At 46.1% G+C, this 487,587-nt stretch overlaps 3 protein-coding genes across 4 annotated transcripts; 1 reads left to right on the top strand and 2 right to left on the bottom strand.

Moving 5' to 3' along the window:
• Nucleotides 1-319: 319 nt before the first annotated feature.
• On the bottom strand, nt 320-252,614 carry LOC146869286 (complement C4-like). The gene is made up of 13 exons (XM_085647007.1): nt 252,543-252,614; nt 211,745-211,903; nt 202,265-202,324; nt 176,392-176,485; nt 167,992-168,154; nt 153,729-153,819; nt 149,252-149,326; nt 131,493-131,595; nt 130,696-130,785; nt 120,408-120,500; nt 113,265-113,348; nt 105,518-105,650; nt 320-428 (listed from the first exon to the last, which is right to left on the bottom strand). The coding sequence occupies exons 1-13, from the start codon at nt 252,603-252,605 to the stop codon at nt 335-337; spliced, it is 1,302 nt and encodes a 433-aa protein (XP_085503133.1). The 5' UTR covers nt 252,606-252,614; the 3' UTR covers nt 320-334.
• An 84,775-nt stretch (nt 252,615-337,389) lies between these two features.
• Nucleotides 337,390-451,947, bottom strand: LOC146869285 (E3 ubiquitin-protein ligase TRIM39-like). 2 transcript variants are annotated; one of them, XM_085646989.1, is made up of 6 exons: nt 451,400-451,947; nt 447,191-447,286; nt 433,054-433,284; nt 401,496-401,518; nt 367,954-368,006; nt 337,390-338,630 (listed from the first exon to the last, which is right to left on the bottom strand). In XM_085646989.1, the coding sequence occupies exons 1-6, from the start codon at nt 451,811-451,813 to the stop codon at nt 338,107-338,109; spliced, it is 1,341 nt and encodes a 446-aa protein (XP_085503115.1). In that variant the 5' UTR covers nt 451,814-451,947; the 3' UTR covers nt 337,390-338,106. The 2 variants fall into 2 exon arrangements, with proteins under 2 accessions (XP_085503115.1, XP_085503120.1); XM_085646994.1 differs by lacking the exon at nt 447,191-447,286 and having other exon boundaries at nt 451,400-451,864.
• Nucleotides 451,948-482,218: 30,271 nt separating this feature from the next.
• LOC146869284 (vomeronasal type-2 receptor 116-like) lies at nt 482,219-483,121 on the top strand. Its single transcript, XM_085653688.1, has one exon. The coding sequence runs from the start codon at nt 482,219-482,221 to the stop codon at nt 483,119-483,121; it is 903 nt and encodes a 300-aa protein (XP_085509814.1).
• Nucleotides 483,122-487,587: the final 4,466 nt, after the last annotated feature.

The following is a 487,587-nucleotide window of genomic DNA, read 5'->3' as shown; positions in this document are numbered from 1 at the left end:
TGAAGGTCACATGGTTGTTTGTATAATAGATATAGTGAACAGACTACGCAAATGAGACATCATTATTATTGTTGCTCAGACCGACCCGTTATTCCAGTAGTTAAAATCACTACTAGGTCCACATATATATTATTTAAAAATCCATATTATGTATGTTGAAACTTAATACATAATGTGAACCATAATTCTTTGGGAAAAAATCGTTTTTGATTTAACATGACTAAATTGTCACTGTTTAAACTCAAATATAATTCCCACAAATAATTACTATTTCCTGATGACCTCTCAGGGTGACAAGCAATTTAAAACATCAATCATGATATACTATAAATCATCACATCAAATCAGCACAGTGTCGGTCATAATGTCCATTTTCAAAGAAGTATCGGGCTAGTGCCCCAATATTAAGTCTTATCCAATCCATGAGTCTGTCAACAAATAAAAACAAATTTCAATTTAGTGCAATTCATTATTGTTAAAGTGCAAGTGCATTACAGTATGTTTGATATTTAAGTGCAACATTCTTAGATCTTCTGTGCAAAATAGCAATCAAAGTTAAGACCTTTACGATAAAAATCTAAAATTTCAAGATTGCAAAAAATGACAAAACATTACAAATTTCTCTATATATTCACTAGTATCAAGCGAAAAGGTTGTGCAAAAATAGTAGTAGTTTAATGCCTTTAATATTTTAAATTTTTTAAATGCCCATAATATACCTCCACCGGAATGTGGGGACACAAATATATAATATACTGCTAGTGCAAAATCAGTGTGTTCCCGCAATTCCGTATAGGTATAGGCGCACAACAATATTTCTTAATCATTTTTTGCAGAATAGAGTATTTTGTCAAGTGACTCAAACTCGCACTTTTGTTCATCGTGTTGCCACATACTTAATGTTTTCATGAAATACACCTATTTACTGACCTTCATATTTCTTCTAAGTGTTAAAAAGTAGTGTTAAATTAAAATAGTTAAAATTCAGGTAGACAATGGAAATTTGATTTAATAGTTATATTAAGTGTACATATAAATCCTCCTCTATATTCAAACCATTTGGAATTTTTGTATTGAATAAGAGTATGTACTTTGATTCCAATTTGCGCAACTTTCTTTCTCTGTCGCCACCTCTCAGATTTTTAGGAATTTGATCAATTGCAAAGAAAACAAGATCATTAATGTTTCCCTTGTGTTCTTCATTAATGTGGCGAGCTACCACATAGTTCTTATCATCATTCTTAACTGCTCTCAAGTGTTGGAGTATGCGAACGTGAACCATATGGATAGTACTTCCAATATACATTTTTGGACATGAACATTGCAAAACATAAACAACATAGTCACTTTTACAGTTCAATGAGGTTCTTATCTTCCATGGGCTATTTAACAGGGAGGATGTTACCTGTCTTTCATTCCTACCGTGCTTACAGGCCTTACACTTATAGCATTTATGGAAACCTGGGGTGGTCTGTAACCAACTCCTTCCTCCCTTATCCACACTAGGACTTATTTTAAATAAGTCCTCTCGCATTGATTTTGCTTTATTGAAAGTTATCATAGGCCTTCTTGACACACCATCATGTAGTACCTGATCCTGCTTGATTAGGTGCCAGTGCCTACACAAGCTATCTCTCACTTTCGCCTGGTAGGCGCTGTACCCTGTAATCATTCTGATCTGGTCTTGTGTTCGTTTTCTCTTCTCATTTAACTTCTCTTCATCTGGTTTTAGTAAAGTTTCTCTTTGTATGCTGTTTACTTTCTCTTTTGCCTGATTTAATACTTTAGGGGCATATCCTCGTTGTAAGAATCTCTTAGTTAAAGTACTTTGTGCTTCAACAAGAGTTTCTTTTTCACTGCAGTTCCGTTTCATCCTTAGATTTTCTGCATAGGGAATGCTAATTTTTAGACTCGGAGGATGAAAACTTTACGCATGCAGTATTGTATTTCCTGCGGTCGGCTTTTGATAAGTGCGTGTTTGTATTTTCCCTTGCGAGATGTACACCTCCAAATCTAAATATGTGACACTTATGCTGCTTATGTGTTCAGTGAATTTCTGATTGAGATTGTTCACATTGATTTTGTTAATGAACTCATATGCCATTTCTTTAGGGCCGTCCCATACAATAAATAGATCGTCAATAAAATGAATCCATTTAACTATGTTGGTCTCCCACTCAATAATGTGGTCAACTTTGAGCACCTGCTCCTCCCACCAGCCCATATGCAAATTAGCATAGCTGGGGGCGAAGCAGGTGCCCATCGCAGTCCCTTGTAACTGCCTATAAGTGTCGCCACCAAATAGAAAATGGTTATTACTGAGACATAACCTGCACATTTCAATTAGCATATTTGTGTGCTGATACAAATTAATGGGTCTCTTGTTTAAGAAGTGTCTTACTGCCCTTATGCCATCGTCATGAGAGATACTGGTGTACAAACTGACCACATCCAAAGTCATCAATAGATATGTCTCACTCCATTCTATGTCCACTATGTTATTAAAAAAATCTCTTGTATCCTGTATCTACGCAGGAAGTGTCCTCACATGGGTCTGTAGGAATGTATCAAGGTATCTGGGGGTTGGTTCAAATAAACTGCCTATGGCTGAAATAATTGGTCGCCCTGGAGGTATTTCTTTGTTCTTGTGGACCTTCGGAATTAGATATAGAATTGGTACTACCGGGTTGTCTACCTTCAAAAATAAAAATTCAGTTTTACTGATTAACCCCAAATCTCGCCATCTAGTCAGGTCCTTTACATATTTGTTCTTAATCTCTAATAGATTACTCTGTGGGACTTTTAGATTGCAATCTTTATCATTCAGCTGTGTCATGGCTTCAGTGTTGTATGCCTCTAATGGCCACAGAACAAGGTTCCCACCCTTGTCTGCTTGTCTTACAACAATATCTTGTCTATTTTGAACCTTAGTTATCACAGCCTGATATCTTTTTTCAAACTGCCCTTCATTTTTAAAAAATTCTTTACTTGACAACACCGATAATTGCTTTAAATCTTTTACCACAAGATCAGAGAACATATCAATCGCATCTTTTGGGGCATTTGGTATAAACGTTGATTTAGGTTTAAAAGTTGTGGTTGGTCTATCAAAGACATTTAAGCAAAATAAGTCATCAGTTTGACTAATTGAATCTACCACATCTAACCCCTCTGCCTCCCTTATCAATTGTTGACATGCAAATTGTACCTCCATATCTCCAACTTCCAAATTACCAGGATCCTCGTTCATCATCTCCATATTGTCTTTGCGAGTGTTACTCTTCATACTGAAAAACTTTTTCAGCTTTAACTTCCTTATATATTTAAAGAAGTCAATACGTGTTTGTGTATAGTTAAAATTAGTGCGTCTACAGAATGAAAATCCCATTGATAATACCTTGACTTCATCAGGTGTTAGAGTCAGATTGGACAGATTAATTACTGTTTCTACTTCTTCTAGTTCTTGCGTTGATGTACTTCTTTCTTCTTCTTGCCTGATCGGAGTTCCATGCCCACCCCTTCTGTTTTTCCGTTTCCGCAATTTTCTTTTCTTTGATTTTGAAAATTCGTTCTGACACCTTGAGTCCGGTCCTGATATAAAAAACCAAACTCCTCAATGATTGTTGGTGGGTTTGAGATTTCGTTCACAATAATCGCACCGTCTTCTGAGGCTGTTTCAATGTCAGAGCTGACAACTGAGCTTGTGTCAGATGTTTGACCGCGTCCACTAGCTCCTCTTGTTGATTGTGTTGCCAGGGTGCTACTGGCTTTAGAAAGCCTTTGTTTCCTGATGTTGTCAAAGCGGCGTGCAAACGTATATATTTGCCTCTCTGATAATCTTGACAGTCCCGCTGGAATTTTGTCGCTTTTCTTTACATTATAGATTGCTCGTATTTAACCAGACGTGCGTTTAATTCTGTTTGGAAATTTTGCATATCTTCATCGCCCACAAGTTTTTAAAAATCTTCCAATATAATTATTTCGGTCAGAATTTTGTCGCGGTCTTTTGAGGCATACTTTATTAATATTCTCATCATGTTTTCAGACGCGCAGGCGTTGTTCTGTGCCCATTCTCCTAACATCTCCGGGTCAGGATTTTCATATGTTGGGGCTATTAATACTCGTAAGCCTCGAGGGATTCTCCCTACGTCAAGGTATTTTGTCAATGATTTCACTTCCCACCATTTAGCTATTTCATTACGCCGTAACTTCTCTAACTTCTTTTTTAAGAGTTGCACATTATTTTCACCTTCCTTTACTTTGGAATCCACTCCACGTTTTGGTTCCGTTAATGTCTCGCTTTGCTCTTTGAAAACTGAGTCGGCGGCTTCTTCCCGCAATTTCATCAATATTTCCATTTTAAATCCTGTTTTGCTTACAAAGTGTGACTGCTTCCACCATCAAAGATTGTGCTTAAACAAACTCTAAGCTTTCGTTCCGACTCACCCGCCGGCAAATAATGTTTCCGGTTTCCTCTCCCCACTGCTGCACACGTATTGGCCGTCGACGTTACCTTTTTGCTGCTAGCTGTTTCCGCGTTCCGTTCTCAAAGAAAACTCACGATCAGCAGTCTCGGCATTTTGTATCCAGGCTCATATTACCAAGAGCAGGGGGGGGCCATCTTCGAAGTGTCTTACAAACACAACTCCAAAAACTGCCAGGAAATCGTAGAGGCACCTGAACGAGGTCGCGTCGGAGCCGCCACTATCCCAGCGCTTAGTGGCTAAATGAACAAATACTCTGCCATGACCACCGCAGATAGTGCTCTTGGGTTCCGAAGTGATGGGCTCATCCTGTGAGGAAGGATGTGATCCATTTAAGGGCATCTCCCTGGATCCCGATGTGCTGGAGTTTCTTGATGAGTGTGTGGTGGGATACGGTATCGACTGCTGCAGAGCGGTCAAAGAGGATCAAGGCCGCCGTTTCTCCCCTATTGGGAGGGATCCAATGACGGTTGGTCTTTTTTAGTGCTGTGGTTGGTGCAGAAACCAGATTGAGAGGTGTCCAGCAGGTTGTTTCTCTGTGAAAAACAGGTTCGCCAAGAGGGGCTACACGCAAGCTGTACTTGATAAAGCAGAATTTAGAGCTTTAAACCTCAATAGGGATGACACACTTAAAGATAAACCCCATAGAGACAAAACCAACCCTAAGGCGAGATTCATTACACAATCCACAGAACAAAGTGGTGCGATTTTCAATGTCTTTCGTAGACATTAGCACCTACTAATGGAGATACCAGGACTTAAGAACTCGATTGAAACCAGACCTACCATCACATACAGGAGGGGTGTCTCTTTACGAAACACTCTCTGTCCTAGTTATGTAAAGACACCAAAAATAACACAATCATGGCTGCCGCCAAAACCAAAGGGATTTTACACTTGTGGGATGTGTAATATTTGTCCCTTCGGTAGAAACAAGACCCTTTCATTCAGTTATAATACCTCTAAAGGGTTCAAAATAAACCATTTTATAAATTGCAATACGACACATGTGGTATACATACTGGGATGTAAATGCGATATCATTTATGTCGGCAGTACCATCCGCTGCTTAAAAATGAGAATACAGGAACATCGTCGGGCAATAAAATCCAAGGATAATAGATATCCAATCACAAATCATTCATCTCTTAAACACCCAGACGATTCAACTTTCTGGTTCCATGCAATAGACCATATGCCTGTCCCGAACAGAGGGGGTAATAGGGATCTACTACTAAGGCAAATGGAGGCAAAATGGATCTGTAGACTTAAGGCGACCCGGCTGGGTCACAATACTGATGGTGAAATGCACTATTTCCTTTAGCAATATAGCCTGTTGAGGATTTGAATGTTCTAACTTACCCTTCTAGGTTTTGATGTATGGGTGATATGATTAAAGGATATAACCTGTTTGCTGGATTTATATACATAATGATGTAGATGTCATCTCATTATATATGAAGTATCCCTTTACTCTTCTGAAAACTATCGCCCCTTTTTTCTGTCCTTTCTTTCTTAATTCTTGTGTCATCTTGTACAGACTTTAAACTTTATTATATACATTTCCCGGCTACTATGGGATGTCATAATTGGACAATTAATGCTACTAATTTTCGGAATGTTGAAAATTATGGTTATCGTTGTACTGTTCTTTCTTTCTTAACTCTCGTGTCATCTTATATGGACCTTAAGCATTATTTAGTACATATCCTGGCTACTCTTGGGATGTTACAATCGAATAAGTAATGTCACTATTTTGCAGAATGTCGAAAACTGTCGTTATCATTATACCTGTATCGGTTTGGGTTTATTTGAAGGAATGCCATTATATAAGTATTCCAATATATGATCTCCACTGGTACTCTTTAACCTTATCCTATATGTACTGGTTTTATTATCATGTACTCTTTACATATATTTTGATATTGTGCAGCTTACATTATCCCTTAAAACAAACAAGCCACCATTGAGTCTTTTGTTATGCTGGTATCGTTAATACCTTATAAATGTTTTTACATAATAACATGGTGCCTATTAATTTTTATGCAATATGCCATTATTCCTGCTCTAAACCCTTTTATATATGCCTGAAGCTCAATTCTGACCGTCCCTCTGGGTGCTTATTTGATACGGTATAATACAATATGTGGTCGTTACTAAAAGCGGCTCCATTTGTTTCGTTATACTTATGCTTGAGTAGTTTCTTTAAAAACTAGTTTGTATTCATATTATGTCCAATTTGTATTTAACACGTTCTCTTGGCATTACGGTACGCCATGTTAATATGCCGCGGACAAGTACAGTGGGATTGTGTTTGTTATTCTTGTGTTGTTACCGGTCTTTGGTAGCATCCTTTGCCTTTTATACATTTTGCGTGTAAATTATTGTTATTATATGTTCCCCTTTAGGATTATTTTTTATTATTCTTATTATTTTGGGTTTCTTATTTTCGGTCTGTTCTTTATTGGGGTAAAATTCGGTTTTAGACATAGTTTGTATATGATGAAACACCTTTCAAATATGGCGCGGACTGTTTGGTCGTCACCACGCTTTTGGCAATGACAAGCATAGAAGGACTATGAGCAGGCATGTGCCTACTTAAGCAAGGGAAAAATGGCGCTTCTGTTCAAATGATTGGAACAGAGCTCCGGTACTTTGACCGCGATCTACGATACTTCACAGGTAAAATCGGACGAGTGCTTTTACGCATGTTTAGTAGCACAATTATTATTTTCCGCTCTAATTATTGTAGCGAGTAATTTTTTCTGACCACTCGACCGTTAATGCCATAACTTAGGGTTGCCCTTTAGTTCGAGTTGATTTTGCTTACATCGGTATAGGTTTTTCATCTTTAATAAATGCAACATATAATAGCGAGGCTCAGATAAGACACTCATGTATCTATATGATAAGTTCCTTTCTGTACTGAAGCGTTGATACATTTACCCACTTCTGCTATGTAAATTTATTCAATCTGGTGGCTATTAGTATATATTTTGAAACTCTATCCATACCGTATGCATAAAACTATAGTAAAGCTTAGGACTCCAATGTTATATTTACACGAACATCACACTTCCATACTTGTACATTCTAGTGCGGATCTATTGATATAGGCTCAGCACAGTTTAGTTTTTTTCTTCCTCCTCTAAGACCAATCCAGATTTCTACGTAGGCCCTTAATAACATGACTTGAGTCCACATATTACCTAAGCATAATTTTGGCTGTATCCCCGTCCTCGACCGACATACTAGCAATCTTGTGGCATTTATATTATTGCGTCAGGTGCTATATTTCCTAACATATCAGTTTAAAATTATTCTTCTTGCACTTTTTGAGCGATATTATCTTTTTTACCTATACATACTATCTTTTTTACCTATACATAGTATTTGTGAATATGGGAACACAATGAAGTTAAACACAAATTGTGTTATATTTATTTTGTTTTTCTTTTCTCATAATTGTTTATACTCTTCTTTCTCTCTTTTTTCTTCTTTCTTCTTGATAGGAATATAGGCCAATAATTAGGCCCTCATTAAGGTAAGGTGATCTACGGTATTGTCTATACACTTCAACAATGCGTTGTTCTACGCAATACCAATGGCACTTTATGCCTTTCTCTCCCTTTGATTAGGACTAGGACTTGGGCCCTTGATATAATACAAGTGTACCTACCATGGATTTTTGACGAAATACTTAGCATTGATCACCAAGTTCGGGAACCTTGACCCTTCACAAATAAGCATTTTGACCTTCTTAAGTGACCTCTCGGACACGTGAGGACATATTTGGTGAGATTGTGTACTGATGTGCATTGATAATTTTAGTGATACAACTAATTATATATCTAAGTCTTGTCTTTTCTCTAATTCCTTTATATATATGTTCACTTTATATTATACTGATGTCCTCATCGTGTTATACTCTTTGGTATATATTTATACTTTCTTATAAGAAGTTTCACGTTTCTTTTCCCTCTCCTTATTTCTTGGTCTTTTTTCTTTTTTCTTTCCTCTTTTACTATGGTAAATAAGAACTAAACACTTTGAGAATAAATAATATAGCTCTGTTCTCTTTCTTTCTCAAATGTCATTAGACATTATGACCCCTTTTTTTATGAGATATATATATTGTCTGTTGTATATATATTTTTTAACTTAATCGTTTGTTGGGTCATGATTTTGTGTTTCTTGATTTGTTGTCAATTATTTCATTTAAGTATGTAACGATTATATGTATATACTTGTTATTTGTTTATAAATGTTGTATCCGATATGTTTGATTTTATATGTGGTGGTTGTATTTAGTTTGTATTTATGTATTCTTTTCAGCCCTGATGAAGTTCCTTTAGGAACGAAACGCATTGGCTGATTTTAAAATTGAAAAACTATTAAAGAAGTACATTTTGGAATACACATGAAGTGATTTGACTCTATCCTGGTGCACCATCCTTTTCTTCAATTTTGTTTCTCTCCAGGTGTTGGGTGAGTTTATGACCTTCTCAAGTACTTTAGCGGCAAAGGGAAGGGGAGAGATAGGGCGGTTGTTCTTTGGTTTACTCGGGTCACCATAGTATTTCTTAAGGAGGGTACTGGCCTGACTGATTTGTTGCGTGAGAGTTTTAAGCACTTTATAAAGTAAGGGTTTATTTTAATTAATTAAAATGTAAATACATGATGCTAAGGATTAAGGTTAGTATGTTAAGGCCTAGGGTAGGCATAAGTATTATATATATATATATATATATATATATATATATATATATATATATATGTTCACTGGAAAAACCATAGGTTTCACACATGTTATAGTTAGCTGGACATTTCACTCGTAAAAAACCAATGAAATTCCCCCGTTATAGTTAGTTCAGCTAACTATAACTCGCGCGCCCGCAATCCACTGCTGATGACGTCACATATTACATTACTCATGACATGGTCAGTGACATCACTCATGACATCACTGATGACATCTCAAATGACATCACTGACCACCGCGTGCCCACGTTACGCTACATGGGCCATGTACGCACGATGCGCTTCGCGCACCGTGCGCACATGGAGGACATATGATGCGCTTCGTTGTGAAAGGTAATATTTTAATTTTTCACATCTGTCATATGCCATGCGAAAATGGTGCCCTTCGGCACCATTTGCACATGGGGTGGAGAGAGTATGGATATTTTTTTTTTTTTTAATAATTTTTAATTTTTCACTGTTAGGTGCAATGCACAAATGGTTTCCTTCGGGCACCATTTGCACATGGGGTGGAGAGAGTATGGATAATTTTTTATTTTTTTATTAATTTTTACCGTACGCGTACGGTAAGCGTAATCGGCGAAATTATCGAAAAAATTAAAATTCCGTCTTTGGCCTTGGGGGATCTTTGAGGACTCCCTCAACATGACTAGGTGCTTAGGAGCTGTCTAAACAGCCCCTTTACATTTTTTTGGCCTTTGTTTTTTTTTTTTTTTTTTTTTAAAACCTTTATTTCGAAATTCAGGACACAGCTATTCAGCCGACAGCCCGAAGGTTCGGCAGCATTGCAAGTTAGATACAGTGATGTGTCCCCAATACAGTTCAAAGAGTAATGCAAAGGTCCAATTTTAAATAAACACAGAAAAAACACACAACAAACCCCAGCAAGGCAGAACATTGAAAGCCCATGGCGAAAGCCCCCAGGGGAGGCCGGACCCCACTCATCTACTAAGTATAAGACTGTGTGCGGAGGAAGAAGGGGAACAGCAGAGGCCCAGAACGGTTACTAAAACCAAACTGTGCTGGAAAGTAGGTCAGGGGGAAAGCTGTTCCTCGGGAGGTTCCAGTTCCGGGGCAAGACATATTCCCCCCCTGTATTGGTTCCACCGCCCCCAGATGGCATGCCACTTCCGGGGGCGACCTCTAGAGCAGTAGACCGTCTTCTCCCTAAACATGCTCCAATCCATGTTCTCCTTCCACGCGGTCAGTGTGGGGGGTCCCGAGGAGCCCCATAATCGCGCGATATCCCTTTTAGCTACCATGTTACCCAGAGTCACCCATTGGGTCTGCGCCTCATCGAGGTCAGTGGGCCCCCAGACGTTCAGGAGGCAGCACCGCGCCTCCGGCTGTACCACAATGCCCGTCACCTCCCCCATAACTGCATGGACTCTCCTCCAGAACTCCCCAATGACACCACATTCCCAAATGATGTGCAGGAAAGTACCCACCATACCACATCCCCTTCTGCACAGGCCGTCCTCCGAGAATCCCATGTGGACCAGCCTTGGCCCCGTCACATACACCCGGTGCAGTATTTTAAGCTGCACCAGCCTCAGACGCGACGGGATCGCAACCTCCTTAGGCGAAGAAACCGCTGACTGCCAGTCCTCATTATCCAATTCAAGGCCATCCCTGGTCCACTGTTCTCTCAGCCCCAATAGCAAGTCTGCCCGGATGTTTATCAACTTCTTATATATGAGCGATATCGTGCTCTCGGGCATATGACCATCAAGGACTCGGTCCTCAAGGGGAGAGGACTCCGGCACCTTCTCACCCTCCACGAGGACTGATCGGAGGGCGTGACGCAGCTGGATATACCTAAAATACTCTGAGGGCCCTAGCTCAAACTCAGTCTGCAACTCCTCGAAGGACTTCACCCTCCCCTTATGCAGCACATCTCCCACCTTGGATATACCTATCAGATCCCACTTATCAAAGCCCTTCGTATGACAGAGTCTTCCCAATCTTTCCGATTCAAACAATGGGGTAGCGAGGGTTATCCTATCCTTCCAGCCCAGCGAGTCGGTCGCCATCTTCCATACGCGCACCGCCACACCTGTGGGCCCCGTGAGGGACGAGTCTAAGGACCGCGAATACAACGCCCTGTAGTAGTTGCCGCCGCGCAGCAGCCACCTATCCATGGCATACCCAGGGCTGAGGGCAGGGCCATAAAACCCATGGTTGATCGCGCTCAGCTGCGTGGCCCAATAGTACCGTCGGATGTCCGGGAGCGCAATGCCCCCATCGTACCATGGGAGCGTCAACTTTGAAATAGCTATTCGCGGCCGCCCATCCCACAGCAACGTCCGTTGGAGGCCTTCGACCTCCCGAAAGTATTTGGCCGGTACCCAGTCCAAGGTGTTCTGGAGGGCGTAGAGGAAGCGGGGAAGAGACATCATTTTGAACAGGGCCGCACGCCCAACAAGGGAGAGCGGCAGCCTCCGCCAACCTTCAACATCTCGCCTCAAGCGTGCCAAGGGGGGAGCAGATTCCTCTCATAGCGCACAGCAGGATCCATGGATATAAAAATCCCCAAATACACGAAGCCCTGCTGGGCAACCTGTATCGAACATGTTCTAGGGATCGGTGGGACCTCGCCACTAAGAACGTACAAGTACGATTTGCCCCAATTAATCACAAGCCCCGAGTTCCTGCCGAACGATGCGAGTACGTCACAGACCACTATAAGTGACTTCTTAGGTGAGGCAAGATACAGCAGGATATCATCGGCATAAAGCGAAATACGGTCCTCGTGATCAGGCGACCACCAAAGGCCCCGTATATCCGGGTGCCAACGTATCCACGCAGCCAACGGTTCGAGGGCGAGGGCGAACAACAGAGGCGACAGGGGGCAGCCCTGCCGAGTACCCCTGCCAAGCTGAAACGGAGTAGATGCCCGACCATTCACCACAACATTCGCTAGTGGCCCCTCGTACAGCAACCGAACCCAACTCACAAACCCGCGACCGAAACCAAACTTGGCCAGCACGGCCCATAAATATGCCCACTCCACCGTGTCAAAGGCCATCGTGGCATCAAGAGATGCCACAACAGCCGGTTCACGCAGCGTGTCCGCCCTGGCGATGACGCCATGTAGCCGCCTAAGGTTCAATGCTGTGTTTCGGTGCGGGATAAAGCCAGATTGATCCGGATGGACCAAATCGCCAAGTACCCTAATCAAACGGGTAGCCAGGAGTTTGGCCAAAATTTTCAGCTCAGCGTTGAGGAGTGAAATGGGCCGATAGGAGGCGCATCTATCTCGGGGTTTACCCTCTTTATGTATGACCACGATCGACGCCAGCCGCTGATCCAACGGAAGGATCCCATCCCCCCACGCCTCCAAAAACATGACGCGCAGGTGAGGGGCGACCCTATCCGGGAACAATTTGTACAGGTCGATCGGCAGTCCGTTCGGTCCAGAGGCCTTACCCGAGTTCAACGCGCGAATCGCCCCCGCCACCTCGTCAATCGTGATGTCACCATCCAAATCGTCCCTATCTATGTCAGAGAGGCAGGGCAACTCGATATCACGGAGGAGATCAGACGAATCCTCGGGCGGCCTGTCCGACACAGAGGAATAAACCCTATGAAAATACTCCGCGAAACACTCCACAATCCCCTCAGGTTCCACGATCGCCTCTCCCCCCTCTCCAATCAACTCTGGCACCACTCTATTGACCCGTTCTTTCCTGTCCAACCACGCCAGGAGTTTCCCTGCCTTATCCCCAACGTCATAAAGGCGGCCCTGTTGTTCCCTGCTGAGGGTCTTGGCGGCGTTCGTCACCAGGTCCCTATACTCCGCCTGCTTCAGGCAAAGCTCATGCAATGAGGACTCTGTAACATCCTCCTCCATATTCCCCTCAAGGGCCGCAATCTCCTCCTCCACTTGCCGCACCTCGCAATCCCTCCGGTTTTTGGCAGCCACCACCAGGGAGAGGGCCTCCCCCCGAAGCACGGTCTTAAAAGCTTCCCACAGCGACACCGCCGAGTCCACGGTTCCCAGATTGTCCTTAAAGTAATTATCTACCTTCTTTACCAGGGCGCTGCGCATCTTGGGGTCTCGGAAATACCATGGGTTGATGGGGGCCACCCTCCCTCCTCCCTCCCGACCTAGATCCAGCCGGATCCACACTGGCGAGTGATCAGAGATACCACGTGCCATGTGCCTCGCCTCGGATATCAACGAGGCATGTGCGGCCAAAGTGAGCAGGTAGTCAATCCTGGAGAGGCTACCATGCGCCCCGGAGTGAAACGTGTATTGACTCTGTGTGGGGTGCCGGAGCCTCCAGCAGTCTATCAGACCAAACGTATCCAGGAAGTCTGGAAGCCATTTCTGAGCCCCCCCTGTGTCCCTGGGCGGGTATCTATCCAACAGTCCGGAACCCACAGCGTTGAAATCCCCTCCCACTACCAGCATTCCCCCCGGGAGAGTCAGCAAAGCCCTGCCCAGTTCAGCAAATGTGGAGGCCTGCAGGGCCGGCGGGACATAAACCGAAACCAAAACCAAAGTCCTTCCTTCCCACCTCCCCGCCACCGCCACAAACCTCCCCCTATCGTCAACAATGGTGGAGTCCACCTCAAAAGGCAACGATGCTCTAACGAGGATGCCCACACCCCTGGACCCAGAAGAGAATCCCGAGTGTGCAATGAATTTATACCCCTTCCTATTCAGGGCATAGCACGTATTGCCTATGAGATGCGTCTCCTGCAGCAGGACAACGTCTGGCATTGAACGTTTCAGAAATTGCAAAACAATCCCCCTCTTGATGCGTTCCCCCAAACCATTAACATTCCAGCTTATAACACTTAAGCCTCTACCCCCCATCCTCAAACGGAAAGAGGCCCACCCCACACCCGAGGCCCCACCATGGAACAGTCCTGAGGATAATCATCATGCCTTGCAGAAATAAACCCCCCAACAACAAACTCAAAAACCCCATACCTCCCCCCACCCTGCACCCCTGCTGCAGCTTAAAAAGCCCCCCCAACTTGCAGTGTGCCTGTCGCCCTACAAAAACAAAAATCTACAAAAAGTACCCTAAGGGAGGAAAAGAGCACCCCTCGTCCTCCCGCAACCCTCCACAGTTACTGCACTCTGTTCAAATCTTCAAGTATGGTCAAATCAAGTCAGGCCGGCTTTGAGATTTCAGCCCTGTCCATCCCGGCCACTGTCTCCATGCTCGGCTGTGTCATCCCCGGTCAGTCGCCGGGGCAAAGCGTCCAGCCATTCGTCGGCCATAACAGGAGAGTCAAAAAAGAATGTCCGATCTTCATGCACCACCCGTAGTCTGGCGGGGAAAAGCATGGCATACTTCAGGTCCAGTTCCCGAAGTCTCCGCTTCACCCCCAGGAAGCTCTGTCTCTGTCTCTGCACCTGCTGGGTGAAATCCGGATAAAAATTCACCGACGCATTCTGGAAGGGGACTGGGCCCGTCACCCTCGAAGCTTGCAGGATAGCGTCCCGATCTCGAAAATGAAAGAGCCGGGCGACAATCGGCCGCGGCGGGGCACCCGCCTTGGGCCGTCCGCCCGGCACCCTATGGGCCCTTTCCACCGCAAAAAACTTTCCAAGGCCCTTAGGCTTCAGATGACTGAGGACCAAATCTTCCACAAGCAGGTCCGTCGAAGCCTCATCCGAGGACTCCGGGACCCCGATGACGCGCACGTTGTTGCGCCTGGACCGGCTCTCGAAGTCCTCCAGCCGGCGGGCGGCGAGGTCACTCTCGGCCCTCAGCTTCCGGACCTCGTTCTGCAAATCCGCAACATCATCAGTGAGGCCCGTGGTCTTGTGGTCCAGGTCCTTAACGCGTTCGTTTGTCTTGCCCAGGTCCGAGCGGATCAAGTTGACATCCACCAGGATGGCATCCACCTTATGCGCCAGGGCCTCGAATTGCCTCCCCATCGAGGTCTGCATCCCATCAAGCGCGCCCATGACATCCTGCAGGGAGAGCTCCGGTGTCCCAGGCGAGTCCTCCTTCTGGGCATCCGGCGCCTGGCTCGATCCACTCGGCGATGTCTTCAGGAGGGCGTAGCGGTCCATACTGTTGACTAGGGAATACGTTCCCCGTCTGGTGGACTTAGTCTTCAGCCGATCCCCTTCTACTTTGCCCGACATAATGGACTCCAGGCAGTCCAATGCAGCGAAGACCGTTCCCTCTCAGAGAGAGGAATAAGGAGTGAGCAGGTCCGCCTTGTGCTGCCAGAGTAGCCCGCCGAGCGTCCTTGGGGTTATAAAGCCACCCAGAACTCTACAGTGTCCGGGCAGACAAAGGGAACGAAATCGAAAGTGAAAGAGCGAGGGCCTCCGTCCGACAGTTCACACCTCACCAGGCCGTTGTTGATCAACTAGGAGTCGGGCATCCTGCCAACTCTAGCCCCTGGCATCTCCGGGAGTTAGGCCGCAATCTTTCGCCAGTCATAAGTCCGGTTCCCGATGGGCGATCCGACCGCGGGTAACATCAATCACCTCCCTGACAACTCAGCAACACGGTGCCATGCATACCAGCAGGATTAGAGACAGGATAGTCGACGGAGGGCACGAGGGTCTCGGGAGCTCTAAGCTCACGCGGCCATCTTGGTAAAGCGCTAGGCTCCTTGGCCTTTGTTTTTTAACCCCCTCTCAGACTGTCTTCTTCCATTAAATTTTAGCTATACATATATTACAAATATTTTTTTTCATAAAGACACATATGTCATCAGCAGAGGATTGCGGTCGCGTGAGTTATAGTTGCCTGCACTAACTATAACGGGGGAATTTCATTGGTTTTTTACGAGTGAAATGTACAGCTAACTATAACTTGTGTGAAACCTATGGTTTTTTCAGTGAATTTGCAAGGTTTTTTAAATGCTAATTCCTAACTATAACATGTGTGAAACCTATGTTTTTTTCACTGAATTAGCAAGGTTTTTTAAATGCTAATTCCTAACTATAACGTGTGTGAAACCTATGGTTTTTTCAGTGAATTTGTACGGTTTTTTAAATGCTAAGTTACTTTACGCCATTCGTGGCGTGCGCGGCCACTTAACGCAGTTCGTTCCGTGCGCGCACGGTGCGCTTCGCATACCGTGCGCGCACAGTGAGCATGCGGTGCGCTTTGCGCACCGCGCGCCCACTTTACGCAGTTAGTGCCGTGCACGCACGGTGGGCACGCGGTGCGCTACGCGCACCGCGTGCCCACGTTACGCTACATGGGCCATGTACGCACGATGCGCTTCGCGCACCGTGCGCACATGGAGGACATATGATGCGCTTCGTTGTGAAAGGTAATATTTTAATTTTTCACATCTGTCATATGCCATGCGAAAATGGTGCCCTTCGGGCACCATTTGCACATGGGGTGGAGAGAGTATGGATAGTTTTTTTTTTTTTATAATTTTTAATTTTTCACTGATGTTAGATGCTATGCACAAATGGTTTCCTTCGGGCACCATTTGCACATGGGGTGGAGAGAGTATGGATAATTTTTTATTTTTTTATTAATTTTTACCGTACGCGTACGGTAAGCGTAATCGGCGAAATTATCGAAAAAATTAAAATTCCGTTTTTGGCCTTGGGGGATCTTTGAGGACTCCCTCAACATGACTAGGTGCTTAGGAGCTGTCTAAACAGCCCCTTTACATTTTTTTGGCCTTTGTTTTTTAACCCCCTCTCAGACTGCGAGAGAGAAAATGGCGGCCGCCGCTTCCTGGTTTCGACCTATTCGAATGTTTACTAAGATCTAACAGCCAATCAGAATCGCGCTCGCGCACGGCGGCGTGAGCGTTAGGTAAGCGCACCGTAAGCGCACCGTAAGCTGGCTCAGATATATATATTGATTTAAAGGCTATTTTCTCAGAATCTACTGAACAGATTTACACCAAACCTACAAAAGGCACTTCCTTGACCTGTAGACTACATCTCTGCCAAATTTCAAGGAACTCTGTTCAGCCGTTCGGGCTGTAGCTGTGTCTAAAGGTCCTATGGAAAAATGCATGGCAAAAACGCGTTTTGGGACCCCCCTTTTATCTCAGCCCCCGCTTGACGAATCCTCCCGAGACTTTCAGGGTAGGAGCGGAGCGTAGCGCCCCATTAGTTTTGAAAATTTCGCGAGGATTCGTCGACCGGCGCCAAAGTTATTCCAAATAGAATGTTGCGGTTTTCCTATGGAAACAGGGTCCTAACTATAACTACCTACTGGCGACCGCCAGTAGGTAATATATATATATATATATATATATATATATATTCTCTGAAAAAACCATAGGTTTCAGGGGCGTTATAGTTAGCTGGACTCTTCACTCGTACAAAACCATTGAAATTCCCCCGTTATAGTTAGTTCAGCTAACTATAACTCGCGCGCCCGCAATGCACTGCTGATGACGTCACATATTACATCACTCATGACATGGTCAGTGACATCACTCATGACATCTCAAATGACATCACTGATGACATCACTGATGACATCATCCAGTGAATGTGTGTTTTTCTGAAAATTACATATGTTTTATATATGTATATCTCAAGGTCGATGGAAGAATAAATGGGTATATACGTGTCTAAATGGATGATTGGTTTTTGAAAAATTGATTGTATAACTGACTAAGTGTATCTTAGTGAATACATGGCTTAGTGAGTAATGTTTAAATATGTAAATATCTGTATCAGTCTCTCACTTTGTGTATAAGTGGCTGCATGGGTTGGTGAGTAGCTACATGAGTGTCTATATAGGTTATTAGTTGGTTTTCTAAGTATCAGTATGAGTGTCTCAGTGTCTGTATGGTTCAGTGGGGGGAATTACGTAGTGCATAGGTGCATGAATGAGTGACTCACTGTTTGTATGTGTTGAAGACAGCATGTGTGCAGGACTGTATTGGTGGATGAGTGTGTGCATGGGTGTGTTAGTGAGTGAATGACTGTCTCAATAGTGTCTTTATGAGTAACTACATATGTTTTAAACTAGTATATGTGACTATTGGTGTATATAAGTGAGTATATGTGAGCGTGAGAGATTTAAAGAGTTCCTGTATGAATAAGCATGTGTTTCTATAAGTGATTGTTTAAAAGACTAAGTATGTGTAAGTTTCTGTAGAAGTAAGTGTGGTAGTGTGTGTATAACTGTATATGCAGGTAAATGGATGTTTGATTCTTTATTAGCATGAGTGACTATGTGTGTGAGTAACTCTATGGATGAGTGGCGTTGTGTAACAGGATGTATAGGTGTATGAGTACATATGATGAGTGAGTACATGTATGAGTGACTGTATAGGACTGTTGGTGAATGAGTGGATGTGTATGTGGATCTTAGAATTACTGAATAGGTTGTTGTAACTGGTATTGGTATGTCCATTGTTTTGAAAATTTTACTTTCTATTTTTGAATGTGTGTATCAAAGGTTATATTAGGGGGAGAGGAGGTCTGCCACTCTATCACAAGGATGATGTCATCAATGATGTCAATTGAGATGTCATCAGTGATGTCATGAGTGATGTCACTGACCATGTCATGAGTGATGTAATATGTGACGTCATCAGCAGTGCATTGCGGGCGCGCAAGTTATAGTTAGCTGAACTAACTATAACGGGGGAATTTCAATGGTTTTGCACGAGTGAAAAGTCCAGCTAACTATAACGCCCCGGAAACCTATGGTTTTTTCAGAGAATTTCGAAGGTTTTTTAAATGCTAATTCCTAACTATAACGTGCCTGAAACCTATGGTTTTTTCAGTGAATTTCAAAGGTTTTTTAAATGCTAATTTCTAACTATGCCTACAGAGATAGGACATGTGAAGAAAGAAGAAAAAACGCACAGAAAGAAAAAAAAGAAATGCAGAAAGAAGCAACAGAAGTCCTCAAAGACGAAGAAAAGTGCAGGAAGAAGGATAACGTGCAGAAAGAACAAACAGAAGAGCAGAAAGAAGCCTTGTTGCAAAATCATCCTGTACCCTCAACTTTTTCAGACGGATACTGGTGGTAACTGAGTCTGACTAACCAGTCCTAGAGCCAGTGCTATGTTAAAAGACACTCAGAATACAGTGGAAACACCTACATACACTAGGGAACACTATGCGTTGGGGTCCCCCTGTGATTAGCATGACCTCCTCTGTAAGCCCCTAGTATATAATAGGGCAGGGGATTAAAACTACCTCTTAAAATGCGCCACAGGGCGTGTTTGCACACGTCACCTCAGGCCCCGTCCCCTCCTTCCCCACTGTATAAACACGCCCTATGGCCGTTTTAAGTTGGGAGATTAAGTCCCCTTGAATCCTGAGGGTCCCTAGGGTCCAACTAGCCCACTAGGTACCTCCAATAAGCGCCACAGAGCTGCGTTGCAGAGAGGTGTAAAAAGTGGCACGGCCTGGACCACCTCTCTGCAACGCAGCTCAGTGGCGCTTACTGGAAGCACCTGGTGGGCTAGTTAGCCCCCAGGGGCCCTCAGGATTGAAGGGGAATTATTTCCCCAACTTAAAACGTGCCATAGGGCGTGTTTGCACACGTCACCTCAGGCCGTCCCCTCCCTTACCCACTGTGTAAACACACGCTGTGGCCGTTTTTTAAGTTGGGAGATTAAGTCCCCTTGAATCCTGAGGGTCCCTAGGGGCAAAATAGCACACTAGGTACGTCCAATAAGCGCCATTGCAGAGAGGTGTAAAAAGGGGCACGGCCTGCACCACCTCTCTGCAACGCAGAGCAGTGGCGCTTACTGGAAGCACCTGGTGGGCTAGTTGGCCCCCAGGGTCTCTCAGGATTGAAAGGGAATTATTTCCCCAACTTAAAACGCACCAAAGGGCGTGTTTGCACACGTCACCTTAGGCCCCGTCCCCTCCCTTCACCACTGTGTAAACGCGTCCTGTGGCCGTTCTAAGTTGAGAGATTAAGTCCCCTTGAATCCTAAGGGTCCCTAGGGTCAAACTAGCCCACTAGGTACCTCCAGTAAGTGCCACAGAGCTGCGTTGCATAGAGGTGTAAAAAGTGGCGTGGCCTCAGTACACCTGTCTGCAACGCAGCTCCCTGGCGCATACTGGAGATACCTGTTGGGCTAGTTGGCCCTCAGGGACCCTCAGTATTGAAGGGGAATTAATTCCCCAACTTACAACTGGCCAGGGGGCGCGTTTGCAGAGTGCTGCAAGGAGGGGGCGTGGCCTCCAGCGCGATGCCGGTCTTTTATTTATTTATTTTTTTTAAGAAGGTGGGCTGTGTGGCCCCCCTTCTTTTTCTAATTTATTGGCCCTGGGGACCCCATCCCCCAGGGCCTGCACACTAATTTGTTTTGTTGAAAAAAATAAATGTGGCCCTCCCAAGGCCTTAATCGGCCCCGGGAACCCCAACCCCCGGGTCATGGCCGTTTTAAAAAAAATTCTTTAGGAGGGGGGCTGCGTTGCCCCCCTCCTCAGGCCACTTATGGCCCCGGGGACTCCATCCCCTGGGGCCGGCCTTTGTTTTTTATTATTTTTAACAAATATATTTTTATAGAAACACCTAGGACATGCTGGACAAACCATATGTACCTATCACCATGACGATTTGCGTGATATTCATTAAAAGGCGACTATGCATACAATGGATCCACGTGGAATGTATTTACACAGCTAGTGAAGCTCTGACGTGTCTGACGCCCTACCGTGCCTAATCCCCACGCCCCTGCCGGTGGGTACTCTCCAAGTAGACACCCTTGTCGTTTATTTATACAAACATGGGTAGCTATTGACGGGCACATTTAATACACACGCACACCAAGCCATTCAAAGGGGATTCGACAAAAATTCGACCAAACTATGCAAGAAACCCCCCTCACGGTTAATAAAACACACATCCGCCGCCAGAAAGGAGATGAACCTCACTTGAGAGTCACAGCGTGCTCCTGGCTGAGCCCAATGCTGTGTTACACCCACCAGTGCCTGCCGAGTGCCACACACCTCTGTGTTGTATTCCACAAGCTAGTGCGTATGCTATGACACTCTCTAGCCCATGTGCACTGTAACATCACCCCGTGAATATGTCATGCCACACTTGCCTTCGCACGGGTTATATTGCCCCATCTAACGTGCCTTCCTCGATGCCTATGTTATAACGCACAGCGCTATGCCATACATATTACAATCTGGCATCCATATCTTTGTCACAGTGCATATGCAACGTTACACTCCCCAGCACATATTTTATATTACAACTTTAGAGACTAGTTAGGTTACACAACACTGCCCTGTGCATATTACACTCCAAGGCGCATATCGCATAGCACGCGCTAGTGCCTGTGCTATCTCGCACTCTCCAATGAATCTGTAATTGCGCACAATGTATTGCATATTATATTTCACGCCCCGGTTCATCTTATATCACACTTTTTGGTGCATAGTTTATACCATATACTATATCTAGTTTTCATTCTCAATCGTGCTCTCAGGACTATGTTCTATATAACACTGCGTCCACCTACCCTTTTCACGGGCATTACATTTTGCGATGGGGGTGGAGGGTCAGGGGGTGTTTCTGCCCGGAGTCACAGTCACAAACGTCCTCTTCTTCGTGAATAAAAAATGAGATTATGCTGCATACTTGTTCATATTTTAAGTTGTTCGCACAGACACACATTTTAAAAACAATAAAGTTCCTAATACCTACCTTCTCTGAACAGTTAGCTTGCTGCCCCATCCACCTCCTCCCTATCCTCTGTTGTCTGAATCCATGGACTAGCCTCCTCCCTCCTGCCATGCATGGTCTGATGTGCTGCCACTGTCCTCTATTTAGCATGATGTACCAGTCCACTCCTCCTGCTCTCCATTGCCCAATTCTATGGCCCATCATTGACCTCCTGCTTAGCCTCTGTGCTTAGCTTGCTGTCCCTATTCACCTTCCCCCTGCCCTCCGATGTCTTTGTGCATGCCCCTGCTCCATCCTTTTTGCCCACCATGTTCCATGGACCTGCCACTCCTATCTACTCTGAGTGTTCTGTTGAGCTGCCACTCCCCTCCCACCTGCCTAGCATTGTCAGATGACTGTAACCTGTCCCTGCCACCTCCACCCTGCCTGTCCACATGCCATGCCCCTATCCCCTTCCTCCTGTCCTCCATGGTCCATTTTACTGCCACACCCTTCTGCCCTCCCTGGTCTGTTGTGCTGCAACTGCTCCTCCTGCCTGCCCGCGCGGTCTGTTGTGAGGTCCCTTTCCCTAAACTCTCTTGTCTGTGCCCAGGTCCTGACCCTCCCTTCTATCCTCCATGGTCCTTTGTGCATGCCCTGCACCCTCCTTCTTGCCCATCATAGCCATTGTGCTGCCACTAACCCTCCCGCTAGCCATGCATGGTCTTCTGTGCTGCCATGGCCCCTCCCACCTTCCCTGTGTGGTCAGCTAGCTGCACCTAACCCCCTCCCACCTTCCCTCCATGGTCTGTGTGTATGCCATCATAGTCTCATTGTTGCTCTCCATGGTGTGTCTTGTTTCTAGTGCCCATCCTGTCTGACCTTCATGGTTATCTGGCTGCTCCAGCCCTTCCCCCTTGCCCCCAGCCCTCAGCCCTCTGTTTCCATGTGCAGACCCCCTTCCCTCCCTCCTGGCTTGTCTGTTCCATTGTAATGCCCCTGATCCGTCCCTCCTGCTTTTTATGGTCTGTTATGCTGCAGCTTTCTCTCCTGTCTGTCCATTATGGTCAGCTAGCTACCATTGCCTCTTTCCCCTCTGTTCTCTGTTGTCCATGTGCATGGTCCTGTCCCCTCCCTATTGCTTTCTATGGATTGTTGTGCTGCACTCCCGTCCCGCATGCCCTGTGTGGTGTATTGTGCTGCTGCAAACCCTGATGCCTGCCCTGTAGGGTCAGTTTGGTGCACCTCTCCATGTCCCTCCTGTCCTATGTTATCCGAGTCCATATCCCTACCCCAATTCCTTCTGCCTACCACGATCCAATGTACCATACTTGCGAACATTTTGAACTTGGTAACAGGGAGATTTTGAAAAAAAACTGGGGTATTGATTTTTCCCTTTGAGTTACATTGAAAAAGAGGAGATTGTAGACAGGAGACAGATCAAATAAAGCCCATTTAAGCTTAAAAACATTGGACGTTTCTTGGCTGAAACGGGTCTGTTGGCATGTATGGTTGTACTACCACTGCCTCTCCCTTCTGCCCACAATGGTCCATTATTTTGCCACAGCCTCTCTTGCCAGTCCTGTATTGTTGGTTTGTTGCCCCTGACCCCCTTTCCACTGCCCTCCATAGTCTGTTGTGCTGCCACTGCCCTTCTTGCCTGCCCAGTGTGGTCAAATTGTTGCCTCTGCACTCTCCTACCTGCCTTCAATTTTCAGAGTCCGTACCCCTGGCCTCTGCCTCTCAACAGTATCCCAATGAACAACTAGATTGCTAGCATTCTATATTTATTACAAAAGTGTGGAACGCCTGACGTCATCTTGATGTAATCAAAACTGTAATACCTAGAGCATTTCCTTTAGAAATTACATATATGAGAGGGTCTTATTTGCATCAAAATTATGGTTAGTGCTCTAAAAAACTAAAATGAGGACTTATTTTCTGAGTTTTCAAATAGCGACAAAGAACTTTTAAATTATTTGTAATCTTTATGTTTTTTTATCCAGTTGACCACTTGATTAAATGTTGCACCTAGTGGAGAGCTGCAGACTTTGCAACTGGGGAACCAGGTTGGACTTTCTGCTTCAGCTGAACTTTCTGTGATTGTGGTTCAAATCACTTAATCTCCCCATGTCTACAACCAAAATGAATTTGATGTTGTATGATACAACCAATGCTCATGTAAAGCACTCCAATACCTGACAAGTCTGCACTATATAAAACTGCAAATACACAAAAAATAAGTGTTTTGCGCACTTCTGTCGTTGGGCTACATGTGGGCTACATCTGGGTGATAATTGTGCTGCATTTGGGCTCTTTTGTCTCTGGTGGCCATCTTGGGAGATTTATTTGTTATGAAGTTTCCTAATTTCCTCATTTACTGCAGTCTCCTCAGTAGGAAATGCTTTCAGTTTTTTACTTTGACTCCATCAAGAAGGTATTCAGATAAGTCACACATTTGCCATAAATTCTGAATGTTAGCACTCTAGTTGCTCATTAAATCACTGTAGTAAAGCTACTGCTCACCACAGAAGTCTGCTGCTGGTATTAAAAGTCCATGTTTCAGTCTGCATATCAGAATTTATTTAATGAAATAGAAGAGAATTTGAGAAGTCACTCAAAATGTGCCCTAATTTTTCTTTCTTCAGCACTAATCATAATATCTATGGCAAAATGAACCCCCTCATTGTGTTGCTTTTTAATTTAAATGTTTTAAGTGTTACCAGTTTATTCCAATCAAGATGGCTTCAGGTGTGCCATACTTTTGTCATAAGTAAGACAGTAAGCGCTCTAGTTGTTTTCAAGAACACTCTGGGACATTCTGTCATTGGGCTATACTTGGGCTACATCTGGGTGATATTTTGACTACATTTGGGCTCTTTTGTCTTTGGTGGCCATCTTGGGAGATTTATTTGTTATGAAGTTTCCTAATTTCCTCATTTACTGCAGTCTCCTCAGTAGGAAATACTTTCAGTTTTTTATTTTGGTTCCATCAAGAAGGCATTCAGATGTGTCACACATTTGCCATAAATTCTGAATGTTAGCACTCTAGTTGCTCATTAGATCACTGTAGTATAGCTACTGCTCACCAGGGAAGTCTGCTGCTGGTATTCAAAGTGCATGTTTCAGTCTGCATGTCAGAATTTTTTTATGAAATAGAAGAGGATTTGAGAAGTCAAAATGTGCCCTAATTTTTCTTTCTACAGCACTAATCATAATTTCTATGGCAAAATGAACCCCCTCATTTTGTTCCTTTGTAAATTAAATGTTTTAAGTGTTACCACTTTATTCCAATCAAGATGGCTTAGGTGTGCCATACTTTTGTCATAAGTAAGACTGATAGCGCTCTAGTTGTTCGTTAGAACACTCTGGGACATTCTGTCATTGGGCTATACTTGGGCTACATCTGGGTGATATTTGGGCTACATTTGGGCTCTTTTGTCTCTGGTGGCCATTTTGGGAGACTTATTTGTTATGAAGTTTCCTAATTTCCTCATTTACTACAGTCTCCTCAGTAGGAAATACTTTCAGTTTTTTAGTTTGATTCCATCAAGAAGGCATTCAGATGTGTCACACATTTGCCATAAATTCAGAATGTTAGCGCTCTAGTTGCTCATTAGATCACTGTAGTAAAGCTACTGCTCACCAGGGAAGTCTGCTGCTGGTATTGAAAGTGCATGTTTCATTCTGCATGTCAGAATTTTTTAATGAAATAGAAGAGGATTTGAGATGTCACTCAAAATGTGCCCTAATTTTCTTTCTGCAGCACTAATCATACTTTCTATGGCAAAATGAACCCCCTCATTTTGTTCCTTTTTAGATTAAATGTTTTAAGAGTTACCACTTTATTCCAATCAAGATGGCTTCAGGTGTGCAATACGTTTGTCATAAGTAGGACTGTTAGCGATCTAGTTGTTCTTTAGAACACTCTCGGAAGCTGCAGTAGAACACAAAGGAATCAACTGACAGTCTCTGCCCTCGTTGGATGTACATGTTTTACTGAGAATGTCAGACTTCATTCTCACATGACTGAGAAAGATAATGTGAATTTACAGAAAATATGCTCTCAGTTTAGCTTATAGATCACCTTCCAAACCTCTGTGGGAAAAGCATGAGAAAATAGTTTTATCTCAAACATGATTCATGATATCACAGCAGAAGGCTTTTTCACATGGTAAAATCACCTTAGAACACACCACAATTCCTAAAATGAGTATGGTAACATCAACAAATGATTTATAATGTAACTAAAGTCTTTAAACCTTCTATTAACTGCAATGCTTTTTAATGAGGTGCTATCATGTATATTGGTCCCAAGATGGCTGCCAACACTTCTTGGATGAAGTACTGACAGCCAATCAGATCTCACGATGAGATGTGTGGTGAGGCTTCGCCCAGATATATCTATCTTTTTAACTCTAATTTTCTCAGGAACTACTGAATGGATTTACACCATTTAAGCAAAAGGCACGAGTCTGAACTGAGGACTACCTCTTTGCCAAATTTGGTGTAATTCCGTTCAGAAGTTCGGGCTGTAGCTGCGTCAACAGGTCCTATGGGAAAATACATGGGGAAAACGCGTTTTGGGACCCCCTTTTTTTCTCGGCCCCCGCTTGACGAATCACCGGGAAATTTTCAGGATAGGAGCGGACCGGAGCTGGCCAAAAGTTTGGAAAATTTCGTGAAGATTCGTCAATCGGCGCCAACGTTATTCCAAATAGAATGCTGCGGATTTCCTATGGAAAATAGGTCCTAACTATAACTACCTACTGGCGACCGCCAGTAGGTTATATATATATATATATATATATATATATATATATATATTACCTACTGGCGGTCGCCAGTAGGTAGTTATAGTTAGGACCCCTTTTCCATAGGAAAACCTCAACATCCTATTTTGAATAACTTTGGCGCCGGTCGACGAATCCTCGCGAATTTCTCAAAATAGGTGGGGCGCTACGCTCCGCTCCTACCCTGAAAGTCTCGGGGGGATTCGTCAAGCGGGGGCTGAGATAAAAGGGGGGTCCCAAAACGCGTTTTTCCCATGCATTTTTCCATAGGACCTTTAGAACGAGCTACAGCCCGAACGGCTGAACAGAATTACTAGAAATTTGGCAGAGAGGTAGTCCTCAGGTCAAGGAAGTGCCTTTTGTAGGTTTGGTGTAAATCTGTTCAGTAGATCCTGAGAAAATAGCCTTTAAATCAATATATATATCTGTGGAAGCCTACGGTGCGCTTACCGTGCGCTTACCGTAAGCTTACCGTACGCGTACGGTGGCGTGCGCGAGCGCGATTCTGATTGGCTGTTAGATCTTAGTAAACATTCGAATCGGTCGAAACCAGGAAGTGGCGGCCGCCATTTTCTCTCTCGAACTGTCAGGGGGGTGAATAAAAAAGGTGGATAATGTGAAAAGGGGGCAGGCTCGACAGTTCCTGACCCCTTAGCCTTGGTCAGGGGGTCCCAGAAGGACCCTCAAGGGCAAAAATAAAAAAAAATTATTTTTCGAAAAATCGCCGTATGCGCGTAGCGTACGCGCACGGCGACCTGCGGAATTACGCGTACCGTGCGCGCACGGAAAAAAATTTTTTGCGAAAAGGGAAGCTTAAAAAAAAATAAAAAAAATTGTGAGGTAAGGTTGGCTCTTATAAGAGCCGTTGGGTTCATACAGGGATGGAGGAAAGAAAGAATGGGAGTATTATGAGCGTCTACAAACATGCTGGTCTATCTTATTGTTAATAAGGGGAAGACTGACCTCCCCAAAAACAATAAGACCACCACATTTTGTACACCTCATTTCAACACTCGCAAATCGAGGGTTGATGTCCAAAGGAAAAGAAGAAGGTGATGCTCCAACAACAGAGGAAGGGCTCAGCTGAGCTGCCGATGATGTACTCGGCTGAGCATCTGAGGCTGGGCTCTGGTGACTTACTGAAGAGTTTTCTCCAGTATGTCGAGCAAAGGTCCTTGGGTGTTTGTCCTGAAGGTGTCTCATCATAGAGTGATTTCCAAAGGAATATTTCCTACTTGGATTTCCTCTTGATAAAACACGATCACAAAGTATGCAAGTGACCTTTGGAGCATTGACCTTTTTCTCCCCCTCTGGAAAAGTGAAATACTCCCATACAAAAGAAGTCTTTTGTTTCCTCCTTCTCTGGATCATGGTGGTGCTGCTGGCCTCACTCTCAGAAGAGCTCTGCTGTTCTGCCATTGTATCCCAATGTCAATCCAGCTCCTGCTCCTAGAGAATCAAAAGCAGAAATGAGGGGAATGGGTGTGGTGTGGGAAGAATCTGGAACTGAAAGTAGTATCAACCAATGAAAAGTGTTCTTTCAAGCAGTAAAGAGGGGAATGGGTGTGGTGTGGGAAGTTTCTGGAAGTGAAAGTAATTTCAACCAATAAAAAGTGTTCTTTGTAAGTCACATGGCCTACCGTGCGCGCACGTGACGCTTACGATGCGCTTACGCAGCGCTTACGTCACTTTCGCGCATGCGCATTACACGCCCCTGCGTAACCGTGACGTTGCTTCCGGGTGTACGCGTACGGCACGCACGTATCACGTATCGCGCATGCGCATTACACGCCCCTGCGTAACCGCGACGTTGCTTCCGGGTATACGCGTACGGCACGCACGTATCACGTAGGCGCGCTGCACTAATTACGTCCAGAGCGCGTAGCGTCAGCTTACCGTACGCGTATTTTACAAGCGCGTAGCGTCAGCTTACCGTACGCGCACGGAAAAAAATGCATAAAAAAAAACCGTTCGATAATGCAGGATATAGTACATAAATTATTAAAAAAAGGCTTACAAAAAATGAAATAAAAAAAAATTGCATTAAATTATAATAAAAATATAAAAACGAAATAAAAAACCACTATCCACATTGACCCCACCCCCTGTGCTTTTGGTGGCGTTAAGTGGGCGCGCACGCCACGAATGGCGTAAAGTAACTTAGCATTTAAAAAACCGTACAAATTCACTGAAAAAACCATAGGTTTCACACACGTTATAGTTAGGAATTAGCATTTAAAAAACCTTGCAAATTCACTGAAAAAACCATAGGTTTCACACATGTTATAGTTAGCGGAAATTTTACTGATAAAAAACCAGTGAAATTCCCCCGTTATAGTTAGTGCAGGCAACTATAACTCACGCGACCGCAATCTTCTGCTGATGACATATGTGTCTTTATGAAAGAAAAATATTTGTAATATATGTATAGCTAAAAATGTATGGAAGAAGACATGGGCAAATAAGTGTCTAAATACAGTATTAGCATCAGCAGAGGATTGCGGTCGCGTGAGTTATAGTTGCCTGCACTAACTATAACGGGGGAATTTCACTGGTTTTTTATCAGTAAAATTTCCGCTAACTATAACATGTGTGAAACCTATGGTTTTTTCAGTGAATTTATATATATATATATATATATATATATATATATATATATATATATATATATATATATATATATACACATTATCTACTGGTGGTCGTCAGTAGATAGTTATAGTTAGGACCGTGTTTCCATAGGAAATCTGAAAATTCTTTTTTGAATAACTTTGGCGCCGGTTGACGAATCCTCGCAAAATTTTCAAAACTAATGTGGCGCTCCTCTCAGCTCCTACCCTGAACGTCTCGGGGTGATTTGTCAAGGGGGGGCCGAGAAAAAAGGGGGGTCCCAAAACGCGTTTTCCCCATGCATTTTTCCATAGGACCTTTAGTCGAAGGTACAGCCCGAACGGCTGAACAGAAGTACTTGAAATTTGGCAGAGAGGTAGTCCTCAGGTCAGGGAAATGCCTTTTGCAGGTCTGGTGTCAATCTGTTCATTATTTCCTGAGAAAATAGCATTTAAATGCATATAAATATCTAAAAGCGCGCACCGTGCGCGCACGGTGCGCGCACGGTGCCGTGCGATGTCAGTACACATTCGAATCGGTCGAAATCAGGTGTCGGCCGCCATTTTGTCTGTCGCACTGAAAAGGAAAGGTGGAAAAAAGGTGGAAAACGTGAAAAGGGGGCAGGGAAGAGAGTTCCTGACCCCCTGGCCTTTGTCAGGTGGTCACAGAAGGACCCCCAAGGGTGAAAAAAACATTGTATTATTTTTGAAAAAAATCGCAGGGTGTGCGCACGGTGCGCATGGTGAAAAACCTTGAAAAAAATAAAATTAATAAATACATAACTTAGCATTTCAAAAACCGTACAAATTCACTTAAAAAACCATAGGTTTCACACACGTTATAGTTAGGAATTAGCATTTAAAAAAACTTGCAAATTCCCTTAAAAAACCATAGGTTTCACACAGGTTATTGTTAGGTGGACATTTCACTCGTAAAAAACCAATGAAATTCCCCCGTTACAGTTAGTTCAGATAACTATAACTCGCGCGACCGCCACTCTATCACAAGGATGATGTCATCAGTGACGTCATGAGTGATGCCATTGACCATGTCATGAGTGATGTAATGTGTGACGTCATGAGCAGTGGATTGCGGGAGTGCGAGTTATAGTTATCTGAACTAACTATAACGGGGGAATTTCATTGGTTTTTTACGAGTGAAATGTCCACCTAACTATAACCTGTGTGAAACCTATGGTTTTTTAAGTGAATATATATATATATATATATATATATATAAAGAGCCACATCCTTGGAAATCGCCGGGACACTCTTATCTCGGTGCAATCACAGGGTCCAAGACTCCCTGTTATCTTTATATCGTTCCACAGTGCATCATCGCACTCCATGCACTCCTTCCAAAAAGCACAAATCCGAAGTTCAGGCTTTAAAGTGATTTATTCAGCATCAGCAGCCAAAGAAATACCCAACGCGTTTCGGCGTGAGCCGCCTTGGTCACGGGTAAATTCCGCCATACAGACTCTCAATTTTAAACATTTTAGTCGTAGGCATGACGTAAACATAATTGAAACAGAGAAAGGAAACATACAAATCAGATGCACAGAATCGTAATGTCATTCCCATTGTATCGGCCATATTGGAATGGTGAATGTAGTTTTCTTTCCATATGAGTACACTATCAGAATTCCGTATAGTGTTAGTTTATATACAGTTTTACAATATGGCAGTTCACCCAATAACATAAATGCCGACAGACAATTAATTCCATACTTATCGAGTAGGGTATCCGAGTATATACAAACTCTGTACAATGTAGTATCGACAGAGAATATCAGAAAAAATAACATTAACATTACGCACATAGAACTCTGTTAGCGCTACGTTGCAAAATTCCCGCTTTTTACGTTGCCTGAAAAAACTACTTTAATCATGTGCGATTCCTCATAGTTTTTTATGTGTATTCGAGTGCAACTTTATTGACACAGCGAGCCGCTCGTAAATGACAAAGCGGCATAACTTTACAGGTATAAATGACCTCTAGTGTGCTGGGAGTTCAAGTTTATATGTAAATAGCAATATCACAATGTACGTTATCAATTCAGCCCCAGTGGGCAATAATGGAAAAAGATAATAATTGCATTTACAAAGCCAGGATGCTGACTATGGAGTTAAACCCCAGTGGGTAATTGTGTCCATGACAAAGTATATAATACAAATATAAATATATGGTATATAGTATATTCATAATCTCTTGTCGAGATGCTGTATGTGTAATATCATACTGCATACAATTGTACTTACAGTGATATATACAAAGACACTATGTTTTTCTCAAAAAACCTCTCTGGTCATCCCACATATAATGGCTTAAATAAAATAAACTCCATTTGGGATTGCTTTGCTAGATCTGATGTTAGTCAATATCTTCAACTCAGATACCCTTCACCTGTGAACATCATCTGAAAGAATGAACAAAACATAATTCAATGACATTAAATATTATCCTCCTCATTTAAAAAAATAGACATACTATGTATGACTATTGACTGTTAAAAACATGAAATTCAGCAGGAGACCTTAGAGTCAGATAAAATTTACCTAGAATGATATCAAAATCAAATATAGAACAGATCATGAATATCCTAGTCCAAGAAAAAGCCAACAAACTAATCTCCAAGAAACCAAGACATCTCTTCCTCGGAGTTCAGACCATCAGGGATCTTGGTGTTGAGTTCTAGAATGTAATAGGATTCCAATCGCCTCAGCTTGCGAATTCTGTCCCCTCCCCTCATGGTTACAGGTATACGGTCTATCACAAAGAATTTCAATAGATTGCGATTACTTTTATGAAATTCCTCATAGTGCTGTGCTATCGGGGAAAGTTTATCCTTATTTTGAATCGCCCTCATGTGTTCCAGGATGCGTTTTTTGGCAGCAAACATGGTGCTGCCTACGTATCTCTTGGCACATGGGCAAGTTAAAACATAAACACAATAGTCAGATACACACGTTACATGTTTTTCAATGTATCTGTCTTGATCTAAGATAGGATAGTAGACTTTTTTCACATTAGAGCTGAATTTACAGGCTTTGCATGACATGCAAGTAAAGAAGCCTTGAACTCCTTTCGTCCCTGGTTTCATTTGGCTAATTTCATTGCTGCATATTTTGTCGCGTAAAGAATCTGACTTCCTGTATGTCACATTAGGTTTATCCTTCATGACTCCCTCAAGAGTAGATTCAGTTTTAAGGATGCCCCAATGTTTCTTAAGACACTTTCTTACACAGTAAGAACCTAAATTGTAGGTGGTTATGTATCTGATGACTTCATTTTCATTTTTGCCCTCATCTGGGTTACTCTTTGGTGCCAATAAGTCCTCTTGTTTGAGGTTAGTGACTTTCTGGTGGGCTTGTGTTATTATATTGGGTTTGTACCCTCTGTCAAGGAATCTTTCATTCATGATTATGCATTCTTGTTCAAAATCAAAATCAGTACTGCAGTTCCTTCGAGCCCGAAGGAACTCACCATACGGAATGCTGTTTATGAGGGCTTTAGGATGTCCACTATCAGCATGCAACAATGTGTTCCCTGATGTCTTTTTCCGATACAATTTAGTTGTTAATGTATCATCCACTACCTGCACATTTAAATCCAAAAATTCAATACAGGAATTGCTGATAGTACCTTCAAATTTTAAATTGACCTCATTGTTATTGAGACCATTGATGAAGTCCCTGGCAAGTTCTTCACTGCCCTCCCAGATGATGAATAAGTCATCAATATATCGTAACCATGTTTTCACATGGTCACGATATAAACTGTTCACCTTGGGTACCTGTTGCTCCCAGTACCCCATAAAGAGGTTGGCGTAACTGGGAGCAAAGCAAGTACCCATGGCAGTTCCCTGTGTCTATCTATAAAATACATCATTGAAGATAAAAAAATTATTTTCTAGACAAAATTTCATCATCTGTAATATCATGTCTGTGTGTTGTAGAAAGGAAACAGAACGTGACGTCAGGAAATGTTTGCAAGCCTGTATACCATCAGTATGTTTAATACTGGTATACAGGCTGCAAACATCCAATGTGATTAGCAAATGACCCTTCTGCCAATTCACATTTTTGATTTTGTTGAGGAAATCTCTACTATCTTTCAGATAGGAGGGTAGACTTTCCACGTACATACGTAGAAAGTAATCGATGTATTTGGAGGTCTTCTCTAACAAGGAGCCTATAGAGAAAAACCGCCAGTAGATAATATATATATATATATATATATATATATATATATATATATATATATATATATATTATCTACTGGCGGTCGCCAGTAGATAGTTATAGTTAGGACCATGTTTCCATAGGAAATCTCAAAATTCTATTTTGAATAACTTTGGCGCCGGTTGACGAATCCTCGCGAAATTTTCAAAACTAATGGGGCGCTACGCTCCGCTCGTACCCTGAAAGTCTCGGGGTGATTCGTCAAGCGGGGGGTGAGAAAAAAGGGGGGTCCCAAAACGCATTTTCCCCATGCATTTTTCCATAGGACCTTTAGACACAGCTACAGCCCGAACGGCTGAACAAATCTGTTCAGTAGTTCCTGAGAAAATAGCATTTAAATCAATATATATATCTGTAAGCGCGCTCCGTGCGCTTACCGTAAGCTTACGGTAAGCTTACAGTACGCGTACGGTGCCGTGCGCGAGCGCGATTCTGATTGGTTGTTAGATCAAAGTAAACATTCGAATCGGTCGAAACCAGGAAGTATCGGCCGCCATTTTCTGTCTGTCGCACTGGAAAAAAAAGGTTGATAACATGAAAAGGGGGCAACGAAGAGAGTTGCAGACCCCCTAGCGTTTGTCAGGGGGTTCACGAAGGACCCAAAAGTAAGAAAAATAAATGTAATAATTTTTTTAAAAATTGCAGGGTGCGCGTACGGTAAGCTTACCGTACGCGTACGGTAAAAAAAAATTTAAAAAAAATAAAAATTAACAATCACATTTAATATATAAATCTAAGGACCCCCAAAGGAGAAAAAAACAATTGATATTTTTAAAAAAATGGCGAGGCGTGCACGGTACGAAATGCGCAATGTGGGCGCGCGGTGCGCGAAGCGCACCGTGTGCGCAAAAATTACAAATAAATACATAACTTAGCATTTTAAAAAACGTACAAATTCACTGAAAAAACCATAGGTTTCACACACGTTATAGTTAGGAATTAGCATTTAAAAAACCTTGCAAATTCCATGAAAAAACCATAGGTTTCACACATGTTATAGTTAGCTGTAGATTTCACTCGTAAAAAACCAATGAAATTCCACGTTATAGTTAGTGCAGGCAACTATAACTCACGCGACCGCAATCCTCTGTTGATGCTAATACTGTATCTTTAGCTATACATATATTACAAATATTTATTTTTCATAAAGACACATATGTCATCAGTGATGTAATATCTGACATCATCAGCAGAGGATTGCGGTCGCGTGAGTTATAGTTGCCTGCACTAACTATAACGTGGAATTTCATTGGTTTTTTACGAGTGAAATCTACAGCTAACTATAACATGTGTGAAACCTATGGTTTTTTCATGGAATATATATATATATATATATATATATATATATATATATATATATATATATATATATATATATATATATATATATATATATATATATATTCATATTTATAAAGCGCACCCTCATCCTCTAAGGGATATCCTGGTGCTAGACCTCATCTTTACTTTACCTATCCCAATCAAGACACTGGGTAGATAAAACCAGGTCTTCAACTTTCTCTGGAGTGCTAACAAGTCAAATACTACATGTAGATTCTGGGGGAGATTATTACTTTGGGCCACTGCAAAAATATTCAAGGGGAGCCAACCATTCTGGATTTTTTGATTCTTTTACAAAATATGAAAGCCTGATTGTCTGATAGAAGATTTTGTATAGGCTTGTAAAATGTAACTGTATTCTGTAGAATCGCTGGACCCTTATCATAGAATGCTCTTTGCAAGTACTAATGCGATTGTAAAAAAAAGTAATAGAGCAGTTTGTAATGCAAGTACTAATGCGGATCATAAAAGCAAGTAATAATGCAGTTCGTGATGCAAGTACTAATGCGTATCATAAAAACAAGTAATAATGCAGTTCGGTACCAATCGCAGTGCTAGTGAAGATCTCTATGCCACTCTTGGCTGACTCGCGGTCAGCGATTGCCAAAATATGCCCCCAATCCTGTTACGAAGGAAACAAAGTACAGCTCCACAATCCGACCCCGGTACTGCCAGTCCTCGGCGAGTACAGGCCACGATACTGACTTGAGTGGAGACTTGCGCTGAAAAGATGGGAAAGGCCGAGAGCAATCTCTCGTAGCAGGCACTCTGCCCCAGGCGGTGACACACGCACTCTCGCTAAGCGTTACCTGGGGGGGTGCAGTCTCTCTCTCCTCTCCTCGCGGCTTGGGCGTCAAGCTGTGTTAGCTTTGGGTTGGTGGCGGCTGCACCTCGCAGTGAGAGTTGGGGTACCAGGTGGCGGCCTCGCAGCTGATCGGCTCCCGGCGCGTCTCCATTAATCTTGGGCAAAGGACCTCGGACCCACAATGATGAAGGTTCACAGGTCTCTCCTTGGCAAAGGCAGGCTCAGGACAGCGGCGGCGATTTCCCACGGCTCCCCTTTGGGACAACAGTCCGGGCCGATGGCGATAATGATCACAGCACTTCTGGTAATGCTGTCGATTGAAGTAGAGGGCAAGACTGCTCCGGGCCACACGGTCACGGGGCAATTCTCACGAAGGTCTCAGTCTGCAAAAAGGACACGCACACAGCATCGCTGAGACACACTTGAAAACTTGTATGTTCCAGAGTTTCCACAACAGGGAGCCAGCAACTCTCGGGCCCTTGGAGACAAGTTACTTCAGGACACAGCACACAGCAAAGTCCTTCCAAGCAGGGGGACACAGCACACAGCAAAGTCACTGGTCCTCTCCTTAGTCAAATCAGCAAACTGCAGGCCAGCCCCAGAACACACAGCAAAGGGCTGTCCTTCTCTTCAGTCTCTTCAGCTGTTCTTCCTTGGCATAGGTTCCTCTTGATCACGAAGTAGTTTCAATCCTTCTTCAGGCTTGAGTTCAGTCTTGAGTTCAGGGGTTCCAGTTCTCAAATTTATACCCCTAAATGCCTTTGAAGTCTTTGTGTTCAGGGGGCTCTGAGCCTGGTCTAAACCAGACCTGGGTGTCTTCCTGCCAGTGCACACCCTCTTCCTTTGATAGTCAGGGTCTGGGCTCCAGACGCTCCGCAGGAGGTGGAGCCATTCTTTGGTGGCAGCAACACAGCCCTCTTCACAGTCAGGGGGCTACTCCTCCACCCACATCAAATGCAGGCCAGCCTGTTGCTGTTTCACCTACTCCTCCCTGGTGTCAGGACACTGCACAGACCCAGTCACATCCAAACCCAGACAGTCAATACACAACCAGGCTGAGGCACACAGGATGGTTTAAGACAAGAAACCAGCCACTTCTAAAAGCGTGGTTACTAAACACACAATTTAAAAACCATCTTCACAAAAAGATATGTTATTAAATTCCGAGTTCAGGCACACTAAACTCCATCTCTCCATCTTATGCCTATGTGAAGATATGCTGGAAACATGGGACACAGCCTTTCCCATTCTGTCCTATGGGCAAGATGGCCTTGTAACTGTGAAAAACTAATTTGGCAGAATTTCACTGTCAGGACATGGTACACACCTCAGTACATGTCCCACCTTTCACATACACTGCACCCTGCCCCGGGGGGGTACCTTGGGCCTACTACAGGGGTGTCTGATGTGCATAAAAAGGGAAGGGTAAGACCTGACAAGTGGGTGCACTTGCCAGGACAGCAAGGCAGTTGACAAACTGTGCACAGGCAATGAAGTGGCAGGCCTGAGTTCTCTTGTTAGGGCTACTTGTGTGGGTGGCACAATTAGTGCTGCAGGCCCACTAGTAGCATTTGCATTACCAGCCCTGGCAGACATAGTGCACTTTACTAGGGACCTTACTAGTAAGACAAACATACCAATTATGGACAACCAATTACCATAACACTTTACACAGGGAACATATGCACTTTAGTACTGATCAGCAGTAGTACAGTGCCCAGAGTCCTAAAACCAACAAAAACAGGTCGGAAACAATACAGGAGGAAGGAAAAAAAGGGATGACCCTGCAAAAAGGGCCAAGTCCAACAGTAGGCATAAGTATATATATATATGTATTTATAAAGCGTACCCTCATCCTCTAAGGGATATCCCGGTGCTAGACCTCATCTTTAGCAATTCCAATCAAGACACTTGGGTGGATAAAACCAGGTCTTCAACTTTCTCTGGAATGCTAACAAGTCAAATACTACATGTAGATTATGGGGAGAATATTACTTTGGGCCACTGCAAAACAAATTAAGGGGCAGCCAACCATTCTGGATTTTTTTATTCTTCTACAGAATATTAAAGCCTGATTGTCTGATCGAAGAATTTGTATAGGCTTGTAAAATGTAACTGTATTCTGTAGAATCGCTGGACCCTTATCATAGAATGCTCTTTGCGCATGGCACATTAGCTTAAAATGTTAACTTTTCCAGACTGGAAGCCAGTGAAGATGATTGAGATAGGCCAAAGCTGAACTACTGCCAGTCTTGTTACAAATCAATCTTGCCGCTGCATTCTGAATAGTCTGGAGCCGCATGAACAAATACTCTGCCATGACCACATAAAGCGCGTTCCCATAGTCCAGCAAACTCATAATACGAGCTTGAACAATATTCCTTCACCACGTCACTGGGATCCAACGAAATAGTCTATGAAGGGTGCGTAAAAGACCAAAACACATCCTGCACATCATCTTAACTTGTTCTTGCAATGAAAGAGAGTCATCAATTAGGAAGCCCAGGCTCTTTACCTCCTTTTTAGGTCTTTGTGCCAGACCTAGCAACATCGGCCACTAAGAACCATTCCAGACCTAACAGGCGCCCCCAAAAAGCAAGATTTCTGTTCTAGCTGTGGTCAGTGTGTCTGCCACCATCCTGCCACTTTCGACAGACAACCACATTTCCCTGTGTGTCAGTGTGTTTGGCATCAATACCAATGATCAACTGGGAGTCATCAGCGCACATAACGATTTCCAAGCCGCATGCCCTAACAATGCTTGCCAAAGGTGCCAAATAGATATTAAACAAAGTGGGGCTCAGGGAAGAACCCAGAGGAACTCCACAGTTTCAGCAAATTTCAAGGGCTAGGCCTAAAAGGGGGTAGCTGCACTGAGTGAGAAAGATTGCTTCAAAATAATCAAAACCATCGCAGAGTGGTCGAAAGCAACGCAATTTCCTGCAGCCTTTGGAGTAAAAGTTTGTGAGACAACAGATCTAAAGAGTAGCCTCTACTGTTTTTTGCCATGAACCCTGTTAGGGAATTCCCCAATAGATTATTACTCTCCAGGTATTGAATTAATTGTATATTAACTATTCTTTCCAGCACCTTAGCCAAATAAGGTAGCATTGATAGAGGGCAGTAATTAGATAAAGTGGAGGCATCCATCCCTACTTTCTTCACCAGTGGCACCGCCAAGGCCTGCCTCCAGGTTGTGGGAAACTCAGCCTCCTTCAGACTCCTTCAGAGAGTTTTTCAAAAGTGATGTTACACACGGATCGAGCATGGAGGTTAGGAGAGAGTAAATAAAGTATGGACAGGGGTCCAGTGTGGACCCTGATTTCACCTTTGCCATCATCCCCATCCCCTCCACCATTCCCTCTGACAACTCTGCAAAACAACCCCAATTCGAAGTAGCCTCCAGCTCTGAGCTAACATCCTTAGATTGCTCATCCCCATAGGTGGTTGATCACCAAATGTAAAATAAATGGTCTTGATTTTATTATTGAAAAATGTAGCGATTCCTCCGCTAAGGGAGGCCGACGCTTTAACTATCTGATACCGGGACATAGGATGAGGGAATTCCTTAACTATTTTAAATAGTTCTCTGGATGAGCTAATATTTTCCTCAAGTCACTTTACAAAATATTGCATCTTGGCTTGTCTCAGGTGTTTATAGTATATTTTAAGTGCATTTTTGTAGGCCACTTGGTCCTCTGTCCCTTTAGTACGCTGCCACTTACACTCAAGGGCTTTACAGCCTCGTTTTATTGCCCCTAATTCACTTGTATACCACTTCTCTGATGATGGTCTATTTACAGAATAGTTCTTTTTACCAGGGCACAGCCATCCAATGATAAAGACATTGCATTTGCAAGCTCATTGACTGCTGTTTCTACAGAACCCTACTCCCTAATCACAGGAAGACTAAAATTACTGGTGAAAAGGGCAGAGTTAATTTTTCTCCATGATCTCCCAACAACAGGAGGTGATTTCTGACTGTCAAACCTATCCGCAACTGAGGAAAAAGAGAAATCAAGTATGGAGTGGTCATACCACGTAGTGGCCTCCACTGATTGAATCGTCGCCGAATTTAAATGTGTAAATAGTAGATCCAATGTATGCCCCAATGTATGGGTTGGACCCACTGCCCACTGTTTCAGCTGCAAAACCTTCATCTCATTTTCCAAAGATCTACTATGATGTCAAAGTTACTAGATGCAATAATAACATTAATTACATGAGGTCCATATTGTTGTAGAAACGGGGCAGTAGGGTCAATGCAGTTGTAAAGTACATTTAAAATGTACCTCATCCATGTAGTTGTAGGTGAGGTAGTGGTATCAATGTAGTGGATATGGACTTCAGATTCATAAAACACTCCCTGCTGTACTGCATGTAAATTCCACATGCTCACAGGCCTTGGTGCCCCACTCGATCTCCAGATTTACCCCATGCGTTGTCACAAATACTCTTTGAGTGTTGTTTATTAATGTTTTGTCTGGGTGCTCGTCTGGTTATGAAGGATTTTATCGATTTACTTGCCATTAAACAAGACCACAAGCATAGCGAAAAGTGTGCTGCGCAGCCCTGCACATACCCAGGACCAGGTGTCTTTACTTTCTTTAAGAGAGATTAATAAATGTTTTTCAGTAACTCTCTCCAAGTCACTATGAAGTCTTGAGCAAGGTTCATCAAAGATGACTGAGACACCATTCAGGGAGAGGAGGGTATCTTCTGGATTAACAAGTTAGGCCCTTAGATGCCGGGTCACTAGATCTAGTTAAGGTTTCATCATCCCACCTACTGTAACTCTCTACCATCTTCTACTCCACACTCACTCATGGACTTGGCCCTCTCTGCAGGGCTATCCTGAAACTTTTGGCTTCAACCTTTTGTTTTCGGAACCTGTTTTCTTTTGGTTTTTAGGCCTCAGTGCACTTTACTCCTGCTAACCAGTGCTAAAGTGCTTGTGGTCTCTCCTTTAAACATGGTGAAATCAGCTCACACCCAAATGGCACATGTAATTTACTTATAAGTCCCTAGTAACATGGCACTACATTTACTAACGCCTGTGAATGAAATGCTACCAGTGGGCCTGTATCAATAATTGTGTCACCAACTTAAGTAGTCTTTTCAAATGCGCCTCAGGCCTGCCATTCCTGCCTGTGTGCGCAGTTTTAAACTGTCCTTTTAATCTGGCAAAATAAACCTTTTCCAACTCAGGCCTTTACTGCTTGCTGACAAGAAGAAGTGAGCCTGCTTCCTTGATCCCAGGTTGAGTGACTCCAAGGGTCAGCTGACTGAGCTCCTGTTCTGAGTTACAGAGGCACAACAAGTTCCAGAGATCTTCCTGCATCTGGCCAGCTGACCTGCTGCCTGGACCTGCAACTGAACCTGCCTGAGGCCTGCTGACCACTGCTGCAGGGAGTTCCCAGGTCATTTGCACCAAGATCTTCCAACCACCAATGTGAACTTCAGGTGAGCGACTCTTTGTGCCACAGCTACCGCCAGCTATAACCGGCAATGTGGGATCTACACTGTGGGCTACAGCATCAACGGACCGCAGTGACCACCTAAGCGAAACTCCAGCAGCGACCATCCGTGACACCCGACAGGATCATTGTGCTACAGAGGCGACCATCTGTGACGCCCGACCTGGTCTTTGCGCTATCGCGAGACCCCTCCACAACGCTCTGCTAAGTGGTGTTTTTTAATGATCCTTACAAATTCTTCTTTTTTTTTTGTTTTTGAGTTTTATGTAGCGCTAACTAGCCCCGAAACATCGGGTATCAGAGCGCTTTACATGAGCATCGGTTTAGTTACAGAAGGACACATTCAATTTTTTTTGTTAGGCACAGGGAGATGGTTACCATTTCTTCGCTCCATCTTAGCTCTTGTATTCTTCGTTCCCGTTTGTCCATGGCATGCATGCGTCATGTCTCCTCTTCTGTTTAGTTATCCCCCAGAGCATGGACCAAGTTCTTCTCCCACTGCTCCCGTATTAGGAGCTACTTTTTGCCTTGTGTTTGAGCACTCCAAACGAGTGCTCGTGCATTTTGCTTTTTGCTCACCTGTCCTGCCAATCTGACTGAAAATAAGCACTGATGCGTCCCTAGCACTGACCGTGTTACAGCACTCATGTTTTTATAACTTTACTTTTACTGTGCAACAATTTGACGACAGTATGAGAACACCATGCGCCTTTTTGACAACTGGGCCGTTATGTTCCCCATCCTCAGTGGACCTGTCACTGAAAAACTGCCCCCTTTCCATAGACTGCCTTTCCAGTAGCTTCTACAAAAATAGAACATTAACAAAGATCCTTCTCTCAGTTTCTCTCCCATCTAGACAGATGCTTCGAGTCACGATCGTGGGGGTCTGCACACACAGCTTCTGAACGGTTTCTCTCACTTGCACCCAATCACTGGCAGTGTCTCATTCTAGCACGCACCCACTCATCCAGCGCTTTCCCTCTAGCAAGAATGGCTGCATTGTCCTGCCTATCAGCGTAGACCCCGATATTCTTGCATACACCCCAGAGCGCCTTGTAGTAAATTACTTGTCTACTATTCTCTACTGTACTGCTCTATCAGAATGTTCCATGACATCATAGAATGCCTGAGTGCCTCTTTGTGTTAGAGTGTCAGTTAGTCAACTCAGGCTGAGCTGTTGGGAGCCTGCTCCTGGTGGGGCTGTCTTTGTACCATCTATCTTCTCCTACTTTCCTGACCACAAATGCTGGAACCAAGCTACCAATAAAGAAGTATCCTACATGAAAAGATGGGCCCTGTATCGTCCTTTACAACAATTTTGACGACAATTTTGAACCTACGTGTGCAGTAAGGAGTAAGGACAACCAAGGAACTAAAGGACAAGGAATTAAAGACTTTAAGGACTTTCAAAACGTCAATTGAAAGTCAGAGGTAACGCCCTGGCCAGCCCCACCAGTGTCCTGTACCATCTGGACAGCCTGCAGCCTGGGCGTTTAGTCTGCTGTCACCCATCTGTCTACTGTCACCTGGGAGCCTTCAACAGTGTTCTGTCTCTCCAGCTACACCCTGCCCACAAGCGCTATAAGGTTTGCTGAGTTTCCCTGTTTTGACACACCCCAAGACAGACGCTTCGTATCGGTCTGCCTGCGATGCTTGACGCCTGCTCAACAGTAAACAACAACCTTGGAGAGGACTCAAGAGTGTCCAGATAAGCGGCACTGTTGGTAAGCTCATGCGCATATTTGGACAAGTGATATCCAGTGACTGACAGCGCTTTGCTGGCTGTCGCAGCGACTTGTTATGTTGAGAGTCGCATCTTTGGTGAGCCTATGCACATGTTAGGAGAGGCGGGGACCGGGGCTGTCTAGTACCATTGTGTGGGTCACTTTACGTTGTGGATTTAGATATTCAAGATGTTACCTGGCTCCATGACCGTTTAACCGCTGCCTTTTTAAATAGCCCACGAGCCCCCACCGTGCGCGTGCACTTGACATACACTGCCTTACCCGCTTAGCGATGCCTGCAATCTATCTCCTGTGACATTGTCTCCTTCCAGCGACTTGCTGCGGTGGACGCTTGGTGCATGCTCCTGCTGCTAGCCACCCTGCGCAGCGTCCAAAAGCGTGCCGCCATCTTGTGCTTGTCGTCCTTCTGCCAGTCGCTACTTTTCCTACAGTGAACGCGCGGTGCCTCTTATCAAACTACGGACTTTCTTCAGTTGAGTGACAGGGATGAATACACTCATGGATGCCGTCGGATAGTTCAAGGATGTGCCATGTTCAAAACTCCAGCTCCACAAGCATAACAGGGAAATTAATGCCGGTGACTACAACTTCAGAGTAAACTTTGAGGCTGGATTGGCCTTGCTTGCGGCATGTCTCCATACTCCCTACATAGTCTGCCATGGATTGTCTATTCTGGTAGGGACAGGGACAACCTTCCTGGAGCTGCGTGGTCTGTTAGTCCAAGTGCTTCTCGTTGGTGACCGCTTCGGGTGAGAAACCGCTCACCGGTGCTTAACAAGTGCTTTGTGATTATAACGTCTGTTCTCATTATGCATGTCCTGTATGGCACTGTACATTCATTTTGTGGGGGGTGCTCAATGTATAACATAGTGTCTTGAGCCGACAGTTAGTTTCCCAGTTTTGTCGTTTATTTTGTGTGTACCCTATTTAGGGGAGGTTCCGTCATTTGTGGGTAGTCAATGCCCCGTATCAGATCCCAGGGTGAGCACCCTGTGGTGTGCCCTACACTACTTAGGGAAGGTTGTGTTGTTTGTGGGTAGTCAATGCCTCATATCTGTTCTCAGGGCGACTACCCTGTGGTGTACCCTACCTAGGGGAGGTTGTGTTATTTTTTTGTGTTATTTTTCCAGGGTTAGTACCCTGTGGTGTACCCTACCTAGGGGAGGTTGTGTTATTTTTGTTTGTTATTTTTCCAGGGTTAGTATCCTGTGGTGTACCCTACCTAGGGGAGGTTGTGCTATTTTTCCAGGGTTAGTACCCTGCGTTGTTCTCCATTTCTAGTGGAGGTTATGTTGTTTCCGGGGTGTGTACCCTTTGGTGTACCCTACCTAGGGGAGGTTGTGTTATTTTTCCAGGGTTAGTACCCTGTGTGTTACCCTACCTAGGGGAGGTTGTGTTATTTTTCCAGGGTTAGTACTCTGTGGTATACCCTATTTAGGGGAGGTTATGTTGTTTTCAAGGGTGTCTACCCTGTGGTGTACCCTACCTAGGGAAGGTTGTTTTATTTCCATGGGTTAGTACCCTGTATTGTTCCCTATTTTGGTGGAGGTTCTTTGGTCAATTCCTAGCGTTATCATGGGTCTTCCTTTCATGTTGACACTATGCTCCGGTCGAAGTCCACTTGCATGGAACTCGTGCCCAAGGGTTTCACGCTTGTACGACTTTGAGTGAGAAGCTTCTCTCTAGTGTTTAGACCTCTTCCGTTACTCTTAACGGATTTTAAGTGTCAGCATGCCTTCTACCAGGGGAACTTGTGTTTTTCCAGAGCGTTTTCTCTCTGGGTATCTTTCTTGTTGAGGTTGCACTCTTCCATTTATCTAGAGTGAACCTAACCTCTATTGTACCTTTCTATTGGGGATGTTGTTTTCTCCCAAGGGTCAGTGTCTGCACCCACCTTTGTTTAACAGGGTGTCTACCCTGTGGTGTACCCGCTTATGGGGAGGTTGCGTGGGTGACCACCCTTCTCTGTTGCAATGTTTTTTTTCATCTAAGCCATGCTTTGTTTTTTCCCTAAGGGAGGGGGATGGGACGTGTAGTAATGTTATTTGCAATTTTAATATTTTCTCTTATTTTTGCATCTTAACACATTTCTGTTCATGCCAGTGGAATTTCCGATACCTCATGCAATATACCTGTGGATATGTGCATCTCATTGTTGTATCTTCTTGCTAATGATATATTGAGGTATCTTATTTGTCTTTATCTTTATTTCTGCTGTTGTTCCCTAAGGAAGGAGGATGTGTAGTAAATTACTTGTCTACTATTCTCCACTGTATTGCTCTATCAGAATGTTCCATGACATCATAGAATGTCTTAGTGCCTCTCTGTGTTAGAGTGTCAGTTAGTCAACTCAGGCTGAGCTGTTGGGAGCCTGCTCCTGGTGGGGCTGTCTTTGTACCATCTATCTTCTCCTACTATCCTGACCACCTATGCTGGAACCAAGCTACTAATAGAAAAGTATCCTACATGTACAGATGGGCCCCGTATCGTCCTTTACAACACGCCTAAACATCTGAGTCTTCACTTCCATAATTATCTGTTTGGACCCCTTAATCACAGATGTCCGTTTCATCCTTCGAGTTGCTTTCAACGTATTTTACACATCTTCACTCATACTACGCCCTCAAAATGAGGGGTTTCCAGCTTTATCTCCTAATATCTACATCGTTTTTGTTCACTGTTCTACCTTAAAAAAAAGTAAAATGGCTATGTTTTGTGTATTATGGTGTTTTGTTTTCGGACCTTATTTTGAATTGTTGTTTTCTTTGGTAAGGGTGCCGTGGCAATGTGTGACATTGGGTTACAGACTCACATTAGAACATTTTCATTCTGACGTGTTATTGTTTTACAAAGTTAGGCAGTGATTCCAGGTCTGGGAGACAATATTGAGGACATATTTACAAGCCCCTTTCGCCACGGAATGTCACTATTTACGATGTTCCTGTGGCGATACAGGCTTCGTCTTATTTACAAGGCAGAGTTAAGTCGCTTAACGTGCCTTACCGCTGCCTTGTAAATAGGGCCCCCTTTTCAGGCTATACTTAGCGTGAAAGGGCAGAGCAATGGGTGCTGCTGTGGGCGTTCCACCGCAACATCCATTGATTCTGACGCTGCCCCCTATTTACAAGTGAGGCGTAAATAGGAGACGGCGCCAGAATTAAGACCAGGGAAAACCTGGTCTTACCCTGGCGCAATGAGGAGAAATGTTCCAGGATGAAGCTGCAGGCTGTAGCCGATGAGGGCTCCATGAGGCCATACCTTCACCAAGAGGTCCCACTGAACAGGATTTGCTGCTCCAGAGAAGAACGTAGCAGGTGCTACTGGCGATGCACCCCTGGTGGATCAGCTGGCAGGTAGGTCCTGGTCTTCTGTTGGGTCTTTGGAATGATTTTGGTGAAAAATATTCAAAGTCCTATATTTTAGAGCTAGTCAGGAGCAGTACCACCACCACCACGACCAAGGCTCCAGGCCCAAGGGGGGCACCACTTGGGCCATTAGGTCTCACTCCAGCATAGGCCATGCTTGTTATGTCCTTGTAACCCATAAAGGAGTCCAACTAACTAACCCTTGGAATCACTTCTGGTTATCCTGGGCTGAAGGCGATGGTGCATTTCGATTTCAAGCAGCAAGGCAGTCTTTCAAACAGCAAGGTAGCCCTCTGGTACCAGCAGGGCAGTAACCTGGAGGTAAGGGCAGGCCTTCCGAAGTCCTCCACCCCCAGCTATCCTGGCAGGGTGGCCCATCCTGCCCACGTCTAATCCCTTTTGATGTAACTGCGAGAGCAACACCAACAGCAGATCAATTCACAATCATGTGAAACAGGACATTGGCAGCAGACATCAAATGGTTAGGACAGGAAAATGCTACTTTTATAAAAGTGGCATTTTCAGAACTGTGACTTAAAATCTGACTTCATCATTAAAGAGGATTTTAAATGACCATTTCTTTGAGTCCAAACATTACATTTTTTTCTTCTCCCAATTGAAAGTTAGCAGTTATTAAATGAAATAAGGTAAACTAATGTTATCCAATAGGAAAGATAGGCCCTACAGTAGTGAAAAATGAATTTAAACGTTTTCCACTATCAGGACATGTAAAACGTAAACACATGTCCTAATTTTGTTTATGGAACATTTCTTTATTGGGTTTTTACAATAATCATGGCCAGTTCCATCACAATTATAGCTGATAAACAGATATACAGAAAATGAAAATCAAGCATTTACCGCTCAGTTGCTTCACAAGGTTCTGCAAAAAGTGTCACATTATAATAGAAAAACATGGCAAGGTATGTCCGTACCTGGTATAGTATCACCATACCTGTTGTCCAATTCTGGTAAGTACATGAGGATTACTTTTGGAACTATTCTGGATCAATTAAGCGTACTACTTAGGATTTGCCTGTTTGTCTCCCTTCTCCCTGGTCTTCCAAATACAGTGTACAGTCAATTCTGCTATTTCAGGCTACTGTTTTGATGTGAGGGGGATGTAAGGATGCTCAGCACTAAAGTGCATTAGAACACTGCAATTTTTGGAACTCCATTGAAGACAATGTAGTGGCTCAGGGCTTAATAGGCTGGTACAAGCCTTCTGCTCCAACATTCCAGCGTTTGTCTTTCTGTTTCTCCCTTTTTAATTCAGATCATTCTACTCTCAGTGGGTTGAATATTCCATTAGCCTTATAGCCATCCTACCTCAGGCTATAGCTGTTATTAAAGGCCCTCACCTCCTTTAATAACCCGTGCCTAGAACTCAGGTTCATGGCCTTTAACAACTGGTATAGCCTTCCGCAGTGGGCTCTAAGGCTATATTAAGTTTCTGAAGATGTAAGAAAGCCCCACAGGTATCCTTGAGAAGAAGCAATTGATCTTGAAGCTTATATATGCATCTTTCATAGGTGGCCAGTTGGTACAGATCAACAATCCATTCTTGATGGGTGGGTACTTGTGAGGCGCGCCAGTATCGTATGATGCATATCTTGGCCACCATGAGGCCTGTCAGTAATACATCTAATCTAAGTCAATGTCTGTAAAGTCATGTCCGAAGGCTAATTTAATACTAAAGTGCTAGTGTTGTGGAGTGCTCTCCATATTGAGTGCCAGTAGGATGTCAAGGTGTGGAAGACAATAGTAGTATGTGGTAGAAGTCACAACCATAGGTATTACATCACCATCAGGCGTCATTCGGGAGTAGGTGGGCCCTCTGCAACTTATATGGGGTACAGTACCAACTATGTAGTATCTTGAAATAGGTGCATTTCAGTCAGGCTTCCAGGAGCGAATGGTCATGACTATCCCAATCTGTCCTGCCAGTAAGTTTTAGATATCAGGGTACTATGGGAGTAAGTGTTGTTAATAAGGATCCTGTATAGGTTTGAGACAGTACCCTGTCAGGAGTCGGAAGACGAACAGCTGACTATAGTTCCTTACTCCCCTGTCAACAACCTGATTGACGTGCTGTCCCTTCGTATACAGGCAGTGCAGAAACCCTTTAAGGATCACCCCAGGAGGTACCAGAAGGAGACCCAAGGGGCTCCTCCTGGTAGTTGCTTTGATGCAGGCTTCGACGGCCCTATAAGAGGAGGATCGCAACTGGTGGGGAGGACAGAATGCAGTGACGACCCAGGAAGTAGAGAATAAGAAAGGAGAAGAAGAGCGAGAGGCGCGGAAGCTGCTGGCTAATACAAGCCCCTAGAAGGAGAGGCAAGCCGGAGGCGCAGGCTCAGACGCGAACGACACACCAGGATGCCAACGAGACCGCACATCGCCCTGCTACTCTCCTGGAGGAGGGTGGCTAGACAAGGTAAGGGCCAGACTGCGGGGTTTTGCAGGACACAGGGAGGGGTCGGGTGCGACATATATGAGGTCACGTTCGTCCCGAAAAACTTTTCACAAGGTGTTGGAATCGGGTGCTGCTTCCCTCACAATCCCTACCCCGTGCCAGGAAGGTTCTATTTTCCTTCCCCTGACCCTTGTTTTAGTTGTCTTTTCTTTTGGTTCCTTACTCCGGGACAACGCTGGAAGCCAGTGCACCTGCCCTGCGTCATTTGGATCCTTGGTGACTCTGGGAGTTCCCCCCCTCCCCAACCAAGAAAACCAGGAGAAAACCAATGACTGTCATGCCATTTTGTACCCTAATAAAAGGAACAGTGCATAGCATGTAAAAATAAGTGGTCTCCATAGCCTTATTACCACAATGGTATAGCTGTGCAAGACTGTCCCGTGACATGCGCCTAGAGATTCCACATTTTTTCAGATATTCTAAAATGGGTGATTCGGGGAGGTATATGGGGTCCCACCCTAGTTTACACTGTTTTCCAATATCACCACTGTTGTGACTGGGGCAAAATGAAGTCCGTCTGAAGCATTGCAAAGGGGCAGAAAGTGTCCCCACTAAAGAGATCTCCAATTGTCATAATCCCCTTATTTTCCCATGTCGGCCATCAGACTGGCTTATGGCCGATGCATAATCTCTCATTGGACCAGAGTGGTGCCTCTTTGTTACCAGTGCTGTCTATTCCCAACAGCTGGTGTGCTCCTTTCCTAGTCGTCCACATTGCCCGAAGCATGGGGGAGGGGGGCAGACTTTGATGTTGTGGTATCGTAGAGGATTCATAGACCTGTCGGGGTTTGTGTCACTGTGCACTCCCAGGGTACTCACAAGGGTTGGCTGTCAGCGGGTGCCAAAAAGTAAGCCAAGTGCGAGAGGTGGTGGCAAAGTAGTCTATGCATATCAGGGAGAGTATGCCTCGGCTTTAGTGTCCACATGTAGCCTTGCCACCTTCATATGGGGTTTTCTGCCTGCCCTTATAAACAGCTTGATGCACTTACTTATATTACCGAGCATGTGAGAGGGATCGTGAGGGGCAGCATGCTTAAGACATAATAGAATCTAGTTGTTGTTACCATTTTATCATCTGGATTGTATCCCAGAAAGAAACCTGCAAAGTAGGCCATAGTGTGAAGTCTAGGTCCATCCTAGACACAAGGGGTTGTATATTGTCAAGAACCATTCTATTGAGAACCGTGTTAATTAGGATGCTTAAGTATAAAAAAGTATTTTAATCCCGAGTTCTTCCATGTGAAGCCGTAGGAACCAAGCGTGGTTTCTTGGTCGTGGGCCATCAATGACAGTGCCTACAGAATATATGACGTTACAACGCATGCCATTACATCGCATGCCTTTGCAACGCCAACCTTTACCCCGACTTTCTGTCGGGGGAGCTTTGGAAGTTGGAATAGATTAATTTTCTATTCCAACTCCAGTGTGTGCAACAGTAGGGAAGGTGTTGGAGTTAAATCCAACACCTTCTAACCACTGCTGCACACCTTTTGCGATGTAATGGCATGCGTTGTAACGGTTGCGTTGAAAAGGCTGTTTTCCCGTGCCTAACATGTCCTACTTTTGAAATACAATCCACCCTGCATTGTGAGCCTTTGGAGCCTACTTTAGGGGTGATTTATAAGTATTAAAAAGGAAGGTTTAGGCTGGGAAAAAGGTTTAGTTTGCCTTGTTAAAACAGCAGTTTGAAACTGCACTACCGGCTGAAGTGGGAGGCCTGAGACATGTTTTAAAAGGTTACTTTAGTCGGTGGCACAAAATGTGCTGCTTCCCACTGGTAGCATTTAATTTACAGGCCCTGGGTACCCATGGTACCATATACTAGGGACTTACAAGTAAATTAAATGTACCAGTCGGCTGTCAGCCAGTTGCACCATGTTTTAGGGAGAGAGTGCAAGACTTTACCATGGGTTAGCAGGAGTACAGTGCAGAGGCCTTAAAACCAACAAAAACAGCATCATTAAAGGAAGGGAGTGAAGGCAAAACGTTTGGGGGTAGCCCAGCAAAGAGAGCCTAATCTAACAAACACCCATCAGAAAACAAGATTTAAATTGCATTAGAGCCTCAGGGCGTTAGTGGGAACATAGGGTTAGTCCCTTCCAATCATGATGGACAATTTAAAAAGGGATGGCTGACGCTGCTGTCTGCTTCTCAGCGTCTCTCGCCGGGTCAGAAGGGGATGGGCCCTCAAGGCACATGCTCCCACCCAATCCAGACACTGCTCTCATGCTATGAGAGCAGCACCAGGTTTGCTCTGAGCGGCCTCGTTTGCCGCTCAGACAGTGCATTGGTGCCTGTGACATTTCTCCATTGCACAGCCGGGTTGGAGAAACATAAGTGCGCATGTCTGTTTGGCCGGCTTATGACGGCCGGCCAAACCGACAAGCACACTTATAAGTGCACACTACTCCTCCGCCCTGCAATGCCCAGCCCCACCCACCCAATTCCCAATGCCCGGCTCCGGCAGCATAAATAAAATGATAATAACATTGTGTTATTCCCATTTTATTTACCATCTGCTGGCTCTGGGCTGTGGGGCGATGATCCTGTGCCAATATGGAGGAGCCACCTCTGTCAAGGTGGCACAGTACTTTTCTACAGTGCTCACTACATCCCCTGCTAGTCCACCAAACAGCGAAATGAAGGACCTACAATAGGTGTACCTTCAAGGGATCCACGTTCTGCTACACACAACAGGCGTCAAATCTGTTCTACCTCGTGGAATAAACCAGCTTTGTGGAGGGGCGATGTTCTGACAGTATCACACTGACCATATCTGGTGGCATCTGAAAGGAGCTCAAATGCCCTCGCTCAGTCTCCAGGCACTGTAGAGTGGGAGATTCAGTACCTAACCTTCGGACTGGAAGAGGAGGTCCATCCTGGGAGGAAGGCAGATAAGGACACAAAGAGAAAGTCCTGCATACCACACCCTTCGCTGCCAGTTCAAGACGATGAAGATGACTTAGGCCCAGTCCTGGTAAATCGTCCTCAGGGGAAATGTTCATCTAAACCAAAACACATTCTACAAGATTCCTAGCACTTGATACTGGAGGGCACAGAACTGCTGACAATGGGTCTTGTCTCAAGGGACAAAGAAATCCACTTGGGGAAAGATTGAGATACCACTTGTGGTCAGCAGGATGATGCTGATTGAGACTGTTGTCTCGGTGTTCAAAGAGCCGGCTAGATGGTTTGCAACTAGCCATATCCAATGATGATGCTCCCATGCCCAGAGCCTCATCACTTTTCAACAGAATAGGGAATACCCCATTCCTCCCTGATTGATGATATAGCATACCGCTGTTGTATTGTCCGTCAACATTTTGCGAGATCGACTACGAAAGAGAGAAAACTTACAGCACAAGCTGAATCACACTCAATTTCAGCAGGTTGACATGCTATTCTGGAGACAAGATGTGAGAAGCTGGCCTGGTATATGATGTACACTTATGTAAGTGGACACCTTGCACCAGTCCAGACAACCCTTATGGTGATTTAAGAGGTCTTAGATACCCTTCGAAGCTCTATAAGTGGTGGCTGTGGAGAGCAGTCTTCAGGCTTAGTCCAAAAGGAGTGGAAAGCAGCTTATTTTACCAGAATGCAATCTTATAGTATAAATTATGTGAAAAAGAACCACACAAAGTATTCATAAAATATTTATTTATTTTAGAATACTCTCTAACACATATAAATATCTCCAACCCGGCGATATGCACAATGCACACAATACTTCAGCAAAGTAACACAGTGACCCCGGGGGGGGGGGGGACCAAGCCATATACAGAAAGTGATATAAGAACCACGACTTGGGGCAAGACAGTATAGAGAGGACGTAGAAGTGCTGGGACCCCAAGGAACCACCCAAGGTGAGTAGATAGAGACCCCACGTAGAGCGTGTGCAGTGTGGGAACATGACCGCGTGCTCCGTACAACTCTACGTGTAAGTCGCGGTTGGATATTTAAAGATTAAGGACCCTTCCCAGTGGACCCTGAAGAAACCCCGTGGAAGACAGAAGTTTGGAGAGGCACCACACCCTTGGATACCCTAGTACTAACGTTACCTACACCAGGAAAGTCGGGTACATGCATGTGAAGTGGTGTCGGAAACCGCCATCGAACCCAATGGAGGACTTCAGGAAAGTGCCGCTGTTGAAGAAGGAGAAAGTGTCCGGTGGAATCCAAGGATGGATTCTAGATGAAAGGTACCTGCAAGCAAGGGGACAGAGTCTATGTCACTCAGGAGTGACCAGGAGACTTGGAAGACGAATGCCCTCCGATGTCGGATGTTGCAGAATGGATAACGATGATCTTTTCTCTGCAGCTGAGGACCAGGAGATGCTGAGGAGGACCAGGAGCCATGCACGAGCTGTCCCACGAAGGATGTCGAGTGCTGAAGGGTCGGTGTTTGGCGGGAGTACCAACAAGACTTGGCAAAGGCAAGCAATGCAGAAATCAAAGAAGGAGCAAGGTCCAGGGTACTCACCAAAGGCAGGGGAGTCAGAACAGGCCCTGAGCAATCAGCGGAGGCCAAATGGAACAAGTGTGACCCTCAGGCCGAAGGCACTGGAGTTGCGAGAGGACCTCAAGCAGCTCACCAAAAGATGCAGACCACGATGCGGTGTGGCTGAAGATTATGGCCACTGGAGGTGCTCGAGGTTGGGGCTACTGGAGCTCGAAGATTTTCTTAGAAGGAAACCAACAAGCCTTTCCAACTGCAAGTTGGATGCTGTGCACAGGGATTCCTTTATTGCAACCCCCACAAGGGAAACTGGCCTCAAACTTGGTGAGAGGACAGGGCAGGCCTCTGGAGCTGTGTAAAACCACCACCAGTGTTGCTGAGCTCATGGAGTATGGAGGAGCTCAGGATCTGCAGACCAGTCAACTTAGTTGCAGTGCATGAGAATGCAGGGGAGTGACTCCTTCACTCCAAGGTAGATTTCTTCAGTGTCTTTGATGCTTCACAGGCCTTGGAAGGTTCCTGTATGATGCACAGGCACAGAAGATGCAGCAGACTGGAAGGGAGACGAAGTCAGGCCCAAACAAAGTCCAGAGTACCCAGACGGTAGAAGTGGTGTCTGATCTGAATCTTATCCCACGATGAATGTAGGGACCTTCACCCAGGTAAGCCCTTCAGTACCCTAGGGAAAGGGTTGGGAAGATTCAGGGGACCCTCCCAGGGGAAGGACTGGACGGGGAGGGGGTTACTCCCAATTCCTTTGTCCAGTTTCGCGCCAGAGCAGGAGCCAATGGCTCCCAGGACTGGTTTAAACTGGACTATGCACAGGGACACCAAATGTGCCCCTTATGCAGACTGAGTGGCTCTGGCATGCCACCCACCCCATCCCAATACACTAAATCCTGTCTGGAAGGTGGTCACACCTGCCAGACAGGAAACATATAGAAAACCAGATATAGAAAACCTATATCTTTAGTAAGTGTTGCTAGCATCAGCTTGCACAGGCTGCAATGGCAGACCTGTAGTTACAGTTTGAATGGTTTCCCATGGGTGGCATAATACATGCTTCAGCCCATGGGAGATCTCTGGGGTACTTATGCCCTGGGTACCTTAGTACTATATACTAGGGACTAATAAGGGTACCCCAGTATCCAATCTGGGATATACCTAAGTATTGAACACAACACTTTAGGGAGAAAGCAGATAGACTGGGGTCCTGATTAGCAGGATCCCAGTCATACTAGTCATAAAACAGCTTCGCACCAGGCAAAAAGTGGGTGTAACCATGCTGAAGGATCCTACCTTCCTACACAAGAGGTGTTTGGTCTCCAACTCCTATAGATGAGCACTCCATCCCAAAATGGATGCACCTGTCATTAATGTAGATTTACAGATGGTCATCTGACTTAAGGGACTAAGGGGGGATGGGTCTTGGGAGGCATCTGCTGAAAGGGTAGTGTATACCTCCTTTACCCCCTTTCCATTACCTGAAGTACCCGATAGTCTGATGTGAAGGCTTCCTGGCCTGTAGAAAGGACGATACCCATCCTCTGATGGGCTTGAGAAAACATCACCATGTGTTCCTGACATATGACAGATATGAACTGATATTATACATAATCAAATTTGAATTTCATTATTAAATTAACCTGAAGTGTTAATTAGCCTTAACATGCTGTAGTAAAAGAGCCACTCTTGTGGTCTGGCACCCTATGATGAACTCCAACTACCACCATTTTAACTGGTTTTGGTGTGTTATATTACCCTAGCCTTAATGTAGGACGGCCCTACATATGCCTGCTTCTCTTCTGTCTTGTAATCTTTTTGCCTTTCAATGGGAGCTGTTACGGAGTAGAATAGTCGTGCCAAGAATAGAAGGTGTGGAATGTCGAAGTGCCGTGTTGTGGGCGGTGGTGCACACATGTGTTCGGTGTTGTATACTGAGTATGTGATGCTATAAGCAGTTGTGCAGAAATGTGTATAGTGTTATTTGGGTTATGTGAATTATGACTTTGACTATTGGCTTTGACATGGCTTTTATATTACTATTGGCTTTGACATGGCCTCATGTAATTTTGTTCTCTGACTTTCCCTTGCTTCACGGCAGTTCTTACAACTGGCTTTGACATGGTCTCATGTCATCTTGCTTTTCAGTTCCATCTTGCTTTAAGCCTTTTTGTGTGCATGGCATAACTAACACCATCTTCATAACTGAAGCCATATTCTGTGTTTGCACATAGTTGCAGAGTGGGGAGGGCATGTTTCTGCTCCTCACTTATTTTTCACTCTTCACCGACTAGAGAGAACTGGATGTTATCTGTGGAATGTGCATACTCTGCCTCGGAGCCATAATACAGAGGCCTGGCCAGCCGATGTCGTGGCCTTGACGCAGACTGGTACAGGCCAGCTCGGTTCTCTCTCATGAGAAAAGGGGGCGAGGTTTGCTAGAAGCTTCGCCTCACATTGAATAGTATTAAAGCTACAGGCTTTGGCAGCTCAAGCAAAGTTCACCGCAGAGAAGACGTGTTTTTGTGGACCGGTGGGAACTTTGTGTGCTGACTGAACTCTTGCCTAGCTGCAGTACCCGGACTTCCCTCAGCTTGGTCGGCGAGATGCGGAAGCAGTCGGTGAGGTGTTCCTACTAACCATTTCTACTTAATTCTATACTATCCTATTTGTATATATTCTTTACTCTTTGCTCCTTGTACATATTGCATTCTATTTTGATTGTTTATTTCAATTGTCCTTTTGATATGTGAGAGTCTGCCATGATCAATATATATTTGGCCTGCCTTTTTAAAATGTTGTATTAATAAGCCTATGTTATATTCCATACATTTCGATTTGTTTTCTTGCCTTGCCTTTGGGGTGCTGAAAGTTTGCCCGCCTTAGGAAGTGCTGTGCAAAGTGTTGGGTTATATCTCGGCCTAGGGAGGTTTGTGTCTAGGATCTGTCCTTTTTGTGACAAGCAGATTCACTTCACATGCATACTAAATTTAATGTTTCCTGTTGGCTTAGAAACCATTTTTTGAGGGGTAATACATCTGCACAATTCTTGCATCGCCTAGTAAAGCATAGCCTCACTTCAATGTTGGCAAACAGGAGAGAGATTTTTGGAAAATAGTGACTTCAGCAATGTTTATAGATCTTTGTCTTCATTTCAAGGACTCCTTGCATTCTCTCCGTGAGAAGATTCTACCTCCTTCTCATTTGATAGTTCTGTTTTAGTAATAGTTTCTGGCACGTTTATGCTCTATAAATTTGTATTGAGAGAAAAGTGTAGAACTGTCAAAAATTGCATACATTTTAGCATTACAAGTTCTAACTGACTTTTTGAGCAACAGCTCTAGTCAACTGAAACAACAATTGTCATTTATTGCTTTGCTCTTCTCCTTGCTATTTGTGCATTAAATCCATGTTAGACTTGTGCTTACCAATGTGTTCTGTTATATTTTTAAAGGCTGCACATGGTTCTTTAAGGGGAAATGAAAGTGACTCTCCAGGTGATGGGGAAGAAGAGGAGGAGGAGGGCTGCTGGATCTGGCAGCCTCTGCCTTTGCCTCTATACTGCCCGAGAAGCTAAATCTTTTATTGGGGAAGGTGGCAGGGCTGATGTTGGCAAATATTGAATCCCTGATGGAGCCTCATTATTTTCTGAACTTGTGTTGGTCTCTTGCAGTTTTCTTAGCTCCCTAGCTAGTTGTAGGAAATGCTCTGAGTTCTGCTTTGAGTTGCAGAAGGCCTGCAAAATCAGACTTTCTGGGGAGGGGTGTCAGAATGGGTCAGAATCAGAACCAAAAGGTTCATGTATAATATCCTAATAACATTGGTGGAAGCTTCCTTCTGTGCATCTCTAAATCATCTTTCCTCCACTATCCTTTGTGCTACTCTTCTGAAAGTTAGCCTGGGATGATGGCAGGGCCTGCTTCAATGGAGATGCTGGCTTCAAAGGCACTAGCAAGGACAAAAGCATTAGAGCTGTAGACAGGTCAACCGGTGAGGGCTGCAGCATCAGAACGATTCCAGACAGAGGTACTCCATGAGGGACGGAGAGACCGTACCATGCTGGGGGAAGACCAGTCATCAGAAACCCAAAGTGTCCCAAGAGGTGGAGGTCTTACTTGTTGAAGATGGCCAGAGTCTTGTTTAAAACTACTTCTTTCGTTCCTCTACTTTTTGTGTTTGCATCTTTTTCCTTTGAGAAATTTAATGAAGGACAGGACCTTGATGGAAAAAAACGACCTTTGACCGAGATAAATGTCTAGCCCGATGTCAGTTGTCATGGGCAAGGGCCATGAACAGTTTGGCTTACAAAACCTCAAGTTGTGCCTCAACCTAGGCACCAAAAGCAAATGTCATGGTGGTCAGTGGTAGACATTTGCACATGGCAATCACAAAAAGGCTTGAATCCTGATATTTTAGGGGGCCACATCCCTAGCACTGCATTTTTGGGAGAATTTGTGAAATGTGTTCTCTGGTGAAAATAGTCCTGAAGATGATGTGGCATGACTCGACCATGAGGATCTGGATCAGGATGTAGAAGAAAATAAGTTATTTAACTGTAACTGTAGATCTCCAGTATAGGTATCTTTCATAGATTCAATCATGTGAATCTATGAAAGATCCAATACTGGAATAATATCTTCTCCGTCTTGAGCATGTAAGTCTATGAGATCTTGGACGATGATGATGCTTGAGATCTCAGTCTTGACCTTAACATAACATAACATAACATGTGTATTTGTAAAGCGCACGTTCACCCCAAACGGGGTATCTTGTTGCTGAATAACAGATGTTTATTGTTACCCAACTCAATGGTACTCATTTTATCAACCTCATATGGATGAAAGGCTGAGTGAGATCTAGGGTGCCTTAGTGTGGGTGCCACTGGTACAAGAACCAGGAGTGGCTGAGAAAGAGTTGTGGCTGTATTGGCAGCAGAACTGGACTGGTTGAGGAGAAAGAGGAGGAGGAGGCATAGGAGGAGGGGGAAGAGATGAATGTGGAGGAAGTGTGGATTCGGTTGGAGCCTGAGGAGGTGAGTCAGACTGATGAAAGTCTGTGAGCGTTCATCCATGAAAGCGACTCCACTGTCTTGGTGACAGAAGTTGCATGATGTCTCGACTTCGAACCATGTCTCGATTTTGATATACCTCTCGACATCGAAGGTGCTCTCCTCCTCGACGTCGTATGAGTTACCGAGGTTGAACCAGCTTCTGATGGCGAGATAGTAAATAGTGCATGTCTTCTTGACGTCAATGTCCTCGATGTAGAACAGGAGCCAGATTTTCTCCTTTTGGATCTCTGTAGAAGTCCTCGCAGTCTTACACAGATGTACTGGTAGAGGGAACAGTCTCTCATCACCCTTCAGAAGTCTCTCCAGCCAGGGAATCTTGCCTTCTGCGGTGCTCCACTTGGCCATGGAGGCAAATCTTCCCTTTCTCCCTCAAAGTGCTCCTGGAAAGGGTCTTGCAGTGGCAACACGTCATGGGGTCATGAGAGTCAGGCAAACATAGGATGTAGATCCTGTGCGGGTATGCTTCTGCAATTTTTCTGTCATACTCTGGGCATTTTGCAAAAGAGACGCCATTTTGTGAAAAATAAGATATATTTCTTGTCAGAAAAATATCTAAAAATACTCCACACCTTAAAAGACGTTGAGTGAATCACTTTAAAAAGCAAAAGATGAAAACATTTTAGAGAAAAGATCCTTGACAAGGCATATCTGCGCTCCAGGATCCTGTCGGGAAAAGTTGGACAAAAGAACTGTGCAAAGGGCCACCTGCAGGACATGATGGGGCACTGGAGGTCAAGATGCCCTTAAAAGCGCAGTTTCCTCTGCTTCTCATTGTTTTCAATGCTGCAGCCTGTACAGCCCTCCTCTTACTTTAAAAAAAGAAGAAAAAGAGTCTATGAAGGACGTTTTTAAAAGGTCTCTTTAAAATCTTATAGTAATTGAATATAATTGTCAATATAGCCTGTTGTAAGGCTGCAAAATTTAACATTTGTGTCACATGCTCCCTGACCTTTCCTTAAGTAAGATAACATAAATGTGACTGCTCCGGTGTCCCCACACGTGGGCGGGACTTTTTAGTGCTTATGATTATCAATGGAGATCCCCTGAGAGAAGAAAATAAGTTATTTACCTGTAACTGCAGTTATTCAGTATTGGTATAGTCCTACGGTACTATAATAAAGCAGTAAGTATAACTAATATAGGCTATATTGGCACTTTGAACAATGACCAATCAGGTCACAGCACCCTCTAGAACCTTCCCAAGGGAGGCTGACTTCTTTAGATGTTCAAGCATAATTAGGAATAGTATTCCTAGTGAGAAGGAGAGCCTCTAAGGGGAGGAGGGCGGGTCGTATGTGAATCTATGAAAGATACCAACACTGGACAACTGCAGTTACAAGTAAGTAACTTATTTTCTTATCCAATATTGAATCTTTCATAGTTTCACATGCTTGGATCAGAATAGCAGGCAGTATTGTAAGTACCTGAAATGCCCTTAGAGAATGGTGGGCAAAAACAATACATGTTTGTGAAGAAGAACCTGTACATATAATATAAACAAAATATATATAATATATATATATATATATATAGCTAAAACAATAGAAAATGAAAATAATCATGTAAGTGCATAACGTTTAGACAAAGTATGTAAATATAAAAATAAAATAGCGATATATCATAGCTAGGAAAATTAGACTTTAAAATGAATAAACTCCTCTATTTAAAGAGGGTCACCTTATAAGTGTTAACAATACGTGGCCTACAGCTGCTTCACTTTGCTGTGCCGATTCCAGGCCCTAGTGCTGCATGAACATGTAGGTGCTCTTCCATGTTGAAGCACCCATATTTTCTCCAGCACAACGCCTGCAAACAGAGCAACCGAAGTGGACACTGCTCTTGTCGAATGCGCTTTAGCTCTTCTCGTTAAGGGTTTGCTCGCTTTGGAAAGTCAACACTGAATTGTCACCAAATCCAGCTTACAATCATAAGTTTTGTCACTTCTCTGAAGTGATGACCTTGACCATAAGTTAAAAGAAATTGGTCATAAGTCTTGCGAATGAGCTTAGTTCTGTGAAAGCAAAATTTGAGACATCTCTTAATGAGCCTGCTCAGCCGGTGTGGCTGGGCTGGGGAAAAAAGTCCGAAGGATGATAGGCTCATTGAGGTGGAATTGAGAAGGAACCTTAGGGATGAATAAAGGGTTTGCACAGAGAAGTATGTATTCGTCGATGAAACAAAGAAAAGGTTGTTTAGGGGTATGCATCTCACTAACCCTTCTGGCAAATGTGAGAGTGAGAAAAGGAAGAGCAACTTTCCATGTGAGAAACTTTAATTCAGCCTTATAAATGGTTATGAAAGGCTGCTTCATTAGTTACACGAGGACCACATTGAGATGCCATTCTAGGGAGGAGTTCGTTCGTACTGGTTGCAAAGCTCTGAAGAGTCCTTTCAAGAATTGCTTTATGAGCCTTGTGGAACAGATCGATGGAGCCTGTGCCGAGCGTCTGTATCTGGAGATTGCACCAAGGTAAACCTTAACTGATGAATAAACCAAGCCTGACTTGGCCAGAGAAAGAAGATACGGTAAGATCTGTTCCAGGGAAGCATGGAATGGGTTTAAGTTGTTGAAGCTCCTCTTGTACCCAAATACCTCAACGACAGAATTAACTTCCACCTACCCAAAAGAAACCTCCGATCTTTCAACTTCGCAGTGGCCAAAACCACGTGCATCCACAGAGCCAAAGCAGGCGGAAGATCCTTCTCTCATACTGCAGCCAAGACCTGGAACGAGATACCGGCAGACATCAGATGTGCCCCCTCCCTGAAAATCTTCAGGAAGACCCTCAAGACCTGGCTCTTCAGCTAAACAGATCTGTGGACCCCTACCCCCATCAGCGTCTTGAGACACTCACTGGTGAGTAGCGAGCTTACCTTTCCCTGATTGATTGATTTAATGTTTATTGCAGAAGAGAGCCTGCCAAGGAGCGACTTGAACAGTCTCACAGAAATGTACTGCTTTCTTGCAATTTGTTGAGCCAAGCACGCTAGCCTCCTTTGTCTGTCCAGAGAGAGGAAGGCTTTGATTTGTATTGTGTCCAGTTTGCTCTGAGAAATGCCATAGCCTGACTGGGACTGGTAGAGGACTTGCGCCAATTTACAGCGAGGCCCAGTTTGAGAAAAAGACCTTTGTCACTCTGGCAGCCTGTCCTGGGGTTGAAGCTTTTAGCAGCCAGTCGTCTAGGTAAGGGAATACCTGATGGCCTTGCTTCCCGAGTGCTGCTGCTACTACTGGGGCCATGTACTTGGTGAATATACGAGGGGTGGACATTAGACCAATGCGAAGAACCTTGAATTGTAAATGGGTACAAGCTACTGTGAAACGAAGATATTTGCAGCACTTTTGATGGATGGGGATATGGACGTAAGTGTCTTTTAGGTCTAGGGATGTCATGAAATCTTCGCTGTTGATACGATGAAGAATGTCAGAGAGAGTTATCACCTGGAGAGATTGCTTGCAGAGGTATTTGTGAGCTTCCTGAGATCTAGGATAGGTCTCCACTCTCCTGATTTCTTGAGAATAGGAAAACATGGGAGTAGTATCCTTCCTCTTTTTGAGCATGCTGGAACTTCTCTATCGCTCATTTGGCAAGTATTAAGAAAGCATCATTCCGCAGTAAGTGAAGATGACAGGGGTGCGATTCCCATGGTGGATTAGTTGGTGGTTTCTCCATAAATTCCAGGGTATGGCCAAAGTTAACAAGGTCCAATACTCATCAGTCTGAAAGTGATAGTTTGCCATTGATGGAGGTAACTGAATATCTTCGCACCTACGGGATGAGAAGGTGGTGTAGCTGGCTCCTGGAGAAGGTCACTGTTTGCGGCCTGTCTCGCGGCTTTAGGAAGGTGGCCTTATGCAAGGCCCTTGTTCAGAGAAACCTGCCATAGAGGATTGATGGTAGGACTGTTGCTGATACCCCAGCCTGAACTGAGGCTGGTAGGACTGATACTGTTGAAAGCCACAGATACTGTTGGAAGCCACACCCTCGCACTCCCCACCAAAGCACAATGTAATATTGAGGGGTGTCCAGGGAGTTGGCGGAATCTGTGCCCATTTTAGTGGCAAGCAGGCATCGTCAATGTGTTTGCCAAATAATGTGTCCCCATCATATTCCAAAAAAGCTGGAATGGACCTCGGGTCGGAAAGAGGTCACCCAAAGTCAACCTTGGCGCCTTAACACCGATGCGCTGGCTAGTTGGCGGAATGCGATGCCCATAGCACAATGAATTATTTCAGATGACATGCGTACGTCCTCCAATAAAATCTTTCTGGCTTCCGACTGTCTATCCTCCGGGATGAGATCAATGATGGATCTGACATACGACCACATTTGGTGATCGTAACAGCAGAGAACCGCCAAGGCATTCGCTGTGTGCGCTGTAATCACAGACATAGTGGAAAATCTCTGGCTAATATTGTCTACACTGCATCCAACTGTATCAGGTGGCACCGAAATAGGAGTAGATGGGGTCTTAGAACTCCAATGTGCCGCATGAGATATGACTGAATCAGGTTTGGGATGTCCTGTCAAACTTGCTAGGGAATCCTCAGGCACCCTGTACTTTTTGTCACTGTGAGGAAGGACAGGCACTACCCTGCCAGGGTTTTTCATTACCATGACTCCTTCCTGCCAGATGTAGTCTACGATTGGTATTGAGCACAGCGATTTTCTTGCTTGCTCATTAAAATCATAAAGGAAGCAGTCAGACTGCTTCACCGACATGAGAAGATGAACTCTGGTTGCTGCTCTGTCCATCAGATTGTGGAAACCTATATCTTCTAGAGGCAAATAAGAAGTATGGTGCGGAGGAGGGGATAGTGCTGGCCATTCATCCAAAGGCGGCTGTGTGTCAGGGATCTCACCCTCTTCTCTTTCATCATCAGATGATAATGGATACCTTGGTGGCACTGCGACATGGAAGGCAGGTATCATTCTAGGCGTACCTGGCTGAGGGAGAGGTGGTGGAGGAAGAGGGGTGGCAGGTTGTGGCGGTGCACCAGGCTGTTCAGGGGAAACGCCTCAGATAATCCATTAGCATTGCTTGGAGGTCCTGTATCAAGGAAGCAGGAATGTGTGCAGTATCCCACTGAGGAAAAAGATCTGAATAACATCCTCTGTCTCATAGAGGATACAAATGTTGGTAATAATGACTATCCTCCTCATAATCCCCATCTTCCTCGTGACAATTAACGTTCCGTTCCTACAGACTATGAGCTGGACCAAACAGGCGACATCATCATCAGACTGCTCAATGTCCAATAGATGAATTTGAGGTAGAAGAGAGACTTTGCCGGATATAGTGACTTCAAGATACAGAAAGGTTTTGGAAACCTTAGAAATCTTAATTGTCATCGAAGGTGGCATCATCAGTGTTGTTTTCACAGGAGTGCTGTCTTTCTTTGGTGTCGTGGTCAACGGTCTCGATGAGAAGGTGGTACTGGTGGTCATCGACAGTCTTGGTGTCGACAGTGAAGGTGTCGTCGAGTAGGATTTTGAAGAGGATATAGTCTTTGTGGATGGCTCAGCAGATGAGGCATGAGGGCAATCTCTATCCTTTCACGTTGAAGAGCAAGGTAAGAATGATTCTGAGGAGAAATGTCTTTGGTTCTCCTTTTTCTTAGAGCTGTGAGGCTGCTGAGAAGTCTTCACAGATTTTCTGTAACTCCTCTGGTGCTCCATCATTGAATCTATCCCTTTTGTGAGACCCAGAAGAGGTGTCACTATCTTCCTTAGAAGACGACATTTGAGCTTTCGTTCTCTGAACCCACAGTAGTAGCATACCTTCTCTGTCCCTCAAGAGTTTTTGAGAAGAAAGTGTGACAGATCTTGTACTCTTTTTCCTAATGTTTGGGATGAAGGCAGTAAATGCAGTTCTTATGGGGGTCATCCACATGCACTCTCTTCTTCCCACAAGCCTTTAAGGGACGGAAGAGGCTTTTTGTGTCAGACATAGTAGCGTAGTAGTAGCTTCGGAATAAGAGAAACTGAGCGGAGCTCGGGGAGACTCCCTTCACACACAACGTACAGTGAAAATCTGAGGAAGTCAGCCTCTCTTGGGAAGGTTCTAGAGGGTGTTCCAAACTGATTGGTCATAGTTCAATGTTTGGTCCTTTTTTACAAAGGACATAGATAGGCTACTGCCATTGTAGTCTAAGTTATGTTAGTTGTACTTACTGCTTTATTAGAGTCCCGTGGTACTCCCACTTCAACAACGGGGAATGATTCAAGCATGTGAATCTATGAAAGATCCAATACTGGATAAGAATAGATTTACTATTCTGACTCTTCATTTAGAGGCAGACACATACATTTGTCATGCAATGCAGCACAGCAAACAAAATTGCTGCACTGAGTTGTGTGAAACTGAGAGAACGTGAAAGAGACAGAATTGTTTCCTCTGGTGCACTCTAGACTGCCTTGCACCACCAAACATACCCTTGCACTATACTGCAAAGATGTGTGTTATGATGCTTTACTGTTACACGATCATATCACAGGCTGTAACTAGCGCGTGGCAGCCGATGCTCACGAGCTCTCCTGCGCGAGAGCATCCCTGTTCTCCTCCCCACCCATTGGTTGCCACAACATTCCACCTGTCCTGGGGTTCCCTGTCCCCAACTGTCAACTGTCATTATCCTGTCAAGACGTTCACTCCGCACCTGTGTGGGGCTGTTATGAATAAAGCTTTTTGCTGTATTTCGGTTCAGCGTCCTTTCTACAAGTGGCGACGAGCGGACTCACTTACAACGGACAGCCCCACTGCGGATTCTCCTGATTAGCCTGATTTGAGCGTCTTGAGTTTCGAGAATTTTTTTTTTTACCCTTCAAGATCCAACTCACACCTGCTTGCTTCACGGATGCCGATATGACTCACCGGATGTAAGTCCAACGTATCCTTTCTGCCTGAGGTGCCTCAGCCTTCTTGCTAGTCTGTGCGCTAATCAGAGGACTTCATGATCGAGTGTTAAACATCTGCACGTTCCGTGGTGTTCCAGCCCCCTCACTCGTGCCTGCTGCTGGCTCAAGGTAGGAGCTATCCTTTCTGAGCGCGCCCTTCCCGCGCCTCAAACTAATCCTCCCCTTCAGCTTTGACGCTTGCGTGCTCCGCCCTCCGCATGACTGCTTTTCAGCAAGTATTAAGACTGCCTTGTTTACCCAGCTCTCACCTTCGTGCGCAGCTGTTTCCTCCTGTCAGGGAGTCTTCGCGCACTTCGACGCTTGCCGCCCACGTCATTGAAACGCAGCGTCAGGCGCCATTTTGTGGAAACTGCATTCAAGCTCATGAGTTCGATCCCCATACCGGCACATTTACGGTGATGTGGACAGAATTGGAACTACTCTTGAAAAATCGAACGTTATTGCCAGGAGTTACACAGGCGATAACATAGAGTTCTTAGGGATCCGTGAACTGGAATTTGAATTCAAGAACAGGAAAGCACTCTGCAAACTCTTTGTTGCTAAAAGAGGACCTTCGGTATTGGGATGGAGTGATCAAGCTAATCTTGGCATCATTCTCAACCCCAATAGTGCTGACCCTGTTTTGTCCATTGATGAGTCGTACAAACACAGCGTGCACAATGATTTTCCTGAAGTTTTCTCTGGCAAAGTGGGTTTCCTAAACAGTTTTCAACACAAAATTGAACTAAAAGACTCAGCAGTTCCATGCATGCACAAAGTAAGACATCTTCCCGTTTCTGTCAGAAGCAACGTCCAACGGGAATTGAACAGATTGGTCCATGATGGTATAATTGAAAGAGTTGAATCTGCTGAGTGGGTTTCTCCCTTGGTTGTTGTTAAACGCCCCAATGGGAAACTCAGACTTTGCATAGACCTCAGAGACCTCAACAAGAATATTATAGTTGACCAATACCCCTTGCCTCGCATCTGTGAAATGTTCACTGCCACTAATGATATGGTTGTAATCTCTATTGTAGATTTAAAATCCGTGTATCACCAGATACCCCTACATGTGGATAGCAAGAAGTACACCACATTTATTACACCTTTTGGATGTTACCGCTTCACCAGAGTACCGTTTGGTCTGGCTTCGGCTGCAGCGCTTTTCCAAAGAATAATGACTTCTATCTTTGAGGGCGTTGACGGTGTGAGGTTTTTCCAAGATGACATCCTGGTCATGCGTAGCACCCAATCGGAACATGATTCACGCCTCAGGCAAGTATTGAACAAACTTAAAACGCATGGGCTAACAGTAGAGTTAGACAAATGTAAACTATCCCAAAACAAAGTGACATACTTAGGTCACACGATTAGCCATGAAAGTATCAAACCCAAACAAGGCCTAGTGGAAGGCCTCCTCATTGCTCCCTTTCCATCCAGGATGGAAGATGTGAGAGCCTTCCTCGGTTTAACTGAATACTACTCGAAATTCATTAGGAATTTTTCAGAAAAGACGTACAATCTAAGACAATTACTAAAAAATAGAACCAAATTTGAGTGGTCCCCGGATTGCCAGAACACCTTTGACGCCATCAAGAAGGAAATCAGTAATGCACCATTTCTCAAAGGTTTTGACCCGAAGGCCAACATTTTTTTAACTACCGACGCAAGCAACAAAGGACTGGGTGCCGTACTTGCGCAGAAGGACAATGAGAACAATGAATGGGTTGTGGGCTTTGCATCCAGATCGCTCACCCCTGCTGAGGAAAAGTATTCAGTGATTGAACATGAGATGCTGGCCTGTACCTGGGCGTTCAACTACTTCAGAGCCTACCTCTGGGGATACAACGTACACCTTCGCACGGACCACAAACCATTGATCAATATTCTGTCTGCTTCTGGTTTGCAGAATGCTTCCCCACGATTAAGTAAAATGTCGATCAAATTATTGGATTACAACTACTCAGCAGAATACTGGCCTGGTGTAAAGAACAAAGTAGCTGATTTCTTAAGCAGACTACCTCTACCACACACTGAAAATCCAGACGACCAAGATGAAGCTGAAAAAGTAGCACTACTGTTCAATACAGACCGTGACGGAATCTCGGCGGAGGAGTGGGAACGACATATGGCTAGAGATTCCACACTCTAGGACATTTGCAAGTATATCAACTTCTCCTGGCCTGAGAAACGTCACCTCGATGATAATGCCAAAGCGTTTTGGTAAATAAAGGATGAACTAAGTTTGGAGAATGATGTGCTGTACAGAATTGGCAAAGCCATAGCCCCCACCACTCTCAGGAACAAAATTCTCAATTTGTGTCACATAGGTCACCTTGGTATCTCAAAAACTAAGCAGTCAGAACCAACTATTGGTGGCCTGGCATTGACAAACAGACTGAAGTTCTGATAAGAAACTGTGTGGAATGCAGCGATTCTGACAAGACCCTCAAGACGTCCAAAGTTCCCCTCTCTCCTATCACACCCCCCGCAATGGCATGGGAAAGAATAGGATTAGACATCGCTGGACCCATTGAAGGACATGATGGTGAAATCAAGTATTTGCTGGTAGCCTTGGACCACTTCTCAAAGTGGCCCGATATAGAAATAGTCTCCGGCGTTGACAGCTCTACAGTCATTTCCTTTCTGGACAAGCTTTTCGTGAGCGAAGGATTACCCAAATGTGTGCTCACCGACAATGGTCCACAATTCACCTCTGAAGCGTTTAAGTCCTTTCTTGAAAGGAATTGCATCACCCACCACACCACCTCACTCTACCATCCTGAAGGCAATGGCCTCATCGAACGTTTTAATCGTGTCTTAAAAGGACACATACAATTATCAAGGAATGCCAACCTCAATTGGGAAGAAGAAATATTCAAACTTATTTGGGCCTTCAGGATTTCCCCATGTGCCAGTACCGGTACAGCACCTTTTGTCCTCATTAGAAGCAGACAACCCTTAAGCAAAGACTTGGGTTGGATGCCAACTTCAAAACAATTGGAATGGTCACCGGACACTATTAGGAAAAACATTGTCAGGGCGCAGAAGTGTTATAGAGATTGGTATGACTCCAAACATGGAGTAAAGGAACACTCATTTAGAATCGGGGATCTAGTGAAAGTTCGCCTTGAAAGGAAAGTCAGGAAGGGAGAAAGCCGATTCACCGCCCCCCTCCACATCTGCAAACTTTACAACAATGCAGCAAGACTCAGTGATGGCAAAGTCTGGCACATGAATAGGTTAGCCAGATGTCATCTTAATGATAGAATCAGCAAAGACCTGTGGGTCGATTATGATGAAACCACAAAAGACCACGTATCTATGTCTAGTAATGGGTTTGCACAAGATCACGCATCTGGCACTAACTCCTCTGATTGTCACACATCGGACCAGTTTGTGGATGTCAGTCCTCGCACACCGATGCTAAATCGGAGTTGCGAGGGTGATACACATTCTGACTCTGAAGTCGCATCTGCCGGTCAGTGCCTCAGTGGAAGGTTTGGTAGAACCAGTAACGATTCCCACTCAGACACAAAGGTGCCAATTACGATCCGGTAAAAAAAAGGCCCGTCCGACTCGTATCCGGTCTTTTTACCGTACGAATCGTACAAGTGCCGTACAAACTGGCAATCACGATTTGTATGGTAAAAAGTCCATACGAACCGCCTTGGGAATTATTCCCCACACGTCCTCGGGTCAGAAAATGTGTCCGACACGTCCTCGGACGATTTACCGTACAAATGTGAAATGTGAAGTCCGACCGAGCAATCACGATCCAACCCGTGCGTCCGATCTTACAACCGTATGGTAAAAACACTGTCCGCACCGAACTCCCATAGCAACCATGGAGACATGTGCCCGCATACGCGCCCAACACTCCCCCCAGCACCCATACGTTCGAGTCGTACTCCCCGTGTATGTACACCCCCCCCTGTATGTACACCCGTGTACGTGTCGAACCCCCACCCGTGTATGTACACCCCTGTATGTATGAGTCCTACCCCCACCCCTGTACGTGTTGTACCACCGTGTATGTACACCCCTGTACGTACGAGTCCTACCCCCACCCGTGTACGTGTCGTACCACCGTGTATGTACACCCCTGTACGTTCGAGTCGTACCCCCTCCCGTGTACGTGTCGTACCACCGTGTATGTACACCCCTGTACGTTCGAGTCGTACCCCCATCCCTGTACGTGTCGTACCACCGTGTATGTACACCCCTGTACGTACGAGTCCTACCCCAACCCGTGTACGTGTCGTACCACCGTGTATGTACACCCCTGTACGTTCGAGTCCTACCCCCACCCCTGTACGTGTCGTACCACCGTGTATGTACACCCCTGTACGTACGAGTCCTACCCCCACCCGTGTACGTGTCGTACCCCCGTGTATGTACACCCCTGTATGTTCGAGTCCTACCCCCACCCCTGTACGTGTCGTACCACCGTGTATGTACACCCCTGTACGTACGAGTCCTACCCCCACCCGTGTACATGTCGTACCACCGTGTATGTACACCCCTGTACGTTCGAGTCCTACCCCCACCCCTGTACGTGTCGTACCACCGTGTATGTACACCCCTGTACGTACGAGTCCTATCCCCACCCGTGTACGTGTCGTACCACCGTGTATGTACACCCCTGTACGTTCGAGTCGTACCCCCACCCCTGTACGTGTCGTACCACCGTGTATGTACACCCCTGTACGTACGAGTCCTACCCCCACCTGTGTTCGTGTCGTACCACCGTGTATGTACACCCCTGTACGTACGAGTCCTACCCCCACCCGTGTACGTGTCGTACCACCGTGTATGTACACCCCTGTACGTACGAGTCCTACCCCCACCCGTGTACGTGTCATACCACCATGTATGTACATCCCTGTACGTTTGAGTCGTACCCCCACCCGTGTACGTGTCGTACCACCGTGTATGTACACCCCTGTACGTACGAGTCCTACCCCCACCTGTGTACGTGTCGTACCACCGTGTATGTACACCCCTGTACGTTCGAGTCGTACCCCCACCCGTGTACATGTCGTACCCCCGTGTACCTACACCCGTGTACGTCAGAGTCGTACCCCCACCCGCGCATGCATGGAGCGAACCCCCACCACAACATCCTAAGGACGGAGCGCACCCCAGGCCCCAACATCACAACCAAATGTACGACTCGTACGAAGCCACACACAAGGACAGCACTGTACTACAAAATGGGCCATGTACACACCGTATACACGCCAAAAAACGCACGTACACAACCAGGACAAACCAAAACGACACAAGAATACACCATTCAAATGGCACAAAGCCACAAAACATGTCCAACAACTACCAAAACAACACATTCACTGACCTGCAACTGCCAAAAACAAACAGAGGCCCAAAACACCACCACTCCTTATAACACACCCACCCAAACTTCAAACACAGCCACACCCACCAATGGACCAATAAAAAGGGACCACACACACAAACCATGAGCCTTTGCAACAGACTCACTGCTGCCAGACCCCACAGACAACCTACAGCACCAAACTAGAAGCTTCACCACACCTTACACTTGCACACCTTCACACAACCACCTTCACAAACACCCCCTCATCACATTCACACACACACCTGCACAACCACACCCACACACCCACAACCATCCACACCCACCCCCCCACCATCCACACCCACACCCCTCACCATGCCCACTAACAAGAATCCAAAGTTCAGTAACCGAGAGTTGGAGGTCCTTGTCGATGAAATCCTCAGAGTCGAGCCACAGCTCTTTGGAACATTGGTCAGACAGACCAGCATTGCAGAAAAAACAGCCATGTGGCAGACCATCGTCGATGCTGTGAATGCTGTTGCGGACACCAGAAGGAACAAGCAGGAATGCCAAGCCGGGTGGTACGATCTGCGGAGGAGGGTCCGAGCCAAGATGACGGATGAACACAACCAGGCCAACGTCACTGGAGGAGGGCTGTCCCGCAGACCCGTACACTACCATCCCTGGGAGGAGAGGGTGATGGCCATACTGCCGGTGGAGGCAGTCGCAGGATTAGGAGGACTCCGAGACCCGGGTGAGTACACAAACAACGCACCTCACATGGGGGGAACGTCATCCACAACCAAACTCACAAACAGGCACGCAACCACCCCAAGCTATCGCATGACTCAACCACACTCCATGAACACGCACATATCACTAGTGCCACCATGCCCCATGCACCCAGCTGGACAATGTCAAGTCACAGGCCACAGAAGACACCAACACATGACACGGTAACCCGGATGGCGGGAGGGTGGGCCCAAAAAATCACATAGTGCAACTCAGAAGCAGACAACAATGCCCTCTGCTCATATGGCCTAGGTCACAGCCAGACAAACAGTGTGTCCCCACACAGGAAAGACTCGCCAGCAAATGGCGGACGCCTTGCATTAACACATGGGGGTGAAGGCACTGTTTTGCACATGACAGCAGCTAATGAACAGCCAACATTGTGAAAGAGTGGCAGCACACACCACCACAGCAGCAGCGCAGACACAGACACTACACCCAATGGGTGCCTGGAGATCACAAACAAACTCACATCAACAAGCCAAGGGCCATTCAAAGATCTGCTAACAGTGTGTGCCCAGGAAGCTGGGCTGAGGTGACAGAGGGTGACACACAGAGGGAGGGAGAGGGGGACAGAGAGGGAGGGAGAGGGGGACAGAGAGGGAGGGAGACACAGGGAGACGGACAGAGGGAGGAGGCTGACACACAGAGGGAGGGAGAGGGGGACAGAGAGGGAGGGAGACACAGGGACACGGACAGAGGGAGGAGGCTGACACACGGAGGGAGGGAGAGGGGGACAGAGAGGGAGGGAGACACAGGGACACGGACAGAGGGAGGAGGCTGACACACAGAGGGAGGGAGTGGGGGACAGAGAGGGAGGGAGACACAGGGAGAGCAAATCAGCCATGTGGTGTGTGGGAATGTCGGCTCGTCAGCAGGTGGACTGCGTGCATGTAGACAAGGGTGGCCAGTGCCAGCACCCCCCCTCTCCTCCATGGCAAGACACAGGGCCATGTCACAACCTGTGCACGAGCACAACGACAGCTACCTGCATCATATAAGTGTGTGGAACTACTGCATGTGCCCATGTACAGTGCAACACGGAAGGCGCCAATGCACGGCTCGCCACACCTGCCCACTCCATTGCTGACTGCAGTCACACTTGACGCAGCAAGTAAGACTGTGCCACACATAGTTAAAGGCGCCAAAGCTGTGCCCAAGGGACACACCCATGCACAAGTGCACTGTGAGTGGAATGCAAGACAGATCCAAATTCCCAGAGGAAATGTTCCAACTTTGAAAGTGATGAAACATGGATGTTGCATGGACCAAAATTAACATTGTCTCTCTCACACACAGGTCAACCTCGTGGTTCACCCCCCAACACTGGGGGGGAAGACTCACAGGACCCGGCTCTGCAGGAGGCCGATCCCACCAGCAGCGACGACTCTCACCACTCTGTGGACGACCCCGACCAACCTGGCCCCTCTGGTGTCCAACGACCTGCAGCACCTGCGTCAGGTACAACGGGGCCAACCACCACCCCCACTCCTGCCACATCCCAGGAGACACCCAGGATCCCTGCCCCACCACCACAAAGCAGCCAGGCTGGCCAGGAGGGACACGGTGTCCCGGGCACCCAGGAGGAGGCAGGCGACAACGCCAATGCCACCCCTCAGGGGTCCCGGAGACCCGATGTGCCCACAAGGGCAGGCCAGGTGCAAGTGGGCAGGAGTGGTGGGAGTGGAGGACGGCGGAGGCGCCAGCCTGACCTGTGGAAATATGGATTTTTCTGGTCAGTTATGTCCCCTATCTTGGACCCCAACGGTTCTATGTGCATGTTACAAGTACATGTATGTTCCCTCCAGTTCCAGTTATGAAGACGCAAATACATGTGCGTCCACCGTTAACATGTCCTCTGTCAGATCCGCCATGAATAGGCCGGATATTCCATTCCTAAGTATGAAAGGCCACCGGCTTTATATGGTTCACTTATGCCATTTTACAGTCCAGGCAAGTAGGCCCTGATTCTGTCATCAAACTCTTCTTGCCTTCTGCCTCTGAAAGCTCCAGTCTGAGCCTGCATCTGTGACCATGAACTTTGTCTCATTCTCTGCGCGGCTCACGAAGCCTGACATCAGCTTGCTGCCTGCCAAAAACTGTATTTCACCTTCGAAGTTATCTGCTCCGATCCCTGCCCAATGCATTCCTGTCTAGTAGTTTAAGTAAACATTCTGCCAGCTACCGAGAAAAGGCCCGGTTTCTCTGTCTTCATGCAAGTAATTCATAGCCCTATTACTATGGAAGATTCCGCCCTCGCATCTAGTATAGACACTTAGACGCTTGTACACGCACTAACAGTCAGTATAGTCAGTATAGAATAAGATTCTACTCGAAGAGACCTCTCTTTTGGATAACTTAGTTCTTTAAACATAGGATGTTAGATATGATTTGGGATTAGGTTGACTTGACCCTCCAGACTTCTGTCGCCACATGTAGAGCTAAATGTCAAGTCCCCTTCACCCCCTAGTTGCACGTCAATTACACGTCATGCTGCTGCGCGCGCATATCTGCCAAGTATTTCTGCTGACATTGCGAAATTCTTTCATGTAACCACCCTCTTATGACATCACATCTGATGACGTTCTTTAAACCACTCCCAGTTACGCCTATTTTTGCTACGTACGAATATATTATCACCACTATCAATTGTTACGCCTCTTGTATTTGCCTCACTGTAATGCCTATTGTATAAAAGTAATTGATTGTTAATAATGTATGTACTTCACTTCCTGAACCTTCGTGGTGATGGAACCTGGAGCAACCGATTATAATCGACCACTGGAATAAAGCCCATTCCGAACCTCTAATACCACGGATTCTGCCTCTTATTTACTGAGCTATTTTATTATGTTTCTGTATCAAATTAAGTCCCGGTAATTAAATTATTTACCACATGAATGGCGCCCGAACAGGGACACTTTCTCATCTCACGCGCCGGCGGTGCGTTGCAGGCCCGGTCTCCTGCCACAGCTGGACGGACAATAACGCGTACCAGCAGGATTTCCTGTATCTCCCTCCGGTCAAGCGGGGGCGACTGAGGCTGCGATCAACACCCAGACGAGGCGGTGAGAAGTGCAAAGTATCCCGACCAGAGCCTAGCTGAGAGAGCAAGATCCGAGGTATACAGAGGCCCACCAGTTTTCCGAAGTCCCAAGTCGAGTCCAGTGTCCGAAGTGTTCGAGTCGAGTCCGGTTCAAGTTCAGTTCAGTTTCCGAGGCCTTCCGTTCCGAGCTACCCGGTGAGTACCATTACTGGGGAGGCGTTCTGGCGTGCACATAAGTTGTGCCGGTCCAGACGGGTTTGGGTACACAAATCCGGTCTGCACTGTTTCAGCAGTGTATCTGTACTGTTTAGCAGTATATCTAGTATATCAAGTATATAAATTCAGAATAATTCAGTTCAAGTCGAGTATTATGTTTAGTGATTAAGTTTTTCTTAGATCATCATCATCATCGTTGCTCAGTTAAATGTTAAATGTTAAATGTTTTAATAACGTTCTGCATATTGTGGTGTGAATGACTGTTCATTATTGTGTTTAATGTATTAAGTTTGTTCAAAATCAAGTATCAGATCAGTTTTCAATATGCCGCTCTTTTCGAAATTAAGACAGATCACAACAAGAAAAGGGGTACTCGAAGAAGCCGTTCCTATTCCTCCTAGGGACACTCCAGGGCACTTCATGTATCATAAACATGGCTTAGACGCTATATTATTTCTTGATTTATGGGTAGACTACACTAAGGAATTACCAGAAAGTCAGAGGTGGCCCGCGGCTGGGACCTGGGATGCAGAGTGCATCGTGAAAGTAGAGGAAGAATTATGGAAAAAGAAAGCTAGACAATCACAGAAAGACGCCATTGAATTATGGCGTAAAGAATCGTATAGACGTACAGAAAAAGCACGTAGACAGGAAGAGAAGAGTAAAGAGAATTCAAATGAAGTCCGAGAAAATCTGTTAATTGAAGAAGGTGCACGAGTGAAATCAGAACAAGTAGACAGACAAAGAAATGCCCTTATGAATGGTATGTATCCCCTTCTGGCTGAAGGATTACCTAAGGCTACTCCAGGGATACCAAAAGACTTGCCAACCCCATTATTTCCAATAAAGGTACATCCTAAGGGGCATCCTAGAACCGCAGAAGATGTTTTTCTTTCCTCATATTTAGATGACGCAGCTCCCGAGTATGCTAATCCCGCCCCACATAGACCGCCTGCCAGGGAGGTTCAACGCCAAGATCCAGTACCCGTATCCCTACAGCAACAAGTTCTGACACAAGTTCCGGCAAGCACATCTGTTTCTGCATCTGTTCCTACAGCTACTTCTATAGCTGTATCCACACCTATAGTTGCTGTATCACGTTCAACGAATCCTTTCACACCCGATACCCCAGACGGGGCTACCGGAGGTGCTACCAATATCTTTTCTACGCCACCTAGAATAAATAAACTTACTTTTCAAGAGTCAGCACATTCACGTACCCCCAAACTCATAAATGCCCGTACGCTTAAGGAACTTCTTATAGATTGTAGATATGACCCTGTGCCCGGAAAAGAGGACGAAATGACCCTAGCATCATTACGTATCAGACGAGCCGCGGTGTATTTAGGGAAGTTACCAGGAATGACTGCGCATCTAGATAATATATACCATTTTGTCCAAACAGGGCGAGATTCTGAATGTATTAACAGAGCTATGGAATACCAGAAAGTGGAAATACAGGGGGAACTGTTACGTTTCCTCATAAATTGTGTGATCAGAAATCAAGACCGACCGGGGGTAGACCCGGAAGCAATGCAAATTCTTACCAGATGGAGCCAGAATATATCAGAAGGGAGACATGATAAGCAAAACTGTATAATAGCCATGTGCCGAAAGATCCGTAAAGAAATAGAACGCCTACACGAAGAAAGATCAGCGGTAGACCAGTTCGAACAAAGCGAGGAAGAAGCATCAGGACTGCCCACAGGACAGTCAGAAACTATAGCCTATGTAGGTAGAGGAAGATCTTGTAATAGTACTAGATGTCTTACTGATCCGATACGTCCGATATGTCTAGAAAATAACAGGAATTTTCAAACACCAATAATAAATATAAGGTCTAACGAGCATTCATTCCAAGCCGCTGACAAATTACTGCGAGAACGAAGGGGTTATCATTTTCTCGATTCTATTGATGAACAAGAATTAGCCAGGTCAGCTGTCCATTGGGTTGACAGTCCCGGAATGTATGGTGATAATACAGTAGCACACACATTTTTGAATCTCACCCCAGATGAACAGCGTTTAGCTGGGATTTATATGATTCAACAACTTCTTATACTATATAAAAGCCAACATTCAGATCCTGGTCCCTTACCTGATATATTGACTGAATTACTCACGAATAAATGGAGAGGTTCAGGTACTAAGCTAATTAAAGAAATACTAGAATCAAGAAAGCAGTACATTCTTTTTGTATGTCCAGGACATGTCTCACTGCCCATTAAGGAAAGAACCACGTATTACATGGACAGACAGAATCCCTTACGAGAAGTACACCCAATAAAAGGCGAGGACAATGAGTTTAAACGTGTATTTGTATATACACCCATATCGAAAATAGAATTGTTAGAAATGAAGAAAGTGGTACCCAGTCATGACAAAGACCCAGCGGGTTTCCACCGAGAAATTAAAGACATGTTACTCATGGGAGAGTATACCTATCCCGACATTATGACAATATTAAAGGTATTAATGCCTGCTGGCATTTATGAAAAACTCAAGGAAAAAGAGTGGGAGGTGGGAGACCAAAAGATAGATTGGACAGCATTAGAAAATGAAGAAAAGGCCCGAGGTCCAGGTTCGGGGCTCGTGGACAAAACTAAAGCACTACCAGGTTTACTAGTACAGGTACTGCCACGTTTATTAACCACGAAAAAGGAAGACTGGGGTGCAATTTCAGCCTGTAAACAAAAGCAAGATGAAGACACTAGTGATTTCTATGCACGATTTGAAAAATGTTTCGGTATAAATAGTGGCATAAAAGCAAGTAGCGAATCATACCCACATCTGTTTGTGACAAAATTAGTTGAAAATTCCTTGCCCCAAGTGAAGAATAGAGTATTAAAATTCGAGAGTACCTGGCAAGGTAACACCCCATCACAAATGTTACAAATGTTACAGTATCATCACAATAGAATTAGAGAGGAACAAGATCATGAACAAAGACGCATGAAAGACACGAAAATGAAAATGCTAGTCTCCCAGACAGTTCCAGCTGAAGGACATAAAAAGGGTACGACACATTCTGGCGATTTAGCAGGACCTGTAAAAGGGACATGCAACTATTGTAAACAACTAGGTCATCATGTACACGATTGTCCAGTCCTGAAGCGTAATATCGCCACGGGTATTACAAAAGAAAGACCACGGCCACTTAGACAGGATCAGAATGAACAAGGAGCCTTGCAGCATGCACAGTCCATGCCAGCTCCACAACAGACTATACAGTTTGTGCCAGCTGCACCAGCGCTGCCTGTTGCTGCCACGCAAACCACGACACGACAACTGTACCAGACCGCACAGTATGACTATCCTGATTATCAACGATATGCATGAACCAGCCTAGAGAGGGAAGTTGACTTACCCCTTATCGAGATCCCTGTAGATCAAGAAGGACCTTATGTACATAGTGAATTATTAGGCCAAGACAGAAAATTTTTACTCGATACAGGGGCAAGTCGAACAACTATAAAACGTAGTGAAGTTCCAGGGGCACCCCTCTCAGGCTTACAGAATATTTCCCTTGGTTTTTCAGGAAAACCTATTGTTAATGAAGTGTCACAACCTCTTCCACTTACGATAGGACCTTTGACCCGAACTACAGATTTATTGCTTACTAAATCATGTCCAGAAAACCTGTTAGGAATAAAGACATTGAAAGCTCTAGGAGCTATAATATGTTGTTCTCCGGAAGGAGTAAGATTGTTTTTACGTGATTTTAAAGGTCATTATGTGTCTAGAGACATGGATCCCCGATTGCAGACTTTACCTACACATCTATGGGCACAAGGCCCTACTGATGTTGGTTGCATGAATATTACACCATATCGAGTTACACTAAAGGCAGGAGTGGTACTACCACGAATGCGACAATACAAGTTACCACCAGATGCTGTAGTGGCTTTACTACAAATCATTGACGAGCTCATTGCCCAAGGAGTGGTTGTAGAAACAGACTCCAATGTATGTAATTCACCGATAATTCCGATTCTCAAACGAACAGATCCGAAGGCCCCGCCAGTATATCGATTGGTTATTGATCTGCGCGAATGAAACAAGTGTATTGTGCCACAATTCCCTGTGGTCCCCGATATCTCATCATTACTGACAGCTATTGATTCCGAAGCAACATTCTTTACTGTAATTGATCTCAAAAATGCCTTTTTCAGCGTCCCAATAGATCCGGAAAGCCAATATTTGTTCGGATTTAGTTTAAATGGACGTAGCTTCAAATTCTCACGCGCACCTCAAGGATTTACAGAAAGCCCCAGCATCTATAGCCAAGCACTGAAACGAGAACTCGACAGTATCCACATGCCAGTTAACACTGCCTTGCTTCAATATGTCGATGATCTGCTGATCACCGCTAGAAGCGAACCCGAATGTGAGAAAGCATCACTGACAGTTTTACAATTTCTAGCCGAAAAGGGGCACAAGGTGTCCCCTTCTAAGCTGCAATTCTGTGTCCAGCGAGTTGTTTATCTTGGACACTCGCTGTCCAAGGAGGGAAGGCAGCTTACACCCGACCGCATTCAGTTAATAGCTAACATGCCAATACCCAAGACACAAAAGGAGGTACGGGCTTTCATAGGCCTCACTTCATATTGTAGGCAGTGGATCCCTCAGTATGCATTTCTAGCAAAACCACTCATTCAGTTGACAACACAGGAGGCAGCCACATCGACTGTTCTCCCTTGGACTCAGGAACATACACAAGCTTTTGAAAGCCTAAAGAAAGCTTTATGTCAAGCACCTGTTTTAGCAACACCATGTTACAGTAAACAGTTTACACTCTTTATTACAGAACGCGAAGGTACTGCCTTGTCAGTACTCACACAGGAACAAGCAGGAGCACACAAACCATGTGCTTATTTTTCTAGTACATTAGATCCCGTAGCTCAGGCTCTGCCTGCATGCCTGAAATCAGTGGCAGCGACAGCTTTAGCAATCAGACAAAGCGATGCCATAGTGTTAGGACATCCATTGACAGTACAAGTACCACATGCAGTGGAGGTTCTTGTGAATCGAACGCAAACACAACATTTGACTATAGCAAGACTTACAGGGTATGAACTAACACTGTTTCAGCCACATATAGAAATAAGACGTTGTAACACATTGAATCCTGCCACACTTTTACCTGTAAATGGAACAGACCCACTAGCCCATGACTGTATTGAAGTTATTACAATCACGACGAAACCCAGACAAGATTTAACCGATGTCCCATTATCAGACCCAGACCTGACGTTGTATGTAGATGGTTCATGTATGAGAAAAGGTACAGGAGAACTAGTGGCCGCTTACGCAGTCACAACAGACACTGAAATCATTGAAACAAATTGCATAAATACCTTGTCCGCTCAAGCAGCAGAGCTCGTCGCTCTGACACAAGCCTGTATTCAAGCCACAAATAAAAAAGTCAACATATACACTGATTCACGTTATGCATTCGGAGTCGTACATGACTTCGGCGTGCTGTGGCGAGAGAGAGGTTATTTAACTTCTCACGGTGCCCACATTCAGCACGGACCCCTCATTCATGCTTTATTAGATGCAATACATCTACCCACTGCAATATCAATTATGAAATGTAAAGCTCATACGAAAGTTACTGATATCATTTCTCAAGGCAATGATTTAGCTGATAGAACAGCTAAACAGACTGCTCAAACTCAAACATCCGACATGACAAAGACAATAGTCCCGACGCCAACACATTGTATGACGGTTAAAGATCCTACTCTTGACGTAATTGACATACAGACACATGCTACACCAGACGAAATAAAGAAATGGACTGAATTAGGAGGGATCCAAACCGATCAAGGATGGATGATGAAGGAAAAGTCTGTGTGGTTCCTTCCTGATTCAATGGTCCAAGTTATAATTAACACTGTACATAGTCCAGCACATCTAGGAGAAAAAGCTATGCTAGATAGCATTCAACACATTTGGTTTAATAAACATTTACGAGCTGCAGCCAAACAAAAAGTTCGTACCTGTATGATCTGTTGCCAGTTCAACCCAGGAAAAAGCGTTCCCGTAGAACAGGGTGGATTTCATCCTCCTGATCATCCTTTTGAAGTCCTCCAGATGGATTATATCCAGATGGAACGATGTAGAGGATTCAAATATGTTCTCGTAGTTGTGTGTGCTCTTTCCCGTTGGACGGAGGCATACCCGGTTTCAGATTACACTGCCCCGACTACTGCCAAACAGTTGGTTCGAGAATTCTTCCCACGATACGGTTTACCACGTGTTGTTCACTCAGATAACGGCCAGCCGTTCTCATCGGAATTAATGAAACACGTTTCACTTTTGTTAGGCTATCAGTGGAAATTCCACTGTGTCCGACACCCCGAAGCAGCAGGTCTCGTAGAAAGACATAATCAGACTCTGAAAATAAGATTATCCAAAATATGCAGACAGAAAGGTGTCGACTGGGTAGTAGCATTACCAGTTGCACTCTTTTACACAAGAATGGTAGCACACTCTCGAACAGGGCTATCCCCGTATGAAGTGATCTTCGGCAGACCACCAAATATGTGGGGGACGCCTATACCACGCAAAATAACTGATATTGACTGTAACATGCTGACAGATTACTTGGCTTCCTTGATGTCTGCACTACAATCTTGTCGTTCACAGGTAGCTGCAGCTTTTCCTGACAACACTGAGGTGAAACCCCATGACGTGGTTCCGGGAGACTTGGTCCTCGTGAGGAACTTTGATCGAAAGACTCAGCTGGAACCTAGGTGGAGGTCACCTCAGCTGGTGTTGCTCACCACAAGAACAGCCGTGAAGATCGAAGGCAGAAAAGGATGGATTCATTCAAGTCATATCAAGAAATTTCATGGACTAAAATCAGATGTGAATACCACACCTTGTGTGTCTTCACCCATTGACTCAAAACTTCCTTTTGTGGAAAAAAGTGATTCCGAACATTATAAATTAAAGCTCAGGCCCAATCAGTCGAGCAATTTGATTGTTTAAGTCCTCTCCAAGGTGAAGCGGTTGAATTGTCTCTGACATGTATCCCTTGGACCTGAATAGAGAAAGCACCCGAAAAATGTTGAAACGACAGGCGTACTGTAAATCACTGCGTAGTCATTGCATAGTGACGTTATTAATTTTGTTTTTCTCAAGTCTTTTAATAATTACTGCAAGTATATTGTTGCACATATATTATCCTATTTCTAGACATGTTTACAATGTTACTGCTGAACATTCTTTTAGTGAATTACCTCCGCTTGAGTTGTCTTATAGATTTGCACTGCGCAATAACACGTTTATTAGTATGTTGCATCATTCCCATCAGGTTAGCAATGCTACAAATTGTTGGATATGTGGCCGACTCCCTCCCTATCAGAATTATAAAGGAATTCTACCTCTCTTTCCATACCCGTTCACACACAACGGCTCCTGTGGAGCATGGTTTAGTTTAATTAATTCTCTAGATTCGAATTCTGCAGTTTATCAAGATAACTGGGTATGGGGAAATTTGAACTTAGTTTTGCTTAAAGTCTGCCACCCTAACAAGGAGGGACTTCCCCAGAGAACAGGAACTGATCTAGAAAATGAAGTGTATGGATTAGGTAATTTTACGCTCAATCTTATGATCCTAAATGTCGAATCAGAAGCTACTTCAATTTTGCCCGCTATGTCAATATTTCCAGTAAAAGGTGAATTATGTATAAGAAAGAATGGTTCCATACACATGGGCCATAGTAAATGCACCACTGTAGTAGAATTTAGTGATCAAGGCAAGTCTACATTTAGAGCTTCCCGCCATTCCTATTTCATATGTGGTCAGACGGCATATGTACGTTTACCTCTAGATTGGGATGGTACTTGCTATATTGGATTCCTTTTGCCACCTGTTTTTCTAGCTCCTGCTGATTATCACAGAAATATTCATTTAGTATATAATAGAGTAAGGAGAGATCTCCCGATAGTCGATTACACTGAAACAGCATGGGAAAAATACACAGATTTCAATAAAGGTCTCTTTCCCTATATAGGTACCGTTACTAATAGTAAGCTGATACGTAGATTAACTAGAACCCTTGAAGCAGTAGTGAACGAAACTATTTCCGCCTTAGGCAATTTAACAGAAGAGCAGTCTGCTATGCGGATTGTTGTGCTTCAAAATCATCTTGTCTTTGACGTCATCCTGGCCGATAGGGGCGGAGCTTGTAGGGTCATCGGATCAAGCTGTTGCATTTTCATACCAGAAAATTCGCCATCTGTATATAAAGCCATAACTCGTCTTCATAAGATTGTAAGCCAGATACACCAGAATCCAGGCACCTGGACTTGGTCCGGTTGGTTTTGGAGTGTATTATCTACCTTTGGATGGAAGGTCCTATCTTTCCTAGGTATTGGCCTTCTCATACTATTCAGTTGCTGTCTATGTCTACAATGTGGACCAGCGATTTGTGGTCTGTGTGCCACATCGTGCATTCCACATCAAGATTTTCATTCAAGATCCCGGAAAAAGAAAGAAGAACAAATGATGCTATATGAACAGATCAATGGATTAATGAAGATTGATATCTCTTGACGGGCAAGTAGGGGACAAGGAGGGAATGTGGAAATATGGATTTTTCTGGTCAGTTATGTCCCCTATCTTGGACCCCAACGGTTCTATGTGCATGTTACAAGTACATGTATGTTCCCTCCAGTTCCAGTTATGAAGATGCAAATACATGTGCGTCCACCGTTAACATGTCCTCTGTCAGATCCGCCATGAATAGGCCGGATATTCCATTCCTAAGTATGAAAGGCCACCGGCTTTATATGGTTCACTTATGCCATTTTACAGTCCAGGCAAGTAGGCCCTGATTCTGTCATCAAACTCTTCTTGCCTTCTGCCTCTGAAAGCTCCAGTCTGAGCCTGCATCTGTGACCATGAACTTTGTCTCATTCTCTGCGCGGCTCACGAAGCCTGACATCAGCTTGCTGCCTGCCAAAAACTGTATTTCACCTTCGAAGTTATCTGCTCCGATCCCTGCCCAATGCATTCCTGTCTAGTAGTTTAAGTAAACATTCTGCCAGCTACCGAGAAAAGGCCCGGTTTCTCTGTCTTCATGCAAGTAATTCATAGCCCTATTACTATGGAAGATTCCGCCCTCGCATCTAGTATAGACACTTAGACGCTTGTACACGCACTAACAGTCAGTATAGTCAGTATAGAATAAGATTCTACTCGAAGAGACCTCTCTTTTGGATAACTTAGTTCTTTAAACATAGGATGTTAGATATGATTTGGGATTAGGTTGACTTGACCCTCCAGACTTCTGTCGCCACATGTAGAGCTAAATGTCAAGTCCCCTTCACCCCCTAGTTGCACGTCAATTACACGTCATGCTGCTGCGCGCGCATATCTGCCAAGTATTTCTGCTGACATTGCGAAATTCTTTCATGTAACCACCCTCTTATGACATCACATCTGATGACGTTCTTTAAACCACTCCCAGTTACGCCTATTTTTGCTACGTACGAATATATTATCACCACTATCAATTGTTACGCCTCTTGTATTTGCCTCACTGTAATGCCTATTGTATAAAAGTAATTGATTGTTAATAATGTATGTACTTCACTTCCTGAACCTTCGTGGTGATGGAACCTGGAGCAACCGATTATAATCGACCACTGGAATAAAGCCCATTCCGAACCTCTAATACCACGGATTCTGCCTCTTATTTACTGAGCTATTTTATTATGTTTCTGTATCAAATTAAGTCCCGGTAATTAAATTATTTACCACAGACCAGTTGGCTGGGGAACCGGTATTTTCCCATGTCCGAAACATCCTGGACACATACCGGCAGGACACCACGGGCATGGCCCAGGTTGTGTCCACCCTCAACGATATGAAGGGGACCCTCGATGAGATCAAGACCCAGCAGGCCCAGCAACATGCAACGGAGGATGGAGGACAGACAGGCTGAGCTCGTGACGGTGTTCACGGGAATTCACAGTACACTCCGTCGGATGGCCGACAACATGGGCAACCCTCCCTGTGCCAGAAGGCCTAGAACATCACCACCCACAGGGAGGGATCAGGAGGAGGAGGAGGAAACATCCGACGGAGCATCCCAAACATCGTCACGGCCTGCTTCTGAGGGTCCCGCAGGAGGGCGGGTCGTCCACGGAAAAGGCCGTGAGGGTCGGCGCTACAGCACCATCTCCCAGGACACCTGGCCTGGCACCTGGCCCACTGGAGCAACAGCAGCACAACATCAAAAGACATTCTCTGCCACATGGCCTTGCTGGTCACTGTCTGACCAATGTTGACAAAGACTGTGGCATGGACTCTGAGGATTTACAATGACAAGGACACCAACTCCCCTACTGAACTTTGGATTCCAAACACCCGGAAAGCCCCTCATGTCAAACCCCCCCCCCCCCCCCCCACTAAAATAAAAAGTCACACCATGAAGAGAAGATGCCTGCTGGTTGCATTATTACCTTACATGTGTCTTGTAAAGTCTAAACATGCCTGAGTTCTCTTTTGACTTCCACCATCCACACCCTGGGGCCTGAGTCTGGCACAGGACACACGGGTCACAGTGTATTAGGCAAGACAGACATGGAGCACCATACACACCCATGATGGGCCCAACCAGCTGTGGGGGTGGCGGCACAACCGTGCTGACAGACATATTGAGTACAGCAACAGTCATGCGCAGAGGTCAGGGATCATGTCCAGTGTCCTGGGGGGCACCCAGGTATGTGTAGACAGGTGGCAGAACCATGTCCTGCAAGCTTGAGTCCGGTGGATGCAGATAATGGGGGCCTGGCCAACGTTGGATGCATGGGGATGGCACATGTCACAATACCCACACACTCATGGACATCATGCACAATACACAGTCTCATCCCACACACACAGCTTGCATCTTGCTACTCGACACATAGACACATAGCCACTATCAGTGAAAACCATGCCAGACATGCTGGATGCACCGTGGCAACACACCAGCATTGACTGAGAAGAGGCACCTTGGAGGCATAGGGACACCTTTATTAGTCATGTTTTCGGGATTGCAGAGGCAACTTGAAGTACACATGAACACTTCATGTGGAGTAACATGTGGGTCCAACACTGGCACCCCCATTCTGCAGCACAAATGCGTGATAGCCATGGAACTGGCACACAAGTGTCGGCTAACAGCTAAACACCCACAGCTGCTCACGGAGAGCCTGCCACACACCATTGATCCGCTGATGCGGAAGTCCCACAGCATGTCAAGCCAATGCAAACCGTATGTGTCCGAGGGCAGTGTTACACACATTGATGCCATCATCACAATCCACTATCCCATCACTGATGACTGTCAACAAGTCTGACCATCTATTTAGGTGTACCCAGCTGCATGTCATGTGTACCATGGTGATGCAACATGGCTGCAGAGGAACCTAACTTCGACAGGGGCAGTGTGCATACATCGTGAACAACTGCCACACCCAAAACACCCCTGATGCATCCCTTACCCTAAGGAGACTTCCAAACGTGTCCGTGCCTGTAACGCTGAGTCAGCACACGATGACGTGTCCATGAGGAATAGCAGTGCCACAACAATGCAAGCAGCAGACGGCATGCGCAAGTACCTGGGGAAGAGAGACACACAAGAAGTCAGCCACAAAAAGCACAGCCACTTGCATGTGCATTTACTCGACACATGTATGGATGACAACATGCTAGGTCACAATTATGACTGGGGAAATACAACCATCACTGGCACCATCACTCCAGTGACACACCCACACACACCTCTGACTCACGTGCCATACATGCAGGTGGAGACACACATCACAACACATGCCACACGGGGACCAATGCGTGCACACTCAGACACTGGTACTCACCACTAAGCAAAGAAGTTGCGTATGAGCCGAGTCCGAATGTCCTCTTGCGGCTCCACATCCTCCACATCACTAGCCCCATTGCCAAGACCTTCGTCCTCCACGGGTGGATGGTCCTGGTCATCTTGATCCAGGATGAGTGGCACAGCTTTCTCAACTGCCATGTTGTGCAGCATGCAGCAGACCATGAAGATTTTGCAGACCTTCGCCGGGGCATATGGGAGGGCGCCGCCGGTCTTGTGGAGGCACCTGAATCGGCTCTTCAGCAGGCCAAACGTCCTCTCTATCACTCGCCTTGTCCGGCCATGGGCGGTGTTGTAGCGGAGCTGGGCCGGCGTGATGGGGTTGCGGAGAGGTGTGATCAGCCATGGCATGTTGGGATAGCCAGCGTCCCCTACATGGGAAGCACATGGACATCGTTAGAACAAGAGAAGCGGTCGTGCTGGAAGTCTACGCAAAATACAGGACAGACAGACTGTACCCACCAACAACACATGCTCGTTCGTTGCGCAGCTGCGTCATCATTTCAGGCATCCTGCTACGCCTCATGATGTAGGCATCGTGTGCTGATCCTGGGAAACGAGCACAGACATGTGAAATCACCATGTTGGACAGACACACCACAAGGGCATTGATGGAGTGGTAGTGCTTGCGATTCCGGTACGCTACCTCCTGTGCGTGTGGAGGTACCAAAGCAACATGTGTCCCATCTATGGACCCAATGACATGGGGCATCCCTCCCAGGGCATAGAATCCACGCTTGACCCCAGTCAACATTGCAGGGGTTGGGAAATGGATGAAGTCATCCAGGTGAATCAACATGGCCTCTAAGAAATCATGCAGCACACGGCAGAACATGCTCTGGGACATGCCACCAACATGAGCTATGGTATTTTGAAAGGTACCCGTGGCTAGAAAATGTAGGGCTGCCATTACCTTCAGCTTGGGTGTCAGTGCCGTAGGATACCTGTGCAGCGGTTGCAGGTGTGGTGCCAGTCTCGCCGTCAAGTCCAGAATCAACGGTTGGGGGAAGCGGTAGCACCGGATACTGTCATTCTCCCGCATGGCAGCCAAGTCCGGAATTGGTCGGGCAAGAGGTGGCACTCTGCAGTAATTTGGAAGTGACAAGGAAGAGTGAGTGCACTGTGGAAATATGGATTTTTCTGATCAGTTATGTCCCCTATCTTGGACCCCAACGGTTTCATGTATGAATCACAAGTACATGTATGTTCCCTCCAGTTCCAGTTATGAAGACGCAAACACATGTGCGTCCACCGTCAACATGTCCTCTTTCAGATCCGCCATGAATAGGCCGGATATTCCATTCCTAAGTATGAAAGGCCACCGGCTTTATATGGTTCACTTATGCCATTTTACAGTCCAGGCAAGTAGGCCCTGATTCTGTCATCAAGCTTTTCTTGCTTTCTCCCTCTGAAGCTCCAGTCCGAGCCTGCATCTGTGACCATGAACTTTGTCTCATTCCCTGCGCGGCTCACGAAGCCTGACATCAGCCTGTTGCCTGCCAAGAAACTGTATTTCACCTTCGAAATTATCTGCTCCGCTCCCTGCCCAATGCATTCCTGTCTAGTAGTTTAAGTAAACATTCTTCCAGCTACCGAGCAAAGGCCCGGCTTCTCTGTCTTCATGCAAGTAATTCATAGCCCTGTTACTATGGAAGATTCCTGCCCTCGTATCTAGTGTAGACACTTAGACGCTTGTACACGCACTAACAGTCAGTATAGTCAGTATAGAATAAGATTCTACTCTAAGAGACCTCTCTTCTGGATAACATAGTTCTTTAAACATAGGATGTTAGATATGATTTGGGATTAGGTTGACTTGACCCTCCAGACTTCTGTCGCCACATGTAGAGTTAAATGTCAAGTCCCCTTCACCCCCTAGTTGCACGTCAATCACACGTCATACTGCTGCGCGCGCATCTCTGCCAAGTATTTCTGCTGACATTGCGAAATTATTTCATAGGTCCACCCATATGTGACATCACAACCAATGACGTTTCCTTGTTACTCCCAATTACGCCTCCTTCAGCTACGCATGTGAAATGTTATCTTTGCTATCAATTGTTACGCCTCTTGCATTTGCTTCACTGTAATGCCTATTGTATAAAAGTGATTAATTATCAATAATGTATGTACTTCACTTCCTGAACCTTCGTGGTGATGGAACTTGGAGCAACCGATTCGAATCGTCCATTGGAATAAAGCCCATTCCGAACCTCTAATACCACGGATTCTGCCTCTTATTTACTGAGCTATTTTTATTATGTTTCTGTATCAAATTAAGTCCCGGTAATTAAATTATTTACCACATGAATGGCGCCCGAACAGGGACACTTTCTCATCTCACGCGCCGGCGGTGCGTTGCAGGCCCGGTCTCCTGCCACGGCTGGACGGACAACAACGCGTACCAGCAGGATTTCCTGTATCTCCCTCCGGTCAAGCGGGGGCGACTGAGGCTGCGATCAACACCCAGACGAGGCGGTGAGAAGTGCGAAGTATCCCGACCAGAGCCTAGCTGAGAGAGCAAGATCCGAGGTATACAGAGGCCCACCAGGTTTCCGAAGCTCAGAAGTGTCCGAAGTTGTCGAGTCGAGTCCAGTCCGGTCCAGTTCAGTTCAGTTCCGTTCCGAGGCCTTCCGTTCCGAGCTACCCGGTGAGTACCATTACTGGGGAGGCGTTCTGGCGTGCACATAAGTTGTGCCGGTCCAGACGGGTTTGGGTACACAAATCCGGTCTGCACTGTTTTAGCAGTGTATCTGTACTGTTTAGCAGTATATCTAGTATATCAAGTATATAAATTCAGAATAATTCAGTTAATGCCGAGTATTATGTTTAGTGATTAAGTTCCCTTAGATCGTTATCATCATTGTTCACTCATTTAAATGTTAAATGTTAAATGTGTTAATACGTTCTGCATATTGTGGTATGAATGACTGTTCATTATCGTGTTTATTGTATTAAGTTTGTTCAAGATCAAGTATCAGATCAGTTCTCAATATGCCGCTCTTTTCGAAATTAAGACAGATCACAACTAGAAAAGGGGTACTCGAAGAAGCTGTTCCTATTCCTCCTAGGGACACTCCAGGGTACTTCATGTATCATAAACACGGCTTAGACGCTATATTATTTCTTGATTTATGGGTAGACTACACTAAGGAATTACCAGAAAGTCAGAGGTGGCCCGCAGCTGGGACCTGGGATGCAGAGTGCATCGTGAAAGTAGAGGAAGAATTATGGAAAAAGAAAGCTAGACAATCACAGAAAGACGCCATTGAATTATGGCGTAAAGAATCGTATAGACGTACAGAAAAAGCACGTAGACAGGAAGAGAAGAGTAAAGAGAATTCAAATGAAGTCCGAGAAAATCTATTAATTGAAGAAGGTACACGAGTGAAATCAGAACAAGTAGACAGACAAAGAAATGCCCTTATGAAGGGTATGTATCCCCTTCTGGCCGAGGGATTACCTAAGGCTACTGCGGGGATACCAAAAGACTTGCCACCCCCATTATTTCCAATAAAAGTACATCCCAAGGGGCATCCTAGAACCGCAGAAGATGTTTTTCTTTCCTCATATTTAGATGACGCGGCTCCCGAGTATGCTAACCCCGCCCCACATAGACCGTTGGCCGGGGAGGTTCAACGCCAAGATCCTGTATCTGTATCTCTACAGCACCAAATCCTGACACAAGTTCCGGCAAGCACATCTGTTTCCACATCTGTTCCTACAGCTACTTCTATAGCTGTGCCCACACCTATAGTTGCTGTATCGCGTTCAACGAATCCTTTCACGCCCGATACCCCAGACGGGGCTACGGGAGGTGCTACCAATATTTTTTCTACGCCACCCAGAATAAATAAACTTACTTTTCAAGAGTCAGCACATCCACGTACCCCCAAACTCATAAATGCCCGCACGCTTAAGGAACTTCTTATAGATTGTAGATATGACCCTGTGCCCGGCAAAGAGGACGAAATGATCCTGGCATCATTACGTATCAGACGAGCCGCGGTGTATTTAGGGAAGTTACCAGGAATGACTATGCATCTAGATAATATATATCATTTTGTCCAAACAGGGCGAGATTCTGAATGTATTAACAGAGCTATGGAATACCAGAAAGTGGAAATACAGGGGGAACTGTTACGTTTCCTCATAAATTGTGTGATCAGAAATCAAGACCGACCGGGGGTAGACCCGGAAGCAATGCAAATTCTTACCAGATGGAGCCAGAATATATCAGAAGGGAGACATGATAAGCAAAACTGTATAATAGCCATGTGCCGAAAGATCCGTAAAGAAATAGAACGCCTACACGAAGAGAGATTAGCGGTAGATCAGTTCGAACAAAGCGAGGAGGAAGGATCAGGACTGCCCACAGGACAGTCAGACACCATAGCCTATGTAGGTAGAGGAAGATCTTGTAATAGTACTAGATGTCTTACTGACCCGATACGTCCGATATGTCTAGACAATAACAGGAATTTCCAAACACCTATAATAAATATAAGGTCCCCCGAGCATTCGTTCCAAGCCGCTGACAAATTACTGCGAGAACGAAGGGGTTATCATTTTCTCGATTCTATGGATGAACAAGAATTAGCTAGGTCAGCCGTTCATTGGATTGACAGTCCCGGAAAGTATGATGATGATACAGTAGCACACACATTTTTGAATCTCACCCCAGATGAACAGCGTTTAGCTGGGATTTATATGATTCAACAACTTCTTATACTATATAAAAACCAACATTCAGATCCTGGTCCCTTACCTGATATATTGACTGAATTACTCACGAATAGATGGAGAGGTTCAGGTACTAAGCTAATTAAAGAAATACTAGAATCAAGAAAGCAGTACATTCTTTTTGTATGTCCAGAACATGTCTCACTGCCCATCAAGGAAAGACCGATGTATTACATGGACAGACAGAATCCCTTACGAGAAGTACACCCAATAAAGGGCGAGGACAATCAGTTTAAACGTGTATTTGTATATACGCCCATATCGAAAATAGAATTGTTAGAAATGAAGAAAGTGGTACCCAGTCATGACAAAGACCCAGCGGGTTTCCACCGAGAAATTAAAGACATGTTACTCATGGGAGAGTACACCTATCCCGACATTATGACAATATTAAAGGTATTAATGCCTGCTGGCATTTATGAAAAACTCAAGGAAAAAGAGTGGGAGGTGGGAGACCAAAAGATAGACTGGACAGCATTAGAAAATGAAGAAAAGGCCCGAGGTCCAGGTTCGGGACTTGGGGACAAAACTAAAGCACTACCAGGTTTACTAGTACAGGTACTGCCACGTTTATTAACTACGAAAAAGGAAGACTGGGGTGCAATTTCAGCCTGTAAACAAAAGCAAGATGAAGACACTAGTGATTTCTATGCACGATTTGAAAAATGTTTTGGTATAAATAGTGGCATAAAAGCAAGTAGCGAATCATACCCACATCTGTTTGTGACAAAATTAGTTGAAAATTCCTTACCCCAAGTGAAGAATAGAGTATTAAAATTCGAGAGTACCTGGCAAGGTAATACCCCATCACAAATGTTACAAATGTTACAGTATCATCACAATAGAATTAGAGAGGAACAAGATCATGAACAAAGACGCATGAAAGACACAAAAATGAAAATGCTAGTCTCCCAGACAGTTCCAGCTGAAGGACATAAAAAGGGTACGACACATTCCGGTGATTCAGCAGGACCTGTAAAAGGGACATGCAACTACTGTAAACAACCAGGTCATTATATACACGATTGTCCAGTCCTGAAGCGTAATATCGCCACAGGTATTACAAAAGAAAGACCACGGCCACTTAGACAGGATCAGAATGAACAAGGAGCCCCGCAGCATGCACAGTCCATGCCAGCTCCACAACAGTCTATACAGTTTGTGCCAGCTGCACCAGCGCTGCCTGTTGCTGCCACACAAACCACGACACGACAGCTGTACCAGACCGCACAGTATGACTATCCTGATTATCAACGATATGCATGAAACAGCCTAGAGAGGGAAGTTGACTTACCCCTTATCGAGGTCCCTGTAGACCAAGAAGGACCTTATGTACATAGTGAATTATTAGGCCAAGATAGAAAATTTTTACTCGATACAGGGGCAAGTCGAACAACGATAAAACGTAGTGAAGTTCCAGGGGCACCCCTCTCAGGCTCACAGAATATTTCCCTTGGTTTTTCAGGAAAACCTATTGTTAATGAAGTATCACAGCCTCTTCCACTTACGATAGGACCCTTGACCAGAACTACAGATTTATTGCTTACTAAATCATGTCCAGAAAACTTATTAGGTATAAAAACACTGAAAGCTCTAGGAGCTATAATATGTTGTTCTCCGGAAGGAGTAAGATTGTTTTTGCGTGATTTCAAAGGTCACTATGAGTCTCGAGACATGGATCCCCGACTGCAGACTTTACCTACACATCTATGGGCACAAGGCCCTACTGACGTTGGTTGCATGAATATTACACCATATCGAGTTACACTAAAGGCAGGAGTGGTACTACCACGAATGCGGCAATACAAGTTACCACCAGATGCTGTAGTGGCTTTACTACAAATCATTGACGAGCTCATTGCCCAAGGAGTGGTTGTAGAAACAGACTCCAATGTATGTAATTCACCGATAATTCCGATTCTTAAACGAACAGATCCGAAGGCCCCGCCAGTATATCGATTGGTTATTGATCTGCGCGAATTGAACAAATGCATTGTGCCACAATTCCCTGTGGTCCCAGATATCTCGTCATTACTGACAGCTATTGATTCTGAAGCAACATTCTTTACTGTAATTGATCTCAAAAATGCCTTTTTCAGCGTCCCTATAGATCCGGAAAGCCAATACTTGTTCGGATTTAGTTTAAATGGACGTAGCTTTAAATTCTCACGCGCACCTCAAGGATTTACAGAAAGCCCCAGCATCTATAGCCAAGCACTGAAACGAGAACTCGACAGTATCCACATGCCAGTAAACACTGCCCTGCTTCAATATGTCGATGATCTGCTGATCACCGCCCGAAGCGAACCTGAATGTGAAAAAGCCTCACTGACGGTTTTACAATTTCTAGCCGAAAAGGGGCACAAGGTGTCCCCTTCTAAGCTGCAATTCTGTGTCCAGCGAGTTGTTTATCTTGGACACTCGCTGTCCAAGGAGGGAAGGCAGCTTACACCCGACCGCATTCAGTTAATAGCTAACATGCCAATACCCAAGACACAAAAAGAGGTGCGGGCTTTTATAGGCCTCACTTCATATTGTAGGCAGTGGATCCCTCAGTATGCATTTCTAGCAAAACCACTCATTCAGTTGACAACACAGGAGGCAGCCACATCGACTGTTCTCCCTTGGACTCAGGAACATACACAAGCTTTTGAAAGCTTAAAGAAAGCTTTATGTCAAGCACCGGTTTTAGCAACACCATGTTACAATAAACAGTTTACACTTTTTGTTACAGAACGCGAAGGTACTGCCTTGTCAGTACTCACACAGGAACAAGCAGGATCACACAAACCGTGTGCTTATTTTTCTAGTACATTAGATCCCGTAGCTCAGGCTCTGCCTGCGTGCCTAAAATCAGTGGCAGCGACAGCTTTAGCAATCAGACAAAGCGATGTCATAGTGTTAGGACATCCATTGACAGTACAAGTACCGCATGCAGTAGAGGTTCTTTTGAATCGAACGCAAACACAACATTTAACTATAGCGCGACTTACAGGGTATGAATTAACATTGTTCCAACCACATATAGAAATCAGACGTTGTAACACATTGAATCCTGCCACACTTTTACCCGTAATTGGAACAGACCCACTAGCGCATGACTGTATTGACGTTATTACAATCACGACGAAACCCAGACAAGACTTGACAGATGTCCCATTGTCAGACCCAGATCTAACGTTGTATGTAGATGGTTCATGTATGAGAACAAGTACAGGAGAGTTAGTGGCCGCTTACGCAGTCACAACAGACACTGAAATCATTGAAACAAATTGCATAAATACCTTGTCCGCTCAAGCAGCAGAGCTCGTCGCTCTAACACAAGCCTGTATTCAAGCCACAAATAAAAAAGTCAACATATACACTGATTCACGTTATGCATTCGGAGTTGTACATGACTTCGGCGTGCTGTGGCGAGAGAGAGGTTATTTAACTTCTCACGGTGCCCACATTCAGCACGGACCCCTCATTCATGCCTTATTAGATGCAATACATCTACCCACTGCAATATCAATTATGAAATGTAAAGCTCATACGAAAGTTACTGATATCATTTCTCAAGGCAATGATCTAGCTGACAGAACAGCTAAACAGACGGCTCAAACTCAAACATCCGACATGACAAAGACAATAGTCCCGACGCCAACACATTGTATGACGATTAAAGATCCCGCTCTTGACGTAATTGACATACAGACGCATGCTACACCAGACGAAATAAAGAAATGGACCGAATTAGGAGGGATTCAAACGGACCAAGGATGGATGACGAAGGAAAAATCTGTGTGGTTCCTTCCTGATTCAATGGTCCAAGTTATTATTAACACTATACATAGTCCAGCGCATCTAGGAGAAAAAGCTATGCTAGACAGCATCCAACACATTTGGTTCAATAAACATTTACGAGCAGCAGCTAAACAAAAAGTTCGTACCTGTATGATCTGTGGTCAGTTCAACCCAGGAAAAAGCGTTCCCGTAGAACAGGGTGGATTTCAGTCTCCTGATCACCCTTTTGAAGTGCTCCAGATGGATTATATCCAGATGGAACGATGTCGAGGATTCAAATATGTTCTCGTAGTTGTCTGTGCTCTTTCCCGTTGGACAGAGGCATACCCGGTTTCAGATTACACTGCCCCGACTACTGCCAAACAGTTAGTTCGAGAATTCTTCCCACGATACGGTTTACCACGTGCTGTCTACTCAGATAACGGCCAGCCGTTCTCATCCGAACTAATGAAACACGTTTCACTTTTGTTAGGCTATCAGTGGAAATTCCACTGTGTCCGACACCCCGAGGCAGCAGGTCTCGTAGAGAGACATAATCAGATTCTGAAAATCAGATTGTCCAAGATATGCAGAGAGAAAGGTGTCGATTGGGTAGTAGCCTTACCAGTTGCACTCTTTTACATGAGAATGGTAGCACACTCTCGAACAGGGCTATCCCCGTATGAGGTGATCTTTGGCAGACCACCAAATATGTGGGGGACGCCTATACCACGTAAAATAACTGATATTGACTGTAATATGCTGACAGATTATTTGGCTTCCTTGATGTCTGCACTACAATCTTGTCGTTCACAGGTAGCTGCAGCTTTTCCTGACAACACTGAGGTGAAACCCCATGACATAGTTCCGGGGGATCTGGTCCTCGTGAGGAACTTTGATCGAAAGACTCAGCTGGATCCTAGGTGGAAGTCACCGCAATTGGTCTTGCTCACCACAAGGACAGCCGTGAAGATCGAAGGCAGAAAAGGCTGGATACATTCAAGTCATATCAAGAAATTTCATGGACTACCATCGGACGTAAACACCACACCTCGTGTGTCTTCACCCATTGACTCAAAACTTCCTTTGGTTGAAACCAGTAGTCACGAACAATATAAACTAAAACTCAGATCTAACCGGTCGGGAAATTTGATTGTTTAAGTCCTCTCCAAGGTGAAGCGGTTGAATTTGTCCCTGACATGTATCCCTTAGATCTGAATAGAGAAAACACCCGAAAAATGTTGAAACGACATGCATACTGTAAATCACTGCGTAGTCATTGCACAGTGACGTTATTAATTTTGTTTTTCCTAAGTCTTTTAATAATTACTGCAAGTATATTGTTGCACATATATTATCCTATTTCTAGACATGTTTATAATGTTACTGCTGAACATTCTTTTAGTGAATTACCTCCGCATGAGTTGTCTTATAGATTTGCGCTGCGCAATAATACGTTTATTAGTATGTTACATCATTCCCATCAGGTTAGCAATGCTACAAATTGTTGGATATGTGGCCGACTCCCTCCCTATCAGAATTATAAAGGAATTCTACCTCTTTTTCCATACCCATTCACACACAACGGCTCCTGTGGAGCATGGTTTAGTTTAATTAATTCCCTAGATTCAAATTCTGCAGTTTATCAAGACAACTGGGTATGGGGAAATTTAAACTTGGTTTTACTTAAAGTCTGCTACCCTAACAAGGAGGGACTTCCCAAGAGAACAGGAACTGATCTAGAAAATGAAGTATATGGATTAGGTAATTTTACGCTTAATCTTATGATCCTAAATGTCGAATCCGAAGCTACTCCAATTTTGCCCGCCATGTCAGTATTTCCAGTAAAAGGTGAATTATGTGTAAGAAAGAATGGTTCCATACATATGGGCCATAGTAGATGCACCACTGTAATAGAATTCAGTGATCAAGGCAAGTCGACATTTAGAGCTTCCCGCCATTCCTATTTTATATGTGGTCAGACGGCATATGTACGTTTACCTCTAGATTGGGATGGTACCTGCTACATTGGATTTCTTTTGCCACCTGTTTTCCTAGCTCCTCCCGATTATCACAGAAATACTCATTTAGTACACAATAGAGAAAGGAGAGATCTCCCAATTGTCGATTACACTGAAACAGCATGGGAAAAATACACAGATTTCAATAAAGGTCTCTTTCCCTATATAGGTACCGTTACTAATAGTAAGCTGATACGTAGATTAACTAGAACCCTTGAAGCAGTAGTGAACGAAACTATTTCCGCCTTAGGCAATTTAACAGAAGAACAGTCTGCTATGCGGATTGTTGTGCTTCAAAATCGTCTTGTCCTTGACGTCATCCTGGCCGATAGGGGCGGAGCTTGTAGGGTCATCGGATCAAGTTGTTGCATTTTCATACCAGAAAATTCGCCATCTGTATATAAAGCCATAACTCGCCTTCATAAGATTGTAAGCCAGATACATCAGAATCCAGGCACCTGGACTTGGTCCGGTTGGTTTTGGAGTGTATTATCTACCTTTGGATGGAAGGTCCTATCCTTCCTAGGTATTGGCTTCCTCATACTATTCAGTTGCTGTCTATGCCTACAATGTGGACCAGCGATTTGTGGTCTGTGTGCCACATCGTGTGTCCCATCACCAAGATTTCATTTGTCCCAGAAGAAAAAAGAAGAACAAATGATGCTATATGAACAGATCAATGGATTGATGAAGATTGATATCTCTTGACGGGCAAGTAGGGGACAAGGAGGGAATGTGGAAATATGGATTTTTCTGATCAGTTATGTCCCCTATCTTGGACCCCAACGGTTTCATGTATGAATCACAAGTACATGTATGTTCCCTCCAGTTCCAGTTATGAAGACGCAAACACATGTGCGTCCACCGTCAACATGTCCTCTTTCAGATCCGCCATGAATAGGCCGGATATTCCATTCCTAAGTATGAAAGGCCACCGGCTTTATATGGTTCACTTATGCCATTTTACAGTCCAGGCAAGTAGGCCCTGATTCTGTCATCAAGCTTTTCTTGCTTTCTCCCTCTGAAGCTCCAGTCCGAGCCTGCATCTGTGACCATGAACTTTGTCTCATTCCCTGCGCGGCTCACGAAGCCTGACATCAGCCTGTTGCCTGCCAAGAAACTGTATTTCACCTTCGAAATTATCTGCTCCGCTCCCTGCCCAATGCATTCCTGTCTAGTAGTTTAAGTAAACATTCTTCCAGCTACCGAGCAAAGGCCCGGCTTCTCTGTCTTCATGCAAGTAATTCATAGCCCTGTTACTATGGAAGATTCCTGCCCTCGTATCTAGTGTAGACACTTAGACGCTTGTACACGCACTAACAGTCAGTATAGTCAGTATAGAATAAGATTCTACTCTAAGAGACCTCTCTTCTGGATAACATAGTTCTTTAAACATAGGATGTTAGATATGATTTGGGATTAGGTTGACTTGACCCTCCAGACTTCTGTCGCCACATGTAGAGTTAAATGTCAAGTCCCCTTCACCCCCTAGTTGCACGTCAATCACACGTCATACTGCTGCGCGCGCATCTCTGCCAAGTATTTCTGCTGACATTGCGAAATTATTTCATAGGTCCACCCATATGTGACATCACAACCAATGACGTTTCCTTGTTACTCCCAATTACGCCTCCTTCAGCTACGCATGTGAAATGTTATCTTTGCTATCAATTGTTACGCCTCTTGCATTTGCTTCACTGTAATGCCTATTGTATAAAAGTGATTAATTATCAATAATGTATGTACTTCACTTCCTGAACCTTCGTGGTGATGGAACTTGGAGCAACCGATTCGAATCGTCCATTGGAATAAAGCCCATTCCGAACCTCTAATACCACGGATTCTGCCTCTTATTTACTGAGCTATTTTTATTATGTTTCTGTATCAAATTAAGTCCCGGTAATTAAATTATTTACCACAGCACCACAATAACAATTGATTTGTACTGTGCACATGTTAATCTGTCAATACACATATGCCACATACAGAGTCAGGTATGTGCTACATGCCCTGGACACATATGGCTGCCAGGTGACACTCCTACCAAGACCCAGCTACACACGGAGATTGTGAACCTTCACATGCCATGGCATGGGAATAGCTGTGTCCCAGTGCTAGTGAACAGCCAGACGCAAGACAGGAGTGACAGACATCCACACATCAGCAGAAGTAGGATGTCGATTGCAGAGACTGGTAGCGGAATACTAGAGACACAGGTCACATGACATTACACTAGGACAGCCCACACACCTTGCCATGAAGGTGTACATGTCATGACTCACCACACATTCATAGAGAGGATGCAGACATATCCTTGTTACGCTACTCCGTGTCCCATGCATACATACGCACTTCACATCCGATACCACATGTGGCATGGTGTGCGGAACAGTGTGCCATGGCCATCTACACACAGACACATGTTGGTTGCTGCAACGGCTGCAGCTTTTGAGGGAGCTCAAACATCTACCTAATGTGAACCCCCCACACATACATGACATAGTCACATCGTGCACCGTGGGTAGTGACATGTCAGGTGTGGTAACCCCTGTACCGGGCCTCAGGGGACACTTCCGTGTGTTGGTGTCCGTGCCATGCCAGTGATGCTCATGCCAAGTGTGCAGTACGACATGCACACATGTCAAAGGAGTCAAGGGCATGCCTGGCACACATTGCACCGTCACACATTACATATGTACACATCTCATCATACATCTGGTGCCTTCTCCACTCAGGAGTATTGTGCCACATCACAGCCATTCACACCTGTGCCCCACACATGTAGTACTGCCCAGACAATGCCTTGATGCCCATCCATGGACAAGTATGTCAGCCCTATTCCTTCCTGTGTGCTGCCTGTCACCACTGTGATGTGTGAGAAACAGCGTACTTCTGCTAAGAGGGCCTGTGTATGTTCCCGTATCACTATGGGAGTGCTGCGGTATGTGTACCCATCGTGATGGTGAGCGTACAGGCATGTGTACGGTCCGTACCACTACGAGTACGCATACGCAAGAACACCCATAGTGGTACGGCCCGTACACGCGTGCGTACGTTCACTATCACTATGGGTGTCCTCGCGTATGCGTACTCGTAGTGGTACGGCCCGTACACACGCCTGTACGCTCCCTATCACTATGGGTGTCCTCGCGTATGCGTACTCGTAGTGGTACGGGCCGTACACACGCCTGTACGCTCCCTATCACTATGGGTGTCCTCGCGTATGCGTACTCGTAGTGGTACGGGCCGCACACACGCCTGTACGCTCCCTATCACTATGGGTGATAGTGAGCGTACAGGCGTGTGTACGGCCCGTACCACTACGAGTACGCATACGTGAGGACACCCATAGTGATAGTGAACGTAGGCACACGTGTACGGGCCGTTGGTATGCATTTGGGGTGCCCTAGGGCCCCGGAACGCACCGTACCTGTGTGTGAAGCTCCAAATTACATAGGGGACACATGAGGGACAAGTATTAAGGCCTACATGCATGCTGGTTGTCATGGAGACCAAGTTCAAATTTTGAATTTGTTCTGGAAGGTGCACAGCAGAAGTCAGTTGGAATGAATCTACTTTGTTGCAATGTGTTTGTGGGGCTCACATCATGAGGGAAAAAACAGATTAAGAACCCACAGACTGATAGGTTTGAAGGGATTGGAGGAAACATAGGATGCAAATGTGAGTGACCAATCACTCTGTACTCCTGTGCATGAAATGGGCCAGCAAGGCAGATATAAGGCAGCCAGGTCCCATGCACATCTCTGTATTCCACGACCCAGCTGCTGCTACTGATTCCCTGGAGGCACAGGGTCAAGACTGATTTGCATATGGCCATGTCTAAACTGGGGTGGTGTAGTGGGCAAAAGAACGATGGATTTTACCCAAATCTCTTGACTGGGGGAGAATGTCTGCATTGTCAGCATTCCGTCCATCATTTGTTTGTTGTACTGATTCCCTGGAACCATGTCAAGGGCTGTGGAGAGGTCACAGCCATTCACCCTGGAGGAGAACATGGCTTTGGTGGATGTGATCCTCCCACGCTACCCCATGCTGTATGTTAGGCACCCACCCCTCCTGTGTCTGGGCACTGCTGGGAGGACTCTGCACCCACCCCTCCTGTCTCTGGGCACTGCTGGGAGGACTCTGCACCCACCCCTCCTGTCTCTGGGCACTGCTGGGAGGACTCTGCACACACCCCTCTCATGTCTGGGCACTGCTGGGAGGACTCTGCACCCACCCCTCCTGTGTCTGGGCACTGCTGGGAGGACTCTGCACCCACCCCTCCTGTCTCTGGGCACTGCTGGGAGTGTTAGGCACCCACCCCTCCTGTGTCTGGGCACTGCTGGGAGGACTCTGCACCCACCCCTCCTGTCTCTGGGCACTGCTGGGAGGACTCTGCACCCACCCCTCCTGTCTCTGGGCACTGCTGGGAGTGTTAGGCACCCACCCCTCCTGTGTCTTGGCACTGCTGGGAGGATGTCTGTGTCCATGTCTGTCCGTCGTGTACAGGTCCTCCTTGTTCGCGTCGTCCTGTTGGCCGTCGCGTACGGGTCCTCCTTGTTCGCGTCGTCCTGATTTCCCGGCAGTTTTTGGCAGCCGGAAAATATTCACCGTGCGGGATGACGTCGGTGCGAATCGTGATTCCTGGGTCGTGAATGGCAGGCTGCGTGCGTCCCGACGTCACGTCGGCGCTTTCCCGGATCGCATTTGTACGTTTATTTTCGTCGGTCGGTGTTTTGTACGATTCGTACGGGAAAGGTGTTTCTGTACGAATCGTAATTCCATGTTTGTATATTTACACGACCGGGTACGCGTCGGACGGAGAATATGCTCCGTCCGACGGTTCGTACCCGGTTTTTACAGGATTGTGATCGGCACCAGAATGTGTATGTGACCCTCACAGAGCTTGGGGTAGGTTTGGCAGAACCATCAACAAACCCAAATGTTATGATGATTTTGTTTGTGATTAACATTGCACATTTATACATTATATTGCATTGGTATTGGAATGTCGTTTAAGCATTCAAGAGAGGAAGATGTGTTATGATGCTTTACTGTTACACGATCATATCACAGGCTGTAACTAGCGCGTGGTAGCTGATGCTCACGAGCTCTCCTGCGCGAGAGCATCCCTGTTCTCCTCCCCTCCCATTGGTTGCCACAACATTCCACCTGCCCTGGGGTTCCCTGTCCCCAACTGTCAACTGTCATTATCCTGTCAAGACGTTCACTCCGCACCTGTGTGGGGCTGTTATGAATAAAGCTTTTTGCTGTATTTCGGTTCAGCGTCCTTTGTACAATGTATGCATTCTATCAAGCACTGTTTTTTTCCTGGAAGGGGAACCTTCCAGTACAAAAAATATGATTTAATACATTTCATTCTTTGTATGTGTGCCGTACAGTATAGTGCACACGTGAAGCTAGAAAAATGTGGAGCGTTTTAAAGCTTGCTACCCAGTTGCTACTGCCTTGAGGAGGCGTAAGGTTTTGGATTAAATCCTTTTCTGCAGTTGTTAGTAGATAGGGGTTTGTGCCACAAGCAAGTGTGGTTGCATGTGAATGCCCATGATGCAAAGTATTGTAAAGTTGCAAATAGCGCTACTTTGCTTTACTTTCAAATGCAAATCCTGATTTGTGTTGGACAGTAAATACCACCACAAAACTCTGCACAGTGTTAGAAAATTTCGGCCCATGTTTTCTTGACAAAATAGTGCAAGTCGATCTTCATTGGCATCAATATAAATAACTCACCCCGAAAATATTGTGACTAGTCCCATTTTTCTTTTTACAAAACTCCAGGATTCTGGAAGTAAAGCTGGAAAGTCTGTACGTAAATCTCTATATAAACTTTGGTGACTGGCCCGCTATATGCCAATGTTTCACCTCCTGCTGCCATTTGCCAATTACAAGGCAAAGGTCTCTCGTATTGGCATTATCTGTACTACTGCCCCGCCAACATCCAACCAGTCACCTGCCAAGAGTGACTGCCCGATTTTATCACAGCTTGGAGGGGTAGAAGAATAGCGGGGGCCTGCTAGCTATAACATAAGTAGAACTGCATCTCTACAGCTCCGGGGCTCAAGGAATCTTCAAGAATTCACCCCGGGGCATCCTGAGCTTGTGTGTCCAGCATGCAGGTGGGAGAGAGCACCTGTGAATTCCCAGAGACCACAAGAGTGGAAGACAAGTAGATTCATACCTGGGAGATCAGATTCACAGCCTCGGACGCAACCTTCAGAAAAAAACTGAAAGCTTCACCATATCTCATACCTAGTGCTGGGAAGCCTTTGGGTAGCCTTGCCCTCTATAAATCCTCATAGCATAACATAACCTGCAGGCCAAGGCATTCAAGGAATTCAGCATTTAGTGGGGGCTGGTAACCTGGAGGAGTAATGCACCAGGGACACATGTGCACACTCACGTACACCATCCATGGACACAACTTATACCCAACCTTTCACAAGCACAGATGCGCACACACATGCAGACCCATCTATTCACCAGCACGCAAACATACACACCTTTCCACAAGCAGACATATGTTAGTACATATACATCCATACATAAACACAAGCACCCACATTTCTATTAAGGTGCTTACTGAGCCACGGCGGTGATGGCAGAATCAGCGGGTGAGGGAGGGAGAAGCACAATGGCTCGGGAAGGAGCTGCAAGCTTCAGGAGGGAGGCTGGAAACAGAAGATCCCACCACCTCCTCCCATTGGCTACCCCTTGTTAAGCGTTAGCCAATGAGACTGGCATCTTCTCTAACCTGCAGAGAGGGGTGTAATCATTGAGACTTGTGGATCCCACCTCATACTCTGGCTGATTAGTGAAGTGTGATGTGAAGCATCACCCCTGTCAGACAGTCAGTCCTGGGCCACTGAGGGCTTAAATCAGTGACTCTATCCATGACGCTACCCCTCGCTGTGAGAAGGGAGGTTCCTCCTAGAGCTTTCCCAGGCTGATGAAGTCACTGCCCTCAAACCTTGGCACTGGCTGCCAGCACCTATTAGTGCAAATGTCTGACCCTGACATGGTGAGTGTCTGTTAGTCTGCCCTTTGCTCAATCTGACAAACATTTATTATATTATGAGAAAGAGGGGGAGGTGGAGCCTCTGCCCCTGTAATGACGACAGTCACTGACCAGGAGGCCTTGAACAGTTCAACGATGCCTTGGCCCTGGTCAAGAAAATAAATACAACCTTTAGATCTAGGAGGCAGAGAGTTACTGTGCCAATGGGTCATGGTAGAGGGGACACCTCTGGTATGACGCCCCACAAAAATGCTCCTGGTGCAGCATCACTGAGCACCCTTAAGACCATCCACATTCATGGTGCGAGGCTGCGAGTGTGTGATGTCTAGCATGGGCTTTGTACTGGAATGATAATCTTCCAGTCCAGAATACAATGCGTAGACATAGTTTAAATCTGTTCCACGTGCATGGCCTTTACAGTACAGCCCACATAGAAAGCTGGAAAGGTTTGGAGAAAAGAAACCTTTCCTCCAATGTCGTACCTGCCTCAAGGAGGCATTCATTTTTGGCGCAAAGCCCTTGTTACCTTTTTAGTGCATTGCGTTCCGTGTCATGACCCACGGGTGGTTCCTTGGGAAAGCCCATGTACCGTCCCTGGTCTACCCAAACAAAGCAGGGCGTAGAGCTACTTGGTGGTACTTTCCAGCATGATGCAAGATTTATGCTGGAAAGTAAATCCCAATTCAACACTATGCACTGGTTTGTGTCACGTTTGTGAAGCAAACCTGGAGCAAAGTGCTAGTACAACTGTGCCACATGTCAGCCTTTGCCCCTGTCAGTGCTTTACCTGTGGGCAAGATCCAAAGATGCCTCCACCTGTGAATGTAAAAGGTGACGTCCTCTGTAAGGTGAGCTGCTGATGTTTGCGTGTTTTCAGGGACACATAGCAAGATTCAGGGAATGGTGTCTTCTCTCAGGATAGACACCAGGTATCAGTGTCAAGCAAAAGGCCTCATTGGCTCTGGTCCCTCTCACACAAGGAAGGACCCTGACTCATAGAGCAGTTTTCTGTGTGCCCCTAGAGTGGAATTCATGATGGTAAACATTTGTGGATGACAAAAACGATCTGAATGTGTTGGTGTTCTCCAGAGGTTGCATGGGCATCCCAAAACATGTCATTCCATTCCTCCATTTCACTCTCCCTACATGCAGACATTTTTGTTTGGAAAAATGCACAAATCCTGATTCTGTGAAATCAGGACTTTAAATTTAAATACACAAATCCAACATTTTTTGCACCTAAGTGACACTTAAGCAGCTCAGTTCTGTAAATATTGTTTCCCAGCTAATAATCTTAATCTTATATTAAGTATTCGGTACGGCACTCAATCTGGAAGTAATACAAGCAAGAGGTAAGGAGCTACTTCTGGGTATTATATTTTGATTTATGGTTGTGCTTCAGGCAAGGATAATGGGAAGAAACACTGTAAGGATGTTATACCTTTTCTTTCCACAAATGATCCTGATAGTTATATTATAGCTAAACTGTAATGGCTTGATACACTGAATTATCTCAGTCGAGAGAGGAGAGACTGAGAGACGGGTGAGGGGATATGTGTGTCTCTAAGCTGTCACTCACTCTCCATCAGTGTCGTTTGTGTCCCCATCCTGGCCCATCAAAAGGTACTCCTTTCCATTCTTCAGCTCCATCCGGCATGCTTTGCGCTGAATGAAATTTCGGAAATGTCCCGCCTTAATCTGTTCATCCTTGGCTGCACGATGGTGAGAGGGTAGAGAGAGAGAGAGAGAGGCAAAGAGAGAGGGGGAAAGAGGGAGATGGAGGGAGGGAGGGAGAGAGAGAAAGAGGAAGACAGAAAGAGAGAGGGGGAGAGGTGAGACAGATAGGGGAGTGAGAGAGGGAGAGAGAGAGGGAGGGAGAGAGATAGGAAGAGGGAGAGAGAGGGGGAGAGGTGAGGGAGAGAGTGGGGTGAGAGAGGGAAAGAGAGAGGGAGAGAGATAGGAAGAGGGAGAGAGAGAGGGAGGAAGGGAGAGGGAGAGAGAAAGAGGGAGAGAGGTGTGTGTGTGTGAGAGAGAGAGAGAGAGAGAGAGAGGGAGAGAGGGAGGGAGAGAGATAGGGAGAGGGAGCGAGAGGGGGGAAGGGAGAGGGAGAGAAATAGGGAGAAAGAGAGAGAGAGGGAGAGAGAGAGCGAGAAAGAATGGATAACAGAATCTTCATTAGTTTGTATTCAAAAATACAATTTTTGTATGGTTGATTCACATGAAGGAAGAATACCAAGTATCCCATCCGGCTTTGCGGGTAACAATTACCAAAATGTTATACAGAAAGGCATTTTTCCTACCTCAAATACAGATCTCAATGGATGGATGTCAAAATATCATATACACACATATAGTCTGACGTAAATCTTGTGCTCTAATTATAGTTTACTTAAATATCATTCCATTGGATGTACAATTCCTCTTATTAGCTTCATGGGGGTACTATATTTGTAAACTATGTTTACAACACAATAGTGATGGCAGAAGAGATTCCGACGATGATCTTCTGGTGCCACGAAACCATGAAAGCGAGTTTTGAATAAACATAATCAGGCCGTTCAGCCGCTGCTCCTGGCTGACCCTTTGCTATCCCTGGCACTGCCCCTGCTACCCATGGTCTCAGGGGGCATGTAGGCAGCCACAGGAATGAAGATCAGGATAAATCAATTAACTATAATTACTCTTTGTAGTATTCCCTTCATGCCTTCAAGTAAGAGGCTAGCGATGGGCAAAGGGCGAGACTGGGACTCAATCTTAAGGAATGGGATCTCACTGCCGCTGTACCAGGCATTTTGGTGAACCAACGTCCATATGGACTGCCCAAAATATTGTCTACTACGCGGAATTACTACATCATGAATCATTTTACTTCAAATGGATTTGAAGAGAGAAATAGCAAAATAGCTGTAGGCAGCTAGAGGCTAAAGATACCTTTGCGACCATACTGTGACACACTTTACAGGTTGCGCGCATCGCATGGCCACTCAAAGCTTTCAGACTGCTCCCCTTCAACTCTTGGCCTCATGCGGATGCAACATGGCGGGACTTGCATGACAGGAAGAAGCTTGAAAGGGACTAATGTGCCCTCGCACATTGTGTCAGGAGGGGAAGGAAAGCAACCATGCTGTTTGGATGGAGTCATGTTTTATTGTCTTTAAAACCGTCCTCCCACACTAAAGACCCCCTCCCTTCTAACCTTGTCCAAGACCTAAAGCACATCATTGCCCCCCTCCTGGACCTCAATCATCAACACCTCCCTTGCCATGGGTTGCGTCGCTATTTCCCTTCAACTTGGGCAAATCACTCCCATTCTTAAAAACCCTACGGCTGACCCCAATGACCTTAACAATCTCCGCCCCATCTCTAATCTCCCCCTTCTTTCCAAAGCCCTCGAAAAGTGTGTCCAGCTCTAATTAGATAAACACATCGAAAGCTTCAACCTACTGGACCCCCTACAGCCAGGCTTCAGGAAAGGTTGCAGCACCGAAACTGCCACGCTTAACACTGTCGAGGACATGCACCTACTGGACCCCCTACAGCCAGGCTTCAGGAAAGGTTGCAGCACCGAAACTGCCACGCTTAACACTGTCGAGGACATGCACCTACTGGACCCCCTACAGCCAGGCTTCAGGAAAGGTTGCAGCACCGAAACTGCCATGCTTAACACTGTCGATGACATCCACCTACTGGACCCCCTACAGCCAGGCTTCAGGAAAGGTTGCAGCACCGAAACTGCCATGCTTAACATTGTCGATGACATCCACCTACTGGACCCCCTACAGCCAGGCTTCAGGAAAGGTTGCAGCACCGAAACTGCCATGCTTAACATTGTCGATGACATCCACCTACTGGACCCCCTACAGCCAGGCTTCAGGAAAGGTTGCAGCACCGAAACTGCCATGCTTAACATTGTCGATGACATCCACCTACTGGACCCTCTACAGCCAGGCTTCAGGAAAGGTTGCAGCACCGAAACTGCCATGCTTAACATTGTCGATGACATCCACCACTCCCTCGACAATGGCGAGACCTGCCTACTTATCCTCCTTGATCTCTCCGCTGCGTTCGACACAGTTAACCACTCAGCCCTTCTAAACATTGTCAGAGATCGCTTCGGCCTTAATGGTTCTGCCCATAAATGGTTCGTCTCCTATCTCCAGCACCGAACACAGCAAATCAAAATTCTCGATTGCTTATCAAACCCCACTCCGGTCTCCCTAGGAGTCTCCCAGGGATCCATTCTCTCTCCCTCTCTCTTTAACCTCTTTATGGAACCCCTCACCTTCATTCTTAAACATGCGAGAATCAACTACCACCTCTATGCCGATGACACCCAACTCTACTATAAGATCAAAACCACACGCGGACATCCTACACCTTAACAACACCCTATCTAAGATTCAGTCCTGGTTCCAATTAAATAATCTCAAACTCAATCCCAAAAAACTAAAATCATTCTCTTCTCCCCTAAAAACAACCCTCTCCCCATTCAAACCTGGTTCTCCGACCTTAATGCCCTCAACTGCACACTCTCCCTGTCCAACTCAGTAAAATCCCTAGGTATCTCCATCGATAATAGCCTAATTCTAAATGTGCACATTAGAAACTCGGCTAAAGGAGCCCTCTTCACTCTCCAAGTAGAGTAAGTACAGTGGACAACCCAATATACCCTTGAGGGCTCGGGCAAATGTGAATGAACAGGTAGAAGGGTGCCTTCAAGGGATTTATTTGACAATAAATTTGTATAGTTTAAATTATCATTTGATAGTAGGTTAGTTATATACCTACAATTATATTAATTATCACTTGTTGTATTCTTAAATCAACTTAGTTTATCAGAGTCAAAGTTAAATCAAGTGCGAATGAATCATCACATATTGAACTCAATGTAAATAAATTTGTCCTGAAGATGGTCTTGTTAAAGAAAATCTAAAGACCGAAACGTCGACTCTCACACTGTTTTCCAGAGAAAATGATACCATTGTGAAAAAGTGTTTGATCAATTTGAAAGTGAAGGCATCAATAATTGAAACATTTCCTTTCACTGTATTAATAATTGTTGTTATTTGAAGTACCCTTTTGAACTTTGAATATAAATTCAATTTTTATATATACACCCGACTTTATCTCCTCCTTCTGATTCATTGTCTCTATTGCATTGAGTTCAATATGTGATGATTCATTCGCACTTGATTTAACTTTGACTCTGATAAACTAAGTTGATTTAAGAATACAAGTGATAATTAATATAATTGTAGGTATATAACTAACCTACTTTCAAATAATAATTGAAACTATACAAACTAATTGTCAAATAAATCCCTTGAAGGCACCCTTCTACCTGTTCTCTTCACTCTCCGTCATCTACAGAAAATTAAGCCCTTTATTCCTTCAGATGAATTTAAATTAGTAGTCCAATCTCTGGTCCTTTCACGTATTGATTATGGTAACGCCATCCTCACCGGAATCCCCAAGGTCCACCTTGCTCTACTCAAATCTGTGCTCAACCTTGCAGCCAGGCTCATCACTGACTGCAAACGCTTCAACCACATCTCCCCAGCCCACAAATCCCTTAAATGGCTCCCCACCGAAGGCAGATCCGCCTACAAATCTGCTAGCATTACTCACAAAGGCATCCATAAAAATACACCACCATACCTCGTCAATAAACTCTGCAGAGCGGCCAGCACACGACCCATGAGAAGCACCAATGCTTTCCTCCTAGTCCCACCCCTACTAAAGAAAAATATACACAATCCCGCTCCTTCTGCGGTAATGCCCCAAACATCTGGAACGCCCTTCCCAAAGACCTGCGATGCAACCCTTCCTACATCAGCTGAAAAAAACCTCAAAATCCACCTCCTCAATAAATATTGAGGGTCTTAGCCAGCACCCTGAATTTTCCCTCATCCCTTGCACTTTTCTGGTTCCCCCCACGTTCCTACTGTCTCTCTCGTCCCCCCTCCCCTCCCTCTGCATTCCACTCGCCCAGCTTTCTCCCTTCCCCACTGCTCCTACCTGCTACCTCTCATAGTCCTTCCCATCCCCCTCCCACTCCCCCCTTTCCTATCAAAATGTCCCCCTCTGCTGCCCTCCCCCTTTCTCACGTCTAACTTCCTAATACCTGCTGCCCTTCCTGCCCTTCTCCATCCCATACCATGATACAAAATCTGATCTCCCACTTCCATGTGATACATGTATATAGCCCTCGCTCTATCTAACTATGTTATATGTGTAAATTCTAGATGTTTCTATTTTGTTAACTTGTTTGTATTCCATGCTGTTGAATTTTTGTTCTATACCATTACCATCTTCTTACTCATGTAAAGCGCTCTGATACCTCTGGGTCTAGCCAGCGCTATATAAAACCTCTAAAATAAATAAATAAATAAATACATTGTGTATGTGAGGGTTTGTGGAATCGACAAAAGCTCTTAGTGTCACAGTCTGAGGATTAGTTGCCAAATGGCAGCATGGAAATGGATGGTGTCATTGGTGTCTATGGAAGTGTGGCGGTATCGGCTGCATCAGTTGTACTGTTGTGACGGCTGCCATGTATGCCTGTTCTATTTTCTATCCTATGCCTAATTTCAGCGTCGTTTATCTCTTTTTAGAAAGCGTGACATTCTTAGCCATGCACAGAGATGGTTGCATCATATGTGCTTGCTATCTAGGATGCCTTATGTTTTGCTGTCAGCCAAGGATGCTGCCATGGACGCTCACTGTAGCAGCTAGCATGTTTTTATTTTATTTTTAGTTATGGAGAATCATTAATATGTGAATCGAGATGACACGTTTATCGCCATATTGTTTAGTCTTGTTGATACTTTCATGCTGCAAGTTCAGCTTTGTTTTATAAATAGAAAGATATGATTGGCCATTAGAAACTATGGAAACCAGGCATTTGACCTTGGGTTAGAGGGACTTTGACTAGGACCATCACGCCAGAGGTCACACCAGAGGTCACACTGGTTTGCCGCGCTAGCCCGCCGCTGGACATTTGACCTCTCAATTCAAAGTCCCACAGGATGAGGCAAGAGATGTGACGTAACGCCATCGTCTTACTGCACATTTGACCTTGCTTTTTCAATACTATCTTCAGGAATTCTGTGGGTAAATTCATGGCTTTCTGCCTTGTTTGTGCATAACTCAGAATCCAGATTTAGGCAAAACCACCCTCTGCACCCAGCCTTCAGTTCGCCAAGGAGCTTGGACAGAAAACAGTCTGCATTAGGTGACTAGAGGGGGTTATCTCCCTATAATGTGCAACACAAGTGCTGTCCCCTCAGTTACAGGCCTGAGGTGGTGGCCCTATGGGTGCTGCCCATTGGATTCACACTCTGTTTGGGAGCCCTGTGTCCCCGGTGCATAAGTGCCAAGCTTGGACTTCTTCTGAGGCACCTTTTATGCAGAGGCTCTTCTCTGTAGAAGAATGTGACCCTGAAGAGCACTGGAGCACATTATGCAAATACAGTCTATACCAAAGGCTTCACCAGTTTACAGCAGGCATACAGAGAAGGTGACTGCAATAAAGACATAGGGGGGTGACATACATAGGCTTTTAACACCGTGTAGAAAGTTGTATGAAAGTTGTATGAAAACATGGCATGATGGGAAGGGTTGCTGATGGCTGCAGTGTCACCGGTGGGAGAGGGTCTTCACAGAGACCAGCCACGCCTCTTCTCTGCTAGGTGGCTTGCTGTGTGGCCACAGGTGTTGCACAGGTAGCCTCAGGGGCTATTTGTGGAGTCATGGGATCAGATTTGTGACTTCCCTCAAATACACTTGCCAACTGCAAAAAGTTAGCAGACAGGGCAATAGTTTTGTCTCTCTGCTCTCAAGAGTCGTGACTGATCGCTAAATCATTCCACTCTTAAGGTAGAAATCCAAAGAGGGCGATACATGGTGAGTTTGCCACCTTCCTTTCCACCATGGCCACGTCTCCAGCAGGATGCCAGGAGAATGGGCACTTTTCCCGCCTTTCATTGCATACAAGGCTCTTCGTTCCCAGATCACTGAGTCGTACCTCAGGTTTTCACATGTTCGCTAATGATACCCAGCTGCACCCAAAGCTGCAGGACGGGGTACGTGACCAACAGTTGACCAGACCATGCCTAGCGAGGAGCAAGACTGGGTGCAGCTCAGCCAGCTCGGCCTCAGTGAGGGAGTCTGCGTGAGGGTCCGACTCCCGTGTCCATTATTCTTATGGGCTTGGACCACCTTGGGAAGAGCTTCAGTGCTTGAACTGCGGTCACACTTGACTCAGAGGAGAAGTTGATGTACGGACTTAAAAGGGTGATCAAAAGAGTCTTCCAGCATCCATATGCACGAGGAAGAATGTTACCCTCACTGGCCCTCCCACAGTGTGGGGCACTGTACTGATGACTGCACTAGGCTACTAGCTAAAAGAATCAGGAGTCTGCGAAGGGCAACAAATCATGCCGCACGTCTCACTTTAGGACCGCGTCCCGCAGCTCACATGACCCCTGCACTGAACACTCTACACTTGCCACCGATAAAAGAGCGAACACACTTGAGACCTGCACCGGTGGGTTCAAGCTCACCTAAATAACATCTTCAAAAAATATCTGCCGAACAAATGCGTCTGAACCTGCAGCAGACCTAACCTGCCAAACATAAGCCAGTAAGTAGGGGGTTCCTGCACTCTTAAGCCACCACTGTTTCCAAAACCCCATCCATCCAGCTCAACCCCACAGAGGATTTACTGTTTGGAAATCCACTCGTTGTCGACGGGTGTCCAGCCCCCAGCATTCTCACTCATGATGTTAGGATCACTTGTTTCTAGACTGCCTTCTTCCCACCAAAACCTTTCAGATGACAGTCTGGCTGGGTCTGGTGGCTCAGTGGACTCATGCTTCCACTGCAGGGGCCTGTGTTCGACCTCATGGTCACAGGTTCAAATCCTGGCGGGTCCACTCAGCCTTTCATCCATCTGAGGTCGATAAAATGAGTACCATTGAGTTGGGTAACAATAAACATCTGTTATTCAGCGCCAAGATACCTACGGGTGAACGTGCGCTTTACAAATACTTGTGTAATGTATGTAGCGACAAAAATATATCAAATAAATACATGAGAATAAATAGCTATTAATCCCTGGCAGAGAGCATAATTATATGAATAGGGACATTCATATCCAGAGAAAGCAAGAACTCTCCACATGCTCCAACTTCAGACGCAAACTCTACAAGTCTGTATTCCCATCAGCCCCAAACTATGCAACTTTCCTTCCACCCTGGATCCAAGCCCCCCCACTTATCCTTCCCCCCGGCATTTCAGCAGGCCTTGTGCCGTTTGATACATACAACGTTGCAGGACTTCGAGGATCTGTGCCTTGTAAACCACAAAACTGTTCAGCTCAGCAAACTCCACCACCTTGACTTTGTATCCTGAAAGGAGAGTTTTGGGGTTAGTAAAGATGGCGGGCTTTGGGACGTGGTCAATTACAATTCACTTATTTCAACATTGCAAGAAAACCAGGAGGTGTCATGATATGATGGTGCCTCTGAAAGACTGGTTGTGGTACAGAGTCACCCACGTCAGGTCTCTGAAAGAGCATTAGTCCTGGGAGCTTACAAGCACTTCCTGGATCCACCCAATACATCCCTCTGTGTATTCATGTAACCAGTGCTTAATTTGAGCCAGTGGTTGCTGGTGGGGACACTGGCACCTATTATTAGGGACTAGCACTTATTTTCCTACCTCAGACATTTACTAAGAGCAACAGAGGGAAAACCACCAAAATCAGAGAAACGGAAGAAGAGAAGTATGGAAAAACCATCACAAAGAGAGAAAGCAGGAAGCTGCAAGGATGAGATAAAGGTGCAGCAGTGTCTGGCAGTGGAGTAAAGAGGCATGAGGTGGAGATAGGACTAACATCCTATTCAGGCTTTTGCGCAGAACTACGGGCACCAGCACTCTTTCTTTTACAAATTAAGCACTGCTTGGAGTCAATATGTTATGTATACACATTACAGACAAGCAAAGGTCGTTTAATCTCCTTTATAGTGTCTTACAATCTGCTGAAAGCCTCTGTGTAAGGGCCTGAGCCCCTCAGCCTCACACGGACCCTAAAGCTGGCTTTAACAGACCCTCACTCAGTCATTCATATTACAGGGACTCCAGAGGCTCCAGTCTAAGGGGCATCCTCACACGGACCCTAAAGCTGGCTTTAACAGACCCTCACTCAGTCATTCATATTACAGGGACTCCAGAGGCTCCAGTCTAAGGGGCATCCTCACACGGACCCTAAAGCTGGCTTTAACAGAACCTCACTCAGTCATTCATATTAGAGGGACTCCAGAGGCTCCAGTCTAAGGGGCATCCTCACACGGACCCTAAAGCTGGCTTTAACAGACCCTCACTCAGTCATTCATATTACAGGGACTCCAGAGGCTCCAGTCTAAGGGGCATCCTCACACGGACCCTAAAGCTGGCTTTAACAGACCCTCACTCAGTCATTCATATTACAGGGACTCCAGAGGCTCCAGTCTAAGGGGCATCCGCACACGGACCCTAAAGATGGCTTTACCAGACCCTCACTCAGTCCTTCCTATTACAGGGACTCCAGAGGCTCCAGTCTAAGGGGCATCCTCACACGGACCCTAAAGCTGGCTTTAACAGACCCTCACTCAGTCATTCATATTACAGGGACTCCAGAGGCTCCAGTCTAAGGGGCATCCTCACACGGACCCTAAAGCTGGCTTTAACAGACCCTCACTCAGTCATTCATATTACAGGGACTCCAGAGGCTCCAGTCTAAGGGGCATCCTCACACGGACCCTAAAGCTGGCTTTAACAGACCCTCACTCAGTCATTCATATTACAGGGACTCCAGAGGCTCCAGTCTAAGGGGCATCCTCACACGGACCCTAAAGCTGGCTTTAACAGACCCTCACTCAGTCATTCATATTACAGGGACTCCAGAGGCTCCAGTCTAAGGGGCATCCTCACACGGACCCTAAAGCTGGCTTTAACAGACCCTCACTCAGTCATTCATATTACAGGGACTCCAGAGGCTCCAGTCTAAGGGGCATCCTCACACGGACCCTAAAGCTGGCTTTAACAGACCCTCACTCAGTCATTCATATTACAGGGACTCCAGAGGCTCCAGTCTAAGGGGCATCCTCACACGGACCCTAAAACTGGCTTTAACAGACCCTCACTCAGTCATTCATATTACAGGGACTCCAGAGGCTCCAGTCTAAGGGGCATCCTCACACGGACCCTAAAGCTGGCTTTAACAGAACCTCACTCAGTCATTCATATTACAGGGACTCCAGAGGCTCCAGTCTAAGGGGCATCCTCACACGGACCCTAAAGATGGCTTTAACAGACCCTCACTCAGTCATTCATATTACAGGGACTCCAGAGGCTCCAGTCTAAGGGGCATCCTCACACGGACCCTAAAGATGGCTTTAACAGACCCTCACTCAGTCATTCATATTACAGGGACTCCAGAGGCTCCAGTCTAAGGGGCATCCGCACACGGACCCTAAAGATGGCTTTACCAGACCCTCTCTCAGTCATTCCTATTACAGGGACTCCAGAGGCTCCAGTCTAAGGGGCATCCTCACACGGACCCTAAAGCTGGCTTTAACAGACCCTCACTCAGTCATTCATATTACAGGGACTCCAGAGGCTCGAGTCTAAGGGGCATCCTCACACGGACCCTAAAGCTGGCTTTAACAGACCCTCACTCAGTCATTCATATTACAGGGACTCCAGAGGCTCGAGTCTAAGGGGCATCCTCACACGGACCCTAAAGCTGGCTTTAACAGACCCTCACTCAGTCATTCATATTACAGGGACTCCAGAGGCTCCAGTCTAAGGGGCATCCTCACACGGACCCTAAAACTGGCTTTAACAGACCCTCACTCAGTCATTCATATTACAGGGACTCCAGAGGCTCCAGTCTAAGGGGCATCCTCACACGGACCCTAAAGCTGGCTTTAACAGAACCTCACTCAGTCATTCATATTACAGGGACTCCAGAGGCTCCAGTCTAAGGGGCATCCTCACACGGACCCTAAAGCTGGCTTTAACAGACCCTCACTCAGTCATTCATATTACAGGGACTCCAGAGGCTCCAGTCTAAGGGGCATCCTCACACGGACACTAAAGCTGGCTTTAACAGACCCTCACTCAGTCATTCATATTACAGGGACTCCAGAGGCTCCAGTCTAAGGGGCATCCTCACACGGACCCTAAAGCTGGCTTTAACAGACCCTCACTCAGTCATTCATATTACAGGGACTCCAGAGGCTCCAGTCTAAGGGGCATCCTCACACGGACCCTAAAGCTGGCTTTAACAGACCCTCACTCAGTCATTCATATTACAGGGACTCCAGAGGCTCCAGTCTAAGGGGCATCCGCACACGGACCCTAAAGATGGCTTTACCAGACCCTCACTCAGTCCTTCCTATTACAGGGACTCCAGAGGCTCCAGTCTAAGGGGCATCCTCACACGGACCCTAAAGCTGGCTTTAACAGACCCTCACTCAGTCATTCATATTACAGGGACTCCAGAGGCTCCAGTCTAAGGGGCATCCTCACACGGACCCTAAAGCTGGCTTTAACAGACCCTCACTCAGTCATTCATATTACAGGGACTCCAGAGGCTCCAGTCTAAGGGGCATCCTCACACGGACCCTAAAGCTGGCTTTAACAGACCCTCACTCAGTCATTCATATTACAGGGACTCCAGAGGCTCCAGTCTAAGGGGCATCCTCACACGGACCCTAAAGCTGGCTTTAACAGACCCTCACTCAGTCATTCATATTACAGGGACTCCAGAGGCTCCAGTCTAAGGGGCATCCTCACACGGACCCTAAAGCTGGCTTTAACAGACCCTCACTCAGTCATTCATATTACAGGGACTCCAGAGGCTCCAGTCTAAGGGGCATCCTCACACGGACCCTAAAGCTGGCTTTAACAGACCCTCACTCAGTCATTCATATTACAGGGACTCCAGAGGCTCCAGTCTAAGGGGCATCCTCACACGGACCCTAAAACTGGCTTTAACAGACCCTCACTCAGTCATTCATATTACAGGGACTCCAGAGGCTCCAGTCTAAGGGGCATCCTCACACGGACCCTAAAGCTGGCTTTAACAGAACCTCACTCAGTCATTCATATTACAGGGACTCCAGAGGCTCCAGTCTAAGGGGCATCCTCACACGGACCCTAAAGATGGCTTTAACAGACCCTCACTCAGTCATTCATATTACAGGGACTCCAGAGGCTCCAGTCTAAGGGGCATCCTCACACGGACCCTAAAGATGGCTTTAACAGACCCTCACTCAGTCATTCATATTACAGGGACTCCAGAGGCTCCAGTCTAAGGGGCATCCGCACACGGACCCTAAAGATGGCTTTACTAGACCCTCTCTCAGTCATTCCTATTACAGGGACTCCAGAGGCTCCAGTCTAAGGGGCATCCTCACACGGACCCTAAAGCTGGCTTTAACAGACCCTCACTCAGTCATTCATATTACAGGGACTCCAGAGGCTCGAGTCTAAGGGGCATCCTCACACGGACCCTAAAGCTGGCTTTAACAGACCCTCACTCAGTCATTCATATTACAGGGACTCCAGAGGCTCGAGTCTAAGGGGCATCCTCACACGGACCCTAAAGCTGGCTTTAACAGACCCTCACTCAGTCATTCATATTACAGGGACTCCAGAGGCTCCAGTCTAAGGGGCATCCTCACACGGACCCTAAAACTGGCTTTAACAGACCCTCACTCAGTCATTCATATTACAGGGACTCCAGAGGCTCCAGTCTAAGGGGCATCCTCACACGGACCCTAAAGCTGGCTTTAACAGACCCTCACTCAGTCATTCATATTACAGGGACTCCAGAAGCTCCAGTCTAAGGGGCATCCTCACACGGACACTAAAGCTGGCTTTAACAGACCCTCACTCAGTCATTCATATTACAGGGACTCCAGAGGCTCCAGTCTAAGGGGCATCCTCACACGGACCCTAAAGCTGGCTTTAACAGAACCTCACTCAGTCATTCATATTACAGGGACTCCAGAGGCTCCAGTCTAAGGGGCATCCTCACACGGACCCTAAAGCTGGCTTTAACAGACCCTCACTCAGTCATTCATATTACAGGGACTCCAGAGGCTCCAGTCTAAGGGGCATTCTCACACGGACCCTAAAGCTGGCTTTAACAGACCCTCACTCAGTCATTCATATTACAGGGACTCCAGAGGCTCCAGTCTAAGGGGCATCCTCACACGGACCCTAAAGCTGGCTTTAACAGACCCTCACTCAGTCATTCATATTACAGGGACTCCAGAGGCTCGAGTCTAAGGGGCATCCTCACACGGACCCTAAAGCTGGCTTTAACAGACCCTCATTCAGTCATTCATATTACAGGGACTCCAGAGGCTCGAGTCTAAGGGGCATCCTCACACGGACCCTAAAGCTGGCTTTAACAAACCCTCACTCAGTCATTCATATTACAGGGACTCCAGAGGCTTCAGTCTAAGGGGCATCCTCACACGGACCCTAAAGCTGGCTTTAACAGACCCTCAGTCAGTCATTCATATTACAGGGACTCCAGAGGCTCCAGTCTAAGGGGCATCCTCACACGGACCCTAAAGCTGGCTTTAACAGACCCTCACTCAGTCATTCATATTACAGGGACTCCAGAGGCTCCAGTCTAAGTGGCATCCTCACACGGACCCTAAAGATGGCTTTAACAGACCCTCACTCAGTCATTCATATTACAGGGACTCCAGAGGCTCCAGTCTAAGGGGCATCCTCACACGGACCCTAAAGCTGGCTTTAACAGACCCTCACTCAGTCATTCATATTACAGGGACTCCAGAGGCTCCAGTCTAAGTGGCATCCTCACACGACCCTAAAGATGGCTTTAACAGACCCTCACTCAGTCATTCATATTACAGGGACTCCAGAGGCTCCAGTCTAAGGGGCATCCTCACACGGACCCTAAAGCTGGCTTTAACAGACCCTCACTCAGTCATTCATATTACAGGGACTCCAGAGGCTCCAGTCTAAGGGGCATCCTCACACGGACCCTAAAGATGGCTTTAACAGACCATCACTCAGTCATTCATATTACAGGGACTCCAGAGGCTCCAGTCTAAGGGGCATCCTCACACGGACCCTAAAGCTGGCTTTAACAGACCCTCAGTCAGTCATTCATATTACAGGGACTCCAGAGGCTCCAGTCTAAGGGGCATCCTCACACGGACCCTAAAGCTGGCTTTAACAGACCCTCAGTCAGTCATTCATATTACAGGGACTCCAGAGGCTCCAGTCTAAGGGGCATCCTCACACGGACCCTAAAGCTGGCTTTAACAGACCCTCACTCAGTCATTCATATTACAGGGACTCCAGAGGCTCCAGTCTAAGGGGCATCCTCACACGGACCCTAAAGCTGGCTTTAACAGACCCTCACTCAGTCATTCATATTACAGGGACTCCAGAGGCTCCAGTCTAAGGGGCATCCTCACACGGACCCTAAAGATGGCTTTAACAGACCCTCACTCAGTCATTCATATTACAGGGACTCTAGAGGCTCCAGTCTAAGGGGCATCCTCACACGGACCCTAAAGCTGGCTTTAACAGAACCTCACTCAGTCATTCATATTACAGGGACTCCAGAGGCTCCAGTCTAAGGGGCATCCTCACACGGACCCTAAAGATGGCTTTAACAGACCCTCACTCAGTCATTCATATTACAGGGACTCCAGAGGCTCCAGTCTAAGGGGCATCCTCACACGGACCCTAAAGCTGGCTTTAACAGAACCTCACTCAGTCATTCATATTACAGGGACTCCAGAGGCTCCGGTCTAAGGGGCATATTTGGAAAAATAATCCCACAGTGCTGCAAGCCACCGTGCTGCGCTGAGCTACAGGAAAAGGGCAGGAAAGCGCTGCATTTAACATTATATGGCTCTTTCCCTGCGCTAGCTCACAATGTGCTGACTGCCGCCAATCCACGCATTGTAAGCAGGATTGTTTTTGTGCAGGAAGGAGCGCCTTCCCACACAAAAACAATCCTTCGAGGTAATTTCCTCTTTCTATGTGTGCTGCAGAATAATGATATTTCGCCTTGTTACGCCTCCCCTGGCAGCGCGAAGCATTCTGACCCATTCCCAGGTCTACCAATAATGTTAAATCTTGGAATGCACCGAAATCTATGGGTGAATGCGTAGGAACACCTGCGCTCCACCCAGGGATCGCCTCCCTGGGGCAGAGTAACGCAATGCAGCGACTCTAGATGTATCAAGTCACACAGGGCCACACAAGGTGGCTTGATAAATCTAACTTATGAGCTGCGTCGCTCTTGCGCCCCGTTTCGTGGCACAAGGTTGATTCAACTCTGATAAATTTGGCTCCAACTGTTCTCCAAATCCAATCTCTGTTTCTCTTAGCCTACCCGTTACCCATCCTTCCCACTCACTTACCATACTTGACTCTGGGGCTGTAACAGGCATGGTTGTGTCGGGGGTCCACGTCATCTTCTATGCTCAAAGTCATAGTCTTTTTAGGACAGGGGCCTTTAAAATAAACACAAAGCCTTCATAAGTCATGTTCTGACCCAAGTACAACAAGTTAATGACTTTGCCATGAAGGTTAAGGATCATATTTTTGACTCATGGCTTGCTATCAGTGTACAGATTGATGCTCTGACCGACCTTTCCATCATCTGGTTAGATCATCTTGACCTTAGTTTCTACATCAGCTTTCCACACCCAAGGATAAAGGGAAATATCTTATACTGTATTTTGTCACCTCTAGACGTGTATCCATCAATCAACTTAAAACGGTATTTCTGGAGTTACTAGAAAAAGTAGGCAGAAGATGCCCATTCATCAAAGTCTCCGGCATAATCTCATATACCCCAAAATACCCCATGGAACCCAGGCCCATTCTGAGTCCCCCCCAGTAAATTGTTTTTACCCCTCCATTATGAGTTGCCCAGGCTGGGATGGGGAACAGCACCTGGCTCCAGTTTTAATAGACATTTTGTGTATCATTGCCCAATTTTCCAGAGTTAATGATTTCAGGTAACACCACAAGTCCGCGCAGAAAGTTAGCGCAACTCCACATCTGGATTCAGGTAGTTTTGCCTTAGTACGGATTTATCAAGAAACTCACAATGACAACTGTGTTCTAAATATTTTGCACCTGGGTGTATATCACAATATAGGCCAGCACATTTATCGACTCAACGAGGTTGACTTTCACTTATCATCAAGGTATGCTATGCATGGGGAAGTATATATTTACTATTAATTCCACACCAGCTTATCTTGACGATATTGTGCAAGTCCATACTATGGGGTCAATAGAAGTGCAGGTCATTATTTAAACTTCAGTATTATGGCAGCGTACTGCCGAACCCTAATTATCCGATGTCAACTGCCATACTGTAATCAACCGCCCTCACCTACCGTACCGTACTCTAATTAACCAACGTCAACTGCCAAACCCTAATTAACCGATGTCAACTGCAATACTGTAATCAACCGCCCTCACCTACCGTACCGTACTCTAATTAACCAACGTCAACTGCCAAACCCTAATTAACCGATGTCAACTGCAATACTGTAATCAACTGCCCTCACCTACCGTACCGTACTCTAATTAACCAACGTCAACTGCCGAACCCTAATCAACCAACGTCAACTGCTGCACCCTAATCAACCGATGTCAACTGCTGCACCCATATCAACCGAAGTCAACTGTTGCTCCCTAATCAACCAAAGTCAACTGCTGAACCCTAATTAAGTGACATCAACTGCCATACCCTAATCAACCGACATAAACAGCTGTACCCTAATTAGCTAACGTCAACTGCCTTACCCAATTAACCAACAACTGCTGTACCCTAATCAACTGACCTGAATCTACACATACTAGTGTTGAGGCTTCGACACTTTCAGACCTCTCTATAAACAACTTTGAAATAATTGTACATGTTTTGGGCACTACTAAACTCCAGAATGTTCACATTTCCTGGACATATGCTAACCTCTGTGGTTATGCACATACCATTTTATGGCCATAATCAAGACGGGACTTCATGTACGTATCCGACTAGAAAAGGACGATCATTGTCTCGGCATGACGGGAAATTGCATTGGCCCAAAGCGGAAGACCGGATAAAGGTTCAAATGTCTCAGCCTGATTCATCTATAAAGTCATTGTATATCACAAAAACCATACTCGGGTTTAAGCACATAAGAGACAGCTGGATTAGCCCTCTCACACCGGCCCAGAGCCAACTGGCCATATACAGAGGTAAAGGTTTTTAAATCGGAAAGTCGAAGGCCTGAAACACATCCTATGTCCACCTGTGCCAAGAACTGCCTAACTAACCTTACAAGCAAAACAAAGGAGGATGCCAATGCTGATAACCAATTAGCAAAATGAATAAGTCGCGGAAGAAAATTTCAAACAACCACGTCTGTACTAATTAATAGTATGTATTCCAATAACATCTTTTTTTGTATATATTACTCAAATGAATCTTGTTAAAGAATTTTTTTTTTTCAATACAAAAATGAAAAAGTAACACCACAACAATTTTTTGACAAAGAAACATATAAAAACCATACAATTGACACCAATGATTGTACTGTCGGTATAGCCGATGTACTAACTTACGAACACATTCATACACCACTCCTTATTCATCAAAGAACACTCATTCAGACAAACTGCCTTTGGTTACCTACTGACCACAATTTGAATGAACCAAAGGACTGTCCAAACCTAGTAAAATGTTGATCGATTCAGTTTAAATGTGCATGTCATCTATTGAGGCAATCGTTTTACAATTGAGCAAAATAATTCTTGGGATGCACCAAAAAGATCACATTACACCAGTGTTTGGTATCACAACAGAAAAAGGGTCGACGCATTTCGAACCCCTATTTCTTTAAACAAAGGGGTTCTCCTCAGGACCAAGACATGAAGTGGCAGCGCATTTATAGATGCCCTTCCTTTATTCACAAGTAGACGATATACAGTGATGAAAATTGGGTAACTGCCTCCGTTGGTTTGTTTATGCCACGTACTTGAGCGGGAGCGTATCGCTCCGTGCTTACTGGTGCTTCAACAGGCGGTATCTCGGCTGTCTGCAAATTTCTGGTCAGTAGGTAACCAAAGGCAGTTTGTCTGAATGAGTGTTCTTTGAGGAATGAGGAGTGGTGTATGAATGTGTTCGTAAGTTAGTACATCGGCTATACCGACAGTACAATCATTGGTGTCAACTGTATGCTTTTTATATGTTTCTTTGTCAAAAAATTGTTGTGGTGTTTCTTTTTTCATTTTTGTATTAAAAAAATAAAAAATAAAAAAACAATTTTTCTTTCACAAGATTCATTTGAATAATATATACAAAAAAAGATGTTATTGGAATAAATACTATTAATTAGTACAGACGTGGTTGTTTGAAATTTTCATCCGCGACTTATTCATTTTGCTAATTGGTTATCAGCATTGGCATCCTCCTTTGTTTTGCTTGTGTTTGGGCTCAGCCTTGCTGGTTCAAGCCACACCCATTCTTGTATCTAACTAACCTTACAGCATTGTCCAAGACTTTTCAGTTTGTCCTGTAATATTCTCCTGAAGCATGAAAGCACATCAGCTAAAAACGCATATATTAAATATAAAACTCATTTATGAGCACCGATGAGCTCTGGGCAAGTCCCTGGGATAGGGTGCAGCCTCCCCCTCTCAGGGTGGATTAGGGTTCTAAGTTCTCAATGTGCATCTGCTTCACTATTGTCCAATGCCTTGTACATTTCATGTGTAGAACTTAGGCATCTGGGATTTCAGAAAAACTCTCTTCAAAGAATTGTGGCATAGATAATAGAGACAATGTTCCCCAGATGAATGGCAAAAAGACGTGTGAGGCACTGCCGACAGGATTTTGTTGTTTGTGAACCAGAGAGAGGGTATGTTTGGGTGTGCACAGGCCACTTTCATCTTTATAGCCAACGGTAGTATTTACAATGCCATCCTGACCAGCACCTCGCCTGACTTGATGAAAAAAATGACTCCAAAATGACAAAAATCCAATAAGGGGAACCAGAAATGTAGGTTTTTTAAGTTTTGTATCAAAGCAGCGCCAACAAGTGCAAAGCGCCAACTGCAGCAATGGTTCACACTACGCTGAGGCAAGAGTTACGTTTTCAGGCTACCCACGATGGAGTGCAAATCAGATACAAGGGCCAAGTCCATCACAGTGGAAAAGTTATCTCCCAATGTCAATAGCCTTCAATGGAAGCAGGCAGCTTGCTGGCGCCAAGAGAAGGGGTCTTGAGGTCAATGCAGTAAAAGCTCAAGTGCATGAAGTTCAAGTCTTGGCACCCCTAAGGTCATTAACATCAATCGAGTCTCCTTGAATGGCAGTGCCAACAAAACTGTGGCTGAGAACCAAGGAAGGCTTCAGCCTCAATGGATTCTGTCGTAGAAAGAAGAACATAGCGGGAGATAAGGCAAGGTCAGGCACGCTGGCGATGCACTCTTGGCAGATCAGCTGGCAGTTTGGTTCCAGTCCACCCATGGTTTTCCAGGCATAAAGTTAGCAAAATGTTTCTAAGCCCCCAGAGTTTAGGGTTAGGCAGGAGGAGTACACTCTGACACCAGTCAAGGGTTTCAGCACCTCACTAACAGAGCTTAGTGGTCAGGAATCACTCTACAGACGCCACCAGCAGTGTACAGGGCAGGTCCAGTGGAAACAAGTCAGTTGCGCACTTCTAGGAAGGTTGGCTTCTTTCAACTTCAGTGTCCCTGTAGCTTAACAAGAGGCCAGCCAACTGACCCATCGAGTCCATGTCTTTGTCCTCGGTACACGCGGGGGCAGGTCCAGCCTTTAGGATTCTCCTCAAAGGTCTCAACAGCAGGTACAGGTCTTCTTCAGTCTTCTACAGGCCTAGTAGTGTTCTGAAGATGGTGCCTAGGGGTGCACATTTGTGCCTGCACTAGCTGTGGGGGTCCTGGCTCTTCCCTAACCGATACAGAAGAAAATTCCCAGGGGTAACCATATCCACTTTTACAGACGGTCCTGAGTGCCCTACTTCAAACAATCCCACAGTGACCATTTCTACCAAAGTCCAACATGGGAGAACGTTTGCAGTGCTCTAGAGGTGTGGTGACCCCTTCTCTGTGGTCACTCAAAACTGGCCTGGCTGCCTAGGACAAAAGAGTAGGCAAGCCCAGAGGTTAGCTATATATGCTTGCGACAGGATGAGCCGCTTTGAAGTTAATGAAGTTCCTGAGCACTGCTATGATGGTCGTCCTACCAGAGGAACAGAACATCTCCCCACACTTAAGGCCTTTGTCTCAGGTCTGGGAGCAAGTTCACACCTCATCAAGGGGCTATTCAATCTTGGGTGACATCTGGAACCTCATGAAAATAGCCGTCTGCAGGCTTTAGACAGATAAAAAGGTGATTTTTTAAAAGTACTTTTAATGAAATATTTTGTACAAATCCAACTTTACCTATGATAATTGGGCTTGTAATAAACATTTTTATAAGTCCAAGAATTAATTTTGTAACTATTTCCTAAGTGGAGAAAACATTATTTCATTGCAATATTATATACCAATGCTTTTTGGTGGAATAGCTAACCATGTTACACTGAAAATAGCTTTTGGGACCCTGTCACTGTAAAGACATATTTTACATTAAACTTAAACATGAACTAATGTTATATATCGTGCACCATTCATTATTGGGCATTAAGGCATGGCACATTAGAGGTGACTAATTATTATTCATGAAGAGGGTTAATGTTGGTCAAAAGGGGTGTTTGGAGAAGGTTGAATTTACAATCTTAAAACTGCACACACAAGCTACAGTGGTAGGCCTGCAGTCATGTTTTGCACTGTCACTCTAGTATTGTCATGATGTGTGCCGCAGTCCACCAAGGACATTTAACTTACAGGCCCTTGGTCCACTTTGTACCATATACTGGGGATGTATATGTAAATTAAATATGCCAGTTAGAAGTATAGCCAACTTCTAAATGTTTTAGGGGTCAGAGCAAATGCATTGAAGCCTGGTTAGCAGAGTTCCATTGCAAAAAGCCAGTAGTATCAGTCCAAACAGGCATTTTCCTACAGTGGGAGCTTTCTTGAACAGAGGCAGGGGCTCAGTATTTGTATGCCCAGGGTGAAGCACTTCAGTGAGGACCTAAGTCTTCACCGCCACAGTGGGTAGCTGGAGGTCAAGAACCTTGACCTTGGACCGGAGCAGACGCTTGAGCGCCCGGCTCCGCCGGCCCTTGGCCTCGGACTATCATCCTGATTCCTATCCTCGCCGATTTTCGAGGTGCAACGTGCGCGACGACGCGCTGACCGCGCCGCCGCTTTCCCGGAGTCTGAGCCCGCCCGGATGCCGGAGCTCTTGGTGCCTTTGTTCTCCGCGCTGGACCCCTGCTCCATTGTGGCCTTGGCCGGCCCCCTGGAAGCGCCGCAGTCACTGGACCCCCGGCGCAAATCTGAGCCCCGCGGCCCCGATCCCGCCTCACACCACGGACTGTCGCCAGACGAGCCGGGGGAGAGACGCCCGGACACCTCCCTCACCTTTCAACTGACGGGCTGGAGCTATAGGGTAAGCCCCGGTGTGGCGGGTCTCCTGCCCCGCTCTGTGGCCCGCGCTGTGGAAGGCTGCAGACCCCCTTCTTCTATTGCCTAGTCGGCTGCAAAGAGAGTCCGAGGGAGGGGAAGCGACTGTTGGCTTTCACCTGTTGCGGCGCAGACCTGCGGGGAATTGCCTCCTTGTTACGACCCCCCCCCTGGCCACTGTACCGTTCAGCGGTAAAACATGGCGTTGATTGCCTGCTCGCTGCTGGGGGGTGATGCCCCGGTCTCGCCCGTTGCCCGCTTCGCCCTCCCTCTACCAGACTCCAGCTCCACAGTGCCGTCCCGGATTGCTGCCGATGTGGGGGCGCAGCTTCCGCTGACATGCGGCTCCGTTCTGGCTGCCCTGCGGGACTTTCGTCTGCAATTGTGTGTTGGCTTGCAAACGCTGAGTGAGCGGATCGACTCCATACTGTCGGCTGCGGGTCGTGAGCGCCCCGTTTGTTCTCAACAAGACGTGGGTCTGCCAGTGCTTCTGTCCTCTTGCGGGGACGCAACGACTGGGTATAATCGTGCTACACTGGTGTCTGCATCTGGCTTTCCCGGCACCCAGGATCAATCGATCTCCTGCTCAATTGTAGACACTTTGTTTCCCCGTTCATTGCCGCCTGCTTTGTTGTTGCCTGCCTCACCGCGCCCGCAAGAGTATCCAGCTGAGCGACACCTGACGTCCTCGAGGAACCGTTCACGGTGGCCTACGGCTTCTTTTATGTGGAACTCCTGTACGTTACAGGCCAGGTCTGGATTTTATATGGTGCACAAGGGGACCTTAATAGATGATCGGCGGCCATTTTGTGACTCTACTTCTCCATCTTCTCCTAAGCGGCCATATTGTCTTTGTCTGCACGGGCTGCGGGGCCTTCATGTGGGGGCTAGTCTAATCTTACGCCCGCGATCGGGCCAGGGCTAGATTGATTTCTATCACCATGGTTTCACGGATGGGCTGGCCTGGGACTGGAACTGTCTGCATATGTTGTGCGCACTCGTCGCGATTTGTCTGCCTTCATTATATTGTTGTGACACGTTATCTTCACGCGACCGCCTTCGGGCGTAGTGGGTTCTCAGTGTGTGGAGACGTAGTTGGCCGGTGGTTTCGGGCGCTCCGAGGTTACGTGGGCTCCTCCCCGCTTTCTTCTTTGTTTTCTTATTTTCTTTCCTTTATTCCTACTTTCTCTCTTGTCTATATTTCGGGTTCATTGGGCGACAGGCACTATGCTGGGGGGGGGGCAGGCCGTAGCCTCCGCATTGGTGTAGGGTGGGGGGGTAATTTACTGTTTCTTTTTAGTTCTATGGGCCTTTTTCTTCTATGTCTCTGCGCTGTCCTTGTTTCCGATTCGGGGTCCGGGTGTGGGGTGGATTGAGTGGGGGCGGCTTTGGAGGGGTGCGTATTTACTCATGTGACTATCCTGTTATATAACTGCATCGCCTCACTGTCTGAGATTTTCTATGGCCGTTTTTAATGATGCTGCTGCTCTCCTGTGTGATGAAGCCATCTTGCGGACTCGAATCTCCTTGGTTCTATCCTCTACTGACTTTTTTCTCGATAAAATTATTTTGAAAACCTTAAAATTAACCTCCACTTCTCCTTCCCCTGGTGTCAAGGATCTCTCCAGTGTATAACTCCTGACTCGTTGCTAATCTTGACCATTGATGCACAGGGGATGTAATGTTTGTCTCAGTGCTTAACTGTTTTGTGGCCGGCCTGATGGTTGTAGGCCCGTATTTGTTCTTTTAATATGCACAAATAAAGGTTTTTCAAAAAAAAAAAAAAAAAAAAAAAAAAGAACCTTGACCTTCCTTCACATGACCATGGCACAGGAGGCACTCTCTTCTGTGGCATGGCCCAGAAGCAAAACAAGCCCAGTGTTTGGTGAGGTGTCCAGGCCACTGGCATCCTGAAGTCGCCTAATACCAATTGTCCTCAATATATGTTTAGGTCAATTCATCCCCAGCATCATATGCAGGGTTTTAGAATCTGTTTGGAAATAGTATTGAGGGTTTGGGCCCTCCCCCGAGGTGGAGGTGAAGTATGGGAGTCTGATGGACCTTCTCTTAAAGCAGTCATAGTGTGGAGTCTTCCCTTGCTTGGAGATACAGAACTTCCCGTCACGGATGGCCTTGGGGTTTCATGAAGGCACAGTTACTGCAGGTCTTGGAGTTGTGTTCCGACCTCAGAGAGCACAGACATGCCAGTGCCAGTTTTGGATCCATGTCTGGTGGTGCAGAAATAAAGGAACAGATGTTAGTGTGCAAGAGTGGCGCCTATATGCAGTTCCGAAACGAGGAAGTTGGCACAGAGCTGCATGTTGCCACCTAATGACATGCAGAAGTACGGTCTAAAAAGTTTCTAGATCAAGTCTGATGCCTGGAGAATATTCAAACGGTGAGGAATCTGCGGTTAGAAGTATCTATCAGAATAACTTTGTTAGGCTTTGCTTGAAAGTAACAGAATTAAGAATGTAGGTACAAGCAGCTACAGCTAATTCCGTTCAGCTTTTTAGTTTTATTCAATATAGACTTTAATTATTTCTGATGAACACCTGGACATGAACCAGCATTAGTGTGGTTTTCTGCATGCAGAGAAGGATGACTTACAGGGACAAAATCTGGGTCCTTGTCTTGCGAACGATAAAGGGCGATTAATAGGTCGCCCATTACAGTCTTTGGTGACTAGCTGCCTTGGTGAGTCATCATAAAACTGTTCTTTGACTGGACTGGACCCTCCCAAAATGCTTAAACCTGGATTTTGAGAAAATAATAATTGTTGGAGCTTTTGGAGAGATGAATTTCAGCATTTATGTGGCAAGAGTCTCCCATGTAAGACTGATTTACAACTTTCTCAGGTCTTTTTGTTGCAAAGTTCACAAAAGACCCATTTTGCCAACAAGGGCAGCACACATTTTATTTTCATACCGTTGTAAATGGAGCAACGTCATGAATATTCAAGGTGCAAGGCAATCAATGAGCCACAACCAAACTCACTTTATTCATTTCATCTAATGTGTGAGGTTCATACGGATCTACCTAGATCATGCTTTTCTGACCAGAGATAACCACACCAACTTGAAATCCCTCTGTTTTTAAGGTACACTGATGGACTGGATTTGTGTGGTTTTCTTGTCCAAGTTCCCTTCACCGTTGGTTTAGAAAAGTAGGTGAATTTCACAAATTTTGCAATTCAGGTTTTCTATTTGTGCCCTTTCATTATCAACCTAAAGAGGATAAAAGATTTCCAGGGGCATTTAAAGTTTTGATGCCTGACTGCCAAACTACCAATGTGACGCAAAGGTGCCCACCATATCAGCAACTTACAAACCTCTAAGGAAGAATTTCTTGCAGGTGGAGCATGGTTTTTCACCCAAGTGGAATCTTACATTGTAGAAAAAAAACATAGTCCCTCATGTCTGCTCACCATGTGACACTCCCTCTACTGTGTCACCCCCTCCTAGTACCCGTCCTGTGGTACCTCTTCTCTGTTGCATCCTGACTTTGCCCCTTCCTGTCACCTCTGTTTGGCCCATGTATATCCTGGATGTGGCTAGCACGGTAGGGGTCCATATGCAGTTCTTTAAGGCACAATATCACCAAAGCACTGGTAGTTTTAGCCTACAAATATGAGGTTTTTTAAAATGCTTTTGTCCTAGCCCTTATGATTTAAAGAAGTGATTCTGGCTTAAATGATATCAGAAATGCTACCCTAAAGTGGGCAACCAGCCCAGCGCCTTATCAGCTGGAGTCACGTCCATCAAAAGGTTGTCACAATTGTAGAGTGAACTGTGATTCCATCATCAGAGGTGCAGCTTTTTGCCACTCTCAAAATAGGGAAGTGGAATGAAAAGGAGCAGAGGCAGGACATCTGCCTTTTTCTTGGATGTCCCATCTGCTCTTCAAGCTCTGAGTCTTTTTGCAAGCTGCAGGTTTTTTGCAGCTGGAGATGTCACCGACTGAGCTACTGTGCTGGTGCAAAGGATGGGCAGTGGCTGCTAAGCCACATTCTCCCTATCACTGTACTCTACTGCCCTGTTGAAGACAAATGCCAGTGCAAACCATTCTCAGCACTTTTCCTCCTTCAAAAACTCCAGAAACCTCACTTACCTTCCGCGCACTGACATACGTCTTCAGTGCAGAGGGCATTTACCAGCCTGCTCCCGGATGGGAGGTTGTAGAAAATATTGCACTTCCGGTCTGTAGGTGGAAATGGAGAGGTCAGTGCAGCCAAAGGACAGAAAAACATAAGCTCAGTTGCAACTAATTCCATGTCTAAATACCTAATCATGGCAAGAATACACAATGGCTTAAATCACTGGATGAGAGGGCCTCCCATGCCTGTGGACACTGATGACATCACAAGATGTGCCGGCGACCTTTATTACAAGAAGAGGGTGACATATCGTACATGTATGGAATGGACACTTTATGACAGTAACATTTCAAGACAGAGATAAGGGCAGGAAAGAAGCCTCGTGGGGCAGAGGTGTCACAAGTGCAGCTCCTAGTGGTTCTTGATGCTCACATTGGTGACAAATGGCAAGCCTGTCTGTTCCTTGCTGGCACCTGCTGGGAGGGGATAGTGCATAACCTAACCCCTGTCTTCACTACCCTGGGACATGTACCTCAGGTATGGTTTGTCTGAAAGTGCCCCAAACTTGGACGTACAGAGGCTACTGTGAAAGTATGAGGTCACAGCCCGCACGACACCCAAGGACAGCCCTACAGACAGAATAACCTGCATGAATTGGGAGTGTTTTCAGCTGGACTACTGAACCTACTGGTATATGCCGGTCATGGAAGATGCCCAAATGGAGCAAACAGGCCGTGATTCGTAGCAGGGCACACGGCTGAGCGCAATCAAGGAATTTAGCGACATAGGAAGGTCTTCCAGTAGGTCTTACCCGGCTCGTAGAAGTCGTACAGGGTGGCAGAGGCAGGTTGTAATGACCCAACCTTGACAGTCTGGGTGGCTCTAAAGCTGATGTGATCTTTTTCAGCTGGAACCTGGAGAGAGAAAGTGTTATAATACTAAGCATTAGGGTTCTAACCTCATGAAGGTAACAGCTCACAAACCTCCCCCAGAAGATGGCCAGGTCAGCAGCCTTCAGAACTACATTTGTTGTGCCGCTGATGACAGCAATAATGACTGAGCAGCAGCATGTGCACCGCCTTTAGATGGAGTGGCCAGAAACGCGCTTAGATAGGCCATTGAGAATGGCATACCAGCAGCATGGAGAAGTACATCCATACATACCACTCATGATGGGTTATCCAGCAGCATGGAGAAGTACATTTATACATGCCACTCATGATGGGTTGACCAGCAGGATGGAGAAGTACATCTATACATGCCACTCATGATGGGTTGACCAGCAGCATGGAGAAGTACATTTATACATGCCACTCATGATGGGTTATCCAGCAGCATGGAGAAGTACATCTATACATGCCACTCATGATGGGTTGACCAGCAGCATGGAGAAGTACATCCATACATGCCACTCATGATGGGTTGACCAGCAGCATGGAGAAGTACATCCATACATGCCACTCATGATGGGTTGTCCAGCAGCATGGAGAAGTACATTTGCGGCTGAGTGGCAAGATGGCGGCTGAGTAGAGGCTGTCAGTGTGTCTCTCCCCCTCCTCCCGGACAGCCCTACAGCTTGAACGGACTCAATAAGCCCGGAATACCCGGAATACCCGCCAGCCCGGCCGGGATGATCGGGGTGGACACTACCAACTGGAAACTGAGTGGTCAGGGGTCCTCAATGCGGGAGAAACCGGAGCAGCCCAGGAGCGCCGGAGCAGCCCAGCAGCCCAGCAGCCCAGCCCTAGTCTAGCCCAGCCCAGGAGCATCGGACGTCGGACTGGTGAGCGTGCCGGGTGTACACCGATCATAGACAGTAAGAGACAATAAAAGGACGAAGGAAAAGGTTAACAAGAGCGAATGAGAGCTAATGTGAGCATTAAGATCGTACCGCGTTAAAGATGCTCGTTAAAGACGCCAATTGATGAAAGGACTAGGGAACTATCTGTCGACTTGCCCAAAGTAAGCAGAGTAGAGTAAAGGTAAAAGAGGCTAAAAACGAGCTGGGCAACATAACAACTAGCAGACCTGGTTTTAGACTGTCCAGCACGTCCGCCCGCCGTTGGGTATGCTGGGTATACTGCATGCGTTGATGCTAGAGGAACAGTCTATACAACCCTCGCAGATAGCAAACCCCCTGTGTTAGACCTGTCAGCCCTTTGGGTGGTCCCTCCTCATCATTATTTATTTTGTCCCACTTTTGCCTCAAACCCTGTTTGAATTTTTCCTTTTTGGGAACCACCAGACTTTTTCGTGTTGCTGCAGATTCAGGGAGCCATTTTAGCTACCCCTGAAACTTCTGTCTGAGGGCCTGGAGCACAAAATGGTGGCCACCTGTGACATCACCAGCATCCACTGGAACCTACCAGCACCTTCCAGAACATTCCAGAACCCTGTGACAGTTGGAGGCGGTTTAGAATGTTGGGAAGTTAAGACAGAGAGTTGGCAGTTGGCACCTGACTGGTGAAGAGTGAGCAGCAGAAACCTGAAGGAGGAAGGAGTGAAGCAGCAGGGGTGGAAACTTGTGCCTGGAGTGGGGTCCATAAACCCACCCTTGATACTAGTCCCTACTGACTGAGCCCAGCCTAGAGCCCTGTGTGGGAAGAAGCAAGAAAAACCATCCTAAGGACCTGGACAGCAGGAACAGGCCTTAGAAACAGAGAACAGCAAGATCCTGACCTGGAAACTGGTTTCCCTGGAGTCCGACGTCGAGTAGCCTGAGACCTGGAGCCCGAGGTGGAGAAGCGGCGCCGACTGGAAAGCGGACGCCGTACCCGGAGCCGCCAGAGGTCGAGAGAGGGCGCCGTCAGAGGTCGTGAGGAGTACCAGAGGTCGAGGAGGAAGTCACCCGAGGTCGAGTGAGCGGCGTCATCGGAGGAGTGAAGTCCGCCCTCCGGAGTCGTCGGAGACCGAGGTGAAGTGTACCGGAGGTCGGGAGTGAGGATCGCACTCCGGAGTCGCCGGAACCTGAGAGAATCGTGCCGGAGGTCGGGAGTGGAGGTCGCACTCCGGAGTCGCCGGAAACCTAAGGAGAGGAGCACCGGAGGTCAGGAGTGAGGATCGCACTCCGGAGCCGCCGGAAGTCGACATCGAGTCAAGGCCGGCCGACGTCATCGAAGTTGAGGTCGCCATCGGACCGGAGCCGCCCGAAGTCGACATCGAGTAAAGACTGCCCGACGCCATCGAATCGGAGGTCGAGATCGAGCCGAGGCCGCCGACATCGAACCGGAGCCGCCTACCGGCGTCGTCAAGAACTGACATTGTGCCGAGGCCGCCGACATCGAACCGGAACCGCCTCACGGCGTCGACACGACTCCAGCGGCGTCGGAGCATCAGAAAAAGGGCAGTAAGTGGAGTAGAGGGCGCCTAAGGCCCTGTGGAGACCTGAGAGACTGCTCTAAGGGGCTAGGGAGGTGCTGGAACCAACCTGACTGTGCCAGGGGTGAGCTGGGACTAATCTAGAGAGGTTGTGTGAAGGGAGAGAGCCAGGTCTCTGGTATTCCCCCCTTGATCTACCTCAGTTTAGGCCTCAGCCTTGTCCAAGCCAGGCAGTAGACACCCTCAAGCCTTCCACATCCCCACAAGCTGTGCCTGGGCCAAATCAGCCCTTAGGAATTCAAAAGTGATCTGATTCTATGAGTGTCACTGTCAGCTTTTAAGTATTTATTAGGGGCACTGTATTTATTGTATTTAACCTATTTATTGCTTCACTGTATTTATTGGTCCACAGTATTTATTGATGCACAATATTTATTGGTTTACAGTATTTATTGCCTCAGAATATTTAATTGCCTGTATGTATTGCACTTATATTTATGCCTTCATTATTTATGATCACCCCTATTTATTGAATCATTAAGCCAGTATTTATTTGACCTGCACTATCTAAAAAGTTTGTATATTGTGATTGTTATTTATTCATCCAATCAGCAACTAAGAGAAAAAGAAGATAAAGAAAGATATTTTCATAATTTTTACGGTGTAGAGTCGTTTTTGGAACGGATGCACGCATGGTTATTGTATGGGTATAACGTATGCTTAGCACGGTGCCTGTTTCCTGACCACTCGAGCCAAGCTACCACAGTGTGTCCGGAAGAACACCACCACCCTTCCAGTGTGGGAGTGTGTATTTCCAACATAATTGGTGTTCAGTGGTGGGATAGAGCTGTGCCTACGTATACTCAACAATAACTGTGGGTAGTCCATAGGCCTACACCGGGAGTTTTCTCAAAGCGGCCTTCCTAATTGTGGGTTTTTGTTTTTTCCAAATTTACTCTGGTGGTGGGAGGAGGTATTATATAAGGTACCCCCCTGCATAGTTACTGCACAAAACCTGTCCTCTAACCTGAGTGGGCGAGATGGAGTTTGTACTAGAAAATCTAGAAACGTACACTGTGGCCCAACTCAGGGAGTTTTGCCAGCGGGAGGGGGTGTACTGTCCCCCAGGAGCAAAGAAGGGTGCACTCCAAACCAGCTTAAGGGCTTGGGGGGAGGCACGACGGGAAAGCAAGGCTGAGGAGGAAGACAGGGATGGAGAGCCTGACACCGAGGGGGCTGAGATGTACCAACCTGAGGTGGGGAACCTGTCAGCGGGGCCCAGGACACTTTCCAGGAAGGGCAGCAGTGCCTCTAGCGGTGGCTTGTCTGAAGTGGAGTTAACAGACCGGAGGGAGAAAAGGCAGCTCACATGGGACTTAGCAAGGCTGGAAAAAGAGAAGGAGGAACAGAGGATGGCTCATGAGATAAGGCTGAAAGAAATAGATCTTCAGATCCTGAGAATCGGGGCACACCCTGTACCTAACGGTGGCAGCAAAGACCAAGAACGAGAGTACACCAGGGAACCCAAACCCTACCTGCCAAAGGACATAGTAGCTAGCTATGGGGTGGGTGATGATATCGCCAAGTGGCTAGCGGCCTATGAGGTCTCGTTGAGGGCCCATGGGGTTCCAGAGAAGTACTGGGGAGGGGGATTGTACAAGTACATGCCTCCAGCTGGTAGGGATGCTTTATTGGCCCTCGAAGAGGATGAGCAGACCCACTACCCCACCATGAAACTGGCGCTCATAAGGAAGTTTGGACTAACACCCGAAAAGTACAGACAGAAGTTCAGGGGTAGTCACAAACTGGGCACACAGAATTGGGTGGACTTCCTGGACTATGCAAAGAAGGCACTGGAGGGTTGGATTCAGGGCAGTGAAGTGAGGAACTACGAGGGGTTGTTTGACCTAGTACTGAAGGAACACCTGCTCGAGAAATGTTTCCCTGAACTGCGGCAACACCTGGTGGATAGCAAGCTGACCAGTCCCCGGAAGCTTGCTGAGGAGGCGGACATTTGGGCTAGTACCCGGGTGTCCACAAGGGGGACTGGAGGGGATACTCAAAAGGCCGGACAGGGCGCCCCCCAGAAGAAAGAGGTAGGGGAAAAGAAAAAGGAGTTCTCCAAAGGCCCCCAAAATAACTTCCAAGGAAAGGGAACAGGATTCACCCCTAGGGCTAACCCACCCAGAAACCCTAATCCTGGCCAGAGTCAGCAGCCAAGGGTTGTCCATTGCTACGAGTGCGGTGGCGTTGGACACTATAAAGGAGATCCGAAGTGCCTGAAACGACCACCCCCTCCCATTGGAGGAAAGACCCCCGGAGTAGCTAGTGTAGTGCTCGGGGAGGAGATGCCCTTAACTAAGGGAAGGGAGTGGGCGGGTGTCACTTTAGTGTCCCTGGGAGAACGGGAGATGGTTCCTAAGATCCAGGTGCCCGCAAATACTGTCAAGTATGGGCAGTGGGTCACCATCAACGGCCAAAGAGGGGAGGCTCTGAGAGACACAGGAGCCAGTATGACTATGGTGCGTAGCCAACTGGTGTCTCCAGAGCAGGTAATTCCCGATGTACTCCACCCAGCCGCGATGGCTGACGGCAGAACAGGCCACTATCCAGTGGCCGAGGTTCCCTTTGAATGGGAGGGGGTTGCAGGTTCACTTCGAGTTGCCGTAAGCCCTGCCGTGCCAGTTGATTGTCTGCTGGGGAATGACATGGAGCACAACGCTTGGAAGGAGGTGGAATACCGGACTCACACCGAGATGCTGGGTACACCTGATTGGGCCTGTGTTAGCACAAGGTCCGCGACTACCCGAAGAGGGAGTTCATTTCGGCTGGAGCCTGGAACAAAGGCCCAGCCAGCTGCCAGTCAAGGGAAGAACCGAGGACAGGAGGAGCCTGCCTCGGCGTCCCCACCCCGTAGGACGGATAGGCCACCGGAGGTGGTGGACCAGGAGTCTGCGGTGGGGGACGTTACCAACCTGGAGGACCTACCCATCCCGGCCGAGTGGCACGTGGAGGGAGGCCCGTCCAGGGAGGAATTCTGCCAGGGCCAGAGGGAGTGCCCTACCCTTGAGGGGCTGAGGCGACAGGCCGAAGCCCAGGCAGCAGGGAACGTTGAAGGGAACTACAGTGTTTACTGGGAGGATGGCCTCCTCTACAGTGAACCCAAGGCACCCCTACACGGATCGTCACGAGCCTTGGTAGTCCCTCAACGTTATCGAGCCTTCCTTCTGGAGTTGGCTCACAAGATACCATTGGCAGGACACCTGGGGCAAGACAAGACCTTCGCCCGTCTTGTCCCACACTTTTATTGGCCTCAAATGAAAGTGTCGTCCGATACCTACTGCCGGACATGTGTGTCTTGCCAAGCCAGTGGGAAAACAGGGGTGAAGCTGAAAGCTCCCCTGGAACCACTTCCTGTCGTTAGCACCCCCTTTGAAAGGGTGGGCATCGACATTGTGGGTCCGTTAGATCCACCGACTACAGCTGGTCACAGGTTTATCCTGGTTCTGGTGGATCATGCCACACGGTACCCAGAGGCAATACCTCTGAGGACCATAACAGCACCTGTTGTGGCTAGGGCCCTGATGGGAATCTTTACCCGAGTGGGTTTTCCCAAGGAAGTTGTGTCCGACAGGGGGACCAACTTCATGTCAGCGTACATGCGGGCAATGTGGAAGGAGTGTGGAGTGACATACCGGTTCACCACTCCTTACCACCCCCAGACCAATGGTCTGGTGGAGAGGTTTAACAAAACCTTGAAGGGCATGATCAGAAGTCTGCCTGAAAGCCTGCGGAGGAAATGGGACGTCCTCCTACCCTGTTTACTTTTTTCCTACAGGGAAGTGTTACAGAAGGGAGTGGGCTTCAGCCCCTTCGAGCTTCTGTATGGGCACCCTGTACGTGGACCTCTCAACCTGGTGAGAGACGGATGGGAAAGAACTCCCCGAAAGCTTCCCCAGGTTGTGGTGAGCTACATGCTGGCCTTCCGGAGCCAAATGGCTAAGTTGTGGAAGCAAGCTTCTGACAACTTGGAAGCCAGCCAAGCAGTGATGAAGGCGTGGTATGACCACAATGCTCACCCGGTGGAGTTGGAGCCTGGCCAGAAGGTGTGGGTGATCGAACCGGGAGAGCTTAGTGCCCTCCAGGATCGCTGGTCAGGACCCTTTGAGGTGTTGGAGAAGAAGGGTAAGGCTACCTACTTGGTGGACCTGAAGACCCCTCGTCAGCCCCTGCGGGTGCTGCATGCCAACCGCCTCAAACCCCACCACGAGAGGCCCAAAGTCATCTTGATGATGGTGACTGACGGAGGAGAGGACGTGGAAAGCGAGCCTCTCCCTGATCTGTTTGCGTCTCAAGAGAAGGATGGGTCGGTGGAGGGAGTGATTCTCTCCCCATCTCTAACTCCTGAACAGCGGGAGGACTGTCGCCAGGTCCTGGGGCAGTACTCTTCGTTGTTCTCCCTTGTCCCGGGTAGGACTCACCTGTGCGTCCATGACGTGGACACAGGAGACAGCCCACCTGTGAAGTCCAAGATCTACCGGATGTCAGACAAGGTGAAGGCCAGCATTCACAGTGAAGTCACTAAGATGCTGGAGCTAGGAGTGATCGAACCTTCTAGCAGCCCCTGGTCCAGTCCGGTGGTGTTAGTACCAAAAGCTGCACCACCGGGTGCCCAACCAGAACTGAGGTTCTGTGTGGACTACCGGGGACTGAATTCAGTGACCAAAACTGATGCTCATCCGATCCCTAGGGCGGATGAATTGATTGACCGGCTGGGAGCTGCCCAATATCTAAGTACCTTTGACCTTACTTCTGGGTACTGGCAGATCTCTTTGACTGATGGAGCAAGTGAAAGGTCAGCCTTCTCCACGCCCAATGGCCACTACCAGTTCTGTGTGATGCCCTTTGGGCTCAAGAACGCACCTGCCACGTTTCAGCGCCTGGTAAACCAGATCCTCACCGGAATGGAGAGTTTCTCTGCTGCTTATCTGGATGACATAGCCGTCTTCAGTAACAGCTGGGAGGATCACTTGCGTCACCTGCAAGCTGTTCTCCAGGCCCTGAGACAAGCTGGATTGACGATCAAGGCCAGCAAGTGCCAGATCGGGCAGGGGTCGGTAGTGTACCTTGGACACTTGGTGGGTAGGGGAGCGGTGCAACCCCTCCAGGCGAAGATCGAGGCCATCATGGCCTGGGAACCCCCCAAGACACAGACTGAGGTCCGAGCATTTTTGGGCCTCACGGGATATTACCGCCGCTTCGTGAAGGGGTACGGTACCATCGTAGCCCCCCTCACGGAGCTCACGTCCAAGAAACAACCTCGACGGGTAGTCTGGACGGAGGCTTGTCAGCAAGCCTTTGAGAGATTGAAGAAAGCCATGTGCGAGGCCCCGGTCTTAAGGGCCCCAGACTTTTCCAAGGAGTTCATTGTCCAGACAGATGCATCAGAACATGGCATTGGGGCAGTGTTATCGCAACTCAACGAAGAGGGTCTGGATCAACCCGTGGTCTTCCTATCCCGGAGACTACTTCCCAGGGAACAGAAGTGGAGTGCAATAGAGCGTGAAGCCTTTGCAGTGGTATGGGCTCTGAAGAAGTTGCGGCCATACCTGTTTGGCTCGCACTTCGTAGTTCAGACCGACCACAGACCCCTTCGTTGGCTGATGCAAATGAAGGGGGAGAATCCCAAGTTGTTGAGGTGGTCTATTTCCCTACAGGGAATGGACTTTCAGGTGGAACATCGGCCTGGAGTGGACCACGCCAATGCAGACGGTCTCTCAAGGTACTTCCGCCTTAGTGATGAGAACTCCCAAGGGGTTGGGTAGCTCTCCCCACTTTCAGCTGGGGGGGACGCGTGTTAGACCTGTCAGCCCTTTGGGTGGTCCCTCCTCATCATTATTTATTTTGTCCCACTTTTGCCTCAAACCCTGTTTGAATTTTTCCTTTTTGGGAACCACCAGACTTTTTCGTGTTGCTGCAGATTCAGGGAGCCATTTTAGCTACCCCTGAAACTTCTGTCTGAGGGCCTGGAGCACAAAATGGTGGCCACCTGTGACATCACCAGCATCCACTGGAACCTACCAGCACCTTCCAGAACATTCCAGAACCCTGTGACAGTTGGAGGCGGTTTAGAATGTTGGGAAGTTAAGACAGAGAGTTGGCAGTTGGAGCTGGCAGTTGGCACCTGACTGGTGAAGAGTGAGCAGCAGAAACCTGAAGGAGGAAGGAGTGAAGCAGCAGGGGTGGAAACTTGTGCCTGGAGTGGGGTCCATAAACCCACCCTTGATACTAGTCCCTACTGACTGAGCCCAGCCTAGAGCCCTGTGTGGGAAGAAGCAAGAAAAACCATCCTAAGGACCTGGACAGCAGGAACAGGCCTTAGAAACAGAGAACAGCAAGATCCTGACCTGGAAACTGGTTTCCCTGGAGTCCGACGTCGAGTAGCCTGAGACCTGGAGCCCGAGGTGGAGAAGCGGCGCCGACTGGAAAGCGGACGTCGTACCCGGAGCCGCCAGAGGTCGAGAGAGGGCGCCGTCAGAGGTCGTGAGGAGTACCAGAGGTCGAGGAGGAAGTCACCCGAGGTCGAGTGAGCGGCGTCATCGGAGGAGTGAAGTCCGCCCTCCGGAGTCGTCGGAGACCGAGGTGAAGTGTACCGGAGGTCGGGAGTGAGGATCGCACTCCGGAGTCGCCAGAACCTGAGAGAATCGTGCCGGAGGTCGGGAGTGGAGGTCGCACTCCGGAGTCGCCGGAAACCTAAGGAGAGGAGCACCGGAGGTCGGGAGTGAGGATCGCACTCCGGAGCCGCCGGAAGTCGACATCGAGTCAAGGCCGGCCGACGTCATCGAAGTTGAGGTCGCCATCGGACCGGAGCCGCCCGAAGTCGACATCGAGTAAAGACTGCCCGACGCCATCGAATCGGAGGTCGAGATCGAGCCGAGGCCGCCGACATCGAACCGGAGCCGCCTACCGGCGTCGTCAAGAACTGACATTGTGCCGAGGCCGCCGACATCGAACCGGAACCGCCTCACGGCGTCGACACGACTCCAGCGGCGTCGGAGCATCAGAAAAAGGGCAGTAAGTGGAGTAGAGGGCGCCTAAGGCCCTGTGGAGACCTGAGAGACTGCTCTAAGGGGCTAGGGAGGTGCTGGAACCAACCTGACTGTGCCAGGGGTGAGCTGGGACTAATATAGAGAGGTTGTGTGGAGGGAGAGAGCCAGGTCTCTGGTATTCCCCCCTTGATCTACCTCAGTTTAGGCCTCAGCCTTGTCCAAGCCAGGGAGTAGACACCCTCAAGCCTTCCACATCCCCACAAGCTGTGCCTGGGCCAAATCAGCCCTTAGGAATTCAAAAGTGATCTGATTCTATGAGTGTCACTGTCAGCTTTTAAGTATTTATTAGGGGCACTGTATTTATTGTATTTAACCTATTTATTGCTTCACTGTATTTATTGGTCCACAGTATTTATTGATGCACAATATTTATTGGTTTACAGTATTTATTGCCTCAGAATATTTAATTGCCTGTATGTATTGCACTTATATTTATGCCTTCATTATTTATGATCACCCCTATTTATTGAATCATTAAGCCAGTATTTATTTGACCTGCACTATCTAAAAAGTTTGTATATTGTGATTGTTATTTATTCATCCAATCAGCAACTAAGAGAAAAAGAAGATAAAGAAAGATATTTTCATAATTTTTACGGTGTAGAGTCGTTTTTGGAACGGATGCACGCATGGTTATTGTATGGGTATAACGTATGCTTAGCACGGTGCCTGTTTCCTGACCACTCGAGCCAAGCTACCACAGTGTGTCCGGAAGAACACCACCACCCTTCCAGTGTGGGAGTGTGTATTTCCAACACCCTGCATACTCTCTGGGTCCTGGCAAAATCCCAGTCTTCCTCCAGCAACCGGGAGAAGCGATTTCTGTACACTCACCGGACGCAGAGACAGAAGCAGTGCCTACGTGCTCATTCACTCGATCTGCAAAACGGCTTGACAGTCACCATAGCAACCGGCGGAAAAGGCGGAAAAAAAAGGAAAGAGAAAAAAAACGGCAGAGAATATAACCGCGTCTTCAGATACAAACGGGGGTATGAAGTGGCAAGATTAGCTGGACTGTGCTCCACAGGGGTAATCAGAGTCTGGTTACTCTGTTACAGGGGTGTGACACAGAGAGAGCGACGACTGGACATGACGGGAAGAGATCCAGGAAAGGCAGGCAAGTTCAAACCACAAGTGGGGGTCAGCCAATATTTACAGGGAGAGCTAACAACACGCCTTGAACCTGAAACACAGCCACAACAGCCACGGCCACAACAGCAGCCACAGCCACAGCCACAGCCACAGCCCGAGCCAGAGCCAGAGCCAGAATCGAGACGACCTGAGACACGTGCCTTAAAGAGCAGAAGGGAAAATGATGGTCAGGACAGGAGGAAAGCAGACGGCAAAGAAGATCTAACGATCAAAAGAGCGAGGAGAGTGGAGATTATAAAAAACATGAAAAGTGCAACCCCCCGATCTACTACCGAACAGGGGAAGGACAGGCAAACCCTGATAACTAACATGTTTACACCAGTACACGGGAGGGAATCAGTGGCCCCTGAAGCTGGATCTGAAACTAGCAATAAGATAGCGGCTCATGAGAGAGGTACTGGTGAGGATCAATCGGTCATGGTCATGGGAAGCGGCATAGATACCTCAAAGGGGGCAGACAAGGTTGTATCAGTAAATCCTCTGACCCACAAGTACAGAACCGCGCCTGCCACATCAAAGACATCAAAGACATCAAAGACAACATCTATACCACCTATACTACCAGAGGAGCTACAAGCAATAAGCCAATCACATGGAGAGGAATCCGTTATTATCGCTCCCAAGATACATGAGAGTTGTACTGGGATAAGAAAAGACACATCTATCAAGGTTGGAGAGGCCAGGGAGGCCATCAGCAGGATACCATCCAACTTAGAGATGAAGAGAAAAGATGAGGATGACAATGAGGATGACAATGAAGATGAGGATGAGGATGAGGATGGCACGGACCTCTCTGTTGGTCCATCAGCTGATCCCCTAGCCCTTGATTTTGCCACAGCAATCTCCACATCAACCGATGACTCTGAGAGATACGAGACAGGGATCTCCACGTCAAGCAATGGCCTCAATTGCCGCCATAACAGCACGGACATAATTGCTAAAAATGATGGTTTAAGGCAGGAACTAAAACCTGAGGAGAGAGGCAGAAAGCTGAAGAAAAAGAGCAAACGGAAGAAACAGAAAAAAAACAAGCAATGTCGGACAGAAGGGCCCATTGGCAAAGAAAGCGAGAGTGAGAGCGATAGTAACAGAGATCATAGCCCCATATGGAATTACTCATCATCATCACAAATTATCACTACCACTCCCTCAGACCGGACCTTGTGCTCACAAAATAACTCAACCATAGAGAGACATCTAAGAGAAGAGAAAGAAGATCACACCAAGAAAAATGAGCCTTCTATGACAGATATCTTGAACTCTATAATCTTCATGGAGATATCAAAGCTGATAGCAGGAAAAACCAGGAAGCAATTCGTAAAGTACAGGCTGAATTAAAGAAAGTGGGCAGTACTTGCACTGAAATATCGGATCGCATGCCCTTGGTGGAAGCACGCACTGAGTCCATAGAAAAAGATGTTTCATCCCTTCAATCACAAAGTCAAGAACACAATAGCATTATTAAGGACATTATTAAGGACATCATGCTCAAAGTGGAAGATCAGGAAAACAGGGCACGGCGGAACAATCTACGCTTGCTGGGAATCCCTGAAGGAGTAGAAGGGAACGACCCACGGACATATATTGTGACACTTCTTAAAGCAACGTTCCCAGAGCTGCAAACATGGGAATGGGATCGGGAGATCCAACGGGCACATCGTTTCCCTCTAAACCTTCCAAAACGCCAACAAACACCAGAACAATATCCGCGAGCCATGCTAATCTACTTTGGCAACTTTTTATTACGCCAATCAGTTTTTGATCTTGCAAGACCAAATAAAAAGAGGGAATACAATGGTTACTCCTTCTTTAGTCGACCTGACTTTGCCCACGCAACAGTGGAACGAAGGTGGCGGATGCGTCAGCTTTTTTCACCATTTCAACAAATAGGTGCGACGGTGTACCTACAAAACCCAGCACGACTAAAGATTATTATCAATGGCACCACACGGACATTTATCTCGGAAATCCAGGCTCAAACATATTTAAACGAACTAAAAGATATCCACAAGGGTATCTATAAAAGTCCAACCAAAAATTGAAAAGTACAGAACTATAATTAACAATCTTAGAATGGACCTTGTAGACTGTATATAGCGACATTCTATTAACACGCAAATTGATATATGTAAAACTGTCACCTAAACTGGAAGATATAGCTCAAAAGAATTAGAGGACTGAGAAAACGTTCTATAATATGTATATTTGTACAGATCTAATTGGGTGGAATGGGAGTGAGGGGGGGAACGGGACGCGGGCACGCGTCTGCACAGACGTCATCACACTGGTTCCTTCTGAACCAGATTGCCACCTTGGGTGGTGGGGGAGATATGGGTGGGGGGGGGCTATGGGTGGAGGAGAGCAATCTCAGACAAAAATGGGAAGTTAACTCTAAAAAGGGATGTAATACAAAGGTCTAAAGAGGAACTATACATTCCTAAACATTTGCATCAGAATACACAACTGAATACTGCACCAGACAAAATTACTAAAAAGGGAAAAGAGAAAACCATGTATATATGGCTAGGCTAAAGATTCTTTCTATGAATATATGCGGTCTTAATGACCAAAATAAAAGACAGAGGGTGGTGATAGGACTACAAGCAACCGGGGCCAATATTATTTGTCTTCAAGAGACACATATCGAAGGCTCGCAACAGCACCTCCTAAATACACTGGGATATAAATTAATCACAGCCTCAATGCAAGGATCAAAAACACGAGGAGTGGCAATCCTATATAAAGGGGGTGAGATACAGTTTTCCAAATCGATAGCTGATAATCAAGGATGCTGGGCAATTACAGAATGTACACAGGGGAATGGTAATAAAATAACTCTATGTACTATTTATGGTAATACTAGTGACGATCCAAGTGTTTTGGAAACCGTCTCTAACGAATTGGTACAATGGCCACTGCCAATAATCATTTGTGGGGATTTTAACTTGAACCTTCCATGCAACTGGTCAACGGACCCCAGATATACCTATAAGGGTAGGAAACCAAAAGTATATAAGGCCTTTAAAGAGATGTGTCAAACACATGGCTTAATAGACTGTTGGCAAATTAAACATCCAGATGACCCTGGCTGCACTTTTTTTTCTAATCCCCATCTAAAACACTCTAGATTAGATTATATGCTGATGTCTGGTTCTTTGATAGAAAATTGCTTAATAGACAAATTACCAAGAGTCCTGTCAGACCATAACCCCCTAATTCTTAATTTAGAGAAAGGAGAAATGGGTAGGGAGATGCAAAAATGGACATTCGAAAGAGCACTGCTGCTGAATAAAGAGTTTTGTCAGCATATGAATAGATGGATACCCGAATTTTTGGAGGACAACCTTGGTAGCACCACGATTGAAGTAGTGTGGGATGCCCTGAAGGCTGGAATCAGGGGGGAAACCATTCGGTTTTCACTTAATAACAATAGGAGGGCAAAAGAACATATGGAGACTCTCCATAATATTCTAGTAAATGCCGAGGAACACCTAGCAATGGCAGTACAAATAGGAGAAGATATTGAAGATCAAATAAGACAGGTGGCAATAGCCAAAAATGCTATCATAGATATCTATACCGAGAAAGCAATAATTAAAGCAACATTAAATAGGGAATCAGTATATGAATTAAGTGAGCAAGTAGGGCACCAACTGGCGGTACAAGTCAGACAAAAAAACTCTGCCAATATAATAAAAGAAATAAACGATCCAAGAGAGGGACTCACAACGAATATAAATAAGATAAAAAATGCATTTCAAATATACTATCAAGAGTTATATAAGGAAGAGGGTAAACAACAAGATAAGATCGATGAATATTTAGATCAACTCTCCATTACTAAGATAGAACAAGAGGATTTAGATAGTCTTAGTTACCTACCATTTTGGGATGAAATACTACTATCTATGAACAACTTGACAAATGGAAAGGCAGCTGGAACTGATGGAATCCCTACAGAATTCTACGTCACCTTTAGTGCACCCCTAAAGAGAATTTTAACTGATCTATTTATCCATGTCTTTCAAGGTGAACGGCCCCCTGAGTCATGGTCTAACGCAAAAATGTTTGTCTTTTTGAAAAAAAATAAGGAGGCCCAAGAACTCGGATTTTATCGCCCTATCACCTTGATTAATGGCGACTCCAAAATATACTCAAAGCTACTAGCTAGTCGCTTAGCTCCGATCATCAATAAGATTGTGTCCCTCCAACAGCATGGGTTTATACCCGGAAGATCCACTGTGGATCACATACAAAGAGTAATTTCCTTGTTTGACATGACCTAGGTATCAGGAGACCCTATGGCGCTTATACTGCTAGACGCTGAGAAGGCGTTTGATAGGGTCTCCTGGACCTATCTCTGGTCAGTCATGTCAAGAGCCGGACTCGGGGCAACCTTTATCAAGGCAATCCAAATGATGTATATCAAACCTCAGGGGGTAGTCATGGTAAATGGATCCGCCTCTGAAAAATTTAATATAACTAGAGGGACAAGACAGGGGTGCCCATGCTCTCCTTTACTATTCGCACTATTCATTGATCCGTTTATCAACAGACTCGAAAATAATATTATAATCAACCCAATCAAGATAAGAGATATAGAAACTAAAACACTTGTCTTTGCAGATGCCATAGCGGTGGTAACGACAAACCCTACAGCCTCTATTCAGGCCATAGAAAGGGAGGCTGAATGTTTGGCAAGATCTCGTGATATAAGCTGAACCAAAACAAAACACTGATAGTGCTTAATGATAACCTTAAAATAAATGACATTCGAGTAGTGGATAATGCCATATATTTAGGGGTTAATATTACAGCGAAACTAGACAACCTCATTCAAATTAATCTTGATCCACTAATACAACGAACAGATAAAGATTTAAGAAGATTAAATAATCTTCATCTATCTATTATAGGTAGGTGCAACATGATTAAAATGATTTATCTGCCTAAATTCTTATATCTATTTAGAACCATCTGTCTTGATTTTCAACCACAATGGTTTAAATGCATTGAAAGTATGTTTTCGCAATTTATCTGGGGATACAAGAGATCCCGTAGGTCATCCAAATTTTTATCACTACCAAAAGACAGGGGGCGACTTTCTCTGCCTAATATTAAACTATACTATTGGTCAACTATAATGACATACTGTAGAGAGCTATTATCCATCACCCAAGGAAATAGACCAATTAACGGAATCCCAACACCACAAGAATTAATATTAGGGGAAAAAACTAGGGGGTATCTCTGGCTACACTTATACGACAGCTGCTATAAAAAAGTACGATTTAAAACTCTCCTAGGAATACATAAAGCATGGAGTAATATTCGTAAAATATTGGGGATCGGAAGGTTTTCTTACTATACATTACTATTAGATAACAACAACCTACCGGAGTTATTTAAAGATATATATATGAAAAGGTGGATAGAAGCAGGGATTACACACCTGGGTTGTTTCTTTACATCTACAGGTATAAAATCCTTCGAAGAAATTAGAAAAGAATATATGATGAGTTATAGAGACTTTTTCAAATATCTTCAAATCAGGGACTTTATATCAAGGAAAGGTGGTGGCAGATCGAAATTTGAAAAGATTCAATGCATAGAATTTGTGAATCAAGGAAAGTGGACTAAAATAGGAGAAATATATAATCACCTCTTGGGCCTATGTCCGGATGATATGGATAAATATTTTATAAAATGGCAGGAAACTTTAGATATGTCGGCCACCACAGTGATTAAATCATTTGAACTTTCTCAAACATTATTAATGTCCACCAGACTACAAGCACAATATTACAAAACATTCTTTCTGTTATATTATACACCTAGTAGAATATCAAAATGGTGGACCGGAATGGGAACAAGATGCCCTAGATGCAATCTCTACAAAGCAGACATTGTACATATATTCGCCACATGTAACACCCTACAGGGCCTGATCAAAGATATTTCTGATTTTTTATCAGAAATTTTTCATACCAAAATTGAAATCTCGGTGGGGGAAATCTTGCTGGGCATTGATGATAATAATCGACCAAGAGAAATAAAAGGGCTAATATTTATCTCAATGTCAATTCTAAGATTATGTATAGCTTCGGCATGGCTAGATCCAACACCACCAGTGTTTCAACAATGGCGTTATCGAATGCTAGCGACACATAGCCTGGAATTAGCTATATATAGAAGAAAGGGGAAAAATAAGAGATTAAAAGGATTAGAGATATGGGATCCTCTAACCCAATGGATAAAATTCTAATGATATCGAATTAAGTACTTAATATATGTATGTATGTATACCTTTTTTTCCCTCTATGTTTCCTATTGACATGTGTAAATACTATCATAATGAATTATTTTGTCTGAGAGGGGGTGGGGGGTGGGTTGGGGATGGCTTTGTTTTAAAACAATAAAGAACTTTAAAAAAAAAAAAGAGAAGTACATTTATACATGCCACTCATGATGGGTTGACCAGCAGGATGGAGAAGTACATCTATACATGCCACTCATGATGGGTTGACCAGCAGCATGGAGAAGTACATTTATACATGCCACTCATGATGGGTTATCCAGCAGCATGGAAAAGTACATCTATACATGCCACTCATGATGGGTTGTCCAGCAGCATGGAGAAGTTCATCTATACATGCCACTCATGATGGGTTGTCCAGCAGCATGGAGAAGTACATCTATACATGCCACTCATGATGGGTTGTCCAGCAGCATGGAGAAGTACATCTATACATGCCACTCATGATGGGTTGTCCAGCAGCAAGGAGAAGTACATCTATACATGCCACTCATGATGGGTTGACCAGCAGCATGGAGAACCATCTCTAGATGGGCCACCTCGGCAACTAAACCAACTTCACCAGTGTCACCGCTATCTAGATGAGAGATGACTAATGATTTGACTGACACCAAAAACCGATGTGCAGGTAATCAGAGAAGCTAAATGTCCTTTGCTCTTCCATGTCGATCTTACCGTTTCGAAATAGAGAAGAAGTCGGCCATGCTCGTACTCATAGTGGCTGATATAGCGGTCTTCCAAATCCTTCAACTAAAAGAAGAAAGCAGGAAAGAAGTAACTATGCAAACCTACAGCGACTCAAATCAGACGTGAAGTGGCATAGATAGAAATATACACATACAGACAGCAAAGTAAAGAGTTGTCGAAAATCACTGCTGTATTAAGCTGGAGATACAGGTAAACAAGCTGGTGTGTGTAAATTCACACACACGCACACACCATACACAAAGACAAGGAGATGCAAAGAAACACAAAAACAAGCAGAGGCAAATATATACTTACACATTTAGGCAAAATCACACGCAGGCAGAAACAAACAGGGCAACATGCTTACGGCCCTTCCCAAGATGGCGGTCACCACCACAAATCACAGGACTAAAGAACTTGCAGAATGAGAACAGCTCTGCTCCAGTAGTCAATCAATCAAAGTAATCTTTATTTCGGTCATAGACCATAAAAGATAAACAGTCCACAGGAACATACATGTTTTGCAATAGAAAAAGAATTACAGTTCATAAAAAGGTATGTACAATAAAGGTTACATAAATTCATGATTGATTCGTTAAAACAGTAGTTAAAAAGATAAAAAGTTAAAAGTGTAGATAAAAACAGTGGTACACAGAATAGATAACTATTTGGTTAAAATTATGAATTAAGCAATAAAAGGGAACATCTCCTTCGCCACGCAGCATGCCAGAAACGTGATACCGAGAAGACGATAGGTAATGCTGTATCAGTCTTCAGGATTCTTTAGGCAACTTTACAGTGTGTAGTCCCCAGATTCCTACATAATTGAAGGAGCCAACGTTTTCTAATAGATTTATATGTGGGGCAAAAAGAGAGAACGTGTAAGTCAGTTTCGCTTGTCGCACCGCAGAATGGGCAATCAAAAGCATTGTCTACCGTCCACTTTCCTGTGAACGCTCTCAAGGGCAAAGTTCCATACCTGAATTGCATGTATAGTTTTCTGGAGATATTGGGCTCAATTATGTCCAAAACTGGCTCCATTTTGGGTTCCATCTTAGTGTTAAAAAAGTCCACAGTCAGTGAGCCCAATTTATTATTGGGCTCACTGTAGTAGTTCATTTGAGTTACTCTGCCTTGAATTAAAACACTGCTAATATTTTACTTTCAAGGTGGTCCGTATGTTAGTTATTTTAACATTTGGTACATATTGGTCCTATTTTCCTTGCCTGTAAAGTATAGTTCTACTTTACGTGGTCCCTTCCCTTAATAATATTTCTGTTTGCATCGACGTATCTAACAATTTACCAAAAATGCAGCAGACAACCAAATACTTCTTAATTCTTTGGTGCCTTCAGGAGGATAGTCAAGTAGACTTTCAACCTGTCTTTCTCCGGTTGTACATAGTAGTCAGTAATATGCCCCCTGACACTTTATCCTGCCTTCACACTATTCACTCTTGATAGAGAGCTAAAATGAATGCTATTGAATGCGTTAATATGGCAACACTGACGGTGCATAAGGGTTGTATGCAAGAATATCGTATGCATAATATCATCTGTCATAAATATCGTTCATAAAAATATTCCTCATTGTGTGTAGGTTTTCTATTATTAATGCCAATATTTAGGACATAATATTTTCGCACGGAGATATTATGTCACCAATTTTCTGATATCACACCCTGCCAGAACTTAAATCAATCTGGCTCTTCCTTTAATTATTCTTTAGCTCGCTACAGAGCTCCCTTGCATTCCGGCTCCCACCAAACTCCACCATGCCAGCAGTGCTTAATTTTGAAAAGATTAAGTGCTGGGGCCCAAAATTTTGCTCAGAAGTCAAACAAACTAAAAAAACCACTTACCTCTTTGGTCGGCTGCGTCTCTCCTCTGCTTCCCTGCTGATGTCCCAGAACAGAAGCACACACAAGCTCCCCTAAGCCAATGATTGGTCTGAGTGGTTCGGCACTCTGACGGGGACTGGGAGCCTGTGCATGTTCCCCACCAAGCTGTGCGTTACATGCAAAGTGCGCTTGACTGTTTGGCCATCCCACAATGGCCGTACAAACAATCATGCACACTTACAGTGTGCCCACCACATCTCCCCTTGTGACCCCAGACCCACCCCGCAGTAACCCAGCCCCGCCCTAACCAAGCCCCACAGCTACCAAAAATAAAATGATAATAACCAGGTTATTATCCTTTTTTTTCTTTTCACTGCTTTGAGAGCAGTGGGACGACGCTCCTCTGCCCCTGATTATAGCCAGTGGCACCTGTACCTAGGTAGATGAGACATTTGCCACATTCTGATAGAGTATTCCATCCACCAAGCTCTAGATAAGGACATGAGGCTTTTGTGGATTCTTATGGATCTTTCAAAGGTAATCCCACCATAATGTGGCAGATGATCTGCCAGTTTATAGCAGGTGATCCGCCACCAATTAAGGCAGAGTTAACCCTGTGAAAGTTCTCCATGTGGAAGGATGGTGGTCTAAAGTATAAGTAATATTTCTAACATGCTGGGAAACAACAACCCAAAATGTTAGGGAGAGCCCATCTGGAGGCACCGACACTGTGCCACCACTTTGGTGGTGCATTTGAAGAGCGGACAGTGTGAAATATTTAGCCATTGTCTATGACTGTATGTTACAACATTGGAACTCCGAATGAGTGACCCCCTACTACAGAGATACAAGGAGGATAAAGGTATTTAAATTCATCCAAACTATTCATCGAGGGAGCAGGAGGCAGAGGAATCAGAGGCTGAGGGATGAGTTATCTGTTGGAACATTTAATTGTGAAATCTCCAGTTTGCAGCAGGACCGCAGAGGTATTAGATGGAGTCACAATAAACGACATAACACTATAATGCTGTGAGGCAAGCGGCAAGTTCCTGGTTACAGATATGTGATGAATAATGTTCAGAATTGAAATTCCTTTCACTTTGATAACATTCCTGATTGCTGAGTTACCTATGAATAAAGTAATAATTCTAAATCACATGATTTATATCATAGAAGCATATAGTGAACACTAACTTACAAAGTATCTAGATATTTGTGTGAACTGATTCTGGGGCTTCTATTGAGACCCTTGTACCCTGCAAGACTAGGAGGTTATCTGACAGCTGTATTTGGATCCAAAATTCACCATATAACTGTAAGCATAACCCATAGAAGCGGATGGAAAATACCTTTCTGTCACCTTTTTCTTTTTTTTTTTTGACAACAGACTTTATTGGCATTTTAAGGACACCGGGGAACTCGTCCCCATACATGGTACCAAAACGGATATCGGAAGAGTGAGAATTGGTATCCCTGTTCGGCCCCCCCCTGGTCTGCGGAACATCAGACCCACAACCCCTCCCCCTTCTGTCACCTTTTTCACCACAGAAACTAGAGCCTCCTTTGTGGCTAAGGAAACTTTCCCTGGAGTGGACCCCAGAAAGGGGGTTTTCTTGACAACTCCACCCCACAGTGATATCTCCAGAGTTGGCACAGCCACTGTGCTGTTGAAAGCTGTGTAATCATGGCCAAGACCTCTAAATGTGATGCAGCGATGGGTTAAAAAATGCACTCGTAACCCTAGCTGAACACTCAATCCATTCTACTGAATCCATTCAGATCTCTTACGCTAAGTACAGTAAACTGAGACTGTCTCCTGGACAGAGTCTAGAACAACGTTGCAAGGGATTTGCCCAAAATCATCAATGCCTCAAATTTAAAATCTTAATCTACAGGTTAATAGATGACACACGCCTTTAAGGGATTTTACTTCTGATTGAATGTTGAACATAACAGTAGACGTAAGTCTGGAGACAAATAGGTGAGTACATGGTGAGCAAATTTATTTAAGATCATAGTAACAGGAGCAGCAGGAGCAAAGGGCCATCCACAACCCCCAGAGCTGCTTAACTGTCCCACTCACACATATCATATTCCACATTGCACCCACCCACCTGAGCCACATGGTCTACACTTCATAACACCAATCATACGTTCCACACTCCATCCATTCCAGGCTTCTTATACCACAGTAGCAAACACATCGTCATGTTAATCCTAAATACAATGAATGTTCTAAGGCATAAATGAGAGTTTTTGTAAGCATTCTGGGTAACTTAGTGAATGTGATGTTTTATTCAACCTTCTTGGAAAGCAAAGACTACCAATAATGGCATTCCTGGGCCACACGTACTGTTGAAACACAGTACAAGTCATTGACAACCGTGAAATGTCCATGACTGATGTAATTCCAAATAGCTGCAGTGTAGGCTGATCCAAAATGTTCATAATATGTATAAAAATCAGTACTTTATGACCGGATGGGGCTTGACCCATTGCCCCTCTTGCTTTGTATTATTATGATATAGTGTGGTCAAAAGATCTGCTGGAATGCCGAAGCAGTCTCTGCCAGGTTCATTGACATTAAGCATGCACAGACATATATGTACTAAAATATAACTATACCTTGTTGAGGTCGTCTAGGCTGGGATCAAAGCCACTCAACATGGTAATGTCAACAATGGCCATCCCAGAAAGGTCTGATCGTGCTTCACGCCTAAAAAGAAAGTTATCACACAAATTTAGGGTACTGAGGCATCAGAGTTTTTAAAACAATATGACAGACAAACTTACAGTGCTTTTCTGTACTTGTCACACAAGCCTCTTGTCCATCAGAGGTGAGTGGGAGAGCAGAAGTGATGTATCAAATGGGAAGGCGATATTTACACAAAGGTGACAGAGAGCAATCCATAGTCTCACATTCTAACTTATATACACATCCATCCAGTATTCAGGCTAATCTGGTGAATTACAGGGTAACCAATCACATTGATGGAAATGCCCTGTGGCCCTTCAGTAGAGTGGTGGGGCACTAACCACACGCTGCCAATGATTCACTTTAATTAAGGAATCCCAAAGGGGGTTGAAAAACCAGCTCAGTCTGAAGCTGTGCTGTGTAGTGTGCTAGTTGGGCATCCTGTCTACCCCTAGTTATATGTACCTAAAAGAAAAGAAAGAAATTCTTCATCGCACACTGACTATACCTTTACCCAGTCAATAATCAGCTCTTTAGTAGTCAACCCCATCACAATATATTTGATTCTATCAAGCTGTCGATGATTTTCTTTTACGTTCTAAAATTACCTTCTTTTGGCAATTTATATCATTTTGCATACTTTGAATGTATGGTCCTTATAATACAAACTTTCAATTGATTTATATATATATTGATTGAAAACTATTATTAATTGCAAATGTTTTGATATCAAGCAATTTTCAAGGGAGTCAACAGGGACCATTAAAAAAATGTGTGCTTTTATTTGTATATCCAGTGTGGAAATTTAGCAGTTAATTGTTTCTCTGGATTAAATGACATATAAACACAGATAACCAGATAACTAGGTTCAACAGATGGGCACGAAGGCTGGTGGAATGTCTGATCCGTAGATGAGGATTCACATCAAGGATTGCTTTTTATTAATTTCAGACTTGAAATAGCAGATCTGATCACAGCAAGTCACACAGAATATATTACCATCTATAAATGGCAAAATATAGTTAAGGATGTGGCACTCACCTTAAAGGAAACTTTACCTAATCTAAGCACCACCATAAATAAAGCAGAAGACCTCTGCAGTTGACCAAAAGCTGCAGCCAACATTCACTCCCCTTTAAAGAGATGCTGTGTGCTAATTGAACTAGTTACTTACCTTCAGTAACGCCTTATCTGGTAGAGACTCTATCTAGCTGAATATTCCTTATCTTAGAATTATCCCCGGATCCGGACGTTTTTCGTGACCTGTACCTCTGATGGATGGTAGGTGGTGTTGTTCTGCTCCATGTAGCGTGCCAGAAGTGACATCCGCGGTGCATATATAGGTGCCACCCCAGCGTGCTGACGTCAGTTTATTTTGCGACTTTCCACACCAGAAACGCAGAGCCATGAAGAACACTGACCAGTGGTGTGTAATACTAGGGCACTGAAAGAGGAAAAGCCCTGTCCCTAGAAATCAGTTTGTAGAATGGGGAGGATCGGTAAGGAATCTGCTGTTAGATAGCGTCTAGTCTTTACCAGCTAAGGCTTTACCAAAGGAAAGCAACTTGTTCATCTGATCGACTTCTAGCTGCAGATTCCTTACATTAAAATAGATACCCAAGGACTACCTCCCTGGAGGTGGGCCAGTGAACAATTTCACGCTAAAATGTTCTACAAGACCAAATGGGCAAAGTGCCCGTCCCAATGGACCTGACTGTCCAGGCATTAGTGCTTCGTGAATGTGTGCAGAGAGGCTCACGTTGTTGCCTGGCAGATGACTAGGACGAGGACTCCATGTGCTAATGCCGTAGTCACAGCTTTTGTTCTGGTGGAATAAGCATGCAAACCTGCTGGGGGTTGATGCTTGGCCAATGTGTAGCAGGTCTTAATGCTCTTCTTCCTTAGTGGGATGCGGCGGTTCAAAAAAGGTAAGCAGGGGGAGCGTGACCAAGATGGCGAGCGGGTAAGACGCAGCCCGCTCGTCTCCAGATCCCTGCCTGCCGGCCTGGGCGCTTTCCAGCACAGTTTTTGAGCGACGGACCCCTGGAGCTACGACGAAGGGTGGCGGGCGCACGGGGACATGTTTTGGGAGCGTCCCTCGCTGCCAATCAGTCAGACACGGCGTCCTCAGGCGCCGAGCACTGGACTCCAAAATGGCGCGCGGCTCTCACAGGGGGCCTAGGGGGACGGCAGACATGCAGGGAGTACCCCCGTGCGACGTAAAAAGACTCTGGTGACCTGCTGACGCCCGGACCTGACAGGGACGGTACGGTGGGTACACCTTGGACGCCTGGTGAGTGCAGGGACGAAGACGCTGCTGGGCCCCGTGCGGAGGGGTCGGTGATCCTGGTGGCAGCCTGCCTGGTGCTGCAAGCGGGGCCCTTGCCGAAAGGGCCGCGACTGCGAAGATCTGTGGCCGCAAGGCTAGCGGTAGTGGCCCGGTGCTTCCCTGCGACTCTACCTGCCAGCCAGGGCGGGATCTCCGACCGGGCGCTCATCCGGACCGCCGCCCGGGACGACGAGGAGGATTTGGCCCAGACAGAGGTACCCGGGGCCATGCAGGGTGCAGTGGAGGGGCCCCGGCAAGGAAATTGACTAACGCACGATTTAAGGAGGCCTGAAAGTAGAAGTGGCCCCGACTGAGGCGTTGCGGGGTCTGGCCTTCCACCTGAAGTCCTGTGGCGACACAGCCCTGGTACGTGACACTCTGCTGCGCCTGAGGGCCACGCTACCGCGCTGGACTGAACTGGGCTGCTCGGCGCGGGCATTGAATTGGGAAGGCACACCCTGAGTGGTGCGGCCGACTTTGCCCCTGCAGAACCCTAGGGGGGGTGTAAATAAGCGGACTCGCCCTTCTGCCCGGGTGTGCGGCCATTGTGGTCTCTCGGCTGAAGACAACTGGGTCACGCAATGCTGTGCACTCCCTCGGATTCGGGGGTGCCCTCGCGGACTTTGTGCCCCGGCCCAGCCCTACTATGCATCTGACCTACAATGCCCCAGAAGCAGGGGGGACGTGAGAGGCCACCGATCCTCTGTGCCGCATGAGGGGTGCACGTCACCTGGGCCTCACTCATCCGCTCATGGGCCGACCCACCCGCATCAGTGACTGCCTTACCCCATGCCGGAAACCCAGACATGTCTACTATGCATGGAAAGAAAGAGAAAGACAAAGAGAAGGAGAAGGAGGATTGGTCCGTCAAGGACTTGTTTGCCAAGATGTCGGGTGCAGCTGGAGGGAGGGGCCGTGTCTCCCCAGCCCCTCCCGGAGGGCAGGAGATGGAGCAAAGGGATGAACCAGTCACAAGAGCCTTCCTCTCTCAGTTGTTCTCAGTTTTTAGAGATGATCTCCATATTCTTAAAAAAGAATTTGCAGATGAAATGAAAGAAGTGCGCGGTGGGCGAAAGGGTGTCGTCTATGGAGGATCATGAACAGTTTCGTGATGATGAAGTCGAGCAACTGCAGCAGGAAGTGATCCGCTTACAAGTACAACAAATTGACCTCCAGGCCCATGCGGAGGATTTAGAAAACCGCTCCCGCAGGAACAACATTCGGGTGAGAGGTGTTCCCTCCAATGAAGAGAATAACGATATCAATGGGTACCTCCAGGAGCTACTCCGTCACGTGCTAAAAGAAACTCAAGACTTTCCTATCAAAATAGACAGGGCCCACAGAGTTGGCTTGCAGCGGAAGGCCCCAGCACTTCCCCCTGATATCTTGGCCTTTCTACCGGACTTTCAACTTAAAGAACTTATTCTGCGCAAAGCCCGCGATGCCCAGCCCTTGGTTTTTAGAGGCCACACTGTCGCTTTATATCAGGATTTGAAGGCCTCTACCCTTCAGAAACATAGAGACTTTCATCTGGTCACAACCCACCTCCATAACCAAGGTGTCTCCTACTCGTGGGGGCACCCATTCCGCATCATTTTCAAGTGGTACGGCAAGTTATGGCAAATACGCTCCCTGCAAGAGGCATGCCAGCTCCTGGACATTGAGCAAGACCCACCGGACGAAACCTTGAGTCAAGACAAGAAATTCCGGCGGGGGCGATGGCAGAGAGTTAGGTTCACACGCCGGTCCGGGACCCCCCTCGAAGCCGAATCCAGAGACGATAGCACAAGAACGTCGAGCAGTGCTGGCCTCTTTGACGGCGGACTCTGGACCTGGGGCCGATGCTTAACAAGCACTGAGGTCAGATAAGTGTTCTAGAGCATAGCTGGGGGGCGGCAGGCGGGTGGGCTGGGACGGGAGGGACACCGTCAGCCACAGATGCACTCCACTGACTGTTTTACCGAGGGGACGCGGTCTCGTACTGCGGCTTCTGGACACTTTGTGTGTATTCTTTTGTTAGGCTTGTTGGGGTTAGGGTGGGGGGGAGGGACGTCCGATATCCATGATCACCAGTTGCAAGACCTGTTGGGGAACTCTGATGCTACCACGACAATGCTATCATACCACCCTTGGCACTACACGTACATATACTGCAACACTCAAAGACTGGGAATAGCGCTTACACCTGAGGCTCCACCTAGAATGCGCAATTTTCCTCCCCCCTTGATATGGTGCCTGTGAAAATTCTTACAATTAATGCAAAGGGGCTTAACAATCCGGTGAAGAGGCGTGCGGTATTGTCGTATTAGGAAAATGCGGAGGCAGGCGTGTGTCTCCTGCAGGAGACATACCTTCTGCCCGGAGACACTCTCTGCATGTGGTCCAAGGCCTTCCTTCTCCAGTACTTCTCCTCCTTGGGGGAGAAAAAGGCCGGAGTAGCCATACTCATCTCTAGACGATGCAAGGGGGTGGTGAAGCACAATGTGGCAGAGATCATGGGGAGGTTACTGGCTTATACTCTTCAATTTGGTAATCAACCCCTGGTCATTGGTTCCATTTATGCCCCTAACTCAGGGCAGGAGCCCTTTCTCCAGGCTGCCCTAGTGGACGTATTGGCCCCACAGGGGCATATGACGTTAGTGGGGGGGGACCTCAACATAGTTATGGACGCAGGTATGGACAGGTCACACACAACCTTTTTTCCGGGAACTCTCACGGGATGGGAAGAGGTGGCTGAGGGTGGTGTGCTTGGTAGACATCTGGATGGTGGCTCATCCCACATCACGACATTACACATACTACTCCAATGCCCATCTTACGCCTGACTGGACCACTTTCTAGGGACGGAGGAGGTAAATGTTGCAGTGGGGGAGACGTGCATTGAACCTATGGCTCTCTCAGATCATGATGCCCATCGGTGCAGGTTTTGCTGAACCCAAATACACATCGAACCGGAAGTTTGCGGCTTAAGGAACACATGTGTCATAACAAGGATGTAAAACAGCACCTTCTTACATGCATTAGGAATTATCTCACCATAAATAACATGCCAGACATTGCAGTTACAACATTGTGGGAAGCATTGAAAACAGTGGTACGGGGAGAGCTTATAGGGATCGCAGCGGCCCACAATAGAGAGCGTAAGGAGGTGAGAGCTACATTAACAACTCAAGTATGAGAACATGAACGGGTACATAGCAGGACTGGGGCCCCTCGGGTCTGGAGACAGCTGAAGGCGGTGAGGGCACAAATGTCCAACCCTTGATTTGGACAGGGCAGAATATGCGGTGGTGCGCTTGAAACATTCCTACTACGTTGGGGGAGACCGCACAGGCCGGCTCCTGGCCAATCGCCTGCGGGCACAGAGGCAGCAAGCGCATGTTTCTTCACTTCGGAAAGAGGGCGGGGGAGGAGAAATTAGCGGGGATGCAGAGATCGCACAGGAATTCCTGGATTTTTACCAGAATCTTTAAACTGCGGAATCACGCTGCAACGGCTTACTTGCAGTCGATCTCCATGTCTGCATTGTCTCCCAGTCAGGTAGCATCCATAGATGCCCCTATTCGCATAGAAGAGGTCATCATGGCGATTTCACACTTGAAATTGCTTAAATCCCCGGGCCCGACGGGTTTCCTTCTCTTTTTTACAAGAAATTCTGCACTATCATAGCAGCGATGCTGACTAGGCTTTTCAATTTGTTTGGAGGCTCCACCAAGATTCCGTACACCATGCTAGCGGCAGCAATAGTGGTATTGCCCAAGCCTGGTAAGGATAGGCAACAATGCAGCACCCGATCTCTCTACTAAATGTAGATTTCTAAATCTTCATGGGTATCCTTGCGTCACGCTTGAGTCCTTGCATGCCATATTTGATACAACCTGACCAGGCGGGGTATATTCAATCCCACCAATGTAGCGATCATACGAAAAGAATGCTCCATCTTGTGGATAAGGCCCACCAGACGCGAATGGATGCTCTCCTGTTAATGATCGATGCCGAGAAAGAGTTCAATCGGGTAGATTGGGGGTTCCTGGGGCTCACATTGGAGAAGTTCGGCCTGGGGAAGCGGTTCCGTGAATGGGTGGGCTGTTGCTTTGCCGCACCTATGGCCTGCATCAGAGTCAATGGCATCTCTCCACGCACTTTCAGAGGGGGACCAGGCAGGGCTGCCCGCTGTCGCCGTTATTATTTACCTATTGTATATTGAGCCATTGGCACAGCGGCTCAGAGATAACCAGAATATCAAGGGGATCCCATTTGGAGGGGAAACCCACCCCATTAGCCTCTATGCTTATGATGTACTGTCGGCGCTGGCAGCACCCAGACTATCCCTACCTGCCGTTAATGGAGGAGTAGGACGCCTTTAGCCAGGTCTCCAGCTTTCGGGTTAATGTAGGCAAATCTCTGGCACAGCCCCTCGGCTCGGCCAGGCCTCCACGTAGACCTCGCAATCGCCAACAGGCGCTTGGCTAACTGGCATTAAAGTGACGGAAACGATCCCGTATCTAAGCTTAGAGGTGGCGGCAATGGTCCAACAAATAACCCAGCTGAATTATGCTAGGTTGCTGCGTCAGGCGGTGAAGGACCTGGTCTCGTGGGGCAAATACCACTTATCCCTCCTCGGCCGGGTAGCCTCGGTTAAAATGTCCCTACTAACTCGGGCACTATACTTGTTCCAAACTCTACCGGCTCAGCCTCCTGTCAGTGCGCTCACTGTGCTGCAGGGGCACATCAATCAGTTTGTCTGGGCTGGGAAGAGGCCACGGATGAGCAAGGCTCTCGGTTACATGCGCCCCGAACATGAAGGCCTCGGGATAGCGGATCTCCTCACCTACTATAAATTGACCCAACTACGCTACTTAGTGGAATGGGCAAGGTCGGAGTCCGAAAAGCGGTGGCTTTTCCAAGATAGGGCACTTGCGGGCATACCTTTATGAAAGATCCCCTTTCTTAGGAGGGCACAGCGGCCGCGAGGCCTGATGGGCTCTCCGATCACTAAGTCGGTATAGGCGGCCTGGGACGGGGTGGCGACTTCTTGGAATCTTACGACTTTTCCTTCCCCACTGACCCCCTTGTTTGGCAATAGCAACTGTACTACCGGGTTGCCTGATAAATCATTCAGAGACTGGCGCGACACCCCATGTCGCTCGGTCGGGCACTTATTTGATTTGTCTGGGATGATTTCGTTCAACCAGTTGAAGCTTGACTATGGGATTCCCGAAACCGAGAGAATAAGGTATATGCAGGTGCAACACTGGGTCCTCCAACCTGGGATGCGGGAACAGGGTAGTCGCAAATTGACCAAATACGAGAAGTGGTTGATCACTAAATTGATGGCTAATGGGATAATATCGGAAATGTACAATATGCTTCGGGTCGTACCAGGCCCGCAGACCACCCCGAGCCAACGGCAGTGGAGACTAGAGTTGGGCGGTGATCTTTCTGCAAAGGACAGGGTTGGCATTTATTACAGAGCAAAGCATACTGCCTGGAATGTCGCTAGCATCGAGACCGCTATGAAGATAGCGACATATTGGTATCCAATGCCGGTGGGTCTTCACAGGGGCAACCCCCAACGAAGCCCCACCTGCTGGTGGGGCTGTAATAACAACTTGTTTGACACTGAACTCCCGAGGCTCCCGGTATATGTGGTCCTAGGATTCCCTAGCCCCGTTACATTTTCCCTGAAGAGCAGGAAAGGGCGACAGATGGGTTAGCATTGGGAGCAGCTATACAGAATATATTGATGCACTGGGGGACAGCTACTTCCCCCAATCACATGGGGTGGCTTCATTGCATATGGCATATTATTGGGATGGAAAGCATATCTGCCACACTGAGTGGCTCAGCTGCCTCGTTTCAGAAACTGTGGAGACCGTTTCTGACCTTGCTTTTAAAAGAATGTAATGAAATCACGCAGCCCAGGTACCTTAGGGTGTTGCGACTCTCCGACTTATGGACAGAACTGACGCAGGCCCCCACTGGATGAAGGGGATTTCTAGAGTGAGGAGACGAGAAGGGGCCGTTCAGGAGTTGCGGGATATCGGATGGGGTTTGGGGGGGGGTGTTTCAGGTTTTTCTTTTACTTAGCAATGTTTTTTCTTGCCCCAATAGGGATACGACTGTATGAGTTCCTTTGTAAGCAATACATTTCTTTTACATTGACGAAACGAATAAATGACGGAGTCTATTGCATACTACTGCTATGGTTGATGGTACGTTTTATGTTTTTGAAACTGCAAATAAAAACATTTAAACAAAAGAAAAAGGTAAGCAGAGTGATGGACTGGCCTATATGAAAGAGAGTGACCACCTTCAGAAGGAAGGAAACTCTTGTGCTAAGGAATAGTTCTCTGGGAAGATGTTGAGATATGAAGATGACAAAGCCTGGAGCGTATCGACCCTCCAAGCAGATGTTAGGGCAACCAGAAAGGTCGTTTTGATTGTAAGAAGGCTGAAAGGACAATTGGGTAGATGCTCAGTAGGAGCACACATTAGAAAGGTGAGTACTAAATTTGATAAAGGGTGAAGGAGTAAACATGTGTTGGAGCCCTTTCAAAAACCTACGTACAATAGTGGATTTGAACAGGGATGGCTGATCTGGCAACCGCAGAAATGCCGAGAAGGCAGAAAGATAGCCTTCCAAGGTGCCCAAAGCAGAGCCCTGCAGGGCAAGAGGAAGAGTAAACAGAAGCACCGGAGAAGGGGGAGCAGAAAAGGGATCAACTTGTCACAAACGTAACCTTGCAGCAGGTGTATACCATCTTGGTGGAGGGAAGTGTGGCTGCCAAGATGACATTACAGACTTCAGGCGGAAGGGCGAAAGGTGCCAACTGTCATGCCCAATCTCCGTGCCTGAAGGCGGAGAACTGACAGGTTCAGGTGGAGTACACTCCCTTGTTGCTGCGACAGAAGATCCTTGCGAAGGGGCAGCCTGATTTAGAGGACTGATAGCCATGCTCAACAGCTCGGAACACCAAACTCTCCAATCCCAGCCTGGGGCCACAAGGATAGCTTGGGCCTGGTCATTCCTGATCTTCTTGAGAATTCTGGGCTGGAGTAGTATGGGTGTAAAGGCATACAGAAGGCCTGAGCAAGCCTCGAGACAAAAAACAACTCTGAGCGAGGGTCACCTTGGAAACTCCAGTGCACAAAACAACAGACATTGTACATTGCCGGCTGTGGTGAACAGACATAACTAAGACTTCGCCCACTGCTGAAAGAGACCTTGCACCCCCTCCGGATGGAGACGCCATTTGTGACATCTTTGGCTGAATTCATCCGCCCTGATATTCAGAGAGCCAACAAAGTGTTGAACCACCAGGGATACTCCCTGATGTTCCAGCCATGACCAGAGACGCAGGGCGTCTTGACAGAGAGTGCACAACCCCACCCCGTCTTGCTTGTTGCAGTACCACATGGCGGTGGTGTTGGCCATGAACAACTGCACTAGCCTTCCCTTGATGGAGGGTAGAGAGTCTTTTTATACTGATATGGGGTCCGGATTCTGCCAGGGAGACCAGAGGCCTCTGATTTCCACCTCTCCCAGATGGCTGCCCCATCCGAGGAGTGATGGATCTGTTACTACTGTCAGGTCTGGTTGGGGAAGGGAGAGGGGCGAGGGGACTGCCACTGACCCAATCATGCTTTATTAACTACCGCTGCAGATCTTTTGCAGTACCCTCCGAGATCTGGACCATGTCTGGCTTCTGGTTCCTCTTTGGAGGCTGCACTCCTGCCATTATTGCCTTAGTTTTCTGATTAATGGGCTAGTAATGACAATGTTCATTTCTTGGATATTGCCCTTCAGGCCTCTGTTGTTGTGTTGTCTTCAGATGCGGGTTCCATCCCAGCCCCACCAACACTCTGGATATCGATGTGGTAGACATGTTGGAGTAGCTGCATTTCACTTCAGGCGCCTCCAAAACTCTTTAATTTGCTTTTTCATTTCTAAAAATTGTTTTATTCATTTCTTAGTAGTTTGCATGGTTTTTTCGTTTGGTATTTTTTATGGATTTCTGTGTGTGCTTATTCTGTTAAACTTTTATATGCTTTTTAAATTTATTAATTTCTATTGCTTATTTTTTATTGTGTTGTCTCCTTCCGATCAAGGGGAGGGTATTGTGGTGCTTACATTAAACCTCCATTTTAGCTTTTTGCTTTTACCTTAGTATCTTTTTTTAATGGTGGTTTACACATGTTTTGCCCTAATATGAGAATGTACCATGCACGCATTTATTCATTCTAGACATTGTCGCCCTGAAATCTGCACAATTAGTTTCAGGGTCACACATTTGAGTATACGTCGCTTGTTTTTATTTTCTGTGCTTGTAGGAGATTACTCTTCTGCCTCAGACTAATTAAACACGTTGTTCTGCACCTCAGGCACAGTACAATAAAATTGCTGTTTTATTATTTAAGCAGGGTCCATGCTAAAGTAGGTGAGAGGCTCACTTCCCGCCAGAGTTATGATGGAGGCTGCCTGTGAGCTGCGACTGAGATTCAGCCCTGTTGTCCCCGACCTTCATCCTGAGACGGAAGGTAGCCGTGCAATAGAAGTGTGCAAGCCTGCACACTCAAGATGGAATGCATTTGCTTCCTGGCACATTGTACCAGGTATGCGGTTAGATCATTCCAACAGGTCTGGCAGAAGGGACTGTTCCCGATATACTTTCTTTAGCATAGAGATATTAGTGATAGAAAGGAGTAACCTTAGTAATATTATGACTAATTAACATGGTTGAATTGTTTGTGTTTTTCACCATTCTACTAAAGCTTATAACAATGATGTGTCTCATCCATCTAATAATCACAGTTCATATTTTATTTACAAAGACTAGAGCTTTTCAATAAACATTTGAAAATACATTCTTGTATCTTTTCTGTAGGTGACACCTTGGCCATGCAAAAGTGACAAATGAAAGGGTTGGATCTGTTTCCACTATTTCCTTGGGAATCTGAGTGATCATGTTCGAGGTTACCGACAACTTCTGTAACTCTGTAAAATTAGGAGTTTAGATGAGGTACTGTGAGCTAGCCAAACAAACCAACATTTATTGATTGTATAGGAAGACTCAGAATCTGCATTATGAAGTTTTTTGATCAAAATATACATTCATAGGAACCGTATAACACTTAGTGCTGTGCCCATTGGCACTTCACATCTGACTGAACAGCATGTGCCACCTGGAATGTTTCACTACCATGATAACGCAGACCTAGCAGCCCATGACTGAGTCTCACTGGGAACCAGGACCAAGGCTGAAACATTGAGATCAAAGCCCAAATATCAATACCTCTCTGCATTGGGGTTGGGGGGAGCATGGAACTGCACCGTGTTCAGCATGGCTTTGATGAAAGAGAGTGTCTGAAAAGGAGGTAAGTGTAACTTTGGCATGTTGCTAGTGAACCCTAGAGAGTGCAGGAGGATCATTTTAGTCTGGAGTGGATGAAGACTGCCTGTGGTGAGCCCATCTTCAGCAGCCAGTTGTTGAGGTAAGGGAAAACTGGAACTATGACCACTGAAGGTGTGCTGCAACCATTACCATCACTTTCGTGAACACTCGAGGGGCACTGGGGAGACCAAAGGATTGCACAGTAAACTGAAAAGGCTCCTGACTCACTATGAACTGTATGTAATGCTGATAGGAAAATAGATGTCCTGAAAGTCCAATTATACCATTCAGTCTCAAGGGCCTGTGAGCATCTTGAATTTCTCCTTGTTCAGCAAGGCATTGAGAGGGTGCAGATCTAGGATAGGGCAGAGGTCTCCGTTCTTTTGTAGCATCGGAAAGTTGCAGGAATAGCAACCACAACCTATTTCTGATGCGGGCACCCTCTCAATGACTCCATTGGCCAAATTCTTGCTGCAATAAGAAGATGTGGCTTTCTGTCAGCTGATCCAAGGGTGACGGGGTTTTTGTTAATGGAAGGGCATACCCTCATTTGACAATTTGAAGCAGCCACTTGTCCAAAGTTATGGCTTGCCATTGGGGCAGATGGTGCTGATCCTTCCGCAAATAGGGTACTTGTGTTGGTGCGCGAGGCTTGGAGGCTACGGCGGCGGCGGCTGGGAGGCTGTCAGACTGGGCAGGCTTATGGCCTTTGGGTCACATGGGACTTGTGGGAGCCATGTGTGCAGCTGCAAAATGGCTGGGAAGCCTGTTGGCTGGGTTGGAATGAACACAGTTGGTAGCCTCTAACGTATCCACGGAAGGAGTGAAAGAAGAGTGTAGTTTGCATGCTGCCAAGGCGAGTTCAACGACCGCGCTGTGACCGTACTCTCTTTTAAGGGCTCAAGTGCTGATACAGCCTTGTCATCAAATAGCCGAAAGGCATGTCCATAAAGCAAAGGCATGCCATAAGGGAATTATGGACAGCCCCTGTGAAGCCATTTGATCGCATCCAGGCGTCACAACGAAGCAGCACTGATGAAGCAACACCTCTCCCCAGCAATTACGTCATGTCCAGCCCGCATCTGATAGTGAACTTTGCTACATCCTTGCCAATGGCAATAGCATGGGTCTGCTTCTTGGACTGCTTTCTGTGGTATTAACCCAACAATGACTTTGACCTTGATGACGACCAGTAGGAACAACACTAAGAGGGGGCGCGGGACCTTCAATTAAATGTGACCAGGACCTGGAGCAGTGCCGAGTCATCTGTTGTCAAGCGGCCTGGAACTTCATTGCCCACTCTCAGATCGCTTTGGAGTTCATCGCATGGCAGTTGAGGCAGGTCTAGGAGTCATGGTACAGCTCCTGGTACCACAAGTAAACCAGATGGGGGTCTGTCACAGACATTTTCTCAATGACAGGCTCTACAGGGTTTAAAACCCACAGGGTTCTTAGGGGACATGCCTAAGACAGACTGGGATCAAAGAGGCTCAAATAGGTTGACCAAATGTTGAGAAGGAGGTAAACAAACGACCAAGGTAGGTCTTCCGGATCTGTGCTGTTGGCACAGAAAGGAAGGAACTGAGAACCGCATGCTGTATAAGCATTGCACAATATCTGGCACAGACGTCGCCTACAAAGGCAATGCAACAGGCACACAGAGGTACTGTTCAAGATTTTCAAGATCCAGTCTGACACCTGGGGAATATGCTATGGTAAGGAATCTGCGGCTAGAAGTCTCTATCAGATCATTTTTGGGGTAGATGACTCTCATTCTTTCTCCACTCTTCCTAAGTTCCTAAATGCTCTAATGGAATACCTAAAGTCACCACTGAAGACTCTCTCCCAGAACCAACAACAAACAGGCCTAATACAGCATGTTCTGCACTAACCACAAAGGGATCTGACAACATTATTTTGACGTATGACAACCTAATCTTTATCACTTTCAGTATTTACTGCAATTTTCTTATGCAACAAACTACACACTTAACTTACCACCACTAGATCTAATACATCAATCTCATCAACAAAGACAGACCCTTTATAGCACTCCATGTAATCACCGAAGGCAAATCTTCCATGGCACTCATATGCTTATCACAGACAGATGAAACACAACACTCAAAGACAAACCGACATATCTGATATAGCACTCCTAATGTGTACCACTGACCTGCCCAGCACTTTACGTACTTACCACACACAGAGCTTACACAACACTCCATACATGCACCACATAACTTATTCAACAGTTCATATTCTCACTAGAGACGGATGTTACACAGCACTCTATACACTGATGAAAGACATATTATATAGCATTCCAAATAATTACTTCAGATATATGTTACACGGTCCTCCATACACTTCCATCAAAAATGTTATACAGTCCTCGGTTTAATTACTGTGGATGGATGTTACACAGCACTTACCACAGATATACTATACAGCACTCTTTCCACTTACCAGAGATACACCATATACACCACCTCCTTGGTCTTTCCTTCGACCGGCACTGCCTGGCGCTTGCGTCTGCTGCGGAGGTCCTGCCAGTGGATCCTGGCAGAGGGCTCTTCCTTGACTTCATCATCTTCCTTGTAGTCGTAGTCTGCATCATAATCAGAGGGAACTGGAGAGTAAAAAGAAACACAGCACAAAGTCTTGCGCTTGGCGGGAGAATCTGTCCTTCACCACAAAACATCCAGCTGAAATCGAGCCAGTGCCTTCACCTTTGCAGAAAGTAATGAACCTCGTGATGGCTTCTTCAAGGGAAAAAAAACTTCACCTCTTGACCCTTGGAAGCCCCTGAGATCTGAAGCCATGAGACTCTTTCTCAGGCACAGTCCAATTGTAGTCTTGAGTTTCAAAATGGCGCTAATGCCAACTCCATGTAGCCTAGATTAATTGTTGAGCTGCAATAGTAAACTAGGAATAGGAAATGAAAATAGGCATAACTTCAAAGTGTCATCTCTGAGACAAGACGTTCTTCAGTATCTTGTAGCCACGTTCAAGAGCTAAGACAGAGTGTGAGGAAATTGGGGGTATTATATGGTGTGGTTGTGCAACCTCACGATAAACTGACCAACCCTGTCTTGGGTCGAGTCAAGCTCATTTGTTCAACCTTAGCTCAGCCCTCAGTAACTGTGGCTGTGAGCAGTCAGGCTTAACAGAGTAACTAGTGTAAAGCATTTTAGCTGCAACAATTTTAATAAGAATTCAACGCTACATTAAAAAATTCAGACACCAATTTATAAAACTAGACTGTATTTTTTTATGAATTTATAGACACTAAAATGAAAAAGATCTACCTGAGAGTTCTGGAGATACAAATACTTTAAGAAGCAATAAATCATAGCTTTCTACTTAACTTCAAACTTCAAATTCAACTAATCTGGCACTTAGAATATTTTTCAAGAAACTTGATAGCAATGTGGAATGCAGTCCTTTAGAGTTACTTTGGGTGACCGTCTCCGGCATGGAGCAGGTCAAGGAGGTCAACTAGGTGCAACAAGACAGTTACCGCAAAAGAAGAGCAGTCTTCAGACCAGTTCCAGAATCAATAGAAAGTTGACATAAAATCTAATGGAGTGTTTATGGAGTGGTCCTGATGCAAGGGATGCAGTAGCGTGAAGATGCTCAAGGATGCTGTGGATGCTGAGCCGGTGTCAGGGGAATCATGGAAGTGGTCCTGATGCAAGGGATGCAGTAGGGTGAAGATGCTCAAGGATGCTGTAGGCGATACTCTGGTTGACGGGGTTTTTCTGAGCCACCTCACGAACACGGTGGGACGACTTTGGCCACAGGGGTCGACGTCCCTCGTAGTTCAGATGAAGTCCAGCACTGACACACTTGCCACTCATCTGCTTGTCTCTGGCTACAACGGTTTCAGTGGTTTTCTATTTTTAGCGATAGCTTGCCCTCTGGGTGGCTAAACTGCAATCCAACGTCTCTTCCAGGTCCAGCAGACATGGCCGCACCTTTTAAGCATCAGAACTCAGTCTGGTGATCTGAAATACCAACTTGCCCTGGCAGACTTCCTCAGCTTTTGTGGCCCTGTGCTGTAGCAGAAAGTGACTCATGGAGATCACCTTCTTCTAGCTGGAGCTGAGGGATCACTTTTCCGCAAACCAGGCACCACAGGCACAGTCCTTTCTTCACTAGCCCAAGGAGGAGCAGGTGAAGTTCAATCTTCTGTGCAGCCTCCCTTTGCTGGTTCCAAGGTCGGCAGGGCAGTTCTTCTTCGGTCCTCTTCTTCAGTTCAGACATGATCTGATTAATATTTGCAAAGTCGATAGGTCAAACTTTCAGTAATGCGAGTCCTATTGCATTCCAAATGCATGTGAAAACTTGATCTCACCTCTGGGATCACATGATGTTCTTCAACAGTAGGCTAGCGGCCTAAATGTCCCCCCTTCAGATAATGGCATGGATGGATGCTGTATTTGTGCTCTGAGGGTGGGGGGAGAGCTCACAAAATTATTATTGTTGTAATGGGCTGTTGTTTTATTTATTTCACATTTTTGTATCAACATACTGTGGCATTAGAATAGCTACCCCATCAATAGTTTCAAGCTAGCAGCAATGACTGGGGGGGTGAGGGTTTGCGAGGGAGGGAGGAATCAAGAGATGGCCAGAGCTGGCCAACCAAAAGAAACAATGGTGATGTCAGATGGGAGGGAACCAAGTACCGAAAGGCAGGACAGATGCAAAATATTAACCAACTAGAGAAAAGGAATTTTAAAAAGCAGGCCAACAAACCAAGAAAAAGCGGAGGGCATGTCCAAAGTCCCCGATAGCACATAACCCGAATACAGCAGGCCTTGCAGACCAGTGCATGCGCTGCCCAGGCTCGAACTAAAATGGTGTATCAGGTACATGGATGCCCCATGAAAAATATATATAATGGGGACCCTGGCAGCATGCAGAGGAAGACATTTCTTGAGGAGGGGCTCAGGTGGTGGAGCCGGCTGGGTCCAGGAACTGAGGGCACTAATAAGTGTCTAAGAATCTTTAGGTGGGGGCCAATTTGATGTCTGCTCCTTTGTATAATTTCTGCAGGGATTTGGCTGGTGCCTCGAATGACAGAACCTGTTGTTTTGTATTCATTATGACTCAAGTTTAATTGTCGCGGGTGGGTGGCTGCTTTTACCCGGTTATATGAAAATCAATAAAATTAAAAAATTAAATATATATCAGCAACAAAAATATTGAGGACACAAACATTGACTTTAAATTCTTGTATGTAATGTCAAAAACAGCAACTACGAAAATATATACAACCACAATATCTAATAAAATAAGTATATTGACTTTTAACTATTATACATTATATTAACATATAAATATATATTTTAAACTACATCAAGGATATATAAAACAGTATAACTTACAAATATCCTCACTTTGAAGTAAAAGTTACTTACCTTCGGTAACGCTATATCTGGTAGAGAAACAGTCTAGCCTCAGATTCCTTAACTTTAAATTCTCTCCAGTTGCCAGTCTGGATCCCAAAACCTTCCAGCAGCACCTCTGGGTGCCGGGGCATGGCGTCGTACAGATCTGCGGTGACGTTCTCTCCAGATATGACGTCGGTGGAGCAATATAAATCCGCTTCGGTGTGTGGACGTCATTTTCTTCTGTGAAACATTCCGCTCCAGAACGCGGAACCACTATAGAAACTGGTTGTGAAGAAGTGTGTCAAAAAAGAGAAAAAATCTTTCAAACACTATTAAAAAAAATGAAACATCAAATGGTGTAATACCAAACATGGATTTTAGAGAAAATCCCTAATATAATCTACTTAACACAGAACTACATGAACCTCTATGCCTTGGTCAATAACCCCCATATGAGGGAAGAGACCATTCCCTCTATGAACCATACATCAACGGTTATGTCATGGTAACAGCAACCAGGACGTACAACAACAACACTAAGCTGTTTGTTAATTTACACCATCACCTGATATACTGACAGTACCCGCAGCAAGGTTTGACGTTACCAAAAAGTAATTCATCGAAAGAACAAATAAATGAATACTGCTCACTGGTGTGTAAACCAGAGAGCAAGAAAAAACACACACACACTCTACCATTCAGAAATGGACGGTATTGCAATCTCTAAACAAAAGCTAAGTGGCCAGGCCAAGCAGCTGGTTTAACCCAAACATAGAAGAGTCAATGATTACTGGTATATAAACCCAGTACTGAAAGAGTAAAACCCTTATCTCAAGAATCATACGCAGAGCGGGGAGGATGGGCAGGGCGTTAAGGAATCTGCGGCTAGACTGTGTCTCTACCAGATATAGCGTTACCGAAGGCAAGTAACTTTTACATCTGATAGAGACATCTAGCCGCAGATTCCTTAACTTTGAATAAAATACCATAGCTATACCCCACTGGAGGAGGGTCTGCGAACTAATCCTATGAAAGTTCTCTAAGAGAACTAATCGGTCAAATGAACAACCGACCAAGTGTACGTAGGAATAGCAGTACAAGGGCTTGACGCTTAATAGAGACCCTGATCACTGTAACAAAACATATCGATTAAAACAACCTCACAGGCCCGAGAGAATTGGTCTTTGAAGGAGAAAAAAAGGGTTTGAAGCCCTCGAAGAATCATCTGTCAGAGGACAGACATGAACCCCTGTCCCCCAAACGGAAAAAAGAAAGCTCACTGACCATGAAGGGTCAACAGCATAACAAAAGTCCTATAATCTGCATTGTTCATGACAATATTAATTATAAAAGGAACTGTCCTGATAAAATCTCCAAACAGGAGTTTTAGAACTCATTTCCGCAAGGGAAAGATGAACGACAATACCTCCTGGTATGAATAATTTAGTCTGGACAAAAGAATATCCATATTTATTCTATGCACCGATTGCATAACATCTTGCCACATGATGTATATATAGACATAAAAGGTTTTGCAAACATAAATACATCACCAAATACTTCAATTGAACCACAGAATTTAACTGGCCACAAACTACTGCCAGCAGAAGAACCTATAAAACTTGCCTCCAAACAGACTTCCGTGCCATAGCGCAATAATAGACTGAATACTATCTCAAGCTCTGAATAAGCTCAAACACCAAGGCAAGCGAAAAAAGGGAATTACCTGCATATTTGACTAACATCTTACTTTTTTATCTTTTTTTAACTTATTTAAAAAAAAAAATGCGTAGCGCATATGATACCTTCCTGTTTATACTGTGTACATAAGAATAAACTAGAACTGAGATCCAGTCCTATGAAAGACTTCCTCAATAATATTGAAGAATGGGACGCAACAAAAGGTGTAGTTCCAGATTACACATAAAATAAATCCCTGCCAACAACAGCCACATACGACACCTCTGATACAAGACAATATATGAAATGAGAGGATCGGCAACACACACAACCCAGAGAGAAAAAAGAGTAGTACCCTGCCACCATCCAAGGTGACTTGCCGTATGAAAATGTCACCTGACAAATGTTATCTTAAATAACTGATGCCACAACAAACAACAATTATGAATCCTCACAAAACAATGAATTTGGAGAATAATAAGTAGATTCCTCCAGAAGACAGGCAATGCCGATCGGACCAAGAATATCAAGGGAAGAAGGAAAAACATCCATTATAAAAAGTGTCTCCGAGACAGAGTCTCCAGGTGCAGGTAAATGTCTACGTGCAATGTCACGGTCCACTGGGACCCCTAACTCAGGCTTAGCCTAGGCACCTAATAATATGTCAAAAAGGGCCTCACTATATGGGAGAACAGGTTCTTCCCTTTTTTGTCACTGATAAAGGATCTCAAACAAAGGGTCTGTAGACCGCTGCACTGTGGGCAGTAATAAATCTAAAACTGCAGCCACTTTCCTCAGCATGTCCACAAAGGAGGAACTTGTCTCCATGGCAAGGCCAGAAGGATAGAGTAACCCCGATGCTGGCAAAGAGTCCAGACCACAGGCCTCACCAAGAGCTGTCAGCCAGCTCTCTTCCACCTGAAATGGGCCTAAAATGTTCTGCCCCAGGTAGACCTCCTGACACCTCTCCATGAAGAGAAGCCACAACATGAGCTGCTCCTTCACGTTGCATAAGAGATACTGCCACCGACGTTGAACGACGCCCAAGCGGCGCAGACACAACGTCGACAGGAGAGTTGTGAGGCAACTTCGACCGGCGCCACCAATGTCAAAGTCAGAGTCGGTAAGTCAATTACTGGCGTCGAAGGCAAAGACACTGAAGGGCTGTGAGCTTGCTCATCCGATGTCTGTCGACGCCGATCCATCAAGTCCGAAGGCCCAACCGTCACAGAGGGAGATGGGGTCCCAAAGATGACCCATCAACGGCCCGGCTCCCGGAAACACAGGGAGGCGCGACACGAAGTCTCGAATGGCTTCCTCAACCGTCGAGCGGGAGGAGCCCTGAGGAGCCCTGGGGGATGGAGTCTCTCCACACTAAAGTCCGAGACTGCGACCTCGACCGCCTCTTACCTTTCGACTTACCCAGAGAACAACGTCCTCTGGACCCGCTTCGGACTCTAGATCGACCCCACTTCTCTTCCCGGGACAACAAAGTCCGAGGCTGGGGAGCCTCTGAGGATCGTGAAACAAGCGCTGCCATCAATTTCAACCGCCGCTCCTTCACTGACTTTAGTTTCAACTTTTAGCAGGAACCACAATCCCCTGTGTCATGGTGTTCACTTAAACACCACATACAAATTGTATGCGGGTCCGTCACCCACATCTGTTTGTTACAAGACCCACAAGGTTTAAAACCTGTCGACATCAGTCAAGGCACACTGTCCCACCTACACCAGGTGCCAGAGTAGGTCTGTAAAATAAAACGACCTGAGGAAACCGCTTCTCCGGAACCGCGTTACAGCGCAGAAAAGAAGAAACTGATGTCCACGCACCGGAGGGCACTTATATGGCTCTACTGACGTCATATCCGGAGACGCCGTCACTGCGGAGCCATAAGGCGCATTCCCCCGGCACGCAGAGGTACTGCTGAAACTTTTTCGGATCCAGACTGGTGCCTGTGGAGAATTCAAAGGTAAGTAATCGGCGGCTAGATGTCTCTATCAGATATAATTTCAAACATAAAAAGCAAGAAAAATACTACTCATAATGAACTATATTTATAACACAAGATACTAAAAATAAACAATAGACTGGATATTAAATGATATTAAAACAGAAATTATTTATAAAAATACTACAAAAATATGTAACAAAAATATTTACCATTAAACAAACTTTTAACATTAAACAACAAAAGTATATTACATTAAAAAACCTCTGACAAATAAATTAGACTTAGTGTTCCCATTCCAACATAAGCGACAGTAAGAAAGTTTTTGACTTTGGAGGGGTCAGATTATCTATTCCCATTCCAAGGTAAGCAACAGTTGGGAAAGTGTTGGACTTTGGAGGGATCATAACTACTATTCCTACTTCAGCGCAAGCACCAAAATGGAAATGTTGAACTTCGAAAAGCACAGATTTACTTTAGCAAAACCTAAAATGAGAAGAATTAAATCAACACATAAACACACACACACATATATATGTGCATGTGTGTATATGTATAGTAAATTTTAAAAGTACATTTTAAAAATATTAACCATAAATGTAATTTAAATAAAATAAAATAAACTTAAAATATATTGCCAAATCAAAAAATACAAAGCTATACTCAAAATAATTAAACATATTAACTTATATAACAAAATCTAATCAAAATCAACAAAATAATTTACAAAAACCCTTATGTACAACTAGATTAAGACTACATTTATAAAACAATATTTGTACCTTCAGTATTCTGTCACACAATATTTTTGTCATTACAATATTTTGACACAATATTTCTCTCTCGAGATTTCTGAAACAATATTTGGTGGATCACCGTCAGTCATTTTAAGCTCTCCATATTCTGACGAGTAGCTCAGCTATGCGAGATCTGCCTAGGATAAGTGATTACTCTGTGATATAAGCAACCAAATTTTGTGAAATCAGTGTCTTTGTATTTACATTTCCTGCCCATTTCCAGCGAGAACCGTGAAGGAAAAAGAGGGCGAAGGGAAAATAAGTAGAAATTATAAGTGAAGGAAGATGCTATATACATTATGGTTCTCATTCATCTTTCATTCTGAGTGGTCGGCACTTTGAGCTGACATTTATAGCACCTTAAAAAATCCTGCTCCTTGAGTTGGAATTTATCGGAACCAAAAAATACCTATTTTATTGTTTGTCCCTAATAATAGGGACTCGCGTGCATATTTTGATGCTTAACGTGCCAAAATATGCATTTCCCAGTAACTATCGGGTTTGACTTGCCCACAAAAAACTGCAAGAGTGGGGTTATAGTATCAAACTCCCAATTAAGATATGTCTGGTTACTGGAACTGCCATACATCTTACAAGTAAACATTTCACTCGTATTGAGGACCTAACTAAAGTCATACAAAGACTATTGCATTTCTGGGCAGAGATTATGAACCATCACTTTAAAGGTCACTACAAAGCAGCTCCTAACACCAGACTGGGGTGTCAAGGGCCAATAATCAGAATATAGGAGCCACACAATTCTGTCTAGGAATAGAGGCTCCCACATGCTGATAGACTCTCTCTTAGGTCTGACTGCAAGTTCATTACACTGACCATTCACCATTGTAGTGTCTCCTAAATGTGAAACAGATGACCACTCCACCACAGAACTGGCACAACTGGTGCACAGTCAGGCTGCTGAATATTCAGTCTAGAAATTTGCATCACTGGAGTGTGTTTCTAGCACTTCCCTACACTTGTGTTAGTGGCCTAGTGGAGAGGGGTGTCTTCTCAGTCTGCACCGGGGAACAGCATCATTTACCCGGTTCCCGGAGATCTTCGGTCAGCTCGATCTCCAACTTCAGTTGTTGGCAGGTGTTGTTCTCCACCTGCATCACGTTGTACAGTCGCAGAATCTGAAACCAACGGGGAAAGCCAAAAATGAGGCTTCTGTGTCACACAGTGGGTCGCAAAAATGTTTCTTCAGGTCGTTTGGCCATTTAACACCATTGCCAAAGCTGGCTACCTTTTTCAAACACATAAACTGTGTAAAAGACAGATCTGCACATGTTCCTTCCCATCAACACCAGTACCAGAGCTGGGCCAGCCCATATACCCTCCCTTCACCACAAGTGACAAAGCCGGGTTAGCTGCCATCCCTTCCCTTCATCACCAGTACTTGAAATGGGTCTATCCCAGTGGCGTCTGGTGACATTTGAAAGTGGTGAGGCATAAACGTCAGGCATAACTTTTATATAGCAAATGATGTGAATACGTTCAATGGACAAACCTGGGGTCCAGGGTGAGTCCCTCTACCAAGAAAGAAATTAAAAATAGATTGGCAAATTAATGTAGCGAGAAAGCAAGGCTTATAAAGCAGTGAAAACTTATAGTCCTAAACACATTAAAAACAGCCCCATATCTTCCTGCATTAATATGTTCAACAGTTACTGTAATGTGTAAATTGTACAGCATGACAACTATAGCCCTTTAAAATGTATGCTTGCCCATTGTCTTGCACTGCATGCAGCAATAACTTTGGAAAGATATGCTCTAACCAGACTTCGAGAAGCACCCACAGATGCTGGCTGAAACCAGTCACATAAAAATACGGGCAGACAGGTCCTTAAGTGAGATGGAAAAAGTGGGGGCTCCTATAAAAGTACATGTGAAATAAGTTTCTGTGATTTCCATAGTGTGCCACCTGACCAGTATTTTGGTTTTTCTCTGAGATGTAACTTTACCCAGATACATGACACAACAACTGACATACACCCAAAGACTGTCAGTATGATTGGCTTTGTCACTGGGTGTTGGCTGTTCAAGATACATGAGTAACAACAATGATTTCTTATAAATAACTAACATTGACATTTTTTGCATTCTGAAATAGTGTTATGCATACACACAATTTTGTTCCTAATGTACATAATTATCATCAAACAATAACCAATGTATTTTCAATATATATAAACAATGTTAACAAAAAATATATATCAATATTTTTATACAATAAATGATTTAATATACATTTTTTGAATATCATCTGTTTATTTGGTGTTTATATCACCTATTTTTGTTTTTTTCGCCCACATTAGCAACTGATTATCGCCTTGCCTTAGGCATTCATTTTTTCAATTGTATATTTCCTTGTAGAAAGGCAATCTTATATTGTATACAGGGGCCCCGTTCTTTTCCAAACTCATGGGCAGAAAGGCATACAGGAGAGTTGAGCTCAACTTGAGATCAAAAGCGTCTCAGAGCGAGAGCCGCCTTGGAAACTCCAGCGTGCAAAACTGCTGACATTGTATGTTCTCTGCAGTGGCGAACAGATCTAACCAAGGCTCTCCCCACCACTGAAAAAGACCTTGCACCACATCCGGTAGAAGACACCACTCATGATACGCTAGGCATCTTCGCCCTGGCTTGTAGAGAACTGCCAGTTGTTGAACCACCGAGGAAATGCCCTGAGGTTCCAGCCATGTCGAGCGACGCATGGCCTCTTGACAGAGGGTCAGCGACCCCACCCTGCCCTGATTGGCGCAATACCACATGGCAGTGGTGTTATCCGTGAACACCTGCACTAGTCTACCCTTGATCGAAGGATAAAAGACTTTCAGTGCAAAGTGATCGAAGGATGAATGGCTTTCAGTGCCAAACAAATTGACCGAAGCTCCAACAGGTTCATATAGAGCTTGTACTCTGCCAGAGACGTGAGGCCTCTGATCTCCACCTATCCTAGATGGCTGCCTCAGCCCAGGAGTGACGCATCTGTCACTACTGTCAGATCTGGTTGGGGAAGGGAGAGGGGTCTGCCAAGGACCCATTCACGGTTCGTTAACCACCACTGCAGATCTTTTTCAGTACCCTTTGAGAGCTGGACCATGTCAGACAGATTCCCCTGCTGCTGTACCACTGGAACGTCAGGTCCCACTGCAGAGCCTGCATATGCAAGCATGTGTCACAAGCAGGATGCAGGAGGCCATGAGGCCCAGCAGCCTCAGAGTCAGTCTCACTGAAACTCAGGATAAAGGCTGAAATATCAGTATCATAGCCTGAATATCTTGGACTTGCTATTTAGAAGGATAAGCCCGAAACCGCACTGTGTCCCGAACAGCTCCTATGAAAGGGAGCATTCGAGAGGGAGTCAGGTGTGACTTCAGCATGTTAATATTGACCTCCAGTGAATATATTAAGTCGGACATAGGCTAGCGGTGGGAGACGACTGCCTGGGGGAAGTCCGCCTTCAATAACCAGTCGTTGATATAGGGTAATACTGGCACCCCTGATCTCCACAGATGAGCTTCAACTACTTAGATCATGTTGGTGGATACCTGCTGGTAAGCCCAAAAGGGAGCACGGCAAACTGAAAGTACTCATGGCCCACCGTGAACTGCAGGTAACACCTGTGGGGAGCAGAATGGGAATATGGAATATAGGTCCTGCAAGTCCAACGCTACCATTCAGTCTCTCGTATTGAGGGCAGACAGAACTTGAGCAAGCATTTTGGATTTCTCCTTTTTCACGAAGAAATTGAGAAGGTACGGTTCTAGAATAGGAACACAACCTTCTTGTGAAGCTCGAACCCTCTCTATTGCTCCCTTGGCCAAGAGAGCTGTCACTTCCTGGTGGAGTAAGGAGAGATAGGCCTCCATCAGCCTGTCACAGGTGGGTGGCATGGGTGGAGGGGTGGTGATGAAGGGGAGGGAGTAGCACCTTTGGACAATCTGGAGAACCCAGCGGTTAGATGTTATCGATCTCCAGTGGTGCTGTTGACGGAGTATCGTGCCTCCCCCTGATTGTCCATGATGGTTGAAGTGTAAAGTAAAGGGGCTTGGAAACTGCAGCTACCGGGGGAGTGGTGGACTGGCCCGACCTCTGGCTGATGACCTACATGCTCTATGAGTACCGTGTCCTTGGCCAAGCCAGGCCCGGAAAGCTTGTGTATTGTGGTTGCTGGTCATGTAGAGAAACAGCTGGAAGCCCCTTTGTGGTCACGAAGGAAGCAAAAGGCAGACTGGGGTTGGCGAGGGGTCATGAAAATGCCCAAGGACCTGTCCATAGCTCTGCTTTCCTTAAAGCACTCCAGCACTGGTTAAAGCTTTGTTTTCAAAGAGATTGGAGCCTGGACATGCACGGAAAAGCCAGTCATCCTTTGCCAGCCATCATGCCACACATGAAGAAACTGCTCTGCCTAACAAGTCGGTCATTTCAAGCCCATTACAGATTGTGAACTTAGCTGTGTCCTTCCCATCAGCCATAACTTGATAGAGTATGGCTTGGGCCTCATCTGGGACCATAGACAGCACCTGTGAAACAGGATCACAAAGTAACGGCCGAAAATGCATGTGGTGTTCATGGATCGCAGTGCCAGGCTGGTGGAGGCAGACATTTTCTTGCTTAATGTGTCCATCCTTTTGAATTCCCTATCCAGTGGTGTGGTACTGGTAGGGAATGCACCAGGATTTACTCAGGAAGTGGAGGCTTGGAGCACTAAGCTCTCCAGGGTAGAGTGCTGGGTGAGGAAATTGGGTTCCCATTGAGTGGGGCAATGGTGGCGGGCAATTATCCTGTTCACAGGAGCCCGTGTGCAGGGCTTGAACCAGGCCCCAAGCAGGATGTCTGTGAAAGCTTCATTAACAGAGAGGAGGTTCTTTGGGGGTGACTACCGGCTGAAGCACCTCTGTCAAGACGTTAGTCTTGACAGCCACAGAGCATAGCTGAAGATCCAGGACTTTGACCGCCCTCTTAAACACCATAGCAAAGGAGGCTCCATCCTCCATAGTAACGGTAGGTGGAGAGACTAAGCGAGTATCTCGAGAGGTGTCCAGTCGACTGGCATTCGCCAATTCCTCACACCAATCCACAATGGGGTACAGGGGCTGGTATTCATAAGGGCCCTGTGGGTCCGGCCATTCTTCTCCAAGTCAATCAATCAATCAATCAATACATTTGTAGAGCGCGCTACTCACCAGTAGGGGTCTCAAGGTGCTGGGGGAGGAGGGGGTGCCGCTACTGTTCGAAGAGCCAGGTCTTGAGGTGTTTCCTGAATGTGAGGTGGTCCTGGGTCAGTCGTAGGTGGGCGGGGAGGGAGTTCCACGTCTTGGCCACCAGGTAGGAGAATGATCTTCCTCCGGCGGTGGCTCTGCGGATCCGTGGTACGGTGGCGAGGGCGAGGCTGGCAGAGCAGAGTTTGCGTGTTGGAGTGTAGAACGTGAGGCGGTTGTTGAGGTATTTGGGACCTATGCCGTGGAGTGCTTTGTGTGCGTGGGTGAGGAGCCTGAACGTGATCCATTTGTTGACGGGGAGCCAGTGCAGGTCTCTCAGGTGGGCTGATATGTGGCTGTGGCGGGGGATGTTGAGGATGAGTCATGCGGATGCGTTTTGTATGCGTTGGCGTCTTTACTGGAGTTTGACTGTGGTTCCTGCGTATAGGGCGTTTCCGTAGTCTAGTCGGCTTGTGACGAGGGCCTGGGTGACCGTCTTTCTAGTTCCAGTAGGGATCCACCGGAAGATCTTACGGAGCATGCTCAGGGTGTTGAAGCATGAGGATGAGATAGCGTTGACTTGCTTGGTCATCGTGAGAGAGGATCCAGGATGAATCCCAGGTTGCGGGCGTGGTCAGTGGGTGTCGGTGCGGTGGGTGGCTGTCAGTGCGGTGCCCAGTGCTGTGGGCCACCAGGAGTCGTCCCAGGCGGATGGGGATGGTCCGAGGATGAGGACCTCTGTCTTGTCTGAGTTCAATTTCATCCATTCCGCGATGTTTTTCATTCCTTCCTGGAGGTTGAGTTTGGCGGTGGCTGGGTCTTTGGTGAGGGAGAGTATCAGCTGGGTGTCGTCGGCGTATGAGACGATGTTGAGGTTGTGTTCGCATGCAATGGTGGCGAGGGGGCTCATGTAGATATTGAAGAGGGTTGGGCTGAGCGATGAGCCTTGGGGTACGCCGCAGATGATCTCGTTGGCCGCGGAGTGGAATGGAGGGAGGCGGACTCTCTGGGTTCTGTCGGAGAGGAACGAGGTGATCCAGTCCAGGGCTTTACCTTGGATCCCGGCGTTGTGGAGGCGGGTTATTAGGGTACGATGGCAGACTGTATCAAAGGCGGCTGAGAGGTCTAGGAGGATGAGGGCGGTTGTTTCCCCGTTGTCAAGCAGGGTCCTGATGTCGTCGGTGGCTGTGATGAGGGCGGTCTCGGTGCTGTGGTTGGCTCACAATCCGGACTGGGATGGGTCGAGGGATCCATTGGCCTCGAGGAATGCGGTCAGCTGTTATTGACGATCTTCTCGATAACTTTTGCAGGGAAGGGAAGAAGAGAGATGGGGCGAAGTTTTTGAGGTCTTTAGGGTCCGCTGTGGGTTTCTTCAGTAGGGCGTTGATCTCTGCGTGCTTCCAGCTCTCTGGGAAGGTGGTGGACGCGAGGGAGTTGTTTATGGCGTTCCGTAGGTGGGGAGCGATGATGGTGTCGGCTTTGTTGAAGATGTGGTGAGGGCATGGGTCGGAAGGAGAGCCGGAGTGGATGGTGTTCATAGCGTGGGCGGTGTCTTCGGTGCTGATGGGAGTCCAAGCGCTGAGGGTGGTTGTAGGGGGCGTTGGTTTGGTGGCTGGGGGCGCAGTCTGGGCACCGAAGCTGTCGTGGATATCGGCGATCTTGTGGTAAAAGAACGTGGCGAAGGAGTTGCAGAGGCCTTGCGACGGTTCGATGTCGTTGCTGCTGGCGCTGGGATGGAGAGCTCTTTTACGATGCTGAAGAGTTCCTTGCTGTTGTGTGTGTTGTTGTCCAGCCGTTCTTTGAACAATGTCTTTTTGGTGGTGCAGATCAGCTGGTGGTGTTTGCGGGTGGCGTTCTTGAGGGCTGTCATGTTTTCTGTCGGCTGTTCGCGGCGCCAGGTTTTCTCGAGGGTTCGGTAGGATTTCTTCGATTCTTTGAGGTCGTCAGTGAACCATGTTGTTTTCCTGTTGCCGGGCTTGCCTGGAGGGTTCTTCAGTGGTGCAAGGGTGTCAGCGCAGTTGACGATCCACTGTGTGAGATTGCGGGCTGCATCGTTGGTGTCAGTAGTGTTGATTGGTGGGTTCTGGCTCAGTTATGTGGTTAGCTGGTCTGCGGTGACTTTGCTCCAGCATCTACTGGGGATCTGTTGGTGGGATGTGGTCTTCTTAAAGGTGAAGTAGATGCAGCTGTGGTCGGTCCAGTGTAGTCCGGTGGAGTGGCTGAAGGCAACGTGGCTGCTGGCAGAGAAGATGGGGTCAAGCGTGTGGCCGGCGTAGTGGGTGGGGGTGTCCACCAATTGCTTGAGTCCGAGGTTGGCGAGGTTGTCGAGCAGGGTGGTGGTGGTGTTTTTGTCATTGTTGTTCTCCAGGTGGAAGTTCAGGTCCCCTATGAGGATGTAGTCTGATGAGGCGAGGGCATGTGGGCTGATGAAGTTGGCGATGGCTTCACTGAATTGTGTGCGTGGGCCCGGGGGTCTGTAGATGAGGGTTCCTCTGAGGGTGGTCTTGGGGTCGGTGTGGATCTGGAAGTGTAGGTGTTTGGCGGTGGTGAGGGCATCTTCGGAGTTGGTCGTGATACTGATGGTGTTCCTGTAGACGATGGCGATTCGTCCTCCGATTTGGTTGACGCGGTCCTTTTGGGTGATCTTGTAGCCATCCGGGATGGCTATGGCGATGTCGAGTCCTAGCTCATATGAATAAGGCTCAGGCCCCGGCCTGGATGGCATGGCTCCAGCCACACCAGAGTCAATGTTGGACGATGCCCCTATGGGTCTGGGTTGGATTTGGGGATTATAATGGGGATGATGCAGCCGGAGGGCTTAAGCGGGTATTGGTAGCCCGATAATGAGGTGCATGGATTCATAAAGTTCACGAAGTTGGGCGGGGGTCGATCTGGCTCCAAGAAACTCTGCAGGCGCTGAGACAGCCTAGGTTCAGGGTCAACCGTGAAGTCAGGCCTTGAGTGTAAATGCTCCTGTGTGTCGTCGGTTGACTTCGATGGACAGGGCGAAGTTGATGATTTTTTCAACTTCTTACTCTTCTTTTTGTGGGACTTACCAGAACAATACGACTTTGACTGTGAAAAAGATTGATGGCTCCGTGACCAATGCCAGGACCTTCTTGTTGACTGGGATCAAGACCATCGTGGCATAGCATGTTGAGCAGGAAGGAGCATGGGGGATCGCTCCCTCAAAGCCTTTGGGTGCATGGCACAACAATCAACGCAGGTTTTGGCACTGTGGTCACACTCAAGGCACCAGAGACAAACAAGGTGAGGGTCATCTCAAACATTTGTTTGTGACATCCAGCCTTCCTTGTTGACATCCCTCCCACACCAGGAGATCAGTCTAAAAAAACGTTGACAAAAAGTTGAAAAGAGACAGTCAAAAAACGACTGAGGGTAGCTCCATCCGGATCTGTCCTGACTGGCGTGGAAAGAAAAGAAGTGAGGTCAGCATGTTTGGGTGGCACTTATATAGACACACACACACGTCACTTCCAGCTAGGACAATGCTATGCAAATCTGAACAGCGACCCCTACTAGTGCGTACAGATACTGTTCATGAAGATTTTTCAGATCCAGTCTGACGCCTGGGGATAATCTTAGGTTAAGGAATCTACGGCTACAAGTCTCTGTCAGATACTAGGCTCACTCCACCAGCTAAGCCAAGAACTAGTGACTAACGCCAAAGGATGCCTACTGCCTCATAGTGCACATGGTGCATCTGACACGCACCGGCCTTAATGGGGTGAGGAAAACCAAAAATTGCCTCCCAAGCAAGGTATGGTTCCCACTCATGGACGAGATGGTAGTGACTATCATACATTTGTGACAATGGTGCAAAGTAGCTGGTCCCCTTGACCCACCAGTGCCTGTGCTTACAGAACATAGCTGTCAACAATTGTGGACATGTGCCAGCCTCAATTTTGGCTGCCTCCCCTTTGCGCGGTACACCATGGTCCTAATAGATGATTACACCAAATACCCTGAGGTGGAAATTGTGACATCTCAGACAGCCAGTGAGACCCTGCCAGAGCTCGAGAAGATGAGGTCCAGACAGAGTTGTTGAAAGAACTCAGGACAAAAAATGTTCCACCCTTTCTCAGCCAGGAATTTGCAACATATGTACACTCTTGGAACACTAAACATAAGAAGGTGATCGCACTGTGGCCCTAAGCAATGGGGATGCCGATAGGTTCATGTGTATGTTTAAGAAAGTAGTTTGCGTATTTCATGCTATCTAACAAACACTTGAATGGGCCATATACGCCTATTTACAGGAGTCCTGCCAGACACCACATTCCACTACCAACAGGCCCCAGGACATGCCATCATGGGTTGAGTGATAGTGACCTCCCCCCATTGACGACCACCAAGCACTGCAGAAGAAGAAGGCTACCAATCAAAGGGGGAGCATCCACGGAGGGGCCAGAGAGCCCGAGAGTAAGATATTCGACCAGGAGATCCAATGTACATTAAGGACTGGTATCCTTAGAGCAAATTTCGAGCTCCCATTTGAACAATACCTGTGTCCGTTTGCTTGCGCCAGATGGCAGAGACACTCTAAGGCATGGGCAAATAGGGCCAGGCCCAGGGCCTCAGCCGTTCAGGAGCATCCTGATAGAGCCATCTCTGTCTTTCTCTGATGCCTTTAAATAATTATTTCACAGATTGTTTTAAATAACGTTTTCCTTTCGTTTATTTTTAATGTGGGAGATTTATGAGAGCCTATTCCAGACATGTTGCTGAGAAATGCTTATGTTTTTCAACACCATGTAACATTCATAAAACAATAATTTTGGATTAAAACTGAACTTCACATATGAGAAATGGGTGCGGTCACAGATATTATTTACAATAATATTAGTTAGCTGCTGCGGAATTGTAATACTGAAAGTAACCACCACTATTTCTGAGTATTAGATAAAAACACATTTAAAATATGGACGAGTTTGCCTGTGCACTGTCAATAACCTGGCCAAAGTGGACATAAAAGCTGAAACTGGATCATAAATTCAAAGCTGGTCTGAATTGGTGCCCCCAAAATCTGCTTTGCCGATGGCCTCTGAAATACTTAAGATGTCCTTGGACAGAGGTCTGTGCGAAAAAAACAGCTGGGAGACCCCAGGGGCTGCAATCCTCCCAGGATTGGGCCAGGTATTTAGAGTGCCCTCACAAGTCCTGTGCAAGGCACCAGTACAGCCGGCTTCTGACTTTGGTCTAAGCTTCACTGTACAGATGACGTAGGATCAGAAGCTGTGCAGGTCCAACCAATGAGAAGAGAATGGGGCCTCCTATATCCTTCATCGAGGCAAGGGGAGGGTTGGGCTCTCAAGAGGTATATGGATCAATCTGAAGGTATAGGGGAATATGGGGGCTTCCAGAGGAGGATTCTACCCACCTTGCAACCGAGGCCACACCTGTGCAACTTTCCAAAGAAAAACCTTACGCTTTTGAACTGTTATAGCTCCAGTTTAATGCAAGGGACCAAATTTACAAACGCAATCTGTACCGCAAACATACATTGTAGGTGCAGGAAAATGAAGGGGCACGGAGTCAGGAGGGCTATATCTGGCTGAGATTACTCTTTGCCCGACTCATTCGTTATCAGGCTATTAAAAATATTCAATAGAACATCCTCCTTCCAGCAACCAGATGGCACGCTTGAACTATTTAATAACACCTAATGCTAGTCGATGATGGTCACCAAAGCCGCATGACACCACCAGTGACGCAATAGCTCTGAATTAGTATAAATGGCCCCTCCGGGAACTGGATGGACACCCTCAATGATGCTCATGAAAGACTATAAGTCACCTTCCCTTATAATATTACTCTCTTGTACTATTAATTGTTTAATATTATTTTAAGGGATGCCTCTGGCCCTTAGTGAGTGCTCACAAAATGCCACTTGACGCACTAAACCTCTAAGGCCTTGATTACAGGTTAAGTAATACCACACCACATATTTTCAATTCCGCCCAGTAAATGCGGGTTTGGCACCCACAGTGATACGTTTTCTTCCATGTCTCGCTGAATTGTTCCATAAAACTCAGAAAGAACCTCATATTTGTCACCACACTCACTGCCAGTGTGGTGAAGGACGAGGCAGAGTGACTTGAGCTGTAATTCCCTCTTCTGTGAGACAAAGGCATCCAGCTCCGTTCTGCATCCAAGGCTGCCATCTTGGATTATGTAGTCCATTAGCCATCAAACGTCCTTCCTGTCCCAGTCTTAACATATCTGAGGATATACCAAACCAATAAAATGCACTAACTAACTCATAGGGCACAACAAGAAACTTTACTTGACTCGTACAATCACTCCATTGCGGTATCCAAAACAGCATAAACACATTTCTTGACTGTGGAATTCGATAAATCCATTCAATAATTAGAAATAAATGTCTGAGGATGTGCCCAGGTTTCTGCCCTAAAAATCTCAAGAAGTGAATCACCACCTGCCTCAGTCCAGGAGGCTGAAAAGGGTCACTCAGAGAAGACCTGTAAGCCTGAGTAAAAAAATCCTTTCACCCACCTACTTAAAGTAGGAGCAGGCACCTTTTCCCATTTGTTGACTGCTCCGTATGAAACAAACCAGGAATTAGACAGATTAAAAGGTTGTGTCTTTGGGATTATATTAACAATTCTGATCTCAAAGAAGATGGAAAAACCGAAGCACTCTTCCTTCGAAAACTGATATCTCGACTACACTTAGGAATGAATTTGGGATCTACTTGAAGTACAACCCTGTATGGGAAAAACCTCAAAGAAGGGAACGTAATCAAAAGGTCAGATAACTCCCTCGGTCTTCTGGCAGATGTAATCGTTCAGAAATAAGTGCTGTAAAGTAGCATCTTTCTGTGGTTCAAGCTGAGTCAACAGAAGGCCCATTAATCACTATCACCAAACCACAGGTTGGACCCATATTTGTGAATGGCTGGCTCCTGAGTCTAAAACTCTTAAGAAGGAAAGCCACTAGTGTAAGAATCATGAGAAATCCTGAGATGGACTTCTGAACGCCTGTATTGCTAACCACTAAGCACTGAGGGTAGCAGGAGCTTGGTCCTTGTCAAAACCCTCTTTCAAGACGTCAAGGACTTAAAACGATTAATGGAATCTGGGGCCACCGATTTCCCAGAACACCAATATTTAAAAGAACCCTAATGTTACTTGTAAGATTTCAATGTAAATGATCTTCTGGAGTTTTCTATATCCAAGGCCACCTGATGTGAGGACCTCAACTTTTCCAAACATAACCTCTCCATTTCCAAGCTGGCAAGTTCAGCCTCTTGAGAACCTGAAAGTCGAGGATGGAAAACTGAAGGGGCAGGAGGGGGATGAAAGGGAGATGAAACTGAACTTCTACTGCCATCTCCAAGATCAAGCGATACCATCGACGTCATGGCCAGAATGGAGCCACTATCATCACCTGAAGCTTCTCCTCCTGAATCTTCTGCAGCACCTTTAATGGGAGGAGAATTGGAGGGAAAGTATACAGTAGATGTTGAGGCCACAACATTGACTGCAAAAGGACACCAAGCATCCGAGAAAAAGAGAGGGAGCATTGCTTCTGGAAGGCAAACAGGTCTATCTTTGGGGGCCCAAACCAAACTGTTGTATCTGTTGTAAATGAAAAAGAGAAATGGAAGGCAAACTGCGACTCAAAGCATGTGCCTGAAAATTCACCTTGCTCTGAACGTAAACTGTACTCACAGCCAACAGATGATCTACTGCTCAGGAAAAGTTTTTAGTGGCCAGGTCGTTAAGTCCCCAACTCCTTCTGCCCGCCTGATGATTCGGTTAACAACTTGCTACTGATTGTCTGTTCTGATGACCAGATGAAACCCTTCAAATATGACTGGAGAGCACTGACATTTGGAATATGTGGGTACTGTTCCTCAAAGTGGTCAATTGGATATCTTTTCCCAGAAAATGAGGAATATAGGATATATCCATGTCTTTCCATTATTTCATGACAATGTCTCTAAAGACATCATGGAATGGAAGGTTGTCAACTGTAGAGGAGCAACACTGTGTATAAAGCTACTCTTGCTTCTGCTGGTTCTGTTTAAATTCCAACACATTTTGAATATACCAACACTTTCTACAATTGCGAACCTTGAATGTAGCTCTTTTTATGGTCAGACTCCTGCTCCCCATCCAAGTCTGCCCTAGCCCTTTTTACAGCTGGTTCATTCAAAGCAGGGTCGACTGTCTGCTTAATAGCTGCAGAGTCCCTCTAGAGATCTGTTATACCTCCTCATCCATAGGAGGCTCAGGGTTGTTACCTTGCTGGTTTCCTTCACGTGTTCCATAGTAACTGAAGTAAAATAACACCTATAGAACAAACTGTAAAAGCTGTAAGACTGAAACAATGAGACCTTCCAACAACAGGCAGCAAGTCCCAGCCGTGAACAGAAGAAGGAATACATCCTGTTTATATGCAGTTGCCTGGCTATCAACTCTTGTTACTCGAGATGCTTGAGCCAGACAAAAATGAGGCAATCGAATATCCGGTCGCTTGAACAGGAACAGCACATGACCAGAGTGGGAGCACCACCACATGCTGGTATCTGCAAGACTACCTCCCCATACCAAGACTTTTCCCTACCCCAGCACCGCGAGAACTGAGACTTGGGAGTAACTGTCACAACGTGATGAACAGGGCAGTAAGTACATAAGAAATGCATTCAAAGAAAACATGCACAACGTACTACAACAAAAGGTTTACTTATCTGTCATACCATTTAAAGGTCGACAGGGAACAATTATCAGGAGATTTGAGAGGAAAGGGAGGTACTTTTACAACAAGGTCAGTCAACGTAGAGATAGGACTGAAATTTCAAATTTTGTTGGGTTTACTTTAGTAGTGACCTGTTGGAAGCAGACTCCTCATGTATGCTAATACTGAGACAGGGAGGACGGACGATGGGTAATGCAGTCAGTGACAGTGAAGGTTCCATTAAGGAAAAATCTACAACAGAAGGTAGAAAGAAACAGAGGGAGGGAGAGCAAAGACGGACTGGACCTCCTGTATTTCGAGAAGTTTGTAGGGATGGTTATAATTTGAGGTGCCGCAATAAGATTAAAAAGTCGGAACAGGATCAGCATTCTGACAGCCGTTCTAAATGTTCTTCTCAGGTCATTGATGATAAACAAGCAGAGAGAGTGAGTCTGTCCCAGTGCTGAAGAAAAGAAGAGTATAGCAGGAAAAGTGGAACAAGACGAGAGACTGAAGTCAATGTAAAGAGGGACGAGAAAGGGTTGGGCCCTGAGACTCCAGTTAGAAAGAAGAAAGTAGTAGGAAAAACATGCAGAAATAGCTACGGATACTCTAGAAAAATAAGACAACGGGCAATTCTCCAAAGGTTTCTGGTGGCTGATACTAGTTGAGAGTCCAGATAAGCATTTAAATCCTCCTGATAAGAGTTTATTTTCTAAAGATACAGATTGAAGGGGATATACAATGCATCATTAAAGCAGTCTTCTCTCCGCGTTCGAGGTTTTTGATATCATACTAGCTGAAAATTACTTTATTAGTGAAGCACCCGGAGGAGTGGGGGAGGTTTAGAGTAAGTAATTAGGGTAGCTTTTTCTCACATAGTACCCGAAGATATCAAGGAAATTTACACCAGTGGATGGGATGTTAAACAGGAACCCGGCCTCATACAGAAACCAAGTGGGGTGGGATAAACCCTCTATTGCACATGTTAATCCCTTACGCAGTGAGCATCAATACCCTTTAAACCCAAAGGCAAAGCATGGCATAAAATCCAAGTGAAAAAAATTACTGAGGGGAGCTCAATCGATTTGTGTTATGGTGCGGAAAAGAAGGAACTGAGTTCAGCATGCTGGGGTGCTGCCTAAATAGGCACTGCGCATGTCACTTCTGGTGAGGATGATGCCAAAGACAAACAACCCTCCCTACCACTACACAATGGGACTGCTCAAAAATTTCCAGATCCAGTCTGATGCCTGGGGAATATTCCAAGGTGAAGAATCTGCGAGTATAAGTCTCTATCAGATCCAAATCCACATACACGATATAGAGCATCGAACAATTGGAAGAAACAATATTTTCAGTTTGTAACGATTCACCTATTACATGGTTAATACAAGGCATTATTTCTGTAGTATTCCCTTCTACTGTGAAAGCTGATGCCAATCCAAGTCTGAAGAAAGAGGAGCCATGGTTGATGCATGTTTTCCCTTCGAGGCAACACTTGCTCTCGACTGCTGATAACTACAGCGTTTATCTGTAAACTTCTGTTCAGTGCTCTGATTCTCCCTAAGAAACTCTAGATGCACATTACACTATTCCAGCTCTCATAGTATAGCACATATAAGTAGTTGGTAAATTTTATTTGCATGATTAATAAAAAATCTTACAATTACTACATTCTTAGAGAAAACGCACCAATTAAAAATAGTTCAAAAGTTTTTTAAAAATAATTTAAGGGCTAAAAGGTTTTCTTAAATAGACATAAATACAATATATAAACATTACATCAGACCGTCATCTTTCCAGAACTTAATATAAATAGTGTCAATTAATATTTCTATAACTTATGCATGATATCATAAATTTAGTCCTAAATTTTGTCCTTAACTATTTTAGACTTCCAGATTTCCTGTGACCAACTCACAGGTATCCAACTTCTTTTTAACAAGTATTAGAAATTTAGTAAAATGGAAAATCATTTTAATATCCGTTGGTCTAAAACAGACTACCATGGCGTGTCTGCAGGTACGAACACCTCTGTCAATGAAGCAGTTTTTCAAGTATCGTTTTCTTTCCGCCATCATTACTGCACATATACAAACAAGATGTAAAATACTTTCATCCCATAAATTGCATAATCTGCACATAGCTTAGATGGTCTTAACCAGGGCACTGCATGTTTTAAGCCAGGAAAGTTGCCAAATCGTGCTTTAATAAAGGTGTTTTAGTTTCTACTGACCATGGTATTTCTAAGTATGGTTGGACCTTAAGACTTGTATATTCCTGGACCAACATCCATGCGTGGGATCTCTTAATAAACAGTTCTTTATCTTTTAAAAGGGACAAATGTTTAACTGATTTGTTAATCATTTTCTTAAAACTTTGTAATGTTAAGGACATTTCCCAAATTTCAGCAACTGACAGTTCTTCAAGTACTTTTTGTAGATATTTATGGAAGGACAGTTTTTTATTTTGTTGCATTTCTTTCCACAAGAATGTGCACATTAGGTTATTGATATTAGTTTTAATTTGTCTCCAGGTCTTAACGTACTGACCCATTCTTGCATATTGTTGATTACAAAAGCCAAATTCTATCCTTATCTGAGCAGGTGATACATTAGGTGGAAGCCGAAATAGATGTTTAAATGTATTTGTAATAGCATTATTTAATAATGCAGAATCCATTCCACACAGTATTTCACTTCCGTATGTAAGGCTTGGGAGCAATTTCGCTTTTATTACTTTTATTAATGGGGTATAAGTTGGACCTCCCAAGGAGCTATAAAGTAGACGAAAAGCCCCTTGTAGACTTTTGGCTCTTTTCCTCACCTCCTTTTTATGGAATGTAAAGGTTCCTTTCTCGTTAAATAGTATCCCAAGATATTTGTAACATTGTACTTTTTCTAGTTCCCGCTTTTGGTGCTACCATTTGTATTGACTGTCCTTCCTTTTCTTGGTACTAACTTCCATTACTTTTGTTTTTGTTTAGGTTATAGTCATTTTGTTCTCAATTGAATACATTGGTGTTTTGTTTATTAATCGCTGTAGCCCTATCCTTGTTTGGCTTAGCAGAACGACGTCATCAGCGTATAATAAATTTGATATTTGTTTCTCTGCCAGCTTTGGTGAGTCTGCTAATTCATTGTTCATTTCAAGGGTAAAATCTGATAAAAATAGGTTAAATAAATATGGGGCTAAAACATACCCTTGCTTTAGGCCTTGAGTTGTTTTAATTTTCCTCGAGAGCCTTGAACCATTCCCTAGCCGAACTCTTGTCCAAGTATCGGTATATAACAATTGTATTGCATTTAAAAGGCTGGAGCTAATGCCACAACGATCCAATTTCCTCCATAAAACCTGCCTATTCACACAGTCAAAGGCAGCTTTAAAATCAACAAAACATAAATATAATGGCTGTTTTTTTATTTTATATTTTTCCATTAAGATTCCCAGTGTTATCACATTTCTTGTTGTACCTTGCCCTTGTACAAAACCCGATTGTTTTTTTGGAATTAAATGATTTTCATTAGCCCAGTCAATTAATTCCTTAAGTAGAACCGATGCAAATAATTTAGCTCCAATATCTTGGAGCGTGATTAGTCTGTAATTGGATGGGAGGGACCAGTTCCCACTTTTATATATAGGAGAAATAATAGATCCCTTCCATGACTCCGGAACTGTTTTTGATTGGAGAGCGTGGTTAAAAACTGGGGTTAGATAGCTTGACCAATATGAAGATTCCTTCTTATACAACACTGCAGGAATCCCATTAGGGCCTGGGCACCATTGGATCTCTGAGTCTTTATTAATTTACATACTTGGTTTTCTGTTATGTCTATTGAGTTGTTATTCTTTTCTCCTCCTATTCCGTTTATAGCCCTATCAGTAGGATTCTTAGCCATGTTAGGGGTAGGATTCAAATGCATATCTATAAACGATACCCATTCAGATTCAGTCACTGTTGATGAAGTAGATTTGCTTCTAGATCTACTCAGTTTGTTTACTAAAATCCAGAAGTCTCCTGAATTACTCCTTTTGCAAGCATATAGAGCTTTCGCCCACAACAATTGCTTTTCTTACATTTTGTCCTTCCAGACCATTTTCCTACCTTCTTTATTTATCCTTTTAAGTTTCACTATGTAAGCTAAATTAACTGGGAACTTTTTTACCAGTCTCAAGATTCTGTTACGTTCTTTTTTTAATTGATGGCTTTCAAACGAAATTTTCACCAATGAACGTGCTGGTTTATTTCTCCACTGACCTTTGTTAGCATATTTTTTAGATTGACTGGTAATTAATTCCTTGGTGAAGAGAGACCATTTTTCAACAGCGTTTGAGTAATCTCGTTCAAAGTAAAAATCAACAATTGCCTGAGCAGTGTTTGTAATAGAATCTTTGATGCTATCTGACCAATAAAGTTTCTTATAGTTTACTGTCGCTATTTCTCCCGGAAGTGTCATATGGTTTTCATATCTTAGGCCATTTAGGTTTAACTCAATTAGTTGTTGGTCATGGTCGCTTATATCTGTTCTCTCTATCTGGTAAGAAAAGATTTTATGAAATAGATTCAACGATGCTGTGGTATAATCTATTCTAGACCTGTAATCCCCAGCTTGGAAAGTCCATGCAGGTGGTGAATCCTGAGGAAATCGACCATTTAGCACTCTTGGACCTATAGTTTCTAATTCTTTTACAAGAGTCTTAGCTATTTTTTCATTGTTTTGTTCCCTCGTAACCGTTGTTAATAAAAAACTTGGAATTGACCATAAGTAATTTTGCCTTTGTATATCAACATCTCTAACGTAAAACCATAGCATATTCATGTCATAATCTCCGGTAATAATGAGCTCAGGTTGGGTATCATTGTCCAGTAGCTGCAATATCATAATTATCAAATTGGTCGCCATGGATCTTCGTGTCTTAATATCGGGATGAATGTATATGTTAATTATTACAAGAGTTTTAGTTATATTTTGTTCCTTGTATCGTATTTTAACAATTAGATAATCCTTTTGACTTTGTGAGTCCATTTCACTTTCTATTTTTAGATCAGTTGATATAAAAGTGGCCAGACCCCCACTTGGTCTGCCATAGTTACTAGTTCTCCTAGCTAATGAGTAATAGCCTTTATACCCTTCTAATCTAAAAGGGACTAAAGCCCAAGTCTCTTGTAAACAAATGATTTGAAAACAACACAGGGTAGCTAGTTGATTATTTTGAATCTTTGCTTGAACTCCATTTATATTTCAAGGACATAATCTGACCCTTTCGTTCATGATTGTTGGCCCCCTTAAAGGCACTTCAGTTAATAGATGTCAGTCCTGCCTGACATTATGGAGAGCTGCTGTTAACCAACCTTATTTGACAGTGTAAAGTAGTGGGTCTCCTTTTTTTTCCTCTAATGATTTTAAAAGATGCCCGTTGGTCATTCCTATGGGGTTTTTTAATACTGAGTACTTCTTATTATTTTCTCAGTTCTCATTTGATTATGATTTTGTAATTTTGATGAAACAAAGGGGCTAGGATAGGAAGGTTGAGGGGGAGTTGTTATTTTTATTCCCCAGTCCTGAAAGAGTTTATGTTCTTGCATAATAAGACTAGAAGCAGTAGATGATGTCCAAGTTACTAATGTCGATTCTTGATTATTGTTCTTAATTGTGAAGAATTCAATTGATTCTATATCTGTACATTTGATTTTCTTCAATGCGGGTACTGCATTGCACAATTTTAATATGTTTCCACGATTCAGAATATCATTGTTACCCCTAGATTTATATTCCGGCGTAAATATTACCTGCACCGCTCCATCCTTTTGATCTGGATTATTTAATTCCCTTTGTTGCAGGCTTTTATCACCTTGAGCATGCTCAGTAAACCTTCCATTATGATTACTAACAGTTTGAGACCATGATTGTTGATGATTGTATAACTGCTTCTTTTCGGTTCCCAGATCTTGTGGTAATTTAATATCCTTCCCGATTTTTAACAAATCTCTATTCGTTTCATCCCCACTGGTACTCTCACTCTTTGATCTTTTTGTTTCCAATTGTGAATTTATTTTCCTCCTGTTTATTATTTTCCTCCATTTGCAGCATTTCTATGGACTGATTTTTCCCATTCTCTGACATTTTTATACTATCAGCTTGCTTATTTGAACATTTATTTTTCATAACTGCTTGAACCTCCATTAGATCCTTATTAAATAGAGGGTAAAAAGGTTTTGTTGGAGACATTTGTTTACCATCACCTTCGCAATCTGATATTTGGTCATGGTTATTTCCTGTGTTCAATCTCACTATACTCGATGTGTTTGTATTTTTTGTACTTTTAGAAACTTTGTTTCTTGCTTTCCGCAGTTTTTTTCTCTTTCTTTTTGTTAGATGAACTTCCGGAGCTGCGTCTGTCACTGTTGATTGTGATGAACATAAGTTTATTACTTTTTGGTCTTTTGTTATATCAACTGTTTTTTCTTTAGCAACCACATTATTGTCTTTACTTTTTATTGTATCTTTAGAAGGGCAGTCAATCTTAGTGGGTTGAGTTCCCACAGTAGAAAATGTCCCTTTTACATCGTCAATTATTGTTTTTAAAATATCCGGAATGGTAGCCAATTTGTTAATTAGTGGGGCACAACTACACTCTGCATATGTAGATATTGGCTGAGATTGTGCCCTTACTATTAAAATTATTTAGCGTCATCTTCTGCTCAATTCCGGCAACAGAGGAAGCCATAGTGCTCAGGAGATCTTTTTGGACCTCCATTTTGTTGGACTGATATGTTAAGCCTTCCAAGGTTAATTGCAAGGTTTTGAAAAATAAATCCCAAATTGCTCCAGTGTTTCCACTTCCTGGTACCTATTTTCTATTTAGGGAGTTTTGTAAAGCGCTTGGTGACGCACAGCGGCGTGTCCCCGCGCTAAGGAGCGGCTGCTAACCGGAACCTACAGATGTGGATACTTTACTGATCGAATAGTGCAGTTTTGAGCTTGGCTCTAAAGATTAGTTCAGATGGTTCAAGACGCAGTGATAAGGGTAATGTGTTCCATCTGACGGCTGCAAGGTACCTAAAGGATCTTCCGCCCATCCGTGCTCTAGATACCTTGGGGACAACAAGGCGTCCTGAGCCAGAAGATCTGAGGGAGCGGGACGGTTCATAAGGCGTCATGCAGAGGGCTTTGAAATCAACCCTACTTCTGATCGGGAGCCAGTGCAAGGACCGAAGGGCCACCGAAGATGCGGCTCTTCTGGGTAGTCTAAGTACTAGCCTAGCAGCAGCATTCTGTAGGACCTGTAAACGGCTCAAATTCTTTTTCAGAGTCCCTAGATAGAGTAGGTTGCCATAATCCATCTTTGAGGTGACTAATGCATGCACAAGGGTTTGACGGGCCTTTACCGGTAGAAACTTCAGTGCCTTCCTGAGACTTTTGAGGGTCCCAAAGCATGATCCGACCACCCGGTTGATCTGAGGGCCGAAGGATAGGTCGGAGTCGAACCAGATGCCCAAGTTCTTTGCTTTCAGGCACGGGATAGGTGTTGAGCCTAGGCATGGAGGCCACCATGCCGACGTCCACGCAGAACGGTCTCCCCCTACGACAAGCACCTCGGTCTTATTTCCGTTAAGCTTAAGGCAATTAGCGGACATCCAAGCAGCTAGGTCTTGCATATAGGCTCTGAAGGTGTCCGCCGAAAGATCGGGTGCGCGCGACAGGGAGATCACCAGCTGCGTGTCGTCGGCATAGGATACCATTCGGAGGCCGTAGCTCTCTACCAAGGAGGCAATCGGGGCTACATAAAGGTTAAAAAGTGTTGGGCTCAGGGACGAGCCCTGCGGTACCCCCTGGTCCAGAGCGATTCGCTCAGAGTAATAGTCACCCTGCCTCACTTGGAAGCCTCGGCCTACGAGAAATTAATAAATCCATTTCAGCGCTGCCCCTCTCACCCCACCTTTGCTCAGACACTGTAGCAAGATGGAATGTGCCACAGTGTCGAACGCCGCGCTAAGATCTAAAAGGATGAGAGCCATAGTTTGACCCTCGTCAGCGCCCTGCCTGAGGGTTTCGGAAGCCCTAAGAAGGGCGGACTCCGTGGAATGGCGTGGCCGAAACCCGAATTGAGTCGAATGAAGGAGGTTGCTGTCCTCCACAAATTTCATTAGCTGCTTATTTACTACCTTCTCAGCTATCTTCGAAAAATAAGGCAGGAGAGAGATGGGGCGTAGGTTATCCAGCTTGTCGAAGCCAATATTGGGCTTCTTCCGGAGATGAAGCACCACAGCCTGTTTCCAGTCCTCAGGTAAAGAACTGGAACGAAAGGAGACATCTAGCAAATGCCTGATGTAGGGTTCTAGTGTCTCTAGGCTGTCATTCAACCTTTTTGGGGAAGCAGGATCGCGTGGGGAGCCAGATCTGACGGATCTGACGGATCTGCAGATTTTGACAAGATCCTCCGAGGGAGGAGTGGTGAAGTGAAGTAGCAGATCTGGATCGACTTCAGCTCCTACTAAGTCTGCAGGTTCTTCCGCTAGGGGTGGCGTGTCAGGAAAAGCGGAATAAATCTTACGCACTTTGTCTCCAAAGTAGTTGGCAATACGATTACATGCAGTTACTGAGTAATCTTCATCACCAGTAACGGTTTTTGGGGTGGATAGGGATTTATATATACTAAACAATTCTCTGGCCGAGTTTTCTGCCCCATTAATTTTGTCTGCATAGTAGGTGGCTTTTTCTATCCGGATTTTATTATGATAGAATCGTCTCTTTGTAAGGTAGGCCTCCTTCGTCCGATCATCATAAGTCATTCTCCATTGTCTTTCTGCTCGTTTGCAGTCCCTTTTGGCACAGCGCAGCGCCTCGCTGAACCAGGGAGCAGTTCTTTGTCTGTGGACAGCTATAGTTGACCAACCCAATGGGGTTGTGTGGTCTAGAGCAGTCGTGATACGGTCAATGAGCAATTTATTTGCCGTTGTCACGTCATTTCCTCCTGGGAGCCCTTCCACAGTGAGAGCCTTATTAAACTCTCGCAGGGAGAATCTTGCCCACCTACGTCGAGGGTAGTTGAGAGGGGTGGGAGCGCTAGCTTTATGCTTGGACAAGTAAATAGTGAACGGAACGAAAAAATGATCTGTCCAGGGCAGGGGCACTGGGGGAGCGGCTAAAACACCCTCCCAGTTGGCGAATATTGGGTCTAACAGGTGCCCACGATTGTGTGTTGGCAGCTGACCTTTTAGCTCTAGCTGTAGGGTGTGAAGTTCTTCCCGGAACTCCACCGCCCCTTTATCTAGTGCATCTTGCAGGTGGATGTTTAAATCTCCCAACAGCAAAAACTTGTCTCTCCGTATCGCTGTTTCTGTGACCCACTCTAAGAGATTTCCTTTAAAGCTGGCCATAGGTCCCGGTGGGCGATAGATTAGCAGGCCCTTTACAGTCATGCTCCCATCGATTGTTATGGAGAAAACACCCGCTTCACATCCCGCCAGGTCAACTAGTTCAAGTTTGCAAGGCCATCGTTGTTTAAAGGCGATCGCAATCCCGCCTCCTCTGCCTATCGGTCTGTCCAAGCGCACCATCTGATAATCATCAGGTAAGGCCTGGATGATATCAGGATCGGAATTGGCGTCTAGCCACGTTTCAGTAATAAACAACAGATCATAGTGTTTATCAGTGAGAAGGTCATATATGTCATGTTTGTGACAGCTAAGCGACCTCACATTAACGAGGCCGCAGGACAGCGAGGGATTGCTTGCCCTGGTGTCTGGTAGGGCTGGGCTGAAGCGGAATTGACAATGGCTACAACCTTCGTTCTCCCCTACCCTTACACTATGGTGGCCTTAAGTGCACACAATCGAGGAAAAACTTACTAAGTCACTCCTACTCCAGATCCACTTACGATTAGGGCCAAGGGTTGAGGCCCTGGGCCTTGTCCGGTCGCGGACGGGCGCAGACGGGCTTGGCTTTGGCGCGGCTTCGGCACGCATCCGGCGCGCCCGCTGCGCCAGCCCGCTGCGCCTTCTGGCCGGGATGCACATTATATAGGGTGTGAGGAGGGTGGGAGGGCGGCGCGACTAGAGCGCACCCCCAGCCCTACCTAAGATGGCGCCCACCGCCTCCAGCAGCAAATAACAGAAGACGGCTGGGCGAGGCAGAGAGAGGAAGATCAGCGTCTTGGAGAAATGTCAGTGTGCCTAACTCAATTCCCCAGCTAACTATTCAGTTTAAAGCCCCCAGATAAAAGTTATAAAAACGATCTATTTACAGTTATAAATCACAGTTTTCACAAATCCATATGCCAGCAAGTAGGTTCCAGGTAAGATTGCTCGCAGCCCTAGCGTCTCTCACTAGGGAGAGCTCTAATTAGGCAACGAGGGCTTCAAAGAAGCACTCTAAATAGCCTGGGAGGGCGGGAGGGCAGCGCGACTAGAGCGCACCCCCAGCCCTACCTAAGATGGCGCCCACCGCCTCCAGCAGCAAATAACAGAAGACGGCTGGGCGAGGCAGAGAGAGGAAGATCAGCGTCTTGGAGAAATGTCAGTGTGCCTAACTCAATTCCCCAGCTAACTATTCAGTTTAAAGCCCCCAGATAAAAGTTATAAAAACGATCTATTTACAGTTATAAATCACAGTTTTCACAAATCCATATGCCAGCAAGTAGGTTCCCTCGTCATAAGAATTAATAAATTGTGCACTACTATTCAAAACATATTTTTGATATGGAGTACTCCAACGCTGCAGAGTTTCTGGGTTGCCCTTGTATTTATCCTTATTAGTTTGATCTCTGTTATTTTGATTAAATTTCGGCTGGTCCAGTTTTGCACGGAATTTATTTTAGACAAACTAAGATCCGGTTTCAGTGGGGTATTGACATCCCTTATAGTTTCGACACCGCCATTTAGATCATTTGGAGCTTCTTGATCTGGTTGATTTATTTGATCTGGTTGATTTACTTGGCCCAGATTAGATGGTCCCCCTATTCCGTTAGCTTTTCTGATTTTTACTTGCACTTCTATTGGCATTGGGTGCCTAGTTGGTAATAATTGCTGAGTATCTCCTATCATTGGACTCGTGCACTTTGGGTCCTCTTGTTGTGAACGACCAGAAAGTGGGATGGTTAACATCTCTAGGTCCGTTATTTGACCCCAATGGCTAAGTTGGTCTTTAGTTGAATTTGCGATTCGTTCGACTTCAACTTCAGACTCAGGGTGGGCTGGTTCACTTACTCCTTGCTTAGGGGATATAATATTCTCTCTATTCAGTGGTTTAATTGGAGTAATTGGAGTTTGAAGATCACATGAGTTAGTTAGCATTGTTAGCATAGCACCAATTGGATCTTTCATAAAATCAAACTTTGACGGCGATTTTCCCAGTTTCCTAAATGTGTGGACCTTAGATGGTTTAAGGGGCTGTGTGTCGCCTGCCCATTTTATTTTAAACGTGTCCAATATTAGTGTTTGTTGTATTTTTCTTTTCCTTTTGATAGGAGGAAAAGGTGGTCGCTCCTTTCCCGACCTCATAGTTCACCCTCTAAGGTGAGGCAAACTTTGCCTCTTTCAGAGAATCAATATGGGCCAGTGACAGAACCAACGTGTCCTTTAATGGAGCAAAACGCACCTCCAAAACCTCCCAGGAAAATACCCCCAAATCACAACCTCAGCACTAAATCCACCGGTACTACTGGTTACTTATTAAATAAATAATTAGTTTGTTAATTGATTAATATCCAGTCTCCAGGTAGGGCTATAGACTAAGCATGTGGAGTAGTACAGGGGACAAGGGTCGCTTCCACAGGGCCAAAGTCTATTATCACTTGCCCCTTTAATTTATTTCACTGATTTTAAAGATTTACAGATTTATTACAGACTCCAGCGGCTCAGCGACTTACTGTCTGGTTAACCTTGGCTGTCGCTCACGTCGCGTCTCGTACCTCTAACCACTTGTCACTCGCCATTCACTCACTTATTCATTGCTGTTTGTTGTTATTTATCGTTGTCAAAAAAATACAGGGAGAAGGCTGGGCAATCCTTCAGTAGCAGGAGCGGGATCAAGAGCCGGTCACATAGACGGTAGATGTAAGCACTTCTCTCCACTCCACTCCTCGGTTTGGCTCTGCTCTTAGTGTATCCTTGGTGTTTACACAGGACCAGACTGCAGGCAACAGGCCAAGGCTCCTCTGACCCAGCAGCAACCGCTGCACCAGCAGTACCGCCGGTCAAGGCTCCTTTACCACCTACAGCACCCAGGGTCTTAGCACCACGGTAGCAGCCGTTCCTACCTCCGCTTAAAATGGCCGTATCGCAGGTCAAGGTTCCTTTACTCCCGCAGCACCGCACCAGCAGCACCGCAGCAGCACTGCGGTGCCGTCAATGGCCGTTCCTGCCCCCACTTGAAGCGCCCGTATAACAGGACGCGGTTAAAACAAGAAAGCCGGGGAAGCGGGAGAGAGCCCTCCGGGAAACCTGCGGGAGCAGGTAACTGCTCGCAACACAACCCGACAATCGTTCCGAGCTCCACGCCAAGCTCCACGCCACTTGCTCCTCGCCACTTGCACCTCCTTTCGCCTCCTTTTAGGGGGTTAGGTAGCTAGATGCCATTTTAACTTTGGTAGGAATGTTAATTTCATTCTGGTTGTTCGTAGCATGCATTACTGCTATTTTAATATTATTTTGTTCTTTTGTTTTTTACGTGTGCTAGGCAATGAGATGAGCCTGTTGAGTCTTTTTTTTAACACAGTGTTTGTGTGTGATATTGTAAAGAACAAAATTGGGCTTCTAAATTGCCACTGTATCCCTGGATGCCTGTTTATGAACCGTTAGTAACCCTAAAGACAGATGCCACTTCAGCAATGTGTTGAGTGTGGTTGTGTGGGGCTACAACAACCTGTTTTTCACATTCAATCACTGTTCTATTGAACTAAGTTCACTTGTGACACCTGTGGGTGTGAAAACAAACCTTGTAGAGCTAATCCAGTCTTAGTTTACACATTATTACTCACCGTCAGGGTTGCTTTGCCTTTCCCTTGGACTTCCACATGCAAATCGTTTCCGAGAGAAAACTAGGTCAGGGAAAAGAAATATTCAGAATAGATATTAAAATCATTGTTGTGTTGTGATTTTACTTTGATATCAAAAGCTCACATTTAGAGAATTTGCCCTAGTGATATTTAGCATATATGCAGCAAACCACACAAAGTAACTTCTCTTCCTGTTGTAACAATAAGTGTTATGTTATCTAAACCATGGTACACAAATTATGTACTTCTGAAGGATGAAATTCTAGTTATCGTTGTGAAGATTCAAAAATATGACCTGCTAGCTCTGCACAACGGCCACTCTGCCACCAAAGGGTCTTCTTGTGCATCCCTTGAAGACATGCATACCTTTTTGTGTGACCAAAACACTGGCACTGAGCGCCCTCCCTAGAATCTTCTCCATGTGAGCCAAGACCACCAGATTATTGGTGGAGTCCAGGTCACATAAGAATGTGTGTCATCTCTCAAATACCCTTAACCATCTGCTGGATGCCTGAACAACCATTTATCACTCATTTATTCATTTTCTACAGTGCCAAACTGCCATTATTTAGTATTATTTTATGACCTACGACCTCTGATCCCTTTACCCTCCTAAAGTAATATGAAACTGAATGCTCTGCCTATGATGACCTTGGAACACAATCTCTACACACACTCTTGCTGACTTAAGGGAGGTATGAGTGAACTTGATTATAAATTAGTAGAAATACCCAAAAGTGTTCTTCCGAGCCCTTAATACGATGTAAGCTGGTTTATCTTTCTAACATTCACCAGTACTAATGAACAAGTTACTTACCTTCGGTAACAATATATCTGTAAGAAACATTAGTTAGTTAATAGATTCCTTACCTTAGAATTACCCCCAGGAGTCAGACTGGATCCGGAAAGCTTTTTCGTCAGCAGTACCTCTGCGCGTCGGAAGGTGGCGTCGGTCGACTCTGCGTCCGTTATTGGCGTTGTGTCGCTGGGATGACATTGCAGTAGCTACTTAGACGCCGCCTTCGAGTGCTGACATCAGTTCTGTACACGACTTTCCGCGCCAGAAACGCAGAGCCACGCAAGACACTATCCACTGGTGCACAAAACAAGGGCCCTGAAAGGATATCCTTAACCCCAAAAATCAGTTCGCAGAACGGGGAGGATGGGTGGGGCGGTAAAGAATCTATAACTATCTAATGTTTCTGACAGATATATCGTTATCGAAGGTAAGTAACTTGTTCATCTGAGAGAAACACGCTAGTTATAGAATCCTTACCTTAGAATAGATACCCCAGCAATACCAACCCCAGTGGTGGGTCTGCGAACCAATATCACACCAGAAAGTCCTGGAGAACAGAACGGCCAAAGAAGCCATCTCTCCGGACTTGACTGTCCAGGCAGTAGTGTTTGGTAAAGGTGTGCAACGATGCCCATCTAGCTGCCTGACAGATATCATTCAGAGGAACTCCTCGCCCTAAAGCAGCAGTGGCTGCCGTTGCCCTGGTGGAATGGTCATGCAACCCCACTGGAGGCTCCTTTTTTGCCAGAGAATAACAGGCCTTGATACACAAAATGACCCACAGAGAGATAGTCCGTTTGTGTACGGCCCGACCTTTTTTGGCGCCCACGTAGCCAACAAAGAGCTGGTCATCCACCCAGAATTGTTTTGTGCGGTCCAGGTAAAAAGACAGCGCACATTTTGGGTCCAGACGGTGGAGCCTCTCTTCCTCTTTGGAAGGAGGCGGAAAGAAGGTGGGCAAAGTGATGGTCTGCCCAATGTGAAAGGCAGTGACAACCTTTGGCAAAAAGGATGGACGGGTTCTGAGGACAACCTTGTCCGGATGCACAGAGAGAAAAGGAGGCTTTGAAGAAAGAGCCTGGAGCTAACTCACTCGCCTGGCAGAGGTGATAGCCACCAGGAATGCAGTTTTGAGACTTAAAAGCCTCAAAGGACAGTTGTGAAGTGGCTCAAAGGGAGCGCACATTAAATAAGTTAAAACTAGATTCAAGTCCCACTGAGGCATAACGAAAGGAATAGGAGGCAAGAGATGAGTTATGCCTTTCAAGAAGCGATTAACAACCTGGGACTTGAAAAGAGAAGGCTGATCTGGAAGCCGAAGGAAGGCAGAACTTGCCGAGAGATAGCATTTGATAGTGCCCAGAGCAGAGCCCTGCTGGGCCAAAGAAAGGAGGAACAAGAGAACCTCAGAAAGAGGGGCAGAGAGAGGATCCACAGCCTTTGCCGTGCACAATGCCACAAATTTGTTCTGGCACTGCACAATCATTTTATTTTGTCACAGGAAGTGATGTCACAGGAATATGTGTCACAGCCCTGTCACCTAATGATGATGATGATGCTAAAAAGGCATTGCCAATTAAACTCATCACAATATAAAATGTGACTCAGATATAAACAATATAAAAACGTTACAGCTGTTGCAGAACAAGTTACTTACCTTTGATAACTCCTTATCCGTTAGAGACTATCTAGCCGCAGATTCCTTACCTTATTCCCCAGGCGTCAAACTGGATCCTGAAGTTTTTGAGCAGTTCTCCTGCATGCCGTTAGGTAGCATCTTTCTGCTCCACATTAGCAATGGCGGCGGTGTCTGCAAAAGAAAGTACATGCAAAGGATCTATATAGGTATTGCACCAGCATGCTGATGTCGGTTACTTTCGCGATTTTCCACGCCATTGTATTGTATTGTATGGCGTATTTATAGAGCGCAAAAACTGTCACCCAAAGGGTATCCTGGCGCTTCGACTTATTACCAACAACACGCGATGTTACAATATCCAAGCAAAATTAACCTAACCTAGGAAAAAGATGAGTTTTTAATCCTTTCCTAAAGGAGGAAAGATCCCCCATACTTCTCAGCGACAGGGGTAGGGAGTGCCAACATTTGGCCGCCACAAATCTAAAAGACCGTCCGCCCATCCGGGCCCTCAAAACCTTCGGAACCACCAATAAATAAGCTGACAATGATCGAAGAGGACATGCAGGTACATACCACGTGAACATTTCCTGCAACGGGACAGGGCCTAGCCCATGAAGCGCCTTAAACACCAAACACAGTGCTTTAAACACAATCCGCGGCGAGATAGGCAACCAGTGAAGGTCTGCCAGCGCCGTGGTGGAAGAATCAGAGCGCCGCCGAGAAAGGGCCAACTTAGCAGCCATGTTCTGCACACGTTGCAGTTTACCCACCAAAATGGCGGGTGCTCCTAACAGCAATGCGTTGCAATAGTCCAACCTGCTCAATATAATGCCACGCACCACCTCTGGCCGAGCATGGACCAGTAGCAACGGAAGAATTTTCCATAGCATGCGGAGCAGCGCCATGCAAGTGGCCACAGTCTTGTTAACAAATAAGTCTAGCTGAAGATTGGGCCCGAACATCACACCCAGGTTCCGGACGGAACCTGCCGCCATAAGTGCAGAACATCGATAAAGAACTGACCACTGGTGTGAAATACTTAAGGCCCTGAGAAGAGTCTACCTTACACTCCAATCAGCTCGCAGAGTGGGAAGTATGGAAGGGCCAGTATGGAGTGTGCGGCTATATGGAGTCTTTACCAGATAAGGCATTACCCACGTAAGTAACTTGTTCATCTGATAGAGACATCTATCCGCAGATTCCTTGCCTTAGAATAGATACCCAAGCAATGCCTCCCCAGAGGTTGGTGTGCATAGTCACTTTAAACCAGAAAGTCCTGCAGGACCGAAAGGGTGAAGAGCTCATCGCGACGGACCTGGCTGTTCAGACAGTAGTGTTTTGTAAACGTGTGCAAGGAAGCCCACTCTTCATCCTCCTAAATTACTTGTACTTGTGTCAATTTACTTGACTTCCCTGATACCTCAAGTGTGACTACAGTCGCTGGGTGCAGCTCCATGAACAGTCACAGGACCTTCTGCGCAACCGAGTCTCATCGGGTCGTCTGACATTGGTGGCGAGGAGCTCGCGGCAGTCCTTGTAGATCTTGGAGGTGTGGTCCCTTTCCTAGCACCACACTAAGTGTGGGTCTGTCATAGACATCTGCTGGTGACAGGCACCATATGGTTGTGAACCAGTTGGTTTCTTAGGGGACAAACTGTCACACCAGGAAATCAAATCTCTCAAAAAAGAGTTGACAAAAAGTCAGAAACAAGCCAGTCAGAAAACAACTAAGGGTAGCTCTGACCGGATCTGCTCTATCTGGTGTGGAAAGGAAAGAACTGACATCAGAGCTCCAAGGTGGCGCATATAGAGGCACCGCCAACGTAATTTACGCTGTGGACGACACTGACGCGAAGCTGGATGACACCTTACGGTGTGCAGGGCTACAGCTCAAAACCTTCCGGATCAAGTCTGACACCTGGAGAATATCCTATGGGAAGGAATATGAATCTAGAGGTCTCCATCAGATAACTTATACATTATCTTAGCCCACCGCCTCAACGGTAATATTACATAAAATTACAATGGCCTCAGTGCTGAAACTGAAATCCTATACTACGTGCTCATGTCCATATATAAAGCATACATTCATGTCTATCTATTTCTTCATCCCTGCAAAGCATGAGCCTAGAGTTTAAATTATTAAGTTAATGTTATCACATAGAGAAACGTGAAATTAACATATAAACATAATTTTAAATAGTGTAGATCACATATTAAGGTGCAGTTATACTTAGAAATGACCCAGTGACAACATTTTAAAACAAATGGGAGGCAAGCTTCGTTGTCACACGCAAGGGGGCAATGTTAAACAAGCCTGACTGTCCTTGATGGCTTACTCTAATCATCATAACGTGGAAGAGGCACTACAGTACTCGCCAGAAGGATGGGCACCTGCTGGCAGCGCTCAACAGTCCCCCCTGAAGAAGGAAAAGTTACTCATCTGTAATCTTACTTCTCTCACTGGAGAATCCTCATACATGTCATAAGCACTGAATAGTTCCGCCCATGTGTGGAGATCCCAGAGCACTTTTTAAAAGTATACATATATGTATAACAAGCTTTGTACCATAGCACCTTACATATATGTTTGCAGCCTAAAGAAGATATAAAATTTACAGTTTCATAGAATTTTCATTTTTTTAAAAAGTCAATTGCATAGAGATGCGTCACTATAACAAAATGACCATAGAAAATCTTCCACAAATCTTTTTAAAAGTGGAAAACGAATGGGAATATGAAGCTTTGTTAGCTAACAGGCTGAAATGCAAAGCAAAGTCGAGAAATCTGGCACTATGCCTTTACGAACGTCACAGTACCCCCTGTATCCCACCATGCTTCACAGGCAGTCACAGCTCCTACTTGGAAGCAGAAGTGGAGGTTGTCTGTAATTATAAAATAGTGGGCCAGATGTACGACCTGCAATATAACATATCGCAAATTGCTCATGGATATTAATGAGCCTCTCGCAATTTGCGAGCTCTTTGGGAATGACAGGCCCTCCCAGGGATGGTGGCCTGCTGGGCTCAGCAGACCACCATGTCTGGGACTGCTTTTAAATAAAGCTGTTTTTTTTTAAATGCAGCCCGTTTCCATCAAGGAAAACGGGATGCATTTAGAAAAGAAAAATTAAACTTTTCTGTTTCATTTTTTTAAGGGCAGGCAGTGGTCTCTGGGACCACTTCCTGGTCTTAAAAAATATTTTCCAACATACTCACAAAGGGGAAAGGGTCCTCAGGGGACCCTTTCCCCTTTGCGAGTGGTTTACCACCTACTTGAAGTAGGTGGTAAACTGCAACTGTTTTGCGGCTGCAAAACACTAGTACATATAGCATGTTGACTCGCTATTAGGAAGGGACACCCTTCCTAATAGCGAGAGTCACAAATGCTAATAGTATTTGTACATACTATTACCCTTTTTTGCAAAAAAGGGATGCACATCTGGGCCTAAGTGTTTTAAATTGATTAGTGTGTAACTGAATGTTTAAAAATATATTCTTATTGGATTTTGTATGTTACAACCCTGAAGAAGCTTGAGTGAGAGCGAAACGTGTTGGCTGTATTTTTCACACAACAACTTTTGGAGACTAGTTTGGATGGACTTTATTTCTGAAGATGACAGTTTTGCTAAATAAATCTTGACAATTACTGTCTATATATTATATTTTACCAGAAGATCTAACTTGGTTAGTGTATGGAGACATACTTGAAAATGGCTCATTATTTCTTTGCAAATGTTTTGCTTCCTGTATTGATCCTTTTTTCCTGAAACAATCAGGAATACACTCCCAATCAATTTCGATGCAAAGGAACTTCCTCCACTGTTTTTTTCTGCAGTAAAATGTTCTCCTCTTCCTGAAATAGAACTTGTTGATAAGATGATGTTTTGGTTGGAGGAAGGGGACTTGAAAAGAAAAGAAAAGAACAGTCACTCTGAACAATATTAAAGACCCATCTGTGTGCAGTTATCAGCAGCCACTCTGAAAATCATGTTACAATACTTCCTCCCACCTGAGTGACTGACAGATCTGGGGGAAGATGTGACTCATTGTCATTGTTTAGAGTCTTTCCCGCTGCAGATTGCTGATGTTGACCTCCTGTTCTTTTGGATTGTATAACTGCTTTAGGATATGTTGCTGCTTGTGGTGCAACCAGTGAGGGGTGTCAACCCCCTGAGGATTGTAGCAGCTATCATAGGGCCTGTGACTCTTTCTAAATTATTTTTTTCTTTTCTAGGCCCACATCTTTTACTGTATCCAATTCGGTCTTCATCTGTGGCATGTCGTCATCCGTTTGAAATCCAAACGTGTTTTTCCTGAGATTGGCAGGTTCAGGGTTCTATTTTGCGCTTACGGTTTTAGACCTGTTAGTCTAAGTCATGAGCTTCTCCATATAACATGGCAGTAACCATGAGCGGATAAATCTGATATGTCAGCAGCTGGACTAATGATTTGATTTGATACAAGCATTCTCTCATTAATGCCATCCTGAAAATCTTGCCTGTCTTCCTTAGGGAGTTTATCCGTAACCTTAAAGGGCATTGTAAAAGCTGATGTTCTAAATATTTCTCTTCCCACAGAGACTATTCTTTTGCTCTCCTTATCCGGTGGTATGGGAGACAGTGGTGCTACTATGTGTGACTTCCTTGCTGTAGCCACAATTAACGAATATGATGGTGGAGCTGCCCTGAGAAAGAGAAGATCTTGGTCAGGAGGGTTATACTTCTTCAAGAGCCTATATGGAGCCAACTTTGTAGGTGCAGGTGTCAGGAATGTTTGCATTGCAGGTTCAAGAAGACCCGGGACCAGAGGGAGGAGAGGTCTTGATGAAGTTCTTTGATGTAAGGTTTCAAAGATGACTGATGTAGATGGAGTAGGAGCAGTCATAGTAATGTTCAACTTAGTTGCACCTCTTACAAGCACCTCATTTAAAGTTATCAAGTCATTCACCAATTGGAGATAGTCATGGTGGTAAAATGTGTTAGAGGAAGCCGAAGAAAAATTTCGGATTAAAGATCTTGAGGTTGTTGTTCATAAGGGAGACAGTGTTCTACGATGGCTTGTACTAGATCTTCTTAATCTAGAGTGAGAAAACTGGCTTCTTTCTCTAGAGCCATTTTAAAAAACTAAGGCTGGATCTAGATTTAGAACGATGTCTATGAGTCAACTGTGGACTGTCCTGTGGATTTGTGAGGACAGAAGGAGATGCCAAGGATTATAGGTGATAGCATTGGAGATATTACTGAATCTGGAGAAAAGTTAGGTGGCGTGGCCCTCCCTGGTGAAGATGTACCATAAAGCAATGTCCCAAAAGCACTACTTCCACTGTTTGACATGATTGAGAATATGTTTGGGAGTATTTCTATTATGGAGTTGTAGGTCGTCGTTGGGGGAGGCAGTCTCGACATCAACAGAGGTAGCTTTGCCATAGACGGAGGTGGTTTCAATATCAACAACTGAGATCTTATCATTGATGGAGGTGTTTTCGATGGCAACTGATGGGTTCCTTCACTGTTGAGTGTCTCAACTTCGTACCTGATGAGCGCAAGCAATTAGGTATGTGTCCAGTCTGCAGCCTTATGCTCCTCTACATAATGCTTCTCGATGTCGAACAGGAGCAATGTCTCTTCTTCTGATGTCTTTTTTCCTTGGATCTACCTCGAGGGGGAAGAAGAAGCTATAGCAGAAGACTAGCCTTCTCCATGGCTTCTAGAAGATCTGGCAGCATGTTCTTCCTTCTTTTGCTGCAAACCATGTAGTCTGATTTATTGTTGATCCTTCAAAGTTCTTCTGGAGAAAGATTGTCAATAGGTACAGGAATCATGAATGTTATCCTCAAGAAGGCACATTATGCAGAGCCTGTGGGGGTCTCACGGTGTCTTCTTTTTCCACAGGAAGGGCACTTCACAAAAAGTAAAAACATTTTTAACAGAACAAATATATAATAGTCTATCAGAAAAAGGTGTCAAACTACCCTAAATATCAATAGACTTTGAATTAAAACTCGAAGTACAATATTTGCAAAGATTTCTAAAAGACTTTGTCCAAAAAGGCAGAGCTCAGTGCCCCAGTATCCTGTTTCTAGGAGCCGGAAAAATGAACTGACCCAACTGGCATGATGGGATACAGAGGATACTGTGAGGTTCTTAAAGGCACTGTGCAGTTTTCTCTTCTATGCTTTGCATTGCAGCCTACTGAAAAAATATTCCTTTCTTTTCCTTTAAAAAAATGTTTTTGGAAAGATTTTCTATGGTCACTTCTTGTTGGTGATGCATTTCTATGCAATTGGCTGGTTCTTAAAATGAAAATTCTGTAAATTCTGCCTATTTTGAGCCTTCTTTAATCTGCAAACATATATGTAAGGTACTAATGTACTAAGCCTGTTATACATATATGCATACTTTTCAAAAGTGCTCCGGGATCCACGCACGTGGGCGGGACTCTTCAGTGCTTATGACTATTGATGAGGACCCCCTGGAAGAGAAGTGCGTTGAACGCCAAAACACGCTGACTCACGGTGTACCTTATCATGAGGTCACAGTTCTGCCTTTCCTGCCTACAGGCAGATACTACACTATAATACCAGGGACACAGGGTGAAGAAAGATTAGCCTAACATAAGCATCTGGGTTACAGTTTATTATACATTTATGCGTCTCTATGCTTGTATTCCACTTCTCTAAACGGAGGCTGCAGCTCTGACCCTCACCCAGTCGTTCATCCTCAGCATGTATTGGGAGCAATATTAGTGAGGGAAGTCAGGTATGTCTGATGTGGTTTGCTTGGATAATGGCTTCTTTAGTGCAGGTTATTTAATCTATGACAGCGGCACATGCTAAGAGCTATCGCAGAATTGGGCGAGAAATCACTGTGGGTTTGTGGCTGATGCTGATGATATTGTGCTCAATGTTGCTGCATGTTTGCTTGCCTGTGTTATATGCTGTGAACTGCACGTGTGTGCTCTCCAAAGCACTGGTGGATTACCATCTGAAGAGTGAAACCAGTTTATTGGCTTAGAAGACTTACCTGCAACTGCTCTTGCACTTGTTTGCTGTGTTTGTCCAGGTGAAGTCTGTTTTTGAAACTTCTCTGTGGGGAAGAGATAGTGAGGGCAAGATTCCCTCCCTCTGTTGAGTAGGTCTTCGTCCAGTAGCGAGAAAGGGCCTCCAAAGCAACCACAGTGTCCTTAAGCAAAACAGAATTGGTATTACTATCTCACCTTAAAAACACCTCCATCCCAGGTGCAACATAACTTCTTCTTTTGAATCATATCTTCATTTAAGTACATGCTCCAGCCTCTCTTTGTTGTGATGCACCTGCACCCCTTTATTCTATTGGTGAATACCACAGTTGCAAAACCCTCTTCTTCATTTACACTGTTGCAATACTGTCTGCCTGAAAACCTTCACTCATCCCTTGATGCTCATCATCAAGTGCACACAAAATATACTGTGATGACCCACACAGTCATAATACTCAAATTGTACTTATTTGGCTACTGTTATTGCACACACTAAAAGAGGTTTCAAAATCCATATTTCACAGGAAATATATAAGACTTGTAAATTATTTTCCATAATTTGCAGGAGGTATTTATTCCTGTGGATTAGGGATACTATCCAATGATAGGCACTGTATCAGGCCAACGTTTTTGCCAGGGAGAGCGGGTGGAAATCACTGGAAGGTAATGTGGAAAACCCTTCACGTTCTCAAGATCTTTTCACTTGCCTATGTTATTAACACTGAAAACTTATTGGACACTTCTTACTTCATTACAGTTTTCTTGTCATTTTTACTCACATTTTTACTAAATTTCTGTTATGCTTCCTAAAAATCTATATACCTGGTGCCAGATTTATCAAGGTTTGCGTCACCTTTGCACGATTCAAGGGGGCATAAGTGTGACGCAAAACCTAGATGAGATTTACGAAGCCAAGTAAGGCGATTCTGCGTGGCCCTGTATGTCTGGATAAATCTGGAGTAATGCAAGGCAGCACAAATTGATGCCTTACGTCGCTTTGCCCCAGGGCGGCGTTCCATGGGTGAAGCGTGGGTGTCCACGAATCCACCCATGGATTTTGGCGCATTCCCAGATTTACCACTAATGGTAGTCCTGAGAATGTGTCAAAATGCTACCCCTCCCCAGGAGAGGTATAGCGAGGAGAAATATATTTATTTCTCCTCAATTGTTCCTCTTTCTATGAGTGCTGCACTGTGAGAAAGAGGAGAATGCCCATGTGGGTTCTTTTTGTGTAGGAAGGTGCCCCTGTATAATGTTAAATAAAGCACATTCCTGCCCTTTCGCGCAGCGTAGTGAGGTCGCTTGCTGCGCTGCGTGAATATTTGTTAAATACGCCCCTTGATGTTTATGTTTTTCATGTGTTTGTTGCTACCATGATGGCCTTGGCAAACCATTCCCCCACCTGAAGCATCCCATGATTTACCACTTAATGGCTCATTAAGAGAGGTTAGAGTTAGCCTGTCTTCCCCTGTGTTAAGTCTAAGACACCACTTGTTTGTGCATTAAAACAGTCTACTATAAAATATGAAAGAACCAGTAACTTGGGATTTATGCTCCAATGCACAAAATGTTGCAGCTGCCAATGCTTGAGAGACTGGTTCTAAATTTGATTGTATTGATCAATAACTTATCCTGAGACACCGTCAATGGCAACCTCACTCTTTGCATTTATAAGTGTCTGGCAATGCTTGAGGTTCAATTTAAACTAATCTTAAATGTAATCCTCGGTGAGGTTGGTGAATGCTGGTGAGTGTTCACTGATCCCTCAATTCAAGTCAAATGTCGCAGCTTTTCAGACACTGCATGACTCCGAATTTGGAGGAGACTGAGAATATCGCCTCTGTTTTCAGGACAATTTTATTAGTGTCAGTTTGAATCTGGGTATATCACTGCCTGCCCGTTGTGAAGTTGCTGTGCTAGAGTCAATGTCTAAGACAGAATTGTTGATGAGTTAATCCTTTAAAACCTGGAATGGTTTAAATCATCTGCTTACCCAGGGATCTAGAGAAACATGTGGATGGAGCCATTGCGATCGGTACTCCCATATCAGGTTCATGCACAATCTTGTATGAATAAGAACGATGTTCCACGTTCACCTTTGTCAAGGGTGAGGGTTCTAACAGGGGAAGAAACTGACATGCTTCAAGAGTCTAGACAAATGTGTCAAAATCTTACTACTATGACCTCTTGACAGAGAAATTTCAAATATTTCTTCTTGAATTGGTTTTTCTGTGCATAAGGTGGTATGTTCTATACAGAGAATTTCCCTGTATCAATACAAGACAGGTTATCAATTCTCCAGGAGCGCTGCATAAGCAGAACCGAAAAGCCCCACTAAGGTTTGGGTTAAATAATTCAAAGAATCTCAAAGGTGGGAGTGGGGATTAGCCAAAAAGAGTGTCTGAGAAGGAGTCAGGTATGACTTCGGAACACTGACAGTGAACCCCAAAGATGACAGGAGTGTTCGCCATAGTCTGGAGGTGGTTGACTACTGTCTGGGGCAAGCCCACCTTTAACAGCCAGTCATCAAGATAGGTGAAAACTGACCTCTGAAGGTGTGCTGCTACCACCTCCATACCGCAGGTAGAGCTGATGGGCCTGCAGGACCGGTGTATGGAGATAGGAGGCCTGCAGATCCAACACCACCAGATGTTTTGGCCTGCTAACCCGGTGAGAGTCATTGGATTCTGCCTACAGAAGGGTGATTGTGCTCCACTAAGAGCACGGTAGGGGGGTTTGGTAGGTGGATCTGCTTTTGGGGCACAGGGTTCTGGGGAGGTTGGTGGGGGAGGACATACGCATGTTGTCCCTGACTAGGGAGTCACCACACCATGAACTGTGAAACTGCTGGGTACTTTGCTGAGGCTGAAGTGGCTGTCTGTATGGGGTACCCCAGCTGAAACCGCGAAAGGAACCGTAGGATTCACTCAGCTGGTGAGACAGGGTAGATAAGCTCAGGGAGCGTACTGTGGCACTGCTCTCTCTGAAGCATCTTAGTGTGGAGCCTGCCTTGCACCATTCAAAGGGTATATATATCCATTCACTCAGCTGGTGAGACAGGGTAGATAAGCTCAGGGAGCGTACTGTGGCACTGCTCTCTCTGAAGCATCTTAGAGTGGAGCCTGCCTTGCACCATTCAAAGGGTATATATATCCATAAGGAGCAATTGGGCCCCGCTTGAAAAGTCTGTTGACTGCAAACAGGCGTGTCAATGAATAGCAATACTAGTGTTGATGAAAAAAACAAGTTCCTTACCAATGCACTGTGGTTCTCCAGTATTGATATCTTTCATAGATTCACGTTTGAATCTTGAGGTGGGAGGCCCACGGTTATTATAGTTATCAGAGTAAATCAAACAAACGAAAATGAAAGGAAAACCCCATGAGACTGTATACTAATCCACATCATTGTAGGTAGAACCAAACACCAGCCAATCAGAGAGCAGCCGCTGCTTCATTCAACTCTTCCAGAGCTACCAAACCTTAGATTTCAGTGCACAAGAGTACTAAATACAGAATACTAGTATCTCTGTCAATTAATGGTTCTGAGCGCCTGAAGGGGAGATGGGTGTCTCGCATGTGAATCTATAAAATACATCAATACTGGGGAACCATAGTGTACTGATAGGTAACTTCTTGTTTCTCCAGTACTGAATTTTTCATAGATTCACATGCTTGAATCCGAATAGCAAGCAGTAACAACTTGATCTAACATGTATAGAAAATTGCAGAGGCCGGTAGTATAATACAAGGGTTGTAGTTTATAAGCAAGATATATATAATGCATGTATATATACATTCATTTCCATGTTACAATTTTAACAATACCTCACCTCATTGAAATAAGTTGTGAAGATCTGCTTGAGCCACAGCTGCATCTTGGTTGGTAGTTGCATCTAGACAATGGTGCCTGGTAAAGGTATGTCTGTTTGTCATGTGGCTGCCCTGCATATGTCAGGTAATGATACTGCATCAAAAAGAGTTGTAGAGGTTGCCACGCTTCTTTTTGGAATGAGGACGTACTTTGGTTGCAAGCGGTCTTCCTGCTTTTTCGTGGCAAAAAGCTATGGCTGCTGAATGTTATACTAACTCATGACACAGCTTTTCTCTGGCTTGGTGACCAAAAGTTTTTTCGATATTGATCTAAAATGTTAAGCACCTTTTAACAGCCGTGGAATAAAGCACTCTTTCTGCTATGTTTGGAGGGTTCTGAAAGTATGTCTTTAAGGCAATTGGTTCATTAAGGTGTAAATCTGTTGGAACCTTAGGTAAGAAATGAATGTACAATAAAACTATGCTTTTTAAATTGCAGTATAGTCCTTGTATGTGAATGCCTGTATATTGCTAATTCTTCTAGCAGATGTAAGGGCTATGAGAATAGCTGTCTTCTGTGAAAGATATTTGATGTCCGCCTTGTGTATAGGCTCAAAAGGCTATCGCATCAATGGTGCAAAGACTGTGCTAAGCTCCCATGCAATTGCCATTTTTTTTTTATTGGCGGGGGTAAGCTCCAAATAGCCCTTTTAAAAATGATTTTATGAGCCTGTCTGACCATAAAGACTTTTGGTTCCAGGATCTCCTGAAATCTAGATATTGCTGCAAGATGAACTCTGATTGAGCTAAACAATGAGTCAGAGTGAGCTAAGTTGAGTAGGCATTGGAATACCTGTAGTGATATTGAGGAAAAAGGATGGAGAAAAAGGATGGCAATTATTTGTAGACCAACAATTGCAAACCCTTAGCTATTTTGCCTTATATGATCTATTTGTGGAATCAGCTATTGCGTTTGCCAGTCTGTCTCTGCATTGTTGAGAGGAATTCAACTGATGGAACCCATTGTTCTCAGGAGCCAGGCCACTCAATTGAGTGATTCCGTATCCGATGTATTACCTGCCCATTTTTCAAGGAGAGCAATCCTGGGGCTGGTTTGAGTGCAATATGCTGCTGTTCGGACATTAGGAAAAGTTTTGTGTACCAATGTAATAAGGATAATTCAACACAGTTCTCTCTTTAATTTGTTCAGAATCTGTGATAGCAGAGGTAGAGGTGGAAAGGTATACACGAAAGTTCTTGTCCATGCAACCTGCAATGCATTCCCCCAGGATCCCTTGTGCAGGAGCCTGCTTGCATAGTGTTGGCATTTCTGACTAAGCGGGGTACCCAACAGGTCTAAGGTCAATTTTCCCCATTTGTTGAATCGTTTCAAAGCTGTGTTTGTGACATCTCCCATTCGTGGCATTCTCTTAAAGATCTGCTTAGATCGTCTGCCCACTGGTTTTCCTTGCCCTGTACATGCTCCACTTTCATGGAAACTTTGTGGTGTAAACACCAATTCCAAAATGCCTTGTGCTTCCTTGCACAGTAAATGTGATCTTGTTACTCCTTGCTTGTTTTATATGAAACACTGTGGTCACATTGTCCGTTTGGACCATTACTGCCGATCCTTTTATTCTTGGGAAGAAAGCATGGAGCCCCAGGGCCACAGCTCACAGTTCTAGGAAATGTATGTGCATTTTTCTCTCTTTGATCGGCCACTTGCCACTCATTTCCAAATCTTGGAGATGTGCTCCCAACACTCCATGGATGTATCTGCTTTCATGACTTAATTTGGTGGCTTCTTAAAAAAAATTAGACCCATGGAATTGTTGTCTTCTATTTTCCACCATTTCATAGCCTTTACCTTGTAGGGCGCTATGCTGATCACATCATCGAATGACCCCTGTCTAATGTTTTTATTGTTTGTCTATTTGTTCCTGTAGTGGTCTTATGAACGGATGACAGTTAGGCAACAGTAGAATGCAAGATGAAATCATTCCCAGGAACGATTTGTACTGCCTGACTGAAATAGACTTTTTTCTTTAGAGGGCAGACTCTAATCTTATTTTCTTGGTACCTTTTTCTTCTGTAGGAAATTAGTTTTGTGGCTAGAATGCCCCCAAGAATGTAATTTGTGGGCTCGGAATAAAGCATGATTTTTCCCTGTTTAGTTTGAGACCTAGATTTTTGAAAATTTGAAGGGATGCTTTCGTGGAACGTACTGCCGCCTGGCCTTAAGTTGTTTTTATTAGCCAGTCGTCCAGGTATGGGAATATCTGCCCATTTTTCCTCAGGCAAGCTGTTACTGGTCCCATGCACATGGTGAAATTTCTTAGGGCAGATTTCAATCCAAAAGGGAGGACTTTGAATTGGTAGTAACATCTGGCCACTTGAATCTGAGATACCCCCTGTGTTTGACATGGATGGGAACATGGAAGTAGGCATCTTGTAAATCTAGCCATGCCATGTGATCCCCTGGGATTATCAGCTGAATGATATCCTGTAGCGTAACCATTCTGAATTATTGTTTTTTAAGGTACTTGTTGAGCTGTCTCGAATCCATTACTTGTCGCCATTTTCCATTTTTCTTCTTCAGTAGGAAGACGTTGTAGCAGCCTCGACCATGCAGGTAAGAGCAGTGGGTCGGTGGGGCCGAGTGGGTGGGAGATGTTGAAAGACAACGAGGGAAAAGTCATTATTTATTGAATTTCCCCTCATCGTCGTCTGTCAAAATCCCACCCCCCACTCGGCCCCACCACTCTTGTTTCTGTGAGCTTGTGGGACCTTTTTGCTTGCTCCCTGGAGCATAAGCGACTTTATTTTCTCTTTCAACAGCCGAAGGTGCTTATGTAACCTCCTGCAAGGTGGATTGCGAGGAGGTTTCTGAGTAAATTGTAGGGTGTGACCGTGCTGAATGATATCCAACATCCAACAGACCGAGGGTATGGATCTCCAGTTTTCGTAAAAGTTGTTGAGAGTGTCTCTAACAATTAAACAAGCAACCTGAAGAGAGGCAACCAGTGTCATTACTCTGTCACTGCAAAAACCAAAGGAAATGATGGACGGAGTGTTGAACATTGCAAGCACTCACCCCCAGTCAACTGATCTGGGTTTAATCCATCACCGTTATTTAGCCCACTCTGCCACCCCAGTTCAGACATGGCCATAGGCAAATCAATGCACAAAAAATACTCTAACAGATCTATAGAGATCTAATAAAATAATGAAACAGGGGAAGAGAAATGGAAATTCTAGGTTGTGCCTAATACAACCGTGGTCGTGGGGAAACTAAGTCTTTCTTTAAGTTACCCTCACACACCCTAGTGGTGTCATGCTTCATCATCGGGTCACCCAGACCCCTAGAAGTCCGGGTGGGCTCGACCACAGTGTTGGGAGTGCTTTTGATATGTTCTACGGCAGAGGGAGTTAACTAGATAAAATACCCAAGACAGATCCCCAGTATCCCTTTATTCTTGGGTCTGTCCGAGTAATTAAAATACTTAAAAAGGTGGGTCTTATAGGAGTTTTATGGTCCTATGACCCTAGTGCCGACATGTTTCAGTCCGAAAAGGGGGCCAAAAAAGGTCCAGGACTTTCTTCAGGGCAAAAAAAGTAACTCCCCTATGTGAGTGTAATTAACACGTAATGGGGTGTCCCTATCCTGTCAGTATGGTGAGGGCAGAGTAGCTGCTCCACGTGGTTTATAAGGTGGATGTGTGTGAACTGCCAGGCTCCATCTGTGAAGGAAAAAATAGAGACAAACAACATATAAAAGTACCAGCGGTTTGATGGCCGCTTATTTCATTTCTCTTAGAGCGGTACGGTGTATACCGCCCGTGAACATGCGTGGACATTCGTGTGCATGCTCACGTGAGGAGGAGTGTCCTCCTATCATGCCACTCATCATATCTGCAACATATCATAGAAAATGTGACAGACATACTGTGAATGTGGCGAGATAATTCGCATTCTAGCGATAACAGAGTGATGTCTGTTTTTGTAAAAATAGCGTGCACGCAGTGTCTCCAGGTACTAGTGCACATTAAAACCAAGTATGTTCCTGGCGGTGCCAGGAACCATGTTATGAGTGGGCAGGTGAGTAAGTGACTAAAATCATACTACACATACATACAACACAAACATACGTACTATATCTACAGTTATACTTTACCCAAATCGGGAAGGTAGATTGAATCTCTCAGGACCAGGGGCCAGATGGGGCTGTCCTGGGGGAACCGTGAATAAGAGTTGTGTCACGCGGTAAATAGCAAAAGGAAACAAGGGGGGAGTCGTTCCGTATCGGTGCAGTCAAGGAACGAAGGTTGATACATAATGAATGGGACATCGTGTGGGTTAGAGTACTTACTTAGTAATGATCAACCGCCCTGCCTGCTACCTGTTTGGTTCTGGTCCTCGGCTTTCGCAAAGTGGTGAAGCCTGGGACAGGTAAATATAACGCGAAAGCGCGCCATAGTCGAAGGCTGATTGAGAGACACGCCCCTAGATTGCAGGAAGCGACGTCAGACGTCGCGGCGTGCGGGGTTGATGGGAGAAGTAGTTCTTAGTGAAAAAATAGGCTGAACTGGAAGATAGCGATCTACGCTGGGTATACGTGACTCTGTGCCACGGTGGGAGGCAAAGTGAATTAAAAAATAATCGGGCACATATATACGAGTGCAGGCTGAGCGCTTGTGTGTATAAAGCGGTGTGAGAGAACATAGGTTAATTATAACCAGAATTTGAAAACCGCCGCTGATGAAACAAAATGAGCCGGTAATGCCCAGAGTGGAAACTGAGCGTAAGGAAAAAAGTTATTACCGCGTTTTAGCGGACGTGGTCTATGTGTGATAAGACCTATTAGTATATTCAAACCACATGGGGTGAGAAGCGTGGGATGAAGAATTGGTGAATTAATGACCCATATGAGACTAGTAGAAGACGTCTTGGTTGAGTGCTGGTGTGACTCTATGGTGGAATATGTTGTCATACTAGTGACAGCAAAAACCATCCAGCGTCCAAGTAGTTAAACAGTGGGGATGTGTATTATCAGTACTGTCATTACGTAAATCAGACGTAGTGTTAGATGATCATGTTAACAGGTATAAGGTCCATGGGGCTGATTTACTTCTTAAGTTGACTCCACGGTATAGAATCATTTAGTCCTGTCTCATGTGTTCCCAGACGATACACCCACCGTTGTTCTCTCTCTAGGAGTCTTTTCTGTAGGTTCCTGGTGCCCTTGATCTTCTCAATGACTGTCCATCGTATGTCAGTGTCTTTGTGATGTTTCTCGACAAAGTGTGTGGTGAGTCTAGTAGCTGAGACCATGCGTCTGATGGTACTTCTATGTTCGCATATCCGAACTTTTATTTTTCGGCTGGTCATACCTATGTAGGTTAAGTCACATGGGCATTTTATGAGGTAGATGACCCCTTCAGAGTTGCAGTTGGTATGAGATCGTTGCTCCCAGGGGGTTTTGAGGCCGAGTTCAAGTGTTTTGCTAGCTCTGGTGAATTCACAGGCTACACAGGACCCGCAGGGGTAGTGTCCCGTCACTGGGGGCGTATCCCATAGTGTTGTTTGAACGTGTTCAACATTTCCAATAGAGTCTGTATGGATCAGAGTGTCCCTCAGACTACGGTTCTTTTTAAAGGAGAACATAGGTTTGTTCAGTGAAAGTTTGTTGGAGGTTAGAATCGACCATCTTTTATTTATGATCTTTTTAACATCGTTGGAGGATGAGTTGAAAGTGGTAACACAGATCATATTTTGAGGTTGTTGTCTTTCTTGAGTCTCGAGTAGGGCCTCTCTGGGAGTATTCCGTGCTCTTTTATTGGCCTGTTCAATTATTTTAGTTGGGTAATTCCTTTGTTTCAATTTGTTAGTGAGTGTTATTGCCTCTTTTTTGTAGTCTCGAATATCAGAACAATTCCTACGTATACGTAGGAATTGTCCCACCGGGAGATTTTCTCTGAGAGATCGCGGATGGGCACTGTCGAATCTCAACAGGCTGTTCCTGTCAGTCGGTTTTGTATATAGCGAGCTACACAGAGTACCTTCTTTAGCAATGATGTTGATGTCCAAAAACGGGATGGTTTCCCTGTCTTTGTTGACGGTGAACCGTAAATGAGGGTTAAGATCATTGATCCATAGGCTGAAGTTAGAAAGGCTCTGGGTATCGCCGCGCCATACCATAAGAATGTCATCGATATAGCGATACCACTTACAGATGTTATTAGTGTATGGGTTAGCATTCCAAATATGTTGGTTTTCAAAGTGGCTCATGTATAGACATGCTATACTAGGAGCAAAAGTGCTTCCCATAGAAGTTCCATGGATTTGCCAATACAGTTGAGATTCGAACCTGAAGAAATTTTCCGTTAGTGCTAATCTCATTAGTGTAATGATCCATTCTTTTGGTGCAGTCCATTGCCATTCCTCATTCTCCAGAAGTCGTTCAATGACTCCAATGCTTTCGGTCTGGGGTATACTTGTGTAAAGTGCTTCCACATCTAGACTTACCAGAAAGCAATTGGTTGGGTCGTACTCGATGTTGGTCAGGAGGTTCAGGAGGTGTTTTGTGTCCTGTACATATGATATTATCTGTTTCACCAGGGGGCGTAGGAACCAATCAGTATATTGGGATAGGGGTTCCAAAATCGAGCCAATTCCTGATACTATGGGTCTCCCTGGGGGGGGTACCTTACCCTTGTGGATCTTAGGAATGGTATAAAATAGTGGAATCCTAGGTTCCTCCTGGTTCAGAAATGCGTGTTCTTTTTTAGTGATCCACCCCTTCCCAAGTGCATCTGAGGTCAGGGCCGATATAGTTGTCCTCAGTCTGTTTGTAGGATCTCTGTTGATTTTCTTGTAGAATTTCGTGTCTGCCAGCAAGGTGAGGCATGCGGTCTTATATGCCATTGAACTCTGGATGACTGTGGCACCCCCTTTGTCTGCGGGTTTTATTATTATTTCTGTGCGATTTTGTAATTTTGTCAAAGCCAGACGTTCTTTTTTGTTCAAGTTATTGAAAGAATCCATTCTGGGTTGTAATTCCTCTATTTCCTTAACAACTGCTTCTTCAAAAGCCAGTACTTCTGGTGGCATCATGTTTGAAGGTGGGTAAAAGGTCGATCTAGGTCTTAGGTCAGTGTATTCCCCATCGCTAATGACTTCTTCTTTGTCTTGGAAGAAGACATTGAGTCTTATCTTCCTAAAAAATTCCCCAAGTTCACAGCGTAACTGGAATTTGTCTAGGTGGGTGGTGGGAACAAATCCGAGGCCTTTTTCCAAGACTGACATCTCATCTGCGGTGAGGGTTATGTCCGTTAAGTTAACTACTAATCCCTCATTGTGCTTGTCCCCGGTTGTGGTTGGTCTCTGGAGTTGCTCCTTGTGTTCGGTCCTGACCTTTCCTCCTCCCACTGTACTCTCCTGTTGCCTCGTCTTCCTCGTTTCCCCCTTCTCCCACCCTGTCCTAAAAAATGCTGGTTAAATTCGGGCTGGAAGTAAGGACCCATTGGAAACTGAGGCGGTCCTTGAAAAGGGACTGGACCAAATGGGCCATTCCAGGGGTACATTTGGGGGTGTCCAAATCTTTGATTGAAGTTCCCGCGTCGCGGTCTTCTCGGTTTGTTCTGCCAGTTTTTGTATGAGCCATCACTAGACCAATTGTCCTGTTCGGAATCAGAAGATCCCGACCGATCATTGCGTGAGGAACCTGAGTCCGAATTGTCCTCTCCTTTATAATCATCCTTTATGTAGGGATATACCTTCTCATGGCTGAATTTTTTTAAATCTTTTTGTAATTTGGAGATCTTTTTTTGCATGAGATATTCCTTGTGTTCAATGATCTCTTTGTTCACTTCTTCAAGCTTCTTTTTATACAGTGATAGTTTAATTTCTGTAATGAGGTGGTCTTCGCTGGTTTTGATCTTAATTAATATTGCATCTGATATGCGCTTGGCAGTGTTAATTATTAGGATAAGCCAGTCCCTTGAACAACGCCATGCAATAAGTGACCACTCTTTTTTAAAAAGAGGGTCATCTAGAAAGATTCTGGGTGCATTCGTGACCAACAAGCCTGTTGGTGCTATATTCCCACGTAGATATTCTGTCATGATTGCTCCGTGTAGGAGGGTCCTCATTTGACAGCGTTTTAGTTCTTTGAGTTCATCCCAATTCTGTGCTTGGGAGAGGCTCTGTCCAATGTTGGTATCTGGAAGTAATGATGGTCCCGCTAGAATAGCAGATGCCATCTCATCTGTATAACCAATCCCTAGTTGTTCAGCCATGGCAGAAGTGTGGTTTATGTATGTTGATTCAAGGTGTGTGTTTTAAATTAGTGGTTTTAAAACTAGTGAAGGAGACAGAGGTGCGGTGCTATTTCCTATACAAATCACTGAGAAAAACAGTTGTGATCTCAGGAGAATTGGATGTCAAACCCACAGCTGTGCGCTGCTCAATAATCTATAACACGTCAGAAGTATTGGGAAATCCCAATGACTAGGGGGGTAGGAGAGGCAGGATTGTATAGAGTATATCCTCCCATATAAACTCAATGCACAAAAAATACTCTAACAGATCTATAGAGATCTAATAAAATAATGAAACAGGGGAAGAGAAATGGAAATTCTAGGTTGTGCCTAATACAACCGTGGTCGTGGGGAAACTGAGTCTTTCTTTAAGTTACCCTCACACACCCTAGTGGTGTCATGCTTCATCATCGGGTCACCCAGACCCCTAGAAGTCCGGGTGGGCTCGACCACAGTGTTGGGAGTGCTTTTGATATGTTCTACGGCAGAGGGAGTTAACTAGATAAAATACCCAAGACAGATCCCCAGTATCCCTTTATTCTTGGGTCTGTCCGAGTAATTAACCTGCCCCTCATAACATGGTTCCTGGCACCGCCAGGAACATACTTGGTTTTAATGTGCACTAGTACCTGGAGACACTGCGTGCACGCTATTTTTACAAAAACATACATCACTCTGTTATCGCTAGAATGCGAATTATCTCGCCACATTCACAGTATGTCTGTCACATTTTCTATGATATGTTGCAGATATGATGAGTGGCATGATAGGAGGACACTCCTCCTCACGTGAGCATGCACACGAATGTCCACGCATGTTCACGGGCGGTATACACCGTACCGCTCTAAGAGAAATGAAATAAGCGGCCATCAAACCGCTGGTACTTTTATATGTTGTTTGTCTCTATTTTTTCCTTCACAGATGGAGCCTGGCAGTTCACACACATCCACCTTATAAACCACGTGGAGCAGCTACTCTGCCCTCACCATACTGACAGGATAGGGACACCCCATTACGTGTTAATTACACTCACATAGGGGAGTTACTTTTTTTGCCCTGAAGAAAGTCCTGGACCTTTTTTGGCCCCCTTTTCGGACTGAAACATGTCGGCACTAGGGTCATAGGACCATAAAACTCCTATAAGACCCACCTTTTTAAGTATTTTAATTACTCGGACAGACCCAAGAATAAAGGGATACTGGGGATCTGTCTTGGGTATTTTATCTAGTTAACTCCCTCTGCCGTAGAACATATCAAAAGCACTCCCAACACTGTGGTCGAGCCCACCCGGACTTCTAGGGGTCTGGGTGACCCGATGATGAAGCATGACACCACTAGGGTGTGTGAGGGTAACTTAAAGAAAGACTTAGTTTCCCCACGACCACGGTTGTATTAGGCACAACCTAGAATTTCCATTTCTCTTCCCCTGTTTCATTATTTTATTAGATCTCTATAGATCTGTTAGAGTATTTTTTGTGCATTGAGTTTATATGGGAGGATATACTCTATACAATCCTGCCTCTCCTACCCCCCTAGTCATTGGGATTTCCCAATACTTCTGACGTGTTATAGACATAGGCAAATCAGTCTGACCCTGTGCCTCATGGGAACAGTGCAGCCCGAACTGCCAAGCCATGTCTTCCCTGGACCGGACCTGGACTTTTCCTTCTCTTTCAGGGGATCCTCATAGTCAAAAGCACTGAATAGAATAGCAAGCTCACCCCTCAGAGAGGGGGCAAGAAATAGAGACAAGCCAACAATCACTCAAAAATATTCTTCAATGATGCCTGCCCAACTTGAGTATCTTCCCTGGAGTCTGAATCTAGACATAATGCCTTGTGAAAGTATGGACAGACCTCCAGGGCGCAGCATTGCAAATATCTGGAATGGGGACACTTTACCTCGAGTAGAATGGGTTTTGGGCCTACCAGGTAAGGGTTTCTTCGCCAACTGATATGCAAAAACAATACAAGAAACGATCCATCGTGTTATCAATTATTTTGTAGAGAGCAACACAGTTCTTACAGGTCAATAATTTATGAAAAGCAAATCAGTTTTTCTTTTGTTTCTAGTTTTGTTCAAACAGAATGACAACACCCTTGAAACATCAAGGAAGTGGAGAGATTTCTCTGCTTGAGTTGAAGGATTTGGAAAAAAGTGGACAAAGAAAGCATTTGATTAATGTAGACATCAGAGATTGCTTTAGGGAGAAAACCAGGATGAGTTCTGATTACAAATCTGCTTTTGTGAAAACTTTATATGGTTCATTTGCACACAGGGCTAGGATTTCGCTGACTCTGCATGCTGAAGTAATTGTGACTAAGAAAGCTGTTCTCCACGTAAGGTGTTGTAAAGAGGCCTTGTGAATAGGTTCAAAAGAAGGCCCTATTCATTTAGATAGAACAATTTTAAACTCCCAAAGGAGAGAGGTAGTTCTAAATGGAGGGAAATCTTTCTCAATACCTGCTAAGAAATTCTTAACCACAGAAAGTTTAAAAAATGAAGTTTGTGAGCGGGATTTTCTGTAGGCCGTTATGGCCGCAAGATGTACCTTCATGGAGGAATACGGTAAATTAGAGTTTGCTAGATGAAGCAGGTAAGGGAATAAAACACATCAACATGACATTTAAATGTATCAGAATCTTTTTGAATATACCAAATACAAAATCTCTTTGTCTCGAAGCAAAGGGCTTTCTTGTGGAACGGCGCTTGGACTCTCTCAAAATGTCCATACAGTCGTGGGGTAAATTTAGATGGCCGTATCGTATGAATTCAGGAGCCAATCGGGCAATCGCAGCAATGGAAGATTGGGATTGAGAATCTGACCTCTCAGCTTGTAAAGAAGATTCTGCCTGCACAGCAACTTCTTGTGCGGGTGCTGAGAGAGAGGAAGAAGGTCCGTGAACCACCACTGACAAGGCCATTCAGGAGCTATTAGTATCATTCTCGGTTTAGATTTGCACGGCTTGATCAAAACTGCCAGAATAAGAGGGATCGTGGAAAAGTGTAGAGGAATGTCCTTGACTAGGTGATCAAAGGGGCATTCCCCTTTGACCCCAGTTGGTCAAATCTGGAGATGTTGTCTTGCCATTTTTTGTTTTCTGCATCTGCAATCAAGTCTATTTGGGAATAGCCACAGTCTTGAAAAATTTCCTCCAGTACTTTGTCATTTAGAACCCAGTCGGGATTGTCTTGAATAACACAGCTGAGGGAATATGCTTCTGTATTTTGAACGCCTGGAAGGTGTACTGCTGTAATTGTTAGGTACTAACAGGTGTAAGTGGCCTGTGATTCAAATGATAGAGGTCTGGAGTGCGCCCCTCCCTGTTTGTTCAGGTAATGCATTGTTATAGCATTGTCTGTCTGAACTAACAGGGAATTTGTCTTTATCACAGGAAGGAAGGACTTCAAAGCTAAATGGACCACTCTCAGTCCTAAGAGATTGATATGGTAAGACGCTTCTTTGTCCAACCATATTCCTTGACTCTGTAAATGACCCATATGAGCACCCCATCCTTGGAGGGAAGCATCAGTAACAAGAGTTTGGGATGGGAGATCCTGATGGAAGGGGATTCCCCCTTTTAGATTTTTCTACTTGGTCCACCATGGGAGAGACTGGAGTGCTGACTGTGACATCTATTTGAAGACTGTTTCGAATCATCCTCCAGACACTGTTGCAGTGGTCTCATGTGCAGTCTGGCATGGGGAACTATGAATATGCAAGATGCCATTGATACCAAGAAGGACGATATCTGTCGGGCTGAAGGATGATGAGTTTGTAACAGAGTGCAACATTTCAGGTGGACAGATGGTAGTCTCTCCTCCGAATGATACACTTTTGGGGCCATGGGTATCTAGAATAGCATCCAGATAGTGTATCTTTTGGACAGGATGTACTATTGATATGTTTAAGTTAACATGAAGACCTAGTCGTGAGAAGGTTTCCTTCCATATATATCTGGAAATGTGTTACGGTAGTTTTTGAGGATGGACTCTTTATTAATCAATCGTCCAGACAGGGTTCGATGGATATTTTTGCTTTCTTAAATGTGCTGCTATGTCAGCTAAGCATCTTGAAAAAGTCCCGGGTGCCGACTTTAGAAATGGAAGAACTGTGAATTGAAGATGCTTGGAGCCTACGACAAACCTAAGAAGAGATCGATGTTTTTGTGCGATCGGTATTCGGAAATAGGCATCTTGTAGGTCTGTAACACACATCCTGTTTCCTTGTTGTCGCTGGGAGTATATTTAGTTTAAAGTCAGCATCCTGAACGTTTCTTTTTTTTATAAATTTGTTTAGAGTTCTCAAGGCTAGTATGGGTCTGAATTTTTGTTTGGATCCCTTCTATCAAACCAGAAAATACTGGGAGTAAACTCTCAATTCTTTTTGATAGTGTGGAACCTCCTCCACTGCTTTTTTCAACATCAATGTGTTGACCTCTTTCTGCAACAGATCTATTTCATAATCGTTTGGTTGAAGTAGGAGGGGATCTGAATCATAGAGAATATCCATTCTAGACAATATTCAAGACCTATTTGTCTTTGGTTATTTGGTGCCACTCTTCGACATAATTGCTTACATTTCCTCCTACCTGAGTAGACGACCGAGAAGGAGAACGGTTGGTGGAGACCTCCTTTCCTTCTACAAGATTTCCTGTGTTGGTACAGTTGCCTTGGTTGCTGCTGCTGTTGGTGCAAACAATGAGGGGAAATAATGCCTGTCATAAGCCCTGTATTGCCTTCTGAACTCTTTTCTCTTTTCCAGGCCAACTGCTTTTAAAGTGTCCATGCCAGACTTCATTTGTGACATTTCATCATCTGCATGAGAGCCAAATAATGCTGAGCCTGAGAATGGTAAATTAGCAATCCTCTGTTGCGCTTCAGATTTTAGGCTGGTAACTCTCAACCAAAAGTTACATCTTGTGGAGATGTCATGGGCAGTACCCATGCACTACCAAGTCGGCTAAGTCTGCTGCTGCTACAATGATTTGATTTGAGAGTAGCATGCCTTAATTAAGGATCTCTTGGGAGTCTTATCTATCTTCCTTAGGGAATGTATTTTTGTAATGAATCCCACAGGAAACAATCATATCTTCCCAAAAGAGCAGTCGCACTTGCCGCTTTCATAATTGTTGCAGATGTTCCGCACATTTTTCTGCCCTTTTTGTCTGGTGGGGCAGTAGAAGCAGGAGCAACTGTATGTGATTTTTTTAGCTGAAGCTACACACTGGATCTGGCACAGGATCTTGCCTAAAAAAAGGGGGTCATGATCTGGTGGCTTGTACTTCTTTAGACCTAATAGATGCAGGCATCAAAAATAGCTGTGTTGCAGGCTCTAAAAGACCTGGAATCAAAGGCAGTACAAGTCTAGATGAGGGTATTTGGTGTAAAGTCTAAAAAATGTCTTAAGTCAAAGTAGTAGAAGTGGGCATTGTGATGTTTCTCAGCCCCTATCACTAATATCACTAATATCTCATTGAAGGTGGAGAGATCATCTACCGCAAATACTCTACCTGAAGGAGTATCAATCATTGTTGGGGAGCAATCTCTTATCAAAGATTGTGACGGAGTTGAAGGCAAATATCTCCTATGTAGTATGTTATGTTATATTGATTTGCATAGCACAGTAATCACCTCAGCAGGCATCCAGGCGTTTGGGCAGGTGTGTAGGGGTTGTGGTCCCCAAGGTGGGGTGCTTATACAAAGAGCCAGGTCTTCAGCTTCTTGTGGACCTCAAGAAGTGAGGCGAAGGCTCTGGTATGTTGAGGGATGCCTTCTCTCCGTAGATCTGCCTCCAAGGGAGTCCTTGAAGCGGGAGGAAAGAGCCCCGATGGTAGACTGACCTTCACCATGGCTTCTTGAGGAAGCAGCAGTCTGTTTTTCTTGCTGTTGATCCTGTAGTTCATGCAGTCTGATTTTGTGCCTTTTTCTCAGTGTTCTTCTGAAGAGTTTTTTACAGTGTCTGCTAGCATTAGAATGGTGATCTTGGATGGTGGATACAGACCCTGAGTGGATATGTTTGAGCCACCTTCTTCCCACAGGATACGCACTTCAGAAAAGCGAAGGCACCCTGACAGAAGAATCGCCACTTTGAGTCAGAAAAAAGGTGTTAAATTACTCCAGTCCTAAAAGGACTTCAAGTAAAAATCTGAAAACAAGTTGTAATAAATCTTTTCTTTGGATATTTGCCAAACACAGCAGAGCTCATTCCCCCAGGATCCTGTTTCCAGGTGCCGGAAAAATGAGCTGACGTAACTGTCACGTGTGGGACATTATGAAATACTGAGGGTACTGTGAGGTTCTTAAATGCACAGTGCCAGTTGTGGTAGCTGAATGTACTGCTTGCAGCCTATTAGCTAATTCTGTTCTTCATTAGTTTTCCTTTTAAATAAAGCTTATGAAATGTGTGATATGTTCACCTTTATTATATGTTGACATTTATGATAGCAAATGCTTTTCTTTTTCAAATGAAAATACATTTTGGACTTTTTGCCTGTTTATAGCCTGCAATTGTTGTGAGTGTAAATAATTTTTAGATTGTTGTATATATAAGCAGACATGTATTTTATAAGTGCTCCATGGTCCCAGTGCGTGGGTGGGACTATTCAGTGCTTATGACTATTGATGAGGATGACGTAGAAGGGAATGTGAGAATAGTGGTCCAGCAGGCAACTCTCATTGACAGACCTGAAAACCAAGCTAGTGGCAGAACATAACCCCCTCCCAAAGGCCTCCACTCTTTTTGGGCTCCCTATCCAGAGGAGTAGTCCAGAAATCATTTGGATTCGTCCAACTAGTAGAAGCTTGCACCACCAAACTTTGGGGGGAGGGATGCTGACAGAAATAGGAGGAGGAGTCGCCGGGGGAGGTCAGTGGCAACTCGCACCTTGGTGATTGACTGGGGTCCATAGCACGGTTTGGCCCAGGTCCTTAGAAGTGCATCAGTGAGTGCCTCATTGAAAGGTAACGGGAGCTCAGGAGTGGTTTTCTCCAGCTGGAGTACTTTTGGTGAGGACAGTGGTTTTGACCTCTAAGGTGGAGGAGCTGGAGGTCGATAACGTTGCTGCCCTTCAGATGACCATTGCAAAGGGAGTTTTTTCTCCAGTGGCAGATCTTGAGGGTGAGAAAAAGCCAGGATTAGGAGAGGTTCTCAAGATCAGGTCATCATATCATTGTCTGAGGTCACCATACCAGTTTTATTATGTGGTGGGGTTGGGTAATTGTATCTCCTGCATCATAGTCATTATTAGAATTATTCCCAAACAAAGATTGTAGTGTATGAGATCTGCCTTGTGGAGGTGGTACATCACGCGGATCACATAGAAATGGCTGTAGTTCAATGGAAACTGAGAACAGCCTTGGTCAAGGGTGGATAGACACCGACTCTGAGTTGGAGGGCACAATGGGAACTTTTTCCTCTGGTATCGGTGGAGTCGGCATCGGTGTTGATGCTCTGGGTCCTGGCATGGATCCTGGAGTCAGAGGCAGAGTTGGTACAGGGGCCGGAAGACATCCAGTGATTCATTCAAAGGGTCAAACTAGTGACGAGGGCAAACCCGCCCGCGGTATCCCAGATGGAATGACTCCCGGCTCCTTGGGGCCCGCAGGCATGCCAGAGGGAGTGAGAAAGGAGTCTCAGCATGAACTTGTGGAGCTCTTGGATCTGCCTAGGTGTTGCAGACAGCCCCAGAAACGTAACTTGTGCATGAACATGTAGCGAGATGGGCTTAGATTTTGACTAACTTCGGCTATCAGATCTAGAGGCATGGTAATGCTCTTGCACTGTCTTAGGAGTATGAGAGTGGCAGGGACGGCAAAGTCCCTTTTGGTTTTTGCTTCAACTTACCCAAAGATTTGGAGCACGATGATAATCAACCTCAGTATCGACCCTTGAGACTTCTGGAACAGGAATGAGACCGAACCTTGGACTTGGAGGTCCCTGCAGAATGTGAGAGTGATGCGAGGAACAGATGTGGCATCAGACCATCACCTTGTCATGTCTAGGCTAAAGGTAAAGCTGAAGAAAGCATGGATGGAACCGACAAACCAACATCAGAGATATGACACCACCGTCTTCAAAAATGCACAGAAACGGAGTTTCATGTCCTGCAGCAACTAGAGGACGAGAGCGACCCAAAAGAAAATCTGTGGGAGAAGATCAAAGAAACAGTGATATCAGCCTGCCAGAAGGCACTGGGTTCCAAGAAATACCAGCAGAAAGAATGGATTTCCACCGAGACTCTCTGCAAAATTGAAGAAAGAAAGGAAAAGAAAGCTGCAGTCCACGCCAGCCGAACTAGAGCAGAAAAAGCAAAAGCTCAAGGTGAATACACTAAAACCAATAAGGAAGCAAAGAGAAGCTTAAGAGCAGACAAGTGAAGATTTATCGATGGTCTTTCCACAGACCGAGGAAGCAGCAAGCCATGGAACCTTGAAGGAACTCTACGACATAACAAAGAAAGTTTCCGTCACATACAGCAAGCCTGGAAGACCTGTTAAAGACAAAGCTGGCAAGACAATCATGCGTAACGAAGGCTAACAACGTAGATGGGTGGAGCGCTTTGAAGAACTGCTGACCCAACTTGTGCCACAGTCTCCAGACATTCAGCCAGCTGACAAGGACTTGCTAATTGATTGCTGCAGACCAACCAAGGAAGAAATACGGCAAGCGATCAAACATCTGAGAAATTGAAAGGCAGCAGAACTTAGAACATTCCTGCAGAGGCACTGATTGCAGACATTGAAATATCAGTAGATATGCTCTACCCCATGTTTTGAACGTTCTGGGAGGAGGACAAGGTGCCATCAGCCTGGAAAGAGAGATACCTCATCCAAGAAAGGCGACCTGAGTAACTGCACAAACTACAGTGTGATAACTCCTCTATCAGCCCCAAGCAAAGTGTTTAACAGAGTCATCTTGAACAGAATGAAGGAAAAAGTCAGCGATCAGTTGCGAGACCAGCAAGCTGGCTGCTGCAAAGATAGATCCTTCACAGACCAGACTGCAACACTGCACATCATCATTGAGCAGTCAGTGTAATGGAACTCCCCCCTCTATGTCAAATTTGCAGACTAGAAGTCACTTGAGAGAGTGGATAGATAGACCCTTTGGCACGTCCTCCACCATTGCGGTGTGCCAGATGTACTCGCAAGAATCATCAGGAACTCTTACAAGGGACTGACCTGCAAGGCCAACTCATGGAAGCCTTCCAAGTGAGGACCCGAGTCATGGACGTGATTTGGGAGTAGTCAGGGGTCGCAGATGTGAGCTCTAGCTTGCTCCCTGCTACTCCTGGCACTTTCTTTATGAACCCCGGCCTCAGCGGGGGCAAAACCTCTTCTACGGCCGGGGGTTGCATAGGAAGTTCCAGGAGTAGCAGGGAACAAGCTAGAGGCCACAGCTGTGACCCCTGACTACTTCCAAATTACGTCCAAGACTGGAGTCTGCCAGGGTTGTTTGCTCTCGCCTTTTCTCTTCCTGCTGTCCATAGACTGGATTATGATGACATCCACAGCATGGAGAAGAAATGGGATCCAGTGGACACCTTGGAAGCAGCTTGACGACCTGGACTTTGCAGATGACCTGGCCCGACTCCCCCCTACCCATCTACAGATGCAAGAGAATACTAACAATGTGGCAGTGACATCAGCACAATTTGGCCTCAATGTCCACAGGGGAAAAACCAAGATCCTGAAGACTACCAGGACCAGCCAAACTGCAGTCACTCTTGCAGATGATGCACTGGAAGAGGCTGAGGCCTTCACCTACCTGGCCAGGTGTGATCTTTGGGATTTGGCGGGCTGGAAAAGCAGGCAAGGAGGCCGTATATAGTGTGCAATAGTCTACTTTATTGAGTTCAAGGTACGGTGGGCAACAGGATAGAATGCGGGTCTTCTGCCGGAGGGGTTGGAATCGATGAGGGATCCCGTCGGTTGCGGTCGTCGTCACCGAAGGTCTTCTGCTGTCCAAGTCGCCAACGTTGGTCCCAAGAAGGGGAATGGACGAACACCTCGGAGGGCAGTGAGACAAAAACACAGAAGGAGCCGTTAGACCTGCGGACAGTCTATGCCGCTGCCGTAACCTTCACCGAGGAGTGATAAAGAGGAGAGGTTGTGAGGAGAAGGGACAAGGAGAAAGAGGGACAAGTCGAGAAAAGGGGTGTTCGGAAAGGGGGTTTGAGGGGGATACTATGTACAAAACGTGAGGTGCTGTACAATGGATACTGGGAGATCTTACTAGGGTGCAGGGGTGCTAACAGGAGAGAGAGTATATACATCTATGTACATGGAACCCCAAGGTATACACGGGTGCTTTAGAGTACTATACTGGAAGGAAACTGGTACTCACGGGCTCCGCCGTAACTCTCATCCGAGTTACGGCCGCTCTTCAGCCTCCTCCGGGGGACTCCACCAGTCTTCCGACCACTCTTCTGGTTCACCGCTCTCGTCCTCTCCTTTCGTCGTATCTCCTGCCGGACTCTCCTTCCACGATCCTTCGACGACCTCTGCTTCCTGTCTTCCGGCTTTTCTATTCCCGGCGGGGAACGGGTAGGAGGGACTTCCGGGAATCAGGGGTTGTCCTTCCGGTGGTCCGTAGTTCGTGATTGGCTCCTGTAAGAGAAAGAGGGGCGGGGTTCCTGTGGTCACCGGGGCTGTGGATGAAAGCTGGGATGGACTGTCTGAACAGGGAGGATTGAGCGGAAAAGATTCCCGGGACAGGGTAAGGAGGGGGGGCCCGATCTGAGGTAGGGGGTCTTCGTTACATTCCCTTTCCCTAGCTGTCTTTCTTGTATCCGGTGTGGATATGGGATAGCGAGAGAGAAAGTCCGCGTTACCCTGTTCTGTGCCTTTTCGGTGTACTGTTTTGAAGCGGTATGGTTGGAGGGCCAGGAACCACCGCAGGACACGGTCATTGTGCCCCTTGTTCCGGGCCATCCACTCAAGGGGGGCGTGATCGGTGAAGATGGTAAAGTCACGTCCTTCTAGGTAGTAACGGAGACTGTCTACTGCCCATTTAATCGCCAAAGCTTCTTTCTCCACGACTGCATAATTCCGTTCTCTAGGAAACAGTTTCCTGCTGAGGTACAGGATGGGTCTTTCGTTCCCCTCGCGGTCCCTCTGTGACAGTACAGCCCCTAAACCCTGTTCTGAAGCATCTGTCTGAAGGAGGAAGGGTTGTGTGTAATCCGGACTGACTAGTACGGGATTGGAGGTCAAGGCATTCTTCAGATCGTTAAATGCATGCCACAATAGGGGAGTCGGGTTTTTCAGAATGGCCTCTGTTTTCGTGGCTTTCTTCAATAGGTCAGTGAGCGGGGCGGCCCTTTGGGAAAAATTGGACACAAACCTGCGATAGTAACCAAGGAGGCCCAGAAAGGCCCTCAAATCTTTTCTGGTCTGGGGGAAGGGGAGGGAATGGATGGCTTCTGTTTTGCTGCTCTGGGGCCGTATAAGACCCTCACCCAGGAGATATCCCAGATATTTAACGGTTTGGGCCGCCAGGGTGGTTTTGGCGGGATTAATCGTGAATCCATAGGAGCCCAAAGAGGAAATGACGTTATGGAGATGCTCCAAGTGTTGTGACCAGGTGTCGCTGTAGATAACTATATCGTCGAGGTAGGCCCCTGCGTACTGGGTGTGGGGACTTAAGATATGATTCATGGCCCGTTGGAATGTGGCGGGCGCGCCATGGAGGCCAAAGGGGAGGACGAGGAACTGATATAAACCTTCAGGGGTCGAAAACGCCGTTTTCTTTCGGTCTTCTTTTCTGAGGGGTATCTGCCAGTACCCCTTACAAAGGTCCAGAGTGGATATGTATTGGGCTTTTCCTATACGCTCTACCATCTCGTCTACTCGGGGTAACGGGTATGTGTCAAAGGTTGATATCTTATTAACCTCCCGGAAGTCAATACAAAATCTAACAGACCCATCAGGTTTGGGTACAAGCACTATCGGGGAATTCCAGTCACTTACAGAGGGTTCTATAATGCCCAGTTTTAACATTTGTTCGATTTCCTGATGTATGATCGCTCTACGGGCTTCAGGGACCCTATAGGGCCTTTGTCGGACCACTTTCCCCGGACTCGTCTGTATGGCGTGCTCAGTAATGGAGGTGTGACCAGGCAAAGAGGAAAACACATGTTGTAAAGGGGAGAGACGATGTTGGAGGGCTACACTCAGGGACGGAGGTAGGGCGGGGTCTATGCAAGGAGAGAAAGAAAGAGGTTCCAAACCCCTAGAGCCGGTCAGGACGGGACGAGGCCCTTCCCATTTTTTTAACAGGTTGACGTGGTAAATCTGGGTGGTACCCCGTGTGGGGTCTAGTTGTATTTCGTAGGTGACAGGGGTTATTTGTCGGAGTATGGTGTAGGGACCTTGCCATTGCCCAAGGAGCTTTTGATCGGAAGAGGGCATCATTAAGAGAACTAGGTCTCCCACTGAGAAGACTCGGTGTTTTGTGCCTCTGTCATACTGACCCTTCTGTTTCTCTTGTGCCTGTGTAAGATTCTGATGTACTATGTCCCTTATTAGAGACAAGTGGTTTTTGAGGTTCTCCATATATTCCGGGAGGGGGCGGGTGCGATCTGGTTCTGCCTCCCAGGCTTCCTGAGCCATGTCTAATAGAGAACGAGGGGGTCGGCCATACAACAGTTCGTAGGGCGAATATCCTGTACTGCTCTGCGTCTTGCAACGTATCGCAAATAAGGCAAGGGGTAACATTTCCTCCCACCTCCTCGCCTCCAGCCCTAATAGTTTCTTTAGGGTTTGTTTTATGGTGGCATTGTATCGTTCCACTAACCCATCGGTTTGTGGATGATACGCCGAGGTCCGTATCTGTTTAATCCCTAGTTGGGAGCAGACCTGTTTCATAAGGGAGGAGACGAAGGGAGTGCCTTGATCCGTCAGGATCTCCCGGGGAAATCCTACCCTTGAGAACACAGTGATGAGAGCTTTTGCAACGTTTTGGGTGGTGGGTTGTCGTAGGGGAAGGGCTTCGGGGAAGCGGGTGGCGTAATCCACGATAACTAGGGCGTATCGGCAACCACTTCGGGAAGGCAGCAAGGGCCCTATGATGTCCATACCTACCCTGCTGAAAGGGACGTCAATGAGGGGTAGGGGTTGTAGGGGTACCCTTGGAGGTTGGTATCTACTGTGTTTCTGACAGACCGGACACTCTCTGCAGTATGTTTTGATGGTTTGGTGTACCCCTGGCCAATAGAACCTGTCTAAGATCGCTTGGCTGGTTTTCTCGTCTCCGAAATGTCCTCCCAGAAGGTGGCTGTGGGCCAGAAAGAGTACCTTCTCCCGGAAGGGACCGGGTATGAGTAATTGTGGTTTTTGGTGAGACCCTCCCTTCCTATATAGCAACCCATGTTTCTTAAAGAAGTAGGGACCTACTATAAGAGGATCCTCGTGGTCTACTGCCTTGGCCCATGCTTCCTGTAGCACCGGATCCTCTCGCTGGGCTGCCCTGAATTCTCTGTCGGTCTGCCACGGGTGTTCTTCGAGGGTCACGGGAAAAACACCGGTATATTCACGTCTCTCCTTCTTTTTCTGGGCTTTGGGTTTCGGCGGCTTGGGATCAGTCCTAGGAGAAGCAGGTCCTTGAGGGAATGGGGCTTCTCCCCACCAACGGGTCAGGGAATCAGTAGTTTCTTGCAGAAGTCCTGGTAGTCCCATATAGTCGCTTCCCAGAATAGCCTGTTCCGGTAGAGTGGGGACAAGACCAACAGAGAGGGTGGTTCCAGGATCTTTGGGGTGTTGGATCCGAACTTGAGCAGTGGGGTACTGTTTTGTGTCTCCATGGACACATTGAATGGCGACCGTGCCTGACGTCGGCCCCACAGGTTGAGGCAAGAGCTGGGGCCGGAGAACGCTCTGACGACACCCCGAGTCAGCCAAGGTCAAAAGGGGTTGCCCATCAAAGTTTACCGGGCAGCGGAACGACGGAGGTGACTGGCCTGGGGTCGAACACACATAATTCCTGGCGAGTCCCACCTCCATGGGTTCCTCCTTCTGGGGGCATACCCGAGCAATATGACCAAAACCCCCGCAATGGTAACACTGGGGTCCGGGATTATTAGGTCGGGGAGGTACGGGGTATGGGAGCAAGGGAATTGGTTCCGGTCGCCTTTGGAAAGACGGACGGGGAGGTCGGAGGTTTGTGGAGGGATGTGGTTTGGGAGACGGATCTTCCTTACTTCGTTGGATCTCTTGTGCCCGACTGTAGGCACTCGCAATCTCCACCGCAGTGTCTAGGGTAAGGTGGGCATGTTGTCGTACCCACCTTTGGGTGCCGGGCAACAAGGACATTAGAAATTGTTCTAGGTAGATTTTTTGTAACACGTCGTCCATGGTGGAGGATTCTGGTCTCAACCACCTATTAGCCAGGTCCTTAATCCTAAAGGAAAGTGCTCTCGGGGTTTCCTGCGGTCCTTCCTTGATTTGCCGTAGTTTCCGGCGATAAGTTTCATCGTCGATACCCAACCGCTCAAGGATGCATTTCTTTATGTCCCCATACGGTGTGGTACCCTGTACGTTCGCCTGTTGGTAGGCCGCCTGTAATTCGCCGGTCAATAAGGGACCCAGGTAATGACCCCAACGGTCGGCAGGCCATGCTGCAGCCTGTGCCAATCTCTCAAAATTGGTAAAGAAAAAATCGGGATCCTCCCCGGGCACGTATTTTTGCAGTACCACTGAGGGTAGGGAGGTGGTTGGTCTCTGGTGCTCCAATACCGTGGTCAGTTTTCCCATAGCCTGTTCATGGGTGGTCCCCTGACCCTTTAACACATCGTGTAGTTGGCCGCGATCGTCTTCGGCCGTCTTCAAGAATCGCTCCATCATTATCCCCATCTGCTCCTGATTCTCCGCCATTTTCTTTATTACGGCCTCCATGCTTCCAGCTGATCCCACTTCTGACACCACCTGTGATCTTTGGGATTTGGCGGGCTGGAAAAGCAGGCAAGGAGGCCGTATATAGTGTGCAATAGTCTACTTTATTGAGTTCAAGGTACGGTGGGCAACAGGATAGAATGCGGGTCTTCTGCCGGAGGGGTTGGAATCGATGAGGGATCCCGTCGGTTGCGGTCGTCGTCACCGAAGGTCTTCTGCTGTCCAAGTCGCCAACGTTGGTCCCAAGAAGGGGAATGGACGAACACCTCGGAGGGCAGTGAGACAAAAACACAGAAGGAGCCGTTAGACCTGCGGACAGTCTATGCCGCTGCCGTAACCTTCACCGAGGAGTGATAAAGAGGAGAGGTTGTGAGGAGAAGGGACAAGGAGAAAGAGGGACAAGTCGAGAAAAGGGGTGTTCGGAAAGGGGGTTTGAGGGGGATACTATGTACAAAACGTGAGGTGCTGTACAATGGATACTGGGAGATCTTACTAGGGTGCAGGGGTGCTAACAGGAGAGAGAGTATATACATCTATGTACATGGAACCCCAAGGTATACACGGGTGCTTTAGAGTACTATACTGGAAGGAAACTGGTACTCACGGGCTCCGCCGTAACTCTCATCCGAGTTACGGCCGCTCTTCAGCCTCCTCCGGGGGACTCCACCAGTCTTCCGACCACTCTTCTGGTTCACCGCTCTCGTCCTCTCCTTTCGTCGTATCTCCTGCCGGACTCTCCTTCCACGATCCTTCGACGACCTCTGCTTCCTGTCTTCCGGCTTTTCTATTCCCGGCGGGGAACGGGTAGGAGGGACTTCCGGGAATCAGGGGTTGTCCTTCCGGTGGTCCGTTGTTCGTGATTGGCTCCTGTAAGAGAAAGAGGGGCGGGGTTCCTGTGGTCACCGGGGCTGTGGATGAAAGCTGGGATGGACTGTCTGAACAGGGAGGATTGAGCGGAAAAGATTCCCGGGACAGGGTAAGGAGGGGGGGCCCGATCTGAGGTAGGGGGTCTTCGTTACACCAGGGTTATAGACAAGGAGCGCGGCACAGATGCCGACCTCAAGGCAAGAATCGGCAAAGCAAGAGCTGCCTTCATTCAGCTCAAAGGACCTATCGCTGCAAACCAAGTTCGGGCTTTTTAACACCAACATAAAATCAGTACTTCTATATGGAGCAGAAACTTGGAGGACAACAGTAACCATCCCCCAACAAAGCCCAGACCTTCATCAACACCTGTCTGAGGAGAATCCGCCAAATCCACTGGACAAGCACATTCAGCAACAATGACCTATGGCAGCAGACTTTCCACCTCCCTGCTCATGACCCCCAAGGGAAAAGGAAAAGAGGAAGGACAAGAAACACCTGGTGCCGAGGCCACGAGGCTAACTTCAAGGGGATGGGTTACTCCTAGAGTCAGGTTGAAAGAACATTTGCTTGCAACATTTCTCGCAAGGTTTAAAACGTGTTGTTTTGGGAGGCAAGATTTTCTCTTGCACACTGCAATATTTCCGAGGTAAGTAGATCTCTAAGAGACGAGCAGTAACTCCGGATCCATGTCTGGTGGCCCGTTAAGAAAGGACCGATATCAATGTGCAGGAGTGGCACCTATACTGAACCCACACATCATTACCTAAGCGGAACAGCATCAGTGAAGAGCTGCAAGGCGCCACCTACCAGCACGCAGAGGTACTGCTCAAAAGTTTCCATATCCAGTCTGACAGCTGGCGATATTTAAAAGTTGAGGTGAACAGCTGCCAACCCAGAAAGATCCAAAGACCAGTAAATCCCCTCAATGAATAATCACGTCAAGAAATTGACTCACTACCCATCTGCCCCATCTATGATTTAGCAGTGATGAAGGCTTCCTATGACAAAGGCATACTAAACTTGTACTCAGCAGTTACACCGTTGACAATCGCAGAGTTGGTTTGCAACAAATTATAATATCTGACGGCCATAATGTTTGTTTGACTGGAGCCTCTGCCAATCACAACATAGGCTATAGCTAAAGGTTGAGCGATGTTGCAATTTGTTTTTTATTGAAACATTTCCGTATTTCTTGCAAACAACAGCTTCCCCGGCGCGCGCGCGCACACACACACACACACACACACACAGTTTTAGAGATTATCGCAGTTGCACCCCAGTACTTCACAGGTCTTTAAAAGACCATTTACATGTTAACAAGGTTTTTGTTCATTTTTTCACCCCTTCATCTCCACATGGTGAAGGGGACACATCCTTTCTTTGGCCCCGGTAACCTTTGCCTACTGTTCTGCTGCGTGGATATTTCTTTTTCTATGCAGCAGAGAAAATAAATGTGTTTATACCTATTCACCTTTCCTGACCCCTGCATATCACATCAGGCTGTGACACAAAGTTTGACTAATGGAGTCGGTAAGAGAATGTGTTACTATTTGTTTTTCTTTTATAAATCTGCACAGGCCCAGCAGGACACATACTTCGTGTGCGCTTCATTTAAACAGTTTTTATAATTATCATGGCCGATGCAGGACAACAATAAGACAATACAAAGTGCCCAGATAACGCTGGTGATGAATGATCCTGCTGGAGAGCAATCATTTGTCTGTTAGTAGTTTTTAAATGTAGATGAACTGTATTTTATGTGGATAGCTTAGTGGGTTACTGCCTTTGTCACAGAGATCCTTGTGTTACAATCCTAACATAGGACAGTGACCAATGATATGTAATCAAAGAGCTGCCTACAAACGTGAGATTTATAGTTAGAACTTCGCTTTTTTTGTTTTGTGATATAGTCAGAATTTACCCAGTCTTTCATTATTCTAATGTTGCTAAAATGAATATGTTTGGGCAGATATACATTTTTATCTGTAAAGCTGACCCCCACGGAAAACTCTTTAAATCCTAAGGTTGTGTTTCTCCAGACCAAACCCTCTTAAAATATCTGGCCCACCAGTATGAATGACATGTGATTCATACACCTTGTAATCCTCATTGGCTTATGTGACATTCCCTGTAGACTGATTTACATACTTGTATGATTCATTGTCTCTGTATAATGTGTGTGTGGTGTAAAGTACTGACACACACTACACTGATACGAGTAGCGCTATACAACAAATGAAATGCATATGAGAGAGGGGCTACGTAAAGATGAGGGGCACTGTTGGAGGGTGGCAGTAAGGGAATCCAAGGAGGAGGTAGTGTGAGGGGCTATGGAGCGATGTGGGGAACTGTTAGAGGGTGGCAGTGAGGGAATCTGAGGAAGAGGTCATGGGGGGAGGGGGGAGCTAGGGAGAGATGAGGGGCACTGCTGGAGGGTGGTAGTGAGGGAGTCTGAGGAGGAGGTCATGAGGGGGAGGGGCTATGGGTAGATGAGGGGCACGTGTGGCAGTGAGGGAATCCGAGGAGGAGGTCAATAGGGGGGCCATGGAGGGATGAGGGGCACTGTTGGAAGGTGGTAGTAAAGGTATTTACGGAGAAAGAGGTGATTGGTGCGGCACCAAAAAAGACTTTAGCTGAAGCTGGCCCTGTCATGGCCTTTCTGTTTTTGTTTATTTAATTAGCAGTCGGGTCATAAGGGCTACTGTGAAACATACTTTAAAGTGTGTGCTAATTATATTTACTGCTTTATTCAATGTTTTTAGTTTGAAGGTGATTTTACTAATGTTTTTACCGGGAAAAATGAAAGTGGAACCAGATGGTGCCTGATATGGGGCTGGGGCCCCAGGTCAGCTGTGAGATAAGGTGCACTGGAGAGGAGACGTGGATAATCAAGCCTGTAAGGGAGTGCGTTTCAGAGTCCGGGGTCAGGAGGAGGTAGTAATGAAGAGGGATTCTCCCTGAAGGCTCGCACAGAGGGAACCTGTAAGGGAGTGCGCTGCAGAGTCAGGGGTCAGGTGGAGGTAGTAATGAAGAGGGAGTTCCCCTGAAGGCTCGCACAGAGGGAACCTGGAAGGGAGTGCGCTGCAGAGTCTGGGGTCAGGTGGAGGTAGTAATGAAGAGGGATTCTCCCTGAAGGCTCGCACAGAGGGAGCCTGTAAGGGAGTGCGTTGCAGAGTCCGGGGTTAGGTGGAGGTAGTAATGAAGAGGGATTCTCCCTGAAGGCTCGCACAGAGGGAGCCTGTAAGGGAGTGCGCTGCAGAGTCAGGGGTCAGGTGGAGGTAGTAATGAAGAGGGAGTTCCCCTGAAGGCTCGCACAGAGGGAACCTGGAAGGGAGTGTGCTGCAGAGTCTGGGGTCAGGTGGAGGTAGTAATGAAGAGGGATTCTCCCTGAAGGCTCGCACAGAGGGAGCCTGTAAGGGAGTGCGTTGCAGAGTCCGGGGTTAGGTGGAGGTAGTAATGAAGAGGGATTCTCCCTGAAGGCTCGCACAGAGGGAGCCTGTAAGGGAGTGCGTTGCAGAGTCCGGGTCAGGTGGAGGTAGTAATGAAGAGGGATTCTCCCTGAAGGCTCGCACAGAGGGAGCCTGTGAGGGAGTGCGCTGCAGAGTCCGGGGTCAGGTGGAGGTAGTAATGAAGAGGGATTCTCCCTGAAGGCTCGCACAGAGGGAGCCTGTGAGGGAGTGCGCTGCAGAGTCCGGGGTCAGGTGGAGGTAGTAATGAAGAGGGATTCTCCCTGAAGGCTCGCACAGAGGGAGCCTGTAAGGGAGTGCGTTGCAGAGTCCGGGGTCAGGTGGAGGTAGTAATGAAGAGGGAGTCTCCCTGAAGGGTCGCACAGACGGAGCCTGCAAGGGAGTGCGTTGCAGAGTCTGGGGTCAGGTGGAGGTAGTAATGAAGAGGGATTCTCCCTGAAGGCTCGCACAGAGGGAGCCTGTAAGGGAGTGCATTGCAGAGTCCGGGTCAGGTGGAGGTAGTAATGAAGAGGGATTCTCCCTGAAGGCTCGCACAGAGGGAGCCTGTGAGGGAGTGCGCTGCAGAGTCCGGGGTCAGGTGGAGGTAGTAATGAAGAGGGATTCTCCCTGAAGGCTCGCACAGAGGGAGCCTGTAAGGGAGTGCGTTGCAGAGTCCGGGGTCAGGTGGAGGTAGTAATGAAGAGGCAGTCTCCCTGAAGGGTCGCACAGACGGAGCCTGCAAGGGAGTGCGTTGCAGAGTCTGGGGTCAGGTGGAGGTAGTAATGAAGAGGGATTCTCCCTGAAGGCTCGCACAGAGGGAGCCTGTAAGGGAGTGCGTTGCAGAGTCCGGGTCAGGTGGAGGTAGTAATGAAGAGGGATTCTCCCTGAAGGCTCGCACAGAGGGAGCCTGTGAGGGAGTGCGCTGCAGAGTCCGGGGTCAGGTGGAGGTAGTAATGAAGAGGGATTCTCCCTGAAGGCTCGCACAGAGGGAGCCTGTAAGGGAGTGCGTTGCAGAGTCCGGGGTCAGGTGGAGGTAGTAATGAAGAGGGAGTCTCCCTGAAGGGTCGCACAGACGGAGCCTGCAAGGGAGTGCGTTGCAGAGTCTGGGGTCAGGTGGAGGTAGTAATGAAGAGGGATTCTCCCTGAAGGCTCGCACAGAGGGAGCCTGTAAGGGAGTGCATTGCAGAGTCCGGGTCAGGTGGAGGTAGTAATGAAGAGGGATTCTCCCTGAAGGCTCGCACAGAGGGAGCCTGTGAGGGAGTGCGCTGCAGAGTCCGGGGTCAGGTGGAGGTAGTAATGAAGAGGGATTCTCCCTGAAGGCTCGCACAGAGGGAGCCTGTAAGGGAGTGCGTTGCAGAGTCCGGGGTCAGGTGGAGGTAGTAATGAAGAGGGAGTCTCCCTGAAGGGTCGCACAGATGGAGCCTGCAAGGGAGTGCGTTGCAGCGTCTGGAGTCAGGTGGAGGTAGTAATGAAGAGGGATTCTCCCTGAAGGCTCGCACAGAGGGAGCCTGTAAGGGAGTGCGTTGCAGAGTCCGGGGTCAGGTGGAGGTAGTAATGAAGAGGGATTCTCCCTGAAGGCTCGCACAGAGGGAGCCTGCAAGGGAGTGCTTTGCAGAGTCCGGGGTCAGCTGGAGGTAGTAATGAAGAGGGAGTCTCCCTGAAGGCTCACACAGAGGGAGCCTGTAAGGGAGTGCGCTGCAGAGTCCGTGGTCAGGTGGAGGTAGTAATGAAGAGGGATTCTCCCTGAAGGCTCGCACAGAGGGAGCCTGCAAGGGAGTGCTTTGCAGAGTCCGGGGTCAGCTGGAGGTAGTAATGAAGAGGGAGTCTCCCTGAAGGCTCACACAGAGGGAGCCTGTAAGGGAGTGCGCTGCAGAGTCCGTGGTCAGGTGGAGGCAGTGTTAGAAGTGGGGGGGAACGGAGGGGCACGGCGTGCCCCTACTTTTAAAAATTATGCTAGTCCGTTCCCCTACTTCTTGATTTAAAAAAAGCGTCCCGGGACTGCCCTAATTCAGGCCCGGTTCTAGTAAGGGCTTGAAGGCAGGCGCGAAACGCCATGGGGCTCAAAGTGCTTCAAAGCCGCCCCCCCCCACACCTCCCCCGTCGCGCACACAGACAGTTTTTGAGATTATCGCAGCCGCACCCGCACCCGAGTACTTCACAGGTCTTTAAAAGACCATTTACATGTTAGCGAGGCTTTGTTTATTTTTTCACCCCTTCATCTCCACCAGGGGCATGGCGAAAGGCGACACATCCTTACTTTGGCCGTGGTAACCTTTGCCTACTGTCCTGCTGCGTGGATATTCTTTTTCTATGCAGCGCAGGAGAAAAGAAGTTTGTTTATTTTGATTCACCTTTCCCAACCCCTGCAGCTGCTTATCACTTCAGGCTGCGTCACTAAGATTGACTAATGGAGTAGGTATGAGAATGTGTCACTATTTGTTTTTCTTTTTAAATTCTGCACAGGCGCAGCAGGACATGTACTTTGTGTGTGCTTCATTTAAACAGTTTTTATCATTATCATGGCCGATACAGGACAACAATAGGACAATAAAAAAATGCCCAGATAACGCTGGGGATTAATGATCCTGCTGGAGAGCAATCATTTCTCTGTTAGTAGTTACGTGCAGATGAACTGTATTTTATGTGGAAGCTCAGTGGGTTACTGTCATTGTGATAGAGATCCTTGTGTTACTTGCAGTTCAGAAGTTACAATCCTAACATAGGACAGTGACCAATGAACTGTCATCAAAGAGCTGTATGCAAACCTGAATGATATAGTTAGAACTTCGCGTTTTTTGTTTTGTGATATAGTTAGAACTTCCCCAGTCTTTCATTATTCTAATGTTGCTAAAATGAGTATCTTTTGGCAGATATACATTTTTATCAGTAAAGCCAACCCCTAACCACTGGAGTACTCTTTAAATCCTGAGTTTGTGCTTCTCCAGACCAAACCCTCTTAAAATAACTGCCCACCAGTATGGATGACATGTGATTCATACACCTTGTAATCCTCATTGGCTTATGTGACATTCCCTGTAGGCTGATTTACATACTTGTGTGATTCGTTGTCTCTGTATAATGTGTGCGTGGTGTAAAGTACTGACACACACTACACTGATATGCATATGAGAGAGGGGCTACATAAAGATGAGGGGCACTGTTGGAGGGTGGCAGTGAGGGAATCCGAGGAGGAGGTAGTGGGAGTGGCTATGGAGCGATGAGGGGCACTGTTGGAGGGTGGCAGTGAGGGAATCTGAGGAAGAGGTCATGGGGGGGGAGGGGGGAGCTAGGGAGAGATGAGGGGCACTGCTGGAGGATGGTAGTGAGGGATTCTGAGGAGAAGGTCATGAGGGGGAGGGGCTACAGCGAAATGAGGGGCACTGGTGGAGGGTGGCAGTGAGGGAATCCGAGGAGGAGGAGGTGATGAGGGGGAGGGGCTATGGGGAGATGAGGAGCACTTGTGGCGTATGGCAGTGATTATTGGTGTGGCGCCAAAAAAGACTTTCGCATCAGCGCTAAAGCCGGCATTGTCATGGCCTTTCTGTTTTTGTTTATTTAATTAGCAGTCGGGTCATAAGGGCTACTGTGGAACATACTTTAAAGTGTGTGCTAATTATATTTACTGCTATATTCAATGTTTTAAGTTTGAAGGTGATTTTACTAATGTTTTTACCTGGAAAAATGAAAGTGGAGCCCGATGGTGCCTGATATGGGGCAGGGGCCCAAGGTCAGCTGTGAGATAAGGTGCACTGGAGAGGAGTAGTGGATAATCAAGCCTGTAAGGAAGTGCGTTGCGGAGTCTGGGGTCAGGTGGAGGTAGCAATGAAGAGGGATCCTCCATGAAGGCTCGAACAGAGGGAGCCCAAGTAGTGTCACTTGCCTGATACTACCACCTCAGAAACCTCCTCTTCACATCAAAGGAAAATTACATAGAAAAAACAGTTTTTGAGAGTGATAATATTTAGAAAGAGATTTGGAAAAGAGTGCGATTTACTGGGCCTTGTAAGACTAAGAAGAGATAAAGGAGGGCCCAGAGGATTTGCAGTCTGGGTGTTGCTACTCCCAAGATAATTTTGAAAAAAAGACTATAGGGTCAAATACTGCATTTTATTTTCAACACCCCATTTTTACACAAATTCTCTCAAAAGCCATTACTGTGCCAAAACAACATCCCCAGGAGTTGACCACATTTTTTTTCAAGATGCACAATATGTTCCTCCCATAAGTAAATATTTACCTCCACTTTGCCAAGGCCTGTGTTTTGTCCTGCTTGCTCACATGTTATCTCACTCAGGCTCACTACCCCCATTATTCATTCTCATTCACTTTCCCTTTTACACAAAATTGCTCACTTGCACTCTCTTCAACATTCGGTATCACATTCTCACTCACTCAGTCTCACCACTTTTTCCTACTCCGATTACCTCATTCTAACTTACAGTTTCACTTACTCTACGTGACTCCTTCTCACTCACTTTCTCTCACTTTCATCGACATACACTCTTTCACTCATGCTCAGTTACATTCAGGCACTCAATCATTCACACCCACATTTACTTACTCGCACTCATTCTTCTTTGCAGGACACTTGAATACATATGTGCTATACTATGTTTGAGCAGCTAGCTGGCTGACATGAATAAGAATTATTTATTTATCTCACTTGTAAAGCGCACTCTCACCTAACAGGCATCCTGGCGCTGACAATCAAGAGTGCACAATTTGTAGATAAGAAGGAGCCCTTGTGGGTTTCCGTGAGTCAGATCAGATTCTCTTGAAGAGTTCCTTTGTCTCTGAGCCCTGCTTAACACATGTGTACAGGAGGAGCCCTATATTCATGTCCTCAATGTTTGAGACAAAAAATACTCATTGATTTCTGAACGAGAGTAAAAGCGTTAAGGTAACATGTCGTTCCTGCTTATATTTTGCATGCTTTACATAATCCTGCATTCACTATGAGTATTTGCTTTTCCCCAGAATGTTGTTACTTTTTTTCAGGCACTGCATAATTTGAAATGAGTCACATCCAGGTGCTTATAATGGGGCAGAATTGGGTTGTAGGTGAAGACAGTGCGAGTTTCACTCAGTGGGGCAGAAGGGTGTTCGGTGGGGATAGGATGTGGCATTATGGCCAGAGCTACCAAATTTGGAACTGGGGAACCTGGTTCAGCCTTCATGCCTTGTCCATCAGACCACTCCTGAGGGAGCACCCATGATAGACTTTAGAAGGCCCCACTAGACCTTAGAAGCCCTGGTCTCCTAGCACCAGCAGGTGAACCCTACCGGTGGCCAGTTGGGTAAACTTGAAGCCCTGTCCACCACAATTCATACCCAGGTTCACCACCAGTCTTGCGGGCAGGTCTACAAAGCAGCACACCCTAGAGCAGCAGTGGCTTTGTCACGCAGTAGTTTTCCTGCAATAATAAAAGTCTCCCACACAACCCCCACGGTTTTTGACGCATTCATAGATTTACAAGGACTTGTAATCCTGGGAATGCGGCAAAATCTTGCGCTGCCCCAGAGGAGGCATAACTAGGAGAAATATCTTTATTTCTCCTTGCTTTCTCCTCTTTCAAACTGTGCTTTATTCTGCAGCCCACATAGAAAGATGAAAAAGCCTCTCAAGATTGTTTTTGTACAGGAAGGTGCCCCTTCCTGCACAAAAACAATCCTGCATGCAAAGGAGGCACCCTTGCACCATGGGGCAAGTGTGCCTGCGTTGAAGCTAGGCTGTCGAAATGGCGCCAGTGCAGGGGGAAAAGACCGGAATGCACCATATTGGATAAATACGACACATTCCCGCCCTTTCCCTGTGACGCAGGGCAGCGCAGCAAAGTAACTTGCTGTGCTGCCCTGCGCCACCATTCCCATAAATATGTCCATAAGCTCACAAATAGTAAATTGACCACACTAATTATCTGTGTAAGAGCATGTATTGATAAACACAATGAGCCACTGACCTTTTGCTTGGACCTTGTTGAGTTGCCAAGCAAAGCAGCAGATCTAATCTTAGATACCTTACTTGCATGCTTAGAGAGACACGGTTTTACTGATGAGTATTTAAAAAGTCATTTGGTTCAGCTTGTAACAGATGGTGCTTCCAATATGATAGATAGGAAATCCGGTGTGGCAACTCTTCTGAAACTGAAATATCCACAGTTGAGTGTATGGCACTGTGCTAACCACAAGCTGGAGCTTGCTGTGGGTGATGTTTGTAAAGAAGTCGCAGGCATTAATCAGCTCAAAGTTTTTTTTGATAAACTATATACCACCTACCATGCCTCTCCGAAAAATCAGAGAGAGCTTGGGGAATGTGCTCTGGAGGTAGAAGTAAGACTTCTGGCAATTGGAAAGGTGCTAGATGTACGTTGGGTGTCCTCAAGTGAAAGATCTGTGAGAGCTGTTTGGAATAACTACAAAGCACTTAGTAAACATTTCATGGAATCTTCCGAAGACTCAACGAGGAGTGACCTTGAGCAGAGGAAATATGCTGGTTTAAACCGTTTATTAACCTCCCTGGTGTTTGTTGAAAATATGGGCATTTTATATGATGCCCTCACAGAATTGGGTGACCTATCCAGAAGGCTGCAGCGGCGTGATATGACCATATATGAGGCCGATCATTCAATACAGATGCAGATGTTAGTGTTTGAATCAATGGCTGATGCACCTGGGCCCTTTGTTTGTTACAACTGCGTTAGATGCTGCTGAACGGATGCAGTTTGCTGGTGTAGGACAGCAACAGAACAAAGGCTGTGTTAGCATCAATAGGGCACAGTTCTTTAGGAGCTTAGCAAATAACCTGCGAAAAAGGATGACAATGTCTAATGCATCAAATGTTTCTAGATGCACAACCACAAACAATGATGAAATAGAATACAAAGAGTTAGTACATAGAATGAAACTCCTACAACCAGTTTATTGGCCAGATCCAGTAGACATCTTATACGGTGAGGGAGAATTACAAAACCTTTGTAGCAGGTTGCATGTATTTGATACCAGGCAGTACATCCTTGGTTTCAGAGAGTACAAACAAAATAAAAATTGCATCTCTGAAAGCCTGAAACCATTAACGCACATTATAAACACCTTTTGTACCTCAACTGCTGAATGTGAACGGGGCTTTAGTGTAATGAATGATGTGCTCACACCACTGCGGAACAGAATATCAATCAATCGTCTGTCTTCTACAATGTTCATAAATATCGTGGGGCCACCTGTCATAGAATTTAAACCTGAATTTTATGTTCAGAAATGGTTAGAAAAAGGGAGGAGAAGTGCAGATGAAAGAAACTGCATGGCTCGGAGACAAATGGCTTATGATTCCACTTATAAGCGTATTTGGAATATTCTGTGATTGGAAACATGTCCCACATTGTAAATGAATTAAATATAAACAACTTATATATTAAACCTCAAATAAACCTGTTTATTGATTCTTTGAATTAAATAACGTTATAAGCTGTAACTGGTCAGTGAAATGCCAAACGTTCAAAAATTGGTATGTTTTGCTATTTCTAGCCACACCTCCGACTCCGCCCACTAATCCAATCCTTGGGTTATTCCCGCCCCCTGAGTCTCCGCCCACAGTTCCCCTACTTTTTTCCCCCCACTTCGACCACTGCACCTGATGCACAGTACCAGCTGCACACATCCTGCAGCTGTGCGTAGCGGGGGTTGAAGACAGGGCCTGCACTTTACACAGCAAGTGTTGGGCGCACAGTACCAGCTGCACACATCCTTCAGTTGTGTGTAGCGGGGGTTGAGCACAGGGTCTGTACTATGCACAGCGGGTGTTGGGCGCACAGCACCATCTGCACACATCCTGCAGCTCTGTGTAGCGGGGGTTGAGCACAGGGTCTGTACTATGCACAGCAGGTGTTGGATGCACAGCACCAGCTGCACACATCCTGCAGCTCTGTGTAGCGGGGGTTGAGCACAGGGTCTGTACTATGCGTAGCAGGTGTTGGATGCACAGCACCAGCTGCACACATCCTGCAGCTCTGTGTAGCGGGGGTTGAGCACAGGGTCTGTACTATGCATAGCAGGTGTTGGATGCACAGCACCAGCTGCACACATCCTGCAGCTGTGCGTAGCGGGGGTTGAGCACAGGGACTGCACTATGCACAGCGGGTGTTGGGTGCAAAAAACTTTGGCCCTTAGAGCTTCGCCTTTTGTTAGGCCTTTCCTTATTCAATTATTTTTACCGAATTGACAGACCTTTTGAGAATCCTGTGTAGCGTCTCACCCTGAAGCTTGCCACTGACACCAAAAATGGTATTCAGGAACTGCGGTACCAGAACTGGCACAGTGGTTGCCAGACGCCATTTTAGGTTTCTGCGACTCATGCGCCACCAGTGACTCAAGAATCCTGCCACTCGAATTACTCATTTAAAACAAGCATTTGCAATGCAACAGGTCTCGCATTTTGTTTCAGAGTTAGAGCTATGGGCCTTGTAATGGAAATGTTTTTTACTTATGTGTGCGCCAGTGCAGTTATCAGATGTTCAAAACTGAGACTGGTAAATGAGTTATATAATTGGGTGGGAGAGCGCAATGTATTCATCAGAAAGAGGCCAACAAACGCGGCAATGTTGAACGGGGCTGTAATTTAAACACATGGAGTAAAATGTAGAAAACATGACCAGAAGCATGCAGTTTGAAAAGACCAAAGAATCTCAAGGGTCCCAGAAGAGGAGGAAGCGAATGCTAACGGATTAGAGACAAAGGTAAACCCCGCAGTGCTGACCAGACTGAGAGGGGGGCTCGGCAGTGGAGGAGCAGGGGAGAACCAGTCCACCGCTTTGGCCGTGATCCCAGAAAGGCAGAGCCTGCTGACCCGTCTGGCGTGTGGCGAGCCAGGCAAGTAGCAGCATGCAAGCGGTGAGTGGCGCTCCGATACACACACCCTGCTGAGACTGCGAAGCATAGCACGCTAGGACCAAGCCAGCACTGGCCGTGAACGCCCCGAGGCCGCTGCACCGAGCGGCCCCAGCGCATCCCTGCACAGCGCCGCAATGAGCTCAAAGGCCCACTTCACAAAGTAAGCTGCTCTGGCCTGAAGCACCTCAGCCTGTTCCCCGAGCGCTGTGAGCCCCCAGTGAACTAGGTGGCCGGCATGCTGCGAGCCCCCTGACAAGTGAAGCGAAGCCGAGAAGACACGGGGTGGCCCAGAGCACGAGGAGGACTGCAGAGACCCGCGTGTGATGTGGCAGCACCAAGGGCCCACGACGGAGTGAGGAGAAGGCTGCACTCAGCCCAAGGCTGACAACTGCTTAGTGCCCGCCTCTGCAGCCCCGTGGGGGCGAGATCTGCACTGGCCATGAGCGTGGCACAGGGGGGCAGAAAACAATCTCATCTGCAGCGAAAAGAGACAGATCGTTCCCCACACTGAGAAGAAGAAAAGGAAGGTCCGCCTGCACGGGGCGTCACGTGGTACAGGTAGGGACTTCTTATCCCCACACCTACCTGCAGGAGCGCCCGGTGCCTTCGCCCACCTGCCTCAAATGAACTGTGCAGCTCCGGGGCCATCTGCCTCGCTTTCAGCAAGGAGGTGAAAGGCCGCAGCAGTAGAGAGACAGCCGGTGAAGACCGGGAGTGCACTGCCACCTAGTGGTGGTTTGATGTACCACACCCTGCCACAATTGCAGCAAGCCAGCCTGCCATGGCAAAGACTGTTGGAAGAGGCAGATACAGGATCAGCAGTGACAAGAGAGGCCCAGAGAGGAGACTCCCAGCTCAGGTCTCCACCCAAGGCTGCCCCAGCACAAAGGAGAAAAGAACGTAAACACAGGCTTTTAACCCCCACGAGACCCTGCTCATCAGCCAGCTGGTACCGCCGCATGCAGCCAGAGAACAGTTTCCTCAAAGAAGGGACAAAGTGCATTGACCTGAGGGGAGATGCCACATGGCAAGGAAAAGTTCCCAATGAGACATGCGAGTGTTAACCCACTGGTGGCTGTCAATTACTACAGCGAGGACAAAAGAGCACTCCCTGTCACCGTTGCAAAGCTCGGGGAGCGACAGACAAACCCCTCAGGGAGGCGCTGGAAATGCAAAGCACAACACAAGCAGCAATGCCATTGACGGCAACCTCCAGCAAGGATAGAAGATCGAGCAACGTCTCAAGGTAGCTCCCCCCGCCAAAAGCACAAGAAAGACTGGTGCAGAGCGCGCACCACCAGCGGCTGCCCAACGCTACCACAAATGAGAAGAGCGTGCTACACGCCCCTGGCGGTGAACGACCGCCACCGCAAGGAGGAAGAGCAGGCACGCCCAGTGCCAGAAGAGGGCGCCATAGCAAATAAGAAGCATGCGCAGCCCGAGGTGCGTAACACAGGCACCCAGAAGCGCATCAACATGGGTAAATGCCCAGGAGGTAAAGAGACCTCTTGAAGGAAGCATTGCTGGAATCAACGGGGAGATCCCACACATCTCCACAGCAGCAACGGAGCCCGGAAGGGGCCAAGCGCAACACAGTGTCCTCCCTCACACGGCCTCATGACGAAGTCATCAGTGACCCAAGAAAGGCCAGAGGAGACTTGCATAGTACGAGTGGCCAGCCACGACCACAGCTCACCGCTGCCCGTGGAAGCCATTCCCAGGAAAGGGAACACCCGGAGTTGAAGCTTCAAGAAGTGGCCTGAAGAAAAAGCACCTGAAGTGAGTGGCTGCTCGCCACGCAGCACAGAAGAACGACAGAAGTTTCGCCTGTATGGTCAGGAGACCATTGAAGTTAACAGTCCCAGTTGGCCTTCGTGAACATGGTGCATGTCACTGCACCCGGAGAAGAAGCAGAAGATGAGTGGAAATCGTGTCACCCAGAAGAGCTGGACAAACACAGGTGTGTCAAAGAGAACGAGAGGAGAAGCACGAAGACTCGTAGCACCACAAGCCAAGAACACTTCCAAAGACACCCGACAGCCACCAAGGCAGACCAACGGCCCTGGCGACAGCACCAAGGGAGAACCACACGTAAGCCGCAGCAAGCGCAAACCGCTTTGCTCCTATCGCTTCACAGTGAGACCGTCCAGCCCGAGTGTTGGCAGTTGGAGTCGAACGGCATCCCTGCCCGCAAATACCATAGGTAAATGTAAATGTCAAGGTACTTATAGAGCGCACTGTCACCAGACAGCCACCTTGCGGTGTCGCCTTTTGCGGTTTCCTGGCGCTGATACTCATACCGCTGTGGAACCCCTCCTGGCTTTCCCTGTGAATTGTCCACTCCTGGGCACCCCCAGGGTGAAGCCAGGCATCCTTAGCGCTGTTGGGGCCGGTGTGGAGGCTAAGCAAGCTATTGCCCAGAGTTGCAGCGTGGGGCCCATGATTAGAATAGGCACCGAGGCGAGAATAGACAGGTCCGAGGAAATTGAGCCCGAACCCCGCCGAGGCAGGAATCGAACCCTGGTCCCTGACCAGAACTCTGCTTCAGGGTCTGCCACTCTAACCATTGAGCCACACTCCTCCATAGGTGCAAGAGAAGATTCAGAAGAGCCAGTCACGTGGCTACAACGTCCATCCAGAAATTTCCTTTCCTAGTTAATCATCACCACCTGTCGTCCAGGCCCAATGGCAGCTACGTCATCAGTACCATGTGCATGACACTGCAGTCAGCAAGAAAAGTGGAAGTCTGACCGGAGGGTCTACACCAAGAATCGGACAACCAACTGAGGTCAGAATGAGAAGTTGTGAGTGGCAGGGCCGGACGATGAAGAGGACCCGAGCTACAACAGGAGTGAGTCCTGACCCAGCGACAGCAAGGGAAGAGGATGATAACCCGAGAAGGAACTGGCAACCGCACAGCAGGAGTCCAAGAGTAAGCCACACAGCCTGCGCAAACCGAGTCTCAAGCCTCATATTTCTCAGCGTGTCTATTACTGCTCTGTCATCAACGTCTCAACAGCCCAAGAAGTACAAGTGCACGGACGCAAGTGCCTCCCCAAAGAACATAGAGGTATCGGGCCACTCCCTGCCTCAGGTGATCGACTCTAGACTAAACACCTGGAACTATCAAGGCAAGTCATCACCCAGTCCTAATCAAGTGCGTCCAATGAACCCATCTCGAGTACCAATGGATTGGAGTCCCACACTATTGCCAAACTAGCCAACAAGAAGACTCAGAGGTTACCTGCTAACATGGTCTGCACCTGAACTGCGGCAGCGAAACCAAGATCCATACACCCTTGAGGTTTGTGCGAGAGACTGGATACTGGCTCCTCTGTGGTTTGCAGCTGCCCCCAGCCGGCACACACACAGCCCCATCGCACCCTACCAGCAGTCCCGTGGCAAGCCCGATGAAGGGCCTCCCCAGGTGGGAGAGCTGGAATAGACATTGCCCCACCGACAGGTCACAGGACACAGCAAGACAGTCCAACAGAGACGTCAGGCAAACATTCAACAGTTCGGTGAGCTTTCACCAACTGACTCCAACCATGATCTTGACGCACCCAGTTAATGAACTGTTGCTACCCACCACATACCATCCTCCTTGTCAGCAAAAGGAAGCTACCTGGGACTAAAGGACATGCTTACACCGGCCCGTTATTAATGTGCAGCTGACGTCTTCAAGCAAGCGGTCGTATCCTGAACGGCTCAGGTTAAATGATGAGTGCCTGCTGGAATTGTTCTGCTACAGTCGGAGCCCCCAGTCCTTGTCTACTGTCTTCTGGATGTCTGACCCGAGAAGCTGATGGACCCTGGGATGTATTGTTGTTTATCCCCACATGTCGGACTAGGGAGCTTTTGTCTTTATAAACATTTGGAAGGAATGTTGTGTCCTGCGAGACACGTTCTAGTGTCTCGACAGACACAGAGTTAGTAGCCACTCCCCTATGGGAGTGGGCACACTTGCACCCCCACGCATTCCTCACAGGCGTCACGAGTGACGTGAGCCTGTCAATATAAGGGCCCGGGTGCACATGCTCGTGGCCAGTTGTATTACCCTACTAACGGTGTCAGCATGTGGGCCTAGGGCCCACAACACAACAGGGTGGAGGAAATAAATAATGTGCTGATCCTGCAACAAACTTCCAGTCTGATGGTTAGGTTTGCCAGCTCATTATTTTGATAAAGCTGTATTTTCAAGCACTTATCTGTGAGTACCTCGAACAGCAAATATAAATAGAAAGCACTTTTAATTGTGTTCTAGGACTGCCTGAATGATCCATGACTGATAATTAAAGGGAACAAAGACAGAGAAGTCACAATACAAATGAATACATACCTTTTGTATTTATAACCCTATTTAGTGTCAAGACGAGGTCTTTGCAGGCTCTTTAAACAACACATGGCTGGCATTTTTCTTTTCGCAACCCTACTTTATATGGCTTTTTATGAAACTCATTCTCACACTAGTAAATTTAAAATACAATGTAAGGAATAGGCAGAGTGGGGGCCCAGGGGGTATTCGAGCCAGAAAAAACTAAGCCTTGGTAACCAGTTTACAAATGTATATACATATGCAAATGGTCTTTAAAGACCTGTAAAAAACTCGGACGTGCCGGAGATAAGACTCCAGACACTGCCTGGCCGAGCCCACAGCAACTTGAGGTGCAAAAGCCCGTGCCGAGACACACGATGGGAGGGTGGGGAGAGGGGGGGAGCTGAAGCCCTTGTAGCCCAATAGGCTTTGCGCACCTGATCAGAATCCATTTGGTACTACCAGGGCTGGCGCTAGGCATGGGCAGCTGCCCACGGCCTAGCGCTCAGCTGAAAAACAGGGAGGCCGCTTCACTGTGAAAGGCCACCCTTTCACAGTTAGCCCAACGGCTCCTCCAGGGCCCCCTGCCTCATACAATCACATTATAAATGTGGGATGTCGACTTGCTGGTCAGGGCATGGTGGAATTCCTGAGGGTGCAGGGGTGGGGGGGGAGCAAACAGAATGGGGCCGGTACAGCAGCTGGGCCAGCAATTTTGTTGGCTCAGTGTCAAGGGCGGGGCAGCGCCTCTGTTAAGTACCGGCCATTCTAGGTGCCCTTTCGGCATTTTGTTGCTAGGTGGCAGAAGGCCCCTTTGTTTCCAAGACCAGTGGGACACAGGTAAGGAGAGGTGGGTGAGGGGAGGAGGGAGCAGCCAGACCAACTGGCTTTTGTAACCTTTGCATCACCCATAGCAAAGTTTGCTTTGAAGTAAATGCACATTTAAAATGTATGTAGCACTGCCGGCACTAGGGCAGTGTTGTGCAAAATGCCTCATTACTGCTTTGAGGCCCAGGGGTGGGGGCCCCCTTTCCTGGACTTCCAACGCCGGAGCCAGCTGTAAGGTCTAGGTGTGGGGGCCTCCTTCCCTGGGCCTTGTAGCCATTACTCCCTCTTTCCTCTCCTTTCATTTATTTGTTCCTCCGTGAAACTGACCCAAAAAAACACTTTGCTGGAAATGTCTTTTTGGGACATTTTTCTATTGCAAAGTACAGCCTCATTCTCAACCACATCATTCCCCATCCTTGTAGCCACAGTCCAGAATGTCATGTATGTATCATTTGAGTTAGCCACATTCCATGGTAGATAGAGGCATGCAGTGAACCAGGCCCTTCTTAGACAACGGACGGCAGGAACGCAGGCTCTCAAGGAACATCACCGTGCTTCCCTAGCCCGCAAATGTAATCAGGAAGACAGGCGACGAGCAACTGACAGACTTCTTCCACGCAAAGAGCTACAGGCAGCCTGCACAAGACCATCTTCCACAGTAATCACCACACTGCAAACGTCATCATTACCACCAACAACGACAACTTTGCCCTGCTCAACAATGGTGAGGCCAACCCCCTTGACCTCTTCACAGCATTATACACGATGTGCTCACACACTGTCAGCTCACACATCTCCAACACTGGTATCCAGGGGATGGACCAGGATGAAATCACCTAGTAGCTCACACGCAAGGCCATGGGAGTGGGACTCAAGCCTTAAGCATGTAGTACAGTGGCGTCATCTGGCACATGGTCAAGGGCTCATCTCTCAGCGTGTCAATCTTCAATGTGTCCATGACCCCCCTCTCCACCATCACATGCGCACACAACCTCATCATCGTCTCATATGCCATTGACAGCCAGCTGCTCCTCACCCTCACCAAAGACCCAGCCATTGCCAGTTCCCACCTTCAAGAAGGCATGAGGTCCGTTGATGAATGGCTGAACATCAGGCACCTGATGCTGGACTTGGCCAGGACTGAGGTCATCATCTGAGGATTGTCCCCTTACAGCTGGCTCAACTCCTTGTGTCCCACCCGCCAGGGCACTGCACCAGCACCCAGGGGCCACGCACACAAGATGGTGTGCATCCTGGACTCGTCGTTCACAATTGCCATGCAACTCACCAGCATCTGTACCTCATGCTGCAACACCCACCGCATGATGCACATGATCCACAGAGAGATCCACTCCAAGGCAAGACAGACCGTCCCCCAGGTCCACATCAACAACCGTGTCAACTATAGCCCGCCCCCTACGGAGCAAGTACAGCCAAAATACCGGAAAACTTGTCCACATCCAGGGTGCATCTGCACACCTCAGCTTCAACATCCCATGCACCAGCCACATCAACGTCCACCTGAGATAGCTGCAAGGGATCACTGTGTGCTGCAGTATGACCTTTACACTCCTCACCCACACTCAGGAGGCAGTCCACAACCCCAGACCCCAAACCAACCTTGGACGTCTGTCATCCAAGACCCCGTTGGGCCAACTCCATGCACCCAACCTTGCCCTGGCCAACATTCTTCATATCCACTAAACTCCAGCATGCAGGAGATAGTTCTCCCACCTGGCCAAACATACCTTGGACTCCCTCCCCGGGAACCTCCACATGAGCCATGACCTCTACGCCTTAATGATACTCTTCCAAATTGGTCTGTCCACACAGTATTGCAAGCCCCCCCTCAGCAGCTTGAGGCCATCACGGGTGAGTATTGTGCTCCATGTCTGTATTGGATGATACATTGTGACCCATGTGTGTCCTGTACCGCACTCAGATCCCAGGGTATGGATGGCTGGAGTTAGTTCAACACTCAGGCACTGTTTGACATTTCCCACACGTATGTTGTGGACTCATGCAAAATGACTGCAACATCTGATTAGAGAATTTTAGTTTTATTCTCGGTGGGGGGGGCGTTTTTTTTGGGGGAAAAATAGGTGCTATACAGTGTGCCTAGAATCCAAAGTTCACAGGGGGAGATGGGATCCTTGGCATTTGAAGTCATCAGAGTCCAGACCACAGTGTTTGTCATCATTGGTCAGACTGTGACCAGCAAGTCCATGTGGCAGAGAATGTCAGTGAATGAGGTGCTGCTGTTGCACATGAAGGCCAGGTGCCAGGCCAGGTGACCTGGGAGATGTGGATGGTCCACTGCCTCTCACGGTCTTTTCCGTGGACGACCCACCTTCCTCGCGGGACCCTCATATGCAGGCCTTGACGATGCTTGGGACGCTCCGTTGGATGAATCCTCCTCCTCCTCCCTTCCTGTGGCTGGTGGTGGTCTTCGCCTGGTGACACAGGGAGGGTTGCCCATGTTGTCGGCGATCCGACGGAGTGAACGGCTTATGTCCATTTGCACCTCCAGGAGCTCAGCCAGTCTTGCCTTCATCTGTCCTTGGTGTTGTTGTTGACTGGCTTGTTGCTCGGCCTGCTGGTTCTTAATCTCTGTGAGGGTCTCCACTACCTGGCTGATGGCCCTGGTGTCACGGCGGTATGCCTCCATGATGTTGCGTACGTGGGACATGCCGGTCCCTTCAGCTGGCTGGTCAGGTTGTCGCCTCCGCCTGCCTCCACTCCCACCACCCCTGCCCACACGAGACGGGCCTGCCGTTGTGGGCACATCGGGTCTACGGGACCCCTGAGAGATGGCAGTTGCGGGGTTGTCTGCCTCCTCCTGGGTGCCCGGCGAACCTTGTCCCTCCAGGTCAGACTGGCTCAGTTGTTCAGTGCGGGCAGGGCTCCTGGGTGTCTCCTGGGATGTGGCAGGAATGGTGGTGGTGGTTGGCACAGATGTACCTGAAGCAGGTGCTGCAGGGGCTTGGACACCAGAGGGTCCAGGTGGGTCGGGGTCATCCACGGAGTGTTAAGAGGCGTCGCTGCCGGTGGGATCATGTTCCTCCCGAGCCTGGGACTGTGATTCTTCCCCCCATTGTTGGGGGGAGATCCATGACGTTGCCCTGTGTGTGAGAGAGAGACAATGTTAATGCTGTTTAATGCGACATCCATGTTTTATACATATTCAAGTTGGCACATTTCCTCCAGGTAGTTGTATGTGCCTAGCATTCCCCTCAATGTTTACTTGTGGATGGGTATGTTGCAGGGGACAGATTGATATGTTCTCCTGAGTGTTTGACATGTAGAGTTTTGGCTTGGATGCTTCTTTGGCTATGGATTGATCTTGTTGTGTCACATGTCCATTATGAGAGTGGGTAAATCCATTACCTGTCCCAGGGGTGTATGCTTGTGTAAGGGGTGTGTGTGACAGGGCCTGCTGGTGGGTGTAGTGTGATTTGGCAGTGGGTCTCCCAGGTGATGTATCTGTCCCATCATGGAGCATGCTGCCATGAGAGTGAGTTCCTGTCCTAGATATCTGAGCTTGTGGTGTTGGTGTTTGAGTTTACAGTGGTCACAGGAGGGCCTTGTGCTGCCTACAGCAGGGCCAAGTGTCAGCTACCTTGTGAATACTTAGCCAGTCTCTGTGCATTGAGCATGGTGCATGGGTATGTACCGGGGCCATATGGGCTGAGGGCAATGGTGTCTGATTCAGAGTTGAACAATGTGGTTTGTGATCCCCACCCTCCCAGCATCACGGGCATCCAGTCTTGGGTTTGTGGTTCGTGTAGCCTGGGACATGGCATGGCCTTGCTTAGTGAATGGGGCATACACATGTTAGTGGCATGAGCGTTATTTTTGAGTGTGGTTGTGTCCGGTGAGGGCTTTGTTGTAGTTGCGTGCATTTGGTGAAGTTGGGGTGTGGATGCCATTCCCCCCATGTTACGTAAGTTGTTTATGTAATCACCAGGCTCGGCAACTCCTTCGACTCCGTGTACTCCCACCGGCGGAAGCAGGGCCATCACCTTCTCCTCCCAGGGATGGTAATGTATCGGTCTGCGGGGCAGCCCACCACCAGTGATGTTACTCTGGGCGTAGTCCTCGTTCATTTTGCGCTTGACTGCCCTCCGCAGATCGTACCACCTGGCTTGGCATTCATTCCTGGTCCTTCTGATGGGCGCAACAGCATTCACCCTGTTGACGATCCTCTGCCACAGGCGTGGTTTTTCGGCTATGCTGGTCTGTCTGACCAATGTTCCAAAGAGCTGTGGCTCGACTCTGATGACTTCGTTGACAAGGGTCTCTAGCTCCTCCCTTGTGAACTTTGGATTCTTGTCTGTGGGCATGGTGTGGGGTGAGGGTGTGGATGGTTGTGGGTGTGAATGTGAAGGTGTGTGTGGGAATGTGAAGAGGGGGTATGTGTGAAGGAGTGTGTGTGAAGGTGTATATGTTACGGTGTATGGGTGCAGTTGTGGTGTGGTCTGTAGCTGCAGTGAGTCTGTTGCAAAGGCTCATGGTTTGTGTGTGTGGGCCCTTTTTATTGGTCCATTTGTGGGTGTGCCTGAGTTTGAAATTTTGGTGGGTGTGTTATAAGAGGTGGTTGTGAGTTTGGGCATCTGTTTGCCTGTTTGGATGTGGCAGGTCAGTCATTTTGATGTTTTTTATATTTTAGACGTGTTGTGCGAGTCGAATTGACCCTCCTTGTGCTGTTTTACAGTGTCCTGGTTCAGTACGAGTCGTTTTCGCGTATGTAAGGTACATACGCGATGCTGGGGGACAGGGCAGGGTTACGGTGCGTACAAGTTCTGGGCTGGGGGACAGTGCATCCAAGTACAGTGCTGGGGTACGGTGCTGGGGTACGGTGCGTACAAGTACGGTGCTGGTGTACGGTGCGTCCAAGTACGGTGCTGGGGTACGGTGTGTACAAGGAAGGGGCTGGGGTACGGTGCGTACAAGGACGGGGCTGGGGTATGGCGCGTCCAAGTACGGGGCTGTGGTACAGTGCTGGGGTACGGTGCGTACAAGGACGGTGCTGGGGTACGGTGCGTACAGGGACGGTGCTGGGGTACGGTGCTGGGGTACGGTGCGTCCAAGTACGGGGCTGGGGTACGGTGCGTACAATGACGGGGCTGGTGTACGGTGCGTCCATGTACGGGGCTGTGGTACGGTGCTGGGGTATGGTGCGTACAAGTACGGGGCTGGGGTACGGTGCTGGGGTACGGTCCGTACAAGTACGGGGCTTGGGTACGGTGCGTCCAAGGACGGGGCTGGTGTACGGTGCTGGGGTACGGCGCGTCCAAGTACGGGGCTGGGGTACGGCGCGTCCAAGTACGTGGCTGGGGTACGGTGTGTACAATGACGGGGCTGGTGTTCGGTGCTGGGGTACGGTGTGTCCAAGTATGGGGCTAGGGTACGGTGCTGGGGTACTGTGCATACAATGATGGGGCTGGGGTACGGTGCGTCCAAGTACGGGGCTGGAGTACGGTGCGGACATGGGGGGGTACCGTGCTGACATACGGGGGTACGGTGCTGACATACGGGGGTACGTGCGGACATACGCGGGGAGGAGGGGGGGGCTGTACGACTCGTATCCCAGGCACAAGTTTACCCAGGATACGAGTAGTACGGAGTTCGCTACGTACGGGACTTTTTACATCCGCTTGTGTATTCGGAAGGGCGGTACGGATCGTACTTGTGTGCTCGGACTTCAGTTTTACGAATTGTACGTGAAACTGTCCGGGTACGTCCTGGAGACATTTTCCCAATACGATTTGTATGTATTTTTCACGTACGAATCATACTTCACCGGTGGAACGGGACTTGTACGATTCGTACGTAATAAGATACGGATACGAGTTGTACGAAAATGTTTTTTAATGGATCGGAATTGACACCTGTTAGAAATGGGATTTCTGGTTGGCTAGGGCTTGCGTCAAAGCCAGGCAGAAACCACCACTCTAGTTAGGGCTGGGGAGTTACACGCCAAAGATAATCCCTGCTCACCCCCTTGGTAGCTTGGCACGAGCAGTCAGGCTTATCCCGGAGGCAATGTGTAAAGCGTTTGCGCGTGCACCCAGCAACAACACCCAAGGCCCACCACAAAAGAAACTCCACAAAAGGTATTATATAAAAATTGCCTTTGTATTGTACCAAAACACATTAGATAATATTCACACAAATTACACTGTGCCAACTGGCACTGGGCAGAATTTTACAAGGGACTATTTACACGGGACAGGGCCACATGGACCACTGTCAGAATCAGCACAAATCACCAATTGTACATGTACAACATATACTAACTGGAACACAAATTAACACGGTAGAGCACAACCAGTATCTACTGGCGCAATAATGACCTCAGCGCCATCACACTAGCATCAGGTATAAAACCTATCCTATAACTACATTATGCAATTCCTCATAAGTCTAACGCATTAGACCTTACCTCCTAAGTATAACTACTCTAGGGGCGTACATCGCACAGGGAAGTACAATCTCCCTAACATCACCCTAAACAGGTAAAACAACCTCCTAGGCAGAAATGACCACATTTAGAGGTAAAAAACACAGGGTGCGCAAAACATGCTATACACAGTACATTTCCTAGCACCCAATCACATTTGCATGATTCACAATGACACCTCAATCACATTAGGGTCCTGGTCGCACCCGAACCTAAACGTAGCAGCTGCCCACTACTTGCTGGGCAGCTGGGGACAAGAACAGGGCCTAAACGCTGCAGCTGGCACTAAGTGCTGGGCAGCTGTGGATGGCACCTAGGAGGCATGGGCTCTCAATAGCCCCTGAGACAATATGCCAAAACGTTGGAGCCATCTGGCTCAGAAAATAACATGTCCCCCTGGAGCACACCGGCTCCTTTAAGTCGTATGCGCCAACCGTTGGAGCCATCCAGGCTCAGAGAACAAACTGGCACACATGCTGGAGCCACTCAGGGCTCTGAAATTACAATATTGGCCGGCGTTGGAGTCCCCTCTGGACTCTAAATTAAGAATGCCCGCCTCGTTGGAGCCTCACTGGGCTCTAAACAAATATTTGCCCCGTCGTTGGAGCGCTCAACAATCTGCCCCCGTAACGTGGGAGCCTCGGGCTCTAGAACAATTGGTCCCCAAGTCCCCCCGGGACTTCTAAATATCAAATGGCCCCCTCACTGGGGATCAACTGGTGGTCAACATTGGAGTCCTGCTCTGGGACTCGGAAAACAAATAGGCCACCGTCGGAGCGGCCCGCTGTCAGGTGCGGGGCCGCTCAGTAAACCAGAAAAGAAGCCCCTACTCACCGGGCTCCTCTGGCGCTGGCGGATCCGGCAGGCTGGTTCCTCTGGCTGATCCAGCACATCGCGGGGCTCTCTCGCTGGCACGGGAGCCCCATGCAGTCACTCTTCACCCGGTCCCCCATCTCGGGACCGGGACTTTTGCAGGGGGAGCCTGCGAGGCTCCGGGACCTCTGCCGGCGGGAAAATGGCCGTACTTCCGTCCCGCGGCCCTGCCCACAACCAGACGGGCCGCGGACTCAGCGGCAATTTTTGAATGCGGCTCGGGCCACGGCGGTGAAACGCAGGGTGGGCTCCCGCATCAATTCAAACCAAGACGAACCAGGCAAATCACGGGGTGGGCACCCGCAACGTATATAAAGGAATTAGAAAGGCGGCCATGACGCGGGGTGGGCACCCGCAATTCCCAATGAAAGTACAATCGGACAACGAGGGACCGGCTCCCTCCGAAGTCAAAACATGAAGCGGGGTGGGCTCCCGCTCAGCAGCCACAACGGGGGAATCCCTATGCCGGGGATTCCCTCTATACAGATGGCAGCTCAGCGCTGCAAAGCTCCAGCGCTCCTCTGGCCTGAAGTAAATCATTATAGTGCTCCCAAGGCGCTAGGAGAAGCAAGGAAGCAAGGAAGCGCTCACCAGGCGCTAGAAGTGTGCAAAGGTCCTGGGGCCAAGAAGATAGATCCAAGCAGGTCTCACGAGTCCCTCAGGTATCCAGGGGCTGGGCAGGGCCCAGGGAGGCAAGCCATCCCCTGGGCCCCAGCAGCAGCACGCCCCTGGTAGATTCAAGTCAGAACGAGAACATTTTCATTGGGTCACAGCCCCTCTTTTATACACCAAATCCTTTGTTCTCAAAGGTGCAGGGAAGGGGCGAACCAGATACAACTGGTTCCTGAGCACTTGGTTTTGCTCAGCCCCTCTCCCTATTCATAAACAGGCCAGGGTCATCAGTCGCACCACAGGGGGCGGAACCAGCATTGTGTGGGGAAAGCCCAGCCCTATTCAGGTCCCAGGTATACTCCTCCCACTCATCAACATGCAGTTCTCTCCACCCACCACTGGGGCAGACCCATCCTGACTCCTGGGCCAGGCACACCAGCCAATCACACGCCAGGCAGTCACTGCACATTTATGCCAGCGTCTAGAAGTGGCACTTCTACACTAGCTACATTGATGCCGCACACATCATCGCGCAGAATTTCATCACACGAGTCCGCACATACCAAACTCGCACCTGCACTCCCCACGCATCAGGAACTACCAGGGACACATACATTCCCCCATGCATTCCTATAGGAGGGCAGGTCAGTCTCACCAAACCATACACAGAGTGCACGCGGTTTCCACTGGGACACAGTGTGAAAGCGCCTAGAGGCCTAAAACCACTAGTACAACACAGGAACAAGGCTAGGATACTGCAAAAAGTTCTAGGGGTGAACTTGCCAGAAGGGCCAAGTCCAACACAACCCCCTTCCAGCCAAAACGCAGGGTAGACCAATCACCACCGTGATGGTCTTCCCTGCTTGGGGCGATAGAACACGGACGCAGGTCCGCACTGCAGGGACACTCTCCGGTTCTACGCCATTCCCAATCAACATGGTTCCATCTGAAAGAAACAACCGAAAAAAAACTCAGGCCCAACTAGGCTACCCCACTGGTACTACCTAGTTGTCCACGGCCAGGACCAGGCCCTAGGCCACCCAGATACCACTGGTCCTTGCCAAACCCAGAGTGGGGGTAGTAACCCCTGGAATACAAGCCATTCTCCACTCTCCCTCTCAGTGTAGTTCCCAACTACCACTGATCCTTCAACCTAGGGTCCGCACCCTCAGGCTGACCAGAGGTCACGGGCAAGAATACCCCACCCTACCTCTACTTCTGGGGTTCTCCACCCTCCCAGGGAAGCACCCACCAGAACACAACTCTCCCACCAGTTCAGGACCTCTCTCCACCAACTGGTCTACCACCTGGGATCCAAGGGGTCAGAGGCGAGGACTTCCTCCCTCTGCACCCCCTTCCACTGTAGAGCAGGGTCTCTTCACCCAAGATGAGCCTCCCCTGCCCTCAGGACTACAGCTACCCTTACATCCAGATCCGGAAACACCGACTACTGGCTCCCCAACCGAGGGACGTACCCTTTGGTCAGATGCCTGGCGAACCAGGACTTAGCAAGGGTGACACATAACTAATGGGTCGTCTGCCTGGCGCTGATCTCACAACCTCCTGTCCATCTGACAGTGCGTGCAGACCCCCCAGGACAGAAGTGGCGACACCACGGTCACTCAGTGGCGACTCAGCCCTCCTGGCTGGTCCCTGACCTACTGGTTCCGACTGGGGAATCCCTCCCCATCTCACCCCTCCCTCTGGACTTCCGCACCCTCCCAACTGGAGCGGTACCGCCAGACACCAGGTCTACTGGAGCTCTGATTAGAGACACTCCACGTCCTCTAGACACTGGGAGATCCTCCTCAAATGACCTATTGGTACAGCCTAGCCCCCGACCTGATGTTCCCTAAAGAAACCATCCAGGCCCTGAGACTGGGTTTCGGGCACCTGGAGACACGCAGTCCCACCCACTCCTTCTCCGCAGAGACAGGACGTGAGCCCCTACACCGAGACCTAGCTGGGCTACTCTGAACCTCTTCCACCACGCTGGGCTGGAAGACACCTCAGCCACTCCTTTTGGAATCACTCCCCAATGCAAGCTCCCTATCCCAGAGAACTCACACCCAATCAACCAGCAAGCTCCTTATTTCAGAGAACTCACACCAAAGTATTCAGCAAGCTCCTTATTTCAGAGAACTCACACCATTCATCCACACACACACACCCCCCAGACTGGTAAGACAGTTTCTACCGCCTCTGATTTCTCAACCTGACCACCACGTGACACAAGTACCATTACTCTGGGAACTGGGAATGGGACGTTCACATTCATCCAGCGCATTACACATTCATCCCCACCCCTCCCAAGACTGGTAAGACAGTTTCTACCGCCCCTGATTTCTCAACCTGACCACCACGTGACACAGGTACCATTACCCCGGGAACTGGGAATGGGACGTTCACATTCATCCAGCGCATTACACATTCATCCCCACCCCTCCCAAGACTGGTAAGACAGTTTCTACCGCCCCTGATTTCTCAACCTGACCACCACGTGACACAGGTACCATTACCCCGGGAACTGGGAATGGGAATACATGCACTGGACACACATCTGCTGCCACCACTGGATCCCACCCTCACTGGTGAATCCAGAAACATATTTCCACAGAAATGACACTTAAAAACAAACTTAGAACAATAATCCCTATACCATGTGACTATCTAAAATGCAGAGTTTTGTAGTGCAGCCAGTTGCTGCTGCGGTACAGCGCAAACGCAAGTCCTATCCCACCGCTGATCACCAATGTTAGAAATGGGATTTCTGGTTGGCTAGGGCTTGCGTCAAAGCCAGGCAGAAACCACCACTCTAGTCAGGGCTGGGGAGTTACACGCCAAAGATAACCCCTGCTCACCCCCTTGGTAGCTTGGCACGAGCAGTCAGGCTTATCCCGGAGGCAATGTGTAAAGCGTTTGCGCGCGCACCCAGCAACAACACCCAAGGCCCACCACAAAAGAAACTCCACACAAGGTATTATATAAAAATAGTCTTTGAATTATACCAAAACAAATTAGATAATATTCACACAATTTACACTGTGCCAACTGGCACTGGGCAGAATTTTACAAGGGACTATTTACACGGGACAGGGCCACATGGACCACTGTCAGAATCAGCACAAATCACCAATTGTACATGTAGAACATATACTAACTGTAACACAAATTAGCACGGTAGAGCACAACCAGTATCTACTGGCGCAATAATGACCTCAGCGTCATCACACTAGCATCAGGTATAAAACCTATCCTGTATCCATCACAGGGGTATAACTACATTATGCAATTTCTCATAAGTCTAACGCATTAGACCTTACCTCCTAAGTATAACTACTCTAGGGGCGTACATCGCACAGGGAAGTACAATCTCCCTAACATCACCCTAAACAGGTAAAACAACCTCCTAGGCAGAAATGACCACATTTAGAGGTATAAAACACAGGGTACGCAAAACATGCTATACACAGTACATTTCCTAGCACCCAATCACATTAGCATGAATCACAATGACACCTCAATCACATTAGGGTCCAGGTCGCACCCAAACCTAAACGTAGCAGCTGCCCACTACTTGCTGGGCAGCTGGGGACAAGAACAGGGCCTAAACGCTGCAGCTGGCACTAAGAGCTGCGCAGCTGTGGGCGGCACCTAGGAGGCATGGGCTCTCAATTGCCCCTGAGACAATATGCCAAAACGTTGGAGCCATCTGGCTCAGAAAATAACATGTCCCCCTGGAGCACACCGGCTCCTTTAAGTCATATGCGCCAACCGTAGGAGCCATCTAGGCTCAGAGAACAAACTGGCACACGTGCTGGAGCCACTCAGGGCTCTGAAATAACAATATTGTCCGGCGTTGGAGTCCCCTCTGGACTCTAAGTAAAGAATGGCCGCCTCGTTGGAGCCTCACTGGGCTCTAAACAAATATTTGCCCCGTCGTTGGAGCGACTTCTGCACTCAACAATCTGCCCCCATAACGTGGGAGCCTCGGGGCTCTAGAACAATTGGTCCCCAAGTCCCCCTGGGACTTCTAAATATCAAATGGCCCCCTCACTGGGGATCAACTGGTGGTCAACTTTGGAGTCCTGCACTGGGACTCGGAAAACAAATAGGCCACCGTCGGAGCGGCCCGCTGTCAGGTGCGGGGCCGCTCAGTAAACCAGAAAAGAAGCCCCTACTCACCGGGCTCCTCCGGCGCTGGCGGATCCGGCAGGCTGGTTCCTCTGGCTGAGCCAGCACATCGCGGGGCTCTCTCGCTGGCACGGGAGCCCCGTGCAGTCACTCTTCACCCGGTCCCCCATCTCGGGACCGGGACTTTTGCAGGGGGAGCCTGCGAGGCTCTGGGACCTCTGCCGGCCGGAAAATGGCTGTACTTCCGCTTCCGTCCCGCGGCCCCGCCCACAACCAGACGGGCCGCGGACTCAGCGGCAATTTTTGAATGCGGCTCGGGCCGCGGCGGTTAAACGCGGGGTGGGCTCCCGCATCAATTCAAACCAAGACGAACCAGGCAAATCACGGGGTGGGCACCCACAACGTATATAAAGAAATTAGAAAGGCGGCCATGACGCGGGGTGGGCACCCGCAATTCCCAATGAAAGTACAATCGGACAACGAGGGGTAGGCTCCCTCCGAAGTCAAAACATGAAGCGGGGTGGGCTCCCGCTCGGCAGCCACAACGGGGGAATCCCTATGCTGGGGATTCCCTCTACACAGACGGCAGCTCAGCGCTGTGAAGCTCCAGCGCTCCTCTGGCCTGAAGTAAATCATTATAGTGCTCCCAGGGTGCTAGGAGAAGCAAGGAAGCGCTCACCAGGTGCTAGAAGTGTGCAAAGGTCCTGGGGCCAAGAAGATAGATCCAAGCAGGTCCCAGGAGTCCCTCAGGCATCCAGGGGCTGGGCAGGGCCCAGGGAGGCAAGCCTTCCCCTGGGCCCCAGCAGCAGCACGCCCCTGGTAGATTCAAGTCAGAACGAGAACAATTTCATGGGGTCACAGCCCCTCTTTTATACACCAAATCCTTTGTTCTCAAAGGTGCAGAGAAGGGGCGAACCAGATACAACTGGTTCCTGAGCACTTGGTTTTGCTCAGCCCCTCTCCCTATTCACAAAACAGGCCAGGGTCATCAGTCGCAACACAGGGGGCGGAGCCAGCATTGTGTGGGGAAAGCCCAGCCCTATTCAGGTCCCAGGTATACTCCTCCCACTCATCAACATGCAGATCTCTCCACTCACCACTGGGGCAGACCCATCCTGACTCCTGGGGCCAGGCACACCAGCCAATTACACGCTAGGCAGTCACTGCACATTTATGCCAGCGTCTAGAAGTGGCACTTCTACACTAGCTACATTGATGCCGCACACATCATCGCGCAGCATTTTATCACACGAGTCCGCACATACCAAACTCGCACCTGCACTCCCCACGCATCAGGAACTACCAGGGACACATACATTCCCTCATGCATTCCTATGGGAGGGCAGGTCAGTCTCACCAAACCATACACAGAGCGCACGCGCTTTCCACTGGGACACAGTGTGAAAGCGCCTAGAGGCCTAAAACCACTAGTACAACACAGGAACAAGGTTAGGATACTGCAAAAAGTTCTAGGGATGAACTTGCCAGAAGGGCCAAGTCCAACAGCACCAGAGTGGGGGTTGTGTGTGCGTGTATGTCTCTCTGTGTGTGCGTGTCTGTCTGTTTGGGTATTATTGTTGCAGTGGTTTCAGAACTTATTCACATTCACAACAGTGATGACATACCCTTAGAAATATAGGATTACAACATTCCTATGATTTGCAGATTTCATTCACTGGGAAGTCAACGTTTCTTTTTTTACGTTAAATAGAAAAAAACATAATACGTGACCTCGGGCGCAGTCCTGCTATCTGAGAATTCTCTTGACAATTAGAAACCATTCTGCATTTGGCAGCTTCATTATCGTGGGACCCAAAACCCCACAATTGTATTATTCTAAACGATAACTAAACTTTGCTACAGATTTTGCTCAGTTTCCGAAATGAAAAAAACATCTTGAGAACCTATGCCAGTCAACTGCGGAGTGTTTTTCCACTGAGAGTCAATCTGCTTGATCTGCAGTTCAGTGTCACACTGAACATAAAGTGAAAACTAAAAGGGCAAAAGAATATGCAAAACACGTGGCTTTCCTCTGTGCATAGATGGGCTCATTCTTGGGGATGCTAACCTTCAAAATGCTCCAGGCTTCTGCCATCTCTGCGCTCTTTGGGTGCTCTGAGGTAATGGAAGAAAACTGAGTGGAGATGGGGATTTTTGAGCGTAGAAAAAACAGAACGAATGCTTGAGGAAGAACCAGCTCTTTAAGCTGTAAAGTTTCCACTAGAGAAGCTCCGCCTCGACATACCTACGATGATGCTTGGCAGACTCACCTGTGCAGTGTGTATAAATACCAGGCATCCTTGTCATCTCTCCAACCTGAGGACCAGCCAGGATTGAGCAGAGAGAGGACAGGTGAAGAAGCCAAGAGAGCACCAGTCCCCAAGAGAAGGTGAGGCTTTCTATCCCTTAGTGAGGCGCCCCCTAGCTTCTGCCAACTCCAGCTAGAAGCAACATGTCTCAGTGTAGAGCCTGCAAGGCCGGTTGGACCATTCTAGTGTAGGATTAGGATGAAGCAGGGATACAAGAGAGCAGCAGTGGTCCTGGATGGGGTCACATGGCAGACTGCCTGCAGTCGGATTATAAGGAGACTGAAGGGTGCTGGGGTAAAACTGTAATCTGAAGAGAGCCTTAAGGGACTGCTACAGTACCAGAGGCAATACTGCCTTGTTATTCATATATTAAATGTGTCCCCCGCACCCCAACTGTTCTCACTATTAACATGTTGATATCATAGGTAATTAGGCATTTGGTGTCATGGCACTATACCCAAAAGGATTGCATATCAGAATAATGGACGGCGTAACTGGGGTAATTCTCTCTAGCATAATTTTTTGTAATTACCACGAAATTTCTCGTAATTATGCGTATTCATGTGAAAAGCGTAATCCAGCATTAATCACTATTTTCTTAATGGAAATTGCATCCCAGATTCCTAAATGGGCCCAGAGATGTATTTTGCACTATAAAAAGAGCACAAAATGCTTCAGGACATGAACAGTGATAGCCAGCACCCTCTCGCTCTTTCTTAGATCATTGCTCCTGTGCTCCTGGGGTAGGCTTTTTGCCTCAAATTACTCAAGCTGGTTTAGTCGCTTAAATTCAGTAATTTGCATCCCAAGACTAATGTGTAATTACCTAAATTACTCCGATTACTCTGACACAATTAAAATTTCGCCAAGGCCTAATCAGAATATTGTATAAAGAAATATGGCCTAACATAATGGTGCCGATTACGATCCGGTAAAAACCGGCTACGAACCGTCGGTCGGAGCGTATTCTCCGTCCGACTCGTACCCGGTTGTAAAACATTACAAACATGGAATTACGATTCGCACGGAAACACCATTTCCGTACGAATCGTAAAAAACACCGACCGACGAAAATATGCATACGAATGTGATCCGGGAATGCTGCGACGTGACGTTGGGACGCTTCCAGGCAGCGTTTCACGACCCAGGAAGTACGATTCGAACCGACAGCAGTCCGGACGGCAATATTTTTACGGCACCCAAAAAGTGCCGGAAATGCGAAGTACGGCGCGAAACGACCAGAGTAGGTGGCCCGGTAAGCGCCGTACCCCCCCCCAGCCCTCGCATGTACGCGCCGTACCCCCCCCCCGCCCCCGCATGTACGCGCTGTACCCCCCCTGCCCCCGCATGTACGCGCCGTCCCCCCCCCCAGCTGGGGGTACGCACCTTACATACACGGGTGGGGGTACGACTCGAACGTACTCGGGTGTACATACACAGGGGGGTTCGACACGTACTCGGGTGTACATACACGGGGGGGTTCGACACGTACTCAGGTGTACATACACGGGGGGTTCGACACGTACTCGGGTATACATACACGTGGGTGTTCGACACGTACTCGGGTGTACATACACGGGGGGTTCGACGCGTACATGCGGGGGCTGGGGGGGGTACGGCGCGTACATGCAGGGGCTGGGGGGGGTACGGCGCATACATGCGGGGGCTGGGGGGGTACGGCGCGTACATGCGGGGGCTGGGGGGGGGGGTACGGCACGTACCGGGCACCTGTTTGGACGTCTCCATGGTTGCTATAGGAGTTCGGTGCGGACGGTCTTTTAACCATACGGTTGTACATTCGGACGCCCGGGACGGATCGTGATTCCCCGGTCGGACTTCGCTTTTCACGTTTGTACGGTAAATCGTCCGAGGACGTGTCGGACACTTTTTCCGACCCGAGGACGTGTGGGGAATTATTCCCAATGCGACTCGTATGGGCTTTTTACCATGCGAATCGTGATTGCCAGTTTGTACGGCACTTGTTCGATTCGTACGGTAAAAAGACCGGATACGAGTCGTACGGGAATTTTTTTTACCGGATCGTAATTGGCACCAATGTATATGTATGCATATAGTATTTCTATAGTACGCAGTAAAAGGGGGCCCGCAAAGGGCCCCAAAAGACAGATTCTGAAAGCCATTTTGTGTCGGGCAGACCGAATCGGAACGGTTGTCCTAATTGGTCATCGTAATCGCTCGTTCGGAAACCGTGTCCATAGAGCTGTATGAACTGGCCATGAAAGACTCGGGTTGTCCGAATGCCTTTCAGAACTCATTCGGACTGCTCAAATGGTTTTCGGGCTTTGTAATTGGTCGTTGGGAAATGTGTACGATTCGTTCGGAAACAAGGATTCCGAATCGGATTCTGCAAAACCGAATCCCCTTCGAAGTCTTTCCGAACGACATCATAATGGGCCCAAAAGTCATTTCTAGATGTCTAGATGGGGTTTTCAGACAAAATATCCCCCCCAAAAAAAATATCGCCATACCAAAATATCGTGTCCAAAATGTTGTGATATGGAAATATCATTAGCAAGAATATCCTAGTCAAGAATATCTATTTTAAGTTAAGTAATATCGATTTTAAAAATATCATTAATGTTGTTTGCAAAAATAAAGTTATTTAATATATCGTTTTTTAATTCTTGTTATGAATTTTAGTATATATTTTAAATATCCATGTTGTAATTTTTTGTATAATTATGGTTTATGTTTTTTTTTTTAAATTGGTACATTTTTAGCAGTTATTAAATTATTTTTAATCAATCAAAGATCTTTATTTCAGGTTTTTTTAAACCATAAAATATGCATATAAACACATACATATTCCATATGCAAAAGTGCAGCAATACTATTACAATGTTAATAAATAGAAAAAGCGTAAAAGAAAGGTGTTTTATATGACCTGTCACCATTACATTAAAAACATAATATGTTTAAAATAGGCATTAAAATATAAATAATATTAACACTAATATAAAACTAGTTATTTTTGTAATTTGTTTGTGCGTCTCATCCCTAAAACATTAAATAGACAATTCATGATATTAAATTCTTACTAACATTTCCCAAGGGCAAGACTCCCTTGTACCTATTGTGTCTACATCATCATTCCGAATTCATTTATTGTTGCCCTGGAAATACTTAATCGTATTCATCACAACTTCAACCCTGATTTGGCCCTTAGGAAGCTTACGGCAAGTAAAAATTTGCTGACACTGAATACAATTGGTTGTGATGTATCAGTTTTCATAATTCTTTCAGCTTCTCTGCAAGACCTAATTCCCATGTTAATGCAGATGTGTTTGATTCATTTCTTTCTAGGCTCGACATATATGGGACAAAAAAATACATGCAAATCGGTTTCTTTAACCTTGTTTGGGCATAAGGAGCACAGATCATTCCCTGCTCCAGCGTTGTTAATGGCCCAAAATGACGTAATTGCATTTATGTATAGTACACCATATCTAAACTTCATATATAAACTTTTCTCTAATTGTGGGCGCACCTCATCAAGAAAGGGCTCAAAATTTGCTACGTCCTTAAACAAAAGGAACCTAGTTGTTAGGGATCTGTTGGGTAGACCATATAACACGCTATTTTGGATGTAGGCCCAAAAGGTTGCTTTTAGTAGTTTCTTTGAGGCTACACACAGCGTGGTTGGGTCATCCCAGAAATGAGATAGGCCCAATTTTCTGAACCACAAAGAAACGTGTCTAAGCCACAGAATACTCCTATGCTGGTCCAACTTCAAAATCTCCTCTAAACCAACCTTGTAGAGTACGAATTCTGGAGTGGACCAAATTCTGACCCAAAATAATAGTGGTCTTAATAATGCGTGATGGTCAGTACGTTTGACATTCAAATCCAGTGTAATCGGAATTAGTGGAGCTCGCGCAGGGAGACTTAAAAGCATTCTATAAAATTTATTTTCCTCTATTTCAAAGTTTGTTTGCAATAAGGACCCTATATTTCGGCCCCATAAAGTGCGGCTGCCTGAGCTTTATATTTGAACACCTCCAAGGCTGGGGAGACTGCTTTGGAGAAACTACTCCTATGCTTTTTCATTATGGGCAGATAATTTTTGAGTAAGACTATCCTGGTCTTTTCCATTTGCGACTTCCAGGATAGCTTTGAATCCAAAGATATGCCGAAATAGTTGAAACTCTTCACTTACTCCAACTTTTGACTATTTAATACAATGTTTTTTTAAAAGCTTTGTGGGGGTTTATGGCCGTATACTTCGTTTTACCAAAGTTTATTTCAAGGACTTTCTTCATACAATAAGTGTGGAAGGAGTCTATTAGGCGTTGTAGTCCTTTTGTTGTTTGCGATATTAGAATGGTGTCGTCAGCAAATAGAAGTGCTGGCAAATTATTTTTAATACATTTTTGTGATTTGTAGTGCCCTAGTGAATTGTGGGTTTGTAGGGGTACAGGGTGGAAAGTAATTTAATTATAATACATTCATGATTATTTTTTAATTAAATTTTTTTATTTAATTGATATTTAATTATGTTAATTGTGCTATTAATTCTTTTTTAATGCAAAATGTACGTGCGGGTTGTGGTGTTTATAGGGTTAAAGGGTGGAAAGTCATTTATTTTTCATGAATTATTAATTAGTTGTTCATTAATAGTAATTAATTGGTAGTTAATTATGTTAATTGTGTAATTCATTTTCTTTTAGGTGTGGGTTGTGGGGGTTTATAGGGGTAAAGGGTGGGGAGAAAATTATTTTAAATTCAATTAATAATTAGTTGTTAAATACTATACATTATTTAATAGAATATTAATTATTATAAATGTGTAAATAATTCTGCGGAGTTTATAGGGGTAAAGGTTGGGAAGTAAATCAATTTTAATGAATTCATATTATGGGCCTAATTATGATGTCTAAATTGTAATGGGAATAGGATATGTAGTGAATCTTATATTTTATCAATTATTTAATAGTGTTATAATTCATATAATTATGTTTTTATTTATGTAATATTATAATATTTATAATTATTAATGTTTTTAATGTGTAAAATATTTTCACTAAATTTGAAGGTGTACTTTTTTAATTTAAGTAGAATGGTTGTTTTTTAAAGATTTTATGTAATTGGTTTATGTATGTGTGTGTGGGTATATATAAATAAATATATATATATATAATGAACAAAACAGTCCTGCTCCACTAAAGAAGAAGGCACGCACTCAGGGCTGTGGGTATGCATCTTTTTTATATTCTTGGGTCTCCCTCGACCCCGCAACTGTAGAGACTCATTTCGGCTGAACAAGTCAGCCTTTCTCAATCTGGCGAGTGCCATGTCTAAACACACCTATATAGGCCATCCCCCTAATACCATGGAAAACAATGATAAACATAAAAGACAGCTTTACTGCTCTATAATGTAACCAATTGCCTATCTCATCCTGCTTAAAGACATAATTCAGCAATAAATTGCAAGGCTGGTGTAACATGACATGGTACAATTCTAAAGTGCATAATGCACAATTAGCCCACATTGCTAATATTGCCTTCAATCACATTTGGCCAACACTCCGAAAAGAACACATATTCCCCGCCTAAGGGATGGGCATATAATATAGAACAACATAATGTGTTTAAATACATTTTGCAATATGGCGCTGACCACTTCAGGTTGTCTAACTCGGATAACAGTAAAACTAACACCATAAATGATAAAAAATGTGCTGTAAGTCCATTCTTAAAAAAACATTTCAATAGTGTAACACCTCCCCTGGTCTGACCAAATAACAATGTTCCATGGCGTCATTACTATCGGGCTGGATCTTTGATTCTTATTGCGTCTAACCAGCGGGAATAAATGTCATGCATAGTCCAAAATACCTCAAATCAAGGACGTTAAACGGACATTAAACCAAATTGTCATGATGCATATTGGGGTTAATACACAACTTGGGAGATTAAAACACAGAATATGTATTATGCAGGCAACATCGTCTGCCTCCATGTAATCGTTACTGACCCTTGACGGGACTGCTAATCCGAAGATGCCCCTGAATGAATCATATGCGTACCAAAGTCCGTGGTCCTCTTTAAATGCATGGCATCAGACATAACCACCCCGGACTGATGTAAAGTTCAGAGTTCATCGTCTGTACTGTCCCATAAATGACAAACAAGTAAAAAGCCATAAAATAAGATAAAATGGCAAACAACATCCTGGGGGAAAAATATATATATTTATTTATATATATACATATATATATATATATATCACTGAAAAAACCATAGGTTTCACACATGTTATAGTTAGCTGGACATTTCACTCGTGAAAAACCAATGAAATTCCCCCGTTATAGTTAGTTCAGCTAACTATAACTCGCGCCCCCGCAATGCACTGCTGATGACGTCACATATTACATCACTCATGACATGGTCAGTGACATCACTCATGACATCACTGATGACATCTCAAATGACATCACTGATGACATCATCAAGTGAATGTGTGTTTTTCTGAAAATTAAATATGTTTTATATATGTATATCTCACGGACGATGGAAGAATAAATGGGTATATAGTGTCTAAATGGATGATTTCTTTTTGAAAAATTGATTGTATAACTGACTGATTAAGTGTATCGTAGTGAATACATGGCTTACTGAGTAATGTTTAAATATGTAAATATCTTTATCAGTCTCTCACTTTGTGTATAAGTGGCTGCATGGGTTGGTGAGTAGCTACATGGGTGTTTATATATGTTATTAGTTGGTTTTTTTAGTATTAGTGTGTGTGTGTGTATGGTTCGGTGGGGGTATTACGTACTGCATAGGTACATGAATGAGTGACTCACTGTTTGTATGTATTGAAGACAGCATGTCTGCAGGACTGTATGGGTGGATGAGTGTGTGCATGGGTGTATTAGTGAGTGAATGACTGTCTCAATAGTGTCTCTATGAGTAACCACATATGTTTTAAACTAGTATATGTGACTATTGGTGTATATAACTGAGTATATGTGAGAGTGAGAGATTGAAAGAGTTCCTGTATGAATAAGTATGTGTTTCTATAAGTGATTGTTTAAAAGACTAAGTATGTGTAAGTTCCCGTAGAAGTAAGTGTGGTGGTGTGTGTATAAATGTATATGCAAGTAAATGTATGTTTCTTTCTTTATTTTCATGAGTGACTATATGTGTCAGTAACTCTGTGGATGAGTGGCATTGTGTAACAGGATGTATAGGTGTATGAGTACATATGATGAGTGAGTACATGTATGAGTGACTGTATAGGACTGTTGGTGAATGAGTGGATGTGTATGTGGATCTTAGAATTACTGAAGAGGTTGTTGTAACTGGTATTGGTATGTCTCTATTTTTGAATGTGTGTATCAAAGGTTATATTAGGGTGAGAGGAGGTCTGCCACTCTGTCACAAGGATGATGTCATCAGTGATATCATTTGAGATGTCATCAGTGATGTCATGAGTGATGTCACTGACCATGTCATGAGTGATGTAATATGTGACGTCATCAGCAGTGCATTGCGGGGGCGCGAGTTATAGTTAGCTGAACTAACTATAACGGGGGAATTTCATTGGTTTTTCACGAGTGAAATGTACAGCTAACTATAACATGTGTGAAACCTATGGTTTTTTCAGTGAATTTGCAAGGTTTTTAAAATGCTAATTCCTAACTATAACGTTTGTGAAACCTTTGGTTTTTTCAGTGAATTTGTACGGTTTTTTCAATGCTAATTTTTGTATTATTTAATTAAAAAAAAAATTGTTATATTAAAAATAAAATTCCTATGTATTCATTTATATATTATCTGTATCTTTTTATTTGTTTTTGCTTTTTTAAAAAAATTTCAATTAGGATAAAGTTGAACAGTTTTTTTAATTTTTGCAATTAATTCTTCTCCACTTTTTTTTATTAATATAAATTCTTGGGGTGCGCGCTCTGAGCGCGCTCCTAGTACAATTTCGTACGTTTTTTATGAATACCGCCGTACGTTATTTACGTACGCAAATATACGTTATAGTGCGCGCTGGGAGCGCGCACCCAGTACGTATGCGTACGTACGTACGCATGCGTGCGTGCGTCCTACGCGCTCCACGCGGTTTACTTCCGCATACGCTAAAATTACGCGCAATAACGGTCGCGTATACGCGTGTTCAACGTATGCGCGCTACGTACGCGCATATGACGTATGCACATGCGCTCCTACGCGTTCGCGCATACGTAATCACGAGGTGCGCGCTCGGAGCTTGCGCAGTGCGCGCACCTCGAGTATATGCATAATAAAACAGCACTTCTTATTGGTTATCATTACTTTCAGTTTCTGATTGTTTCAACACCACACACAATCCCCTCATGGCAAGTCATGTGATCAACAATCATCACTTTTGATTGGTTTGAAGTACTTTCAGTTTCAGATTCTTCCCAAACCACACCTACTCCCCTCATTATTAGTTCTGATTCCTTTGGAGAAGGGGCTATTCTGTTGTTGAGATACAATGGCTGAACAGCAACCATCTTCAGACAGTGACCAGGACACTCTTGAGAGGCAGAGGAGCAGGAAGCAGAAAGACAGCTTTATATGGCAGTTTTTCACTTTTCCAGAGGGACAAAAAAAGGTAAATGCACCTAAAGTTACATGTGTACTTTGTCAAAAAGTCTTGTCACGTGGGAATCCTAACAAGAAATATTCTTTTAGTATTCACACTATGTTGAGGCATGTTGACAAAATGCATCCAGTGACTTTTCGTCGAGCTTCTGGAGCAAACCCTCCACCTGCTCTACCGACGACATCTGCAGCAGCTCAGCCGAGCACATCTTCGGCAGCTCAGCCGAGCACTTCTTCTGCAGTGGTGCCTTTGCCTTCTTCCACACCTCTTTTTGGACCACCTTGTTTGGCTAGGTTGTCCACACGCTGCACTGATTGCGGTAAACTTATTTCTGTGGGTGAGACCAGTCTTGATCTCATTCAGAGAAAATTTGATGCCCATGAGTGCAAGTAGGCCATAGATGTTTTTTTTCATTTTTTTCGTTTTTCTCTTCCTGTTTCCCTCCATTAACTCAAGGGCTCTTTTAAGAGCCACTTATAAACTAAACCCCAAATTTTTTTTGAGGTATTTTGTTAAAAAATTTTTTTGAGGTGCGCGCACCCTGCGCGCACCCAAGGGTTTGTTTTAAAAAATTTTTTTTTTTTTTTTTTAAATTTAATGTTCATAAAGAGGTGACGAAATGGAAGCATGAAAAGGGAGGATTGAGTAATACTAATATTTTTCACTTATTTTTTAAAAAAAATAAATTTTTTCTAAAAAAAAATTTTTTAAAGTATTTTGCAAGGGAACAGATTTTTTTTTGATTTTTTCTTTCCAGTTCTGCAAAAAAAGAAAAAAAGTATTAATATTCAATCATACATTACAAAAAGCATTACATGTTTTTACATATTTTACTAAGCAATATTTTGCCCTTTTTTTGCTGTTTTCAGAATTTTTTATTTTTCACTTAAAATAGTGAAAACAATTGTATTCATCATTTAACAGCGGGCAAAAAAAAACAATCTGAAAGATTGCTTAAAAAAAGCCCTAAAACTTTCCTCACTAAAATATACCTTGTTAGAAATATTACATATATATTACAAGTACTTCTCTAGATGAATACAATTTTTCTAGACAAACCGTCTTTAAACCTTGTCGCAAAAGCACACATGCCAAAATAATTTCTGTCAAAGGAGTCCACAATTGTTTTTATTACTTTTCCTTTAGGCCAAATAGTAATTTCAAAATCCTTTTTAAGTGATATCTTCAATTATAATCCTTTAAAAATACAAAAAATGCTTTCTTCAGATGCAGTTTTTAGTTTTCAAAATTTAGGTTTCAGAAAAATTAAGTAAGAATTGGGTAAATCATAAGGCAAACGTTGCTTGAAAATCAATTGGGAATCATTACACAGTGTCCAGCCTTTTTCACATTTAAGATAAACTGTGTAATGTCCAGAAGTTACAGTAGGTCCTTCATGAAAAATTATTGCAACTGTAACAAAAGTTTTTCCAGAAATTGATAATTGCTGTCCTGTAAACTTCTTTATTAAAGTGTCCAATTTTGAACCATCAGTTCTACAACGTTGCATCATTAAAATTACATACTGACCATATTTCTGTAAAAATAATGTAGAAAACATGTCTGATTTACATTCAGAACATTCCATGTTGTGATTGGCATCTTTAACTAATTTACTGAAGTCACTGATTTACTTTGTGGTAATGGTAAAAATATGAACCTTTCTGAATCAACATTACTACTACATGTGTTCATACAGTTTTCACAGCAATGTTCCCATTTGTAAGAGACACCAAATAAGTTTTCGACTTCTACTCCTTCATCTTCTAGTACACTCAAAATATATATTAAGAATTCCTGAGCATCTTTCTGGACATTTTCTTTAAACTGTGTAGAACCACAACATACATCTAAAAGATTTCTAACATCAGTAGCACTTTCTATTTCCGTTTTATCATTACTCAGCTTCTCATAAAGGAGACTCAGCAGAGAACACAATCTTTTTCCATGATTTACTATTATCTGTTCTAGCAACTTTTCAAGATAAAATACAACATTCAGCACTACATTTGCATAGCAGTTGACACCAGAGCTATTTTCAAAATGGCAACCAACAACCTCTTCAACACTGTCCTTTTTCTTTTTCCTTGCTATCACATCACTGTCCTTTTTTTTTTGTTCTGTTCATCCACATTACAGATATTCTAAAATCTCCTTTTCCGACAAACAACATGTTTTTCAATCACAGGATACTGACCTAAATGAGGAGCATAGGTTCTTCTTAATCTGTTATACTCCTTTACACAGTTTGTATCAGCACTAACTTTTGAGTCATCAAAGTCTATCATAAATAAACCAGATAATGTTTTCACTCGTGACAAAGCAACATATGCCATACCTTCTTTGAACACAGTAGAACCAATGTTTACAAAAGCACTATCTACAGTTAATCCTTGAGACTTGTGAATAGTTACAGCATATGCTAGAGAAAACGGAAACTGCTTCCTACGTACATATAAGTCTTTCACAAGCATGAAACGAACTGAACAACGACAAATGTCTTTAACTTCTTCTATCTGATCAAATTTTATTTTTAAACATTCAATTCCATCTTTTTTCTGGTAATTAATAAAACCCACAACTCTTCCCATAGCTCCATTCACTAAACCTTTTTCTACATCCAAATTTCTCCTTAAAATCACTCGACAATTCATGCAAACATATAGATTTTTTTCTAATCCAGCTGTTTTGGAAATATTCTTCTCTAGTGAATCCAATTTATTTTTCAGTTTGCCTGTTAATGTAAAAGTAATTCTTTCATGCTGAATTTTGTCCTCTGCTTCCATTTTCTTAATCTCTTCCTTTTCCAATTTCAAAAGTTCCTCATTGAATATTGAGCACTCACGTAGTGTTGGCATTAAGCAGATTACAGTATTTTTTTCTGCAATGTTCTGGTATATTTTCTCTGCAACTATTTCTTCATTTGGAAATAAGTTATGTAGCAACCGACTCTGTAATGCTTTTTTGCCAACTTCTGTGAGTAGTCCAATTCTGATATCTTTCAGAATACTTGCATAATCTTCGTCGTTTGCTTGTCTCATATTGGTAGTGAGTTCTTTGTACTCAAAGAACCACCAAAGATTCGCATTACCAATGCTTCCTAATGACTTCTTCGTGTCTTCATGTGTCACAGTATTAAACACTGGTTGTCCTTTAACTGGAGTAAGCTGCAGAAGATCCCCAAAAACTATGACATGTTTTCCTCCAAATAACACGTCATAGTCTCTCTTAAGAATTTGTTGCATTCTTAAATGCACAAAGGCAAGCATTAAATTTGAAACCATGCTCACCTCATCAATAATGAGAACTTGCATCTTCTTCAACACTCTTGAAACTTCGAGGCATGCTTCTCCAGTTAGCTTGTGGTATTCTATTTTGTTCTCATGCTCCACTGGTAACATTAGCAAGCGATGTAAGGTAATTCCTTTTATGTTATAGGCTGCTAACCCAGTTGGAGCAGTTACCACACAAGACAAATTTGAAGCTGTTTTTTGCTGTAGGTAGCTTCTGATGACTTTTATTAAGAAACTTTTACCAGTTCCAGCTTGTCCACTCACATACATCCTGATTGGTTCAAATGATGTGCATGAGCACTCTTTCTTTTCATGTAGTAATCCATGATCAATTTTTTTGATGACTTCTTCATAAATTTCTTTTTGTTCTTCATTCTGTTGTTGTTCCAGATTTAGTAAGTCGATTGAATCTTCCTGTGCTTGATTCATAGCCGTTTCTACTTCAGTCATGGCTACTGCAGCTTCATTTTCTATGATTGGTTGTCCTAGGGTATTTGACTAAGTGTTACTGAACTTTGGCTGTCTTGAGAACTGTCTCTAGCTACTTCAGCTGCAATTTTTGCATCCTGTTCATTTTCTTCATTTAACATTTGGACATAAGTTGTGAAAGTACTGCATTCTATACTGTCTTTGCTAGCATTAAAAGAATCTTCATAGCTTTGAAATTCTCCCAGTAGTTCGTCCTCTGAACGCCATGGTTTAAACAGCTGTAAAAGAGCCAAGTAGTAAAATTCCTTTTTGTCAGTAGTTTCGCAACTGAGCTTCCTGTGATTTATCAAACTTCCTTTTGTTTGCTTCACCAAACATCCTTCCTCACCAATGACTTTATATTTTCCATTGTTGATGTCTTCTGTGGCTTTCCGTGAATAAATGTAGTTCTGCAGCACTTCATAGAGACACATGTTCTCAAGATGATGACTTCTCTTTGGGTAATATGTGTCCAACATGTTTGATTTCAAAATATCTGTACTTTCTGGGTCATTCTCGGCCAAATATTCAATTTCTCCAACAGATTTCAGTACCCGATTTCTCATTCCTGCAAGGCCTAAGCTTACCCAAATTATTCTTCTGGATTTCGAGTAAAGACTTGCAGATGATAACCTATCTGAGCATTCGTAGGATCCAATTTCTCGATGCGATAACATCTTTGAACTGAAACTGTACAGCTTCTTACTGACAGTCTTCTCGTGAGAAATCTCTTCCCACATTTCCTTCAATTCTGTTTTCTCAGATTTAGTGATGTAAGATGTCACATACCGAGCAACAGCAATAGAATTGTCTGCCACATACTGAATATCCATGTTAGCATTCCACATGGATAAAATGACTGGGTTGAAGTCATTTATAAATTTTGACTCTTCATTTCTTTTTAGATTGTAGGTATTTTTGGGAGATTTTCTGGTTATAGTATGTCGCACAGCTGACATAAAACTGTTGACTCTTCCTTTTGAAAGAACAGGTCTAGGAAATCCAAATCGACACTTTGTGTAGAATTTATCTTTCGTCTTGTACTTCCGTCGACAGTATTTTCCACACCGATGACTTTGGAAACGTAAAACTTGCTCTTTTAACTTTTTCTCTTCTGTGCTTTTAGGTATAGCACATGTTGCATGTTCTTCAATGAAAGATAACACTGCTTCATCAGTATCTGTTCCAAACTTTGGGGCATCCTTGATCCACAACAGCATATGAATATGAGGAGCACCTCTTGCCTGGTACTCTTTTCTCCAAAAGAAATCCACTACTTCTCCAAGAGGTGGATTTTTTTTTATTGCAGATGAAGGACATCATAGCCTCAAATCTATGATTGAAATATCTCCAAACATTAACTGGATCCAATGAGCACAGTTCTCCAGCTGTCTTGTATTCAATGTTTTTAATGTTTGAATTTGCCTCTCTTAGAAAATCCAGTAAATCATCCCAAGCGTACTCGGCACAGCTTAGGGTTAGAAACCATGTAGGAGTTCCTAAATTCCGTAACATGCATTTTAATTCACCATGGCGTCGGTACCAATATTCATTTGTCCCACGCTGACAAGCCATCAGATTGATCAGTTGTGTTTCCAAATGATCATCTCGGTGCTGCACTTTCTCCATAAAATCCTTAGCAGACACATTTTGTAAATGTACTCCACTTTTTAAAATGTGATTTACTGCATAAGATAATGCAGACAAGTCGCTTTCAAATAAAAGATGGAACAAATAAGGAATACTTTGACGAAATCTTGGATCTTCTGCATATAGTCTTGTAGTCCGATACTCAGAAGCTGGAATCTGTTCTGGACGTTCATCGTATCGTCCTCCTTTTCCTGTAGGAAACAGCTGGGGAAAACATCGAGCTTCCAAGCTCTCCTCCCATACACTCACGGGAGTTCCTTTTGCTTTCTTCATCTGAAACAGATCAATAGTGTCTCCCATAACTTCTTTTGAATGAAGAGGATGTATGCTAAAATGTTCATAAATTTCTTCTTCCTTTGACTTGTCCACTTTTTCAATTTGACAAGTTGGTGTTTCTGTGTCTTCTTGTAAATCTTCTTCTTCTTCTTCTATATAAATTGATTCATACCATTTATTATTTTTTTTCAAATACAAATTTGCTCTTTGTACTTTTCGTACATCCACCAGCTCTTGCCAAATCTTCTTATTCTTTGTAGGTACACCATTAACCAGAATTACTAATGGTTCAGTTTCCAAAGTATCTGCATCAATAGTTTCCATATTTTTTTTCAAATCCAAGGGCAAATACACCACTCTTCCTTTTAAACCTCTCAGTAAATCAGAAGGAGGTAATTTACCAGTTTTGGGCTCCATACGTACTATGGTCTGGAACGGATGAACACATTGAATGAGTATAGACTCATATGTATTTAATTCAGAAAGTTCGGCAGGAATAGCATCCAATTCTAAATTATTATGTACAGCTCTGGTCGGCATTCTATTTTCTTCTAACTTATTATAACAGTATTTACAAATACGCTGATCTTCACCCAATTCAAAACAATTTTCAAGAAATATATATGTTGCAAAATCCTTCCACTTATAATTATCTTCATTTTCACTTTTTTTATACAGATCAACACTCCTTATTTGAATTTTATAATGACTTCTGTGGCAACAAATACAAGTAATATTTTGTCTTTCATTAGAGGTGATAGTAAATTTTGTCATTTCATCCTCAAAATTTTTAGTAATAATGAGTTCTACATTCTGTTCCTCATTTTCCTCATTTACTGTGTCCTTTTCTGCACTTTCTTGTTCTGGACCAAAGTAACAAAACTGAATCTCATCAGTAACCTTCACTACATCTGATACAGATCCACGGAACAGAGCATTATTCAACTCATTCAACTTTACTGCTGGACTTTTAGCAAAATACAATGTTCTCACAAACTTTCTCATTTCAGTATGATGAACAGCCAGCATCCTAAAATGATGAAAAACACTTTTACACACTTTTCTAGATAGACAAGCCAGAGAATGTCCCTGCAAACCAGTATTTTCTCTCACTCTGCATGGATCTAGTGTTTGAAGCACCTTCATCTTCTGTTTTACACTCTTATTACTATATTCTCTTAGAAAGTCACGTAATTTATCAATAGATTCCTGACACACAGTACAAATACTACTACAGTTCCAAGTGTACACTGGGGCTTTTGGACGTCTCCCCATAGCCTCAGCAGCCATTACTTCTTCCTCATTTCTTGGGACCATTTTCTCTTTTTGCATCACACAACCATCCTTAACTTCATATGCTCTACCATTGGTGTCAACTGCATGCAACAAACTATTACTTTGAAGATAACTCTCTTCATTAAAAAATGGTTCAGTACTTGAACTGTGTTTCCATTCTCCCAAGAACACTTTACAAAAGTTACTTTTTTTCACTTCTCTTTTCCTTTTGCTTTGTGACTTCATTGCATTCACTAATTTTTCTAATCTACGCATCCTATTCAAAATTAGAATAAAAAGTTTTCTTTTTATTTCCAAAGCCTTACTTACAATATTTTCTATACATTTTTTTTCTTAATAAATTTTGTTTTTTTCTTATATTTTTTCACATCCTTTAGCAAATTTAACATCACTCTTCTATGAAACATTTTTCGACGAATGTTTTTAAAATTAAATTTTCGTGTTAAATCAGTTTGACATACTTCTGATTGTACATTAGCTTTTTTTTTTTGCTGTTGACTGTGTTGTTGCTTTGTACATAAAACTCTCTTTGTTTTACAGTTATTTTTGCCATTTTTTTGTTTTTTGAAAATCTTTTTTAAGAAATCTCTGCTCTGCTTACCAGTAGACTTTTTCTTTTTGCCATCACTAGCTTCTCCTGCTATTTTTTTTTCCCAGTTTTGTCCAGATATACTTGTTGTTGCTTTTCTTTCCGTTTTCTTGTCCTTAAAGGCATTTTTTTTTTCACTGTTGCTCAGCAATACCTGCAAGGAACTAAAAAAAAAATCCTTTTTGTAATTATAATTCATTAAAATATTTTTTTTTACTTTTCATTTATTTCAAATGTTTTTCCATTTGTCTCTCATTTCAGATTTACTAATTTGTGCACAGTACTAACCACCACAGTTGAAAAAAAACAAGCTGCCCCTTTCCTGCAAGTGCATTTTTTAACAGAACAACTGCAACACAAATTATATCTGTGGCCACAATTCCTGTGCGCACACAGCCTCATGGTGTGCTTCTAAGCAGAAAACAGAATTTGATTTGCAAATTCAAAGCACATTTACTACTCTGGTAGATCAAGTGATAATTGCTGTTACAGCCTTACACATTTTACCTGGAAAATCACAGAGGCAGAAAAGAGCACATTTCCTAACAGCTACTTCATACCATAAGTATCTGCGACCTGGGTGAGTGTTTAGAGTAGAGCAAAGAAAATGAGGCCTTGGTGACGTTGAATGTGTTTGCATTACACACAGACCTGAGTAGTACGCATGGGAGTGTTGGAGAAGCTGCTGCGTGTGTCCCAAGAGTGTGTTTCTGCAGACTATGTATTGTCAGCTGCAAGAGACATGAGCAAGGAGATTTCCAGAACTGCATGAAGACTACAGGGATGTACGTAACAGTGCATGTGTGCTAAGGGATAATTTGTGTAAACACAACAGGCTGCCCCTTTCCTGGGACTGCAATTCTTACTGAACAACAACTTCACAAACTAAATATCTGCCCACAATTCCTGTGCGCACACAGACTCATGCTATGTTTTTTGGAACAAAACAGTGTCCCTGAATAGTACCAAATTACTGTTACAGCCTGACACATTTCCCTTATCATTTACAGAAGCAAAAAACAGCACATGTCCTAACAGCTCCTTAAGACCATGACCATGTGTTACAGGGTGAGTGATTAGACTAGATCAATTTAAATGAGGCCTTCGTGACGTTGAATGTGTTTGCATTACACAGTGCTATCTGAAACAGCACACAGAGCTGAGTACTACACATGAGAGTGTTGGAGAAGCTGCTGCGTGTGTGCCAAGAGTGTGTTTCTGAACACTGTGTAGTAAGGACTCCCTTAATACGTACATACATTGTTAAGTTAGCATAACCACGTCAGAAGTTAGAAAGCCATCTTGCTGCTTTTGCACACGACACTGCGTTCACATGTTATTGCTCAAACGAACTGCTGACTCGAGTTTTGCCTCACACGAGAGCAATCTGTTGTTACCATCCCGAGCTCTGCGAAGCGACCTTGGTCTGCACACGATGTGACAAACAGTCTGAGTTGTTAGACAATGCATGTTTTCCACTCTAGGTTGATCGACCCACTATTTAGTCATAACACACGAGCAGCTGCACATACCTGAAAGTTGGTGCTTTTAATATCACGGACATCATGTTTATTATTCAGACCGAAGACGAGCCTTCCTGCGAGAAGACTCCTGATGCTCCTGTGATGTGATTTCACTAAGCTGATCTTTGAGGTATGGGGTCCCCTATTCAAGCCTAAGAGACCTTCTGTTAGTCTAATAATAATATTAGCTTCTTAGTAAAGGGAAAGTGGTAGTATCCACTGTCATTATAACATGATCACCCCTTTTATATTCTATGGAATTGTAACTATGTTGATGGTTTTGATTTTAATCATTTGTCTGCTTGTATTAGCCAAAGTACTGCATATTAGGACACGTGGTCTATAAAAATAAACTCTTTTTATTTTCACCGTGTCTCTGTTGATTCTTGTTGTGGACTGATGTGAGAATAATATACGAACAGGTATTTCCGATTCCCACCATTCCTGAGTATGTACTGAGTCGCGTGTTCTGGGTTGTCTTTTCATTGGGACCGCCGAGCTAAATCTCGGATCACGAATGGGACACTTATGCTAGCCAGATACTGGGTTCTGGGTTCTGAGGTGAGTTTCTGGTACACCACAACTCACTGAGGTCCTGGGGTTCTACGCATAGTTCTGTGTATAAGCAGAATCCCTGCAACATGGCGCCCAACGTGGCGCACCTAACGTTTGGTCTATGAGTTGAAACGCCTTAGTAGTGCTCGCGTTTGTCCACAACACCCTCATTCTTGTTTCCGGATAACAAGTCTGACGGATTTAAAACCTACCTAGGTCTATTGATATAGGTTCTTTCAAGCTTGATAATTAAAAAGGTTATTGAACCCTTGTGCTACTGATAGTTTCAAGTGTGTGTTGTCCTAATGTCGGTGGAGATTGCGGCGCACAGCCGTGCGGCTGTGAAACGTCATTTGACGCAGTATGGGGTACCGGACACTGGTATGAACGTCATCTTTGTAGTGGGAGCCGATGCGGCTCATCCTTATGAGTTGTTCTACTCTTGGGTGACGATTCCAGCGGTGGGGGATGATGACACCTTTCATTCTTACACTGCCGCTGCAGTGCCGGCGAACTATACGCCGTATAGGACACAGGAAATACCAATATCTGCTTGGCAGCACCATATTTGGTTTAATGGCGCCCTTCCCCATGTGGTTATACCGCCGAGAATGGGCCCTTTATCAATTGCAGGGGCCACTTGGCCGGTACTAGCCGGATTTACGCCTCATCCCCGTTACCTCACGGTGACGGTGGCTGAGTTGCGTGTACTACACACGGCCCTCATTACGGTATATAGGGCGTTAGTGCAGTATGTGTCGCGCAATATGCAGGCGGGGGCACCTGCTGTTGCGGGACAGCCTACTGATCATCACGCGGTGGTCATTAGTCCTGTTATGGTTAATTCTGTTATGGGCAAGCGCCCCCAAACTAGGGATGATTTCCCCTTTTGGCTTGCTGAAAAATTTGACCAAATAGAAGCGGTTTACCCGAATACTACTCCTGTGGAGAAACACAGGATCCTCACCATTAGTTTGCCTAAAGACTTGGTCCCCCACATAGATGATTGTGTAAATTGGGGCAAGGTCTTTGCAGCGACGTACGCGCAGTGCTTTGGCACTCCGTCTATGTTGCAGCTGCCCTCCGTTATCAAAAGAGTTCAAGAGAACCATGGTGCGGAGTCTGCGATAGAGTTAGGGATGCGGCTCCTCGGGCAATTTGACCTGGTGGCTACCATGATAATTGGTAACCTGAAGGGTGATGCTTTGCATTTCCAGGTTCGTAATGAACTGAAACGAGTTGCTGAGGAGGACAAACCGCAGGAATTTGCGAAAATAATCGCAGAGGCATATCGGGATTTGGGTCGTAGCTCTTTAGGAGTTAAGCCTGTAATAAAGAATCCCGATCTAAAACAGCAGGGTAAGGCAGAAACGTCTGGTAAGGATGAACGGCCCTTTTTTCCTAAACAAAAATGGCAGGTTAAACAACAGGGAAAGCAGCAGCAACAGAAACAGGGCTCTCGCCCTGCCTCTCCCGTACAGTCTAGTAGTGAACGCACTTATGATCTGCGCGATCGTGCTGCTATAAAGTCTACTGATAGATTTCAGGTTTCTGAACAGCGCTCTCCTCGTTCTTCACAGGAAACATCGGCTACACAGTCCGGTGGCGGAGGCGGTGGCAAAGGTCGGGGTGCTCCACAACAGCGTGACCAGCCCCGACAGACTGAGGGTAAAGGCAAGCAGGACGAATTTGCACGACAAAGACCCCCGTTTCAGAAGAAGAAAGTGGCGGCTCTGACGGCAAGGTATGCCTCAGATAGTGCGGACACAGCTTCGGAACCGGACATGGGCGCTGACGCTCCTGGACAGCGCAGCGGAAATTACCATAGTCCGTCAAGCTCTGCGTCCATTTCTGGCGGTGACAGCAACTGATATATCGGTTACTGTTGAAACAGCTGACACCAGAGTGGCTTCCCCTGACAGACTTTATGAAATAGTCTTATTAATAGAGGGTGACATACAACGTACAATAAAAGGGATTTTTTGGGATAATCTGACCACCACCTATGATATCCTCCTAGCGGAGGCAGATTGGCCCCCAGCTTTCATTTTAGAGGCTCCTAGAGGGGAGGAAGTAATCCTCCCGTCCTTTGCGCACACAGTGCCTAAGGACCAAGCTGAAGTGTATGCTGAGGAGTGGGCGCTTGCGCTTGCGCCGGCGGTGTATCGTACTCAGGTGGGATGGGACAGATTGTCCCCCTGCCATGAGATTCCATTGCGGTCTATGCCCCAGCCCCAACCTCAATATCCTATGCGTCGTGAAGCTAGACCCCACGTCGCGGCAATCCTTTAACAATTGGAATATCAGGGTGTTATTGAAACATGTGTGTCCCCTATGAATAACCCTTTATTCACTGAGCCTGACGGCTCGTACCGTTTAGTTTTGGATTACCGGCACCTAAACTCCCATTGCCGGACCTGCGCGGTACAAAATACACATAGCTCGGCTTTGGTCGACAGTCTCGTGCGTAAAAGATTTAAAACAACACTTGACATTTCCAATGGCTTTTTTAGCCACAACCTGTCCACACTGAGTAGCCAGTGGACAGCGTTTACTTCAGGCGGAAAACAAAAAAAGTTTACAAGATTAGCCATGGGTTACAAAAATAGCCCTGGCGTCTTTTCTGCTCGCGTGGTTTCTCTCTTAGAAAGAATAGACCCCGAAGCATACTCCTATGTTGACGATATCTATCTTACGGATGATGAGCTGATGCCGCATCTGTCTCGGGTTGACAATATTATCGTGAGTTTTGCTGACTATGGCTACAAATTCAATTTTGCGAAGTCACACATCGCAGAATATACGGTGTTGTTTTTGGGCTACGAGCTCAACAATGAAGGTAAGGGGTTAGCCCCCCACTTTCGGGAAAAGTGTGCACGCTTAAGTGCTCCTACGACACTGAAGAAATTACAATCTCTGCTGGGTTTTCTGAATTTCGGCCGTACGTACATTCCTGATTATGCCCAGCGTATCAAGCCGCTTTACGCCTTGGTACAGCCTTCGTTTTCGAAATCTAGCTGGCAGCTAGAACACTCTGCAATTTTACAGTCTTTACAGGCTGACCTTCTTGCTTCACAATACTTGCTGACACGTGATAACCGCACTAACCTGGTAATAAGAATAGTACCAGGCGCCGTGGGGTTCACGTATTTGACGTTTAATGAGGGCGACACAGTCCCCATTGCGTACAAATCCCACTTGTACACCTCTGCTGAATTACGTTTTTCCACGGTCGAAAAAGTTCTGACTGCTGTGCAGATGGCGATCCTCAAGGAACGCGCACTGTCGCATGGGAAACAGATTCTGGTTGTAACTCCATATCCTGCTTTAGAGGCAGTGACTAAAGCAAGTGTACCAAATTCTAAAGCTTTGCATCCACGGTGGATACAATGGGCCACAACACTGACGTCGCCAGACGTCACTTACATCTTTGATGCCTCATTACAGACTCAAGAGTACTTGCAGTATGAATTCGTTCATCCGGCACCTCTGTCTTTGCGCCCGCTCGAAGAATACCATTGTGTCATATACACTGACGGGTCTGCGCAACCCGCAATTGGATCGAAGCACGCTTATTCAGCGGCTTGCGCAATTGTCGTAGGTACATTCGTAAATGGTGAATTCCAATCTGATGCAGTGCATACGCAGTCATTGGGTGATTGTACCGCGCAATTGGCGGAGCTCCGGGCTCTGGTGCTTGCACTGGAGTTTGCTGATCCCCGAGTCACTACTCTTATAGTGAGTGACTCCTTCTACTGTGTCCAGTCCTACAATGACAATTTACACTTCTGGTCTCAGAATGATTACCGAGACACTAAAGGTAGCACAATTAAGCATAAAACGCTTTGGGTTCGAGTGGCAGACTTTAAAGAACGTCTCCCTCTCGTGAGTGTTATTCACACTCTTGGTCACCAGCGGCTTGGTGTCCATGCTGTCGGCAACAGCTTAGCTGACGAGGCAGCGAAAACAGAAGTGGCTACATACTTAGTGGCAGCAGTTACAAGATCCAAAAGTAAGATTGATGATGACATCTTGGCAGCTATTGCTGCTACAGAGAAGGGAGGAGATTACCCGAAGGGTTTTCCCTCTCGGTATATTTATCATTTAAGTCCTGATAACGTCCCATTAGTGAGGATTAACGACGTTGGTGATAGAATTATTCCCAACGCGGACTGCAGACCAGCACTGATCTTGGCTGCGCACGAGGGGTTGGCGTCAGCCCACGCCGGTGTGTCAGCTACAATATCTCTGCTACAACAACGTTACTGGTGGTTTGGTTTTTATAAACAAGCGCGCGCTTATGTTCTTGATTGTGACATTTGCCAACAGATTAAACCTTCTACTGTTGCGCGCCCACCACAGACACAGCTGTACATCTCTAATAAGCCATTTGGTTGTGTTTATTTAGATCACTGCGGTCCTTTTTCTTCTGATACTGCGTACAAGTACATCTTGGTTGCAGTGGATTCGTGCACACGTTTTCTATGGGTATGGCCACAAAGGAGTGCTGACTCGCGGACTGTCATCAGGGATTTGCGTGTCTTTGTGGGAACTTTTGCGTGTGGTACCTTCCATTCTGATCAGGGCCCTGCGTTCGCCTCTAAGGCTTACAAGGAGGCTATGAAAAATTTGGGGGTCCTAGTCAAATTTTCGTCTCCCTACCGACCTGAGGGTAATAGTGTGGTGGAGCGAATGAAACGTGACTTAAAGCAATCATTGACAGCACGTGTTTTAGGCACAGGCCGGAACTGGCTAGCCCATTTGTATAACGTTCAACGTGCACTAAATAATCTCCCTAGAAGGTCTCTGGGTGGGCGGACCCCGTACATGATGCTCTTCGGAATCAGAATGTTTGTTCCAGACCTTGATGGTCTAGACATTGCGGCGTCGACCGCACCCTTTGACGTAGATGATCACTGTGCTGTTTTGCAGACTCTACAAGAAGCCAGAGACTCTCTTTCGAAAGAACATTTGCCCTCCACGTCTGAAGCTGAGGTTCAGATTCCGGTAGTCGGCTGGCTACCCCGAGTTGGTGATCTGGTCCGTGAGAAGGTGGAGAACAAGAAGGAGTTTGGCCCCTCTTATCGTGCACCAGTTCCAGTGCTTGGAGTGCAGGGTACAAGAACAGTCATTTTACCTCCACTTCCTGGTCGCAAAGAAAACAGGTACATCTCTATTGACAATGTCAAACTTCAGCGAGTGGCCGATACTTCTTAGTATGACTCCGGCAGTTTCATGCCAGACGATGCAAAGACATTCAATGTCGGTTCCTGCTTCTACCACCTTGTCTGATGTTGCCATCGAGATGCATTCAGTTACTGATCCCTAGCTGATACCACCTGCTGGTGGTTTGCCCGATGAGACTGAGTATGCTTATCCTACACGTGGACCTTCGCCTGTTTTACAATCTACAGCACTTGGCCAGTCCCGTTTTTCCTTTGACACTAACTCTTTGCCCTCAACTCCCCCATCAAACATTGCTGTTTTTGTGAGCTGGTTTAAGAAACATTTTTTGATAGCTCCTTGGACATACATCTGGTTGATGCTTTTTGGTATTTTTTTGTTTATGTCCATTGGATTTGTTGTAGTTTTCTTCCGTTTGGTGGATGGCCATTATCTCAAAGAAAGATCGACAATTAGACTTATCAATGGAACTTTGGCCCCCCACTCCTCATCCCACATCATGAAAAGGGACCAGACTTTTGTGAATATTACTGCCTGGCCCGTCATGGATGGAATCGCATGGGATGCAGTTAAATTTCAAATTCATGGGCCTACAGAGGTCATTAATGTGCCTAATGTATTTCGTGTTTCTATGGGTGATGTAGTTAAACAGAACATACGTTCTGATGATTGGGATGTACACGCCATTGAAGCACTGTTTTCAGATTTGAAATATTATGCCGCCTTTGATGCTGAGGATTTGTATGAAAATGCGGCTAATTATGCGGAACAGTATTGTTTTCAACATTATGGCAATCACTTCCTGCATAAATCGAATTCGTTTAGAAATTTTGTAAATTTTACACAGTGGGAACATTGTCCCACCCCCTCGTTTGGCAGTTCACATACATTAGTTGATAAGTTTACTTATTTTACTGATTTCAGTGTTTCGGCCCCGGCATCCTTTTATTTTAAAGTTAAGCCCGAGTCTGCCTCCAAGGTTAGACTGACACACACCAAATTGCTATATTCTAGGTCCTTTATGGATGAGTTGTCAATCAAAGGTTATGATCTATGGAAGGCTACGATTGATCTTAAGTCGGTTTGGGGTTCCAAACTGTGGCAGGTTCAGGGAACTGAGGCTTTACACCGTGCCTGTCTAGTACCAAATCATATGTTGTTTTTAAATGCAACCATCTTCCAAACCACCTGTTTCGGATTGGCCACTTCTAAAAAACTAAATTCGCCTTCTGTGCCGGATCTGGGTGCTTACCCAAATTGGTATAATCACACAGATCTGTCCCTTCCTGCTTTGCAGTTATTGGTTTCCAATTCGTCTTTCAATATTTCGAAATTTAATAGTGAGGGATGGTTAATTTGGCAAAGCAGTTCTGATACCTGTCAACGTCGTTTTCTAGGACTGAAACCGGGGTATACTCAAGATCGCGTGGACCCCCGGTTTGAGTCATCACGTACAGTAACTACATACTCTGTAGGGAAATTATGTCAGTCCTGGCTGCGACATGCCACCTTGGCATCTGTCAAAGTTCATTTATCAAAGTTACATGACAAAATAGATTTGAATGATTTTGTTAAAGGTCCTGTGGGTGGCAGATCCAAGAGATGGGCGTATGCTATTTACAACGAAGTATGGAAACTGTCGCAAATTGAGGCAGCTTCAAGATTGAGAGCTATTGATCAAGCTAATATGGAAAAAGTATTGGCACTTATTGATAACAGCATTAACACTCTTTCTTCTCGCATTTATACATTAGATAATATTGTTTCTTCAATTGTGGATATTGTGCAGGATGATATGTCTGTGTTGTATCATGGTCAAAACCAGTTGCGTTCTGTTATGCAGTTTGCATGGACATTACAAACATTGAAGGCAGGGAAGGTCCCTTGGGACTATCTGAATACAACATCGTTATTTCTTCCCTTTAACCTTACAGCCAAACAGCAGTTCATGTCCATGAAGGATGCTACATATTCCTTGCTCCATATTGAGAAATTGGAGCCGTTACCTTTTTCTGTTGCGGAAGTCGACTCCGCTGTGTGGCTCTTACACGGATTGATAACTCTACCGTTTGCGCTTTTTAAGTTTACCTCTTGTATGAAACACTATGCTTTGGGTAGATATGAACAGCTGGGTCCCGCTTTCATACATGAAGTCTGGTCCCTCCCCTTTACGTATAGATGTACAAGGGACGGTACTGAGGTTTATCTGAAGGGTGAAGAATGTACAACGTCACCTGATCATTCTGTTGTATGTAGGCACATTCAATTGCACGGTGCTTGTAATGTACACGCTCCGAATTTGGCCTGCGTCCTCAAAGGTATCCCGGTACCAGTGATTACGCCATCTTTCACGCTGCTTGCAAACGGTAGTTATTTAATTTTAAACAATGAAGCTTGCTGCGGGATGTTAGTAGGGATCCCGTATATAGTAACTGTAACACAGAGGGTTGTCTGCTGCAATAACGTCCTGTTTCCACCCCCGCATGGGAGGCTGGATGCTTCCATCTGGCCTTCGATTCCAACCTTGAAAGCAGAGTTCAACAAGATGAGCAGAATAAGAGCGCTATTGTCCCAAAAGGAGGTGCCATTGACTTCCTCCCGGGAAACATTTGTCCTTCACGTAGCAAATACGCGCACCGAGGTACAGGCGCTTTTGAATACTGACCTCCCCCTGCATTTTGGAGCTTTGATCCAAACAATTTTCAATGCCTCATCCACGACTGGCCTGGCTCATTTTTTTAAACTTGTGGGCTCGGGCCTCGTGACCTCTTTCCAAACTATTTTTGGTGTGATTCCGGCATTTTTTCATTCTATTTTCTCCAGCGTCTTTGGAGGTGTCCCGTTAATTCTGGCTCTAGTGGCAGGTGTGCTACTTTTACTTTTCATCTTGCGGAATGGCTGCTCTTTCTGTGCCACACGACAGCCTGTCCCGTCTGCAGCTTCTTCGTGACAGGATGCTTGATTACTATGGTGTCCTGCCGTTGGCGACTTTGAGCCTGGCATATGGATTATCCTTCCGGTATTCCTACTTCACCTGCGTGCAACCTGTCTTCCACTGCCTAGATTGTCCATTTGAATGGCCTATGGATTTGTGCTTAACCAACATGGTGTCTCCGGACCCAGATTTTGATCGACTGATGAGGCCCTTAGTGTCTCACGAGTCTGCCTGTTCTGGTGTTCGGATTATGGCCTGCGGTGCGGCGCATGGTATCCTGGGTAATTGGGACATCGTGAGAGCGGCATATGACTTCTTGGATATGAGTTATTTGGAAGTACACGCTGGTTGCCCTCTGATGGTGCTAGAGGCTCCGCTAATAGAAGAACATGTATGTTCCTTTTCTTTACTTGACTGGATGGCTGAAACCTTCAGTGGCCGTGCCAATGATTTTCTGCTGGAAACGGTGGCCACATATGCTGCATATACTTTTATGGATTGAGTGACCTATCGTCCACTGTGTTTTCCTCACGTGTCTTGAACTGTCCCTGTACGTCTGCACTTCTGCCCGGTGAGGCGTTTTTTCATTTTTTCACCCCCCACGGCACGTTTGAGGTTTTTTGTTTTTTCTTTCCATTTTTGGTTTTTTCCTGTTCGGACTTTGCCTGAACTGATCAATGTTTTTTAAATTTGATACGCCTTGTTCTGCTCTGTCGCGCTTGAACTCTGCGTTCTCTCTTTTCTTGCATACTAAGTAGTGCTTCGATCAAGGGGGCATGTAGTAAGGACTCCCTTAATACGTACATACATTGTTAAGTTAGCATAACCACGTCAGAAGTTAGAAAGCCATCTTGCTGCTTTTGCACACGACACTGCGTTCACATGTTATTGCTCAAACGAACTGCTGACTCGAGTTTTGCCTCACACGAGAGCAATCTGTTGTTACCATCCCGAGCTCTGCGAAGCGACCTTGGTCTGCACACGATGTGACAAACAGTCTGAGTTGTTAGACAATGCATGTTTTCCACTCTAGGTTGATCGACCCACTATTTAGTCATAACACACGAGCAGCTGCACATACCTGAAAGTTGGTGCTTTTAATATCACGGACATCATGTTTATTATTCAGACCGAAGACGAGCCTTCCTGCGAGAAGACTCCTGATGCTCCTGTGATGTGATTTCACTAAGCTGATCTTTGAGGTATGGGGTCCCCTATTCAAGCCTAAGAGACCTTCTGTTAGTCTAATAATAATATTAGCTTCTTAGTAAAGGGAAAGTGGTAGTATCCACTGTCATTATAACATGATCACCCCTTTTATATTCTATGGAATTGTAACTATGTTGATGGTTTTGATTTTAATCATTTGTCTGCTTGTATTAGCCAAAGTACTGCATATTAGGACACGTGGTCTATAAAAATAAACTCTTTTTATTTTCACCGTGTCTCTGTTGATTCTTGTTGTGGACTGATGTGAGAATAATATACGAACAGGTATTTCCGATTCCCACCATTCCTGAGTATGTACTGAGTCGCGTGTTCTGGGTTGTCTTTTCATTGGGACCGCCGAGCTAAATCTCGGATCACGAATGGGAAACTTATGCTAGCCGGATACTGGGTTCTGGGTTCTGAGGTGAGTTTCTGGTACACCACAACTCACTGAGGTCCTGGGGTTCTACGCATAGTTCTGTGTATAAGCAGAATCCCTGCAACAACTGTGTATTGTCTGGTGCAAGACAGATGAGCAAAGAGACTTCCAGAACTGCATGAAGACTGCAGGGATGTATGTAACAGTGCATGTGTGCTAAGGGATAATTTGTGTAAACACAACAGGCTGCCCCTTTCCTGGGACTGCAATTCTTACTGAACAACAACTTCACAAATTAAATCTCTGCCCACAATTCCTGTGCACACACAGACTCATGCCATAATTTTAGGCACATAACACAGGCTGCCCCTTTCCTGGGACTGCAATTCTTACTGAACAACAACTTCATAAATGAAATCTCTGCCCACAATTCCTGTGTGCACACAGACTCATATCGTCATTTTAGGCACATAACACAGGCTGCCCCTTTCCAGGGACTGCATTTCTTACTGAACAACATCTTCACAAATTAAATCTCTGCCCACAATTCCTGTGCGCACACAGACTCATGCCATCATTTTACACACATAACACAGGCTGCCCCTTTCCTGGGACTGCATTTCTTACTGAACAACAAATTCATAAATTAAATCTCTGCCCACAATTCCTGTGTGCACACAGACTCATGCCATCTTTTTACGCACATAACACAGGCTGCCCCTTTCCTGGGACTGCATTTCTTACTGAACAACATCTTCACAAATTAAATCTCTGCCCACAATTCCTGTGCGCACACAGACTCATGCTATGTTTTTTGGAACAAAACAGTGTCCCTGAATAGTACCAAATTACTGTTACAGCCTGATACATTTCCCTTATCATTTACAGAAGCAGAAAACAGCACATGTCCTAACAGCTTCTTAAGACCATGACCATGTGTTACAGGGTGAGTGATTAGACTAGATCAATTTAAATGAGGCCTTCGTGACGTTGAATGTGTTTGCATTACACAGTGCTATCTGAAACAGCACACAGAGCTGAGTACTACACATGAGAGTGTTGGAGAAGCTGCTGCGTGTGTGCCAAGAGTATGTTTCTGAACACTGTGTATTGTCTGGTGCAAGACAGATGAGCAAAGAGACTTCCAGAACTGCATGAAGACTGCAGGGATGTATGTAACAGTGCATGTGTGCTAAGGGATAATTTGTGTAAACACAACAGGCTGCCCCTTTCCTGGGACTGCAATTCTTACTGAACAACAACTTCACAAATTAAATCTCTGCCCACAATTCCTGTGCACACACAGACTCATGCCATCATTTTAGGCACTTAACACAGGCTGCCCCTTTCCTGGGACTGCAATTCTTACTGAACAACAACTTCATAAATTAAATCTCTGCCCACAATTCCTGTGTGCACACAGACTCATATCGTCATTTTAGGCACATAACACAGGCTGCCCCTTTCCTGGGACTGCATTTCTTACTGAACAACATCTTCACAAATTAAATCTCTGCCCACAATTCCTGTGCGCACACAGACTCATGCCATTATTTTACACACATAACACAGGCTGCCCCTTTCCTGGGACTGCATTTCTTACTGAACAACAAATTCATAAATTAAATCTCTGCCCACAATTCCTGTGTGCACACAGACTCATGCCATCTTTTTACGCACATAACACAGGCTGCCCCTTTCCTGGGACTGCATTTCTTACTGAACAACATCTTCACAAATTAAATCTCTGCCCACAATTCCTGTGCGCACACAGACTCATGCTATGTTTTTTGGAACAAAACAGTGTCCCTGAATAGTACCAAATTACTGTTACTGCCTGACACATTTCCCATATCATTTACAGAAGCAGAAAACAGCACATGTCCTAACAGCTCCTTAAGACCATGACCATGTGTTACAGGGTGAGTGATTAGACTAGATCAATTTAAATGAGGCCTTGGTGACGTTGAATGTGTTTGCATTACACAGTGCTATCTGAAACAGCACACAGAGCTGAGTACTACACATGAGAGTGTTGGAGAAGCTGCTGCGTGTGTGCCAAGAGTGTGTTTCTGAAGACTGTGTATTGTCTGGTGCAAGACAGATGAGCAAAGAGACTTCCAGAACTGCATGAAGACTGCAGGGATGTATGTAACAGTGCATGTGTACTAAGAGATAATTTGTGTAAACACAACAGGCTGCCCCTTTCCTGGGACTGCAATTCTTACTGAACAACAACTTCACAAATTAAATCTCTTTCCACAATTCCTGTGCACACACAGACTCATGCCATCATTTTAGGCACATAACACAGGCTGCCCCTTTCCTGGGACTGCAATTCTTACTGAACAACAACTTCATAAATTAAATCTCTGCCCACATTTCCTGTGTGCACACAGAGTCATGCCATCATTTTAGGCACTTAACACAGGCTTCCCCTTTCCTGGGACTGCATTTCTTACTGAACAACAACTTCATAAATTAAATCTCTGCCCACATTTCCTGTGTGCACATAGAGTCATGCCATCATTTTAGGCACATAACACAGGCTGCCCCTTTCCTGGAACTGCATTTCTTACTGTACAACATCTTCACAAATTAAATCTCTGCCCACAATTCCTGTGTGCACACAGACTCATGCCATCATTTTAAGCACATAACACAGGCTGCCCCTTTCCTAGGACTACATTTCTTACTGAACAACAACTTCACAAATTAAATCTCAGACAACAATTCCTATTTACACACAGACTCATGCTGTGTTGGTAGGCACAAAACACAGGCTGCCCCTTTCCTGGGTTATCAATTCTTACAGAACTAATGCTTTTTTCAAATGTGCCATTTTCCTCTCTTTTCTTTCAAAGTGATTTCTGCTAAATGCTAACCATCACAATTAAAAAGAAGCTGTCCTTTTCTTTCAACTGCAAGTCTTACTTTTCAACAGCAACACAAATTAAATCTCTGTCAACAATTCTTCTCTGCACACAGACTCATGGTTTGATGGTAGGCACAAAACAGTATTCCTCATTGTTACCAGTACACATTAACTTATGGTGAAAACATACTCCATAATATTTTACATATTCAAAACAGTTAAATATCTCCCAAAACAGAAAATGTAAATCACAACTTTAAACAAATAATCACAATTCTTTTTTTATATCTAAATTAACCACAAACACCCCCTCTCAAACTCATAACTCACCTTTAAAATTAGTTAGTTGTGAAAGAAATGTGGCAGTCACACAGCAGTTTATCAGACCAGAATCTCTGAGCTGAACACCTCTCTCCTCTCAGCAGAACCAGTTAACGGCACAGTTTCCCTCTCTTTTTTCACACATATACATGTTAATTTCAAATCTCAGTGCTTCCCACATTTTTTCAAATGAAATCACACATTTCTATTGGTTGAAAACTTCAACCCCTTTCCAAATGTACCCTTCCCCCAACTTGACTTCTGCCTGCTACCATAGCAACAGGTCATGGAACACAGGTGTGAGCAGAGAGGTCAGAAGTTCAGCAGACAATGTTTCATTTCCAAAGAGCAAGAGTGCTTGACTTTTCAAACCTAACAGCAAATCCAAACTAATGTTCTTTGTTCACACATTTTTCTGAACCAATACAAAACATGCTTTTTAAAATTTAAACATACAGCCTAGTTTTTAGTGTAGAATGGTTTGAAACAGCCAATGAGTTCTTTTTATAAAAAAAAGTATGTGTGCCCCCATTTTTCAACTGTCTTTCATTTCTTTTTGCCTTTCTACTGAAAGACACCTTCTGAGTGCATCCAGATCTCCTTTGAAGATGTTCACAGTGTGGATTGTAGGTCACAGCTATGTCTTCTGGAGTGAAAAATTTGCAGAAAAAGAGGTATGGTGAGAGACCTTGCTTTGCCAAATGTAGACATTAAATGGATTGGTCAGAGAGGGTTAAAGTGGCACCAATTAATGCCTTTGGTGAAAACCTTTCTACATCTCCCACAGCCTAACCTTATTATTGTGCACTGTGGTGGAAATGACCTAGGCACTTTAACTGGAGTAGGTCTGGAAATGCTTATTAAGGACACCTTTGTGCAATTGATGTCGCTTTTTCCACAAACTGCCTTTGTATATTCTAACATATGCCAAAGGCAAAAGTGGAACTGGTCCAACCAATTTTGTCCGCAGATTGACAAAGCAAGGAAGCACGTCAACAAATCTATTTCTGCTTTCCTCAGAGACTATGGTATGGGTTCTATATACCACAACAACTTGCGTTACAACATGCAAGACATTTATAGAGGAGATGGTGTACACTTCACTGATGAAGGGAACAGAGTCTTCCTCTTGAACTTTAGACTCTGCATCGGTACTTACTTGTAGGTACCAAAAAACACACAATAAACACAAGGGCTCTTTTTAGAGCCACCTTATATCTTTTTACTTAATTGCGATTTTTTTTTAATTTTTTTGTTTTTAAAAATTTTTCGGGTGCGCGCTGGGTGCGCGCACTCGGCGATATTTTTTTTCAAAATATAAATCTTTTTTTTTTGCCCTACAAGGTCCTACTGTGACCCCCTTACAATGCCTAGTGGGTCAATATCTCCCCACTCTGCCCCCTTTTCAAGTTCTCCCCCTTTGTTTTTCACCCCCTCTTTATGCGAGAGACAAAATGGCGGCCGCCGCTTCCTGATTTCCACCGATTCGAATGTTTACTGACATCTAACAACCAATCAGAAGTGCGCTCGCGATCGGCAAGGTGCGCGCACAGGACTTGCTCAGTGCGCGCACGCTGCGCGCTTACAGATATATATATTGATTTAAATGCTAATTTCTCAGGAAATACTGAACAGATTTACACCAGACCTGCAAAAGGCACTTCATGGACCTTATGGCTACCTCTCTGCCAAATTTCACATAATTCTGTTCAGCCGTTCGGGCTGTAGCTGCGACTAAAGTCCCTAAGGAAAAATGCATGGGGAAAACGCGTTTTGGGACCCCCCTTTTTCTCGGCCCCCGCTTTACGAATCACCCCGAGACTTTCAGGGTAGGAGCTGAACGGAGCGCCCCATTAGTTTTGAAAATTTCGCGAGGATTCGTCAACCGGCGCCAAAGTTATTCAAAATAGAATTTTAAGATTTCCTATGGAAACACGGTCCTAATTATAACTACCTACTGGCGACCGCCAGTAGGTAATATATAAATATATATATATATATATATATATATATATATATATATATATATATATATATATATATATATATATATATATATATATATGTATATAAATTAACTTAAAAAAACATAGGTTTCACACATGTTATAGTTAGCTGGGCATTTTCCTCGTAAAAAACCAATGAAATTCCCCTGTTATAGTTAGTGCAGGCAACTATAACTCACGCGACCGTAATCCGCTGATGATGACGTCAGATATTACATCACTGTATTTACACATTTATATAGCCATGTCTTCTTCCTTTTTTTTTTAGCTATACATATATATATATTTTTTTTTTCAGAAAGACACATATGTCATCAGTGATGTAATATCTAACGTCATCATCAGCGGATTACGGTCGTGTGAGTTATAGTTGCCTGCACTAACTATAACAGGGGAATTTCATTGGTTTTTTACGAGGAAAATGCCCAGCTAACTATAACATGTGTGAAACCTATGGTTTTTTAAGTGAATTTGCAAGGTTTTTTAAATGCTAATTCCTAACTATAACGTGTGTGAAACCTATGGTTTTTTCAGTGAATTTGTACGTTTTTTTAAATGCTAAGTTACTTTACGCCGTTCGTGCCGTGCACGCACGGTGGGCACGCGGTGTGCTTCGCGCACCGCGCGCCCACTTCACGCAGTTAGTGCCGTGCACGCACGGTGCACTTTGCGCACCGTGCACGCACGGTGGGCACGCGGTGCGCTACGCGCACCGCGCGCCCACGTTGCGCGTTATAGCCCATGTACGCACGGTGCGCTTCGCGCACTGTCCGCACACGGAGGACACATGATGCGCATTGTTTTTAAGGGTTTTGGCATAAATTGGTGGAATCACATATGCCATGGACGCAAGCTGCGCTACGCACAGCTTGCTCACACGGGGTGACTGATATTGCTATTTGTTTTTTTAGTATTTATAGCGTGCGCGCACGCTGCGCAAACTATGTGGATATTTTTTTAATTTAAATAGTGTGCGCACGCTACGCGCACTCGGCGTTTTTTCAAAAAAAATTAAAATGTTTTCCTCGGGTCAACAGGTCCCATGCGGGGGACCGCATGGGACCTGTTGACCCCTGCTAGGGGGTCAGGAACTGTCCAGCCTGCCCCCTTTACATGTTTTTCTCCTTTCTGTTTCACCCCCCTCTCAATGCGAGAGACAAAATGGCGGCCGACACTTCCTGGTTTCGACCGATTTGAATGTTTACTAAGATGTAACAACCAATCAGAAGTGCGCTCGCGGACTGCCGAGTGTGCGCACCCAGCGCGCACGCTGCGCGCGTATAGATATATATATTGATTTAAATGCTATTTTCTCAGAAAATACTAAACAGATTTACACCAAACCTGCAAAAGGCACCAAATGGACCTTATGGCTACCTCTCTGCCAATTTCACGTAATTCTGTTCAGCCGTTCGGGCTGTAGCTGCAACTAAAGTCCCTATGGAAAAATGCATGGGGAAAACGTGTTTTGGGACCCCCCCTTTTTCTCGGCCCCCGCTTGACGAATCACCCCGAGACTTTCAGGGTAGGAGCGGAGCGGAGCGGAGCGGAGCGCCCCATTAGTTTTGAAAATTTCGTTAAGATTCGTCAAACGGCGCCAAAGTTATTCAAAATAGAATTTTCAGATTTCCTATGGAAACACGGTCCTAACTATAACTATCTACTGGCGACCGCCAGTAGATAATATATATATATATATATATATATATATATATATATGTATATATATCCTTGCTAAAGCACTCCTTCCGAACCAAACAAACCCTCGGGAGGTGGTACATGCCCGAAAAATCCAAATTGTCCCTAAAGTAGAGATATATGCACTCTCAGAACCAGGCAGGATAGATACAGAAATCCATTTATTCTCACATAATGCGTTTCTGCTACCTAGCAGCCTTGATCACATGTGCAAGCTCGACCACTCATGTGTATTTACAGTTAATGTATGATCAGTATCATGATTTGTACTAATCCATGTGATTTGTTGGAGTGTTGAACTCTTTTTAATGAATTCACGTCAGTTTCATTGTGATTCCTCAGCTCTCTAGTAGACAGTATTTTGTTTATTTTTATTGCGCACGAATGAATTGATTGGGTGTCATTTTCTTTTAAAAGGAAGGTCCGGTCTCAGCGCGTCATGTGATCAAGATCGCGGAGGCGATCGAAACGCGTCTGAGGCGGACACTTGTCTGACTTAAATGGAAATAAATCAGAAATGAAATGCAACTTTAAACTGCTTGGCGTACTTTCGTTGGACAAACAGCAACGTGTGGGTTTTGAGGTCCGTACCTGTTTCGAGACTCCCCAGCTTGATTGGGAGTTCAGGACTTGTTTTCATATATATATATATATGTATATATATCCTTGCTAAAGCACTCCTTCCGAACCAAACAAACCCTCGGGAGGTGGTACATGCCCGAAAAATCAAAATTGTCCCTAAAGTAGAGATATATGCACTCTCAGAACCAGGCAGGATAGATGCAGAAATCCATTTATTCTCACATAATGCGTTTCTGCTACCTAGCAGCCTTGATCACATGTGCAAGCTCGACCACTCATGTGTATTTTAAACTGTGAAAATGAAAGCAACAAGGGACTCACAGAGAACATTCTTTAGCATCTATATTATAGTGGATACAATAATGTAGAAGTATATTTGCCATACAACATAGGTAATGGTATATTTCAATAGGCAGACAAAAATATCTATCATACCGAAATCATTTTTAGACTTTGTGTGGGTGTTCAAGAAACAGTAACAAATACAAATAACTAAGTCCTTGAGAAACTGATAATGTAACCAAACGGACTGTGTTGGCTAAATGGCGGCCATTTTGAAACGTATAAAAGAAGTATCACAAAACAGGCTATCATAATGTGATAATCATAATGATACCTTGCCAAACCTGCATATCTATACAATCAATGAGGCAATTACATACCTGTGTCATTATAGTGTGCATGGCACGCACAAAGTATACAACACGTCCGTGAAATAAGTATGCCACACTCAACTGCAAAACTCAACCAAGAGCACAACACTCTCCAGATGGTCAGGAAAATGTTCCAAAAGCAGAAATCTCATCTGAGCTGAGTTGGTACACTACAAGATGCCAAACAAGGGCTGGAGGTAATTTGTGTGGCCGAGGCCAGTCTGTGTCATCATCATTTTGTTAGTGGAAGCCTGGTAGTACACAAGGCACTATGGAACATCACACTAGTGATTGGCAAGTGCCAATAAAACTGTATACTGAGCTGCCACATAACCAGGGCAACGAGAAGGACTGTTCGAACCAGAGGAAAATCCTCAGTGGAAAAACTCCAATTAACAGAATAGCAGATCCTATGCAAGTGCCTGAGTATAGTCTCCCCAGGTCAAACTCAACCCCGGGTAGAAGAGTAAAATCCTTACACAGAGATAAAAAGGGGGACAAGCAATAGCTTCACTATACACTTAGCAGTGTAGTAAGAACTCTAAGTCCCAAATAATCAAACCAATAATTATTGAAAATAATTTATATAAGCAGACTTTCTTATCTGATGTACAAAACATGCAGTTGTGCCTCCAAAAAAAAGGGTAGGGAACCCGTGCCGGTGACATGCCTGTTTGATCTTTGTCCTTTCATTTCCTCCTGCAAGAAACAGAAAATGAGAAGATTAAAAATAAAAGAGTGACCCATTGTACCAGTTAAAAATAAAACATGTTGATATCAGCAATTTGTAACCCATGTCTTAAACTTTACGTGGCTTAATGCTGCCTTGTAAATAAGGCCCCATTTCACACTATGGTTACTGTGAAAGGGGTGGGCAGTGGGTTTTGCGGTGAGCATGCTACCGCAACACCCATTGATTTTGAATCTGCCCCCTATGTACAAGGGCAGTGTACATAGGAAGCAGCACCAACATTAAGACCAGGGAAAACCTGGTCTTAAATTGGTGAAACGAGGAGAAATGCATTATTTCCCCTCCTTTTTGCATTTGACCATGTGTGCTGCCTTGTGCAGCACACATGGAAAAAGCAAACTGCCATGGATTGTTTATGTACAGGAAGGTCCCCCTTCCTGTACATAAACAATCTGTAAAACAAAATGCCATTTTGTGACTTTCATGTGTGCTGCATGAAGCAGCACACATAAAAGTGACAACATGGCATTTTAGGATTGTTTATGTGCAGGAAGAGACACCTACCTACACATCAACAATACTCTCCTGCACGCAGACACCCTTGCACTATGGAGCAAGGGTTCCTGCATTAGCGCTACACTGCTAAGTGTAGCGCCAGTGCAGGGTGAAATGCAAGGCTGCACCATACCCTTGTAAATATTGTGCAGCCTTGCGTTTCAGAAGTGGCGGAGTGAGGTGGTAGGCCATGCTGGCTAACACTTCATTCCACTGCTTCCTCGTACATATGCCCCTAAAAATCTAAAATACAGCAGCTTAGGATGAGAAATAACTGGACATAGTTGCATGGGAAAGGAGGGGAAGATGTCAACCATCAAGCTGAAACCAGGGGCCAGGAGGGGAAGGGGAAAGGAAGGAGGGGGACAGGAACACACTACAGCAAAGTGGAAATGGATCATTAGTCTTCCCGTAAATTGATTGCTAACTCCTCATCCTTGTTTAAGCCCCCTGGACTCTTGGTCTGAAGGTCAATAATGTATTTGGATTCCTTCTTCCTCAATTTATGCGCATTATCACCACCAAAATAGGAGAGATAGGAAATATCCGAAAAGTGTTTCTCTTGGAAATGACGGGCTACTGAATAATGTGGATATCTCTTGGTAATGGCCCTTCCAGTACCCTTTTAGTAGCCATCAGAGTAGTGCTTCCAATGTACCACAGTTTGCATAGACACTCCAAGACATAGATAACAAATGTAATGCTGTGTGTGAGGAATTGGATGATGTGTTTGATGCTATTGCCCTGGTTAAATTCCTTTCTCATGTAGCTGTACTTGCATGTCTTACAATGGCACATGGGAATAAACCTTGGCGATTGTGTTCCTTGTTCACTGGATATAAGGTAATGTTGCAGTGAACAAGTATGTCTCTTATATTACGACCTCTCCTGTAAGTGATTTTAGGTCTGTTTGTTACTGATTTGTCTATTATGCAATCACTGGTAAGTATACCCCAGCTTTTAGTCAGGATCCTCTTGATGTCCTTGGAATTCTCACTATATGTCAAAATGATTCTGGCAATGCCATCACCTTCATCTTCTTTCTTGATCTCACTGTTTGTTAGCTCTGCTTATTATAGCCTTATTTAATACCCACTCTGGGTAACCCCTTACTTCAAATCTCTCAATAATCACATTCTGATCCATGAGATAAGCTTCCTCAGTGTTGCAATTGCATTTTGCCTTAAGTAATTCACTGTATGATATACTCCATTTAAAGGTATCTGGGTGACTACTGAGGGCATGCAGAATTCTGTTACTAGCTGTCTCCTTGTGAAACTGTTTGGTCTGTATGGTATCATGAACTATTTTGATTCTGACATTAAGATAGTCAACAGAGGTCTTGTTGATGGCACTGGTGAGATGTAGTTCGCGGTTGTTAGTATTAAATTTATCAATTAATCTGTTTGCCTCAGCATGTGTAACTTTCCAGATAATAAGCAGATCATCGATGTATCCAAGCCAAAATATGATCTCTTCAGTTTCCAGAAAAAAGAGAGTGTCCTTTAAAATTTCCTCTTCCCATGAGCCCAAGAATAGATCAGCAAAACTCGCTGCAAAACATGGACCCATTGCAGTCCCAAGAGTTTGTTTAAACAATGTGCCATTAAAAAGAAAAATGTTATTCCTAAGACAGTATTCTATCATGTCGAAGATAATATTCGTATGATTTCTGAATCTAACATGTCTGATCGAAAGGAAATGGTGGCATGCTTCAATGCCCTGCGTTTGGTCAATTATGATGTACAAGGAATTGACATCTAAGGTAATGAGGAGGAAATCATCCTCTCAATTGATGCCCTCAAGTTTTCCTAGGAAGTCCTTGGTATCTCTGACATAAGAGGGAAGGTTAGAAACCAAGTTTCTACTTTGGGGATGATAAGTAGAAACATATTAGTTACATTTTTTTAATTATTGGTTAAATAATTGTTTTTTAAGTAGATATATGTAAATATATATATTAATTATCATTATTATATGTGTTTAACTTTTTTAAATTAAGTTTATTTCTTAAAATATATATTACATGTTTTCTTTTTTTTAAATTAATGTTACTATTTAATATATTTAATGTTTATTATTTTAATTTATATATTAAAAAATTATATTTAATACAATGATATTTATTACAGCAATATTTTGTTCAGATATTTTTATACTTATCATTGTAAGTATAGGTTGATGATATTTTTATGATTGATATTTTGGTCACAATATTTTAGTATGGGGATATTTTGTCAGTGAAACATCTCATGGTGACGTGGCACTTTGAAGTCAGCAATTTACGAGATATGAGAAATGTGCTCTCATTAAAAATTGGCCAGAATTCCTCTTCTCCATGAAAAGGGAATTAGATGTTTTGTGATCTTTCTGGCCACATATCGACCTACAAGTTATTGATTCCCTATTTTGTATGGGCCAAAGGGGATAGCTCCTAATCTCCCAGTAATGCAATACCCTCAATATATGTAATTTCTAGCCTGATATTAACACTTGGAAATAATGGCAAACTTGTAATGCATGTCACTTTTGAAATATGGCCCCTGAAAAAACGATTTGGGATTTACTATGAAAGCTACAATTTGCTCTTAATTAGTGTAAGATATACATATAGATGCACAGGTATTGAGCTGATTGGACCGGATTCTTGCCTACCTTATAATCTCCAAGAATCCTCTCAGGTCGCCAGTATCTTTTTATCTGCTAAATAGTGGTGAAGGGAGGAAATTCAAATCTCAATACATAATTAACAGAATCAAATTTCTGTTCCAAAGGACCACTGACTCCGTATCTAAACATTTAAGATTTTTTTACAACCAGGAATAAATGCACATACAAGCACCTCAATACAAGGTGAAGAAAATAAATGGGCACTAATACAAAGGAAATTCTACGCAAGAGTCTCATACGACTCAGAATAAAAAGGATAATCAATTCTAAAAGCATCAATAAAACAATAGTTAGTCCAATCTCTATATCTGAAACCATTGGCCTAAAAGAAAAACAGTTAGTCTTTCCCTACTCTATCTCTAAGGTGACATCCCTACTTAGCATTTCCCTTCCCAGGCAAGAGAATAAAAGGTGTCAGAAGTGAAGACTTCCTTAGAAGTACATTCACTTAGTCAGAGCTTGTTCTAATATGCTCCTTCTAGCTTCCCATCTAAACCTCAACTGCTCAACCCACGGGACACTGTCCCTAATACAAAATCCCAAAAACGTAGAACACGCTCTTCGGCACACCTCTTCAGCCAGGTCTTCTTCCAGTACTTTTCCAGTGAAACTTGTACTCCATACAACGACGGTTAGCTTGACCTTGGGTCCCAGGCACCTTCCCTACTGAAAGTATCATTCGTAAATTCCAATGTACCCCCCTGTTAGCTTCTCGTACCATTCTAACTCCTAAACAAAGACCTAGTCTCTCTAACGAGCTAAATGTCCTTGCACCTGCAACAGAAACATGGGAACGAAAAACTTTTCTCTTCTCTAAGATTTTCCATTCTCCCGAAACCCAAAGCCTTTACCAAGGGAAATCATTTTCAGCCTACAACGTTTAGCTAACATAAGAAATGAACAGGCCTTTCTCCTTAAACGTATATGCGATCAGGACTTTACATTGTTAAACACACTCTAAAATCACACTTTAAGCATTAGTTTCATTAATCCTTCATAACTGAATAAGCAAACTACACGTGCAACTTTAGCATGGCGCACGTTTAAACCTAATGCACCGCGTTACATAAAACCCAAACATCATGCATTAACTAAAATACATTTGCAGTGAACTACGACATTACTCTTCATAAAAACATGATTACATTTCTAATCACATGTATGTTAAACAGATTCTAGTGATACAATTCTATGTCACACCTAAACTATTTTGATTAATATGTGGGTGCGGACCAACAGTGATTATGATGCACCCCTACAAATTTCAGAATAACGTGACGCTCTATCAGTTCCCCCCTTTGATGACAAATGTCATCACACCATCACACAAGTCCCTTGGAGAAAGAACCGACCTAAACAGTACTTGTTGCCATCCTCCTCCGTCAGAACCTCTCCATATTCTTGATATTCTGATATTGACTGTCCTGCAGTCTGGCCATTCGCATTTCTCTCGCTCTGAGAGCTCTTTCAACTCTGTTTCCTCTGTACCACTTGTAAGCTCTGATGAAACCCCACAAGCAGTTCACACAACCCACAACAATAATGAGGGGTTTTAGCACAAACCCAAGGAACCCCTTTCCCAGATACGCAAACCAACTTCCCACATGATCAAATCCCTTACCAATCTTTTCCCACACACCTTCTTCAGTCAAATCCTCAATCTCTTGATGAATCGTGGTAATGTTATCTATATTTCTCTCCAGATCCTTGCTGTTGTCTGGAATATACGTATAACATTCCTGAACTTTCAATAATTTACAGACTCTGCCCTCTTTTGCCAATAATACGTCTAAAGCAAGGCGATTCTGCAAAACCATTGTCCTTATCGACAACATCTCTCCATCCACCAATATGAAAGACCTTGCTGTATTCATTGACAACTCATCAACCACAGTCGCCAGTCTTCTTATCTTCACATCATTCAAAACCACACCCAAACTCGGTATCATTGCTTCAAAAATATCTCCAATCACCATCCCTGCACTCGCAGCTCTTCTGGCTCTAGAATGGTGTCCAGTTTCCAAAAGCTCCAAGTCTTCTGCATGATAGATTTTCGGAAAAATAATTCCCAAATAACATGCAACATACCAATTCCCAGGCAACAGTTGGAATCACTTGCACCTGGCCTTGCAAAAAGTTCTTAGCTGAGTCTTCCATTGTGACAATATAATCACACGTACTTTGCCCTACCGAAACCATTTCATAGTAGGTCTGAGGACGTCTCACACACAACTTCCCCTTTTGCACCTGTTCCAATGCTATGGGTCCATAACTCCCCTTAGATCTGTGTAATCTTTCCTCATCGGTCCAATCTACTGGACTATCTCCTGTATTTCGTGTTTCAGTTAGTTTTCTATATCTATCTTCTACTTGACCTATAAACTTCTTCTCTGTATCTGACAACGTACAAGTTAAATTATGCTGATGAGCATAAGCCGTATCCTGTTACAAAGACGGTATGAAATACTTCCGAAGTCTGTCCTCCGACTTATAATAATCGTACTTATTCAAATGGTTGTAAGCTGGAACGTCAGGAAGTACTGCATCGTAATTGGAAAATAAATACTCAAACTGACCTCTCTCATAGAAGATACTAAGCAACAGACTACAAGAAAATCCATATGTTAGTGGAAGATGATGGTATCTAATACCCTCATCCACAGAAGAAGGTAACTGCATGCACACATAACAGTCTTACGCATTCTTCGCATCGACGTACTCATATAGCAGCTTTGCATAAGCATTAAGCTTAAAATCACTTCTAGACATATCTATGTGAAATCTACGACTCTCTTCGATTAGTAAAGCTCTTGTAGGTCCTATAGTGACCTCCTTTTGGCTAGAAGTGGTAGGCATAGGTGTTCCCTGTACCTCTTCTTCCTGCGCATGTGAAACGATATATGAGGTTACAACTATTATGACTATAGAAACTATCACCAACCCTATAAGTGTACCTATCACTAATTTAGACCTACGGTGAGTATTTCCAGCATCCATGATTTTGCAAAGTTCTCAAAGTTCTTGGTCTCAGCAGCAACAATTAAGAGTCTATTTCTCCTTTGGGTGTCACTTGATAACCAGTTCAAACAACACTTCAAAAGCTGGAAATCCCCTTACAACTTTCAGTTCCTTATTTACACAGTCCACAAAAAGACTTCCCTAGCCCTGTTTCATCGTCTTGACGGGAAGTCCCTAAATGTATTCTTCTTCCACTCGGGCCTAGGTTATCTTCGATATAGACTTTTATATACAACAAAGTTCACCTTCAGTCCAAAATAAGATCAGCTCCCAAAATGTCTAAAACAAGCTGCAAAAGTTCAAGACGAAGTACCACTAATTCCTGATGTGGTGGTACATAACCAAAGGTTCGAAAAACCAGCGTCTCCAGAATCAGTTCACAAATCTTGCTCAGAAGTGGTGGATTCGGAATATTGAGAGTCAGTATTCCTTCGATCTCCACTCCTGGAACCAACAACAGCACGTCTATTTTCAGATTCGGGGAATCGCTGACCAGCGTCAAAGACCTCAGCCTCCCCGAGCTCAACACTCCTGGCATCAGTCACAGCGTATGTCCACTCTGGTGAGGCGTACCTTTGACACGGCACTCTTGTTCTCCTGGATCTTCTCAGACTACCCCGAGCCTGCTCTTCGTCACTCTGTTCAGATTCAGACGTTTCAGAAACTGGGGCAATATCTCTTTCAGGTGCCAATCTCAAGTTCAGCCGTCTTTGACTCACAGGCCAAACCTTTTCTGCTTCTGTGGCACTTCTGCTCTCCCTTTGGGTACCCTGTGTACTTCTTCCTTCTTCAGCTGAATTTGACTCTACTCCTCCCACAGCAACACTTTCTCCGTCTGAGTCAAATTCGGGGCTTTGATTGACACAACCCCTTTCAGCTCGATCTAGTGCACAACCAACTGCATCAACAACCCTCACAGCTTGACTTGCCCTCTCAGATGGCTCTGCCACCTAAGCTGGATTTTCATTCATTCATTTCTGCCAAGGGTGCTGGAACTCTGCGGGTATGGGAGGCATGCACCCAGTTCAGCAATCCTCCACACTTCACTGCCGTGTTCGTGACCAGTATTACCTGGTACGGGCCATGCCAACGAACATCCAGGCAACTCTTCCTCACGTGTTTACGCACAAGCACCCAATCTCCCGGGCACCGGTCGTGGCACAGGTCACTTGCGTCTGGAACAGGTGCTGCTTGCACCTGCTGGGACACAGAATGAACTACGTCAGCCAGTCCCTTACAGTAGTCGAGAATTAAGTCATCAGTGATGCTAATTAGAGCAGTAGCAGGTATCGCTGGTAATCGCATTGCCCTCCCCATCAGGATCTCGTGAGGTGACAACCCCGTTCTCCTATCTCGAACACTACAAAGGCTCATGAGGACCAAGGGCAGTGCGTCAGGCCATTTCAGGGATGTCGAAGAACACACTTTTGCCATCCGGATTTCAAAGTCCCATTAACTTGCTCCACAATCCCAGAAGCCTCTGGTCGGTAACTGCAATGTAATCTCTGATCCACATTCAAAGCAGCACAGAGCAATTTCATGATCTCACTGTGAAAGTGTGTCCCTCTATCTGACTCCAAAGAGGTCGGAAAACCGAACCTAGGGATAAGTTCCCTCAACAACAGCTTAGCTACAGTGAGTGTGTCACACCTACGTGTTGGGTAAGCCTCCACCCACCTTGAAAAGACACATACCACAACCAGAATGTATCTCAGCCCATTACACTTTGGCATCTCAATGAAGTCCAATTACATTCTATTGAAAGGCCCTCCTGACCTCCCAATGTGACTCAGAGTTACAGCAGTTCTCTTTCCGGCATTCATCTGCTGGCATGTAACACGAAACTTCGGATTGTACCATGTCTGTCTGAACACTCACACCATTGCATCTCTGCCAAGATGTACTGCACCATGTATCAATCTTGCCATTGGATTCAACAGACTTTCCGGTAGCACAGCTCGTCCATCACTCGAAACCCACACATCCACGTCTCCCTTCTCACATCCTAATGTTATCCAGCCATCTCGTTCTTGATCAGTAACCTCATCCTGCAATCGTTTTAGTTCCTCCCATGTATCGCCATGGCTAACATCATGCTGAGCTCGGTTCTTTCTTGGCTTTCTCCAGTATACCCTCCAGTAAATATGCATCTTTGTTCTGCACAAAACCGGGCAACCTCATCTGCGTAATTATTTCCCAGGGAAACAAAGTCGTTTTCCCTTACAATGGGCAGAACATTTAACAACCGCAATCTCTTTGGGACATTGTAATGCTTCCAACAATTGACTCACGTATTCCCCATTTCTGATGGGCGAACCGGAAGACGTCATGAATCCTCTCTGTGACCATAACTGTCCGAAATCGTGAACCACACCAAACCCGTACTGACTGTCAGTGTAAATCGTTAGTTATCCGGATCTGATCAGCAGCCAAACAGGCACGAGTCAAAGCAATCATTTCAGCTACCTCTGCGGAGTGTACTCCCTCTAAACAAGCAACTTCAACCACTCCTGTGATGGTACATACAGCAAACACTGCTCTCAATCGACCAACATCGTCTCTTAAACATGAACCGTCTACAAAGAAAATTTTATCAGGGTCAGGGAGCGGTTCATCAACAATGTCCGGTCTCGGTTTGGTGCATAGTTCAGTCACATCGAGACAATCATGATCCTCACAATCTTCACCATCTGCATTTGGAATAGGCATCAATTTTGCAGGATTCAAAACAGAACACCTCTTTAAAGTCACATTTTCTGCAGCAAGTATTACTTGTTCATAACGTGTTAACCTGTTGTTCGTGAGGTGCTGTGTTTTAGTCCTTTCATCAACAGTTCAACAGAGTTTGGCACATAAACTGTAAGTGGATGTCCCATTACAATACTCTCACATCTTTCAATGCTGACACCTGTTGCAGCAACGGATTTAAGACATCCGAGCAACGCAGAAGCTACTGGATCTAAGGTAGCTGAAAAGTAGGCAACTGGTCTACGGACACCTCCATTATTCTGAGTCAGAACTGACAATGCACAACCTTCTCGCTCGCAACAGAACAATGTGAAAGCCTTGTTGTAATCAGGCATTGCCAAAGCTGAAGCACGGCACATGGCTTCTCTCAGCCTTAAAAATGACATCAAGCAGTCATTGTCCCATGGTACCGGATCACTCACATCTTTGTGCGTCAGCCGTTGTAAAGGCTTCGCTTCAAAGGAGAAGTTGGGAATCCATTGGCAACAGTAGCCAACCATCCCCAAGAACATTCTGACCTCTCTTTGGGTAGTAGGCACAGGCATGTTCATAATGGCCTCAATGCGATCTGGTGACACCTTTCTCTTGCCCTTCTCAATTCTGTGACTCAAATACTGCACTTCACTCAAACAGTACTGCAACTTGTTTGGGGACACCTTGTGTCCATTCTCTGCCAAGTGATTCAATAAAGCAATGGTATCTATTCTGCAAGCATCTTCGGTTTCTGAGGCAATGAGCAAGTCATCGATGTATTGCACCAGAACAGAGTTCAGCGGCAACACAAGACTTTCAAGATTCTTCTTCAAGATCTGATTAAAGATCAATGGACTCTCTGTGTACCCCTGAGGGATACGACACCACGTTAACACACGGTTTTCCAGCCAGAAAGCAAAAATAAATTGGCTTTCCTCATGGAGTGGTATCGAGAAGAATGCTTGACACAGATCAATCACTGTAAACCACTCAGCTTCACATGGAATTTGAAACAGGATCACAGATGGATTCGTTACCACCAGACAGCATGGAACAACTACCGTATTGACCTTTCGCAGGTCCTGCACAATCCTGAATTTCCCACTCGGTTTCTGTAGTCCCATGATAGGTGAATTACATGGGCTACCCATGATCTCTTTCAAAATTCCCTGCTTAATCATAGACTCAATTACAGGTTTGATCCCTGCAATAGTCTCAGGAGTCAAATTGTACTGGGGAGTCTTAGGAAATTCTGCATTTGGCTTGACCTGAATCTTCACTGACTCTACATCTTTGATCAATCCAATCTCTTCTCCAGTGAAATCCCACACATCAAGTGACACAGAATCCCTCAAATCAAGTGGGAGTTCCTCCACTGTCAGTGGCGGGTACATTTCTATACACTCGTGCTGATTTGCAACCTTGAAGGTCGCATCATCATCCTTTGTTTGCACTTCGACTCCCTTCGGTGTGCAATAAATGGTGCAATTCAGTTTGCACAACAGATCTCTTCCTAACAGGCAAACTGGACTCGAGTCACACACCACAAACTGGTGTCCGTCCCGGAAAGTTCCTATTCTCACAGGAATTGGCTCTGTCAATGGACTAGTTAACTTCTTATTTGCTACACCAACAACTTGGATCGATTGTCCCGAGAGGGGTAGGTTAGGGACTACTGCTGATCTTACAGTAGACCGGGTAGCACCAGTGTCAACCAAAAAGGTGGTAGGGTGACCATCAACATCTGCTTCTACAAATAGTCCCCTCTGGTCTACCTCCAAGACTGCTCCAAGTGTGCAGTCTTCCTCCCCTCTCAGGCACCGTCATGCCAACGGGTCTGGACTGAACTCCTCATCTCCTTCGAACAAGGGCATCTGTTGATAAGTTCGAACTCCTTGCTAAACACTTTGAACTCTAGGTGGCTGAGGAACTTGCACCTGTGAACTAATAGTCCCCCCTTTCACCAACTTCGATCTAGTCGCTATAGGAACTACCTCAGGTACAGGTACCTGAGCTATCTCTACTTCTTGCTGCACCTGATTCATTGAATTCAAGGGACACTCGCGTTTCCAGTGTCCAACCTGGTGACAATGATGACACGCAGTGGTCTTCTTCAATGTCGCCACATCCATTCCTGACTGGGATCAACCAACTTACATTTTCCCTGACCTTGGACATTCTGATTTCCTTCTTGATTATTCCCCTGCCTCCTTCCTAACGTTCCCCCACTAGACTGACCCTGAGCCGTTTGCATCTGAACAAGCATCAATTTGTCCTTCAACTTCCTGTCCTTCGATTCTATCTCATCACTACAGTACATGGCATACATCAAAATCTCATCCACCGGCTTATTCTGCCAGCAAATCAAATATTGCTGTATCATGAGACTAACCTCTGGCTTCAAACCCAACACAAACTTCGAAACAAACTGTCCCATGTCTTTTGTATCCAAGGCATCTAATCCACTGTACTGCTTAAAGGCCTGCAAGAGTCTTTCATAATACCCATGCACTGTCTCTTTTGGTTCCTGCACTGTCCGATCTATCTTGACCCAATCAATATCCTGAGGTGAAATTTTCAACTTCAGCCACGTAATCACTTGTTCAAACTTCTTCATAACTATGGGTGACGGACCATTCGAGACAGGATCCCTTTCAGGCTCTGAAGTTGGCCATTCAACCGCAATTTTACATGCCGACCATAAATCGCTCGGAATCACAATGTCAAACAACGTGTTCAAATCAATCCACAACACCTTTGAGATCTTGACAAACCGATCAACCTGCTTGTACCACTCGGCGGACTTCTCCCGCAAGCGGGGAAAATCGTTCGTAAATGCAGCTACATCACCCCTACTCCAAGGCACATGCACATATCCTCCAATCTGTACCTCTCGTAAAGGGAAATTTCCTACATCCATCATTCCCCCACCTAGAGGAGGCGTCTCTCCTACCATCTTTCTAGAACTCTTCTTCTTGGACCACCTTTCCTCCCATTTATCAAGCATGATCCATGCACGCATTGCTATAATCAAATCCTTGATGTGAGTCCTCAATCCTATGACTCTTTTCTCTTCCAGTTCTTGGTTGCTATACTGCAATCTATGGCTTCCCTGCAATGATTTAGTTTTAGACAGATCCACCTCATACCTTTTAGCCAATTCTGACAATTTCTCATGTGCAGTTCTTGCCTTACGAGTCACATCCTTCGCTACCAAACGTACCTCATCTTGTTCGTACATGTATGTTCTTTCAAGAGGCAAATTCCCACTTATTATCTCATCTACTTCTGCTTTCAACCTTACTACATCTAATATTCTCCCTTGCAAGGATCCCTTCAGTATTTCTCGACAAACTGCCCCATTTCGTTCGTCATACTCGCAGTCTTGTTCTCGAGGTCTATTCTCTTCTGTCATATTCCTAGAGACTGGTCGGTTTCCTAAATTGCCTCGCTCTTCACTCTCTATCATTCTTTCACACTGATTCCTTACAGGAGGTACCCACATCCTCAGATCCGACCTCGACTCGGCCAAAGACCTTGTTCTTACTGATCTCGCATCCACCTGTCCCCTAGAAGAGTCTGCTGTAGCTGGCAATGGTGTACTCCATTCAATAGGGCTTGGAGTCTGCTCCATCCCCCTCACTGATCCATTTCCTTCTACCACACTCCTTGATTCTGCGGTCGACTGTGCTAGACTACCAACCTTCTCTTGATCTGGGTCATAAACTGAAACAATAGGTCCAATAGTAACCGGTACCTTTAAAGCATCCGGTAACCTCACACCTCTTCCAATCTCTGTGCTTGCCACAGACTGATTTTTCATGTCCTCAGTTCCTGTCGAGATTTTCCCTACTACTCTCACCTCTGACTGAGCCTGTAATCCGCTAGTCCCTTCTGCTGGAGCCGACTTCCCTTCATAGGAATCTGGATTGTATGGAGGCGGTCTCTCAGACAGTAATCTCTCTACTAGACTGTCATCTGTATTTATTTATTTTATTTATTTTTAGAGTTTTCTATAGCGCGGACCAGACCCGGGGAAGGGTATCAGAGCGCTTTACAATGTAAACATCATACAGAATGAAAACAATTTGAAATAGAAGAATAGCATACATAAAATCAAATTTTGAACAAACGGGTGGGGAACAGCAAGGGAGTCTATCGGAGGACAACAGGTGTATATCTGGAGAGGTCCGAGAGATATTTCACGGGAGGAATTTACACATAAGGAAAGATTTTGCTTCTTTTTTGAACAGAGGAGTAGAGGGGATTTTTCTGATGTAGGGAGGAAGCGAGTTCCATATTCTTGGTGCTGCTCCGGAAAATGCTCTGTCTGAAGTTTTTTTCTTTCTAAAGCGTGAGGGTTTCAGGAGTAAATTATCAGCACTCCTTGAATGTCTGATTCCTCCAGATAAGGTCAGTTTTTGGGATAGGTACTGGGGCGTATTGTGGTGAAGCGCTTTGTGGGTGATGCATGCCATTTTTAGGTGGATTCGGGCTTCGAACGGAAGCCAGTGAAGCGCTTTCAGGTGTGGCGATATGTGGTCAAATTTCCTGGATCCTGTTAGCAGTCTTGCTGCAGCGTTGAGACAGGCTTTTAATGGGGCGGTTGAGATTTTGGGCAGACCCGCGAGGGTGGTGCAACCGTACTCCGGCCTTGAGATGACTAGGGATTGAATTGCGGTTTTGAGGTCCTGGTTATCGATGAAAGGTTTCATTTTCCTTAGATAGCTGAGGTGAAAACGTGCATTTTTAGCAAGCAAGTTGATGTGTGTTTGCATGCTAAGATTCCTGTCTAGAGTGATTCCAAGTGATTTGGTGGAGTCCACTAGAGTTGGCATGCAGTTTAGTGCAGTGATCAAGTTGAGCCATTCCTTTGTCTCCTGTGAGTTATAAGGGGGGGAAATTAGCAGAAATTCAGTTTTTTGTGAGTTTAGCTTGAGAAAGTTGGTTGTTAGCCAGTGGACGGTCTTCTCAAGTGCTATGTTCATCGATGTTATATCTTCAATGGAGGAGATCTTGATGTACAGCTGAGTGTCGTCCGCGTACATGTGGTAGGCTATGTTTGCCTGCTGTAGAAGTTCGGTTAGCGGTTCGACATATAGGTTGAATAGGGTGGGGGATAGAGTAGAGCCTTGTGGAACACCCAGGGGGTTTGGTGATGGGCGGGAAAGATTTTTGTTCACCATGAAAGATTGTGTTCTGTTTTCCAGAAAGGATTTAAACCATTGAAGGTCTGAACCAGATAAACCCATCCTATTTTCCAGTCTTTTTAGAATTTTTTCGTGATTGACCGTGTCGAAGGCTGAGGAGAGGTCGAGCAGGACTAGTAGACAAGTTTTGTTGCGGTCAAGGGCAAGGAGAGCGTCGTCCACTATATGTAGAATAGCTGTTTCTGTGCTGTGACCGGGCCTGAAACCCGATTGGTGGGTGTTCAAAAGGTTGAAGTCCATGATGTGTTGGTTCAGTTGTTGTTGAACGCATTTTTCCAGGACCTTGGCTAGCATAGGAATGTTAGTTATAGGTCGGAAGTTGTTGGGGTCGGATGAGATCGCAGTCGGTTTCTTTAGTATAGGGGTTACCTGGCCTGTTTTTAGGCAGTCCGGTATGTGCCCTTGCGCTAACGAGGCGTTGATGATTTTGGTCCAGAGAGGGGAGATGGCTCGGTAGATGTGTGGAAGGCAATTTGAAGGGGCTGGGTCATTGAAGTGGTTGTTGAGTTTGGTGGATACTAATGTTTTGGTGATGGCAATTGGGTCGTAGAGTTTGAAGGTGGACCAGTGCGAGTTATTTTTAGGGAAAGGTAACTCGGATTGATCAGGGTGCTTTGGGGTAGTTGCATTCGCTGCGGCCATGTTAAGCTCAAGTTGGAGGGAGTTTGTTTTTGTTGTGAAAAAGGATGAGAATTCTTCACTGCTGATTTGTGATTTTGCGGTCAAGAGAGAGGATTTAGCCAGTTTGTTAGATTGTTGTTTTAGAATGTCGAAGAGTTTCTTTGGTCTGTTCTTGGCATTGTCTAGTTCTGATCTAAAGAAGTCTTTTTTGAATTGAAGAATACTTTTGTTATAGGAGTTTCTAGCTTGCCGAAGTAGTTTGAGATGGAGAGGGGAGGGATGCTGTCGCCATTTCCGTTCTGATGATCTCAATTTACGTCTTTCCTCATTAAGGGCTCCGTTAAACCAAGGGTTTTTATCTTTGTCTGGGATTCGTTTGAGCTTAGGTGGGGCAGCTTGGTCAAAGATCTTGGTCATCGTGGAGTTGTAGTGGTCGGTGAGGTCACTGGCGTTGGATATGCTGTTGGGTGGGATGAGAGCTTTTTCACAGTGAGAGGCTAGGGTGTTCCAGTCGAGGTTTTTTGTGTTTCTTACCCATTGTTTATTTTTGTTTTGTAGCGGGAAGGTTTTCCTGGTAGAGGAGGAAATGCTAAAGGTGATGATGTGATGGTCTGTCCAGTCACAAGGGAAGATCTGGATTGATTCAATTGTGTTTTGTTTAGAGATGAGCCAGTCAAGAGTAGCACCTTTAGCATGAGTGGGCTTTGAGATAGCTTGGATCAGTGAATGGTCAGCAAGGAAGGTTTTGAGGGCGTGGACCTGTTTGTCAAGGGGGTTTTCCCAATGGAGATTGAAGTCGCCGAGGAATATGTCGTTGGAGAGAGGGGTAGAGTTTGTTGTAATGATTTCCATAAGTTGATCTGTAAATACTGTGTTCTTGCCTGGGGGATGGTAGAGGATATGTAGCTTGTGGGAGTGGTTATCTGAGGATTTTACAGATATCCCAAGGTATTCGCAGGAGTCCATGGGTTCAGAGTGAAACTTCGAAATGGAAATGTTGGATCGGTGAATGCAGGCTAGACCACCGCCCTTTTTGTGAGGTCTGTCTAGTCTGATAATGTTGTAGTTGGGGGGGACTAAAAGGTCTAGGAATGGGGAGGACGCTTCATTGAGCCAAGTTTCTGTGAGGATGATTATGTCTGATTTCATGTTAAGAATGAGGTCAGCGATGTCCGAGGCATATTTTAATGCTGAGCGGCAGTTTAGGAGAAGGCAGGAGATCAGATTAGAAGAACTCTTTGAAGATTGCTCGTGATATTCATGATTGGTGGGTACGGATTGGCGGTTGTTCAGGTTTATTCCTCTAAGTTTTGGAAGGGACGTTCTGTTTGGGTTTATAGGGACTGGGTGAATAGAGAATTCTTCTTCAATGGTGATGAGGTGAGCGGGACACTCGTAAGACAGAAGGAGGGTTTGGATTTCCTGCTCTGTTGGGTAGAAAGAATCACCAACGGGACTGATGGGGCTCGTTGGGTTTTCATATAGTAGTAGAAGGGTGTGGATTTCCATTTCCGTTAGATAGTTCGGGAGTTTGCGCGTGCGTATGAGTCGATTTGACAGGGGTAGGGGGATAGTTTTTAATGCATTGTTGAAAGGCGCAGGAGAGTGTTGAAGGTGGGTGAGTTTGGAGAGGGAGTTTTCAGCAAGGAGAAGAATGCTTTTGATATCCAGTATAACGTTCTGAAGTTCACTGGATGTTCGGTAGGACTGGGTTAAGAGAGGGACTTCTTCAGAGGTGTGAGAGGGAGGAGGATGCGTGATAGGTGGACAGGGAGGGCTGTGAGTGGTATTGCTGATGGGTTTGATGTCTGTGTGGGTAGTGTGGTGGGAGTCTGTGGCAGGGAGCGGGGTGGTGGATAATGCGAAGGACATGTGCTGGCTGGGGGCTAAAATCTGATTCAATAAGGGAGTTGTGTCATGGAATGTGACATCATCGGTCTGTAGAGGGTTGTAGCAGAGGGTGTTGGAGATGGGGATAGGAGAGGTGGCGGAGTGTGGGGATGTAGTGGGGCGAGAATTGGACAGGACGGGATGGGTGTTGTTGGTTCTGGGAATGATTCCGTTGGGGGGTGTAGGTGATGAGAGGTTTAAGGGAGGTGATTTGTTGTGGCCTCTTTTGTCTGATCTGGGTAGGCGCGGGGAACTCAGATCTACAGGAGAGGTGGTGGGGGGTAGAGGAAGGTCTTGTGAGGGATTGGATGGGGAGATGGTGTGGTTTTTTAGGGTGGGAAAGTATTTATCGAATAGTTCTAGGTCCTTGTTAGCTGCTTGAATAAGAATGGTGCCTGTTAGACCTGGCATCATTGGCATGAGTCTCTCCTCCATTTTTTTCTGTTTGCCTCCTCTGTTTACGATGTTTTTGCCGGTTTATTGCTTTGGGCACTGTGCCACTGCTGATCAGCGCCACAGTGCAAGTGCTCCCTATGTTAAATTGTTACATTGATTGGTGTTACCATGATTGGCTTGGTTGACTTACTGTTCAGTCCCTAGTCTAGTGCACTGCGGGTGCCAAGGGCATGTAAGTTAACTGCTGCTGGTGGGCTTGCAGCACTGGTTGTGCCACCCACAGAAGCAGCTTGTAAAATGTGTCTCAGGCCTGCCACCGCAGAGCCTGCGTGCAGTCCCTGACTGCCATGTCGACTTGGCAAGGAAACCTACTTGCCAGTCTCTAAACCTTCACTTTGCCACATTTCAGACACCTCTATGGTAGGCCCTAGGGCAGGGTGCATTGTTGGTAAAAGGTAGGTCATTCCCTGATGTGTGTGGCATGACCTAATAGTGAATTACAGCCATTTTCGTTTTTCACTATTGAAGGGCTACCTGCCTCCCATAGGCCAGATTGGGCAGACGGATTATTAACTCCATTATAATCTATCTGACTCAGGGAGCATGGTAGCAGGTCGAGTTTAGTATCCCTGAACTCGGAATTTAATAACACATCCTTTAGGATGGATGGTTTTTAAATTCTATGTTTGAAAATAGCCCTTTTAGAAAGTGGCTATTTTCTTGTCCAACTATCCACCGGTCTCTGCTGGTTTGGTGTGTGCGTCAGGGGCTGGGTGGCTCCAGAGGTCTGAATGAGTCAGTGTGGGGTGAATGAGGCATTTACACATAGAGTGAGGGAAGAGTAGCCTGCCCTGCCTGACACAATGCTGGCTCCACCTCCTGCTGGGCGACTGATAGCCCTGCTCCTGCCAGTGACAATACTGGCTCCGCCTCCTGCCGGGCGGCTGAGGACCCTGCCCTGCTCAGTGAATAGGCCAGGTGCCTCTGCCTGGCAACACCCACAACAAACCTGAGATGGTGGGAATATCCCTGCTTGGACAAAGGGACCCCTGAACCAAGAACGCAGATCACTTCTGACAAGGAAACCTGTACCAAGGACAAGAAGCCTGCTGATCCAAGGACTTGCCTCCCCTTTCTGCCAGAGTGCTATTTTGCTGTGGAGGAACCTGAAAGCTGCTTCTTTATTTTTGCCAAGGAACAAGGAGAGAGGAACTTGGTGTGTACTCTCTAAAAGCTTGCTCGAAAATCTCCAAGGGCTGGAAGAGTGCCAGTCTCCTGTTGAAGTCACAGGGCCAAAGGACTTCATCATCTACTGAATTGCTGAATTGCTGGAAAGTGTTGATTCCAGTACACAAGGGAAAATCTGCAGTCTCGACGCCGCCGCCGCCGCCGAATCCAGCTCGACATCGTGAGTAACGGCTCCAGTGTCCCGAGCCTTCGACGCCGGCCGTTGGGCCCGATCGACGCCAGCAGCAACGCCAGTGAGCAGTGGGTATCGGCCCCAGCTCCCAGTGACCCCGTCTCGACCCCGGTATCGACGCCAGTGAGGAGTGAGTATCGGCTCCACCTCCAAGCGACCCCGTCTCGACGCCGCTGCTGATCGCATCGACTCGACGCCCTTCTCGACGCCGTGAGCGCTGCTCCGGCCCGACATGTCCCGACGCCGCTGCAGATCGACCCGACTCCGAGGCACGATCGACGCCGACCTCGACGCCGACATCTCGACGCCGTGGATCATCGTTTCCTTCATTTCTCAAGGTACTGTACTTGTGGGGTCTGTTGCAACTCCAGGCTCGATGTAGCGCTCCTCGCGGTCGACGCCGAACCTTGGGAATATCATAGACTAGACGTCGTGTGACTCCTGTGGGGGTCACATTGTTGCCAAAGAACTGTGTTGCAGAAGAATACTTATTTTGTTGCTAAAGACTTATTGCCTAAAGAAGAAACCTTACCTGAACTATTATTTTTCCTTCCAAAGAGTATTTATTAAGACTGTGGTATATTTTTGTCGTTATTTGGTCTTGTGCTAAGCCTTATATAAAAATACTATTTTTATAATAACTTCTGTGTCGTGTCCATTTGTAGTGTATTCACTGTATTACTGTATGTGGTCATAAATGCTTAACACACTGCCTCTGAGATAGGCCTGACTGCTCTGCCAAGCTACCAAGGGGGTGAGCAGGGGTTATCTGAGTGTGTAATCCCCTTTCCCTGACTAGAGTTGGTTGGTCCCTATTTGTCAGAAGTGTATACCTCTGCCAACTAGAGACCGCCGGTTCTAACATTGGTGGTCAGCGGGGAGGATTTGAACTTTGCATTTATGACTCATGTGCAGTGATTAGTGTACGCTACATAGTGAAAGCAGACCATAACGCAGCCACATTCTGGTTTGGTAGGATTGCTTATTTTTGTTCTCCGCTTTCCTGGAGCTTATTTTTAAACACTGCCAGTTTTGACCATGGAGAATGCCGGAGCTGCTACACCTGTGGAGATTGTTGTGGGGGAATTTGATAAGGAGAAGATAGATTCCTACATGCTGAAAGATCTAAAAGGATTTTGCAAGCAGTTTAAAGTTCCTACCACAGGTGTCACAAAGAAAGAGGGCTTCCTCAAAGCGCTGAAGGCCTGGTTAGAGGCCAGGAATCCCTCTGATCCGGTGGTGGTACCGGAAGAGGAAGAAGAAGAGGAAGAGGAAGAGCCCACAGGTGGGCCAGTGTCATCTCCAGGCAGTAGTGCGTCCTCTAGGAGCCTTTCCCCTGAAGAATTAGAAGACAGGGAGAGGGAGAGGGGGCACAAGTTAGAAATGGCAAAACTTAAATTAGGAGGGCAGTTGGAATTAGAAAAAGCAAAAAGCCTGAGAGAAGCTGAAATGGAGAGCAAAAGATTAGATTTTGAGAGAGAAAAATTAGCCTTTGAACGTGAGAAAATGTTGAGGGAGATGGAGCTTAAAACTAAGAGTTTAGAGTTGAATCCCTCTGGTGGCAGCACTCCATCCGTGCCTGCAGAAAGTAGGTTTTATTTTCCTAAAGATGTGATCAAAGATTACAGTAAGAATGAAGATATTAGCCAATGGTTTAAAGCGTATGAGTTAGCATTGTTGGCCCACCGGGTCCCTGAGAAGGATTGGGGAACGGGGTTGTGGAGCCGCTTTACAAACGAGGGGAGAGATACCTTGTTGAGCCTTCCTGCTGAGGATAGGATGTCTTATACTCATATGAAAGATGCTTTAATGCTGAGATATGGCTTAACTCCAGAAAAGTACCGACAAACCTTTAGAGAATGTAAGAAGTTGCCTGGTACTACGTGGGTTGAATATGTGTCTTTTTTTTGCAGAGCCATGGATGGTTGGATAAAGGGTAGCAAGGTTGATAGTTATGATGCTCTTTATGATTTGTTTGCTTGGGAGCACTTGTCTAATAACTGTTTTCCAGAGCTACGCCAGCACCTTCTTGACAGCAAGATATCTAACCCTAGAAAACTTGCTGAGGAGGCGGACCGCTGGGTCAGTACCAGGGTCCACAAGGGTCCAGTGGGAGACTCAGCCAAAGGTGGGCAGGGTCCCCAGCAGAAGAGTGGGGGGGACAGGGGTAAACAGAGGGAGTTCCAGAAAGGGCCCCAAAGTAATCCCCAAGGGAACCAAGGGAAGGGTTCCCAGCCTCCCCCTGTAAAGAAGCCAGAGGCCCCGACAGGTAAACCTGTTCACAGGGGCCCCATGACCTGCTACGTTTGTAAGCAGGTGGGACACCGTTATTATGATCCCCAGTGTCCCATGAAGGATTTGAATGCACCGCCGCGTGCAGCTCCTCCTCAGGTAGCGAGTGTAGCCCTGGGAGGGAATGAGATGGGTGCCCCCGGTGGGTGGGGTCCCGCAGAAATGTCCCTGGTCTCTTTAGGAGACGTTGAAATGGTCCCTCCAACCCCTCTGCCTAGTAACACTAAGAAATATAGGCAGTGGGTGACCATTAATGGCCATAGGGTGGAAGCTCTCAGAGACACCGGAGCAAGTGTGACAGCTGTCAAGTGTCACTTGGTGTCCAGAGAACAGGTGGTCCCTCATGCATTCTACCCCGTTGTAGCTGCTGACAACTCACAGAGTCAGTGTGAGGTAGCTCAAGTTCCTTTTGAGTGGGGGGGGTCTCAGGTACTCTTCAGGTTGCTGTGAGGCCCGCCATGCCTGTTGATTGTCTCCTGGGCAATGATTTGGAGGACTCCCCTTGGGCTAAGGTGGAGAGAAAAGCGCATCTGGAAATGTTGGGTCTGCCTGAGTGGGTGTGTGCGACCACCCGGTCCAGGTCAGTTAGTAAGGGTGTTGATGGGGCCCTGGAGCCTGAAAGTATGGCCCAGGTCCCAACCGTGAAGAGAAGAGGCAGGGGGCGCGGGAAACCGTCCCCCATCGTTCCCGCGGTCCAGGAGGGAGCAGACCCTGAGGGGGATGCCCTGGAACCGACAGGGGAATAAGTGGCCGAACTGGGAGACCTGCCCGAGCTGACCCATTGGCAGCAGGATGGTGGTCCCTCCAGGGAGGAATTTTGTGCTGAACAGAAAGTGTGCCCTTCTCTTGTGGGTATGAGGCAGCAGGCCTCAGCCCAAATGACAGGTGATCAGTCAGGATCACATTGGATCTACTGGGAGAACGACCTCCTGTATAGCGAGCCTAAGGCTGCTGAGCCTGGGTCAGCCCGTGTGCTGGTGGTACCCCAGCGCTTCAGAGCCTTCCTACTGGGGTTGGCTCATGACGTTCCGCTAGCTGGACATCTGGGGCAGGACAAGACCTATGACAGGCTTGTCACCCATTTTTATTGGCCCCAGATGAGAAGGGATTCAGATATCCATTGTAGGACCTGTCAAACTTGCCAGGCAAGTGGGAAAAGTGGGCGGAAGCAGAAGGCTCCCCTCCAACCTTTTCCCGTCGTCAGTACCCCCTTTGAGCGAGTGGGAATTGACATTGTGGGGCCACTGGACCCCAAGACAGCCATGGGCAACAGGTTTATCCTGGTCTTGGTGGACCATGCCACCCGGTACCCGGAAGCCATCCCTCTCCGCACAGTGACGGCCCCCGTGGTGGGACGGGCACTGATGGGTGTTTTCTCCCGCATGGGGTTCCCCAGAGAGGTGGTATCAGACCGGGGCACCACCTTCATTTCGAATTATATGAAGTCTCTGTGGAAGGAGTGTGGGGTAACCTACAAGTTTACCACTCCTTACCACCCTCAAAGTAATGGGCTGGTTGAGAGATTCAACCGGACCCTCAAAGGCATGATCATGGGTCTTGAAGAACCGATGAGGCGTAAATGGGACGTCCTCTTGTCATGCCTACTGTTTGCTTACCGTGAGGTGCCACAGAAGTCTCTAGGGTTCAGCCCATTTGAGCTTTTGTATGGCCACCCGGTAGGAAGACCTTTGAGTCTGGTTAAAGAAGGCTGGGAGCAATCTCCCAGAAAACCTCCCCAGGATGTATATAGTTACATGCTGGCCTTTAGGAACCAGACTAGGCGTTTCAGAGATCTTGCTAAGCCAAATCTGGAGGCCAACCAGGAAGAGATGAAGCGGTGGTACGATCAGAATGCCACTCTGGTTGAGCTTCAACCTGGTCAGAAAGTTTGGGTCATGGCCCCTGTGGAACCTTGTGTGCTCAAGAACAGGTGGACTGGACGATTTGAGGTTGTGGAGAAGAAGAGCGATGTCACCTACTTGGTGAACTTGAAATCTCCCAGGAACCCCTTAAGGGTCCTGCATGTCAACCGGTTAAAGCCCCACTTAGAAAGGTCCGAAGTGGGCATGCTTCTTGCCACAGATGCTGGGATGGAGGAGGAGAGTGAGCCTCTTCCTGACCTCCTGTGTGCAAACGAGAAAGATGGGTCAGTGGATGGTGTTGTCCTCTCTGACACACTGACCCCTGAGCAGCAGCAAGATTGTCGCCATCTGTTGGTACAATTCCCTGATCTGTTTTCCTTAGTCCCTGGTGTCACTTAGTGGTGTGTCCATGATGTGGACACTGGGGACAGCACTCCTGTGAGGCACAAGGCCTACAGGGTGACTGAAAAGGTCAGAGCATATATCAAGGAGGAGGTCTCCAAGATGTTTGCCTTAGGGGTGGTTGGGTCCTCTAGCAGTCCTTGGGCCAGCCCAGTGGTCTTGGTCCCAAAGGCTGCAGCGCCTGGTGCTTCACCAGAACTTCGGTTCTGTGTGGATTACCGAGGACTCAATTCGGTCACCAAGACTGACGCGCACCCCATCCCCAGAGCTGATGAGCTCATCGATCGGTTGGGGGCTGCCCGGTACCTTAGTACGTTTGATCTAACGTCTGGGTACTGGCAGATTGCCTTAACTGATGGTGCAAAAGAGAGGTCTGCATTCTCCACACCAAATGGGCACTACCAGTTCCGGGTGATGCCCTTTGGGATGAAGAATGCCCCTGCCACATTCCAGAGGTTGGTTAACCAGGTATTGGCCAAGCTGGAAGATTTCAGCGCCGCCTACCTGGACGATATAGCAGTGTTCAGCGCCAGCTGGGAGGAACACTTGCGCCACCTCCAGGAAGTGTTGTTGGCCCTGCGCAGAGCAGGCCTCACAATCAAGGCCAGTAAGTGCCAGATTGGGCAGGGTTCAGTGGTGTACTTGGGGCACCAAGTAGGGAGCGGCAAGGTGGCCCCCCTGCAACCCAAGATAGATACCATCCTGGCTTGGGAACCGCCCAAAACCCAGACTCAGGTGAGAGCCTTCTTGGGTCTCACGGGTTACTACAGGAGGTTTGTCAAGGGGTATGGCAACATTGTGCACCCCTTGACCTCGCTGACTTCCCGGAAGCAGCCGAGACTTGTGATCTGGACTGACGCCTGTCAGAAAGCCTTTGACACCCTGAAAACTGCAATGTGTACAGCACCGGTCCTCCAGGCACCCGACTTTTCAAAAGAGTTCATTGTCCAGACAGACGCTTCAGAGCATGGTGTGGGGGCTGTTCTAGCACAGATGAATGAGGAGGGCCGAGACTTACCTGTAGCCTTCATCAGCCGGAGGTTACTTCCCAGGGAACAAAGGTGGAGTGCGATAGAGCGTGAGGCATTTGCTGTGGTCTGGGCGCTGAAGAAGCTAAGACCCTACCTGTTTGGGACTCACTTCCGGGTTCAGACAGACCACAGGCCCCTCAGATGGTTAATGCAGATGAGGGGTGAGAACCCAAAGCTGTTGAGGTGGTCCATTTCCCTACAGGGGATGGACTTTACGGTGGAACACCGCCCTGGTACAGATCACGCCAATGCTGATGGTCTGTCCAGATTTTTCCGCCTTAGTGATGAGGAATCCCTGGGTGAAGGGTAACTCTCCCCACATTTCAGCTGGAGGGGACACGTGTTAGACCTGGCATCATTGGCATGAGTCTCTCCTCCATTTTTTTCTGTTTGCCTCCTCTGTTTATGATGTTTTTGCTGGTTTATTGCTTTGGGCACTGTGCCACTGCTGATCAGTGCCAAAGTGCAAGTGCTCCCTATGTTAAATTGTTACATTGATTGGTGTTACCATGATTGGCTTGGTTGACTTACTGTTCAGACCCTAGTCTAGTGCACTGCGGGTGCCAAGGGCATGTAAGTTAACTGCTGCTGGTGGGCTTGCAGCACTGGTTGTGCCACCCACAGAAGCAGCTTGTAAAATGTGTCTCAGGCCTGCCACCGCAGAGCCTGCGTGCAGTCCCTGACTGCCATGTCGACTTGGCAAGGAAACCTACTTGCCAGTCTCTAAACCTTCACTTTGCCACATTTCAGACACCTCTATGGTAGGCCCTAGGGCAGGGTGCATTGTTGGTAAAAGGTAGGTCATGCCCTGATGTGTGTGGCATGACCTAATAGTGAATTACAGCCATTTTCGTTTTTCACTATTGAAGGGCTACCTGCCTCCCATAGGCCAGAATGGGCAGATGGATTATTAACACCATTATAATCTATCTGACTCAGGGAGCATGGTAGCAGGTCGAGTTTAGTATCCCTGAACTCAGAATTTAATAACACATCCTTTAGGCTGGATGGTTTTTAAATTCTATGTTTGAAAATAGCCCTTTTAGAAAGTGGCTATTTTCTTGTCCAACTATCCACCGGTCTCTGCTGGTTTGGTGTGTGTGTCAGAGGCTGTGTGGCTCCAGAGGTCTGAATGAGTCAGTGTGGGGTGAATGAGGCATTTACACATAGAGTGAGGGAAGAGTAGCCTGCCCTGCCTGACACAATGCTGGCTCCACCTCCTGCTGGGCGACTGATAGCCCTGCTCCTGCCAGTGACAATACTGGCTCCGCCTCCTGCTGGGCGGCTGAGGACCCTGCCCTGCTCAGTGAATAGGCCAGGTGCCCCTGCCTGGCAACACCCACAACAAACCTGAGATGGGGGGAATTTCCCTGCTTAGACAAAGGGAACAAAGGAGAAACGGGGTATAAGTGAAGGACCCCTGAACCAAGAACTCAGATCACTTCTGACAAGGAAACCTGTACCAAGGACAAGAAGCCTGCTGATCTAAGGACTTGTCTCCCCTTTCTGCCAGAGTGCTGTTTTGCTGTGGAGGAACCTGAAAGCTGCTTCTTTATTTTTGCCAAGGAACAAGGAGAGAGGAACTTGGTGTGTACTCTCTAAAGCTTGCTAGAAAATCTCCAAGGGCTGGAAGAGTGCCAGTCTCCTGTTGAAGTCCCAGGGCCAAAGGACTTCATCATCTACTGAATTGCTGAATCGCTGGAAAGTGTTGTTTCCAGTACACAAGGGAAAATCTGCAGTCTCGACGCCGCCGACGCCGCCGAATCCAGCTCGACATCGTGAGTAACGGCTCCAGTGTCCCGAGCCTTCGACGCCGGCCGCCGGGCCCGATCGACGCCAGCAGCAACGCCAGTGAGCAGTGGGTATCGGCCCCAGCTCCAAGTGACCCCGTCCTGACTCCGGTATCGACGCCAGTGAGGAGTGAGTATCGGCTCCACCTCCAAGTGACCCCGTCTCGACGCCGCTGCTGATCGCATCAACTCGACGCCCTTCTCGACGCCGTGAGCGCTGCTCCGGCCCGACATCTCCCGACGCCGCTGCAGATCGACCCGACTCCGAGGCACGATCGACGCCGACCTCGACGCCGACAACTCGACGCCGTGGATCATCGTTTTCTTCATTTCTCAAGGTACTGTATTTGTGGGGTCTGTTGCAACTCCAGGCTCGACGTAGCGCTCCTCGCGGTCGACGCCGAACCTTGGGAATATCGTAGACTCGACGTCGTGTGACTCCTGTGGGGGTTACATTGTTGCCAAGAACTGTGTTTCCAGAAGAATACTTGCTTTTGTTGCTAAAGACTTATTGCCTAAAGAAGAAACCTTACTTGAACTAATATTTTTCCTTCCAAAGAATATTTATTAAGACTGTGGTATATTTTTGTCGTTATTTGGTCTTGTGCTAAGCCTTATATAAAAATACTATTTTTATAATAACTTCTTTGTCGTGTCCATTTGTAGTGTATTCACTTTATTACTGTATGTGGTCATAAATGCTTAACACACTGCCTCTGAGATAGGCCTGACTGCTCTGCCAAGCTACCAAGGGGGTGAACAGGGTTTATCTGAGTGTGTAATCCCCCTTCCCTGACTAGAGTTGGTGGGTCCCTATTTGGCAGAAGTGTATGCCTCTGCCAACTAGAGACCGCCGGTTCTAACAAGAGGTTTTCAGGCAACAATGAAAATAAAGAAAGTAACTTTGGCGATTCAAGTTCCTGTTGGAGAGAGATTATTATTATTATGTGTTCTTATATAGCACTCAACTTACCCTTGGGCATCTTGGCGCTTGCATTGGGAACCCGTCCTGGTTTTTCCCTGTGAGATAACCCATACTGGGCATCCCCAAGGTGAAAGCCAGGCATCCCGCCGCGGGGGGGCCGTTGTGGAGATTAAGCAAGCTTGTTGCCCAGAGCTGCATAGTGTGAACTCGTGCTTAGAGTGGGCACCGAAGCGAGAATTATCGAGTCCGTGGACAATTGGGCTCCGGAGCCTGCCACGTCGGGAATTGAACCCTGGTCCCGGGTCTGACCTCTGCTTTAGGGTATGCCTCCTCTAACCAGTGAGCTACACTTCTCCAGAGATAGAATTTTTATCTAGTGGCTCTTACCACTCACGCTAAATTAGCGCAGAGGATTAAGAGGCCTGCTGCAAAGAACATGTCCTTGTGTGTTCAGAGGTTTTCAGGCAAGAATAAAAATGTAAAGGTAACTTTGGCGATTAATATTACTGTTGGAGAGAGATGGGAGTTTTATCTAGAGCCTGTTTCCACTCATGCTGAATTAGCGCAGAGGATTAAGATGCCTGCTACAAAGAACATGTCCTTGTGTTTTCATAAATTTTCAGGCGACAATAAAAATGCAAAGGTAACTTTGGCGATTAATGTTCCTGCTGGAGAGAGATGGAAGTTTTATCTAGGGGCTGTTTCCACTCATGCTGAAGTAGCGCAGAGGACTAAGATACCTACTGCAAAGAACATGCTCTTGTGTGTTCATACGTTTTCAGGTGACAATGAAAATGTAAAGGGAACTTTGGCGATTAATGTTCCTGCTGGAGAGAGATGGGAGTTTAATTTAGTGGCTGTTTCCAGTGATGCTAAAGTAGCGCAGAGGATTAAGATGCATGTCTGCTGCAAAGAACATGTCCTTGTGTGTTCAGAGGTTTTCAGGCAACAATAAAAATGTAAAGGTAACTTTGGCGATTAAGGTTACTGCTGGAGAGAGATGGGAGTTTTATCTAGTGGCTGTTTCCACTCATGTTAAAGTAGCGCAGAGGATTAACGTGCCAGCTGCAAAGAACCTTGTGTGTCTGTAAGTTTTTAGGCAACAGTAAAAATGTAAAGGTAACTTTGGCGATTAATATTCCTGCTAGAGAGAGATGGAAGTTTTATCTAGTTGCTGTTTACACTAATGCTAAAGTAGCGCAGAGGATTACAATGCCTGCTGCAAAGAACATGCTCTTGTGTGTTCGTACGTTTTCAGGCGACAATAAAAATGTAAAGGGAACTTTGGCGATTAATGTTCCTGCTGGAGAGAGATGGGAGTTTAATTTAGTGGCTGTTTCCAGTGATGCTAAAGTAGCGCAGAGGATTATGATGCCTGCTGCAAAGAACATGATCTTGTGTGTTCAGAGGTTATCAGGGAACAATAAAAATGTAAAGGTAATTTTGGCGATTAAAGTTCCTGTTGGAGAGAGATGGAAGTTTTATCCAGTGGTTGTTTCCACTCATGCTGAAGTAGCGCAGAGGATTAAGATGCCTGCTGCAACGAACATGCTCTTGTGTGTTCAGAGGTTTTCAGGCAACAATAAAAATGTAAAGGTAACTTTGGCGATTTAGGTTCCTGCAGGAGGGAAATGGAAGTTTTATCCCGTGGCTGTTTCTACTGTTGCGAAACGATCACAGAGGATTAAGATGCCTCCTGAAAAGAACATGTCCTTCTGTATCAAGAGTTTTTCAGGCGACGATAAAAATGTAAAGATAACCTCGGCAATTAATGTTTCTGTGGGAGAGAGATCGGAAGTTTGATCTAGTGGCTGTTTCCACTCATGCTAAAGTAGGGCAGAGGATTCAGATACCTGCTGCAAAGAACATTTCCTTGTGAGTTCAGAGGTTTTCAGGCGACAATAAAAATGTAAATGTAACTTTGGCGATTAAGGTTCCTGCGGGAGTGAGAAGGAAGTTGTAGCTAGTGGCGGTATCCTTAAAGGAGTATGTGGGAATGTGTGCGGTCTACAGCGGAACTAGATTTCACTTTACTAAAAAGTGTTGGAAGAGTTTATCTGGTGATGGGGAGGGGGCGTTTGTGAGGCAAACTGTGGGTGAGTCCAGAGTCTTTTTTTGGGGGGTAGAAATTGGTGTATTTATTGTACTTTATGGGGAACAGTAAATTTCGTAGATTTAAAAAAAAAAAGTTGCTAAATCATTGCAATGAATGACTATGGGTTCTGGGAAATTGCCGCCAATCGATGGGGTTAGGGATTTAACAATTTGGAAACACAAACAGTACACGTAAGAGTTAACAACAGGCTGGTAGTTTTGTTGTTTTCAATCGATATTTTACTATTATAAACGTGTTAGATTGGTCCATGGGGCCATGCATATTACATTTACCCTTATTGCCCTTCAATAGTTTGTAGACAAGCATTATTAATCTAATTACAATTGGGGATTTTTGTTGTAAAAATGCATATGCCACCCACATGCACCCCAGCACACTACCCACATGTATCCCACCAACACACACCTTATAACAACACACCACACCATGCCACTGCCCCACGTCACTGCACTAGACACCAAGTTTGCAGTACGGAGCACAGCAGCCACACTGCTCTACAACATACGTAAACACTTACAAGCTCCTAAAGGTGAGACCTGTTGGCTATGCTAATGCTTGTTTAATTCTGCAGAGATTTTATCATATGTTACATGATTTTAGGCGCAAGATTCACATTGCAAACATTGTCTGCCCTTGTTTTAAAAATGTACAAGGAAAAGAGATACATAGTTTCACGCGAGGCTTCTAGTTGTCATGGCAACAGGTGAGGTCATTGTGAAGAAGGTCATTTGGAATGTTGGAGTTTGAAGATTCTTTGGAATGTTAGAGTTTGAAGGTTCTTTGGAATGTTGGAGTTTGAAGGTCCTTTGGAATGTTGGAGTTTGAAGATTCTTTGAAATGTTGGAGTTTGAAGACTCTTTGGAATGTTGGAGTTTAAACTGTAGATGACAGTTGAAGGGGAGGAGGGGGGGCTCACACCAGCCTCAGCTCCGCTCCTCCTCCATAGTAGAGACCGAGATAGAAGATCGGGAAGAGCCTCTGCGTGAAGGGCGCCTGCGGGAAGGAGTAGAGAAGCTCCATGGAGTCAGCATTGTACAGGGACAGCCGCCCCCCCTCGTAGTCCAGATACACCCCCAGCTTCAGGGGCTCCTCACGAGGGGACAGAGGGGTCCGAGGGGAGGTGAGAGCCCAGTACTGACCCTCACTCCCCATCACAGCCCAGACTCCCCCCTCAGGTGACCATATGAACTCTCCCTTCCTGTCCACAGACTCTGCTGCGACCCCCACATGCCACCCTCCCCCCTCCTGCAGCAGCTGCACCTCCCAGTAATGTCTGCCGGAGGTGAACCCCTCGCTCCCCAGCACACAGGTGTAGTTGGTGATTCTCTTGGGGGTGTCCGGCAGGGGCTGTGCTGTGCCCGTCTCTCTCACACGTCGCCCCCCCTCAGACAGGAGGAGCCGAGGATGAGCCGTGTCAGGATCCAGAGTCACCATCACTGCAGAGAAGAGATTCACAATTAGAGATTTAACGACACAAAGAAAGGCTGTAATTACTGCTTCTGTTTTACATATGATTAAAGTACACCACATCTGGCAGGAGCAAGCAGCACTAGAGAGCACGACACTAGACTGCTCACTAGACTAAAGAGGGCGGCACTAGACTGCTCACTACACTAAAGCGTGTGGCACTAGACTGCTCACTACACTAAAACACACAGCACTAGACTGCTCACTACACTAAAGCGTGCGGCACTAGACTGCTCACTACACTAAACCGTGCGGCACTAGACTGCTCACTGCACTAAAGCGCGCGGCACTAGACTGCTCACTACACTAAAGCGCGCATTCATCTAGAGCACACACTACACCGAACAGCACACTGCACTACATAGGACATTCCACTACACACTACGTGCAGCATACTACATTGCTCTACCACACATGACGCACACTACAATAGCAGAGAGTATCAGTAACTTGATTAGATGGTACAGAGTGATAGCTACTCCAAGGTTTACTCTACTAATCAGTACTCTCTAATAGATAGTACAGAGTAACAGAGCTACTAGAAGGTATACAGTACTAGTCAGTACAGTGCAATAGATGGCACAGAGTGACAGAACCACTATAAGGAAACAGTACTAGTCAGTATACTAGTGAGAGAGTTACGAGAAAGAATACAGTACTAGTCAGTACACTGAATGAAATGGCACAGAGCAGCAGAGGTACTGGGAGTGTACAGTACTAGTCAATACACTGCATTGGATGGCACAGAGTGACAGAGCTACTCCAAGGTATACAGCACTAGTCAGTACTCTATAATAGATAGTACAGAGTAACAGAGCTGCTACAAGGAAAACAGTACTAGTCAGTACCCTGGATTATATTGTACAGAGTGAGAGAGCTCCTAGAAGTCATGCAGTACTAGTCAGTACACTGCCTGGTATACAGTACTATACACTGCATTAGATGGCACAGAGTGACAGAGCTACTCCAAGGTATATAGTACTAGTCAGTACACTGCATTGGATGGTGTAGTGTAAGACAGCTACTAGAAGGTATACAGTACTAGTCAGTACCCTGCATTACATGATGCAGAGTGAGAGAGCTACTCGAAGGTGTACTGTACTAGTCAGTACACTGCATTAGATGGAACAGAGTGAGAGAGCTACTCTAAGTCATACTGTACTAGTCAGAACTCTATAATAGATAGTACAGAGTAACAGAGATGCAACAAGGAAAACAGTACTAGTCAGTACACTGCATGAGACGGCACAGAGTAAGAGAGGTACTAAAAGTGTACTGTACTAGTCAATACACTGAATTAGATGGTACCAAGTGACAGAGCTACACCAAGGTATACAGTACTGCATTACCTGTCACAGAGTGACAGAGGTACTAGCAGTGTTCAGTACTAGTTAGTACACTCCATTCGATGTTAAACAGTAACAGAGCTACTACAAGGAAAGCAGTACTAGTGAGCACACTGGATTACATTGTACAAAGTGAGAAAGCTGCTAGAGGTATACAGTACTATTCAGTACACTGCTTGAGATGGCACAGAGTGACAGAGCTACTCCAAGGTATACAGTACTAGTCATTACACTGTATGCATGTCACAAAGTGACAGAGGTACTGGAAGTGTACAGTACTAGTCAACACTCCATTAGATGGTACAGAGTGACAGACCTATTCCAAGGTATATTGTACTAGACAGTACACCACATTAGTTGGTACAGAGTTACTCCAAGGTATACTGTACTAGTCAGTGCACTGTGTTATATGATAGAGAGTAACAGAGTTACTCCAAGGTATACCGTACTAGGCGCTACTCTCCATTGGATGGTGCAGAGTAGGAGATCTACTACAAGGTATACAGTACTAGTCAGTACACTGCATTAGATGGTAGAGTGACACAGATACTGCAAGGTCTACTGTACTAGTCAGTACACCCCATTAGATGGTACAGAGTGACAGAGCTACCCCCAAGGTATCGTACTAGCGCCAGGACACTGCATTGGATGGTGCAGAGTAGTAGAACTACTAGAAGGTATACAGTAGTAGTCAGTACACTGCATCATATGGTACAGAGTGGCAGAGATACTCCAAGGCATACAGTACTTGTCAGTACTACTGAAGTGTATTGTACTGGTCAATACACTTCAATAGATGGTGCGGAGTGAGAGAGCTACTAGAAGGTATATAGTAGTAGTCAGTACACTGCAATACATGTCACAGAGTGACAGAGGTACTAGTCAGTACACTGCATTAGATGGTACAGAGTGACGGAGCTACTCCAAGGTATACTGTACTAGTCAGGACACTGTGTTATATGACAGAGAGCAACAGAGCTACTCCAAGGTGTACAGTACTAGGCAGTACACAGCACTGCATAGTACAGAGTGACAGAGGTACTGGAATGTATACTGTACTAGTCAGTACACAGCATTAGATGGTACAGAGTGACAGAGCTACTCGAAGGTATACCGTACTAGTCAGTACACTGCATTGGATGGTGTTGAGTAGAAGAACTACTAAAAGGTATACAGTAGTATTCATTACACTGCATTAGATGGTACTGAGTGACAGAGGTACTAGAAGTGTACTGTACTAATCCATTAGATAGTACAGAGTGGTAGACGTATTCAAAGGCATATTGTACTAGTCAGTACACTGTGTTATATGACAGAGGCACAGAGCTACTCCAAGGTATACAGTACTAGGCAGAACCCTGTATTGGATGACGCAGAGTAGGAGAGCTACTAGAAGGTATACAGTACTAGTCAGTACACTGCATTAGATGTCACAGTGACAGAGCTACTCCAAGGTATACAGTGCTAGTCAGTAAACTGCATTGGATGGTACAGAGTAAGAGAGCAACTCGAAGGTAAATAGTACTAGGCAGTACACTGCACTGGATGGTAGTGTAAGAGAGCTATTAGAAGGAATACAGTACTGGTCAGTACACTGTATTGGATATTACAGAGTGACAGAGCTACTCCAAGGTATACGGTACTTGTCAGTATACTGCATTACATAGTACAGAGTTATTCCAAGGCTTACTGTACTGGTCAGTACTATATATAAGATAGTACAGAGCAAGATAACTACTCGAAAATATAGAGCACTTTTCAATACACTGCATTAGATGGCACAGAGCGACAGAGCTAAGCAAAGGTAGCCAGTACTAGTTAGTACACTGCATTAGGTGGTACGGAGTAAGAGAGCAACAAGAAAGTGCACTGTACTAGTCAGTGCACTTTATTCGATGTTACAGAGTAACAGAGACCCTCGAAGCCACACTGTACTAGTCAGTACACTGCACTACAAGATAGAGAGTAACAGAGCTACTAGAAGTGCGATGTGCTAGTCAGTACCCTGCATTAGATGGCATAGAGTAGGAGCACGACTACAAGATATACAGTACTAGCGAGTATACAGCACTGGAAAATACAGAGTTAGAGAGATAATAGAAGGTATACTGTAGTAGTCCGCACACTGCATTAGATGGTGCAGAGCAACAGAGAGACCAGAAGGCGTAATGTACTAGTCAGAAAACTGCAGTAGATGGAACAGAGTTTAAGAGCTGCTCCATGGTATTCTGTACTACTCAGTACACTGCAAAACATAGTGCAGAGTAAAAGAGTTAGTCCAAAGCATACTGTACAAGTCAATACTCTACATTAGATGGTAAGGGAGTACCAGAGCTACTAGAAGGAATACAGTGCTACTCAGTACACTGTATTAGATGGCACAGTGTGACAGAACTACTCCAAGGTATACAGTACCAGTCAGTATACTGCATTAGATGGTACAGAGTGGCAGAACTACTCCAAGGTATACAGCACAAGTCAGTACACTGTATTAGATGGCACAGAGTAACCGAGCAACTCCAAGATATAAAGCACAAGTCAGTACACTGCATCGGATAGTGCAGAGTAACAGAACTACTAGAAGGTATACTGTACTAGTCAGTGCACTGCATTAGATGGCACAGAGTGACAGAGTTTCTACAAGGCATATTATACTAGTCAGTACTCTGTATTAGATGGTACAGAGCAAAGGAGCTACTAGAAGGTATACAGTAGCAGCCAGCAAACTGCGTTAGATGTCGCAGAGTGACAACGCTACTCCAAGGTAAACAGTACTACTCAGTACATTGCATTAGATGGTAGAGTGACAGAGGTACCAGAAGGCATACTGTATTTGTCACTGGACTGTATTGTATGTTACAGAGTGACAGAGCAACTTCAAGGCATACTGTATTAGTCCGTACACTGCATTGAATAGTACAGAATAACAGAGCAAGAGAGCTACTAGAAGGTAAACAGTACTAGTCAGTACACTGCATTAGATGGTAGAGGGCGATAGAACTCCTAGGTGTACTGTACTAGTCAGTACACTGCATTAGATAGTACAGAGTACCAGAGCTACTAAAAGATAAACTGTACTAGTCAGTACACGGCATTAGATTGCACAGAGTGACAGAACTACACCAAGGTATATGTACTAGTCAGTACACTTCATTAGATAGGACAGAGTAACAGAGCTACTAGAAGGAATACTGTACTAGTCAGTAGACTGCATTAGATAGTACATTGTAAGATGGGTACTCCAAGGTATACTGTATTAGTCATTACCTCCTCGTAACTCTTCCTCGCCACATGATTAACTAAGTGAGCTTCAGCTCCACACCAGAACCCTCCAAAACAAAAGTTAGCCTCCCACGCCTCCCATCCCTTCCCAACATGGCCGACCCCTATCACCCCTGACCTCTATAAGAGGAGGGCCGGCCCAACCCTCAGCCTGTTTTTTTGGTTCTGCGCTGCAGATTCTCCAGAGCGTGTTTCAGGTAAGTGCTTCCTGATGTAGCTGGAACTGGGGTCCCTGGTTGGTGGCCCTGCTCTAGCGGGCCCTAGGACTCTGGAACCATCCTGCTTCCTTCCCCCGGTGTCAGGTCTGGGCCGGTTAGGCTCTGCTTTAGCGAGTCAAGGGTTTACAGGGGGACGAGGGCGCTGGAGCTCTTCCTGGCGGCCCTTTTTCCTCTCCCCTCGTCCGTGTGGGCAGAGTGTTTTGGTGGTTATACTTCTGCCCGGGACCCTATCCCCACCCCCCCACCCCTCTTGGTGGCGCTCCTTTTGTTTGTGAGGCTCTTGACATCCTCGGGTCTCCCATTGCTGGGGCGGCTTGGGGCTTGTGTGTGAGGTGGGGTTGGGGGCGCCCGGCGGTCCGTTCTATGGTCCCCGGGCGCGCCTCGTGGTTGTTTGGTTTTTCGGGGCAAAACTATACTGTTTCTGTCCTGAGGGACTGGCGGGGCACAGGCTGCTGCAGGGCTTTGCTACCTCTAGCGGCCTAGATTGGCGGTTTGCCACGTATCGCATTTACGGTTCATTGATGTGGAGCCGGACTCATGGGCCTTGCCGCGATAGTCTGCTTGTTCGGCGTAGTCTCTTTGGACAGGTTGGATCCCTGCAGCTTCCTCCGGAGTGGGCGCACGAGTTGCCAGGAGCTGCACGCAGCTTCATTCAGCCTGGGGCCGCGCGCTGCGGCTGTTGCCTCAGCCAATCCCTGTCCTGTATAATGCCGCATTACTAATCCGTTCCTCAGGCCGAGGGCGTGTGGCTTGTACGTTACTGGTGTCCTTTGCGTGGCACCAGTCCTTAGTGGGATTCTTTCTGATTCTTTTACATACGTAGTGAGTTGTATTTCTCTCACCTTACTACATGTAGCTTCTGTTGTGTATATGTTGTTTGAGGTGTCTGGCACACACGCATGCGCGCTACGTTATTCTCACGCAGCAAAACTGAAATCCTGGGTTTCAGAAGGCAGGAAAAGTGAGCAAGTAATGGTAGGTGCTCTCGATTCTGCTTGGCTCTTCTGCTGCTGTCACGGTTCAGACTCTGGCATATCGTTGTTTTTTGGGATCGTGGTGACCCAGTGCTGTTATACGGGATCATCGTACTCCGAGTGAGTGTGATATTTATGTATATATATCTTTTAATATTCCGAGAGGGGTTTCAGACACCAGTTGCACGGTAGGTCTGTGTTTGCCTAACAGCTTTCATTGGTTGATTGTGGTAACTTTTTCCAATCTGGGTGCATTGGTTTCCCCCATCATAACTAGTGTTAACGGACCTGCTTCTAAGCACAGTGTGTAAATGGGGAGTAGAGATAATGTGGCCTTAAAACTAGAGCTGGTCAGAGCCGGTCGCTCCACCCGCCGCGTGGCCCATCCTCGTGTGCCCGGTCTCCATTGCCGCCGCCGCTGCCCGTATTGTATCCACTGTTGTGCCCCTGATCTCGCTGTTGTGCCAGTAATTGTTTTATTTCTCAACTGTTGTGCCCCTGATTGTTTTTGTGCCTATATCACCGTTTTCCCCCCGCTGCTCCACCCCGCTCCCTGCTGCTGCTCCCCCGTGGCCCCACCCCCGTTCCCTCCAGCACCACCGCACCGCTCCCCTCCCCACTCGCCACCCCGCTCCCGCCTCCCGGCTGCTCCTCCCTCCCACTGGATACATAAGCTTGTATCCGCGAGGCGGGGAGCTGTGACCTGACCTAACCTGGTCAGAGCCGGTCGCTCCACCCGCCGCGTGGCCCATCCTCGTGTGCCCGGTCTCCATTGCCGCTGCCCGTATTGTATCCACTGTTGTGCCCCTGATCTTGCTGTTGTGCCAGTAATTGTTTATTTTCTACTGTTGTGCCCCCGATCTCGCTGTTGTGCCAGTAATTGTTTCTGTCCTACTGTTGTGCCCCTAATCTCGCTGTTGTGCCAGTAATTGTTTTCTTTCTCAACTGCTGTGCCCCTGATTGTTTTTGGAACCTGCTTGACACTACATCACCAGACATCGCCTTCCTCACGGAAACCTGGATGAACGCCTCCTCAGCGCCCGACATCGCCATCGCCATCCCGGACGGATACAAGATCACCCGGAGGGACCGCGTCCACCAGACTGGAGGAGGCATCGCCATCGTGCACAAGAACACCATCCACATCACGACCAGCTCCGACGACACTTTCACTGCCGCCGAACACCTCCACTTCCAGATACACACTGACCCCAAGACCACACTCAGAGGCACCCTCATCTACAGACCCCCAGGACCACGCACACGTTTCAGCGAAGACATCACAGACTTCATCAGCCCACACGCCCTCTCCTCCGCTGACTACATCCTCTTAGGGGACCTCAACTTCCACCTGGAGAACAACAAAGACAGCAACACCACCACCCTGCTGGACAACCTCACCAACCTCGGCCTCAAACAACTGGTGAACACCCCCACCCATTATGCCGGCCACATGCTCGACCCAGTCTTCTCCTCCAGCAAGCACATCTCCTTCAGCCACTCCACCGGACTTCATTGGACTGACCACAGCTGCGTCCACTTCAGCTTCAGAAGAGCCACGACCCTCCACCACCCGCAACAGGTTCCCCGCAGGAACTGAAACAAGATCACCGCCGACCAGCTCACCACCTCCCTCAGCCAGAACCCACCTGCCAGCACAACGGACCCCACCGAAGCAAGCAGCCAACAACCTCACGCAATGGATCACCAACTGCGCAGACGTCCTCGCACCACAGAAGACCCCTCCCAGCAGACACAGCAGCAAGAAAGCCTCTTGGTTCACCGACGATCTCATGAATTCCAAGAAGAACTGCCGCACCCTCGAGAAAGCCTGGTGCAACGACCAGACCACAGTCAACTGGACTGCCCTCAAGCACGCCACCCGCAAACACCACCAGCTGATCCGCACCACCAAGAAGACAGCATTCAAAGAATGACTGGACAACAACGCCCACAACAGCAAGGAACTCTTCAGCATCGTCAAAGAGCTCTCCAACCCCAACGCCGGAAACAACGACATCACTCCCTCGCAAGACCTCTGCGACGCACTCGCCTCATTCTTCCACCGCAAGATCGCCAAAATACACAACAGCTTCGGTGCTCCAACCACGCACCCTACCACCAAACCATCGCCCCCACCACCACCCTCAGAACCTGGACCCCGGTCAGCACCGAAGACACCACCCGCACGATGAACACCATCCACTCCGGATCCCCAACCGACCCCTGCCCCCACCACGTCTTCAACCAGGCCGACTCCATCATCGCACCCCAACTCAGAGACATCATCAACGCCTCCTTCAACACCGCCACCTTCCCGGAAAGCTGGAAGCACGCCGAGCTCAGCACCCTCCTGAAGAAACCAACAGCGGACTCCACCGACCTCAAGAACTTCCGACCCATCTCGCTCCTCCCTTTTCCTGCCAAAGTCATCGAGAAGACCGTCAACAGACAGCTTGCCACCTTCCTCGAGACGAACGGATCCCACGACCACTCGCAGTCTGGCTTCCGAGCCAACCACAGCACCGAGACCGCCCTCATCGCAGCCACGGACGACATCAGATCCCTGCTCGACAACGGAGAAACAGCGGCCCTCATCCTCCTGTACCTCTCCGCAGCGTTCGACACCGTCTGCCACCGCACCCTAGTGCAGCGCCTCAGCAACACCGGTATCCAAGAGAAGGCGCTGGAGTGGATCATCTCGTTTCTTGCCGGAACAACCCAGAGAGTCCGCCTCCCCCCGTTCAGATCCGAGGCCACCGAAGTCATCTGCAGCGTCCCACAAGGTTCTTCACTCAGCCCCACCCTCTTCAACGTATACATGAGCCCCCTCGCAGCCATCGCACGCCAACACAACCTCAACATCATCTCCTACGCAGACGACACCCAGCTGATCCTCTCCCACACCAACGACCCAGCTTCCGCCAGAACCAGCCTACACGAGGGGATGAAAGACGTCGCCGAATGGATGAAGAACAGCCGCCTGAAACTGAACTCAGACAAGACAGAAGTCCTCATCCTGGGACCATCTCCCTCCGCCTGGGATGACTCCTGGTGGCCCGCCACCCTGGGCTCCACTCCCAAGCCAACGGACCACGCACATAACCTAGGCTTCATCCTGGACTCCTCCCTCTCGATGACCAGACAAGTCAACGCCGTATCGTCATCATGCTTCAACACCCTGCGCATGCTCCGAAAGATCTTCCGTTTGATCCCCAATGAAACCAGGAAGACGGTCACCCAGGCACTCGTCACCAGCCGACTGGACTACGAGAACGCCCTCTACGCCGGAACCACGGCCAAACTTCAGAAAAGATTCCAACGCATATCCAGAACGCCTCCGCACGACTCGTCCTGGACATCCCCCGACACAGCCACATCTCCGACCACCTGAGAGACCTGCACTGGCTCCCCGTCAGCAAGAGGATCATGTTCAGACTCCTCACCCACGCACACAAGGCTCTCCACGACCTGGGCACCAAGTACCTCAACGACCGCCTGACCTTCTACACGCCCACCCGCCAGCTACGGTCGACCAGCCACGCCCTCGCCGCCGTTCCACGCATCCGCTGAGCCACCGCCGGTGGAAGATCCTTCTCCTACCTGGCAGCCAAGACATGGAACTCCCTCCCCATCCACCTCCGGCTAACCCAGGACCATCTCTCCTTCAGGAAGCAACTCAAGACCTGGCTTTTCGAGTAGTGACGGCCCCCCCTCCCCCAGCGCCTTGAGACCCCCCGGGTGAGTAGTGCGCTATACAAATGTCATGATTGATTGATTGATTGAGAGCGGTTGCCCTTAAGGCTGGGGAAATCGGTTTGAGTCTCGGCAATGAAATTACTCCTAAATTACTAATCTGTGCTTTATGTGAGGTGGTCTGCTACGTACTACATTTGTTGCATAAATCTTTGTATTTATTACCTGCTGGTCATTTCTGACTATTGTATAGTGCGGATTAGTGATTTTTGTAGCGACATCCAGGAGCCGTGCGTACACTGTAAAATGCTCTGCATGATACAGCATTGGACCCTTCTGGTTGTTTTCTCATGTTGTCTTTATTCTAGGGTTGCCAAGAAGAATTCCATAGGGTAGTGTTACGCACTGAATGACAGCGCCGTATATTTTGCCATCAATGTACGTACTGGTGGGACCAAAGATTTCGGCCATTTGTCCTATGGTTTGTGAGTTCATGTCCTGGTGTTTTACTGGCATTTGGGGAATGACAGAGGACCATGGCTTCATTTTGTTTGCTGTGTTTGTCGATGGCTCTTTCTTCCCTTCCAGGCTTTGGGTCTGCGGTCCTTCTGTCCTGTATGCTCCTGTTCCCGCCTGCTCGCCATTGTTGTCCGGGGTCTGGCCTGGTTGGTCCCTGGTTGGGCGTCCTCCTGGGGATTCCGGGGGCTGTTGGCTGCTGCGTGTCTGATGGGGGCAGGCTGCTGTTGGTGCCTGTCCGTCCTTCTCTGGGCTGCTACTGTTGTCTTCATGGGGCTTTTGCTTCTGCTTCTGTTCCTTGGGGGCCTGCTCTTTCCTGTCCGGGGCCGTGTCCATGGTGCCCCTTTCTCATCCTACTTCCTGGCTCAGCAGGCAGCTACTATGCCTCCTGTCCGTGTCATGCTTCTCCTCAGCTCCTGGCCATTGGGGCTATGTTGGGAGCCATCTGTTGCCTCTCCTTAAGTCCTGGGTGGCCTCTGTTGCGGCTCCGTGGGTCCTGCCTTCTGCCGCGCCACCCCATTGTCGATCTTGGCAGTCTCCCAGGTTCTTCTCCGGCGGAGCCTGTTTGTCCGTTTCTTGGTGGGGTCTTGGTGCTCTTCCGATTCCTGCCGGTCCCCCTTGGTTTTTCCTCTTGCCCCCTGGTTTTCATGTTGGGGTGGTCTTCCTTGGTCGGGGACCTCCACAGGATGTGTGTCGGGTGTGCTTGTGCCTTGTTGGCAGGCGGTGCTTTGCATTGTACTTCTCTTGGGGGCTCGTCCCATCTGGTGGGTCTCAGTGCTGCTGGGCCGTCCTGGGTTCTGGTGCATTCTCGTCTTAACATGTTCTCGTGGGTTTACTTTCTCTAGTCCCGTCCACGGTTCCGTTATGCCGGTGGTTGTGCTCCACGGGTTCGGTCCAGGTTGGTGATGTTCATGCTTTTCCCCTTTTCTTGGTCGCGGGTCGGGCATGCAGCTCCCTTTCTGCCCTGTCTGCAGTTGCGGCCTGTGGTCTTCCTTTTCTGGTGTCCCCTTCCCAGGTGGTTGTGGTCTTTTCCGGCCTGTGGGGCGTGCTTGGGTTCCCGGTCTGTGCGGGGTCGGTTGGTCCCCCTGCTGGCGGGTTTCTCATCTACCTTCTGTTGGCCGTTCCTTTGACAATTTGTTCTGGCCTTGGCTGGGATCCGGGGGAGGTCAATCGGGACTGTTTCTCTCCCAGGGGTATTCTGCATGTTGTTTCTCTGGTGCAGTATTTTCCTCCCATGACTTCCGTCTTCCTATGGACAGCTGGCTTCCTTTGGTCCGGGCTCGGTTTGGGTCCTTGGTGGTGGCTCTCTTTGGCTTCCTCGTTCGGGCTTCAGGCTTGGCGCTTTCCTCCACTCCATTTGCTTACGCGGGTTCTGGGCTTGTTTTGCCTGGACGGGGCATTCGACCTGTTGGTGGTGCTCACCTGGGTTCTTCTCCCTTGGTTACTGCCGCTTTGGGTGTTGATTGTCCGTGGTGGCTGGGCTTTCCTGGTTCTTCCTTCCCCTTTGCGGGGCCCTCCGCTTCCTGTCCGGATTTTGTGTCCTCTTCTTCTTTATCCCTGACTCTGGGGTAGGTACTGATACCTGCTGGCTTGGGGTTGCTCCCTGGAAGTGTTGGCATTGCTTCGGGGTCGTTTCGCCCGGCTCTTCTTTCCTTCTAGCCATTGGTGTGATTCTGCCTATGGCCTTACCTCCCTGTACGCTCCTTTTCTTGGTGGCTCTCAGTTGTTCAGCTGGTTCGGGCCTGGTCAGCGGCTGGCTTGGTGGCCTCCTGAGTCCTCGCTTTGGCGGCTCGTTCACTACACGTGAACCATTACAGGGACAGGCTGCTTGGCCCCTGCGCTGGGATGTCACGCTCGTTCACCCAGCGTTCCCCATGCTACTAGTGCTGTATGCTTCCTTGTGCATAGTGGCCCTGTGATGGGCCTTCGCTTTCCTTTCTGGTGGCTTAGCCATGGACCTGGTCCCTTCTGATTTTCGGGCTCCTTGGGCGGCCTTGCGGGCTTTCCGCTGTTGGCTGCTTTGGTGGCCGGGTTGCTTTGGGGTTGTTTCCTGTGGCTACCGGGGACTGTTTTGCTCTGTACCTTTGCTGGTGTTGCGCTCCCTTCCGGGGCGTCCTTTGAGCCAATGGGTCCATGGCCTGCCTGTTTTTCACTGTGTTGATGGTGTTTTGTTGGCATTCCGTTTTGCGGGTCGGAGAGCTGGGTTCCTTTCTGCGCTCTCCTCCGTTCTTGCGGCTCCTGCCGGTCTGCTTGGTTGCGTTTGGTTCCTCGGCTTCTGCCTTTGGTTTCCTCAGTTGACCGCCGGCCTGGTGGGCTTTGTTTCCTTCTTTCCCTCCGGTTACTGGACTTGGGGTGGTTTCTGTTCTCTCGGTGTGGTGGTCCAACGTGCTGTTTTGCTGTGTTTGCGTCGGACTGTGTCTTTTGGCTGCTGTGGCATCTTGTTGTCTCTGTGGTGGCGTTGCCCTCTTTCCTACGATTCCAGAGCCTGGGGCTTTTGCTTCTCTCTCTATTTTGACTGTCCGTCAGGCAGTCTTGGCGGTTTGGGCCAGCCGTCCTCTTGCTGTTGTGGTGCCGGTTTGTTTGTTGCTTTTGGCTCCGTACGGTCTGGTTCCCTTCCTTCTCTGTCCTCCTTTAGTCGTTGGTTCGGGCAGATTTTCTGGCAGCCCTTCAGGTCTTAGGGGTTCTGGGTTTTCGGCCCTCCCCTCCCGGTGTCTCTCTGTCCCGGGCTGGTTCTCCCTGCTCATGGTTGCCTGTCTCTTGGGTGGTTTCTTCCACTCGTCTGTGTTTTTGGGTTTGCCCTGCTTCTTTGGCATCCCCTTCTGGTCCATTGGTTTCTTGTGAGTTTCCATGAAGCCGCTTGGCTTTAGTATGTGTTCACTTCGTTAATCAAGTGGAGAGGAAGACTTACAAGGAGATTATGCCCTGGTTACTTACCAGTAATCTTCATTACTCCAAGTATAGTCTTCCTAGCCACATGAGTTCCCATCCCTCCCTCCATGTGTTGCTATCGGCTTCATGTTTCTGCTTGGTAGTTCTCAGGCTGAGGGTTGGGCTGACCCTCCTCTTATAGAGGTCAGGGGTAATAGGGGTCGGCCATGTTGGGAAGGGATGGGAGGCATGGGAGGCTAACTTTTGCTTTGGAGGGTTCTGATGTGGAGCTGAAGCTCACTTCGTTAATCATGTGGCGAGGAAGACTATACTTGGAGCAATGAAGATTACCAGTAAGTACTCTATATTAGATAGTACAGAGTAAGAGAGCTACTAGAAGGTATAATGTAGTAGTCAGTATACTGCATTAGATGGCACAGAGTGACAGAGCTACTCCAAGGTATACATTACTAGTCAGTACACTACATTAGATGGTGCAGAGTGGAGGAGCTACTAGAAGGTATACTGTAGTAGTCAGTAAGCTACATTAGATGGTGCAGAGTAAGAGAGCTACTAGGAGGTACACTGTAGTAGTCCACACACTGTATTAGATGGTACAGTGCGACAGAGCTACCAGAAGGTGTACTGTACTGGTCAGTACACTGAATTGTGTGTTACAAAGAAACAGAGCAACTCCAAGGCATACTACACTAGTTAGTGCACTGCAGTAGATGGAACAAAGTAACAGAGCGACTCCAAGGTATACTGTACTACTCAGTACACTGCAATAAATAGTACACAGTAACAAAGTCAGTCTAAGGCATACTGTACAGGTCAGTACCCTACATTAGATGGTACACAGTACCGGAGCTTCTTTAAGTTATACAGTACTAGTTAGTACACTGCATTAGATGACACAGAATGACAGAACTACTCCAAGGTATATTGCACTTGTCAGTACACTGCATTGGCTGGTGCAGAGTAGGAGAGCTACTAGAAGGTATAAAGTACTAGTCAATACACTACATTAGTTTGTACAGAGTGACAGAGCTACTGGAATGTATGCTGTACTAGTCAGTACACTGTATTAGATGGCACAGAGTAACAGAGCTACTCCAAGGTAGCCAGTACTAGTCAGTACACTTCATCGGATGGTACAGAGTAACAGAGCTACTAGAAGATATACTATACTAGTCAATACACTGCATTAGATGTCACAGAGTGACAACGCTACTCCAAGGTATACAGTACTACTCAGTACACTGCATTAGATGGCACAGACTAACAGAGCTACTCTAAGGTATACAGTACTAGTCAGTACACTGCATTAGATGGTACTGAGTGACAACGCTACTCCAAGGTATACAGTACTACTCAGTACACTGCATTAGATGGTACAGAGGCATTCTGTACTAGTCAATACTCTATATTAGATGGTACACAGTATGAGAGCCATTAGAAGGTATACAGTACTAGTCAGTACACAGCATTAGATTGCACAGAGTGACAGAGCTACTCCAAGGTATACAGTATTACTCAGTACACTGCATTAGATGGTACAGAGCTATTACAAGGTTAACAGTACTAGGCAGTACACTGCACTGGATGGTACAGAGTAAGAGAGCTACTAGAAGGAATACTGTACTAGTCAGTACACTGCATTAGATGGTAGAGTGGCAGAGCTACCAGAAGGTGTACTGTACTAGTCAGTGCACTGTATTGGATGTTACAGAGTAACAGGGCCACTCCAATTCATACTGTACTTGTCAGTACACGGAACTACATACTACAAAGTAACAGAGTCACTTCAAGGCATACTGTACTGGTCAATCAATCAATCAGGGGAACTGTAAGTGCGCTGAGGGTCTCTAGGCACGGGGGGAGGTGAGCAGCTCCGTTCAGTCAAAGAGCCCGGTCTTAAGTGTCTTCCTTGAAGCTGTTCAGGTTGGGGACGCATCTGTTGTCGATCTGGAGCTCGTTCCAGGTCTTGGCCACGATGTAGGAGAATGCTTTTCCGCATGTTCTGGCTCTGCGGATGCGTGGGGTTTCGGCAAGGGTGAGGTCGGCAGATTGGAGGTTTCTCTTGAGTACGTGGAAGGAGATTCTCTTGTTGAGATATTGGGGTCCGATGTTGCGGAGGCATTTGTAGGAATGGGTGAGTATCTTGAAAGTAACTCTCTTCACAACGGGGAGCCAGTAGAGGTTCTGCAGGTGTTAGGTGATGTGTTCATGTCGAGGGATTCTGAGGACACGTCTGGCTGCGGTGTTCTGTATGGTCTGGAGCTTGCTGAGCAGAGACTTGTTGATCCCGGTGTAGAGGGTGTTTCCGTAGTCCAGTCTGCTGGTTATGAGTGGTGGGTGATGGCCTTTCTTAATTCGGGGGGGGGGGGGGGGGGGTGATCCATTTGAAGGTATTTCGGGGGATGCGAAGGGTGTTGAAGCCGCTGGAGGCGACAGCGTGGACCTGACGGTTCATGGAAAGGGAGGAGTCAAGTACAATGCCAAAGTTTTGGGCGTAGTCCGTGGGGGTGAGAGGGCTGTCAAGGGTGGTGGGCCACCAGGTGTTGTCCCATGCAGAAGGGGAGGGTCCGAGGACGAGGACCACTGTCTTCTCTGAGTTGAGCTTCAGACAGCTGCTGCTCATCCAGGATGCGACGTCCTTCATTCCTTCCTGGAAGTTGAGTCTGGTGGTGAAGGGGTCCTTGGTGAGGGAGAGGATGAGCTGGGTGTCGTTGGGGTAGGACACTATGCTGAGTCTGTGCTGTCGGACGATGGCGGCGAGGGGGCAATGTAGATGTTGAAGAGCGTGGGGCTGAGAGATGATCCTTGGGGTACTCCGCAGTTGATTTCCGTGGGTTTGGAGAGGAAGGGTGGCAGTCTGATTCTTTGGGTTCTGCTGGTGAGGAACGAGCAGATCCAGTCGAGGCTGGTTCCTTGTATACCGGCATCGTGGAGTCTGGCGGTGAGTGTGCGGTGGGAGACGGTGTGGAATGCTGCCGAGAGGTCGAGTAGGATCAGGGCTGCGGTGTGTCCTTGGTCGAGGAGGGTGTGGATGTCGTCTGTGGTGGCAAGTCAAGCGGTCTAGGTGCTGTGGAATCCAGATTGGGAGGGATCGAGGATGGAGTTTTCTCCGATGAATCTCATTAGTTGTGCATTGATGGTCTTCTCATGACTTTGGCCGCGAAGGGGAGGAGGGAGATGGGTTGGTAGTTCTTGAGGTCCGTGGGGTCTGCTGAGGGCTTCTTGAGCTGGGGTCTGACTTCTACGCATTTCCAGTCGTCGGGGAAGATGCCAGTCTTGAAGGTGGCGTTGATGGTGTGTCGTAGTTCTGGAGCGATGGTGGTGGTGGCTCTGTGGTAGATGTGTTGCGGGCAGGGGTCCGGGGGGGCCCCTGAGTGGATGTCTTACATGGTTGAAGTGGTGTCTTCAGTGGTGACTGGGGTTCAGGAGGAGATTGTGGGCTGGCTGGCGTTGCTAGTCAGTACTCTATATTAGATACTACAGAGGAGGGTGTGGATGTCGTCTGTGGCGGTGAGTAGAGCGGTCTCGGGTCTGTGGTTGCTGCAGAATCCGGATTGGGAGGGGTCGAAGATGGAGTATTCTCCGATGAATCTCATTAGTTGTGCATTGACAGTCTTCTTGGTTTATACTAGAAGGTATAAAGTAAGGGCTGCTTCCTGCGAAGACGACGCAACGTGGGATCGGACCACCGAAGTTTTTTGGAACGAAGGAGGCAAGATGATATCTGAGTGAGGCCACCACTCACCTCTCTCCTCTCTCGCAGGATATTTCTCTGTGCTGTGAAACCGGAGTATGTACTAGGGCGATAGTCTGATGGGAGATCTCAATGGGCCCACTCCGGCAGAACAACGAGGAGGGCGCTGGACACGCTCGTGCTGGGGAAGACCGGGCTCCTGCTTCAGCCGCTGGGAGACTTTAACGCCGATGCTGCTGACAGGCTGGATACAGCAATGCTCCACAGGCTGGAACGCAGACCACAGAGTCAGTGGTGATGGCTGCTCGCGGAAAAGGGAAACCACGGACGGCGGCCCCTGCCATACAATCACCCCGTAAAGGGACAGATGCCAAATTGGGGGGCAGGAAGGGAGACCCTTGTGCTGGTAAAGGGGACAAACAGGAAAAGCAGGAAAAGGAAAAAATAGAGCCTCACATAAAGACAATTCCCCGGTGCTTACAGGCATCCGGAGAGGTTACAACCTTCCATCTCGAGCATGTTTCTACCCCTAGACATGAGCGAAAAGGAAAAGGCTGGACAGGAAAGACAGCAAAATCAAGGAAATGGTGATGGTAATGGGGAAGTGTGTAACTTTGTGAACAGCCCTACACATACTGCAATACCCGGTATACAAGAGGCGGAAAATGAGAATCCCCTAGCTAAAAGGGCGACCCCTTGGCTGGCAAACTGTGATAATACTATTCTGGAAGCATCTTCACATACCTGCCCGGCGGATGAGACTGGAAGTAATGATAACTGCCCCCGATATACCTACTAATAAATCAAATGATGAGAAGGGTGTTAGTACACCAGATATGACAAGCAAAAGTAAGCAAGGCGCATCTAGAGCGAGTGAATCTCAAAGAAAAACTATGGAGACTGATTGTTTATCCCCGGATTCTTTGGAAAAGGTTTTTTCTCTACTGAGGAATCAGAGGGATCTGACACCAGCCTATTTGCTATTAGCGATGGCGGAGGCTCTTCCCCAAGTAATAGTAGCCGACAAGAGAATGGCGCCATCTCTAAGAAACCCAAACAGACATCTGGGAAGAAAGTTCAAGAAATCCCCAGGTGATAATGAGGTTGAGGAGGAATTGGGTTGGGATTATTCAGCTGCACAACTGTTACCCCCTGAAGATGTAAATGGAAAAGAGAAACTTTCAATTTGGAATCCAAGGGGTGAAATGGAGCACTCAAACGATAGAAAGGTGGATGAACCCTCCGTAGCTTTAATCTTACCATCCCAGCGACTATTCCAGGATGATGTCAAGTCTGATAATCGTCAAGTACGGCTGGCCTCTAAAAAACTCCAAGGATCCATACGCAAGACTGGGAAAATCTGTACTGACATCTCGGAGAGATTAAATATGGTAGAGACACATACTGAGGCATTAGAAAATACAGTTGACACGCTGAAGGTTCAGGCTACATCACAGGAGAGCACCCTGAAAGATGTTATGTGGAAACTTGAGGATTATGAAAATCGCCAGCGCCACAATAATCTAAGGATGCTAGGAATCCCCTAAAAGTGCGAGGGCAATGACATAAGGAAATTTATAATTAATATGAGAGAGAGAGAGAGAAAAGTCTTTAATTATTTTCGGTCAGTATGACCATAAAAGCACAGATAATAATACAATACATTTCATTCGATTGAATTTTTCTTTCATGAAAGTAAAAAACTCTCTTTGCTCTAAATAAGGGGTAGAGTTACTCATAAATTGCATGTGCATTACATTGTTATTTAATAAAATACCAATAAAAATGGGTGTGCAATACAAGAGCAATATTAGGCATTAACAAATTTTCCAAGAAACCAAAGTTTGTGTTGCTAACATCACAGCCGTCACATGATCACAAATTTAAAAGAATATACAGATAAAAAAGGTACAAGATGCACATTTTGCACATTTTAAGATTAAAAAAATTATATTAAAAATACCAAAACCAGTTGATAAGATATGATAAAATAATCAGGCAGAACCTATGGGCTCATCTTTAGGATAGCTCGACGTGCACACCACATGGAGAATAAACAAGCATTGGCAAAACCAATAGGCCTCGCCTTTGGGACCTTATAAGAGTTTAGCCATGCAACAATTATAGGATATTGTGCTGCGTAGCTAAATACTTATAAGGTCCCAAAAGCGAGACCTATTGGCTTTGCCAATGCTTGTTTAAGCATGCATATAAATAAAAACATTTGTTTGGAAACCGAGCGGATCTTTTCAAACTATCTAAACAAGCCAAGCCACGAAAGTTAAAGTGGTCGGGCGGAGGCAGAGGAGAATGCAACTTAATGACCCGTGACGGAGGAGACAGATGGTGGCTGCGCGCGTGCACAGCACATGCACTCAAGCTTCAGGCCAGCAAAACTCTGGTAGGTAGCACTTTTTTTTACCTTTTACGAAAAGTCGAGCAAGCAACGCATGCGTTGCTCTAGGCTCGACTTAAAAACCACTGTAATGGCGTTTCCTGGCAATGCAAGAGATGTCTGCTGGGCCTGGTGAGTACTCCCGATGCTACTGAGTATTTTACTCCATCACCGTGAAAAAGTAAACCCTATCCGCTAAACTCTAAATTGGGCACTTAGTCTACAAGTGACCAGCTTACCAGGGAAAAAGCCACTGTATGTGAAGGAGTCAGCATGTGGGAGTGTTCAGTGGCAGAAACTTCTGCCACATAGAAAAGAAGGTCTTGTTTGGCAGGAAGTAAACTCAAAGATCTGCTGTCCAGTTATGAATCATTAGCACAACACTGTTAAAATTGCATTGAACATTTTCTCATTCAGTGTTGCATACTGTCGATCATCTTTTTATTCTCGAATGCTAGTAATAGCCAAATACAAAGAAAGTTCCGTCATCTTCGACCCACCCTGCTTGAGGTAAGGCTGATTGATGCCGTTCAGTAGCAACCTAACATTAACATGGGTTGGTGGCAGGTGTGCAGTAAGGGATCACAGAACGAGGAAAAAGCAGTAGGCAAAAAAAACGTCAATCACGTAGAGGATGGTGGAACCAGGTCACGGATTTGAGAGATGAATACAAGGTCAAATTGAAGCCCAGACTAACAGACAAGCACTCAAGAAAAAAGGCACAAACAGTAATTGGACTGAAAGTACCCACACATTTTGAGCACTATAAGCAAAGAAAGGGGCAAACATGGAAGCCAAGAGGGCGATGAATGTATAGAAAAAAAATAACAACCTAAATTGCTATGCAATCCACACTCACCTTTCTCACTGAAAATACAGAAATGCGTCATTACAGGAAGCGTAGCAGCCGTGTTAAATTGGTAAAAAGCAACAACTGAGTTTAATAGGAGTCATGTTAGTGTGGGGAATTGAAAGAAATCCTGGCCTGGAGCTGAAAGGCCCTTGCAACATATTGCCCAATTTTGACTGGCTAATTCCTCTAGAGTTAACAGCTGGTATAGTGCTAGACGGATACCACCATGCTTATGCCTCAGAGATGTTTACGAACCAAAGAAGTTGGGGCATGCTGCACCGCAGAGATTGAGAGGGACACCCGTAACTCTCCACCGCAGATGACGAAAAAGACTCTACCACCCATGGATTCAGGCACAGAGTTAGTGGCTTCTGTGCGCCAAATGGCTGCACTGCCCAGGTGCCAAGATCTTACACCAAAATTAACCTCACCTGCTATTTATTCAGTATATGCATTTTCTTTATAATGTTAACTGCTGCTATATAGCAGTTTTACTGCACTAGTTCCTTTGTTTACTCTATACAGGGGTGGAGTTTTCTGTGATGCAAGTACGGTTCTATCTAAACAAGCCAAGCCACGAAAGTGAAAGTTAAAGTGATCGGGCGAAGGCAGAGGAGAATGCAACTTAATGACCCGTGACAGAGGAGACAGATGGTGGCTGTGTCTGCGAAAGTGATCAAGCAGTGCTTTTCAGGCTGCCAAATGGTGCGCGCGCCCGGCGCACATGCACTGTATTTGGAGGCCTGAAAAGCACTAGTTTGCACTTCCAGATCCCCCTTTTACAAAAGCTGTAGCGAGAGCAGCGCTAAAGCGCTGGCTCAGGCGAGACCTAAAAACGTCATATTGAATGCACAATGGACATGTGCGCGTCATATTTCAAAATCCTAAAAACCTCAGCACAGGGCTTAGTTCCCAGATTTCTGTATAGCTGTAATAGCCATCGGTGTCTCGCCTTCTTATACCTTTGACAGAAAAATATTACATGATATTCCGTCTCCGCTGCATTGCTACATGCCGAACATCCCAAAATTGGATGAACCCGCTCATTTATTTGTGAAAGCACAAAACGGGAACACCCCATGCCTAAACTGCAGGTATAACTTGTTGGCAAGAGCCAGCTGGATATCGTCCAGGCAGGATCTAATCTGTACTGTTTTTTTATCTCTATAAACACTGCAATTCATGAGCCAGTCGCAGAACTCCCCTGTATCAGCCATGGTAGTTTGCTTGCATCCTGTAAGCTCAACACTTTGCTCAGCTCTTCCCTGTGTACAGCCAGTTCTGGGGTACTCCGCAGACATCGCCAGAATAAAAGTGGTCTAAGAGTGGCATCGTCTGCAATTGGACTAATCCCAAGGTCCATACGAAGCGGTGTAAGCGGGGAGCTTGGGGGAAGACCCAACAATTGCATGGCGAAGGAATTATCAATTTTCTCCATCGAGCCAGATGGACGGTGACCCCATATATCAGCCCCATACAGGGCAGGACCCCTAGCTTGTGCTTTGTAGATTTCCACCACCGGCCCAACAGATTTATGGATACAACTTCTACATACCTTTGTCAGTTCCCCCATTGTCTGGGCCATCTTTAAGCTTGCTGTCTTGATTTGGGCACCCCAGTCCATTTTTTCGGTTAGCGTGATTCCAAGGTATTCAAAGACAGTCACCCTCTCGAGGGGTTTCCCATCTAGGTAAGGATTTGGCTGAACACTATTACCTGCATTAAATACCATGCATTTGGTTTTCTGCAAATTGGTCTCCAACCCCCTATTTTTGCAAAAACCTAAAGCTGTCTAAGGCCCTCTGAATTCTCATAGGTGACTTTGAGAGCAGAAGGGTGTCGTCGTCGAACATCATGGCAGGTTCTTCACGGTTCGCCAGCTTAGGGGCATCAATATCCTTCCCAGCAATCAGAGCCTCAACTAGGCCATTAATAACAAGGCAAAAAAAGGTCGGGGCAAGATGCAGCCTTGGCGTACACCTCTGTCTACAGGTATGGGGGCTGTGAGTTCACCATTTTTGCGGTACCTAATTTGGGCAAAATTGCCTTCATGCAGTCATTTCAGCTGGTGGCAACGGTAAGGTGGAGCCACAAGTCCAATAAAACAGCCCACAGTTTGTCCCTCGACACCAAGTCAGATACAGATAGGTCCACAAAAATTAGTTGGAGGCTGCCACCCTAAATACACACTGTCTTCCAATGTAATAGTTGTAACCTAAAATGTGATCTATTGCGGACATCTTCGCTCTGAACCCGGCTGAAAGGTTCCCTACCCGATCTTTCTCACTGGGATTGGGACAAGGAAGTACAATGTGTCCATCGATTTCCCTTATCACCTGCAAGGCACTCATACAGTGAGCGGGCGCTACCCCTTGCTATTTTGGTCTATTCTGGAAATGTTTTGTTACGCCAGGCTGTGTATGACCTAGCCAGACCTAATCCTGAAAGAAGTTTTGAGGGTTTCTCCTTTTTGCCAAACCAGATTTCGCACACGCTGCTGTTGAGAGGAGATGGCGGCTTAGACAGTTTACAACCCCACTCCAGACAGCAGGGGCTGCAGTATTTTTGCAAAATCCAGCTAGCCTGAAAGTTGTCTTTCAGGGTCAGAATTTAAGCTTAAATTCTGAAATCCAAGCCCAGAAGTTACTGGATGACATCTTTGCAGAGGACATCGGTGGTAAAAAAAAAGTCTGTAACATGCTAGGGAGAGCGCTGGATAGAGGCTGGAGATTCCTCTTTATGGGAGGGCTGTATGTTTTTTATGTATATTTGATCACTGGTGGGGGGGAGAGAGGTGGAGGGAGAAGAGGAGTGGTCCGGACGTCCTCACGCAGGCTCATGGTTGGGCCTGATTCCCTAGGTTGTGGGGAGGGAGGAGCAGGGAAAGGGGGGGGGAATGGGATCCTCAGACGGGTGATACAAGGGTCTGGTTCTATAGTGGTTTTTGTCACATTTATCACATTTGTCACATTAGATGAAAAGAGTGAGGGATCGGTGTGGTGGGATTGCTGTACAGTGATGTGGTACCAGAATCTGGTTAATGTTATAAGCCGACATGGGCAGACTTAGAATCGCAACTATCAACATCTGTGGTCTCAATGACATCAAGAAAAGGCAGAAGGCAGAAGTTGGGTTACAAGCGTTTGTGGCAAATATTATTTACCTCCAAGAGACACGTATCGAAGGATCACAATTGCATGTATTAAAAACACTGGGGTATAGGGTGGTTAGTGCAACAACGCAGGGGGCCAGGGTTCGGGGCGTTGCTATATTGGCTCAAGGAGGCGGGATCCACACGGTCATGCTCTGATAAGTTAGGCCGGTGGGCGATTACTAAATGTCAATATAGTATGGGTAAGAAACTGACACTATGTACAGTATATGGATGTAGTAGCGACGATCCTGGTGTATTCAATTCTATCTCCAGTGAACTCGCTCATTGGCCTCTTCCACTTATTCTGTGCGGGGGCTATATTATTAACTTACTCAGTGATTGGTCTCTAGAGGCCGGATGGAGATACACGGGTAGGAAACCAAAAGCGTTTCAGGCATTAAGGAATCTGTGCCAGACCCATGGTCTGATTGATTGCTGGCACCTGATAAAACCAAATTACCCAGGGTACACTTATTCGTCTAACGCGCATATGACTCATGCTAGACTGGACTACATGTTTCTTTCAAATACGCTGAGCTCGAAATATCATATAAAAAAGCTACCGCGGGTACTATCAGACCATAACCCGTTGGTCCTCGATTTAGAATTGGAATTATCCAGGCCAAACTTAAGATCATGGACATTTGAGAGATCAATGCTGCTAAATGAGGAATTTTGTATACACATGAGACAATGGATCCCAATGTTCGCGGAGGATAATATGGGGAGTACATCATTTGAGGTGGCGTGGGATGCTTTGAAAGCAGTATTAGGGGGAAACATTGAGGTATTCCTAAGAATCTTAACAAATGTGCCAAGCAAACAATGAAGGCTCTTCAGGATAATTTAGGGGCAGCAGACGAAGGTTTGGTAAGGGCTGAGGGGCGGGATCTGGAGGTAGATCAATGGCAGGTGGCGATCACTAAAGCCACCATCAACTGATATTCTCGCGGATAAAGTAATGAGTAAAGCAACAACCCAAAAAGAAACAGTTTATGAGTTTAGCGAGCAGATTGGTTACCCTTTGGCAGTTCGTACCAGGCAGCAAATAACATCTAACAGAATCTGAGATTTTATTGACCCTGTGCTAGGGCGGATTACCAACCCAGATTTAATTCTATACTACTTCCCGTCAGCTAAAAGGAATTATAAATACATTATTTGTACATATTTTCAATGGTTGGCGGCCTCCGGGATCATGGTATTTGGCTAAAATAGTGGTTTTCTGAAAAAAGAATAAATCTCCCTTACAATTGGGCTCCTACCATCTATTACCTTGATTAACGACGACTCTAAAATCTATTCAAAGTTATTGGCCATCCGACTTGCGCCAATAATTCATAAGGTTATCTCGGGGCGCCAACATGGGTTTGTTCCCGGGAGATCTATAATTGACCATGTCCAGAGAGTTATCACCCTATTTGATATCACCAATGTTGCAGGAGACCCTATGGCTCTTATCCAATTGGATGCAGAAAAAGCTTTTGATAGGGTCTCCTCCCAATGTCTATGGACGGCCATGTCTAGAATTGGTATTAGGGATGGTTTTATTCAAGCAGTCAAAACATTATACGTCGAACCATCAGCGGTAGAAATAGTAAATGGTACACTCTCTGAAAAAAAATGTATTTCCCGGGGGACCAGGCGGGCTGACCGTGCTCCCCTCTTTTCTTTGCAATGTGTATTGGTCCTTTTATCCGCAGGTTAGAAAATAATGTGCTAAGACCGGCAATATGGTCAGAGAACTGGGCAACTAAGACCTTGGCCAATGCAGACGATATTGTCCTTGTTACATCAGATCCATAATCCTGCCATAAAGGTAATCGAAAATGCGGCTGAGCGCTTCGGGTATATCTCTGGATATGCTCTGAATTAAGATAAGACGCAGCTTGTGCTTAATGATAAAGTCAAGATGATAGACAACCGGGTAGTCGAAAAGGTCATGTATAACCTCCAGGTTGGATAGTGTTCAAGGACAATATGGAGCCTCTAACGGAGAATACTAAAAAAGATCTCGCAAGGTTAAATATCCTACATTTATCCGTAGGGGGTAGGTGTAATGTGATAAAAATGCTCTTTTTCCCGAAATGTTTATATCTTTTTAGGGTCATCTGTTTAGAATTCACTCCTCAATGGTTTAAAGCAATAGAAAATATATTCTCCCAGTTTATATGGGCATATTCGCGACCTCGCTGAGCCCTTAGGTTTCTCATCCTACCGAGGGACGGGGGGGTTTGGCTCCCCCGAACCTGAAACTATACTATTGGGCCTCCACACTGATATATAGTCACAAGCTGCTCAGGACGAATGCAGGTTCCTTCTCCATTTGAACTTATTTTGGGGGGAGAGACGGGAGGATGTTTTTGGCGACAACAATACAACAGTTATTACAAAAAAGTTTGCTTTAAAACTCTTTTTAGTGCCTTTAAAGTATGGAGTGCTATACGTAGAACCCTGGGAATTGGTAGATTATCTTTTTATACACCTATATCTAATAATTGCAATCTTCCCGAGCTCTTTGGAGATTTGTTTATGGATAAATGGATTAGGGCTGGATTAGATCAGTTTCGTTGTTTTTACTCCCCCCCAGGGCTCCGGTCCTTTGATGACATGAAAGAAGAAAATACTCTTTACTGGTGGGATTTTAGTTTCTCCAGATTTGGGATTTTCTCTTACGAAAAGGAAGTGGACGGGCCAAGTTTGAGAGAGTGGAAACCATTGAAATTATAGTTAAAGATAAAGTAAGTTCTATGAGGGAGATCTATGGCCTTATAAATGCGGCTAGGCCCGATGATTTGGACAAGTGTTCTCAAAGATGGCAGCTGAAATTGGGGGTTTCAGCTGCGACTTTTCTGTATGTGTATGAGATGTCACAATATATTTTAATGTCCACGAGGCTACAAGCACAATTTTATAAGACACGTTTTTCTTTATACTGTGCGCCCGGCAAGATAGCAAAATGGGGGGCTGGAAAGGAAACATTCTGTCCACGTTGTGCACTTTATAATGCAGATATCATTCACATCTTTGCGTCTTGCAACGTATCGCAAAAATTAATCAAGGATATATAAGAATTTTTATCGGAGGTTTTTAAAAACTGAAATAATATTGTCAAAGGATGTAATATTGTTAGGGATTTCTGAAGCAAATCGAATGGGGAAGGGTCATGAATTCATTTTTATATCTATGGCGGTCTTAAGGATGTGTATTGCGTCCGCCTGGCTGGACTCTAGGTCACCTGCTTTTCATCAATGGCTAGCCAGATTATTACCAACGTATAGTTTAGAAATAGCTATATATATAAACGGAAAGGGAGCCGCTTATGCCGAAAAGGCATGAAAATCTGGGACCTCCTGATTACTTGGATACAAGGTCGAAGCGTGTCATGATAGAGTATATGTATTTATTTTCCCCTGTGGTTTTTCCTGGCTGAATAATGGCGTTTTTATTGTAAGAGGAAATCTGCACATGTCACGTTAGGAATTTTTTATGGGCGTCACACAAATTGCTCTTTAACAGGATTGTATCGATTGACAGATCCTTGGGAGTTTATATGTATTTTAAATATGAAATGATGTCATGTATTGCACTGCACTTGATTAATTATGTTTGATGCAATGATGTTTTATCTGTCTGAGGTGGGGCCATGGGGGGTCCGGGGAGGGGGTGGATCGACAGGTATTTAAAATAAAATGAATAAAGATTATTTTTCTTAAAAGAAGGTATAAAGTAAGAGTCAGTACACTGCATTAGATGATATAGAGTGACAGAGCTATTCCAAGGTATAGAGTGCTGCTCAGTACATTGTATTAGATGGTACAGACTGACAGACCTACCCAAAGGTGTAATGTATTAGTCAGTACACTGAATCAGATGGCACAGAGTGACAGAGCTATTAGAAGGTGTACTGTACTAATCAGCGCACTGCATTAGATGGTGCATAGTGAGAGAGGTACTAGAGGGTATACAGTACTAGTCAGTACCATGCATTAGATAGTTCCTAGGCATACTGTACTGTATGCGCTAGGTCAGTGAAGACGTATATGTTAGGTCAGTGTCAGTGCATGCTCTAGGTCAGTGTAGGTGCATGCGCTAGGTCAGTGTAGGTGCATGCACTAGGTCAGTGTCAGTGCATGCACTAGGTCAGTGTCAGTGCATGCTCTAGTCAGTGTAGGCGCATGCTCTAGGTCAGTGTAGGTGCATGCTCTAGGTCAGTGTAGGTGCATGCTCTAGGTCAGTGTAGATGCATGCTCTAGGTCAGTGTAGGTGCATGCACTAGGTCAGTGTAGGTGCATGCACTAGGTCAGTTTAGGTGCATGCGCTAAGTCAGTGTAGGTGCATGCACTACGTCAGTGTACACGCATGCGCTAAGTCAGTGTAGGTGCATGCACTAGGTCAGTGTAGGTGCATGCACTACGTCAGTGTACACGCATGCGCTAAGTCAGTGCAGATGCTTGCGCTAGGTTAGTGTGAGTGCATGCATTAAATAGGTGCAGGCACTAGCTCAGTGTAGATGCATGTGTTAGGTCAGTGTAGTTGCATGAGCTGGGTCCGTGTAGATGCTTGCGCTAGGTTAGTGCGGGTGCATGTGCCAGGTCAGTTTAGATGCAGGCGTTGGGTCCGTGTAGATGCATGCGTTAGGTCAGTGTAGTTGCATGCGTTGGGTCTGTGTAGAAGCTTGCGCTAGGTTAGTGTAAGTGCATGTCATAGGTCAGTTTAGATGCATGCGTTGGGTCCGTGTAGATGCATGTGCTAGGTCAGTTTAGATGCATGCGTTGGGTCCGTGTAGATGCATGCTCTAGGTCCCTGTTGGTGCTAAAACTCTGGGAAATAGAATGTTATGTGGTAAATACCAAATTTTGAGGTAATTTACCATTCACTAGTCCCAGAATACTGCAGTAACTGAGTTGCTCGCAGGTGTCCAGCCTAGAAGTATCATTAACGTGAGGTGTGAAATTACCGCAGCTGAATTTCCAATAAACTTAGCATGAATGTCCAAGGGGAAGAATGATTTAAACAAAGGAAATGCGGCAGCACATATACAGAATGGAGATAAGTAGAAATCTAGAAAAATCTGGAAAAGACAAAGTTTAGAGACACAAATCAAGTAACTGTACCCTGACGTGAGTGCACGTTACCATTAAATGCCATACAATAACATACCACACCACACCATACCATATCGTCATCCCATTCAATCCATTACCACCATAACAAACTATCCCATACCACTATACCATATTATACCATGATCTCACCCTTTAGTACACCACACCATACCATCACAGCATTCCATAACATACCAGTCCACATCATCCCACCCCACCATAATATCCCATAACATACCATACATACCATACCATTCCGTAACACGCCACACAACACCACACAATAGCACACCACACTACGCCACAACATACCATAGCATACCACACCACACCATAACACACCACATCATAGAATACCACACCATACCACACCTCACCATACCATAGCACACCACACCATACCATAGCACACCACACCATACCATAGCACACCACGCACACCATACCATAGCCCACCACACCATACCATAGCACACCACACCATACCACACCATACCATACCATAGCACACCACACCATACCATAGCACACCACACCATACCACACCACACCACACCATACCATACCATAGCACACCACACCATAGCACACCACACCATACCACACCATACCATAGCCCACCACACCATAGCACACCACACCGCACCATACCACACCATACCACACCATTCCATAGCCCACCACACCACACCATACCATAGCACACCACACCATACCGTACCACACCACACCACACCACACCACACCATACCACACCACACCACACCATACCATAGCCCACCACACCATAGCACACCACACCGCACCATACCACACCACACCACACCATATCATACCACACCATTCCATAGCCCACCACACCACCCCATACCATAGCACACCACACCATACCATACCATACCACACCACACCACACCACACCATACCATACCACACCACACCACACCATACCATACCACACCTAGCGCTGGGACACTTCCGGGTAGCCATGCGCTTTACAAATGCCCTTTCATTCATTAATTCAAACCATAGCACACCACACCACACCATACCATAGCACACCACACCATACCACACCACACCATACCATAGCACACCACACCATCTCATACCATATCATATTCATGAACAGTAATATTCAGAGCTAATCATCACAATGGTATTTACCTTTATAACTCTTCACCACCACCTCTGGGCACTGAATCTTCACATTATTACACCTGTAATAACACACACATCATCTTTGCATTAAAGAACAATGACAGCTACAGGAACAAAGGATGAACTTCACATAGGACCTGTATTTGAAATAAGATTCAGTATTAGGAGCAGCGCCTGTGGACTAGAGCTCAGTGTGAGTTACTGTTCATACACAACAGTCAAAGCTCTAACGATATCCAAAAGTACCTTTAACATCTTATGACAGGATGTGGGTGTTCTATGGCAGATGGCTCAGTGAGACAAGCGTGCTTTATATGATGCTATGGAGTGCCTCGTTGTGGGTTTTCTAGGAGCGGCCGTTGGCTGAGTGAGAGGGGGGGGCTGACTAACAGGTTACCTCTGCTCCTGGTGGAGTCTCGTGTATATACTTAATAAATACCTTCCTACCCGAGATCTACGTGAATTCCTGACAGCGCCCACAACACAACATTGTTACATCCAATCCCTGCCAGTGTAAACCTTGGCACCATTCTCTACAGCTACAGATATTGAAGAGCCTTAGTGGGATATATAAGGAAGATATGAACCCAGACCGCTTAGTAATGAAAAACTGGTTGCAAAGCAAAAAATCCTACGTCTTACAGAACAGCAGATTTTAGGCTATAGGGGAAGGATCACAGTGGGAGAGACAAGGGAACAGGTTAGGAGGCTCAGTAAAGGGAAAGCAGCAGGCCCAGAGGGGATTACAGAGGGAGAGATAAGTGGACAGGTGAGGAGGCTCAGTAAAGGGTGAGCAGCAGGCCCAGGCGGGATCACAAAGGGAGAGATAAGGGAACAGGTTAGGAGGCTCAGTAAAGGGAAAGCAGCAGCAGGCCCAGAGGGGATCACAGAGGGAGAGATGAGGGAACAGGTTCGGAGGCTCAGTAAAGGGAAAGCAGCAGGCCCAGAAGGGATCACAGAGGGAGAAATGAAGGAACAGGTTAGGAGGCTCAGTAAAGGGAAAGCAGCAGGCGCAGACGGGATCACAGAGGGAGAGATAAGGGAACAGGTTAGCAGGCTCAGTAAAGGGAAAGCAGCAGGCCCAGGCGGGATCACAGAGGGAGAGATAAGGGAACAGGTTAGGAGGGATAGTAAAGGGAAAGCAGCAGGCTCAGGCGGGATCACAGAGGGAGAGATAAGGGAACAGGTTTGATGGCTCAGTAAAGGGAAAGCAGCAGGCCCAGAGGGGATCACAGAGGGAGAGATAAGGGGACAGCTTAGGAGGCTCAGTAAAGGGAAAGCAGCAGGCCCAGAGGGGATCACAGAGGGAGAGATAAGGGAACAGGTTCGGAGGCTCAGTAAAGGGAAAGCAGCAGGCCCAGGCGGGATCACAGATGGAGATATAAGGGGACAGCTTAGGAGGCTCAGTAAAGGGAAAGCAGCAGAGCCAGACGGGATCACAGATGGAGAGATAAAGGGACAGCTTAGGAGGCTCAGTAATGGGAAAGCAGCAGGCCCAGACGGGATCCCATCTGAATCCTCTTTCTGTTTCTGGGTATCTTATTTTAATGAGATCTCTCTGGAAGGCTGTTAAATTCCACCTTCCTAATATGAGGCACCTGTAGTTATGATCCTTAAACCGGGTAAAGACGCTAGGTTAGTGGATTCCTACAGATGAATATCTTAGTTGAACTGTGATTACAAAACGATTACAGGAATCTTGGCTAAGAGGTTGTCAGATGTCCTTCAAAAGTTGATCCATTTCGATCATAAGGGGTTTGTGACGGAACGGAAGCTGTAAGAACCAACCCAATGACATCGGTGCGAATTATATGGCCGAGGCCTCTAATCTCCTGTTAACAATCGCAAGAATTGATGCTGCTAAAGCATTTGATAGGGTTAATTGGGTCTATCTTTGGGAGGTATTGCAGGATTATGGTTTCAGCAGCAATGTTACTGAAGTTGTGCAAATGCTATATAAGGTGCCAGCAGCTAAGATTTTGGATGGCGAACTTACAGCTTCGTTTCAGATATCCAGGGGAAATAGACAGCAGTGTCCATTGTCACCAATTCTGTTCTGTGTATATATTGAGCCCTTTTCCCAGATGATTTGGCAGGATTAGACCATTCTTCCCTTTGATGCTGCAGGGTTACCAACCAGACTAGCACTGCATGCTGATGACATAGTTCTGTATGTATTGAACCCAGAGCGCTCTGCTCCACAGCTTGAGATGCATGCCAGAGATTTTGGGAATCTGTCAGGATATCTAATCAATAAGGGGAAGACAGAGATTATGACATGAGCTAAAGAGAAGGTAGGGGAGGTGCGCGCGCACCGCGACCCAAGATGGCCACCCGGCGCTGAGACTCTGCATGTCGTTGGACTTTTTACCGGCCCCTGAGCGGCTCCAACGCGTCCTGCATCATAATTATGCCGGATTCTGACATCGGAACACTGCTGCTCTAAAGGGATGTGCTTTGTATTGTCTGCAACTTCCTGAACACGGAGAAATATGCAGGTGATGTCCATAGCTGGCTCAATGATTAGAGCGGCAGACCCTGATGCAGTGGTCTAGCCCGGGACCAGGGTTCAATTCCCCGCCTCGGCGGGTCTTGGGCTCAAAAATTCCACGGACCTGATAATTCTCGCCTCGGTGCCATTCCAATCATGGAGTCCCGCTCTGCAACTCTGGGCAATAGCTTGCTACGCGCTGGGGGTACGCACCGTACATACACGGGTGGGGGTACGACTCGAACGTACATGGGTGTACATACACGGGGGGGTTCGACACGTACAGTTCGACACGTACTCGGGTGTACATACACGGGGGGTTCGACACGTACTCGGGTGTACATACACGGGGGGGTTCGACACGTACAGTTCGACACGTACTCGGGTGTACATACACGGGGGGGTTCGACACGTACTCGGGTGTACATACACGGGGGGTTCGACACGTACAGTTCGACACGTACTCGGGTGTACATACACGGGGGGTTCGACACGTACTCGGGTGTACATACACGGGGGGGTTCGACACGTACTCGGGTGTACATACGGAGGCTGGGGGGGGGTACAGCGCGTACATGCGGGGGCTGGGGGAGTACGGCGCGTACATGCGGGGGCTGGGGGGGTACAGCGCGTACATGCGGGGGCTGGGGGGGGTACGGCGCGTACATGCGGGGGCTGGGGGGGGTACGGCGCTTACCGGGCCACCTACTCTGGTCGTTTCGCGCCGTACTTCGCTTTTCCGGCATTTTTGGGTGCCGTAAAAATATTGCCGTCCGGACTGCTGTCGGTTCGAATCGTAATTCCTGGGTCGTGAAACGCGGCCTGAGAGCGTCCCGACGTCACGTCGGCGCATTCCCCGGATCCCATTTGTATGTATCTTTTCGTCGGTCGGTGTTTTGTACGACTCGTACGGAAATGGTGTTTCCGTGCGAATCGTACTTGCATGTTTGTAAAGTTTTACGACCGGGTACGAGTCGGACGGAAAAAAGCCTCCGTCCGACGGTTCGTACCCGGTTTTTGCCGGATCGTAATCACCACCTAAGTCTTTGGAGCATGAGTTCTATACGTCATCGAAAGATTCCGTGCTTCCAGCCTTGATACGAGCTAAGTTAGCGTTTAACAAAACTTCTACTGATAATGCTTCTTCCATTCTCTTACGTAGCAGCGCTCGTTACTATGGGGGTAGTTGGGAAGCTTCTGGCGAACTATTTGAAAACACGCAAGGAACGAACTCTAATTGACTCTATTTACTCTCCCGATGGTTCTTTGCTGCACAAAGATCAAGAAATTCTTGACACATTCAAATTGTTCTATATGAATCTCTATACCCCAGAATCCCCTCCCTCTAATTCCCTTGTCCAATCCTCTCTAAATAACATACCATCACCATCTACCTCCCATCTTAACCTATCTGATCTTGAGACAGATTTATCATTATCCGAATTGTCCTCTGCTCTAAGACTTTTAAAGAAAGGGAAAACTCCTGGGCCTGATGGCTTCTCTGTTGAATTTTATTTACATTTCTCCACATTATTACTCCCTAAACTTTTAAATCTTTTTCATTCCTTTTATCTTTCTGGGAAAACGGAGGGCGCCTTCCAGGAAGCCACCATCTGCCTTATTCACAAGGAAGGGTGTGATCCCATGTATTGTAAAAACTATCGTCCGATCTCTCTGGTCAATGTAGATTATTAACTTTTTGCCAAATTACTTGCTCTACGTTTAGATCCTCTTATGCCACACTTGGTCGGTAAAGAGCAGTGTGGTTTTGTCAAAGGTAGATTAACTTAGGATAATTCTCGCCTCTTTCTCAATGTTTTAAATAAGGTTCCCTCCCTTTCCGTTTCTCTAGCGGCTATTTCTGTTGATGCCGAAAAGGCATTTGATAGAGTGGATTGGTCTTTCTTATTTGCGGCTCTCAAATGGCATGGTTTTGGCCCTAAACTAATCTTGCTTATTTTCCTATTATACTCTGCCCCTAGAGCGTCGGTGTTAATTAACGGTTCTATTTCCTCTTACTTTCCACTCCGTCGTGGAGTTCGCCACGGTTGTCCTCTTTCCCCTTTGCTCTTTGTTCTTGCACTTGAACCTTTCTTATCTTCCATTCGCAATAATTCTTCTATTTCTGGTTTTCCTTACGGTGATCATCATTTAAAACTCTCCGCTTATGCAGATGATATTCTACTTTTTATTTCTGACCCGGATACTTCTATCCCCTCGCTCCTGCGTGAATTCACTTCTTTTTCCCTTGTCTCTGGATATAAAATTAACTCGGACAAGACAGAAATACTCCCTCTCACTAATACATGCCTTCCTCACTCGTTTTCTTCTACTGGCTTTGCTTGGAGTAGTTCCAAAATCAAATACTTAGGTATGTGGTTTTCTAATTCCATTGCTTCTACCATCAAATTAAATATGTCTGGGACTCTATCTCGGATTGACAAAATGCTCTCCTCTTGGAATCCACTTTTTCTTTCCTGGTGGGGCCGTTTAGACTCAATCAAGATGATGGTCTCCCCTATCTTACTTTATGCCCTCTCTATGCTTCCTATTCACATCCCTGCTTGTTATTTTAAAAGGATTGACTCCTGTTTATCCAAATTCCTTTGGAAGGGTAAAAGAGCCAGATTATCCTTATCCTCACTACGTAAAGCAAAATCTAATGGAGGTGTTAATTTCCCTGATTTCCGTCTTTACCATAAATCATTTTCCCTTCGCCAAGCCTCAAAATGGCTTATCTCTAACATTTCCCCATACACTCCCCTTTGGCTATCCATCGAACATGATCTGTTGTTGCCTTTCTCTTTTAAGGAAGTTCTCACCTTTTCTGCAAAATCCTTTTACACTTCTTTTCCCTTGTTTAAACATATGTGTTCTCTGTTAAAACCTATTACTTCTCCAAAATCTATATCCAGAGAAACCTTTTTAGAGTCGTCTATTTGGTATAACTCCCTTATTACTGTGAATAATAGACCTATTGTTTGGAACACTTGGCGACGGAAAGGTATAATTTGGGTTAAACATATTTTTGATGGTACATCTCCTTATTCTTTTCCTCAATTCCAATCTATTTTTCAATGTCCTCGCTCATTTTTACCGAAGTTTTTTATTCTAATGACGAAAATTCTAGACACTTTTTATTCTCTTCCGTCCCTCTCTTCTCATACTCCTTCAAATTCTCTCCTACATATATCCTTTTTTCGCTCCCTAAGGCTTCTCTTATCTACAAGTATTTCTCGGCCCCCAACCCAGAGCGTGTTAAGACTAAATTGGAACTTTTATGGGAATCTGATCTGGGATGTGAGTGGAGCATTTCCTTTTGGGATCATTTTTGGTCCCGTTCTCTTAAAATTTCTCGTTCTGCTTCTCTTACTCGATCAATGTTTTTTCTATATCATAGACTTTACATTACCCCTAATTTCCTTAGCTCATTTTTCTCTGTCCAATGACACTAATTGTTGGTCTTGTGGCTCCTCTAATGCTGATCTCAAGCATCTTCTTTTCTTTTGTTCTTCAGTTTCTATTTTCTGGGAGAAAGTTTGGTCCTATATGTCTCGTATACTTCACATCTCTATTCCTTATTCTATCCCTCTCCTTTTTGCTGGTAGCCTGTCGGACTCTTTGGATATTTCCCCTCACACACAGGGCCTCTTTGACCTTATGCTTGCTTTAGCCTTCCAACATATTACACTTAACTGGAAAACACTCAACAACCTCTCAATACAACACTGGTGGAACAATATCTGTCCCTTTCATCGTCTTGATGTTGCGTTTGCTTCTTCATGCAAACCAACTTTTAATAGGGATCTTTTCTGGTTGCCTTTGACTACCTATTTAGATAGCTTGGCGTCGACACTTAATTTCCGATCACATGATGCAAATTTTAAACCTCCTTGAGTGTTCTCTCTGTTCTTTTGATTTGTATAATTTTTGTAATTCAGTAGTTACATTATGACGTTTCAGATTACTCCTCTTGTCCTTCGAAGTTTACATTTACTATTCACCTCAAGTTATATGCCTCATAGATTATACTTTTCCCTTCTTCCTCTCTTCCCCTCCCCCTTGTTATTTTTCCCTTAAAAATATTTAAATAGCTTTCTCTTCTGTTTTTAAACTCCAGTCAGTTATTGTTAATACTTGGTATATATTGTTTCTCTGTATTACTGGTACAGTTGTATTTCTTCAATAAAGCTTTGTAAACTCAAAAAAAAAAAGAGAAGGTAGGGTTTCAAACCAGAAACCAGATTAGGAATCCTGAGATCATCGTAACTCAGAGTTTGGAGGAAATATCGGATGTAAACGTAAATCCCATTGTTAATTTCGAAAAAATCAATGCTGATATGGCAAATTATACATTTATTTATGTGAACAAAATCGCGTCCTTATTAACAAATTCACCCGATGTGAACGCCGCATCAAAGTCGACTCGCAAATACGTAGTCCGGCAAGCACTGAGACCTAGGCCCAAGGTTACTGATTAACAGGCTACAGGTGGGGTGGCACGTAGCCAGCAGACAAATGCATGGACGGGAATTCCGAGATCAATCCCACAGATTAGTGAAGAGACACTACAATGGTTAAGGGAGATTGGCCCCAATAAAGCGAGCATGGCTGGAGGGGGTACGCGTGCTCCAAAAACACCATAAAGTCAGATGCTATATGAGTTAGGAAAATAGAGAAAATCACATCACAGAACACGCAGTGATCACGTGCTCCCCGTGCCAGATATCTGGACACTTTAACCACTGGCCGCATTTTGTCCTTTCAAGGTCGAGGCCCACCTGGATTATCTATAAAAATTAATTTATGAATCTAGAGAGAGCAACTTACATTCCTCTCCCTACAAGGATCTCCAGAAACATTTTATTGCCTATAATGAATTGTATATAAGAACGCTACAGATTGATTGTAATTTGAGACATTCCTCAGACCCTGTTCCTGTAACTGTTCTCCCGGGCGCTATGTTTAATTAAACAAACTGTTCCTGTTTTGACAAAGGTTTTACAAAGGTATTTCATGTTCAAGCAACACCGTGATATAGATGCTCGCCTTACAAGATGGAGGGAAAATCTGCCCCTCGGTATCTATGGGAGGGTGAACACCATTAAGATGTTGGTTCTTCCGAAGGTGATTGTCTTGTTTAACACTAAACCACTTCCTTTCCCCAAAAAGCTTTTGCAAAAATTGCAAGGGACGGTCATCAGCTTTATATGAGTATCCAGGGGAGCCAGGATCGCACGCAAGAAGGAGGAGACTGAAGCAAGGGAGGGTCAGCAGCTTCATATGGGCATCCCGGGGAGCCAGGATCTCACGAAAGAAGCCCCGGAGGAGACTGAAGCAAGGGAGGGTCAGCAGCTTCATATGGGCATCGAGGGGAGCCAGGATCTCATGAAAGAAGCTCTGGAGGAGATTGAAGCAAGGGAGGGTCAAGCAGCTTTATATAGGCATCCATGGGAGCCAGGATCTCATGAAAGAAGCTCCAATGGACACTGAAGCAAGGGAGGGTCAGCAGCTTTATATGGGCATCGGGGGGAGCCAGGATCTCATGAAAGAAGCTCCGGAGGAGACCGAAGCAAGGGAAGGTCAAGCAGCTTTATATGGGCATTGAGGGAGCCAGGATCTCACGAAAGAAGCCCCGGAGGACACTGATGCAAGGGACGGTCAGCAGCTTCATATGGGCATCCAGGAGAGCCAGTATCTCATGAAAAAAGGTCTGGATGAGACTGAAGCAAGGGGAGGTCGCTCTTCCGGGTTTTCAAGCCTATTGTTATCCTTTCCAGTTCAAGAATTCCTGGCTCTTGGCTGGAGAGCTAGATCATTCTCACATGGGTCAATTGTGTGGAGCTATGTTGAAGCATTTAAGCCTGAAAACGTTTTTTGTTTAAGTTTGGGGACCCAAAGTTTTTAAACAAGGTAGGTTAATGGTACTCTTAACAGTCCTGAGGGTGTGGGAATCCTTTAGGAGAATTCTCGGGATAGATTACAATGCGGACCTGGCACCAATTTGGGGCTCTCCTGGAACCCCCAAGTGACTTAAAGATAAACTTAGTTACCCTCTCCAGCATGGTAACCTTTCCACCTGGAGTGACATGACAAGAGTTCTCTAAACTTTTGAAGCGGGGCTTTCAAAATTTAAATGCCTGCAGCTTTGTTGTTAGTGGTCATCCCAAACGTAGTCAGAGGGGAGCGGTTCGGTGCAGGAGGATTTTCTCAAGTGGGTGAGGGCTAAGTAACAACCTAAAAAAGGGGTTTCCCAGTGGTATTGGGTATTCATTTCCACAACAGATGAGAAAATGGGAGTCCCATACCTGCGCTGGGAAAAGGATCTTCTGGCGCTGGCTAAACAGCAATTATAGCGAGTATATTTAAATCTGTTATACACTCTGATTAAACCAGTACCACTTAAAAAGAATCATTTGTTTACTCTCCATAGACCTTATTGGTCACCAACGAAGTTGGTTAAGATCACATAGGAACCATTAAAATATTAGAAGGGCGGTGACACAGAGGCGGATGATATACGCATGTTCGTGGACTGCCCGTTATTTGCCTTCTTCTGGTGGTATGTAAGTCAGGCGTTTTAAGAAATTATTGGCTGCGAAGTTAAGGTAAGCCCCTGCCTGATCCGATTTGGGATGGACTTGTGCCCGTACTGGGACGAGTTAAACTTGGATCAGGCCTCACTGATATTTTTTCTGATATCGCTAGCAAGAACGGAAATCTGTAAGAAATCGATTACTCCCGACCCACCAAAGGTATCAGAATGGCTCAGATCTGTAAGAGATGTCTCCAGACTGGATTTGGAGTGCAAGTCGGCCTCAGTAGATGATTAGTGCCCCATACTACCTCTGCCGAGAGGAGAAGTCATGTCACTATACGCTGTAACCTCTAGGCACTGTTACTTCTTAGGATTCTTCTTTTCATCTTTGGCTCCGGCATCCATAGGATTTAGCTGTTCATTTAGCCTATGGGGGATCCATAGGATCAGCATGGCCATTCATTTTATTAATGATAGATAAGATTGGGTGCGTGGCCAACAAGATGGCCGGGAGGCAGCACTAAAAGAGAGCTCCAGCCCAGACACAGACATACTCTGTCCTCCTGCCGCCCCCTCAACTTTGAAAATCTTGAAACTGATCTCCGGATAGGGCGGCGCCAGGGGGCATGGAAATAGTGACACCCCGGAGCTGTCTGCAACGCGCTGATGCACAAACCGAGGAGAGGCCTACAAGTCACTACTTCTCTGCTGGAGACCAGGTGACCTGCCGAAGCTGTGGGGAGGACCTGGGGAGCTGCCGCGAGGAGGTGAACGCAGTGTGGGTGGCAAAGTGGGATGGCTGATACCCCGATAGTGGTGGGGCCGGCCTGCTGACAGAACCTGCAGCCCCGGAACGCCTCCGCTCTTGGTGACTGCCTCGCCACGGAGAGACCCCCCAACATGGTGGCTGCATTGATTTACCCCCCTCCTGAGGCCGAGTGCAAGAGAGACTGTGACCGCTGATCCCCTGGACATTGCAGGCACTCCTACATGCCGTGGTGGAGATGAGCCGCGACAACAGTGCGCCCTGGTGGATGCAAGGGGCCCTCGGTAGGATGCTGGGGACGGATCCGGTGGTGGCCCTGGTGGACTCATGGTGCTTGAGGAGGAGCTTTTCTGTGGACTCCCCCCCCCCCCTCCAGGTGCTGTGCAGGGGTATGCCTGGAGGGAATAATAAATGTGGCTGCACACACAAGAGAGAGGCTGCCAGCAATTGTTTATTCGCCCCACCCTGGGATTGAGCGTCGTGCAGAGGAGCAAGAGGAGACTAGCAGTCAGCCTTGGCAGCATGGAGGTGAACTGGACTGGACGTGAGCCCACACTCTTGGTGGCCGGTCCCATTGACTGGTGAGTGGGCTGTGTGACTTGCAACCTGCCATTGAGCCTGACATAATCCTCCTGTAGGATTTTCGCTGGTAACTAGCTCTGAACTAGGAGCATGGCCTCCACAGTCACATGACTGCTTGGTGCGATCCCTGCACAGGCATCTGAACACCGGACCCTGGATTTGAATCAGAACTGTAGGTGACACCAGGAGGTGGGAACCCTGTATCGTCTGTGCTGCTGCACCCCGCTGCTACTCCTGGAGTCCCTCACACAGCTTACCTGTGGAGAATTGGACTGGCACCACTGGTGGCATTCATTCTAGACACACAAGGTGTAGGTAGCGACCACAACTGCAGTGCTTCCGCCAGAAATCCTGGAGATATCGAGGGAGAGAAAGTTGCAGGTCCTCAAGGTGGCATGGGTAAGGACAAACTGCGCAGGGGCAGCAAGCAGACAAAGATTGACCAGTTCACGGTACAGGAAGCGGGTACCACCACATCACAGTCTCTTGAAGAGGCGACACAACCTGCAATGGAGCCCTCAGGGGCCCAGATTCTGGCAGCAATTGAAGCCTCAGGCCAAAACCGAAGCCATGGCTATAGACATGAACCTCCTCCACACCGACCTTCGCGCGGTAGCGGAGCGATCGGTGGAAACGGAGACACAGGTCACAGAAGTGTGGGGGAGATCTCCACATTGAAGGTGACGGTGGCCGCCCAGGTGGTCTGCTTGACTCGATTGAAGGCACGGATGGACTATGTGGAGGGCTGGTCCTGCAGATGTAACCTATGATTTATGGGATTCCCCGAGGGCGCCGAGGGTAAGGTCCCAGAGACCTTCATGGAAGACTGGATCAAGACGGCACTCATAAACGTGACACTATTTCTTGTGGTGGAAAGGGCCCACAAGTCATTGGTCCCACCGCCGCAACCAGGAGCTCGACCCCGAAGCACAATAGGGAAATTTCTCAACTACAGAGAACGGGATAAACTACTATGAGGGGTTCGGAGCCATGGAGACCCGATATTTATAAATAGCAGTATACGAATATTCCCACACTATACAAGAGCTGTCCAATTGCAATGGCAGTCCTTTGGTAGTGTCAAACAAAAGCTAAGAATGATTGGCTTGAAGTATATGTCGCCTAATCCTGCCAAACTGAAGGTGCTGCGGGATGGGCGTTCTCATTTTATCATAATGTCAGAGAACAGAGGGACTGGCTAGAGGTCCATAGGGCTGAATGTCAGCGTTCGACATCTACGGGACGGGCTCGGGATTCACTGTGGAAGGGAGAAGGCCCCTCGGCTACTCCATGGAGACAAAGCCAACGTAGACGCCGTTCCAGATCTGCTGCGAGAACGGTGGTGCAATCTGATGGTGCTCTGGACCTAGCAAAACAATGACAGGAGTGAGAAGCAGCCAGGGCCTTAGTTGAGGCAGTTACTTCTGCTGCTTCTTCAACCACAGAATCGGATCTGTTGGGGACTCACGAACGCCCGAGCGAGCAGATGGTCGAATATGGACACATATTTATGGACCACACTGAAGGTGCTGTAGAATGATGTTGCACTTGCCCCTGGCGTGACAGGTATGAGGAGGGCTGGAGGGGGAATGCCACCCAGTAGGACGACAGGACTGATTAGTCTGTTTGTTGAGGCTCCCCCTGGGACACTCGGTCATTGTTGTACGGACTTTAAGTGAGGTGTGATAAGATGAGGTGGCGGCACCGATAGAGGGCCCAGGTCTTTCACCCACCAAGCTGCCAACCCTCCCTTTTTCCCTTGCTCTATTATACTTTACTTCTTGTTTTTCTCCCATACCTTCTCGCGTTTCTACTTTTCTGTGGTGTGACTGATTACCCGACTACCAGTGTGATAACCTCAGGGTATTAGGGAGCGGAACTACTGATTGAGCCGCCCCCTGGGGTGAGATCTGACTGTTTTCTGCCCCTCAGATATAATACCAGTTTATACCCAATAGAGGGATTGTACACACACTGTAGTTCAATTGAGACTTTTTTTGGGTGGGTGTGAGTAGCATTATGTGTGGGAGGACACTAGCTAAGTTGAAAGGTGTTTACCCAGGTGATATAATGGGAGTCGCATATGGTTTGTCGTTGTTGAAGCATCAGTTGTGTGTCTGAGGGTGGCGGGGGTTTGGGAATGGTGTGGAGAGGTGTGTCTGCGGAGGAGGAGAGCGAGGGGGGGTGGGATGTTACGAGATGGGTGAAATGTTACATTTGCCACATGGAATGTGAGGGGTCTAAACTCCTTTGTGAAACAGTATAGAACACACATCTATCTTAGAAGGATTAGAGTTCATTTAGCTCTCCTCCGAGAGATACATATGTTGAAGACAGAAGCCCAGAAACTCCACAAAAAATGGAGGGGACATCTTTACTCATCCACTTATTCATCCTATGCCAGAGAGGTATCCATATGGGTGGCTCGGGGCTCTTCTGTCAGCTGAGTGGCCGGGTTGCGGACTTGACAGGATGCTACATACTCATACACAACCTACTGAATGGCTGGAATATCTGCTTGCTTAAAGCAGTGACAAGAGTGACTTTTTCAAGGCCCTAGAAATGGAATCATATACTCCATCCGGAAATTCACGGGACAACTATTCGTACATTGGCCCTTTTCATTGTATTCCGCTACACATGGAATCACTTCCCTCGTTTCACCTGGGTGACCAGTTTTCATTCTAAACTGGTCTACTTTTATATGTTGTTATTTGCACTTCCCTTTTTGCTACTCAGGAGACTTTGCTCTCCTTACGGTGTACTGATTTTTACTTTTCTGCACAATCCTATATTTTCCTCAGCATAGTTGCATATACATGCAGTTTTATATATATTTTAAATAGATTCCGACAAGATCTTCTCTGTATCTATTGGACTACTTTTGGACATTGTCCTTACTACAGGGCGCTCAGGTATTCTATATTCTTATTAAATCTCACAACTAATATATATTCTTTCCTTGCACGCAAAAAGGAACACCAAATGCACATATTTCTTTGTATCTTAGAGAGCACAATGCATGCAAAATCTAGTTTTTCACTTGTATTATAATATATACTGGCATTCCCTGTGGCCCCCATGGGTTCTCTTCTTTCGGTCAACATCACCCATCATGGGTACCACTTTTTATGGCTTTGGGTGAGCTGACGCTACAATGCATTTTTACACAATATCCCCAGTGCGTTGTGACCGGCATATAGAATTTCATGTCACTATTTTCCTTCGCCTCATCACTGCTATATGAGGTTGACACATATGAATTTTATGGAAAAGATTTCATGAGAGATGATGTTCTATACCAATGTATGTATATTTGCTGCAGCCTTGAAAGGGGCAAATGGACGAAACATGGGTCGGCTGCTTTTGCTTGTATAGACCAGATATTGGCTGTTCCTGCTTGCATATAAACCGAACATTGTGGAAACTACAAATGGAATAAGATAACTTCACAAAAAAGGGCAAATAATTTGATGGACTTCACATTAGGACTACTTTATTTATTAAATGGTCTTTCTATGTGTGCTCTGGTACTTATTATTGTGTATATTTGTTGCCAAGGACATTGTCCTAAGCAGGTGAACACCCTAGGTGGCAGGGTGTCTGCAGTACCATGGTAGCACCTCTACCCCACATGAAGATATATTGTGTATGATACAATATCTCTAACAATAGTGCTGAAAATCGGACCTGCAATTGTTGTGAGCGTAGCCAACATGTGTGTTTGTATAGTTAGGACATTTTGACTTAGTTTTTGCACAACTCTGATTTGAGTAAAACGTAAAAAGATCTTTCCAGAATGTGATTGCGTTTTCTGTGTGTTCAGGTTACTTTTCTTAGGACTTCAGTTAAACTTTAAAGATACAAATATGTTTTGTGAGGACAGTAGCTCATTTTTGTTGCAATTATTTCAGGACTCACAGGAGTCTTCTGACAACTCGCAGGGATTTATGAACATTTAAGAGTTTCCTGATGACACAGGGGAGTTGTTGGAAACGGGTAGCGTGGTGCAGAGCGGGTGGGCCATACTCTGGAGGAAATGTGCAAAGCATCCACGCAGAACACACAGGCGACACACAAGGCACACTACAAAAAGAGACACTACACCAGTTTAGGTAAAAATAACGTTTGTATTGACAAAACACAGTATGTTTAGTAATCCCTACACTGCGCCAACTGGCGCTCGGTTCAAATTTACAGGGGGGGAATTATATACAGGGCAGGGCCAATCGGGCCCCTGCCGGAATCATGGCGACTTAGAAGACAATAAAAATAAGTCCATCAGCTTCAACCCTGTAAGAAAAGCATCATGGCACAACATTAGCAATAGTCCGGGACACCTGTAATAAAAACCTCATGGCATTCCCTTATGCATCACCAATATGATTGACCCCTGAGCCTGAGGCAGAAATTAAGGTAGGCAGGGCATCAACACATCAAACCCTGGCATCTAAAACTAGCGCTGCACAGAGCAAAACAATAGTGCTTCACCTAGAGCCTTTTAACATAGCGCTGCACATAGCACATTATTAGCGCTTCACATATGGCATTCTAACATAGCGCTGCACATAGCAAGGCGATACCGCTTTAAACCATGGCATTTAGGCATATTCGCAGGTACATTGGCAGGAAGTCATTATGCCTACTCTCATTGTCACAGTGCACGCATGGTAACGCCCACAGTCTTTGCCTCCGACGCTGCCGATGCGTTGCTGGCGCCACTGCCCAGTCACCAGGGGCCTCTACATTCACGAGTACTCCCACACGTGGTATCTGCGGTGAGTAATGAAACCTGGGACATTGGTGCGAGCCCCACTCCGGGGTAAGGGAAGGAAGAAATAGGCCCCAAAATATCGCCTGGGGACCCCTCACTCCGGGGAGGGGCTTCAAAACAATTAGGCTGGCCCGTTGCAGCTGCCCACTGCCACTCGGGGCAGCTGAGGAATCTGGTCCGGCACCGACACTCCCGGTGTCTTCGGGGGAGGCCCCACGGGGGCGGGCACCGACACTGTGCCCCGCTACTCCCCCCCTCCTCCGTTAACGTGCCCCACTCACCGGAGATCTTGCAGGACTTCACCCGGGCCCCAGGAGGGCACCCGGGACTTCGACAATGCTCCTCTCGACTTCGGCGGCACTCGGGGCTCTCCTCCGCTCACGGAGAGCCCCACAGACAGCAGCACCTCTCCGCGGGCCCGGACCGGCGGGGTGGGCTCCCGCTCAGGTCTTCCTTCCAGCGACGGGTGAAGTACTGGGATTTTAAAGCCCAGCGGTGCAGGGGAACACACCCTAAGACTTCGGGTTCTTCCTGTTTCAGACCCACAGAAACACAGAGTCTTCTTGGTGAAGTCAAGGATCAGTTTATTGGCTGCAGACCAATTACAGGTATCCGAGAAGTACAACACAATGTATGTTCTCAGGAGACTGCTTAAATTTACAGAAACGGGCTTCTCCTTAATTACAAAATATCATGCTTCAGGCACACATTCCTTGTTTTACAATATGGTCATTCGCATGTATACATTACAAACGAAAAGGCAGAGTCATGATGACCATCCCACATTCCAGTTAAGCCAGCCCACAATTATTTACCCAGCGAGGCTCAGATCCCACATCAGATATCAACAGACCCCAATAAACACGGGCAGCTCCTGTTGATAAAACAAGCCATAAAGCAGGAACAGTCGGGTGTGAAAGAGATTAGCCGGAGGCTTGTGTGGGATGAAAAGGTTTTATGGTGTGTCAAACCTGATGCTAATCACAGGTGGCCGTAGGAAGGGCAGCTCGTAAAACTGGACTGACCGGGGGCGGTGGAGCCAAGTCGCACAGGTCACTGAGAAGTCAAAGGAAGGCACATGTGTTCTAAAGGCCTGTATTTGTTCGTAATGTGTAGCCTATGTGAGGGCAACCATAAGATGGCCACCGCTCCAAGATGGAACCCACGAAGTCAATGTATAATGTCGTATACACAGTACATTTATCAATGAAATGTTATGCAAGGCACTTGTACATACTGCATTGGCCATTCACGGTTCGCTAATATCGGGATAGACAGGGGTAGGGCCCTGCCTCCTACGCGGTCCCAAATTTCAAAGTACCACAGACCCTCCTTTTGCCCTTACATAGGCAATAACTATACTCATCTCAATCCGAGTCCAGGTCTACATTCATGAAGTCATGGAGATGTTGCTGTAGTATCATCCTATTACTTAGCTCGTCCCTCGATACAGGTTTCCTTACACATAATGTAGCACAGAGGCCACATATCGCAGGAGCACACTGTACACACAGACAGAACAGGAAAAGGATGGCTAGGATCATTCCAATGACCATCAGAATTTTCCAACCCCAGGCAGATATCAGTTCCCAGAACCACCCCATCAGTGACCAATCTCCTTTATCCACGTGTATGGATTCAGATATTTTATGCAGTTTGGAGATGGCTTGATAAACCGTTGGAGCGTTATCTGGTATGAAAATGCAACAGCTAGATTGGATAACCTTACATACCCCACCGCGGTCTGCAAGTATGACGTCTAGAACCATTCGGTTCTGCAAAGTCATGAGGCGATCCGCTTGGAGCTCAGCTGTCAAATTACCAAGGGCACCAGCCGTAACATTGATAGTGGATTCAACCACACGAGTCAGGTGTCTCAGGTTCCTACTATTGACCATAGGTCCCCAAAACGGCAGGAAACCCAGAAAGAAGTCTCCCGCTTCCTGACCGGCAGTATCCTCCTTACTAATCACACCTCTCACAACTCTGGTCTTGTGATAATCAGAGGCAGCAGTAAATGTTGGCGGTAGCAAATTCGCAATATAACATGTGCCCGAGAAATCAGGGGGCAACCATGTATATGCTCGGTCATTGCAAACAAAATATGTACCCTTGGCAGCCAAAAACGCAGGGGAAAACTGTGATGGAAAAGTGTACGTTTCAGTACAGTCACTTCTCCCCAGTTGAGCTCTAGGATTCTGACCATAACCTTGTAAACAGAACCGACCTATGTGGGGTACGACCCAAATTGGGGATGAGACTTTTCGCTGTCTTTCACCCAGACTAATGCTATACCCCGTCGCGTTGCAACCTACATAAGCTCGCAATTCATCCTTGGGAATAGATGAATATGCATCGATATCTCTGCTCATATCAGCAATTCCTTTCATTAAGGCCTTATTGTTTGTGCTAGGTCTGATGGAACGCGGTTGTCGCGGGGAGTAGGCATCTAATGCAAAAAGGAACATGGTCTGAAATACCCATGACGATCCATTATAGCTAAACGGCAACACTAGATAAGGAATACCCTTATTAATGGTATGTGGCATTAACCCACACACCCAGCAATTGGTTGTATTCATGATGACTAGTTGGTGTTGGTGCAGGAGCTGAATAAACAAGTTATTTACAAACTCAGACCGTCTAGCTTGTTCGTGTTCAGGCAGAGGGTGGAAAGAGTGCAAGGGGACAGTAGGAGGAGGCATAGGATAGGATAGAATAGGATAGGATAGGATAGGATGTACATTTGTAGAGCGCGAATTGCTGCCCGGAGGCGTCCAAGCGCTAAAGAATACCCATAATCCGCACAGAAGCCCAAGAGGGGAGAGAAGGGGACCTAGACTGAATGAAATAAAAAGGTTTTCAGTTGTTTACGGAAGGCTGTGAGGTTAGAGTTTGCTCTAAGATGCAGCGGGAGAGTGTTCCAAGCCCTGGCAGCATTATGGGAAAATGCTCTGCCTCCGGCTCTAGCTCTTTTAACTCTGGGGGCTGTTGCCAAGAAGGTCTGACTAGAGCGTAAGCTTCTGCTGGGCATATAATGGGAAATTAGGTCCCGCGTAATCCTAGGGCCAGTATTCCAGAAGGCCTGGTGAGCTATGCACATAGCTTTAAACATGACTCTCTGGCGCACCGGTAGCCAATGAAGGGACGCCAGTCCAGACCTCACTGACTGTCTACGGGGAGGTCGAGTAGAATGCGTGCTGCGCAGTTCTGAACTGTCTGAAGCCTTCTTAAAGTGGATTCAGGAGCGCCAAGATAGAGTACATTATTAAAATCAGGCGTGACTGAATTAAGCCTTGTACGGCCACTTGTTTGGTTTCCAGGGGGAGGAGAGGGAGAATTTTTTTTAACATTCTCATGATGCCAAAGCAGGTGGCTGAAAGTTTTATGGATTGAACGTTAAAGGACAGAGAACTGTCCAGCCAGACTCCAAGACTCTTGATGCTGTTTTTAGGGGTTGGGGGGGATTCCAGACTTGGCGGCCACATGGACGGAGGGAAGCTAGAATCCGAAGGGCCTAGGAGCATAAGCTCAGTTTTATCCCCATTCAGTTTTAAACATGATCGGGACATCCAGGTTTTCACTTCCTCCAGGCATTCTCTGAGCCCACCCCGAGCAGATGGATTGGCTGCCTGTGTCATAGAGACCACCAGCTGCGTGTCGTCCGCATATGAAATGATCTTAATTCCAAATGGGCGGACGACGTCAGCCAGCGGCCTCATGTACAGATTAAAGAGTGCAGGGCTCAGAGAGGAGCCCTGAAGGGACTCCGCAGTTCAAAGGTTTGCTGGAGGACACAGACTCGCCTTCAAACACATGAAAAGATCTGTCCTCTAAGAAGGACTGGAACCAGGACCAGGCTTTATCCTTAATCCCGGCCTGGGATAAACGGTACAGCAGAGTATCATGGCTGACCGTGTCAAAGGCCGCGCTGAGATCAAGGAGGATCACTGCCACTGATCCTCCTTGATCCAGGATTTTTCTCGCTTCCTCTGTGACCATGAGAAGGGCGGTCTCGGTCCCATGTTTCGGTCTAAAGCCTGTCTGGGTGGGATCCAATAGGTGATGATGTTCCAGAAAGCTTATTAGTTGTAGGTTTATGTATTTCTCCATGATTTTACTGACCCATGGGAGCAGGGAAATGGGGCGATAATTGCTCAGGTTGGTAGAGTCCAAATTAGGCTTTTTCAATAAGGTTCTCACCATAGCCTGCTTCCATGCGGTCGGGACCGTGCAGGAAGAGATGGAGGCATTTAAGACCTCCCTAATAATGGGTAGGGTGGCCTGTGAGGCTGCCATCAGGGTCATCAGGGGAACCAGATTTTACTTTTTGTGCTAAGGATTCCAGAGTGGCGAGATCCAAAGGGGGAAAGTGAGTAAGTGCGGGTGGCTGTAAACTGAGGGGAGGGGTCGCGGAATGGGATAAAGGGGAAGGGTTTTTCGGGGAAAAGGTAGAGTAAATAGAGCTAATTTTCTGATGAAAGAATTGGGCAATGTTATTGCAGTGGGTAGTGGACTTGTCTACCTGCAAGCTAGGGGGCTGTTTAGTGAGTTGCTTGATGATGTGAAAAATTTCCTTAGGTTTAGATTTAGCATGCAGGATTTGCGAGGAGAAGTATAAGACTTGTGCAGCCTTTATCAGCGTTTTGTATTCGCTGATGGTTTCTCGATAGAGGATTTTATTATCCATAGAGAAATCAGCTCGCCAACGTCTTTCGGATCTCCTACAGAGTCTTTTCTTATCTCTGAGAATCTCAGTATACCACGGGGCGGTTTTGTGGGAGCGCTTAAGCGTGATTTTCTTTTTAGGCAAAACTATGTCAAGAGATTGGGTGATCCAATTGACGTAGGCCTGGTTAGCTAGGCCGGGATTGTTAGTGATCATAGGTGGATTCTCATTGAGTTTGCTGGTCCACTTGTCAACCGCTAGATGGGACCAAGCTCTCGTGAGTCTTGTGGTTGGTGTTGGATCGGAGGTTTTAAACACAGTCCAATTAATGGGGATCAGAAAATGATCCGTCCAGGGCAGAGGGTTAGGTGGACTGGTTGAAAGGCCAGGACAGTTGCTAAAAACCGGGTCCAGCAGATGGCCCTTCGCGTGGGTGGCGGAGGTAACCCGTTGAGAGAGTTGCAGAGCTGCTAGATCCTCAGCTAAAGTCACGGCTGTGTGGTCTGAAGATGACTCAAAATGAAAGTTAAAGTCACCTAGCAGGATGAAGTTAGATGAGGTATTAAGTCGTGCAGCCACACTAGATGGTAGGCTGACATGGAACTGCTTTGAGGGGCCAGGAGGGCGATAGACAAGAGTGCCAGAGAGGCAACTGTTGGGTGATAGTTCAACGTTGAAAGTAAGACTCTCACAATCCATGATGGTTTCAGAGACCACTCGGCAGTGGAGATGTTCTTTGTGAACTATCGCCACGCCTCCTCCTCTCCCTTTAGGTCGATCTTGGCGGGAAATTTGGTAGCCTGTTGGGAGGGCTTCTATGACTGCTGAATCGGCATCAGGGGATAGCCAGGTTTCTGTAAGGAACAGAATGTCTGGTGTAAGTTCCTCTATTAAAAGCGCAATTTCAGTCGTATGTTTAGGAAGAGAGCGGCAGTTTGGTAAAAACAGGCGGAAGTCGTGTAGCGGTACCATAATTGATTTGGGTTTGAAAGAGTGATGACATTCAGGGCAGGTAGACGGGAGGGTATCGGCTTGATAGCTGTGTCGACTGCAGTTACTGTTGGATGTCCTAAGCCTGTGAAGTGTTTCGGCACTGTAGTGTATGTGTTCTGAGGGCTGGGTGGCAGGGGGACTGGCCCTAGGCCCTGACTCGGCGCGGACGAGCGCAGACGAGCTTGCCTTATGCGCGCCTTCGGCGCGCATTCGTCGCGCCCGCTGCGCTCGTCCGCTGCGCTTCCGGTGCATACACATTGTTATAGGTCAGAAGGGGGTGTGGCCTTGAGGGGGGCGTGTCCCTCGCTACAGCGTGGCCGATAGCGCCTGCACGACTCCCACGAGCTGTCCCTCAGCGCTGGGTCCGCTGCTGGGGAAGAAGTCAGGCAGGGGAGCAGGGAGGCAATACAAGCAGGTAAAGAGCAACAATTCCAAACATCTAAAAAGTACTGTGCAAATACGCTAGGCTATCTCCCGGCTGTGCCTCAGGAGAGAAGAAGTATTCTTCTTCTCTCCAGTGGGAGCTCCTTGCATAGGCTGTTCAGTGGGTGCAAATGGTGCTTGAGAGGAGAAGAATACAAATCATACAGTAAACATCGTCATACTACATAATACAAACAGACATAACAATACAAAACGTTTGCTCTTCATTATTTTACATATTTTCGTCTTAAAGTTCATTTCCTCAACGGGTCTCTCCATCTTGAAAAACTCCATCCTCTAATCGTGCCGCTCGCGGCGGGTGAGTTTCTTCTGCTAAGGAGTACGCCTGTCAGTCCAGGGAACGCCCTAGACCAACCAGAGCCGTTGACCTAACGTCTTCGGCCTGTACCCCAAAGTCTTGGCACCGCGACCCTGCGGCTGAACCCGGAGGGTGGTTCGAAAAACAAAAATCAAAGAAGTCCTTCAGATGGGAGAGCTATAATATCAAAAAATAGTAAGGGAAAGGAATTTTTATTTGTCCATAGGCCTTGGTCTCAAGTTATATCTGTTTCTGCCAGGTACTGTCTGATCTTGAAACAAGAGTTCAGGCTCTGTGGTGTCCAAACGAATTGACGGTGGCACAGCTTCTTGCAAAATATCGTCACTTTCTTGTTCTGAAGCTGTGTCTCTTACACGTGCATCACTGAATGGTACAAAACGAGGTACAGTGTCTGTTTCAGAATCCGGGACACCCTCCTGGACCCACCGGTCATATGGCAGGGGCAAAGGCACTAGTTTACAATGAGTGCCATGGATCCAATTCTTCTTTCCTTTCACTCGAACCGCTGATCTTGTTGATAGAAGTACGAGGTGAGGGCCGATCCAACGGGGCTCGTCATTGCTTTTACACTGGAAATTCTTCACGAGGACCCACCTGCCAGGGTCGATAGGGTGTCCAGGAGCTTCAGAGGCCTGAGGAAGAGTATCATGCACCTGTTGGTGTAAAACACGCAATTTAGCCGTCAATTCATATAGATAGTCAAGCAGTACTGGATGCTCGATTTCACTGAATTTTGTTGGTCTTGGCACACCCCATACATTGGCTGGGCGGCCAAAAACAACCTCATATGGACTAAGTCACACTCGTGAATGCACAGTCATTCTCGTTGATAGGAGTGCTAAAGGCAGAGCGTCAGGCCATTTAAGACCGAAGCTCGCCTGGATTTTGGCCAGTTTGAGCTTCAGAGTGCCGTTGTAGCATTCTACTAATCCAGCTGATTGAGGGTGATTTGCAGCGTGAAACTTCTGTTTTATACCTAGTCCCTCACACACATTCTTCATCACTTTACCCACAAATTCACTCCCATTATCACTCCACACCATTCTTGGCATTCCAAACCTAGGGAAAAATTCTTTCACAAGGGCTTTGGCTGTGGATAAAGCAGTGTTGTCTTTTAGGGGATAGGCTTCTATCCATTTTGAAAAAGCACAAACAACAACCAGTACATATTTCAAGTTGTTGCACCTTTCCATGTGGATAAAATCTAGCTGCAAAACCTCAAATGGGTATGATGGAGGCGCAAAATGACCAGCTGGAGTTGGGGTTCCCCTACCAGGGTTATATTTCAGACATACCATACAATTCTTAACCACATTCTCTGTACACTTGGAAATTCCAGCGTTCTGCCATACTGGAGCTAACAACTTACAGATTCCTTTCACACTGATATGTGCCATTCCATGTGCCATAGTAACCACTGGGAGCACATATGCATCAGGTAACAACCATCGCCGGTGTTCCGACAAGTCAACCCAACAACCATTCTCATCCAATTTACCCGTACTTTCTTTCCACTTGCTCAACTCTTTCTCTGTGGCTTCAGCTTGAAGGGACTTCACACTCTCTATCGTGTTTTCACACATTCCAACATCACCAACCCATCTTGCGGGGCCTGCAACATACATTCGAGTCTTCACATCTTTTGCTGTCTCTTTCGCGATCTCATCAGCAAATGCATTACCACGACCAACATCATCAGTGACTTTCTTGTGCGCACTGCATTTCATAATCGCAATTTGTAACGGTAGGGTCAGTGACTCGAGGAGATCGATTGATCCTACAACGCTTGACAAGGTATGCTCTGACCCTGAGGAAGAGGTGGAAGTAATGGAAGAAATTAAGGGAAAGAGACCTGTCAGAACATGCAGAAAGCAGCAAAGCAAGAGGGGGGTAAGACCATCCACAGGAGAAGAGGGGAAAACCACTTGCCTGATAACCACATCTCCCCTAAATCCAAAACAAATGTAGAGATCACAAAGGAACCCAGTATTACACTGAGCCCTGAGCAGTTTGGTTTGCTAATAAAACGTATAGAGGCTGCTTTTGACCTAAAACTTAAGGCTTCCATTGACTGCCTTGCAGTCAAATTGGACACCGCGAATGCGGAGCTCAAAAGACTAGGAGGCCTATTGGACCAACAGTTGGCTAAACTATCTAAGGTGAATCCCTCACCCCCTCCAACTAGTTCAGTGAGCCCCGAAGTCATAGGAAAAAGTGCCACAATAGCCCCCAACCCACCTCCTTTGATTCCTCAGGCTAACTGTACGGTTAACAACCTTACTGTTCCCCCAGCCATCCATCCCCCAACAGTAGACCTGGATGTTGCTCAGGCTGGGTGTCTTCAGAGATCTGGTACCTTATATAACACAAATGTCGTACAAGGTAGGCGCAATAATACTATTAATCTGCCCCCGGATTGCGCCCCCTATGTCGTTGTACTAGCCAATGTTCCGACGTATAGCTCAGGCAATTCTGAGCCACAAGAGGAAGCGCATGATTCTCTTAAAAACAAAGTGGTGGCTTGGCTAGGTGCTAAATGTGGTTTTCCTTCTAAACGTGCTGGAGATATCATCACGACGAGGAGAGTGAACTGGATTGGCCCCTCGAGGAAAACATGTAGAGGGGATTGTGTGGTCGTGAACTTTAAATACCCACAACATGTGGCCACAGTCCTCCTACGGGCAGCATCCCTGTTGGAGGACAGTAATGGTATTCGAGTGCGCCCGCTTGGGTATTTCTACAACCATGTCAATTCTCCCTCTTTGTCCAGACAAAGACTAAATCCATTTACCCCGGTGGGGCCCAGTTTGGCTCATCAAAGTTCGTTGCAGGGCCGAGATAACCTCTGTATATTTGGTCCCCCCATCACAACTTATAACAGATTTAATGCGCTCTCAGGCCTCGACCTCTGTGATTGACGGGGTGAGGGAGAGGGTGCAGTGGACAACGCCGTAGCGGTCCCAACACCAGCGGTCCTTGTACCTTCTTCTGAGACGGCCAACAACAGTTCATCAGAGTTCATTACTGATAAAGGGGACACGGTTAGACTGTTATCTTGGAACATTGCTGGGTTGCGGTCTAAGAAGGGAGACCCTAATTGGGAAATTTTTGTAAAGCGCCACGATATCATCGCTTTGCAAGAGACTTGGGATTTGGAGTGTGATTACTGGTTAGACGGTTTCACATCTTATTTCGTACCTGCTTTGCCTTCCCCCGCAGGCCGGAACAAAGGAGGTCTTATGATGTTGGTTTCGGTAAAATTATCCCGATAGACTGTGCCTCCCATAGTTTCATCATTCTGGAGTTAACTTTAGAGGATGGTTGTAAACTACTTTTGGTTAACTGCTATAATGCTCCAAATAGCAATCCAGAATCTATGCATTTTAAATGGCTATTAGACTTTTTAAATCTCTACGGAGACAAGCAATCCACTCTGTGTCGATTCATTTTAATGGGTGATTTTAATGTTCATTTGTGCTCACATTGTGTCCTAATGGAAGCAGACGGGCCAGATAGCGTGTCCCCCCCTCACTTAGAACACACACAGAAGGGTCGGGCGCTTGAATATGTATTGCGGGAAAATGAGCTATTTGAACCTGAATTTTATGATAAAAGTACACGGGTTGCCACCTACACGGGAAGGGTTAGCGATTCGATAATTGATTTTATTTTTGTCTCAAGATGTTTTCTTAATTATGTGATTTCATATAATGCAATTGCTATGCCTATGAGTGATCATAACCCTGTGGGATTGGAGCTAACGAATAGCTCCTTCTTGTCAAAATCTGTTGCCCTCCATCGGACTATATTGCCTGTAAAGGAAAAGGATCAGGGGAGAAGAATTAAATGGGAGATGGTCGTACCGGACAATTTTTTTCTTAACTCTATCCACCTCAGTCTCGGATGAGCTAATTGTGTGTGCCAATCCGTTAGCTGGGAACAAGGACATCATATCTTCCTTTGAAGATATTTGCCAGTTTGTGTCTAGCAGTCTCTCAGCCAAAGGGCAGGGGGCCAAACAAAATCCGGCTAAAGGCTGGTTTGATAAAAATTGCAGCAAAGCCCATAACCGCCTTAAAAAAGCCCTCAATACTCGCCCAAGGGACAAGGCGCTAGTGGCACGATTAAGAAAGGATTTTAACACGGCCACTACTTTGCGTAAAAATGAATTAAAAAGCAAAGCCTGGGAGGATTTAAGGGATAAAGCCACTCTAAAAAACAGTGCTGAGTTTTGGACAATAATAAATTCCCCATTACTTACAGGTGTACAAAACTCAGTGCAGGAATTAAACATTTCAGAGGAGGACTGGCTTCGACATTTCGAAAAAATTTATGACAGTAACAGGGAGCCGGAACCTTTCACAATCCCTGCCAATGAGATCCCCCTGGAGCCCGTGAGATTTGATACCAGTGAGGTACTTAGAGCCATAGAGGAGACAGCAGGTCGCAAGGCCCCGGGCCCCGATGGAGTGCCAGCGGACATGTTCAGGGCAAATCCGCTGTTTTGGGCTAATATTTTAACAAGAGTTTTTAACGCTGCTGCTGTAGTGGGATTCCCTCAGACCTGGTCTTTAGCTACAATTGTTCCAATATTCAAAAAAGGGCAGAGAGGAGATCCAAAATGCTATAGACCAATATCACTGTTGGACTCCTCGGTAAAAATCTTAGGAAAGGCTGTCCTGGCGAGGATTTCTGCGTGGGCTAAGGGGAACAACATCCTGTCCGAGGCACAATTTGGCTTTAGGCCAGGGAGGAGTACTGAGGACCAATGCCTCAACCTCCACCTTATACTCTCTAAATACACCAGAGCAAAAGGGGGTAGTTTATTCCTTGGTTTCATGGACTTGTCCACAGCCTTTGATCTTGTCAATAGATCTAAGCTGTGGGCAATGCTCCTGAAGATGGGCCTCGACAGTTCCTTGGTACACTTTCTGGCGGAGCTCCACAAAGATCTGAGGGCCCGCATCAGAATGACCACCGACGGAAAGTGTACCGAGAGTTTTAGATCAACTAGAGGGGTCCGCCAGGGATGCATCTTGGCGCCAATATTGTTCACGCTTTACGTGAACTCTTTGGAGGGCTACCTAACGTCTGCCACAAAGGATATCCCGAGCATGGGGGGCGCACCAATTCCGGTGCTCCTCTATGCCGATGACGCGGTGCTTTTAGCTAGGACCCCAGTTGCCTTACAAAAGCTACTCGATGCCTTTGGTAATTTTATGTCTAGTCTTGACCTGGTGATCAACAAAAACAAATCGCATACCATGTCAGTAGGATGTGGTAAGCGTAAAGAAAAAACCTTTTTTTGCGATGGAGAGGTGATCACAAGTGTCAAAGTCTTTACATATTTGGGTGTGATTTTTGACCAAAGGGGAACTTGGACACCGCAGTTAACATCTAAAATGAATGCGGTAAGAAGTTCATATGCTGCAATCCTGGGGTTTGCTAAGAGATTGGGGGGGAAACCTATGGAGGCTATTATGGCCGCCTACAAAGCCAAGACAGTCGCAATCGCTAGATATGGTGCAGCTGTCTGGGGTTATGTTAATTCAAAAAACATCCAGACTGAGGAAAATAAATTTCTTCGTTCATTGTTGGGTTTACCCCAGTCAACTGCTACCCATTCAGTACATCTTGAATTGGGGATGGGCTACATTCTAGACACAATCAATCTAGCTCCACTCTTGATGTGGATTAAGGTCTGGCTTAACCCGAACCTTAGCCTTAATCATCGGATCATCAAAGATTGTCTTGCACTTGATCACAGGAGGGATATTCAGTGGCTGTCTTACATTGAATCTACGGCAGCACTTCTGGGACGCCCTGAAATTTTTAGTAGCCCAGAAGCCCTGTGTAAAGCTGATTTGCCGTGGGTGAAGACCAATTTCTTTAGAATACGTATGGCCGAGCGCGAAGCTCATGATTTATGTAAACCCTCTGTGAGGGCTCATGTATTGATAACCCCATCTTGTGAGCTGGCTCCTTATTTAACAGTGGTAACCAATTCTTTTCATAGATGGCTTTTATCTAAATTTCGGTTTAATCAAATTTATACGGTACTGTGGGATGAGAAAGACTGGTGCAAGCTCGAGGAATCGTCTCCATGCAAATGCGATGGTTTCTCTATTCAGGATAATGCCCATTTTCTGTTCTTTTGTTCCTTCTATCATGAACCTCGCACCAGATATTTAAAATCTATTTTGAAGGAGCTGGGTTTTATCCAGTATAAGCCTGCGTTGTTACACTTACAGATGTTGCTTTCTCCATTAATCATGTACTGCACTGCTAGTTTTTTGGCCGCATCGGTCAGATGCAAGAGATCAAGGCTAAGATTGGAAGAACAGTTTATGATAGATACTTGAATCCACGTTTATCGCAAAGCTGAGTGCAATTTGTAATGTATTTTGTGTAAATATTGCCTTTTTAACCCGCTTTTTAAATTTACCAATTGTTTAATACTGTTTTATATGAATTGTAAGATATTTGTTGTAGAATACTTTTATGATTTTAATTAATCGAATAAAGTGGACTTTGACTTGACTCGAGGAGATCATTCACCAACTTGCCATTCTGAATTTTAGCTCCATGCGAAGTCAGGAACCCACGTTCTTTCCACAATCGCCCAAAACTATGAGCCCTACGTTGGGCGCCAACTGAAGTACTGGGATTTTAAAGCCCGGCGGTGCAGGGGAACACACCCTAAGACTTCGGGTTCTTCCTGTTTCAGACCCACAGAAACACAGAGTCTTCTTGGTGAAGTCAAGGATCAGTTTATTGGCTGCAGACCAATTACAGGTATCCGAGAAGTACAACACAATGTATGTTCTCAGGAGACTGCTTAAATTTACAGAAACGGGCTTCTCCTTAAATACAAAATATCATGCTTCAGGCACACATTCCTTGTTTTACAATATGGTCATTCGCATGTATACATTACAAACGAAAAGGCAGAGTCATGATGACCATCCCACATTCCAGTTAAGCCAGCCCACAATTATTTACCCAGCGAGGCTCAGATCCCACATCAGATATCAACAGACCCCAATAAACACGGGCAGCTCCTGTTGATAAAACAAGCCATAAAGCAGGAACAGTCAGGTGTGAAAGAGATTAGCCGGAGGCTTGTGTGGGATGAAAAGGTTTTATGGTGTGTCAAACCTGATGCTAATCACAGGTGGCCGTAGGAAGGGCAGCTCGTAAAACTGGACTGACCGGGGGCGGTGGAGCCAAGTCGCACAGGTCACTGAGAAGTCAAAGGAAGGCACATGTGTTCTAAAGGCCTGTATTTGTTCGTAATGTGTAGCCTATGTGAGGGCAACCATAAGATGGCCACCGCTCCAAGATGGAACCCGCGAAGTCAATGTATAATGTCGTATACACAGTACATTTATCAATGAAATGTTATGCAAGGCACTTGTAGACACTGCATTGGCCATTCGCGGTTCGCTAATATCGGGATAGACAGGGGTAGGGCCCTGCCTCCTACGCGGTCCCAAATTTCAAAGTACCACACGGGGCTCCCTCGACACCACGGCAAGGCGCCAGCGCGGGGTAGGCTCCCGCCTGGCTTCGTCTTCCCGGTCGGGGACAGTAGGTCCCGCCCCCAGTGAGGCTTGGGTTTCCGGGTCGCCGCAGGCAGCGCGGCGCGGCGGCCTCCAACAGCACCTCGGGTCGCGGCGGTGATTTTCGTCAGTTTCTTCTTGCGGGGGCAATACGGGGTAGGCTCCCGTTTTTGAGGGGAGCGTCAATACTGGGTAGGCTCCCGTGGAATCGGCATCATAACCACGGGGTGGGCTCCCGCTGGTATAAATACAAACACCGCGTGGCGGCACACACACGGGGTGGGCTCCCGATGTTGTGAATAAGCACCGAGGCAGTTGGCACTCACGCCGACGGGCGGTATCACGCGGGGTGGGCTCCCGCTGGCGTCGATTTACCAGTAATATGGCGACAGCACAGGGGAGTGGACAGACAGCGCCCCCCAGCAGAACACAGTCACTTCAGATGTAGCGCTTACCGGATATAGCGCTCTCCTTCCTCGGGTAGCTTGAATACAGCGCTCTCTCCCTGCAGGCAGCTTGTAAATAGCGCTCTCTCTCTGTAGGCGGCTTGTAAATAGTGCTCTCTGGTTCCTGCCCCTTGGTTGAGGGTTTCTTGAGGGGGGGAGTTGCGTTGGTGGCTGCAGGCGGACTAATTAGTCTCTGCCTGTCGTCCCTGGGTTCTCCTCTCACCGGGCCAGATCAGTGGGTTAGTTCAGGATCCCTCACTCACTTAAAAGGCAGCACCTAAGCCCTGTCACTTTCAGAGGCATAGGTCCCTGACTAAACTCTACCGCCTAAAACTCCTGCGAAGGCTTCTCCAGGTCTGTGTTGCCCCAACTATAGCTTTCCCTCCCCTGGGGACAGTAGAGGGGGGGTAGGTAGGCTCAGGGCCCAGCACACAGGCCCATGTGGCGGTAACCCCTGGCAGCAGGTCCCCTCTCTCTCTCTGGTCCACCCTCTGACTGAGCACATGGCAACCCAGCTCCGCCCTTTATACGCCCCTCACCCCACCTTCCAGACAGTGCCAGAAGCTTCTAGAAGCGTCTGGGGAAACTGGCTCTAACTGGCCTAGGGGGAGGGGTAGAGCACCCTGGGTGCCAGGCTTCCCTCCAAAAGCTCGGGTTGCTGGGAAATAATAACTAGACTGTTAACCCAGCTCAGTCAAACAGCGCAACTACACAGCTTTGGCATCCATTTTAAGTCACATATTTAAAATGGGGAAAACTCAGTCTGCGTACTTTATCACACAGCATTCAATCTTCGCATTTACACATCATGCAATTTCCCAGAAAAGCGAAAAACTTCTGGGAAAAAGGGCCAAGTCCAACACAACCCCCTTCCAGCCAAAAGCCAGGGTAGACCGATCAATGCCTTGATGGGCTTCCCTGCTTGGGGCGAGAAAAGGTGGACGCAGGCCCGCAACTGCAGGAGCACCCGCAGGTTCTCCTCCACTCTGGAACCCGAAGGTTCACTCTCTCCAACCTTCCTCGACCGACTAAGCCACCACCCGTGGGTTCCCTAGCTGGTTGGGGCCAGGACTGGCCCCTAGGCCACCCAGATGTCTCTGGCCCTTGCGGTCTCACAGAGTGGGGGGCAGTAACCCCAGGCCCGTAGTACCCATTGACCACTCTCCTCCTCCTCCTTGCAGTTCCGAACTGCCACTGGTCTTCCCACCTGGGGTCCGCACCCTCAGGCCGACCAGCCCTCAGGGGCGAGGCTCTCCTCCCCCTACCTCTCCTTCTGGGGTTCCTCACCCTCCCATGCGGGGCACCCTCAGACCACCACTCTCTCCCCAGTCCAGGGCCTTGACCCTCCAACTGGTTCCCCAACCTAGGGTCTAAACCCTTAGGCGGCACCAGTGCCAGGGGCGAGTCCTCCCTCCCCCTGCACCCCCTCCCAGAGTTCCGCACCCTCCCAACTGGAGTAGTACCCCTGGAAGATAATTCTGGGGGGACACTGCTAACAGATGTCCCACCCGCCAGGACAGGCAGTACCCATCCCTGGCCTCCCAACCCAGGATCTAAGCCCTGTGGCTGAGCCGGTGCCAGAGGCGACACCTTCCTCCCTCTGCACCCCCTTCCAGAGTTCCGCACCCTCCCACCTGGAAAAGTACCCCTGGAAGTCAATTCCGGGGGGACACTGTTAACAGATGCCCCACCCGCCAGGTCAGGCAACCCCTGAACCCGGCATCCCAACCCAGGATCTAAACCCTGCAACTGGGCCAACCCCAGAACCTCAGGAGCTCTGATTACAGATGCCCCGGGTCCTCCTAACACTAGGGGCTCCCCCTCACCGGGCGGCACATCAGGACAGCCTAGGCTCCCAACCTGGGGCTCCCTTACGGAACTCTCCAGGCCCTGAGACTGCGGTTGGGGCACCTCGGGACACCTCCCCGTGTCACTCCTTCCTATCGATAGGACGTGAGGCCCTTCAACCCTCTCTCTTCCCGGGGACCTAGCTGGGCTATTCGCCACCTCTCCCACCTCGCTGGGTTGGAAGATCCCTGCACCACCCCTTCAGGGTCACTCCCCAATGCCTCCTCAGACACCCTGGCACTCACCCAGAGGTCTGCCTCCCATGCAAGCTCCCTGGGGTCGGAGAACCCACACTGTCCTAGGTGGTGACGCAACCTTGGGGAACAATTTCTGAGCATGTGCTCCCGGATGACTACCTGGCACAGCCCTTCCCACTCATTCACTGCACTCCTCACCACCCAATCCTCCAATGCAGTCCCACACACCTCCGCAAACTCCCCCCAGGACTGGTGGGACAGTTTTCCCCTGCCCCTGAACTCTAACCTGTCCCGCTCTTCCTGGGAATCAGGCACCATCTCCTGGGCTCTGGGAGTGGGACACCCTACATTGTATCCACTCTCGCTGCCACCTCTGGATCCCACCCTCACTGGTGAATCCAGACCACATAAACCACTCTCAGGGGTCAACCTACCCTCCTGAGCTGGTCTCTCCCTGGCAAAGGACCTCTCTGCCTCCGCCATCCTTTCCTGTGCTAGGACCTTCTCCGTCTCTAGCCTCCTCTCCTTCACCCTCAGCCGCGCTAGCTCCACCTTGAGTCTCTCCAGCGCCAGCTGATGCTCCCTTTCTTCCCTCCTATCCACCCATTCTTCTGGGGACAGGGAAAGGGACGGGGCAGTGCCCCCGTGACTGGACCCAGCGCGGGACTCCCATTCTCTGGTGTCCTCCCTCGCTACTGGCGTCTCCCCCCGATCATCTTCCTCCTCCTCGTCAGTGTCACCACCCTCCTGGGTTATGGACTGGGCTCCCTCACTCTCGGAGTCCTCCCTACACTGGAAGTCCTCCTCCGGGTCTCCACTAAATCCACCCTGTAAATATGCAGAGGGGTAATCTGACAGGTCCCCACCGATCTCTAAGGGTTCCCCCCTCTTGAGGGCCTCATAGAGAAATAACTTCCTGCGTGTGTTGCCTACTGGGGGTATCCCTCTCTCTCTGCAGAAATAAATCAATTCTTGCTCCGTGTACCCCCCAAGGTCATCCTCGTTGTAGGTTAGCCCCATCCTGGCAAGGTACACCTGGGACACACCACCCACAGTGCAACAGGGGAACACAATTTAAAACACACTTCCAGGAGGAAATCACAATCAGGAAAAACAATAATTCCCAAACCCTGAGATTACTTTAAACGCTCAATTTGCAGTGCAACCCGTTTTCGCTGCGGTACTGCGCGAACACAAGTCCTATCCCACCGCTGAACACCAATGTTGGAAACGGGTAGCGTGGTGCAGAGCGGGTGGGCCAAACTCTGGAGGAAATGTGCAAAGCAACCACGCAGTACACTGAGGCCCATGTGGCGGTAACCCCTGGCAGCAGGTCCCCTCTCTCTCTGGTCCACCCTCTGACTGAGCACATGGCAACCCAGCTCCGCCCTTTATACGCCCCTCACCCCACCTTCCAGACAGTGCCAGAAGCTTCTTGAAGCGTCTGGGGAAACTGGCTCTAACTGGCCTAGGGGGAGGGGTAGAGCACCCTGGGTGCCAGGCTTCCCTCCAAAAGCTGGGGTTGCTGGGAAATAATAATTAGACTGTTAACCCAGCTCAGTCAAACGGCGCAACCACACAGCTTTGGCATCCATTTTAAGTCACATATTTAAAATGGGGAAAACTCAGTCTGCGTACTTTATCACACAGCATTCAATCTTCGCATTTACACATCATGCGATTTCCCAGAAAAGCGAAACATTTCTGGGAAAAAGGGCCAAGTCCAACAGGAGTTTACTGAGAAATTAAGTTTTCAGGAGAGTCTGAAGACTTAAAGGTATTTTTCAGACTGTGAAGTGATTTTATGAGGATCTGAAAGTTTCCTAACACTTTGTGTGAGCTCAGAAGTGGCATTTACACACTGCAGCAGTGAATCCTGCTCCTTACACACTGACAGGAGGAAAATAAACCAGCCTTACCTGTTTAGGGTGCTTCTGACATCCTGCAAAACAGAGAAACAAACACAGTGAAATCAGTTTCCACAGGAGATCTTAAAGTTATGGTAGTATTTTTAGGAGTGACACACTTCTATCTATGGTTAAAAAACAGTGACTGGGGTCACATGACACAGCACATTCTGGGGTATTGCATGACTAAGCACAGAATGAGGGATTCTGAATGAGGTCACATGATATAACAGAAACTGATATTCGGAATGGTAATGACATAGCACAGTGTCCTTCTGAATGGAGTCACAAAACACAGCACATTCTGATATTCTGAATGGAGTCACTTGACACATTGTATGATGTTCGCAACAGGGTCACATGCATGGGCATCATTTAGGGATTGCCAGGGGTAACAGCTGTGACTCCTGGCTTGCCCCTTGTGACCCCTGGCACTGCTTGTGCGACCTCTGGCTTCATAGGTAGCAAAATGAGTGCCGAGAACACAGCGGACGCTCGCCCTTATGGGTGTCGTGCTCCACCTTTGTTTTCAGCCAATTTTATATTACACTAATAGTGAATATTAGATTAATATTCACTGTTAGTGTAGTAATAAATGGGGCACAAGGATCTAGAATGAGAACTTCTGTAGCAGATGTCTTAAATAAAAAAATGCTTTTAAACGTATGTAGGGTACGTGCCTGGGGATCGGAGTGTGTTTGTGAGTGTACGTGTGAGCATGAGTGTTTCTAAGTAAAAGTGAGTGTCAGTGACAGGTAGTGTGTGAGAGCCACTAAAAGGTAGTGAGTGAGAATGAGTGGCAGTGAGCATGAGAGTCAGAATGAGTGACAATAAGAGTGAGTGCACAAGTGAAAAAGTATGAGTGAGTAGGAGTTGGAGTGAGTGTGAATGAAGGAGAGAGAATGAGTGAAACAGAGTGTGGGAGAATGACAGTTAGAGCAAGTGAGTATGAGTAAGTATGTTGGAGTCAGAGTAAGAATGAGTGAGAGTGAGGTAGACTGAGTGAGAATGAATGATTGAGTGTGGTTGAGTAAATGTGAGTGAGAATGTGATGTAATGCTTGCTAGTCTGCCATTGGCCCTTACATATTGAAGGTAATTTGTGGCTTATAGAGAGACCCATAGAAAACGTCTACTGCTGGAATACTGGAGGCAATTGTCGGCATGGACGGGCACCTGTGAAAACCACTGCTACTGGCACACTGGAGGCAATTGTAGGCATGGGCAGGCACCTGTGAAAACCACTGCTACTGGCACACTGGGCAATTGTAGGCATGGGCAGGCACCTGTGAAAACCACTGCTACTGGCACACTGGAGCCAATTGAAGGCATGGGCAGGCACCTGTGAAAACCAATGCTACTGGCACACTGGAGGCAATTGTCGGCATGGGCAGGCACCTGTGAAAACCACTGCTACTGGCACACTGGAGGGAATCGTCGGCATGGACATGCACCTGTGAAAATTACTGCTACTGCCCCACTGGAGGCAATCGTCGTCATGGGCAGGCACCTGCGAAAACCACTGCTACTGGCACAGTGGAGGCAGTTGTTGTCATGGGCAGGCACCTGTGAAAACCACTGCTACTGGCACACTGGAGGCAATTGTCGGCATGGGCAGGCACCTGTGAAAACCACTGCTACTGGCACACGGCAGGCAATGTTTGGCATGGACAGGCACCTGTGAAAACCACTGCTACTGGCACACTGGAGGCAATTGTAGGCATGGGCAGGCACCTGTGAAAACCACTGCTACTGGCAGACTGGAGGCAATTGTCGGCATGGGAAGGCACCTGTGAAAACCACTGCTACTGGCACACAGGAGGCAATTGTTGGTGTGGGCAGGCACCTGTGAAAACCACTGCTACTGGCACACTGGAGGCAATTGCTGGCATGGACAGGCACCTGTGAAAACCACTGCTACTGGCACACTGGAGGCAATTGTCGGCATGGGCAGGCACCTGTGAAAACCACTGCTACTGGCACACGGCAGGCAATTGTAGGCATGGGCAGGCACCTGTGAAAACCACTGCTACTGGCAGACTGGAGGCAATTGTCGGCATGGGCAGACACCTGTGAAAACCACTGCTACTGGCACACTGGAGGCAATTGTCGGCATGGGCAGGCACCTGTGAAAACCACTGCTACTGGCACACGGCAGGCAATGTTTGGCATGGACAGGCACCTGTGAAAACCACTGCTACTGGCACACTGGAGGCAATTGTAGGCATGGGCAGGCACCTGTGAAAACCACTGCTACTGGCAGACTGGAGGCAATTGTCGGCATGGGAAGGCACCTGTGAAAACCACTGCTACTGGCACACAGGAGGCAATTGTTGGTGTGGGCAGGCACCTGTGAAAACCACTGCTACTGGCACACTGGAGGCAATTGCTGGCATGGACAGGCACCTGTGAAAATCACTGCTACTGGCACACTGGAGGCAATTGTCGGCATGGGCGGGCACCTGTGAAAACCACTGCTACTGGCACACGGCAGGCAATTGTAGGCATGGGCAGGCACCTGTGAAAACCACTGCTACTGGCAGACTGGAGGCAATTGTCGGCATGGGCAGACACCTGTGAAAACCACTGCTACTGGCACACTGGAGGCAATTGTCGGCATGGGCAGGCACCTGTGAAAACCACTGCTACTGGCACACGGCAGGCAATGTTTGGCATGGACAGGCACCTGTGAAAACCACTGCTACTGAAACACTAGAGGCAATTGTAGGCATGGACAGGCACCTGTGAAAAACACTGCTACTGGCACACTGGATGCAATTGTCGGCATGGACAGGCACCTGTGAAAACCACTGCTACTGGCACACTGGAGGCACTTGTCGGCATGGGCGGGCACCTGTGAAAACCACTGCTACTGGCACACTGGAAGTAATTGTAGGCATGGACAGGCACCTATGAAAACCACTGCTACTGGCACACGGCAGGCAATGTTTGGCATGGACAGCCACCTGTGAAAACCACTGCTACTCGCACACTGGAGGCAATGTTTGGCATAGGGGGTAACTGTGACAAAATACTGGCACTAGCTCTTTGGAGATGCTTCTTGGCATAAGGGAGGAAAACCATGAAATATGGGGGACAACAATCACAAAATTCTAGTCCTGATGTACTAGATGTAATTCCACCCAGCGGCGGTTTATCTATGGGGGCATTGCCTGCCTGTATTTGCTGCCCTCCTGGACCCTAATATGCATTTGTAAAGTTTATATTACTGGCCACAGTGCTTATTTTACAGCCGCGGGCCGGCTGCACATTGCAAGCAGCAGACTTTCAATTTATGAGTGGGCGGGGGTAGGGCATGATTATAGACGTCACCAGAAGAGTGTCTGGGTCTAAAGATGTGTAAGTGCGCATGTCAGGATGGATGGGTGTCTTCCTATGACCAACCCGACATGTGCACATAAGGCCTGTCCTACCCGCACAACGTTAGGGAGCCAGGGATCACTGGATCCTAAGGAGAGCTGACTTTGCCTGCTCCAACCAATCCGGACGCTGCTCTTATGCTGTGAAGCAGCTTCTGGATTGGCTCAAGAGGCGAAGAGTAGGCCTAGTCTTGGAGGCAGCAGGTTTGGCTTTACAGAAGGACATGGCCAATCAGAGTATGGCTTTACTATGAAGCCATGCAGTGATGGGTCATTTTCTATCCCTTGCTGCGTTCCCTTCATTCGCTCTACCATTACCGCCTCATCATCATACCTAGCACAGGGAGTAGCAAAGACGAGGGTGGGAAGCGATGCGAGTAAGTAAGTAACAGTTATGGTAATAAACTATTTTACAGGATTAATGTTTTCACAAGATGTTTTACAAGACAGGAAATTAACCTGGTAAACAGACATAGGAGATACCTGAAAAGATGTTCAGAATATGGTATAAAAACATCATGAAAACGGGCCATAAAATTAAAGGGTGTCGAGAGTGAGGCACAAAAATATACATTTTCTGATTGTTAAAATGCAGACTTCATCATTTAAGTGAACCATGAAACCTCGAAGATGATCTAACAAGGCCACGCAGCACTAAAACGGTAATAAAGTATGGCTTCAGGCTGGTAAAATTTTAAAATAATAAGCAAGCGTCCCGTGGCCGTATGTTGGTTCATTACAGTAGGACTTCAGGATGATAAATATTAAATAATAAGCAAGCGTCCTGTGGTGGTATGTTGGCTAATGTTTAATGAAATTACTATCTAGAATGATGAGGGAAAAAATCAACAAACATATAAAGCAGAGGTCTGCAACCGATCGATCGCAAGCTATTGGTAGCTTGCCAACAACCTATCAGTAGCTCGCAGCCTGACCCCACTTTTGTATTCTGTCATTGCAGTTTTGTTTATTTTTAGGCCTTTTTTTGCTTCTTTTCCATTCTTGCCCGCTGTCGCACACCAACTGCTCCCATTGTCTATTAAGCTTCACTGGGGAGTGGTGGGGAAAAGCGAGTAACATCAGTCCTGCATGAGCAGTGTCAGACTGACCACAATCAGTGACTGGTGTGCTTCCAGTCCATGTTGGCCGCTTCTCATTGGTTGACATACAAGGTGGGATATGCACTCTTGGATGTGCGTACACTGCTTCTGCCAGCATCCCGCGTGCTGCGACTATGTCTGCAGCACTTGAATAATGGTTTGCTAGTGTGGCGCCTGTGGATGTGAAGCTTTCTCTAGAAACAGAAGTGCATCAGCTGCATTGCTAGTGCGGCGCCTGCGGATTTGAAGCTTTCTCTAGAAATAGAAGTGCATCAGCTGCTTTGCTAGTGCGGCGCCAGTGGATGTGAAGCTTTCTCTAGAAACAGAAGTGCATCAGCTGCATTGCTAGTGCGGCGCCTGCGGATTTGAAGCTTTCTCTAGAAACAGAAGTGCATCAGCTGCATTGCTAGTGCGGCGCCTGTGGATGTGAAGCTTTCTCTGGAAACAGAAGTGCATCAGCTGCTTTGCTAGTGCGGCGCCTGTGGATTTGAAACTTTCTCTGGAAACAGAAGTACATCAGCTGCTTTGCTAGTGCGGCGCCTGTGGATGTGAAGCTGTCTCTAGAAACAGAAATGCATTAGCTGCATTGCTAATGCGGCGCCTGTGGATGTGAAGCTTTCTCTAGAAACAGAAGTGCATCAGCTGCTTTGCTAGTGCGGCGCCTGTGGATGTGAAGCTTTCTCTAGAAACAGAAGTGCATCAGCTGCTTTGCTAGTGCGGCGCCTGTGGATGTGAAGCTTTCTCTAGAAACAGAAGTGCAACAGCTGCATTGCTAGTGCAGCGCCTGTGGATGTGAAGCTTTCTCTAGAAACAGAAGAGCATCAGCTGCATTGCTAGTGCAGCGCCTGTGGAGGTGAAGCTTTCCCTAGAAACAGAAGTGCATCAGCTGCTTTGCTAGTGCGGCGCCTGTGGATGTGAAGCTTTCTCTAGAAACAGAAGTGCATCAGCTGCATTGCTAGTGCGGCGCCTGTGGATGTGAAGCTTTCTCTGGAAACAGAAGTGCATCAGCTGCTTTGCTAGTGCTGCGCCTGTGGATTTGAAGCTTTCTCTAGAAACAGAAGTTCATCAGCTGCATTGCTAGTGCGGCGCCTGTGGATGTGAAGCTTTCTCTGGAAACAGAAGTGCATCAGCTGCTTTGCTAGTGCGGCGCCTGTAGATGTGAAGCTCACTCTAGAAACAGAAGTGCATCAGCTGCATTGCTAGTGCGGCGCCTGTGGATGTGAAGCTTTCTCTGGAAACAGAAGTGCATCAGCTCCTTTGCTAGAGCGGCGCCTGTGGATTTGAAGCTATCTCTAGAACCAGAAGTGCATCAGCCGCTTTGATAGTGCGGTGCCTGTGGATGTGAAGCTTTCTCTAGAAACAGAAGTGCATCAGCTGCTTTGCTAGTGCGGCGCCTGTGGATGTGAAGCTTTCTCTAGAAACAGAAGTGCATCAGCTGCATTGCAAGTGCAGCACCTGTGGATGTGAAGCTTTCTCTGGAAACAGAAGTGCATCAGCTGCTTAGCTAGTTTGGCGCCTGTGGATGTGAAGCTTTCTCTAGAAACAGAAGTGCATCAGCTGCTTTGCTAGTGTGGCGCCTGTGGATGAGAAGCTTTCTCAGGAAACAGAAGTGCATCAGCTGCTTTGCTAGTGCGGCACCTGTGGAGGTGAAGCTTTCTCTAGAAACAGAAGTACATCAGCTGCTTTGCTAGTGCGGCGCCTGTGGATGTGAAGCTTCTCTGGAAACAGAAGTGCATCAGCTGCTTTGCTAGTGCGGCGTCTGTGGATGAGAACATTTCTCAGGAAACAGAAGTGCATCAGCTGCATTGCTAGTGCGGCGCCTGTGGATGTGAAGCTTTCTCTGGAAACAGAAGTGCATCAGCTGCTTTGTTAGTGCGGCGCCTGTGGATGTGAAGCTTTCTCTGGAAACAGAAGTGCATCAGCTGCATTGCTAGTGCGGCGCCTGTGGATGGGAACATTTCTCAGGAAACAGAAGTGCATCAGCTGCATTGCTAGTGCGGCGCCTGTGGATGTGAAGCTTTCTCTGGAAACAGAAGTGCATCAGCTGCTTTGCTAGTGCGGCGCCTGTGGATGGGAACATTTCTCAGGAAACAGAAGTGCATCAGCTGCATTGCTAGTGCGGCGCGTGTGGATGTGATGCTTTCTCTTAAAACAGAAGTGCATCAGCTGCTTTGCTAGTGTGGCACCTGTGGATATTGAAGCTTTCTCTTGAAACAGAAGTGCATCAGCTGCTTTGCTAGTGCGACGCCTGTGGATGTGAAGCTTTCTCTTGAAACAGAAGTGCATCAGCTGCTTTGCTAGTGCGGCACCTGTGGATGTGAAGCTTTCTCTAGAAACAGAAGCGCATCAGCTGCTTTGCTAGGGCGACGCCTGTGGATGTGAAGCTTTCTCTAGAAACAGAAGTGCATTAGCTGCAATGCTAGTGCGGCGGCCGTGGATGTGAAGCTTTCTCTAGAAACAGAAGTGGATCAGCTGCTTTGCTAGTGCGGCGCCTGTGGATGTGAAGCTTTCTCTAGAAACAGAAGTGCATCAGCTGCAATGCTAGTGCGTCGGCTGTGGATGTGAAGCTTTGTCTGGAAACAGAAGTGCATCAGCTGCTTTGTTAGTGCGGCACCTGTGGATGTGAAGCTTTCTCTAGAAACAGAAGTGCATCAGCTGCTTTGCTAGGGCGACGCCTGTGGATGTGAAGCTTTCTCTAGAAACAGAAGTGCATTAGCTGCAATGCTAGTGCGGTGGCTGTGGATGTGAAGCTTTCTCTAGAAACAGAAGTGGATCAGCTGCTTTGCTAGTGCGGCGCCTGTGGATGTGAAGCTTTCTCTAGAAACAGAAGTGCATCAGCTGCATTGCTAGTGTGGCGCCTGTGGATGTGAAGCTTTCTCTGGAAACACAAGTGCATCAGCTGCTTTGCTAGTGCGGCACCTGTGGATGTGAAGCTTTCTCTAGAAACAGAAGTGCATCAGCTGCTTTGCTAGTGCAGCGCCTGTGGATGTGAAGCTTTTTCTAGAAACAAAAGTGCATAAGCTGCATTGCTAGTGCGGCGCCTGTGGATGTGAAGCTTTCTCTAGAAACAGAAGTGCATCAGCTGCTTTGCTAGTGCGGCGCCTGTGGATCAGAAGCTTTCTCTAGAAATAGAAGTGCATCAGCTGCTTTGCTAGTGCAACGCCTGTGGACTTGAAGCTGTCTCTAGAAACAGAAGTGCATCAGCTGCTTTGCTAGTGCGGCACCTGTGGATGTGAAGCTTTCTCTAGAAACAGAAGTGCATCAGCTGCATTGCTAGTGCGGCACCTGTGGATGTGAAGCTTTCTCTAGAAACAGAAGTGCATCAGCTGCTTTGCTAGTGCGGCGCCTGTGGATGTGAAGCTTTCTCTAGAAACAGAAGTGCATCAGCTGCTTTGCTAGTGCGGCGCCTGTGGATGTGAAGCTTTCTCTAGAAACAGAAGTGCATCAGCTGCTTTGCTAGTGCGGCGCCTGTGGATATTGAAGCTTTCTCTAGAAACAGAAGTGCATCAGCTGCTTTGCTAGTGCGGTGCCTGTGGATTTGAAGCTTTCTCTAGAAACAGAAGTACATCAGCTGCTTTGCTAGTGCAGCGCCTGTGGGTGTGAAGCTTTCTCTAGAAACAGAAGTGCATCAGCTGCATTGCTAGTGCGGCGCCTGTGGATGTGAAGCTTTCTCTAGAAACAGAAGTGCATCAGCTGCTTTGCTAATGCGGCACCTGTGGATGTGAATCTTTCTCTGGAAACAGAAGTGCATCAGCTGCTTTGCTAGTGCGGCGCCTGTGGATGTGAAGCTTTCTCTAGAAACAGAAGTGCATCATCTGCTTTGCTAGTGCGGCGCCTGTGGGTGTGAAGCTTTCTCTAGAAACAGAAGTGCATCAGCTGCTTTGCTAGTGCGGCGCCTGTGGATGTGAAGCCTTCTCTAGAAACAGAAGTGCATCAGCTGCTTTGCTAGTGCGGCGCCTGTGGATGTGAAGCTTTCTCTGGAAACAGAAGTGCACCAGCTGCTTTGCTAGTGCGGCGCCTGTGGATGTGAAGCTTTCTCTAGAAACAGAAGTTCATCAGCTGCTTTGCTAGTGAGGCCCTGTGGATGTGAAGCTTTCTCTAGAAACAGAAGTGCATCAGCTGCTTTGCTAGTGCGGCGCCTGTGGATGTGAAGCTTTCTCTGGAAACAGAAGTGCATCAGCTGCTTTGCTAGTGCGGCGTGTGTGGATGTGAAGCTTTCTCTAGAAACAGAAGTGCATCAGCTGCTTTACTAGTGCAACGCCTGTGGATTTGAAGCTGTCTCTAGAAACAGAAGTGCATCAGCTGCTTTGCTAGTGCGGTGCCTGTGGATGTGAAGCTTTCTCTAGAAACAGAAGTGCATCAGCTGCATTGCTAGTGCGGCGCCTGTGGATATGAAGCTTTCTCTAGATTCGAGTCTCAGCTTAGGCTCGACATCCTGTGATTCTGGACAAATGACTTAATCTCCTATCGACTACGGCCTATGGACAGCGCCTAATGACCCTCACTGGAAGCATTATAAATTGTAATAAAATAATGAGAAAAATTTAAAATAGGTTCCTGGCTCCGGTTTGTGCCTAAGGACCACTTGCGAGCGGTACCTTTTTGGGGAGTACTAGGGGGGGGGGGGACCCCGGGAGCAATGCACCAGTTGCTCGGCCTTTAGTAGCTCACAATGATTTTACTGATCAGAAGTAGCTCTCTCTACAGAAAAGGTTGGAGACCCCTGGTACACATTGATTACTGGTAGCACCAACAGGTTCATGCAGTAAAAAGTTACCACTGCAGAACGAGCAGGATTTGCATGAGGGAAAGCTATGCACCTATTCCGCACACGTCCGCTGCCTGTGTCACCCTCCTATAGAGAATTCCAATGTTCTGATGTTATTGTCCAAGTTGCGACATGCTGTGTAAACTGCACATATTGTTTACCAGCAGATAATAACAACAAATACAAAGTATCCAATGTGAGCAAGTAGCGGCCTATTGGGGCATTGCATCAGGAGGAAGCGGAGTCCACTTACCTATTCATTAAGAGAAGATGAACCTGTCTCGGGCCAACAGCTATGGCACTCTGTAACAACTCTGTAACACTGTAACAACAGCAACAGCAAATCCTGCCGTACTTCCACACCGCCTTCAGTGTTACTGGTGGAAGCAGAAGTTTTATATTCTGAATTCAGCTTTGTCACCAGAATGAAAGGGGATGTTGAAGGACGTTATAGGGTGTTGAAGGGCATAGTTATCAGACTATAACTGAAAAGTGTGGACACGGATGTGTGCAGGCATCTTACAGCTTACGGGCTTTTCAGAGATGCACAAAGCCCACAATGGCCATGTAAGCAGCTTGTTTTCCCACTCGCATTCTTGGGAGCATATTGATTTCTGAGTGGTGTTGGTAGGGTGGGCGCCAAACTCTGCTCTGCCGCCAGCAGGCAGAGTTTTGCCAAACTCCATGCTCCAAGCATGTGGAATGTTTCAAAACTGTGCCAAAGAAGCGGAGTTTGACGCCCACTCCTAGAATCAATGTCCCTGGTCATATGACAAAGCAGTGGGTGATATGACTGAATTTTACATGACACAGTATGCTAGTCTAAAACAAGTCACATGACACAATCTGTGATATTCTGAATGTTATCACATGAAGCAGTGCAGTGTAGGATTTACTGAATGAGGCCACATGACATAGTGTGTGATATTTTGAATGGGGTCACATGACACTGCATTGTCTGTTATATTCTAATCTGTGTCACATGACCGAGCACATGGAGAACTTCACATAATATTATACATCATGAATGAGTTCCACCCGTAGAGAAGACATTTTACAAGACCTACAAATGAAATCACACACACAGAGCTCAGCGAGAGTTGGTTTCTACCCATGAACACTCTGTTTGTCACGCTTTGAATATAGGTGTAGGAGAGTAGGGTCTGCTATCCTATGGTCACCCCAAATTTTTGCTTTTTGCTTCACTGGTTTTTGACATATTGAGGCTGTGGGCCTGCCAATCAGACCCCCAGCCTGCTGTTCTCTCTACTAAATTAAAACTATGCACCCTAGGTGCATAACCAATTGGAAGTGGATCACCCTGTCAGCCCCTGTACCAGTGTACACTAGGTACCCAGGGCATTGGTGTGCCCAAGGCCTGCCAGGGGCTGAAGCATGTATTATGCCACCCCAGGCTTGGCCTAACAATTTGACACAACTGGCTGATCACTCAGCTGGGGTAAGTTGGTGTAATCACCTCTTACTTAGGTGTAGTATACCTATACCTAACCTTAAATGGGACACCTGGTAACCTATAAGTCACTCCTATGGCAGGCCTTAACAATCCTGAAGGCAGAGTGCTTGGTTCCATGTGAGATGGTGCTCTGGCATGAGCTGAGCCTGTCTGCAGTGGTCGGAACAACTTCCTTCTACTGTTTCCAGATATCGTCATACCATATACTCTTAAGTGCATTATGAACCTCGCGGTTAAATGCTATCTTTGGTTTGGCTTTATCAAAACATGTCGAGTAAGGTGTCATACGAATTGGAATACTAACCCCTCGCCAATTCTGGCGACGGGGTTAGCATTCCACCCTTCTAGAGGGACACGACATGTACAGTACCTGAAACCCGGGTAAAATCAGACATAGCCTCAGCTCCACAAAATGGATGCTGCCACCACAGACACAAGTCTGCCCTCCTGCTGCTGGGAGTCCTTCCAGCTTGGGAGGTGTGGACAAAGGGTTTCCTGCCAGGGGAGGTGCATGCACCACCCCAGACAGGATTTTGTGTATTGGTCAGGTAGGGCTTGAAAGAAACCAGACATGCCTGTGGCTCACAAGGAGCCTCGGTGCATATGCCAGTTCAAACCGGTCCTGGGGCACACCAGTCCCGGGCCTGGGGCGAGCTGGACAAAGGATTGGGGGTGTAACCACCCCCCTTCCTGGTCCCACCCATAGGGAGGGACCTAGCAGGTAGTCCGGCCCCTAGAATCCGCTTAAAGGTAGGAGCTGTGTCCTAAGACTTCAGACATCCTGGAATCAACTTAACACTAAGAAGAAGACGGGAACTTCGACGCTCTGCCGCACAGAGGACTGAAGCCAATCTCCCCTGTGGTCAGGGAGTGACCACCTTGCTAACGCAAGCACCATCCAGCAAATCAACGTCTGCTTTGCCGCCGCCTCCCGCCGGAGCCCGAGCCCAGAGACTGACAAGACCTGGACCTCCAGACCTCTCACCGCCCGATCCACAGTCCCTGAAAAGAGGAGACCCGTGGAGGCACCGAGACACGTGGAGCCAGCCATCTTGAAACGACCACGACAAGCTGACAAGTGCAACAACCGAGGCTCCCTCCAAGTTGTGCTTTGGGATCTGAGAAGCCCAACCCTCTAGCAGCATCTGCACCAAAGGTGAGCCCTCCAGCGTCTCCACGATCTGCGTGGGGCCCTTCTGCATTTTGCCACTCGACGCGCCTAACCGGTTGCTGGCCCGCTGGCTAGTAGCCATCTTGGCGACGAACTCTACGAAATACACCGCTGGTCTGGTTGCTCCAGACTGGCCCTTGCTCCCCTCCAAAGGAGCAGTCCCTCTGACCTTGCTGGTCAGAACCATCAGCTTATTTCATCTCCTACAACAATTGCTTTTGCCAAGGCTTGTTTGCTTCGATCAAGTCGCCGACACCGCCGACAGCGAGAGCCTCCGTGGGATAGCTCGTGAACCGACTCCTGGACGTCGTCAACCTCCAGGGACCACGTGGCTGCAGAGACAAGCTACACCTTTCTTCCTGTTTGCACCCGACACTGCCTGGTACCCACCTGGTGCCACGCTGGTCACTGGCTAGTGACCGTGAACACTGTCCCCTCTGCTTACAGGTCTTCAACATCTCCGATCCACTCTTGGATCCACTGCATCTCTCCCGGACCGACCGCCTGCAGCATCTTTGTCTTCAGGCTCCCCGGAACAGATAGAAGAAACCCGACGCACTTCGAGGCCTATGCACCCGCTTCCTGTGGGTGAGGTAAAGCTGGCACACCTGTGCCCAAGTGTAGTAATACATCTCTAGTGCCTGTGTTCCAAATCTTGAGTTCCTAGTCCATCCGGAAGATCCTCTTTGCAGTAACTTTGTACTTTTTACGCACCCATTGAAACCTATGGGAGCACGCGTGTGACTATTTGCTCTGCACACGCCACCCGTGGACCTCCTGGTCACTAACTGAAGTTAGCTCCTTGTAGGCCCAGCGATTCTAGAGGCCCTAGGCCTTTTCCCTTTTCTGTTCGTGGTACTTATACAACTATTTTAGTATATGGTTTGAGCGGCCACCAGGGCCTATCCATATAAAGTGCAACTTCTGTGTATTCTACTGTAATCTTGTTTGACGATTTGTGCTCCTGTGCTCATAAAGAGACTAGGGGTTACTTTGAGAAATAAATACATATATATTTTGAATATATATCTGTGTGGTGTCCTTTCATTGGTATAAAAGGGGGTTACATTTGGTAAAACAGCTGGCTTAACACGCTTCACGAGTTTAGCCTCAAAGACTGCTTAGCCTACGCTACCACTAGGGCAGCTAGTCCGAAAAGGTTGACTTACAACCACACCATAAGGGTTGCTGGCATGGTACAAGGTGATCACTTTAACTAGTGAGCATCATATACCAGGCCAACTTCTCACATTGGTGAGCAGCGGTTGGATTTGAGCTTGCTGTGTTTTACCATTGTAATCTCTTGGTTACCAATTGAAAGATCACATAGGTACCTGTAGGTACATATAAAACAAGATTAGATATACATAAGTTCTACTGAACTTAGTTGTTGTAGAGCAAAGGGAGTAGCACACCCTGACTACAACTACTAGATAGGTTTAGTAGGTAAACCCAAGTGTAGGTAGATTGCAACACATCCACCCACACTTAAGAGCAATGGCCGGGGCAGAGGGGTCCACTGTACCCATCTCTGTTGAGAGTGACCCCCAGAGGGCACCATCCAGCTTTGCTACCCTTAACCAGAATGAGCTCAGGCATTTGGCAACTCTTAGAGGCCTTAAACAGCCCAAGAACCCTACCTCTGCTGAGCTCAGAGAACTCTTGCAAAATGATGAGAATCAGAGAGAACTCAGGAAAGCTTCCCAGTTAGCCCCCTTAGGGTCAGGAACAGGAGGCCCCCCTTCTGAAGATGCTACAGAGGTACCCCCTTCCAATAGCCATCCCTTAGATGAGAATCATACTACAGGGGAGGAAAGTGGTGAGGATACAGAAAGTAGTGAAGATGAAGGGAGAACTAGCCCAGTGCCAAGTGTTATACTTGGCCCAGCTAAACTAAGGCTATTGGGGATTGACAGTGGGTTTACCCCATTGGATCTCCCCAGTGGACTTAACACAGGGCTTGGGAGGCAAAGGAATCGCTCAGGTGACTCCAATGCTTCCCATGGCTCTAGAGGCTCTCAAGGTCACTCCAGGAAAAGGATGACCACCCCTCAGAGGAGGGAACATGAGGCCAGAATGCAGGAAGCCCAGCTGAGGATCAGGAAGCAGGAGCTAGAAGTAGCCCTGATGGAAGAAAAACTGAACAAGGCTAGGCAACCTAGAGAGAGTGGGTCTATACCCACTGGTGGCAGCATTGTCCCTAAGGACAAAGATAGGGTCTTTGATAATAGGAACCTGTCTAAGGTTGTGCCCCCCTACAAAAGTGGGGATGACATCCACAAATGGATAACTGCTCTTGAGAGAGCCTGCAAAGTACAGCAGGTTCCTGAAGACCAGTGGGCAGCAATCCTCTGGCTCTCCTTTGAAGGAAGAGGCAGAGACAGACTCCTCACTGTTAGAGAAGAGGATGTCAGAAATTACAGAGTCCTGAAGAGTGTTCTGGTAGATGGGTTAGGCTTAACCACTGAACAGTACAGGTTAATGTTCAGAGACACCCAAAAGACACAGACTCAGGACTGGTCTGAATATGTTGAATGTGCCACTAAGGCTTTGGAGGCTTGGTTGCTGGGAAGTAAGGTATCTGATTTTACAGGATTGTATAATTTGATGATGAGAGAACAGATTTTAAATAACTGTCAAAACCAGCAACTGCATCAACACTTGGTTGACTCTGATCTGACCTCTCCCCAAGAATTGGGAAAGAAGGCAGACAAATGGGTCAGAACCAGGGTTAAGCAAAAGAACCAGAACCAGGGCCAAGGGGGTGATAAGAAGAAAACAGACCAAAAGGGTGGAGATCAGAAATCTAAAGACCAGAAGTCTTCAACAGGGCCCCAAACTACTGCTAAGGAGGGTGGGTCCCAACAACAGTCCAAAAAGAAGAAAGAAGGTCAAAAGAAACCCTGGTGCAATCATTGCAAAAATACAACTCTCTGGACTAGTGATTGCAAAAAGGGTGGAGCCCCCAACACTGTTGCCCCTAAGGCACCTGCTCCCCGTACTACTGTTAGCAGTGTTGGTCCCCAGACAAAGGGTGTAGTGGGAATCACTATGGGATCTGAAGGAGATTCTGACTTAGACAGAACCCTGACACAGGCAGTCTTGATCTGTGATGGGGACATTGATTTGTCCCTGACTGTGAGCCCCAGTAACCTGGGCAAGTACAGACAGACTCCTTTAATTAATGACAAAGTGGCTCAAGCCTACAGGGACACATGTGCCAGTGTCACTATGGTGACACCAGGCTTTGTGGGCCCTGGACAGTACATACCAGGTGAGAACTACCTGGTGACCAATGCCAGCAATGCCACTACTTCACATAGTGTGGCAGTTGTTAACTTCTCATGGGGAGGGGTAACTGGCCTCAAAAGGGTTGTGGTTAGTGCAGACCTCCCAGTAGAATGTTTGTTGGGCAATGACCTAGAGAGTTCTCTATGGTCAGAAGTGGAGTACAGGACTCATGCAGATGCAGAGATGTTAGGTATATCATCACATGTCCTTGCTGTGACCAGGTCACAGGCCAAAAAGTGCCTCACTGAACCTCAGGTCTTGGATCCTGGAACAATGGACCAAGCACCTACCAAGAAGAAGAACAGGAGGGTCAAGGCTGTGCCTTCCCCCCTGCCTCAGAATGATGATCAGCCTTCCCAGGAAGCTGATCTAGAGGACCCTGAAGGAACTGTCCCTGAAGAACTTGAACCTGATCAGGTTGAGTTTCTGGGGACAGGGGGACCTTCAAGGGCTGACTTGAGGCAGGCTCAGTTATCCTGTCCCTCTCTTGAACCCCTCAGACAGCTGGCTGCTGCTGAGGCTGCTGGGAATGCTCAAGGTACCCATAAAGTGTATTGGGATGAAGGGCTCCTTTATTCAGAGGCTAGAGACCCCAAGCCTGGTGCTACCAGGAGGTTGGTTATACCTCTGCAATTTAGGGGCTTCCTTCTTACCTTGGCCCATGATATTCCTTTAGCAGGACACTTAGGCCAGAACAAGACTTGGGACAGGCTTGTCCCTCACTTTCACTGGCCTCATATGAATGAAGATACAAAGGAGTTTTGTCGCTCCTGTGTGACCTGCCAAGCCAGTGGCAAATCAGGTGGCACAACAAAGGCCCCCCTAATACCACTACCTGTGGTGGGGGTCCCCTTTGAAAGAGTGGGAATAGATATAGTGGGTCCCATGGATCCTCCCACTGCATCTGGGCACAGATTTATACTGGTGGTAGTGGATCATGCCACCAGGTATCCAGAGGCAATTCCCCTTAGGACCACTACAGCTCCTGTTGTGGCCAGGGGCCTGCTGGGAGTATTCTCCAGAGTGGGGTTTCCTAAGGAGGTAGTCTGACAGAGGTACCAACTTTATGTCAGGATACTTGACAGCTATGTGGAAGGAATGTGGTGTCAACTACAAGTTCACCACCCCTTATCACCCACAATGCAATGGGCTTGTTGAGAGATTCAACAAGACCCTAAAGGGTATGATCAAAGGATTACCTGAAAAGCTCAGGCGAAGATGGGACATCCTTCTACCCTGCCTTCTGTTTGCTTACAGAGAGGTCCCACAAAAAGGAGTTGGCTACAGCCCCTTTGAATTGTTGTTTGGGCACCCTGTAAGAGGCCCACTGTGTTTGGTGAAGGAAGGATGGGAGTTACCTCTCAAAAAGCCTAAGCTAGACATAGTGGACTATGTACTTGGTCTCCGCTCCAGGATGGCTGAGTATATGGAGAAGGCATCCAAAAACCTTGAGGCAAGCCAGGCCTTACAGAAAGCTTGGCATGACCAAAAGGCTGTCTTGGTTGAGTTTCAGCCAGGACAGAAGGTATGGGTGTTGGAGCCAGTGGCCCCAGCAGCACTCCAAGACAAATGGTCTGGACCCCATACAATCCTGGAAAAGAAGGGAGAGGTCACCTACTTGGTCGACCTAGGAACTCCCAGGAGTCCCCACAGTGTACTCCATGTTAACAGGCTTAAAGCATATGTTGACAGGGCAGACATGGGCTTGCTCATGGCTACAGATGAGGGACAGGAGGAAGAGAGTGACCCTCTCCCAGACCTGTTGTCTCAGAACCCTGAAGATGGCTCAGTTGAAGGAGTGACCCTTGGAGGCAACCTCACTGCCCATCAGCAGACTGAATGTAGACAGGTTCTACAATCATTTTCACATATGTTTTCCTTGATACCTAGTCAAACTGACTGGTGTACCCATGTGGTGGACACTGGTGACAGTCTGCCTGTAAAGAACAAGCTTTACAGACAACCTGACCACGTCAGGGACTGTATAAAGGCTGAGGTACATAAAATGCTGGAATTAGGTGTCATTGAACCCTCAGAGAGCCCCTGGGCTAGCCCAGTGGTTCTGGTCCCCAAACCTCACACCAAAGATGGCAAGAGAGAGATGAGGTTCTGTGTGGACTACAGGGGTCTCAATGCTGTCACCAGGACAGATGCACACCCTATTCCAAGGGCAGATGAGCTCATAGACAAACTAGCTTCTGCAAAGTTTTTGAGCACATTTGACTTGACAGCTGGCTATTGGCAAATCAGATTAGCTGAGGAGTCTAAGGCCAAAACAGCATTCTCAACCCCAGGTGGGCACTACCAGTTTGTGGTGATGCCCTTTGGTCTGAAGAATGCACCTGCCACCTTCCAAAGGCTGGTGAACCAAGTCCTTACTGGGTTGGATGACTTTTGCGCAGCATATCTGGATGACATTGCTGTCTTTAGCTCCACCTGGGAGGATCACCTGATCCACCTGAAGAAGGCTCTTGAGGCTCTGCAAAGGGCAGGCCTCACTATCAAGGCTACTAAGTGCCAGATAGGGCAGAGTAAGGTTGTATATTTGGGCCACCTTGTAGGTGGAGGCCAAGTTCAACCACTGGAGAGTAAGATACAATCCATCAAGGACTGGTCCCCTCCAACCACCCAGACTCAAGTTCGAGCTTTCTTGGGCTTGACTGGGTACTACAGGAAGTTTGTTAAGAACTATGGGTCCATTGTGACTCCTCTTAATGATCTGACATCCAAGAAGATGCCCAAAAAGGTTCAGTGGACAGTAAGCTGTCAAAAGGCATTTGATGACCTGAAGGAGGCCATGTGCTCTGCACCTATCCTGAAAAGTCCTGACTACTCCAAAGAGTTTATTGTTCAAACAGATGCTTCTGAGTTGGGTGTGGGAGCTGTGCTGTCACAACTTAATGTAGATGGTCAAGACCAACCCATTGCTTTTATTAGCAGAAGGTTGACCCCCAGAGAGAAGAATTGGTCAGCTATTGAGAGGGAGGCCTTTGCTGTGGTATGGGCCCTGAAGAAGCTGAGGCCATACTTGTTTGGCACTCACTTCAAGATTCAAACCGACCATAAGCCCCTCTTGTGGCTAAATCAGATGAAGGGTGAAAACCCCAAACTGCTTAGGTGGTCCATTTCCCTACAGGGGATGGACTTTACAGTGGAGCACCGGCCAGGTACTGACCATGGGAATGCAGATGGTCTCTCCAGGTACTTCCACTAAGGACATGAAGACGAGACTGGTCAAGGCTAGTTTAATGTCCCAGCGTTTGGGGGGGGGGGTTGTGTAGGAGAGTAGGGTCTGCTATCCTATGGTCACCCCAAATTTTTGCTTTTTGCTTCACTGGTTTTTGACATATTGAGGCTGTGGGCCTGCCAATCAGACCCCCAGCCTGCTGTTCTCTCTACTAAATTAAAACTATGCACCCTAGGTGCATAACCAATTGGAAGTGGATCACCCTGTCAGCCCCTGTACCAGTGTACACTAGGTACCCAGGGCATTGGTGTGCCCAAGGCCTGCCAGGGGCTGAAGCATGTATTATGCCACCCCAGGCTTGGCCTAACAATTTGACACAACTGGCTGATCACTCAGCTGGGGTAAGTTGGTGTAATCACCTCTTACTTAGGTGTAGTATACCTATACCTAACCTTAAATGGGACACCTGGTAACCTATAAGTCACTCCTATGGCAGGCCTTAACAATCCTGAAGGCAGAGTGCTTGGTTCCATGTGAGATGGTGCTCTGGCATGAGCTGAGCCTGTCTGCAGTGGTCGGAACAACTTCCTTCTACTGTTTCCAGATATCGTCATACCATATACTCTTAAGTGCATTATGAACCTCGCGGTTAAATGCTATCTTTGGTTTGGCTTTATCAAAACATGTCGAGTAAGGTGTCATACGAATTGGAATACTAACCCCTCGCCAATTCTGGCGACGGGGTTAGCATTCCACCCTTCTAGAGGGACACGACATGTACAGTACCTGAAACCCGGGTAAAATCAGACATAGCCTCAGCTCCACAAAATGGATGCTGCCACCACAGACACAAGTCTGCCCTCCTGCTGCTGGGAGTCCTTCCAGCTTGGGAGGTGTGGACAAAGGGTTTCCTGCCAGGGGAGGTGCATGCACCACCCCAGACAGGATTTTGTGTATTGGTCAGGTAGGGCTTGAAAGAAACCAGACATGCCTGTGGCTCACAAGGAGCCTCGGTGCATATGCCAGTTCAAACCGGTCCTGGGGCACACCAGTCCCGGGCCTGGGGCGAGCTGGACAAAGGATTGGGGGTGTAACCACCCCCCTTCCTGGTCCCACCCATAGGGAGGGACCTAGCAGGTAGTCCGGCCCCTAGAATCCGCTTAAAGGTAGGAGCTGTGTCCTAAGACTTCAGACATCCTGGAATCAACTTAACACTAAGAAGAAGACGGGAACTTCGACGCTCTGCCGCACAGAGGACTGAAGCCAATCTCCCCTGTGGTCAGGGAGTGACCACCTTGCTAACGCAAGCACCATCCAGCGAATCAACGTCTGCTTTGCCGCCGCCTCCCGCCGGAGCCCGAGCCCAGAGACTGACAAGACCTGGACCTCCAGACCTCTCACCGCCCGATCCACAGTCCCTGAAAAGAGGAGACCCGTGGAGGCACCGAGACACGTGGAGCAGCCATCTTGAAACGACCACGACAAGCTGACAAGTGCAACAACCGAGGCTCCCTCCAAGTTGTGCTTTGGGATCTGAGAAGCCCAACCCTCGAGCAGCATCTGCACCAAAGGTGAGCCCTCCAGCATCTCCACGATCTGCGTGGGGCCCTTCTGCATTTTGCCACTCGACGCGCCTAACCGGTTGCTGGCCCGCTGGCTAGTAGCCATCTTGGCGACGAACTCTACGAAATACACCGCTGGTCTGGTTGCTCCAGACTGGCCCTTGCTCCCCTCCAAAGGAGCAGTCCCTCTGACCTTGCTGGTCAGAACCATCAGCTTATTTCATCTCCTACAACAATTGCTTTTGCCAAGGCTTGTTTGCTTTGATCAAGTCGCCGACACCGCCGACAGCGAGAGCCTGCGTGGGACAGCTCGTGAACCGACTCCTGGACGTCGTCGACCTCCAGGGACCACGTGGCTGCAGAGACAAGCTACACCTTTCTTCCTGTTTGCACCCGACACTGCCTGGTACCCACCTGGTGCCACGCTGGTCACTGGCTAGTGACCGTGAACACTGTCCCCTCTACTTACAGGTCTTCAACATCTCCGATCCACTCTTGGATCCACTGCATCTCTCCCGGACCGACCGCCTGCAGCATCTTTGTCTTCAGGCTCCCCGGAACAGATAGAAGAAACCCGACGCACTTCGAGGCCTATGCACCCGCTTCCTGTGGGTGAGGTAAAGCTGGCACACCTGTGCCCAAGTGTAGTAATACATCTCTAGTGCCTGTGTTCCAAATCTTGAGTTCCTAGTCCATCCGGAAGATCCTCTTTGCAGTAACTTTGTACTTTTTACGCACCCATTGAAACCTATGGGAGCACGCGTGTGACTATTTGCTCTGCACACGCCACCCGTGGACCTCCTGGTCACTAACTGAAGTTAGCTCCTTGTAGGCCCAGCGATTCTAGAGGCCCTAGGCCTTTTCCCTTTTCTGTTCGTGGTACTTATACCACTATTTTAGTATATGGTTTGAGCGGCCACCAGGGCCTATCCATATAAAGTGCAACTTCTGTGTATTCTACTGTAATCTTGTTTGACGATTTGTGCTCCTGTGCTCATAAAGAGACTAGGGGTTACTTTGAGAAATAAATACATATATATTTTGAATATATATCTGTGTGGTGTCCTTTCATTGGTATAAAAGGGGGTTACATTTGGTAAAACAGCTGGCTTAACACGCTTCACGAGTTTAGCCTCAAAGACTGCTTAGCCTACGCTACCACTAGGGCAGCTAGTCCGAAAAGGTTGACTTACAACCACACCATAAGGGTTGCTGGCATGGTACAAGGTGATCACTTTAACTAGTGAGCATCATATACCAGGCCAACTTCTCACAATAGGTATTTGGACTTCTGCAGTGATGTGTGTCCTAATGGAGCCTCAAACACTAAAATCTTTGTTACAATTTAGCTACAAGCTGTAATCTATAGCCCCTAGACACCTACGGAGAGAGTGCATGTTACATGCGTGCTACATTTAGATGAGCATGGTGTGTGTCTATTGTGATTTAATGTATGGGGACAGGAGTCCATTTTGGATCCCCTATGTGTGAATAGTACATATGATGGAGGATGGAGGTACCTGCCAGATAGGGAGGTAGATTGTGGAAACCTTCTTCAGGTCTTTGAAGCGGACCAGACTTTTGTGAACGGAAAGGAATGAGGGAGACAAATGATGCTCTGAAGGTCATTCGCTGTTTACTTCCTGCATTCTTCATCCTCAGAAGAATTAATGCAGTTCTGTGTAGCAGCTGAGAGGGAAGGCCTCTCTTCTGAGCCTTTGTCTCAGTTTCCTCTGTCACGGCACACCCAGCTCCACTCTCTCTTCCTGCCAAGATTGAGTGACAAAGACTTTAACCTGACCAGTCCGTGCTAATAAATAAAATGTCAGAACTCCCTGAAGCCAGCTCCAGAGATAGAGCTCTTGAATTGTCATCTACATCTAAAACAAACTAGGACAAATACTAGTAAGAAACCCAGGTCACTGTGCCAGGAGTCTCTTTGACCAGTGACAAGACCCACAAAGCACTGATGGAGATAAATAGCGTAGAATTTTAGAGAAACATGTAAATAAGAAACAATGTTTTTTAGGTATAAAAAAACTCAATGTTTACTAGAAGGAATATGCTACTTACCAGTATGCATCTGTTCTTGGCATGTAGAGCTGCAGATCTGTACACTTTTGCATAGATCGCCATCTGGTGTTGGGCCCGGATGTTTGCAGTTTGTTTTTCTTCTTGGACTGTCTTTGGAAGTCACGATTTCGGTGACTCCTCCTTTGGATCGTATTGCGCATGGGCTTCGACTCCATCCTCAGATCGTTTTTCGCCAGTAGGGAAAGATGGAGCGTAGTAACAACAGTGAAGAAACCCATGTGTGTTGTATCTAAATAAGATAGACTGCAACAAATACAGGTAGCCGGGGAGGTGGGTGGGCGTGTGTAGATCTGCAGCTCTACATGCCAAGAACAGATGCATAATGATAAGTAGCATATTCCGTTCGAGGCATATGAGCTGCAGATTACACACTTTTGCATAGACTATATAGCAGTTCCCAACCTTAGCGGCGACCACCGGTATCTGTTGCAGTGGTTTGAAATAGTGTTTTTAGTACAGCCTGGCCCACACTAGCTTGTTGCTTGGTTTGCACATCTACACAATAGTGTTTAGTGAAAGTGTGTGGTGTTGACCATGTAGCTGCTTTGCAGATATCATCTAATGGGATGTTCCCTAGAAAAGCCATGGAAGCCCCTATCTTCCGTGTAGAATGGGCTTTAGGCGGAACGGATAGCGTTCGTTTTGCTTTGTGGTAGCAAATCTGGATGCATTTTACAATCCACCTAGCTATCCCTGATTTTGAGATGGGGTTGCCGTTCTGTGGTGGAGAGAAAGAGACAAACAGTTGTTTGGTCTTTCTGAAAGGTTGTGTTCTTTGGATATAGCAAAGTAAGGCTCGTTTGACATCTAGCGTGTGTACAGCCCTTTCTGCAACGGTCTGAGGTTGCGAGAAAAATACTGGTAATTCTACAGATTGGTTTAGGTGAAAAGGGGAAATGACTTTAGGTAGGAATTTTGGGTTGGTACGGAGAACAACCTTGTTCTGGTGCATTTGAAGAAAAGGTTCTTGTATGGTAAGTGCTTGTATCTCACTGACCCTTCTAAGGGAAGTGATGGCTACAAGGAAAGCTATTTTCCATGTGAGGAATTGCAGTTCGCATTTATGCAAAGGTTCGAAGGGAGGCCCCATCAGCCTTGTGAGAACAATATTTAAGTTCCACACAGGTGAGGGTAGTACTCTGGGGGGAATTATTCTTTTGAGGCCTTCCATGAAGGCTTTAACACCTTCAGTGCGGCGCGGATTTCCAGCGCCGTGCTGAAGGTTCGTTGCGTGGGCGGGGCCGTGACGGAGCGGTTCCGTCATGCGCACAGCGCGACCGTCGCGCATGACGGAACCGCTCCGTCACAAGCATCGAAGGGGTTAATGGCAGGTACTCTGAAAAGTGATAGCTGCTGCCTGTTTTGTAAGGAAGCTGCAATTGCTGCAAGGTGTAGCCGAATGGAGGTTTAGGCTAGATTACACCTTTGTAGGTGGAGTAAGTAGCATATGATGTGTTGTATAGACGTGTCTAGAGGATTAATTGTGTTGTTATGGCAATAAACAACCAATCTTTTCCACTTGGCAACGTAGCAGGCTCTAGTGGTAGGGCGTCTAGCTTCTCTGATGACGTTCATACAGTCAGGGGGAAGATTTAGGTACCCGAATTCTAGGATTTCAGGAGCCAGATCGCAAGGTTGAGCTGCGCTGGGTCCGGGTGTTGGATCTCTCCATGGTTCTGGGTTAGGAGGCATGGTGAGAGGTGTAGCTTTTGGTGTGGTACTACTGAGAGTTCAAGCAGCATGGTGTACCACGGTTGTCTGGCCCACGTTGGAGCTACTAGGATTAGTGTGAGGGAGTGCTGTTGTAGCTTTCGCACCACTAATGGAATGAGTGGGAGAGGCGGAAAGGCGTACGCAAATCTGTCTGACCAGTACATCCATATCGCATTGCCTTTGGACAATGGGTGTGGGTATGTGGCGGAGAAGCTTGGGCATTTTGTGTTTTCGTGGGTGGCGAAGAGGTCTATCTGTGGATTGCCCCACATTTGAAAGAACGGATGAAGAACCTGTGGGTGAAGTTCCCACTCGTGGATCTGTTGTATCTGTCTGCTGAGCAGATCTGCCACGGTGTTTTGGACTCCTGGGACATGTTGAGCTAGGAGAAAGATTTTGTGTGGAATTGCCCATCTCCATATGCTCTGTGCTAATTGAGAGAGCTGTGGAGAGTGTGTGCCGCCTTGTTTTTTAATATAATACATGGCCGTCATGTTGTCTGTGCGAATGAGGACTGCCTTGCCTGCAATCCGTGGTTGAAAGGATTTTAGGGCTAGAAAGATTGCTAGTAACTCCAGATGGTTGATATGGAGTAACTTTTGTTGCGGTGTCCATGTGGACTGCACTGTGAGGTGTAATAGAGGAGCTCCCCAGCCGGAGAGCGATGCGTCCGTTGTTAGTATTATTTGGGGAACCGGGTCCAGGAACGGTCGACCTTTGGAAAGGTTTGTGGTGTTCCACCACTGCAGAGAGCGATGGGTGCGACCGTCTACCAACACCAGATCTGTCAGTTGTCCCTGGGCCTGGTTCCATTGGCGCGCTAAGCACTCTTGGAGTGGACGCATCTGGAGTCTTGCGTGAGGCACTATGAAAATGCAAGAGGCCATCATCCCTATCAGTTGCATAAACACTCTTGCTGGAAGGGAGTGTGAAGTACGAATTTGTGTTGCAAAGCCTGAATGCTTGCAATCCTGGCCGGATTGGGGTAGGTTATTGCTTTTGAGGTGTCTATGGTGGCACCGAGGTATTGTTTTATGTGGGATGGTGTTAGCTGGGACTTTTGGTGGTTCACCGTGAAGCCTAGTTGGTGAAGTAGTTGGATTGTGGTGGCGGTGTGGTGTACACATTGGTTGTATGAAGTGGCTTTTATCAGCCAATCGTCCAATTATGGGAAGACGTGAATGTGTTGTCTTCTGAGGTGTGCCGCCACTACCGCTAGGCACTTGGTGAATACCCGTGGTGCTGTTGTGACTCCGAATGGGAGCACCTTGAACTGGTAGTGTTGTCCGTCCACTACAAATCTGAGGTACTTTCTGTGAGCATGGTGTACTGGAATGTGGAAGTATGCGTCTTTTAAGTCCAGTGTGGTGAGGAAATCGTTCTGGGAGTGGAGCGGAAGTACCTGCTGAAGCGTTACCATGTGAAAATGGTCTGAGTGTATGTATGTGTTTAGGGGCCAGAGATCTAGAATAGGTCGTAGAGTCTCGTCCCTTTTTGGTATTAGAAAATATAGGTAGTAGACCCCTAAATTTTGTTGAGTGACGGGAACGTGTTCCATTGCCTGTTTTTGTAGGAGGGAGATTACCTCCTGCTTTAGTAATGTGGAATGTTATTGTGACATTGGGCGTTGCCTGGGTGGAATGTTTGGGGGGGTAGACGTTAATTCCAGGCAGTATCCTGACCAAATAATTTGCGTCACCCATTTGTCTGAGGTGATGGTCTCCCAGACATGAAGGAAATTTTGAAGTCTACCCCCGACCGGAGTGGGATGGTCTGGAGGGAGCGGGGGGAAGTCATTGGGTAGGCGGTGTGGCAGAGCGGGCGGTATTTGTTTTGCATCTGCCTTTATTATTGTTTCCCCTATAGCCGCCTCTTTGATAACCCCTTGGGAAGGTAGACTGAGTGGGGGATTTGTAGGAAGTGGACGCGGTATCTGAGGAGTAGCCTCTAGAGGTACTTCGAAAGGAAGAGCGGCGAAAAGAGCGCCTAGGAGGGTGTGACTGTAGGGCTCCCACGGACTTCGCCGTATCCGTGTCCTTCTTCATTTTTTCCAGGGCCTCCTCTACCTTTGGGCCAAATAGGTGTTCCTGGTCAAAGGGGTGTTTAAGGATGGAGGCTTGTACCTCTGGTTTTAATCCTGATATTCCTAGCCAAGCATGGCGACGGAGGAAGACGCTAGTATTAATGGCCCTGGAGGCTGTGTCTGCTGCATCTAAGGCACAGCGTATAGAGGTGTTAGTGATTGTCTTACCCTCTTGAATTAATTCATTGGCCCTAGTTTTATATCTTTCAGGGAGGTGGTGCATTATGGTTTCTAATTCATCATAATGTGCCCTATCATATCTGGCCAGTAGCGCTTGGGTGTTGGCGATACGCCATATATTGGCTGCCTGTGACGCAGTGCGCTTTCCTGATGCGTCCAGGAGCTTTGACTCTTTGTCAGGTGGTGGTGCTTCGCCTGACGCCTGGGAATTTGTTATTTTTCGTGCAGTGGAAACCACTAGGGAATCTAGTGGCGCTGGCCCTTTGATATATGTAGGATATGTGGGGGCAGCTTTGTATTTTTTTTCTATGCGTGGGTATATGACCCTGGCCCTAACTGGGTCTTTAAAAACCTCTGCCGCATGCTTTACCACCCGCTTAAGCATAGGTAATATGGAGGTAGACCTATGTGTGGTATCAAATGTGTCGATGAGGAAATCCTCCTCCACGGGGTCAGTGTGCAAGTCTACCCCGTGATAGTGTGCCACCCTTTGAAGTAGATGGCAGAACCCTAATGAGTCTTCCGGTGGAGATGGCCTGGAAGGGTAAAGGTCATCTTGTGGGACGTCGGGGATATCTGGGTTATTGTAGTCGTCCCATGGGTCTGGGGATCCTGTAGGGGTGGGGTCTTGGGGCACATCCCCTATAACCTGATATGGGTCCCCCTGATCATCATCGTCTGGAGACGGGGTAGGAGATCGATGAGGTGGGGGTGGAGAAGGCGGAGGAGGTGGAGGTGGAGAGGGTGGAGGAGGTGGAGGAGGTGGGGAAGGTATTCTGAAAGGAGAGGTAGCAGAGTCCTTCCTCTTTGGAGGTGGAGGCGGAGCCGGTTTGTCCAAATATCTCTTTTTGGAAGTGAGTGCCAGATGTCCAGTTTTTGGATCCTTGGTGAGAGTTTTTTGCAAGGGATCCGGTGTAAATAGTTCCTGTGAAAGTGTTTGGGCCGTCGGCGTCGAAGGCGTCGGGACCGATGTCTTTTTAGGCTTTTCCGTGCCAGTTTGCTTAGCACCGGGCTTGGGAACCTCCGATTTCTTGGTCGGCGCCGAGATGGGCTTCGACTTGGAAGTGTCGGTGCCGAGGGCCTTATGGGGTTTGGTCGGTACCGAAGATGGCGTCGGTACGGAAGAGCTGGTTTTCGACCCCGAGGGCTTCGGTGCGGAGCTCGGTGTCGAGGTAGAGGCCAGTTTCTTTTTCGGTGCCAAAGTGTGTTTCTCGGCAGCGCTGGTAGGCTGGCACAAGCCCGAGCCGCCGGAAGGCTTACTTGGCTTCTTCACCGGGCCCGAAGGTGGGGTGTGTGAAGCAGTATCTCTGGTCTTGCTTAGGACCGGAGGCGAAGGCGTGACCGAAGCCTTTTTGGGTGTTGGCAGGGGTGTGGGGGGGGGGGGTATAGTACTCACGACCCTCTGCGCCGGAGTGATGTCTTCCACATCTGACTCGTCGGCCTCGGAAGCACTGACGAGGTCCTCTTCGGTGCGCTGCTGTCCCGGATCTTCGATGTCGTCTTCGAAGATATCGACTGGAACGGAGGTCGAGGAGTGTGCCATGTTCCTTCTGGCTCTTCGGTCCCGAATGGTCTTTTTCGATCGGAAAGACTTACAGGCCGGACAGTCTTGAGCCTCGTGTTCAGGGGAGAGGCAGAGGTTGCATACCTCATGAAGATCGGTGTGGGGGAATTTGGACCCACATCGAGGGCACTTCTTGAATGGAGTTCTTTTCATCAGCCGGGACCGGAGCTTGGGTAGCCCCAAAGGCCGCCGTCGACGACTGGAACCGAAGGTTTGCCGATGAGAAGGTGTGTTGATTGAGGAGATCGCGATCGAAACAATACCGCGATGTGGGGTGAGGATTCCGCGTCGATCGTCGAACTGGAAACTGTTCGGAACCGGAGCGCGAAGATTACATCCGTGCCCAATGGCGGAAAAAAACAATCTGAGGATGGAGCCGAAGCCCATGCGCAATACGATCCAAAGGAGGAGTCACCGACCTCGTGACTTCCAAAGACTTTCCAAGAGGAAAAACAAACTGCAAACATCCGGGCCCAACACCAGATGGCGATCTATGCAAAAGTGAGTAATCTGCAGCTCATATGCCTCGAACAGATATTTTTCTTTGAAACATTCTAAATCATATCGAACCTAAAACACCACTTACATCTTTGATGGTCATGAATTACTATGATAGTCTTATGTTCAGCTCTTCCCAAAAGCTGTGATGTCACAGAGTATTATATCACAAATTCTGGTCCTCGAGGTGTAGTCATTTGTTGTGAATCAATATAGCAACTACAGTGCACACGAGGTTCACAGTTGTAAACACTGAACCAGGTCCAGAGCTAGGATGCCTGACTGCCGCTTCCTTACAGGTGAGGGCAACCTGGAAAGAACCCCTGCAAGCAGAGCTGTAGGCTGCCGATAGAATAGAAGAGCTGTTGGCTGCCTATAGAATAGAGGAGCTGTCGGCTGCCTATAGAATAGAGGAGCTGTAGGCTGCCAATAGAATAGAGAAGCCTTCTGTTGTAGGGCACTTCTCCCCACATCTGTGTATGGTCTATTGAAAATCTAAGATAGCAGAATTACTGACTTAGTGGGAAGTAGCAAGCGCAGGACCCCTATCATCAGATAACCCAAACATATAGGACCGTTTGAGTTCAACAACAGGTCATGGGCCATCGTCCTCAACTGACACAAGAGGTTCATCACCAGGTCAGGAGTCATCTTCCTGTATCTGTAAGAGAGGCTACATCAAAAGGTCACGGGAGAGCATCCTAGACTGAGTCGCAAGGTCATATCAACAGGTCCGGGTCCATCATTCTAGCAGGAGGAAAGGGTGGCCCTCTCTTGTGAGACGGATGACCCTCCCTTGGACTGTGGGTCTTACTGGACCCATTTCATTTCTCATCACTGACACAGAACTATGGGCCAAACATTATCTACACTGGTGGTGAGCTTGATTCCCAAATTGGTCACAAAGGGAAACATAGCTCTACTATCTATTATTTTCCTTAAAAGCAGAAATGGCATTTGAACGTGTGCTTGGATTAACTGGTAAATTACATGTTTATAGCAACATTGACAGGTCATGGTCATTATAAACTACTTCAACTTAGACTGTTTTAGAACTGGCTGTGGAACCAGAGAGGGATGATCTCTGCCACCCTCGGAGGGATGCTCCCTGTCGGCCTCGGAAGGATGCTCCCTGTCGGCCTCGGGGGGATGCTCCCTGTTGCCTTCTGAGGAATGCTCCCTGTCGCCCTTGGAGGGATGCTCCCTGTCGCCCATGGAGGGATCCATGGAGGGATGCTCCCTGTTGCCCTCGAAGGGATGCTCCCTGTCGCCCTCGAAGGGATGCTCCCTGTCGCCCTCGGTGGGATGTTCTGGATGCTCTCTGTCACCCTCATCTAATGCCCTTTACATGGAGCTATTTCTCATGAAGCTTCTGGGTTGTAAACTAATCAGCCTATTTGAGCAGAGCCTCACTGTCAAAAGTGATAGCTTATGACCACAATAAGGAGGTTTATACCTCTAATCCCACCCTAAGCCAAATTGGTGAGGAATTTAATTGTCTTTCACGGTTTCATGAGAATCCAGTTATAAATCAAATTTCTTTTGCTGCCGGGCAGCAATTTGCAGACATTCATGACACACACTGAAATATGACCAAGGGTTGCCTGCGATATAAAATTGTCACTCTTCTTCAAACTAAAGCGTTTTCTGTGGCAATCTTTATCTGGGGCGGGATATAAACAGTGAGCTTTTCACTACTTATTCCAAATGCCTAGTTATATAGCTGTTCACCCTAACACAAGATCGGTGAACGCAAACGTAAGTGGTCATCTGTCTCAGGAAAAAAGTAACTGCTTTAGAACAGAAATATTTTCAAACTTCTTAGAAAAGGAGGAATTCGGTTTTTTTTCAATTCTCTAAGATGCTGGCTCAGCTTTTTTCACAATTTGCTCTTTCATTTCCATGTTAATTACTTTCACTGGAATTGCCTGGTGTGTTGCATTAACAACTACCTCTACAGCCTCCTCATTTCAACTGATGCCACACCCAACCATCCGCTCACCACACAGAGCACCACAGCCACCATGAACTCCATCCACTCTGGAGCACCCAAGGACCCCTGCCCCCACCACCTCTATTCTCAACACATTCATCACCACAGCCACCTTTACTGATCAATGCAAACATGCAGAGGTCAGACCGCCGCTCGAGATACCCTCCGCCGACCCCAGCAAACTCAAGAACTACCGCCCCATCTCTCTGCTCCCCTTCCCAGCCAAAGTCCTTGAGAAGGGGATCAATCACCAACTCACGAGCACCTGGAGAGCAACAATCTGCTGGACACCTCCCAAACTGGCTTCTATGCCAACCACAGCACCAAGACTGCCCTGACCACCGATGACAGTAGGTCCCTCCTCAACCGTGGGGAGACAGCGGCCGTGATCCCACTCAACCTCTCAGCAGCGTTCGACACCGTATCTCAAGACAACCTCATCAAAAGAATCCACCACATCTGGATCCAGGGAGATGCCCTCAAATGGATCACATCCTTCCTCACAGGACGAACCCCACCCTGTTCAACACGTACATGACGCCTTTGGCCGACATCGTCAGAACCCACGGCCTCAATGTCATATCCTACACAGACGACGCCCGGTTCATCCTCTCGCTCACAGAAAACCCTTCCACCACCAGGACCAACTCCCACAACTGCATCACGAGCATCACCGACTGGATGACGACCAACTGCCTGAAGCTCAACATGGATAAGACGGAAGGGCTGATATTCTGGGAATAACACCTCCCTGTGGAACGACACCCGATGACCTTCCTAACTCAGACGCACACCCACACCGACAGACCACACACGCAACCTCAGCATCACCCTGGACAGCAAACTCACCATGAAAGACCAGATCAATGCAGTCTCCTCCGTCTGATTGCTCACCCTCCACATGCTCCAAAAGATCTTCAGATGGCTCCCCATCAACACCAGGTAAGCTGTCACTCAAGTTCTAGTCACCAGCTGGCTGGGCTACGACAACCTGTTCTACGCAGGATTCATCATCCAAATCCTGAATGGATTCCAGACGATACAGAACTCAACTGCCAGACTCATCCTGGACCTTCCTGGGAGGAACCACACCCCACAACTCAGGAACCTCCACTGGCTCCCCATCCGTGAAAGATCCCAATTCAAGATGTTGACCGATGCCTATAAGGCCGTCCACAACCAAAGGACCAGCATACATCAGCCTGAACTTCCACCAACCCTCCAGACACCTGTCCTGCACCTGCCTCGCCATCGCTCACACTCTCCACATCCACCGAAGCAACAGTGGAGGATGTTCCTTCTCCTACCTCACTGCAAAGTCCTGGAACAACCTCCCCTGCACCTCCGAACATCATCCTCTCTCCCTGATTTCAGAAAAGGAATCGAGACCTGGCTTTTCAACTGATCCCAGCAAGAGCCCAGTGCCTGGATACCCTCACGGGTGATTAGCCGCGCTCTACAAATCCAAGTAGATTGATTGATTGATTGATTGATTGATTGATTGATATCTCACCTTCAGGAGTTCCCAAGCTGGTTCCTCGCACTTCTTTTCTATCACTGTTATCAGGGCGTTGAGAGAGGTGATTTGATTGGACAGTTTGGTGATATTTGCATTTTCTACCATGGTAATTTTCTTCTCCATCTCCTCCAGTTTTTCACAAAGTGTTTGCTCGTGTTCTTTCAGGAGTTGCCGCAGTTTTTCAAACCCAGATTCAATTTTATTCTTCTCAGTTCTTAACTTGTCCTGTCGTAAGCAAAGACACAAAAGCTGGTTAGATATTAAAAAGGTCAGGGGGAGGGTCGAGGGGTGATGGTTACTTTAAAAAACTCAGAACACTAGCGTGCTTCTCCCAATTTCTGAACTGCAGCCTCTTACTACCTTCATTTTTACTGTCTTACATCCTTCTCCCACTCCTGCCCTCCCCCTGTCCTCAGACACCTCAAGAACTGTAGGGAGATCAGAATTTGTGAGGCTGCAGAGACATTAGATCCATGAAGAAAGTGCAAGGAAGCGAACCCACCACTGGCAGAGACAGTCAAAGACCTAGAGACAGGCTGAGTGGAGACTGGCTGAAGTCAAGTGTGAGTGGATGTGACTAGCACAATAGAATGTAGATGAGGGGGGGGGCAGGAAGTTTGAGCCCTTGGGATGAAAGAGAGGATGTAGGTGGTGTGCAGGCTGCCCCTGCCCTGCCAGGACACTGGAAATGTGCGTTCAGAAGGAGATGCACAGGGTGTGTCCTACTAAGGAACTCATACAGAGTGAGGGGGAATCACTGGTGTGGTTATTTCCCATTCAGAATCATAAAAAAATGATGCGTATTCTGTTATTGAATGGAGAACTACCAGATACATCAATGTTACTGCACTGGTTTCTGTCAGCAATTCAGCAATTCCTATAGAAGATGGGTGAGGAGGGTGATTACAAATCTTGTCCTATCCCAAGATAGGAGCCTGTGTGTTATCAGATGAGGTACGTCACACTGTAGCTTAGAGCAGGAGCCTGTGTGTTATCAGGTGAGGTATGTCACACTGTAGCTAGGAGCCTGTGTGTTATCAGGTGAGGTATGTCACACTGTGGCCTAGAGCAGGAGCCTGTGTGTTATCAGGTGAGGTGCGTCACACTGTGGCTTAGAGCAGGAGCCTGTGTGTTATCAGGTGAGGTATGTCACACTGTAGCTAGGAGCCTGTGTGTTATCAGGCGAGATATGTCACACTGTAGCCAGGAGCCTGTGTGTTATCAGGTGAGGTTTGTCACACTGTAGCTTAGAGCTGGAGCCGGTGTGTTATCAGGTGAGGGATGTCACACTGTAGCTAGGAGCCTGTGTGTTATCAGGTGAGGTGCGTCACACTGTGGCTTAGAGCAGGAGCCTGTGTGTTATCAGGTGAGGTGTGTCACACTGTAGCTTAGAGCAGGAGCCTGGGTGTTGTCAGGTGAGGTATGTCACACTGTAGCTTAGAGCAGGAGCCTGTGTGTTATCAGGTGAGGTATGTCACACTGTGGCTTAGAGCAGGAGCCTGTGTGTTATCGGGTGAGGTTTGTCACACTGCAGCTTAGAGCAGGAGTCTGTGTGTTATCAGGTGAGGTACGTCACACTGTAGCTTAGAGCAGGAGCCTGTGTGTTATCAGGTGAGGTACGTCACTCTGTGGCTTAGAGCAGGAGCCTGTGTGTTATCGGGTGAGGTTTGTCACACTGCGGCTTAGAGCAGGAGTCTGTGTGTTATCAGGTGAGGTACGTCACACTGTGGCTTAGAGCAGGAGCCTGTGTGTTATCAGGTGAGGTATGTCACACTGTAGCTAGGAGCCTGTGTGTTATCAGGTGAGGTTTGTCACACTGTAGCTTAGAGCAGAAGCCTGTGTGTTGTCAAGTGATGTATGTCACACTGTAGCTAGGAGCCTGTGTGTTGTCAGGTGAGGTATGTCACACTGTGGCTTAGAGCAGGAGCCTGTGTGTTGTCAGGTGAGGTATGTCACACTGTAGCTAGGAGCCTGTGTGTTGTCAGGTGAGGTATGTCACACTGTGGCTTAGAGCAGGAGCCTGTGTGTTATCAGGTGAGGTGCGTCACACTGTGGCTTAGAGCCTGTGTGTTATCAGGTGAGGTACGTCACACTGTGACCTAGAGCAGGAGCCTGTGTGTTATCAGGTGAGGTACGTCACACTGTGGCTTAGAGCAGGAGCCTGTGTGTTATCAGGTGAGGTACGTCACACTGTAGCTTAGAGCAGGAGCCTGTGTGTTATCAGGTGAGGTACGTCACTCTGTGGCTTAGAGCAGGAGCCTGTGTGTTATCAGGTGAGGTACGTCACACTGTGACCTAGAGCAGGAGCCTGTGTGTTATCAGGTGAGGTTTGTCACACTGTAGCACATTACAGGAGCACAACCCCCTATTTGGACAGTATTGACACAGCAGCACAACCCTAAACCTGTATACTAGTAACACAACACAGCAGCACAGCCCTCTACTTGAATACTCGTGACATATCAGAGAAACACAACACACTACCAGTGTACTATTGACACAGCACAGGATCACAACCCTCTAGCTGCATACTAGTGATAGATCACAGGAGCACAACCCTCCAACTCCATACTAGTGGCATTGTACAAGAGAACAACCCTCCACCTGTATAATAGTGAAAGATCTCCTAAGTTGTGTCACTAGTATACAGGTAGAGGACTGCACATCTGTAATGTGTCACTAGTATACAGGTGGAAGGTAGTGCTCCCGTATGTGTTACTTGTATGCAGGTAGAGGGCTGTGCTTTTGTGGTGTGTCACTAGTATACAGGTGGAGGGTTGCACTGCTGTGCTGTGCCACTAGTATACAGGCAGATGGTTGTGCTCCTGTAATATGTCACTACTATAAAGGTTGACGGATATACTCTAGTGCTGTGTCACTAGTATACAGGTAGAGGTTTGTGCTCCTGTGGTGTGTCATTAGTATACAGGCAGCAGGTTTTGCTCCTGTGGTGTGCCACTAGTGTACAGATAAGAAAGGTATGCTCATGTGCTTTGTCATGCTCCTGTGATGTGTCAATACTATACATGTTGTGCTCCTATGGTGTGCATCTAGAACACAGGCAGAGGGTTGTGCTCCTGTATATGTCACTAGTATATAGGTGGAAGTTTGAGCTCCTATAGATGTCAGTAGTATACAGGTAGGGGATCCTGCTTCTGTGTTGTGCCACTAGTTTACAGGTGGAGGGTTGCACTCCTGTGGTGTATTACTAGTATACAGCTAGAAGGTTGTGCTCCTGTGATGTTTCACTAGAACACTGGTAAAGGGCTGTGTTCCTGAGATATGCAATTAGAATAGAGGTAGTGGTGTTTGGTCCCGTGCTGTGAGGGGGGAGCTCCTGTGATGTGCCACCAGTGTACAGATGGAGGGTTGCGCTCATGTGCTGTGTCATTAATATACAGGTGTAGGTTTGTGCTCCTATGCTATGTCGCTAGTATGCAGGTGGATGATTTTTTCTCCTGTATGTGTCACTAGTACATAGGTGGAGGGTTATACTGCTGTGTTTCACCAGGACACAGGTGAAGGCTTATGCGATGTTTCACTAGTATTCAGGTGGAGGTTAGTGTTCCTGTAACGTTTCACTAATATGCAGGTGGAGGGTTGCGATCCTGTGGTGTCATTAGTATTCAGGTGGGGGATTGGACTGCTGTGCCACTACACAGGTTGACAGTTGTGCTCCTGTGCTGTGGCACTAGTACACAATTAGAGGGCTGTGCTCCTCCTTTATGTTACTAGTATACAGGTAGAGGGTTGTACTCTTGTTATGTCACTAGTATATAGGTGGACGGTCGTGCTCCTGTATATGTCACTAGTTTACAGGTAGAGGTTTGTGCTTATGTGCTGTGTCACTAGTATAGAGGTAGAAAGTTGTTCTTCCTTGATGTCAGTAGTATACAGTTAGAGGGTTGTGCTCCTGTGATGTGTCACTAGTATACAAGTAGAGGGTTGTGCTCCTCTGCTGTGTCACTACTATATGGGTAGAGGAGTGTGCTCCTGTGCTTTGTCACTAATATACAGGTAGAGGGCTGCGCTCTTGTATGTGTCACTAGTATACAGGTATAGGTGTGTGCTCCTGTGCTGTGTCACTAGGGCTGCGCTCTTGTATGTGTCACTAGTATACAGGTATAGGTGTGTGCTCCTGTGCTGTGTCACTAGTATACAGGAAGAATAGTGTGCTATTGTGCTGTGTCACTAATATGCAAGTAGACTGTTTTGACCCTGTATGTGTCACTAGAACACATGAAGAGGTTTATGCTCCTGTGCTGTGTCAGTAGTATACAGGTGGAGGTTTCTGCTGGTGCTCATGTGATGTGTCACTAATATACAGGTAGAGGGTTGAGCTCCTGTATGTGTCACTAGTATACAAGTAGAGGGTTGTGCTCCTCTGCTGTGTCACTACTATATGGGTAGAGGAGTGTGCTCCTGTGCTTTGTCACTAATATACAGGTAGAGGGCTGCGCTCTTGTATGTGTCACTAGTATACAGGTATAGGTGTGTGCTCCTGTGCTGTGTCACTAGCATACAGGAAGAATAGTGTGCTATTGTGCTGTGTCACTAATATGCAAGTAGACTGTTTTGACCCTGTATGTGTCACTAGAACACATGAAGAGGTTTATGCTCCTGTGCTGTGTCAGTAGTATACAGGTGGAGGTTTCTGCTGGTGCTCATGTGATGTGTCACTAATATACAGGTAGAGGGTTGAGCTCCTGTATGTGTCACTAGTATACAAGTAGAGGGTTGTGCTCCTCTGCTGTGTCACTACTATATGGGTAGAGGAGTGTGCTCCTGTGCTTTGTCACTAATATACAGGTAGAGGGCTGCGCTCTTGTATGTGTCACTAGTATACAGGTATAGGTGTGTGCTCCTGTGCTGTGTCACTAGTATACAGGAAGAATAGTGTGCTATTGTGCTGTGTCACTAATATGCAAGTAGACTGTTTTGACCCTGTATGTGTCACTAGAACACATGAAGAGGTTTATGCTCCTGTGCTGTGTCAGTAGTATACAGGTGGAGGTTTCTGTTGGTGCTCATGTGCTGTCTCACTAGTATAAAGGTAGGTGGTTGTGCTCCTGAGCAGTGCCACTAGTATAAAGTTAAAGGGGTGTGCTCCTGTGGTGTGCCACTAGTATACAGGTAGAGTGTTGTGCTTCTGTGCTGTCACTAGTATACAGAAAGAGGGTTGTGCTCTTGTAAGTCCCTAGTATACAGGTGGAAGGTTGTGCTCCTGTGCTGTCTCACTAGTAAACAGGTTGAGGGATGTGCTGTATGTGTCATTAGTATACAAGTAGAGGGTTGTGCTCCTGTTCTCTGTCACTAGTAAACAGGTAGAGGGTTGTGCTGTGTTACTAGCATACAAGTTGAAGGTTGTGCTGCTGTGTATGTCACTAGTACACAGGTGGATGGTTGTGCTCCTGTATAAGTCACTAGTTTACAGGTAGACATTTGTGCTTCTGTGCCGTGTCACTATTATAGAGGTAGAAGGTTGTTCTCCCTTGCTGACACTAGTATAGGGTTGTACTCCTGTGATGTGTCATTAGTATAAGGGTAGAGGGTTGCGCTCCTCTGCTGTGTCACTAATATACAGGTAGAGGGTTGCGCTCCTCTGCTGTGCCACTCGTATACAGGTAGCGAGTTGTCCTCAAGCATGTTTCACTACTATACAGGTAGAGGTTTGAGCTTCTGTGCTACGTCACTAGTATACAGGTATAGTATTGTGCTCTTGTGCTGTGTCACTGATATACAGGTAGATTGTTGTGCTCGGGTATGTGTCACTAGTATACAGGTAGACATTTATGCTCCTGTGCTGTGTCACTCGTATACAGAGTAGAGGGATGTGCTCTTATGCTGTGTCGCTAATATACAGGTAGAGGGCCATGCTCCTGTGTATGTCACTAGTATACAGGTGGACGGTTGTGCTCCTGTATGTGTCACTCGTATATAGGTAGAGGTTTGTGCTTCTGTGCTGTCCCCAGTATACAGCAAACAAATGATGGACGGAATGCTGACAATGAAAACATTCTCCCCCAGTCAAAAGATCTGGGTTAAATCCATTGTTCTTTTGCCCACTACGCCACCCTAGTTTGGACCCAGCCATATGAAAATCAGTCTTGACCATGTACCCCATGGGAACAGTCCAGACTGAACTGCCAGGCCAGGTCCTCCCTGGACCGGAAACAAACATCCTGGGACCGGTTTCATATGTCATCCTTTTTCAGCCAGGCTAGCTTGAATTCAGTGGCACAGTGAGCAAGGGACCCACGTCTGGGCATACCCATCCCACTTAGGGCGAAAAGTGTTACAGCAAACTAATGATGGACGGAATGCTGACAATGCAAACATTCTCCCCCAGTCAAAAGATCTATCCTGGCTGAAGAGGGTTGAGACCCTGAAACTGGTCCTAGGATGCTTGTTTCCAGTCCAGGGAGGACCTGGCTTGGCAGTTCGGGCTGGACTGTCCCATGAGGCACAGGGTCAAGACTGATTTGCATATGGCTGGATTCAAACTGGAATGGCATGGTGAGCAAAAAAATGATGGATTTAGGCCCAGATCTCTGTACTGGGGTGAATGTATGACATTGCTTTGCATTCTGTCCATCAACTGTTGTTTTTGCATTTGTCACTAGTATACAGGTAGAGGGGTTTGCTCCTGTGCTGCTCCTGTGCTGTGTCACTAGTATACAGGTAGAGGGTTTTGCTCTTGTGCTGCTCCTGTGCTGTGTCACTAGTATACAGGTAGAGGGTTTTACTCTTGTGGTGCTCCTGTGCTGTGTCACTAGTATACAGGTAGAGGGTTTTGCTCTTATGCTGCTCCTGTGCGGTGCCACTAGTATACAGGTTGAGGGTTGTGCCCCTGTGCTATGCCACTGGTATAAAGGTAGAGGATTGGCCTCCTGTGCTGTTTCACCAGTAGAAAGTTAGACACTTGTGCTCCTGAGCAGTGTCACTAGTATACCGTTAAAGGGGTGCGCTCCTGTGGTGCGCCACAAGTATACAGCTAGAGTGTTGTGCTTCTGTGCTGGAGCTAGTATATTGATACAGGGTTCTGTCCTGCATGTGTCACTAGTACTAAGTTAGGGGGTTGAGCTCCTGTTCTGCGTCACTAGTATAGAGGTGGAGGGTTGATCTCCTGCACTGTCACTACTATACAGGTAGGGGGCTGCGCCCCTATGCTGTGCCACTAGTATATCTGTGAAGGATTGTTCTTCTGTGATGTGCTACTAGTATACCTGTAGAGGGTTGTGCTCTCGTGCAGAGTCACCGGTTTGAAGGTAGAGGGCTGTGTGCCTTTTGTGCGGCTGAGTAATCCTGCTAATATAACACGTGCACAGAATCCTAGGCCTATCTTTGGTAATGTGAGTTTCAGAACCGGTTTGGTGACCTGGAGAAGCACGTCAGGCGTGCACTCATAACCAAGATAACACTACTTCTCATGTCCTGAGTTAGCCACCTAATGTGGTGGTCGTAGCATCCCAAGTTTTGTGGATCATTAGTTATGTCCAGACCTCTTTCCGTGTCCAAAGAGAGTTCAGTCTCCTGTACTGCTTTAGAAGAGTTTGAGACACTTGCACTAATCTTTCGTGTGCATTTCCAGTGCATGTACGTACGGTGGATGTGCAGCACGTGTGGTAATAGAAATCAGTGTATGGTGAGAGTCCAAGTATTGGGGCCAGTGGCATCCATTTTGTATCCCTCTGGTTTAGATGGAGGGTGGATACAGCTTTCAAAGACAATGGAGGTGCATTGGCTGCATTCCTGTGTCTTGAGGTTGGAGATCCAGACACTAAAGTGAGTGAGGATGGGACAGGACTCTCCTTGGTACTGAAGTTTAAGTCCTTGTTAAAAAAGCGCTCCGGCTTAGTTTTCCGGGCGCACTGCCATTTAGTAGATGGTACTAGTGATGGGTGGGACAGCAGTTTCTGTTGTTAGGATAGGAATTATTTAAGCAGTCCTGGTCCTGATGAGGCTGTCCTACAGATGCACACAACTGAATCCGCTGCTACTGGAACGGGTACACCGACTACGCCACCACCGAGTAGGTACACCAGGATAGAGAAATCTTCGGTCTGAGTAATATAGATGTTGTCTGTATGAGCTCTTTGAGGCAAAAGCCGTTGAACTGATCTATGTAGTAGCCAGTGGGGTGACATATTGCAAACTGAGTCTGTGCTTGAATAGTGTCCATGCCCGTATGACATCAATCAATTAAACAGAATTTAAAGAGCGCGAATTCCAGAAGAGAGGCTGCGGTCCGTAGGTGGGGGAGGTAATACCAGGATTTTACCGCAAGGTAGGAGAAGGAGTGTCCTCCACTGTTGCGTCTGCGGTTGCGGGGAGTGTGTGCGAGGGAGAGGGAAGTAGAGAGCAGGTGTCTGGAGGGTTGGTGGAAGTTCAGGCGGTGCTGGATGTACGCTGGTCCTTGATTGTGAAGGGCCTTGTAGGTTGGATGAGCATCTTAAATTGACATCTTTTCTGAATGGGGATCCAGTGGAACATCTTGAGGTGGGGGTGGTGTGGGTCTGTTTGGGGTAGTCAAGGATGAGTCTGGTTGCTAAATTCGGTATGGTTTATAGTCTCCTCAGGGGGTGCGTTGTGATTCCTACATAGAGTGCGTTTACGTAGTCTAGCTGGCTGGTGTCTAGGAATTGAGTGACTTTTCGTTTGTTGTTGACCGGGAACTATTTGAAGATTTTACGGAGCATGGGAAGGGCGAGGAAGCAGGCAGAAGAGACTGCATTGATCTGGTTTTTCATGGTGAGCTTGCCGTCCAGGAAGATGCCAAGGTTGCAAGCCTGAACTGTTGGAGTGGGTGCTGGTCTTAGTTTGTTAAGCCACCAGGAGTCGTTCCACGGAGAGGTGCTGTTCCCAAAGATCATAACTTCCATCTTGTCTGTGTTGTTTTAGGTAGTTTTTTTTAATCCAGTTGGCAATGCCAATCCTGCATCTTTGGAAGTTGGCCTTCATGGTGGAGGGGTCTTCTTATAGCCAGAGGATGAGCTAGGTTTTGTCAGCGTATAATATGATGTTTATTCGGTGAGTTATGCTGATGTTGGCCTAGGGAGTCATGTAGATGTTGAACGGAGAAGGGCAGAGGGACGCCGCAGATGATGTTCTTGGTTCTGAGGTGAAAGGTGGTAGGTGGATTCTCTGGGGTCTTCCGGTGAGGGAGGATGAGATCCATTTGACAGCATCTCTGTCAGATCTCACCTTCGTTTTTGCACGAGCGATAGGGATTTCCTGAGGTAAGTTTCCAACTTTACCCACCACCGAGACAGCCCAACACTAGTCAAAGGCAATCTAGGTTAAATGGGGGAAGAGGGGATGGGAAGAGAAAGGTCACAGGTCCTACGGAGTCAGTGCAGAGATGTTTATGTTATCCAGATATATTCTATATGCCTTCTGAGTAAAAAGTAAAGGAAAAGTTGGAATCAGTGAATCTGCTATTACGATAGGTTCTAAACAGCATGTGTCTATATTGCTTATTACTGGTGTAAAAAAACCTGAGTAAATTCCGTTAAGTAGGCAAATGACTGCATATAATGAAGTATCATACAATCTAAGGAAATAAGAATAGAGAGTAAAGGTTTATGTGGCAACAGGAATCAAGAACACCATAGATCCTATATACATGTGAGAGTTAAGTATACCTTGTAACTTTATGTCTGTGGGGCAATAGAAGGCTCAAACTACAGACTAGAAAAGTAGAAAAAATTGAATCAAAGGTAAAACGAACTTCTATATACAATTTTTAACTGTGTATCTCTTCTAGTCAAAAAAAGGTCAAAAACATAATACAACAAGCATTGGCATAGCCAATAGGTCTCACCTTTGGGACCTTATAAGTATTTAGGTATGCGGTACAATATCCTTGGTGCAACAACATTAACTGCTGCATGGTTAAACACTTATAAGTACCCAAAAGCGAGACCTATAGGCTATGCCAATGCTTGTTCAATCTGGTGAGCGCCATTTACTTTGAACATTTATACTATGTAACTATCATAGACATAGAAAACAGATCTTGGTTCCAACTTTTTGAAAACAGATACACACTGATTAAAACTGAGAGAAAGTGCACGCAAAATACATACACGTGAAATACATTCGGTAAAATAAGTGGTCATAATAAGAACTAAGCAATTATAAAAACGCATTGTGCATTTAACATAAATCCATTAACTGCAAAGTGCATCATCGGACCACTGAAATATACATGCAATGTATAGAATTGACAATTGTAGTGGAAATGTATCGATTTCATTATATAAGAACATCTGCTGTCGTTGTCATATATCTTAAAAAATTGCGCAAACCCCTTTCGTATAACATTTAAAAATGAAGCATGCTGCGTAAACATGAGGCGTCAGGGAGATAGGATTAAGTACAGCTGATCCCTTAATTAGCATAGAAACCGCTCAAGGCTAAACCCGTAAAACACACTTGTAATTGAAATAAAATGCATTGCTGCTCAATGCCGAGTTAAATATAAACAAGTAGGCACGATTGAAGCTTAAGGTCAATAGAACATATGCCAGACTTTCGAAATGTGACACATAATGTGTGTTTATGATCTCAAGTGCCAATCCATGAATAGCATGTTGAAACAAGCGGGACTGCAAGTCCTTTAATGCCTCATTGTAATCACATGCAAAATGTAGAACAGGCAAGGAAAAGTCCAAAGGCATCTATAGTATCAATAGCGTCCAGACTCAACAACCAAAGCGTAGCCTACAAAGTTATGCTAGTGTTCAGAAAAATCACGTGCCATGCAACACACTATAAGTGAATGCGCATCTTCACCACTGAACTCCGGACACGGGCGCCGAGTGGATTCCGGATGGGAAGGAATGTAAATTAAAAAACACCCTAATAGTGTTAATGTCAAGTGTTCTCTGCTGCCTATGCAAATTCATTAAAGTGTAGGGTCGGGGAAGATCTTTGTGTAAAAATGTACGAGCCAAGCAAACCTCACCATTGGCATTACTAGTCAGGGGGAAAACAAAGACACAAAGACAGACAGACAGACACACACACGCATACACCCCCTCCACCCCCTCACCCCCCGTGAGAGGCACGCAAGGCTTAATGTGCCTTGACAGAAACCCACATGGCGGCTGCGCATGTGCACACGCAAGCAAAGCTTGAGGCCAGGAAAAGCCTGTGGTAGCACTTTCAAAAGCCACTCACTAAATTTCTCGCAGCGCATGCGCTGGCTCAGCGAGACCTATAGAGCCTTAGTAAGTTTCCGTGTACTTAATTATTTGGTGTTTTAGAGACAAGAATTATTATGGCTCTTACATTTTGTCCTTAGGATTATCACCACCATGTGCCAGAATGGCGGACTCCTGAGGCTGAGTACTGTGATCTGATAAGTGTAGTTTCATGCAGAAATTATCATCAATTAAACGCAGAGTGTGTTACCACCAAGGACACTGGAAAATGAGATCCTTTGAATGTCCTGGGTTCCTTTCTTGTCTCTGCAGGGATGTTCAGGAGCTGAGCGGGAGCGGCCATGCACGATACCGTAAAGCAAGAGAGAAAGCCGATGAAAACACAGCTGAGGAGGCTGAACATGGCGTGTAGTGACCTGGAAGTAGAAGGTAAGTGAACCGACGGCAGGAAGGCTGTAGGCACTAACACTAGAATGCCAAGCAGCTTCCTGCCGGGTGAGGCAGCACCGCCCCTGCCACATCCGATATACGGATCGCGGCAGGCTCGATAATCTCCTTAGGTTTCGATGTGATAAAGCCTGTTGATAAAGTTGTGGTAGGATACGGTGCTGAATGCTGCTGAGAGGTTGAGAAGGATCAGGGCTGTTGTTTCTCCCCAGTCGAGGAGGGATCTGATGTCGTTAGTGGCATCGATCAGAGAGGTTTCAGTGCTGTGGTCGTCCGGAATCCAGATCAGGAAAGGTCCAGAGGATTGTTGATCTCCAGGTGCTCTATGAGTTGATGGTTGAAGGCCTTTTTAAGGACTTTTGTGGAAATGGGGAACAGAGAGATGGGATGGTAGTTCTTGAGTTTGCTGGTGTCATTGTAAGATTTCTTGAAAAGGGGCTTGACTTCTTGACATAGTATAGACATTAGCACTCCTATAGAGGGTAAAGGGAACCAGAGGTGGTGCTAAACTTTTTGGGGGATTGTACATTGCAACCCTGCAAGGACTTTATTTCTTACTAAAAATAAGAGAAGGGCTAGACATTACATTATTGTGTCTGTTGCTTGACTGTTTAGTTCTGAATGCTTGCCTCGCCCTCTACTTCAGTGAAAAGACTGTGACTGCTCGATCTCACTATCGTGAGAATCAAGTGCAGAAAGGGATGTCCTTGGCTCCGTTTTGAGCTATAGTAGGACAGACCCCAGGACACTAGAGGCAAACGACCTCAACCAACATGATCATTACCCTTGATCGTGGTCTGGCAGGGCCTGTGCAGGGCTATGATCTGGTGACAATCACTTTGCAGCAATGAACGCGTCACTCACTTGTCAGTACTATCAGGCGGCATAGTGACATGTGAGGTAACAATCATTGCAGAATAAAGAGTGTATTTTAGGAAAAACTCTTTACAAAAACTGTGAGTTAAACACTTATCATGAAATGTTTATGGCAATGACACCCTTGTTAACTCTATCACTACAGACACCCCTATGCAACACTTAAATATCGCGACCAGCGGCCGTGTCAGAGCGGTGATAAATGTGCGTCTATGCTAGTTGTGCGTCCACATTACAGGCCTGCCCTTTCTTCCAGCCTGAGACAGGGTTAAGGGCACTAGTTATCCTGGGACATTCCAATCAGCTATGTCCTATCTCTGTAAGAGAGGTCTAATAAAGGCATAAAATATGACCGATTAAATAGACTGTTGCAGGAAAACCTTGCAATGAGGATTGAGCAGAACAGAGAATGTCCACGGTCAGTGGCTGATGATGTATAAACAACACCGGAGCACGATTACATTACTAAATCCTTGGTTTAGGAAGAGTCTTACACCGTGCTTGCTCGATGGGTGGATAGATAACTCCAGATCCATGCATACACATACGATCAGAGGTACACATTCATACAGATGCACACATTAAGGTGCACACTCACATACAAATGCTTGCACAAACTCACAGAGGGAAATCGTCACTCCATTCATACACAGGCTCACAGATATACCCATGCATGCACATACTTACACGCAGATGCATTTAAAATCTCACAGAAGTATAACTCCAGACCCACGCATACACAAACTCACAGAGGCACAAACTTATACAGATGCACACATAAATGTGTGCACTCACACAAATATCCATAGACAGTTGTACAACACAGATTAACATCTCCAGACCGTGCATACACAAACCCCGCAAATTCACACTCTCACATTGGCACACCCATACATATACATACTGGCACAGAGAAGCTTACATAATCTCAATGATGTATAACTCCACACATATGAATACACAAGCTCACAGACGCACACACACATACAGATGCACATGCATTTGCAAACTCACAAATACCTCCAGACTTTGCGAAATGAAAACCCCTAGACAGGCATTCAAATATGCAAGTACAAACCCACAACCAATAAATCCAAACTAAAGCGTACCCAACCTTCAAACACACATGTACCCATATGAGCACATGCATTTATGACTCGCAATATATACATGCATACACAGACACACAGAAAACTCATCCATGCCCACAAAAACACACAAATATAGAGATGTGCAGACATGCATGCACTCCCATGAATAACTCCAGGACCATCCATACATGAACACCTAAGCATGAACATGCATGCATGCACACGCACACATGCACACACACACACTGCTACATATTTACAGCCAAATAACGCCACACCTGTGCACATATACACTAACATGCACCATGTAAGTATGTAAGTGCTATCTTAAGGTCAGAAAGTAATTCTTGTTTTTATTTATTTTAGGATGGACCCTTGCCGATTTCAGCCCCAATATCCAAGCACAGTGACTCTGGTCAGTAGATTTATCAGGTGGAAACCTTGTCGTAGTCTGTAGGGCGACTCATCAGCCTCTGTGTGTCACCACAAACACACGGGCATGGACATAGACAGGCACACAGAGACACAGCACTCACAGCAGCCTCTCACCCTCATGGTTTTATATTGTTCCTCTTCCTTGACTTTAGACTCCAGAATATATTCCTCCTCTTTCTTCAGAAGACGCCGCCACTCCTGAAGTTTTACCTGCAGAGATGAGAGCGCAAGAAATAAGTGTAGATCTGTAGAGTGCGGTCTTACTTACAGAAAAGAGTCACTAGAGTTTCTGCCCCATGTGCGCAGACTGTACGTGCCAGTCATACATTAATATTGTGAGTACCACCCAAACATATCCAGATTGTAAGTACCAGTCGCACATATCAGGATTGTAAGCACCAGCCCCAGGTATCACAGCCAAGGACACAGACCACGGTGTCACTTCTTTGGACCTGTTCTTGCCTAAAAGGACCTGAAATCCTGTTCCATGCAAACTAGCTTCATCACTGGCACTTACTTGTACTTGATAAAGACACTGGGCTCGATTCACAAAGGTAAACTTAGACTAATGGTCTAAACTTAGACCAAACGTCTAAGGTTATGACTTTGGGAATTCACAAAGGGCATTTACCGGTACCATCTTTTAGTCCGCACTCGGATTGTTTGTGAATTCCCAGAGTTGTAAACGCAGACTTTTGGCCTAAGTTTAGACCAAACATCTAAGTTTACCTTTGTGTATCGGGGCCCACTGTGCATACTTTAAGCCTAACTGCATGGAAACATTTAGACAACACCCTCCTCGTCAACGACAAGAAAAACTCTCAACCTTATGGTCCTGTTCCTGGACCGCTCTGTAGTCTTCGACACAGACGATCATCCAGCTCTGATCAATACCCTGAAAAAATGAGTGAGATTTTCAGGCACTGTCTTTAAATAGTTCACATCCTACATCACCAACTGGAATCCATTCATGCAAATAGGTTCCACAAGATCACAGAAATTCCCTGTCTCCAGCGGAGTACCTCAGGGTTCTATTCTTTCTCCCATCATCTTTAACCTCTACAAGGAATTTCTCGGATCCATTCTTACGGACAGTAGCATCAAGATCCATCATAATGCAGATGATGCGCAACTCTACCTTAAATATCCTCACCCAACCACAGCCTTAAATTCTGCCCTGATCTCATCCAGTCTTGGATGTCCACTAATGTATTAAACTTAAACGCCACAAAGACTGAGCTCTTCCTGTAAGCCGCTAGCTCAGAACAGACCCAGATTTTAGCCTGGCTCTCCAACGAACACGTATCAGTCTTTACTCCCACCCTCAACACAGACCTCTCATTCAAGCAACACACTGAATGAATGACAATGAATGCCAAGAAAGCTCGATTCCAATGTCCTCTCTTGAGGAGGTTGTTGATCCTGGAAGATGACTTCAGAACAAACGTACAAGGCCTTGCCCATGGGGCTAGAGACAAGGCCCTGGTCAACAGTCTCTCCAGCACCACCCTAGCACCCCTGAAAGGCAGCACACATAAAGCAGCGCAGCTCCTCAAGGGCTTGAAGAAATCACCTCGACATTAAAAGACCTACACTGACTCCCCCTTCCAGGCCAAGATCATTTCCATCACTTATAAAGCGCTCAACAACAAGACTCTGCTCATCTGGCAAACCAACTATACACGTTCAAGGAACAACATCAGACCAGGAGCGTGGATATTCAAGAGGTTATAATCTGGAAAACCAAGCTGCTTTACATTCCTTCGAGACTTAGCCTGAAGGCTGCTCTCCACAGCTACCACTAGGATGGCTTTCAATAAAGGCTGTCTTTAACCTAATCATCAATAAGGGTCGTTTGGACTGGTACAAGGTGCCCACTAGAACTAGTGGACAGCATATACCAGGCCAACTTCTCACATGCCACACCCTGCATTACTGCACCTCTTCTGCTGTGGCTGAGCCCATGTGAGCCCGTGTGCCACACCCTGCATTACTGCTCCTCTTCTGCTGTGTCTGTGCCCATGTGAGCCTGTGTGCCACACCCTGCATTACTGCACCTCTTCTGCTGTATCTGCGCCCATGTGAGCCTGTGTGCTACAATCTGCATTACTGCACCTCCTCTGCTGTGTCTGTGCCCATGTGAGCCCATGTGTGACACCCTGCATTACTGCACCTCTTCTGCTGTGTCTGTGCCATGTGAGCCCGTGTGTGACACCCTGCATTACTGCACCTCTTCTGCTGTGTCTGTGCCCATGTGAGCCCCGTGTGTGACACCCTGCATTACTGCACCTCTTCTGCTGTGTCTGTGCCCATGTGAGCCCGTGTGTGACACCCTGCATTACTGCACCTCTTCTGCTGTGTCTGTGCCCATGTGGGCCCATGTGCCACACCCTGCATTACTGCACCTCTTCTGCTGTGTCTGTGCCCATGTGAGCCCGTGTGCCACACCCTGCATTGCTGCACCTCTTCTGCAGTATTTGATGCCCATGTGAGCCTGTGTGTCACACCCTGCATTGCTGCACCTCTTGTGCTATGTCTGTGCCCATGTGAGCCCATGTGTCACACCCCGCATTGCTGCACCTCTTCTGCTGTGTTTGAGCCCATGTGAGCCCGTGTGAGCCCGTGTGCCACATCCTGCATTGCTGCACCTCTTCTGCTGGGTCTGTGACCATGTGTGCCACACCCTGCATTGCTGCACCTCTTCTGCTGTGTCTAAGCCCATGTGAGCCCGTGTGCCACACCCTGCATTGCTGCACTGCTTCTGTTGTGTACAATGACCATGTAACCGCATATACCACACTGTGCGTTTGTGCACCTCTTGTGTTATGTCCGATGACCCTGTGAGCCTGTGTGCTACACCCTGCATTGTCGCATCAAGTCTTCAGACACTTAGAACTCACACTGCACTGCCACCCTGAATCCGATGAGTATAGTGCAAGGTCCCAGAACACCCACACACATCCCTTCTGCTCTTGTGCAGCCGCCTCTGTGCGTCACAGTATGCGGCCTATGATCTCTGCGCTCTGACAGACACACTGTGTGCTCTTTTGCAGGTCCTTATAAAGCCTCACAGAGTGCATTCACTTGCGATCCCTAAAGACCAACGAACGTACCTTGTAATTTTCAGCAGCCTTCTCTAGGGACACATAACACCCCCAAAATATACATTGAATCCTCTTAAAGATGTAAACATGTGCATTCACTTGTGAATCGTGAACGTCCACAGACATGCGTTGTGTTCCTCTGCAGCTCCTTCCTCTGCAGAACGTACAGTGTCTTCACTTGTGAATCTTGAACACCTACACACATACCTTATGATGATCTTACAGAATGTTTTCACTTGTGAATCCTGAACACCAACACACATACCTTGTGCTCCTCTGCAGCTTGCAGCTTTTTCCTCTGTTGAACTTACAGTGTCTTCATTTGTGAATGCTGAACATCAACACACATATCTTGTGCTCCTCTGCAGCTTTGTCCTCTGTGGAACTTACAATGTCTTCATTTGTGAATGCTGAACACCCAGATACACTCCTTGCACAGACTTCCCTTAAGGGCCTACGGGTGCACTATGATCCATAAACATTCACACGTACGTCTAGAGCTCTTTAGCAGCCTCCTCTATGGACTCTCGGGTGCCTTTTAACTCCCTGAACATCCCCAGACACACCCTGTTCTCTTATGCAGCTTCCTTAATGGCATACACAAGTAGGGTGACCAGATGACTCCATGCCACCGGGACACATTTCCATTTCTGGGCTTTTGATTTAACAGATCAGGGCATTCTGGGACTTGTAGTCTTGGTTCATTTTACTTGACCAATGCTTCAACACACCAGATAACAAGCATTGGCATAGCCAATAGGTCTCGCCATGCAACAGTTGCATAACTAAATACTTATAAGGTCCCAAAAGCGAGACCTTTTGGCTATGGAAAGCGGCCGTGAAAGTAAAAGTGATCGCGATCAAACATCAAAGCGGCCGTGCGGCCACTAAAGTGAAAGTAATCACGGTAAAGCGCGGCGTGCGCGCCCGCGCACATGCACTGTAGCTCCAGGGTGGCCTGGTAGTACTTTTGGAGCCCTCTCAATAAGTCTCGCCAGACCAGCGCATGCGCGGGGTCAGACGAGACCTAAAAATGATATTTAAAAGCTAAATCCAGGAATGGAAAAGAGGTGTCCCAGTGACATGGAGCAATCTGGCCACCCTATAAAAAGGGTGACTCGTGATTTGTTAACACCGCGTACTTCGCTTGTGCTCTTTGACTGCCCCTTGGTGTGGCTCACCAAGTGATTTTGTGATCCATGAACGCCCACAGACATACCTTGTACTCCTCTGCAGCCTCCTCTACAGGACTTGCTGAGTGAGTTTTATGTTCCTTGGATTCTCGGCAGACCAAACATATCATCCTCTGATCCTCTGCACAGAACAGCCTCAGTTTCTCTTCATGTTTCTCACACAGATTCTCCTCCGGGGGCTTCACTGGGGGCAGATGAAGCTGTTTTGCAATGTCCACCATGTTCCCCAGTTGCCTGTTTGGTCGGAGTTTTTTCCTACGAGATATTTCTCTGCACTGTGGACAGGGGAAGTTTCCATCTCTTCCCTCCCAGCTCTGAGTGATGCAGGAGCGGCAGAAGTTGTGTCCACAATCAATAGTGACCGGATCCGTAAAATATTCCAAACAGATGGAACAAGTGGCCTCTTCCTTTAGGTCCCCGAGCTGAGCTGCCACCGCCATGATTCAGAGATGCAGGAAGTAAAGTTAAGTTTCATTTCTCTCTCTGTGTGCAGTGGGTGTGTCTGTGCGTCTGCCCCTCTCTGGCTGCGCTGGGACTTCCGGGTTCATGTTACAGTCGGAGCAGGGAACTGACTCCTCTGCTGCCTGTGCTCTGACTCGAGGTTTCCCTTCTTTCTCGGTAAAATACCAGCGATTTTAGTTTTCTTCTCCGATTCTGTAAGTGCCAGGAGCGGACACCTAAAGATGGATTTCGAAAGAATCCTCCGAGTTAGTTTTAACCTGACAATTCTGCGTCTGCTTGTTATAATATTTGTTTTAGAACTGGAATGACATCTGGAAAATAATTATGAAACAATTTCTTCAGGCATTTTCTGTTTGAAATGCTGAAAAATAACTGCTTTTCTCACGTCTTTACATGTAATAATTCATTATCGGGATCACTGGCATTACCCGTAATTGGAGGAGCAATTTATACCGCAGGGTGGACTAAATTATACAGCGAGATGAGGCAAAATATGCGGCTTAATAGCAACCTTTGACCGCATGATTTCACTATCCTGCAATGTTATCCAACACAATCATTGTCTGAGCAGAGGTTTCATCTCATTAGCGCAGTTAAACTCCTCACTACAACTTTCATCAGATAAATGGTGACCAGTGGAGCCTTGGAAAGGGGCTGCCACATGTGGCGCTTTTTAGTCATTGTCCATCTGTTTGAGGCAGACACAGTTTTATGCGGTACATGTGGCATAGCCGTGATTACATGCCCATTTCAACTTGTGCAAAATCCATTATTTCCATTGACTCTGATCACAAAACATTTGTGCAAAAACAAGCTTTCTATTTTGTTCGGAAAATATTTGTAAATATTTTACTGGTTATAACTACACATTATTTTAATTTAGCACCTTGATATTTCACGTGTATTCAGTATTTACACTGCTCATATCAGTTACTTCTATACTCAAACAGGAGCTGTTCATTAAAGGTCAGAGGTCAGAACCTACCAGTGATTACAATAAAAAGCTGTTTGCTTTCTCGTGGTAGACACTGAAAAAGTGAATAAAACATAAAAGACCCTTTTACTCTCCTCGTCTTGCATAGTTAGTAGTCACTATTAACTATTTCCAAATCCAAAGTAAACATGAAATATATACACTTCTGCGAATTTTCGGTGTGCACCTTTAATTGTTTGTATGTGTTTCTTTAGCAGGCGTCCTGGTGCTGAAAAGTGTATTGATCACTAATTTCCTTCTTCGTGCTCTCTCCTCTGGTCGTGGTTTATTACAGCTTAAGACGTTTCAGACTGATGCTGAAAGAAGAGAGAGGGGCTTCACCCGGATTCTTTGAATTGTGTAAGGATGGAAAGTCCTTCAGGGTCAGTGTAAGACATGAGAGTGAAATATCTTCACAACATGTCTGCAGCTTGCAACACTCCTGTGTGTCATCAGAACAATTCACTGTCTACCATGTACCAGGGCTCCCCTGAGAATCTGTAATTATTCAATATACTATGCACATAACCACAGATGTGTACGTTATATCCCAGAGAGTACATACATATTCCGCTGTTCTTATGCCAGTCTAAACTTTGTCCTAACAGGCTGCACCAAGATGGGCCAATCCCCGTGTGGACATTTACTGACACATATATGAATGATTAATTATGTAAAAATATGCATGCAGGTTTTTAGCCATACATTTCAGTCATTCATTAAAAATATCCTGATGTGAAGTTTGTATTGTATTCTATTTTTAGGTCTGGCGTTAACCAAGACCTTTTGATTGTACTAAAATATATATAATATACTACATATAGCGGCTTTCAGCCACCCCTTTTCATCCATTGGTCTGTTGTTGTGTCATTCACATTTTGCCTCCACCCACTACACCATGTAGCATGAGGCAGAGGGTCAGCCTACTAAAGCTACTGGTTAACGTCACTTTGAGTGACTGCATTTCGCTCACTCACAAGAAGCACATCCACACATAAGCCAGTTCCCTTCAGTGGCAGTGTTTTTTGTTTTTACTTTATAATTACTTTAGTCTTGCCTTTGTGTTTAGAGGGTTCTGATGTGAACACAGGGCACATAACATCTTTAACAGATCCCAGCTCTTGCCATTGCTGTTGTAAATTCCTTTTGGAATATTTAGCTTTTCTGGCAGCTGCTATTTCACATGATTGAGTTAGTTTGAAACTGTTCTGTATTAATTTGTTTTATTTTCACTTTATTTATTTTTCTCTTTTTTCTTTCTTTCTTCCTTTCTTTCTCCTTTCTTTCATCTTCTTTCCTTCTATCTTTCTCTCTTTCCTTCTCCCTGTTTCTTTCTTTCTCTTGCTCTTTCTATTACTTTTTACCTTCTTTCACCTTTTTTCCCTTTTTTCTGTCCTTCCTTCATTTTTCTCTCGTTCTTTCTTTATTATTCGCTTTCTTTCTCTTTCCTTCTTTCTTTCACTTTCCATGTTTCTTTCTTTCTCTTGCCTTATCACCCTTGCTTTCTTTCATCTCTTCTTTAAATGCTTCCTTCTGTCTTTCTTTATCTTTCCTTCTCTTTTTTCCTTCTCTCTATCTTCCTTTCTTTCATTCTCTTTCTTTCCATCTTTATGTCCTTCTTTCTTTCTTTCCTTCTCTTTCTTTCTTCCTTTCTTTCTCTGTTTATTTTCTTCTCTCATTCTGTCTTTCCTTTTTTTCTTGCCTTTTGTCAGAACCCTTTCAGAGGGCCAAGGGGCATATAGGGGCTACTGGGCTCAACCGTGGTGGTTGAGGCCTTCTACATCTGATGTCCCAGGGCTCTACCTACTATGGGTCCGGATCAACTGGGACAGGTATCCTTTCTGCACTTGACTCCCAGGGCTAGCTGTGGTTGAGCACTCACGGCTCCCTTGGGGGCATTTAGATACAGTTCAATGAACATGTCTCCTAACTCAAAGTGCAAACAGTACGAGCAATAAATCAATCTCCAGTCCAATACTCGCTTTTATAGAAAAAAGAAGCATTTTATTTCTAACACTACAAATACAAAGGTAAATTACATTCGGAAGCAATAACGCAATCTCCCTTCAAGTCTGGGCTCTAGTAGTTGTCAGGCAGATCTCTGTTCCCACCCGCCTTCTTGTAATGTGTTTTGCGTTATTCCACATTTAGTGGTGGCTGCATCCAGGTAATGCAAACTATTAGGCCGCACTCAACAGTTTTCCCTTTGACATTTGAGGAATTATTCAAAAGCGTCCATGGTGCCATAGCAGCGTTAGCAGCAAGTCCTCCGGGGCCACAAAGGCCCAGTTCCAGTCTTACCCGCTCTGGCGGTGTGGCAATGTTCATTGGTGAATCGAGTGCCCTCTCCTCTGGCTCTCATGAGTCCGGATGGTGTAGGGTAGGAATGTGCCGCTCCCGATGTACACAGCAGCACCCAGCAGCCCAGTCTCTCACTGTCAAGCGGCGCTGCCACTTCTTTCCAGTGATCAGAGCTTCTCCGCAGACACAAAGCTAAGCTGCTCTTCCCCCTAGCGGAGGGGGGAGGGTGGGCTGGTGTCGTCCTCTGGCTCCCAATCGTAGCTCCAATGAGGGTATTATGTCCTCGGCAGTGTCTTGATGATCCTCGGGGAATCCGTCAGGTTAGATCTAATCGTGTGGACTAGACGCACTGATCACAGCAGTATTGCTTAGGCCTGAACCCTTGGCCAAAGGGATACTGGCAGCCCCATGTTGATCATGATCCAGGCGCAGACTCTCCTTATGCAATCGCCCTCACTACATTGGCCGCTCCTGGCATAAGGAGTCGCTGATTTCGGCAGTCACAAATCCGGCACTCCTGGCACAAAATCAGTTCCCCTGTGACAACTACTGTAACACGATGTCTCCGCAGCGGAGTGACCTGGTGAACCGTGCTTCCGTTACGGCTCAGAACAAGGCACCCCTTTCTTGGCATTCTGGCGTTGCACAGGTGATATTGCACACGGGCTACACCCTGATTGGTGCATAGCCTCACACCTCACCCAGGGAATGCACGTGCAGGGCTCCCCACTGGAACTCGCTCCCTCCAACGCTCTCCTCACCCTCACAGGGCACACTAGTCTTAGCAAGCAGGCAGGCACTTGTGCTCCAGGGGAGGTAATCTTGGTGTCCTGGGTGATGTCCCCTCACCTAGCATGGACCCACCAGGCCTTTGCACCGAGGCAGAAGTCTTGTAGAGCTTCCCCTCCTCACACAGCCTGTCTGGCTGCTTGGCAGAAGACCAGTATTTGAGGACTAGAACCTCCCCTTCTTATAGTCCTTTTCCAGACACCAAATGTGATTTAGTGTCTGAGTCTTTGAAGGTTTATGTTGGGGTTCTGCTTCTTTTAAAGTGGGCACCTCTCTTTTTCTTTCCTCATGACACATGTCTGTCACAGTAGGCAAGACTTTGAAGCGGATTGTCCCATAAAACCACTCATGGAAGTGACCAGACTTCACACCTGGATGTCACCCACAGTGATATGTGCATCTAAAGGTTAATCCCAGACCCCAGCCCTCCACTTTATGACTCCCTTTTCAGCCCTAACTCTCTTCCTGTGATGTGTCCAGGCCCCTTCCTTCTGATCTCTCACAGAATCAAAGAGCATCTTTTGAAGTGTGAAGGGAGTCGCTTCCTTTTCGTTCCAGTGTGTGTCCCACCCATCTCACAGGAAGGCAGCAATACACAATCTGTCGGGGGGATCACTCTCCCAAACACACACACACACGCTGACAGCACACCCACTCACCATCTGCGCGCTGCACAGCACTTCATGTATTGTACTTCACTCAAGCACACATGCAACCAGGGCAAGCTTTCATAGCGCACACATTCCGCAGCATTACATCTTTCATGTCATGTCATGTATTCCCCAAGGTATTAAAAGTCACAGGAGAAATCCGTAACCCCAGTTGAGACCTAGAGGGGTACAGTATCATTTAAAAACGTCTCAATGGCAGTCTATGAGGGAATACAATTTGGAAAGTAAATTAATCATACAAAACACGTAGTCCCAATTTTTTGTTTCAACATAATTACATTAACAAAGCAGCATAGATTTATACTTTAAACGGGTTATGAAGCAGCATCAACCATCACTATTTGGTTGTGTACTACATGCAAGGTGAACACCTTGTGTTTGTGAAAATGTGTTTGAGCGCAAGTGAAAGACGTGAAAAACATAAACCAGCGTTTTTTGGGAATATTTGAAACTATTATTATGCGTAAACATTTACTTTATAATACAAGCAGTGGAAAAGCAAGACATGATTAGCAATCCCGATTAGGCTGATACAAGTCGACCGCGTTTCGACCTTCATGACTTGTGGTCATCATCAGGACAAGGGAACACAAGGAAGGTAATCGCTGCTTAAAGGGAAACAAGATGAGAGTTACCACTAACAAAGAATAAACTTAGATCAACGCAGATAAATATGGGGTACGTGCTTTAAGGTACCTGAAGGGAGTCGAAGGCACCTGGGAAGGATGGAAATAGAGACCAGCATTTGCAATGCAGTCGGTCTCGCATTTGAGGAAGTTTGAGTTTTTGGCATTGTACATTTTTTTGTTCCTTATTTATGTTTTGTGTTTTTGCAGTGGAGTGGATGCATGTTGTTTGTAGTGGAATTATGTGCTTTGAATTGGAATTGTTAGTTTTGGAATTGTGTGGTGTGTAGTGTATTTGTGTATTGTAAATATGTGGTATGGTGAATAGATAGGGGTGAGAGGTGTATAAATTAGATAGAAAGTAAGAATGAGAGGGACAGGTAGTTTGTGTATGACGTGGTGAATGAACTGAAGACAACAATGTTAGAAATGGGGGTCTCTAGTTGGCAATGGCTGGCCACTGTCCAAGTAGGGACCCTTCTTCCTAAGTCAGAGTAAGCAGCCTACACCCTTTGATAACCCAGCTAGGCTTATCTCAGAGGCAGTGTGTGAAGCATTTACGACCATACACAGTAACACAGTGAAGAACACTACAAAGGGACACCACACAGGTAGTTATAAAAAATAAGTATCTTTATATATAGACTTAACACAAGACCAATAACGGTAAAAAGCCACAATACTGAAAAATAGGATTACTCTTGTAATGCTGCAAAAATGGTTCAAAGTGTGCAAAGAGGAGTTCAGTTCAAAGCAGTGGTCTCTGCGACCCTTTTACTTACAAAGTACCTGGATTTTGTAGCAAAACCAACAAAATGTCGCAAAGAAGCTGTAGCGATGATTTTCAGCACGCGAGGCCGGCGATGCGATGAATCCTTGCCGCGAGGGAGGAGACGATGCGCTGATCTGCTGATGCATGCGGGGACAAGGCGACAAACTTCTGCACGCTAGGCCGTTGATGCGATGACTCCTTGCCGCGAGGGAGGAGACGAGGCGACGATCCTGTTGCGTGTGTGATCGGGTTGCGATGCAAAGAAATGGCGCTCCGCGAGGGAGTGACGATCCTGATGCGATCCGATGAAAATGGCAGACGCCCGGCGTCCGTGCTGCGATGTCGTGATGCGATGATCTCGATGCGATGATCTGTGGGGTTAGCGAGCACTATGCAGCCCGCAAACATGCGATGTGATGATCTTTGGATTTAGCGAGCACTTGGCAGCCCGCAAGCGTGCGATGCGATGATCTTTGGTAGCGAGCACTCAGCGGCAGCGGCGCGATGATTTTCCGGTGCGCTTTTAGCTGCGGCGGCTCGCAAACGGGCATTAGCGACGATTTCAGCACTCTCTTCTCTGTAGTAGAACTAGAGGCCCTGGAACTCACAGGAGCCTCACCTGCAGATAGAAATCAAATCCTCGCTGGGAGGAAACAGGAGGCTGGTGGTGGAGTCTGATGTGCCTGAGACTCCTGCAGGAGGCTAGCTCTCTCCTAGCCCTTGGGTGATTGCTTTAGCAAGATTAATAAAAGTTCTCTCAAAGTCCTTTTCCCTCTTCTTCCAAGTCCAATGGTAACCACTGCAGGCCAGTCCAAGAAACAGCACACAAGCACAAGGATAGTTACCTCCTGCAGATTCCTTCAGTTACACGGACAGAGGTTCGTCTTGATGTCCAGGAGCAATACAAATTGTAGGGGTTTCAGCACAGATATTTATACCCAAAAGTCATTGTTTTCAAAAGCTACAAGTCACTGAACCCAGCCAGAACCAGTTCTGCACAGTCCTGGAGCACTTTGTTTACCAGGCTGCATCCTTCCTTTCAGAAAGAGGGGGTCTGCCATCAGACGCACAGTAGGAGGTGGAGCCAGCATTCACCTTGCCAGGCACAGCCCTATTCAGGTCAAGGAGCTACCCCTCCATATACTCCAAATGCAGATCTCTCTATTCAACCCAGGTCTGACTCAGCCTGCCCTGTCCCTCCAAAACCAGACAGCCAATACACATAACATCAGGGCACACTGGAAGGCTTAGGCAAGAAAATACCTACTTTCTAAAAGTAGTATTTTGAAACACAGAATATAAAAATAAACTTCACTAAAAGATGTATTTTAATATTCTGAGCTCAGGCATACTAAATTTGTTTTTCTACCATGTTCTTTGGGTCAGTTAGGACTATAGAGTGAAATAGTCACACTGCATATTCTGGCCTATGGAGAACAGGTAGCCTTACAGTAGTGAAAAACGAAATTGGGTGTAATTCACTACCAGGACATGCTACACACACCAAGGTATGTCCTACCTTACACATACAATGCTCCCTACCATAGGGGTGGCTTACATGATATTATTCTACACAGGCCTAGGTCTTAGAAGGTATATTGGCCGTAGCACGTGGTTCAAACCCTATCGCTTAAGGTATTTCATACTCCCCATATTTCTAGATTTTGAGGTAGTCACCAACATGCTCGCCACCTTCAATTTTTAATTACTAAGGATTTTACTTCAGGCAGTCTCCCCAATGAGCCTCACGGTGTACAAGCTCATGTAGATTAAACCTGGTATTTCTCAAATCCAATAATGAAAGAAACGTGAAGAGTGAAATATATCCAATAGTGATAGAGACGTGAAGAGAAAAAAAATGTGAGGGAGGCGAGATGGCACCTCACGTGCGCAACACCAATGGAGCCTGCTGACTGGTACTCATCAGCTCTGCCCACTCTTATCATCATTGGTTGCCATCACGCTCCGAAAATAATAAAGTGTCCAACAAAATATAAACCCAAAGAAAATTTTTTGCAGATAGGTAGTGCGACTGAATAGTGAAAATAAAAAATGAACACGGTGCACCCTCTATGGGTTCAAACTTTATTCTTCCCTAGATGTGCACCCAGTTCAAGACTTAAAAAGGTTGCTAAATATGCATACCATTATTTTGTGCCAACATGTTTCATCGCCAAATGTGTTTGCAGCGATTTCGTCAGGGCAAATATAGTCGCTTGGCACACGTCAGGGACACTTCTTAGAGTTTCATTTGGGGACTGCCAGAGGTAAAACGACACACAACACTTAACTATTACCACAACTCATTCCACATGAACGAATAAATGTCTGTCAATTTGAGTCCATCAATTACCCTTGTAGAGCCATGGCCTCGCGTACCAGCTCGTTCATACAGGTCACCCTAGGGCTCCTCTAGTGAGTCCTCGTGGTGGTTCAGCATTCAGCTGTAATGCCAATCTATAGATAGGGCAATTTCAATAAACTCAGATTTCTGTTGTTTACACATTCTTATCAACCACATAATGTCCCATAGTAGTACAGCAAATCCCTCATTATCACTGTTCTAATGTTCCTCTCTCCTTAAGTTGTTTCTCTGTATACTTCCCAGCATTGTACTGGGATTACAAATATCCATTATACATTCGTACAAACTAATGGGTCCTCCCTCATAGGCCACATGACCTCCGCTACTGCAAAAACATCAACCCAACGTCGAGAGGCAAAAAAGGTTATCAATTCTGGCCCCCTTCTCTCAGGATTTTATAGAGGTTTTGCCCATAGATAGACATTTAGCACAGTATTTAAAAACGGGGTCATAGACCAATGGAATCATCGATGTCATGCAAAGACCCCTCCTTCTCATTCAACACCTCCTTACCACCCAAAGCCTCACGGAGCTCCTTATCTCCGCCGGTCGAGTGTGTTGTGTTCTCGTGTTTGATTATATTCCCTCTCCAGGACCGCCCACTGTCTCGCGGAACAAATACAAGTGCCATTTTGGATTGGGGAGGCTGTAGATCCCAGTAAAACGCTTGCACGTGCCGATCTGTATTCAATTTTTTTAAAATCTTTTCTTGCATGGTTCAGTCCTGGACCATAGTCTAGAAATCCAGAGGGTTCATTGGTAATTCTCAATGGAGTGTTACACGTGCGCTTCCCTACATGTCTATATGCCTTATATTTACCATTATGGGCGCCATCTTTGACTAGTAGAATAAGTGACCTGGCTATCCACTGGCCGGTTACATTTTTAGTTTCAGGTTTCTATTGCATCGCCTTAGTGATTCTAAGGGGGACTATTTTGAATTGGGGAGATTATGTGTCCAGAGTCAGAATTAAACACAACGAGTAACTCACTATATGGTGTTTCTGATTGTATCATGAACGACAATATGGAAACTACCAGGTGAGGTTCCTCTCTAAAGGTTTCCTTAATGATTCATAGTGGGATGCTACACGTGTGCTTCCCTACGTGTCTCCATACCTTTCTTTTTCACCATTCTGCCTCGTTTTTTCTTCTCTTATCATATGTGTTATACGTATATCTCTCAACGTATAACTACAATCTAAATAAACCCTATCATTGTAGAAAATGTATCTTGTTCATCTTTTAAAATATGGTTTTTTGTTAAAATACAATTTTTATTGGAGTGTAATTTTTGTAGGGTCGGGATATAAAGAATATCAAGATATTAGATGTTATCTCATAAACACACCTCTTCAAGACAAGAGTTGGCGAAAAAAAGGGGAAGTCAAATCGTCCATTTAATGAACACTCATTACCTTGCCCTACCCCACTCAATTTGGTCATTCAGTCCAAACTGGTCAGACTTCTCCTGGAAAATCCATCTAGCTTCTTTTGAAGCCAGTAGATCGTCAACGTTTTGGGGTGAACCCGTTATTTTCTCCAAGATCACCCACGTAAAGGTATGCTTGGTATTATGACAGTATTGTACTAATTTAGTCGTGAGCTTGCCTACTCTCATCGTACTAAGATGCTCCTGTATTCTGACTTTCACCTTCCTCGTTGTAAGTCCAATGTATTGAAGGTTACATTGGCACGTCAGTCTGTAGACCACATTTGCAGTATTGCAATTACTAAAACACTTCAAATGCCAAATTTTTCCGGAGTTAAGGGTTACACTCTGGGTTTTCTTTGTTAATCCACACACAGAACATAGTCCACATGGGTAATGTCCAGGGGGGATAGATGACTCTATAGGCCTCTGTGCCATTTTCACCCGTGTGTGAACAAGTTTGTCACCCAGGTTGCTAGATCTTTTAAAAGCGAACCTCGGGGGAGGCATGGTGAATTCATCAGTTGACAACAATTCCCAATGCTTTCTTATGGACTGACGAATCTGTGTGGCTAAAGGATCAAAAGTCATGACCACAGGTAAGCAGTCATCTTTTGTTTTTTCATTTTTCTGAAGCAAAACACTCCGTGGGGGTGTTCATTGCTCTTTTTTTAGCCTGTCTGATGATCTTCCGGGGGTACCGCCTCATCTCAAGTTTGGCACAGAGTTCCTCTGATTGGTCCAAGAATGTTGCAGTGGATGAACAGTTCCTGCGGTACCGAAGGAACTGTCCCACGGGTAAATTATCCCTGAGTGCTCTGGGATGGTACGAGTTGTAAGCCAGGAGGGAATTTTTATCCGTGGGTTTTTGATGTACTTTAGAACATAACCTACCCCCTTCTTCATAGATGTCCAGATCAAGATATACTACTGTCTGGCTACTGTAGTTCCATGTGAACCTGAGGCTGGGGTCCTGATGGTTGAGCCAATTGAGAAACTCTAGTAACCCATCCTCTAGTCCAGACCAGACGCAGAGCTTTTTTTTCTCTTCACGTCTCTATCACTATTGGATATATTTCTCTCTTCACGTTTCTTTCATTATTGGATTTGAGAAATACCAGGTGTAATCTACATGAGCTTGTACACCGTGAGGCTCATTGGGGAGACTGCCTGAAGTAAAATCCTTAGTAATTAAAAATTGAAGGTGGCGAGCATGTTGGTGACTACCTCAAAATCTAGAAATATGGGGAGTATGAAATACCTTAAGCGATAGGGTCTGAACCACGCGCTACGGCCAATATACCTTCTAAGACCTAGGCCTGTGTAGAATAATATTGATTGAGAGGAGGGCGACCTAGGCCTTTTCTTTCCCTCTGTAGCTCCTAATTGTGTGAGTGGCTTACATGATGCCAAGGGAAGGTTCAGGGGCTGGGAAGTGGGTGCACTTCACAGCCAAGGTGGCAGTTCTGGACTGCACACAGGCCACTATACTAGGGACTAACAGGTAAACCAAATAAGCCAATCATGGATATACCAATTCACATGTCATATTTACACAGGGAGCATTCGCGCTGTGGCACTGAATGGCTGTGGCACAACGCCCAGAGCATCTAATACCAGCAAAAACAGAGGAGACAACAGCGAAAAATGGAAGGGAGACCCTCGCCAATGGTGCCAGGTCGAACAAACGTAGGGGCATATTATCAAGCACGGCGTCAAATTTATCGCTGCTTTAGCGGCAGAAAACTGCCGCTAATGCGGCGATAATGGGCTTGATAATATGCCCTTGAGAATTCCAATAGAAGCCCATGTTGACACCAGAACATGGGCTTTTATGGGAATTCTGAAGGGCATATTATCAAGCCCATTATCGCCGCTTTAGCGGGAGATTTCTGCCGCTAAAGCGGCGATAATTTTAACGCCTTTTTTTGTTAATATGCCCCATAGTGTACATAGTGTGTGAGAAAGAGAGATAGAGGGGAGAGCATGTCATAGGTGTATAAAGAGGCTGTAGTTGTGTATGTAGAAGAGAGTGAAAGAAGAGGAGAGTGTATGTGATGTTATTATTTGAAAAGGATGGTATTGAAAGTTTGTAGAAAGATATGAAGTGAATTAATAGTGTAAATGCTTAATTAGTGTGTGAGAGAGCGAGATAGTGGTGTGAGTGACTATGAGTATGGGAGAGGAGTGAGAAAGGAAGTTGTGTGCAATATCTGAGTTACATGAACTTTTCTAAAAGCAAAAAACTAAGAAAGATGAAAGGCTAACAATATAGAAAATCAGTGTTTTTGGTACCAGCTCTTTCACTAGACTGCTGGTCTATTTCTTTAAAAAAACATATTGGGCATGGCCGAGATGGCGACCAGGTAGGACGTGCCTGCTTGTCGCTTGGTCTCGCCGACAGGGCCCACTGCCCATGACTTGTCACACCGAAGCAGAGGACTGGTTGCCACGGAGGTCTTGGGGTAGCCTGAGGCGACAGAGTCACAGGAGTGGTAACGGCTGAATCGTGATCCAGAGAAGCCTTGCAGGAGCCTGCAGCCCCGACACAGCGAGAGATCAACGGAGGCAGTAGCAGCAGTCGATCGGGGGTCCCCAGAGACGGAGAGCATAGCAATAGCTGGGCATTGCCCCCAAAGCTGGTGGACCGAGAAGCGTATCCAGAGCCAGGCTGTGAGAGATCGAGGGGCCGGATCAGATCCGGCCCTGGGCCTGCATCACCAGCGGTAGGCCGACTGACTCTGGCCGGCCCGCGCTACTCCTGAGAGCGACTGGTGCATCGGGCCCTAGTCACTGGTGATGGTGCTGGAGCGAGTAATGCAGAATTTTGTATACCCTCCCCAATTTGCATGCTTATACTAATTAGATTAATTGATTACTTGTAATCGTATTAATTGTTTGAAGTGAAAAGTACTAACTAACCTTATTAATAACTGATTACACGTGGGATTGCATTTGCATGGCCTAATTGATACATAAACTAAATATGTACGCATACTAATAATAGACAATTAGAATATTGCATGATATATGTCGCTTTTGTGATGTATTTGTGATTTGTGCTTTATTAAGTGAGTATAAACCGCTTTGAGTGTTGCTTTCTGCTAGATAAATACACACACATATGGGTATTAGCGAGGGAATAACATTTTTTTACCCATTTCTATGTATTAATTACGTTTTGTGTTTCTTTTGCTTAAGTTGACCATTTGGGCCTGCCACAAGATGGCTGCCTCCTGTACCTACTGTGACCGACGACACTCCACGAGGTTTTGGGTGAAGTGCACCTGCGCTAACGCCAGCAACAGTGGCATCGTCTTGACCCTAACCAGACTGTACCCACCAGGGTCGCCCTGGGAAGCCAGCCAGTTTCCTGGGAACAATGGATTGTCTTTAAAAACCGGAACCAGCAAGTGTGATGATCTAATGGACAAACTTCATGAGAACTCTGTAGGACGATCTCTGATTACCCAATCAGAAAAGCCGAAAACCAATATTTGTTACTTTTTGTCAGTGATTTTACTATAAATTATGGTAGAATAGTGAGGTCGGGGCGACGACCCTTCTTCTGATCGTTCTTTGGTTCCTGACGTTATGCTGACGGAGAGGACGGTGACACTGCAGGACAGCTGTTTCCCTGAATCTTTGACAGACTAAACTGATGCCCAAAATTTTGACTTAGAGGACGACAATTAGCCAGAATAGGAAAATATGATGATTGGCAGCTTGAATAACAAATTATTTAACTTGTATTGATTAGATAAAGATTGATTTGATCAAATTATTAAATGAGTTGGGTTGTTTATTCATGGAAAATGTATTAATTGAAAGTGAATGGAGAATTAGAGATTACCTAACCAGCAACTAACTGATTCATCACCAATCTATGAAAGGAATACCAAAGGTGGAATTTAGGGCCGAATGAGCTGAAAAGAAGGTTAGGTAGATTTATTGCTCATTTGGGTCGAGGGGTATTTCCTTTCATGACAGCGTTTGGAACAATCATCTCCCGAGAAATCGAGACTGATGATGAGTGAATGTTGGTGTTATGGGCCACACCAGCGAATGTATTGATTGAGTGTGTTTGTGAGATCTTTGGTCTGTGCCGAAGGGAAGGATTTTGTATCCCACGCTCCAGCAGTTTTCTGGTAGCAGAATGATGGTTGTTATTGTTTTGGTTTGGTGATTATTGCTTGTACATTGCTTATTGATTATTGACTAGTATTGATTTATGTACTTACACTCTATGTTGAGTCGCGTCGAGTTCTATGTCGTTAGCACGGCTTCTGGGATGTAGGAAGTCGGAAGTTTGTAACGGTTCCGTAGTAGAGCAGAGGTAAGCGCTGCTCTCGGGAAAGACGGAATTGTTGTTGCCCTGTAGGTACACAGGGGAAACGTGTAACGATTGAAGTTGCATGACGCATTGTCTGGGTTCGATTCGGTAGCATCGTCGCGTGTTACCATTAGAGACATTTCCTATGTGAGAGAAGTGTGTATGATAGCGAAGGTTACCTGTGAAATTTTGGTCTTAGGTACCAGGAGTCCAAATTCCGGTAACGCTTATCACTAGAAAGGTAATAGGTGCTCCCTAAGCTTGCTAGAAGGGTAAAGTAGAGGGAAGTGCTACTTTATCAACGTATGTCATAATTCTGTAGTAGGACAGACTGTTCGCTGTTCTCGGGAAAGACAGAATTCTGTGTGAATGTACTACATTTTCCATATGAAAGTGTGTGTATGAAAAGGCATTCCGATTAATTGCGAAACTCTGGTTTTATTTCTCAGGAGCATTGGGTCTCCAACTAGGTGTCTTAATTCTAGAGAAGCGGTTAGTTGATGCTTGCTAGAAGGGTGAAGTAGAGGGATGTGCTACTTTATCAACGGAAGTAGCGATTTTGTAGTAGGGCAGAGGTAAGCGCTGCTCTCGGGAAAGACAGAATTCTTGTGAAAAAGGTCTATTGCTATGCTTTGGTTAGCGAAGCAGACAATGGAGACGTTTCTATGTTGTTACTAACAGAATTGTAGAAATTGAAACAAAAACTTACTCAGCGGATTGTGAAGGAGGGGTAGACAGGAGCAGGAGCTGCCGCAGCAGCTGTTGACGTCAGAAGGACCGCGCTGGGATTGGCCAGTTAGCTGGAGACGTAAAACGCTTGTGATTGGTGCATTAGTGAATGCTGCGCTAGGATTGGAGAATACAGGGTGACGTAAAACGCTCCGGATTGGTGCGTTAGTGTGAATCGCGCTGGGATTTGAGAATTGCGACAGTGACGTAGACGCTTCGGATTGGTGCGTTAGTGTGAGTCGCGCTGCAATTGGACAGAGTAGCAGTACAGTCATAAGAAGAAACTAGCGATACACGAAAGACAGGAAAATGTATTACGATCCACCAGAAAAGGGGTAAAAGTCATGATTTGGTCAAATTAAAAGGTGGTTTAAGAAGGACAAACCGATTGTGACAAGGGAAGGACAGTTACTTCCTCCACCGAAAATGCCCGCATCCTTCATGGTTGCAAAATATGGATATCATACTTGTATTTGGTTAGACAATTGGGTAAAATATACGAGGAACGATGGAGTCCTAGCTTTCCCAGAACATGGTTCATTTAATTTGACAATTTTGAGAAATTTGAGAGAGAAGATGATGAATTTAGAACCAAGACCCAGACCAACACAGTTTGAGGCATTGGCAGAGTGGGAAGATGAGATGCACGAACGAGAGAGACAGAGAAGTGGCGGAAGATATAGGTACATGTTTGGTCGACAGTACGGACATGAAAATCATGATGATCGGATGAGAAGGTGGCGGGATGCAAGTATGACTGAAGGTTTGTTCCCCGTGAGAACTGCAGGAGAGAATGAAGGACGAAAATGTGTAGAAAAGAGGCATAATGTGGAATCGAGAAGATATGGAGTGAATGAGTCAGAGGATGATGTTCTTGATGATATGTTTTATAAGAATCCACCACCATACCGACCAGAACCAGAAATATTAACACCAAGTGCCCCAATGAAATAAACAGTAAGAATCATAAAATAGGAACCAGAGTTCCAAGATTTGGGTAAAAACAATGCCATTAGAGAGGTAGAAAAGAAGTCCGGAGGGAAAATGAATGGAGAAAATTTTGTAGAATTAGCAAAAACGACCCTAGAATTAACCAAGAAAATAAGAGAATTGACTAAGAATCTAGAAGCGGTAACTGTTCCAGTAAGGATAGGTCCAGTAATGCCTATTTTTGACAAGCAGAAAGATAGCGAACATTGTTTGACAGTTCCATATAAAAGTAATAAACCAGTTGAACAACCAAGAATGAGTCAGAGTGAGAATCCATGGAGACAGACTATGAATATGATTGAACTGAATTTTTCAAATAACCCGTTTGTAGGTCAGAACTGTGCAGAGAAACGTATGACAATGATAGAGACGATGTCAGAAACACAAAAAGATTTTGGACAGGGAAATGTAGAGAAGCCAGTAGGACCATCTACAGAGGAATTAAGTGAATGGTTAAGAAGTTTGCAGAGAAAAGATAAAGAATCCCAATCAATTGATGTGGCAAAGTTACGAATGGTATTAGAAGAATTAATAGTAGGGACTATCCCCACGGAAAAGTTGAAAACTTACCAGGATGAGGAATTGCTATTTTTGTGCAAAAGTGTGACATGGAGAGCGAAAAACCTACATGAAAGGTTAGAAGAAGTGGCAAATGAGATGGGTATTGATATTTTGAAAAGGTAAAAGCCTTACAGAAACCATATCGAGTAGATTTCACCGAAAAAGAAATTGAAAACATGAATACCACAGGACGAACAGGCCAGATTAAGGAAATAATTATTTTGATGAGAAAATGGGGAGATGTGGATAAATGGAGAAGCAGGTGGTATAGAAAACGGGATGATGCCTCAGATAAGACATTTTCAGCATTTCCTGTAAGAGAAAAGGAAAAGGTAGTAACAGAATGCCCTATGAGAGAGATTCCAGGAGGAGGATATGTACATGTACCATGGACAAGACAGGATATTTTGTCTTTTACGAATGATTTCCCTCGACTGCGCGAGAATCCCGTCGAGTGGTACAGGCAAGTAGACAGATTTGTAAAATTGTCTAAAGTACTATGGATTGATTTGAATAGTCGATTTGACATAATAGTACCAGCAGATTTATGGACAGAGTGCAAGCTCATGATAAATTGGCCAACTCAGGAATACCCTAGGGATCCTAAAACCGGAGCTCCAGACCCAGAGGTAATGAAGAAATATGAACAGGTTATGGCATTTCTGAAAAAGAAGGTACCTCCTAAAGAAACAGACTGGGTAAAGATTGAACGAACACATCAAGAAGGTAAGGAGTCAGTACATGTATACTATGAAAGGCTGATACTAGCTTTTAAACAGTTTAGTGGAGATGAGAATCTGAGTGAGAAGGATTTGAGTCATTTTGTATACAGATTTGTATATGGTTTACGTCCAGAAATTGGGGAAATGATTAAACAGCATACTGTTGATTGGCAAAATAAGAAAATAGATGAAGTATTGAGGAGACATGCTAAATACTTTAGTGATGAGATTGAGGCAATACAGCGAAAATTGAAAGAAAAGGCTATGTGGACACAGGTAAAGGTAGCAGAAAGGCAGGAAGCTCAATTAGTGGAACAAGCAAATAACACAGGAATGAGACAGAAATTTGGTCCTGGGAAAGGAAAGGGCAATATAGAAGAAGCTAAAAAGAAGTTCTCATGCCATAATTGCGGTAGGATAGGGCATTGGAAATCCGAGTGTAAATTTCCCCCAAGTACTAACAATGAAAATCCATCATTGAACCCACAGGTGCAGCATGAGGTGAGTGGTCAACTGCAGCAACAGCAGCAGGTTGTTACCTCACAGAATCAGGTGCCAAAACCGCCTTTTCCACAGAGCAGAAACTCACAGAAGTATAGTAGTGAATCGGGATTCTACAATGAGGAACAGGTAAATAAGCTGCCACGCGCTAGCGCTGCTTCGCAGTATTGGCTGCAACGCGATGAAAGTGACTCAGAAGAAAGTTATTGATGGTGCCGAAGGGAGGAAGAAGATTGCGTACTTGGCGCAACTCTAGATGTAGACCAGACAGGCCCATTTGTAGATGGGAAGGTTAATAATGAAAATATTACTTTCCTAGTGGATACTGGTGCTACTCGATCAACTGTTAGATCAGCTGACGTTAAGAATCTTCCTCTCTCGGATGAAACGATCCAAGTAGTTGGTGTATCCAACAGACAGATTAAAACTTACCTTACACAACCAGTGAGAGTTAGCATAGGGAAATTTTCAGAGATGCACCGCTTTGTTGTGTGCGACACCAGTCCTGTGAATTTATTAGGTAGGGACCTGTTGTGCAAAATGAATTGCACTATATTCTGTACTCCGGATGGAAAAGCATTTGAAACACCAGATGATGATGTACTGTATAAAATGACCATAGCTAACAGAGAAAATTAGGTAACTGAAACATATGCTGTATTCAACCCTGATGAATTACCTAAAGAATTGAAACAGTCTGTAAAAGCGGAAGTTTGGGATTTCACTGGAGAAGATGTAGGGCTAATGGGAAATATAGATCCAATTAAAATAACCGTAAAGGAAGGAGTAACCTATCCAAACGTCCCACAATATAAATTGACACCTGAGATAATTGAAGGAGTAATAGAGAAAATGATCAGGCAAGGGATCTTGAGAGAAATAATGAGTAGTCCATGTAATTCACCAATAATGGGACTGAAAAAGCCTAGTGGGAAATTTAGAATAGTACAAGATCTGAGAAAGGTGAATAAAATTGTTGTGTCATGTTGTCCTATTGTACCAAATCCATCAGTGATTTCATATCAGATTCCCCATGATGCAGAATGGTATACAGTGATTGATCTGTGCCATGCTTTCTTTTCTACCCCATTACATCATGACAGTCAGCAAATTTTTGGCATTTCGTTTTGGTGAGCGTATTTTGGCATGGTGCCGAATCCCACAGGGGTATACAGAGAGCCCCTCAATATTCAATCAGTTGTTAAAAAGATCTTTGGAGAGTCTAGAAATGCCAGAAAATTCTGTATTAGTGTAATATATTGACGACCTTTTGGTGGCGTTGAAAACACGTGAAGCTTGTGAGGTAGACACTATAGCCTTGCTGAATCATTTGGCAGATGGAGGACTTAAAGTGTCACCATCGAAATTACAATTTTGTAAAAAGGAAGTACAGTATTTAGGACATAACATTGAGAAAGGACTAAGGAAAATAACGATAGACAGAATCAGAATCATAAAAGGTTTGAGAGCTCCCATGACTCAAAGAGAGGTGAGAATGTTTTTGGGAATGGTTGGATACTGTCGTCAGTGGATTAGTAATTTCTCCTTGATTGCAAAACCTTTGGTACGACTGACGAGAAGTGATGTGAAAGACCCCATTGATTTAAGCAAGGAAGAATTGGCAGCATTCAAACGATTGAGAGATGGTTTGTGTGAGGCACCAGCACTAGGCATGCCTGACTATGAGAAAGAGTTTGGGTTGTATTGCAGTGAAAGAAATGGATGTGCACTTTCTGTGTTAATACAGAAGCATGGAAAGATGAGGAGACCAATTGCATACTTTTCATCAATGCTTGACCCAGTGGCTGTAGCTTTACCTGGGTGTTTGAAAGCGGTAGCTGCAACATGCCGAAGTTTGGAGCAGAGTGAAGGAATCGTGATGGGATATCCATTGAAAGTGTTTGTACCTCATGATGTGGCGATCCTGTTAACAAGGAGTCGTACTCAATATATGACACACAGTCGGCTGACTAAGTATGAAAAGGTCATATTAGGTGCAACTAATGTAAGCCTTGCGAGGTGTTTGAATGTGAATCCTGCAACATTGTTGCCTGATGCTGAGAATGTGGAAGTAAGAGATGAAGCAGATCATGATTGTTTGGACGTGCTTGATTTTTGCACAAAACCACGACCAGACATAAAAGATGTACCTTTACCAGAAAGTGATTTTGTGATGTTTGTTGATGGGTATTATTTGAGAACAGATGAAGGAGTGCTGAGTGCAGCATACGCAGTATACACGGTCGCAGCAGTATTGGAAGCATCCTATCTGAAAGGAGTAAAATCAGCCCAAGTGGCAGAACTAGTGGCTCTGACTAGAGCGTGCAAGATTGTGAAGAGTGTGAGAGTGACTCTGATAATGGACAGCCAGTATGGCTTTGGAGTTGTCCACGACTTTGGTCATCTATGGCTACAAAGAGGTTTCCTAACCTCAAGTGGAACTCCCATTAAGAATGCTGAAGTGGTTGGAAAGTTGCTTGAGGCGATACAGCTGCCTAGAAGGATTTTGGTTGTGAGTTTCTGTGAGCTTGTGCTTTTCTGTTGGGTGTTCTAATGTGGAGAAGCTGCTTTGTTTTCTGTTGGATGAAAAAAGGTTTCTTGCATGTTAAATGTTAATTTGTTGGTAGTTTGTAGAAGTTGAGGTTGTTTATTTTTATTCACTATTTGGGTTAGTTTATACTTTTAAAATAATTGATGTATACTTACTTTTTATAACTTTGTTTCAACAATTTTGTTAAAATATTAATTTACTTTACACTGATATTCCACATATAGTATGAAAAATGCTTTATAGATTTGTACTGTATATAAAATAAATATCAATAATATTTCAGTCAAAAGACCATAAAAGTGCAATGTCCCGTACAGTACATATTGGATAGTTTAAAAGGAGTAATACAATTTGAGAATTTGTATTTTTTGCATAATACAGTGACAATAGTCAAGGATTTGGCTAACATCAAGTGGCAATCAACATTGAGTCCCCATCCTCATTAATGTGCAAATGTGCCCAATGGCAGCAAAAACCTCTTGCAAGACCATGTTTAGGTTAAAAAGGGTCCGCTATACTGTCTAAGATCTCCAAGTGCCAATTTCTAATAATTATCTATTTTTGCAAATAAATGTTAAAACACAGTATAAAATTGTACAGTTAATACATTTTAAGCAAATAGATCAAGGCCTCTATGTCTTCCTCCTAATACCCCACAAACGGCCTAGGAATTTTACGACTGAGCATACAAAGAGGGGTCTTGGATCTAGCCTTAAAATTCATAGAGCTTCAACATAATTACAGGTTCCTAGTTACTTGCTTATAGGTTTGAGCCACGTAACCCTTGGGAGGGAGTAGGTTGGACATAAAAATACTACATGCTCAGTTGGTTTAGTAACTGTGGTGCAACTAGGGCATAACTCGGAGGCTGCTGTGTTGCGGTGCCAATTACTTGTAAAAGAATTCAGAGGGAGTGTACCAAACCTGAAGTGGGTGTACAAGCTCCCTGCTTTTAAAGTATCTGGATGATGTCTAGGTAGCCTTGCAAAGATCTGATCAGTTTGAAATCCATGAACTCCCGGGTCAGTATTCCCCACGATGTATTATTGTGCTACCCAATCCCAGTACTGTGATTTCACTAAGGGGCATATGTATCAAGCCCTTTTCACATTCGCAAACGGGCCGATTCTCAGAATCGGCCCGTTTGTGAATGGGAAAAGGCCTTTTGGGATGTATCATCCCAAAAGGGCATCGCAAAACAGGGAAACGTAAAATTTGCAATTCCCTATTTTGCGATTGCATTGAAGGAATCTCAAATTGTAATTCCTTAAATGCGATGCAGGAAGCACCCAAGTTGTGCAATTTTGGCATAAGAAATTGCAAATTACCACCAACTTCAAGTTGGTGGTAATCTGCAATTTCTTTGAAAAATGCACTTTTTTGCATTTTTCAAAGTGCCATGTGGCGCACATACATGCTCTTAGGGCATGTATGTGCGCTACATGTGCACACATACATATTTCAGGGGTGCAACAGGGTGTCCTTTTGACACCCTTGCACCCTTGAAATTGCATTCGCAATTTGCGAGTACTTAATGGGTACTCGCAAATTGCGAATGTCTTCCCATTCATTCCTATGGGCCTCTGGGCCCATAGGAATGAATGGTAAAGTAATCCTTATTTGGAATATTAAGGAATATTAAGGAATCACAATTAATATTGCGATTCCTACATAAATTCCATTTTGTGAGTCCTTAATGGCAATTCGCAAAAAATCGCTATTAAGGACTCGCAAAACGGGCTTTTCATACATACGTCTTTGGGAGGAAGCGTAGAGAATCTGCATTATCCCAAATGCCCTGTAACCCAGTGTCAGTCAGTGGTTGTTTCACATTACTTATCCAGCCTGTCTTGTTTTTCAAATTCAAGGAACTAAGGTGCATATTATCAAGGACGGCGTTAAAATTATCACCGATTTAGCGGCAGGAAACTGCCGCTAAAAGCGGCGATAATGGGCTTGATAATATGCCCTTGAGAATTCCTATAGAAGCTCATGTTCTGGTGTGAACATGGGCTTCTATTGGAATTCTCTGCGGCACATTATCAAGCCCATTATCGCCGCTTTAGCAGCAGTTTCCTGCCGCTAAAACAGCGATAATTTTAACGCCGTCCTTGATATTATGCCCCTAACTTCCTCAAGAGCATTGGCAGGTAGAAGTAGTTCAGGGGTAGTCCTAATTCTCCTCCAGAATTACAAGGGGCATAATCTGGGCTTATCTGCAACGTATTTCCTGCCCATATCCAGCCTTAAGGGACTGGAGTGGGGTACTCCGAGGTAGCGACACCAAACTCCTCAAAAAAGAATCTCGGATCTCAGACATTTTGCTGGTTTCTGATAGTTTGTTTTTTCTGGCAGTTCATTACTTTTTCAAGTCATGTAGTTTTCTTTTAGGAAGTCTATGTAAAGAGAAAGAAGCTGGAGAGTGATTTATAATTAATTGCTATTTTTAAATTTTACATTTAATAACAAGTTCCTTTTAGTTTAACTATAAGTTTTACTTAATTTGTTATGTAGTTCTTGAGATGAATATATTTCTTCTTTAATCTTCTGGTTAAGGAATCTGTCAGACTTTCCTGTCTTGCAGGGTTTCTCATTTCTGTAGTATTTAGTAGTTTAATTAAGTTTGCCTTTTATGTTGTTGATTTCATTGTTTGTTTGATTCTATTGGTTAAAGTTGTTCATACTTTGGGCCTTTTTATGAGTTGGCAGTCTGAACATCCAAACACCATGTCCGTGCCCTCCAGTAGCCCACAGCACTGGTGTTGCAAAGACGGCCGTGTTATGAGTTGACCACGGTGCCGGCAGAGTGGATGCAGAGATCTTGCAGTGTTGGTGAGTATTTTTACCAAATCTATTGATGTCAATGCATATGTGTCAGATGCACACATGAATGATACTTGTGAAAAAATACCGTCTACCCATTGCCGGGGTCCGTCCCATATGTGGGCAGTCCTGGCAATGGGTATATGGTACAAAAAGGACTCACCTGGAGATCCTCGCAAACGGGGTCGTATTCATTGTGGTGAAGATTGTGCTGTGAAAGGGGGCCTAGAAGAAAGGGATCTGTGTCCGACTCTGCCTGAAAGAACAAGAAAAGAGTGAGTACGCACCCCAAATCTATTGTGTCCGCCACCTTGAAGCAGGAAGTTGGACCGCCATGGTCAGCTTGTGAAAAATGCAACTCGTAATACGGATCCGGACTGATCCCCTCTACCACCCTATGGAGGCTGCCTTTCCCCAACTGTGAACCTGGCAGACTTGGTGGTTCAGCTGCAGTCTTTGCAAAGGCAATCTGCCCAAATCGTAATATGGCGGTCAGACCCCCAAGCTCTCCACGCTCAGACCACCACCGCTGGTTCAGCAGTCCACAGGACAGCCAAACTCGTAATGAAGCCTTTTGATTTTATTGTTTGGCTGAGATTCGGTTTGAATTTTTTTTATCAATTATGTCCTTCTGTGGCAAATGCTAATTTATGTTTTATTTTCGAATGAATGATATATAGTCTAATAGAGCAGGGATGAACAGGGGGGCACCATAAGTGCCCCCTTGTCCCCCAACTGGAGGCTGCTGGCTGAATGGGCGCCTGCCATAGGCCCCCAAAGTCATTTCCGACAGGCTTTCCATGTTGGGAAGCCCAGCATGAAAAGCCTATCAGAAACCGACATCGTAATCCAGACGGCTTCAAATGCTGTCAATAGGGATCATGTGCCGGCCATCCATAGTGATTACGTGCCGGTTCCGACTAGGAGACGGGCTCCTTGAACCTGTCTAAAGCCAGCAAGAATGTCCGGCCGGCTTCAAAACCAACAGCCTCCATTGTAGAGGCTGCCGGCTTTGAAACCATGATGAGTCTCTATGTGTTTTTTTAAAGGTGAACATATTTTTGTTTACGATATTTGTGTTTTCAGTATTGGTGAAATTCTATATTTTTAACAACGATGTTTGTGTTGCTGATATTTTGTGTTTTACTAGTTCAGTTTAGGAAGTCGATATTTTCATTATCAATATCTATTTTCTGATATTTTTGTGTTTCGATATTGTATGCATCAATGTTATGTCAGTGACCCTATGCTGCCCTTATAGAATGCAATACCGCAGCAAGACTCAAAATGAAGGACCTATGCACAAACAGCAAAAATGCACCCTATTACCATGGATGCACTCCCCCCAGGGCATCCGCAAACTCATGCTGTCATAGGGGCAAGCGCAATCCTGTGAAAAAAGGAGCTGCTGCGTTTTCACAGTGCAGGTGCCAAACCGCCTGCACTTTTGAAGGGGTTAGAGATCCCCATGCAGGTGGGTACAGTCAATGACTGGGGGGTTCTTGTACCCCCTTTCCTGCCTCCAGAGGGCTGCCATCAGGGAGCACACCAAGAGTGAACCTGTTTTTAGACGGTGCACGTGCTGAGGACTTCTTTGCCTCTGAGCATACCTCTGTAATATGCCGTGGGTGCAGAGGCAAAGGGATTCCCTCATTTGCATGCAGCACGCCCCCATGCAAATAAGGGAATACCCCCTGAAGATAGCGTTGATGCTTTATGAGCGCCAGCACTTTTGGTATTACAGAAGGGACCGCACAAGCGTCTGCTGCCCCTTCTATAATACCAAAGTGCCCTGGGGCACGCAAAGCGCGTGCAAATGCTCGTTGCGCTTCAAAGGCACTTTATAGAATACAAAAAGAACAATTGATGGACAGAATGCAGAACAATGTCATACATTCACCCCAGTACAGAGATCTGGGCCTAAATCCATTTTTTTTTGCTCACCATGCATTCCAGTTTGAACCCAGCCATATCCAAATCAGTCTTGACCCTGCGCACAATGAGAACAATCCAGCCCGAACTGCCAGGCCAGGTCCTCCCTGGACTGGAATCAAGCATCCTAGGACCAGTTTCGGGCTTTCAGCCCTCATCAGCCAGGATAGCTTGACTCCAGTGGCATGGAGAGCACGGGACCCACGTCTGGGCATACCCGTCCCACTCGGGGGGACAAATGCAAAAAGAACAATTGATGGACAGAATGTAGAACAATGTCATACATTCACCCCAGTACAGAGATCTGGGCCTAAATCCATCGTTTTTGTTGCTCACATGCCACTCCAGTTTGGACTCAGCCATATGCAAATCAGTCTTGACCCTGCGTCCAATGGGAACAGTCCAGCTCGAACTGCCAGGCCAGGTCCTCCCTGGACTGAAAACAAGCATCCTAGGACTGGTTTGGGGCTTTCAGCCCTCATCAGCCAGGATAGCTTGACTCCTGTGGCATGGAGAGCACGGGACCCACGTCTGGGCATACCCGTCCCGCTCGGGGTGACAAATGCAAAAAGAACAATTGTTGGACAGAATGCAGAACAATGTCATACATTCACCCCAGTACAGAGATCTGGGCCTAAATCCATTGTTTTTTTGCTCACCATGCCATTCCAGTTTGGACCCAGCCATATGCCAATCAGCCTTGGGCCTGCGCCTAATGGGAACAGTCCAGCCCGAACTGCCAGGCCAGGTCCTCCCTGGACTGGAAACAAGAATCCTAGGACCTGTTTTGGGCTCACTTTGCCACTGGATTCAAGCTAGCCTGGCTGATGAGGGCTGTTAGCACGAAACCGGTCTAAGGATGCTTGTTTCTGCTCCAGTGAAGACATGGCTTGGCAGTTTGGACAGGATTGTTCCCATGAGGCACAGGGTCAAGACTGATTTGCATATAGCTGTGTCTGAACTGGGGTGGCGAAGTGAGTTAAAGAAGGATGATAGATTCAACCCAGATATGTGACTGGGGGTAAGTCTGAATAGTTTCAGCGCTCCATCCATCATCTCCTTGTGTTTGCTTTGTTCACCCTAAGTTGGCAGGGTATGCCCAGACATGGGTCCCTTGCTCACTTTGCAACTGGATTCAAGCTAGCCTGGCTGATGAGGGCTGTTAGCCCGAAACCGGTCCCAGGATGCTTGTTTCCGGTCCAGTGAAGACATGGCTTGGCAGTTCGGTCCGGACTGTTCCCATGAGGCACAGGATCAAGACTGATTTGCATATAGCTGTGTCTGAACTGGGGTGGCGAAGTGAGCTAAAGAACGAAGATGGATTCTACCTAGATTTGTGACTGAGGGTGGGTGTCTGAAAAGTTTCAGCGCTCCGTCCATCACCTCCTTGTGTTTGCTTTGTTCGCCCTAAGTTGGCAGGGTATTCCCAGACGTGTGTCCTTGCTCACTTTGCCACTGGATTGAAGCTAGCCTGGCTGATGAGGGTGTTACCCCGAAACTGGTCCCAGGATGCTTGTTTACGGTCCAGGGAAGACTAAGGCTTGGCAGTTCAGGCTGGACTGTTCCCATGAGGCACAGGGTCAAGACTGTTTTGCATATGGATTGTTCTGAACTGGGGTGGAGAAGTGAGCTAAAGAACGATGATGGATTCAACCCCTATCTGTGACTGCGGGTTAGTGTCTGAAAAGTTTCAGCGTTCCGTCCAGCATCTCCTTGTGTTTGTTTTGTTCGTCCTAAATTGGCAGGGTATGCCCAGACATGGGTCCCTTGCTCACATTTCCACTGGATGGAAGCTAGCCTGGCTGATGAGGGGTGTCACCCCGAAACTGGTCAAAGGATGCTTGTTTCTGGTCCAGGGAAGACCTGGTTTGGCAGTTCGGGCTGGACTGTTCCCATGAGGCACAGGGTCAAGACTGATTTGCATATGGCTGGGTCTGAACCGGGGTGGCGAATAGAGCTAAAGAACAATGATGGATTCAACCCAGATCTGTCACTGGGGGTGTGTCTGAAAAGGTTAGCGCTCCGTCCATCATCTTCCTGTATTTGCTTTGTTTGCCCTAAGTTGGCAGGATATGCCAAGATGTGGGTCCCTTGCTCACTTTGCCACCGGATTGAAGCTAGCCTGGCTGATGAGGAGTGTTATCCCAAAACCAGGTCCCAGGATGCTTGTTTCTGCTCCAGTAAAGACATGGCTTGGCAGTTCGGGCTGGACTGTTCCCATGAGGCACAGGGTCAAGACTGATTTTCATATAGCTGTGTCTGAACTGGGGTGGCGAAGTGAGCTAAAGAACGATGATGGATTCAACCCAGATATGTGACTGGGGGTGAGTGTTTGAAAACTTTCAGCACTCCGTCCATCATCTCCTTGTGTTTGCTTTGTTCACCCTAAGTTGGCAAGGTATGCCCAGACGTGGGTCCCTTGCTCACTTTGCCACTGGATTCAAGCGAGCCTGGCTGATGAGGGCTGTTAGCCCGAAACCGGTCCCAGGATTCTTGTTTCCAGTCCAGTGAAGACATGGCTTGGCAGTTTGGGCTGGACTGTTCCCATGAGGCACAGGGTCAAGACTGATTTGCATATAGCTGTGTCTGAACTGGGGTGGCAAAGTGAGCTAAAGAACGATGATGGATTCAACCCAGATCTGTGACTGGGGGTGAGTGTCTAAAACGTTTCAGTGCTCCCTCCATCATCTCCTTGTGCCTACTTTATAGAATACAGCCTTTGGCGTAAATCCATCAAATCTAATCTACATTGCGTAAGCAGTGATTTTTGACTATGCTATTTAGAACTGCAAATTGCAAAATAGGAAAACAAGTATCACCTCAATAAAGAAATACACACATGGAAAACAGTACCACTGGGAGCATATACCTCTGAGCTCTGCTTCTCCCATTGTGTTGGAAGACGTTGTGAGCAGGACACAAGCAACAGACCTCTTGTGTGTCATTGTGTGTCTCTGAGTGTGTTTGTTTGTTTTGAACATTCAATGTGAAATAATTTGTCTTTAAATATGTATCAAGTAGTGTTAACACACAATAGTTTATGATTTGTTATATTATTTTAAAAAAATGTACATATTAGTAATTTTCTGTTTGTAGCTCTAACATGTTATTTTTCTTAGTGGTTGCAATGTATACAGTTATATGGCCTTTTTCCACACTTTTTGTTTTCATTTAATATTAATGTTTATAATGCAGTTTACATAAATGTCTATATGCATATACAATTATATGACTATTTTTATATTAACTTTATTTTTATTACATATGTACAATATGATGAATATCAGTGTATAGATTGTCTAATGTTATAAGACCATTGTTTTCTTTTCTTTTTATTTCTTTGGGAGTTGTGCTTTATGCTGGCAGTGTTATTCCCTGCATGCAATGGTTAAAGTGTGATTCCATTTCAGTATCTATGTGTGCTCATGTAAAGTGTATACTTACTCCATCACTTGGTTGATGTAGATTTAAGCTTCTTTTTACTGTACTATTACTGGGGTAGATGTGAGTGCTACTTTTGTGAGTTTCAAAAGGCTTACCTTTTTGTAGTTGTGTTTTTTCATGTTCGTGCCCTTGCCCTTGCCTCTCCTAAATTCCTCATTGCACATTATATTCTCATGTTCCAATGACTCTTTCTCTGTACTCTTATCTGCACCTATGAACTCTGTATGGGAGTAACTGCCAGCTCCCAATGGTGAATGGTGAAAGTACATGACACTCAGGCTGCCCACTCTGAGTGCAATACCTGCTACTGCAGCCTACCATCCCCACAATTACATTTCACAAGGCTTAAAAATATGTCTGCTTTGTTTCTAATTGTTTGAACTGTGGTGCAGTCTGACATGCAGTGATTATAAACTGGTACAAATAAAAACATATGAATATATGCCTTATAGCCCACCGTAGCGGGCTATACTGGCTATTAAAAGCCTGCTTCAGCGTTGAAGGCCTGAGCCAAAGGCGAGGGCATTTAACAAGGGAGCGGGACTTTAATAGCCAATATAGCCCAGCTACAAAGGGCTAAAAGGCTATTAGAACATTCTACCACTAGGGGGTAGAATGTTCTAACAAATAAAACAAAGGCGCCTCGGAGCCCGAGGGGGTTTAAATCCCCTCGAGCTCCAACAGGCTTTTGTTCACAGCAATAGCTGTGAACAAAAGCAACATTGGAATGTTGCTCTGCGGGCTTTTACCGGCCCGTAAAAGCACGGAGAACTCCATTGTATTCAATGGAGTTCTCCACATTCCAATGTTCTAATATATATTATTATTATAGATTCCTCCTCCAATTGCGCTTTGGCAAATTCTCTGTCCGTACTTTCGCGCTGGGTCATGACTATTCTTCCTTCCCTTTCCGTACCTCTAAGCATTCTTGCTTCTCGTGTCTTAAATAAACAGGCTCCTGTCTCTCACCTACTATTATAAACTGTTTTACTTTCAATACACAATTTCTTGCCTTATACACTCTAAAAGGAATTAAATACCTGACAAAGAATTTGTTCTCCATAGTATGAAGGGCACTTAATTAATATGCGTTCAGTAAAAAGTGTTTCTTCTTCTCACTGGGAGCACTAATTTCACTTGTTTTAATTAGCATTTAGAAATAGTTATTCGAGGGACAATATATTAATTATGAATTTTTTTATAGATTCAGCTTGCTCACATATTCTATGTCCTGAAGATGATCTTGAGCCGACCCCCTATAACAAGAACTCCTTGTATTTTATATAAATTGTTTCTGAGGAGTTCCCCTGTATGTTGTCAATGCGATGTATATATTTTAAAGTCACCCTCATTTATCACGTCACGCTTGTTGTCACTTTTTTATGTGAGTACCTGAACTATTTTTGTTAGAAATAAATCACATAGTTTTTTTAATTTAATCATGTCCCTGCGTATACACTTCGTTGCTCCCTCCAGCATTAATTGCCTCTCCCAAAAATCAGATTGACTGTTCTCATTTTTGGCACACAATTCCTGCGTCTTTTCCTAGGACCATTTTGGCCACATAAGAATAATTGTCTATTCAAAACACTAATATATATATTATAACACCGAAAAAGAGAAGTCTGGCTATATGGTGGCAGACAACTAGAATAGCACCACCACATGATAGGCCATGGTACTGTATACATTCTTGGCTGGAAAGATGAGCTCCTTCTATCTAAAGATTTCAAAAACAATCATTTTATCTTTCCTAATGAAACATTCTCAAAGTAATGTGGGAATATGTTTTATTACATCATCAAATGACTATTTGTAACAGTTTAAAGAGTGGAAATGGCTGATATCCTTTTTACTTTCTTGCAGACATGGAGAGCTGCCTGCAGTGCCCCGAGGACCAGTGGCCGAATGACAGGAAGGATGGATGCCTCCTGAAGGCCGTTGACTTCCTCTCATACAGCGATAGCCTAGGTGTGACGTTTGCCACTGTGGCCATTATCTTCTCCGTGGCCACTGCTGGATCACTGGGAATCTTCATCAGACACCGGGACACCCCAATAGTGAAGGCCAATAACCGGGATCTCAGCTACACACTCCTTGTCTCGCTAATTTTGGCCTTTCTCTGCTCTCTCTTATTTATTGGGCAGCCTGCAGCATTCACCTGTCTGGTCCAACAGGCTGCATTTGGGATTATTTTTACTGTTGCTGTGTCTTGTGTTTTAGCAAAAACCATCACTGTAGTCATTGCCTTTAATGCCACCAGGCCTGGCAGCAAATTGAGTCGATGGCTGGGATCCCGAATGTCTGGCTCTGTTGTCCTCTTGTGCACACTGGGAGAAGTGGCAATCTGTGTCTCTTGGCTGCTCACCTCTCCACCTCACCCTGGCACTGACATGCACTCTGAGACTGGCAAGAAAATCATGCTTTGTGACATGGGCTCTATCACTGCCTTCTACACTGTGATTGGTTACATGGCCCTCTTGGCCTTTGCCAGCTTCATTGTGGCTTTCCTAGCCAGGAACCTCCCAGATAAATTCAACGAAGCCAAGTTCATGACATTCAGCATGCTGGTGTTCTGCAGCGTCTGGGTCTCCTTCATCCCAGCTTATGTCAGCACGAAGGGCAGGTACATGGTGGCCGTGGAGGTCTTCGCCATCTTGACTTCTAGCGCTGGACTGCTGGGCTGCATATTCATTCCCAAATGCTACATCATTCTGTTCAGGCCAAATATTAACACCAAAGAACGTTTAACTTTATGTGGCCATTTATAGTTTCACACCAGAAGTTTGAAACTCACTCATAATTAAAAATTAAAATATTGCATTTTCTTGGAGGGGGTTCTGGGGGGGCAGAACATTGAGTCAAACAATTGTGCCATCCTTTTGTACAGACATTGGACTCTCTGCAGGAAAGCATTACACATTTTTATAGTAAAAGGTTTTTTTTTTAGGGCAGCTAATAGAGATGGCTTTGAGTCTCTGCTGATACAGCTCAATGAGTAGGAATTTTTGATTGGTTGAATAAGAATTGAGGACTGGATCATAACTGAGCAGCTCAAGCTGTGATTTTGTTTGTTTAATTGTTGTTTGAGTCTAGTTGTAGTTTCACACTCTGGAAAGCCCGGTGTTGCAGCGCGTCATGTAGAGTCTATTAATGTACCTGTTTTGTTCTTGAGTAGCCACTGTGAGGTGTCCTGGGTATTTCCAGGAGTTGCTTTTGAGGCAATGAGGGGCATATCATCAAGGCGGCGCTATGAAATTATCGCCGCTTTTGCATCTGTTTTCGGGCGAAAAAGGGCAATAATTTCATCGCCTTATCAGCAAAGACACGCTATTGTGTGTTTTGCTGACTTAGCGCCCGTTAAAACAACGCCCAGCTTTGCATTGCTAATGAGATGCAAAGTGGGCGTTCCTTCCGAAAATAACTAGAGAAATGTCGCTAACCGACATTTCTCCAATTATCAATCGGCACGCTAACAAGCATAGCGATAAGAAAAGTAGCGCTAACCGCGGTTATCGCTACTTTCCTTACGCCTGCTTTTAATTTGACTTAGCCATGATATCCAGTGGAAGGTGGCTATCATGGTTAAGTATGCCGTGCCCTATCAACAACGTAGCGCCAAATGTTGTGCGATTATCGCTGGAATCCCAGCGATAATTGCACATTTGGCAGCTAACTCGGGTATTTTTATCGCTCTGGAGATAAGCGTCGCTGATAGCGCGCTATCTCCGTGATAAAAACAAGCGATAGCCGGCGATAATTATCCTAGCGCTAAGTGCGCTTAGCGATAATTATCGCCGGTTGTTGATGATATGCCCCTGAGTTTGTACTTCACCCTTTTAATGCTTCAAGTAACTTCAGAAGGATTTATGTGCAAAGAGCAGCGTCTGTATGTGGTTCACTGCAGGGAAGACAATCTTGGAAGGGTTATTCATCCTGTAATATGGTTCTGTGTCCTGGGATGCAGTCATATCTCTACATGTGGCTGATTGTTGAAAAAAAAACACAGTTTACTTCCACTGCATGTGTTTAAGAGCAGAGTCTGTGTTAATGAATTCATTCATTGTATTGATCCAATTAGTTTTTGCTGTAATATTTCTTTACTGGAATTGATATTTTGAGACCAGAATGAACTGTATATGGTGAGTCAGAACAATTTCTTACAATGTATTACAACCCTATTATATAGCATGTTTGTAGCATACATTATCATCAATAGTAGACAATAAAGAAAAAAAAAAGAAATCATATTATTTGTGGTATTTGCATAAAGGAGGGTTATGAAATAGCAGAGGTGACACTTACATTTTTTGTTTGAGGTAATCGATTAGAGATACTGTTTTAACATTCTGAGTAGTTTATGCAGGTGTCCGTTTATATAACATGGAACCCGGTGGCACAAACCGTGCACTATCAACCTCTGACACCATTATCAATGCTACACGCTTCCCAATGTCCTGTCTGCTTTTCTGTTATGCTTTAGTAACAGGAATCCTAAATGTTCTACTTTGGTATTGGTGGTCTGCCCATACTTCCTTTGGGATATGGGTGGTTGTTTCTGTCGCGTCACACTGCTGTATGTGCATGTGTAGGAAGTGCTGAGGAGTTACATGAACGAGACGGCTGTCAGAAATCATTGCAATAGTTAGAATGACTCTCCCTCATTTGTGTCAATCTGTCATCCCTGTATCAATAAATGGGGACCAAGGGCCAGATGTTTCATACTTCCACGCAACGCAGCGAGACAACTTGCTGCGCAGCGTGACAGGGAGAGGGCAGGAATGCACCATATCCATGAATGCATGGCCCTTTCCTGGTCTCTGCCTGCGTTTGCACACAACCTGCTGCATAGCACCAATGCAGGCACCCTTGTGCCATGCTGCAAGGTTGCCTGTGTTACATGCATGGTTGTTTTTGTGCAGGAAGGGACACTAAATGTCAAGGAACACAGGCATTTTTTTTTGTAACCTATAAATAGTTTGTTCATATGAGTCTATTTTATTATTTTCAGTCATCCATTCTTTACTCGTTGGCAGGTTAGCCAAGTACCAATGTCTGAGTATGCACATCTTAGCTATAACTAGTGCAGGTGATAGCCATCTCCTACAGTGAGAAGAAATGCCTGAGATATCAGTTGTCGTTGGCAGGATAGCAAAGTGCCAATGTTGGAGTATGCACGTCTTAGCTATCACTAGTGCAGGTGATAGCTGTCTCCTACAGTGAGGAGAAATGCCTGAGATATCAGTTATTTTTGGCAGGATAGCCAAGTACCAACGTCTGAGTATGCACATCTTAGCTCTAAGCAGGCCAGGTGATAACTATCTCCTACACTGAGAAGAAATGCCTGAGATATCAATTGTCGCTGGTAGGATAGCCAAGTGCCAATAACTGAGTAGAGTATGCACATCCTAGCGATAACTAGTGTAGGTGATAGACATCTCCTACAGTGAGAAGAAATGCCTCAGATATCAGTTGTCATTGGCAGGATAGCCAAGTACAAAATATCTGAGTATGTACATCTTAACTATAACTACTGCAGATGATAGCCGTCTCCTACAGTTAGAAGAAATGCCTGAGATATCAGTTGTCGCTGGAAGGATTGCCAAGTACAAATGTCTAAGTATGCACCTCTTAGCTATAACTAGTGCAGGTGATAGCCGTCTCCTACACTGAGAAGAAATTACTGAGATATCAGTTGTTGTTGGCAGGATAGCCAAGTACAAATATCTGAGTATGCACCTCTTAGCTATAACTAGTGCAGGTGATAGCCGTCTCCTACACTGAGAGGAAATGCCTGAGATATCAGTTGTTGTTGGCAGGATAGCCAAGTATCAATGTCTGAGTATGCACATCTTAGCTATAACTAGTGCAGGTGATAGCTGTCTCCTACAGTGAGAAGAAATGCCTGAGATATCAGTTGTCATTGTCAGGATAGCCAAGTACCAATTTCTAAGTATGCACCTCTTAGCTATAACCAATGCAGGTGATAGCTGTCTCCTACAGTGAGAAGAAATGACTGAGATAGCAGTTGTCGTTGGCAGGATAGCCAAGTACCAATGTCTGAGTATGCACATCTTAAATATAACTAGTGTAGGTGATAGCCGTCTCCTACACTGAGAAGAAATGCCTGAGATATAAGTTGTCATTGGCAGGATAGCCAAGTACAAATGTCTGAGTATGCACATCTTAGCCATAACTAGTGCAGGTGATAGCCGTCACTTACAGTGAGAAGAAATGCTTGACATATCAGTTGTCGTTGGCAGGATAGCCAAGTACAAATGTCTGAGTATGCATATCTTAGCTCTAAGTAGCCCAGGTGATAACTATTTTCTACAGTGAGAAGAAATGCCTGAGATATAAGTTGTCATTGGCAGGATAGCCAAGTGCCAATATCTGAGTATGCACATCTTAGCTATAACTGGTGCAGGTGATAGCCGTCTCCTACACTGAAAAGAAAAGCCTGAGATATAAGTTGTCATTGGCAGGATAGACAAGTACCAATTTCTAAGTATGCACCTCTTAGCTATAACTAATGCAGGTGATAGCTGTCTCCTACAGTGAGAAGAAATGACTGAGATATCAGTTGTCGGTGGCAGGATAGCCAAGTACAAATGTATGAGTATGCCCATCTTAACTATAACTAGTGCAGGTGATAGCCATCTCCTGTGTGAGAAGAAATGCCTGAGATATCATTTGTAGCTGGCAGGATTGCCAAGTACAAATGTCTGAGTATTCACATCTTAACTATAACTAGTGCAGGTGATAGCCGTCTCCTAAAGTGAGAATAAGTGCCTGAGATATAATTTGTTGTTGGCAGGATAGCCAAGTACCGAGGTCTAAGTATGCACATCTTAGCTATAACTAGTGCAGGTGATAGCCGTCTCCTACAGTGAGAAGAAAGCCTGATATATCAGCTGTCCTTGGCAGGATAGCCGCATAGCAATGTCCGAGGATGCACATCATAGCTATAACTAGCGCAGGTGATAGCCATCTCCTACAGTGAGAAGAAAGCCAGATATATCAGCTGTCCTTGGCAGGATAGCCACATAGCAATGTCCGAGTATGCACATCTTAGCTATAACTGGCGCAGGTGATAGCTGCTTCCTACAGTGAGAAGAAATGCCTGAGATATCACTTGTCATTGCCAGGATAGCCAAGTACCAATGTCAGAGTATGCACATCTTAGCTATAACTAGTGTAGGTGATAGCCGTCTCCTAGAGTGAGAAGAAATGCCTG

Source organism: Triturus cristatus, chromosome 1_1 (assembly GCF_964204655.1).
Source record: "Triturus cristatus chromosome 1_1, aTriCri1.1, whole genome shotgun sequence".
Taxonomy (NCBI): domain Eukaryota; kingdom Metazoa; phylum Chordata; class Amphibia; order Caudata; family Salamandridae; genus Triturus; species Triturus cristatus.
Note: the sequence above shows the minus strand (reverse complement) of the source record. Positions and strands in the feature narration are given on the sequence as shown.

Coding starts and splice junctions, on each gene's coding strand:
- LOC146869286 (XM_085647007.1), bottom strand. CDS start 252,605: ATGGCCCCGGAGCTGCACAGTTCATTTGAGGCAGGTGGGCGAAGGCAC. Junction 176,486..202,264: donor AAGGCAAAGCAACCCTGACG/GTGAGTAATAAT, acceptor CGTTGGTTTCAG/ATTCTGCGACTGTACAACGT. Junction 153,820..167,991: donor GTGTATATGGTGTATCTCTG/GTAAGTGGAAAG, acceptor CTTTCTTTTTAG/GCGTGAAGCACGATCAGACC.
- LOC146869285 (XM_085646989.1), bottom strand. CDS start 451,813: ATGGCGGTGGCAGCTCAGCTCGGGGACCTAAAGGAAGAGGCCACTTGT. Junction 447,287..451,399: donor AGGCTGCAGAGGAGTACAAG/GTATGTCTGTGG, acceptor TCATCTCTGCAG/GTAAAACTTCAGGAGTGGCG. Junction 338,631..367,953: donor GGTGGTGAAGAGTTATAAAG/GTAAATACCATT, acceptor TCTTCTCTGCAG/TGATGGTGACTCTGGATCCT.
- LOC146869284 (XM_085653688.1), top strand. CDS start 482,219: ATGGAGAGCTGCCTGCAGTGCCCCGAGGACCAGTGGCCGAATGACAGG.